General features: G+C 40.7%; 1 protein-coding gene, 3 long non-coding RNA genes and 1 pseudogene across 10 annotated transcripts; 3 read left to right on the top strand and 2 right to left on the bottom strand.

Moving 5' to 3' along the window:
• The first annotated feature begins 33,466 nt into the window (after positions 1-33,466).
• On the top strand, positions 33,467-73,518 carry LOC121132843. Of its 5 annotated transcripts, XR_005869504.1 has the most exons (7): positions 36,392-37,985; positions 44,112-44,247; positions 52,863-52,984; positions 61,175-61,306; positions 64,479-64,658; positions 67,894-67,966; positions 72,161-73,518. It is a non-coding gene; the product is annotated as an uncharacterized LOC121132843 (long non-coding RNA). The 5 variants fall into 5 exon arrangements; XR_005869505.1 differs by lacking the exons at positions 64,479-64,658; positions 67,894-67,966; positions 72,161-73,518 and adding exons at positions 33,467-35,826; positions 61,975-63,469 and having other exon boundaries at positions 37,971-37,985; XR_005869506.1 differs by lacking the exon at positions 64,479-64,658.
• A 59,220-nt stretch (positions 73,519-132,738) lies between these two features.
• Positions 132,739-142,549, bottom strand: LOC110340102. The gene is made up of 2 exons (XR_002381876.2): positions 141,528-142,549; positions 132,739-133,052 (listed from the first exon to the last, which is right to left on the bottom strand). It is a non-coding gene; the product is annotated as an uncharacterized LOC110340102 (long non-coding RNA).
• Positions 142,550-149,495: 6,946 nt separating this feature from the next.
• LOC106023287 lies at positions 149,496-479,792 on the bottom strand. Of its 3 annotated transcripts, none has more exons than XR_005869548.1 (4): positions 479,671-479,792; positions 155,332-155,439; positions 153,517-153,580; positions 149,496-150,130 (listed from the first exon to the last, which is right to left on the bottom strand). It is a non-coding gene; the product is annotated as an uncharacterized LOC106023287 (long non-coding RNA). The 3 variants fall into 3 exon arrangements; XR_001197819.3 differs by lacking the exon at positions 479,671-479,792 and adding an exon at positions 475,465-475,741; XR_005869547.1 differs by lacking the exon at positions 479,671-479,792 and adding an exon at positions 155,578-155,728.
• Positions 201,535-201,738, top strand: LOC110340126 (annotated as a pseudogene).
• Positions 469,820-528,462, top strand: Nox3 (NADPH oxidase 3). The gene is made up of 13 exons (XM_005065910.3): positions 469,820-469,867; positions 470,527-470,622; positions 470,736-470,846; positions 472,159-472,243; positions 480,868-481,013; positions 483,475-483,656; positions 486,663-486,792; positions 492,015-492,107; positions 494,179-494,432; positions 499,613-499,766; positions 512,628-512,774; positions 516,372-516,496; positions 526,813-528,462. Exons 1-13 carry the CDS (start codon positions 469,820-469,822, stop codon positions 526,937-526,939), a joined length of 1,698 nt encoding a protein of 565 aa, XP_005065967.1. The 3' UTR covers positions 526,940-528,462.
• The last annotated feature ends 22,960 nt before the right edge of the window (positions 528,463-551,422 follow it).

Below are 551,422 nucleotides of genomic sequence, written 5' to 3'. Positions count from 1 at the left end.
TGTCGGCTTTGTGGTCAGTCTTCAGGATCCCACTTGACCTGGAGCAAAGGACTGAGAACCTTCATCTAGTTGCTAATGGGGCCTGAAGGACAATAACATGGCAGTTAGCACTACTTTGGATCAGCTGTGACTTCTCCTGTCTCTTAAATAAAAACAAGTATCCTGGACCCGTTGTTTGATCGCCAAGGTCTAAACTCAGACATCAATGGAAGATTTTCCAGACCACGGGCATGACTCTTCCCTCCTGTCTTCAGTCCTCTGGCCTCTTCTGTTTGCCATGTTTCCTTCCCCTCATCACAGCTCAACCATCCCCTTAAATTTTCTTTATTGATTTTTAATGTGTCGTATGTATGGAAGGCACATCACATTTGCCAATTCTCTGCCTATTTCCTCAGAGTAGGAGACAATTATCTTTATAATAATGATGATGGCAGATAGCATTTCTTCGTCTTCAAAGTGTAATTACCATGCGAAGAACATGCAGTCTTGTAACCCTCTTATATAGATCCATGATAGAGAAAAACAAAACCCGATGCTAAGAGCTACGTTGTTTGGTCACTGACTGCGGTTCGGTGAAGCCATAGTTTGAACTAGGTTCTGAGATCACAGTCATGGCTTTTAACATAGCATAGCTCTGTCCTCCCTATGTGTGGCATATGATAGAGTTTAGTCATGAAATCTCTATAAACCGTTTATAATCCTTTCTCTTTATGCACATAAAAATGCAAAAGTACTCTAGACTTAGAAATCAAGGCTATAGTGGTTCATAGAGGAGTCTTTGTCACCTAGAGATGGCAGCTGGCAAATAAATAGAAAGTAATGTGAGTTCATAAGTTCTGTGAAAAAGGGTTGGGGAATAGATGTTGCTGATTATGCTGTTGTTATTATCTTAAATTTTATTACACTTTAATTTTTGTGTGAGTGTGTTCATATGTGTATGTGTGTGGACATGTGTGCTTGTGGAGGTTAGAGGTTCTACCCCTCCACCAAGTGTGGAGGGGTATGAATGAGCTCAGGTAATCAGGCTGGGCAACAGGCACCCATTCCTTGAGCCATCTTGCCAGATCTTGTACTATTTTGTTTAAGTTGAAATGTTCTAGAAGGTCACTCTAAACAGTAAGACAAATCCTGACTGAAAGTGGAGGAATAATATGAGTGGCGCACACAGATGGAGGATGAGAAGGATGGAGTCTGGACACTTCCTTCACTTACATCATACCCTCTCTCATGACTTCTCCTTTGAAATTACTTAGCTAAGTCTGCTAAGGACTCTCAATTATGAGTGTATAAGATTATCAATAGGTGCATAGAATTAAATGAGCTACAGTTGCCATGAAGTTGAAGCATGTCCAAGACTGCTTAGGAGGAAAAGGTTGGCGTGTTTGAAGCCTGTTTGGAGACATGTTCTGCAAAGGCCTCTCACCCGCACAGTTGTGAGCCTGATTCAGAACCGCCCACTAGTGTAGGAGAAATGGGGTTGCTTTTATTGTTAGGGTAGCCATCTCCTGACCCTGGCTTGTCCCTTCTAACTCTGGTATTCCTAAGCAGATGGACTATGTTTCCTTAACACAAACAATTTCTTGGATAAGAGTGTGTCCCACGAATGCTGGCTGAGCTGTGGTGCCAAGTGAAATACAGTGGAGTAAAATGTGATTGTCAATGTGTCGCAGCAGTGCATGTCACTGTCCTCATGATTAGAGAGGGTGTGGAGAGGGGAAAGGTATTTAGGAAGAATGAAGTTTTCTGTTAGAGGAAAGCAAATTAAGGGAGACAGAGAAATTAGTGCAGCTACAATTGCTCCTCTCTGGAGAAAACATTGCTCTGAAGGCTGTGATCTGGGAACACCGATTGTAACCCCACAGCCAGCCCAGATTTGTTGTATTATCACTGCTTCATAAGTATCTTTAGGATGATTGTGTGGCGAATATACAATAAAAAATATGCTTAGTCCTCAGTCCTAAGTAAAAAGAGCTATCCTTTGTGTCAACAGGAGCGAATCCCGTTGTTCTAAAAGGTACCATGGAGTGATCATCATCCCAGGGACAAGACTAAGCTTTAGAAATGGGCATTGTGTGATGATTCTCATGCCATACAGATGTGTTGCCTTCAATGAAAGTAAACTTTCAGGTGGTGAAACCATTAAATGGAGGATGAACATGTTCAGTTGTGTAATAGAAGACTTTCACTGATGACTAGGGAGTTTGAGAGGGGTCATTTGGGATGTCTTTAATGTCAGATATGGAAGGTAGCCTCAATCCATGCTGAGAGTTGAGACACCCCTGTCCAAGTAGAAGCTAGGGGTCACATTACTGCAAATGTTAGATGTTCTAATTAAATGAAGGCACATTATGTGTCCACCAGGACTTCCCCTACCCCATGAGGTTGAGGTTCCATGATTTCCTTCCTGAATCCCCTGAGAGTGTTCTCTTGAAGTGATTTCTGTTCTTGAGGGCCTACAATATGACCCACTAAAATCAGAATATACAACTGTAATATTTAGCCTAGGTTGGAATCTACCATCCATCCAAACGCATGACTGTGACTCTTGTAACTTGTGACCCATGAATGAAGAACTAATGAAGTGAGTTTGGGGGGTAGGTAAATACGTTTGGGTCACAGAGGTCTAATCCTTTCTCCCAGACCATTTGCCTTTAGCTCTGTCTTGTGCTACTGCTCAGGAAAGCTAATAGCTCTAAGCTCTTCAGGGGAAGGCTTGTGAAAATCATGTCCAAGAAAATAAATATAATAAATGAACAATCTCTGGAGAAAGCTTTGACATTTAAAGAAATGCAAATTAGTCTCACAAGGGTATGCTATGAAATAGGCAGAGTGCATTAGTCCAAATGAGATATTTCTATGCCGATTACAGGAGCCATCTCCCAGGGGTCACACCTAAACTCGTCAAAGCTAAACCCCAAACCAGTTGTGTACCCAGAAACCTAGCGCGACAGATTTGAACGTGTTCTACTAATAACTCTCCTCACCCCATGCCTGCATGTCAGCATGCGGCTCCCCTGTTCCTCAAATGAGCTTTGATGCAAGGATGCTGGAGCATGGCTTTGAACTCCTCTGAACCCAATTATATGCAGCCATTTGGAAGTACCGTGGTGGGATGATGGCGGAAAGCACTCTGAGTTCGCACACACAGAGTTCAAGGAGGAGTTGACTGCAGCAGATCTGGCAGCCAATTCAGACATGGAACTCAGCCGCCAGCAGCTCGGCTGTCTGCCAGCCCGAACCGAGGACGGAGGGCATAAAAGAGGAGTGCAATTAGTGAGCCAAAAAAAAAAAAAAAAAAAAAAAAAAGGATGGTGCAGAGTGAATGGGGCACCAGGGTAACAGCTTTGATTTGGGAGAAAAATAGCTCATTCCATCTTGGGTTCCTAGTACTGGGCATGTGGACTGACAGAGGCCTCTTTACCTGCAGCGGGTGAGCCGTTTCACCTTCCTAAAGCATTCCCCAGCCATTCAATTGTATGAGAAGTCATCTCTCTAGGTCAGGGTCTCATTCTCTTTCTCTCCAATCAGCTTGCCACCGATTAATAGGACCCCAATAGAAAAAGAGCAGAGCCCTCAAGCAGGCAATTCCCCTTCTCCCATAGGCGTGAGGGGCCCACGTGACCTCCTCCGAGACAAAGGGCCTGCCCTTAACACATATAACACCAAGTATAAATAAAGAAGACTTTGTGACCAGACTCTGAGGGAAGGAGCTGTCTTTTATTTATCACATAAATCTGTTTTGTTTTACGGCGTGGCCATAAAACCTTAAAATGACATTTTAAATCTGGACTCTCTAACACGGATCTGTTTTCCTTGATGGAAACAGACATGGCCCGCGTTAGACGGCTGTTCACACTTGTCATCTTTAAAGCTGGGCTAGGTGACAAGGAAAGGCTAATTTCTCCATTTGGTTGGTGGTAGAATATTGGGGCGGGTTGGGGCGGGGTGTCTTCTCTCCCATTGTGTTGGACTTCCTGACTCTTCAGGCAATGGGGAAGACGTGGAGATTTTTCAGGAGCACTCAAAAACCTATTTCTTGGAGGGTTTTCTCTTCAGGTACAGTAAGGTAAGAGTAGGTGTCCCTAAAGTAAACCTCCCAGTGCTGTCCTGGATGCTGAGCCGTCTGAGGGACAGTGCGACTGATGACAGGGAAAAGATGTGTCCCTCACCCACCCTCCAGTCTCACAGGAGCTGTGGTTAGACAACCGCTCCTGTCACCTTGAGGTTTTGCCCAACTCTTCCCCCTGCAACGACCCCGCGCGATGCCTGACTTCTGTGTGCTGCTTCCCACACAGCAACCTTGGCCGCCTCAGTCTCCTGATGCTGTTTGCCCAGCCGCGCATCCTTTGGTCCATGGAGCTTTGGGAGTAGAGAAGCGGCAGCTATATAAGCCTCCTGACCTCCAGCCTCTTGCTCCTCTTGTCTTTCCTCTCTTTCGGTTTAAACTCTTCCACTCCCAGCCCACACTTTCCTCCACAGGTCTAACCTTCTGATAAACCCAGAGTGCAGGATCATCTTGTGTCTTAGAGTCAGGTTTTGGCCCCACAACAGATGAGTCTTCTCTACCTCTGCGGTTCAGAAAGGGCAGCTTCAGAACACAAAGAGTTCTTGGTATGCCCCGGGAAAACACCTTTTATGCATTTCTGCCTAAGTTGGAACAAAACACAGATTAGTATATTCAAAAAGTTTTCTGCCACCTGACATCAGCATTTCTCCAAGAGATCAGAACAAACGCTGTTGATCCTGCCTTCTCCTCCCAGGCAGTGTGTGGGAAACAGTCACATCCTGCACTTGTCTAGTGGCTCTTACACGTTTGCTGTTAGGATGATGAAACTCTGCTTTCATCCAGCTCGCTTCTGGCTGCTTTTCCTCTCTCTGCTTTGCAAAAGCCTCTTAATTGGGCTCCTACCTGTGGTCTTTCTCCCGTTTAGTGCATTGTATAAAAATGGCATTCGCTCCTCTGTGCCAGGAACTGGGCTAAGCGCTTTGCGAGAATTATCTCAGTGTGTCTTTGCTAGTGTGCTAGTGCCCTGAGGTTACAGATTGGTATTGTGTCGACATGCTATTGATTTCCCTTTAATGCTTTTGAATTTTCAGGAGTGTTCCCTTGCCCATTGCAAGAAGTCCCAGGGCCTTTATTACCCTCAGTATCCCATTTCAATCAGATTTCTAGAGTTATCTAATTATCACTACCAACTAGAATGGAGACCTGGATGATGGACAGACTTCCTGTGACTGCCACAGTCTCCTGTGTAATGTCTGAAAGGGTTTGTTTGTTGCTCATGTTCCCTCACATCTTCTGTTTTACTCTCTTAAGTAGTGACCGTTTCCTCTTCCACACACCCTCACCTGTTGAAATCTTACCTTCTGTAGTTGACGCTGCTAGTGGCTAGCAGTTGTTGAGGATTTCCTTTATACCAATAAAGCCAGAACTCCACCTGTGGTAGAATTGATTTTAAGTATAGGCATGCCTATCTCCAGAATTTGCTGGCCCCCGATTTAGACATCTCAGACAGCTCGGGCAATATATCAGGTATGGAAGTTCCCTGTGTCCTTTTGAGAAATTTTACTTTTTTAAAAAATGAAATCAGGGATATTTTCTCCTTCATGCTTTTTTTTTCTCATTTCCACCAGGAATGTAGATGCTACGCCTGGATGTGGAGCTGCCAAGTTAAGATGGAGCTGCCATTTTGGAGTTGCCATCTTGACATGAAGTTCCCATCTTGAGGTAGAGCAGGCATCTTAAAGTAGAGCTGCCATTCTGAGGTGCAGCTTCTATCCTGAGGAAAAGCCTACTTCCTGAAGTAGGGCTGCCACTACTTCTGCAGCCAGGAGGTTGAAAAGCACATGCTAAGAATAACAAGACTGGAAGCAGTGAAGAGCCTGTGGTTTTGATGGGCTTTTGAACAGTTCCCCCTATTCTAAACCAAATATTTCCAGGTGTTTTTGTTTGTCTGTTTTGTTTTGTTGCTGGTGATCAAACCTAGGGCCCTAGGCATAACCAACACACACTGTATCACAAAGTTAAACCTTTAGCACTACTCAGAAATTTTATTTTAATTTTGTGCATTAAACCTAGGACTTTGCCCATGGCACAGAAGTACTCTACAGTTAAGCCGCACCTCCAGACCTAAGTCTATTTTTTATTTAATACAGAGTCTACTAAGTTACCTGGGCTGGACTTGAACTAACCATGTAGTCCAAGATGGTCTTGAACTTGTGATTCTCTACCTTAGTCCCTTGGGTAACTAGAATTACAGTTGAATTGGAGGACTTACTTTATGTGGTGAAATGATTATAATCTTATTTCTACATTTAGATCAGTATATTCCTGATAAACTATCCTTCATGATTTAATTCAAACACTACAAAATTTACAAAAAATGACCATCTGGTAACACTTTCAAAATATGTATGGATGCTGACCTCTTCTGATTAGCAACCCAACCCTTTACTGACAACCTATAAACACGGCTAAAATGAATTCTAATGTCAGTTTTCAGTAGGAAAAGCCCCGTATTGTGAGAACCATGCTTAGATCATCCACACTGTTCTTCTCACGCTTGTGTTTGACATTGTGCCGTTTCTTAGTGGTACCCACTGTGATCTAGCATCATCATCCTTCCAGTTCCCTTTCCAAACACTGCTTTCTTCACTCCATCGAGTCCTTAAGGTGTCTCGTTATATATCAATGCATAGATAATCTTCCCCGGTTATCTTTTCTGAACTATCACCCAGATTTACACACCTTCTCTGTTTATGTGACATTAGTTTATCATGCATATCACCATCTATTTATATTGTATGTTCAATTATATTTATCATGTCTTCCTAACTTGAATGAGTTGGGGTCTTATCAGCTTTATCCATCGTATTCTTTCTAGAGCTTAGACATTTCACGATTTAAACATATAGTAGATGGTCATTAAAGAGGAGAGAATAATAGTTGGAGAGAAAGGAGGAGGAGGAGGAACAGGGAAGGACAAAGACAGTAGATCTCAGGCAGAGGGACAGGAATAGTAATAGTATTCTTTAAGTAAGAGAAAATGAACTGATTTAGGGACTGTAACTCCTCTGAGAATGTTTTCCCAAGAATAAGTGACAATTACTTGAGATAACATCTCCCTGGACTCCTCCTTACACCAGAAGATGGGAAAAATCACTAAAGCATGCTATGTCGACACCTTGCTCTTGCAGTTGCTAGAAGGAGTGGTGCTAATGTTGCCATAGTAACAGCACATCTTATGTAAAAGTTTCCGACTTGCTACAGATGTGGTAGACAGTTTGAAAGTGTTCTTGGAGAATCAAAAGTATATGGTACTCTCTAATTTTGCTTTACCTAGTTGCTAATTGTTCATGAAATACATGGAGAATGTCAAAGGTGCTTTTGAATGTTATTGCTTTGAGGATAAGCACAGATTTGTCATCATGAAGTCTACAGCCAAGGTGCTAAATTTGGGAGGATAATATTCCTAATCCACAGGTGATGACTTCTGTCTGTTGTTCTGTCCCCTACTTCTAACCAAGGCTTACTTGTTCCTGTAGAGCCTGGCTCTGCTCCAATGCTAGCCTTGCTCCCTGTGGTCCTCATGCACAAGATGACTCTCTTAAACCAGGACATCATATTGTTTCCTTTGCCTACATGCATATGGGCTATTTCTTAGCTTCTTCCTTCTCTTTCTTCATATTTCCACTCAGCTCTTGCATATCTTCCCTTGCTGCCCACTGTACAGTCCTCAAAATGTCTTACCGCTCACTTGTGTTGGTTTTCTATGCTGCAGGCATCCTTGTGAGACTAGGTACTTCTTAGGGCTATTCCTAGACATTTCTTTGCTTGATTTGTGCTTCTTCTAAGAATGGAAACACCAAGAAGGGGGACCAAGAGAGAACTCTTTTTTCTTAACTATTTATCAGCCATAAATTTACACATGTGATATTTGATACTTATCAGGTTTTCATCTGGTTTAGTTTGAATTATACTCACTAAGAATGTGTGTGTACAAGGCTTTGTGTGGATACACCTTTTCATTTCTCTTACTTGGGAATGGAATTTCTTGAACAAATTTTAATAGGAAGGGTATTCAAATTTATAAGAAACTGTTTTCCAAAAGTCTGCCATTTTGAATTCCTACAAGCAGTGCATGGGAGTTTTAATTTCTTCTGCATTCTTGCCACTTAGGCTTGTATTTTACCCTCTGGAATGGGTTTATTAAATTTCCTTGAAACATGAGTCATTAAGCATCTTTTTATATGTTATTTACTACTTTTAACATGATTTTTGAGGAAATGTCTGCTAACCAGTTTTATGCAAGTTTATTGAGTTATTTGTTCAATTTCAAAAGTTCATTAAGAATTAATTTAAGGAAAAAATCGGAAAAAACCCTCCTGCATATTTTATACAATTGATGAAGCTGTGTTACTTGAGTTTTCAGAGCTTTTTGTAGAAGGGCAACTTACCACTCCTAAATAACTATATAAATGCTGAATCTTGAAATATCTACTGTATTCTTATCATGGTTCAAATTTTGCTTTGGGCACAGAGAGTTTGTTACTTAATTTTTTATTGCATTTTCTTTTGGGTGGTGTTTTTTGAGACTTTGGAGCCCAGGCTGGCTTAGAACTTACTCCATAGCCAAGATCACCTCAAACTCAAGGTGATTCTCCTGCCTCAGCCTCCAAAGTTCTGATACAATGGCATGAGCCACTGTATTCAGCTTCTTGAATTTTTTTGGACTGCTTAACATAGGGGTCTCATGTGCCCCATGATGACCTTAAGATTGTCTTACCTCATTCCCAAGATCTGAGACTGTAGGCAAGCACTAATAACCAGGATCTAGGCTTTTCTATGTAAGTTCATCTTATTACATGCATAATTATTTTTCCATTGAACATTTATTGTTTTATATTATAGTAGTTTTCAAGTTAAGTTGCTTCCAATTTCTTCTGAAAGATCAGTAGACAGGGTTCAGTCTTTTCATATTTCAGTGTGGTTAATGCTGCTTTTGACCCAGATGCTAGGCATCCATCAGGGTATGACATTGATGGAGGAGTTTTGACTTCCTGGATTGATTTAATTCCAAAATGGTTTTTATATGTCATGGGCACCAAGGTAATTATTTCCCCGTGTCTCTAAATGATTCCTTTTTACCTGGAATGCACACATACATTTATGCTTAAAGCATATAGTTTTATGATATTTTATGAAAACATGGCATCATTTTCTGAAATAGAACTTTTAGACTGTGGCTGAGTTTTGAGCAACAAACAGGTGTTGCACCATTTAACACACCCCCTGTGTTTTGATAATTTAACACGTATCTTTCTCCTAACCCTGGTACATAGTATATCATCAATATTAGTTACATGTGTTTTTGAGAACAGAAAGAATTTCAGGGTTTTGTACATCATTTATTCAGAAACTTGTCTGTCTGCAAGAGGTGGACTTACAGGCAAGGGCTTCAGGAACTCAAGCAGGACTCAGAGCTGGAATGTAGAAACCTTATGTCCTCCACAAGGATTCTTATTTCCAGAAAGGCTATGTCTATGTAGCAATCACCTGAAAATGAAGTGGACAAGATTCGTGAGGAGGAGAAGGAGCAGCAGCTTCTGGAGAAGCTAGATTTGCATGAAAGGAGGAGAGCAGGGATACAGGCTTGAGGAGGAAACAGACAAAGCTTGGCTGCCTCCACTCAGAGGAGCCCTGGAGCCTGCAGTGGCCCTGAGCCCTCTCAGGGTTGGAGAGCAAGGGTTAATTTGCCATCAGCATGAACGCTGCCAAGGATGCCTGAGCAGGCCCTCAAGTAAGCAATTAATTCTGCCTGCTTTCCACTCTCTAGCTTTCATCATCCTTAATGTTATCTAATTGTAAAATTATTCATCAGCACTTCCCACTATAGAGGAAGAAAATGCCCTGATCCAGCCTGCCTCTTTTGAGGGCACAAGTGTCTCCTGCATCTTGGTTGAGTTCCTATGATACTCCTAATTAAGGATGTGTGAATACTTGAAATTTTTTGGATTGGTTTTTGCAAGGTATATTCCAAGGGCCCTAGAAGTGTGTATCGGTGAGCCCAGAGTTTCTATTCCAAGGCAGCTATGAGGCTGACTCCATAGCTTTGGCCTTCAGTCCTTTAAGGTGAACTTGAGAGTTGCTGAGATGTAGGTGTTCATAAAACAGAAGTGTGTAAGCTTGTGGTGTGCCTCTGGTGACTGCTGCTGTTAGGAACCTCCTTGGGTACCATCTCCCAAGTGCTTCTACTGTAGAAGGCTCTGTGTTAAGACAGAATAAATCAAATCAGATAAATCAAGTCTTTACCTTCCAAGGACACCCTTTGACCCCGTGTGTCTTCCTCCTTCCAATATGAAGGCCCTTCTGCAGACCAAGTCAACTGGACCTATGATCATAGCAGGGGCAACAAAGCTTTCTTTTCCCTCATGATTAGCTACCTAGGCCCGAGGGCCTTGCAGTCTTTAGGAAAACTTTGAGACACAAGGTCAATGCCCTATTAAAATAATGACCATTTTCTCCAGTCTAGTTAAAAAATAGAGGGGGCAAGCTTGGATGGCATCCTGGTCATGGGGGAAATATCTCATGTGTCTCTTGGGTGAGATATAAAACCCAGGGCTTGACCTCTTTGGGCCATTAAAGACCTGTAGTTCTTCTCCTGGTTTTCAGTTTCCTACAAGAATAGCAGTAGTATTAATTCTGTGGCTGGCTAAAGTCTAACTTGGGTAATTATACTGTCACCCTATGTACCCCTGGAGATTCAGTCAGAAAAGTAACTCTTTGATCATGCTCTTAAATCCTACTGTGTTGGGCTTTGTAACATGGAAGGTGAGGAATGGCCACTAGATCTTACATGGCCCCTCCACTGGGCGAGTGATCCTAATTCTGCTGAGGGCTTGGGGAATCCTTCTTGATGAATCTGCTGAGCTAAGTGGGAGCTATTGTTAGATGAATCTTAAACTAAAGACAGTGTGTTGTTCTAATCTGGAAACCTTGATGAATTTTAACTTAAGCTCCCAACTATACTTGTCAAAGTAACCAGGAAATGGATAGAGGTTTGGATTTCATACTATATATGTATGATGTATGTGCACACATGCACAAACACACAGAGAGAAACGTGTAGTAAAAAAAAGAGATAAAATTAAGTACTATGTGCATATACTCTTATCATAAACATTTCAGATGGCCAATTTGGTCACTGTTTTCAGTGAAGAGTAACACACCAGGGAAATGTGAACATTCACAGGAGTAATTTAGTACATATATATATATGTGTATATGTATATATATATGAAGACACTTTAAAATATGGGAAGTGTGAATATTCACATGCATGTGTAAAATGTCTAATTGGTAATGTTTATGTGTACTTGATTGGAGGGCTACCATGTTCAACCCATAACGGCCATACTCTTAATTGGGTACATGTGTGATTATCATCAAAATACATTGTATACATGTATGAAATTTTCCAAGAAAAAGTAATATTATAATTTCACAAACAAATAATTCAGAAATTTAAAAATACTTATGATCTGTCTTCTTGATCATTTTATGAACTTAAATTATTCTGGATGCTAAATTTACATTTCATAATTAATATAAAGTATCATGCAATGTATTAAAAACAAACTCAGAAAATTATAATCCCAACCCTAAGACACACTATTACAGTAGCCTGGAAAAGAAAAATAGGATGCTGTGAACTCCCTTTTGCAAAAAAATTAGTGCTAAGAATTGGCTTATCCTAAATATAGTATTGTATTGGCTGTGAATAAAGAAAGATCCTGAGGTGATATACGATTTTAATTCTGAGGTTCCAGACAGAAATGTCAGCAAAATTCTCTGACCCAGTGTATCCTTTGATGAATCTAGGACCAATGTCCCTGGCAGAGGAGACCTAGACACTGCATGACTGCAGATGGCCCATGCTGCTAGGTCTGGGACCGTGTGAAGTGTTAGGGAGGGCTGGGGTGAGCCTGAAGAAGCCACCCCTAGCCCAAGGCATTTGGTGTTCCCTCAGTTCTCCATGCTGCTGGAGGTAAGCAATAAATGAAATATCAAAGCACTGATGAAATGTTCATCAAATAGATGTCACTACACAGGCACTTATCTATACTACTGTGAGAAAACCAAAAAATGCATTTCAGATGTTACCTTTTGAAATCCCCTCCTCATTGCAGCCTGGAAATAGCTGCAGCAGGTGGAGTTGGCTGAATACTAGCTTCATGCCAAGGCTTCTTCAGGAGCATGATACACTTCGGTTCACTTACAACTCACAATCAGCAGTGGAGGTAGATGTAATAATTATTCTCCAGATATCAACCCTAGGACGCAGAGGAGTTAACCAATGTATTATACACTGGAGGCAGAATTGAAGTCTCTCCTTCTACTCCAGAAGCCCTACATTTCAACGCCATTGGAGAAATTGCTGTCAACAGTCTTTGTGGCTTTCCCCCCAAATTGGGTATCATCTTGTATGAAAACATTATTATGACCCAACTACAGTATCCCCAGGATGGCTCTTATGACCTCTGTACAAAATGAAACCTGACATTCCACTCGGGAGCAGAACACTGCTTTATAAAAGACGGAGGTGCTCAGCATTGTGCCTTCCTATTACAGCCCTGACACGGGCTGGGTTTCTAAAATAGTCACAATGTTGGAACAGTGAACATGGATTTTAGCTCTAAGTGGCTGGAGTAGAAATAGCATTACCAATTTACAGTCCTTTCCTTCTTCATACTGTCCTTGCTTTTTTTCTTTTTACTCATTCTTTGTCTCCCTTGTTCTCACTTCCTCTGCTACACTCTATCAATGTAGGTTAGTAAATAATACCTTACATTATGTGCTTACAGTAGAGTGAAAGCTTAATGTCCCACTACTCTGCTGACTAGGCATTTGAACTTGGGAAGCACATCCTGATTTGTTTGACATCTGGTGGCTGGCAATAGCTCCACATTGACCTATTAGAGATACTCTCGAATTGGACCAATTTGGACACCAGAGATGCCAGGGGCTGAGGATCCTAAAAAGCCAAGGAAGCCACATTTCTACTCTCTGTATCTCATTCATTTTGGTCTCACTACAGTTCATTGCCATCTTCAAAGACTCAGCTATGAATCTCAAAGCAAATCATCAACCTCCTAATCACAATGGCAAACATCCACCTTTGTTTCTGACCTCAAGATTGACATTATTGGTCCTTATGTTTCTTGATCATGATCAGGTTTCCGAAGTGAGACTTGGGCTTTGATGTTTTTATGTACTCATCACAGTCTCTTTTGATGGTTTCCTTACCTTTTTTCCTATGATCAAATATATTACCTTGTCTTTACATATCATTTATAAAATACCACCTTGTTTTAAAAGGTGGTCAGTCTTAGTCGATCTTAAGCTGATACACATAGTTCTCTGTTGGGTGTCTCTTAGGGGATTATTTATTCTTATTGTTCTATGATCCTCAGAAAGTGTTATTTGACTCCACCAATGTTTATTGCCAATTCTATTCTCAGTGCAAATGTATTTCCTCTTCACTTTCCACTAAAATGTAGCAATAACTTCATTTATACTTACTTTTATAATTACATTTGTGTACAATGTACTGTTATCACATTTACTCCATTGCTATCTCTTACCCCTCTCTTACTCTTGTTGACTCACTTCATCTATGTCTCCCTGTGCTTGTGTGTATGTACAGGTAAGAAAATATGTTGTATGTTTCTGATTTCAGGAGCCAAGCCATGACATATATGGTGCTCCTCTCCATCCTTCTGTTTTTAGAATCTTTATGAATCCTTTTCTTGATGTTCTCTGGACCTTGTAAGGGTTATACATGCTGTATTTAGGGCTGAACACTTGATATTCACTTAAATAGTTTTTATAGACTGCCCTTCTCTAACCTTTCATACCATCCTCCATAGCATGAGAAGCTATCCTTGTCATGTTTGTGGCAGTCTGTCACATTGGTCACCGTGACCACTCATGTTCCAGAATAGTCCCAAATACATGGTGGACTTGCATTGGCTAACACATTCACTATCATGATAGAGTTGAAGACTTGGTAAGACTAAGATCATCAGGGCTTTGCTTTTGGAAGACCTCCCTTTGCAATCCTGTAGCATAATATAAGAAATATAGATGGTTTAAAACTAAGCTCTTGGGGAGGGGCAGTATGTCGGGGAATGTGGCACTCCAGCTGTATCTGTCCTGAGTGACAGTGAGAAGTCTTGAATTTCTGGAGTCCTCGGGCAGATGCAGCTGTGTAGATGTCAGCTAACCGTCCCGCCCCCAGAGAGGATTGCCTTGACGACTCTGGAATAACAACAGCTGAAATACTGATGCCATTTGTAGCCTCTAAAATGTGAGGTGTTTTGTGATGGAGGAGACAAAGGAGACCTCCTGGCTGTGGTGAAAATCCTCATTGGTTTCTCCAATGAGGCAAAGGGTTACAGTATATAGGCTCGGGGGTGGGAGGGCTTAAAGAAACTATGGGCTTTCCAGGAAAGACCAGGGTTGTAAAGTATAAGAGCTCAGCCCAAAGGAGGATCCCAGGATTGTAGCCGCCTAGGGGGGCTTAAGGAAGAGATGGCAGAGGAGAGGAGAGGAGTGAGAGCTGCGAACATGTCTGAGGGGAGGCGAGGAAAAGGTTGCAGGCCCAAGAGGGTGTAGGATACTGAAGAACTTAGCAGGCAGTTGCTAGGGGAGACAAGGAAGGAGCACAGAACAAAGGGGAATGGAGTGTCTAAGTGTCCTGGTGACACAAATTTCATGACCGGGGAATTCCCAACCAAACTGAGAAGCTCGTCAGAGACAAATACCCCAAATTTCATGGAGGCGAGGTGTCCCTTCTATGTGATAAGGGTCAACAGGACAAGAAAAGTTCCTGGCACACCAGTATGGCTTTTGTAGTAATAGTAGACAGAGCAGTCAGTTCTGGGTTGACACTTAGCCAAAACTGGAAGAGAGGAGAAAGCAGCTGGGGAGGTAAGTGTTTTTAGAAGATGCTCATGTGGAGGGCGTCTTAGGCTCCAGAGTAAATGAGGAGAGACAACTGGTTAGAGCCGGTAGAGCAAGTAGCAACTGAAGAGTCAGACTCTAGAATTTGGTGTCAAATACATCGTGTAGCAGAAGCCAACAGAAACAGATGGTCTGTACATACCTTAGGAGAGTCAGATCAGCATCTTGATACAGAGAGACTGTGTGCCTTGGAAGGGAGCTCATTTATGCCACTCCTGGGGTTTCTTTGAGACCTACCACCTGCCCTAAAGCTGGTTCTCACCTTACTTCTGCCTGTACAGCACAGGGGAAACAAAGTGCTCAGTACCAGATGACCTATTTGCCTTTATATCTAGTACAATGCCTATCTCAGAGTGCATTGGAGAGATGTTCACACCCACAGAAGAGCAAAGGAAAGGTTGAGTGAATGAATGACTCTTCATACACGGGAGACCACGAGTCCTGGGTTTCTAAGGACAGTTATGTTTCAAGTGGTCCATGCCAATGTGTCCCTGCATGCAGAACTCCACTTGCCAAGAATTAGTCTGGAAAAATAAGATCCATGTATACATAAGAGTAAAGGAGGGTGGGAATATTACCTTTCCCTTATTGGGATTATTCACTTACTGTGGTCTAAACTTGTATTAACTTTTATTAGCAGCCATATCACACTGTTAACTCATAATGAAATTGTGGTCAAATAAAATCCCCAGGTCTCTTTCACATGAACAATTGTCAAAATGTATAAACAAACTGGTTGAATTAATAGCTGGGAACAGCTAATAGGGAAACCCTATTGCTTAAAATGCAATTCTTTCCGGGCCAAATGTTCGCCCATCTTAACAGTAATTGCACAATGTATTTGCAGCTAAGGCCTCATTAAAGCTTCATGCTCACCTGCACTCCAGCAGCTCCGAGAGGCTGCATATGGGTTAGGGCAATGGCCAGGTGATTGCCTCCTGGGCCTGCCCAATTTTGAATTTCAGTTAGAGCCACAAAAGTCTGTGCCTTTGTGCCTTGAGTTATTATAGGGAGTTTGTATCCCTGGGGAGTTCAAGACATTCAGAAGCAGCAGGAAGGCAGGTGAGCAAAGAACAGAGCACTGTGAGGGGCATTGTGACACCTTGTTAATTATTAACTTTGGCAGCAGGTGCTCAAGTTAACCGGAAAAGGGGGGTGGACCTCGTTAGGTATCCAAACAGCATTTTTGAAGGGTGGATATCGCCCAGAAACAGGCTGTTTTCATGGGGGTTGACCACAAAGAGGGCACATACCTTGGGTGCTGTACAACCTGGATACATTCCAGAAGGCCCCACCATGTAGCTGGGCAGTCCACACAATACACACTGCTCTCGCAGCAGGCTGGAAATGTGGCGTAGGTATCCAGCGGCCTCTGAGAAAGGAAGCATAATAGGTTTGAGGGCCAATTTTTAACCCAAGGTAAGATGAATTATATTCGGGAGGAAGGGACAATTATTCCAACTACATTAAGGCAGTTGTTTAAACTTCGTTTTAGTTCAGTTAGAATAATGGCATTGAATGTGAGCCTTTTGAGATATATGTATATATCACATGTAGACATATATATATATATATTTTCACTATATATAGTAAATTCTCTCTCTCTCTCTCTCTCTATATATATATATATATATATAATCTTTCACTCATCTTAAGAGTAGTTGCAGTGTATCAGCAGCTAAAGACTGCCCTGCAGGATGTGGGAAACAGACTTAGCTTGAAGATTAAACACAGGTACAGAAATGAATTTCACCATAGCAGAACCTCAGTATGCAGAAGAGGAGTTGTCTGTGCTGGCCTTGAGCTCAGGCAGGGAGTAGCAAATTGAAGGGGTTTCCTGGAGGGTCACCTGAATGTCCTGAGCCTAGTTTGTGCTGCCATCAGAGTGTGTTAGATTGACTAATGAACTTGACCATATTTTAGCCTGCACTATGATGCCAAACTGCACCATCTCAGAGCTATGCAGGCCTTGGAATGGGTTGTGTATAATGATGATGGGCTCAAAAGATAGACATCCCCAGGAGCTACATGAGGTATGGTCTGGAGAAATGAAAGTCACACTTAAACAGCAAACTTTAGATGTCTGTGAACTTTACTTTTAAGTGCGTGTGTGATGTTCCAGCCATGGAAATCGGAGGAAATACTGGAAAACCCAATGACAGAAGAGTGCAGTTGTTGAGAAACGGCCTCTCACATTAGTGTTTTGGAGCATTTCATCCCGCCTGTTGTATCCTTACATACTTAACTCTATTTGTAAGTTCCATACTGTTTTTCCTCTGTAACCCTACATGTAACCACAGATGAGACAGACCCCACAAACATTCCTGTTGTTAGTGAAAGAAAATCTTTAGGATGAAAAAAAATCCAGCAATTTTTAAATTCTTTCTGGTCCATCCTTCCTCTCTACCTATTGCTTTGAAGACAACCTGAAGCACTCGAGGTACTCAGGGATAGAGATTTACAATATATACTTTCTCTTTTATTTATTATGTTGATATTTACGTATCATAAAACCAAGTTAAATTCTCCAAGACTGCCACAAGCAAACTCCTCTTAGACTTAAAACACACATGTAGAGATTACTCATAGATGTAACTGAAAAACCCCTAAGTATTTCCACAAAATATGGGAGGCAGCTCTGGAAGCTTCCAAGGCCTGTATACCTCTCTTCTAAACAGAGTGGCATGTATGTCATTTGAAATGTGAACATGGACTGTGCTGTTAAATCCTCCTCAACAGAGTGACTATATAGATTCTGCCAAATGGCACTCCGTTCAAAATACTAAAATCAAATATAGCACGTTGTATAACCTGCAGTGCAAAGATTTCAATGCATGGCATCCAAGTCCCAGCATAGCCTTTGGAATCTAGGAATCCCTGAATGCAGTTTTATGTGTGTCAACAAGTAACTGGGATGTTTCCCCAGGATTGTTCACTTAGTGCATGGTAGAATCCTGGTTTCACCACTGAGTTTTCTCCAGACTTGGTTAACTTCTCAAGCCACACAACATCAACTGGAAGGCCAGGTGGGTCAGCGAAGACCAGCTCTAGAATGAGAAAATGAGTTGACCAGGGTCATAGTTTTTCATTGAAGATGACCTACACCCCCCCACTCACCCTACTTCCTAGTACTATTCTTCTCTGATCAAAGGGAGTCATAGCATTAGGGCACAGGAATGAATGGGCTACCTCTTTCAATGAATGTTGCTCTCTGCATGTCTAAAGCCAAATTCATTTCCTTTAAGGACAAGTTCACACCAGCACAGTATCTTGGTTTCTTCCCATTTAAATTAATAAACTAGAAAAAAAAGCAATGTCATAAACCTGTGTAATCCCAGCATTTGGGAGGTTGGAGCAGGAGGTTGAAAAATGCAAGGTAATTGCTCAGTGACATAAGTTGAAGGCAATGTAGCAGACATGACATGCTGTTTCAAACCCCCAAAGAACCAAAAGAACAAATGAAATATAATGGGCAACTCATCAGCTGCTTTCTGGCTTGACTTCACTGTTCAGAATCGGATCCCCCACCTTTTCTTATGAGGCGTTCAAAAATTTCCATGTTTCCAACAAAATACCCTGCATCAAAAATAGGATTGAGAAGAGAATGAATGGTCACTTCTGTTGGGTATACAGGATATAGGGAGTGATGTTCCTGTTGAGAGCAAGGATCTTAGAAGTACATCTAAAGCAATCAAGAATCTCAGGAATCAGCATGTGTTTAGAAACTATAATCTCCCCTAATTGAGAGAGGGAGCTCCAGTTCAGCCTCCCTGATCTGTTAATTGATTCCCAGATCTATTCCCCATTGATCCAGTTAGTGGGTATAGCTCACCTTGAAAACCTGGAAGCTGCAATCGAGGTCTCTGTGCTTTTCCGGGATACATTTTGATCTTCTAATATTACAGGTGAGGGAAGGTGCCAGAAATGTGGGTTTTTAAGTGGGTGGTAAATTTTAACCTATAATGGGAAGTGTTTACTGAAACTAAAGACCTTGTTAGGTTAGAAAATGGCTGTTGCTGAGAATAGCTACACTTGAAAGGAACTAAACTCTTGTAAAAAAGAAAACGTGTTTTCAAATTGATTTGGGATCCAAAATAGTAAGCCTTTCAAATAAACCACTGTGCATATTTTATTATTGCCTTATAACCAGTGACTGACGCATCTTGATTTATATGGAAATAAAAATATTTATCATGTTTATTTATATCACATATCATTAAATATAGATGATGTCAGCTAGTTGCCAACTTACCTACTTTTTCCTCATAGATGCAAAGATACTTTTAGAAATACTGTATAGATGTGAGAACTCCTTTCATAGCTGGATGATGAGTGATGTGGGCCTTTATTATGTCCTTTCTCTGTGGGAGACAATGAGCTAGGAAACTCTTGAAAGTCAGTCCACATGTGTGCTACCTTCAAGTGCTTCCCTAGTTATAAAAGACAAGACTGAGCTTCAGATGAGACAAGTCATTGGTATCTGGCTGCTAGGGCATGGTAAGGTGGCATTTGAAACAAATATTATCCAATCCTTTTTTGAGTGTGTATACTTGTTAATGTACATATAACATGTGTGTGGTTACATGTTCATGCTTGTGTACAAACTAGAGGACAAGCTTGGATGTTGCTCAGATACCGTCTCCTTGTGTACAGGCAGAGGACGTGGCAAAAGGACTAGCTCTCATTAGCCTAATATTCATCAAGTAGGCTAAGCTGGTTGGCCAGAGAGTTCAGGGGCCCTCCTTTCTGCATTTCCCCAGCATACTACCATGTCTGGTTTATTTTGCATGGGTTCTGGGGACTAAAGCTAGATACTTGGACTTGTGAGATGTGTGATTAACCAACGGGGCCATCTCCCAGCCTTGCTGCCTTCTTATTATCACTGTGTTCTCTAAAAATTTTTAAGCTTCAGCAAGTAAGCTAAGTACTCCTTCCTCAACTTGCCATGACCCTTCTGAAATGTGTATCCCTTAGTCTATTAACATGGCATTGGGGCTCTTTGGTTCCCCCCACCCGGGGGAGGGTGAAATCTAGGGCATGTTACATTACGTAGTGGCTGATTGCATTAACACTTGCTCACCCATCAAACCAGCCACCACCCCATCAGATCCTGTAGCAAATACTTAAGAATGTGCAAAAGAATCCACTACTCAATGTGCATATTTTGGGATCAGGTAAATGGATCATGTGGGATGAGTATTCACTCAGCCTTGTGCATCATGTAGGGTGTGGTCATTTTCCAGCATCTGTAGGAAAGATGAGGTTCAGTGGACACACATAGCTTTCTGTCTTTGAAGGAGCAATACTAATACCCCACGGAAGCCTATAAGCATATAATGGGTCCAGCACCAGCAAAAGAGTTTCAGAAATGCCAGTCCCATGGTCACTGAGTCCTCCCTGTCAAGGTAAGCTGTGAAGGTACGTAGCTTTTATGTCCTTGATCTCACTGTGCCCTCATTTTCTGGTGACTGGGACCAGGGCTCTTCAGTATTTTCTCCTTGTTAATTGAATGACTAGTTCTGGATAATGGATAATTCTCAATTTTCTATTTTTAGAAAGTATATAAATATCTAAATTAGATTTAGGCAAAGTGAGCTGCAGCCTTTGATATGCAGAGAGCATAATTAGGTTGCTGCATTTACCCACCCAGTCGCAAGCAAACTTTAACTCATTAAGCTGTGAAGGACTTTGATGAACCTTTGAACTAGATAAAAATATGCCAGTCACGGCCAAGTTCTCCTCTCTTCTTTGAGAACTTTCAAAGGAGAAAAAGTGACTAATGTGTTTGGTTTTGTAACATCACCCGCCAGCTCTGATCAGCTCCGAAGGCTTCAAAGGATACTTAACCACCTCCAAGCCAGATGGAGGCATTTAGGGCAAGCTAAAAGCATTGTCCTTGGCATTAGGAGCCCTGTGGTCCAGCTTCAGTCTACCCTTGACCTTCAGTCGTCAAACCTTTTAGGCCTCCATTTCTCATCTGCAAAATGAGGATAACAAGCCGTGGTACTGAGAGAGGCTCAGAGTGGGGTTTTTTCAGGCAAAGATTGGATGTCAATCCCAGACACAATGTGAAACTCTTGTTTCCGGCCCAGAGTGTCCCTCACCCAACTATCTCTAGCTTAGCAGGTTCCTGGTTGTCTAAACCCTCTCTGTACTGCCTAAGGCCTCAATACCTTTTCTGATATTCTTTACTGGATCAAGAATCCCCCATCCTCATAGGAACTCATGTGGTCAAGTACAAACCCCATATCCAAGCATCCATGCCCCCACTATGCTCACCAAGAATAGCCCCTGCTTCCTGGGCTCTGGGCCAGTACAGCATTTTATACCCTGCAAACTAGACTTGCCACGTTAAATCTTGTTTGTTATTTTTATATGCCAACATGCATTAGGTTCCTGCATCAGGAACATACTCTGGTTTCTCATCCCTTGTCTCTTTTGCCTTTGGTTCAGAGTCTAGCCTTACGTCTGGGCACGCCTTGTTGCTTCTCATCTCTTCTGAGACCTGAATCTAACACACAGGCCTGGTTTCCTTTACCTCCATCTCATTGCTCATAGCCATACATTTCCTAGTTCCATACATGTTCCCTGTACTCCTAACACATCCCCTCTTCCATTCCTCATGGAGGTGTGAAGAGGCTGTATGTTGCTATGGACTGGCAGTGCTCTATAGAAAACCTCTGTCACCCCAGTCTGGTTGTTCTCTCTTGGATACATTCTAATATAGGGCTAAATGCATCCTTAGGTATAGTTCTACCTGCCCACTTCATTTTGTCACAAAAACATAGTAATACTAAATTCTCAATAGAGAAACTCAGAATATGGCCAGTAGCATCTGAAAATCCTATCGATGTCACCAGAAAGCAAAGACATGTGGATATGGCCCACAGAATGAGTTTTCTTACTGTCTTTTTTTTTTGCAGAGCTTAAGAAAGGCCTAACATAACTGAGATTGACTTTAAACAAACACATTTGGTGAACAATAGTTTAAGTGTGAAGTGATGCAATCTTTCAAAATTCTCCTTAAATCACATGTGCGTAATTTCAAACAAGTAAAGCTGAGTAATTTGCAGTAATTTCCTAATTGCAGCATTATTCATTGTAACTAAAAGCTCGGTAACAATTCTGCAAAACAAAATTACGGTCTGAGGGTATAGCTTAGTGGTAAAGGATATTCATAGGTGGTAATTGAGACTGGGCTCATTTACCAGCACACACACAAACATATACAAACACACACACACACATATAATGAAATACCTTCCATCTAATAAAAAGGATGATATATAAACATTTGACTGACATAAAATATATTTTATAATACATATTTAAGTGAAAAAATAAATGATGGCCAAAGATATATTAGGGTATTAACTCATGTACAGAAGATTTGAATATATATATGTATATAACATGTATATGTTTATATATTCAGAAGAATACAAACTAAACGTCAATATTAGGGAAGGCTTTCAGGTGCTTATGGGTCTGTATTGCTTCTCAAACTTCTTTAAAGGTAACATCTCAGTCTGCAGCCCAGGTTTGTCAGAACTTGCAGTCCTCCTGTCTCAGCCTTTCTGATTGCTAGGCTTACAGATATCTGTCATTTTCTACAGTCTTTTACAGTCATTTTGTCAGTTAAAATACATTCAGAATTAGCATAGCTACATTCTAACCCCTTTGCCATCATTCTCTCCCAGCTCCACACACTTGAAGTGTAGTACATGTGTTTTTGTTTCAATGCACAACTACTTGGATTTCTTCATATTACAGATATATAATGGGATGTCCCCGGTCCATTATTTTTGTGACTAATTCCCACATAATCTCCTTTGCCAGGGTCAAACAGGAACCGGCCATGACCATTTCTCACCATACCACTGCATGATAAGCCAAGTCCTTATCAGCCATTTCTCTATTCTCCTCACATGGCGGCACCATCTGCAGTCACCTGATTTCATAAAACACAGAATTGATGGGGGAAGTCCTTCTGTGTATATGTTTCTCTTATTGGTTAATGAATAAAACACTGATTGGTCAGGCAGGAAGTGACTTAGCTGGACAGAATCAGAATATAAGCAGGGACAAACAGGAAATCGCTCTCTGCACTGCTCTTCTTTACTCTGGAGACACTGAGCAGACACAATGTAGACCCCAACAGAGTAAGAGGCATGGACCTTTTTCTGGTAAGAGAAGACAACGTGGAAATACATAGATTAGAAGTTGTGGGTTAATAATTCAGACAGAGCTAGGCGATAAGAAGCCATAGGCACACCCAGCAGTTTCATTATTATTTTTTTTGTTTTTTCCAGACAGGGTTTCTCTGTATTGTTTTGGAGGCTATCGGTCCAGCCTCAAACTCACAGAGATCTTCCTGCCTCTGCCTCCTGAGTGCTGGGATTAAAGGCATGTGCCACCATCGCCCGGCTCAGTTTCATTATTAATATAGTGTCTTGTGCATTATTTGGGGGCTGAAGTGGCAGTGGGACCCAGGAGACTGAGGGGAAGGAGTTCATATTACACAGAATGATCTGTAGATGTATAGATGCATGCATTCCTCTCTAAGTGATAAATTCCTTGTGTGCATGGAGCCTTCTTCCTCTACATCAAATCCACAGAAGGATGCTCTTCGGTACCTGAAAATGGATATGGAAAATTGTTCAGGTTGGTCCTTGGCTTCCGTGAGCGCTCGTTCTCTAAACAGCAAGAGGGTATGGGTTGGAAGTGTTCTGGGCACATCCTTACCTCTCCCTTCCTAAACTTCACTTGTTGTACCTATCGTAGTTATTTGGATGTGAGATATCCTCCACAGGAGTATGAGCTTGAATCCTTGGCTCCCATTGGATGGCACTGTTTGGAAAGGTGTGGAATCTTTCAGCAGTAGGACCAGTCTGATTGAAGGAAGTCACATTCAATCTCTGAGGTTTGTACTCAGTTCTGGTTCCAGCCTGTATCCTCAGATTCCTGGTCAGTCACAGTGTGAGGAGGAAAAGCTACTCAACCTGGCTACCACAGAGTCTCAGTCTCTTCCTCACTTCTTATTCCCAACCGAAATCCCTGGAAAGCTGACTCAAAATCAACCTCTTTTCTTACGTTGCTCCTACAGGGGTTTTATGACATTCACAAGAAATGCAACTAATATACTAGCCTCCCCAAAAAGGCATATTCTCATCTTAAGTCTGCTCTATTGCCTCAAGATGTACAAAGATCTTGGGTACCCAAGAAAAAAGACTGAACGTGTTCATACACACACATTACTGTTTCCAATTGACTTCAGTTGTCACACCACATGGGAGCAGGGGCTTCACGTATTCTATTACGTAACAGTTTCGTGACCACACTCTCTTTGCCTCTGTTGTCTTCATCTCACAGTTAGGATGCCGGTGGGTGAAGGCTGGCATGGAACACGTATCAGTGCATTACTTTTAACAGAATGATACAATCATAACTTTATAGTTAGGGATCTGACTTGGCTGGTAACTTCTACAAAGAGAACCCATTTATCATGTAGTTCGCATGGTAGGCAGTTTTTATAAACTAAATGAGCTGAATATGAGTCTCCAAACATTGGCAAAATATGCTCAAAGTATGTGATACAGAAGAAAATGCTTCATTATGCCAGCAAGAGTTTTGAAATGAAACATTTTAGACAAATATTTTTAGTAGACTATGTATAAATATTTATTACAAAATGCCCCCAAGCACAAGAATAACTGATATAATTAATTGTCATTTGATAAATCTTGATAAAGTCTTTATGATTTTTTTTCCCCACTGAGAAAGACATGTTCTATATCTGGGTAGTTTTGCAAATGTATTTTAAAATCTTTTTGCAAGTCATGTTTTTTTAATGGTTTTATTTCCACCAAACTGAAGAAGATACTAAAAAGGTTTCCAGCTAGTCATAAAAGCACCTTACCATCACGGTCAGTCTGCTGCATTTGCTACATATTTTATAGGGACATGAATGACAACACAGTAGACTTCCATTCCCATCTACTATTGATAGTAATAACATTTTCTACACTTACATTTACAAAAAATGGGAAAGGGGACTTAACTCTAGGACAGAGATGATTCCAGCAAAAGGAAAAAGAAAGCATTCATAAAATGTAAGGTTTATTTTTAATAATTATCAATATTTATAGTAAATATTAATAATAAGTCAAAGCAGAAAAATGATTCAGCACTTGAGTCCTGATGCCCAAGTGAAATGATAAACACATTTTCATGTAGCGTGCCTTCTGTGTACAGAGACAAATGCGAGTGTAATGAAAAGAGCAATTCAGGAAGAAAAATGAACATTGTAAAATTACTGACTCTGGAACAGCTTGTTAATATTTTTAAATTGATAATGGTGGAGAGCAAATTGCTCTGGTATTTATATTCCATTTGATACATCTCAGAGTGATAGAATGGATTTCTCTGAAAATGTCAAGAGTTATAATCTACAAGAAATTAAATCATTTGCAATAATTTGAACTAGTGATTAAAAATTTAGAAGTCAACCTAAAATATATATGAGAATCTACTTAAGTTTTTAAAATATTTTAGAGTTTATAAACAGAGATGACTGGGAAGCAACTGTCCAAGGGGACAGAAAGCCTAGTACCCAGGTGGTACGAAGCTGCGTCTGTGAGGGGGGTTTTCAAAGTCCCGGGCAGATGGAGCACAACTCTCGGCTAGTGTTCTCCAGTGAAAACTCTGGCCAACTGGTCACAGGTACGGCAGCAAAGCACACACTGTTGTTTTCACCCTCTTTACAGCTCACATGGGTCTCTGCATTTCACTTGTTTAAGAATGAATTCCCTTGAAATTGTACCTTCTTCTGACTATTAATAAAAGGCTTGGTGAATTAATCTCTGTGTAGGAAGCAAACCAGGGTGGAATGAGAAGTTGACACTTGCAGTCATCCTCTGAGCTCATTCACACACACAAACACATGCACACTCAATCACAAATCATACATTCACACACACACAAACACACTCAAAGAACGTTGATAAGGATGCTGGGTGAAGGGGAATTTGCTTCTCCCTCTGTCCTGGTCAGCACTTAAACTGACTCCCCAAAGAGCGTTGAACCCCACTACTGAAAGGTCTTCTGATCATGGAAATGTCTGTGGAAACCATCGTATCTGACATCAGTTCCCACAGAGCAGGGCACACTGTGAATGACTCTGCCTAAGCCAGGCCATAGAGGTCAAGTCTACAGAACTCAGATCTGCTTTAACCTTTCCAAAAAATCCAAGGGGACGTTTGAGTAAGATTTTCTCATGTTTGCCTCCTCTGATCTCACTCTCCCCTTTGCCCACTGCACACCAGCCACACCCTACTCTTGCATTTGTCCAGGCTGCCAGGTGCCCCTAGACAATGAGATATTTGCCCTATTGCAGCAGGGAAACATGGAGCCTATTTCATTGCATTACTGTCTCTGCTCCAGTCACCTTCTCTGATAGAGGGCTCTCTGGCGGCTCTGCCTAAAATAATACCATCTTAACCATCCTCTTGTAGTGCCCTGCTGTTAGCAATTACTCAGGCACAAGAGCTGTATAAATAGGACCTTCCAGGTCAAACAGGCATGTTAACTTACTATCCCTTCATACATCAATCTGACTTAATTTTGCATTGTTCCTTGAAGACAAGCATTCTGACACACACACACACGTGTGTATACAATATACATACATATGCATACAACATAAACATAATATAATATGCATACATATATAATAGTACCTAGCACAGACTGAACCTTTAATAAAAATTCATTGAATAATATAAGGTTAGCGTTACATTCCAAGGATTGTTCTATGGTGTCAAATATTTCTTGATAACATAAATTATAAAGATCTTTAAAACATATTGCCAAATTGCTTCTCAGAAAGATTTTTATCTCTCAGCAATGTTCTCTCTCAGTAATGAGCTATTACTAGATAGCTCTCTAGTAATATTAATCAAATATCAAAATTACCCCCAATTTCATAACTAGGAAGAGTGGATATTTTAGAATATTTATTTATTGGTTGTGCATTTTTCCCATAATTATCATTCTATGATTTTTTCTAGTCAATATTTATTACAAGATTATTATATACTTTGCCATATAGGGGATAATTGCAGAATATAGACTATCTGTTCTAGACTTTATTTGGCCATTGAAATAATATGTTATATCAGAAATAATTATCATGAGAGTGTTCAGAAATTGATTTTACTGGAAAATAATTAAATAATTAAGAGAAAAATAAACACCCCAAACTTTTACAAGAACAGGACTAGGGAAGCTTATAAAACAGTGGTGTTTATTTACTGAGACTCATGGCATTAAATATTACCTAATTTTCTAATCAGCTCTGCAAGCTATGTGACATGGACTGGGGGAAGGGGGGCAGGGACTCTAGAAGAGGAATCCTTCCACCTCAGTTGGCCATAGAAAGGGATCAATGCAGAGAGGAGCAGGGGATTGTCTCTCTGGTAAGTAAATGGTGGAGGGGCTTAGCATCAACTGCAGATTGCCACTAAGAAAACCCAGTTGCAATTAAAGATACCTGTGGTGCTATTTGCAGAACCCAGAGATACCCACATGCTGCCTTGTCATAGGTGAGATTCCAAGGGCAGAATAAGTTCCAAGAGAAACAGAGTCAAACACAGCCACTGACCAGTGGTTGGGATGTAAGACTTGGCCTCCATATTTAACACAGATGATGAGCTGGCAACAAGAGTCATCAGTGAAATGCTGGTCTTAAAGTTCTTCCTGAGCCCTGTAGCTGGTCACTAATCCACCCCCTCTTTGGGTCTCTAACATTACCAGACAGGCACACAGAAAGACTGTGTACAGCAGACCTCCCATGATGGGAGGAAACTGAAGCCAGGAGTAAAAGAAAGGGAGAGAGACGGGCTTGGAAGCCCATAATGGTTAACCCTAATCATACTATGGCAAGCTTCCTCAAATCTTGCCCCCAGCCAAGGCTGCTCTTTGAGGCAAAAGACATAATCATAGTGAGAGACAGGGAACCTCTAAGATGAAGTGAGCTAGCTTGAATTCCCACAAGCAAATGGCTCTATCCCATTGTGATATTCTTTCCTCCAGGAACTGACCCTGCATTGCCTAGAAAGTTTCACGAGGGTTCGAACAATTAGGATCATGGTTCTTTCTCCCTAAGGAAAGGTGTCTTGATCTTGCCTCATCCCTGGGTAGATGAGATAAGTGTGGAGAAAAAGGCCAGAGATCCTGTGAGCTTGTCCTGGAGGCCAGCACCTTTGGTCTGGATCAAAGGTGAGCATATTGAGAGAAGGATTAAGTCCAGGCATGGGAAGCTTGCCTCTACTTAAATGGGGTGAGAACACGCAGAAAAATTAGGTCTGCAGCTCGGAGAGATGTTTCTTGAGGCAGAGGATAGTACTTAAAAAGAGACCCTCCTGGGGTTGATTAGCCTCAAATTGTCTGGAACTTCAAAGGGAGCTGAAAGTTAACTGGGAAAGCATCAGTCCTCTGTGGAGTTAAGAAATTTAGGGAAATAAGAACTATACATCAGAGAGAAGCACTATTTTACACCAAAATTTTTATGCATTTGTTTTCCTTGATCTAAAAAAAAAGATATTTAACCTCAAACTGAAGTAGAAATTCTAGAACCAAAAATTTGAAACTAGAAGGCACACTGATCATCTCTCCCAGTGCTCCCTTGTCACAGATACGAAGATACCCATGATACGGTGTTGCTAAGATAGACTACAATCATGCTCCCAGGCTTACAAGACATCTCCATCCAGTATTCACCAAATGAACCACATATTCACATCTTGCTAGATATTTTAAAATTTCAATAAAGTGTTTGCTTCTTAACATAAGGATCTGGGTTTCATTCCCAAAACATACATTGATAAAAAAAAACCTGTGTGGGTGGCACCTAATTATAATATGAGTCCAGGGGAGGCAGAGACAGGTGGCTTACTGTCTAGCCAACATGTCCTACTTAATGAATTTAGGACTGAGAGACCCTGTGCCAAAAATAATAAATAGGTAAAAAGATGATGGCTTAAAAGAATGACCTCTGAGGTTGTGTTCTGGCATACACCTCCATGCACACATGCATGCGCGAACAGATAAAAGCCTGCTGTATATGAATTTTAAAAGCACTTCCTATAATTATGCATATTATATTATCAAAGTAACTGAGATAGTTTCCAGTGATAACTTAGCAGGATATTTTTCAGTCACATGCAAACATCTTGGTTCTGTCCCCAACACCAAAACATAAGGACAAAAGCAATCTGACCCATGAGTGTCTCAGAAAGACAGTATGAATTTGTTTTAATTTTGTGTTTTCATATCCTAATACTAATCAAAAGCATACATCATGCTATAAAAGGCAATATAGTGTTCTGAAATAGTACTTCCTGATGCTAGCCACTGTTTTTCTTGGTTGTCCTTTTATCCTGTGACAACTCAGTGAGCTGTAACCCACTCCTTTCCATAGACAGTGTAACTAAATGGCAGAGACCTTAGGTTACTATCCTAAGTCATTGTCTGTGAATCGTGGAACCCAGAGAAGACACACAAAGAGTGTGATTGATATAGGTAAATAAATAAATGCCAGCTGGGCTAAGGGAATAACTCAGTTGGTAAAGTGTGTATCACATGAACATGTGGACCTGAATTTGATCCCTGGCAACCACGTGAAAAGCTGGGTGTAGAACCCTAGTGCTGGAGAGGTAGAGACAGGAAGCTTCTGGGGTTCCCTGCCTAGCCAGTCTAGCTGAATCAATGAGCCCCAACTTCAGTAAGAGATTCTGGCTCAAATAAAAATAATAAATAAGATGAAGAGTGATAGAGGAAGGCTTCTGTTATAGATTCTGTCTCACACACACACACACACTAGCAAAATGTGAAGCTGAGAGAGCAACTATCATTCCCTGGGGTACCATGTCGACCTCATGAGAATATAGACAAATGAGATGTTTGGTTGATTTATCTAGGCATTCTTCCCAAGCAGTTGTCATCAGAAGATTATGGAGAGGAGGATATCTTGGCCCCATGCTCGGGATTGTTCTTAGTTAGGGATTGGTGATCTTGTATGCTGTGAAGCATTTACAGCCTTGCTCATTCTATAACCATGCTGTCTTTAGGAACTGCCTTTGCACCAACATCTGGTGCACCATTTGGTATTTGGTACGTGGAGAGGAAATCTTCACTTAAGAAGTTCTTGCTGAAAAGCTGAGCTTTCCCTATGAAAATTTCTGCATCTGAGACTGTTGCTCTTTTCAGTGTCAATGCAGGGAGCTGGGAATCGCACTGAGAAAGGCCTAACTACCGAGGATGCGATATGTACTGTTGGTGGTGTCTGACTTTGACTTTGCATTGATTTGCTCTTCTCTTGGACACAGTTCTGCTCACATCCCAACCCATCACCCTTCTTTCGCTCCTTCATACTGTCTGTGGGATATCCTCTTCATGTGAACCACTTTCAGTTTTGTTAATAGAATCACAGTGCATGAAAATACATTATACCACAATTGTATGCTCAGTGTAAAGACAAAAAATTAGCATTTAAGGACGTTTTCAAGTCGAGCTTCTGGGATCATTTTTGTTCAACCATAGAAACCACCAAAACTTTTAGTAAATACCTAATTACACAACATAATGTGGGCAGAACCACATAAGTATGAAGATTAGTGTAGCACGGGCCTTAGAGATAAGTCTACAGAGTGTGACGCTCATGTTAGAAAAGGCCAAATGATTTACCCAACGTCATTCAGCTAATTAATGGCAAAGAAAACAAGAGAATAATTGCCCATATGCTCAGTTTTATGTTTTATATATCATCTAAGACATTAGGAAGCAAGCAAGGCTCTTTAAATATATAAAGTATCTGAGCAGTTAATTTTCAGGAGGGGAAAAATAGGATCACTAGCCAACAAGAAAGTTACATGCACAGTTCCAGATGCAGCGTGGGGTGGCTGAGACGGAAGCAGAAGTACATATGGGGACTTAAGGGGGATAGCAGGAGGAACCCTGCCACACCTGGTGAAGGCTGAAAGGCTTCTTGTGATGACGGCAACTAAATGGAGCCTTGAAGGAACGTTGAAATTTGTTTGAGTTGCTGTCCACAGTGAGCAATGAAGGTGGGGTCAAAGTTCAAGAACAGCTCGGGAGCTTATAGCTCTTGGCTTTAGATAGGAGTTATCATCCAATAAGAGAAGAGATACAAAATAGCTGTCCAGGAAAGGACTATACCGTGTGAACATCAGTGGTTATTTGACTACCAATGGGAGGCCAGCTGGCTTTAGAAATATGGCTATGGATAGCCAAAGAGCCAACAATTAGCCTAACAGACAACTGAATACTTCGTGTGAGTTTTTTTCCCTCAGTGATATTTTATATAGTCACATATACTATTTCCAAGAGGGACTAATTCATGAGAATCATGATACCTAATTTATTTTATATATATATAGGACGTTTGGGTGGAGTCAGTGGCCCATAAGAGATTGTGCATAGATTGAAAGATAGCAAAGGTATTGGCCTCCAATATGTATATATTTTCAAGTTTTATTTATCAGTATGTTTGTGTGTCTGCATGTACAACACATGGCCCCCTGCCCTTGAAGGTCAGAAGAGGGTATTAGAGGCTCTAGTTGTGGAGTCACAGGCACTTGTGAGTGACCATGTATCCCTGGAAGAGCTGCAGATGCTCCTAACCACAGGGTCATCTCACTAGCCCATCATCCTATTATTAAATGTTGTGTGGACAGGAGTGTGATGCTTCTGGAAGCAAGTAAGAAGCATTCGGAGACGCACAACACAAACCTGGAGAGTTTTGACATCAGAGGAACCAAAATAAATAAGCAAATAGAAGTCAAGTTCATACTACAAGACTCGACCAAAGATAAATTGCACTATACAAAAAATAAAGTACAAGTTGCTTGAGAGTGTGTGCATGTATGTGGAGGCAAGAGGAAAATTGTAGGTGTCATTCCTTCTCAGATACCACCTACGTTGTTGGTTGTTCTTTTTTTCTTTTTGAGACAGAAGTTTTCACTGGAACGTGGGTTGCTTGTCAATTAGGCTAATTCTCTTGAATTACAGGCCAGTGCCATCATTCCCAAATGGTTTACCTGTGTACCAGGGACTGAACTCAGTCCTCATGTTTGTAGTGCAAGAATTTTACTTAGTCATCTCTCCCATCCCTAAAATAAATTTTACATGGTATAAAATTATTCCTTTTTATCAGTTAGAAACTCGCTGCCTGTTTTATTGAGATGAGTTTCTGTTGTTATCATACCAAACTAGCTGATTCAATAACTACTTACTGAACCAATGACAGAATTTTCACTGAAGATTGGACAAAATAATTTTGGTTGTTTTCTATGAACTCTGAGTATAAAAAAAGGTCTACATTTTTTCTTTGATCCACATCTACCTGCAAAACCGAGACACAGCTTTTTGCCTTATGTAAATCAAAATCATTAAAGCCTGAAAATGTGCTAACTCTTACAAAGTTGGGTTTAATGATTTTTTCCTGTCTAGTTACTTTACATGGCACCAGTAAATGATATAAAGATTCTGACTGGAGAAGAAAGAAATGCTATTGGGGCGATATGTGAGAAATTGTATGTTGAATGCCTTGCTATAAGTCTGGATGTGTAGGACGCAGGCAGCCCAGGAGTCCTGCATTTCTGTTTGTGGTACCTAGGATAGAAGTGGAGCCTTATGCATGCTCTGCAAACACTCCACCCGTGAGCTGCATTCCAGGCCCAATCTTACCACATATCCCAGATCAAAACATTTTCAGTTCAAAGGCAAGCTGAATGGTTCTTGCAAGGCATGCCTACATAGAATTATTTGGGAATTAATCTCAAAGAATTAATTTTTCTCTGTCAAAAATATGTTCAAAGAAACACTGGTGTGAAAGGCAATAGAGTTGAATTATTGCCACGGTAGTGTTCTATTTCCTTGAAATCCTGCTATTCTGGAGAGATTGTCAAAATTATCCTCTTAGGCATTCCATCTTGTGATAAATAGCACATACCCCAACCTCGGTCATACATACATAACTACCGCTGGAAGGGGGAGGATGAAATGGAGACAGAGGAAGAGGGAATTAGAGATGGCTGGTTCCTCTTATGTCAGCAAGCCTTACAGGTATGCCTTTGCAGCCTGTTTTGGTCTGCTGCCTGCTATAGCAATGTGAAAAGAAATGTAATTATATTCCGTGAATAATTGATATAAACATACAAAGGGTGAGCCACAATCACTCTTTTTTTTTCATCTCTCCCTTTCAAGGCTCTCTTTTACAGTAGCCGCATGTTGGTTCTAGGCTGAGTACCACTTGTATCAATTAAACAGTAACTAATTCAAGTACATTTGCAATCTGTGTTTGAAATGCCAGCCCATACAGTAGTTACCAATTAAGCATGAGGCAGATTAATGGATGTATTGTTCTCCTGGGCGAACTCCAGCACATTATCATTAAGTGTGTAAGCCCCAGTGAGTGAAAGACTTCCATTTTAAATGGAAAGGAAAACACATGCTTACCAAAAGGAGAGAAAAAAAAGAAAGTTGGGTGTTTTATATCATACAGAATTATTTAACAGAGAAGGTGCCGGGTAGCCTTTTGAAAGGAGAGGAAATTATGACTGTTTGGTGGTGTTCTCCATCTCTTTATTTTGTGTAAATTTGATCAATGGAGAAATACAGAGGTGCAGGATACAGGGAGAATAATAGGGAACAAACCAGCTAGACAAATGGCTCTTGTAAGTTCACAGCTCCTAAAACAGATGTTCTTTCAAGCTGGCTACAGTATACTATTATCTCCAGAAATTCCAAAGATCAAAGAGTCACCACGGAGGTTAAAAACACAGCATATTCACCCTGCACAAACTCTGGACCTCAACCTACCACTGTCCACTGAAGGCACCGTTCCAGGCAAAGTTGAGGTGTACATGGAAACCAGTGAATTGTCAGTGTGACAAAACACCTGAAGGAAATCAGCTTAAGGAACAGAGGCTTATTTTGGCTCAACAGTTGGAAGCTTTTAGTCCATGGTTCGCTGGCCTCATTACTTGTAGGCTTGTGGTCAGGCAGATGTAGAGACCGTGGGAGCATAGAGCCTGCTATGTTACATGCTAACAGCCAGGAGGCAGACACACACATTCCTGACCTATTTCCTCCAACTAGGCACCAACCCCCTTAGTTCCTACCATCTAACAGAGCACCACAGGCTGGCTACAGGTCATGTCTCTTTCAGCTGTAACAGTCCATTTTAAATTACAGGCTTATGATTTTTAAAACCGGGTGCAATTGTTGCAAATGAAACTGTTTTCATCACTCACTAAGCATTTAATGACTGTTGTAGCTTCTGTCAGAACAAGTGGAAAGAGGCTGAGTATTGAAAAGGAGGCAACTCATTTTAGTTCTGTGGCACGCCTACATTTCTATGGACAACTCATTTTAGTTCTGTGGCACGCCTTCATTTCTATGGACGACAACTCATTTTAGTTCTGTGGCACGCCTACATTTCTATGGACATCTCTGTGCCTCCTCTCCCTCTTTACCTCCACCTTCTTATGCTGCCTCATTAGACCTACAATAAATCCAATGCCTAAAGAGACGTTTAACTTTTCCTTAGTAAAGAAAAAATCAGTTTATTCTATGTGCCATTTTCCCAGTGCACGTCATGTGGTTAAACACATGGTAACCAAGTTCCCACAGAGTCTAAAATCTGTAAGACTCGCACAGCTAACTGTATGAGTTCAATATATAACACTTAAAAATGACCTACAGGGCCAACTCTTTTCTAAATGTATTTACAGGCCAAGCTTTCATTTATTCCTTTTTTTCCCCTCCCTAACATCCTCAGACATCAGACATGGTGCTGCTAGCCAGAGTCTGATCCTGCGCTGTGCTATCTGCATGTCTCACAAGGGTGCTTAAAATGGTAGTTCATGAATGTGTTCACTGCCCCTCTTTGGACTCAAAGGACTCTTGCCTTTACCCCTCTCTAGAAAATTGACATATGCCTGTTCTTTGTCCAGAGCCCTGGAGGACTCTGTTCCCTCTCCAGAGAGGAACAGAATTATGGATGGAAACAGATACCAGCAAAACCTTGAGGGAGGTTGTCAGTATGTGCGCCATCTCCTTCAACACATGGTGGCATCTCTAATTTTGCAAAGGATGTGTCTGTCTGACATGTGTATGTGTGCGCGCACGTGCACCTGTCTGATTTTACTGTGGAATATAAGACTTGCCTCTGCTATAGTTGCCTTAAATGCTAATTCAATGTAGATACTTCCCTCTTTGCCTGTCATTTCTGCTCTCTGTGCATTTAAAATGGAGCTAGTCTGCCAAGATGTTCAGAGTCTAGGTGTTCATAACTCACTCAGGCACTAGAATCGTCTTGGTATTAGCCTCTAGTCTTCTCTCTAGGTCTTGTCTCTCTAGCTTCCTCCCTTCCCCTGTTGTTGGCCCATTCGTAGAGGAAAAGAAAATGTTGAAATCAATGAGAATAAATTGCCACATGGTCTTTATTGTGGAGCCAAGGTTTCTACGGAAAAATCCTTGTAATCAGAGAAGAGGGAAGATGAGATTAAACTGATTAAACTGAGAAAGTCACAAAAGGACAACTTGAAAGATTAGCCAGCCGGTGCCAGCAAAGCGCAGCTCCGTGTGCATGCTAAGTGGAATCGTCCTCCCCACTATCAGCCCCTCCATCGGGTGACCTTCGGCTGCAGGAGCACAGAACTGCCTGGTCCAAGGAGATCCTGGAGACTGAAAAGCCAGAATGCGGGTGATTACAGCAGGTATCAATATTATTGTAATGATGCTTCGTTATCATTAGGGAACTTAATTACCTAGGGAAAGTGAGAAGGCCCAAAGAGTCGCAAGCCTGCTGTGGTCAGCATCTGGATGAGGGCAGATATTTGAGAGTGGCCTCAAATCCAGGGTCGAAGGGATCAGAGACTGGGAGGAAGACTGGAGTTCAGTAAGAGCTGCCATGGGCGTGGTAGAATGGCAGAGCAAATGGCCATGGAGGTGCAAGGAATGGGGTGTGTGCTTGTGAAATGCCCTCTGCATGACCCGCCAAGTGCCAGAAAGAAACTAATAGATAAAAATGATAAGACAAATGTATCCTCTAACTGTATGCTAAAATTACTAAATTTCCTTAAAATACTGATTAAAAGTCCATTAAAATTAGGATAATGATCTTAACCCCCCCTCTCCTGTATATTGTATATAATGAGTGTGTTTGTGTGGATGTGTTTTGTTTGTTTTGCCTGTGTGTTTGTATGGATGCGTGTGTGTGTGTGTTGTATGTTATGACTGTGTTTTTGTGAGTGTGTTTTGTTTTTATGTATGGGTTTGTGTGTGTGCATTGTGCATTTTGATTATGTTTGTAGGAGTGTATTTGTTTGGCTTTTTGCATGTGTGTGTGTGTGTGTGATGCTGGTGATGAACAGGGCCTCTGATGCTAGGCAAGCTGTTTACCACCAAGGTATACTTTCAGCCCTTAGCAATTTTTTAAATAGAAAGCTAACCTTATATTCAACCCCTCTCTTGCCTTCCATACTCAATCTCTCTCTCTTTCTCTACCTCCTCTCTGTGTTTTTCCATAGAGGTTTGCATTTCTTGGCCTGGCTGGTGTGACACTGTAACTCTGAAATTCAGAGTTCAAACAGGGCACATGTTTTCTTTTAACTCTGACCCCTAAATAGAAACTGAACATTTCAGAACACTCCAAGCCTGTGGTTGTGCTGAGCCAAATCAGAATTAGCCCCATTTACTGACCTACAAACAGACTGACCCAGCCCGACCTGCCTCTGTCCAAGTGCTGGGCAAAATCCATACTTCCAAATTTAATGAATCAAATTTCTTTGCTTTTTTTTTGGAGTAGGTACAAAGGACAAAGGCTGAAGGAAACTTCAAACTGAATGAGGGAGTCCACACAGTTACCATCCACATCTGCAGGCTTTCTTTTACAACTGACCATACCACAATGCCACAGTTGTTTCACTGGCCCACTTAAAGATAAGAGGAGAAAAAAAAGAATTCAAAAAATCTGCCACAGGAAAATGCGTTTGGAAGAGAGAATGTGAAAAAGTTAAGGTCACAGTCGGGTGTGGTGAAGTTTCTGTAAACACTTGCAGATGGATTTGGAAGTCAGTCGTGTTGCAGCAGGCCTGGCGTTTCTTATTCCTTGGCACTTTCCTTTACTCCTGGAAGCCTCAGTGTCTTGGCATATGGAAGTACACAACTATAAAGGCCTGGGAAGGTTAGCCATGATGCTCTCCTGAGAAAAAAAAGGCAGCTACATAATGTTATCTAAAATCTTAAGTCTGGCATGGTGACACACACCTATGATCTAGTATTTAGGAGGCTAAGGTAAGCATTTGAGTCCCTCACAACAGGTCCATCACAGAAAGATCCTGATTCAAAACAAACAAACATTCTCTGACTGAGAGGTGGGAAGTGAAGGGTGAACACTGTTTTATGTTGGCCCAAGAGAATACTTTAGAATTCACAGTTCAAATGTGACAGCAGATTTTCTAAGGGTATAGTTCTCTGCCGGGTTTCTGCCAATACAAGGGACACTCAGGCATCTCCATGCCTGATAGTAGAGGCTGACTTTGTCCTGGACTTCAGAGGCATAAGAAAGAGGCCCTAGTGATTATTCTTTAAACCCTCATTTCTCGATCTGAGATTAAAATAGTCCCTGTGAACTAAACATGTGTGTACAGTGGTAACACTTATCTATGGGAAATGTTACAAGATCACAGTGGATGTCTAGTACAAAACCACATTTACACATTTGTTTCTTCTATGAATGCATACCTATGAGAAACTAAAATTATCAATTTATACTTATCTATAACTGATTAGTTGTTTATTTCTAAAATTTTCCATGTGTTTTCTGACCACCTTGGACAATGGGCTGACAATACCACAGGAAGCAAAACTGCAGGTAAGAAAAACTCTTGCAAGGGAGTCATCTTTGAAACATACAATAGTTCACTATCTTAGCCTCCTTTTCTCTTTGGTGCTTAACCTGAATGTTACCATTGTAACGAAATCGGCTCTGACTTCCTGTGTCAGGATCCAGGAAAATGTACCTGTCAATGCTCTCTCATAGAGTAGGGAGAGGGTTATTAGATCATCACATGATGACATTCTCTCATAGACTGAGTAGAAGAGGGTCATTAGGTCACATAGTGACATTCTCTCATAGACTGAGTAGGAAAAGGGTGATTAGAAGACCACATTCTCTCATAGAGTAGAGGGGGGTCATTAGATTATTCACATGATGGCATTGTCTCACAGAGTAGGGGAGGGTCATTAGATCATCACATGAGATTCCAGGTACTCTTCATTTCTTCCTCAGCTGAATGGTCTCAGGAGAGTGGGAGATTAACTGAAGGGACCCCATCCATGTGGCTTTCAGGATGCTGTCACTCGTGCCCAGGTGGAATCTTTCAGACATGGAGCTATTTTGTCATCACTCACTTACCTCCCTTCACCTATTCTCCTCTAAGAAAGCTCAATGAGCTCACTCCTTTTCCAGGTTGACCTTGAGAGGAATCATTCCTCTGGTTTGCATTTGGTGCCCTATCTGGAGTAAGTAGATGTTTATTGCCATCTCTCCAGGAAAACTCAGCATTAACTTACTGATTGGAATCTAGTTTTCATCCCAGATACCAATACTTCAGCTTGCCTGTGTGTTTTATACCCTGGCTTTGGTAATTTCTCTGCTCCTCATATTCTGATTTATTTGATTCTGAACATGTCCTAGGTTTAATTTTCTGGACTATAATAAATCCTAGGGAAGTACGATCCATTGATCCATGCTTTGTGATTATTCTACTGTGCTAACCGGGTTTTGGGCCTCTGTTTTTGATGATACTACATCCAGAAAACTCATTTTCTCACATTTTTCCAACCAAGATCAGGTTTTAATACACTGGACCACAACCCACAATATTAACTACTTTTGGGTGAAGCTTAGCAATCTTTTGTCTTTTGTTCATAAGTGTAATTGTCAAGGTCCCTAAACACAATTCATTGAGTTTGAAAGTGACAGGTAACCTGAAAACTTTGACTATATGATCCCCCTTTCTTTGGGCCTGGGGCAAGGCAGTATATTGTGGTGGGAGCTCAAGGCAGATGTTCAGAGCTGAATAAAACCACACACCTCATGATTAGGAAGCCAAAATGAGAAAGAAAAAAAGTCAAGACACTGATTTCCCTTTTAGGAGGAAAATTCCCAGTGTCTGACCCCTCAAAGGCCCCACATCTCAAAGGTTCCACCTTCCGATTGTGCTTCCCAGGGTGCAAGCCTTTGACACATGAACTTCCGGGCATGTGTATCCACACTGCAGCAACAGAAATCTTGAGAGTTGATGGTTGGGCCTCTATAAGGCATGACATAGAACTGAAAGTTTCACAGTAAGCTTGCTTTTAAATTTAATTATTAATATTTTCATTTCTATTGTGTACATTTGAGATTTGCAAGATGTTATGGGACACAGGTAACTTAGAAAATTATGATCTATAGACATGGGGCACAGAGTGATGCTTTATTATATGTATCCCATGTGGAGTGAATAAGCAAGCAATTAACGTATTTATCACTCACTCATCTGAAAGACATTTAGAACGGCTGCAGAAATCACAAAGGCCTCTGCAGCTGTGTTTACTAGCAGGAAAAAAAGATGAAATTTGGGGAAGGCCACACTTTGCATGAAATAGCAAAACTGAGAAGCAGCCTCAGGTGCCGACGAAAGTGTGGCTGCTTCAACCTGCTCAGCACTTGATATGCGGCAAAGGCTGGGGACGGCAGTGAAAATGACTGAGACTTTCCTTCTGTGTCCCAACCTTATCACAACATGGGCTGGGGAAATGTCCTTTTCCTCTTGTCTGGAAGAATTTGTGAATGACTGGAGTCATCAGTCCAGCATTAAGAGTCTCTGAATGGTGGCAGTCATTTTTCAGAGAGTCCAACATTAAGGACAGAGGGTTATTTCTACACTGAAAGCTAAGCTTAATTCATTGGTTCTATTTAATCCATGAGACTGTATCATATATTATTTATGGAGACATTCTTGACACATGATTATCTTATTTTGTTTTACAATCAGGAAATGGTCTTACTAATCACATACCCCATGAACTTTTTTCTGGCTTTAGATTCATGATACTTCTACCCCAGTCTGAGAAAGGAAATCCTATTTCATTACCCCTGAAGACTATATTCAGATTCTGGGACTCTTACAGATATCACAGAGATCCCAAATGTTGCAACTATGTTGGTCAACAGAAATGTCCATGACACTAGTCATGTGGCCTTCTCCTCCTAAAATGCTAATTTACATCTTAAGACCTTCAGGTGGACATCACACCTCAGACCCTAGGTCCAGGGGAGGAAAAACAGTTTCTATCATTATAGGCATTTGACTTAACTAGTAAGGGACTGGCAAGATTGTGACACATGGCCACCATTCAAAAGTTAATTGTAATAGCATGTACAATGTTATAAACACATAAGAAATTAATCCTGTATAATGTGTTCATAATATTTTTGAAATGAAGGATAAAGTTTTACAAAAAGACAGTAAAAATCCCTAAATAAATTCTATGTTTGTTCATGGCTAGTGTTCATATCCTTAATACATCAGTTTCCTCCATAATTGTTTAAAATTTCCTGGAAAACTATCAGGAGAAGAATTTTTCAAGGAATTTGAAATGTTAATATAAAGTCTATATGCATAATTGAAGGCTAGAGTGCCCCTAAAATCACAAAGATGACAAGGCAGGAGTGGTGGCCCTACCAGGTATCAGAATGTATTATAACAGTGGGGGTGACCCAAGAAAGAGAAGCATACAAGCCGGGAGCAGCAGCAGTGCACCCCTGCAATACTAGCCCTTGGAGGGAGGTAGGAGGATCAGAGTTCCAAGGTCATCCTGAACCTGCCTCAAAACGGAGGAGGAGGAGGTATTAAAGGAAAGAAATAATCTTGAATGCAATAAAGAAACAGCTATATAGAGATATGAATACATATACATAGAAACTTCTTTTGTGGCAGAATATACTGGAAACCATAGTGGAAAGCATGAACAGTAAGGTAAGTCAAACTGGGCTAATTGGTTATTGCTGTGTAACAAGAAAACTAACAATTTGCATCACATCTTACCAAGGAACTGAAGTCAATTTCAAGTTTCTTTAAGACTTGAGTTTGAAAAGGAAAGAAAATATAGGTCAATTATCTACTTTACTCTAGAATGTGAGAGCAATAAGCCCGATGCAGAGAGAAACAAATAGGCAAATTTGACAGTGGGGAAACCAAGAGTTTTTTTTTTTTATCTGAAGATTCACAAACAAAAAGAAATTATTATGTAGATGCTGGGACACTTGCACCAAATATCACTGAGAAAATTGTACTGCAGGGAATATTTGGGTAAATTCTACAAATGACCAGAAAGACCAGCAAAGTAACCCAGAAGCTAACAAACCATGCAAGTAGGTAGCTGTGTGGCCAATGGAAGGAGAAATATGTGCTGCAAGATTTAAGCCCACTGTGATTAGGGCAGGGCATAGGGAGAAAGCAAGAAGCTGCTTCTGCTTATCAGAGTATCAGGGGTTATAAAAACTAATGTCACCAAGTGTTAGCAAAGATGCAGAGAAGCAGGACCAAACATGCAAAGAGGCACAACCAATCAAACAGAGAGGTAGGGCCAAAGTTAGAGAGAATTAAGATGAGTATCTAATGTTTGGGTACAAATGAATGTAATTACTTGGGGGATGAGAAGTTCGATATTTCTTGAAAAGTAGACCACATTTGTGGATTTATTCCATCCAGAACTCTGCCAGATAAATACCTCAAATATGCATAAAATAAGTAGACTACCAAAGTGCTCCTGGAAGGATCCTTTGTAATCACATAAAAACTTAAGCAGCCAGTAACAAAAGTATAAGTGAATCGCAGTGTTTGTGATACAACAGAACTTCCAATATTTTTCACAAAATGACACAAATTCAAAAAAATTCTCAGAGAGTTGGCTCAGTGTCTAAGAACAGCTGCTGCTCTTACACAGACTCAAGTTCAATTCCCAACACCCACATGGCAGTTTACCTGCCTGTAACTCCAGTTCAAAGGGATCTGACACCCTCTTCTGGCCTCCAAAGGTAGCAGGCACGCATGTAATGTCCAGGTATATATACATGCAGCCAAACACTCATTGACATGCAATAAAAACAAATAACCCTTAAGAAAAATACAGAAGAGATTGACTGTAACTTATATGTGGGATGTCTGTAGCATGAATAAAGAAAACCCTGAGACTGATATTGATGTAAGATATCCATGGAATGACTTTGCCCAAGAAAACACTGATCTGTCCAAGATACCCCTAGTTCCCACCCATAGTACCAGCGTAGTTACTAACTGCCTTTTTGCATTTTCAAAACATTATAGTTTTAACAACAGCTAAATATTTTTTTTTATGGAATTCTGCAAAGCAAAATGTGTTGCATTTCATTTTTAAGTTGTAAACACGGTTAAGGATAAAATGTAAATATTTTTAAACCTGAGAAAACTTGAATATCAGCAAAATAGCTCAAACTTTTATGAAGAACTGGGAGTTGTTCCCATTGTTAAGGTATTTTTTATGAGGTAAAACTCTGATTTTCTGCAACTGTAAAATGAAAGCACATCAAAGGTTTCATTTAATTCGCTTACTAGAGAGGAAGCCAGTAAGAAGGTAAGTGTAAAGAAGATCAACAGAGTAGACTCAAGCATAGGAGGTGAGAAATGGTAAAAGAAAAACTGGCCCATGGTGAAAGGACAGTAAAATGCAACATTTGGATTCATTTCTCGCATATGGGAAACATAGCAATCGTACCCCCAAGGGGAAAAACCTATTTTCACCTCTATGAACAGAGCCACTTAAATTACCATCAGCCCAAACCAACTTCAGAGCCATCTAAAGTGACTTCCGTTTCCACGGAGTTGCACAGGAGCTCAAAGTCAGTGAACGCTACACACAGATGTTGACAGTGAAGTCTGATGGCCAACACCAGGCATTCATTGAAGGCCTGCTGGAGAGTTCCCTCCCCTCTTTGAAGTAACTGAATCTAACCCACAGCCTCTTCCACTCTGTCCTTTTGTGTTGTAGAATAATATTTTTGTACACTGTGAAGATATCTCTTTGCCAAAAGACCTTCTGATTGGTTCAATAAAGAGCCTGTAGTTAGGCAGGAGGGAATAAGTGGGACTTCTTGGGAAAGAGAGGAACTAGAGAAGAATCTAGGCAAGTGAGAGATGACAGTGAGATACATACAGAATAGGGGTGAGGTAAAAGCCACATGGTAGAACATAGACAAATAGAAATAGGTTAAGGTAAGTTATGAAAGCTAGTTGGGAATAAGTCTAAGATAAAGGCTAAGTTTTCATAATTAATAAGTATTCCATGTCATTATTTGGGGGCTAGTTATACCAAAAAGAAAAGTCTGACAAATATCGAATACACATTTGTAACCTCTCTTTGCCAAATATTTCATATATCTCCAGATATACAAATGTATAAAATGGCTAAAGTCAAGCATTTATTGCTAATAAACCATACCAAGTGACTAAGACAAAAGTTATATGTATAATTTCATCATTTGTTAAAGACAGAAGCAACTTTGGTTACTACTGACAGAAATGTGATTTTTTTTGTTTTTACAGAAAGGACCAATTTTCACTGACCTTTTGATTCTGCATGATGTAGAACATTTCTTGGTGTTTTTCAAAGTCTATTGGTTGGTTCTATAGTCTTCAATGTTGAGACCACCACTCTGTTATAAATATATAATTTAAGATGGCAGAAATATATTGGGGGCTATTTCAGGAATTGAAGAAGTTGTGTCTTAGTTCCAAGTCAAATTTATCAAATGCGTTTTTATGAAAGCGAATAACACAGACAGCAATTTTTAAGTAAAATATGCAAAGGCAATATTACATGTAGTTAAAAGCATGTTATTTTGATACATACTGAGGAATACTGGGAGAAAACTATTGTCTTTGTTTTTCTATAACTATACATATCCTTATAGAAGCAGAAAACAGTATGCAGTGTGAGACCAGATGTTCCATATAGCATTGGTTGGTGCTGTGATGGTATCTGCAGAGAAATGTGTGCATGCTGTAGATTCAACCACAAGGATGCCGTGAAGCCACACTGCCCCGAAGGTAAGTGCTGACAGACACGCCCAAGAGTCGTGATGCATTTGAGTTTCAGTTAATGTTTGGTCCTTGCATGCTGAGACACCATTCGCTATTGCCAGGTTGTGCACGCTTGCATCCAGTTACAGGATGCTGCAGTGGTGGATAATGGGTGACTCACAGTTTAAAGAGCTGAGCTTTGTAGTGTAGTACTTCAGTTTATTATGGTTTCCATTTTGATGTCGTTAGGTTTAACAACAGGAATACCCAGGGAATGAAACATTGGTGCTAAGGGTTTCCAATGTATTTGAAACATGTTTTGCATATTTTCCATCTTTCTGTCTGTGCCCATGCACTATGCATATGATGTTTGCCTAACCCTCCTTTCAAAGTGCTTATTACTATTGTTTCCATTGTGCCACACTTAGAACAAGCACTGCCCTGTACTAGAGCATTTCTCTTGCTGTCTCTGCTGCTGTTAGTTGAGCCCTCTTCAAATGCCCACAGCTTCTTCTGTCTGCCGTGAAGCGGTTTTGCCTTCACACTTTCCTAGATCCCTGGGATCCTGAGATACACGGCACGCTAGTAGTAAACTTCATTTCTGTTTCTTATTTATACTTCCATGATCCAAAAGCATATAGTATTGATAATTTACAACTAGTAAATCCAGCGCTTCCAATTGTGCAGCGACATCCCATGGTCACGGTCTATAAATGGGACAACCTCACCGCCTCACAGCACATTCCTCACAGGAACAGAGCATGCTGCTGTCTGGAAAGGCATGACGACTTGTCAGGGGGAGTTTTCTAGGGCAGTGCTGGGGCCAGTGCTGCCATTACCGCTGCAGTACATGATTTTCCCATGGCAGTAAAACATTTAGGCTGAGAAATAAGAGGATTAATGGGGTAGAGGTCTCCAAATTTGAGAATTCGACTTTACTCATTTATTTATTTTTCCATAAACTAGCTTGTCTTACGAATCTAAGACCTTACGCCTTCTACAAGTATGCCATCCATCATGATAGAAAGAAATCCATTTAAACACACATTGCTTAAAGGAAACATGCACTTTAAAAATTCATAAAATTGAACTTTCAAAGCATGTATCTTATGCCATCTCCATGCTTTAAAACGTTTTCAAGCAAAAATTGCTAACATGATTTCAAAATAAAGATGAGATAAACAGAATAAGTAAACCTGTGTGTAATTAAAATCTCATTGAAATTTTGGGTTCTGTATATATGTACCACTTTTATTCAATGAAGACAAATGATTGCTCTCATTTACTTTTTAGAAACTTTTTTTCTAAAAACAATGTTCTAAATTATCATTAAAATTTTATTACCTAGCATTATTTTGCTTAGATATCATATACACACAGTAAAAATTATTGTACTGAATTAAAAGATTCTGCTTGATTAGTTTTGAGAAATGTGTGTATTTGTGTAACTTTCACACAAAGCAAAATGAGTCATGTGCCAAAATTTGTAATACAGGGGGCTGATGAGATGGCACACCAGCTAGGAATATTTGTTGTTCTTGCAGAAGACCAGAGTTTGATTCCCAGAAACCACTTAGTAGCCCACAACTATGTGTAAATCTAGTTCCAGGGGCTCTGACATCTCTTCTGGCCTCCACGATACTAGGCATACATGCAGGCAAAAACGTGTGTGTGTGTTTATGTATTTGTGTGATAAAAATAAATAAATCTTTTAAACGTCATAAGTAGGAGACTGACGAGATGTCTCAGTCTGTAAAATGCTTGTCTTGAAAATGTGAGAACCTGAGTTTGGTCCCCAGAATCCATTTATTTATTTACTTCTATATTTATATGAGGCTGTACACAATGATCCACTTGAAATCCCAGTGTTGTGGAGGTAGAGATGGGAGGATCAGTGGGACACATTGGCCAGCTAACCCCGCCTCATCCAACTGAGATACTCTTCAAACATTGAAAAGAAAATGTGGGCCACACCTACGGAACCACAACTACAGACAAGCTCATGCATATGCATTCATACATATGAACATGTGTGTGTGTGCATGCACATATATCCACATCTTAAATAAATAGGGATTTTTAAATTTTTCTTTTGCCTTATTGTCATCTCTGGAACAAAGATGAGACCTGCTCATGTTAACCCCTTAGACTTATGATTTATTCCATTATTTATATTTTAAATTTAAATTATCATATTTTCATTCTTAGAAATTTGTCTTTAAAGGTATCCAGTTGTCCTATAATCCACTACCCTTTATTCACATTTTAATCTCATTTTAAAAAATACAATAGACGTACTTGTTTCTGGGTCTGATAACCACATTGTTCTCTTGTGTTTGACTCTGAGCTCTGTTACTTTTTCTTATGGTCTCTGTTCTGTATTTTTTATTTTGCTTCATGGTTATCTTTACTGTAACAAAAATCTGAGGCTGGGTAATTTACAAAGAACAGACATATGCCTCTCACTGTTCCGAAGCAGAAGTTCTCCAGCCTTCTTGTGTTTTCACAAGACAGAAGGCAGAAGTGCAAAACTGACCTGCACTGTGTCCTGAGACAGTGAGAGTGGGCCAAGCCCTCTTGCAAGCTCATTTTGTAGTGGTTAGTCCTCCCATGAGGAACTCTGCTGTCATGACCTAAATGCCCCCCTCAGCTCTGCCTCCCAATCGTGTTGCATTGGGGATAAAGCTTCTAGCTAATGAGTTATGGAGGCAACAAAAGTATTTAAGCCACAGAAGTGCTTGAATTTCTCAACGTTTAAAGTTTGAAAAACTTTGAAATGATCTGTGTCATTGCCAGACAACTCTTTGAGAATTCCACTGGTCTACAATAATTCTTAGCTTGAAGGTTGCATTCAGATCACCTACATTCTATGGATTCAGGATACAAACTGACACAAAGACTGACTTCTCATACATTCTCAGAGTAGGTATCTTTTCCTCTCATTTTGAAGTTTGATTTACCTTATTAATCTACACTTTTGGAGCCCAAGATCGATAAGGCTTCTAAGTAGACTCATTTTGGGTGTGTCCCAGACTTGTTTGCAAGATTCTAAAAGGTGGGTACAAACATAGCTGAGTTTTATGTCCTTCAACAAATGTCTTTAGATTAAATCTGGAACTGATATCTACATAGCCTCCTGCTTTTCCAGTATCACTTTGTATAGAAGACTAGGCTCTTCAAAGAATCAACAGTACACCCATATAGAGAGTGTGTCTTACTAAGAATAACTGACACTTGAGGCTTGCTATGTCCAAGATCTGCTCAGGTATGTGGCAGACAATTGATCACTGGAAGAGCTGCCTATTTTTCTAGAAGTCAGTTTTCTCCTGTTAAAGAACTCAGCTGATTGGATGAGGCCCCCATCATTATGGCAGGTAATCTGATTAACTTCACATCTACTGACTGAAAGGATAGTCAGAAGTAAAAATTGTATCAGAGAAACATCCTAGGTCATATCTTTAAATATATGTGTATCATGGCTTGAGTTGACACGGAATTAACCATTATACTTGGCTTTAAAACTTCCTTTGTACAGAAATATTATCTTAATAGCCCAAATATGGGAGCAACCAATATTTCCGTCAATAGGGGTGAATGCATAAACAAAATATGGCATGTCCTCACCATGAACTATTATTGAGCCATTAAAACAGAATGAAAGGTACCACCACAACTGACATACAAGGACATCTGTGCAACTATGTTCATAGCAGCATTATATGTAATAGCCAGTACCTGGAAGCAACCTAGATGCCCCACAACTGAAGAGTAGATAGAGAAAATGTGGTACATTTACATAATGGAGTACTACTCAGAGGAAAAAAACAATGGGATCTTGAAATTTGCAGGCAAATGGATGGCACTAGAAGAAACCATCCTGAGTGAGTTAACCCAGTCACAAAAAGACAAACATGGTATGTACTCACTCCTATATGGATTTAGACATGGATCAGGGGAGTGTTAGCTTACAATCCCAGGGCCAGTGAGTCTGGAAAACAGGGAGGTTCCCAAGAGATATGCATTATACCCCAGAGAAGTGGAAAGAGGCAAGATATCCTGAGCAGATTGGGTGCATGAGGGGAGAGGAGAGGGAACCAGGAAAAAGAGAGGAGGATAAAAAGGAGGGTAGAAGAAGACATGGGGGAGCAGGAAGATTGAGTTGGGGTAAGAATAGAAGAGACCAGGATGAGAGATACCAAAATAGTAGGAGTCATTACAGCTTTGAGGAGAGAGCTGACACTAGTGAGATTTCCAGAGATCTACAAGGATAACACCAACTGGAAAACTAATAGTGGAGAGACTACATTAATAGCTACTACCTGATGATAAGGTTGATGATTACCTTATATGTCATCCTAGAACCTTCATCCAGTGACTGATGGAAGCAGAGACAGATACTCACAGCTAAACACTGAACTGACCCCCTGGAACCCAGTGACAGAGATGGAGGAATGATGAGCATAGGGGTCAAGACCATGCTGGTAAAACCCACAAAGACAGCTGACTGGACAAAGGGGAGCTCTTGAACCCCAGACTGATGGCTAAGAAGCCAACAGGGGACTGATCCAGACTCCATGAATGTAGTGCCAGGGAGGAGGCCTCAGAAATCTCTGGGGCCTTGGGTAGTAGATTAGTGTTCACCATGTCATACGAATGAACTTTGGGAGCCCACTCCACATGGAGGGATGCTCTCTCAGCCTGGACACATGGGGAAGGGCCTAGGTCCTGCCCTGGATGAAATGAGAGACTTTAGAGATCCCCCCAAGGAGGGCCTCACCCTCCCTGGGGAATGATGTGGGGATTGGGCTTGACATTTGAAGCATGCATGTTACTAATTTAAATTTTAAAAAGATTAAAGGTGCTAGGTTTGAAAATTCCATATTAAATACTCTATCCCACGAAAGTCTAGGTCAGGTGCATCTATAAACCACACACTCACACACACAAAACATAGGTTAGTGGTTGCATAGCTCTGGTGGCGTATATGTGGCCATGGGAGGCTAAGGGACTTCATTATGAGGTGATGGATAGTATTCCAAAGTTGACTATGTGATGTGTGAGTATATCTGTGAGTACATTGAATTCTATTCCTTAAGTGAATGAATTCTACCTTTTATGAATTAATGAATTATATCTCAGTAATGCTTTTAACAGATAACCAAAAAAACATCAAAGCCAAACCAAAGTAGCCTCATTGAATAGAAGGAGTGGAGTGTTGCTCTTTATTCTTGTTTTCTGAATTTTCCTAATCCCCTCTTCCTGCCTTCTATGCATTCTTCTAGCACATGCCTTTTCTTAAAAATATTTTTATTTGCATTCATTTCTGTGTTGTCTCAATCTTTTCATTTTTCCCTATTTCTTCCTTTTAGTTCTGAGATGCGGTTTTTATTTTCTCCTCGCTTCTATTTTTTTCTTTCTCCTAATGAGATGATAGACTATTTAAATTTAGCCTACTAGGTCAACTTTGAGATGCTAAAGGGAAACTATATGATATCTTCTATAAAATAAACAGTGTTTTTGTGTGTTTATCACTGATCTTGCTCTCATAATGCAGATGGAAGTATTTGACCTTTTAACTCTCCCCTTTCTCTGCTCTTTTAAGTCCAAATATTCACTGTTACCCTTTCATTTAATAGGGTCCAGACTTGTTATTGTTACAGTACAAGATCACCTCTCTTCTATTTCCCTCTGCTTTCATATTGCCTGTTTCCAAGAGGCTTCCTTCAAGGGGTTCTTGAATAAAGTGTTTGGGGCATCTTGACCTTAAAACTGTATTTTGTTCTTGCTCTTGAATAGTTTTCTGAATATGTAACTCCAGATCAATATATGCCATGTCTCTGCACTTTGAGGATCAAAATATACTATGCCTACTTCTCCTGCTGCTGTTGAAAAGCCCTATTTTTTGGTTGATTAAAAAAAAAACTAACTCTCAAGGGCTGAGAAGATCTTGGAGTGGAACAACACTTGCCACACCAGCCTGGGAACCCGAATTTGGTCCATGAAACCCACAGTGGAAGGAAAGAGATGTCTCTTGAAAGTTGTTTGCCACAAATGGTGTGCTTGCCCACAATCATACACACACAGACACACACCACCTAAACACTAGTAAATACAATAAACAAGTTAGTTAGTAAAAATAATTGCTTCCAATATGACTGCTATTCTTGCTAGTGTATAGGTTTACTGTAATCCATACTTGTCCATTTATTCCTGTTTATGTTGCTTGAAGTTCATTGTTTCCTAAAGTTGAGTATTCTTTTGTACATATTTTCTGAAAATTACCAGCCATCCCACCCCACCCCTAATTTTCTTTGAATTCTCTTTTCCTTTAACTGCCCATTAAATGACTGCTGGGTTTCCACCCACCACATCTCTTAAACTCCTTTATCCTGACTGCCTCTGACTCTTCTTCTTCTGGGATGATTTCCACATGTGCCCACCATAATTCCAGAAATTGTTGCATCTGTCTGAACTGCTACTAAGTCCTTTCCTTTGCAATTTACTTTTAATGATTAATTTCACATTCTAATAGTGTTTTTAATATTTCAATGAGTGGTGACAGCATCTGTACTATATATAACTGAGACTGTCTTTATTAATACTCATTCACTAATTTCTCCAGCATCATCCCTGGGAAATTTCATAGACAAAGTGACATCCATTCCTGCTGGAACTCACAACTCCTGTGACTGCCACAGAGAGGTTTCTTCTCCATCTCTTTGGCCTTTGTGTGGCACTTGGTTTATTTGCCCATGAATCACCCCCATGGGAAATGAGAGAAGTGAAAATAGAGCTGGGAAACCTCATAGGCTCCCTTAGACAGAAATCATGTGGATGACCTAGTCTGTAGAGACATCTGAGATCTGAAAGCTCACAGGGACAAGGGACAAATCAACTCATCCATGTCATTCTTCCCTCCAGTATCTTAAAAAGTATCTTTCTAGAGAACTTAGGAAGATCTATTTCCATTGCATTCACCCAGTCCCAAAGTCCTGAACACTTCCTATCATCATTGATATTCCAATTCCCTGTACCCCAGTCACAGTAGACACAAGTCCAGCAGCAAAGCAGTTCCTGAAGCCCCGTCTCATTCGGCGTCAAATGAGAGAAAAAGCAAATCCCCTCTATTCCCAATGGAGGCAGGAAGGAAAAGCATGCAGTTCCTAGACAGCAATTCACCAAGAAATTGTCTTTATGCTCCAATGCTACCTCCAAACATTCAACAGCCTTGAGCCCAAAGACAGCATAATCATCTGTGGGAATCACTGCCTTCCATAGTATGTCGCATGATGGTTTATTTATTTGTTTTGTCTCTTTGAAGAAGTTGAATCTGAACAGAAACAGTCAGGTGTTTTTATATAGCTGCATCTGAGCGATTACATTCTAGTCATAAACCTGTAATCCTAAGTATACTCTTTTGTGTATATGACTTTGTTCCTGAGATAGGGTGTCATGAAGCCCAGGCTAGGTTTTAATGTGATTTAACGATAACATCATTGGCTCCTTCCTCTACCTCTTTAATTCTGGGATAATATAGATGTCTGCCACCACTTTCAGCTATCGAACAATATATTCTATACATTTGTAGTGGTTTGACTAAGAATGATTCCCCTAGGCTCATTTGAACGCTTAGTTACCAGAGAGTGGCATTATTTGAAAGGATTAGAAGGATTGAAAGGTGTCAACTTTACTGGAGGAAGTATGTCACTGGGAATGGATTTTAAGGTTCAAAAACCCAGTCAGGCCCAATGTTCTTCTTCTGCCTGTAGACCAGGATGTAGCTATGAGCTACTGCATCAGTACCAAGTGTGCTGTCATGATCCCCAGCATGATGATAATGGACTAATCCTCTGAACATGTAAGCAAACTCCCAATAAATGTGTTCTCTTGTAACAGTTGTCTTGGTGATTTTGTCTCTTCACAGCAGTAGAACAGTGGCTAAGGCAATATTAAAATGTTTTAAGTATATTTTTTATATTGTAGATGTCATAAGCATACAAAAAGACAGTTTTAAAATAATATCAAATAAATGTAAGCAAAGGGTTTCATCTTTTCCTTCTACATGTCAGTCTAATACTACCCTTTCTACTTTGGAAACCAGAACTACAAAGGAAATGCTTTATATGTTACTAAACCTATACATTTTTCTCTAGATTTTTCAAATACTGCCACAAGCTTTGGACAGGTATCCTTCTTGGGACTGGAGAGAAGGCTAAGTCATTAAAATCACATACTGCTCTTGAGGTTGGTTCCCAGCAATCATAAGAGGTAGATCACAATTACATTTAATTCCATTTACAATGGCTCTAAGACCCTGATGTGACCTCTGCAGTTACCTATACTTATGGGCACAAACCGAGACACAGGCACACATGCATACACATAATTAGAATTAAATAAATTTTATAAAAAGAGAGCCATTATTTTAACAGGAATTACCCTTTCTCCAGTGAAACTTAATCATTCGGGTGATAGAGAAATCACTGTGGCTACCCAGCAACACACATGCATTGGTGGTTATCTACCCAGCAACACACATGCATTGGTGGTTATCTACCCAGCAACACACATGCATTGCAGGCTATCTACTGCTTCTTCAGAAGATTCTCAAAGGAATTGTTGGATGTGCTTGTTTTTCACAGAGGATTGAGACTTTAAAAATGACACAGCATTGTCTAGAAGACTCAAAGATTCTTCTCCGTGTCTGCTGCTGGCATGTTTCTGAGCTGCTTCTTACACCAGGATTTATATCATTGAAAAACAAGTAAGTGCACTCTATGTTTCTATAAGGAAACCATAGCCATGACTGCCTAAAACCAGAAGTCACCCTTGGCCAGGGATGCATGTCAGCCCATACAGAAATGTAATACAGATGCCCCAGTAGTTTTTATTTAGCTGAGTTGTGTGACTAAAGATAGAATCAGAGTTGTTAATTCACAGAGCAAGAGAGGTTATCTGTAATTGATCTGTTCTGAAACAGCCTATTTCAAGGGATGCCTCCTATTGAAAAAAACAGTTGTTGGTTTGCAGAGGAAAGGTCTGTAAAAACAGCAACCTCAAAGGTTCTTCCCTCCATTGTGTGTCTTCTCTCGTTGAAAGGTAGTAAGATCAGGTTTCCAAGTCAGTGATTGCCAAAATAGCTTCTCTTTCCTGATATCACTGAAGGCATTTAAGTTTTATGAAATTGAGTGCATAAAACCCAGTTATGCACCTCTCTGGCCTTTCCCTGTACCCTGGTTTGACTTGAAGTTAAAAGTTAGTCATATTTTAATTTAGTTTTAAAGTGAATACACACTTTTTGTCATTTGATCTGGGTGTGTTTGGTTAGTTTCTGTCACCTAAATTCCTTCCATCAGATTGGCTTGGGGGAGAGACTGAACTGTGGGATATTTTATTGATTAATGAGAAATGATTGATTAATGATCTAGGGTCAGCACACTGTGTGTTGGGCCACCCTTGGGCTGGTAGACCTTAGCTGTATGAAGAAGCAGGCTAAGCAAGTCATGGAAAACCAGCCAGTAAGCAACATCCCTTCACAGCCTCCACTTCAGTTTCTGCTTCCAATTCCTACATAGAGTTCCTGCCTGATTTCCCTTCATGATAGACTGGAACTGTAAGCTAAAAATAAACCCTTTCTTCTCCAAGTTGCATTTGGTCATGGTGTAAACCATTTGCTCTGCAGAGATTAAATAACACTTTGATAAGTGCTTATAGATTCTACCAGTGCATTTCCATATATTTAAGAAACTCAGAACCTATTTAACTCTTAAATCATAATGACCTACTCTTTTGCTGTGCAATGCTGACTAATATTAGTCAGAACTGGATGAATCATACATCAGCTTCTGGAATAGATGATCCCCCCACCCCGTTTTCAAATGATAGTTAGAGAGCAGAGGGAATTAGCTGAAATGCGGCACTTGCAACAAGGACAGAACAGGGTTCCCAGCCCCTGTTTATAATTGTTTAAAATCCTCTGCATTGTTTTTCCCTTTATTTCTCCCAAAGAAAAGAAATATGTTTTTAAAGGAATATGTCCATTAATATTGTATGGATTTTAGAGTATTCCCATGCATGGGTTTTTAACTAGGAAGGGGTAGGAGCTTTGACATTAACTGAGTTATTCTGAAGAGGAGCTAATGAATACAATTCAGTTCAGCTAGCCACCATGGGCATTTGACTTTAAAGCCATACCTTTTTGTATTGACTTCTACATTTCTCTCTCCAGAGTAATTTGTTCAAAAAGGCAAGGAAAGTCACCATTACTATTACATTGTATATGCATTGATCCCACCTAGCAAACAGCAGTCATTCCCACCTACCTCACCATGGGTAATTTGAGGCATATCCAAAGTGACTCATTGTTTGTAGTAGTTAGCTTTCATTGTCAACATGACACAGCTGAGAAGGGAATCTCAATTGAGGGATTGCCCAGATCAGATCAGAGTGGCCTGTGCGTGCGTGCGTGCGTGCGTGCGTGCGTGCGTGTGTGTGTGTGTGTGTGTGTGTGTGTGTGTGTGTAGGGGTTGGATGTTAATGATGACTTTGGAGGGCCAAGCCCACTGTGGGCAGCACCAACCCTTGAGAGTTAGCCCTGGGCACTATAAGAAAGCAAGCTAAGTCTGAGTCTGTGAGGGAGCCATGGTTTTTGCTTTAAGCTCCTTCTTTAACATCTCTCAGTGATGGACTATGACCTGGAAGTTTAAGCCCAATAAGACCTTTCCTTCCCTGAATTGCTTTTGGTCTGAATATTTTATCACAGCAACATACAGCAACCCAGACTGTCTCCTCCAGCCTAGAGGAACATGGAACAACTCTCATGGCAAATCTCAGAAAATCTCCACAGTCATCAAAGAGAGCAAGGACAAAGCAATTAAACTTAAAAGTCACAGGAAATGAATGCAAATTGAAACATTCAAAGGAATCTTAGTATAGCAAAGAAAGAAGGATTTTGATTCCTTTATCCTTTGTCAGTATCTCAGATGTTTTCTCCATTGTATTTTTTTTATATCATGAGAAAGTTATGATGACAAAGGATGTAGTAATAGAGGGGTGATGTAACTGTCGATGTACAGGGAACATTTGCAACACCTAAGCTCTTGACCCACTTCTCCACACAACTCCAAGTCAGACTTTAAGAGTGATCTCTAAAAGTGCAGACCTGCATCCTGTCCTAAAGGAGTGGATACGTTAGACAGTATATGGTTAGTGAAAACCATAGAAGATACGCAGGGGAGGGCCCAGTCCCTGCTCCAAATGACTTAACAAATTTCGATGATCCCTCATGGAAGGCCTAACCCTCCATGGGAAGTAGAGGGGGGATGGGAGGGAGAGGGGGATTGATATGTAAAATAAGATTGTTTCTAATTTAAATAAAATTTATAAAAAAAGAAAATCATAAAACAATTAAATGATGTCTTTGTATTGGTAGACTATAATCTTGGAGAAATTTATTATCTAACATGTCATCTCACAAATGTTAAAATTCTGCCTTGATCATTCAGGTCAGCTTACAAATCAGTGAATTTCCCTCTAATTCTTTGTATTTCTAAGAAGTTTAATAGAAATAAGTTGCAACTGAATTAGCTATGCAGTCTAAGTCTCATGGTAGTATTTTCAAAATGAAAAAATGCATTTAAAATAGACATGGGGGAGCAGGAAGGTTGAGTTGGGGAAGAATAGAGGAGAGCAGGATGAGAGATACCCTAATAGAGGGAGCCATTATAGGTTTGAGGAGAGATTTGGCACGAGTGAGATTTCCAGAGATTTACAAGGATGGCACCAACTGGCAAACTAAGCGATAGTGGAGAGGCTACCTTAAATGCCCTTCCACAATAATGAGATTGATGACTACCTCATATGCCATCCTAGAACCTTCATCCAATGACTGATGGAAGCAGAAACAGGCACCCACAGCTAAACACTGAACTAAATTCCCAGAACCCAGTCGCAGAGAGGGAGGAGTGATGAGCAAAGGAGTCAAGACCAGGCTGGTGAAATCTATAGAAACAGCTGACTTGAACAAGAGGAAGCTCATGGACCCCAGACTGATGGCTGAGAGGCCAGCATGGGACTGATCCAGACGCCCTGAACGTGGGTGTCAATGAGGAGACCTCGGCAATCAATGGGGCCTCAGGTAGTGGATCAGTTATTGTCTCTGGCCTACAAACGGACTTGGGGACCCCATTCCACATGGAGAGATGCTCTCTCAGCCTGGAGACATGGGAGAGGGCCTAGATCCTGCCTGGGATGATATGACAGATTTTGGAATTCCCCCGTGGAGGGCCTCACTGGAGATGGAGAGGGGGTGGGAGGGGTTGCTGGGGTCAGGGGAGGAGGGGAGGGAACTGGGATTGATATGTGAAGCAAGTTTTTCTAATTTAAGCTAAAAAAGAAAGAAGAAAAATATAGACATCTTAATGGGCCAACCCCAGTAGCTAATCGATTGATTCCCTTTGAATATTTGTTGTATGATATTTAGATTGCATTCTAAATGCTCCCAAGAAGGCCAATAAAATTTGGTTTAAATCAGTGGGTAGAGCTAGCTTCTAGCTGATCAAAATTAGCCATAGAGATTTTGGAGGACTGAGGATAGAGAGACAAGGAGTAGTAGGGCAGGCTCTGAGAGGGTCTCAGCCTCTTATTGATTGAGGAACCAGAGAGAGAGAGAGAGAGAGAGAGGAGGTCACTGGCCATATCTCCCCAGTTTCTCTGGTCATTCAGGTACCTACCCTGATATCTAACTCGAGTTTTTATTGATAGGATAATTAGATAAACACTTCAAACACCCTTGAAGATCTAAGAAAAGATTCACCCAGTTTTTGGTCATAGTAACCAAATAGTTCATAGCATCCAAAACTCTGTGTGTCAGAGGGGTATGTGCTCACGAGTCAGCAGGCACACACATATATACGCCAGTTTAAGGGCATCGATATTGGCCAGAGATAAACCTTACTTGCTATTTTTCATGAGCCATCTACCAGAGAGAGGAAAAGAGCATGGATGCAGGTGTAGGAGGTCAGATGTCAACCTGTTGCTTTTCAGCCAGATCCCCTGTTTTTGAGACAAGAAATCTCACTTTGACACGGGGCTCATAAACTCACAGACTGAACTGGAGAACTGGAGTGGGCAGCTGACAAGCTCCACTTGGCCACCTGCCTCTGCCTCCTCGGTGCTGGGATTAGAAGCAAGTGGCACCACCATGCCTACTTTTTGCCTGGGTGCCAGGAATCTAAGTCTGGTGCTCACGTTTATTTTTGTCAAACATGCAAAGACTGATCTCTCTCCCCAGCCTTGTATTTTAGGATAATGCCTCTTTCTGGGACCCGGGACTCACCAGTTATGTTCAGCTGGCTAGCCAGCAAGCCCCAGGGGCAGTGGCTCTGGCCCACCCCTGCCCCAGCCCTGGAATCACAAGCATCTGCTGTCACACCTGACTTCTTTGTTGACAAGGGTTCCACATTGCATTCAGAATGCCCACTTCTCTAGTCCTTCAAAACACTTTTCTTAAATTTACTTTTCGGGCAGTGGCGGTGCACACCTTTAATCCTAGCACTTGGGAGGCAGAGGCAGGTGGATCTCTGAGTTCAAGGTCAGCCAAAGCTACACAGAGAAACCCTGTCTCAAAAACTGAAAAAAAAAAACAGCCTGTGTTTTTGCTAGGTGGTGGTAGTGCACGCCTTTAATTCCAGCACTCGGGAGGCAGATGCAGGGGGACCTCTGTGAGTTTAAGGCCAGCCTGGTCTTCAAAGAGAGTTCCAGGACAGTCTCCAAAATCTACAAAGAAACCCCATCTCCAAAAAAATACATATATATAAATTCATTTTACATACCAACCCCAGTTCTGCCTCCCTCCCCTTCTCCTATCCCCCCAGCTCCCAAAATACCCCCCTCCACTCCTCAGAGGGGGTAATAGGAAGTCAACAAAGTCAGGTATACCAAGTTGAGGCAGGACCAAGCCACAACCCCTGTATCAAGTCTGAGCAATGTATCCTACCATAGTGAGTGGGGTCCAAAAACCCTATTCATGTGTGCATGATAGGTCCTGGTGCCACTCCCAGGGGAAAAAGTACTCAATAAAATACTGGCAAGCACATCAAGAAAGTCATCCACCATGATCAAGTAGGCTTCATCCCAGAGATGAGGGAATGGTTCAACATATGAAAATCTGTCAATGTAACCCATCTTTAAAACACTTTTATCTAATCGAAAGCTATATTAGAATTGCTTGGTTCTAATGAAATGTATTCTGCTGTGGATAAGCATTTGACTGAAGCCTGCTTAATTTTGTCACTATGACAAGACACTGGTACAAACCACTTAACAGAGGAGGACTTACTCTGACTCAGAGTTCCATAGTCAGCTGGCTCCATGGCTATGGGTGGGGTATAATGAACCATTGTGGAGGCAAAAGCATGTACCAGAGGAGGCTGTTTATCTCATGATGTCCAGGAAGCAGAAAGTGACGTAAGGAAGCATGTGGGGGCAAGAATTATATATACATAGGGGTGTGTGTGTGTGTGTGTTTTGTGTGTGTGTGTGTCCTATCCACTTCAAAGGGCTGTTACTAATGATCTTTCTTCAACTGGATCCTACAGCCTAGCTTCTAGCACCTTCCAGTGGTGCCATCAATCAATGGATCAGACTCATAACTTAACTCGGAGCTCTCATGAGGCAATCAGGGCCCCACCTTTGAACACCACTTGTGTCAGGGATCTGAGCCTTCTGTACTCTGGGGATCAGCATTTCATATTCAAACCGTAATGTGCCAGTGGAAAACCACATACGTTTTGGCTTTTGGTATCATCTAAGGAAAGAGGAGTATGGTGACTAGAGCCAGTGTGCAGCCAGGCGCAGCAAGACACTGTCCTGTCCATTCCTTGGAGAAGAGGGTCAATGCGGGTTCTGAATGGAGGCAGAGAGTGTGTATTCCCTGTTTTGCTTTGACTAAGAGAAGAGAATAGAACTTAAAAGAGGAGTGAATTTAAACAAGACAAGCTACAATGAACTAGGAAGACCTTTGGAGTAGATCCTACATAACGGAAACTCAGAATCAAGAGCTCTCAAATGTCCCCCACCGTCTACGCAAGGTAACGATTCACTCCCAGCCAGTCCTGTTCCAATGAGGGACTTAAAGTCTCTTCCCGATCCAGCTAGTGGCCCTCCTTGGCACTCTTATCACCATACACTCCCACTAGCTGTGTTTGGGAAGTGCTAGGGGAGTTGAGTTCACACTTTTCAATAGTCAATTAGGTATAGGATACTGGAGAAATGTAAGGCAGAGTCAAACATGACTGAGAAATGGAAAAGAAAATTTGCAAGACTCTCCTCAAGGCAGAGCTGTCTATGGAGCTATAGCCCAGCCTATGTGGATAGCAGTAACTCTTGACCGTGGTTGTAAGGTTTCCTTTGACACAACATTGCAGGCCTATCATTGGTTTACTTATCTCTCTCTTATCCTTAGAATCTTAAGTGTAATCATAGGGACTTATCATTTGCATTTGGGCAGCTCTTATTTTTAAATACTTTGGGGCTCATTGTTTCAGATTAAATGCAGAGGAAATTTTGTGAGTACCCATAAAATGTATAAACAAGGTATTTCCAATTTGCAGGGCACTTAGGGAATATTTTACTCAGATATATCTGCTATGATGTATGGCATCATGCATCCATGTCTCAATAAGAAGCCTACGTTGAGCATGCTATAATGTTGAAAGCTAATGGTTTGATGTGTTATCTTCTGTCCATTGTTTTATGACCTAACCATGACTCTTAGGAAACGTAAAAGCACCTCACATTTGAATTGGCCTGAAAGGAAACAGCAGGATAAGCAAACTCATGTGCTGAGATTCAGGGCAGAAAGTCAGGTCCATTTTAGCAGACCTGTCCTATGAGGGATGCTATCATCACTGCATCTTCTGTTCACCCACTCAGGCATTTCTTCTTGCTCTCCTCCACTTGCCTCTACTCGTCTTGGGAAAGATGATTGTGCCTCTGGATTTGTCACCACAGCATGTCCAAACAAAGTGCCATAGACTGGGCATTTTAAATAACTGATATTTATCTATTGCCATACTAGGAGTTAGGAAGTCCAATCAAGACTCTAGCAAAGTACACATAATAAAATACATGTTTTCTCTTGGCAGGCAGATGGCTGCCATCTTTGAGGTGCTCAGATGATGTCTTTGTGCCATCTGCTGTCTCTTCTTATAAGGACACCAATCCCATCAAACTAGAGTTCACTCTCATGACCAATTCCAGGTTCAATTTCTTCTCTAGGTTCCCATTTCAAAATACCAACCCATTAGAAGTTAAGTTTTCAACATAGGAACACAGGGACACAAACATTATTTCACTTCAATTCCTAATAAAAGATGCACTGAAAATCTTTCATTAAATGATCCAAGGCAACTCTTATCTACAAGTTGGAGGTGGTGTCATTCAGTTGAATGAGTAAGAATGATAAGTGCAGTGTTCTTTGTTTCTTCCTAGCAATATAAATTATGAGGTTAATAGTACAGTTTCACAACCTATAAAGACAGGGGATATCCAATGTTGGATTAGAATTAATTTGCAAGTGATAAGCAGACCTGATAAAGAGTTTAAAAAAGAAAAATAAAACAAGTGTGAGTATTTGTGCTCTAAAAATCAGCGCGTAGACTGTACCATGACTGTATGACCCTTCTGTGCAGCAGGGAGCTGGTACCAGCATGATGATGATGTCATAGTGTGCTAACACTTTTCTTAGAACATATCAGAGCTTCCATGTGAGAAACTTCAAAGTTAGTTTGTTACCATAATTTGTTATATAAGTAATTTGGGCGATTAGAGGAACGTTTGAAAATATAACAAAAGTCAGTCAGAGAAAGACAAGCTACTTTCTTACTGTTCAAGGTCTATTTCTCCTTCTGCCTCATCTTATCTCCTCTCCTCTCTTCTCCTCTCCCGCCCCCAGGCACATACAGGGTGTGTGGGATACAGGCCTGAAGAGAGGCAGGCGTGGTCTCTCTAGGGGTTCTGGTCAGATCCTTGGTGGCAGCTGAGATTGGATGCTCAGAGCGCTTACCCTGGATTGTCGGTTTATCATGTAAGTGATTTCTCCCCAGTAAATTTAATCTACCTCACCCCTATCACTATGGCCTATTTTGGCTTGTTAATGTATCATGAGTAATTTTCTACCTTTCCATCATGACTTTCCACTGATGATTGTAGGATGTTTAGATCTGACACTTAGCTCTAATTTAAGCAGACTGCATAATGGACAGAATTCATGAAGGTTTCCTCATCTGAGCCACCCTGTCCTTTAGCATTAAATACTTAGAGGTCAACATGTAGAAGTTGAAAGTAAGTGCAGTCTGTTCAACAAATGTGAAGTCCCCTCTGAACAAATACAAGTTTCTAGTTCTCTGGTGATAATTCCAAGTTTGCCTACATACACACTGAACTATTATTATGTCAAATTCACTTTTTGTTTGTCAATCAAAAGAAGATCATTTACATGGATTTCTTTTACCAGCAAGGGTTAATAATTCTTTATGCTCGCTGGCAATGTATAGTTTTTGTTTTCCATTCTTTTAGTGCTATTTTTTGTTGTAGCAAACATATATAGAATCTTAAAAGATAGTGAGGATGAGATTTTGTGAATAAATTTCAATTCGTATTTATCTGTGGAGTTCTTTTTAAGTTGAATTTTTATGTACTTTTATGTGTGATAAGAGACTCATTTTCAATTACTTTTATTTTCCTTCCTTTGAGGGTTGGAATATGCCATCAGCTGTGGAGACTATCAAAGAAGACACTGTTTTCAAAAGGAAACTTCTAAATGATTTATGTGGTGCCACATCATGGAAAAATCCATTGGCTCATCCAAATTCTCTGTCTCACTGTATTATTTGCCAACTTTATATAAGTTTCTGTTATTATTTTACTTCATTTTGGGAAATAATTATCTTCCCAAATATCAGCATCTAGTCTCTATATTTGTGTCTGATATATTAGAAGGGCTTATAACTGTATACCTCTACTTAGGACACTCTAGAATGTTTTCAGATAAGAGTGTTTTGTCATATGAAGACACAAAACAGCATCAAAGCCAAGTGAGGCTTCCCCGTATTACCTCAGCAGACATTTAAAGAAAATGATGGCTACATAGATGTGCCATAAATTGCATGTTTAAAAAACACAGAAATCCTAATGTATGCCTCCTGCCTCTCTCCTATCACATTGCTTTAAAGTCCAGCATTTCATAAACTGAAAACCACAGAAACAGATGTGTTGGCTCAAATGTTTGAGGGTGTGGTTCTGACAGCTGTGGCACTGAACTTCCTTCTTCCTACAGCAACTGCTTTTCTCCCTACAAGTTTGGACAGCCAGATATTTTTAAAGCATGACTTGTTTCCTTTACAAAAATGACATTTCTAATTTATACTGATGCTATGACAACTTGATGACAAAACTAGCTTTTGTTAAAGGTTTGATCGACCCAGAGATTCAATTTTGCAAGGTCACTTGCCCTATGTAATATTTATTTATCTATTTCCTTATTTATTTATTCATTACTATAGAGAGGTATCAGCATCTTGGTAAAGAGTAAAAGAATAGTATTCAAGGAAATTTAAATGCTAACCCAAAATAGACTTATAAATATGTTGTTTCCAGAATGTTTTCCTTCTTCATATTCTACCCTAAAGTTAAAAAAAAACAAACACATAAAATAGCACCAATGAGTTAGCTTCTATCTTCACTGTGGCTTTTCCACCTAGCTAGACATTGGGTAGATGGACATCTGGCAGAAACTGCTGTAGCAGGAATGTAGAGAACCTAGAGTTACAGCCCGAAATGCTGAAGCCGGGAGAAGAGCTCAGAGGTATCACTCCTCTGTTCTAGTATACATTATTCTTTCTAATTTCACTCAAGAGACGTTGCCATGTTCTCAGGTTTTAAATGACCCCCTTAGAGAAATAAGTGTGTCAGCCTTTCATAGGATAGGAGGCAGTCAGGTTGAGCTGCTGAAGCTTTTCCATGAGAAGTAAGACAAGATGGTTTGGAAGCGAGTACCATTTCAGTCCTGTATCACAATGACATCTGTTACAACACATTATTAACCATAAAACCCCACATGCTGCTTGAAATGATACAGGGAAAGAAAAAATGCTACAAAATGCAAATCTTGCAGCTTTTGTCTCAAAGGCTGTATCAACCAGCTGATGTTGTATTTGTTGGTAAAGAAAATAAATATATTGAAATGTGACAATCTGCTTACCAGCATAATTGGATAGTCTCCTTCAATGGCCATTTGGAGCTATAATTGTCAGATATGTTGATCTGTTTTCACCATGAAAATGGTCCTAGCTTGGGCAGCCTCCGGTAGGAAATGATGTAATACCAAGAGATCCATCAACTCAGATGCACTCAGCAGGGAAGCTCAGTGTTATTGCCAGTCGAAGTTCTAATCACTGCAGGACTGGGGTTCCTAGAGCCTTACTTTTCTCTTTCCCTTAGCTGCCTTCAGCAGTTTCCTTACTCAACAGCTGTGAACATATGAAGCCAAGGCAAAATTATTGGAAACTGCCAATGGGTTATTAGATTTCACCTCACCTTTTGGTGTTCCTCATACCTGATTTATGTGGACTTTGGTTTGCATGGAAACTGAAGTCTAATGTAGAATGAGATCTGGGACAAAGGACAGACCTGGCAGGGAGCTAAGAGGGCAGTCCATCTATAAGAGACTTGGAGTTATAACAAGGCAAGGGCATTTATGTAGACTAAATCTTCCAAGGATTAGTGATTGGAAGAAGATGCTCTTAAACCACTGATGGTTGAGTGTGATTTCCTTATTAATTGGATCTATGTCAATCATCTATTTCATTACATTTATGGAAATGCAGAGCTGGTCAGGTTAGATTCAAAGACTGTAGTGATAAATCTCAAATATAATTATTATTTATTTATTATTAAGTGCATAAATGCTTGCTTCCATGTGTGTGTTTGAGTGTGCACCTGCGACCAGTGCCAATAGAGGTTAGAAAAGGGTGTCAGATCCCCTGGAACTGGAGTACAGGAGTGAGTGAGGGTTGTAGTAAGCCACATTGTGAGTGTTGGGAATCAAACCTGGGTCCTCTGAAAGAGCAACAAGTGCTCTGAACTTTTGACACAATCTCTCTACCCAACACATATTTTTTTTTCATGAGCACTTTGTATGACTCAAGATCCAATAAAACAATCCTGAATAGTTTATTCTTTTTCCTTTCTGTATACAGCTCTCAGCCTTTCTTCTAAATAACTTCTGGAAAAAATATTTAGAGAATATCACTTAAGGAACACTGAGTTAATTGCTGCCTGGCAACTCTAGAAGGTTCTTACTGGTCATGGATAGTGATACTTATCCAATTATTTATCCATCGCTTGTGTAAAGTGTGAAGGAAACAATACTAGAAAATGTAAGTGAATTATCAATGAGGGAAACAGTACAATCCATAGCTACAAGCTTTAGCATTTTGTGTGTATGTGTGTGTGTGTGTATGTGTATAGAATTCTACTAACATATGTGTGTTAGCATATGTGTTAATGTTTTAATATATAATACTATTCCTATCAATTTTTCTATAATCTACATAAAAATTTTATTATTTTTAGGTCTGTAATTCAAAATATTTTAGTAAATTTTCTGATATATGTTATCACCATAATTTCATTTTACATTTTCATTGTCCCCAAAGACCTGTCATGCCAATTTATAGATACTGTCTGTTTCCACCCCAAGCCTTACAAGAAGCTACTTTACTTTCTTTCTAGAAAAGCCACCTTTTCTAGGTAATTCTCTAGGGACTTCTGTTTACTTCCACTGTTCTCATGCAAAATCCCTAGAGCAGTGTAATGACTTCTGGGACCTTACTGGATGTTTTGGTTAGGGAAAGCTTTATCCCCACAGGGATTACTGTGTGGGAAAGATCAGCGCTCAACAAAGCTCCCTCCAAATAGTTATCTATCTGCCTTTCTTTCTTTCTTCCTTTTTTCTTTCTTTCTATCATCTATCTATAATCTATCAATCTATCTGTCTGTCTGTCTATCCATCCATCCATCTATATCTATCTCCCCCTCTCATTTTGTTTTCTTTTTTCATAAAATGTTTCATTTTTATTAATGTGTATGTGTGTGTATCTATTTGAGCATCTGCCCCCCCCGTGTGTGTGTGTGTGTGTGTGTGTGTGTGTGTGTGTGTGTGTGTGTGTGTGCGCGCGCGCGTGGTATGTCCACAGCAACCAGAAGAGGAGGGGAAATAAGTGAAAGGAACTGAACTAGCAAGCACTCTAAACTTTAAGCTATCTTGCCAGCTTCTTATTTTTTTTCTGGTTTTCTGAGACAGTCTACAGCACAAACGACCTTCCAATTCAGTTTTTCTGCCTTTGCCTTAAGGATTTTGGTATCCCAGGAATGTGCCAACATGCCAGGATCTCAGACATTTCTAGAGAAATGGTATCATTCAAGTTAGAGCTATGAGTTGAGGAATGCTTCTATTATTCTTTGCTCTACAATTTTGTAGAAGAATAACACATAAAATAATTTAGCCTTAATTTTCCTCCTGTATGCAATATGGTATGAGGTGGTGGCAGTGTATGTATTTCAACAGAAATTTTTCTCATGATCCTAAAACTTCCTCTTTCTCATCAATGGAAATCCACCCTATATTTTAATGCTTCATTAAAGTTTAAACCATGATCTAAAAAAATACCCTCCTACAGTATTATTATCATATAGTTCATTTGCATTTAACTTAATCCTCTGGCTCTGTTGTCTATACCTGCGTGCAGTCATCTTCACAATGTCAGGTGTTAAGAGTAGGTTCTGGCTTCACTGTCAACACTCATATATTGAGTTCCTGTGATGATTTGTGGGCGATACAGCTGAGTAGAGAACCCAACAAGTTTCCTAGAGACAATCAAAGATGAATTCAATGTGTTTATAAAAACCCCTCCAGCAATGCCTTTATCTGACTGGATATTTTCCTCTGAATTGGAAGAAAAGAATCTCAAATGCAGAAAAGGTTGGTTTTTGGGACAGAGATTTAGCCAAACATCAATTATAGCTGGAAACAATTAGATGACTATTGAGCTGGACCTTAAAGGATGAATGGAATTTCAATAGTCAGAAAATTGCCAAGATGAAGTATTTCAGGAATAAATTTTAACTCCATCCATTCATTCATGTTTCCATTCATCACATATGTGAGTACATGCTTGTATAAATCTGTGATGACTAGGGTTAATCTGATGTAACAGAGAATAATGCATTTTAGTGGCTTATAAGAGGAATGTAACTAATTATTAATATTCATAAGCACTTCTCATTTGTTTTTAGCCCTACCATTTCCTTCCTTCCTTCTGTCCTTGCTTCCTTCCTTCCTTCTGTCCTTCCATCCTTCCTTCTGTCCTCCCTTTCTTTCTCCCTCCCTCCCCCTTCCTTCCTTTCTTCATTCCTTCCTTTTTCCCTTTCTTTGCCTCAGTTCTGTGCCCTGTTACTCATGCAGGATCCCCTTAACAGAGCAGACTTTGTCTGGGACTCAAAGTGTCCCCCCTGCAGGGATAAAAGATGATGTTAGACCCAGGACCCTTACAATGTCAGCTTTTTGGACTCATCAACATTGTTCTCGAATGCAATTGTCCAGAGAAAGTTTTATGATCAAATATTAATGCCCAGAGATAACTGTGATGGAAATGGTCAGTGGAGATGACAAGCAAATAATATCGCACATTCTGGTCTTACATCTTACATGGTGATCTTGAGAAAAAATTCCCTACTTTCAGGGAATATATATTTCATTGGGAATAAGTCTGGATCCACAAAAATGAAAGCATATCTTTAGGTCTTGAAAATTGGTAAGGAATATGGTCATAGTTTTTATCACAGCAAAAAAAAAAACCTTGAACACACATACACACACACGCACACAAATAAGCATCATACAGACACATAAATAAGTTAGTTTTTCAAATGATTGAGTTTTAGAATATAATAGACATCCTTTAATTGTCTCAAGTAAACAGGTCATGTACAATAAAAAAGAGTTTTTTGTCCCAGACCAGCTCATGCCAATCCTTTAGTCAAATTCTAATACAGATGTTATTACCTCATGCTTTGCATATGTGGTTGATATCTCCAATCGGTATATTTCAAGTTCATGGTACGGTTGTGATCCTTCCAATCAGTAAATTTGCTTAAGGGTAAAAGCTAAGATTTGGCACCAGGGCAATTGCTCAATGGCCAGGAGCACTTGATGCTTTTGCAGAGGACCCAGTTAGAGTCCAGCACCCCTGTTAGCTGACTCACAACTATCTGTGACTCTGGTTGTCAGAGATCCAACAGCCTCTTCTTGCTCTGCAGGCACCACTCACACATGTGGTACACAGACATACATGCAGGCAAGGCATGAGCACACATGGAGTAAAAATAAATAAATCTTTTTATAAGACCTGATGGAGGAAAGATAATGTGCCTCACTAGTGCTGTTCATTATGTTCCAGATATGCGTAACACCATTTGATATCATTTCTTAGGATAATTCTATAAAGATAAATAGATCTAAAAGAGTATGTGCATAGATCGGTAAATGTGGACACTGTGCCCCTGAAAAACCCAGATTCACAACAGGATGTCCTTACTCTACTCTGTTTATAGACAGAAGAGATCATGAAATTTAGAACTGGAAATAATTTGCTGACCACTTGGAGGCCAGGATTGGAAGGAGGAGGTAAGAACTGCGTATCTTTTATTTTGTAAAGCAAAAACAATTCTACTAACTTCATTATTCATTTAAAGTTTCTCCATGCCTTGTTCTTACTATTACAAGATGATAATGCATAGCTAATGACTCTGATTTGTTTGCTACTCATTACAATATCCATGTGTGAAAATATATTATAAGCTACAAATATTATTTCTCTTCATGAATGTATTATTGCTTGGCATGCAGAAATAGCTTGCTTAGTAAAATGCTGAATAAGAATGAATATTGAAAAAAATTTAAAAAACAGAGAATGAAGACTGTGTTTAGAACTATCAGCCCCTATGTTAAAAAGAAAAAGAAAAGAAGCCAGCACAGTGGCATAGTAACACTTCCCTGTAAGCCTCGCACTGGGAGGGCAGAGTGAGGAGGACTCACTGAACTCACTGGCCAGCTAGTTTCGCTGAATCAGTGAGGTCTAAGGCCAGTGAGAGACCTGGTCCTAAAGAATAGCATAAAGAACAATTGAGGAAGAACTTGGCTTCCGGTTTCTACATCACGTGCACACATGTATCCATTCATGTGAACATGTAGACATGCATACACCACAAAGAAACAAATTTACTATATATATATATTCAAAGAAGTAGTCATCCAATGGTATATTGTTATGTTTTGATGTCTTTAAAGTATGTAAGAAATTCTCATACGAGTGGGAAAAGATTGACATTCTTTAAGGCTTTTCTCACTATCACAAGGGTCGGATTCCATCCAGTACATTTCAGAGTTGGGAAGGGGTATATGTACACCCTATATCCCAACCAGTTTCATTGTTTTCACTCCCTATTCCACTGTCCACCTCTCTAACCCCCAAGCTCTCTGTAACTAGGTCAGATATTTCAGTGCAATTATTATCATTTAGTAGTTAAGAATGCATTTGTGATGTTAGAGGAAGTTACAAAATTGAGAAATCTATCTCTTTCCATATCCCTCTGAGATAATTTATAACATCCTGTGAAGGAAGAAATTAAAAGAATCCTGTAGTCTGACCAGGTCAAAAATAATGTATGTCTAAGGAGAGGGAAATGCTAATTGACCTGATTTGATATATATTATATTTCATATGTGTATTGACTTGTCATATTGTATCCTATAAACATACACAACTGAAAAAGTATAAGTCTACTTTCTCCTTTGAATTGTTATGTATATCAATAACAACAGGAAAAGTCTTTTATAAAGGATTATAAGGCATCAAAAATAAGTAACAGTAACAAAAAATGGAAATATATGTCACTTCAAAGCTAAGCATTGGGTCTCAGAGAAAATTCTACTGTAAAGTCATCTCCAAGGCACATTGTTTTGCCTTCTACGAGCCCCGTATCCTTACCATGGCACATGGGGCCAGAGGTGAATTCCCCATTATGAATATGTAGGTCTCCTCCCCCTCACCTCTCAGAGTGCTTCTTCATTCTTGCGCACTATGCTTCCACAGAACCAAGCTATTTTACATTTTAAACAGAAAAAGTCTTTAACTTACCATGCCCATAACTGAAACCCAGATCTCTGTCCCCCAACCTTCCCCAGCCCTGATCACAGTAACACCATCCTTCTAGAGACTCTCACTAGCTGTGTGGCTGCTGTCTCTTTCCACATTGTGTATCCTGCCTGCCTACACACTTGACTGAACTGTCTTCAAATAAACACAGTATCTGTCTAGCTGTCATCATCTGTGCTACTCCAGAAATATACCATGAGGGTAAAACAAAGAAATAAATGAACAGCTATTGACCCCTTCCAACTCAAGAGCACCAATAAGCCAACTAAATTCAAAAGGATTTCATCATGATACAGTCAAGACTCTGAGCACCTCAATTCTCAGGAATTCACAGTGTTAACAGTTACCCCTAAATTTAGATGAGCACCTTTCAAGGGGCCTTGCTGGGTATCCTTGCAATTTTACACCATCTGGGTTTACTGGTCATAAAGAAGGCTGTCTATCATGTCCACATCATCATAAAAGCAGTAGCCAGTAAGGTTGACATCTGGGTCTTGAATTGCAATTATAAATGTCTGAAGTTTAGTGCTTTGGTCTTTGGTATTCTATCACAGCCTCTACCTCCCTTAAACAGTGGCTCTGAATTTATCTCTAATTCCTTTAAGACCCCATTTGATCATCAGTTATTGTTATTAATGGTTAACATAGTCACTGCCAGTGTTGTTATTATTGAAGAGTACACTGAGAGTCATGGAGTCTGTCTCAGCCCCACATGCCCCACATGACCTAATACCACCAAATGCAGCCAGAGTTCCACATGTCCGTTGGTCTTACCTTTAGACTAAGCCATTCCCAGCACTAATGGGGAAGGTTTAACTGGATAAATTTTAATATTATCTGCTTATTTCAAATCCAGTGAGTCAGAAAGTTCTCAACACTTTAGCTTCCACGATTCATGTTCATTTTGGGAAGCTGCTGTTTTTTCTCCCCAGTGAGCAGCAGTTTAGAGGAACCTGAGCTTCTGTTGGACATTGCTGCCCTTGCTGTTGAACATTGCTGCCCTTGAACGTGAGAGTAGGGGACATGCCTGCTAGGTTTTTGGGGTGCTCATTGATCATTCACCTAGATTTAAGAATGTCTGAACCTTCATGACAAGATGTACTTGGTAGATCTTAGTGGTGACTTGATGAGGGACATTCCCAAGTATACTAAAAGCCATATAGGACTGATAGCCCCAAGCTTCAGGCACAGGGTCCAAACACTGATAGCCGAAGCCTGATGTGGGGAAGTCCTGTTATTTGTCAATAAAGCACTGTTGGGCCAATAGGGAAGTTAGATAGGTGGGACTAGGAGTCCAGGAGAACTCTGGGAAGGAGAAACATGGAGAGTCAAGATGTAACACCATGGGGTAGGAAGCCCGGAAACATTTCCGGTAAGAGAAATACATAGATGAACAATTATGGGGTAATTACTTAAGTCAGAGCTAGCCAATAAGAAACAAGCAAGGCCAACAGCTTCATAATTAATATAGCCTCCTGTGTGTTTATTTGGGACTGATGCGCTCTAGGTGCATGGCGAGGCGGGGACTCAGAAGCCACAGATTTTTCTCTCAGGTCTGGGAGCCAGAAGTCCTAGGTCAGGGGCAGGCAGGTCTTATTTTTTTCTGAGGCTGCTCCTCTGTCATGTCAATGTCTCTTTTTTTCTATAACCTCCTCTCTGCCAGTGCTCTCTTCCTCGTTTTAGGGGTACCTAATCTAGCAAATTAAAGTGTGGCTGCTGTAACTCTATTTAGCTTTAATTGATGTCTTTTAAAGTCCTGTTTCCAAATATAGTAATATTGGGGTTAGTTCTTTAATACATGCATGGGGGCAGGTCCAAATTTACTCTCTATCACCTACTATCGTCTTTCATTTGGCTTTTTTAAGTGAAAAATCACTTATTTCAGTTTTAAATGTCTAAATAACAGATAATGTGCATTCAAAATTACACTCTGAATATCACTAAAATTTAACAGCTACAAAGCTAAACCGTGCATGAATTTATTATTCATTAAGACAAATTACTTAGCTACTCACTCACTGCTTGGTGATTTTTGCATATTTGCTGGCTAATGTGCCAACTTAATATTTCCAGGGCAGAAATGGAAATATACCTCATAATGTATACATGTAAAGTATTTGATTTTAATTGATGACACACCTTTGAAGTGAATTTATACTTTGTGTTGGCCCTATATATTAGCAACAGCAAAAAAAAATCTACTTCTAAATGTCAGTAAGATTTTACTACAAATCATTTACTAAATGTTGTATCCTCAGTTTAAATCTAACTGGGTAACTAAACATTAAAGTAAAGGGGAAAGTCTATATTGGTCTAATTTGAATTATATGTTCTTCTCAGCAAGCAGAATTGCTATTGACTGCCTTAAGCACCATTGTCTCCATCATGAATAATCATAAAACATTACAGTCGGCACAAGAAGAATGGAGAAAAGCTCATCAAAAAGTTGCAAAGAGGAGGAAAGCCAAACACAAAATATGAACAGCCCCCCTCTCCCTCCTGCGCCTGAAAGAAAGAGCCATGCAGAGCACAGTGTCTTTATTGCCGGAGGAAATGTGCTACATAACAATCCTGAGAAGCCTCATTTATTATAGACAGCATTTGACTTATTGTATTCCAAAGAAGCTTGCTTGCTTGCTAAATGTATGTTGTTGTTGTTGTAGGAGGAGGAGGAGGAGCACCAAGAGGAGGAAGAAGAAGAAAGGAAGAAGGAAAGGAGGAGGAAGAGGAGAAAGCAGGAGATGACCCTTGGTTGCCAAGCCCTCCCCTCTCGTTAACTGAGTTCTTAATTCACAACTAAAAATTCTGATTTGCTTTAGCTAAAACAAATTTTTTTTCTGGAAGTTCTAGAAGTTGAGGGTCACAAAAGTGTCACAAGCGGATTGTTTTTTTTTTTTTTTTGTAGAGATGAGTCATGCTTGAAAGTCTGTCAAGTTTCTGCCTGGGCATGGGCAGGGTGGGGGGGGCTGAGGGTCATCTAGAACTGCTATGCAGAGCGTGTTCATTTAATTACGCAGAATATTGTCCTCAGTATCTAGGGCATTTAGAGTCTCCCCAGGTGGTGACAGTAGAACAACAGAAAGATTAGGTGTTCTACTACCTTGGTGACATGCTCAGTCACAATGTTAGATATGAGAATTCACACAATTGAATAGGCACAGATATTAACATGTACGTGTGTGCTGCACTGCTGTAAAGTAGTGTGTAAACCAAAGACAAGGTGCCCAAGCCTCAGGACTGTGAGCATTTGGGATGGACATTTGTGTGCACTCATAAGAAAATACTTAAGGACATCTCTGACCTTTATCCACTAGATGACAGTAGCAGTCCCTGGGTGTGACAGTTTTAAGCAATCTCTAGGCACTGTGAAATGTCCCATTGAGGTAAGAATCTACCTTTCCCTCCAAACTGCCATTATACAATTTCCTCAGTTTGAAAGACAGAGCATTTTGAAGGGTCAGTGAAGAAGCAAAATGAAAAAGTCGCCCATGCTGCAGAACAATGCACTCTCTACTCTCCCCACGCAACACCGTGGATGACAAGGCAAAGGCCTCTTGGTGTGGCAGGGAAGCATTCCCACAGCTCTTCCAGCGTCTCTCTTCTCTGACTGTCTCTGGGGGACAACCCGAAAAAGTCCATGATCGATGTTAATTAGGACTCCCATTGACAAACTAGCAGCAGTCAAATAAACCATTTAAAAACAAAGAGATTGTGGACAGGGCTGGCACAGCATGCAAAAGTTACCTTGTGATTCTAAGGCTTGCTCTAATTATGGAGGCATAGCTAATTCCCAGGTAGACTATGCATTTCCCATCTCTGTGGGTCACAATCACTTTCGAATCCCCCCAGCACTTCATTCATTTTACATTTTAATAATTTGCTGGGACATGCCTCCCTTGCCATGCTAAGTGCTCTGATGAATGGTATTTTTAAATTATTTTCATATCGTCTACATCCAGCCTACAGAGAAGAGGAATCATGAGATAAATGTTTCTTAGATAAATAAATACTATATATTATATTTAATATGTATGAAGTAGTTCTGTATATCAGATATTGCTCTAGAACTGGGAATATAGAGAAATATTAATGTTGATTTTCTTCATTAAGAAAATAATGGCTAAGTGGTTTCAGGGCTTGCCATAAAGGTACAAGTGGGAGGACCAGGGTTCAGATCCCCAGGACCCGAGTGCATGCTGGGTAGACAGTAGTCCTCATAAATTCCATCCTGGGAAAGGAGAACAAGGGCTTGCTTTCCCAGAGCAAGATGGCTAGTGAGATCTTGGTTTGCTTAAGAGACCCTGTCTAATTGAATAAGGTGGGAAGACTACAGAAGACAATTCTTGATATCAGTCTCGGGTTTCACATGTATGAGCACCCATCTGTGGATGCACCCATACATGCAAACACACCACATCACACATACCACACTCACACACACATACACACACATACACCCATCTGTGGATGCAGCCATACATGCAAACACACCACATCACACATACCACATTCACACACACACATACACCATACCACATACATATACAAAGACACACTGAGTACACACAGCACACACACTTGTATCACAGTGCATCACACACAACACAGCTACATCACACAATGATGTGTGCATACACACGCATACACACATACACACAGACTCCCTTAACATCTGATTTCAGTAGACTATCAGTGAACATCTATAAAACAGAATTGTTTCTCTGGTCTAAGATGTATAAAGTTAAACATACAGATATGATTGTAACTTCTGTGGGACAAAATCACTGAATATAATGGCGCTGCCCTGCCAGGAAGAAATCCTGTGTAACAGACAGACACACAGACTGTTTTCCAGGCTTTTGGGAACTTTCTTTTCCTTGTTTTTCTTTTCCTTTCCTTTCCTTTTCTTTTCTTTGCTCTATGTGTGTGTGTGTGTGTGTGTGTGTGTGTGTGTGTGTGTGTGTGTTTAAAGTGTTGACATCAACATTTCCTCGGCTTGTGAGATGTTGGGAATGTATACCATCCATTCCTTAGATTTGAGTCAGTTCCTTATGGTTGTGGCAGAAGAAAGAAAGAAGGAAGCTGAGTGATACATTTGATACATTATTCTTTCTATTTATGAGATGCCCTGGAAACAGAAAAGTTTCCCTTCTAGAGACAAGACTGACTGAGTTCTCCAGAGTTGTGATTCTGTGGTCAGAAAATTCTGGAACAAGTGTTAACATTTTCCTCCTTTCTATTTTGACAAGTTTGCAGTGATGACTACAATTTAGAAAGCACTATTTGAATTTTCTTTTCAGAGATACTGTTTAATGGAAAGCACAGTGGAGAAAACCTTTTGAAGCAGTTAGATAATTCTCAAGTGCTCTAGTTTTCAAGTTGAAGGGTGTCCTAGAGGTGATTTATCTCTTGTCTGAAGTGAGGCTCTTCTCAGCAGAATACAAGCTTGGCAACCCCTGACCACACCTATGCTGGCCCTGAGCACACCTATGCTGGCCCTGAGCACACCTATGCTGGCCCTGAGCACACCTACACTGGGCCCTTATATTCAGAAGGTGGGTGCTCTCTTTCTGAGCAGGGGCTTGTGTGAGCCTAGTCCTTCAGAGCTGGGAAGAGAACAAGTGGGTCGTGTTCTTTGTGCTAATCACTGCAGAGGACTGACTGGCTTTCCATTTGCTTGGAAATCACGTAACAATGCCAACAGACAAGAAGATGTAGCCTGCCAATCCACGTTGCCTGTAACACACAATTCCTCCTATCCTCCTCCCTGTGACTAAATGCTAGAGTAAGCAACTTAAAGGAGGCCTGACTTTAGCTTGTCTCTAGCAAGCAGAGAAAAGGGAAACGGGGGTAGGGTGGGGGTGGGGGGGGTGGCCAAGACGCAGAATATGATCTACAAGGACTCAGTCTTAGTAAGTTACTTCCTCCAGGCAGGCCCAGCGTCTCCCTTTGTACCTCCTCCCAACAGATATTTTCACACTCCAGTTCTACAGAGGGCTGAATGTGTTCCTGAGATCAGACTCTCAGAATCCCAACTTACCCCACCATCTGTAAACCAAGTCTAGCACAGGCAGACTTGGGACAGCTTGTATTTAAGGCACAGTAGACAGAGAGCCTGGCCTGTTTTTCACCTTGCTTTAATATGATTGGATTTATTCGTGAAGATGTGAAAACTGTGACTATGTCATTAAGTTGTTTGGCTGTCCCTCCAAAGACATCGTATCTATCCATTTGGAAAAGCAGCCCCTTCAAGGCTGGGATTCTCCTGGTGCCGGCAATAACCTCAGCCAGGAAGGCTGCTAGGTGTAAATTAATGTAACTGCTACTTGTGATCTATTCATCCCTGGATTAATCTGGGACAATGTTCTGCCTGCTTGGTTGAAATCTAGAAACCCACAGTTTTTACCAGTATAGTTTGTGGGTGAACCTCATATTTATTTTTACTACCTGTTATCAGAATGCAAGAGTTTAAAGTGTAGGCATGTGGATAAAAGGTCCTTGTCTATTACAAACAACAGAACTAAGCTTTCTACCTAGCGTGGGAGCAGGGCTTCCTATTGCAGCCTCTGGGTTGCTATTCCCTCGGGATTTCAGCTTAGAATACATTCTCTGCTGTTGGTGCTGTGGCTTCAAGTTCCTTTCATTTGTAGCTATCACTTAATTAGAAGAAAGCTTTCCACTAAGATATGCAGAAAGTTAACATATTGATGTGATTTCACACCGAGGAAGGAACAACTAATGCAGGATTTGTTCCCCCTGAAGATTTGATTGGAGAGAGAAGAGTGAGGACAGGAGAGGATTGTTCTCAATTTGCTTCTGTAAATAGTTTGTGACAATTCATTTATCTGTGCAACTGAATTGAGTGATTTGGGACTAAAATTAGAGCCAACATGGCATGTTCCTGAGGCTGCTTCTCACCCCTTCCAAAGTACCTTTGAAGGTACACAAAGCAAGAAGATCCTCCAAGAGGGCAGGCAAGCAACACTGACTTTGCATTGGCAGCCAGAATGTTGAAGAAAATTCTAATAACCACGAAAGCTAGAGAGAGGAACAGAAGAGCCAACTTAGGCAGTCTTCCTCTGAAAGTTTGCTACTTAGAGTGGCAAATGAACCTTCTGAGAAGTTGGAGTGGTGCTGCCTGTGGCCCAGGCAGTCCAGCTCATGGACCAGTATTCAGAATCTGAAGTGTCTATCTACCTAGGCTGTCCCTCTGAGTCACAGAGGTGCCACCTGTGAAGCAGCTTACATGTTACCCCTCATCTTCTTCCATTAACAAGTCTTTATTAAGCCAAGTGGGGGATCTTAGGCAGAAATGGCCAACCAGCATCAAGACCCTGGGAAACTTAGAATTAATGACTCAGAAGATGGAGAGATACTTTAAAAGCCATTTAGGTTGTCATGTTCTTAACTTTTCTACATGCTACATAGAGTCCATTCCATCCTATATGTATTCTGAGTCTGTTCCCATCTATCTTCACCAATTATCCAATTTTTGTAGAATTAAATCATAAGCATATGAAACATGCCTTCCCAATAAATACACCCCTCCTTACACACACACACACACACACACACACACACACACACACACACACACACACAGTCACTCCTAACTTCTGTCCTTACTGTATAGCTAAAGTTACTGAAACTTGAGTTGAGCACCAACCTTATTAGCATTTCCTTAAAGACTGAACTCTGAAATTTGTAGGATTTTATTCACTTCCAACTTGACAATGAGGAAAAAAAGCAAGGATAGGCTGCCTGCCTTGTCCCAATAACCAACACCAAAATGGAGGCATGCCCCATCATTTTCGAAACAGGAAAGCTGAAGACACAATACAGAACAATTGCAACATTATTCTAGGGAAAAATGCTTCTTGAAATAACTTTGCCAGAATTCTGAAAATGTGGTAAATTTCTTTGCATCCTAACTCTGATAGAAAAATTACGAGTTCCATGATTTAGCTAGGATGTAGATAAATAAGAAAAGACCATGCTGGGAGGGAATGGAGATTTGTGAGGGGTGGGGATCAGTCAGTGACTCAGACTAGTGTCGGGAGCAGTAAAGAACAGAACTGATGTTGTGGAAAATTGAAACATTAATATGGACTATAATTTTGAGCTTTTCCAGAATGCAGAATAGAGTGATAAATATTAAAAAGTAGTGGGGGAAGAAGGTAAATGTGAAATTTAGAGAAAAGGCTGATATGAATCTAACTGAGACAAGACAGAACAGAAGCAAACCAATCATAAACTTCAAGTGACAAGAACTGTCTTTGGTTAAAGACCTATGTCTTTTGGCTCTGTGAATGAATAAAAATAGATTTCTGTGAAGACATGTGAGGACACTGTGCAGATAGAAAGACAAATGTCCCCAAGGCAAGCCACATGGTAGAAAGCAAAGGCTACATATAAGACAGTACACATGGCAGGCTACAATTAGCAATTCCATCTACTAGAAACAGTGACTGTTGGGAGGGGGAGAAAAAAACTACCCAAGGTTTTTATGCTAAACCAAGTCCTCCTTCATAAAGGAAGACAACCAAAGGACCTTTGTATGTGCTATTTTTAAAACTCCAGCACCAGGTAACTGATGCCCTGCACAGTGCTGAGGTCTTGGACATTTGTAGCCTCCATCTCCTTTTCTCCCATATCTTCCAACGAGTCTACTGCACATACTAAGTCATTGAGAATTCTGAGGCTCCATCTATAAGCAAGGTATTATATTAATAGGGTTAACAGCTTCGTATTTATAAATCTGTGCTAAATATTACTCTAGATGCACGAAATTTACTTTGGATAGATGAATAGTGCATTTCGAATAAATAGCCTTTGAGTTTTGTGTGACTGGTAGAAATCACAAGGAAATGGGAAGATTTACAAATGCAGATGGCAAAAGTCTATTAAGCAAATGGGCTCTGGGTGTGTATATATAATAATTTAATAGCTACATTTAAGGTCTGGGAAAGATCTGAAGTGCCGAACCCACAGTACCAGAGCATTCTGGGTAGATAGGAACAGTTTTGTCTGCAATGGGGTTAAGGAGGGAGTATGGTAAGGTTTGTTAATGGGGTCTTTCATGGAGTGAGTAGGAAGGGAAAGCACATTAATAATAAAAGCCATGCTTCAAAAACTGACCTTGTAGCTGAAAGGTATGCACTTGTATCATTACCAATTAATGTGTTAGGTAACATAGCTTGTACTTGGAAAGCAGCAAGGAGGAGTATCTAGGTGATGTTCACACATCTTAATTAGTGTCATTAATAGTTCTTTTGCCATCTCTCCTGAAAGCAACAGCACTGTACTATAAGCGTCTTGTTAGGAGTCAAACCAGCAAGGGAGATTTGAAGCCAAGTCCTTAAAAGTAGCTTTAAGTTATGGCACCTACATGACTGGAATGTTCTCCGGGGAAGCAACAGTCTACAGTGTCAGACATGGAGGCAGTGAGTTCAGGCAGCATGATAAGAGCTCCTGTGAGCAGATTAGAAAAACAATGGCAGTGCACACACCAAATTCTTCCCTTAGAGACTTTCCTGTGGTTGGCCATGATTTGGTCGTATTAACACAATAAAACATTTATTCTATGAATTCAATGTCTGTTATTAGATGAAGGAATGGACACTGAAGCAGTTTCTTTGTGACGATAAAAAAGACCCATACTGAAAAGTATATAACTAAAAAGTATTAGTGTTTCCACTTATGGGGTTATGTGCCCAGCTGGTCTAATTTGGAATCCAACCTCTAATGGGTATATTTTACCTCCTTAGCATTCAGAAACTATAATCTACATAATCTTCACTTAAAATAGGTTTTACTGTTGTATTTTCTCCTGACTCTGTAAGCATAATGTTCCTGAATTTAAAAAGAAAAAGAAAAGGTTGATATATGTCTGTCTAGTCTATTTCTATATAAACTATGTAATTATGGACATATATTCATAAGTGAAACATTTAACTTACATGTAGAGTTTGTTTTGACATTTTCTTCTACCATTAAGGATTTATTTTATAAAGTATTATTTTGTTTCATTTTATTTTATTTTTACATTTGTTTATCCATTTTGTTTGTGTGTGTGTGTATGAGTGTGTGCATGCCTGCATGTAACCCATGCATGTGCCAACATGTATAAATGGAGTTTAGAGGACAAATTGAAGAGATTGGTTCTCTCTTTCCTTCCATATGGGTCCTAGAGATCAAACTCAGGTTATAAGTCTTGGCTGCAAGTGCCTTTACTATCCGAACAATTTCACTGGCCCTTTTTAAATTTTAAAAGCATAATCAATATGACTAGCTTATTTTTTGTTGTTGTTGTTGTTGTTGTTTTACGAGACAGGGTTTCTCTGTATTGTTTTGGAGGCTGTCGGTCCAGCCTGGCCTCGAACTCAATGGAGATCCGCCTCCCTCTGCCTCCCGAGTGCTGGGATTAAAGGCATAAGCCACCACCACCCGGCATGACTAGCTTATTTTATAGATGGGTAAGGCTTGCATCCATTCTCACGATTGTAAGATACCATACACTATGGTGGTTTATGAGAAATTACAATTCTAGAGGCTCAGAATTCCAAGATCACATAGTAAACAGACAGGGTATCTGATGAAGGCTGGCTTCTTGGGCTGATCTTACTGTGTTTCCCGTGTGGCAGAAAGGCCCAGGGCCTTCCTGGGGTATCTCTTAGAGGATGCCCTGATCCTGATTATGAAAACTCTGTTTCATGACCTGACTACCTCCCCAAATCCCAACTCCCACATACTAGCATATCAGTGGTTAGGTTTCACTGTATGAATTTTGGAAAGGATGGAAACATGCTAACCATGACATACCATTATCTATTTACCCCTTAACTACATGGTAAATGTTCAGACCTGAGTTAAGTATGTTCATAAGTTAGAATAATTCTTGGGATCATCATTAGTAAAAGGAAGTGTATATCTACTTTTGAAGTTCTATGTGTTGTCAAATGGTCCTAAAGATGTTTAGTACATGAACACTGTCTCCAGTGTTATATAAAGGAGTCAACTTTGCAAACTCCTCTGCTGCTATCTTTTTAACCAGATTCACCATTACTATCAAAGATGAAGATACCACATTCATTAGTCTTTTGTTCTCTCTCTGATAATAATCATCTGTCCCTACTCCTTTAGATATAGCTATTTCAATATTAACTGTTTCTAGGTGTCTAGTAGACCCAACTGCATTGAAAAGTACTTAAATTTAGGGGATTTTAAAATGATAGTGGAAAAAGACCTAGATTTCATTCTACACTAGAGAATAAAATTAAATGGCACCAAATATAGTTCATAAATAACTAACCACATGCAGCGTGTGTGGAGACCCAGGAATTTCTGAACTCTGTTATACCATGCTTCATTGTTTGACCATTACAAGCTCATTCAAATTTAAACTGTTTTTGTTGGGGCTGGGGAGATGACTCTGCAGATAAAATGCAAGCACTTTCTGCTTACTGAGGACTTGGATTTTGCTCACAACACCCACTGCAGGCAGCATCCTGTAGCTCCAGATCCAGGGATCCTTACCCTATGCTGGCCACACTGGGCATCAGGCACCAGGCAGTAGTTAGCCCCAATGCGGGTGCTGTGGACGGAACCTGGGTCCTCTGTGAGAGCAACGTGTGTTATTAATCACCGAATAGTCTCTCCAGCTGCACTGGAAATATTTTAAGGGTTCAAAGTGTGCTACCAAAATTCTATGTTTTTTTTTTAACTCTTTCTACAACAAGAGGGTGATTTTATTGCTGAGATTGAATGCAATAATATAAAACTCTCTTGATGTTTCTGGTCCCTTGACTAGACCAGTTAGTCTATTCATAACCTAGATGAAAATAATCTGTATATGTTACAGTCACACATGTTAGGTTTTCCACACAAATGTTGAGTTCTAGCACAGTTATTCTAACAATGGCCTATATCTAGTCCACCCTGTAAAAATTTTTTTAGAAAACATAGCATGACATTGTTCTTGGAAATCAAGTCTTTAGAACAAAATATGGAGAGGAGTTTATAGATGTTTCTGAGACAGTCTGTGTGTCCATAGTTGCAGAGTGTAGAGTTGGCAGTTTTTTCTTTTTGTTTTCTTGTAAAACCTTTTAGATTTAAGAGAAGAGACACTAGAAGGCCTCTTTTTTATTCACTGTAATTTGTTATTTCTGTGCTTTGCTTTCTTAAAAACAGCCTTGTCACTCACCATTCTCTTCTCAGCCACAAGCTACCTCCTGCCTGAATTCTGGTCTTGGGGTTATGCAGCTGAGCAGATGGTTTTGTTCCTCTTTCTTATTCTTCCATGTACAGTATTTTTTAAAAAGAATTTTACCTACTAGGAATTGCCTAGAAAAAAAGTGCACTGCTTTTTTTGTTTTTCATTTTTTCATTTTGTGGCAGAGATCAGTAAGTAATGGGAACGCCATTCTGTTTAATCACTGACCAAAAGAAACGTACATATTTTCGTTTTATTCCAGTTCAAATAACTGATCTGCAAAGAAAATTCTAATTTGGCTAAGTCTCTCAGATCTGCTAAACAGAGCAAGAAATTTTCAGGAGAAATGCCATTCATGTGACCATGAATAGAAAACAGTCTGCCTGTGTCCCACACAGAAACACTTTCAGACAACTAGACTATATACAAACATCTTGAAATGTGGACAGAACCGATAAAGTCTGCTCAACTCGTCCGTTTAATCACATTTACACATCAGAAAGTCTGACCTGAGGGAATGTGTACAAATGTGCATATGCACACCGCCCTCTTCCCCTTCTACTCTGTAAGGAAAAACAAGTCAGCCAAGCCATGGAAAGAGCCAAACTCTACACCACTAGCTGCACTTGCTCAGGAGACCACTAGGGGTCTAGTGTGCAGAGTCAGGAGAGCTGCAGGGTATCCATCCACATGCCTGCATGGGGGTTAAAACGGAGCACTGTCTTAAGTAGATGCTGATGTTGTCAGTCCTATTTCACCTCACCAGTACCTTCATTTGAACTTCTAAAAGCACTTTCCATCTCTCCTAGAACACAGTCAGAGTCAGGTCTAGTGACCCAGAACTAGAATCCAGGCTACTTAGAAGACAGAGACAGGCAAATCAGCTTTTCAAGATCAGGGTCAGCCTTGGGCTGGCAACTCAGGGTGACCCTGTCTAACAGTTTTCTTTAAAATACAAGAAAGGAGCTGGAGATGTAGAACACTTGCCTAGTATATGCAAATCCCTAACTTTAAACCCTAATACTGTAGTTTTTCATGCCTTGTCTAACATAACAGCTGAGTGTGTTGCTTTTAAAACATGAACATTTTTGACTTGATCAGCAACACGTGGACCTCCAAGACAGAAGTCTGTGCCTCCAGGGTATGGTGGGGTTGGGCGGGGAGACTGCTAAATCTGCACTAATCCTCTCTTCATGATTAAACTTATTCAACCACGTGAGTTCTTTGATTCCCAAACTGGGATTATTTGAACAGATTGCATAGTAACCTGTTCTAGGGGCTAGAGAGATGGCTCAGTGGTTAAGAGCACCGACCCCTCCTCTAGAGGATTCGGATTCCATTACCAGCACCCATGTGGTAGATTGCAATCATCTGTAACTCCAGTTCCAGTAGATCCAATACCTTCTTCTGGTTCCCTGGGCACCAGTCATGCAAATAGTACACGGGTATACATCTAGGTAAAATATCTGTACATATAAAATAAACATAAAATTCTAAACAGATGGCATGTGCCTTCTAAAGAGTATCCAGTTCACAGAAATCAAATCACTGAGAGACTATTCAGCGGTGCAAAAAAATATTTTATAAAGATTTAACACAAGGGAGGGAAGAGCCTTGAGGTACATAAAAGCCTGCCTTATAACTGGGAACCTGTGGTTGTCACTGAATGTGTTTTGACATAAATGCTGGCAGGGTACTTCATTTCTTGCTCTATTTGGGGTATATAATAAGTCCTAATGGGCATTTTAAATTCTACTTGTCGGTATCGTGGCTGTAAATACAGGACATTTGCATATGCAAGCCTGTACAAAATACAGGTCTAATCATCTATGACATGCCCATATGTGTATGTGCGCACATGTGTGGTAACACACAACCCAAGCACAGCATGAAAGGAAGCAGTGTGAAATCCAGATGCCTGCAGAATCTAGCCTGGCATTAATTTCCACAAGACAGCAAAGGCTTCAGGTGACTCCAGCTCTCCTTGAATCTAGATGGCTTCCCCCCCTTGTAATTCATAGGGACTTATCAGGCATCACAGTGTGACTCCAACTTGCCTCTTTGTTTCCATTGTTTTTTTTTTTTTCTCAATCTTGCTGGTTAAATAATGTAGCAGGTCTAATAAATTCAAATAAAAGTTCCAATTGGTTTGGCAGCAGTTTAACAATCGAGGATAATTTACTGATCTCTGAGACTTCGTGTGAGTCCATAATGTTTAGACTAGAAATAATAAAATGCACTCAATTGATTAAGCTGTTTGTAGATGTCGGAGAATTAACATATTGTATAATTGCAAATATTTTATAATTACCAAGCGAGGCTGATAAAAGGGTTCTGTGCTAGTGACTGCTGGACGGATAACCTTGATGAAGGGAGAATCTCAAGGAAAAGTGAGCTCTCTGTGGGCTGAATACAGAGTGAGCCGGGACCCAGAGCCTGGCTTCTGTTGCTTGCTGCTATTAATGTTGCCATGATCCCCAAAAGGTCAGGCCTGGCAAGAGTCCGTTCAGGGAACCTCACTGCTCTATGACTCCGCCTTGTGGGAGGGAGGATATGATCTTGGCTACCCCGGACTGTGGATTTTCTTGATTGCCTACTGAAAGATGAAATCTATAGAAGCAGAGTGGCTGACTGTTGGGGAATTGCTCTAGTGTTTTCTAAGGAGACCGCTATTGCTTTCATTTGTTTTGAAATGATTTCTCAGATTTCTTGGTTTGTTTGTAGAAGACTTCAGTGTGTGCTATTGTTGCGAATATGTCTAGTTTCTAAGAATCTCTAGCACAATGTGAACTACAATGGTAAGGCATGTCCTTGTCTTGTTCCCAGTCTTCTAGGGGATACCATCCAGCGTCACCCTTAGGCATGATATTATTAAAACTGCACTGGTTTTTGTGGACAGCTGTTATCAGGTGGGGTACATTTCCAGTATTCCTAGCATTGCTTGGTCTTAAATGTTTATTTTTTATATACACGTGTGAGGGCTTGGCGGCTTGTGGAGGTGGGTATGTACCTATGTGTTCAGGTGACTACAGGGTCCTGAAGGGGGCATCAGACACCCTGGAGATGGAGTCACAGACAGTTGTGGATGATGAGATAGTTTCAAGATGTGCCTCTTAACCACCTCTCCAGCCCAACTTTGTCTGATTTTAGTAACAAGCTATTACAGGCCTCCTAGGATGACTTGAGGACCTCCATTGTTTCTGTATTTAGAGGAACTCAGATAAAAATTGTCCTTGATCTTTAATGTTTAGAAGGATTCACCAGGCTTGTAGAACGTTTTAAATGGCAAGGTATGTTTTTCTTGTTATTTGTTATTAATTGTTCTGTATTAAAGCAAAGTTAAAAACTGTGTAGCCTCTTTGCTCTACACCTTCCAAAACCTTTGCCCCAGAGTTTGAGTGATGCCGTTCCTTTGCTCGGCAGCTGATTCCTTCCAGGGAGGAACCTTTCTGTTCCTAGGGAGCCTTGCACTCACATCTGTTTTCCTGTAACTTCTCAGTCTTGTCTTTGTTTTTAAACTGCCCTTATCAGGAAGCCTTGGCTCCAGGGTAGAAGAATGAGATGCTTCAGGTATGTAATGAATTTCCCATTCCTCCAAGAGCCTCAGTGAATGGAGTTTAGGAAAAGAAAACCCCTAGACTTACACCCTAATTTAGACTTTCACTAACTCTGTCTGCGTAAGCTCGGGAACAGTCTATTGTGGATTCTAATCCAGGTTAAAACATAACTCTATTAATGGAAATTTTTAGCAGGAAAACAGATGCTACAAGGAGATAAGCGCTAAGGACATTGGCAGAAAGGGACGCCTCCTGAGCTTTAAATGTCTGAATATTTAGACAGACTCTGCATATTAAAATCTTCACTTCCCATGCATCCAAGTCATGACAAACTTATTGTAGTAAAATATGCAAGCTGGAATTGGGGATTGAGCGACCTGCATTTATTTCTGAATACACGTTTGCTAGGCAAGAGAGATGGAACACATGTGTTCATCCATTCTGAACTCATTAACAAAGCAGAGACATTAGCAAAATATGTCTTTTGCTGGTTTCTGGAATGGAAGAGGGAACAATTAAGCTGTAAGGCACTCCAGGGTGGGTATTATGACCTAATAATGACATGCCCTGGTAGTTTTGACTGAGTGCCATTAACTGCCAAGGCTTATCATTGCTTGTCTGTAATACGCACCCTGGAGTGTCTTGTGGGGAAGATATAAATGTTAATTCCTAGAGAAACTCATTCAGCAAAGGAAGACACCATTGCTCTGAGAAGGGGAATGTGTCAAAATCTCCATGATGAGTTCAGCTTGGTGAGGTAGACTAGGTTGAACCGCTTCAGCATTTCCCTAGAAATAAAAGGCAATTCAGTAAAACCCAAAAGAAATGGGGATGCAGATGTGTGGTCAGGCTTTGCTGATTCCCAGGTGGTTTTGTTGCTCAAAAACCTGGACTCTCACCTTCAGTGTTTTCACAGAAGGTTGATGCTGCAGTCAGCTTATAGTACAGTGCATTTAGGAAGCAAAATGATATTACAATGCTTTTAAAGATCTTTATAATCAACTCTGAGATGCTTAATAAACATAGAAGGATTCAGCAAGACCTAAATAACCTTTACATAAATGGTTGCTATAAATATTTTGGTTCTTTTTTCCCTGTGTGTATGTGGGGGGGGGATGTGTATGTATGCGCATGTTTGTGGGGCATACACGTGTTTGGTTCTCATGTATCTATGTGTTTGTCTATGTGGAGACTGGGGGTTGATGTCAGGAGTCATCCTCAGTAGATACCCACTGTCCCTGCCCCATACACACTTTATTCCTTGATGCAGGATCTTCTAATGGAGCTAAGAACTCATTGGTGTGGCTAGGATCTCTCTAACCAACTTGCTCAAGGGATCATCTGTCTCCCTGTCTCTGTCCAAGGATGGAATTGCAGGTGCACATCTTCTCACCCAGCATTCTGGGGATCTGAGGAGTGGTTCTTCGCTTGTGAGGAAAGCACTTTAGCCACTGAGCAATCTCCACAACATTTGAAAACACAAATGATAGGTAAATGAGGGCTCGACCTTTAAGGGAAAGTTTGGTGCACATAAAAATTGGGGGTGTGAGTTCTTCCGTCTAGGTAGTCTTTGTAGTTGGTACTTGCTACCTGGGCTCCGGTTTGAATTGATTTTCTAGCAACTTTAAACCTCCCTTCTTGATATTACATAATAAACAGTTCAGTACCACACAACCATGTCATGAATAGGGATGTGAACAGGATTGCCGCTTCCCTTGGATCCAGCGTGCCACCTGAGAACAAAGGTGGGTATATCTATTTCAATTCTGTGTCCCAGTTTTGTTTTACCTAATATAGTAGTTTGAATGAGAATGCCCCTCCCCGTAAGCTCTAAAATCTGGATACTTGGTCCTTAGTAGGTGGCTCTGTTTGGAGAGAGAGGTTGAGGAGGCACAGCCTGGCTGGAGGAAGTATGTCACTGCGGACAGGCTTTGAGCGTTGAAAGCCTCACCTACTTCTGGTTTGCTCTTACAGCTTCACACTTGCATTTGAAGATGTAAGCTCTCAGCTTCCTATTCCTGCTTCCATGCCGGCCACTTGGTGCCAAGCCTCCCTATCATGATGGACTCTTACCTCTCTGTAACCACCAGCCAAAATAGATTCTTTCATATGTCACTTCGTTCGCAGGGTTTTAATCACAGCAACAGAAAAGTAACTGAAAGGTATTTATGCAAGTTTTTATTTCACTGTGAAGGCACTGTCTCATTTTGATGACGTGAACGAAGAACATCAACTTCTCAGGTTTAGAAGATGTTAATGAGTTTGTACACCATGGAGAGAGGTTGCAGAGCCGTTTTTCTACGCTTTGAAGGCCTTCCCATTTCCTTGCCTGAGTGGACTGTGCATACAGCATGAAGGAGAAATGACTAAATATCTGTATATCAGTAGGTAGACATAGATACACACATAGGTGCATACATACATAGATATTTTGGGATAGGTTCTCACTGTGAAGCTCAGGCTAGTCTAAAACTAATTACATAGTTTAGCCTTGAACTTGCATTTCTAGTTGAGTGCTAGGATTGTAGTCATGTACCAGCATGCCCACGTTATTGTGATCCACAATGTATTAGTAATGCTGACAGTCGTAGCCCATTGAGAAGTTTTGACATATATAAAGAAGCACAATGAACAATAAAGTATTGGATGTCCAAATACATGAGCTGGTCACTATTTGCAGTTAGAACTCCTGGTAGCTTAAGAGACTAATGGGTGAGAATCTTCACTGGTAAACACAGAACCGCTTTGCCAATTTTGGAAATGTGTCACAACAATCCTTGCCCCACCCCCAAGGGTCAGCTGACTTTCCCCATCCCTGAGCTCTAAGCCCCACTCCTTTTCAGGTGTTCTCCAGATTCTTGGCCTGAGGAGATAGTGTGGAGCCACGGGAGGGAGTCCACGCAACCTACTGTAAACAAAAGAACATAAACACCAAGAACGAGCCACACTTCTGTGAAGGGTTTTTCTTTGTGTTTACTTCTGACAACTGTATTCAGAGAACAAGAAGATAGCTTAAGGACGAGTGCCAGACAGACAATGTCTACCCAAACAGTGTCTGAGTCTGGGAGACTGGCAGGAGAGATGAGGAGCATGCTGCCCTTGCAGAACTGGAAAACAGGCTGCTGTCCTTTCTGTGCTGTCTGGGAACTTATCTCTCCCTGGGGTGAAAAACATAGACTAAGATGCAGAAGGACTTAGTCATTCCATTGGACTGAGGCAGGGGAATACCCAGGATGAAAAAGGAGCAACGGGGAAGCATAATGGGATGAAATTAATGTATTACTTACTAAAGCCATTTTATGTGTGAAAGCATATGTGCCTCGATGTGGCTTGGGAAACCATGAATGTAAAAATGGCCCAGCTCTTGCTTTCTGGCGCCTTGCAGTAAATTGGAGATAAAAATCAGCATCATAAAAAATGATTTCAAAGTAACATTTGGTTAAGAGAGCAGTTGGAGGAAGATGTGAGTTGGCCCCGGGCTTTGATGTTCCCTGAAAAGCAGAAAAGCACACTAGGGCTAAAATCATAGATGAAGAAATGACCAGGACATTTTCATAGGAAAACCAGAGGTGTTCTAGTACAGGGAAATGAAAACCAGGTGCCCTGGAAGGTCAGAAAGCAAGACATGGCACAATGGACTTGCACAAAGGAAAAAGTAGTAGGGGAAGTACCTGTGGGGAAGCTGAAAATGTCAGCTGGAAATATACAAGACACTGTGACAGAGTGCCTGTTAATGGCTCATGTGGTGGCAACTCAGGAGGTCACCACTAGGTAGGTTTGATACAGAAACATGGAGACATTCAACAGGATAGTTTATGTGCCAAGTGGACTGAGCCAGTGGAGTTGACTGAACAGTGTGCTAGATGTGTTTGCAGGGCAGGTCTTCAGGAGGAAGCAGGCTGGGTCAGTCAAATCCTTGCTCATCAGTCTGGCCAGGGATCATCCAACCTACTAAAGACCATCTCAAAGTGCAAGAAGGCATGATGGAAGTGATGTTTAAAAACAAAACAACAACAACAACAAACCCGTGTACTTCTCTACCTACTCTCCTGGTTACCTACTCTCCTGGTTTTGAGGTCACTGGGCTTCAGAGTTACCACATCCCCCAAAGTTCTTAGACCTTCCTCCATGGAATGGGAATTACACAATCTCCTGCCCTGGTTCCCAAGCTTTAAAACCCCGATGGAAAACACTGCACAGACTCTCTGGTTCTCCAGGTTACACACAGCCTGTGTGGGGCTTCCTGGCTTCCATAATTGCAAGAACCAACTCCCATGATGCATTTCTTCCTTGAAATTTATCTGCCTTTCATCTGTCTATGGATCAATCTGTCTCTATTTTCTATAGCCTTTGCTTCTCTGGAGAACCCTAACCAACGTTGGTGAGTTATGATACTAAAATTATTCTATAATGGAAAACAAAACAGAAATTCAATTGCTAAGTCTATGACGAATCTTACAAAGATGTTTTTGAAAACCCCAATCTTTATTTTTATTTTGCTCTGCTCCCAGATAAGGTCATGCATGATCAACGAGGTGGCAGACAGGTTAAGTGAAGCTCAGGAGATGGGATGAAGTATCGGTCGAATACTTTTTCTTAATGATGGAAATACACCTAAAATTTAATGACTTGTTTTTCTAGGCCATATAAAACTGTCTATGTCAAAGCATCCCTTTATTCAAATAATCACATTAAAGTATCGGGCTCCCAGCATCCAGCCCATGCAGGAACTCTATCATTAAAGCTGATGGGAAGGCTTATGGATGGTGACTTAATCCTTCATCTCAGAGTGTTGACTGTGTTAATTTAAATCCCTTCTGCTTAGGAAAAAAACACATACAGTCCCCATGGATAGAAAGGAAGCTGAGGCTCTGGGGGTCCAAATCAAAGCCTCTGCTTCTGAGCCCACAGTGGCTGTGGATGCAGTAGCCACACAGTCAAGCGGGACCAGGGACAGAAGCATTGAGGACAGGCCTTGATGCAAGATAATAAAATTGTTTCCAAAGAAAGCTCGAAGAGTAACAAGCTGGCGCAGTAGGTGAAATCTTGTAAGGATATATTAGCATGTTTTAGGTAGTTTAAAAAAAACATGAAAAAATAAAGCAATAGTTTTTGTGACTTTTTGTTTCCTAAGGTAATAAATATTAAGTTGAAATTAAAAGATAATATTTGCTGTAATAATGACAAAAACTAATACTCTTAGTTATAAAGGCTTATATAGATCAGTCCAAGAACATTAAAGTCTTGAATAGTAAATGAATGCTAACACAAGTGCATACTGAATGCTAGTATACAACACCAAATATACTGGGGTACCACAGAGTGAAAAACAAGATTGACATGGCCAATGGCCCTTTGAAATATATGCATTTACCTAGTAAAAATACAATTTATATAAAATTTAGTGCTGAAAGTATAACAAAATTACATTTACTAAAATATGAAAATTAATATGATATTGAGGCTTTTTTTTATTTTCTTTGAGCCAGTAAGTCTGGAGTTAAGAAAAAGAATATACTTGCTATATAAATGGCAACAAAAATTGTAGCAATATTTTTAAAAAAATAGTTTGTCAATATACTTCCAAAAACTATAAAATGTTTATACCTTCATCCCAGCAATTTCACTTCTGGAAAGTTAACCAATATCCCTAGGACTATTAATTGCAATGCTGTTTGTAACAGCTAAAAAATAGAGTGAGAATGTCCATTCATAGAAAAAATATTTAAATGATTTATGGCACATCCGTTGGCTGTAAAGTTACACAACTATTAAAACTAAAAACCATTTCAGCTCAGTAGCATTCACACAGGTCCATAGCTGTGCAAACATGGCCTATCCTTTAAAACATTTTTATCACCCTACACAGGAACTCCATACCCACTAAGGGGCCAGTCCTACTCTCCCCCAGGTGTAAAGGGAAGCCTTTTCCTTGAGAGAAGCCTTCCTGCCAACCTGGTTCTAGAGCCACATCAGTCCCAAATAAACACACAGGAGGCTATGTTAATTATGAAGCTGTTAGCCTTGCTTGTTTCTTACTGGATAGCTCTGACTTAACTATTTATCCCATAATTGCTAATCTAAATATTTCTCTTACCGGAGAGGTTTCCGGGCTTCCTACTCCATGGCGTTACATCTTGACCCTCTGTGTTTCTCCTACCCAGAGTCCTCCTGGACTCCTAGTCCCACCTATCTTTGTTCCCTATTGGCCAACAGTGCTTTATTGACATATACACAGGACTTCCCCCATCACCCAGGCCTCTAGCAACCACTAATGTCATTTTTGTCCTTAGAATTTTACCTACTTTGGGTATTCCATATGGATGGAAACATATAAAATATGCCTTTGTATTTACAGCTTTCCACACTCATCACATTTTGGAGATTATTCATGTTGTAGCATGTATTAGTTTCCATTCCTTTTAATGGTCAAATAATATTTATTTTGTGGATATGCAACATTGATTTTTGTATTAAAAATAAGCTTTTTTTAAAATTAAAACTGTTAGGTTTATATAGCAAGTGGACTGGCAATGGAAATGTATACAAAATGAACAATTTTATGAAAAAGCATATGTGAGTGGCATATACGAAAATTAAAGTAGTTATGTTAGGAAAATACAATTATATTATTTGGCCTTTTGACCTCTTCTATTCTTGAATCAGTGAAGATGAAGAGAAATTCAATAGCAAAAAGAATGGAACAAGGCAGAGGGAAGAATTGTGGATATGGGACATTTGTTTTGCCCAGTCATAGGATACGAGAAGAAAACAGCATGAAATAGTTTGCAGTGCTAAATAGATTCAAATTTTGGAGATCCTGTCTACTCTGGGAAGGGATTTTGACATCCTTGCAGAAGCAATGAATCTGAAATGCTCCATTTTGCAAGCATGAATAAGACGATGAAAGTTGTGAGATAGGAACGTGTATTTGAACCACACTGAAGGAGGCATTGAAAAAGCAGACTAGGCTAGTGAGAGGGCTCTGAGTTAAGAATATTTACAGAGGGTCAGGTTCAATTTGCAGCACCCACAGATCAGCTAGAAGTCTTTGGTAGCTCCAGTTCTAGGGAATCTGTTGCCTCCCTTCAGGCCTCCTCTGACCCCAAGTGCACACATGTCTCACAGACATGCTTGCAGACATACACATCATGTAATACATAAAACACATATACATCATGTAATAAATAAATGATTTTAAAACATTCAAAGGCAAAGCAAATGGGAGCCTTGGAGATTAGATAAAGGTACACAGCCCTCATTAAGACAGTTGTAATGAGGGGGCAGAAATGGCAGGTGAATGACCAGGGTGAGTCTGAGATGGGATTTCACAAGACATGTCTTGACTAAATGTGGGCTTTGGAATCTGAACAGTAGGAGCTCTGGGGGACCCAGAAATTGGAGCAAACACAACCCTGTGCATAAATGTGGTTGATAATTTTCAAAGGTCCTCCGTGATAGATGGTTTGGTCTGCTGATGTTATTGGGAGGAGTGGAAACTTTGGGGAGTGAGTCTCTTGAAAGGATTATTTTAAAAACGAAATGTGACATCTCTCTTCCTCTTTCTGTCCCCCTTCTGTATGTACTTGTAGGTGATGGGGGATGCCTTTCTGTATATATGTTTCTCTTATTGGTTGATGAATAAAACACTGTTTGGCCAATAGCCAGAAAGAAAGCATAGGAGCATAGGCGGGGCAACCAGACCAGGAGAAGGTTGGGGGGAAAGGAAGGCCGAGAGGAGATGCCATGTTGTGGAGGAAGGGGTAACAGGTCCAAACCCTATTCCAGTAAGATAAGATCACATAGAAATACTTAGATTGATAGAAATGGGTTAATAATTAAGAGAGAACTAGCCAATAAGAAGCCTAAGCCATAGGCCAACAGTTTCTAATTAGTAAAAGTCTTTGTGTGTTTATTTGGGGCTAATTGACTGTGGGACCAGGCTGGAAAGGAACTCCAGCAACATGTAGGCTCCTGATATCTGCTCCCACAATTATGTACATTAACAAAGTTATGTGTGCAGCCAAGGGACAGCACTGATTCTGAGTTCTGCAGTTTAGGCTTTCAGCATCTAAAGCAAGTAAACATTTCCTTCGTATAAATTTGGCTTCTCCTAATATTTGGTGTATGCACACAAAGCTGACTAGTACAGATTCACATGTTTTTAGAATATGAAATTTGAATGTGTTTTAGGCCCCAATTGGAATGTCAAATGCCATAAACAAAGATATTCTGGGTGAAAAAAAAATGGAAGCCAGAGTACAAACTGATCTGCTATGATGTCTCTAGAGAACATCAGGCCCTTCCAAATTATGGGGTACCTTTCGTCAGAAATGCAAAGTGAATTAGGCTATGCCATGTCTTCTGTTGTCTCTTAGACAGGATTTCCAGAAACTTTACCCCCTCAGACCTACTAACCCCGTCTATTTGAGAATGAGGCTGGGCATACAATTGCACATGTGCAGAAGACATTAAATCTGGTTCTTGTTCTCATCTTAACAAGAAGGAAGGAAATGAAAGCCATGAGATCATGAGTCACAATAAAGATTTCCTGTCTCTAAGTCCTTTCTCCACCATGCCACCAAACACACTTAAAACTTCTGTCTCTGGAATGTGAAATAAACAACGTGAACCTGGGAAGGGCTCCCTTTTATTTTTCCTTTTTGTATTAACAAACACAGCCTCACAGTTCCTCATAAAATGTTAATTACTCTTCCATCCTGGCATCCTGCTTCTTCAACTTAAATGATTAGCTTGAAACATAAGACATTTCAACAATAAAAATTCCTTTCTTCAATATACCTTCAATTTTTTATTTCTTATAAATATTCAATGGAATATTTCCATTTGTGGTGTGTGTTTGCTAATTTACTGAAGTTGATTCTATTCCCCGGAAATGTCACTTGGGTGGCCCTGCTGGGCTAAAATGAAAAGTCTTTTTGCTGATTTTTGAACCCTTAGTTCTGCATAGATTCGACAGCTGTTTACTTTCTTGCCAATATTTGTGAATAACTGCTGTTTCAGATATATTCAGAGCTGTCCTTTGAAAGGTGATTCTTTCCTTAAGGTATGTTTCATATGTATAAAAGGTAAAGAATTTAATTCTGGTGAGATAGTAGCCTACACTTCGTATTTCATCGGTAGCTTCGTGGGGTCATTTTTGTAAGATACAGCTATGCATCTTATGTTGGTGATTACAAACAAGATATAAGCAGCAACTACCTTACTTGACTACATAAGGACTTAACCAGGGGAGTATGGTGAAAACTTGTTTAAGATCAGCACTGTCTTAGTCACTTACCTTGGTGACCCTCAAATAGGAACTAGGAAAACATTATCATTGAAAAAAAAAGGCCTCCTCTTCACAGGCAAAAGATCTAACATGAGAAAGCTAGTTTAGAAACAGGAAAGATGCTATGTTCCCTTCAATAGAGAGCTGGAAAGGACCAGTCCAATGGGAGGAAACAGGACCTTAGGATGAACAAGATCTCATGATGAATACACTCCTTTTTCTCCCACAGAACATCTTAGATTCCTTTTCAACTCTGCATAAAAGCAAGTGTATTTTGCAAATCACAAGACCTTGTTTAGATAAAAAATTAATAAGGAAATCTCTTAACCCATAAAATGTATGTTGTCTCATGAGTCCATTGTTACTATTAGTTTATTGTGAAAGGACTGAAGAAATCATTGTTAATCCTTAATTTCGTTGTAGAATTGCATGTGAAAGGATCAGAAATTCTTGAGGTATACCCCAAACATAGGTTAGCTGTCACAAATATTCTAAATACGTCTCTTGGGAATCCAGGATCAAGAGCCTCAGCCACATAGATTCCACTTTTTGAGTGTCAGTGTTTTCATTCAGGATGGAGAGATGTCTCAGGTTGCTGTGTTGTGTTTAATATTCTCAACGACTCCCCCACTTTATGCATCCCAGAAACTAGAATGCAGAGGGTGGCGGATGGGGAGGAAGCTGTGTCCTTACTCAGCTTAGGTGATTCATGGCTGTTATTTACTCCTGTGTAATCTGTGGTCACAATCGAATACTTCTGCCTTTACAGTGTAGCCATGCCCTATTCTCTCTCCCAGTTGCTGTAGCAACAGTAATCACCACATCATTTTCAAGAATGCCACTGTGACTTAAGAGACGGGCTTCTGCTGTGGGTGTGCAGATGCCCAAGAGTCTGGGTCCATGAGAATGTCCACAGCTTCTCCCATTTTCTCCCCAAATTCTGCACTGTGCTGTTTCTCTCTGCCTAGCTCTTTTTTATTAAGGAAGTAAGACTGCTTTCTGTGAGATAAACACAGCCTGGATGGAGTCCTGAGATATTCATCTCAGAGAGCAGGATAAACCACACTAAGCTGAAACTCAATTCAAATACCATCAAATTTCCACTGCCTGGTGTGTTCCTACTGTGGGAACAGATGCACACAGGATTTTACGTGATCATTGTTAATGACGATAGTCCCTTTATCATTCTGAAAACTACCATTCGGTATTTGCCTTCAAAACACTCTTCCTGGGTGACTATTTTGCCAACCTCTACTCTAGGTGCCCTGTTCCCGGCCTTTAGAAATGGTAGGGAGGCAGCATGAACCATGTTCAAATATAAAATGAAATGGCTCATAGTAGACAGAGCAGATGATCTCCATGGGTCAGGGAGGCTTTCTCTGGAGAAGGGTCTGTTGGGGACTGGGTTGCTGCCTCAGAGTTAAGCTGAGAGTATCATGGCAGACAATCCTCACCACCGTCACAGGCCTATAGACTGGCAGCTATCTTCAGGAGGCTATGGAGGGTGGACTTATGCTGTCTCTGCAGGGTCAAATATCCTACCTGCCCAATCCAATTTGTTTCCACCAAACCACCTGTCTAAATATGTATTATTAGCCATACTTAATGGATAAGGACATTGAGACCCAGAGAGGGAGGCTCATCCTGCAGCCTTGGCAGGCTGCTGAGCCTCCCTTTATGCTCCAGGCTCTGTGAAGAGCTACCAAGCTCTTCAACATGGCCTTGGGCATGCCAGCACACTTATCTTGCATACTCCGGAATTTTATTACAGATTCCTTTGTGGGATAAACACATGATGGATTACAATGTTTGAGACCCTTCCAAGCATTCATTACCAGCTTTAAAAGAGGTTCTCAGGAAGTGTATTCCATCTCGTTTTGTAGCAGGCTCCCAGACACTGAGTTCAAATGGCTCTGACTCATTACCAGCAATACTCTATCAATGACTGGACACTCAGGTTTCCCATGGCCAGCACAGAGAGATAAACTGATAATGGACTCTCTGAGAGAATGCTGGAAATTTGTCCTCGGTAGCTCTCATATGTCACTGAAGTCCGCATCCTTACCTGAAATCAAAGCACTAGATGTGGGACCAATGAGTGGCATTTATGATGGCTGGCCTGTTTGCTTGCTGTCTCATTGAGGTATGTTAGAAAGCATGGGTCAGTTTGTGCTGTGGCCTTCCTCACCCTTATTGGTATATTTCTTTCAGAGATGGTCTGTAACATCATCTATATTTGGCTGTCTGTATGTCCCTAGTTACTCTTTGCTGTCTGTCTGCATGACTGTCTTTCCATCTATGTGTCTTTTGCTGTCTTTTTTTCTGTGTTTCTTTCTCTAGATGGCTTTCTGAATACTAAACCCTTGGCATCTACTCTTGTGATGTGTGTGTGTTTGGCGGGGGGTTGTATGTGAATAGGTTTGCATAATGCCTATGTGCATGTAGAGGAAAGAAACTAATCTAGAACTTAGGCCAATTGGTTAGGCTAACTGGACATCAATCTTCAGAGATCTGCCTATCTCTGCCTCCCATTCAGTACTAGCTGGGATTACAAGAATGCGCCATCATTCCTGGCACTTTTACATGGGCTCTAGCATTCCAACTCAGATCTTCAATGCTTTCAAGGAAAACACTTCACCAGCTGAGGCATATCCTTAGCCCTGCTCTTATAATCTATAAGACCTTGACAGTTCTCCCTTTACTAACAGGACTTTTGGTCTGTGTTATACTTCACACATTAGGACATTTTTCTTTCTCCCGAAGACTGAACTCTCCTAGTTCATAAATTCTAGTTGCCTTTTTGTTTCAGTGCATTTTAAATTCACAACCATGTGGGATTATTTAGAACATTCTGGACAGTAAGCTCTCCCAACACAGGGAGCATGTCATACTGAGCAGTGAGTATTAAATCCTGGGCAGATCCTGACCACAGTACATACTCAAGAAACAGCAAGAGAAGGAATAGGTGCTCACGGCATGATAAGCAAGATTTGAATATAAAACATTACCATGTTTATGTATTAGCTATTTTTCTTGATGAAGTGACAAAACACCTCATGGAAAGCAATTTAAGGCAAGAAGAGTTCATTGTCTTTATTTCAGGGGGCATACTACAATGTGTCAAAGAAGGCGTGGTAGCAGGAGCAGAAGTCCAGCTGACATCCCTGCAGCCTCAATCATGAATCAGAGAGTGATGAATGCCATTTTTCAGCTCACTTTCTCCTCCTCATTCAGTCTAGGATCTTAGCCCATAGAATGGGGCCAAGACAGACAGTGGCATTTCTTCTCGCCTCAATAAGCCTAGTGTAGATAATCCCTCATACACATGCCCAGAGTCTTGTCTCCTGGGTCACTGTAGATCTTGCCAAACTGACAACCGATATTAAACCATTACATCCAGGGTAACAGAATACTTCAGAGAGTACAAAAAGAGTTCAAAAGTGCTTTTGGGGGTTAAAAAAAGGAGTATCATCGAGGGAGACATATTGTCTTCAGCCAAATTACTTTTAAAAAGATGTCATTTGCTGAAGATTTGTATGTGTTGACTAAGTAGTCTCTGAGTAGCAAACTGTTTAATGCAGCCTGTTTAAAAACATTTATCTAACTTATGTAAATGAGGCAAGAATGGGGCTTTCTTTTAAATTTATTTTTAAGTCTGATGTGTTCAAAATATACAACAAAGTGCAAGAAACAGGCTATCAGACCATCATGTGTCTTACCCATCAGACTGAAGAGAAACCTTCTTTGCTTCAAAATGGCTTTCTTTAAAATTAGTGTTTTATTTTGAAAATGCAGATTTTATTGTTTTTAACTATGGGTGCCTGAGAGAGAGAGAGAGAGAGAGAGAGAGAGAGAGAGAGAGAGAGAGAGAGAGAGAGAGAGAGTTCAGGGCCCACAGAGGCCAGAAGAGGGCATTGGATCCCCTGGATATGGATCTGGAGCTGTAGGCAGCTCCGGCTGCCCTGTGGGTACAGGGAGCTAAAATCAGGCCCTCTGCAAATGTAGTGCATTCTTTCAATTACTGAGTCTTATCTCTTAGCCTCAAAGTAAGAATTTTGTGTAGCTAAAACTCCTTCAAGGTCATTGGCACTGTTCTCAGAAGTTTCTAGTGTTTTGGAGCTGCAAGGTCCATTTTAAAGACTGCATTTGTTACTTTGCTTTTTGAGTAGCCTAGAAGCCCACCATTCTACAACCAAAGTGTCACGGTTCACCTTTCCAGCTCACTTGGTATATTTCTTTCTGGATAGTGAATTTGCCCACTTAATTCTAGCATCTTCACAACTATAAAAACTGTGAGGTAGAAGCTTTCACTGTTTGCTTATGGGTGCATCCATATTTTCTAGGGCAGAGTTGCATGATCCAAAACACATGTATATTTAACTTTATGGGACTCATCTTTGATACACACACACACACACACACACACACACACACACACACACATCTTCCTGTGTTTTTCTTTAAATGTTACATACTCTGGACACTGTGGCGAATTTTTTAATTGACCAACTTGGCTTAATAACCATAATTCTGAGTGATTGGAAGACTGGAAAATGTTGTTATCCCAAGTACCTTTCTCCTTTCAAATGCCATCATCAATTGATTTTAATCTACAGTGCCTTTCAGCCCCCCAAAGTAATCACTATTACTACTGCTATGATTTTACTCACTAGATATTGTTTGTATTTGATATCTGAGCACCTCAGCATTCTGAGATTAATGTTTTGTTTCCATTTTTGCCTTTATTCCATGTTTTTGCTTTTGGCGAATGTGAGGTTTTCAAATCTCTGACTTTTCTCTGAAAAACTTCATACTTGAATAATTTCATGGAATATAACATCTAGGGGCAGGAGAGATGGATCAGTGGGTAACAACTCAGGCAGCTACACAGAGGAATTCCTTTGGGCCTAGACCACACATGGGACAGTTCACTGCTTCTATTTCTTTCCTGGAGGATCTGAATAGTACCCTCTGCTGGCCTCCACAGGCAGTGCATCCATGTGCACATTTCCCCTCAGCTGGACAGTAAACTCTCCCAGGGCATGGGCCATGTCACACTGAGAAGTGAGTATTACATTCTGGACAGATCCTGACCACAGTACATACTCAGGAAACACCAAGAGAAGGAATAGGTGCTCACGGCATCCCAAAGCTAACCCCAGCTAAGACTCCTTGCAGTAGTGGAGATGGTACCCGAATTGGTCATCTCCTGTAATCAGATTGGGGGTTACTCTAATTGTCATCAGAGATCTCTATCCAGTAGAAGCAGATGCAGAGATCCACAACCAAACACTGAGCTGAGCTCAGGGAGTCCTGCTAAAGAAAGGGAGAAGGGATTGTACAAGCCGGGGAACCCACAGAGACAGCTGACCTAAGCTCTTGGAAACTCATGGACTCTGGACTTTTAATTAAGGAGACTCTATGGGACCGACCTAGGCTCTCTGTATGTGTGTGACAGTTGTAGATCTTAGTCTTTTTGTATGGCTCCTAGCAGAGACACCAGGACTTGTCCCTGGTACTTAGCTGGCTATTGGAAACCTGTTCCCCCTGCTGAATTACCTTCCCCAGTCTTGACACAAGGGGAGGAGCTGGGTCCTGCCTCAACTTGATGTGCTATGCTTTGTCCAAGCCCATGGGAGGCCTGTCTCCTTCTGAATGGAGACAGAGGTAGAGTAGAAGGGGAGAGGGGCAGATGGGAAGCAGGGATGGGAGAGCAGGAGGTGTGTGTGTGGGGATTTAAAATAAATGATAAATGAAAAATGCTGTTTAAACAAAAAAGAATAGATTCAATTGAAAATAAATGTTTTATTTGATTATGACTATATACTGGAAATCATCAGGATGTGTGTGGGTCCCTCATGTTGATAAGATTATTTGTGAGTTATTTATCTACATATTTTGCATTTAAATCACACTGCTATATTTCCTAAAGAATTTTTAAAAAGGCAAAATATCCTTGAAAAGAATAATTTTCATAATTTTACATAATTATTCAAATTTTCCATGAACCTAAAATTCTCTTGTTATAATAGATCAAACATGTATTTATAATATTCATATTTCATTAAGGGTCTGTGTTGTTTTAAGCAAAAGAAAAAACGCTATTAAAATTAAAGATTTTAATGCAGTGATAAGGATATTACTTGGTGCAATTTCTATACAATTTGGGTTTTTTGTCTTTTTTTGCCAAATTAATTAGTAATGTTTATTTCTTTCAAATTTTATGTTTTGATACTTTAAATACATTTCATCCCATACACCTTTGCACAGTGAAAAGATAGGCATTGGTATTTTAAAACTATTATGTTTTAAAGATTTATTTTTGTTTCTCATATATGGGTGTTTTCCTCCATATATGTCTGTGCACCATGTGCATGCTTGGTGTCTGTGGAGGCCTGAAATAAAGGGTCAGTTCTCTTGGAACTGGGGTTATAGAAGTTATAGGTATCCACAATTTAAATAATCACTCATTAAAATAACATAGTTTTTTGTATAAGTATTAGTTGTACATATTTTTTGAGAGTTCAGTAGAATTCTGGCTTGAATCCATCAGGGTCTGGATATTTTGGGGGAGCAGGCTTTTTAAACTGATGAAATTAAGATGTATTATGAAGCCAGACAGCCTGGGATTGGCTATATGTAAAAAGACAAACCAAAAATTTCCTAAGTTTTATGGATTAGAAAACAGTGACAATATCAGAAGTATAGAATGTGTGCAGACTGCCAACACCTTGGTTCTAAGGGGCTGCCAACCTATCATGGCCTACCAACCTATGACTGGCTCCCTTGTCTGATACCACATTATGGTGGCTAAAAGGGAAACAAAAACCAAATATGAACTCAACCTATTAGTTCATTAAACAGCAAAAATATATTAATTCTATGATACCATTCTGGAACCTAGGGATCAATCTATGAAGAAACATCCCAGCATTACTGTAATGGGATATTTTGATAACACTCTGACACTACTGAGTTTAACAATAAAGCTTACCTTGGATCAGAGGGCAGAACTAGCTACTAGCTGACTGACCAGAATCAGCCATAGAGATTTTGGAGGACCCAGAACATTGAGACACAGGAAATAGTAGGAAGGGGTTAGAAAGATTCATGGCTTTGGATCAAGGAAGGAGAGCCAGAGAGGAAGCCACTGGTTGATTCTTCACTGCTTCTCTGATCCCACATCTGACTCCCGAGTTTTTAATTAATAATAGAATTAACTTAGACAATCATTATACATTACTAATAATCTATCCATATAACAGTTAAATTTAATTATAATCTACCCATGAAACAGTTAAGAATTTCCCTATGTCATCTCTTCTTCTTCCTTCAGTATTCTTCTTCTTAAATATTTTCAAAGCAAACTTTTTAGTGAGCCTTCCTCTAGCACCATGTAGGGTTGTATTTCTAACAAGTATAATTAATTGGTTGTAGAGGCTTGACATGTTGTGTGACGGTATTATTTGGCTCAATGGGAAATAATCCCATTCTTGATTAGTGATGCCCAGTAAAGCCTCCAGAGGGAGAAGTGTCAGGAAATGCGCTAACCACACTGGATGGCATCCCATCCCCTCTAGCCAGCTAGCCAGCTGTAGCTCCTGATTGCTTTTATTAATACGTTACACTTTAAAAGCATAGCCTAGAAATGGTTTTGTACTCACAGACTCCCCAAGTGAAAGGCAACACAGACACAATACAAAACGGCTGGGAAGGACAGTGTTACTACAGAGCTCTTAAAAGATAGTGTGTTTTATATGTTGGCTTATTCTCTGTGAAGATAAGAAGGGATCATGGCAAAAAAAAAAAAACGTAAACATTGCCTCACCCATTGTTCGATCTGTCAGGTCGTTTTCTTTGGTCATTGATAGTGAAAGCTTTGATACAAGGGTCTTAACTGTGACCCCAAATTACTCTTCCATTTGTGTCAAGCCTCCTGGGCTTGACCTGATTCAAGGAGAAATGCTGTCACAATTAAAAGCAGTCCAGCTTCCTTCCGCCACCAAGGCGGCTGGTATTGACTGAAGACAACTCCAGGCTGAGGCCTTCGGATGAAAGAGCTGTTGTGTAAGGGGGATGTGCAAGGACATGGGCGTGTGTTCATGTGTGAAAGGAAAGGCGATCTGAGAGTTCTCCAGAAAGCTACCGCAGAAACCAAAACCAGTTTGCTACTGTTGTCTACATATACCAGATGCAGCTGAAAGAGAAAGAACTGGAAACTGGACCTCCTTCCTCTCTTAGCTTTTCCAATTCTGATGAATTCAGTAGTGGTTTCTAAATAAAAACCTATTCATTACTTTCAACACATGCTCACATCCAATGTCCTTTGGTCCTTTAAATAGTCTATCTTATGTGTACAAATATGTTAGAAGACAGTAAGTGCCCTTCAAGCAGAGGACCAGTTGGCATTGACCTTCTGCAGCAAGACTCTTCTGGTACAGGCTGGAGAACCCCACCTCTACACTCAGCCTATGCTACAAAAATAAAACCTAAGGAAACACAAGACTGGACATCCCAACTATCATTCTTCCACCAGTTTTAAGTCATCTCTAAATCCAAATCCAACCTCTAATGTAAACTCTTCTGCCCATTTTTATTTAAAGCAAAACAACAAGACCTTATGTCCTGGTCTCAAAGCCATGTCCTGAGGATACAACATTTTCCTGCTTAGAATTTAAAGAATTAAATGAGATCGTCTCCAGTCAGGTTACTTACAAAATCATGTCCTCTGTTTTACATTTCAGTGTGTCTTACAAAAACTCCTGGAGGAGGCTGGAGAGAGGGCTCCGTGGTCGAGTTGTGAGTTTGCATCCAAACATCCACACCATCAGGCTCCTTACAACCACCTGTAATTCCAACTCCAGGGGGTCTGATGCCCAGGCCTCTGTTCACTGGCACCCACATGCACACTTCTACGCAGTGACACACATGTATACACAGAACTTTCTTGTTTAATTTAAAAGTCCTCTGAGTGTTGAGGAGGTACTGCCCTACTTATATCTAAATATATTTATTCTTTTATTTGTTATTTTCACAAAATTAAGAATATTAAATTATTATTAGGACCAAAAAATTGTAGCCTACATTTTTCATAAAGGCACAAGAACTGGAATTTCTCATAAGAAACCTTCCTTGGTCTTCTCTCTCTGCCAACAGTATGTGTTTCTATGCCGGTAACACATTGCCAAGAGTTGCTAAACTAAATTATGTATACAAAATAATAATCTAGGGATAAAACATGTAAAACTAAATTACGGATGCTCAACACAATACACACAGGTTGGATGTCCTTGACTCAAAACTCTAAAATGCTCCCATATTTGGAAGAGTTTGTGCTTAAGCACATACCCATGCCGTAAGTAGAAAGCTTCACACCCAGCCTTGTGTAGAAGGTTACTGTGAGAAGAGACATTCACGAAGGATGTGTGAAATTACCTTCAGGTCATGTGAAAAAAGATGTGCACTGCAAGTATTTTAAACATAATAAATTACATATTTAGATCTGCATATTTCAGTGGGTACAGGAAAATACTCCAAAATTTGAAAACTGAAATTCACATTACTTTTTTGTTCTAAGCATTTTAAGTAAGGGATACTCATTCATTCTATTTGTTTATAAATGCACGCACTAAGACACAATTTAAGTAGTTATACATTTATAAACAGAGGAATAAAATAAAAAATTATTTAAAACATTGTATTTGAACGTTTTTAGCCCACCAGGCACAACTTGAATCTTACTAACAGTGATATTGAGATGCTGTGTCCCTGACACCAGTAGGTGGGCTTGCGTCACTGTGTGGGAGGCACTGTGATTATTATGCCCACTGTCCCATCATTGTACCTGGAGTGTTGGGAGAGGCACCAGCTTCCCGAGGCCACTGTCATGAGCTGTGGTGTTCTTCCCACGAGACCATTGTTTGTTATTTCCTTTCATTAGCTGGCTGCATTCAAGTTACTATAGGGTTTAAAATGTATCATGTCATTGGATTCAGGCACTCATGGGAGCGGTCTTACAGGAATCCACAGTCGTTGTGAAAGTCTGGCCATCTGACAGTCTTTCACAGCTCATCTGTGGGCTTTCTCATGGTGGCCTTGGTCATGTTCAACAGGAGCAGACCTCTTATAGGTTAGACATACACAGTGGAATTCAAAACTAACCAATAAGAGTGTGTGGGCACACCGCCATTCTCACTGCGGCGTAGGGTGGCAGGTAGAAAATTAGATCTATCCAAGGTTAAGATGAATCACTCCTGTTAAAATGTTTGAAAGGTATTGTTCTCAATATTTACATGTGGGCTTTTCAAAATCAAAGGTTAACCTGCTTGACAAACACCTTGAGGTCACAACAGGGCTGAACACAGCACAAATTATTTAAGGTCTAGGGAATATTGCCCTTCAGGAATGTTCCAGCCCTTGAGGTAGATCTCCCACTTTTCTCCCCTCCACTGCCTTTACCTTCCTTCCAAGACCAGTCCATCATATCACAGCCTTGCTCCCTGATGTATCTGCTTCTTTGCCTGTCCTTTTGATTCTGCGGCCAGTCCAGGAAACCACAAGTTCCAGAAAGTTCCACTGACCTTTCATCCTATATATTCTCAAAGCCTGCAGAGCTGCTTCTACCCAGAGTGATTTCCTAAGAAAAGCTGGACTGCCTCAGATGCATCACTGCATTCTAACAGAGGGAGTTTAAGTTTTAAAAGAATGGAAGAGGCTTGGGAGATGTCAGAAAAGTGCGTGCCACACAAGCAGAAGGATCTAATATCAGATCCCCAGCATCCATGTAAAATCCCAGGGCGAGCACTGAACATCTGAAATCCCAGGGTTGGGGAGGTGTTGGAGGCCTAACTAAGTTGGAAAACTCCAGGTTCAGTGAAAGGCCTTGTGTCAGCAAAAACGTAAACAAGTAAATAAACAGAAAGCAATCAAAAAAGATGTATAGCATTGAACTCTGTCCTACACACACACACACACACACACAGACACACACACACACACACACACACACAGGAGAAATAGAGAAGCCTAGAATGCCTGCAATAACAACACTTTAGAGGCTGAGGTAAGAGGATGGTCACAAGTTCAAGGTCAGTCTGGCCTACATAACAAGATACTATCTCAAAATAGCAACAAGAGAAAGAGAGAGAGAGAGAGAGAGAGAGAGAGAGAGAGAGAGAGAGAGAGAGAGAGAGAGAGGAGAGAGAGAGAGAGAGAGAGAGAGAAAGGGAGGTAGGAAAAGAGGGAAGGAGGAAAGAAGGAAGGAAGGAACCAAGGAAGGGACAGACTGATAGCAGAAATCATATCTGTGTTTTCCTTGATGTTATATTCGCCAGCCTCCAGAGCCCACCTCAGTGCTCCCAATAAATGGAGGGTGTTCTTTGTGGTCAAAGACAGGGCAGGGCAGGGAAATGGGATGCACGCAGTCACTGCCATTCACCTTTTATTTTTTAAACCATCAGAGACAGGAATCACCAAGACTGTTGAATTCACCCAAGGTATCACCATCTCACACCCACAGGATGTGCAGCTTGCTCCATGTTTACTAAAGCCATACTTCTTATCTCTAGAAGAATGAAAACAGAACAAAACAGGGACTTTAAAAATAGGCACACCTGAGCCATTTTACTTGGTGAAAACTGTTTTTGTAAGTGGGACAAAACAGAGTTTTTTTGAGGGTGTATTTCCCTTGAGGACATATTGTCTCTACTTCTAGTGGCATCTCTAACCTTACTGAGGACTTGGATACAATGACAGACTTTACCTCAGAACAAATAAAGTTCTAAAAAACTTTGATTTTTCCATTGAAGTAATATTCTAGGTGAGTTTAATTGCCACCGTGAATGTACAAACCCAGGTCATTTAGTAACAGAGTTTTAAACCTGACAGTTCACCCAAAGCTCTTGGAACAGGATATCAAAACAGAGATCACTGCTTACGGTTCTCCGTTTTCATCCATTAGTTCATGCTTCTAGAGCTAACTCAATGGAACCGACAGCTCTTCAGGGAGTGTGATGTATACATAGAGGTTTGGATCAGGGTGTGGGAAAGGAACCTCATAACAGAAAAGTTGAGTAAGTTACTCAAGGGCACAGTGCTTGTTACATAGCTTAAGGATTCAGACCCAATGAGCCAGGGTCCACAGTCCATGTTCTTAGTCACTCTGAGCCTGTGCTGCTTCTACATGCATGAATTCAAATGCTCCACTTGTTACATTTTCCACCTCTTACCATTTCCTTACATACCACCAGGAGCATTTTAGAATCTTCCTAGTAAGTCACATTCATAGAATTCACCCACCGATGGTAAGTGAAACATTAATTATCTCCCTTCAATGCTACAACTTCCAAGCATGGTGGTCAAGAGCCTACAATGTCTGTGGTTGAGGACAGAGGTGGGGATAGAGCTATAGAAATTAAAGGGACAGGGAGAGACTTGCATCAAAACTTAGTGACTTCTGCAGCTTGGCAGTATTGTCCCTGTCCAAGGAACTGAAGTGGGGCTGGATCTCCCTGTAAAGCATGCAGCCTGGTCAAGTGTGGAAGATCCTTAGGACTTAGAATCTGGATTCTTGAACTTGGGAGTGAACCACTCAGAAGAGCTACTGGAACCGAATGACACTTGTTTGCAATGTAGCGAAGAGAGGGCAGGCAAAGGATGCCATGGCGGGGTTATTAATGAGGATGCCGTGTGAACTAGGACCTATTCCTCAAAGACCTCAAGATAGATTGTCTCCACTTTTTCTCTTCAATCCACTAGCCCTGTCATTCTGTCCTAGAAGATTAGATCAGTCTAGACTTATTTGTAACAATGTCAGTGACCCGTTCTTTTGTAGATGCCTTTAAATTGATTTGGGGATGATTTATTATGCAGTCTTTAAGTCTAGAAATTATTAGTCAATAATGATTTGGGTTCTCTTTCCTTGCTTTAGGTGAAAAAGAAAGTGCAGGATAGTATCGTTTTCTTAGCATAAGACATTTAATTCAGAATTATTAAAAATGTTAGTTCATAGGATTATGATGGTGTCTACTGAGTTTTGGAATCCTTTGATGACCAGCCACCAATTTAGCACCTGCTCTTGTCTCCACATACGTAGATTCCTGCTCATCTACCTATGAAGTCTCATAACTGTTCCATATGGTCATATTCAAAACTAACAAGGCTATCTAAGTGTTCTCACTAACATGAGTAATAAACACAATCTCATGGTGTCTCTTCACAGCAATAGAAACCTTAACAAGACAGCCCTGTATTATACATGAGAAAATTGATGCCCAGAATAGTTTAAGTAACTTTCCCAAATTAGTCTTCCAGCCAGTCCTCAGCTAGCCTCCCATGAGTCCTGTGCTTGAAACAGTATAATTGTCTGATCTCAAGGGTGTTTCTAGGAAAAAGAAAAATGTGTTTTATGTTTTGTTTTTTCTAGTGCTTTAAAAATGTTTACCTTATTATATATTTTTTCAGTCCTGACTCTTGCTTTATAAAGAACTTTAATACTAGAATTTCTCAAAATGTGATTGAGTTATATATAAAAACACTTCTATTGTTTTCTTCCCTAACTCCCTTCTTGCATTTCAGCCCTGACTTGGGTCACCATACCTCAGAGACTGTACTGAGTTGTTCAGATTTGCTCAGGCCCTCCGAGCAAGTGTTCATTTTTTGTGTGCCAGCATACTTTTCTTTGCTACTACTGTGCTTATCAGGCAGAGACAGGATATTATACGTAGCCACCAGTGCTCATCATAGCACAGAGAGAAAACAAAGTCTTAGATTTAAAATAGCCCCATCCATTTGTCACAGGTACATATTTTTTCCCTTTACAAATGGAACCTCAAGTATGGCGGTGTGGCAGGTATATGAGAACAGGCATGTGAAAGCATGTGTCTACCTGTAGTCTGTAAACATTTACATTCACCCCTTCCATTCAAGGAGACACAATTGTAATTCTCATTAGAGTCAGTGACAGCACACACACCTGCAGTTCAGGAGGCAGAGGCAAAGTGGTCATGTGCTTGAAGCCATGCTGGGCCACATGATAAGACCCTTTGTCAAAATGTTAAAGGTGGGGGAATAAAGAACATACTGATTTCTTAGAAGAAAATCTTAACTTTACCTTGAATTCACTCTTAAGAATAGAGTTTGTGGCCGGGCAGTGGTGGCGCACGCCTTTAATCCCAGCACTCCGGAGGCAGAGGTAGGCAAATCTCTGTGAGTTCAAGGCCAGGCTGGACTGACAGCCTCCAAAACAATACAGAGAAACCCTGTCTTGTAAAACCAAAAAAAAAATAGAGTTTGTGTACAGTTTCTTACATGCTTAATTCTATCCATTTTATTGCTAGTTTTTAGGGGGGGGAAGTTGATTATTTTCATTGAGGTACACTTATTCTTGGTTTATACCTTTTAATTGTTTAATCAATTTATCTATTATCTTCCCTTCCTTCTTCATTATGAATAGGTAGGCTTTGGGTAGGCACGGTATACCCCAGACAAACATATTCATTGTTCATTTTTATGCTCAAATTATCTCATTATGGGTCAGTGGGAAGTCCCAGATGGTTCCATCACAAGGCTCATTATTAGCCTGGAAAACCTCTTCTCTGAAAACAGTGTGTAGCGTTGTTGTTGTATACCTGGTCAAACCCAGAGTGTCAGCCTTTCTTCTAAGGGTTTCTGAATCCAAAATATGAGCCCTTGGAACATTAAATACTCTTGGGTTGTCATGTGTTCTCAGCCTCATCAGTGGGCAAAGCTAGGAGGAAGATAATTTGAGATTTTATTAATATTTACATTTCCGATCAAAATATTACTAAAATTTAACCTTTTTGCTGTTATAATTTTTTTTTCTGGAAACTTTGATCTCTAATCATATTATCATAAATTTGAATTTATGTTCTGTTAGAAAATATGGGAAGATTAAAATGACATTACTATTGGTCATTTACAATTCTACTTCTGTAACATTTTGATGTTCCCTTGCATCTGTATGAAGCCTAAAGAGCACATCTGTGTATTTCTGTAACTTATTACAATTATTCTGTTATGTTATGACCTTCACTAGGCAGGAAATTATGTTAATTTATTTCAGTCTTTTATCAGTTTTCAGAAACTATCCTTTTTTTTGGATTACAAAATTTTAATTAACTAAGTAACATAATAACTTCAGGCCAAGCAAGAGAAAGAGAGAATGGATTTATATTTCCAAAACCTTATAAAAATGGACAAAATATACAAAGCAATGCTTTTCAAGATACTGGGTATCTTAGTGTTGATTCCAGAGAGACAGATAACAAGGGTATCTGGAAAACGATGGACCAAATTTGCTGCCCAAGGAGGAAAACCCTGGAAGGTTTCTACAGCCTATGAGTTGATGAATAAGAGCTATGAACCAAGGAAGACCACCATGGCTTGAGGCTGCAGTGAGAAGCATGTAAGTAGAGAGGACTGCATAAATGATTCTGGACGCCCATGGATCCTCCAAGTGTTATCAGAAATATGATCCAATGAGAGTCTGAGCACTCTGCAACACGTGGGGAATACTTCTTAGGAGTAAGAAATGCCTGCATTCAGTGTGCACAGAGACATGTTTCCCAGTCAGCCCGCAGAGCTCCACAATTCACGGAACAGTCTAGTTCACAAATAGAGCTTTCCTCAATTTTTGGCTGGGAATAAATAGTTGTAAACTCGACACTTACAGCCATGTCATGATCATAAATGTAAAACTGTTGCCAAGAAACTTAACTATATCTCCAAGTAAAACTAAGACTATTGGTGAAGATGAAAATTATGAAATGCCCAGAAAAGCAGAAAGTCACAATCTCTGGTATCTGATAAAAAGTTACAAGACATTCAAAGGAAGGGAAAAGTAAAAATCTTTCAGAGGAAAAAAATGCAATTAGAACTGATATAGAAATGACAAGCATGTTAAAATTAGCAGCCAAGGACTTTTAAGAAGGTGTTTTAATTGTGTTCTATTGCAGGTTGAAGAAGTTAATGGAAGATATGAAAGATATATTTAAAAAGGAACCAGACTGAGTGTCTAGGGCTAACAATGACAGGGTTTGATATTTAAAATATACCGAGTAGGATAAATGCCAGGCTTGAATTTATAAGATGAGGAGATTTGTGGTCATGTAGACGCAGCATCAGAATCTATACAAAATGAAGCAAGAGGAGAAAACCATACTAGACACAAAGATGATGAGTAAATCCTGGAATAGCTTACAGAAGACAAAAATACATACAGTTTAAAGTTCTCCATGGTATTCGGGGGGGGGGTTGCTCAGAAAATTGAGGAAGAAAGAGATATTTTTATTCTGATAAAAAATATGTATCTGTAGATCCTGGAAGCAGAATAAACTGCTAGCACAGGGACCACAAAGAAAAACATATCAAAATACATTAATAACCAAGTGGCCCAAAACCAAGGATGAAGGAAACAAAAGGGGGAAAGACATGCTACAAATAGGGAATCTAGGAACAGAATGAGAGAACATTGCCCATCTGGAACATGGCTTCAGGACAGTAGGGTAGAGGTGAGCCAGCCAACCCAGAATTTTATATCCAGCTAAAGTATTCTTCAAAAACCCAAGAGCAATAAAGTTATTTTTTTAACCAGTTGAATTTTGACTGTATTTTCAGTCAAACTACAAAGAAAGGTAGCAGGCATATCTACATGTGGCCTGCCTGTGGGCCACATTTAACCAAGGAGAACCGTGAGTGGAGCCCAGCATGAAAACCACATACTTGTTTCAACCATTATCAAGATTTTTCAAATGCTTTTTGTAATTCCATTGTGCACTTCTCAAGCTTGAGCTTTGCAGAGGACCCTGCCTTGTTGCAATGTCAATAGGCTAGGTGTGAATACATCAAACAGAAAGGAAATGAGGCTAGGAGGAGATATGTATCCACAGGGAAGAACAAAGAACACTGGGAATGGTAACTACATGCTTTTAAAATTATATATACATACAGTCATATATATGCTAAATTATTAAAACATGCAGATCTTATCTCTTTTAACAGAATTTTGCTGTTTAACAGAAATGATACAATATAGGATTCCCAATAAGTGTGAAAGCAAAGTGTATGGTGAAGATGTATAAAGGTAACAAGAAAGTATGTGTGCACCATAATTCTAGCAAAAGCATGTCAATAAAACTTAAAGAACTATTTTTACATTCTTATTTTATGTGTATGAGATTTGCCTATACATATACACACACAGCGCTCTAAACTACTGAACCATCTCTGCAGCCTCTGTTTAAAGTTATTGAACCCCAATTAAAGGCTAGACAAAAAAGTGAAATAAGGCAATTCACCAAAGAGAAAACATGTATCAAATGAGCGTATGAAAACATGAACATCGTTAGTCATTTGGGAACGCTAAGTAGAGCCAAAATGAAATCTTCTATAAATGGCTATGTCAACTAATGAAGCTAAGCCAACTGGCCTTCCTAGTGTTAGCAGGATGGAATGAAAGCTCTCATGCATAGCTATCATACAAGTGAAACAACAAAATTAACTGCAAAACATTTCTCACTTCTTGAAAATGTTGAGCATAGACCTAGCATATGACCCCGAGATTCTACTTCGTCATATTTAAAACAAAGAAATGAAGGGTGTGTATGAACAATGCTTATATACTAATAAGCTTGGCTTCTTTGTTTTGTAATTGTCAATACCTTGGAGTGGAGAGGCCATAGGAAATGCTAAGTAACAGTCAACGAATAGATGAAAAGTATGGTATAGCTAGACAGTAAATACTACTCTGCAATATGCAAAAAGAAGATACAAGGTATTAATACATGCAAAGATATTCATCAGTCTCAGGGCGGTTATGCTGAGTAAAAGCAGCCCAACATAAATGCACACAGTAGGACTACAGTAATATGCAAAGATAACGTAATGAATGGCAGAAAGCAAACTAGGAGACTGGGTAGCTGGAGAAGGAAAGGTTAAAGGCAAGTGGGGGGGATCTGTATGGAGCAGGAGAAGAAAAGGTTATTCTGATGGACATAGGGTTGGTTATCTTATTTTTAGAAATGGTGGCATAGGTAGGTGTATTTCTTAGTCACAACTTGTCTGATCACACCTTCATTATATTTTAGCAAACAATTACAGAATTATATTATACATCCAAAATAATTATGTGGGTTTTTTGATGAGTCTCAGTTCTACACAAGCTTCTTACATTTCATGTTGTAATTCTTTCTCACTTAGCTACTCAGGTTGGCCTTGAACTTGTAGTCCAGGATGGCATGAACTGTGCTTGTCCTATCTCATCCTCTTAGAGATCTGGCATCACTGTTCTTCTATTCCAGCAAGGCTAGCTGTCATCCTTTTATATTACTGCATTTTATGTCCTACTCCAATACTACTTGGCACAATTTTAAGGAAGTGTGTGTGTGTGTGTGTGTGTGTGTGTGTGTGTGTGTGTGTGGTTTCACTATCTTAACCCCAAATGCCATCTTCTATGTTTGCATCCACTTTTTTTCCCTTTTCTTTCTTCTCATAGTAGACCATCCCTAAAGGTCATGCCATCGGCATCTAGCAATTTTTGCTCTTCAAATCTACATATGTCTAGAATTAGTTTGTGTCAGTCCCTGCTGAGGGATGTTTGAGTTATTTTCTTTCTTTCTTTGTTTCTTTTTTTCCCTTTCTTCCTTTCTTTCAGATGTATAAACAGTGTATTCTTGAGACTGACTCTGAGAAGTAGTTCTGGTGGTAGGGAAAGATGTCTTTCCCTAAAGATTGAGGCTCCAAAAGCTGATATTGACTGGTGTGTGTGTGTGTGTGTGTGTGTGTGTGTGTGTGTGTATGATGTATGTGCACAATGTATATACATCTGTTTGACATATTTCTAACAGTAAAGTTAGAGGATGATGGATGGATAGATGCATAGTTAAGTAGGGGATAGATAGACAGATAATAGAGATAAGAGAGATGTATGAGAGACAGACAACAGGTAGATGATACATCTCCCTTTATTTCATGTTAAATTCTTACTTAGGATAGTTATATTATTTTTACTTAAGCATTCTGCTCAGGTGGAGCCAGGGAGAACTCCTTGTAAGATGGAAATTTAATGCATGTGTAGTGCATTTTAATCAGTTCGCTTTTAAATACCTGTGAAGTGGCTGGGTAGAAGAGTTAAATGCATGTAGACTGCAAATACTAATGAGATGCTCTTTCTACTATATGTTAAGAATTTTACTTAAGGAAAGAAAACATTTTAAATCCATTACGTGTCTTGAAAGAAACCTGGCCCCATTTAGTAGGGACATCAATAGCAAAGCGATCTGTTACTAGGAAGAGGGCACACAGTCACACTCAAGGCTGAAATCTATTGTTCCCACAATGACCATCATCTTGCAGCAGCTACGCTTTGCACAAGTGTAATGTGAATGAAAAACAACAGTTCTCAGTAGGTTTTGCAATTGGGAGGATTATCTTCTTATCATGATTTACATGGTGTGCTTGTGGTATGCAGCTAATGACAGCCTGTAACATAAAATGTATGAGACCATGCTTCAGAAAACCTTTGCTCCAGCTACACTTCCACGCCTTATTCTGTGAGCTCCATTGGCAGGGCATTTTTCTTATTTTAAAATTATGAAATTAGAAAAAAAACAATGTTTCTGAGCTATTTTCTGCTGAAATATTGAGTACAGCTTACCTATTAAGATCAACTTGAATTCAAAGACTAATACATTTAGGATTCATTGGAATTCTAATGGGAAAATATTTTTGTTGTTATTTGCTTCCTCTATGTTAGCCTTTTCCTTTTTTCCTCATGAGCCATTTCTACTGAATTCTTTGTGATGCTGTGATATCATTAGGTCTCCCCTCTGCACCTCCTTTCCAATGAGCTAATGCCTTGAACATTAATCCCCATGCTCCGGGCACAAATAGTAGCTTTCCAGGCAAGAAGAGCGAACATTCATGAAGACTAGGCCATGAGTCTAGTCTGTCTCCTCTATATAACCTTCTGCCTGGAATGAGCTTTTCCTCACCTCTAAAAGTCCTCCTGAACAGAAGCTAGAGAGAATCCAGTGACTTCCCTGCACTCAAACCCAACCTCAAGGACTGATTAGGCTCAAAATGGTGGGACTTTGGGTCCCCCTAGAAGCATGAAGCCACTTACTATGTACCATACTAATCATGCAGATTTGATGAAACGTTAGAAGATACCTAGTTCATAATTTTCCAAACCCCTCTTTTCTATTCTGATTGCTCAGTGCAGACACATAAACATGATTTCCTGTCATAGTGCATGTGTCCTGATCCTTCAACCATAGGGTTATTCTACGTTGCTGAGATGGCTGAATGGCTTTAGGAATTTATGCTTGACTGTGGTGTGACAAGTTAATGAAGAAACTATAGACACAGGTAGAAAAAAGTTGGGATTGGGTGGATAGTGCTCTTTGATGGAGATGTCAGAAATAGCCAAGGAACTTGGTGTATTCGTTTTATACATTGGAATGGATTTATTTCATACAGCTGAATGAGAAAGAGGGGTTTAAGATAATCTCAGTAGGAGATCTCTGTGAGGGAACAGTTTCAGGTTGCTGCCATCCAAGAAGATAAAGCTATCTTCTTGATAATTTCTGTGCACAGCACATTGTTTTTAGACAATGGTCAATTGTTCATAGCGTTCACACTTGGACCAGAGGAAGTCTTTGCCATTCCTCTGAGTCTGACCTGGAGAAGGTTTTGGAATCCCAAGGGTCTGAGGCACTGCAGTCCTTCATGTGCTAGTGGTCATATAAGACATATACAGTCACTCAGGATTTTATCTGCTCCCCATATCAAGTCACCTGCACACAGAGAATAGGAGATATATAGAAAGAACAAAGAACAGTGTAGTCACTAGAGAGATGCGTTTCTGGGGTGAGACAGGAATGATGGTTTGGGATCTACTCTAGTCTAGCTGAGTTGGGCATGACAGTGCTTTATCTATCAAAGATATTGTGGTCACTGAAGTGATTCTCAGGTAATCTGTTATTAAAACTCTCAGTGGGTATTTAGGAAACAGGACTTCTGATTCCCACAATGGTTGGTCTGGTTCCTCCATTATTCATGGAAGAATGCAGGTAAGGATTCTGTGATTTTATTCAGTGAATTACAGCTTTAATCTGAATCCCTTGTTAGACTTGGAGTTAAATTTCTCTAGAGGTTTGGCAACCTTATCCCTTTAAACCTAAACAGCTGAGGTGTAGACCAGAGACCATGGTAAGTTCAGCAAGACCATTGCATCTGGGAGATAACTAGACAGTCGTGTCACCTTGGTAATACCTGCATCTGAACAGAACCCCAAAATATAGGAGGTCAGGCCTGAGTGTACAGAACTTTAGTTCATAGCTGCTGCTTTGAGTACTTCTCAACACTCTCCTTCCTGAGCATTGTGTGTTCAGTATTGATATGGAAGCTTCTGTACTGTTGAAAGGGCCGAGGCATTGTTACTATTAAAGTAAAAAGACAATGCTCACTACTAACTTGCTGACAATGCCCTTTATCCTAAGCAAACATGCATTATTCTATCTCAGCCTAATTAATATCATATTTAATAGGTATCCCACTTCATGCTAGATTCCAGAACTCTTTTCAAAAGCAGCAAGCTTAAGAAATTTTGCTAATTTAATTGAGAGCAGTCTTAAATTAATTGTATAATTAATCTTGTCAAATTAAGTAACATTTCATATACTGCCTTATTAAAGAAACTTGAATATTTTAAATTGCCATGCTATTAGGCATTAATAAAGAAGTTTTTCGTTGGCATTGTTCTGCTTTATAACACAAAGAAGGTAATTGCAATATAAATTGCAATATAAAAGCTAATTTCTATAGTACATTAATAATTAGATACACGTTATTTCCCATTATTTCTTTTTTTAATTCAATGGATGATCTTTTTTTAAAGAAAAATTATTCCTAAATAATAGAGTCTATTGTGTGATGATTGATTTCAAGACTGGACTCTGGAACATTTTAGGAGTGGTCTAATTAAAACTAAAATGCATGACTTTACATGACAACAGTATCACCTACAGAAAAACTCTTGGGAAATTGGTTACTGTAATGTTTACGAATAGGAAGATCGTCCATTGTGTGTATGAGAAAGTGAGAGAGAGAGAGAGATAGACAGAGAGAGAGAGAGAGAGAGTGAGAGTGTTCTACCTATATATATTTCTCTGTGTGTATAATTGTGTATGCTGGTACACACAGATAATGTGTGCTCAAGCATGGAGACATGAATGCTGGATATTTTCCTCAAGCCTGAAGGACTCTCCTGTCTACTTCACTACAGATAAAATTACAGGTGCATGCTTCCATGCTTGGCTTTTTATATAGGTGCTGGGATTTGAACTCAGGCCCTCATACTTGTGTGGCAAGCACATTATTGACTGAGCCATCTCCCCAACCCCAGGGGTAAACGAAGATCTCAATTTTGATAAGTCTTTAGGGTTATAAAACAGTGCCCTCACATCTGAACTAGGTGGCTTTTCTTCATAGAAAGCTGGACTGACTGTAAGATAATATGCAGTAATAGGGGTTGTAAGTTGGTGAACACTCTTTAGGATAGGCAGGCAGGAAAGGAAAGTACAACATCTTATCAATATTTTATAGGAAGATGAACTAACTCTCAAATCAAGTCATAATTTCTTGAATTCCATGAGCACATACATTTTCATAAATATTTGTTCAGAATTTTAAGCTTCTGGCTAAGTCCCTGTGTTAAAATTCACAGGGCTCTGCTCAAGCCACATGCCCCAGGCTAAGGCAATCCAGAAACCAACTTCTGCTCATTTCTAGAGAAACTATGGTTAGCCTTTACTTCTGATGCCTAAGTGTTAGCATTTGTGACAAACAGCCAAAGGGTCCATCTTAAATGCCTGTGCTCCAGCTCACTGCTCTTAGTAGGCATTCAAATATACTTGGGCAAAGCAAATAAGTAGATAGCTAGATCAATAAATGGAATCAATACAAATATTAAAAAATTCTGCTAATGACCAGTACTTCTGATTAGCTAATAAAAAATAATATTTTCCTAGATGTACTTAGGATTGTTGTTGTCTAAAAATGGTCAATTGACTTAATGACTTTTCCTATGTAGAATGATGAAATATTATCTAATTCCTTTCTGAAAAACAATTCCAATTTTGAGGAAACAATTACAGTAGGTAAAGTGTAGATGTTTGCATTGAAATGAAACCAAACTATGCTGTGCAAAACGCATCAAAGGGCTAACCTCCTTGGAATCTTTTAGGGTCACAGTGGTTTGTTGCACAATTTGTAAAAATATTTATTTTTATGTCATATGTGTGAGTATGATTGATTTGCTTGAACATATGTATATGTACCATGTGTGTGCAATGCTCATAGAGGTCACAAGGAGGCACCTGATCCCCTAGAATTGGAGTTCTAGATGATTGTGAGCCACCGTGTGGGTGTTGGAAACCAAACTTGGGTCCTTTCCCTGAGCAGCAGCCAGTGCTCTCAAAAACTGAGCCATCCATCCAGGCCCTTGTCTTATGATTTTGACCAGGTTAGTTCTGTTTACAAAGATGGTTTGTGTTTCTCCTTCTGAAGAAATGGTTGGCTTTCTCTTTCAACTTTCTGGTTGCGACTCCCATGACTCTGTGACAGCAACTTTTAAAACCCAGCATGGTGATCAATCCTGTGCCCTCTGCACTATCTCAGCAAATACGGAAACGAAGAGAAATGGTCCCCTCAACCCTGGGTTCCTGAAGAAAAAAGCACATCAGGGCAGAGTCCCAGGAAAGACCTGATGGGCGAAAAGCTCTGCCCCAGATGCAGAAAGAGCATGGAGTAGACATGTGGTCCCTTAAGATGCTGAATCTGGGGCAAGTGAGATAGCTCTGTGAGGAGAGGTGCTTGCCTCCAAGCCTGACAACCTGCAGCTTGGAAGAAGAGAACTGACTCAAGCAAGTGGCCATCTGACTCCCTCTCATGCACTCCTCCCTCTATCTAAAAATACATGTCAACAATTTAAATACTGAGACACATATGGTCATTACACAACCAGACATGGCAGCTCTCTGTGAGGTGATTACATTATTGAAATGTATGAGTACGAACCACGAGTAAGCCACAGAATTGGAAAGAAAGATGGTTCCTACAATACAGAGTAATGAGGATGTATGGAGTAACTTGACTTCGGGATACTGGAGAACAGTTCCTACTCGATTCATAATTTCTAATCTATTCTCAAACATTTCTCTGAATTCTTTTGGTGTTTTAGGAGACAAAAGTTTGCCAACTTTTAAAGTGAAAAGTTTAGGAGGAGAGCATGTGTCGGATGGAACCAGGAAAGCTCATGCTGTCCTTAGTTACAGTGGTGTTCTAGGAAAGGGGGATACAGCATGGGTAAGTTTTGTGCTATCGGAAGGTAATTTAATGTTCTATTGCTCTAAAATGTTATACTTATTTACTACAGAAATGTTGGCAATGCAGAAAATCACAGAAGATAAAGTTTCCGGCTCATTTCACCAGACTGAGAGAGTCAATGGTATCATCTGATGGGTATCCATTTGTCTTTTCTCTCATTTCAAAGAAATTATAAGTGTGCTATTCAAGTTTAGGATGAGAGTAATTTCTTAAATTATAAGGCATAAAAGATCTTCTTTCCACCATTTATTTTCTCCTCTAAGCAAGCCTACCTCTGAGATCATCTCATTAACACCCCCTTCTTTTTTCTTATACACACACACACACACACACAAACACACACACACAGACTTCAACAGTAACTATAGAGAATAAAGCATGCATCTATGTATAGATTCACATGAAATTGTTTTTAACAGGAATGCATTTTCTAATCTATTCTTCAGGCAGCATAAATCTCTATGGCATTACAAAAAAAGGCTGTCTCATTTATTTAATGGCTGTACAGTATATATTTTATAAATAAAAGTGTGTCTCCAAGTTACATATTTTATATAAAGATATATCTCTTTTGTTAAACTATCTGTATATGGCTGTTACTACCCATGTGTTTGGAGTCATTTTTCTAGGCTTTCTGTCAATTGTGAGCGATTTTAAAATGAATGCAGCCTACATAAAAACTGTGGGGGTGTCCTTAGCCCCCTTTCCCGCAGATCCTGATCCATAGATAGCCAGGGAAGAACAGTATTGTCTATAGGTTATTTCATAATTTTAAAATGAGCAGGCCAAGGTTTTTGGCGTCCACTGATCTCCTTTTGCAAAGCCCAGAGCCCCGTGTTTCCCTGAGGTCAGCAGTGTCCTGCAGAGCAGCCTGTTCCTGGCTGTCCATTGGCTGCCTGTCTGATGTGCGCAGGTCTTTGCTTCACACTTGGCTTGTACCCTGTCAGATTTACACTCACTGACACTGTCCTCTGGTCAGTATGAAAAGTAAGAGGAGTGTCCTCAATCCCAGGTAAGCATGTGGAATGAGGACCACAATTCAATGGCTTTTGTTCATCAGTCCTTTGAGTCCCCGAGTTTCCAGTTATCAGCACGGATTTTTTTTTTTGAGTTTTCAAGCACCATTAGACTTTAGGGTAATGCCTATCATTTACTTAAAAATATATATTCTTATACAGTAACTTTAATTTCCATTTCATTTTTAAAAATTAAATAACAGTAAAAAATTTTGAATGTGTAAGCCTATGGATTTTTAATGCTGGTACAGGTTCAAATAATCACCACAATATGGAAACAAATTTGGTCTAAGACCGTCAAATTCCCCCTTTGTTGTCTTGCCTCATCATACCTCCACTTAAGCACCCAAACCATGGCAAGTGATGTCTCTCTATCCCTGGAGTTTATCTTCCTAAATGAGATGAATTCAAGATGTTCACTGTGTCAGGGGTCTCTTTCATTCGTGTGTGTGTGTGTGTATACGCATGTATATTCATTCATATATATGTGTGCATGTGTGTATGTGTGCACACGCAGATGCATATGCATGTGTATTTGTATGCATATAGAGGTCAGGAGTTGACACCAGAGTTCTTTAATCACTTCTACGTGATGTTGGTTGTTTGTTGTTTATATTTGAAATAAGGTCCACCACTGAATTCAGAGTTCACAGATTTGACAAGCCACAAGCTGTGAGGGTCCCCCTGTTCCCAGTCCCCAAGCTTTGGGGCTATTGACACCCACCGTCATACCTGGATTTTTATGTGTATTCTAAGGATCTGAACTCAAATCCTCATATGTGCTAAGCAAACACTTTACCTACTGAACTACCCCTCATCCCCCAGTCCTTACATTGTTTTCCTTGGTGGTAATGTGCCATAGTGTATATGTTCATCCATTGAACAAGTTTGTTCCTTTGTTTTCATGCAGTTATGAATAGAGCTGCTGTAAACATTCACTATTTTCTCTGTTTAGTGTAAACAACCCAGAATGGATTGCCGAGTAAGCATAAATTTGATTTTATGAGAAACTTCCCAATTGTTCTCCTTGTGTGGATATGCTGTTTTATACCCAACCCTGGTAATGTCCCACATTTCCATTTTTATTTTAAACCCTTGTCATAGGAGTGTACTTGAATTTTATGATGTTTGCTGTATCACATTCAAGTGTTTTGACCATTTTTCATTTGGGTTGTTTTTATTCAATTTGCTTCTTTATTCACTTGGTTTTGTTTGTTTGCAGTGCCCAGGACAGAATCCAGTGTCCAGCTAGCCAAGTGCTGATCACAATTTCTGATCCACTCTTTTCCTTCTATTTCTCTTTTTTAAAATTTGTTTTTCTCTCTGTCTCTCTGTTTCTCTGTCTCTCTGTCTCTCTCTCTCTCTCTCTCTCTCTCTCTCTCTCTCTCTCTGTGTGTGTGTGTGTACATGAGTGCAGATGCCTGAGGTCAGAAGTGTACATTAGGTCCCTTAGGGCTGGGTCACAGTTTTGAGTTGCCTCATGTGGGTGCTGGAAAATGAACTTGGGGCCTCCATATGAGCAGTACCTACTCTTAACCACTGAGCTGTCTCTCCAACCCCTATGTGTTATTCTCTTATTTGGAGACCAGGATCTCACTAAGTTGCCCAATATGGTCTTGAACATAAGCCTCTCACATTAGCCTCTCAAGTATATGTGACTTCAGGCTTGAAATGTTAGGCCCACCTTTTCTTTATGTTTTGAGGAATATATATATATATATATATATATATATATATATATATATGTTGTTGTCTTTTGGTGTTTTGGAGACAGGGTTTCTCTCTAGCTTTGGAAACTGTCCTGGAACTCACAAAGTAGATCAGGCTGGCCTTGAGCTCACAGACATCCACCTGCCTCTGCCTCCCAAGGGCTAGCATTAAAGGCATGTGCTACCACTACCTGGTATAAGCAGAACTTTTTTATTTTCAACGCAAGGACCTTGTTGGACATGTGATTGATTTGGAAATATCTTCTCCAGTGTACAGGTTATCTGAAATTTTGTGTCTCTGAGCACAGCAAAAGCATTCAAATCCAGTGAAGCCCAATGTGTCAATTTTATTATAGTTTGTGAGCTTTTATTAGTTTACAAACCTCTTTTCTGCCTCTAGATCACAAATAATTTGTTCTATTCTGCATATTTTATAGTTTTAGACTCTATATTTAACTAGTACACATTAGTTCTCTTTACTTATGGCATAGGTATAAATGAAGCTTTACTGTTTTGCATATAGGTTTTGATGTCTATTTTTCCAATTAATAACCTTTGTACACACTTTTCAAAACTTAATTGGCCACACTGAGTGTATCTTCATCTGGACCACCCATTTGCTTCACTGGTTTATCTGTGCATCTATGCCTTCACCAATGACCTATTCTGCTATGCAAAGCAATATATTTAAGTTGTAAAGAATAATTTCATCCTTCTAACTTCATCTGTTTTCAGTATTATTTTAGTCATTCTAATGCCTTCATTTACTTGCAGATTTCACAATCAATTTTTCTACACACATACACACACACACACACACACACACACACACACACACACACAAATCCTAGTAAAGGAGAAAGAGTAATGGCTTAGTCGATTAGTTAACTTACAAATATGAGGATTTGAGTTCAAATCCCCACACCAACTTAAAATGTGGGTTCATTCAGCTCACACCCACAATTCCAGTGCATGGCGGCACATGCTATCAGAGAAAAGAAAGATTCCAAAATTCCAAGATCTTGTTGGCTTGCTGATCTGGCTGAATTGTCAAGTTCTAGCTTCACAAAGAAACATCTAGAGAGTAAGAATGTTGGATAAAGGTACCAGATGTTGATCTTTGACCTAATTCTTTTATTTTTGTAATGTATTTGGCTAGCCTGTTATCAGAGTAACACTATTTTCATTCAATGAATTATTAAATATCTTCTATTTTTGTCTAAATGAGGTGGATTTTATTTATTTGTTACATGTTTGATAGACTTAGCCACGTGTATCTGGAGATTTGTTACCTAATGTTTTTAAGTTTGAACTAAGTTTACTTAGTGGGCATAAGATGGTGAGGGTATTTCCATAAACTGGATGAGTTTTAGAAGCTGGTGGCTTTCCAAGTGATTGATCTATTTAACCCAAATGTGTTGTGTTCAATGACTTGATGTGTTCAGGTTTGCTGTTATTCTCATTATTACTTTAGTGACCACAGAGTATAGAAGCATCCTTTCTTATATTCCTGATCTAAGCACTTTTTGTCTCATCTCCTTCATAATTCATCAGTATTGCTGGGATTTTCCTATCTTGCAGATCTTTCTAAAGATTCAATCTTCACTGATTCCCCTGTTGGTTTTGTGTTTTTATTTCATTAACATTTCTTTAGTGCTAGCATACAAAATCTGATGCAACTGCTTCAGCTTAATGCATTTTCTGGTTCCACTACTTCTTACTTGACCTTTTTGAATTAGTTTGCAAAGGTTTTGTCAGTTTGCAAAGGCTTGGAGATGTTCCTTGTTACCCTGTTATTGATTCCCTTTACCTTCATAGAGTAGGCAGTCTACTTTTACAATTTAATTTCCCCTGTTAAGATGTCTCCTCAACTCCCACCCTCTCTCCACTCATGGATGAGATTCAGCTTTTGTGGCTGTTCAAAACACACTTGATAAAAATTTATATTCTTCTGCTGTGCAGTGACATATTCAATAAAATTCAGTTAGACCTATTGGTTGATGATGTCATCCACTTGTTTTGTATTCTCGTTGATTTTCTAGCTTCTACTTCTGTAGATAAGAGTAGAATTATATCTTTATTATAATTATGACTTTATCCCTTAATTCTGTCTGTTTTGTTTCCTGTATTCTCACATCTGGTGTCAGTTTTATGCTATGACTAAGGAGCAGTATTACAGTTTGTTAAATTAATATCATTAGATAATTCTATCTCTGGCAATTTTTGCTTTCAAATCTACTTTGTCACTTAATGTCTGTATGTTGTACCTTTTCACTCACAATATATCTACCTATGCTTTTATGTTTCAAATGAATTAATTTTAAGTAACATGTACTTAGTTAATCCTTTCTATACATTATTTTCCATCCATATTTGAGTATTCTTAGACTGGATTTAATTATATGATTTTAACGTTACTGTTCCTTATGATCTGCATTTTGTAGTTTAACTGGGGTATTCTGACTCAGACTCCTGATACAACATCACCTGATTCAGCAGAGGTTGAAAGATTTGGTCAAAGGTATAGGGAGATAGAGATGAACCTCACTTTCTCATCATGTGAGACAGGACATTGGTTGCTTTAGTATGTTAGCTTGTTTAGCTCTCTCTCTCTCTCTCTCTCTCTCTCTCTCTGTGTGTGTGTGTGTGTGTGTGTGTGTGTGTGGGTGGGTGGGTGAGAGAGAGAGAGAGAGAGAGAGAGAGAGAGAGATCTTTCTTTCTCTGTGTTGCTGTCTCTGTCTCCATGTGTGTTACCTTTCTGGCTCTGTCTGTTACACTCCCCTCCCCCCCCCCGCAATGTGAGTGTGTGCATGTAATCTTTCTGTATCCATCTCTCTGTCTTTCTCTTTGAGAGGACTACTGAGGCTTTTTACACCCATTTGAAGCTACATATTGAATCTAGGTCCCCAGTACTGTTTTCTGGACTGATGTCACCCATCTCAGTCCAGATCACATGAGCCTATTTATGACTAGATTATAGCTTGTGGGTATGGCTATTGTACTGATGCTGCTGGGAACAAGCACGTAGCTTTAAATGCCTGCATTGATCAAAGTCCTCTTAGAAGGTGATATAAGTTAAACATATTTCCCTGGAGTTACAAACCAATGGAAAAATATAATGAAGATACTCCTCCAAATTGTGGTCTAGTTTAACTGTCTCATTTAAATATTCTCAGGGCTTGATACACAGGAAAAACAGCCTCCTAACTTGGCCCTTCTAACAAGCCCTAGAGAATGGCTTGGAACTTGAGATGGAGTTTACTTTTGCAAACCCTGTCAGTGAGGCTCACAAAGTCATCTGTCAGGAAGTACCAATTTCTTGGTGTAGTGCTGTGAGGAGGTCTGCGCTCTGGGCAGCAGTAGATTAGTCGCAGGGCTCTTCCAACAAGCAGAAAAAGAAAGTGTGCTTGTCTAGCCCTCTGGGGTCTAGTAGGAATAGTGGGACCTGGGAACTGACCTATTGTTCCATAGCACTGACTGAGCTTGGTTCATTCTGTGGGACCTGTAGATACAGGGGCATAGAAGAAGCAGCTGTTCAAGCTTGAGTTCAACCCATCTTACACCCTCTTCCTTCTGTAAACAGTGAGTTAAGTATTTCTTCAGCATTTGCTACTAATTTTGGAAGGACAAGAGCAATGGCCCAGTGGCAGCATCACTGTGTCAAGTGTGGACAGCTTTATACTCTGCTTTGTTCTTACTAACATGGTCCCAGGCTTCATCATTTTCCCCTCTTTTTATTTTCTTCTCTTCTTTACCAAGCCACTTCTACCTGCCATACTGATGACATTTAATACTCTGTTGGATTTAAAGGGTTGGAATAGAAAGAGTGAAGAGTGACTTGCAAGTATTCTTTTAATATAGAGAATGCAAATTTTGAATAACTCAAACTATCTGAGCTGGGAAGTGTCACTCCATATTATCATGACACTGGTCATTACAGTCAATACCGTGTGGCTGTACTCAGATGAGCTTCAAATGAGCATCAGGCACCTGTCTCTTTGTCCATCACTTAGGACACCTTTGAAGGCCTTTGAACAGATGTTATGCTAATCCTGTTTCTGTTCCTAATCATTTCCTATGGTGAGAAATGCCATCCATAAGTGACTTTCAATTCTTGATGCTTAAATTTGTCAGCCCTTGTGATGGCTACCTTCTCAGCTTACATACATAATTACACGTGATAAGAGCCTAAAAAGAACCTAGCATTCTTTACGAATCATAGCCTCCTAATTTTCTCAATCTACTAAAATACCATAAGCAGCTTTTTAATACCTTTTAATATTCAATGAAATTAAACATTGGAGAAACAGTAAAATGCTAACTGGAGTCCTTCAACTAATATGTTAGATAAAGCAAAGTAGAGTTTACAGAATTCCTCGCCAAAGTAGAGGCTTCCTCATGATGGTGAGGCCATTTTGTTCACAGATGAAGAACAGGCATGTCCACCATACATCTGACTATTGCCATAGTGATCCATTTATCAGTAACCTCAGTTCTCAAGAGTGAAAAATGAAATATTGGGCTCATGAAACCAGTGTATTTGTCTCATAAGAGACTGTCACTTGGAAACTGGTCATGGGATGTAGAGGTTGTTTTCTTCTTGGTGTGTTTTTAACGTGTATGGGTGTTTTGCCTGTTCTATGTCTATGTATCATATCTGTGCACTGTCCAATTGTGTCAAAAGAAGGTGTCAGATCCCCCAAAACTAGAGTAACAGACAGTTGTGAGCTGCCATGTGGGTGCTAGGAATCAAACCGGGTTCCTTTGGAAGAGCAGCCATTGCTCTAAGCCACTGAGCACATCTCTCCAGCCCTGGAACCTAGTATGTTATTCTATGGCACTGAAAGAGCATTTCCTGGTTTCTTTTGTTGTTTGCTTGTGTGTTCATCTGCTTTTTGGAAAGAAAGCTGGCTGTGGGAATCAGAATGTTTTCTCTAAATAAGAAATGCCAACAGTTATTGCTGTGCATATTGTAAGACACTTTTTACACAGTGAGAGTTTCCTTGGTGCCTAAGTGCTGCTGTTCTCTGAAAAGGGCCCACTCTTACCACAATCTTGGCATATCTTCAGGAATTAAGGGAGAGAGCTCCCCGCTGTCATTAGCTATCACAGTATAAACACCTCCACAATGATGGAGGAGAAAAGTAATGTTGGGGTAGAGATGGATCCAGGATGCGTATCGGCAGGACCAAGTGAATGCTTGATCTATGCATCCACACAGACAAAGAGGAATGCCACTTGGGATGCTTTCCTGGAAAGTGGATGGCAGGCTTCGGAGTGTTTGGTTGTTTGGGGCATTGCACTGGTTATGTATCCCTGGTGGGAAACTGGTAACTCACAATGTTTGGATTTGCTTTAAACAGACTTCTAGAATGGAAGGGGAGATTTCTTTTACAGGCTTTTCTTCCTCCAACAAATCACCTCTGAATTCTCCTGGGACGTGAAGGAGAAACCACTGTACCACTTTTCTTTGCATAAAACCAACAACGAAAAACATAAGCTACTAAGCTCAGAATCTCTGGCAGGTTCATTAAAAGCCATAAAACCATATCCAGCGAACACTTCTGATTCCCATATCCTTGAGGGAGGTGTCTAAGGGTACATATAGGAGCTGAAAAATTGGACTGGAGTGAAACTAGAGGGGTCCATAAATATTTGGAGCAAACTTACATGACTGTTCTGAGCACACATACACCCACAGTGCAGTTAACATGAAAGAGATCAAGGCGAGAACAAAGAGCAGAAGACTTTCCACCTCCAGGATGGGTTTTCTTCGTCAGCTTTGGGAGAAGGGTGAAACTTCCTGAGAATCTAAGAACTGCATAATTATAGCCCATGAGCTTCTCCTGGGGAGATGTAGCTTGTGGCATCAAACCAGGGAAGTCAACTTACAAGACTAGTTAAGCCTGGAAGATATAGGAAGACATGCAGATGCCGTGATACATATAAATGTTAACAGAAGAGACAGTGGCAAAATGTATGATAATTCTTCGGACTTTTTCCCTTTTTTTTCCCTTCTTCTATCTCCCCAGATCTGATTACTAATAATAAATCATATATCAAGAGAAATTTATGGTTCCTCACACAGCACCTAATTTTTGACACTCATAATTCTCTGCACTCAGGTATTATTATAGCAATTTTACAGATGAGGAGAGACAGAGCAATGTAAGAGAGCTACAATGATAAAATTGCAGAGTGGAAAGGAGCTTGAAGATCATCATTTAGTTTGTAAGGATTTGGTTCACCCTCCCCTCCCTCTCTTCCTCTTCCTCCCTCCCTACTTCCTTCCCCCTTGCCTTCCTCCCCCCTTCTCTCTCTTACGGACCAAGAAAAAAATTTTCCAGTCAGAATGTTCATAAAACAGATCAAAGAGCCAGTCTTATATTTACTTTCAGTTTACATAAATAAGATTTTCCTCTTTAAATGATGAACTATAATAGGGAGACTCCCTTGGCAAATCTAATATTTGAAATTGACCAGGAATGTCAATAGGCATATACAATTATATATATATATACATATTTATAATATACAATCATGCTTTACTTCCTTTATTTACAAATGAAGAGAATATTCTGTTTCCTGTTATTTGTGTCATTTTTAATTTTACAGTGTAAGAGATGATTGCCATTTGCATTAATTAATTAGAACTTGTAGGTGGTAACCTATTTTCTTCCTTAAATAGACTGTCTTGTGATTCCACAGTATCCTTAAATGAAAATAATTCCAAATCTAATACGTGTGTGTGTGTGTGTGTGTGTGTGTGTGTGTGTACAACTTCCTCTCAGTAAGGACTTCAAACTTTACCTTAGTCCTTAAAAGCTCCAATGAATACAAGCTTAATGTACAATTTAATGATGGTGCATAATTCCACACCATGCTGCTGACAACTATTCCACCACTGACTGCAACACCAATCAGTACAATCCTATCTCAAGAAGGTGCCATCAGCAGCTCTGACTCCAGGGTGTCCCGGGAGTTACATACCAATACTCAGGTTGCCAGGAAAGGGCCTCATATGTAGGGCTCCATGTATGCTTTTCTTTGGAATGCCAATAACACAAAGTAGAGAGTTTCCATTCCTTTTCTTTCTTGCCTTATAAACCCGAAGGGAACTAAGAGAATGGGTGAGGAGACAAGCAACTTAGAGAAATACCAAATTTTGAGGTGGGAAAATGGGTTCCCTGAGGATAAATGATTTGCATGCAGATTCAAAGCAACCCACTCTCCCAGGCCAGGGAGAAAGTCACATGTTGGGAGAATCACATGTCTTGGGACACGAAGAGGGATTGCCTGAATACCCGCATGTGGAACCCTCTGGTCTCAGAGAGATCCACCACACAGCTGACAATAATATAAGCATGTCCTGCACCTTGAAGAAGCCCATCAATTTATGCTCTAAATGGATTTTTGAACTTTCAAGAGATCACAATGAGAAATGACAGTCCTGTGGGAGTTTCTGTAGTGGGGGAAACTGAATTGTCCCAGAATAGACCCATAGAAACTGGCATTTCATGCCTACAAAAAAAACACCTCAGTGTATATAGATAAATATATATGTATTTACACTAGAGCACAGCTTTGTCCAGGTGAGCAGGCTTCTTCAGCTACCTCCTCATTTCCCAATCTGAATGCCGATCAAAATCATCATGGATTGGGATAGGTTCCAGCATGGAAAGAGACTAAACTGAAAAAATCCTATGATGATTCAAGGACACACTCCATCCAGGGAGAAGAGAGTTACAAACACACACTAGTGCTGGAATAGAAAGAATGAACATGTTGGTACATTTTATGAGAAACAAGCTATTCACTGTTTCTACGAATACTCAAGAGAAAAATGGTACCCATCACTTATCAGATCTACTCATCGTTTGTCAGATATACACAATAAAGATTTCCATTGTGTGACAAAATATAAAAATGACAAGCAACTGTCAATGAAGAGTCAGAAGACTTCACAGGAAGGAGGAAAATGGAGAGGAAGGAAATAGAACTAGGAGGACCAGGGAGAAAGGGAAGAGGAAGAAGAGTCAGACAGGGAGTGGGGGGAAAAGCAGTAGTCTACAATGAGCAATGTTTCATGGATAAAATCAATAGAATCTTGAAGACATTTCAAACAAAAAAATAGTAATGATAACTGTTAGAGGAAACAGCAGGTAATGGGAGGAAGAAATTCTTCCTGTCATCCTCTAAAACAAGAAGTCAGTAATCAAGGTTTAAAATGAGAAGATTGTGAACCAGCAGCAAGAATGTATGGGCTAAGACCAGAAAGGGTGGGAGCAAAGGACCCCCCATTTTTTCTCTTTTTTAATTTAAATTAGAAACAAGCTTGTTTTACATGTCAATCCCAGTTCTCTCTCCCTCCCCTCTTCCCCTGCCCCCCACCAGTCCCCTATTCCATCCCCTTTCAGCTCCCCAGGGAGGGTGAAACCTTCTATGGTGGATCATCAAAGTCTATCATGTCATTTAAAGCAGGGCCTAGGCCCTACCCCATGTGTCTAGGCTGACAGAGTATTCCTCAATGTGGAATGGGGTCCCAAGGCCATTTGTACACTAGAGATAAATACTGATTCACTACCAGAGGCCCAATAGTCTGCCCAGTTCTCCTAACTGACACCCACATTCAGGCAGGGGGTTTGGTTTGATCCTATGCTGATTTCCCAGCTATCAATCTGGGGTCCATGAGCTCCCCCTTGTTCAGGTCAGCTGTTTCTGTGTGTTTCTCCAGCCTGGTCTTGACCCCTTTGCTCATCACTCCTCTCTCTCTGCAACTGGATTCTAGGAGTTTGGGTCAGTGCTCAGCTGTGGGTGTCTGCTTGTGCTTCCATCTGCTACTGGATGAAGGCTCTAGGATGTCATATAAGGTAGTCATTAATCACTTTATAGGGAAAGGGCATTTAAGGTAACTCACTCTTACACACTCTCACTTTTGCTCTCTGTCTCTGTTTATTCTTCTCTCTGTCTCTCTCATACACACACAGACATAACCAGATTTTTTGATATTACTTATTTTCTTCCTTTTAAAAACAGGCAGTGTGACAATTATGACATTTATATATATATATATATATATATATATATACATATGCAAGTAAGTAAAACTAAGATATAAGGGCTGCTACAAACACTCCACTTCATGACCCATATACTCAAGTTTTAGGGATTGTGAAATAAAATACACCAGATGGAAATGTTTGTACAGAAATAGAGTGAGGAAAATTCATGAAACTTAGAGGTTCGAATTTCTGCAATCTACTTTATCTAACTTGGGGTCCTTCAGTTTGTTCAATAGGGTCTCAAAAGTTCCAACATGTTCTCACCGTATCATGAAGAGTGAATTGTAAAGGCAATGCCCGTTTCTAAGCTGTTACCTCTTAGGAAGGAGTTTGTGTTTGACCATGATCAATAGTCCTCTACTGCTTCACACCAAGAGTGTGCTGACTAAATACAGGCTAGTGATTCTGTCATGATCAGGGAGAAGACCAAGTTTATGAGTAAGTCTTAGGCTGTCATCACTGATGACTTCCACTTACTTTGTGGAAGAGGTAGAAAAAAAAAGATTCACAAACCTTGAAGATCTTGTTTAATATGGTAGGAACCTGAAGTGACCACAGAAGAATGGAGGCACTGAGTATTTGATAGGAGTGGGGTATTAAAACAAAGAAGAAGCCGGGCAGTGGTGGCACACACTTTTAAACCCAGTATTCAAGAGGCAGTGGCAGGCTGATCTCCACGAGTCTGAAGCCAGCCTGGTCTACAAAGCAAGTTCCAGGACAGGCTCCAAAGCAATATGGAGAAACCCTGTCTCAAAAAGCAAAAACAAAAACAAAGAAGAAGAAACTCAAAACACGCAGGAGTGTTGGGGGAGCCAAGGGGTCTTCAAATGTTTCTCATGTGTAGTGAATTACTTTTAGCATCGGAATTAAAGTTTGTTTTTCTGTAAACCCATGTTTTAACATTAAATAACCAAGCCCAACATTTCAAAGCCCAAAGTGTACCCAGCCCAGCCTGTGTGTCATTATGTCAGATACATAGTACTCCAGGGGCAAAATATGGCTCCCCAATTGTCCTCGGAAGCATTATCTATCATTATGTGTTTCCTGAACTTGCAGTAAATTGTGTCCTTCTCAACCACAAATTGAACCTTTCTAGGAGACGGAGGATAGTTGACATTAATAAGTTATAATGTTCCAAGAAAATGCATTTCAACCTTCTGTTGCAAGGACAACTTGTTGGTGAGGGATATAAAATAATAGGAGTGATGCAGAGGAGCATGAGGGATGTAAAGCAAAGCCAAAGTGATAACTTATTAAAATCTTAGTTAGCCAAGAAGCCTCACGGGTTCCTTCAGCACTCCACACATCTGAATGGGGACAAAAACCTAGGGCATGAGACGCATGAGACGACTCAGTGGAAAGGATTGTTGGGCATGAGAACCTGAATTCAGATTCCAGACCCCAGTTAAATAGCCTGGTACAGCCACACACTTGCGTATAACCCCAGCACTCTAGGAGGTAGAGATAGAAGATGCCTGGGTCTGGTTGCATGTCTAGCTCCAGGGTCAGCGAGAGACCCTGACTTAAAAACATAAGAAGGAGAATGATGTAGCAGAAAACCCAGCATTCTATTTGGGTCTCTATGTGCATACACAGTTGAATAAATCCACACAGAACCCCCCCCTCTCTCTGTCTCTCTCTCTCCCTCTCTCTCTCTCTCTCCCCCCTCTCTCTCTGTACACACACCGACCATATACACGTATTAACAAATACATGGTATTTCTTTCAAAGCACTGAGGTGGATTTGCCAAATCGATATCCTTATCAAAACTCCTGGACCTAGGACAGGCCCCCATATCCCACCTTCCTAGTTCTCTCGTGCCTTGTGGGTAAGCATACCATTGAATTCAGCATAATCCCCCCCTTGCTTCCAGATTTGCTTGTCTTCAAGAAAGAAACAGTTGACTAGGCCGCGGAAGATAATCTGCAGTCAGGAGCTTTGAGAAAGACTCAATAAACATGATTTTATGGCACGCTTTGACCTTCAGATAAGTTTTAAATCCAAGATTAATATTTTATTATAGTAGATACAGCTGGTAATTTTGACCTTTCCAAAGCTCCCCATTTTTGACAAATTAACGAACCATTTATTTCCTATTGCTCTTGTTCCTGCAGGGGCAGGCCATGAGACCCAGGCCTGAGCTCTTGCACAATGAGTGTATTTTCTCTCCGAGAACGCCGTTCCAGAAGTGCTGCTTGGACCAATGTCTCCCTGGGCCACAGGACTCATTCTTGACACACTGCTTCCTAGCTGCACCTCTTCAGATGCTCTGTAGATGGTCTGCAATCCTGTATTTCTAAGGCTTTGGGAATACAGAGTCAGCAGGTAGGATATTTAACATTGTCTGAGTACCCAAACACTTGATCGTTGACAAACACAAACAGTAATATAATGATGAAATTCAGGGGCCAGATAAGAGACAGACAACAGTTCTGATATTACTGGATTATATTGAGAATCGATAACCTGAAGAATCTAAATTGATAAATGGCACTGGCTGGGCACTTTTTCAAGAAGTTGTCTTTGATGCCCAGTGGTATGATATTCCAAAGTTAACACTGGTCCCATCGCCTACCCCAGTTCATTGGGCCATTGGACTCTAAAGCTGTCTGGAGGCAGAGGACTCTGTCAGCTAGCAAAGAACCCGGAGGTTAACAGCAAATGAAAAGACACAGTATCATCCATTGTGTAAACATTACCTTCATGACTGACTAGTACCTTGTATTTCTAACTGGGACAGCAGAAGAAATGGATAAGCATCTGTTATTAGAACCCCATTTCATAAAATCTAGGAAATTACTAAGCCTAAAAGATGGCAAACTGTGATGGGAACTGCTCTCACCTTGCCAACATATCATATTTGTAAACATCTCTGATACAAACACATCCTTCAGACATCAGTTGTCTTTTTCAGAAATAAAAACTAACAGAAATATGTATCATTGGGTGGCGAGTTCCTTGGGATTAAAGACTCCCAACAAAACGCTTTAGTGATGATAGCTTGAGCAGATCGCATTAGATCTCCCCACTGTGACAAACCCCATTTCAGATTCAAAATGCCTAGTGATTACACGCTACTATTTGCATGGTGCCCCTTTTAGCTTTTAGGTCACTCCCATTTTGTCAATCAGTACTAGAGTGTTATTTATGTATCTATCGGCTAATAACCATGCAGCAGAGAATAATTTCCTGGGCCTTGCATGGTAATTTGTACCATAATTTCACTCCTGCTGCTGTAAACTTGAATTCAGCCACAGCTATGATGGCTAATATTAAGATTTCTAGGTCACTCTTCAGCCTCTAGGGTCCCTGTCGCTTTCATTTCATAGCATTCTATCTTCTGCCATCGAAGCCTGGCTCATCAGATGCGTAAGCAATGTGGCATGTCAACACTTCCTCTCAAGATGCCACACATCCTTGGCGAAGCAGGTAACCTTCAGGTACTTATGTGAATTCAGCGTATCTGTCTTGTATATCCTAGGGTTAAATTAAGGCAAACGCTGACGAGAATAATTTAGCATCAGAGCCAAGACACTTTCTAGAATACTCTTTGCTAAGTAAATCCAAGAGATAAAAGAAAAGGGAAGGTGACTAGGAAGACCAAACACATCGCCAAGTACACAGACATTGTGGCAGGCTTTCTCCAAAAATATCCTATTTTCCTGGAAGAGGCTTTTGAAAAAAAGATATTCTCATGTGTTATAGTTACTTTACTTATGACTAGGAACAAATGCCATACAGGGAACAATTTAAGGGACTTGGAATTTATTCTGGCTGTTAGTTCCAGAGCAACCTTCCAACAAGGCTGGAAAGAAGTGGCCGCAGGAAGCTGGCCAACCACAGTACATTCGTACACAGGAAGTAACCAGGAAATAGGAAGCAGAGCAAGGCTAAAAAGTGTCAAGGCCTGTCATCCATGGTCCACGTCCTTTGGTGAAGCTCCTCTTAAAGATCATAGAACCACCTTAAGCAGAGCCACCCGCTAGAGAGCAGGTGCTTAAACACAGGAGCCTATGAGAGGCATTACGCATTAAATCCACACCTTCCCCCATTTTTTGTGGCCTTTCAATTGTATTAACTGAACATGGATAGTGGTTGGGCAAGCAGCTGAGGCCTTCTTAAGATCAATCTAATTAATACTATTGCTAAGCACTGTAGTATATGCTAGTAAGTTCACTACAGTCAAGATTAGAGGTACAACTTCTGAAATAGCAATGCTTGGTATTTTAAGTTTTAGGAATCAATTTTTAAATATTATTTACATTGGAACATTGTATTCCATTGCTCTCAAATTCTTCAGTATTCTCAGCAAAAGGTTTTGCCCACTTATTTCTGTACTGTGGGATTTTCCCTCCCTTGGGCCAAATTTGTGAGGGCTCTGTTTCTACTATTGTGTGTTTTTATCTGGTTAGAATGAGTTTATTACAAGCTATTGATCTTGTCCAAAGACTGGAGTCTCATCTGCAAAACTGAAAATAAGGGATACTTCAGGCCTTGTAATTGGGGTTTTTATTAATCCATTTACTGCAGACATGCACAGAACAGAGGGAGTCAATTTTCTTGGCTCTTTGAGAAGCCAAGTACAGAGCCCCAGACAATAAGCCCCTATAGGGTAGCCACTTTGTAAGTTGCAGATATTAAGTGGCTTAACAGCAACCTAGTAGCTTTAGTGGCCATCTACATGAATTCGAATTGGAAGCCCACTTTCCACACTTCCCAGGTGGAACTTCCAATGAACCATCTGCATTCTCTGATATCTCTGTTTCCTCATCTGAAATATGGAATAAGAGCACTGTGATAAATATATCATGAGTGCACTGTTAATGCTTAAAACCTTCATGATCCTGACTCTCACGAGCCATCAGTTCGCATCAGAAAAACGGTAGTATTCTTCCCCCCATAGACAACAGCTTTCCCATAAATTACAAAGTTTTATACAAATGCAAGATACCCTTATTAATAACATGCTGCTTCAAGATTCCTATTTTTACGAAACTGTATTAGAAATGGGAAAGAAGTTTAGTCATTGTCTTATAGCACCTGTTATGATATAAGCACACAGTTGGTGTCATTTCTCTCTCCACGATCCAAACTTGTCACAGCACAGATATGGCATGTTAAAGATACTCCGCCTCAAAACAATCCTTCTGTTTCATCTTTCCTTTCTAACATGAAAAGTAATTTATGGGAATCTCACAAACACAGTAGAAATCAGTAGATCCCAGCTCCCCCTTGCTTGAACAGAAATAAGGGATATCTATTCACATCTGGAATTCAAAGGAAGAAACTGGGAAGTTATTCTCATCCACCCCGTGAAGTCTCATCACTGGGTGTGCATTAGCAAAGTGGATGTGCATATTTCTCATATATTTTCTCATCCCTAAAGAAATGAGAGGAAGATCTGCATTTTCAAGGTCAAAGTAGGGTGTCTGTCCTTCCCAGCCACTCTTGGCTCCAAAGATCTTAAAGTCACAAAGGCAAGACTTCCAGTCCACCTTAATTCCTTGCTGACTCATTCTGAATGAATTATGTGTACATGAACAACAGAGTTATCTAAGAAGATGTTCAGACTCCATTGCCTTACTTTGTGTACTTTCTATCTAATCATTTTAAGACGAATGCTTCAAGCCAGGTGTTTCTTATTTCCCTTACCAATTTGCTCAAATTTTTTGTGATTAGCAACAGTATTTTGGCAGCAGATAACAAATGAAACCCAGTTTACCCCCTTCCATACACTATGCTTGTTTCAACACACACACACACACACACACACACACAGCTGCATGTTTAAGCATTGATTTATACTTAGAAATTTAGACCAATTCTTTTCATAGACTATGACTTAGTAATTTATCACCATTGTAAAAGAACATACAATACATGCACACAAGTACTTACTGCAGCACCATATACTTTTAAGCAGATCAAAAAGAAAAACAATGTCAAGATGTGCGTCTCATTAGGTGGTTGTGTTCTTCACGGTTTACCTGGAATCTAAGCGTATAAAATCTTAGTGCTTACCACTGTGAAACTCCTGCCTACTTCCCAAGGTAAGACAGGATTGCATTAAGGGAAATAATTCTAAAAGTCACTTATTTGAACATAGAGGACACATTATCACTTACAGAGTGTTTACTAAGTATGTCTCTTGATCTGGATATTCTATGACATTGTGTTGAATGCTATTCAAAGAGACTTATGAAATCAGTGGAAATGTTTACTGCAGAGTTTTCCATGGAGGGTATCTTCATAAATGTTGCATATTTTCAATATGAAGCCATGAACCAAAAATGTCTTCTGAAAATATGTAAAACTGTTGGGTATGATAATCAACTAATTAATGCACTGTGGCATATAATATCATGCACATTTCACAGCATAAAACATGATTTAGTAAATATTTGTATTGTCTTTGACAAGTCAGTTATTTTTCTCACTTTTCATTAATAAACATATTAGCCATGAAGCATGATGTTACCCCCAAGTGCCCATGGACCTACCACCTCACCAAGATATGTAACATAAACAAACCCTCCTTTGCTTCCTTCTCAGAAGTAACTACTGAAATAAATGTTGCTGCATTTGCATCCCCTTGCTTAAATATTTTTAATATTGATTTAATATATGTATTTATCAATTCATGCTAATAAATATTTTACATGTTTTTAAATTTAGTAAAACTACTGTATGGATTCTCAAACTCTCTGGTGAACATTATATTTTGAAAACTTGAATACCTGTAAGACCACTTATTATCTACTCATGCACAGCACTAACTAAAACCATTGTTACCCAACTACTGTGTTAGTGATTTTTCTATCGCCCAGATAAAACACCACAACCGAGGCAACTAATGAAAGAAAGCATTTGGTTTGAGGCTCATGTCTACAGAAGCTTAGTCTATGACTATCATGGTGGGCTGGTAGAAACGGTGCTAGAGCAGTAGCTGAGAGCTTACAAATTATGATAATCACAAGGCAGTAAGAAAGACCTAACTGGGAAAAGCTTGAGCTTTCCTAGACTCAACCCCAACCTACCGACACACCTCCTCTAACAAGGCCACACCTCCTCTAACAAGGCCACACCTCCTCCAACAAGGCCACACCTCCTCCAACAAGGCCACACCTCCTCCAACAAGGCCACACCTCCTCCAACAAGGCCACACCTCCTCCAACAAGGCCACACCTCCTCCAACAAGGCCACACCTCCTCCAACAAGGCCACACCTCCTCCAACAAGGCCACACCTCCTCCAACAACGCCACACCTCCTCCAACAACGCCACACCTCCAAGACCACACCCCCAATTCCTTCCCAAACAGTCTATCAACTGCAGACAAGCATTCAAAGATATTAGCAATGGAGAAGATTCTCATTCAAACAACTACAGCCATTCTTCTACTGAAAGTTGTTCGTGGACATTTTCTTTTAACATTCTCCTGTAAACCATATCAGATTTTCTTTTTCCTTTGGTATGGGTGAAGAAAATTTTCCCTTTTTCTTTTGCTTTCTGTTTTTGTTGTTGTTATTGGTTTCTGTTCTGTTTTGTTTTTGTTTTTTCGAGGGGTGCTTTCTGTGACCCAGGATGACCTCAAATTCATTAAGCTGTCAAGACTGCCTTAAACTCCTGATCCTCCTGCCTCTACCTCCCCAATACTGTTCACATAAGCTTTTCAGTGGGTGTTTATCAATGGGTGGATGTGCTGAATCGTAACATAGTTTAGATTATATTCTGCAAAATCCAGATTTTGAGACAAAGACACGTGTGCCTGACCTTACTTAGAAACTTACTCTGGGAAACTCAGTAAGATGTCAGGAGAGTGAGGTGGAAAAAAGAGGAATGCCCCTGCATGGTGTATCCATTAATTACCGCTGGCAATAATTCTGATGGGACTTTTCAGTGACTCCAAATTGTTCCTCTAATGGGCAAGAATGCTGAACTGTTGATCTGCTACTATTCCATAGAACTCAACATTCAGTAGTTCTTTGAAAGAAATTAGCAAAGAAATTGACTCCTCCAGTTTACAAAACAGAGACTGACTGACAAGTCCAGGCAGATACTGACAAAAACATCCACATGTATTGTGACTTGGTGCCCACCTGCAGCCTAGGGCAAGGGCAATGATAAAGCACTGATGGTCTGTCTTACAAAGCTGTGTATGTTTAACGGACCATCTGAAACATCACAGAATAGTGTTAAGGCTATTGGTTATCATTCACAACCTGACTCCATTGCTGAAGTTACTGCATACTTATGACATCAAACATCAAATGGGCTGATATAGAGCTGGTACTCAACTAGAAGCTTCACCCTTAGTGATTAGGATTTTTAGTGTTGGGAAGGCTCTATATACACTACCAAAGAGAAAAAGTAATCAGTCTCACCCATCTGCAAATCTACGGAGCTATAATAGCAACCAGACTGCAACATCACTGGCACAGTAGTGGCACAAATATTATACAAATAACCAAACACTTTTTGCTGGGCTATAAGATGTAACTGTGCATGAGATAAAACCATTATATGGAACCCCATATTTGACACTGTAAATGAGACCAAGAAGCCAAGACTACATAAGTCACAGGCCCTAGGGGAAAAAACCTACTATTATTTTGTTAAATAAGCATAGCAATCATAATTCCTAGTGACATATTGCTGTACCCAGAGATCAGAGCATCACTCAACTCTCATTAAAGATCTTTCTTTCAGTGGATGAGAATTAATGAAGAGACCCACAACTGAACCATGTTCCAAGAGTGAGAGACTTTGGAGCACTTGGCCCTAAAGAGAATGCCTTTATCAAACCCTCTCCTCAAGCTAAGGCATCTCTGTAGAAGAGGAAGTGGACAGAGCAAGAGCACTGTTCAGCTACAACAGGATGGATGCACATGTGAACTCAGAGACTGTGATAGCATATGTAAGATCTGCATAAACTCAAGCCAGACACCGCCATTGCTAATCATCTTCTTTACCAGGCATCACACAGTATTGTTAAACACACTGTTCTGTGTGTCTTGCTGTAGGATGGATTTCATTAATAGGTTTTTCCAGCGTGAAGCTATTGCTATTCTCTTATGGGAAAACATGATTTGTTAATGATATTCTTCTCTTCTGGAAAATAAGTTTACAACCTACAGTTAAATAGCCGATGCCCCTGCACTCACTAAATAAGTTCTAAGATGGCTAAGGAGACAGCACACTTTTACATAAACCTCCTAGACATTTGCATTTTCGCTCGTATCTACCATCTATTTTAAGTCACTATTTTATGTATTTTCATAATTTTATAAATACAATTTGAATACTAGATGTGACCATAAAAGTGCAAAGAAGTTCTTAATTTTAACAAAATCTAATTCGTCAAACATTTATGGATACTAATTTTGTATTTTATATAAGAAATCTCTTTCTACCTCAAAATTATAAAATGCTTCTATATTAAACCCTTCTATTTTAAACACTTTTTTCTTTTTCAAATATAGATATTAATTTTTCCTGGTATTTCATTATGTGCATTATGAAGAAGCTGGATTTAGTTATTTTCTTATGAATAATCAGGCTTCCCAGAACCATTCATGGGCTGACCCTGCTTTTCCCACTCATGTGCAAGGCCAGTCTTGGGCTGCATTGAGCTTCCTGAATGGTTTAATCTCTCTGCATAAACACCTCCTTGTTTAGTTACAAGGCTTTATTCCCTCATCTTTTTCTTCTTAAAAGAACTTTTAGCTGCTACTGGTCGTTTTGCTCTGCTCTGTAAATTTTACAATCTGCCTTTGAAGACACAAACTTCACTGATAATTAAGGTGCAGGTAAATTGAGTCTATGTATCTATGTATTCTTTGAGGCCATTAAAAACAGCAAGTTCTGTTACATTTGAGCAAAGACTATTGTCGTATGAAACACCAGGACCAAAAAGCAAGTTGGGGAGGAAAGGGTTTATTTTGGGTTGCACTTCCATGTCTCTGTTCATCACTGAAGGAAGTCATGACAGGGACTCAAACAGGGCAGGATCCTAGAGGCAGGAACTGACGCAGAGGCCATGGAGAAGTGCTGCTTACTCACTTGTTTCCCATGGCTTGCTCAGCTTACTTTCTTATAGAACCCAGAACTACCAGCTCAGGTATGGCACCACCCACCATGGGCTGGGCCCTCCCCCATTGATCACTTATTGAGAAAATGCTTTACAGCTGGATCTCATGGAGGCATTTCCTCAGCTGAGGCTCCTTTCTCCCCGATGACAAAGCCAGTCAGTACAACTGACCCCTTGACAACTTGACACACAAACCTATCCCTATAAAGCTACAACTCTTCCTTTCTTATTTATCCCCAAAGATCTCACATCAATATCGTAATTGTTAAAGTCCCACAGTCTTTACAAATTAAACCACATTGAATTTCAGTCTCTTTAAAATACCTAATCACGCCGGGCGTTGGTGGCACACGCCTTTAATCCCAGCACTCGGGAGGCAGAGGCAGGTGGATCTCTGTTAGTTCGAGGCCAGCCTGGTCTACAAAGCGAGTTCCAGGACAGCTTCCAAGATAATACAGAGAAGCCCTGTCTCGAAAAACCAAAAAAAAAAATACCCAATCATTTTAAAAGTTCAAGTCTTTCAGCTGTGGGCTCCTTTAAAAATCAAAATTAAATACTGTCTTCAAGAGGGAAGAACGAGGGCTCCATCACTATCTGAACCACACAAAATCAAATTTCAACAGTGTAAATAGCTCAGCATAAATAACTCAACGACCATAAATAACTCAAATATCTGGGATTCACTCACCATCTTCTGGACTCCTACAAAAGGCTTGGGTTCCTTCTCTGCCTCTGCCCTGTGCAGCACACAGCTTGTCTTCTAGGCTCCAGCTGTCTCTACTCCACCACTGCTGCTCACGGTGGTCATCCCGTGGTACTAGCATTTCCAGAATGCTGGGGTCTTTTGCTGGAATTGAGCGACACTTTCACCAATAGCTTCTCATAGGCTTTCTTCATGGTTCCAAGCCTCATCTTTGCATGACTTCTTCAGTTCTGGGCCTTCAACTGCCACTGAGGCTGCACCATCACCAATGGCCTCTCCTGCCCCTTACAATGCCAAGCTTCAGCTGCTCTCCATGACCCATCCGTGCCTTCAAAACCAGCACCAGCTGGGTGACTCTTACACATTACCAAGTCCTGCTGCCAGCACATGATACAACCTTGGCTGCTTCTGGAACAGTGCTTGTCTGTGCTCTTAGGAAGTACTTTACAGAAGATTTCACATCAGGGATGTTGACCTCTTCTTAACAACATGTTAATTTCTTAGCTTCAGCAGGCCAGCATCAAGTACCTCAGCAAAAAGCAAAGGTTTGACTTGAGCAGTTCTGGCATCTTGTTCATGACAGCTGATTCTTCAGCCCCAGCTAACCAGAACCACAGAATCTTAATTCAAAATAACAAATGACCCCAATACAGTCCTTAAACTTCATGATCCAGGCCTCCATCTTCTGCACTGCTCTAAACATTCTTCCAAGTTTCCACAGAACATCCCACAGAGCTCTTAACACTCAATGGCTCTTCTAGCCCACGGTCGTTCCACAAATCTCCCCAAAATAGGGTCAGATCTGTCACAGCAATACCCCACTGTGCTGGTGCCAATTTGCCTGAGTTCCAGTTTCTATTTAGGCTATGAAACACCATGACCAAAAAGAAGTTGAGAAGGAAAGGGTTTATTTGGCTTACACTCCAACATTGCTGTTCATCACTGAAGGAAGTCAGGACAGGAAACAATTCAAACAACACAGGAACTGGTGCAGAGACCACGGCTTGTTTTCCCCTGGCTTGTGCAATCTGCTCTCTTATAAAACCCAGGACTACCAACTCAGGAATGGTACCACCCACCATATGATAAGCCCTCCCACACTGGTCACGAATTGAGAGAATGCCTAACAGCTGGATCTCATGGAAGCCTTTACTCAACTAAGGCTCCTTCCTCACTGTTGATTCTTAACTTGTATCAAGCTGACACACAAAACCAGCCAGTACAACTGTGGTGATGCATAGGTTTACTAATTGCCTCTAAGTTAGTGGTTCTCAACTTTCCTAACGCTGCAACCCTTGACTACAGTTCCTTATGTTGTAGTGACCCCCAGACATAAAATCATCTCATTGCTACTTCATAACTAAATTTGCTAAGGTTGTGATCTGTAATATAAATTTATGATACACAGCATATCTGATATGTGATCCCTGTAAAGGGGTCATTTGAGCCCCGAAGAGGTCACCACTCCCACTCAGGTTGAGAACTTCTCCTGAAAAGACCAGACCCTCACCCAGGCCCCTGCTTTAGCAACCATGACAGGCTGCAGAAAAGACACAGCAAGATGTAGGCTCCTGACTCAGCAACATGTGCTGAGCTTCTGACCTCCTTAATTACTGGGAATAAGCTACCAGACATCCTCCATGTTTCAAGGAACCAATCAGAAGTTAGCTGGCGGACTTGGGATGTGCTTTATGGTAACAATGGAGTGAAAAGCATAGCAACTGCCCTGGGAGGGCCTCCAGGCATAGCAACCTTCCTGCAGCTGCAGCTGACCAATCAACTCAGGACAGGCCGCCCATGCCCAGAGGTGCACCAATCCTAAGACTGTTGCTATGCAACTGGCAGACCCCAGACACTCCCCTCTCTACCCCAATATATTCCCAGCCGCACTTCTGTTTGAGGTCCCTGCCTGGTCCCCACCTGCTTCACCTGCAGTGTCAGATGGACAGAGGAACCGAGTTAACTCATAAAATTAAAGACTCTTTGCTTTTGCATCAGATCGGGTCTCTTGGTGATTTGAGGATCAGAGTTTGGGCACAACACTCCTCCAGGTTGCCTATGCCAGTGTTTTCTTTCTTAACTTCCAGGAAGTCTCCTATGAGTGATGGTTAAATATTAATGATGTGTGTGCATCTAATCTGATAATCACACGACCTTCCTTCATTCATTCATAGGATGGATCTGTTTTAATAAGTCTTTCAATGTACCATTGTTGTCTTTCATAGACAATACTTCTTCATGATGTTCTACTTGTCTAGACAATACGTTTGCAGCCAGACATCAAATGGCCAGCATCTTCACATTGACAAAGTTATATTCCAGTGTGGTGGACAGAGGAACTGGTACAAACAAACAGCTAGAGAACTTACGCAATGTCAGGTACTAGTACTCAGAAAAGACATACATACAGCCACTTCTAGATTCTGGGAGATAACTGCCAATTAGCTGAGATTACATACACATACCTTTCAAATGTGTTGGAATATGACATCATAGAGAAGAAAAACATTGCATGTAACATGACTGATCCCAAAGACTAATAGGATTTGTATTCTCCCTCTCTTCACCTCTTTCCCTCTCCTGCTCCCCTCTCTCTCTCTCCCTACTTCCTGTCTCTCTCCCTCCCTCCCTTCTTTCTTCTGAGGGCAGGCTTCACTCACTACCATCTAAATTGGTCTGAAACTCACTATGAAGAAGGACAAAACCTCGTGGGATTTCCCTGCCTCAGTCTCCCAAGGGCACAGGCAGCAGGCACCCCCACTGCACCTGCCCCACACTGGGACAGGACTCAAGACTGGAGACAGCGCTGTGAACCCTCTTGTGTAAAGGACAGGAGGGTAGGAAGCCGGCATGTGTCATACCTTATGATAGAGGAAACACTGAATTATAATTCCTTAAGTTTCTTCTCTCGCTGCATGCTTCTTGAGGTCTTTTTGGACATTTTTCTTTATTCTTTACAGTGTCTGTATAAGTACTACTAAAGGGAATTTGTTGCATTAATTTCATGAAATCACTACAAAATAAAAAAAAAATCCTAGAGGGTAGTTATGCACTTTCTTTTTTAAGGACTCAGGAACATAGAGCATCAGGCCCCATCAATATTTATAAACAAGTTATCCCCCTGGCACCAGCTATGAAATGAGTATCCCTGAGCTTCTCTGGCGGTGGCAGATAAACCTGGTATATCTTACCGTGCTGTAGCCCAAGATTCTGGGCCTGCATACAGAGTTAAAGGGGGGAGGGCATGAGCTTACAGCAGAATGGGAGATGCTCAGACGTGTAGCACTCAGTGTAATGGAAACGGAAGCATTTCCAGCCAGAGATGTGCTATACACATGGGAATGTAGGAGAAGTGAAGGATGTTTCACTGGGAAAGGGCTGCAATAACTATGTGGACCAAAAATGGATCTCAGCCATAGCTTCCTGTTTCCTTAAAAGAAAGTGAATTACAGAGCACCTCTTGGGGAGGTCCCATGCCTTGAGGAGCTAAGATGTCATGGAGGACATATGAGGCCATCTCTGAAGAGATATGCAACTTATTCTGTAAGACGTCAGTTTATGTTGAAGAGTGCCAAAATTCCAGAAGAGTCTGCTCAGGAAGGAAGGACAAAGACAAAAACACACTGACAGGATGTGTCGAGAACCCATAAAAAGATCTGTTGTGGAAACAGGCTCCAATGACTATGGTGGCCAAGAGTTCCCACATGTTTTCTGCAGGCCCAAGAACTAAGGTGTATCTGTTAACAGTGAGATTCAGTCTATGTCCAATGATCTGGAAGCCAGGAGAGCTGATGGTATAACTCCCAGTTAAGGCTAAAGACCTGAGAACTGCAGGGTCCTGGAGTCCAGTGGAGTTCTGACGTCTGTGGGCATAACAGAAATGACAGACCTTATAGCTTAGTGTTATGGAGCGATTCTCAGGTGTCCCTTCAAAACTTCTACATTGGAAGTTTGGACCTCAGTGAGACAAAGGACCTGATTTTATCAATCAATCTAATAGTTTGGCAGATTATTTGGAAGTGATTAAATTTATGAGGTAAGCCTACTTGGAGAAAGTAGGTCAAAGGGTCCCTTGAAGAGGGTAACTTGTAATGCTTCTCTCTCACACTCTTTCTGTCTCTCTCCATTCTGGCCACCATGAGGTGAGCAATTTTCTTCCACAGGTTTTTGTTCACCGTGATGTTCTATCTCCCCATACAGGCCAAGGAAAATGAAGCCAAGTGACTGTGAACCAAATTCCCTGAAGCTCACTCACTCAACATTAACCTAGGGATCATTTCAATTTTTTTCTTTGCTTGTTTTTTTCTTAAGACAGGCTTTTTTCTGTGTAACAGCCCCAGGCTGTCCTGGTACCCACTTTTGTAGACCAGGCTGGCCTCGAACTCACAGAGACCCATCTGCCCCCACTCCCCAGTGCTGTGATTAAAGGCATGTGCAATCTGCACACACAGTTATAAAATGCACTCTATCAGACGTCTGGGCAATGACACTACCAGACGTCTGGGCATCTCTTACTTAACCTAATCAAGTTGACACACAGTAACGGTAACATCAACCCACATGTTGATGCGCTGAGTGTCAAGTGCCTCTCAGGGAGACACTATCATGTAGATAATCATGGATACTTTCTGTAGCTTGACATTAGAAGACACAAGAGCTACTTGGGAATGCAGTGAGGATTGCAGCAAGAGGGACAAGGTCAATGCATTCCAAGGTAAGGGAAGAAGAGAAAGGAGGGAGATGGAACAGGCAAGCGGACCCAGATGTGATCTGCAGGGCAGCTCCCAAAAGCTCTGCTCGGGGTCTGTGCAAACCCTGACATCACATATTGGCCATTGAACGGCATCATTGTATCAGTAGTTTCCAGTAGATCCTACCGGAGCTTAAATAATTCCATCTTTACTCATAGGAACAGAGTGGCTCGGGTGTGTGTTACTGAACCTGTATTCTGTATTCTGACTTATGTGATCCAAGCTCACAGAGATGTGTGGACAGTGTGTCTCAACGCAATTTACATCCATAGCTCAGCAGGGCGCTTAGCTAAGACATAACAATTTAAAAGCTTAATCTGCAAATGACAGTTCATGTTTGTCATAGCTGCTGGAGGAAGGAAGACAAGTGCTCTTGACAGGCATACAATGGGGCCGAGGGAGGACTTGAAAAACCTGCAAGATGAGCTGGGACTTTAGAAAAGACTTCTAGGTCTAGAATCCAAAGGTCAGTTTTGTGTAACAAGACAATCGCTTTCCCCTGGGCCTGGGTTTCCAAGCAGCAGATGAGGCTTAAGATACAGGAATTCTGGGTAGGATCAGCACCATTTGCAAGGTGCTTTACAGTTCTAGACTCAGGTCTCCTAAGTGAACAGAAGCTTATGACCCATGACACAGACGCTGCCTTCAGATGGCTGTCTTAGAAGTTCTGAGGTAAACTGGATAGAGTGACTTCTCCATCATTTCATTCAGCCACCTTGTAGTAAAACGAAACAAATATTTTCCAGCTCCATAAACTCTGCTCCCCTACTGTTGGGGACTGTGAAGAACTGTCTTAGAATAAAGAGACAGAGAAGAAACCTTGGGGCAACTGCTATTACTAGAACTGCTTAAATTGATTTATAGGGGACACTTAATGAGAGCAGAAATTGAAATTGCACTGGACTGAATTCAGAGTGGTGGATTTTTATTAAGCAGCCAGAAGGAGTACAAGATACTTTCAAGAATAAAGAAAGGATATAAACCCTGCCCTTAAGGAGCTTGAAATCTGATTAATTTATCCATGCTAATGACATAGTAAGAAAGCCTGGGTATGTAAAGAACCACAAGCAGGTATTCCTCAGAAAAAGGATAACCTGCAAGTCTACATTTATTAAAGGAGAAATTTTAGGTTGAAGTAATTTATTATTTCATTATCAGATCATTATCAGAGTCATTTATGGCCATTGGGAAGACACAGAGAGAGAGAGAGAGAGAGAGAGAGAGAGAGAGAGAGAGAAACATTACAAGGTTACCTAGATACAGCGCCTTGGTTCTATTTGTGGTACACCTGCCATGGCAAATTTTTCTAGTGGTCTAGGTATGTCTGTGTACAACCACCCTGACAGAGCCATACCATTCACCACCTTTTCACTACATACATTAGATTTTCTTTTAGAAGATAGGTAATGAGGTGGTTTGAAAGAAAATGGCCCTCTGAGGGTTTATGTAGATTCAGTGGTGGTACGCACCTTAAAACCAGAAGGAAGCTGAAGCAGGATTGAGAGGTTGGGACCAGCCTCAGCTATATAGAATGATCATAACTTTTTTTATTTTTTTAATGGCAAGGGATAAAAAGATATCCTATGTGTAAAAAGACATTTGGCCAATTAAATGCTGGGGGGAGGAAGCAGTGTTGTTATAAATAGAGGGAGATTGTTTAGTAGAATCACAGTCTTTACATATACACCCTCCTAATAAGTAGAAGTTCTAGACTCTATTAGGTGAGTGGTTGGATAATTTGAGACCTTGTATTTTTCTGGAATAATGTATAGCCTGATGGCTCTGTTTTTTTTTATCATTCTTCCCTTAGTGTCTTGGATTCCCTGTTAGCAAATATGGATAAAATTCAGTTTCCTTTAAAAAAAAGAAAAAAACATTGATTTATTGTGTTTGTGAGTATGAGAGCTTGTGCAGCTGCCAGAGTTAGTGCCATAGTCAGAGGACAACTGTGAGCATCAGTTATGTCTTACTCTGTGGGTTATGAGGGTTAAACTCAGGTCATCAGCCTTGGCAGGAAGTGCCATTACTCTCTCAGCCATCTCTCCTACCTTCAGTTTCTTTCCTTTATTTTCTAAGAAAATAAAAATCACTCTGCGCATCACTCAGATTCCACAGGTGTACTCAATTGCCTCCCCAGACCTTGCTGGAGTTAATGACACTTTCCTGATTGGCATCTTTGACAATGAGACAACATATTTCCATTCAGACTGTCTGTCGTTTGCCCAGTATTTTCCCTCAAAGGCATAATCCTCCTAACTTTTATCTTCTGACATTAACCATGTTCTACATCAATGCTTCTTTCACCCCAGTATTCGACTCTCCGAACCTTTAGACAAAAGAGCTTCCTTTAAGAAAATCTTCCTGGTGATCAGTGAAGTAAGAAAGTTGTCAGGAATTCTGTAGGAATATATATATATATATTTAATTTAATACGTACAATTATGTGTTCATACAATTATATGTGCGTATGCTCCTCTTAAAGCTGGAAATAGACATCATTAGGAAGATCTGCCTCCTCGGGAAATGTAGCGGCTACTCATTCCTAACATAACTACTTTGAACCTCCTCTTCTTTTCCATAATTGATAGGTTTGCTCTTTAGCGTGGATTTGAGCCCAAGTACAAAGGTCAGAGCCAGAAGAGTGTGAAATGTGTAAATCTTAAGGCAGAGATCCTTTGCCCCATTACTTATTGATCAAACGGGCTAATACATGATGGCAGACTTGTGTGCTGTCTGTCTTCTTCCCGCAGTGCAAATAATCACCCCTATGTCCTACCTTGTTAACCTTTTCTGTTTATTTCTACTTCCTCGTGACTCCTTATTATACTCGCCAGTTAATCACAAATATATGGAGAGATTTCTTTTTTAATCTAGCTGTCTTCATTGCTTTGTGGCTCCAACAGGAGAGTGTCCAATGACCCCTGGACAGGGCAAACCGAGACACCAGCAGTTGGCTGTGCTTCTAAGGTAGGGAATGTGAAAGCAAATTAGCTGTCTAAAAATAAACACTCAAATTAAGACTAATGTAATAGAGCCTGGACTTTTCCCATCACGAGATCATTTATACTTAATGACAGAGACTGACCATGGCATGGGTGAGTCTCATAATCTCTCGTGAAGTGTGTTTTAAAAAGGGCTGATACCGCCTTCCTTTATGGATGGGCAAATGGAAGCTAATACAACAGAGATATAACCCTTTTTGTGCAGTTTTATCTTAATTTATTTCCAGTAATGGTCAGAGAAAGGTGAAGCAATCAGCATTCAACAAGTCATGATGTCCTGCCCTTTGTAACTCACAGAATTCTAGAAGCCAGAGTAAAGCTATAGAGCATCAGAAAAAATGACAGCAAAACTTCTTTCCACAAACTTTACTTGCAAGACAGTCTCTTTTAGCAACACTACTTACAGAAACATTTCTTCTTAGACGCTTTGCCAGGTTCCTCTTAGTGCTCACAGAAAACCTCACAATTCTAGCCACATTCTTGTGTTACCATCTCAAACCAGATATGGTTCCCTAAAGTAGCATCTCTCTAGATGGGATTTGCTAATATATTAACTTGGCTTACAGGATATGGTCTAGGGAGTGCAACAATGCCCGTCTCACAATAGAGTAGCTGAGAATCTGGGAGTTGTCCAGTCCACGAGACTGGCTGTCTCAGAGGTCCTAGTTTAGCACTGGAGGCCTGAATGTCTCCTGGAGAGATGCCGGTCTTCATTCTGCATTGGTAACCTGAAGAATCCAGTTCTAATATCAGTGATGGATGCTGTGACAACATGACAATGGACTTGCCATCAACAGTGAGGGCGAGTAGGCAAAGACATGCACGTAATATAAATCTGTAGATCAAACAAAACAGAAAAGTGCGTAAAGATAATATACAATTATGAAATTCAAGATAACTAACATCCACATTATTCCTGTCTTTTGACTAGGCACACTTGTACATGTACTTGCAGGGAGTGAGTAAAGTTATGGGCACAACCATGTCAAGGAGTCCAATGCCTCAAACCTGTGACAATGTCAAAACCTGCCCTGGCAAAGGCTCAGAGGGATGGCAAAGCCTTCCTTGGGTCTGAGAATGAAAGTTGACAGTGTGTGCAGATAATGTCCATCATAGCTTCCTCCCTAAATGTTTACAACCTGAAGACTGCTCTCCTACTGAGACTGGTCCTAGTGAGATGAGCTAAACCTGCCTCCTGGATCAGCTGTATAGAATAACACAGCCTCCTTGCTCATCCGTGTAGCCCCACGTTCTGCTCAGCTGTGAGCAATAGCCTTACCTGACATGCGCAACTCTACATGATAAACATGCCGGGTTCCAGGGAGCTGCAATCTCTCCATCTGAGAGACCAGACCACCAATTCCCATCATTTCACGTCCATTTGTCTCTTCTCCATTTATTTGCTACAGCAGTCAAGTCAGTACTTGAAGTCATGTAGAACATGGCATGTAATTAAGCTGGACTCCAATGATGTTACATAAAACCTGTTGTTTTCAATGCATTGAAATCACGTGATATCATATGACACCGACTGCTCCTATAAATTGGATTCATGTGACTTTAATAGCCTCTGTTTAATAAGTTCTGTCCCTTCTAACTTTATTATAAACACTTTTCCAGACCTTGAAATAAATTCTTATCACCAAGAAGACAGTATAATTTTAGGCTACTAAATCTTTCTTTAAATGTGAACATTGTCCATAGAATTATAAATTATTTCATATCTGATTAAACCCTAAACTTTCTTTTCACACTTTAGAAAATACTTCCAATGAATGCTACACACAGAGACACACATATAGACATGCACACACATAGACAGAAACACACAGACATAGGTTGACAGACAGACATACACACATGACAGACACAGAGACAGACAGGCCCACACAGACACACAGACACATTTTTATTTTCCTTGTCTTCATACGTAATATTTCATTAAAACATACTTAATATTTCATTAGAACATCCCTATTTTTCTAATAGTGTTTAGCAAATAAAGTAAACACACTGTGTCTGAGTCCTTCCTGATGCCAGATTGGTAAGGCTGCAGAGTTTTATGGTCCATGGTCCAACCCATGGAACAGCCTGTCTGGGGTCATTGCCTAAGTTACCGTGGTACCTCCTAAAAGCATTTTTATTAAAGCCCACAATATAGTTGAAGCCTTAAAAAGAGGTAGGTAGCTGTTCAATTCAGAAGTAATAAAAGATCAATCTGTTTCACATCTGTCTGTTTAAAAAAAATTAAACACTGAAAAGTGTCATTTCTGTAGATCTTTTCCTTTTCTTCTCTGGTGTCCATGTTGCCACACAGGCTTAGTTGCTAAAATCGCAGCAAATACTTTTTTTCCTAAGCCTACACTTTTTCACTGTTGATGGGGAAGCGTAAATGAAAGTCTGCCGATGCTTGGCAGTTCTGGGGCCGCCGCTGAACTCTCGCTCTGGCAGGACCACAGCTGCTGTTCACCCACCTTTGAATTGGCTCAGTATACCCTGTCTCTTTTGGAGGATGCTATGGGCTTGCCTCATTTGTGATAACAAGGTTTTTCTTTCTATTTTTGTTTCTTTTCTTTTTTTGAGAAAGAAAGACAAGAGGTGAGGTGGTGGAAAAGAAGCAAAAGGAAAAAAATAACTTGAAATCCTTGCAGGGTCCAGTCAGCCACAGACAGCATTGTTTCTGACTGGACTGGGTTGCTTTGCAGCTGTGAATGCCTGAGAATCTCCTGCCTCCTAACTGGCACAGTTCCTGAAAGAAGACTTGGCTCTTAAACATGTGGACAAACCTGGTGTTCATCTCCCTTCACCTCAGTGAGACAGCCTGACTTCATCAAGAGTGTTCTACTCACTCAGATTTTCTTAGAATATTTCATTGAAGGACTATATATGGCATCATTTAATTCTGTTTTGCATGAAGAAAACATAAACCTGAATCACTAAAAGTGAAAATGCACTTAGTCCATTGACTCAGCCTAATACCTCAGTTTTTGAAGCAGAGATTAATTTGTCAAAGATTTACAAATTCTATCGTAAGTCAAACTGTGACAAGAATAAATCTGTAAGATGCGTGATCAACCTCATTCTCCCTTCAAGCTAAGACCTAAAGCCATCACAGCACATTTTGTGTACTCTAATTCTCAAGGAAGAATTAAGGAGCAGTGAGTTATTTTATTCACCATGTTTCTCAATGTTGATAGCAACATTTTCTCCTTAATGCATGTTAGTAACAATGACAAATCAGATGGTTATCAGGTGATTTTCCACTTGTGACACCCAGATCTTAGGTAGGGTACCCTGCCCTTGGGGTACACATGAGATGGATGGAATGTTTGCACTCACACTTTGCAAAAACTCTGTATTTCATAAGAACTATGCAAATTTCCTGGGAAATAGACCTACAATTTCCATGTTAGAGAACTGGTCCTATTTGAGTTTTTCCAACTGCACTCCTGTGCTATTGCTTACAGGGCAGTCACTGCTCCATTTAGGACAATTTTTCTCTTCCTGTTTATAAATATGGGAGACTGTACAGTTTACCATCCAAAAATCCTCTTTTCTGTCTGTCCTATTTCTGTATATGTCTTAATGGTCTTTTCCAGTATGTGTCCTTAAACACTAGACATGTTGGAGCTGGAGAAGTAGCACGGTGGTTAGGGTACGCACTTCCAATGATCAGAGTTAAATTCCCAGCATCCATTCTAGGCAGCTCACAATTGCCTATAACTCTACCCCCTGAGGATTTGGTGCTTTTGGCCTACTAGAGTACCTGCACACACTCGTGCGCGCGTGCACACACACACACACACACACACTCATGAAATATTCACATTTAATTAAAAAATACAAAAATATCTTTTCAAATGCAATATATAAGTTAATATATCAGTTTTGTGTGATGCCGTAACAAATTCCCACAAATTTTTTGGCTCATAGAAAGTTGTTTTTATATTCCTGTCTACAGTAGTAGACACTCACACCACAAGGACATTTGATCAACTATGTTCATAGCAGCATTATTTGTAATAGCCAGAACCTGAAAACAACCTAGATGCCCCTCAATCGAAGAATAGATAAGGAAAATGTGGTACATTTACACAGTGGAGTACTACTCAGCAGTGAAAAAAATGATATCTTGAAATTTGTAGGCAAATGGACAGAACTAGAAAAAACATCCTGAGTGAGGTAACCCAGACCCAGAAAACAAATATAATATGTACTCACGCATACGTGGATATTAGACATAAAGCAAAGGACAGTCAGCCTGCAAGCCACAACCCCAGGGAACCTAGGTAACAAAGAGGACACTAAGAAAGACATTCATGGATTCACCTAGAAAGGGGAAAAAGACAAGATAGCCCAAGTAAATTGGGAGCATGGGGGCAGGGAGGAGGGTGGAAGGGGAGAGGAGAGGAGAGATGGAGAATAGGGGAAATAATTAGATCAATAAAAACATACAATATGCCTTTGCATAGCTAATTTCAAACTCAACTTTTCTGAGTTCTTCCTTTATGCAGTTCTCAACCCAAACCTCCTTCTGTGGAAACCTCCCAATCAGACCATCATTTCTTAAAATATAAGAAGCTCATTTGAAGACAGCAGACCTCAATTATATAATTTTGACACCATGCACAAAATTAATAGGAAGGGCCCATGTTAAAGTGACTAAGAATGTTGTCATAGCTTTTGTCAACATAGTACAAACCTAGACATACCTAGGAGGAGAGAATCTTTTTTTTTGGTCTTATTTATTTTTAAATTTAAATTAGAAACAAGGTTGCTTCATATGTCAATCCCAGCTCCTTCTCCCTTCCCTTCCCCCAATTCCCATTCCTTTCCCCAGGGAGGGTAAAGCCCTCCATGGGGGTTGTCCATAGCCTGTCATTTCATCCAGGGCAGGGCCTATGCCCTCCCCTCAAGAATCCAGGCTGAGAGTGCATCTCTCTTTGTAGGATGGGCTCCCAAATTCTATTTGTATGCCAGGGATAAATACTGATTTACTACCCAAGGCCGCATAGATTGTCTAGGCCTCCTCCCTGACACCCACATTCAGGTTGTCTGAATCAGTCCCATGCTGGATTTCCAGCCATCAGTCTGGGGTTCAAGACTTGACCTCTATGCTCATCAGTCCTCCCTCTCTGTCACTGGGTTCCTTGAGTCCAGATCAGTGTTTAGTTGTGGGTGTCTGCCTCTGCTTCCATCAGTCATTGGTTGAAGGTTCTGTTTCCCAGACTTTCTGGCAGTGGGAACACCCCTTCATGATAAAGGTCTTGGAGAGATCAGGGATTACAGGAACATACCTAAACATATTAAGAGCTATATACAGCAAACCAACAGTCAACATCAAACTAAATGGAGAGAAACTCAAAGCAATTCCTCTAAAATCAGGAACAAGACAAGGCTGCCCACTCTCTCCATACCTCTTCAATATTGTACTTGAAGTTCTAGCCAGAGCAATAAGACAACCAAAGGAGATCAAGGGAATACAAATTGGGAAGGAAGAGGTCAAACTTTCACTATTTGCAGATGATATGATAGTTTACATAAGTGACCCAAAAAAACTCTACCAGGGAACTCCTACAGCTGATAAATATTCCAGCAAAGTGACAGGATACAAGATCAACTCAAGAAAATCAGTAGCCCTATTATATACACAGGATAAAAGGGCCGAGCAAGAAATCAGAGAAACATCATCCTTTACAATTGCCACAAACAAAATAAAATACCTTGGGGTAACACTAACCAAACAAGTGAAAGACCTGTATCTCAAGAACTTTGAGTCTTTAAAGAAAGCAATTAAAGAAGACACAAGAAAATGGAAAGATCTCCCATACTCTTGGATAGGTAGGATCATGGTAGTAAAAATGGCAATCTTGCCAAAAGCAATCTACAGATTCAATGCAATCCCCATTAAAATCCCAGCACAATTCTTCACAGATCTTGAAAGAACAATAATAAACTTTATATGGAAAAACAAAAGACCCAGGATAGCCAAAACAACCCTATTCAACATAGAGAGAATCTTAATTGAGGAATTACCTTCATCACATTGGCCTGTGGGGGTGTCTGTGGATTATCTTCTTGATTGTTGGTTGACAGAGGAGGGTCCAGACCATTGTGTGCCATGCTGCTCCTGAGCAGGTTGTCCTGGGTTGTACAAGAAAACTATTTGAGCAAGTCAGGGGAGACATGACAGTAAGTAGCATTCTTCTACAGTCTGGGCTTCAAATTTTTGCCTTGGCTGCCTTTAAATATTCACTGTAATCTGCAAGGTAAGAACCAAACCTTTCCTCTTTCAGCTGTTCCTGGTCAGTGTTTTATTACAGCAACGGAAAAGGAACTGGGACATCCATTGGTACCAGAAGTGGGGTGTGAACCCATGTGGATATAACCCCATTGGATCTGGAGAAAATTCACTGGAAGGAATATAGAGACAGTGAGCATTAAAACGACTTCTAAGCACCTTGATCAGGGCCCTTACTTATTATGTGACTGAGGGACACAAGTACATGAAAGTCACACCCCCATAGGGAAAGTCACACTCCTTCAATATTAACTTTCTGGAGACATTCTTTAAAAACTTACTTTAAAATAACTACACACTCACAAGACCTGTAAAGATATAGCGGAGAGGTCTCCCTGTAAACCTAACCTTCTGTTTATTTTTAATAGGGTTTTAAAAAAATCACAAGTTAGGAGGACAATTATTTTTGTTGTTGAGTTCTGGCACGTGACAACAGGTGAGCCAATTCTAGTTCCCATAACACGTAAGACTTGAGAGGCTGCCTTTGATTGATGCGCTGTGATATCCTTTCTTTGTATTTCTGGAATATTCTGTTCTCCCATGATTAAAGCATATATCAGAAAGTAACCCCTTCCATGCTTGCTTCTCTCTCTGTGTCCACTTCTCTCTGTTCACTGCTACATTAGCTGCGAGAGGCAAGGGGATGTCTCAAGACCCTGGCAAGTATCAGTAACATGAGAGACATTCAATAAATATGAGCACATAGAAGCTGGAGAGAGGTACAACTTGTGATGTTGCCACAGCAAAATACTTGACAGAATCAATTTAGGGCAGGGAAGATTTATTGTAGCTCATAGTCGGAGGGTAGGGCCGGTCACTGGGGATGGAGGTGGGGTGATGGCAGCTGGACTTTGAGGCAGCTGGGTTCATTCCATCCTCAGAGAGCAGAGGATGACGGCTGTGTGTGCTCAGGTCGCTTTTACCTTGTTTATTGAGCTCTGAACCCAGCCCATGGAATGGCGCTGCCCAGGTTGATGGCACGGTTTCCTACTTTGTTTCACCTATCTACACCATCCCACACAGAGGCTCGTTTCCATGGTGATTTTAAACCTCATAAGGCTGACAGTCCAGATTGACCCCGACACAGGCAAACAAACACAGTGTGATGACTGAGCAGCAAAGAGGTGATAAAATTATCCCCCGTTTGTTAATAATTTGTCTTAACTGCAGCCCAGATTCGGAGGCATTTTTCATGCTGCATCATAGTCTGTAAGGTTAAATCAAATGTATTTAGCAGTTTTTATTTTACAAGTGAAAAGTAGGCCATAACTGGGATCTGGATGAAGCGAAGGACATTATTTTGCAAGAATGGGGTTGGAATGGGGTTGTATGACCTCTTTTTTTGAAGAAGAAGAAAAAGAAGAAGAGAAATTAGTCTTCAGTTTGGAGGTGGTGAGATGGAGTGGTGAGGTAAAGGTAATAGCCACCCCACCAAGCATGATGACCCTTGTTAAACTCCCAGGACCCAGGGGGTGGAAGAAGACAGTGGCCTCCTCTAATCTCTACATGTGTGCTTCACTCACACAGACAATAAAACATGTAATACGAGAGAAATCTGATGTAAAGATTCTTGGTACAGATTGGGTGAGATGCTTAAGAAAGGATCTACAGGTCTTTTAGTGGCTTAAAATTTATTAAAATCCAATAAAAAGGCTGTTTCTGAGGCTTGCAGACTAATGTAATAGCTGAGAAGGGGAGAAGATTGCTTACCATGAAGTAGTCTAACTTCTCTTTCTTGTAAAAAAAATGCCAGAGAGCTATTTTTATTTATTCTCAAGGTGAATTTATAATCCTTATCTACTTATCATCCCAAACAGACCTGTCATCTCACTTTGAACAAGGCCCAGGAGATCAATATCAGGCTGAGCCCCGACCCCAGTGAAGGATGGAGAACCACTCAAAGCAAAGAAAAATCACAATTGTGGTTGCTAGAGGGCGTTGCCAGGGCCTTTTGTCTCCAGGTCGGAGCAGTTTTGGATAATCATGTAACTATCCTCATATGACTCCGAGCACAGCAAATCTGGGTTTTAAAAAATTGATTGTTGCTTTGACTTTTTTAGAACTATTCATTTAGAAAACCCGGAACAAGACCCTGTAGTTAGAAACTTAAGCGAATCAGACAATTGGATAAATACACACACAAAGAACAGGACCCACTGGGAACTAAAGCGGCTGCATTTTGTAACACTATAATTTATAACTTGCATAGCTGCAAAAGGGACATGAAATTCTAAATTATCCCCTTCTTTTCTTTTTTAAACCACAGTACATAAGTCATGTCTTCACAGAGAAGCCAGCAAAATACTAATGTTATTTCTTCCTTTCTAAGGAAGGTCTGTGCGAGATTGCCTCTGACCTGCTGCCCCTCGCACTGATTCGGGTATTGTGAGCTGCTTGGTTAAGGGCTCTTGCCACTCCCAGCCACTCATGGTCCTTCATTTCAGGATGTATGATCAGCATGATGTTTTTGTGGGAACCGAGCCACCCAGTTGCTGATTGCTGAGTCCCTGAACCACCCTCGGCTCTTGCAGCCTCCCAGTTAATGACAGCTATGCTGAGCTTCCCAGACTGCCCCAAAGTGTCCTTGAAGGATTCTGTTGGCTGCTGTTTTCCGCCTCCATGCTGGTGTGGGTGGACTTGCCAATTGCCTGTCTTCTTATTTGCTGATTGCTAGCCATGGGTTTGCCTCATACCGCCTTTTCCGCCATGGAGCTTTGGATTGGTGAGAACAAAGTATTCGGGGTTCACACTGGGCTGGGTTTCTTTGGAAATCAGTTGCAACACAAAAGTTTTCTTTGAAAACAAAGTAATAAATGCTAGGTAACTCTTCAAGACAGTCCTTCACAGGCCAGGCTGTAACCATGTGACAGTAATGAAGATATCTGGGTGAGACATCCATGCCCCTCTGGCTAGCAGACTAGTAGAGCAATGCTTCCCTCAGATTTTGCTGAGAATCTCTTGCTGAGAAAAAGAGAAAGCAGGAGCCTAGTGCCAGATAGAAAGAGAGCTTGACTCTGGGAAAGAGTCTTCTCACTATTCTAACAGCTTGCCAGATTATCTTGTTGAGAGACTGGCGCAGGGACAATGGTGGGCCAATAATGGCTGCTACACACCACATTAGGACTGCTAGACTGTGCTCACTTTTGCCTCTCTTTAAAATGAACCCCCCCCAACAGGGCCTGGGGGGATGCAGGGGCCTCTGTTCTCCACCATGATCTGACCACTTTGAATAAAGCTCTTCTTTCTTTCTTTCTTTTTTCTTTCTTTCTTTCTTTTTTCTTTCTTTCTTTCTTCCTTTCTTCCTTCCTTCCTTTCTTTCTTTTTTCTTTCTTATTTTTTTTTGCTCTTAGTCATGTCTTTAATTGGCTAATTAGGATTGAGCGTCCAAGCCTAGGTTACTAGGGTTGCCAGAGCCCATGTTCTGACCCTAATGACCCTGATAATGAAGTGGTAAAGCTGAAATGTCATAGATTGTGAAATGAAAAAGAAAACATATGCAGGACATGGACAGAAATGAATCTCAAGCTAAGTGTGATAGATTTGGGGGTCATAGTGCATCCACTAATGCCAGCGAGGTGAAAATGCCTAAGCAGGTCTGGGGCTTTCAACCCACAATTCCAAATGCCATGTAGACAGGACACAGAAGTCTAGTGTTTTGGGGACAATACAGAAATTGCCTGCAGCTGGAGGAAATGAGGGCTCGTGACACCAATAGGAATCACTGTGACTGCCAAAGCTAACCCTGGGACAGAGAACCAGTTCTACGTCTGCTGGAAGATGGGTCTGGGTCCTGAAAGTGTGGCAGCGTTTTGGTGAGAGGCTAACCCCTACCTCGTACCTTCTGGAATGAAAGTGCGTTCCACTCTAGCAGATGCGCCCTCCAGTCTACCAGAAGCACTCCCTCACCAGAGCCCATTATTTGCGCAAGATTCTCTGTTTTATCCTGACCCTTAAAATGATTCCAATCAGCCAGGGTCCTCTGGAAGAACAGTCAGCACTCTTAACCGTACACACCTTTTGTCCCACCACTCAGGAGGCAGAGACAGGCAAGTCTCTGTGAGACTGAGGCCAGCCTGATCTACAAAGTTACGCAGAGAAACCCTGTCTCAAAAAAAAAAAAAAAGAAACAAAAGGTTTCCAATCAATCATTATAATGTAGACTGCTAGGTCTTCTTGTGGGATTTACCAAATCACAACCCTGTAACCAAGAGAATAACCATACAGCAGACAGATGTTGACAGAAATGGTGATACTAGCCTGCATCATATGAAGAGGAGACTGGTCAATCACCTGGGTGTATTATACATCACACATGAGGAATATCCACAGAGCACCACAGCATATCAGAAGGACAAAGGGTAGAGTGTGGGCAAGGGGTTGGGAGGGTGGGGGGGGGGGGGGAAGATGCAAGAAAGTTCTAGCCCTCCCCCCACACAGAGACAAGGAAAGAAGTTCACGTCTTCACTTCTTTGTTCAGTGAACACATGTAGATGGTTTTTGCACTCTTTACTTTTGGGAGGGCAGCTCCCAAGTAAATACACAGAGACTTAGTCTTTCTTATGAATGCCTGACATTGGCTTGGATTATAGCCAGCTTTTGTTAACTTAAATTATCCCATCCACTTTTTGCCTCTGGGGTTTTTATCTTCCTCTGTTCTATTTATCTTTTTTTTTTTTTTACTTCTTACACCATGGTTCATGGTGGAGTGGAGTGGCCGGGCCCTGGTGTCCTCCTCTCCTCCCCCTTTCCTCTTCCTCCCTTTTCTACTCTTCTCCTACTTATTCTCTCTGCACGTCAGCCCCGCCTACCCCTTCTCTTGCTAGCTATTGGACATTCAGCTCTTTATTAGGCCAATCAGGTATTTCAGGGCAGGCAAAGTAAACAGCTTCACAGAGTTAAACAAATGCAACAGAAAAGAATGCAACACATCTTTTCATCATTAAACAAATATTCCACAGCATAAACAAATATAACACATCTTTAATATTCTACAACAAACGTGTTACAAGTTTTGTATGGTACATATTCAATGGAGTGTTTTCCTATGAGTTAATGTGGGCATTGAGGGGACAAAGACCCAGATCCATTCACCCACAACATCTTGAGGGGTTCTTTTAGTATTTTTAGGGACCTTGATTCAGGCCAAACAAGGAGTAGTGGTTTAGATGCAGAAAGGAGTTTCAGAGCAGGGAGTATGAAGCAAAGCTGGAGATTTTATTAGAGATTTAGGATTGGCTGTAAGAGTAGTGGCTCGGGAGAAATGGAGGTGATCAGATGTAAAGACCCTGAAGAGCTGCTGGGAGTAGAACATGTATCCAAGTGTGAATATGGACTCCACAGAGAACAGTTAGCTCTCCTAGCATTAGCATTTTGGTGGTGATCATGTCACACAAAGGGTACTTACTCAGAACAGCCCCCCCTTCTTTCTTTTGAGAGATGAGACTATAAGGTGGCTGGTTCTGGGGAGTTCTTGGGTCTTGTAAGATAGATTCCATCTGCTTAAATTTTTATTTTTATTTTATTTTTTTCTTTTCCACAGAGGCTCCTACGTCAGTGGTTCTCAACTTTCCTAATGCTGTGACTCTTTAATACAGTTCCTCATGTTGTGCTGACCCCAACTATAAAACCATTTTTTTGCTACTTCATAACTGTAGTTTTGCTATTTTTATGAATTTTAATGTAAATATCTGATATGCAAGATATATAATCCAACCCCCCTAGGGATCATGACCCACAGGTTGAAAACGACGGCACTATATAGCCCTGACTGACCTGGAACTCACTACATAGATAGGTGTGTCTCAAACTCATGGAGGTTGCCTGCCTCTTCTAACTGTAGATTTAAAGGCCATGTCAGCAGGATGTATTTCAATCCCCAGACACCCAGGTGGCTCTTCTAGAAGATAATCTTTTGAGTTCTTCCAGCCATGGTGCAGAAGGCCTGATTGCTACCCCATTCCTTGAATGTTGCCTGTCTTGGTGCTAGGTTAAGGACAGGAAGGCAGTGGGTTGGTTTCTCTGGAGTGTATCACAGGGCAGAGCAGATGTCCCTAAAGTCCTTGTCGTACTTAAGCTTCCTTTCAATCATTGACTTGCCTCTTCAGATTGTGTTTAATGTAACCTGCTGAAAATTAAGCATTGCTGTGAAGGACTAGAATCTGAGGTAAGGACACCTAAGGGTTTTATGTGAGCTTTATGTCAGTTTTTTTTTGGTGTAGCTGCCACATGTTAAATATTTGCAGTGTGAACGCATGTGTAGAGGTTTCAGATCAGTGTGTGTGTGTGTGTGTGTGTGTGTGTGTGTGTGTGTGTGTGTTTTCCCTGGTTTCAACGTCTCATCTTAGATACTCCTAGAGATACCGTACACTATAGATCTGAAATTTAAGTTTTCAAAAAGTTAAACTACAGCTACATTATCTCCCTCCCCCCTTTCTTTCCTCCTACTCTTCCCATGTCCACCCCTCCCTCCCTTTCAAATCCTCATCTTTCTCTTCAATAGCACACTCACAAATTCACCCCACTGAGTCCATTCCCTGGGACCCGGGTGTCCATGTTTCCAGGGCTGGCCACTTGGTAGTGGATGACCAGTCAGCTGACTCATCCCTGGGGAAACAAACCTCCCCCTGTCAGCAGCTGTTAATTGCTTGGAGCTCTTCATCTAGGGCTGGGGTATCGCGATTTCCCCGCCTGTGTTGGACCATCAGCTGTTGTTGGAACTGTTCAAGTCTTGTTTAGATTTGAGATTTATTTTTTATTGTATTTCAGTCCCATGATGAGGGAAAACAAAGGTGTTCTATCATCTAAATAAATCTCCATGTTTTAGTGGCCCAGTTTCCTGGCACCTTGATCTTACCCACTTCTCTCTCTCTCTCTCTCTCTCTCTCTCTCTCTCTCTCTCTCTCTCTCTCTCTCTCAAGATTGGAAGGCTATAGAGATAACTGAAGTGAAAGGCACTGCCTTCCTCAGGTAGTATAAGGCTCTGGCAAAATTTCCCCCAAGAAGCCTTTATTCTGGAGAACATTCAAGATACTTCAGCATGATCCCACTCTACCCCCTCTCCCTTCCTCCAGAACTAGGAGGGGATCTTTTTCTTCACGTCACCATAACCTGGCGGTTCATGCAGCTGTGTCCCCTCCCAGGCCTTCTGCTTCAGAAGTCTCCACCCTCACCTTAGCCCACACCCAGTCCCTGGCAGGGCATCCATGTTGTTATCTAATTACTCCCTCTAGATTATGGTTCCTGACGCTTTTGATAGAGGCGAGTAGACTGTAGCTGAGACTCTCTGGATTCACCCTTCTGTCGAGATTTCAGGGTTTGATTTGCGCCTATCTGTCACTCATCTGTGGGAAAGTCACTGACTCATAGTCGGCCTTGCTGTTGTTAAGGATGGGGGTGATGCTATCCACGCACCCTTACCCATCAGAGGTGAAAACAGAGGCCCACATCAGTTACCTTTGAAAGCTCTATGGTGCTGATGCATAGCCAGAAGTGCTTCCAATATTATGAGGCCATTGTGATGATTAGAAATAGTACCATAGGTAGGTGTATCTCAGCCACCTACTAGGCTCTTATTCCTTTTGTTATAACCAATCTGTACTGATTGGGTATTTGATACTGGGAATAGCCAAGCAATAAATCTACATTGGCTCATGTTATCTACCAAAAATTCTTTGTAAGTGAAGAAAAATAAAACGTGGACATAGAGAAATTCCATAATGCATCCCAAGTCACACAGCTAATAAATGGTGTCATTATATTTTGATCCAGGTATGTGGCTCTGGAGCCTATACTCACAGCGTGTACTCTGCTCTCTGAAAGGGGTTTCAGTGACATGTTTATAAAAATGGTTCATGTTGGGATAAAGCCAGGGAAATTTTGGCACATATTCACACTATGTAAGTCAATAGATTACAGGACAGACATATTCTTAGAGATAATTTCTATCTAGAAATTGTATAATGTTTAGCAGAAGTGAGAAGCAAAGTTTTAGCTAGTTATTCTTCAATCAGGAAACCCTGGTCAGCAATGGTATTTCCCATTAACCAGCTTAGAACCCAGCCTTTTGCATGGTTTTTTCCTCATGTTATCTTGTTCATATGTTAGAATAAATTATAAGCATAGAAACTGTTTCAAATATTCTGAATTTAATAAGCTTCTTATATGTAACTCAACACACATTAACCAAAAAATTTAATTCAATCAGCAGTTTTCCCAATATGATAGCAATAAATCACTTTGAATGACTTTCTGAAATGTTTAAACTGTGAGACTGGGTTGCAAATGGCAAATTTTATGAGTTAATAAATAATTCTGCTTTTAACTAAATGTTTAGAAAGCTATAAAGTTAAAATTTCGATATTAGCACATGGCAACATAGCATTGGCTGATTATATAGCAGAATCGTCTTTCCCGTCTTTTAATGGCAGTGTTATTGAGAAGCTGTGTTGTTATTTTATCATCCCTGACAGAACTGAAAACTCAAGACTAGGATTTCAACAACTATCTTCAATGTGGAAATTGATTTTATTAAATATCCTCGCAGAAAGCTACCTTGAAATGCAATACATTGTCAAAACTAAAATCCCCTCACAGGGGACAATTTCCACTTCTCCATCCTGCAGCAAGTCATGGTAAAGCAGGAACCAGGTCAGATATCAGCATGTATATGTGTTTGGATCATGAGAAGGATATGGCCCTACCTGATTGCAAATGTACTCTCCATGATGATGAACTAATAACGGTACAAATACAATCGCTTCTTGCTTTTTGTTTAGGGAATCCTAAAGGGTTTTCTTACATCCAAAGCATCCTTGAAGCTTCAAGGAGAGCTAAGTGACAATGTGCTCCCATGACTTCATCATCCAAAGGAGTCCTCTCTGCATAATGTAAAAATATATGCCTCCATCACAACCTAATACAACAGAGTGATTTGCAATATGGCGATTACCACTGTGATTTGATTCATTAATTCTCAGTAACAGTGAGTTAATCAGCTCATTAAACAAGAATTGTGCAAAAGAGCTCAACCAGGGGAACCTGTTATGGACCACTAAATTCTGTGTGTGGAGGGGGAGGGAAAGAGAAATAGGTTAAAAGTCTGAGGAGTCTGAGTATGTTGGTTTATCAAGTAAGGCAAAAATTTTCCTTATTGCACACCACAAGGTATGTAAATTCTACAAATCTGTGCCTTTACTATTAAAAGAGGAAGTGGCCAATGAAAGGACAAAAAGGGTAGTTCTGTTCATCTTGCTTTTCTGGGTTATAACTGGTTTGTCAGTAAGGTGCAGGAAGACATTCTGGTCTTGAATCTCATACTTCAACTCACACTGACTCATTTGTGTTGTTCCTATAACACAGAACTCAATTATGCCTTCAGATATCCAAAATCTCAAGAACTAAGTTTGACTTGAATTTTTTTCCAAGCAAATTGTTTTATCTTGAAATAGGCATACTAAATGTCGATGAGTAGTGATCAAATTAAGTTGCTCTTAACAATACCAAAAGCTTAGGACTTCTGAGTTTACAAAGGAAGTTAGTATGACTTACTTTAACCCTCACAGATCCTGGAAAGCTGTCACTGTTACCTAAATTTACCCACAAGAAGCTACAGCTCAAATTAAGTGGCTTGACGGGCTTCAAGGTGTGTGTTGAGTTCTGATGGCAAAGCCCAGGCTCTTTCTACTAAGGCATCTGGGTCCTCCTAGTAGTTGGCAGCATTTCTGTGGGATTAACTTCTTATTGTTAAAGAAAAAAATAGCATCAATGCCACTTGATAAGGACAACAACAGAGACTCATTCAGGGAAGTTTCTCATAGCAGTGAACTGGGATGGACTCCAAACACAATAAGAAGTTGGGATTTATAGCCAAGGAGCAGTGTGAGGCCAGCAAAGGGGAAAGTAGTAAGTAAGAGGCATGGAAATTGTCATCCTGATCTAGCAGGATTTTTGCAGATGCTGAGCTAGGGTGAACTATCCCAAGGGTGGTGAATGATGCCTGCTGAACTGACGCTGCAGAATTCTTGATAAACCTGGAGTGAGGGAGCCAAAAGCACAGTTCAGTTTGAAGCCTGGTCAGGGACAGGACTCAGAGGAACCTGGTTGGAGTTAAGTCAAAGAGAAAGAACCCCTGTGATCCTTCCTCTGAAGAGCACTCTCATCAGAAGCTAGCTGTGTCCCCACGGAATGTCCCGGCCCTCCAGGAGAACGAGACTGGCAGCATAAAGATGAGGGAGGTTCTTAGTGCTTCAAAGGAAGGTGGTAGAAAGTTAAAAAGCAAGGAAGGCTTTTGTGAAGGCTGCTTTCTTTTGGAAAAACAACTATGTCCCAAGCCTTTCAATACAGTATTCTTCATCTTGCCAGGTCAAGGAAAATAAAACAGAGCAGGTTTGATGACTTAGAGCCAGCCAAAGTGGCTGAAACTAGTCCAGTAGATTTCTGAGGCCAGCATCTTCCACCATCCAGGGGGAAATATCTTGCAAAGGATGATGAGCACTGACATATTTTCCTTCTGGAATGAGGAGAGAATTTCCTCTGATTGCTCTCCCATGCCTATGGACATCCAGTCTACATCCCCCGAGTCACCTGGATTCTTTGGTCAGTTAAGTGACCAAAGGACAGACGTTGACAATAAGCTCTGGTCTGCATGCAAAAGACAATATTGATGGATTTTGAATAAACCCAACCTATTAAATAAGCATTCACTTAACTTCAGCTTCTCATGAGCAGACTGCTCTGGTCACTGTTCACTCACAGTTGCTCATGCTGAGGCCCGTTATATATTCTGCTTTATGTCAACCAGTTAGTATTGATGAAAACCGTTTCAGAAATTACAGGTAAGCAAGTCAGTCTGTTAATTGGTACTGGTGCATATTATTTTAATATCTGTTTTAAACAGACAGCAGTGCCACATTTACTGAATACACCCAAATTTTGTTTTATAAAAGAATTACAAGGCCCACCTTTTACATGAATAAAATGGTAACAGGAATATTACTATTAGAAATGTTAACCTACCAATATTGGTAAGCAGGGTGTTAATGCAATTTCTGTTTTGGAAGCTGGGGCATGTCTAACTTTTTTTCTATCTAGAATTTTTGCAATGGGGATTGATCCTTGACTGTATTATTGTAGATAAGTTGTATTTGAGCAAAAGCTAAAATTAAAATTTCTCAAGAGGATTCTACCTGATTTTTCTTTGTATTTCTGTTTTCCAAGTTAAGGTGGTCCTTCTTTTATTGTGTTCTGTTTCTTCTTCAATCTTATAAATATTTTGCTCCATTTGACCAAATGGTCTTTTTTTTTCTTTTTAATTCTGCCTTAGGGGGCTAGCCTATAAACAAACTGATTTTTCTTTCCATCCTATTCCATGGAGGCCATGGGCCACTGTGTTCCCTAATATGGCATGCGAATCTTGGAGAGTCACTGAGCTCAGGAATATGTATGGCTCTAAAGACAGTCAAATGTATAATCTTTTTTGCTTACAAGCTGGTGGATAGATCAAAAGACATAAAAATCAGGGTTGGAGAGATGGCTCAGTGGTTAAGAGCACTGGATTATATTCCAGAGGACCTGGTTTCAATTCTCAACAACTGAATGGCAGCTCCCAACCACTTGTAACTCCAGTTCCAGGGCATTTGATGATCTTTTGTGGACTCTGTGGGCACCAGGCACACACATGGTGTGCAGGTGTACATACAGGTGAAGCATTCATACACATAAAGAAATGTTTTCCTAAATGAACTAGCGTATTTTTCTGAAAATCAGCTTTATGAACCCAAAGGTACCTAGGTAGTAAGACGGTTTGTCCTCAGAGTCAGGGGAAAAGGGGATAAAAGACCTGGAATGAGAGGAGTCTCAGTTATCTTTTGGGGGTCAGGGGTATAGTTCAGTTGACACAATGCTGGCTAGCTTCTGCAAGGCCCTGATGAGGAAGTCCTGAAATTCCAGCAGGAAGATCACAAGTTCAAGACCATTACCAAATACATGTTTGAGGCCAGATACATGAGATCCTAACTAAAAATAAATAGATGAATAACTCTTGAAATCTAATCTCATAGCCTAAATGAAATTAATGGAAAAGTTTGTGATCAAGGCCTTGCTCTGGCATACTCAGGAGAGAGGTCTTGTTTCCAAGACACACACTCACTCACCTGACATCGTGGGATCTATCTATTTGATAATATCTGACATATATGTATGCATATATATATCTTATAATTGGAATATTAGAATTGGACAAGGAAAGCTTGCAGGCCTATTTCATCAGAACTGACAAAGAGCACAATATGCCATGTTTTATTATTCAAAATATCTTCATCAATCCATCAATAAAAAGAACTCAGTGCCAGGAACCTGAGTGTGAATACCGAGGAGAAACAGTCTGAACGGAGGGTTCAAACTTCAGCAGGAAGATTCGGAAAAATTTCAGTCTGGAGAGAGATTTTCAAAAACAGCACGCTCATAAATGTTAAGCAAAATAAAACGCGTAGGAAGACATTGCGTTTTGTCTTATATGTAGAGCTCATTTTTAAATTTGTGTAGTGTGTGGGGGTAGGGGTCATGAGCCTGAAAAGTAGTGTTCTCGCTAAGGGTTCTATTGCTGTAAGGAAACACCATGACCAAAATCAACTTGGGGAGCAAAGGGTTTATGTGGCTCACATGTCCACATCCCTGTTCATCACTAAGGGAAGTCAGGACAGGAACTCAAACAGGGCGGGATCATGGAGTTAGGGGCTGATGCAAAGGCCTTGGAGGAGTGCTGCTTACTGGCTTGCTCCTTGTGACTTACTTAACCTGCTTTCTTATAAAATCCAGGACCACCTGCCCGGGGATGGAACCACCCACAATGGGCTGGGCCCTCCTTCATCAATCACTAATTAAGAAAATGCTCTACAGGCTTGCCTACAGTCCAATCTTATGGAGATATTTTCCCAATTAAGTCTTCCTCCAGATGACTGTAGCTTGTGTAATGTTGACATAAATCTATCCAGCACCAGTAACAAATCAAACGAAGAAGAGACTTGAGGGAGTGGGAGGTGGGGTTGGGTATTGACTTACGCGTGGCAGGTAATCGGATGAAGTGCTATTGGGGGAAGAAGGGGACCAGTGTGAGACAGGCAGGAGCGCAGAGGACAGCAGTGGACGGGGATGACTAAGAACGAAGCATGTATGAAAGCACCATACCATAGCTCATTCCTTTGTATGCTGGCTTTAAAATCTATTTAAAAGTAAATACAATTTAAAATACAATCAGTCATTGATATGGACATTTGGCAAAAGCCAGCTAGAGGAAGAATTCTTATTTAAAAGGGTTTACAGAATAGGATGAGTGAAATAGATAATCAGTAAAAATGATATTAACTCTGGAGGTAGGGCTTGGTGTTGAATATTGAAGGTACTCAGAATCAGGGAACCCTATGATAACCAATTTGGATTCCTTTAGGCTTTGGTGATACCTGGCTTTATGTAAGATCTTATAATTTGGTCATCTGGCTACTTAGTGTAAAGTTTCAGCAGCTAAACACAACCAAAACAAAATCTTGAATTTATCATAGTTTGTTGTGCTTCCCCATCTAGGAAAAATTAGATAGATAGTAAGAAAAATAGCTGAGATCAAAGAGATTTTAAAATTCTAGCCTTTAGGCTTCACATGGCACTTTTCAATATCCTTAAAAGAGAATTTCATTTTACACCTACTTATGTTCATCTGCAGCCAACAAAGTTTCCCAATGCACTTTGAATAATTTTCAATAAAAGGAGAAAAAATATTAGTGAGGACCTTGCTAAATGCAAGTCACAGAAAATGCAACTGAAGTTGGTTCATGCAGGGGAATTCCATATTCCAGTTGGCACATTGTAACCCATCCTCCATCTGTTACTCAGCTATCAGGTATTTGACTTGATCTTCAGGGTTTGAGTTTTTATGAAAACCACTCTCATAAAAGGCTTCTCTCTGATCCAAGGACAGAAGCAGTAAGAGTTAGATGTTTGGGGCTGGAGAGATGGCTCAGTGGTTAAGAGCACTTTGGTCTTCCAGAGGTCCTAAGTACAATTCTCAAGAACCACATGGTGACTCACAACCCTCTGTGATGAGATCTGGCACCCTCTTCTGGCCTGCAGGCATACATGCAGACAGAATACTGTATATATAATAAATAACATAAACCTTGTAAATAAAATAAAGGATTGAAGCACATCTTCTGTGACTTTAGAAGTATCAAGCTGAGGCATGCTCAATAGTCCCAACGACCATAAGACTTAACAGGTCCCCAGAGAATCTGGTGAGTAGTTACCAGAAGGCTATTAGTTACTGTAGCTACACCATCTTAGGTCCCACCAATAGCAAATGGATTATTGAAGAGGACGGTGGTTGATCTAGATGAAAAAAAGAAAAAAATAGGGTAGCCATATCCAGGCAGGTACACCAGCAGTTACAAATGATTGGCTTTGGTTGAGTGTTTGTAGCCAAGATACTATGATTCTGTGATGGGACAGCAAAACATTAAATGTCATTAAAGTTATAAATTTATCTATTAATTTATAACTACAAACTTCTTGATCATACGGACATAGCCCTCTTGTGTATTCCAGTGCTTAGGTAACTCTTGGCTGTAATAGCTACCCAATAAAGTTTCTTTAATGGGGATTTTTTCACCAATTATAAAAATGACAAATTTATGGGGAAGAAATTTGAACTTGAGTTGGCAGCAAGACATCTATAGAGAAATGGATTTATGGAAAGGAGTCACATGGAGTCAGAACTTGGTGTCTTTGATCGTTTTCCATGGAACACAAAGTCCTTCACAAACACTGAGAGGAAATAACCTTGGGAAATAATGTTTGCTGCCCCCATCTCTTGCTGATGTTCAGGAATTATTACCACAGTAAAACTCCAGTAATCCCAAGAGTAATTAACAATATTTTGTTTTGTGGTGAATGTTCCCCAAATTTACATGAAGGAGAATTTGTCACAGAATTCATTTTGGGAGGCCATGAACTAAAATTTTACACAGTAGGAACATGAAAAATGAGGAACTCCTTGACTTAGGTGGGATTGGAAGCGTTTGTAGATACATGAGGCCACTGTAGGGAATCTTTGAAACAGTAAAGTTACACTTCAGCAGGGAATTGCTAAAATTCAATATTGAAGAAAGGCTTACCACAGAACTAAAGTTATAAATATCTACATTAAATTGAATGCAACAGCTAATGGCATGTGATGTGCTAATGCATATCTATTTTCTGATTTTAGTTTTTACTAAAAATAAATAAGTAGATGTTTGCATATGAGGAAAAATTCTCTGAAGTTGTTCCATAAGTGTAACCAATGAGAGGGGGGTTTCTGACTAAGTTTTCATTGTCTTCTATAGATCATGTGTGTGCGCATGTCATATGCATACATGCGTTTCTATTTCCCTGTTACTAGAAAGTACTGACTTTATAAATTAACTTCTTGTAGACATGTTAATTTTCCCCAGACTTACACACTATTAAGTGCCAGTTTCTGTGATTTTCACTTCCTAATTTGAACAGGAGCAGGTGCACTTTTTAACACCATGCACAATTTCAAACGCATATGCCTTTATTCTTTTCTCAAAAATAAAAATATTTCTAGGGTCTACAGAAGTCAAAAAGAAAGGCTCGTAGGCAGAGCACTTCAAACGATCTTCAGCCGATTCATATTTCAGCAGCTTCAGTCCCAGATTTCAATGAAGCAGATGAATCAGGGCAACTTGACATCAACATCAGTCCAATAGAGATGTCAAAAGTATAGGGTGCAATTAGGAGCTGGAAAAATAGTAACAGAGTGAGGGGAATTACCTGATCACAACAGAGATTATAAAAGCACTTGACACTGGCCACCTGATGAAGCTGACTGGACAATTCAATGGTTTTTATTTCAGGCATGAAGAGGAGGATTGGGAAGGCACCTCCTCAGGCAATAATAGCAAGAGAACCCTTGATAGAAAGCCTTCAAAAGGAGCACTCCTCAGTCTGCTGAAATGGAATAAAACTGTCTCATTTTGGGGTCCATGGTAGACTCTTCTGTGCAGAAAGACTGAATATTTACATTTAGATATGTGAAGTAAGGTTGTTTCTTCAATGCCAGATTCCAGAGACAAAGGAAACATGCCCCCGCTATCGCTCACTGCCCCCCACGTCTCATTTTTTTCTCTGCCATTCAGTGCTGTGTATGGCATATAAAAATGTTTCTCAGGTCGGAGAGATCCAAGCACATACTAGATTGGAAATTATTTCATATTATTTCCAAAGGAAAAGAAAATGGTCAAAGCTCTGGGAGCAGGCAGTACTGCGAAAGCCTGCTCTTATCCAGAGATCTTGCAGTCACTGCTGAATGTTGAATGGAATTTTTATCCTTTGATGCATTCTTGTGAAAAACTTTACGCATACACAAAATTTGGAAGAATGATACAATGATTGCTTATATATCCATCTCCCAGAGTCAATAATTGAACTCATGTTTTATCACACATGATTTATTTATATACACATCTAACGTCTATGTTTTTGGAAATGCTTGGAGGTGGATTACATGAACCACAATATTGCATTTCTAAAAAATCTTTCCTGCACATCCCTTTTGAAAAGGAAAACAGGTCCTTCTACGTGAACAAGTGAACAAGATCAGATCATTCTTGATAGGAGGAAAACCCCACACAACTGTAATCCTGCCCATAGAAGATTGGCCAATCAATCTTCCATTGCCAGGTTTTAAAAAATGTCTCCTAAAGCCTATCTTTTAAAATGAGGGTCCACTCAAAGCTTGTAGTCTATATTTGTTGTTATTTATTTTAATTGATAATTGAACTCTGTAGCTTTAACATCTGATTGTGTGTTACTACAACATTACAAATGACATTCTAGAATAGGAAGTAAAAATAAACAAAATATTTATCTTATTACACCACAAACACACACACACACACACACACACAGGAGCAATGCAACATCTTCAGAATCACCACATTTTGAAATGAAATTGAATATTCTGATATAGCCAATCATATAGCATCTAAACTTCCCTGAGTCATTACACTATTATTTAATATCAGTTCTCTTAGCCTAGTCTTCTCTTACCTTTCAGTAATTCAAATTGAAGTGTCACTTTTCACCTAAAAACTCTCTGACATATCCAGGTCTTGACTCTTATATTCAAATTATGAATTCCTTCACTTGTTCACTAAGAGAATTTTATTTCTCTCTTACAGTCCACTCTGTCTTATTCTTTGGTTCTCTAAAGGGACAAAACTGACAGAATACATAATACATGAGATTTGTTCGTTTATTAGCTTGACTTACACAATATAGTATGGGTAGTCCAGTGAAGGCTATCTCACACTGAAGAGCTTGAATCCAGTAGTTACTCAGTCCTCAGGGCTTGATATCTCAGCAGTCCCAATCCTGTGAGGCCTGGAAGATTTCTAGAGAGCTGCTGTTCTTTAGTCTACACTGGAAACCCAAAGACTGTGGCTCTCACACCATAGACGGAATACAGCAGCAACAGCACAGATGAGTTTGCCATCAAAAGTGAAAACAAGCAGGCAAAAAGTGAAATTTCCTTTTTTAGTGTCCTTTTATCTGAGCTGCCACCAGAAGGTACCACCCACAATACGAGTGGGTTGCCAAACTTCAAACATTTTGATAAAAAAATCTTCCCTCAGGAATGCCCAGGGGCTTGTGTTTCAGTTGATTTCAGATTCAGTCAGGTTGACAACAAAGATTAGTCATCACAAGTTTATTTTTCTATCACACTTGAGAATGACTTCCTTTTTTTTTTTTTTTGGTTTTTCGAGACAGGGTTCTCTGTGGGTTTGGAGTCTCTCCTGGAACGTGCTCTGTAGACCAGGCTGGCTTGGAACTCGCAGAGATCCGCCTGCCTCTGCCTCCTAAGTGCTGGGCTTAAAGGTGTGTGCCACCAACTCCTGGAGAGAGAGAGAGAGAGAGAGAGAGAGAGAGAGAGAGAGAGAGAGAGAGAGAGAGAGAGAGAGAGAGAGAGAGAGAGAGATCTTCCATCCTTAGTCTAACATCTCCAAGGGTTATATTTTTGTAATTCTCAAGAACTAATATAGAGAAGGATAAGGGAGGAAGAAATGAAGGAAGTAAGGGAGGGAGAGAGGGAGAAAAGAGATGAAAGGAGAGGAGGGAGAGGAGGGGAGGAGAGACAAGAGGTAAGGGGTCAGGGAGGAGGGGAGTAGAAATCTGTGTCTGTACTAAGTCAAACTCCTTAAATTGTAATCACATGATGCTAAGACCTGCAATAGAAGTGTTTCGTTTTTTGCTTCCTATTCTAGGACATAATTTGGGGTATTTTTTCATGCATGCATGCACACACACAGACACACAGACACACACATACACTGCACTCATGCATGCACATTCATGTAACTATGATGGGACCTCAAGTGTCTGAGAATGTGTTTATAAAAAATTGAGGAGACTGTTTCTAATAGATCGGGCATTTTAAAAGATACAACTTCTCCTGCATATCTCCTGCATATAAGTACATAGTTTCACAGCTACTCTTGAGTACAGTAATTTTTAGGGCATTTAAGTGTCAGCCACTACACTGGTTTTCATTATTGAAGGATTAGCTGCTACATGCATTGAAACTGTGTTTTTCTAAATCCAGGTAGCACTTCTCTAGAGAGAAAACTTCATTCTCTCAAGCTGTACGTGGAACTCAGAGAGCTCTAGAACAAGCTGACACTTCCATACTCCTTTGAATCTTAATGAGTCTATTGACTTGGATGCTAGAGCACTGGCCTTGATGACATTGTCCTATCCTTTATCTGGGTGGGTATATCTTCTCATCATGCCTCCCATACTGATGCTACAGTGTTTCTTTTTAAAGTGTTTGTGTCTTCTGTAAGCAATTATTACTACAATTATTTTAAAAGCACATACAGGAAGGTCCTAGGAGGAGTGAGACCCAAATCTCTAACCAAAGTGACAGTGTTATTGATTGTTTAATAATTAGCTTTGATTTGTTTCCATCCTTGAGTAGTCACTTTTAAACAGGGTTGACAAGATCCCTTGTGCTGTAAGATCTACTTAGTATACATATCAACACCATTGGTACAAAGGGGTATGTCCCCAGTCCACTTAACAAACACAGTATGGAACATTCATGTATGTGTTGTATGTGTGTACATAAGTGTATGTGTGTGTGAGTGAGTAACTGCATGTGTGTGAGTGTTTATGTGTGTATGTGAGTGTGAATGTACCTGTGTGTGCATAAATTATGTGTGTGAGTGACTGCATGTGTGTGAGTGAGTGAGTGTGTGTGTGTGTGTGTGAGAGAGAGAGAGAGAGAGAGAGAGAGAGAGGGAGCATGTGTAGGCCAGAGATCAGTCTTGCCTGTCATTTCTCCACTCCTCTGGAACCATCCACCTTGTTCGTTGGGACAGTGTCTCTCACTGCCACACAAATTGCCCATTAGGCTAGGGGAGGTGCCCAGGGAACCATCCAACACTCTCCTGTCTCCCCTTCCCTCACACAGAAGTTACAAATGCCCACCACCACTCCTGACTGTTCACATGGACTCCAGGGATCACGTTTAGGTCGTCAGAGTTGTGTTGCAAACACTCCACGGACTGACCCTGTCTCCTCAACTCACGCTGGGTTTCTAACTCCAAACTCAGACTCTGAATCAGGAAGTAGCAAGAAAGAATGAAGGCAAGCATCCCTCCATGACAGCTGCATGTCATGGAGCCAGGATGGGGGAGCTTTGTCATAGTTAGAAACATTGTCTCTATCTCGTGTGTCCGGTTTTCAGTGTTGTTACAAAACACTCCAGATTGCTGGAACAGGGAGTGAAAATAAATAATACATTTGTCTTTGGCAGTTCAGAGTCATACAATTACAACTTAAGAGGTCCTACTTGCTTGATTTAAAACAACTTTCTGCCTCCTCTCTCCGTCATTCCCTCCTTTCTTCTCTCCTTCCCCCACTCTTACCCTTCTTCCTTTGTTTACATTGTTAACAGTGCTTGAGTTTCCCCAGACTTTGATTTTGCCAATAAAAATGTCATATTGTATCAATATTTCTAATGCAATTTCTATAGATATAATTAGTTCTTTGAATCCATTTTCTCAATACTTGTCTGCTAAACAATTTGACTTTCTTTGTTGATTTATCACCCTTTAGATTACCAAGCTACTTGAATCTGGAATTCAGGAAATTTCCTCATTTTGCAATATGCTCATTGAGCCATAGTTCTGAGAGTGGTTTGAGACAGGATGTGCCTGTCATCATTGGTAAATTACAAAAATCATATGATTATGTGCTGCATACTTTGATGGACTGAACAAGAATGGCCCCCAGAGGCTAATATTTTTTAATGCTTAGACCCCAGGGAATGGAAGTGTTTGAAAAGATTAGAAGGATTAGGAGGTATAGCCTTGGAGTACCTGTAGCCTTGTGGGAAAAAGTGTGTCATGGGGGGCAGCGATTGAGGTTTCTTAAGCTCGTGTCTGGCCCAGTCAGTTTCTCTCTCTCTCTCTCTCTCTCTCTCTCTCTCTCTCTCTCTCTCTCTCTCTCTCTCTCTCTCTCTCTCAGGATTAGGATATAAAGCTCTCTGCTCCAGAGCATGCCACCATGCTCCCTGCCAATGAGGACAATGAACTAAGCCTCTGAAACAGCAAGTAAGCCTCCACTTAAATGCTCTCCTTTGTAAGTATTGCTGTGGCCATGGTATCATCAACAGAACAGCCACAAAGACACATATCAAGTGTCTACGTCTACGTCTATGACTGGAGTCCACTGTTGTTTTGTCATGACCTTTAGTTTTGAAGGTGGAATAGTTTTGGGTTGAATAACTTGGGTTTGGGCAGCAGACATGTTTGGGTTTAAATTCAGGGTCTACCTGTAAGTTAATACTGGATCCCTGTGGACACAGCTAAACTTCTAAACCTCAGGTTCTTGGTGTTCATCGTAAGGATGAAATGGGAAAATGGGATAACAACACAAAGCATAACACCTGACATGTTAGCATTCAGTGTGAGTGGCCCTACGATGTCTGTTCCTCCCGTGACATGCTGTGCTATGTATGGGAAGGCTCTGTTTTCTTAGTGTTCAGAAGGGAGGGGGCCTCTTCTCTCATGGGAAGAATGATGGGTGCATATTTTGCAGGCGCCTTTGCAGTTCACCTCGGTTAAAAGCACCGTGACCTTGCACTTGGGCAACAACATAAGCCAACTCTGAGGTTTCCACAGCTGAGTGTCAAGTCTGCAACTTAAACGAACCTGATTTACAAACATCAGTTACTCAGAAGAACAAGGGTGTTAAAGCTGTGACTCTAGAGAGGACCAGTGTGTCCCTGGCACCCACTCTGCAAAACCCATAAGCTCACAAGAGTTTTTAAGTTATTCTGGGACCCCACCAGAACAGTGGCTCACCAATCGTGGGTGACCAATATATGAAGTTGCGCTGGGATCTGGGTCTGCACATTTTAATAGAAGTCAATAATAAACCGTAATATTTACATTTACCTAAAGGTGTCACATGATTATATCTGTAAAATGATCCCACCTTGGTGTTCATGTTAGTATCGTAGATTATGAATATGCAGCCTTAGGGTCTTTCTTCATGTCTCTCACAATATCACCAGCTTGGGGAGAAACGAAGATGGATCCTAGGACCTAAATCTTCACACCTGGTAGCACTTTCTAGATGGGCTCTGTGTGTCTCGAGCCTCCATTCCTTTTTTCCTCTTTAAAATTATGCCTCCACGTTTTGCAGCTGTATCTTAGCATCTTACATGGGGCCAACAGTTTTCAGGAACTTAAAACATCCTGGCAGTGTGGTACACCCTGGGAAGGCAGGACTGGCAGAGGCAATGGCTCACTAGGCAACCAGCCTAGACTACTTAGCCAGATCCAGGACAGGGAGAGACCATGCCTCAGTAACAGTAGTAGACAGTGACTGAGAAGCAACACTTAAGGTTGTTCTCTGGCCTTCATATCTATGTGTGTACCTGTGCGTGCATGCTTGCACACATGCTCGCAGGTACACACACACACACACACACACACACACACACGAACTCACTAATTCCTGGGATATAAATGACTGAACATAAAATGCTCAAAGACCTCTCATGAATTATTGAAATTGTGTTTATATAACACATGGATTCATCTTGCCACAATTACCTAAGAAACCAACAATGTAGTCAGTTGGTTACATATTAAATTTATGCAATTTCACATAAAGAATCCACATAAATACTATTTAGGGGAAAATCATCTCTTCGGGTAGAAGTTCCCCTTTTTCCCTTGAGTCAAAACCATCCATAAACCCTTTTCCCTTGGCTGCCAGGAAGCTCAGAGGTGTATTAAATACTCATTTGTAGTAGTCGATTCCTTGCCGAAACCAGAACTTTCTTTGTCCCTCTACCCCCACCACAGTTTAAGTTGTTCTGTTTGCTTGTTAGTTGTGTCACTTAAGGAAAATATTTTATAGAAGCAGGCAACAGAGAAATCATTAGTAACCAATTACAAAGTAAAATAGACAGCAGTTTGCTTTAGGACCAACATACTCCGAAGGCTTCATCCATTTGGTAATTAGTATCCAGCAGGTTTTAGCACCCATTTGCCACCTGTTCTGTCGTCTTAACTTTGTACTCCAGAACACTGCTCAGCAATGGTGATTTCTGTAAAGAGTTTTGTTCCTATTGTCCCAGTGAGCTAAGGGTTTGGGGTGCAGGGACAGACGAAAAGAAGCACAGAATTCGAACCCTGACTGCATGGAGGCTCCTTACTGCTGCTTTGGGAAGTGTGAGAGAGGCCCCGGAAAACAATTTGTGGGGAATCCTGCTCAGTGTAGCAGTTTAAGGGCGCTACAGAAGAAGATGACACAGGGATGGGGCAATTCATCAGATGGTGAGCTCAGAGTTTCTGAGCTCGGATCCCCGTCACCCACGTAAAAGTCCAGGTATGGTGGCCTGCACATGTAACACCAGCACAAGAGGAAAGAGCTTACTGATTAACAGGTCTAGCCAATCCATTAACGTAGAGTTCAGTGAGAGACAAGGTCCCAAAATATAAGTCGGACAATGATCCCTGGCCTCTACATGCACAGGTACAAATACATACAAGCATACAAGTTCAAATGCATAAGTGTGTACACACACACACACACACACACACACGCACGCACGCACACACACACCCTGAAAAGAGAGAGTGAAAGAAAGACAAGAAGAAAAGAGAAAAGAAAAGTGCTACAAGCAACATGGTTTAGAGTATTAGCAATGTATTGTGTCTCAGTTCTGGAGACCAGGAGCTGGACATCAGGGTGTTGGCGCCCTGAGGAAGGATTCATTGCAGGCTCATTCTGCTAGGTCCTAATCATTCTGGAAACCCTTGACCTTTGGTTTCTGAACACAGCCCCCAAATCTCTCCCTCTATTATTACTTGGCACGGTCCCCATGCTTTGTGTTGCTCTGTGTTACTTTTTATTCTTCAAAGGACAACAGTCATATTGGGTTAAGTAGGTGTATCCTGTCCCATTTCACCCCATCTCAACTGACATATCAATGGCTCTTACAAAACCTCTACTTCCAAATAAAGTCACATCCTGGGGTGTAGGGGTTTTAAACCACAGAAAATCATCTGAGAGTATCCGTTTCCTTCCTGTATCCTTCCCCTTGACCATGCTTGGTTTTACACTCATTGTGCTGCTATCAGGGAGTTTCATTTTAGACCTTGGCTAATTTTTCATTCAATATATTCTGATCATGGTTACCAACCTACACCTTCTCCCAGAGCCTCCTCTCCTACCCACCCTTCCAATTCCATACCTTCTTTCTTTCTCTCTTAAGAAAACAGACAAACTAAAAAAATAATGAAATAAAATGAGCAAATTAACAAAGAAACATAGAGAGCATGCAAAACACATACAGGCACACAGACACAGACATACACACACACACACACACACACACACACACACACACACACACACACCTCTCAAAAAGTCACAGAATCCAAAGCTATACACAAGTAAAAGACCAATAGGGTAAAAAATAAAAAATACCCAAACAAAGCAATATGAGACAAAAACTTCAAAAATACTTTTGATCTTGTTTTGTGATGGTTGTCACCTGCTGGACACGGGGCCCAGGTTGTCCTGCGAGTTAGGTTTTCATCAGTTTTGTGTGATGTGAAATTTGTAAAGCTCTTTTCAGGATGAGGGCACCCTTTCCTTGTGTTCTTATCTCCCATTCCTGTCACAAGCTTATGTGATAGATTTTGCCAGCCTTCTATGTACAGGACCCCTGAAATAAAGAGAAAACACACACCAGAATCCCCCACTAATAGTAAGTGTGCAAGTAAAAGGGCCATCAAATTACACTCCTGACTATCGCTGCATCTGCAGTGGGTATGGATTTGAAACAAGACTTTTGCTTATCTCTCTTTCTTAATGGAATCTGTTTTAAAGTAGTCTTGGCTGATTTCCTTTTAGGGATAAAATGCTCACTAACATAATCAGCTCCGTTTTCTCCACTGATCAGGACAAAGGGAACCTTGAAGTGTGCTCATTATCTCTTCCCACTCCGTATCTGAGAAGTATCGGGATTTAGCCATCTCTCACTCTTCCCCCCAGAACAAAAATGAAGAAATTGGCTCACTGTTTATCTATAAGTGGGCCTGTAGCTTATTTTAATTGTGAGGACCTTGCTCAGATATGTTTTTGTTTTTTGTTTTTGGTTATTGTTACAAATAATCACAGTTGTCATCAGTGAACGTGTCGTTGGCTGCTAGCTGTGTGTTATTTTGCTCAGCGATCACTGAGCAAATGATCACAAATGGGCATTTTACATGAAATAAGTTGATACAGGGAAGTTTATGAACTAAAGTATATATTTGAGACAAAACAGCAGGAAGAATATTTACCTCATTACATAAGAATCAGAAGTTATTTAAAACCTGTTTTATCTCGGGTTATTTATAAAACTGTAGCTCAGATCCTCATTGCTTTGGATGAATGCATACTTCTAACCATCTCCTATTTTCCTTTTTTGTTCTTGCTGAACCTGCCATCATGTGTGGGGAGATGGCTCCATCAGTAAGGGTCTTGCCTCTGTAGCTTGGGGACCAGAGTTCTGATCTGCAGAGCCCATGTAAACTCCTGAGCCCTATGGTGCTCACTTGTAACACAAATATTTAAAGACAGAGTCAGGAAGGTCTATCTGTAAATCTTGTTGGCTAGACCTTCTAGACTTAATGACAAGACCCAGGCCAATGAGACATCTATGGCATTCCTGAGGTTGATACCTGAGGTCATCTGCTTCTATGTACTCACTGCAGAGAGAAGTGCATCCACATGTACATGATCACGCACCTCTTGCACCCCTCACACACACACACACACACTCTCTCTCTCTCTCTCTCTCTCATGAAATCACTGTGGCCAGAGTAATATTAAAAAAATTACTGTCCTAAAGTGTATCAGTTTATACTTCATGCAGCACCCCGACATCTTTACAATGCTGTCTCGGGGACACTACTGGTCATGGGATGTTGGGTTCTACACAGGCTTCAAGAATGTAAGGGGTCCTTCCTCTAGCTTTGCGATTCCACTCTACCTTCACTCATAAACCCTGCTCTCTGCAACCTTTACAACCCTACTCACCTCAGAGAGCTGTGTCTCCCAGTCTTCTTCAGTATCAACCAGCCCCCTTCTGTCAGCACACAAAGCTATCTGGACAAATGTCCCTTTCCCGGCATCACCCCATTCCATCCAGTCATCTTTTCCTACTCTTCAAAATCTTAGTCCTCTAAAGCACGGGCTTATTTTTAACCCCTCATACTGTTACCAAACTGAATGGAGGAATTTGTAAAATACTGACAACCCATAAAAGATTCCTAAACATGCAATGAGCAAAGATTATTTTGAAACTCAATGTGCAGTGAATCAGAATGGCTGCTGGCAGAACTCACTGTTGTGTGGCTTCCCTGGGGCCTGGGTTCTGAACAAACACCACGCCCGCCCACTCTGTGCTATGCATGCTGTCATGCCATATATCCGCAACAAATGGTTCCTGAACCTAGGCTCAGATTCAAGAAGTCTGTATGTTGTCAATTTCAGTGCCTCTACTGTTATGTACAAATTCTCTGCTCTTTCAGAAACATAACGGTTTAATTATAGAAAACAAAGTCTTACTATTTTCCTAATATTATTTCTCAGCACACACATGTTAAGTTAGTATTTATTTGGGCTGTATTATAGTGTAATGTTTAATTTTAAAGATTCCTGTTTGAGTTGCTGACAGGAGTTTCATAAACATTTTATTAAGTGAATTTTATCATAAGTTCAGGTTAGAATTTCTGAAACAGCTCTAAACTTACTTCTAGCATTTTGGCCTACATGTTTATGCAAAGTGAAATTCTCAGCGCTGATGTCAATAAAATCAGAGTATATATCAGCTCTGAGACATTGAAGAAGTTCTGCGTCCTGCAATATTCAATACTCAGTCAAGTTGCAATTATTTATGTAAGAATGAACAATCATACCCATCTCAATAGCATGCAAGTTTGCCTTCATCTTTAACAAGTGGTAAATGTGCTTGATCACCAAATAATTTTTAGTAAACATCCTTGTGTTTTGTTATCAATAAATGTTTGCTTTATATACTTATTTTATATACCTATAAATCTTGTAGAAGAATTCTCAAGCGAAAAGGGTCAGTGCTCTGTGACAACTGGATCCCACAATGACATCTTCTTTGTATTGCTTTCCCCTCTGTTAAAAAAAATTTATCCCAGGCTATTCAACATTATACATGTCTCTTTGTTATCTTCCAACAGATCAGGTATCTTGGAAAGGCCTTGTCTGATATATCTTTTCTTAACAGAACCTCCAAAGAGTATTCTCCTTGGCATACATATTGTACATATCCATATTTGACTGATAATAGTTATATAACTAAATTCCTTAAACTTTATTAGCACCAACACATATGTGGATGTCCTGTAAGGTTAAAACATTAAACTGCAATCATAATGAGTCTAAATTAATATTTATAGCCTATTACACCATCCAAAATCTGCACTAGCACTTTAAAAATACTAAATACTCATTTATTTTTGATTCTATATTTTATATCCCTCTTAAGGAGAAAACATTTATGGATTTCCATAGCATCCAGAATTTGGTTTTGAAATTTTTATGCCAAAGAGAAATGCCATCTTTGACTCTTCTAGCTTGACATAATGGTGCATCTTCCAGAGTCGTTCATCTTCAGGAGCCTGTTTTTCGCTGGTTCTGTGCATTGCCTGTGAACTCTCTGAGCCCCATCAGACAGCTTCATGGAGGACTGCTGGACCTTATAAGGGTAAACAGTAGATGCCTCTTTCTTGCTGCATTTGAGGAGTAGGGAGAAAAATGCCTTTAACTGACGTGACCTCAACTACATAGAAGTTCTTTGAGCACCCAAAGGGGGGGAAATGTTAATTCCTACCTAAAGCTTCATTAAATGGGTGCTTGGTTAAAAAAAGGCTAATAAAAGTACAGTGATCCCATTAAATTCGGGGGAATGCCATACAATGATGCCTCAGACAGAGCTGTTGGTCCTGCTTCATCAATAAAGCAGCTAAGATGCCCAGTTGAATGGGGCTGTTCTCCCGGACTCTAACTGGTGCTTTAGTGATGTTAGACCATTACCCAATGGCTGAGTAGCTTTATGGGATTTCTGCACTGTTGCAGCTACAAAATCAAGTTTTATCTTCTGGATATGTGGGAAGTCCATAATAAATTAAAGTTTTCTCTGCTCTTACAGACTTAAGAGTTTCTTTGGTCTTCAGATAGCAATGTTTAGAAAACAGTGAGTGTCCAAGTGAAGCTGGGCATTGTGAAGTAGTCTAGGAAACACCCCTATACAGTTGCTTTGATTGTTTCTCTTTTCTTTTCTTAAGTACGTACAATCTCTCTTGATGGCTGGGATTCATATACAGGAAGAAGCAAGACAACATGCGATGCTGTTTGGTTGATGAATGCCCGACCACCATCAAGACATGGAATTTTCTAAAGTTCATGGCTGAGACACAGAGACGGAATGACCTCAAGAAAAATAGTCATTCACTTGCAATGTGTGGATATCAGAAAGTCTCAGCAAATAAATTTACCAAGTAAATTTCTAAGGCATAAACCATACATCTGCTTGCATGTTTGAGAAAAACATGCTACAGGTATGATACCCCATGGCTATTGCCAAGTTTCTGTCTTCTTTGTACTAACAGATAAAAGTGTGTGAGGAAAAACTGCTTCTCTTGTCACCATGACCCCAAAGTCTTTGAATGCATGATGGTCCAGCCTCATACATATCTATGATACCTGTATAACTGATTAATGAATTCCTAGCAAGCATCATTCATCTGTAGCATATGGGAGACATCACTTAAGCTAAACTATCATAAGCACTTTTATTCATATATGATCTCATCATGATAGCCTGTTGTTTAAAATCCTAAGTCTTATAAGCCTGGTGATCAGAAATTTTACACAGCTAATGGCACAGATGCCCACATACTCTATATCCCATAGACTGACGAGGTAAAGTGGGCATGGTGCCTAATTTAGCAAAAAGTCTCTGTAGAGGCCTGAGAAAAGTAACCATCACACAACACACCTCCATTCCAGCTAAGAATCCCCATTGCCGGATCCCTGCAGTGCGGAGGAAATCAAAAGAAATAAAATTAACACCACTGAACCACAGAACCCACAAAAGACTGGTCACGGTAGGTACCATCAAATATTTGAAAGACTGTCATGTGAAGCAGGAGCTAATTAGATTTACTCTGTTAATTCTGCAGGGCAGTGCAAAGAACAATAAAAAGTTTTTAGAGGGAGCTCTGTTTTGCCTCAGTCTAGGGAACACTCTAACATTTAGAACCTTCTGTAAACAGGTTGAGCCAGAATGTTTTGCCAAGTAGGACATGCCAGGCCCACCTCTGTCTAGGATAATGTGGGCTTACTGGAGGAATGTGATCATGTGACCACATTACTCCCTGTTGTGTCCAACTTTAAGAAACTTCTTGAACTTAGTCGATTGAGAAGGTAGAATCTCATCCAAACCAGCTTGTTTATTTTTCAAATTCTCTGATAGTTAAGAAAGAATCTTTACTCTTATTCCAGCTGTCTTCTGTGTTGGCTGCAATAGGAAAAAAATGAATTTTAGATGAGCGCTTCTGTAGTTCCTGCAATATGATTACCTCAGGCAGTGTTTCAAGTGTAATTAAAATTCTGTTTGCGCTCCTTGAAATACACAGAGATACGCGTGGTGGAGTGGGACTCTCCTGATTCGTGTAGTTATCTAATTGAGCCTGCTGACAGAGTTATTCTGGATCCATGACATTTAAATGAAAACTAAGTCCCTTTGGTCAGAGCTGGACTCTTGAGTATGAGCCTCTGGTGTTTCAGAACAAGTCTGTAGTCTCTCAGAAGAAATGAAAAGCTGAGGACGTAGTGGTCCGGATGCTTAATGTGTAGCCTGTTTTAACAAAGCAATCTGGATTTCATTTAGAAATACACATTACAAATGTGTGTTCCAAAGCCAAGTGGAGACTCTTCCGTATCAACCGAGTAAAACAGAGCCGTTGGGAGAAAAAAAAAAAGCATGAGAAAATAGAAGCCTATTGTTACCTTTCAAGAGTCAGGAAGAATAATAACTCACATTATCAGAAAGGGCAGCACAAAATTACTCGTGCAAAGAACAGTAAAGACTTCTTGCTTTTCCTTTTTGGCCTTCTTGCTAGCAATTTAAGATCAAGATCTTAGAAGGAATTACATTCCATCTTAGGCAGAACTGACAGAAACACATTTTCAATTACCAGCAGGTGACAATCGAACAACGATGTTAGTGTTTTTTTAAAACAAGGTTATTTCTTGCTTTACAAAGGTGACTATTTATAAATGACTGAACACGATATCTTTAACAAATAAAGCTACTCCTTTCAAAACATACAAACACTTTAGGTTTGGATACCAACACGGATAATGTGTACCTTTGTTGTTTCTTAGGGGTCCTACTAATGGGAAAAAAAGACACGGTGACACAATTATTTGATAAAAATTTTAAATACTTATTTATAATAATAAGTCCCAAGGGACCCACTAAAATAAATATGACCATTATTCACTTCTATTAAATCAAGGTTCATAATTACATTTTTTTCTGCTTTAGGGCATATTTCTCAGGACATATTTAAGCATCTATGAATGAATGGCTATAAGTAAAATGATGAATCCAATTAATCTAAGTGAACAATGTACATTCTGTGAGGCAGTCTCATCCTATATCCCAGAGTTTTATTGGATACATATATATGTTTTCCTGTTATCTTAAAAGCACCAAATAATTCCCAGAGAAACCATATTTGTAACTCAAATAATAATAATAATAATAAATCCTCTCCCTTTTCTCACATCTTTCTACACCCTACCCTTGTATCTATCAGTATGAGCTCCTGTTTTTGTTTTCTTCTTTCTTTTTTTTTGTTTTGTTTTTTTGTAGACTTAGTTAAATGTTTGGAAGTTAAAAGCCATCAGAAGAAATGTTCATAGCCTTCACCACACCCTTCTCAAAGGTAGACTCGGACAGCCCTCCCTCCCTGTTCCCCTCTCTCTTCAGATTTTCCAACCAGCCTCCAGTTGTTTGGCGCATTTTTAAGACACTAGTTAATGTTCACATATTTAACTCAGATTATCTCCCATCCAAGATGAAGGTTTTAAGGGTGCCAAATTATCTCACCACCTTTTCCCTCCCTCGATTCCATTAACCTTAGTATTTCAAAGCAATCTAATTTTGGATAAATTGCTTTCCTGTGTTTTGGCTGCTAGCTTCTGAGAAACGTGTTTTAAGTTTCACTCAAAGGCTAATTTTTCTTATTTTAACCACCAAATGCTTTACAAATTATGCTAGCAAGATGTCTTTTATTTCTCAAGTTTTCACTACTGGGAAATTGTAATTTTTCAAAGCTAAAAGAAAAAGAAAGCTTGAAAATTTGATACTAAGCTAAGCATCACTGAGTAGCACGTATCATAGGACTTTGCTATTAGGAGAATATGATTCAAGTTACTGCCCACCTAATAATATTTAGAAAATATATGAGTAAAATGACCAGTCTTTTGAGTTTGCTTCTTTTGATTTTAAGTTTTTTTCCAGTGAGAATAAACTCTCCAGACAAGCCAGAGTATACACACACACACACACACACACACACACACACACACACACACACACACACACACCACCACCACCACCACCACCATTTCACCACCATATGTGACATGAGCTCCTCCCTGATTCCAAACTGACTCCTTGGTCTATGTTGTCACAGAGGACCATATTGAGGTCCATGTTCCATGGTGCCAGTGTGATGGGATGCATTGTATAAAATCACAAAACAATCAATAAATATATTATGTTGAGGGGAAAAGAAGAAATATTTACTAAGCAAAAAGACTTTGTGTGGTGATGAATGAAAAGGAAAGAAACAATATGGTTTCTTACTATAACCACCCAGTTATTGACCAGAATTCTTATCTGAGCTGAAGTAGGCATGTGTCAAGGATGGACTATGAGTAGAAAGACTAAAGGAGCTGTATCACTGTTGGTCTTCAACCCCTTCTACTGGGCTGTCCCTAGACCACGACTTTTATAAAATTATCTCATTTCTCCTCCATTGCCATGTAGGCATCCTTTCCATATTTTACAAGCAAAATTAGGGTCTTAAGAGTTCAGTTTGCCTGTGGATATATAGCAAATTCTCAGCTCCATTTCAAACCTACATCTGTCTTGAAATTCTATGTTTGTATACTTTTTGTTTAATATCCTATTTAAGAATATCCTAAATGTAGTGTTTCAGAGAAGGGAATGGTTACTTATAGGGATGACTTCCCAGAGAAGTTGGCATTTGTATTGAGAAATGAAAAGTTGGCTGAGTGGATAGAGCCACAGGGAGCCCAAGGAACCATTTCAGACAAATGGAAACATCAGCTGAAGGCAAAGCAAGACGGTGGGGTTGTGGTGAGATCTGAGGATCAATAGACAGTCCAGTTTGCCTAAAGTAAAATAGGATTGGAAAGGAGATGGGACTAAAAGAAAGACAATGAATAGTCATTGCTATACCTTGTGTGTTCATTATTAGGAATCTGAGAGCTTGGTAACAGGACACAAGAAATAATAAAAGTTTAACTTTCTGTAAGCAGAGCTTAGCAAAATCTCAAGTCATCATCGGAGGCTAGTTAGGTTATTAATATTCTGTTTTTCCTTCTCAAGTGACAGCCATTATTATAATGAGGGCTCTCTATCATAATTTGTATTTCTTGGAAAAAAAGTATTAAAAATGTAAATGCTTTCACGTATTCATTCTTGAACCTGTGCTATTTTAGAATATTAACAAACATATTTAACACCTAGGAAAGCTACAATAAAATGAACAATAGATTGTTTATTCGCATGTTCTCATTATTCACAATTCCCTAGAGATAATGTGTCAGGATTTTTAAACTAAATACCATGGTTTATTATCTGCTAAGAAGGGGATGGTGTTTTATTCATAGCAAGACTGTGGTCAATTCTTATTATAGACACGGATCTTTTGCATATTCAAATCTACTTGGAGATATTTGTTTTGTTAAGTCCTTCCAAAGACATATATTTTTAAGTGTTAATGTAGCTATTCTCAGTATAAACTCAACTTATACACATGGTTATGTTTATTTTTTTCATTTGCTTATTGGTGATTATTCCAAAATACTCAGTTTAACATTTCCCCATTCTGGGAATTTAGTTCCTCATAAAAATAGAAAAAAGACTGCACTCAACAACACAGTTTTCTTCTCTTATTTTTACCCCCTCCTCTTTTGAACTATTCAGAAATTATTTTTGCAAGGATACAACTTGTTTCCCACACCACTGAGTCAGAGATAGACTGCATCTCTGTCTCTTGATTAGCAAGCATGAACTCAAACAAGCCCAATCATGCATGAAGGCATCTAATGGTATTCAAATATAAATATAATTGATGAGTGCCAGACGTGCAAAATTTGTATAATTTGCATGGCAAGTGCGGGGTTAATAGATGAGAAGAAAAAGACCTGGGAGCAGCTTCCAGAGAGGCAGAGATGCAAGCACCGCTGAGCATTTCCCTGAGCTGCTCTGAAATGGGAGCCCATCAAGCAATTAATATAGTTCAAAACACAGAAGCACCCTTGGATCTTAATCTACCTTAGGAAAGCCATCCAGAGCAAATATGCAAAACTGTAAAACTGGTTGACTAAGACGATTTCCAGCGAGGTGGAAAGCCTCATAAAAGTCCAGAAATGGGATACAAGGAACAAGGTCATTCGGCCCATGCAGACTGTCAGCCCTGAACTATTCCATTGTGGTTAAATACAGCTCAGTTGGCATGGGTGGGACTTCATTTTGCTAAATGAATCAACATGGAGACCTTCACTATCAAAAATGTTTCCTTTCATGCCACTTTGCAGCCTTCCCAACCAACCACACCCATGCAAATATTTCCCGTTATAAAAGAAGGAGTGTTAAAGACTGGGATCTGGGATGGGAGTGCTTGCCTTCTGTGCCCTTCAGTTACCAAAGATGCAGCATTGTGTGCAGTTAGGGAAAAAAAGGAAGACTACCTTTATTCCAGTCATCAGTGATAGCCAATCTAGATGGAAAGCTTTGGCATACTAGGGATGGTGTCTCCATTTGCTTATCATAGCATTCCTGCATCCCAGCATGTAGCCTTAAAATTTACTCAATTCATACTTGCTGGGAAAATTGTATAATTTGCACCCATACTCCACAAATTGGGTGGGCTTGTTATGTAAAGAGTGGATAAATATCTTCTCCGGGAATCAACTCTACTGAAAAGTTTGGGGAGAAAGTTAAGTAACTGAACAAGGTTAATTAAAGGAGACCTCTAATAAACCAAGGCTGGGTAATTTATGGATTGCAAAATTCTCACCAATTTGTAAGATGAGAAGTTGAAACTTCAAAGCAGTTTCACCAGGCAGCTGCCTCCAGTCTTGCCTTCAGATTTCTTCCCCATGATTAGGGGTCTTTCAGAGTAAAGCCTGGGGAGCTTCATGTAGACAGCCACTGGGTAAGACTCTGGTGTGCATGTCAAGGGAAACACTCCTGCTCATTCATACAGGTATGCCTCGATTCAGGCATGAGTGCAGAGGTTAGCAACACCAGGTGTCTGGAGGAGAAGCCTATGATGCACTCACTGCCATGGACATGGAAGTGACTGTGTGGAACTCCTGGGCTCAAGACAACCATAGGGTAGTGGAACCAAGAATATGGCTACTTGGGGAGGTATCCTTTTTCTCCCAGGGAAATTCCCTGCAGCATGTCGTAAAGCTAATCCCCTAGATGACTTTAGACAGATGTCTGTAGCACAGTTTCTCTCATCAAAGCCACTGGAACAGAATGAAGGCCCCAGTGTGGCAGGGTTAATGCCCAGTCGTTCCCAAATCCCTACCTTCATCTCTGTATATGTTGTAGCAGATTTCTTGTCCCTAACCAGGTCCCACCATCCTTGAGCCCCAAAATAAGCACACTTATGCTATATTAATTATAAAACTGTTTGCCAGTGACCAGGGCTTCTTATTGGCTATCTCTGTCTTAATTATTAACCCATGTCTATTAATCTATGTATTTCCACATCACCTTATCTTACTGGAGAATGCCTGTTGCACTGTCTTCCTCTGCCTACCTTTTCCAGAATTCTCTACATCCCCTTGTTGCAATTATCTTCCTGCCTTATTGGCCAAGCAGTGTTTTATTCATCAACCAATAAGAGAAACACATATACAGAAGGGCATCCCCCATCATGTATACATATTTTGTGATTAGAACTCCATGAGGCAATGTAGCCTATACTTGTACACAGGAGATAAGGGGCCTCATGTCTTGGCTTCCTATTCAGAAATGATAAATGTGATAGCAATGAAATCCATTGAGGCACGTCTGGGTAGAGGTCAAAGAAACTTAAAGTGAGTAAAGGAATGGGTGCTTCGACTGTGACTAGGGCAGTGGATGTCACTTCTACTGGGCTAGCCTGATATTTGAACCAGTTTGCTTCCCAAACAAAATGGCCACGGGAGTCTCTAAGAACTAGGAGAATTGGCAGTGAATGGTATCCTTTCATACATTGCTTCCTACACCAGCTAGCTACTTAGGATAACCTGAAAGGACAGGGAGACAGAAGGTGTCCTGTGGTGTCTTTTCCCTTCAATCTGTCATTGCAGTGGGCAAGCCAAGGAGAGAGAGAGAGAGAGAGAGAGAGAGAGAGAGAGAGAGAGAGAGAGAGAGAGAGAGAGAGAGAGAGAATCAACAAGTGAAGTTGAAATAACCAGCTGTATCTGCGAATCTGCTACAGAATCCCGGGAAGAATCAAGCCCACATGTGCATTTGAGTGATTCTGCGACCTAGTTAGCTACTCTTGTATTTGAATTGAAACATGAAGCCTACAATGTAAAAAACAAAGTAGGGGCTGGTCATGATTCTCAGTGATGGAATATTGACTGTCGCAAGTTAAGTCTCTGGGTTCCATCCCACTGAAATAGATCAATCAGAATGAGTCATGTTTTTAATTTTTTTGTTTCATAGAATAGCATTAAATAAAATTGAAAAACACAATAGCCTGGAGTGGTGGTTATATTAGTTTCTTGATGTCTCACTGTGATAAAAAAAAATACCCCAACGAAAGCAATGGGGTCAGAGAGGTGGTTCAGTGAGTATGCTTCCTACACAAGCCTAAAGACAAGGAGAGAGAGGGTTCTGAGCTCATGGAGAGTGTCTATCATGCGGAGGGAGTCTATGCCTCAGGAGCTAGAGGCAGCTGGCCATATGGCATTGCAGTGAAGAGGCAGTGAGTGATGGATGCTCGTATTCAGTCACCTTTTCCCATTTGATGCAGCTCAGCATCCCCAGGGAATATGCTCATCTACAGTGAAGAAGATGCTCATCTATAGTTAAGATGAGTCATCTCACTGTGTTAACATAATCGAGGTAAGGCCTCCCACAGGCATTCTCAGAGGCCAGGCCCCAGGTGAGGCTAGATTCTGACAAGCTGACAACAGTAACTATTCCAGTAGCACAGCACACCTTGAATTCCAGTAATCTGGGAAGAGAGGTAGGATAAGAAGCTCCAAGGTCAGTCTTGGCCACACAATGAGTTCTGAGGCCAGCTTGGGTTAACAAGAGACTTTGCCCAAATTCAAAAAAGAAAAAAATAGGCAAGAAAATGAGTAAAAATCCCACCATGACAAATTGAAGAAAAGAGCATGGGAGAAATAAAATATCCGTATTTTTGTGTCTTTGATGGCACTGTTCCCCTGCATTTTGAATAAGTACCCATTTTCATTTTTGCAGGTTTTGTATCCAGTCTTGTCTGGAAGGGATAGCAAGACACCATTTACTGATTCTCTATGGCTTGATTAATGACACGAATTCTATAAAAGCCTTCAGTGAAATTCCTTCCGTAGCATTCTTTCTTTCCAGGCAGTCAGCACGGGCCTCTAAGAGCAGGTACTCAAATTAGATGTGGAGAAGGGAGCTAAAGTTCACGGCCAGCTCACTGAAACCCAGAACATAGGTTGTTGTTAATGAAATTCATCTGTACCGCTCCAAATGATCTTGTACATTGATATTTCACATACAAGACATTAGCTGTTTCAGTACTGTGTGCAAACACTCCAGCATCTTCTAATGGTGCCTACATTATTCACTGACACCTAATTGGTCAAATGCATCCCCGGAAAACCCAGGGACAAAGCAGAAAAACAATGGTTAGAATTTCACCTACCTGCCTGCTGCACTTAGCTGGATACCTGATTCAGACTTTGTATCCATTGCCTCCTCAGTCTTCTCCTGAGACGGCTCTTTGGAACAGTTGTATGTCTTATTGCCCACTTTTGATAAAACATCACAGCAGCTTTCTCAACTACTGGATTCCTGTATATAAGAATAATTCCAGCACTCATAGTTTCTTGTTCTGATATTCTGAGATCTTTTAACCCTAGCAGCAATGTTCCCTTCAGCATCTCCTAGCATAGGTGGCTTCAAATGACTGAGTACCTCTATATTAAAGATCAGGTTTACTTTAATTCCCCTTTGGATGGGAAACTGATCTGTGAGAGGGCTCCCTCCACTCTGATAAAAACACTTAATGTTTTTAATACCTAGTTTTTGCTTCCAGTTAATCCTGCAGCCAAAGATCTTGTTTTATAGCTATCAGAATTCTGCTCTCCCAGTGGCTAGCTTTCAGGCTGATGGCGATAGATGAGACCTCCAAGTGGCTGGCTTCATTCTTTCTATACCTGACACTTCACATCTGTGTGAAGCAGGGCCAGCAAACTTTTGGAAATGTCTGTCACTATTTTAGGCTTTGTGAGCCACGCAATATTCAATATGGCTTATGTAAATTAATGAATTTGATGAGAGTGGCCATGTTCTGACAATTTTTAAATTTTATTTTTGCAAAAGCAGGTGGCAGACTGGATTTGGCCTACAGCCCATAGTCTGAAGTCCTAAATAAAGTGTATATCTTAGATATTTCTTCTAAATCTCTCTCTCCCTCTCTCTCCCTATCTCTCTCCCCCTCTGTCTCCCTCCCTCACTCTCTCTCTCTCTCTCTCTCTCTCTCTCTCTCTCTCTCTCTCTCTCCCTCTCTCTCTCCACTCTTCTCCTCTCCTCTCCTTTTCCTCTCCTTACAAACACAAGCCCCTATTCTCCTACTATGAGCTCTGTGGATCTTAATATTTCAAACACAATCTCCATCTCTGATTAATGTTACTTAAATCTATAGTTTCAATGATCTCCCCAATGGTTTCTCAGAGTCATTCTAACTTATTTATCTTGAAATAGTTAAGACATAGATCACTGTCTTTCTCTACACAGGGCAAATTCTCTAGCTGATGAGGGGAGTCATCCATCCATTTTCTGATGAAATTCCACACTCTAAATATTATTAAGACCTATTGACTAACATGATGGGAGGAAAGTCTTCAGTACATATGTTTCTCTAATTGGTTGATTAATAAAACACTTTTGGCCAATAGGGAAGCAAGATAGTTGGGACTAAGAGACAAGGAGGATTCTAAGAATCGTAGTAAGAGAAGTCACCATGTGATCTCTGGAGGAGAGGACACATAAATCTGACATTCTCTGTAAGATAAGACCTTGTAGAAATACATATATTAGTAGTTATGGGTTAATACTTAAGACAGAGTTAGACAATAAGAAGCCCTAGATATTGGCCAACATCATTATAACTAATAGTCTCTGTGTGCTATTTGGGACTGATGCAGCACTGGGACCAGGATGGCGGGAAGAGTTATCATAATACTAACATAGGTCTTCCTTCATCCCACCTCCTCACAGGTGTCTCGGTGTCTTTTACTCATTCAGCATCTTTAATTGATAGCCAACCCTCCCACTGTCAATAATCTAGACTAGGTGTCTAGAAGCGGTCATAAACTGAGTGTTTTTTCTTGCCAGGAAACCAGAGCCCTGAGTCCTATGAAGACTTTCAGTCTTTTGGAAAGGGAGCCAGAGGTGAGTAGAGCCTGGCCTCCTGCCAAGGATGAGAAGTCCCACAGCCTTTTGCACTCTGATTGCATGTAAAGAAAGAAGCATATGCCAGGTTCTGGAAGGAGAAAACAATAGAAAGACCTAAGTGGAGGGAAGACAAACAAATTTGCACCCAAGAGGAAGTAGAAGTAGCTATTTTTTGCCCTGTGTGTTCCTGGAAGCTAAAACAGCAGTAGGTTTAACATCTGGAATGGAGACCCTAAAAGTTTCCATGAAACTTTTCTCTATGTCCTCATCTTTATAAGTGGGGTAAATGATGAGAATGGAATATCTGTCTATTCCTTAACCAGTCCATCTGTCTAACACCATCTCTAACCTTCTTATAATAGTATCTTGCTCGGATTACGAGAAGTACCCTCTAGTTTCTGCTTTCTACACAGCAGTTGGTCGTGATGCCACAGCTCTCAGGAACCTCTCTCCTCTGGTCCAGCTGGTGGATTGATGCATTATCCCCGTCCATCTCTGTGACTCCTTCCCTAAAAGCTCTTCCTTGATGGCATCCAAGAAGAATTATTGCCAGTTGGGCAGACTGCAGTATTTCAAATTATACTTATCTATTACTTTTTATCTATTTTCTGCCATAAATTTGAAATCCTAGGTGCCAGAAACTATGGCCCGTGAGTTTTTCTACTATGGGTAAATTGAAATGTAGCACAATGTGAATCATTAGTAGAAAAAAACTGAGTGATTGACAAAGGGAGGAAGAAAAGTAGGGAAAGAGTGAGTGAGTAAAGGAGAAAAGGAGGGAAGGGGCAAAGAAATGTTAATATTGATCAGAAAAGAAGGCTGGGGACATTCACAATTTCAGCGGCAGGATTACACCATCTAATTTCCTATATAAAGTGCTAAAAGGGCTAGTGATTGATGTGGGTGGGTGGTTATCGTCTGAACTGATCAGCTAAATACAATTCCCCTGTGCACATTCTGGAGCCTTGGAAGTCACAATGAAGACTCTGGCCCGTGTCTTAATTGCATGGCAATCACTTCAGAGATATCATTCATCATTGCTCCCTTTAAAGTTTTGTAATAGCTCCAATGGTCTGCGTGTTGAGGAAAAACAGGAGCATGCCATTTGCCATATGTGAGCACACCTCGTCTTTATTTACCATGATGCTTTCAGCTTGGTATCTGTGAGTCTGTGTCCCGTGTCCCGATGGTAGGGAGTTACCCATTGTTGAAGCTTAATTCTTGCTACTTCTCTGTTTGAGATTTGAAAATGCTTGGAGTTTATTATTTTAAACAGATGACAAATCATACAACAAACACATGCTTTTCTTCTTTTTCCTTTGAAAATCAATTTCACAATGTAATATGTATGTGTTTCCTAAAATTTTAAACTTAGGACATGTTGGTTACCATGAGTTTGGGTTGCGTTATCATAATGTTATAACCATTTCATTGTAAATTCCTTATTAAAGGTCACTAAACTAATTTCTAATCTATTTTTTTAAAACTACAACTGGGAAGATTAGACTTGTTTCTTTCATATTTGATATTATTGAGATGTGAGAATAATATATAGGTTTTTCTTGCAGATGGTTTGTGTATGTGTGATGCTTTAATTATTCAATCAGCTAAAGATATTTTTCCCTTTATAAATAGTTCTTCCCCCAAATTAGTCATTATTGTACTTTATTTAAGCCAATGGTGCAAGGATTCAGCTCATACACTCTGGAATCAAGCTCAATGCTCCCTGAGTAGATGTCTATTTATGTCAAAAACACGGAGCACACATTGTGACTTCTCAGTGTGTGTTAGCCATTGTCAGTGTGGTTGAGTCTTGGCTAGAAGAGGTGAACATTAATTTCTTTTTAAGCCTATCTAAAATATGACTTGAAAAATAAAAACACTTTGTTCATTTAAACTCAACAGCAAAACTCTTGTGTAGAGGTCTTAAAATTGCATTGTTTGTGGTAGGGAGTGATCAATGAAGCAGTGAGAAGCCACATCTGGTATAACTGAACTGTAGTCAGTACTCAGACTGTATTGTGAGCTGTTTGACCATTCACACTACAGATGGACCCTGGGTGAAATGCACTGCAGGTTTATTGTTTGGAGGCTTCCTTTGGCTATCTACATCTGCACAGACTTTACATCTTGATACACAAAGATCTGACAGGCAGCATCTCATCAACTCACTTTATGAAGCAACTTCATGATTCTGGTTTAAGATTCTGTTAGTCTAGACTAGAGAGGATTTTAAACCAATGGACCTATGAAGGTTTTTGTAAGGTGGTCCCTTTATGGAGTTGTCATGATGACTGAGCTTGATGATTTGTGCATGTTTCGCATGGGCTAGGGCTAGCACATAACTTAACATGGGTTCCTAATTTTACCCATAAAATAAGTTTGACCTTTCTACCAGTAAGAAGAAATTTTTAAAAGTTGGATGTTTTCCATGATTTTAGAGTATACGTAAACTTGAAAGAGATCTAGAATAAGCCATGGTAAATAGAAACAGTCATCTACTTTGAAAAAATCTTTTAAAAATGTCAACTATACACACACACACACACACACACACATTCTCATGCATGCACTCGTGAGTTTTTCATCAGGATTATCCTGCCAGTTCCCAAATAACCATACAGCGACTTAATACTTGATAGCTTATATTTGTTGCTGACTAGTTCTTTCAACTTAAATTAACCCATGTTTTTAAAGCACACTCTACCACATGTGGCGGTACCTTTTCTCAGCATGGCATGTTCATCTTGCTTCCCTCTGTGTCTCCTGGTAACTCTGCCTCTTCTACCCTGAGCTTCCTTTCAGTCCACAAGTCCAGCCTAACCTTTTACTGCCTAGTTAATTGGCCAGACAGCTCTATAGTAAAAATGAGAGTAACACATATTCACAGTGTACAAAAAGACTGTTTCACAGCATGCATGCATGTAACACATATGCATTCTATCTGAAGATTCCATTCTGGTCTGCCCTAACTGAACCACAGATGATTCTACACGTGGGTAGCAAGCTCTAGCTAGCATCATGCTCCAGTCAGCACTTGAAATGGAAATCCAGGCAAGCTCACTACCCATCTGGGTGTCACTGATCACAACAGTGATGGTCATCCCAGGAAGGCAACAATATAAAACTCAGTCCCCAGTGCTGCTTGAAAACATCCCAGAATAATCCAGATTGCTTCAAGAGATAAGGTGAGATTTCCAGAAAGTTCTCTGAGATATTTAACTTTTAATTCAGTTTGTTCAAAACTTTCATTACAACTCAAATACAATTAAGGAAATCCAACAACACAAAACGTTGTTAAACAAAACACTGGAGCCAGAGCTGGAAGAAGAAATGGAATCATTGGCTCAGTGTAAAGTGAACCATGATGGCTCTGACAGAAACTTTCCAGCCTAATATATTCATTATATTTCTCTACATTTCCATTTTAATTATTATGAAGAAAAGGCAGCCACCCTTTTGCCAAGCGCAGTAATTTATACTTGCAATGGTAAGATAAGTAACACCACTCTAAATACATCATAAACAAAATATTTATTAGGAAAGCCTCATTAGCATGCATTTCATTCTGATAATAAGGTTTAGGAATTTAAATTAATATCAGTGTTATTCGAGAACATGGCTATTAACATTTAATAATGTTTAGCATTTATATAGTCCTTTGTGTTTCCAAAGTACTTTAGCCATTAATTAATTAAGCCCCAAATTATCATTGTGAGCAGGTTCAGCTCATGGTTTCTTCGGATATAAAATTATATTCATTAAGTATTTAACTGATGAGAAGTTCTCATCAGTAGTAATTTTCTTGGAAGTTCTCTCTTGCAGAGTGAGGTTGCTTGTCTATAGACGGGGAGCCCTCAACGGATGTCTATCAGGGATTCTATTCAGGACCTGTGAGGACCAGAGATGGGAGGAGGGCAGGAGATGAGAACTTCAGGTTGTCACGGAACGTCTGGATTTCTATTTGGCTGGCTTTATTACTGGTCCCCTGACTCTATCACCACACACTGAGACGTCAGGTCAAGGTCATATTTAAAGGACAAGCTTTAAAACAGAACCCATGCTTAACATTTATCCAGCTAGGATATGCCACAGACAAGGAAGTGCCCTGTGTGTTGGAGGAAAAGGACTAAAACTGCCATCTTAGAACACAGAGATTTAATCTTACAGTCACTGACCACATGCATAGGCCCCTCACAACAGGTATTAGTGATGTGGGCTTGGGCAGTGACCTGTTCAGTCTTGATTCTGGGAGGGCGGGGAGGCTGTCATCCAGAAAGGTTTCTCAATTGGTGTTAACTCCCTTCTCAGTGGAGAATGTCAAGCAGGGGCTGATCAAAACCACAGGGGCCACTGATTGCTTCATTCTGGACTTTGAAACACCTCCGAGCATCCTTGGGTGGGAAGGAAACCCCTCAGCTTACACTTGGTTCCCTGCTGATGGTCTTGGACTGTTCCCTTTAGACATGGGGTACTCAGCTTTAAGATTGTCTTCAGCTTGCCTCAGGCTAAGGAGCAGCCAGAAGCCAGTCCCTAGGGTGAAGCCTAGGAGGCCGGAGCATGCCACACTGTTGGCTTCCTCCCGTGGCTAATTTTATCAGGGCTGAGCTGAGAAAAAATCTGGAAAACCTCACGCCCTGATAGAAGAAAGCCTGGATTTATTATCACCAAGGAAAAGGAAAATTATTATCATCCATCAGCATGGTGAAGAAGACAGGAAGAGTCTAAACTCAGTCACCCTGTGGTCTGCGCCCTGCCTTCCTTTGCTCTCCGCTGGGTTCACAAATGCCAGCCTTTAAAATACAAGCAGATGCACCAGAGTAGTCAGGATAATGGGCTCCATCTTCAGTGGTCCAGAACTTTCCAGGTGGGAGTCACTTTACACCTCAGATCAAAACAAATGTAACAGATTACTTTTTTAAAAGTAAAATGTGCTCAGCATTATATAGCCCCATAAATACTAAAGATGCTACAAAATTCCCATCCTGAGGAACTGGATTTTCTGGGTTGTGGTGACAGCTCACTTTCCATGGGCCTTCACTACCCTGCTGCTTACTTGAAACTACTCTTAGGTGCTTTGTTATAGGAAGAGACGGGTAGGAAGGCAGAAAGGAGGAGGGGGAGAAAGGCAGGAAGGAGAGCAGTGAATTTACCTTAACCTCAAACCTCCGTGTGTGAATGCTTCACTGATGGGGCTGACAGAGCAGATGTCCAAATATTTATTTCCGATTTGAACCATCACCAGTGCTTAATGGCTGTTATTACCCTACCTGCCACAGAAACTCAGACTCCTCAGATCTGATATTTAAAACTTCCACGATGTCATGTCTGACTTCTCACTTCTCATCTCCTCCTGTTTCCTGAACACGTGGTGCTTCAGGCAGGCACAGTGCATCTGACTGCTCTCTGAATACCCTGCCCTTGTTCCCAAGCTCAAGACATTTTTTAAGAAGGGATATGGGGAGGGATAAGTCATACTCCTCTCTTTGTCTGAACTGTTTCCATCAACTGAAATGCTCATATACATTCCAGTCATCCCCATATGGTTTCCAGTCATGCCCACACAGTTTCCAGTCATCCCTATATCATTTCTAGTCATCCCCATATAGTTTGTAGTCATCCCAATTCCATTTCTAGCCATTCCCACATCATTTCCAGTCACCTCCAGCCCACTATGGGATCCTGCAGTAGCCAGAACTATTCCTAATTGCCTCATTCTCCACAGCACCTAGAGCTCTAACATGGTCAGCTCTCTCATGATGCCTTTAAAAACAGAGCTGGATTTTAAAAGAAAACCATTTTTTCCCATGCTAGAAACTGTGAAACAGCACTAAACCTCAACACGTTTTATTTAGGGGAAGCCTTATAGCATGAAGTTTTCTTAACAGAAGCCTAGCCTAAATGTGAGAATTTCTACTCAAATGTAGGATGGACAACTGGTCAAAGACTCAGCCAAGTGAGGGAAACCTAGCTGGGGGGGTGATTAGAAATCACAAAATAAATAGGGTAGAGCTACATTCAAACATGGAAGCCTTGCTAAGGAGAAGCTGCTGTCCGGTCAGGAGAACTGCCCTTTTAAGAGCAAAAGCAAAATGAGGGACTCACATGGAGGTTGGGAAGACTGATGGGTGCTGGCTTAGGGAAGAGTAGTACGTGGAGTGGCAGGAACTCAAAAGCCAACCAATCAAAAGCCAATACATAAAACAAGCCTTGTGGGGACATCAATGCATGTGTATTCAACAGAGGAACCAAACATGCTGCTCTGAGTGAGAATGGACGACTTATCAATTCAGCAACTTCTTTACCCATACAATCAGCATGGAACTTCTGAGATGTGGGAAATGAGGCTGAAAAACGTCCGACCTACAAGCCAAATGAACTGTTAAGCTTTGTTTTTAATTTTTAAAAATATGTGTGTGGGTAGGTACGTGCATGCAAGTGTAGCAAGAGACACTTGAGAACTCTGAAAAAAAAACTTAAGCTCCATGAAACTGTCCTCCAGTCCCCAAGTTGCTTCATGCTCCCATTTCTAAATAATTAAGAGCTAATGGAATGATGGGAAACAGAAAGAGAAGGACATACACAAGGAAGGAAATACAAGAGGCTGAGAGGGAATGGGAAGGGTACAGTCAGATTTGGCTGGCAACACGTTCTGTGATGCTCCCACCTGCTCTTATGAGTATTTTTGGCAATTTGTTTCTCACCATCCTTATTTTAGACCATCATAAAAATGCAACCAAGGAGCCAGTGAAATGGGCCAGAGAGGAAAGATGTACGACACCAAGCCTGACCCAAGTTCATTCCCCAGGACCCACTCTACAAAGTTGTCCTCTGAACTTCACACACACACACACACACACACACACACACACACACACACACACACAATAATAACACATACATTAACACCTGTATACAATGACATACATAAATAGTAACAACACACACATACACTAACAACACACACACTCTTACACACGATAATAGCACATACATTAATACCTGTATACAATAATGACATACATAAACAGTAACAACACACACTCGTGCACATATTCATACACATACATTAGCAATACACACTCACATACAGACAGCAATAATACAGTTTTAAGTGTGAACTGTGTTGTGAAGTGGCTGTTGTGAAGCCGAACAGATTACTGCTCATCAGTTCACCCTCCAGGCAATTCCAAATTCAGCAAGAACATGGGCCACTTAAGGCAGGAAAGGGTCTAGGGATGATTGGTAATGCTGAAATTTTCTGATGAGCCTATTTGCCTCTATTTCGAAGGATTAATTCGTCATTAATTAATTAGGCTCCTCTGGCCCGTGGTGAAACATGGCGCAGGCACAGTGCAAGTTCCAGGCGCAGAATCCTGAAAGCAAGATAGCGGCTGCGGGCAGAGCGGAGCCGAGGGTCCAGGAAAGGCGGTTGAGTCATGGCGCTGATGAAAGCCAACGCCAGCCTACGGAAGAAGCTCGCACTGCTGAGGGTACATCAAAGGAGACAGGGGCTGCCATGCCCAGCAAGTCACCATCCTAAAGGCACTGGAACAGAACCCTGCTCCAGTCCTAATGGCACCTGGGACAGCAATGGGCAGGTGATGATAAAGCCTGAGGCCAGCTCCGCGGGGTACTGACGAGGGCACTCAGCTTCCTTGTAGGCTCAGGGTGTCTTTACTGGGGTGACACCATGTGATGAACCTGTTTCTGATGTCCCTCCAGGTCTCAAGCAGCTCAATGGGGAGGCTGTTTTGGGGGCTATGTGAGCCTCACTGGTCTCCAGAAGAAACTTCTCCCACCCACACAGAGCCCTTGACAGCCACAGACCCAAGAAAGGGCAATGGCATCAGTAGCGGAATCTGGCAGGTACAGGTAATCTCTTCCCTGGGTCCTGAGTGGCCCTGGCTCCCCAAGCCACCCCCTCTAATCATCTTGTGTCAGTTGTCACTGTCCTATACATGAAGAAGGGTTCCATATCTTCAGTGAGGCACCATCTCATCCTGTCACACTAATGACCCAGAGCCACTTGGGGATGGCCAATGCCACCCAATAAAGCTGTGCTCACAAAGGCAAAAAAATTAATTAATTAGAATAACAATTTATTTCATTATATATTATGCCATGCGCATTCTCTCTTGAAAGATAGATACACGCAGGCTCAAGGCAGACATTTATTCTCAGCCACTTCTGTGAGAGGTCTCTTCCAGGATTTAAACCACCTCTCTTTTAAGGGAAGTTAAATTCCACAGGAGGAAAAAAAATCACATGTTATCATCTTGTACACAATGGATTTTCTTTCCACTTTTCTTCCCGAGTGAAAAGGAAATGATAGAAAATAAAAGTGAGGCTTGGAATTATATTAAACACCGGCAATGTGTGAGCTGTTGTGTTAGTGATGGTTTAGTGTCTGGTATAAGTTCTCAGCACAATAGATACAGCTCTGCTCCATGACTCACATTAACATTGACAAGAGCTGTGCTGGTAAATTCCTCAAATCACAGAGAAATCTCTCCACTGAATGTGAAACTCTGGGCAAAGCCACGTCCTGGGAAGTGGGTGTGCATCAAACGATAGGCAGAGCAAAGTCGGGCTGGAACGAGGGGGGTTACTGGGGAGTGAACACTGGTCAGGCCATCACATTTAGAGGCCCCCAGCCAACAAGCTGCACACAGGCAAAGATGGGTGGACCGACCTCTAGTCTTCTCTTTGTGGACCTGGTTTCTCTAAGCCACATGTCACTATATGAAGTTAAAGCAGTGGTTGGTATTTAATAAACACAATTTTGCTTCCAGGGCATAGCAAAGATCTTTGACTGTTTCATCCTGGGACCTCAATCCAGGAAGGAATGTGTTAAAACAAGAAATATTGTATTTAGTGAAGTTTTTAAACTAGTCAGAATCAGGGATATACAGGTAGAATTTTTACCTCTCTCTTCATATTTATCTTACAGAGACGCTGAATTGCTGATTTGTTACAATTTGACTTATTGCAGTTTTACCAAATGAACTGCCGTCATTTGAAGTATACAAATTGATGGGCTTTGATGCATGCCTGTGTTCGTGGAGTGACAACCATATTCAAGACTACAGATCAGTGCCCCCTCATTTCTTCAACAGCCTAAATTCCCCATCCTTTTCTTCCTCAGATACCACTGGGCTGGTCTACATTCTGTCACTGAGACTGTCTTTAAATCAGTTCAAGCCTTCTAGGAGTTTACATAAATGGAATCATCATACAAATGTCCATATTATGTAGTCTTTTAGTCTGGCTTTTTTTTTAACTCAGCAAGATTATTTGAGATTCATTTGTCGACATTTCATCTCACTTATTGCTAAGTAATAGTCTGTGCCATATTTTGTTCTTCAGTTAACTTGGGAATGGGTCTTCAAATTGTATCTAAATCAATCTGCTGTGAATGTGAGTGTACCATATTTAGAACATATGTTTTCATTTGGGGAAGGTAAAACCTAAAGAGGAGGTGAGTTGTGTCATGTTTCAGAAAGCTGACTTTACATTACCAACCTGTTTTCCAAAATGGCAGCACCAATGCATTCCTATCCACTTCATAGTTCCTATTGCTCCTTAGATCCTCAGGTATGTGCAGAGATAACCTTAGTATTCTTCTACCATGTGACAAACTTCCATACACTTAGCTGCTTAAAAAAATGCTTACCTTTATCGTTCGTGTTCCTATTGGCCAAAAGTCCAGACCCAGTGTGACAGAATCATTTATCAGAGACACCCAGATTAAATAGAAGCCACCATCCAGCCTGTGTTCTCTCCAAAGCTGTGAATCCTTCTCAAGTTCACGTGCTGTGGCAGAATTGCGACGGTTGTTGGAGGGGTGAGGCTCCCTTTCATGGCTATCCACTGGCCATGTGCTTCCCTTGGCTCCAAGATGCTGGCATTCCTCACCATTCCATCTTCCAAGCCAGTGGGGGACACAGAGCTTTCCTTGACTCTGACTGCCCTCACTATATGAACGTCTTGCTTCAGACTCCAAAGGCTCATGCAATTTAGTCATGACAACCACACACTTTCCTTATATTTAAGGTTGAATGCTAATCAAATCTTCAAAAGTCCTTCTTCTATAAGAGTATCATAATTATAGCCCTCACTCACATGCAAAAGAAGGAGATCACACCGCAGCATCATTTAAGGACTGAGGCCATTAAGGACTTAGAATCCTGGGTAGTATGGAATGGTTAGCTTGAATGCAACAATCCATGATTTCAATTTCCTTAATGATTGTGATGAAGCATCTTATGTGTTCATGTGCAATCTGTACATTTTCTATGATAGAGTCTATTAATAAAATTACCATTTTAATTGATTCATTGGTCTTCATAATGCCAAATTTTTAAGTTTTAAATGTTATTTCTGTTAAGTCTCTTGTCACACTTATGTAAAATGTACGTTCTAAGACAGTTGATTCTTCGTGTGTGTGTGTGTGTGTGTGTGTGTGTGAGTGAGTGTGTGCTGCTCAGAAGAGCCTATCATGGTCAATATTCTATTTTCACCTTATAATTCTATTGATGGTTGCAGAGCTCCATCACGGGTCAATTTATTTGCTAATATTGTTAATGTTTTCTAATTTGTTAAATTTTCTGTGCACTTAGCTAATCAATTATTGAGAACAAGCTATTAACACTTATTGCTTTAGTTGTGAATTTGTCTGTTTTATTTACGTATTGTTACATGCTCACACATTATATATTGATAAGTGTTTATCCACCACCAGGTGCAAAGACAGGCACCTATAAATGTACCAACTTTTGTCACTATGAAATGATTGTCTTTATGGATAATATTTTTATCTGACATTCATTTATCTTGATGTTAATATAATCACTTGAATGTCAATTTTAGTTAATATTCATAGTGTGTGCATAGTGGTTTACACACTTTTGCTCTCAGTGCATTTGTGTCTTTATAACTCAGATTCTATCTTGCTGATAGATATATGCCTTCTTTGCGAAACAGGCTCTGTTAATGTCTGCATGTAAAAGGAAGATGCTAAGCCTCAGATGTGAATATTGATCCTCTGAGACAGTGATCTATCATCTTGCCGTGACCTTTTCTGTGTTCTCTTCTTTTTGTTTGCCTTTCTTTCTTTGCTGCCATACTTTGAAGGGACTGTTTTAGCTATCTCTCCTTTCACCCTCACTATCTATCAGTACCATCCAGTTTAATTTTCATCTCCATACAGTATTTTCTACCTCTACAAGTCTAACATGGGTCTCTCTCTCTCTCTCTCTTTCCCTCTCTCTCTCTCTCTCCCTCTCCCCCCTCCTCTCTCTCTCTCTCTCTCTCTCTCTCTCTCTCTCTTTTGGCTTCATGTTTTTTAGCACACATGCTTTTCTCTGCCTCTGTTCACATACAGAGTCTGCTTATAATTTCTAAAAATCTCTTTTATGCCGATCCTGTTCTACTTCCTGTGTCTTTTCTTACCCTTAGTACAGTTTTCTCTGTATTAGAGGCTTCCCCTGGTAGCTTGCAGGCCTCCTAAATTATTCCTCAAGGATGATAGACATTCTGAGTTTACACTGTTGGATGCGGGATTCTTTTAAATATTTTTTGAGCTTTGTAGAAACAGATTGGCCCTTGTGAGGCCTTACTTCAGGTTTTACAGGCAGAATAGGAGCAGCCTTTGCTCTGGAACTAACTCGGGCGTGCGGCAGAGACACTGTCCTCATTCTCATCGATCCTCCTAGGGTACTGTGAGATTTCCCAGTACAGCTTTTGAGAGAACAAGAACAATGTTCACCTCTGCGTGGCGCTCTGCTTTAGCCAGCTCTTCCCCTAGCTTTACGTAGCTGCCCCACAACAAGCAATGAGCACTGCTGAGGAAGAAATTCTAGAAGACTCTTTCGCAGAGTATTAGGACCTGCTGTCTGCGCTACACTTTTTCTCATTGATTCTCAACTCCGTCGCCTCAAATCACCCTTTCTTCTAACCGGGCCAGGCACTGAACCTAGTCAGTGTGGCCTGTGAGGCTGGCATCAGTTCTTCTCTGGAATACGATGGTTCTTCCCTGCCTCTTGCCTGATACAGAAAAGTCATCGCTTTATACCTTTTATTTAGGTTTTCAGTTGTGTAATGAAATCTCAGCCCTGTTTCCCTTCATGGCTAGAAGTTGGTGGTTCTCAACCTTCCTAATGTTGTAAGCCCTTAATGCAGTTCCTCATGTTGTGCTGACATCCCCAATCATAAAATTATCTCATAACTGTCATTTTTCTATAATTATGAATTGTCATATAAATATCTGATATGCAGATTATCAGATGTGTGACTACTGTGGGTGTTGAGACCCATAGGTTTAGAACCACTGCTAGAAATATGTGTCTATGCATCTGTCTTTAATAAAAATAAATATCCAGATATAGATGAGTACAAAGAGTAACATCTGACATTTTCTAGCCAAAAAAAAGCACTTTTAATAATACGTTAAAGTTTTGCCTATATACATTCATGGCAAAATATTCTTTCCCTCACTTTTTAAGTGAATAAAAATCAAAATATATGATTAGATTTAAGATTCCAATGAACAGACATAATAAAGTTAATGTAACTCATTCATTATAACTTGGTAGTTAGACATCCCCAATATATAGTTTTTTATTAATTATTTTTTAATTTAGGTTAGAAACAATCTTGTTTCACATGTCCCAATGTGTAGTTTTTAAAGGTGCTCTGTTAAAGCCCAGAAGCTCACTTCTAGAGTTGGCTGCTGCTTGCCCTGACACAAAGTTCACTCTTAAATTTGAAACCTTTGGAAACCTCCATGCTTGCTAAATGGTTTTGCCTCATACACACTTTGCTGGAATTATTAAGAAGGAAAAAAGTGGGAAGAAATATAACTGGTTTTGACTGGTAATGTTCTCACATAGGATTGGTAGGGTGTGGGATTTTTGTCTTCAGCTCAGTCTGAACTCTTTGGAAAACTAAGGTCTTCAAAACTCAGTTGGATGAAAATACAGAGGATGAGCCTTGGACTGCTCATTTATTAGCAAAGTAACTAAAATTTCACAATACTTGGGCAAGTTAACTCAAGTTTGTGCTAGAGGCAATCAGAACATTTTAATCATGGCCTAAAGCTGCATGAACAGTGTGTACTACAGTTGAGTGATGACTGGTCTAGCCTACTGAAATAACAGGGTTGACTCTGTGCCCCCATAGACAGTGGTCCCTGAGTTTTGTCCTAATAGTTGTGTTTCACAGTCTCAACAGAGAGCTCTGGATTACAGCATAATGAATAATGAATAACACAGGTAGAAGTGTTATCGAGTTAGAGTCGAGATATGTTAATAGACGGTGAGTTGAATTTGTAATCGACTGAAGTAACACACATTAATATATTTTACATTTGCAAAGCTTAAAAAGACAAATAGCTTCAATATCTCCTGTAGCAGAAAAAGAAAAGTAGATTAATGTTTACATAGCAATCAGGAGCCTTAATTTTATTGGCCTTCCTAACAGGGCATATTCCATGAGGTCTGGACTGCATAACTGTAAAAGGGCATCTACTTTTCAGAAGTAAAATTGAAGTGCGTGAGACCAAAGAAAACAAACAAGCTGAAATCTATTCTTTCCCGTCCCCCTCCCCAACTAGTTCCCAGACATTTTAATTCTGAGAAATTATTAATTAGTTTTCCTCTGAGTATTTTCAGCTTTAACAGTAGACAGGAGGGAAGACAAGCTTTCAACAAAGAAGTCTAATAGAGACTTGTTGGCAGCTTAAGATGAGGGTGTCAGGCCACAAGAGTCACTGAGCAGAAGTCACATCCTCAAGCAGGAGGTGCTGTGGAAAGACACCTGAAGGAGCAGGTCATGTGATAAAATATCACAGGAGACTGTCAGCCTTGAGGTTAAGTTCTGGGGTTAAGATCTGCCTCCTGAGATACTCTTGTTCACGAGAACAATGAAAAGCTTTCAGAAAATAAAATTGGGAACAAAAGTTCATGTCCTGCCTAATGACGTTAGCCTTGATTTGCTGTTTTTTTGGAAGCATTTCTTTCCATTTTTATGGCTTCTACAGGTAGCAGGCAGCATTCATTTCCTTCACTCCTAATTCAGTTGAACACTGATTGAGTACGGGCTATGAACCCTCCAGCACATTGACCTGGAGCCCTAGTGAAAGGAATACTTGTGAAAACTTCACACATTAATAATTACAAATAAGGTAAAAGGTGTCAAAAGCAACTTGCCATTTTCTAATTGGCTGTATCATTGTTTTCTTTAGCTGATGTTAAAAAGTTCAGGGTTTTATAAAAGTAATTACTGAGTGAAAAAGCAGGACATCCAAGCAAAAGGATAAATCATTAATAATAAATAATGTTACAATAAAAAGTAATGCCAATACTAGGGAAAGAAGGGAAACAACCAATTGGCCAACCCCAGTGGTGGTTCCTCTATATGGAAAGTCTTAAGGAACTGTTACTATAGCCGGGCGGTGGTGGTGCACGCCTTTAATCCCAGCACTCGGAAGGCAGAGGCAGGCGGATCTCTGTGAGTTTGAGGCCGGGCTGGACCGACAGCTTCCAAAACAATACAGAGAAACCCTGTCTCATAAAACCAAAAAAAGAGGAACTTTTAATATGAGGAAAGGCTAGACATTACATGTCTCTCTTGTAAAAGATGATCATGAGTAAATAAGAATACCTCCTAGCCTCTAAGAAACTACTGGGACACAAAGAGAGTTAATGTTGGGGTTACAAAACAAACTATTAAACTTGAATAGTAAAATCAACTTGATAGAAATCGTAAACAAGGTGAGGATAGAGATATTGATCATCATAACTACTTTTCCCTTAATAAAATTTCATGCTATGAAAGTGAACTAAATTTTTTTCCAAGAAAAATAGTAAGTAGCTAAGTAATAATAAGGAAAAATCAATTTTAATATAAATTTAAATGTTTTATAGTTCCCTGTTCTACTTTATAATTCCCTTATTTCACTTTGATGAAAATTATGTTTTTAAATTATAGTAAACAATAGCAATGCCCCTTTACAGTAGAGTAAATCTTCCTATATGTGTGTCAAGGTTAAGAGATAAGCCGAATATTTTTAGTGTGTGCCTCAAAATGATTTCATTCCTCTTGAGCTATGTTTTGAAACTTGTCATGTGCACATGTTCTCAATAATTGTGATGGAGATGGCACAGTGGTGATGAGTAATTGATGTGCCATGTACATCTGCTTTAAATAGTATTTCAGTATTGATAGATGATCTCAGATGCCAGCAGGGTAGGTTCTCATCAAGGGAAAAATAGTAAAGAAAAAAGATGACACAGTGACTTAAATATTACTTTCAACAAAAAACCTTGAAACATTTTGCTTAGCAGAAGATATCTTTAAGTCAAGGCACTTGGTTCTCTGGCACATGAGACACATTTACCCCACGAACATCTCTGCCTTCTGAACTGACAGTTCACAGCTCCCGACACTCACGCTCACTGCACCCTTTAACGACTGTCCCTCCAACCCCAAAGTCCCTACTGTCTATTTCCCTTCCCAGGAGGCCTGCAGAATGTTTGATTGCTCTCTCGACTATGCCAGATATCATTATCACTGAATATTTCACGAGCTCCTCATCCCGTTATCCCTGAGAGTACCAACTGTCTCCTGTGACTGTGTGTTCTGATAATGCTTTCTCTTCAGCGAGGCACGTGCTGTCTGTCCACTGCATCTCCCTTCATTCAAACACCAGAGTGGATTCTCACTGTCCTGACATGATATACAGCCTGTCTCCCTCTCATATGACAGAACATTATCTCCCAGTGAAAATAGACTCACTGTCTTTCCACATTTCTTAAAAATATGATTAAATAGTTACCCTTAAATGAGCCAATATGCTCTGAAATATAAAATGCTGTTGTAGTTTTGCAGATAATAAGTCATTTGGAATGAGCTCAGAAATTTGATTGTGTCTGTAGTCAAGTGTTATAAATAAAAATCTGATTCATGCTCCAACATTATTCAGAAATAAAAGGTGTTCAATTTGGTATTGTGCATCTAGACCAAATTGATTGTGTTCAGCCCTAGCATTTCAACCACTAAATTATTGTTTATGTTCATCTGTTAGTATCCCAGGTTTGACTATTGTGTTTTGAGACCCTTGCACCAACCTGACACAACTTCAAAGGATAATGCTGAATAAACTGTATTATTTCCTAATGCTGATATTTCCTCTCTGCTTCTCTCTACCAGAGAATCCCTGTCATTCTCTCACAATGGGTGATGATGGGGGTGGCAGGAAGTAACTCACCCACATTCAGAAGTCCACATACCCTGTGATTCCGCAGTGGGCCATCAGAAGTAAAAATGGAGGATGCACCATAAAATACTATGGAAAATGTCCAAGGTCGCCTTGTTATTCTGCTGCAAAGTATTCCAGCAATTCACAGAAAATTCAACAACGATCACATGCCTAGCTGAATAGTTTGGCTGAGATGGGCCAATCAGCACCACAGGGCTGCACAACAAGTTGGTCAGCCACAGAAAGGAGAACACGGGTAACAGCCTACACCTAAGAAGTAAAAATTGACTAGACCAACATTTGCACAAATGATATTTGATCACAAAATGTTTCTCATCAGCTGATTTCATTTGTAAATCAGATGATGTCGAAACAAACAACAAGCCAGAAAGTCAGAAGTCTGTGAACAAAAAATCTACCCAAGCCTTTTTGAAAAATGGGAAAAAGTTCCAGCCAACCCATTATCTCAGAGGTGAGGGTTGGCAGAATAGGATGTACTGCGGAAGCAGAGAGAAAAGAAGAATGAGGCTCTGCAAGCCTTTCCCACGAGACACAGTGAACCCAATACGCAGCCACTGAATTGGGAAGGACTGGATGTGGTCATGGGCATGTACCCCAGTGCTGTCTGCTTGACACTCACTAACCACAGCAGACCACGCCCCGTCCTAAGCAACCTGAAATCTAGGGAAAGCAAGAACTCTAGGAAGCAGGAGGGAGGTCAACAGAACGGGCCACCATAGCACCACTCTGGGTGCTGCCTTCACAAATGCTAGAAATTGAGACACAAAATACAATCTGGACACACCGTTCTTCAAAAGCAGGTTCATAAAGCCGATGGCGTACCTTAGGTACAGACCGGATTTGGAGAACAAGGCTGGAGAGTCTGGGGCGGGGAACAGCTGTGGACAGTGCACTGTGCCGGGAGTAACGGACTCTCCTGTAAAAGAGCAAGCACTATTTCATGTAGCCAAGAATATTCTCGACTCTCTGAGGTAAGTGACACAGATAGAATAAATAGAATCTGGTTTGTGGAACATGAATTGAAACAGTGAGGTTAATAAAACTTAAAAGATGCACACATATGAATAAAAGAATAGAATGGCTTACATAAATAAGGAAAAAGGAAGAGGAGCTCAGAGAAATAAATATATGTATAAGGAAACTCTCTTTCAGCAACTGCCAACACCATCTCCCTCCCCCCCCCGACAGATTACCTATTCATAAAAGGAGGAAGAGAGAGAAGCAGTAATGCTTGCACTCCTGCATCACACCCACGAAAAATGGAAGCAACACTCTCTTTGCTTTTCACTATACAGATACGAGACAAAATGCCAAGCATAATGGGGGATTGCGCTATTGGGACAACCAATGGAAACCCATCTTGTTCTTTTCTCAGGACTTATTGGGTCTTGTTTGTTGTGAACAGCAGATCACAACTGTCTATGCAGCAAGGGGAATCTGGCAGTCTGTCATCCAAACCGAGACATCGGAGACTGGAAGAGGTCCTTAGCAATTGCACGGGAATAAAGGTGGGCATCCCAGCAAACTTGAGCGATGAGTGTCTGCCCTGGGCTCGTAGCCTCCGGAGGGCTTGGTGCTATAGAGGGCCAGGCCAGATTCAAGGGCTCAGCTGAATCCCAGGCTCCAAGTGTTTTGCAAATTGCCAATTATGGTTCAGATGAATCTCTGGGGCAGAAATTCAAATGATCATGCATTTAAAATAGGGAAAAGAGAGAGATAACATTAGTATTATGTTAGTGTTATTAGTATTAGTTATTCTTGAGAGCAGGGCTAGGATTGGTCCTGGCCTAAAATTCAAGGAAGTACAAACACTACAAAAACAAAACAAAAAACAAAAGAAACAAAACAAAACAAAAAAGTACACAGAGCTCCAGGCTCCTCTGTAATTGGTGGAGTATACATATGTTGCTATCAGAGAAGCAGTTGCCCAGGAGTTCTAATGCAAGCCATGGTAGGTCCTGGGGTAGGACTGGAGTGGGAGGATGCATGATTTAGAACACCAGGGTAACAGCAGGGAAGCAGATATGCAATTTTGGAGATTATGGGTGAAAACCACACAGCATGAATTTAGCTGGAAGATGAGAGACAAAGGAGAGGCAAAATAAAAACTGCCATCATTAATTCAAAGTAGAAATCTGACATGCTGATAATATCTTTTCATAAAGTAATAACCAACCTGCAAAACTGACTCTGTGTTAAAGTCTGTGGGCAAGACTAATATATAAAACTAATAATAATGATGATAATAATAAATAATGATGGTGCTCCACAGACACACATAAGAAATTTGAGGGTGGGAACTAAACACTAACAGAAGTAGGGTTCCATTACAGGTGTTAGAACCGGAAGACAGACAATATTCCCTTTGGTTTTCCTCCATAAAGAAAAATCAGAGTTGGGCATACACGCCTTTAATCCCAGCACTCGGTAGGCAGAGACAGGAGAGCGAGTTCCAGGACAGCCTCCAAAACAATACAGACAAACCCTGTCTCGAAAAAAAATCAGTTAAGTCTGTGAGAGATTTAAGAGGCTGATGACACAGTATCTCATCAGACAGTAAAAATGAAAGAGTCCCTGAGTACAATGGTCCAAAGGAGGGAGGGGCACGCCACATCGTACTCAAAGACAAAATTGGAAGGTGCTGTTGGAGAGTTGGAGACTTCTCTTTAACTACCAGGCAAAGGAACAGCCCTGTGTTCAATGGTTTTATTCCTACACCATCGGGACAGGAAGAAGAAGGGTTAGAGCTGTGTATTGGATGATGATAGGGCTGAAGGAATCAGGCTTGCTCTGGGTTGGAAACTATCATAAATCGAGTGTGTTTCTGGAATCGAGTATTTCAGTATTTTTATCCCATGAGAGAGGGGAAAGGACAAGGGCTACACATGATGAAGAAGCAACAGATCCCCAGGTTAGAGCAAAAGAGGGAAACAATGCTGTGACTTGTGCAATGCTCTTCTGACGAGTGCTCAGCTGTGACAACTGAGGGGCTTGTCTCGACTTGCTCCAGTGTGGTCTGCTGTAGTCACCAAGCATGCCCATCCTGTGGCGGCTGATGATGGTGCCTGTAAACTGCCTAAAGTCAGGAATGTGGTGGCTTCATAGGATCAGGCCAGCCACCAGCTGACAGCTGTCAGGGCTGCTCTTTTGCATTTGATCCTCCTGAGGAGAATGCTGAGAGACATTCAGCACACAAGGGCATCTTCCCAGGGATTCCACTACAAAGCACAGCTGTGAGAAATGAGATTCTCATGGTTAGAGATCTTCAAAACCCTCTAGTGCAGCCTGCTTGCTGTCTAAACAAGGACATTAATCCTCAAGAGATGTGAGCCCAGCAAAGCCCATCTTCTCTCTCTGGTCTCATGGTTTCTGTTATAAATGGCTCTCCTATATTTAAATCCACATGGTGCAGACAGCCTTAGCCCAGTACGACCTCAGTCTCATATGGAATAAAATTATTTTTACAAAGATATTGTTTACAGATGTTTTTTTGACAGACAAACCGATCAGTAAAGTCTTCCTGGGGAGACAGATTATAATGCTAATAAATACATACAAGGCAGGGTTGCCCAACATCTGATGTACTTCCTTCATTATACTCTTTTTTTTCAAATTTTCCCAGCACAGATTGTCTTTCTATTTCATGCTCTTGGAGCTTGGGAGACTATTTAATAGGTAAAGCATGAGGACCTGAGCTTGATCCCTAGCAAGCATACACAGAAAGCCAGGCATGGTGGTAGGCTTGTGATCCCAATGCTAGGGAGAACTCACAGATCAGTGGCCTGTTGGCTAGCCATCTAGTCAAATCAGTGAGCCTGCATGCCAGCTGGAGACTTTTATCTCAAATAACAAACAAACCAAAAGGGTTAGAGAGTTGCTGAATAAGTTAACCTCTGTCCTCCACAAATGTGTACATATGTACATATGTGCATGTTCAGATGCATCTAGACACAAAGCAATAGGACTAATACATACATGCATGCATGCATATATACATACATACATACATAAGCAGACACACATAAAAAGAATGTTTTCATCTCAAATAGTATATATACACACACACATGCACGCAAATGCACACATACACACACACACACACACACACACACACACACACACATATATATATATATATATATATATATTGAGAGAGAGAGAGAGAGAGAGTTTCATTATAGGCAAGTAAGGAGCCCATAAACCAGAATATGAGCAAGATCCTACAGCAATGCCAGCTCCATTAGGTGATGTGTGGTTGACAATACTGCCTTAGATTTCTAAGAGGCTCGCCACATCATCATTGATCCATTTTCCACTCCCACAGTGGCATGTGCAGTCAGTCATGGTAGAATTCTTTTCTAGAGAACAGTGGACCATTTTCCATGTAAGATAATGAGAAGTTTCATTATGTGTGATCTTAGGACCCAAGAGGTGGTGGCAGGAGAATTGCTACAAGTTTAAAGCCAGATTTGGGACACAGAGAACGTTTCAAGTTCCAGGCCAGTCATGGTTAAAGTTGAGATTCTGGTTTAAAAAAAAAGTGCTTGAAAGACCTGACAATGCCTGGATGTAATAGCTGTAAACATGAAACCTGTATGGAGAACCTTCTACAAAAGATGTTTTTAGGTTTCATTTTATTTTTAGTTGTGTGTGTGTGTGTGTGTGTGTGTGTGTGTGAGAGAGAGAGAGAGAGAGAGAGAGAGAGAGAGAGAGAGAGAGAGAGAGAGAGAGAGAGAGAGAGAGAGAGAGAGAGAGATTAAACACTTGTGGGTACAGGTGCCTGCAGAGTCCAGAAGAGTATGACAGATGCCCTGGAACTGGAAGCATAGGCAGGAACCAAACAGGGGTCTGCTCTAGGTGTAATAAGATGCATCTCTCTAGCCCTATAGAACATTTATCCAGGATACACGAAAGGGACCTTCTGGGGGGATTTTTGTGAGGAATCTTCTGGGAGTATTCCTCTATGGGAGTCTTCTAAGAAAACTTTCAGAAAGGAACCTTCTAAGGCAAATCTTCTATGAGAGACATTCTGGGAGGATACTTCACTGGTGAACCTTCTTAGGAGAACCCTCTACAGAAAGCCTTCAAAGGGAACCTTCAATAAACAGATAACTATAAACAGAAGACCAGTGGCAAAGAAAGTGATAGATATCTGCCAGGCATTTATGGTTAGCCATCTTTTCTGGTTAAAGCATCTTGGTTTCCTTAAGAAATGACTTCTGCCTCCTTTAATCTATGTGATTCAAATAAAGCTACTCTGATTCCATGCTTCTCTTGATGAGCACTTGATTTAGATATGGCAATTGGAGCAATTTATCCCATTAGGTACATCAACTGTTTCTCCAAGGTAGACAAGATATCCTAGATTACCAACAAACTCAACTCCAGGACTAGTGGGTGGGGCTTTTGTACTGACCACAACACTGAGGGAATATTGATCTGGGACTGCTAAGAGTCACCATGTGGAGGCAGCCAGTCTGGGCTTTGAGCCCATGCAATTGAAGTAAAGCTGAAAGGCAAAGTAATAAATGAATACCAAGTGCTCGCACATCTTAGTACTAGAGCCAGTCACACAGGGCACAGATCCCCGGAAAGTTCCATTACACACCCTGAAAAACACCATCTTTGTTTCTATTCATTTAAGCTGATATGAGTTGTGGATTTAGACTGAATAAAGGAGTACAATGAAGAAGTAATTTGAAAGTTTAACATGGAAAATTTCTGGAGTGAGATCTTGACATGTATGCAACGAAAACGCAGTATTCTGTAATTAGATCAAGACTTTCAAATGGCTTTTAAAATTTGCTGGTTGAGGACAGAATATGTGATGGCAAGTATTGACATTTATTAAATGCCTGCTTGAAGATATTTAAGAATACTTCTTAAAGTGTAAATTGATACATAAAGATAACAGGTTCATCTTATATATAGCTATTATTTTTGGATCCTACTGATAAGAGGGAAAATATCATAGTGAGTCAAATTTTGTTATGTTTTTATGATTTGTGTGTGTGTGTGTGTGTGTGTGTGTGTGTATAAATGTCCATGTTAAAACAGTGTGCAAAGGCTAGAGGAAAGCATCTAATCACCCAGAGCTGGAGTTACAGGTAGATGTAAGCTACCTGATGGGGGTGCTAGGAACTGAACTTTGGTCCTCTGGAAAAGCAATGTGTGCTCTTAACCTCTGAGCTCTCTCTCAAGCTCCATGAATTTAATTCTATTTGAACAAGTTCATATTCTTGATACAAAGAGTCCGTCTTTAAAAGAATATTCTATCAATTTGAGATCCAAGTCACCCCTGAGTATAGAAAGAGTGGGTGGTTCACGCATGCTTACATGGGTGTCATGTCTGTGTCCATCCATTAGCAAGGACAATCTGGAAATGGCAAACAAAAGATCTTCATTCTGCTCACCACAATGTTACAGTGTTGTAATCAGGCTCTGTCAAGAGGTAAACACCCCACATGAGTAGAAAGGGCATGTGTGCCCTCCCGTTTATATTATCAAAACTATCCCCTTCCTGGGCCAAAAGAGGAAGTCGGGACACATGAATCTGACTGTCCTGTATTTTCCTAGTCTTTCTGTAAATACTAAGACTGGAAAGGGGGTATAGTTTTGATTTACTTTAACTTTACCAATGGCCCAATTTCCTAATTCCAGGGAAATCCCTATTAATAGACAGGCTCTCTCTTCTACACTACTGGTAATGCTGCATATTACGTCTTTCTGTTGACTAAAAACAAGAAACAAGAATGTGTGAGAATAAATCATGTTCTCAAGGTTAGAGCTAACCTAGCAAAATGGCTGCCTTCCTACTGAATCTTATTTTGATGGGTTTTTCCTTTCTGCTTTTAGCTGTGACAAATCCCAGCATCACTTTAAGTAGACAGATGTTGAGGTGGGCCTAGGCATGGATCTCTACCTCATGAATCACAAAAGAGCACAGATTAATCTTAAAGCCTTCTCTGATCACACCCCTACCCTGCCCTTGTAAAGATGGTTTTACATGTGTGACCTTCCTTCTCCCCATGCTCCAGAGTGTGTTGAAATTTATGAACGGTGACCCTGCAATGTAAACGTTATTGCTTTTTCATTAATGAAAAGATGAATCTTGGAAAAGATGAGAAATTTCAGCAAAATCATTTTCTCAACCATGGAGCCAACTTGGGATTTGATTTTGTCTAATTCAAAGTCCACATTTACAATGACTTCCAGTAGCTAAATGACCAGACTGATGCATTTATTGAGTCAAACTTGTGAGTTTTCATAGGAATCTGGCCAAGGTTTGAATTAAATATGATTAAATAGAACAGGAATATATTCACAGTAAGGATTCAGATTTAAAAGTAGTCTGTTTATTTTTTTTTAATTTTATTTTCCAGTTTAAATTTAGATAAGAAACGAGGTTGCTTCACAAGTCAGTTCCAGGTCCCTCTCCCATTCCCTCCCCTCCTCCCATGCCCTCCCCCCAACCCCCCCATTATCCCCTCATTTCCCCAGGGAGGGTGAGGCCCTCCATGGGGGTGTGCATAGTCTGTCATTTCATATAGGGCAGGGCCTAGACCCTTCCCCAAGAGTTCAGGGTGAGAGTACACCTCACATTGTTCTATGGGAGTCCAAAGTCAGTGTGTATACTTGGGATGGGTACTGATCTGCTGCCCAAGGCTCAATAGATTCCCTAGGCCTCCTCACTGACACCCAGATTCAAGGGGTCTTGATCAGTCCCATGCTGGATTCCCAGGCTGATGCCTGGGATTCAAGAGTTAACCTTTGTCTGGTCAGCTGTTTCTGGGGGTTAAACCAGCCCAGTCTTAATCCCTTTGATCATCAGTCCTCCCTCTCTGTTACTGGCTTTCTTGAGTTCAGCTCAGTACTTAATAAGAAATAATAGTCTAGGCTTGAGAGCAATTCCTGGATGGGGAGGAGGAGGCACAATATGCTTTATGAACTTCAAACTCCAAATAAACCATCAACCTGATAGTGGTATCAAATGGATGAATGAATGATTAATAAATATTGAGGAAGAAGCCTCCATGAAATAGAGAAAACATGAGCGTGTTTGGGGGTGGCAGGGTTAAAGACCCATTCTTAAGAGGAATTAGAACTCAATGAAGAGGGCTGGAGACATGGCTCAGCCGCTAAAGGTCAGGCTCACAATCAAAAATACAAGAATACATTGAAGAGCTGGATATTTCAGAAAAGCAAATATTTTAGACATAATAAAGAAAAAGTTACATACCAAATATAAGGTGAGTGTCCAAGAAATCTGTGTGACTATCCTGCTAAAAGAAGTCAAGCAGAAGCTAAATACAATTTGTGTTCATATATGGGCCACAAAAGGGGGGTTCTTGCCATCTGTGTCTCCCTGGTGGTCCACACAAGACAACACTATCTAGAGGGAGGTGAGTTAGGCCGGAGGGAAGAGATTGATGCCATTGTTTATCCTTCCTAGACGCTTCCCTTTTTCTTTAAGTGAAGCTGCATGTATACTTCATGAGTCAGATGACCCCTCACATCCTCTCTCCAGAAGTAGAATTGAGGCTCAGCTTCTCCTCCTTCCCCAGATTTGGGGCTGAAAGTGTAAAGAGAAGCAGTGTTATTACTTGTGTGAAGTACCTGCCCACTCTTCTAAAAATGATCCCTTTTATTCAAGTATTACAGTGAACATGTCAATCTGACTCAAGGCATGACTTAAAGAGGCCCCTCATGTTAGAGAACATCCAAATAGCCTAAGAACCATCTATAAATAGATGCCCAAGAACATTACCAACCAAATAAATTCCAAAGAAGTCAATGGTGCAACATTCTGCCCACACTAGACTGACAAAAATTTGAATATTCAATGGTACAACTACTTGGACAAGAATGTAGAGTAGTGAGAACTCTAGGAAGATAACAGTGAGAGTGTGGACAGAGACAACCATCTCAGAAGAGAACAGTATTTCCTTAAAAAGTTGGACATTTGCATAATAAGATCCAACTACTGCTTGCAGACAAGAATGGACAAGAATGTACATTCTAGTTATGTTTGGCATAGAAAACAAACTGGAAACAATCGTCACATCCAATGACAGAATAATGAATTAATAAGGCAATAAGTCATGGGACATGAACAAGATGCAGCTCTCTCAAGTGATGAAAGACAAGCAAAGAAACTGAAACTACAGACAGCAACATGGCTGAAACTTTCAACCATGATATTGAACAAGAAAGGCAATTCACAGACTCTGCAGTATGATTCATTCTTATTAAGTCCAAAGACATGCCAAATAAAACGGGGCACTGCTTAGGGGATGCACACATGTGGTGAATCCAGAAAGACAAGCATTAGAGTAACAAACATTTCAAGATAACACTTGCTTCTGACCTACTGAGTGTTGTGGAGATGCACATAGTGACTTGGGAGATTTTTTTGGGAGATTAGAAGTCTTTCTTCTTAAGCTGGGAGCTCTTTGAATTATTGCTTTATTTTTTAATACACTTTGATTAAAAATTCTCTGATATACATTCAAATTTTAACAAAACTATCAAAAAGGAACAAAAACTTGGCCTGCTCTAGATACTATCATGAAATAGTTAACAGATTTTTAGAAAACAGGGAGTCAAAACTCTTACAAAGGAAACCTGACTTTCTGACTTAGAGCCTCAGAACCCGGAGAAGGAGGGGGTAGGTTGTCCTCCGACCTCCATGTATGTCATAGAATGCATAGGTTTGCATCATGCACACACACACACACACACATACACACACACACACGTGTGTGTGCACACGCACATGCACGCAAACACATGCATGCTTTAATAATAAATAAAATTATTTTTAAAATAAAAATTAATAGTTTTATTCTGCACTCATTTGTCAACACATTTTCTTTGGGACAGAAACCTGGGCGTATCAGAGAGGATTTTGTTGACCACGGAAAGGATTCCTTTGATCATCCAATTGTTAACAGGCTCTGTTGCTTTCTGATATTGTTTACTTTCTTCGTAGAATCTGTCTGTTTGTACCATATCTGCCTGTTTGCCCCTCTTTGTGATGACTGGTTCTGGTTGTCTGTATGTCTGGATTAGGGGCCAGCCATCTAGGACAGGTGACCCTGAACCTGTGTTAGGGGGTACTTTTAAAGAGGTTTGAAATGTGAAATCATGGGCTGGGAAGAGGAGAGCTGCCCTCCCTGCTGTCAGCACTGTCCAATGGGTGGCTCAGATTAGAAGGATCCAAGGAAAACCAACTTTGATCTGTTTTCCCCTCTTCCTAAGTGAGCCTGTCTGTCACCATGGATGATCCTCTATGGTGATCAAACTCCTTTGATCTTTCAGTGTGGACTAGATACCACCAATTCTCCAAGGCCTTACAAGCCCTTCCATTGGATTAGGACCACTGAGGCATCCAGTGTCTTAAACCGAATAGCTACTGGGTTCTCTGATTTTTCAGCATGAAGATGGCCATCGATGAACTACCTATCCCATGTAATAAGTCCTTTTTACACATTTAAATACATATATGTCTGTGGAATATAAGTGTGTGTGTGTGTGTTTTCCTCTACAGATCCTTGCTTAATATGCCTACCTTTCCACTAAAAACTCCATGTCAACAAGACCCACGGACCAGATTTTTATCACATGGTCCCAGACTTCCTTCATTTATATGGGGCCACAGGAACAATTCCAGCCAGAACACAATGAGCAGAAGTGGTGGGAGCATTGTTAAATTAGGAAAGGTTCTCAATGTTGTCTATCCCATTTTTCCCTGACTACAGTGGCTCTTTGATGCCACTTTCCCAAATCATACAGCCACAACCAGAGGAACATTCCATGAACAAACACCATCTAACTTCTGCAATGCCATGCCACTGTGAGTAGGAGCTCACAGTGCAACATGCTGTAGGCTTGCGATTTTCTTCAGTCATTGTGAAGAGCAAACCCAGGCTGGCTGAGCCCAGACTTCACCAATTCAGCTAGCCTTAGTCACTTTGCTCCATGGATCTGTCTCTGCCTTCTTGATACAGGGATCACAGGTGGCTCCAAGCTTGCCTGGTTTTCAGATGGGTCCTGGAGATCTGAGCTCTAGTCCTTATGCTTGTCCAGCAAGCACTTTTTATACAGACTCATGTCCCAGCAAATGCTCATTTGTTAAAAGAAAAAAAAAAGGATGGGGAGATTGAAGAACGGGCAGGAGGGATGAGGAGAGGAGATAGCAAATGTGGAAGAAAGGAGAAAGACAAGAAGGAAAGAAAAAGAGAATGGAAGGAAGATGAAGAGAGAAAGAAGGAAGAGAGTAGAGAGAAGGGAAGAGGAATCAAAGGGGAACAATTTCCAACCAAGTAAATCTAATGTTCCAGTAGATGGGTTTCCCCAGTGGCTGCTTGTCTCCTGTGAGTACTGTGTTGCACCCAGAGTCATTAGACCTTAAGAATCATTCTACCATGCGTTAGGCAGGAGACCCTGGAAAAGCCACAGGCCTTTCCAGCTGGCTCTGTCTGTAAAACAAGGGTGATAACATTTATCATTTCTACTTGGTGAAGTTTTGGCGATTGTACACGTGAAAAACTCCCCCCTTGCTTTACAAACTGTAAGTTCCTATACAAATAGAAGGCATTTTTGCTGTGTGCTTTCCTATGGCTTTGCTTTGAACTAAATTATTAAATTAGAATATGATAAAACCACTGAGCATCAAAATAAAGGAATGAGAAGAAAGTGTCTACTACCAATGAGCCACAGTGGGGCTATTTCTATATGGAAATATGTATATCACTACTAGATCAAGAGCATGTTTCATGTGTTCATTAAGATTAAAGTGATGGGTTTTATTATCTAAAAATTGGCTATAATGTGGGCAGAAGAGTATTCTATTACTCAGAAGGTTAAATAATTTTCCCCCATGTCCCAACAAGAGTAGTAGATATTGAATAATAAATAAAGAACACTGGATAGCATTGAGTCAACATAGGAGAATGGTGGAAGCCCAGATAGCTGGTCCAGCACCAATCAGAGCATCTCACAGGTCCTCAAAGTACGGGAGAACATAGATGCTTCAGAATCCAAGAGACAGCTGGGGATATGGCTCAGGGGATAAGGCATTTGCTGTACAAGTGTGAGGTCCATCAAGAGGCCCTGCCTGCTTCAATAAATAAAGTGGGGAGCCACATGCAGGTACATTCCAAGTATATACACACAGGCACACACACACACACGTGTGTGTGTATACATCCATGCACACTCCACATGCTTCCAAAGAACAAGAGACACATGCTAAAATTATCAAACAGCATTTTTCTAGTTTAAACATACATAAAGGAAAAATAAGGATGATGCCAACAAATGTGTAGGAGATGCAGGACACGTTGTTTAAGAAAAAATATTTAGGTTTTTGGGGGGAATGGTGGTTAAAAGAAAGTCACTATGTATCCTGGGCTGTCTTGGAACTTATACCTGGCCCAGGCTGGCCTCAGATCTGTAGTGATCCTTCTGCCTTAGTGGTTGTCTAAAGAATCATATAAGACACACTCCTGCAATTAGCAATGAATTCAGGAACGTTCTTTTATGCCTATTCTGTGTCCAGCCTGTTAGCATAATAGTAGAATGACTGAAGTATTGCTGTTCCTAATGACACATCCTAAGTTGTAAGGTTATGGGTGATAAGATAAGAAACTCACATCCTTTAGGATATTATGTCTACATATTTAAAAACTTGTTTCCTATGTATTTATTCAGAGTGCTCACTGACGAATACATTAGCCACAAATCACATAAATCAACAGAAATCATGAGTTTACATAAACTGTAAACCTCATTGTTCATGCAGTGGGGTAACTAATACGCTCACTTCCTTGCAGCCATAAGGTACAAACACAGGACCAGCAGGGGTTCTTCTCACAGCACTGTCATACACAAACATGTTTTGCATTCTGGTGGTAGTTGGCCTCTGCTTTGCATTTTATAGCTATCTCCAGTCCCTAACCAAGCCCAGTGGAACTGAAGCTTTAATGGGATACTGTCTTTTACAATCCTGTGTGATAGTCTTGGATGTGGAATGAATGGCTCCTGAAGGCCTCCGTGTCAGAGGGATGGTCTAGGGGGGCTAGGGTGACAGCTATAAGACATCTGTGGTCATAGTGTTTGAGGATGCTCTTGGCGGAAACTCAACCACTCTTCCTCTTCCTTCCTTCCTTCCTCCCTCCCTCCCTCTCCCTCCCTCTCCCTCTTCCTCTCCCCCTCCTCTTTCTTTCTCCAGTCTTGGGGTAAGCAGCTTTACCCACCACCACCGTGACAGTCCATGCCACTCCCGGTCGCAAAGCAATGTGCAGAACACTGGATCCCCCAAGAGGATGAACTAAAGAAAACCTTTTCTCTTTATAACTTGATTATCTGAGGTGTTTGTTACAGTAACGGGAAGTGGACACACCTCATTGTTAACATTGGTGTGGGGAAGGGTGGGGTCTGAAATTTTAAATCGGCCTTGCTTTGTAACCAATAACAATAAAATTGACAGTTTTGACATTTCAATATGGATAACCAGCTTTTCCAGTTTCTGGATTAAACCAGTGAGAGCAAACAGCTTAAAAGGGAACGATGACATCCCTGATCACTACGTTTGATCTACTGATCATAAAGTGGAGTCTACATTTATGTGCAAACTCAACTCAAGAATGGAGTTGCACAAGGAAAAGAGCAGTGTGTTACTTAGTGCAAAGTCACACCCAGTTAGGAACTGGAGAGATGGCTCAGAGGTTAAGAGCACTGGCTACTTTTCCAGAAGTCCGGAGTTTAATTCCCAGCAACCATGTGGTGGCTCACAACTATGTATAATGACATCTGGTGTCCTCTTCTAACAAATGTAAATATAATAAATAAAATTTTAAAGAAGATCACACCCAGTCATCCTTCCCAAGACACAAGGGCTCATCTGCATCAAGTGAGTATCCCTGGGATCCAGGACTCCTCTTTCATCTTGGTGTGAACCAGAGGTCACATGCCCTTTATGGCTGTCCAGTAAAGTCCAGAATTTTTAATCTGAGAAATGACTCCTGCTCTCAGCCTATTTGCACACCTCAGATAGGTGAGAGGTCAGAGATGAGCCATGGAAGTTGTTCCTAATTCAGATGCATCCCCTCTTTTTCCTGTGGAGTATCTGTGATGATTCAACTCTAAGGTGCCCCATAGGGAAGTGGCCTCCCCAAATCATGTTAGGACTTGTTCACATAAAAAATATTATATACAAGTTTAGTTTCTATCCAAGGAAAATAAGCTATTGAGTTACTTGAAATTTTATTGAATTGCAATTATTGCGGCAATAATTTTCAGATGCAATAGCTGTTATTAACATTGTTGTTATATTAACAGGGCTATCTTAGCAGTAATGAAAATACATTTTAAAATTTAGAGTGTAATAAATGAGTTCACTTTTTTAGTTGAGATTATGTGTCTAACCCAGCATGTGCTCCTTTATGCCCTGTAATGTGTTCCTCATGCCATCATTCTGGAGGGTTAGAGCCTGCTTTGGAACAGAGTGGGATATCTTACTATGATTACGTGGGTGGTACAGACTAAGACAGTGATATTCATGAAAATAATAAGAAATCACTGGCACTATCATACACCTTCAGGAATTTCTTTCAGTTTATAACCGGAGAGGACTTCCATAATTTTCTGATTTTTTCGTTTTTGTTTTTAAGGATTTTTTTCCAGTTTCGAAAATAGCACCCTTGAATCCGCACAGCACAACATAATGAGTCCCTTTGGTAATTAACAGGACAATGGAGGCAGTTCATAAAAACAACTGAAGTAGTAAGACTACAAGCAGAATGAGACAGTTGTTTCCACATCATTTGCTTTGAGGTAGTTGTGCCAGGACTGGAGCCCAACCCTTCAGGCCTACTAGAGAATCATTCCACCACTGAGTTCATGCATTCTTCATATGTCTTCAAAACCATTTATAGGCTTGTTCATTCAATGTTCCCAAGCCATAAAGAGCTGTGCAGAGTGGCTAATGCCCTCAATCTCAACACTTGAGAGGCTGAGGCAGGGTGATTGCTGCAAATTTGACATCAGCATGGGCTGCACAGTAAGTTACAGGCCAGCCTGAGCTATGGCTCGAGACCCAGTCAAAACAAAAGCATGCACAACAACAATAAAAATAACACTAACCACAAAGGACAATTTGGTAATGGGATCAACTCTTAACATCTCTATCCTTAACTTCTATCATCTTAAAACCTGGATGAATGCCTGACTTGCCCTCTTTTTTGGCTTACAAGAGGTACTCAGTGACTGTCTGCTGAGCAGTTGAACCCTCAGTGCTAACTCATTTCATTTCGACAGCCTTGGAAATTTAAGTAAAAGGGCTCAAGGAGGCCTTTGACACAATCTAATTCATTCAAGTTAGGAAATCCATTAAATAGACTGAGCATAGTATGATAACACAGCCTGGCTACTACTAAAGGAAATTTCCCATAAGAATCCTTTGACTAGGTAGGGGCATGAACCTGTAAACTGAAAGTGATCAAGATTAGACATCCTCTAAATGATTTGGAAGATGATCTTGGTCCATCGGATGAAACACTGGTGAGAGACCCAGTTCCCAGTACAAGGCAAAGAGCAGATTATGGGAACCACTGTATCTCTGCACTTTTCAGTCAGTCTCAGAGGAAAACAGATACACACTACACAGTGCCCTAGTACTCTGGCTACCATTTTCATGTTACATTAAAAATTATCCTAGGGTTGAACCTAGTTTTGTCATGGAATATCTTGTTTTCTCCGTCTATAGTGATTGAGAGCTTTGCCGGGTATAGTAGTCTGGGCTGGCATCCATGGTCTCTTAGTGTAGGTAGAATATCTATCCAGGACCTTCTGGCTTTCAGAGTTTCCATGGAGAAATCAGGTGTAATTCTGATAGGTCTGCCTTTATATGTTACTTGACCTTTTTCCTTAGCTGCTCTTAATATTCTTTCTTTATTCTGTATGTTTGGGGTCTTGATTATTATGTGGCGAGGGAATTTTTTTTTGTGGTCCACTCTATTTGGTGTTCTGTAGGCTTCTTGTACCTTCATTGGCATGTCTTTCTTAAGGTTGGGGAAGTTTTTTTCTATGATTTTGTTGAATATGCCTTCTGCCCCTTTGAGGTGGATTTCTTCTCCTTCTTCTATACCTATTATTCTTAGGTTTGGTCTTTTCATGGTGTCCCATAATTCCTGGATGTTTTGTGTTAAGGATTTGTTGGATTTAAGGTTTTCTTTGGTTGATAAATCCATTTCTCCTAGTGTATCTTCAACACTTGAGATTCTCTCTTCCATCTCTTCTATTCTGTTGGTAATGCTTGTATTGGTAGTGCCTGACTGTTTGTCCAGCTTTTCTATTTTCTGCCTTTCTTTGGATTGTGTTTTTTTTAATGTCTCTATTTCAGTTTTCAACCCTTGCAGCGTTTGCATTGCTTCTTGCAATTTTCTGTTTATCTGTTCGTCCGTTTGTTGCCTTTTATGAATTTTTTGGTTTGTTCTTTCTTCCATTTCTTGCATTTTTTGGTTTGCTTTTTGTTCCATTTCTTGGATTTTGTGCTTTGTTTCTTCTTCCATTTCCTGCCTTTTTTGGTTTGTTTCTTCTTCCATTTTTTTCATTTTTTGCTTTGTTTTTTCTACCATTTCTTGCATTTTTTGCTTTGTTTCTTCTTCCATTTCCTGCCTTTTTTGGTATGTTTCTTCTTCTAATTCTTGCATTTTTTGCTTTGATTTTTCTTCCATTTCTTGCATTTTTTATGTGTCCACTAACCCAGCCCTACAGAAAATTTTGGAAGGAAAACTCCAACCCAAGGAAGCTAACTACAACCAGAAAAACATAAGCATTAGAGAATCCCTCTCTACCAACAGCCAAAAGAACAAAGGGGTGAAATTCCACCCATAATTCCACCAACAACAACCATCGCAAATCGAAGAAGGATGAGCAATCAATGGTCATTAATATCCCTCAATATTAACGGCCTTAGCTCACCCATAAAAAGACACAGACTAGCAGAATGGATTCGAAGACAGAACCCTTCCTTCTGCTGCATACAAGAAACACACCTCACCCTCAAAGACAGACATTACCTGAGAGTTAAAGGTTGGGAAAAATGTTTTCAATCAAATGGACCCAAGAAACAAGCAGGGGTAGCAATCCTAATATCTAACAAACTAGACTTTAAAATAAAATCAATCAAAAGAGATGAAGGAGGTCATTACATACTCATCACAGGTGAAACCCACCAAGATGAAGTGTCTATCCTGAACATCTATGCCCCCAATACAAAGGCATCCACATTCGTTAAAGAAACATTATTAGAACTTAAATCTCATCTAAAGCCCCACACAGTTATAGTGGGAGATTTCAACACACCACTCTCACCACTAGACAAGAATACCAGACAGAAACTCAACAAAGAAACAAAGGGTCTAATAGAAGTAATGACCCAACTGGGATTAACAGATATCTATAGAACATTTCATCCACATAAAAAAGAATATACCTTCTTCTCACCACCACATGGAACCTTCTCAAAAATCGACCACATACTTGGCAACATATCAAACCTCAGCAGCTACAAAAAAAATTGGAATAACTCCATGCATCTTATCAGACCACCATGCCTTAAAATTAGAATTCAACAACAACACAAATTGCAGAAAACCTACAAACTCATGGAAATTGAATAATGCTCAACTGCACCATCCCTGGGTCAAAGAGGAAATAAAAAAAGAATTTAAAGACTTCCTCGAATTCAATGAGAATGAAGACACAACATACCCAAACCTATGGGACACTTTGAAAGCAGTGCTACGGGGGAAGTTCATAGCACTAAGTGCTCACATGAAGAAACAGGAAAACAGTTATACCAGAGAATTAACATCACAGCTAAAAGCTCTAGAACACAAAGAAGCAAACTCCCCCAGGAGGAGTAGACGCCAGGAAATAATCAAATTGAGGGCTGAAATCAACAAAGTAGAAACCAGGAAAACAATACAAAGAATCAATGCAATGAAGAGTTGGTTCTTTGAGAAAATCAACAAGATAGACAAACCTTTGTCCAAATTTACCAAACAGCAGAGAGTGAACACGCAAATTAACAAAATCAGAAATGAAAAGGGGGACATAACAACAGACTCTGAGGAAATCCAGAGAATCATAAGGTCATACTTTGAAAACCTGTACTCCACAAAATTCGAAAATTTAAAGGAAATGGATGACTTCCTGGACAGCTATCATTTGCCAAAACTAAATCAAGAACAGATAAGCAATTTAAATAGACCTATAACCCCTACGGAAATAGAAGCTGTCATCAAAAGTCTCCCAACCAAAAAAAGTCCAGGTCCAGATGGCCTCAGTGCAGAATTCTACCACAAATTCAAAGAACAGCTTATACCAATTCTTCTCAAAGTGTTCCACACAATAGAAGCAGAAGGGTCTTTGCCAAACTCTTTCTATGAGGCTTCAATAACCTTGATCCCCAAGCCACACAAAGATACAACCAAGAAAGAGAACTTCAGACCAATATCCCTCATGAACATTGATGCAAAAATACTCAATAAAATACTGGCAAATCGGGTCCAAGAACACATCAAAACAATCATTCACCACGATCAAGTAGGTTTCATCCCAGGGATGCAGGGATGGTTCAACATACGAAAATCCACCATATAAACAAGCTGAAAAACAAAAATCACATGATCATCTCACTAGATGCTGAAAAAGCCTTTGACAAAATCCAACACCCCTTCATGATAAAGGTCTTGGAGAGATCTGGGATAACAGGGACATACTTAAACATAATAAAAGCCATATACAGTAAACCAACAGCCAACATCAAACTAAATGGACAGAAACTCAACGCAATTCCTCTAAAATCAGGAACAAAACAAGGCTGTCCACTCTCTCCATACCTTTGCAACATGGTACTTGAAGTTCTAGCTATTGCCATACGACAACAAAGGGGGATCAAGGGGATACAAATTGGGAAGGAAGAGGTCAAACTTTCACTGTTTGCAGACGATATGATAGTTTACATCAATGACCCAAAGAACTCTACCAGGGAACTCTTACAGCTGATTAACACCTTCAGCAAAGTGGCAGGCTACAAGATCAACTCAAGAAAGTCAGTAGCCCTACTATATACAGATGATAAAAGGGCTGAAAGAGAAATCAGAGAAACATCACCCTTTACAATTGCCACAAACAACATAAGATACCTTGGGGTAATGCTAACCAAACAAGTGAAAGACCTGTATCGTAAGAACTTTGAATCTTTAAAGAAAGAAATTAAAGAAGCCCTCAGAAAATGGAAAGATCTCCCATGCTCTTGGATAGGTAGGATCAATGTAGTAAAAATGGCAATCCTGCCAAAAGCAATCTACAAATTCAATGCTATCCCCATTAAAATCCCAGCACAATTCTTCACAGACCTTGAAAGAACAATAATCAATTTTGTATGGAAAAACAAAAGACCCAGGATAGCCAAAACAACCCTGTTCAACAAGGCAATGTCCGAAGGCATCACCATCTCTGACCCCAAGCTCTATTATAGAGCTATAGTCCTGAAAACAGCTTGGTATTGGCACAAAAATAGACAGGTAGACCAATGGAATCGAATTGAAAATCCGGGTATTAACCCACACACGTATGAACATCTGATCTTTGACAAAGAAGCTAAAAATATACAATGGAATAAAGAAAGCATCTTCAACAAATGGTGCTGGCATAATTGGAGACTGGCATGTAGAAGAATGCGGATCGATCCATGTTTATCGCCATGCACAAAACTTAAGTCCAAATGGATCAAAGACCTCAACATAAATCCAGCCACACTGAACCTCTTAGAAGAGAAAGTGGGTGGTACCCTTGAACGAATTGGTACAGGAGACAGCTTCCTGAACATAACACCAGTAGCACAGACAGTGAGATCAACAATTAATAAATGGGACCTACTGAAACTGAGAAGCTTCTGTAAGGCAAAGGACACAGTCAGCAAGACAAAAAGGCAGCCCACAGAATGGGAAAAAATATTCACTAATCCCACATCTGACAGAGGGTTGATCTCCAAAATTTACAAAGAACTCAAGAAGCAAGTCTCCAAAACAGCAAAGGACCCAATTAAAAAGTGGGCTGCAGAACTAAATAGAGAGTTTTCAATAGAGAAGTCTAAAATGGCTGAGAGGCACTTGAGAAAGTGCTCAACATCCTTAGCCATCCGGGAAATGCAAATCAAAGCAACTCTGAGATACCATCTCACTCCTGTCAGAATGGCTAAAATCAAAAACACCAATGACAATTTATGCTGGAGAGGATGTGGTGAAAGGGGGACACTCTTCCATTGCTGGTGGGAGTGCCAACTGGTTCAGCCACTTTGGAAAGCAGTATGGAGATTCCTCAGAAAAATGGGAATAAACCTACCACAAGACCCAGCAACTCCACTCTTAGGCATATATCCAAAAGATGCCCATTCATACAACAAAGATGTCTGTTCCACTATGTTCATAGTAGCTTTATTTGTAATAGCCAGAAGTTGGAAGCAACCTAGATGTCCCTCACCCGAAGAGTGGATAGAGAAAATGTGGTACATCTACACAATGGAGTACTATTCAGCAGAAAAAAAATAATGGAATCATGAGATTCGCAGGCAAATGGATGACACTAGAAGAAACCATCCTGAGTGAGGTAACCCAGTCACAAAAAGAGAAACATGGCATGTACTCTCTCATATATGGATTTTAGACATAGATCTGGGGAGTGCCAGCCTACAATCCTATGGCCAGAGAGTCTGGGAAACAGAAACTTCATTTAGTGGCTGGTTAAGTACTGAGCTGAACTCAAGAAAGCCAGTATCAGAGAGGGAGGACTGATGATCAAAGGGATTAAGACTGGGCTGGTTTAACCCCCAGAAACAGCTGACCAGAGAAAGGTTAACTCTTGAATCCCAGGCATCAGCCTGGGAATCCAGCATGGGACTGATCAAGACCCCCTGAATCTGGGTGTCAGTGAGGAGGCCTAGGTAATCTATTGAGCCTTGGACAGCAGATCAGTACCCATACCAAGTATACACACGGACTCTGGACTCCCATAGAACAATGTGAGGTGCACTCTCACCCTGAACTCTTGGGGAAGGGTCTAGGCCCTGCCCTATATGAAATGACAGACTATGGACACCCCCATGGAGGGCCTCACCCTCCCTGGGGGAATGAGGGGATAACGGGGGGGGGATGGGGGGAGGGCACGGGAGGAGGGGAGGGAAAGGGAGAGGGACCTGGAACTGACTTGTGAAGCAACCTTGTTTCTTATCTAAATTTAAAATGGAAAATAAAAAAATATTAAAAAAAAATTATCCTAGGGGCCACGAAGGTGACTAAGATCTTCAGCACCCATGTTAAAACAATAACGACAACAACAGATATGGCTACATGGGCAGGCATGTACTCCAAGAGATAAGGGGAGAGGGACAGAGACAGGAGGATTTGGTGGCTTGACCTCTAGTCAGGCTATGCGAACCAGTGAGCCTCAGGCTTGATGAGAAACCTTGTCTTAGCACTAAAGAAGGAAACAACAGAGGAAGATGTATGACACTGACATCTAGCCTCCAAGAGCTCACACATAGCTGAGAGCCTCCCACCACACACACACACACACACACACACACACATACACACACCAAAATAAAACTATTTTGACGTTATTTTGTTGCCATATATTCTAGAATTCACCCTTTTTAAATGTTAATTTTAGTACTCACTACTTAGAATAATGTTTATATTTCACTGTGGGCATATTAGCACAACCTTCAATCCCAGCATCGGGAGGTATAAACAAGCACACCCCTGTGGGTTTCTGGCAAGCATTGTCTGCATAGTGAGGCCCTATCTCTCCCCCTACCCAAGCTTACATTTAAGACCTGTTTGCCTTTCGCCTGGACTAACAAGAGGAGAACAAGCAGAAAGGTAGTCAGCCTTTTGTAATCCCTTATTAAAAAGTACTCGCAGCCCATATCAGCTAAAGGCTTATGCTGGCCACATGAATCTTTGTAAGTCTGTGTCATATATCATTGTCATATATCATCTAAAGCCAGGCCAGTTACACTTAGGAGGCTGCTTATTTTCTATATTTTTTCAGTACTTTGGGGTGCAGTGGGCATTTTTTTTCACAATTCAGTTTTGAACTGGGTAGCATAACGAAGTCAAGCATTAGCAGAAGCTGGTACACCGGAAGCTATGGAGACAGAAATCTGACAACGGAGAGTCTCATCATGGCCTTACGCATCTGCATCATCTAATGGGAAGTTTATCACAATCCACCCTTACTCCACATATTTCCATTTGCTCTGTCAATAAGGGAGAAACTCTAGTAACCCAAGCCACCCCAGGTTCCAGATGCCAACTTGAACGACAATAACTATGTAGACTACTCAGGGGCCCACTGAGAGGCAGCACTGAGTAGCCACACCCTTCCTGAGCCGTTGCCTTACTCAGCATCTGGAGACAAGAGTCCACTTGGGATGCCAGGGCTAACGAGTGCCGACGCCAACAGCAATAAAATGAAATAAAGCCTCATCTTCCCGCCAGTGTGGTCTTAACACAAAGGGGCTATATTTTATTCTCCAGATTTCAAAGTTTTGTTTTAAATTCTGCACATCACAGCCATACTAAATATCCCCTTAGACAGGACACAGAGCTGCTGAGTAAGACCCCTGCAAATCTGCGGTGCTTTTTCATAAGACCAACATCCATAATTTATATCTGCATACAATTAGCCTGTTTACATGTATACATTTTCTGCTTCCTTTTATGAGAAATCTTCCGCAGGAAGCTTGGAAATGCATTCAGGATAACCTTTTTAAAATAGACTCCAGGACCAAGCTGTTTATAAAATCCAATACCTAATAAATACTTTATATGAATAAAAAAAGGGGTTTCCTTCATCAGAAACGATGTGCTTGAATTTGAGCTAGCCTGAATTACCTCCTTCTTTTTTTTTAAAATGCATTTGGGGAAAAAGAATTGCTGCTGCACTTCCTCATGGCTGTTCACACACAACTATCATTATTTTCTTTTGCCCATCATTACAACACTGTAAGGATAATTTTAGGACCATTCTGACTGGCCTTGGTTAAATCAACTCCTTGTGTTAACATAAGGAAGAAAGAAAAGAAGTCTATTCAGTCCCTCATCAATTCAGTATTCATAATAACAAGATTCTGGATTCCCTCAATACGTTTAGCTCCGAGTAGGTTTCACTGTTGGGAATGTGTGCAGCAGTGAGAACCTTATGAAGTTATATTTAAGGCAGTTTATATGCAGTACCGTGCTTGGGTGGGAAAGGGTTCTACCAGCCAAAGCAGAGGAGAAAGGACACGCTAGCCCTTCTTGCCATCATGACATGATCTCGTCCTCCTTGCTCGCTGTCACCTCCTTAAGTGAAAGTCGCCATTTGAAGAGGGGCCTGGATTTGCTGTAGCTTCCATACTTGTGTGGAATGGAGGAAGAGGCTAGTGGAGAAAAGCCTGCTCCAACTATGAGTCTATTAGTTTCAGATTTCACCTGAGCACGGGTGTCCCACATAAACAAGGGAAGTTCAAGGAATCTTGCACCCTAGTAATACAGGAATACTTAACACAAAGAGCCTCCCTTCAGCATAGGGGTAACACACAACTGACAGATGACTGTCCCTTGCATATTAGAGCATTAATTCATTAATGAGCAGCAAATGAGAGTGAGAAGCAGGAGGACGATACGATTTTTTAGTTTTTAATTTAATTTAAATTAGAAACAAGTTTGCTTCACATGTCAAACCCAGCTCCCTCTCCCTCCCCTCCTCTCCTGCCCCCCTTTAACCCTCCCCCAACCCCTCCTCCAATCCCCACTCCTCTCTCCAAGGAGGTGAGGCCCTTCATGGGGGATCTCGAAAGTCTGTCATATGATCTGGGGCAGGGCCTAGGCTCTCCCCCATGTATCCAGGCAGAGACAGCATCCATCCACGTGGAATGGGCTCCCAAAGTCCATCTGGATGACAGGGCTAACTGCTGATCTATTGCCTGAGGCCCCAAAGGATGCTGAGGACTTGTCACTGACACCCACGTTCAGGGGGTCTGAGCCACCTTGTGGTTGCTGGGAATTGAACTCAGGACCTCTGGAAGAGCAGTCAATGCTCTTAACCTCTGAGCCATCTCTCCAGCCCATTCAGGGGGTCTGGATCAGTCCCCTGCTGGCCTCTCAGCTGTCAGTCTGGGGTCTATGAGCTCCCTCTTGTTCAAGTCAGCTTTGCTCATCACTCCTCCCTCTCTGTAGCTGGGTTCCAGGAGTTCAGTTCAGTGTTTAGCTGTTGGTGTCTGCCTCTGCTTCCTTCAGCCACAGGATGAAGGCTCTAGGATGGCATACAAGGAAGTCATCAATCACATTACCAGGAAAGGGCATTTAAGGCAGCCTCTCCACAATTGGTTAGATTGCCAGCTGGGGTCATCCTTGTAGGCCTCTGGGCATCTCACTAGTACCAGATCTCTCTTCAAACCTATAATGGCTCCTTCTATTATGGTATCTCTCATCCTTCTCTCCTCTATTCTTTCCCCTACTCAACTATCCTGGCCCCCATGTCTTCCTCTCCCCTCCTCTTCACCCCTTCTCTTTCTCTCAGCTTCCTCACCTCATTCCACCCCCCTGTGCTCCCAATCCCCTCAGAAGATTCTGTCCTGTTCCCCTTCTCTGGGTTACCATGCATATCTCTTAGGGTCCTCCCTGTTTCCCAGACTCTCTGGCTGGAGATTGTGGGCTGGCACTCCCCTGTTTCAGGCCTAAAATCCACATATGAGTGAGTACATACCATGCTTGTCTTTTTGTGACTGGGTTACCTCACTCGAGATGGTTTCTTCTAGCGCCATCCATTTGCCAGAAAATTTCAAGATTCCATGTTTTTTTTCCCCACTGAGTAGTACTCCAATGTGTAAATGTACCACATTTAAGCGTTTAACATCCTTAGCCATCAGGGAAATGCAAATCAAAACAATTCTGAGGATCCATAAACAAGACTGTCCTTGACCTCCATAGACATGAGGACACACATGTGCCTGCTTGCCCACAAACATACACACATATACAGGAAGAATAATCAGTGCATGTATGTGAGCTAGGAGAACTTGATGTCATGAAAATATGCATTTATGAAATTAAAATCACTGGAGGGAGCCAGAGTTGGTAGTGTAGGTATATTCAAGACATTGGATTCATACCCAGTCCCACAAACCAGAAATAAACAATTAAAAGAAAATAATCCAAAAGAAAGTCAATGGAAATCTTAACTAGAAACGGGTCAAGATTTCATCATTAATTAGCTCGTTCACTCACCTATCATCTAGTTATTCAACCAAATAATCACGATCAATATTTCTAAAGCAGGCAGAGACTGTGCTAATATGCAGGACAGTGAGTAGGCTAGACCAAACGCCTACCCTCATAGAGTTTGGGGAGGGAGACTTCAGATGAGTATTAAACATGAATCAACAATTTGATGTACGCATAGGGTGACTTGTATATGGTCATGCAGGAGCTATAGTTATTAACATAGCGGGCTAGGAAAAACAATTCATTAGCAGGCTTCCAGCTTGAGCCCTTGAGTTTCTTTCTTCCATGGCACTAAAACCCACAGATCTATGAATTCTCTTTCTTAACCTAAAAGCTAGAGCTCCCCTTCTCTTAGTTTTTGGAAGGGGAAACCTATGCCAGTTCTCATTAACAGAAAAGCAAATGGGTGAGCCTGCATGAACACTGTCAAAGAAACGCAAATCCTCTTCTTCCGCAGTGTCAGAGACAGTGTGCAATGTATGTCAGTAAAGAGAGACCCAATTTCTTGACATGTGTTGGAGAAATTGCCTTCCAGGTGTTGGAAACCCATTTTGAGGATGGCAATGAGGTATTTAATTCTGCATAAATCAATACATTTGCTATTGATCACCCTTTCCGTTGGAAAGGATGGATTAAAAGGAGAGGAAATGGTTTACTTTTCAGAATGAACAATGTGAACATAAAGGTATCAGAAAGTCGACACTGTACTACCCCAGAAACCAGAGCTACTTCTCAGCATCAGCGTCTTTGTTGTTTGTTGTTGGTTTACGCTTTCCCTGCTGGTTCCCATCAGATGTGAGGCAGCTGCCTCTCATTTTCACAGCTTCCAACATACACAAATTTTATTTGTTTTATGACCAGTAATTAAAATGATCACTTCCAGACCACAGGGTAGAATGCTGGTTTCAATTTACCATGTTATTTTTAGTTCATGAGGACTGAGGTGGTGGTGGTGGTGGTGGTGGTGTGTATGTGTGTGTGTGTGTGTGTGTGTGTGTGTGTTCATTTATCCACAAGCACAACTACTCACTCCTCAAGAGCAGAAGTTAAAGTCTGTAGAGATTAAAGTAGCCCACTGCCCCCTGCAAATAACAGAAAGAAGATTCAAGATTTTAGAGATAATGGAAGAAAACTTATCTGAAATTCTAAAGTATCGCTGCCATCCTGAATTGACCCAAATATATTGGGTATGATGTTAGCATGAATGGCATCCACCATGTTCCCATGGAAACACGGCAACAGAATGTTAGGAGTACAGAGGAGCATGGGGCATTGAGCCCAGCTGTGCTTGCCTGAGTGTCTGTGGATTTTTTTGAAGATTTTAATGAATTCTTTAGAATGCTCATTGTAAATATTTAAAAAGCTATAATAAGGTTTAAGGTATCTGTCAAAAAATTTCCATGATAGCTTCTTTAAAAAGGTCCATAAGTCATTTCTTAACAGAGAAGAAAACTAGGATGCATAGTAAAAATGTGGTTCCACTAGTATCACCCAGCATGATGCTGTGATTTTAAGAGAGTTCTGAAGCTGGCCCTACTTCTCTGTTGGTTAGGAATACAGTTTCACTCCTCCAGTGAGAATTTCTAAAGTAATAAATGAAAGAAAATGTTCCTAGGAGCACAGATAATGATAAATGTAGAATAATAAAGATAGATTACAGATAGACAATAGAGATACAGACACACATACACAACAATTGATGTATAAATAAAATAGGTAGATGAATATATGCTAAGTAGACGGATGGATGATAGATGATTATGGATGGATGGATGGGTGATAGGTGATAGATTCATTTTGTAAGTTCTGTTTCTCTAGGGAATCCTGGAAAATACTGAATCCAAATTTGGTTTCCAATTACAAGACTGTGCAGCTCACAATCACCTTTATCTCCAGCACTAGGGGTTAGACACTGTCTTCTGATCTCTGCCGACAGACAGACACACACACACACACACACACACACACACACACACACACACACACACACACACGGGCAGAGTATCTATGATGCTTCAGAATGGTTATCTTTTTGACCTCTGTGCTTCAAAGGCTTGCTATTTGCTTCTAGCTGATGTTACAGGAGTGTGAAATCTAGGACATGGTATACTCTTAAAGTCAAATGCCATGCAAATAATTCGTGTTTCAAGCGAGTGACAGGATGCACATGTAGGAGACCACATGTGGATGTCACCTGTTTCAAGATCTTAAGAGTAAAGCAGCAGTAAGATGCTCATGGGCCCTAGAGAAAAACAGCCACTGATATGAATGACTCTAATACTATGACAATGGTAAAGCACATCTTCAAATATGGATTTTCTACTGTCTTCATCCATCTTGTGTTGCTGTAACACAAGACTAATCTGTACTGATCAGATATGCATTGGCTTGTGGTTCTAAAAGCTGGGATATCTAAACTCCAAACTCCAGCATCCGACAAGATTCTTCTTGCTGCCTCCTCCTAAGGGAGAAAGCCAAAGAAAGGGTAAGAGAAATCAATAGATTGGATCCACAGATCAAACCCTTTAATATTGACCATAACCTATTCGTGACCCAGACATTCCCCACTAAATTCCAGCTCTCAGTGCTGTACCATTAGGGATTCAGTTTTCTAAAAACACTGAGGGAGGGGGTGTGTGTGAAATGGCAACAACTTCCTAGGATGCCATAAGAATTGTGAGATGTTGTGTGCTGTTAGCTCTGAATATTAGCTATGAGTACTCAATCGTGCCTACATTACATTCTTATTTTTACCCTTACTACCTGGGATGAATGGTACCTAGAGGTGGAATGGATATTCTGCACCCAAACACTGTGCCCAAGGAAGTGTGTATTCACCCAAGAAATAGCATTCCCTAGAGCCCACTGTGGGGCTGATATGAGATGCAGCCTGTCATCCTGGCAAAGTCAGGAGCCTCAAACATCCTTTCCCATGTGTTCTTCTTGGACAAGGAAAATGGCTGGCTGTACTACCACAGATTCCAAAACCATTCCTTATACTTCAAGGAAGATATGGGAGGAGCTAGGAGCCAGGGAACCTTAGAGCAAACTTCTCTTAGGAAGATAAATTTTCCAAACCTCCACTGGAAGCATTTTCCTTCACTGTCTGACTTCATAGTGTATACACTTGGTCAAAAAAAATCTAGGGGTAATCAGGGTACTGTGATCAAGCTAGTTTATCCTGCTCCCCTCAGAGTCCTGTATCAGCTATTATGTTCTGAAGGTGTTTGGACACTTGGTGCCCAGCTGGTGTTCTGTTCTGGAAGGTTTTGAGGACCCTTAGGAAGTGATCTGCTGGGGACAAAGTCATTTGTAAGATGCTTGCCCTGCAAGCACAGGATCTGAATTTGAGCCCAGAACTCAACAAGCTTGTTGTGAAACAAGCTGGGCATTGTGTAATATACTTAAAATTATAGTTCCGACAAGGCTCAGTGACCATATATCTTTGCCTATGTGGAAAATTCTGGGCCCATTAGAGCTACCCTGTCTCAAAAAAATGTGGAGGGTACCTGAGAAATACCATACAACTTACGGTTTACTTTGACTATCACAAGCACACATGAACGTATACTCACACATACGCAGACATAGATGGATTATTTGGGGGGGAGGGATCACCAGCTCACAAAAAATGACACAGAGACTTATTATTAATTATGAAAGCTCATCCTATAGCTTAGGCTTGTCCCACTAGCTCTTATAACTTAATTAACCCATTTTTATTCATCTACACGTTGCCATGTGATTCGTGCCTTTTACCTCTCCTCCCGAATGATTGTTCCCTTTGTGTCCACTGGAGACCCTGCCTTTCTTCTCTCAGAGCTCTCTCTGTCCTGAACTCCCTGCCATATCTCCTGCCTAACTATTGGCCATTCATCTTCTTATTAAACCAATTACAGTGACATATCTTCACACAGTGTAAAGGACTGTTCCACAACACACATACACACCACACACACACACCACACACTTAGGAGCAGGCAACATGCGAATACATAGAGGTCAAAGAAGTGCATCATATGTCCTTTACTACCTGCTACCTTATTGTTTAGAGACAGGATCTCTCACTAAACCTGGAGCACACTTTTTTTTTTTTACCCAGCTACACTGACAACCAGCAAGCTTCAGTAATCCTCCTGCCTCTGTCCCCCGGGGGGGGGGGGCTAGTGTTACAGGTGCATGCAAGACCACCATGCCCAACTTGTGATGTGGATGCTGGATCTGAACTCAGGTCCTCACCCTTGCACAAGCACATGACCACTGAGCTGTCTCTCCAACCCCAGCATTCTATTCACTGTCCTAGTCGTGAAGGTAAATAGCCTGTTGTGAATGTGTTAGACTCCATGAACCTGAGACCTCTGATCTGTGAGGGCGAAGACACAAGGACTAAAAGCACGTGAACAATTTAGGTCTATAAGCTTATATTCTAGATTATTTAATCACGAAGTATTAGAGATTTTGATATCTAATTTGCAAATACATCTTATATGATGCTTAACATGATAGCTGCCGTATTATTCATCTCCAGATTAGCTTTAATAAAGCATAGATGTCTGAGAATACCAAATGTTTAATAAGTATTAATATGTAGAAATATTAAGAAAATTCATGTGATATATTACATGGCACTTTGACAAAGTAAAATATGAGGCTATTACATGATAAGCTTCTTTTAAATCACATTTGCTTTCCCAACAAAAAAGGCAATATGTACTCAACTTATGAAAGCAGAAAAAAAATCAATGTTAAAGGGTAATTTCCAAAAAGGTAAAGTCACGGCTCTTGGGTAGATGTATAGTGAGCGCTTGTCAGGTATTTTAGTTAGCCTATTAATTAAGCCAGAGAACCAGAACAGGTCAAGAGAAAAGAGTCAGAAAAGCACAAATTAAAGAAATTGGAGTGGACCCACAACTGGTTTTGTCCACAGGAAGGAAGGTTGGCCAGCAAAGCTGTACTGAACTGAATTAATCTGCATGCCCAAAGACAAAACATTCATTATAAGGTAAGGCATCTATACTTCACAGTTACAAAATAAGTCCAGGGCAGCGGGTAGCTCGCAAAGGTATAAATAATGTATGGCTGCCCGCTGCAGCTTTCCTCAGATAACTTTTTGGCTTTTTACTGATTCCCTTACAGAGAGAGAGAGAGAGAGAGAGAGAGAGAGAGAGAGAGAGAGAGAGAGAGAGAGAGAGAGAGAGAGAGAGAGAGAGAGAGAGAGAGAGAGAGAGAAGAGAGAGAGAGAGAAGAGAGAGAGACTGATTCCCTTACAGAGAGAGAGACAGACAGACAGAGACAGAGAGAGAGACAAAGACAGAGAGAGACAGAGAGAGACAGAGACAGACAGACAGAGACAGAGAGAGAGAGAGACAGACAGACAGACAGAGAGACAGAGAGAGAGACAGAGAGAGAGAGAGAGAGACAGAGAGAGAAAGAACAGGAAGACAGAGTTCAAGAAGAGAGAGGAAGAAAAGGGTATTAATAATAAAAAAAGACTTCAGAAGTCAACTGCAAACACCCCGATTCAAGACATTAAGCAAACAAAAACTGCACAGATTAAACCTCAGAGAACCTTTTCCTTCCCATAAAGAGATCCCAATAGAACTGAGCTGAATCATCCATGCATCATGCTGCACAGACTCCATTCTCAACACAGAAAAGCCCTATGTGAAAATAGTGAACAATTTCTCTTACCAGCACACTGACTTTTTAAAGTATAAGAAAAATCTGAGGACAATTATCTTTGTATTTATCTGTAATAATCTCCTCATTATCTCCTGGAAAAGGAATTCCAGATCCAAAGCTATGTCCATTTTCGTGTATTTTGATAGATAAAATGCTGCTGTTACAATTCTTCAATCGTACCAGCTGTGTAAAATGATACCTGCTTCCCCACACTCTACTGAACACAAAACACTATCATTATTTTTAACCTTAACTAATTTGCTGAGACAACCTGTTTTTTAGTTATCTTCCACCTGTATTTTTACTATGACTGAGGTTACACTTAGTATTATCTGAGATAAACATTTGGCATATGGTTAGAATTTGGCTAATAATGAAACAGTAACACTGGATGTAGTCCGACAAGGAGCACCTGTGTAGCCAGCTGTACATAAGAGAAAATCATTCATCATGTATTCTTGCCTACGTTCACTAGTGGGTACCACGTCATTTCCACCTCAGCATATTTGTCTTCCTTCCCGTTACTGTTCAGGGGTGGAATGCTTTCTTCCCCAGCAGCATCTGGTCCATTTTGTTTACATCTCTAAGCTAGAAGACAGTGACTCCAGTTTTCGTGTATATTAAGAAGACCTGAGTTTATTTTCAGATTTGCATCTGACTTGCTAGGTGAAGGAGAATGCTGGGGAAATAGATTGATATAAGAATCAAGGAACTCTCTAAGCCATGTTTAAAGGAAACCATTTCCCCAGCCTCAAGGAAAATGAGTCACACCACCCCCATTATTTCTCTTGTCTTAGGTTTTCCTGCCAGTTTGCTGAGGCAGAAGTCCCAAGACATGCAGGAGCCAAATAAGGGTTCAGCATGACTGTCCAATAAGCAAGAAGACTGGAAGGGGGAGAAACACAGTTAAAATACTGTTTGCCTAGGCTTACATTCATGGCCACCAGAAGGCAATCACCTGGTACTTATTTATGGAATTGCAAAACTCATTTAGCTCATTGAAGCCTCTAGTGACCTCTCTCTAAAATGGAGTTCATAGAAGCTCATGGCTACCACTCAAGGACTGCCTCACAAGGTACATACATGTGCTGAGTAATTTATTATACAAACAGAATTCTACAATACTAGGATAAACTGGTTGAACACTTCTAACTGAGCTAGAAACACAGCTTAAGAATAGTCTATGTATTTACTTAATTTGAAAGGAAAAAAAAAACGTGTGTTAAAGAACTGACCAAAATAGGGCTTTTTAAATGGATACATCATGAAAATTACAAGTTTGTTTCAAAGGACAACTTGAAAACTTTTTGCTGGAAAAGGAAGTCAAAGAAAAAGAAAACAGGATATGTCAACAAACTTACTGAAGGGACTGAGACCTCTCACGCCAAACTATGTTCATTAATTCTATGTTAATAGTGTTTGCCAGCTTAAGGATGGTTTCACTGCTCCATGTGCTTTGTGGATTTCTAAGTTGAGGGATTATCTCTGGCCTGTGGCCCCTAATTGGATACTGTCTAATTATTAATATTCATTTTTCCAGAGGGATTTGTCTCACAGAATTAAAAAAGTTGATGAGTCGGCAGGAGCTACAATTCCCCTCTGACTTAGGAGCAATAAAGCGTATATAGTTCAAGCACCACCCTCACAAACAAACCCGGATCATTATCTGAAAACAACACTTAACATTCCCCTCTCACCTCTAGCTTTTCAGACTTTTAAATAATGTTAGAATAAATACTCAGGAAAATAATGTTGTATACTCAGTAAATCCGAATTCTGCTGGCAAATGTTCAGTCTACTTTGGTTTCTACGATCAATAAATCTATGTCAAAGTTATTTTATGTCACAACTTGAGTGGGAATAGGAAACACTAGGTGTTCCTTCTGCTGATATGAGAAATAGTTGTGTCGAAGACAAATTATCTTTCATAACTGAACTATAAATGGATTGTCCTTAGTATTTGACCAAAACAATGTTCTCTGACCATAAAATAATCAAAAAGCTCTGCAACTCTGTGGAAATTTCCTCTCCTTTTTGTTAGAACTGAGAGGAAAAGGAGAAGAAAGAAAAGTATTGGTGGTCCTAAATGAGTTAGGAAAATCTGCCAGGAGAAAATCAAGGTAGTGAAGATGAATGGTGGCAACACATTAGTGAGGATTTTATCTGGGAAAGCCAATGTCCATGAATTCATGTGCCTGTCTGTCTCAATGTCCATGATGTGACACAGCGAAAAAGATGTCTCTGCTGATAGAAACATCATGCTGATTTTTCCCCCTTGCATTGCTTAAGGAAAGGTCTGGGAGTTTCTTGGATCAGTCACTTGGAGGAAGGGGGAGCCAGCATCAGACATTCCAGCTAATGAACTGAAGAGACGATGGAATATTACAACTTTCTTTTGCGATTGGTGTTCAAATGACTTTCCAGAAATTAGAAACAATCTGATCCTAGTGGGAAAAAGCTGACTTATACACTGTTCATAGGGAAAATATTGATGAGATTATCTAGGAGTGTGCATGTTTTCTTTTAACTGACTATTCTTCCTAACTGCTTTAGATTCTAGGCATCATCCTTTTTCTATTGGAAACTTTACAGAGGTCACAGTCAAACGTATGTGCATTCATCTCTCCAGTGCATAGCAAGATCTGCCTGTTGTTCATGGAGGACCATGATCAAATGGCAATAAGTCTAGGATTTAGCCTGTGGGATCAAGGCTGTCCTGGAAGGAAAGGGCCTGTAATTTTCCCGCATGTTTTAGAGTAGAGTCAGCAGAAAGCTTTCAAAACTATGCTGTAAGACCATCTTACCTTTGAAGAGTACTTAAAAGTCAACCATGTGTCTTCTGGTGTATCCCATACAAGAACATGAATGTGTATCTGTAATTGTGCTTTTTCTGTAACTTGTTTTGGAATCTGGGCCCTTTGTAAACTGAAAAATGAAGGCCTAGCTAATAATAGTCACCCTAGTCATACATTTCCACACTGGAAAACTGGATTTGAATATCATAGAGATAAAGCTAAACTCATTTGAAGTTAACAACCTCTTTTGTTCCCTTCAATGGAGCCCAGTCCCCAGTCACCTGCTGTAGTTTGGACTCTTGAGCTAAATACGTTGAGCTACATCTCAGTGTGTGTGTTCTGCCAAGCTTCACTCCTGGTCTCCAGTAATATGAGAGATGATAGCATCCTACTTCCCTGCTGGTGACATCTATAAGCAGATTTATACACACCCAAGGTCTGAACTCACATGAAGAGTGCATAATTCCACCGACATTATGCTAGGTAAAACAGCTGTTGCCAAGAGACTTAACCTAAAAGATTATAAATGTTGAGTTTGAAATCATGACAATTACAGCTTTTCATTCTTGGTTGTGTGAGAACCACATATGACTTAGAGCAGCAAGCAAGGCTCCACTGGGCTCCTTAATTTCCTTCCCATGTTGACGCCCCTGATGTCCCGAAATGGTCTTTCACGAAAAGTGCATAGTCTGTGTTCATCACTTCAAGGCTAACAAGCCAGGCTTTAGCATGAGTCTTTTCACTTCAAAGCATTTTACAGAGCCAATGCCATAGAATAAATTGTGTTGTCACTGTAGTGGTAGGATTAGCACCACAGCATTCAATCTTACCTCTGCTCTAACCTAAATCCATATCCTAGGAAGAAGCCTTTGGGAAACATGTCAGCATTCTGTGTTGTGAACCACCTCTCCTTGAGATGGTGATAATTTGACATTCCTGTCTATTCTGACTGAATAAACAGCTCTTGTGAAGCTTCTTGTAGGCAGGGTCTGTGTCTTTGCCTGGCTTTCCAGGACAGTCTTAGAGTAGCACAAAGCAGGTACTCAATAAGTCATCATGGAGAGAACAGAAAACTCATGTCAAAGACTCTGATTTCACCAATGACTCTCCTGGCCTCTCTAAGACCTGGGTTTGATGTCAAAGTCTACCCACACTCTGATGCTGGCTGTCATCCACCCCAGGCACTGAACCCCCTTTCCCATGCTGTGGATACAGGATACCTAGGAGTTCTTCATTTCCTTTTCCATAACTCTGCCTTCTCCAAGTACCAACTGATCTCTCTGTTCCAGGATGTCTTAGCATAGCTAGTAGATAAGACCAGAAGGTTAGAAATGCATCTTATTTAAAACTGGGGACGGACACACACACACACACACACACACACACACACACACACACACACATACACACACACACACACTGCCCTCTATCTAGCAAGATTTTTAAAAATTAAATAATTAGGCTAAAGGTATCCTTACAAACACACAATAGAGATGAAGGGGAAAGAACTGTCTGTTGAAATACTACTGCAGAGGAAGAAGGAAAACTGACTCATGTTCATGAACATCCAACAAACTACAGACGGAAAATGATGCAGTAAATCACAGAATTCCAACGCTTTAAATCATGCACGCACTCATACAAACCAGATGTTAAAAAAAATAAATGTAACCTTATTTCCACTCGTCAATGCTTCCCTCCAGAATAAATTTAGCAATTTAGTCCTTAACACCTTGGCACAGCTTCTATAAAAACATAAGCGATTTTAGTCTCAATTGTCAGATACCAAACACATAAGCTGTATTTTAAATCTCTATATTTTAAACATTAAAGAGTTACTGACTCTCACAAATCAAATAGATGGGAAATTATAGCTCAGAGGACGCTATTTTTGAGCCCCCTGGCCATGCTGATGTTGGTTTGGCTACATTTAAGGATCTGATATAAGCATTTTCTAAAATGAAGTGTTAGAAAAAAATATTCAGAATACTAGAAATCACCTCCAACAGCACAGCCGATTGAGCATACCAGCTTAGTTTTGCCCAATTTGCCGTTAAGATTGTAATTTTTTCTATTTCATTTTTTAAAATATGTATTTTAATTAAATTTAATTCCATGTATGTGTCTGTGTGTGTGCACATGAGTTCAGGTGCCCGTGATCACCAAAGACCTCTAGTCTTGCAGGTGCTAGAGCTGCAGCCAGTTGTGATCCACCTGGGAACCAAACTAGGGCTCTCTGTTAGTATAGTCCATGACCCTTGTCACTTAGCTCTCTGTTAGTATAGCCCATGACCCTTGTCACTTAGCTCTCTGTTAGTATAGTCCATGACCCTTGTCACTTAGCTCTCTGTTAGTATAGTCCATGACCCTTGTCACTTAGCTCTCTGTTACTATAGTCCATGACCCTTGTCACTTAGCTGTCTTTCTAGCCCCCAAGATTTGTTTTTGATTGTTTTAAAAAAAAGTATGGTTTCATTTTGCCTGGTGATTTTTCCATCCAGCTATTGGTACCAGCCTGCCCTAACATATCATGAGAAGCAACTGTGAAAACTTGAATAGTAGGAACTTACAGGTGAAGTTCAAACCCATTACAGCTCTCCCTCCTAACAATAATTAATTGAGGTAGTTTAAACTGACATTGATGTAGAAAAGGAAATGAATTTTGGAGTATGTTTTAAAAATATAGATTATTGACTCAGCAAACCGTAATGGCCCTTTCATTATCTTCAGGGACCATTGTATGATAATACTTTTGGAGAGTTTGTTAAATGAGTATTATTGACCTGACAGACCACAATAGTTCCAAAGAGGACATTAGTATCCATCTTCAAGCAACTATTTATATTATTTAAAACCATTATTGGCATGTGTGCATAAAATCTCTTTCAACTTCAGGGCAGAGGCTGCATGAGAAAGAGGTCCAGTTATAGATATTTGGGAAAGAGTCATGACATTCTCATAGCAATGGAAGTATGTGCCATGGTGGTTTTGTTTCTCTTCAAGTTGCATTGAGTGCCTTAACTCCTTTTATATAACCCTTCTTTACTGTAATCAATGTTAAAAATAATGTCAAGCAGTTTCTTTGAGGGGCAAGAAAATTTAATTGGTTCTCTGCATTAACTTGTTGAATGGCCAAGTTGATCATGACAACAGATCACCTTTACCATCAATTACTGGAAGCTAGAGAAGACTTAAAGTTCAGTTAACTCTAGCCATCCCTATGTGGATGAATGTGCTTTGATTTCCTACATTGTCTGATATAAGTCCACTCACATGAAGAAACTGAGCAGGTTAAGTGTGCCATGTGAATCCTACTGTGTAGGAAGTTAATCAGGACTTCTTCTTCCTGGCATTTGACAAGCCTAAAGGTGGGTGGCATGAGAAATAGAAAGTAGAGGAACCCAATCTCCATATCTCCTCACAGGGATTCCAGTATAAAGATCTCTAGTAGGATACTAGACTACTAACCATTCAAAGGAAGTGTTTGTTCCCAGCTTTCTCAACATCAAAGATGAATTCTGGATAAGGGAAAGGGGAAAGGTTATTGTAGGAATGAGAAGGATCTCACAGAAATGACAGAAAGGAAGGTTTAGAAACAGTAGGAATCAAGGACTGCTAGAAGGTTTCAAAGGCAGAACATTCTGCAGTCATGCCCCTCCCCTAGGCACACTAACATCATGGGAATGAAGGACCACAGATAACTGGAGAATGTGTTACTCTCTTTGAAGCTTGTCACTCTAGAAGAGAATGTCTGGCTTAACAATTCACATCACATGTCTTGATGTTGGGTGCTTTATGGTGAGGGTAGGGATGTGTGGAGAAAGGAACACACGGGAGCCTATGGGCTTCTGGGGGCGGCAGAGAGCTGCTTCAATTCACCAACGTCAAACAGTGGAGACAACTTAATGTCCCTATAGAAGATTAAGGGGCTTATCCTAGTTTGTAATCTGTTACTATGATAAACACCATGGCCAAAGGAAACTCAGAAATAAAAGAGTTTATTTCATCTTACAGTTTATAGCTCTTCACTGAGTGAAAGCCAGGGCAGGAACTCAAGGCAAGAACACAGAGGCAGGAACTGAAGCAAAGACCAGGGTCGAATGTTGTTGACTGATTTGTTTCCCATGGCTCAGGCCATGTTTCCCCCTGCCCCTTAAACACAAACCATGACCACCTGTCCAGTGGTGATACTAACTGTAAGGGCCTGGGCTCTCCAGTGTCAGTCATCAATGAAGACTTACCTATACCCAAACTAATGGAGTCATTTTCTCCAGAGGTTCCTTCTTCACACAGGACTCTAGATTATGTCAAGTCAAAGAAAAACAAAATTAAGCACAACTAACCAACATACTGGTCTTTGAAATAAGAATGGTTTCTATATGGCCAGGAACATTCACATACAGAAAACATAAATATTTCTTAAATAAATGAAAAAATCAACAAGCCAGAAAAGAGTAGATGAGTGACATTCAGATGCAAATCATATCATGAAAATTATAACCTCTTAGGTTTTCAAATATTTCTGGCCATTGGAGCAGAGGCTTTCTCAGATTTTCTGAACCAACTCATACCAGTAAAATCCAGTTTCCTAAATCACTTACTTTATGAAACTGGGTACACAGATTATGCATAATATTGACTCATAAAATTCCTAAAAAACTAGATAGATTCATTAGTATAGTAACACGTTTATGGGAAAGTCCAAACTTTTCATTTAGAATACTAATATCAGACAAAATGTAAAGATGCATCTTTTCCCTTATAATTGAAGCAAACTAATTATATTTTTCTTTTAAATAACAATGGTAATTTATTGGTGATGCTCTTACTAAAATTATACCATAATAATACACTTCTATAAGCCTGTTTCTTCATCATTGCAACATCTTGTGTCACTTTTACATCCCAAAGAACATAAGCATCATGTAAAAAAATTGGCAAAATTTTTCATGTCATTGACCAATCGCTGGATGTGTGATATAAAACTGTATGCTATCAGACAACTGACTTCTGGAACATATAAGCTACTTATGTTCAAGGTATTTGAATAGAAATTCTATGATGGGCGAGGTCTACTTCACCCAAATACAACAGGAGAAAGTGAGTGGAAGAAGAGGTTTTTTTTAAAAAGAGAGAAGAGGAGAAGTTATTTTTCTTTATATGAAAACTAAATCAATGAAAAATTAATCAATTATGCTAAATTCTATAAGGGTAAAACAGTTTGAATGTGGCTTGCACAGGTCAAGAATCCCCCAATGTGTGTGTTTGGGGGTGCAGCTAAATGAGAGAGGAGGGGATTCAACATCATGGCCACATCACAGCAATGTGTCTTGAGATTATCCTCTGACCTCCACAAATGTACTACGGTTTGTGTGCACCCATAATCTGGAACACATGTGCACACACAAGGGCCGGGAGCATACATCTGGTACCAACTTGGAATCCCAGGAGTCCTGATTATCTCACCTTGTACATCTTTTGATCTAGAAGTCAACAGAAATGTAGCTATAGAAAAATAAAATACCAAAAAACTGGCAAACCAAAGTCTTTACTACATTGGCAGTTAAGAAATCTTTCTTGTGTTAAATAGTATCTGTTTATGTCACACTCCTATGCAGAGGCTTCAATGGTGAACTTGAAGAAAACAATTTACAGTCCAAGCATTTATCCCCCTGGCAGAAGATGTGGGCTGCCTTTCGGAATAAACTAACAAGCTTTTACAAAAGTACAGAGAAGATAATTCCTAAGAAATTTCACTGAACATTACAAGCTGTATACAAAAATGTAGCAATAGCACCAGAAATCTGACAGATCTCTCTCAGTTTTGGAAGATAATAGCAGCTCATGGTTAAGCTAAAGAATTCTGAATCCTCATTGCTAGAAATCTCATCAACACCGAATAAGTGTGTGTATTTTCAGAGATATTCAGCTCCCCAACCCAAATAAAACTGTTGGAAAATTGAAAAAGAGAGCTTCATAGTCACGGGTCAAAATTAATTGTTCATCCTACATTGGGGCTAATTTGCATGAATTTCTTTTTATTTGGGGCAAGCATGGTGATTATTTATTTCCAAAAAGTACTACGTCCCTTCCTCAATAAATTTACAAAGGCAGGTTCAATCAGAAACTTTAATTTCCAGACTGAGCATCATTTTCATGGATTCATTTCCCCACAACTGAGAAAACAGTTCCTATTTTCTGTCAAGGCAGCAAATGTGGATTTTTGATTGGACATGGAGGAAACGGTTCTGTTTCAAGATCTCATTAAAAGCCACCTGCTGCCTTAATAATGATAGCATAATTAAAACCCGATTCCCAAATTTGGTACAACTTAGACACTGTGGACAGAAAGAGAAAGCTGATTAAAGCCATCTAATTTGAGACTAAGGTAGCAATTTGTAGAAAGTGTGTCCTGAATGTGTTTGACAAATGAAATAGGGAAATGCCAAAGAGAATTTTAATCTGTAAAGGGAAATGAACCCTACGACCCAGCCCATAGTTTCCAAGGTCGGTATTGCCCATCACACGTCATTTCCTCCTGATAAATGCTCCCCGTAATAAGAGATGCTTCTTAAATGTTTAATTTCATGCTAACCATTCTAATGATGTTCCAAGAATGTTTTTCTTTTATGTTTGGAAGAACTGAATTGGCCGTTTGCGAGATAATCATTTCAATAACAGAGATGCAGAGTTGTGCACAGGAAGAAATTAGGAATTAAGTGAGGGAATCATGGGAGAATGTGTTACCGCTATTCAGCAACTGCAGTAGAGGTTCAGTGAAGGCAACACTCTTTCCCATTAGAGTGTCAGACCTTATAAATAGCGCAGGAGCAATAATCAATGGATTGTCAAATCAGCTAGTGCAGTATTCATCAAGTTGAAAGCATTGCTGTCAGAGCTGTGTGAAGCAGAAGGGACCTCTCCCAGTAGCCCCGTGGCTCACTCTTCTTATAACGTGTGTCCATGCCATTCAGTACAGCCTTGCATCCATCTGACCCCCTTCATGGTCAGTAACTCCACACCTCTCTTGCCAACCTCATGGCCCATTCAGATCTGCAATCTGTCAGTTTTCTTTGTTTCCTAGGTGAATCTCCAATCCTTTGGGATGGAGAAAGCAGACAATCCCCACCTACCAACCTGATCACTCCCACCCTCCCCCACTCCCCCAGAACCAGCTCTTCTCACTCTTCAGTGACTTTGAACATGCTATTTCCTCTAAGGCCCCCAGGAATTCCGTCCCATCCCCGAAGAGTGGGGTATCCATCTGCTTGGGGCTGGCACAGAAGTCTGCCCATAATCCTCTCACCACAATGGTATATTAATAATGACAGCCAATGTTCGTCAAGGGCTAAGTGTGTGCTACCACTGCTGCCAAGTGTTTTGCGTATGTGACATCACTTGACTCTCCCAACAAACCATGAGGTAAAGGATCAGTCTCATTTTAGAAAAGAGGACACCTAAATTGCCCATGGCTCTGAAGGCAGACTGGAACACATACCCACTATATTCTTGAATAAGACACACGGGCACGGCTTAGGATTCCCCCACTTGGCTCACTTTCTCCTCCATAACACTGAAACCCCACAGAGCATGCCTGATACACGTCTGTGTCCCGACAACAGTGGCAGCTCATAGCATGTGCTTAACAAATGTTTCTTAACAGAAAACTATGGTCAGACTTGGGAGAAGGGCCCGGGGCACTCGGTGAGTGAGGCCATCGCTGGGCAGCTGGGCATCTAATCCTCAGCGCAGCTTCCCTTCTCTCCTGCGTGGCGGCGTTCTGTGCACGTGTTGACAAAATACGACCCAAACCATGTCTCAGAGAAGAAGATGCCAAATCGACTTGCCGCTGTTGTTTCTGGAAGCCTCACACACCTTCAATAAGCTCTAGTCATTTTTCAGGTAACTGGTGCCAGGTGGGAATGGGCTACAGTAGAGGTGGTCTTGGCAGCTTCAATCACTGTCACGAGCAAAATGCAGGGCAACTAACAGATATATAGATCCCTTGTCTTCTGCCGGTGCTGCGAAAATTGATCTCTGAAATGCTCTGATTCGAGGTGAACGTAGCTGTAGATCACAAGCGCAGCCTTGCAAATACCCTTCCACCCAAAGTAAGTAACAATTCTCCATGGGTAAATGGGAGAGAAAACTTATCTTTATTTTATGCTCGTTAGCTATTGGAGAGGGGAGCAAAGCTAGGGGAGCCATTTTATTTATATTTGTGATTGCTCGCCCATCAAGGTTCCTTCTTTATCTTGTACCTAGCTAGTCCTGTGATTTCATAGACCATCACTCTGCTCACCTTGGCCCATTCCCGGCTTTAATAAGGTCTATAAGATGGGAGATGACGCCCGCGGATGCCCCTGGCCCTGAGCAGATAGTTAATACATACTGAAAGGAAATGAAGGCACCTGGGACTCTTCCTTCCAGAAATGTCAGTTACTGTGCATGAGACTGAAGAGCAGGCCTTGGAAGTCAGCACGCCTTCAGATAATAATCCATTTTCTCAACCACTGAGATCCCACCAGGGAAGAAATCAGGCTGACTGTTGATAACCAATCCACAGCCTAGGTTACATTTTACAAATTCTTGGGCTCAAATTTTGGAGCTTATCCTCAGTAGAGTCCAAAAGTAGACATAGCAGATTCTTATAAGCACCTATCCCAGGCAAGCCCTGGTGACAGGCTATAAGGTACTGATCTAAGAAGCCCCAGCTGCAGCACCACATCTGGCCCTAGGTCAAGGCAAGTGAGGCATTATACCAGGAGTACTGAAAAATCCTTCTCCAATAAGCTAAATTTAATGCAATATTTCTTAAAATATGAAATTAATGCAGAACTCTGTGATGAACAAAATGTCAACATTTTAAATAAAGCCAGGATCAGGCATGGGGCTGTGCCAAGCCATATTGGAGCCGAGGCAAAAAGGAAAGTAAGGAATACTGATCTTGTCTTTATTGGGAATGCTGAAAGTTTGCTCCTGGTGCAAACTGTAACATTAATTTTGGTTTTCCAAAAATGACTTTGACATATGATTTCTTCTGACTCTGGATGGGTTTTAATGCCCAGAGTTGCCTATCAGGTGTTACTCTCGTCCTGATCTCACCCAGCACTCAAGGCTCCCAGAGCAAACTCTGGGAGAAAACGTAGTTGCTAAAATTCAGTGTTCTTGCAGAGTTATTCTTAGGATACTACAGGTACCTGGTGCATTGAAATTTGAGACTACAGCAACCCAGTGGATGTCTGAGTTACTAGATTGTGAGTCCAGTTGTGTCACTTATCTTAAGGAAATTATTTGAGGGTAGTATAGATGGAGTTTCTGTCCTGCCTGGTCCTGCAGCCATTTAGGCCCAAACAAACACACAGAGGCTTATATTAATTATAAACTGTTTGGTCAATGGCTCAGGCTTCTTACTGGCTAGCCCACTCTTCATTATTAACCCATTTCTATTATGTATTTCCGTGTGGTCTTGACTTAGAGGAGAATGCCCTGAGTTCTATCTTCCTGGTAGCTACATGGTGACTCCTAGTGACTCACCCACTGCCTTCCTCTTCCCAGCATTCTCTTAGTCTGGTAGCACCGCCTATACTTCCTGCCTGGTTATTGGCCAGTCAGCTTTTTATTCAACAACCAATAAGAGGAACACATATTCACAGCATTCAGAAAGACTTCCCCCAATCAGGGGAGAAGGGAATAAACAGGCTATGATGCAATGAGGGGTAGGTTAACGGAGGCTTAGCGAAAGACAGGGTAGCGGGCATTGTCAGAGAGGACACTGAGCGATATGCAGGTGGGGCTTACTGAGGCTCCATGGAAAGGGAAGGCCAGCTCCTACATACCAGAGTATACAGCACCATACCTTAGACGAGCTCTTCCCTCTGCTTTCTCATATGCCTCACTCATTCACTGCTAGATAGCCATCTAGGATCAGGTTGCAGAACCCTGGTGTGACCCAGCAACATATTTTCCTCACATGGAGAGTAAGATACACTGACATGTTACTCCTTTAGGGAACACGTGTTTCCCTGTGGTTTCCTGCAAGCCCACTTTAACCTAGAAATGTGATCCCTGAAGTTGGAAATTCGCTTAGCTGAGCACTCCTGAGAATGGATGATGAGTTTAGTGTGCCCACCACAAGATCCCCTCAATATCAACAACAAGCACAAAAATCCCGTGCCTCCGCCCTGTGCTCTAGGGACAATGGACACTTTGGAGCTGGTTCTTACTAGTAGTATTATGAATTCCATCCATGACACAGCACCAGGTTTGTGGGGGGGGAGGAAAGAAACAATCACAGTGTTTTCTATTCGTGGGAGGAGCCATTAGGGTAGCTGTATGATGAGACAGGCTTAAGTGACGATGTTGCTAATGTAAATGCTAAGGGCTGTGGCTTTGAGAGAGCAGGGGAAAATCAGTGGTAACACTGTAAAAGTTCTAAGACTTGGAGCCGAACACTTAAAGCCTTATCAGCTAGTCCCTATAGTCTCCAGGGAGTCACTGGGTAGCCAAGGACAACTCTCCATTCTCTGTCTCCCAGTGCAGGGATGACACTTCCTGCCACTCCTGCATCCTGAGGGATTCTGTTCTAACAAAACTATTTCTTCAAATGTCCAATAGGATGCTCTTATGTCAGGTCCTCAGTCTGTCCCAGGAGTCACCCATTGCTCTGCTTATGACTTTCCTTCTGCTGTTTCTCTACTAGGGCAACGTCACTCATCTGCATACCATTGGATGCCTGCTCTGAGAAGCCTTATAGGCCCCTCCCCTCTCACACTGTAGAAGTGATGTTATACCTTGTGTTCCAGAACGTTCTTTTATGATTGTCTTTCAGATCAGAGATACAGCACCCATTGCCTATTAATTTCCATCTGTTGCTAATAGGACCCCCAGAAGTTAATGATGAGTACCATGGATGATGTGACAGAATCTGGAATCACCAGGGAGACAAATCTCTGGGCACACTTGGTGGGATTATCCAGTTACCCTCTGAGAATGTCTTGAGGGATTATCTTCTTCACATGAATTGATGTGGGAGGATTCATTTTTATTTGTGGGCAGAATCATTCTTAGGGCAGTGGATCCTAGTGTAACATGGAGACGTCTATCTGAGCCCTACTACGTGTCCATCCCTTCCCCTCTGCTCCCTGATTGCAGATGCAGTGGGACCAACTGCATTAACAAGGTCCTGCCATCTTGACTTCCTTGCTATGATGGGTTTGAGCCGCAACCCAGAACAAACCCTTTCTCCTGTAAGTTGCTTTTGTCAGTGGCCAGTGATTTTGAACAGCAGAGAAAGAAACAGAGACATAGGGGTTCTGTTTCAACACATCCAGTGTAAACTGAAAATACTGTAAGTCAAAATACATTTAGTATAATAGTACCTGGTTTTACTTACTATCACTGGATTTGAGGTTCATTTTATATTTGGTGAAGCTTGCTTGCACACAATAGAAGCTGTGCTTTGAATTTTGGATTTGGCTCTTTCCTGAGCGTAGCAGTATGTGCACAGATCCCCCCCATGATGATAGGCACTTAACAGCAGCCCCCCTTACCTCACACCTCCCAGGAAGCAATCAATACTCTTTCTAGTGTGCTATGATCCCTGGGGATCTGCAGGAATATGTGCCAGCAACCCTATGCCAAAATCAGAGGCTCAAGTTCCACGCATAAAATGGTACGGTGCTTGTCTCTAAGTCTCTGCATGCACTTTCAGGCATCTCTAGAATACTTATGAAGTCTAATACAATGCAAATACCACATACAAGGTTGTCATGAAAGTTTTTATGCTGTGTCAAACACAGAGCTATGTGTGTTTTGTACATGTGCAATAGTTTGGATTGCTTTCTTTCTTCCTACCCCCACGCTTCCATGTTCTCATATTTGCTTCTCCTCTTTCCCCTTGTTTTTCTCAAATACTATAGATCCAAGTTTGGCTGAATCCGTGGTTGGAAACCACAGTAGGAAAGTCCCACCCCATTCTGCTGTATTACCTGTATATGGAACCTATACTTTTCCCGTACAATGGGCTCATTGGGCTGTAGCCCTGCCACAGATTGAAGCATCTATATACTCAACATACGAACCTCACAGCTTGGCGACAAAGTCCAGTCTTGTGGATTTCCTGAGCGTGTGGGAACTGAGACTCACTGTCTTTGGCAGCACCAAGGCGAGACCTGTACACAGTGCTAACCTGGGAAAAGTTCCAAGCAGGAGAGTCACCAGAAGAGTGTGGTTTCTGGTGAGTTTGTTGCTTTCACACCATCATAAACTAAAAATTCTTAGGACAAATGGGAAGTGGGGGGGAGACACGACACCGTGGTTGGTATGAATGAAAAAATATTAAAATATTATAAAAATATTAAAAAAAGAAAATACGAAAAAACTAAAAATTCTTATGTCATCGTAAGTTGAAAACTGTCATCCAGCAGAACAATGTGTTGAATAAAAGCCATTGACTAAACTAACCTATGGGGTTTCAGGAAAGGAAATCTATGAAATGAATAACTGTGAAAAATGGATATTTCCTCCAAGAATCAACATTTCATTTCATAAGCCTCAGGTATGAGGGAAGTGAACCTGCTTGCCCAACACCAAGACTTTCTGTCACACCCTACCAGACTTCAAGGTCAAGCTCTAACCACGAAATGAGACAAGTCGGTGTCTCCTTTAGGATAAAGGCTAAGCGAGCTCTCATCCCTGATTTGTTCCACCCCACTTCGGTGGTATAGTACCCTGTTATGGGGAAAAAATGCCAGGCTACTTTTGCTTTGTTTGTGTATATTTTGTGTGACACCAAATTATTTTTTGTGTTGTTATTATTTGTGTGACACCAAAATTATTCATTTCTGACATGTTACAAAATGAAAAAGATAAAAAGGAGTTAAATTAGTTATATTTTTTCTTAATGTACAAAAAGCAAGTTAATTCACTGGTATCTATTTTCAGAACATTTGAGCGGGGGGCGGGGAATCCTGATTGGTTTGGAGTTTCACAAAATCAGATAGCTCATCATAAATAGTGTTACTGTCAGAGGCACAAGATAAAATCATAGAAAATGTGTTAATAAATATCCTAAAATTTATTTTCAAACATTCACACACACACACTCATACAATAGCTGATAGTGGGAAAACAGGTTGTTAGGAATTAGCATCCCTTTTTAAGTATGAATTTCAGTGTGAATATCAAAGTCAAGAATAAAACAAAACACAAGAAAAAGCAGTTTGACTTTTAAAAATAACATTTTAGGTTCTCTCTTTACTTCTTTCTCCCGAGTGTCACAAGCCAAGGGCAAAATGTGTCTCTACTTGACGTTTTCCGTCATTTGTCACTGTTTTATTACAATCTTAGCATTGTTTAAAACACCAATGTACTTTTTTTCCCTTTTGGCCATGGAAATGGATGTGTGAGCGCAGGAAGACCATGCATATGATTAGCATAATAATGTAAAATGCTCACAAAGCATTGGCTCATCTCGACTTCTCTGACCTTCAGCACTTTAGCTGGAGTTAGAACAGCTCTAGGGTTTCAGCCTTAGTATGCAAAGGTGGGTGGGGATGGCATAATTTCTTGAAATCATTGCCCTCAGAGAGTGACAAGGTGTAAATTCCCAAAATGTTTGAAATTTCCATCCACTAGCTGAGTTCTGATATGTTGTGGAGTGTAGAACAGAACCCTAGTTAAGGATTTATCTCAGGCCCTGAGCCGCAGGCCAATGAACGCCAGAGCTGTGAAGGTGAAAGGCACGGGGTCTCCAGAGCGAAAGGGCCGTCTGCATCAATTTGGAGGCAGCAAAGTGGCATCAGCAGTGGGAGAGCTATTTACACTCCCTTCCTGCACAAGAATTATGGCGCTGTAACCAGGAAGGAAGCAAGGGGAGTTGAAGGGGCTGCTCAGAAATATAATGGTCATTTATGGCTGAAGCACCCCCATAATAGTAGGTTGGTTCGTCGTTCGCATCTGCAGAAACGCATGAAGAATTTGCAATGAAACCTACACACACACACACACACATACACATACACACACACACACACACACACACACACACACACACAGAGCATAGGCCCCCTGGAGACCTTCTGCAGAATGGCCATTCGTATTAAAGCAAGAAATGGCATTCACTTTGTTTAACCGATGGGATAAAACCGAGGGACCTTCGTGAATTCTGGCCTCACCCCATAAACACTGACAGAGAGAGCTCAACCGACCCACCACTGATGCCTTACCGTCTCACAAGCAAATCAAGAGACTAGGAGGAGAATGCGGATGGAAATAATTAGACAACATTTGTCATGCAATTCGTGAAAGTGCTGTGTTTTGCAGCAAACGTAAATTATAGTATTGCGTTATCAAGATAATAATTTGTTTTTGTGACAAAAAATATCACACCATTATATGTTGCATTTGTATTATTTTTAAATTAGGCTTTTTAATTATGGAGATAAATTATGTATGTAAGAATCTCACATTGAAAATTTTATACAACATGTCATCTAAGATCCTATTAAATGCTGGAATCTGTTCCCATCACATCTAACTATTTTCTGGTATCAAGAATTAACTCTTTGTTAGGTGACTGAGAGACCTCCATAAAACATCGCCATAACCCGGAATTCCTTTCACCCAAGGATAACCTTGTTGAGGAGTTATAAGATTAGGGACTCCTCTGGGTGAGCCCATGGAGCTTGGCTTATATTCCCTCCTTCAGGAAGGCTGTTCAAAATGTAGCAGAATCCTCTGTGTCTTGAGAGAGATCTGCTTCTTCCTCCCTAACAAGTCCCAGAAGATTTACACAAGTCCAAAACTGACTCTGGTCTAAAGTCAAAGCTGATAACAGGATTGTCATCTGGTACATCTGGGGACACCGGAGCTTTTGGAAATCACCACAGCCTTCACATCCCACCAGGGTAAACAACATCCTTGGGTCTTGACTCCTTGTCTATGAAGGAAGAGCAATCCCCAGCCCTGGGAAGCACCAGGGTTGAATGAGACAGTGTTCTACATGGCCAGTAACAAGCCTGGTGAAGAGTGAGTATTAGAAGAGAGAGAGTCATTCCCGTTACTCTGTTTCAGAGCAATGATTGGAGACCAGCTTCGGTCAGAAGCTCTTCTTTGGAGTTTTCCTTTCCAAATGGCCTCCATGGGCTTCATGTCTTTATTTGATGTTGTTTATCAGGAAAGAATGAGTTTAATAAGGCCCACTTTTGGAGCCAACTCAGAAAACACAATTTGGAAAAGTGTAAACTCTGTGGCCAATGATGTACCCCAACCTATCCTTTCCACCATTAATTAGTTTCAGGCATAGAGATGCCGAGTGCATCTGCATCTCCCCATCTAGTCGTAATTTGCTTCTGAAGCTGGGGATTCTGGGTCTTGAAGTCAACAATGAATGGAACAGAGGAACAGTGATCCCAGAAGGTTAAAAAAGAGGGCAGAGTCTGCCTGGAAGGGAGGAGCATTAGCTGCATAGCCAACACATGCTTGCTCAATTTTTTACATAGTATTTGCCATTTCTATCTTTGAAATATTTCTTAAAGTTTTGAAAATGTGTGGCTCCCTTTGAGGAATACATAATCTTATGAGTTGAGAAAATTCTTTTCAAGTTAACAACAACAAAGGAATTTATCCTTTATCATATCTTTTCATAATCCCTCATAAATTAGTAAGATTAAGAGCAATTGCATTGTTAGAAGTAGCAGGGAGAGACAGCAAAGAGCGAGGGAGTGTGTGTGTGTGTGTGTGTGTGTGAGAGAGAGAGAGAGAGAGAGAGAGAGAGAGAGAGAGAGAGAGAGAGAGAGAGAGGAGGGAGGGAGGGAGGGAGGCAGAGAGAGAGGGAGAGAGAGAGAGGGAGAGGGAGAGAGAGAGGAAAACATATGCTTTTCAGATCAAGTATGTGTGCATGGCAGAGGAGCTTAGATCACAAGAGTAGACATTCAGTAAAGTGTAATTTAAAGAAAAAGTGAGTAAGAGGAGGTCAGGGCTGAGGGCAAAATAACCTCATACTTGATTTTCAAACAACAAAACATGAGATAGTGGTTTCCAATGAAGACTTGGAACAGAATGATGGTCTGTTTGAGTTTCATAAGAGAAGCTAGGGTTACTGTCCTGGCACCTGCAGAATTTCTGCAATACAAGTCCCATGGAGTTCATGGGACTGGAGAGGTAACCCAGTTGTTTAGGAGTACTTGCTCAAAACCATCTGTAATGCCAGCCCTGGGGAATTTCAGGGCATTCGATGCCCTCTTCTGGCTTTTATGGATACCTGAAGCCATGCAGCTCACACACACACACACACACACACACACACACACACACACACACACACAGGTATAGATATAGATATCTTTATAATTGAGCAAATGTACTTACAGAAAAGGCTCAAAGGAGGGTGGGTCAGCTTTAACCAGGGAATTAAAAGAAGTTATACTCAGACACTTGAGTGACAATCCTGATCAGGCTATGCCTAGGGAAGACTCATCCTCTCTCATTTTTGAAAGAACCACTAAGTCCTCCAGCTTTTATGAAACAGGTGTATAATTAAATTGCTTTACTATTGTGTACTTCAGTATCTAAATGAGACAAAGGCATAAAATAACATCTCAAGCCAGACATGATGGTCGAAGCAGGAGGATTGCCATGAGTTTGAGACCATCGACTCTATATAGTACATTCTAGCTCAGTCTGGGTTACAGTGTGGGACTGTGTCTCAAAGAAGTTGTAAAAAAATAAGTAAGTATGTAGATGGATGGGTGGATAGATAGCAGACCAAGATAGAGAGATAGATAATAGATTTAAAGAGTTAAGCCACCAAAATGATAACAGTGCAAATCAGTAATTGACAGTAGCACGTCAGCAAATGACCTTCCCTGTCCTTCTCTTTGAAAGTTCACAGCAGAGCCATTGGCCCCTCCTCTGACTCCCATGATGGCTGCTCCACTGTCTCCCACTTTCCTTTTCTACAGAATGGACACAAGTGGAAGCTGGAAGCCATGCAGGTTTGTACTCTCTTCAAACTTGGGGTAAGTTAAACGTTTTCCAGACATTGGAAACATCATCAAAACAATACTGTTTGGAGTCACAAACTAGTATATGCATATTTTGTGGCTACCTTTCAAAATAATGTAAATTCAGATGCCAGTGTCCATAAACAGCTTTAATGGACTCAAACCACAATGTCCTTTCTGGAATGGCTTTTGTACCATGAGAGTAAGATAAGGAGATACAGTAAAAAATAGACTATAAACCCTGATTATATACAGGTGATTTTCAACTGAAAAAAAAAAACAGTCTTTAGGGTCAGGCCCACACTCTCTGTCCAATCTTCAGAAGCTTAACCAACCTCATTTTCCCAGTGTGCAAACAAATGAAGACACCACCACCCCCAAACCCTGCCACTGTGGTATAGATGATGAGTGGTCTCCTCTATGGTACATTTAGTGAATCGCCTGACACCCCACCCCTCCCTGCCATCACCCAGGGAGACCCTCTCCTTTCACTTCTGACGAGAAGCATTGCTGAAACTCCCTCTGGAATCCATTTTAGAATCCCTCCTCAGGTTTCTCAGCACATCTCCCCTTTGTAGACGCAGTGAGGCAGATGTTTCCCGCATTTGTATGTCTAACGTCACTTCTGTGTGTTCTTCATGGAGCGTTCCTCCTGCACCATTTCCAACCGGGACAGCCTGGGAGCGCCTACTAAAAAACTAGCATGCCCTCCTTTCTGAAGCCAGGTATACAGGGTAAGAGAAATACCATAGAACACAGAGATCTGTTCCCACTGTGAACACTTTGAGCAGTCACCAAATTCCCGCAGTCATTGAGGTCATAAGGAATTCTGAAGACCCCTTTCCCTCCACAGTTCTGCCATGTCCAGCTCTAACCCACTACCCTGCCTCCACCAAGCTGGTCCCTCTTGGAATAACATTCCTTGATCCATCTTCCTACAACCCAGCTCTGATCATACCATTTCCCTGATAGCAAACTTCCTAGAATGCTCTATTGTGTCTCAAATTAAATACAAATCTTGAGCTAACCCTGTGTCAAAGGTCTCTAGCATTTGGCCAGTTTCTTTCAGACTGCTTGCCTACTGAGCTCTTGACTGTCATCTTTCCCAGCCATGGTGTCCCTTGCCTCCTCATATCTCCCCCTGTCCTAAACTAAACCGCTGTCCTAGAATGTTCTTTGTTCCAGCATGACCCAGACCTGCCTTTGTTTCAAGATTCTGATTAATGCCAACATGTCAGTGTAGCATCCCCAGGCAGTTGGAACCCTCAGTAAATTGTTCTCTTCTTTGCATCCCATGACACCTGGCTCGATCTCTTGCAGGATTTCTGCTCTTTGTTCTCAGACTATAATTCTGTCTGAATGTTGTATGTGCAATGGGAACGCTCTATTGCAGAGAGACCTCAATTTTATTCCTGTTGGTTCTTGCCCCAGTTTCCTTACTTGTAAAATGCCCAACATATCACTTATGGGGGGATTTAATGAGGTAACACCTATAAAGAACTTGGTATGGAATCTACCAGAGAAAGGTTGTTTTGTTTTTCTATTTCCCTTAAAACGTAGAATGTCTTTACTTCCCTGATAAGAATCAAGCAACTAAGGAAAGACTTTTGTTTAATGAGTGAGGAAATATTCCCTGAAAAGGCCTTAAAGTAGGCATTCAAAAACAAGCAAAAAACAACAATAACAACACATACACCACACACACAGTCCTCATGAACTAAGATAATAATGAGCTATTAGTCAAATACACATAGACTATTATACTAGTCAAATACACACGAATGCAAGAGAACAGGTTGAAAATTGAATAGTTATAGCTTCAGAACATTGGAAATCAGTGAGTGTATTGTGTAGATAAATGAAAGGATGATAATTCCTTCAAATGTCTTCAGCTCATTCATTAACAAAAGAAGATTTGAGGCAGGGAAATAATGAAATATGATACAACCTTGACAAAAGAAATTGGCCACTAAAATGATCAAAGTACTTCTTCATTAGTAGAAGCCAGAAAAAGGACAAGTCATGTGTTGAGTTTCCAGTAGTCATGTAATACCTTAAAGATCAGAACTTCACTCAGACTCAGTGGGGAGCCTTGATGGCTTTTGTCCCACAGATGGGAAACTCAATGTTCAGCCTAAGGGGTCCTTGTAGGAGAAACTATGGTCTCCTTGTTCCTTAAATTATTCACACTCATAGCCAGAAGAAACTGAGGCACATTGAAGAGTTTAAGATAGGCTTACAAAGAACCACTTTTGTTGTCTTAAAAACCCAAGAATTATTTCTGTACTTAGGATTGTACTTAGCTGCTATCAGCCTGGAGGGGAGGGCATCTAAGGACTAGTGCATTAATATACTGTAAGAGCAAACTATAACCCAAAATTCTAAATATCCATTGAGTTGTGTGATGATTTTATCTTTTTTATAGTCGACCTTGTAAATTAAAATTTCACACATTCACATTTCTAATATTTAACTTTACTTTGGAAATTCTTTGATTTGTTTTTAATTAAATGTTTGCCAGCTAGTATTCTTCCCACGGGCTGTTGGCCAGTAAGGTTTAAGGAGCCTGGGAGTGTGTCTCTTGGATCTGTAGAAAAACCAGAAATAGATGTGAATTCCTGAGGGAATTTGTGGTTAATTCATTTTCAGGATTTTCCTCTCAAATAACAGTTTCATGTATTACCGTTAAGAGTAAGGGTTCTTGAAGGGGGTGGCATTTCAGGGGGAGGTAGAAACTCCCAAGACTTTACAAGGATGACCCTAGCTAACACTCCTAGCAATCTGGGGTATGTAGTCAGAACTGGCTACGTCTCCTGTGACCAGTCAAGACTTCAAGTAGAGGGATTGGGAAACCAACTCCACCTCATAACCTTAGACCTACAGTCTGTCCTGACTATGGGATGTGCTGTAGTAAAGGTGGCACAGAAATTGTAGAGTGGTCAACCAATGACTTATCCATCAAGAGAACTATGACATGAGAGTGAGTCTATTCCTGAAACTGCCAGAAGTGCCAGGATCCAGAGGCTGTGTGACTCAGAGACCGAGGATAGAACCAAATATGCCTGGAGGAAAAAAGATGTCAGTGTTATGATGCCTATGTATTTTATGCTATACTCATAGATTGGTGTCTAGACCAATTGTCATCAGAAAAGCTTCATCTACCAACAGATGGAAACAGATGCAGCTAAACATTAGGCAGAACTCTGGGATCTGGAGGTCCTGCTGAAGAGACAGAGGAAGGATTAAAAGAACCAGAGGGTTCAAGGACCTCATAAGAAACCAACAGGAACTCAGAGACTGAACCAACAACCATGGAGCCTGTGTGGAACTGACCTTGGCCTTCTGCATATATGTGACAGTTGTGTAACTTGGTGTCCTTGTATGACTCCTAACAGTGGGGGCAGGGGCTGTCTCTGACTCTTTTGCTGGTTTGGAGACCCTATTCCTCATTGGGTTGTCTGGCCAGCCTTATTACAAGGGGTGATCCTTAGTCTTACTGCAACTTGAAATGCCATGTTTATTGATATCCATGAGAGGCCTGCCCTTTTCTGAATAGAAAGGAGGAGTGAATTGGGATTTGGGGGCAGAGAGGAGGTGGGAGGAGAGAAAGGAGGGGAAACAGGATGTAAAACAAATGCATACAAAAAGAGTAAGGGCCTCTCTACTGAGGATGGGAGAAATGCTAAGTTATAGAAATAGCATGACTTGGGAGCTACTTGCCTAGATTATAGACCTACCTGTCATGATTCTATCTTTAGATCAGCACACAGCTTAGACTCAGGGGGAGCCTTGATAGCTGCTGTCCTGAAGATGAGGGCCTTTATCCAATTGGGTCCTTTTATGAGACTCTGTGGTCTCATGGGTCCTTGCCTTATTTACAGTCACTCCTTGCCAGAAGAAATTGAGGCACATTAAAGAGCTTGACAGAGATTTACAAAGGACCACTATTTCTTTGCCAATGTTATAAAGCCAATGGTCATAGGTGAAGCTCCTCCTGTGGGAAAATGGCATTGCTCTCGGAAACATCTAAAAGCCAAAGCATGCTTAATGAAGAAAACAAGAGAACAAAGTAAAAATAACTCATTCATATTATCTTCTTAGCAATAGTCAGTGGGTTATGGTATGTAAGAATCAAAAATATATATCAGAAGACAAAGTCTAAGAAATAGAGCGTACTTGAAAGAAGTTCCTAAGTGCCCACTAAACCTGGGAAGAGCTAAGTGTTGATTTTGGAAAGACCAAAAGACCACTTGGTTAATCATCAAAGCCTACAATGTAGCATTTGATTCAAAGGGGGAAACTGAGGCTAAGAGGGATCATTTGTCCAAGGCCACAGAGTTTGTAATTTAAATAGAAAGGCTACCCACTCCTACCTTGCCCATTGGTGCACATGTAACCATTAGTAAACTCTAAGTGTATGCTTAATTATGAAGTAAAGGCCGTATGTTCCTTTCTAATTGATTGGGTGAAGGAGAAGGGATTTTTCTGTGGTCCTAATCCAAGTTGTTTATATTCACAGCTTTTTCTCAAGAAATCAAATCTCCAATGTGGAGAACTGTTAGTTGTGAGGACAAAACATTTTGGAAACGCAACTTGTTTTTGTAGAACAGGAGATGTGATAATTTATTCCGTTGTATCAAAATATGATAATGCTGGAGCCAACACTGGTATTAAAATCACACTCTACCCAAAGGGGCAAAGAAAGACAAGCTGAGGACTAGTTCAAATTGAATTTCAGCCCCATGTTATGGTGCTTAACAAACTCTGAAAGTCATCAAGCACAGGACTTTGATCTTAATCATGCATCCTCATGCCTAAAAATACTTGCTGATGATTCTTAGCACGGCTAGAGACGCCTCTCGAAAAATACTGAGTACGCCTGTTAAGAGTTCACGTGTCCTGATCAATGCTTACTCCATTAATAAGTGAGACTCCTGCTTATTGGAAACGACCGTCTGTGGGGTGTAGACTCTGTCCCTTTTTTGTATTAGAGGCCCTGAAATGGTGAACATTTTCTCCTTCTGTATTTAAAAAGCAGAGAGGCAAACGTTTGAAACGCAGTTAAAGCAATCCCCCCTCCATGTTCTATGCTGATAACAATACCTTCATAATTAAAGGACTATTATTACTATTTAATTGTCTGCTTCATTGTTTAATGAATAGGAACTAGTTAATTATGGTGATGGGGAAAGACAAAGGACACTTTTCGGATGGGGGTTGCAAAGCTCCAGTTTGCACAATGTGGGCTGCAAACGGTCTTATGCACACCACCAAGCCCCAGAACCTAGATTCACACATCCTTGTCAAATCATGAATCCCTTTCAACATGATTTGAAAATGTGTTCAAGTGGGACCTTTTTTCAGTTTTTGCATATTTATCGCATTTATCTCTTGATAGGTTGGAAGGGGCTGTTTTGGATTTAGTCACCAAACAATTCCAAGTCAAAGGTCAGAGCATCTTTTCCAACCACTTGATCAGCCAGGGCAGCTTGAAGGCAACTGTGGTCTAGTACCCTCTGTGGGTCCTCACAGACAAGATAAATGGAACACAGACACTCTTGTCCCTGCAGCTATCTACCCTGGAGCTTGCAGGCTTGGCACTAAAGAGGATCTGACCTTGTTGGAAAAAGCACTCCTTGCTTTCCCTACCATCAATAACATGGTGTTATATTTGTGTGTTTTGATGGCTGTAGGTACCATATTGAACGGCACCTTCTACATAAAGGACTTTCTTTCTTTTAAATGCAGTTTTGTGCTTTCCCTTTTGTTCACGTGGCAGCCCATGAAACACACCATTTATCTATGTGGTTAATTTTATAGATTTGGAAACAAAGAGGTTGAACAGCCTGACTTGAGCTGTGATGCAGATGCATCACTGAGACTTCTAGAAGGATGAACAATTGCATAGCAGAGTCATCAGCACATTGATAGGGGATGCTAAAATTTGGGAAAAAAAACCAGACAGGGGACTAGGGGTATTGGAGTGACCACTCTCAGCTCAATAATCAACATGACAAGATCTGTTAAGGGTCACTTGTACAAGACTATGCTGATGTGCTGATATAATTTCCATAGCCAATATTCACTGAGCCCTAGTAATTTTTCAAACATTGTACTGAATGCTGTCTTAGATTGTCTTCTTTAATACTCATGGCAACTGTGGGTGCTATTGCTCCCCAGTTTGCAGATGAGAACGTATCACCTAATGCAGTTGCTGAGTGTGGGATTTGAAGTCACTCACTTCCTAAGCCTAAGAGCTGCCATTTGAACTGACCCTTGAGTTTCAAACCTCCAGAAATTTCAAAAGAGATTGTAATATAATTTTTCCCAAATAAACATTCAAGTCCAGGCAGATATTCCTAACTTAATTTCTTATTGACTTTAAAGTTCGTGTTCAGATGAACAAGGCCATTTCTGGCTAAGAGATGGGGAGAGCAGGCGGTGCTTCTAAAAGATACTTAGTAGGAGAGATGGTGTCTTCATTCTACAAAAGAGAATGAATTCCATGGTAAGACATTGTGCTTCTCGAGTTCTGTTTGCCTCTGTGACACATTAGCAATGTCACCCATGTATGTAAACACCAAGCCTGCTGCCCTCTGTCCTCTGCCAAGGCTGACACACCAACACATACCTTCCACTGGGGCTGAAAATAACAGAAACCAGGCTCACCAGATGCATCAGAATCTCCAAAGTGAGTAAATGCCAAAAAAGGTGGGGAGAGAGTTGGAGAAGATCCAGCACTGTAGCAAACACTTATTAAGCAGCATTCTTTAATGAGAGTCTCGCACACACTCAGGGCCACTAATGCAAAGTTCTTCACTTAGAAGTAACATCACATAAGACATACCTGGAAAATCTGAGCACTAATATTGACCTCCCCAGGTTTTTCACCTGACATTTTCCTGGAACCAGCCCGCACTCAGGCTTAATATCGATTTTAACATGTCACCTCATGGTTCAAAACTTTGGTATGGTGTCATTAGGGTAGCAGGAAGTGTTAAATTAGATGCTTCCTATCGATTGAGAGCCACATCTGCCAGAAGTTCCATGTGTAGGAAGTGTGTTTCTAGCCACTTTGATTCCCTCTGCACCGACAACAGTCCAGCACGAAATCAGCAGCGATGTGTCCAGAAACCCCTCATGCCTGAGAAGGGGGAATGGACCTTTGTGGTTTTCCTAAGAGATCTGAGGATTAAACTACACTTATGGTGACTTACCAGGCAATCATGTTACTGTAAGAACTCTCATACCGTAGCATTGGTGTAACTGTGATTATACCACACAGCTCCATTTATCCTATGTACAACACACAAAGATAACCGAGTGAACAAAATCAGAACTAGGTTAAATGTATAGGACACTGAGGCATTAATTGACATATTTGTTTCAGGAGCCCATTAAGCTTTAGTGAAAATATATGTTCCCTAAAAAGTGTTTCCAATGATAGCTATTTCTGTAACCTAGTCATATCACCATACCAGACTGGTTCACATATGCCATACAAGGTGTAGGAACATTGACCCCTGTCAACTCAAGATTTCCTCTCAGACATCACAGTCTGCATTCCTACTGCTGCATCTTTATTTCTTTGATTATCGTAAGCAGCTTGGTGGGAGCTGTCTTTAATAGCCGGCAGCCTTCTTGAACACAATTCGGTTTGTTAAGGTTTAAGTGGGAAAGCTACCCAGTGCAAAGGGAGGGGCTCAGGGGAGATCTCAGCACTGTGCCATGCCAGGAAGATATTGACGAGAATGCCAGGTGCCTAGGCTACATGTGTGTATTGACTTAGGAACAGAAGAGGTTCTGAATTCAGCCAAGTTCAGAGCATGCAGTTGGGGGTGATGTAATTCCTTAAGGCTCCAAGCAGAGCAAGGCAAGCGAGGTCTTAGTACTCAGGGCTGTTTGCCTGGGTTTATAAAGTCACTTCTGTGCTTTTAATTATTTGTACTCAAAGGCAAACATTGTTTCATCACTGTTTCCAAGAAATACATGTCAGGGCTAACAAACAACATGCATTTGGAATTAAAACCAACTGGGCTGATTTTCTGTTATATTACATGATTTTATGATGAAGATACTTACTACCCAAAGACTGTTTTACTGAAAGAGGTAAAGTTGAAGATGGAGTTAATAGGAGAATTAGAAAAGTAGGCACTAGGGTTGAATAAGAAATAGCCTATAAGTAGGAAGGTTACAAGACAAACATCACAACCAAGTAAAGTGAGTATTAACATGGATGTTCATTATATGATGGGAAAGATGTGGCACAGATGGACCATGATCCCATTAGCACCCCTTTCCTTATGTGCCTGAGGTCCATACCACATTGAATAAGGTAAGGAAGGATATGTAACTACAAATAATTGTCTCTGACTTTGGAGCTTTGTCATTTATCTTTAACCTACCTTCCTTTCCTGACTTTCTCTAGCATATAGTTATAAAATTCACTGACTCTAGAGGATGGCATAATTAATGGTTAGGCAATAAGTTCTATTGTCTCTGAAAGAGAGGAGAGTATTCTATCCCTTCAGAAGAGGAAAATTATCTAAAACAATGTATATGATGAAAGCAGCCAGACCCTTGTATTGAGTAGATTCTTGTATTGAGGTGCACACTGATGTTGGTCATGGCAAGGAGGAATTAAAAAGAGCAGGTAGGAAATTTTGGATAGCATTGCAGTAATCATCAGGGTAAAATAGAAATCTTGATATTTTTGCAAACCATTTGGATATGGTACAACTAGGTTTGCCATGTAGACCCAATATTTTTCCCAGTTCTGTTCATGTTTAAGTTGGTCCAGTGACTTCAAGAAGGTGTCAGCCAACCTAAACAGGACAGTGGTATTAAAAACAAGAGGAAAAGAAAATAGACAAACAAAAATCACAACACAACAACAACAACAAAAACCAGCAGCTAAAAAATTACCAAGAATTAGTGATGCCCAGGCACTTTACAAAACCCAAGGCAAAGCTTCCTGACAGGAACATACTTAAAGGCAAACCTTAAATAACTATGAATAAAGGCAGAAGAAAAACATGGTATTTTATTATTATTACTAACACATGCACACGTGTGTGTGTGTGTGTGTGTGTGTCCTGTCAAAGGTTATGACCTGTGTGTGGAGGTCAGAGAACGGCATTCTGGAGCCAATTCTCCTTCCACTATGGGCTACAGGGATTTGTCAGGTTTGCTCAGCAAGTGCTTTTACCCACTCAACCATCTTACTAGCTCAGGTTATTTTTGATCATTTGTTGGTTTGAATAAGAATGCCTCCATAGGCTCATATATTTGCATGCTTAGTCTGCAGTTGGTGAACCATTTGGAAGGATTAGAAGATATGTCCTTGTTGGAGGACGTATATTTATTACTGGAGATGAGCTTTTAAATTTTAAAAACCAATGCCAGGCTGCTCTCTCTCTCTCTCTCTCTCTCTCTCTCTCTCTCTCTCTCTCTCTCTCTCTCTCTCTCTTCTCTCTTTCTCTCTCTGTCTCTCTCTGTCTCTGTGTGTGTGTCTCTCTGTGTACCTGTATGTCTATGTGTGTGTGTGTGTGTGTATGTGTGTGTGTGTGTCTCCCCCCTCCCACCCTGTCTGTCTCTCTCTGCCTGCTAACTACAGATCACAGTGTATCCGCATGTAAAATGTAGTGGGCTAAGTATGCTGCATAAGAAGATGGACAGTGGGCTGGAGAGATGGCTCAGCTGTTAGGAGCTCTTACTATGCAGTCATGGAGGTCAGAGTTTAGATCAGTCCAGGAACATTGCTGGGGCTTGCTGGCTTCCAGTCTAGCCAAGAAAATACAAGCTTCAGTTTCAAGGAAAACTCCCAAGCCAAAGGAATAGGTGGAGAATGATGGAGAAAGACATCCAGCACCTTCTCCTGGCCTCAGTGTAAGAATGCAGGTGCATCCATCCTCACCCATACACACCTACACATATGCACACACAGAGACGCATACAGATGCGCATAAATTCTCACACATATAGGTGCACATATACACAGAGAAACTGTTGGTTTTCTTTTACAAAATAAAAGGGAGAAGATGGTTTTCTACACAGACACATATGTGTAAATTCTACTCTCTCATATCTGCAGCCTTTCTGTCCCTGAAATGAATGCTTCCTGATGCTGGAGATGAGAGCATCCTACAGAGAGAGTGACTTCAATGGGTCTACATCCATATGAACTGCAAAGAAGAAATAATAAAAGTAATATCCAGATGGCTTCTAGAGTCTCAGACCATGAGAAATTTTGTGAAGTTTGAAATTTAAAATTTCAGTTTTAAAGAAAAAACAAAAGGACCCAAAAACTTCTAAGAACCAAACAGCAATGATTAGTCTGTTTTTAGAAACACGTCTTTGATCTTTCTACATTAGATAATGTTCACAGTTTATAAGGAAACTGACTCTTTGCAGAAAAATAATCTTTGCAATATTGCAAAGATCAACTTGTTCTTTTGCAAAAAGCAGGCCTCCCTGAATGTATTTCCTATGAGTGTGTGCAGTTGTGTGTGTGTGTGTGTGTGATTGTGTGTGTGTGTGATTGTGTGTGTGTGTATGTGTGTGTGTGAGTGTGTGTGTGTGTGTGTGATTGTGCTTGCATGGATGTTTGCATCTGTGCACACATAGTTGCTGAGATGTGGGGGGGGTACATAATGTAGCTCCTCCATCTTCTATGTCTGGCAAATGCTTTTATGCTTTTCTTGCTCCTGGGATGTTACCAAGCTTTCAAACTCTTACTTAGGTGATGTGAAGGGGAAAAAAGTTATATATACCCTCTCATGGCTGTCCTTGTAATGCACAACACAGAACATCACTTAAGATTTAAGGGCTCATAAAATAGAAAGCTTGCTTAACCCCTTGACTGCACAGTGCGTGCAATGCAGCCCTGAGATATTGGAGTTTTATGAGTGCTCAGAGCTGAGATGTGTAAAGGTTTAGCCACATGTACTCATTCTATCATGGTAACCCAGGGCTGAAGAAGCATAGGGTTGTTTTCTATTTTCTTTGTCTTTAGGTCTGTCCCCAGAATTATGTTTTTGTAATGCCTGCAAAAAATTCAATAAATTAGTAAAAGGATATAGAAAATATGTATGTTCTTTTATTAATCGAACTACAAACAAGCATGGGGCATGACACATTTTCGAGTAATTTAGGAAAGTCAGACCAAGTGACAGATTTCCCTCAAAAGTAATGTACAACAGTAAATACATCCTAAAATGAAGCAAAAACTCATCTCTTCAGACACCATATGGCATCCATGCCTTTGCCAGAGGAAGATCCAACACAGAGATAGCAAGAAAGTTAGCCCTTCTTGTTCACAAGGGAGTTCTAGACAGAGAAAGAAAATAGACATTGGAAGAATGTTCGTAGAGGAACCATGAGCAAGAGTGAACCAGAGTCTCTGAGTGTCTCCTGTAAATAGGACTGGAGACAGATCTCAGGACGCTGTCTGTTCCCTGGACTTACAGTTTGGTTTGCATAACCTGAGGCTGGGTGTTATCATTGCAGATGCTTTTATTCATGTCAGGAATAACTTCTAAGATACGCCTCGGTGAGTGAGAGACAGCTGTGAAGTGTTTGCATTCTTCCAGAAGGGACGTGGCAACAGTGAGACAATCATAATAAAACATGCAACAGAAACGCAAGCGTGGCTGGACTTGGGGAATGCGCACTTACAGCTTATGTAAAAATCTAACACACCTCAGTATTTGTCTTTTCCAGCATTTCTACACAGTAGATATAGCATCAGAGAAAACCGAAGCCCAGAGTGGCTGGGGAATCTACAATCACACAGCCTGTAAGCTGCAGCTCTGGGACTAAGCACTACTGTTCTTATTCCAAGTGTGGCTCCCACCCCAGATCATCAGGTGGTGAGTATGTGTTATTACACACTTGTCACTCCACTGTCCCCTCAGGAGAACCATTCACTGTCAGGCTAGGAAGGGGAAGCAAAGAAGGGAATAAGGAGAGGGAAAAGGAGACAGGAAAGGACATAAGGACCAGGCAAGTGGGGACAGAAAGGGGACACCAGGGAGAGAAGGATGCATAAAGAAGTGTGAATTCAGGGCATTGATGCAGCCCAGCTGTCACAGTGCTCGCTTTAGCACACACACTAAGGTTTGATGCCCCCGTGCATCCAAGCTCCCAAGACCACCAAGTCTGCAGTGCCTCTCAGTCTGGCTAATTTCATATTTACGTCCTTTGTCAAATACCCTCCCAAAGTAAAACATTGTGTTACGATGGGAAAAGGGGGAATGAAACAAGAAGGAGTAAATGAAGTATGGTACAGGAGAGTAGGGCAGATAAAGGAATACAAGGAAGAGTAACAAACATTAAAAACCTTTTTGGAAACACCATAGGGAAACCTACTGCTGTAGAAACTTCCTTATACATACTCTAGGATACATAAATACATGTATACTAGTTTAATTTAGGTAAGTATGTATTTATTCCATTTAAATTGGATTACCCTTTAAGAGGGGAGAACAATATCCCAACTAGACACCATATACCATGAAATAAAATACCCAATATCAAGAACTGGTTACCTTTTCTTGAGTTGCTGACCAACGGGGTGCCACAGACTACCCAAACATTACAAGCTGTTGGTTCCTCTCCACAACTTGAAGGTAAGACCCTGTTGTTGAAGACACCACACCACACACTTCAGTCACAGAACACAGAGAGAACAAGCTCGTGTCAACTTGACCTTCCACCCCAACTGGCTAGCTGTCAGAGTGGTGGAAGGTGCCATGCTCGCTACTGGGGAGAATGATGAGCAGTCCTACCCATCTGCGAACCATGCAAGCTAAAACAATGGTCTGCCTGGCAAGAAACGCCCACTGGTGTGATACTGGCATGAAATTACCGAGGTAACCTTTCACTTTTCAAATTTTGATTTAAGGCCTGTTCCATGAGATGGAACGATACTTAAAAAAGCCAAGAACCTGTGACTAGCTAAGTTATGACCCCTAGGTGAAAGCATATTACTATTCTGCTAAACAAACATATTAACAAAACTATTCCTAATAATGTATTGCTGTACTCATAGATCAGCTTCCTCTTACAACAGATGTCAGTTAACACAGAGACACTCAGCTGCTAGTCACTGTGCAGATAATACGAGACTGGAGTGTTTTGCCCAAAATGGGATGTCTGTGCCACATCCGTTCTCTCACGGCTCAGGGATCCATGTAGAAGAGGGAGAAGAAAGGCTGTTAGCACCAGAGTGGAGGATGACTTCAAGGAAGCACTGTTTCCCAGTCTCAACAGGCCACATATGAAGCCATGGCAAGTATGACACATACAAGGCCTACACACTCTCAAGACAAACAAAAACCCAGCATGGAGGAAGGGGGAGCATGAAATCTCACCCTAGACAGAAGCTATTGGCCTTTTATTGCCTCAGGAAGAGAAAAGGTTAGTGATTAGACAATAGAAACTATATACCATGGGAAGGAAGGGAGGGAAGGAGGAAGGTGAGATACATACATACACACACATACAAACATACATACATACATACACACATACATGCAAATATAGGCACATAGATACATACATAGATAAGTACATAGATATAGAGAGGTAGAAGGGTTGGAGTTAACTGGGGAAGGGAATAAATATGTCCAAATATATTGGGTAACAATTTTCTTTTTTTTAAATTTAAATTAGAAATATGCATGCTTCAAATGTCAATCCCAGCTCCCCCCCCTTGTTCCTCCACCAGCCCTACCCCCACCCCCAGCCCAATCCTCACATCATTACCCAGGAAGGGTGAGGCCCTCCATGGGGGATCTCCAGAGTCTGTCATTTCATCCAGGGCAGGACCTAGGCCCTTCCCCATGTGTCCAAGCTGAGAGAGCATCCCTCCATGTGGAATGGGCTCCCAAAGTTCATTTGTATGCCATGGTGAATACTAGTCTACTACCCAAGGCCCCAGAAATTTCTGAGGCCTCCTCACTAACACTACATTCATGGAGTCTGGATAAGTCCTCTGTTGGCCTCTCAGCCAACAAGAGCTCCCCCTTGTTCAGTCAGCTGTCTTTGTGGGTTTCACCAGCACAGTTTTGACCCCTTTGCTCATCACTCCTCCATCTCTATCACTGAGCTCCAGGGGGTCAGTTCAGTGTTTATCTGTGGGTATCTGTCTCTGCTTCCATCAGTCACTGGATGAAGGTTCTAGGATAGCATATAAGGTAGTCATCAACCTTATCATCACTGAGTAACATTTTTAAAGAACAAATAAAACATGAAATTGTTTACCCTGACTCAGACTCCAGAACATTTTATCGAAGCATTCTCTGAGCGGTGTGGCATTGACAATCTGAAGTAGTCAGGGTGTTTTAGTCTGGTCTTATCTCTACTGATGCATCCCATTTGTGGTTTTCCCCAGAGTTGTTATGTCTTGCCCTGCAACTCAGCAGCTGAGGGTGACATGTATACTCTGCCAGAACTGTATAAATACATATGTTGTTGTGATGCTCAAGAGCCCCACACTCTAAATTTTAGTTTTCCAAAAAAATTATCAATTATTAAAAGGTCGGGATTCCCACAACCCGTCTATAATAATCAGAAGCCTTGATCACACGAAGTGATTGATGCATGTAAAAATTGAATAATTTACTTTTATTTGTTTATTATTTAATAAATCCATGACTAAAATTAGAGAGTATACAATGCAATATTAATGCAGGAAATTTTTAAGTGTAATAAAATACTGGAAACTCATTTTATCTCAAAGACTTTAATGAAGGGAATGTATGTGACCCGGTTTTTATTAAATAGATAGCAGCATGCTGTGAAGATTGGAACCCATCGTAGGAAAAAAATGAATTAAATTTGGGAAGACAAGTTCTTATTCTGGAAACTGTCCTACTTTAGGATCCCACACAGCACACTGAAGAAAGCATTTAGGAATGAAAGCTTGGGTTAGGTGTATGGCTATACACTCAAGTTCTGTTGTCTTCATGACTGATATAGCATTGCTTGGGAGGCATCATCAGCTTCTTTGTCTTTGAGGAACACAACTGAAGAGATTTACCCATTCCTGGATCACCTTTGAATCAGAAGGATCTCACTTCTGACTGGAACCAATAAAGAAGCCCAGAAAGTTCTAGAAAGTTTCAGTTGCTTCCCCGGTTCCATTTCACAATTTCACGGAGCTGGTCTGTGAAAGATCTAAGAACCACTACCAGCTTACTGCCTGCCTCAGCAGGTTCTGATTTCCAGGTTCGCAGTTATCAGCATCACCCCTAAGCATGTGACATTCAGGATCATTGAGCAGGCAGGCCCTTTAGGAGAGCCATGTGTGATGCTGGAGGACCAAGTCTTTTATATACTGAGAGGTAGCAAGGCTGGAAACTTCCAGGAGTGGGGTCTTCTTGAGGATCACTCAGCTCTTTCTGTTGCAAATGGTTTTCACAAAGTAAACTCTAAACTGGACACCTGAGACAGAACAGGAAGAGATGAAGTCTCCATTGTTCCTCTTAAACCAAAGATCTATGTAACAAATTCTCCCTGAACTTTTCTGTTGGTTCTCTTCAGTTCACCACAGGAACACAATGGAACATTGTTCCACTACACTGAAAATTGAACTAAATTTTTTTCAAAGTGAAAGTTACTGGCTTCATAACCAAACTATGGGAAGCTTTACAACTAAATTTGGATTTTCAAGGTTCCTTTCTCCCGACCCTTTTTCTTTCAGGAAATATGTCTGGCTGGATTAAAAGAAAATCTAGGTCAAGTATGGACTGTAAAGGTACTGTATCAAGATTTGTTCTGTCTCTAGACAAACAAACAAACAATTTTGAGCACACTTGTCAACCAATATTAAGGAGGAAAAGAAAACTATAATTTAAAAAGCAAACTAGTTTGATTATATAAATTGGCTTTAGAGTAAAATCTTAAAAATCGGAGGTGCAATATATCTAGCAAGAAAAGACTGTTTTGAGCTGTTATTTTTAATAGGCATGATGAACAATAAGGAACAAATTATTAGGTCAATTTTACCAAGGCAACTAACATCCCAAATTTTTTGACAATGTAGCCAGATTACAAAACTAAAAGGAAAACAAAAATAGCCAAGGACTCAACAGGCAGATCTGAAAAACAGAAGGTGAAAATAGAGGAGACGTTATCTTATATTAGACACTCTCCTTTTTTTCAAATGTGCAGAGTCTGTTAGGTAGTCTTCTAGTTTTCTAGTTATAGGACTTATTTTCTGGATGGATGCCTTACCAAAGAGAATGTACATGTGCTTTTACCTATTAATGTTTGACTTCACTACTAATGGGACAAACCAGGGAATCTTAAGCACATCAGATAGAGGTTGGCTGAGTTTGTAGCAGGGTGACACAGAATGAAGATGCCCAGATCAGTGACACAACTGTATGCTAAGTGATTGAAATATCTGACATTGGAACATTTCTTTGTGTACTCAGCTGCTAATCACCAGCTTCCTTTTCCATGCCAAAGAAAAGCATGAAAACAGAAGAAAGCAGTTTATTAAAATACCAGCATCATTATTTATGTGGAGTTTGGTTCATACAACCAAAGAATACACTTAGCATCCAGATATTTTGTCAATTCCTTTAACTCACCAAGGAATGGGGTAACATATTAGTTATTCATTTTATACCTGACTTATCAATATTTTATTGGCCTGACAAGACTCCCCTAAATCAAAACTTCCCAAAGAGAATTATAGTACATCTATTACCTCTGCGGTCTAAAAATTTGGATTGTCAGATATTGGGCACACAGGTTATCCCTGCTGCTCCACAGGGCTCGCTCTCCCCACTCTGTTCAGTCAAAGTGTCTAATTAGCAGCTCTGCTTATTTCTCATTGCCTTCAGCATCTCAATCAAGGCTTTCTGCTAAAGGAACCCTGCTGCTGGTGCTAGAATTAAAAAAAAATCATGAAACCCATATTCATGCAATCAGCCTATAAACATCACTCCTTCATCACCAAGGGAAAAGAAAATACTTCTGCCACAGCCTCTTCTTCATGCATGAAGATGAGCCTTATCTTAGTTTTCTCCCTTATATCTGATCTTGGTGATTCTGTGTAATGGTGGACATGGCAGGGGGGACTGAAGAAAAGAGAATGGAATTGAAGGTCATTAGAGGAGGGCAAATTTTCTGTGAAGTGTGGAATGATGGGTAAATGTTCATCTGGCTGTCAATGATATCTATATTCTGTAAAAATATAAATGTATCTTAAGACGTTATGTCTTAGAAGGGGCCAAACTTTCTTGCCGTCTTTGTGGTGTATGGTTATCAATTCTCAAACACACAATTATACAACCACATGTCTATTTTCAGCAATGGCTTTCAATAATCAATCAATCCATTAATTAAGTGCAAAGCTAGACATTGTGGTGCACGTCTTTAATCCCAGCACTTGGGATCATGAAGTTTTCACCAACCCTAAAATAGACTTTCTTGGTGGGGGAGACTCTACGGTATCTATATACTTAGGTGGTCACAATTCTAGAACTACTTAGATTAGGACCATCAATAGATCGGGTAAGGCCTTATAATGCTGTTAGGCTTTGGCCACAATGCAGTATGTTACAATTCATTTGTAGAAGCACAGGCAAAGTACCAAGACTCTATTTACTCTGGCATTCCTTGGTTCTCTTATGTCATTTAACCTCAGTAATTTGGCTTCCTTGTATAGTTGTGCAAGGTTGGCTTCCCAGAGAAACTTAATCAAGCTCTCTGCTGTTGAGCGGGATGGGTCAGAGTGTTTCGCCAGCTCTGCTATGGTCACAGTTATACACCTGATAGCTGGTGAGATAACTCTCTTGGACTCCTTCAAGAAAATTCCAATTTGACAGACTTGGAAAACCCATCCAGGCTATTGTCTTGGGTCAAGCACTAATAAAGTCACAGAAACATCTGGACCCATATGAATCTGTCCTTTTCTGATCGGGAACCAGGAATGCGTAGCACAAATTTGAAGTTTGTTTTTGTTTGTGGGTTGGTTGGTCTTTGTTGTTGATGAGGCATCTCTCAAATGAGAGTAGGAACACAATGCCTTGACATTTTGTTTTTGTGCAATACCAGGTAAACAGGGATTCTTAACTGATGAAAATCCCTCATTTTCATTGCAATAATAACGAAGTGTACATTTCTCAGCTAGCTAGAAAAGATCACACAGGATCTGATCACTACATATCATTTGTTGCTAAAGAATTTTCTTTCGCCTGGATACTTAATGTATACCCCAAGTCCTCTGTCTATAGCCCACAGACATAGACTTCCTGTCAGCATGTTGAAGGCCTTCAGAATATGACTATTTTCACCTTTTCTTAGAAACTCTGCTTCCATTATGTCTTCACAAGGGTAGCATATTGTACACTAAATAACCTTAGGAAATGTCATTTGCCTACCCAAAATATGAATGGTACCTCTGGAAGCAGGTTGGCTGGTCCACTATGCATTAGGCACCTAAATGCAAGAATGCCTCCTTGAAACTGTCCAGCTCTATGTTTAGTATTTTTACTGCCACACTATCATAGTCTTCACTCCACTGTCTGTCTTCCTCTCTCTACTGTGAGCCTCCAGGAGAAGTTGAAGTCCCATGCATGGTCTACTGAGTAGTGAGATCAGCAAATCTCGGATGAATGGATGCTCCTGATTGAATCTGAAATATCCCAAAAGCTCATGTTAAAAACATGGCTGCCAACAAAGGAGGCTTTGGGAATGTAACTGGACCATAAAGAAGCCATCTCTACTGACAGATTAATCCATTAATGGAATCATGATATAGCATTATTGGGATTCGGAGGAGATTTAGAAAGTAGGGCCTACTTGGAAGATATGGATCGATGGAGCTGGACTTTGAACATCTTATCTTGTCCCAGAATCTTCTGATGCTTATCCTGCTTCCTGGCATCCATGAGGCGAACAACCTTCCCCCCTACTGGTCCTGACCACCATGATGCTCTGCCTTGCCTCACACCCAGAGAGACAGCACTAATTGAGCATGAACTTAAACCTCTGAAACTGTGAGCCAAGACGAATCTCCCCTCCTCTCACTTCATGGACAACTCTGATAACACAATAACGGGACGGATAAGTCCATCTCCAGGCTTTAAAATAGGTACATGCAGATAAGAACTGAGCCCTCAAGACACATGAAACCAGTGGAAGGACGGGATGAGGGTACACACAGGAAGCTGGCGAAGGATTTTATTATCACACAGCTTTACTGCACCTCAAGGGATGCTTACACTGAGCCAACTGTCAGGGTTGGCAATAAGAAAGGAAGAGCTGTCACTGGACTCTACTCCTGTCCAATGAGCAGAGTTGGTTTTCTGGCAGTTGACAAGGTTGAGAACATGGTCCTCCAGTATTGTTGCTGAGGAGGGCTGAAAACCCTAAGCCTAGGAAAGAGCCCCACTCAGGAAGTGAAGGTCTGTCTCCCCTGGGAGAGTGAGACACGACTGACTGGGCATATTACGCTTGACGTTGCTGCCAATGTCTTTAAGCCACTTGACAAGGCTCGGCAGGTAGGGTCCCGCACCCTTTACCCTTGGTCATGCAGCAGCTAGCAGATTTGGGGTGAGGTTCTTACTGTATATCTGATTGGACAAATGTCAAGACGGCTGACAGCAAGCCTTGGAGCAGCTACACGGTGACATCTGCCACAGTACCTCTGCCAAAGGCAGGCTGAGGACAACACGTAAGAGGATTCCCTGAGGACAGAAACCCTAGGAAGAGGGCCCTCCCCCATGAGCTAAGGTTCTGTGGGTGGCACTGTACACCCCTGCACCGGTTTTTCATTGTTTAAAAAGGTGGTGACTTAGAGACACATTCTTCACCTCCCGGAAGCCCTCCCTGAAAAGGAAATGTGATAAAAGAATTTAATTAAAGGAAAATCACTCCATCTTTCAGACCCTTTCTTTCATTTGACTTTAAAACATGCAAGAATATGCTCTGAAATATTACAGGTAAAAATAGAAGGCTGCAACACAGCCTCGAAATCCACAGTTCAAAGTAAAAGGAGCTGGTTAATAAGCCGCTTTCTCTTCCCCCTTTCTGCTGCTCCTTCCCACTGAGAAGATCTGAATACTTGATGTTTTCGATGCTTTTTTATTTTTTTATTTTTTTAAACGATCGTCCATGTTTCATGCAAACCTCTCCCTGAGATATATTGGCCAGGGTACATAAACAGCTGGTGTGCTCCAGGGGCGCTGTATATTTTATTCTGGATGGAGCCCACGATAAGAAACTGAATTTAGAAAGCATTTTGTAGGAAACTAAACTCAGCCGCTGAATAAAATACAAAGAAGGGGCTTTTGAATGTGTTCTTGTTCATTAGAATTTAATGCATCGAAAGTTATCTTGTGTGTAAAGCGGGAAGGACAAGAGCAAATGAACCAGCCTCACAGAACAGAATGCCCCGGAGAGGTTTTTAGTTTTCCTCTAGAATAAAGTAAATTGCAAGAGATAATTTCGCACGAAGCAAATGCACTCAAGGGTTCAAAGCAAGAACCCTGGACAACTTCCTTTCTCACTCCATCCATCCGCAGCAGTGATGAGCTTGGCCTCCTCGTGGAAACAGGGTCCTGTTTCATGTTATGGAGGGAAGCTGAACTTTGACTGACTGGGATCATTGCTTTACTATAATGTCACCTTTTGGCCTGCTAATAAAGAACACAGAGCTATGTAAACACACGTGCAAATGACACTTTTCCCTGTCATTTGCTCCCAGGAACACAGCGCTTCCCACCCTTCCTGTGTCTTCGGTCTAGGCTGAATTAGTGCATAAAGGTTAAAAGATGGCTAATCAAGAGAAGATATCCAAAATAGCTTCATGTAAGTAAAGAAGGGAATGAGTGCTTTCAACAAAGACGTTCTGTATTTTCCTTATTAAAAGGTCCTGTGGCAGAAGCAGTACCTGGGAGCTGGTTAAAATGCATGCATACCCCAGGTCCTGCCTCCTCAGATGCGGAGCCCTGGCACCTGGATACATTAATAGGATCCCCAGAGGTGCATATGCCAAGAACATTGAGAAGCATAGATCTAGTCCGAGCATCTTTCTTCAAAAAGAGCCTGGACTCACCGGGCTGTACAAGACAGCAAAAGCATGGATGCAGTCCTCAGGTATTCTGAGTGGGTGTTGAGGACATTCGAGAATCAAGGCCACAGCTCACAATTGAGATGTTGCAGATGTCTACAGAGACAAACCCTTTTAAAGAAGCATAGAGCTGATGAGATTTGGAAAGCCAGGAGAGAAGGTTAAGTATGAAGATGCTGAGTTTAGCCCTATTGAAGCCTGAGGCAAGGGCACAGATAGGAACAGGTAGGATCCAGTTCAGGAAAGGTTTATCAGAGAGGTGAGGAGCGCTCACTTTCTAACCACATTAAAGCCTGTAGCATGCCGGGTTAACTCGGAGATCTTGTCCACGCTTAATAGCGTGTGTGGAAGAATTAATGTTATAGTATGAATCGTGGCCATCCCCTACTGCACACTCTAATTCTGATGCAATTGAATTTGGAGATGAGGCTCTAAACAGGTAACTAAGGTTGAATGAGTCATGAGGGGAGAGCTCCTAGTCTACCAGACCTGGAATAAGGAACTACGGGGTTTACCTACACAGAGAAAGGGCCATGGGTAACACAGACGGAGATGACAGTCATGGTCAAGCCAGGAAGAGAGAGACAGACCTCAGGAACAAACAGGTCTACCCACCCCTTCATCAGGATCCTGTCCTTCACAACGGAAAGAGAACACATGTCCGACAGTGATGCACACCATTTGTGGCATTTTACTCAAAGAGTGTGTCTGCAAACTTTTCTCCGTGGGACAGACAGCTGACAGAAACCTCATGAGGGTAGAAGGCTTTGTTTCCGAGCTTTCGGTCCATGGTTTGTTGGCTCGCTTGAATGTCATGATAAGGGGCACATGATGACGCAGAATTACTCACCCTGTATGATCAGAAGGAGACGGGGCGATGTACCCTTCTACCGTAGGCCACTGTGATGCTTTCTAGTCAGCCCCACCTCCCAAGAGTCAATTCAGATTTTGAGTCCTTCCACAGGTTAACACACACGTAGAAGACCATCCCTCCTGGTAGGACCACTTCTCAACAGCGCCACCAGCTGGAGACTAAGTATCAACACATGGAGCTTTTGTGGGAACGCCTCTTATTCAAGCATAACAGGTATTCATGTTAGACTACTATTGACAGGTGACCCAGGAAGCCATGCAAGGGCACCATGGGTGAATGTGCCAGCATTTACTCTTACTTTCTGCTGTCACCATCTGAAGAGTCTTTACATTTTTTTAACAAAGACCCTGCATTTTCTTTCTTTCTTTCTTTTTTCAGACTCTCCCAAGCAAATAGCTCATTATTTCCCAATCAGTACTTTGGTCACTAGAACACACAAAGCTAGCTTTGACTATTATAACTCTACTCCATTATCCTATTGCATTCCCATTCAGCCTCCAAGTCAGCAGCAGGTCTGGAGGTCCTAGGAGGGAGGGAGGGAAGAAAAAAAAATAACGCCACCCTAACTTAGACTGAGAGATGGTGGTTGTGTTGGTAACAATATCAAAAATAAGCTGTAAAGTGGAAAGCACATTCTGAAAGAAGAGCAGTCCGTTCCGGGGAGTGGTGGAGGGAGCTGTCGGTACTTTTGTTTTTCTCTGCCTTGAGTTTTTTATTCTCTTGTTTTTCTCGCTTTGTTTGGCGTGAAGTGGCGTGTGATTCTTTTTCACTTTCTGGAGTAAAAGCTAGCCCTTCAGCTAAAATAACCGAGCAAGAAAGAAGGACAATTATCGAAGGGAAGTTGATCCTGGGCTACAAGCATATACCTAGAATTCCTAACTGGTGGACTCTAAATACTAAACACGTGAAGCTTTAGCAATGAAAGAAATGCCTGGAGGAGAGAACCTAGGGAATGTAGAGGAGAAAACGGCTGAGAATCGGTATTAGGAAATTAAACCTATTGGGGTGGCATACAGGGAGTCGGAGAAGGAAGGAGAAAGAGCAAACAGGGAAAGCGGGGACTGAGAAGAAAATCAATGCCAAATCACATGGAGTTAAAACATGGAGCATTCCAGAAGCAAGAACTGAAAATGGTGAGAAGGGGAAGGAGAAGGTCGGAGGGGGCGATGCCAGCCTGGGGCAGGTTCAGGACTGTGGTTGGGCTGAATCACACAGATCGGCCAGAATCTAATGATTCTAAAGAAATAAAACAACTAGGGGCGCTTACTTGGATCTGCTAGAGTAAGCAAAAGAGTCGGGTAGAGAGCATTCCTGCTCCTATATGGAGGGCAAGGTATATTTAAAGGGACAGGAGGAAAAAAAACCCAAATGGCCTTGGAAAGCATTTGAAAATACTGGGGAGAGGGATGGTAAGCACGGAAGAGTACAGCCAGGTGGTTATCCAAAACCAAAGGGTCGGCCTAAAAATATACATGCAAGAAGCATTGTTCAGACTGGGCAGGTTATACTTAGGTACTTAGCAGTATAGATGTACAAGCACAGACAACACACATACACATATGTAGGTAACAACAATTAATACAAAGTAGAGGTCATGAATTTGAAAGAGAGTAAGGAGGAAGGGTTTGGAAGCCAGAAAGGGAAGGGAGAAATCTGTAATTATATTGTAATCTCAAAAAAATAAAAGGAGTAAGAATAAAAACAGAGCACGTAACAAAGATAGTGAGGGCTCGGGGGATGTCAGCAGGCATCAGGAACATAGTTCCAGGACAAGGGGTGCCTGTGAAGGGGGGGTGTTCTTCCTCTGTGGAAAGGGAGAAGACAGAAGAGCAGGAAAACAAAGAGTCATCGTGAAACACAGCGAGGACATGGCGCCATCTGAGAAAACAGAACCAGAAGTCTACTGGCTACTTCAGTATGCAATTCCATAGTTTTGTACAACTACAAGAAGCCAACCAGACAGTATATCACAGATACATTATAAAAACGGAAGTTTTAATCATGCCACATGAGCCCCTTTTCTAAAAACAGTGCCATGCAGCATCCTTACAAAGAGACAATAAACAAACTGCTTACTCGGCATTATGAAGCCAAGCAGCTTTTGAATATTTCATGGCCAGGCTTCAGGTATAAAATTTCAGGAGTTGAAATCTGTAGAGCAATAAGGAACTGAAAATGAATAAATAAATAAATATAAAGGTAAGGAAACTATCAGCAAAACAATATTTTAAAGGGAGGCCAAATGACTGAACTGACCCAATTATTTTAGGAGGATAGAATCATGTATTATAAACCTTGGAGTCAGAGCCCACACCCGACACACACACACACACACAATCACGTACCCAAACATGAGCATGCATGACGGAGTTCCACTGAACAAACAGCATGCCGGCTTAGAAACTGCCCTGGCCCATTCCTGATACTACACCACCACACTATTAGCTGAGTGGTTTAAACAACAGAAAACTATTTCTCGTGCTTTTTGGAAGCTGAGAGTTTCAAGGATCAAGGCGAATTGGGTGGGTCCATGCTTCCTAGGTCCTCGTGTCCTCGAATGTAGGGGGTGCAAGGGATCTCTCTTGTGATTCTTTTAGAAGGGCACTAATTCCACCAATGAGGGAACTACCCCCATGACAGACATGATTGTTTCCCAGAAATCTCAGCTCATAATGCCACTGCCCTGGGTGTTAGGATGTTAGCACATAGTGTGGGGAAGGTACAGATTTTCAGACATAGAACAGTGCTGCATGAAGTTCTGTGCTCCCCTCTCCTGTAGTGTCTACAGTTTCAAAAACACATCAGGTAATTAAAGACTGGAGAACAGGGAAGATTTGTATATATACATACATACAAATAAAAAATCTGTTTTATTATACAGGTATATGTGAAGCAGTCATGAGCAAAGACATTTTATGTTTTTTGAACATAAAAGTTCATATGCTATAATATCACAGTCAATGACACTATAAACACGGTTTAGGAATCTCATTCCAACTCCATAGCTAAAAAGAAAAGAATTCTAATATTGCAGTCAGGTGTGTGCCACCAGTTAACTGCTGCAGAAGATCAAGTCTGGAGGCCATGGTGGGAGACTCAGGACAGGAATAAATAACTTACTCTGCAGACAGAGGCTTGGTAGTGCCACTTACAAAGTGTGTCACCTTGGAGGGGTGGCATGTCTTTGCTAGGCCTCTGTTTTGTAGTGCTGGAAGGGGTTACCACTTGAATCTTCCTAGCTTGTCTATGGAAATCTAATGAGATGTTGAATACTTAGCATTTGGCCGGACCCAGTAGGATCTTGGCAAGAGGTGACTGTGACCTTTCGGCTTCTTTTTTGAAGTATGTGTTACTCGTTAGCACTAGAGATCAAAATATGCGCACTAGCCTATGATGTTAGATGGAGACTCATTTGTGAAAGAGAAACTGACCTTCACAAGGAGAACAGGCCCATGCTGGCATTTCAGAGAAAACAATTCCACCCAAAGCAGGAAATATGGCAGTACCTGTCAAATGGCGAAACCTATGGCTCATGCTGAGGTAATATGTGCAAAATAAAACCTTTTAGTGCACTGTTGAATATAATAACTATAACCAGGAATGAAAACAGGGATATTTGTGTGCTTGTCTGCAGAAAACTCTTAGAATTCCCCCAAAATACTTTTAACATGATAAACATATGAATCACAAGGAAGTTATATGTGAACTGTGCCATTCTATTGGAAACTTCCTGAGTCACCTTCTATACAGCTGTGAATACACATCCATACCCTGGCCTCAGAAACAAGGCAATAGATGGGGTTGGGAAGAGAGTTGGTGAGTCTATGAACTCCTAAGAGTGAGGGTTGGTCAGTGGCTGGGGAATGCTGAGGCAGAAGACCTGCTGAGAAGAAAGTGCCCCCTCGGGTGGTCTTCAGCCCAGTTAGAGACAAAATGGATGCCAGGGAGATGTTGGGATGCAGGAAGAGGTAGGTGTCTTGGGATATAGAAGGGAGATCTTGAGCAGTGGACTTCAAACCTCCCAAAGCTGTGACCTTTTAATACAGTTCCTCGTGTTGTGGTGACCCCCTATCATAAAATTATTTTCATTGCTACTTCATAACTGTAATTTTGCTACTGTTATGAATCATAATGTAAATATTTTTGGACATAGAGGTTTGCCAAAGGGGTCACGACCTACAGGTTGAGAACTGCTGATCTAGATGAACATGAAAATGTGTAAGCAGATAGTTTTCAATTACATTAATGTTAAGCACCAGTATAGCAAAACCCCAGGATTTGATCACACAAAACATAGAGGTCTACAGAGCGAGTTCCAGGACAGCCTCCAAAACAATACAGAAAAACCCTGTCTCGAAAAACCAAAGAGAGAGAGAGAGAGAGAGAGAGAGAGAGAGAGAGAGAGAGAGAGAGAGAGAGAGACCACAGATGGAACGCTTGTACCTATCTGGATGATGATATCCTTCCACTCTGTTCCAATGTTGAGAGACAGTATGGGAGGCCTTACAGGGCCACTTAACGCATGACATAACCACACAACACGGGGCCCTTTGAGCTGTCTAAGTATCTGCCTGAATGGAGGTGTGCATACCCTACTAGTTGTCAGGGGTCAGCATAATGCCTGAGTCCTTATAGCCAGAGCTCCATAATGAGAACTGCATATCCAGAAAAAGCAACCAATCTACACCAGACACAGTCCTGACTCTGAGATGCTAAAAAAAATGCAAAGCTTCCCCAGATTCGGGAAAAAGACAAAGAAATGCAAGCAGGTAGGGAAGAGGGAAAGACTTTTTGTTAAAAAAAAAAGATAAAATTGTGTTGAATTAAAATCTTAGAAATTTAGCTATTTAGAATTCTAGCTGTTTCTGAGCAAAGTCAACTGAATCTGGAGCAGACAGGAGAGATAAAATTTAAACAGATCAAACAAACATTGCCACACAGGTTAAAAGGATTTACCACACCCCAGATAAAAAGCAAATAATATCATTTTTGGGAGTGCAACAAAAGGAAAGTAACTAGTAGAAAGTGAAAAGGTAAATGTCTTGTTGCATTTTCTGTTGCTGAAAAGAAGTGTACATATTCAGGGACTGTTAAGATCAAGAAAAATTGGGGGGATTAAAAAGTATTTGTTTAGTGAGTGTGGGTCTGTGTATCTGTGTGTGTGTGTGCCTGTATCTGTGTGTATATCTGTGCGTGTGTATGTGTATCTCTGTATCTCTGTGTGTATCTGTGAGTGTGTGTGTATCCCTGTATCTGTGTGTATATCTGTGACTCTGTGTGTGTGTGTGTGTGTGTGTGTGTGTGTGTGTGTGTGTGTGTGTATGACTGTGGATTCCTTCAGAGGCTAAAATATTTGGAGTCTTTTGGAACTGGAGCTACTGGGGGGTTGTAAGCTTGGAACCAAACCCTGGTCCTCTGGAGGGACTGAAGACATCCTTAACCACTGAGCACTCTCTCCACAGCTGGGAAAGAAATGTACAGTTCTGTGAACTGACAAGTCCAAGGTGCAAGGGTGTGAGGACCCTCAGGCTGCACCCTAACCCTAATGTGCAGAAAGCTATCGCCGGGGAGAGAGCGTGCATGAGACAAAGGGCAGGAGCAACTTAGTATGCATGTCTAAGGAACTATTTCGTTAGCAAAGCCACTTCTGTGACAACTAACTAACAGCAATGACAAGTCCCCCCCCCCCCCGACAGTGGAGCACTCAAGACCAAATTGCCTCCTAAAGGTCCCACCTCCCCAATTTCACAGAGGGGCAATTCAACCTCCTAGGGGATTTGGAAGATAACTTTGCAACTAGCTGTTTCCTCAGCATGAAAACATTCGTCACTGCTTTCTCTCTTAGCAGTGAGAAAGCCGAGGAGATGTAGGAACGCCGGAAGCTTATGATACTTAATGTTCGGGAAACTGAGAAAGAGGCAGGGGCCATAAGACCTCTACCCAAAATTATAAAAGTGACCAATGGTCGCGGGTGAGAGAAAGCTCCAGGAGGCGGCTTTCGTGGAGCCCCACCCACGCTGAGACGAGCTTTCTCTGTCACGCTACCGCCTTTGTGGCACTTGTACGCCTCTAAGTCACCTCAATGCGTTTGTGTTCACCAAGCAAGATGTAGTGGAATTGTTTCCTTACCCTCCTTTTGGTGCCCTAGGTGAGGTGAACAGAGGTTTATTCCCATCTTCCCAGGCAAAGTTACGTAACACAGCCTCAGAAACCATGGAATAGTGTCCCAATACTGAGACTGGATAGAAGTCAAAGCGATTCTTGTTCACAAATCATCCAAAACTAGGCACGCCTCAATCATGTCTGCATTATTACATTTTAGGAAAATGGACAAATAATAGTATTTTGAAAGGGAAATGAGAAGACATCACACTCAGTCAAGATTGCCCATCTATGTTTATATGAAAAACAATAGAAATACATTTTGGGTATATGTGACTCATAAAAAGTGCCAATCATTTGTACCTCTAAAAAAAGAAATTAAAATTGTTTTCCATCTGGGCCACAATTCAACATACAAATGTGGGAAAGCTGTTATATATAAAGACTGCCGGAAAGAAGTTGATAACCAGTTAAATATAGATTTATGTCTAGGAAATTATAGCAACACTATTTATATTCTCATTAAAAAGAGAAGAAAGACATCTATTGCCATATGACGGGTTTTCATCCGTCTAGCCAGTACAGTCGAATATAAGACATGGGCAACATATCATCAAAAAAAGCAAGGGGGGCTTGTTGTTAGTTTGTATATTATTTTCTGTTTACTTAGGAAACACCAGGGAATCAAGTGAAAAGTAGTAGAATCAACCCAAAAGAATTCTACTTTACTGTTGAAAATGAAACACATCTATTTTTTAAAGAAAAAAATCAATACTACGTGCAAGCAACTGATGGTTTGAAAATGTAAAGTTAGAGCCCATTCATAATAATGAATGCACAGAATATGCGCTGTAATGAAGTGTCCACAAGGCTGGCAGGCATTAAGGGATATTTGGATGAATGGAGAGGTGGTCTACCCTCCTGTCTCAGAGAGCTGAGTGTTCTAAATCTGTCCAGGTGTATTTATAGAAGCACGTGCTCCTGGCTACTAGTCTAATGGAACACTGCGGGAGGGTGTAGTTTTAATGTCCAGCAGAAGGAAATGAACACTAGGAAAAACTAAAGATTTTTCTTAATAAAATGGGAGATTAGGATGGAAGTTGCTTTTACACTTACTGTAAAGCATATAATACATGGTGACACTAATCAAAATAGAACAGGGCTAGAGCGATGCATTTGCAATGCTGGGACAGAAAGAAAGATGGAGAGGATAATATAATACACACCACAAACACACACACACACACACACACACACACACACACACACATGCACACACACCATAGGAGGGAGCCACCCTGAGACAATCAGATATTTAAGAGTCACAGAACATGCCTCTGCTGCTGTAAACCTCAGAAAGTTTATTCCCAATAAACCAAGAAGAGCAGACCATGGAAAAACACAGACATCTGATTCATTCAAATGGGAATGGGAGAGATAACACATGAAGGTGAAAATCAGTAGATTTCTTGCTTGGTAAAATTTAAAACTCGTATATCTCAAACTATGAGGGCAAAGGTTTCCTTGGTTAGAGAGCTAACCATGTGTGCAGATTGTGGTCCAAATTTAGATCATCAGAACGATCAAAGCATGAGGAAACTTCTCCTGTGTGTGCCATTGTGAGGTCTGTCTACACCTGTGTTTCTTAACCTGTGGGTCACAACCCTTTCACAGGGGTCACCTATGACCACCAGAAAACAGATGTGTACATTAAAGTCCATAACAGTAGCAAAATTACAGTTATGAAATAGCAACGAAAATAATCTTATGGTCAGGGGTCATCACGGCATTAGGAAGGTTGAGCACCACTGGTCTACATGAAATGACATGCTGTACATTCTCTCCCTGGTAAATCCATAAGCCCTGTATGCGTAAGGTCCATGTGGACTTGTAGTTACCCAGGCCATTGCCCTGTTGTATCCCAGGTGATAGGAAGGAGGCAGGGAGCAGCACTCTGCACTTGACAAGACTATTTTATTTGTCAAAATGTATCATGATGTGGACTTATCACTTGCGTGCCTTCTGTTCACATAGGCGTCATTTTAAAAGTGGCTCCTTGCAAACAATATTATGTGAAAGATGAAGGAGGGTGATGAAAATGGAGAGTTAAGATAATTTCTTAAGAGACAGTGTGATCTAGAAAGGCCCCCTGTTTTGCCAGACACTACAGAAATCACCCCATGAGTGATTCCTTGAATGGATGAGTCAGGAAGAACCAGCCCGTAAGAGACGGCTTGTCAACTCTACCATTGTCTCAGGGAATAGGAGTGAGAAAGGAGGGAGGATACCATGTGTCCTCTAGGGATACCTGACAATAACCCTAGGTTTATACCTAGAATTCGTATCCTGTGTGTGGCCTGAAAATTCCAAATCAAAGTTAGGTTTTAATTGGGTTTCTAGGCACCGGACAAGCAAGCATTTATGGCTTCTATGTGAGTCTCTTTAAGTTCAGCTTCCCACATGAGGTCCCACGAGCCATCATCTCAAACCAAAGGGTAAAATAAAACAAGAAGGCATATCATTACGATGGAGAATTGTCTGAAGAACAATCAGTCCCCACGCTCTACCAAGACCACAGATGCTGCAGTCACCACAACCAGTGTGTGTGTGTTTGCATAGCCAGAAAACTAAAAGAAGGCTTTGCTGGTCTACTTGGGGAAGATGAAGATGCCAGGGCTCAAGAAATGGTAGCTCAAAGTAGAAGATACCTGGCCACCCCCAGTCCTTCTGTCTGCCCTCCTTCGTTGTCCCCCACAGAAAGCCACAGCAATCTGAAACTCATTTTCCTAAGGTCACCCATAAAACTTAAACCTATGATCCTCGCTGTGTCTTCAATCCTTACCTCCCTATATTAGAGGTGGCCACAGAGGCGTCCTTGGGCTTACCTTGGAAGTAAGCCATAAGACCTCCATCCCAAAAATGCCTTTCCCTACCTAGCAGGAAAGGAGCTGAGGGTTTATGCAGACAGGATTAGACTTGCTGAGTTTAAAATTAGATCGAACCCTTTTGCCCAATCATCATTGTCTGTAGCTGCCCACACTTTGTTGGACTGGCGATGCATAAAGACAGATAGCTCAAGCCGGGCATTGGTGGAGCATGCCTTTAATACCAGCACTCAGGAGGCAGAGGCAGGCAGATCTCTGTGAGTTCGAGGCCTGCCTGGTCTACAGATCGAGTTCCAGGACAGTCTCTGAAACAATACAGAGAAACCCTGTCTCGAAAAACAAAACAAAACAAAAGGACGGATAGCCCACCCTGAATCTGGGGGCCATCTTTCTGAAGTTCCCACGGCAACTAACACTGGGATCAAATAAATCTGTGCTTTCCTCTTGTTACCTGGCCTGTTGATGTAGGATGTCATGCATGGCAGTTATAAAGGAGCAAGGAACTGGAGGCATGACTGAATGGGTAAGAAGACCCAAGTTCAGTTCCTAGCACCCATGTCAAGCAGCTCACAACCACCTATAATTCTAGCTCTAGGGGATCTGACATCCTCTTCTGGACTCCTTAGGTACACACACACACACACACACACACACACACACACACACACACACTTCTTATTTTTAAAAAGAAACAGACAGAGTATTGGGAAGAGGCAGCTGGAAAGTAGAGAATTCAAGCAATTGTGAACCAATGAGAAAGAGAAAGAGCCCCACCCCAAATCATTCTTTTTAGGAAGAAAGAAAACATGTAGTAGAAATCAAATTCAATGATGCAGTGTCTAAAATGATTCCAGAATTGCCAAAAAATAACTCTTAAGTTCAGAAATGCCCTGAAATCCATACAAAAATGAACAAAAAGAAACAAACATAGAAATTTTTCCATGATGCTGTAAACTCTAAAGTCAAAGGGACAAATATTTGAGTATCATTCATGGCAAAAGAAATGCCAAATAGAACTACTGTGAGATACTATTTTTCATATCTAAACATATGACACAACACGCTGCTCTTCAGGCTATGGGGAGTGGACCTTCCACCAGTATCTGGTGAGAATATGAGCCTCCTGGAGGCGGGAGGGGAATCTGTCCATACACAAAAAATCAGGCTTGTATCTTTGCTCTAATAACCACACTCAAGGTCACAACCCTCATAGCTTAAAACTGTTTTACTAGAAAAATGTAAGTCAGCCGTAGACCAAACATGCCATGATACAGACGCGCAATAGAGTATTACACTGTTTAAAAGAAAAGGGGGCAATCAGTTGTAGCATCATCTCCAGTGCCTCACGCTGTATACCAAGGCTGACTTTGAACTCATGAAGTCCTCAGGCTAGGGCATCACAGTACAGAGATCATAGGCATGAGCCACCGCTCTCAGTTTCTGGGGTATTTTGAGGTAGAAAAATGCAAGACTCAGGAAAGAAAAGGTAGTATTCTGTAGTTTGATAGAGGACATGTGAGGAGATTTTGAAGATAAAAGGCTAAAGGAAAAGTCATATATAAGGAGAGAGGAACATGGAATTTTTCTGTTAGGACTTAACTGGCGATTTAACCTTAGACCTATATTGCATTTCAAACAATCATAAAACAAACAAAAAATGAATCCTAAAGCAATTCTGGGAAACTGAAAGTTTCAATTATAAATTTCATTTACAGTTAGTATGATGACCCAAAGGGAGAAAAAAAAACCTCTATCTAGTCTACATGAGCAATTAATGAGAAAAAAATCTAAATTTTCTGTATATAAGAATAAGCACGAGCAGTAGACAGAGACCTTCTAAACAGAGACCACTATGACACCATAAAAATCACTGCAGTCCTCCTGAGAACAAATCTAGATGATTATCAGATATTTACATGAAATTTAGGACGCTTATCTTAAGATCTTTAAAGAAATGTAACAAAAAGAATTGCAAAGTGATTCCTTTAAAAAATGTAAAGTTTATTTTTCTAGTTCTAGAGAGATTGTTGAAAGTTGAGAATTTAATTCATAAATTAGTATAAGATGACAATAAGATCAGGTCAACACTGCACAGCGTGTGGTCCCAGTGGGACGGCTTAGTGGGTAGAGGCATGCGCCACTGTGCCTGGTGATCTGTGTTTCCTGCATGGAGGAAGAAAAAGAGAACCCGGCTCCAGTAGGTTGTCCTCTGACCTCTGTCTATACCACTACACACGGCACACGCGTGCGCGCGCGCACACACACACAATAAACAAGAAAATGTAGTAAAACATCGTATGTGCTGCTTGTCCCAGAAGTTAGCAGACTACAGGACAGGTGGACTTTGCTATATTGGATGATAGCTGGATGTGGAAGGATAGGCAAGAGGATGGAAGCACATCACCTCCACCAGAGAAGCATAGAATCGCTGCAAACGGTCACACAGAAGCCCAAACTATACACAGGTAAGCCATAGGCCAGCGGGGAAGACAGGGCCATTGATGGTCCTGGAGCAACTGCTCCCGCACATGGAAGTCTTTAACCAGATCCCTCCACCATCTTATATAAAAGAAACCCTAAGTGGGCTAAAGAATCATACATGTTGACCAAAACTGCAACAGGGACATGGGATGGTACAGCCTTGGAATAGGGAAAGATTCCTCAAACCAGATGCAACCAGAACAAACAGACAAACAAAACCACAGAAGTACTGAGTACTATGAGCGCTAAGTCAGAGATATTGTCAGGTCCCAAAGAAGCCAGGGACAAGTGGCTAACTGAGATGCCTATTAGCATAACAAAGCTCACACTGGACAGATGCAAGGCTCACCAAGTAAGTAGTGTGGCTCCTCCCTGCTCTTTTCTCCCCACCCCCTTACTAACCTCTTCCCTTCTCCCAGCCTCTGATTAAAAAAAAAAAGAGCTGCAGTTTCTGCCATGCTCTGCTTGGCTCCATTTCTCTCTTTGCTCTCATCTCATCTTGACTCTGGGTCCTCAATTCCTCTCTTGGTTCACCTGCTCCCTCCTCCCCTCCCCTCCTCTCTCCTCCCCTCCCATCCCCTCCCCTCTCCTCTCATGACCTTGTTCAGTCTGGACTCCCAGATGTCCCTGCCTGTACTCTCCCTCACATCTACAATAAAATCCTTCTTCTCGATTGTACCTTGTTCAAAGAAGACAAATAAAGCCAACAGAAGACACATACGGAAGCTACTTTCAACATGTAACAAGCAGGTATCTTCTATAAAGATCTTACGTGAACCAAGAAGAAAATGCACACAATAGAAAAACGCTCATAGGACAAGAAGGCACAAGAGGAGAGATGAAGGGTAGGCAACGAAACCAGAATATTGAGGATCCCGGAGCTGACGTCAGGTAAGATGCATGGAGCCCTGCATGGCTGTTCTGCTCTCAGGGATTGACACCTGCCCCTCCAGAGAACAACCGGAAACTCTCCTTCAAGCCTACATTTGCTCAAAGTTCCAGGAAGAAGCAAGCTGACTCTGCTTCTCCCTGGTTCCCCTACCTTTGAAAGCTGCAGCCAGCTTTCCCATGGCCCTGTCACTTGTCTAAAATGTGTTGCTCCTTGCTAGAGAAGACAGACAGCAGGACTCTGAGCACCTGTCCCCATTTCTCCACAGGCACAGACCACACTCATAGACTTGCTTCATTTCCTCTGGGTAATCAAAGGATTCCACCGAAGACTGTATTTTTCACATACACAAATCAAGACTCTAATGCAATAGCATCTCAACATGTTTTCTAGCAAAGACATGGAGTAACTGAAACGCTTACACAGTGCAGGGGGGGGGGTGTGGATCTGCAAGGAGCTTGACCAGCACTTTGGTAGAGCCGAGGAAAGCTGCCCCATGAGCATGGAAGGGGGCCACAGCCATTCCAACTCCATGCTTAGCTAGTTCCTTAAAAAATAACTAAAGAAAACACAGCACACAACTCCAGATGAAAAGCTCCCAGATGGCATGTGGGAAGCACTGTTTATGGGAACAGAACAATATAAATGTTCCAGTGTTGAAAATAAGAAGCAGCCTTGGATATGAATGCCCCGAGGCTTCGTGCAGAAACATGGATGGATACTTAAGAGAAAAAAGGCCTGGTTAAAAAATAAATAGACTGTAATACATGCAATATGATCTTGTGTATGCAAAGTGCAAAGCAGACAAAATTAAATGGGATGTTTACCGTACAAACTATTTTAGCTATCACAAAAGCAAAGCTTGGGGCTGTAGAGATGGCTCAGTAGCTCAGAGCTCTTGTTGCTTTATCAGAGGACCTGGGTTGAGTTCCCAGCATTCACATGGCAGCTCATAACCATCTGCAATTCCAGTTCCAAGGGATCCGGCATTCTCCTCTGGTCACTGCAGATACTGTGTGCAAGACTCGTAAACATAAAATGAAAATAAATACACACATAAAAACAAAGCCCCAATTAATTCAATTACAAGTTAGGAATTACATGGAAGGGAGGGGAAGGGAAAAGTGATAACTTGTAAAGACACAAAAAGTTTGAAAAGGCTGTATTAAAATTATGTGCACAAGATACTATATTATTTTTGTTTAAACGTCACATATATATGTATATACATGCATGTAAAATATTTGCTGTTTGAAGGTTTAAGGTACATAGTAAAAAATATTTGAGATATGTATGGTAGATTGCTGGTATCTTTACCACACTGACCACATAACTCATTAACAATAATTCCATATTCTATTAGACAAAAGTGGAGAGATTTTCTAAACTACAAATTCAAGCAAACCATAAGGTAGCATTTTCAGAAATGAAATAAAGTTTGGATTTAAACAAAGCTTCTTGCATTTGGTGAAAACAATGTATAATGGTATCTTCTACTATTCATGGGAAAATAAACTACATACTTTGCGAAGACTATATATTTCCATGGTTGTATTCATTTGTTTCATTTGAGCAGAAAGTTTATTGCAGTGTTATTTATGATACATAATGCTCTTACAACATTTAAAGTGCAGAATATTGAATACAATCTTTAAAGTCCAATAATGTGGAAAGGATTAAATAAATTATGGTCTAGCAATGTGATGAAATATTGAATAAAATGTAAAAGTCATGACTTTGTAGAATAAAGCAATGAAAAAGTCTAATGACATATTTAAAAGTCAAATACCAAACTATTTTTACAATAAGATAGCTTAGAAAATATCTCTCCAGGAATGTGGAGGTCATCTGGTGATAAAAATACTTCCTATATAAGCATGAAGCCTTTATTTTGAGCCCCAGAACCAAAGTAAAAAGGTCAAATACTGTGTTATGACATTGTGATCCCTACATTAGGGATGCAGAGATAGGTAGATCCTCATGGGGGCTCACTAGGCAGCAAGCCTAGCCCAATGCATGGGTTCGAGGCCAGTGAGAGACCCTGCTCAAAAACTAAAGTGAACAACATCCTGTATATGATACCTTAGGTTGACCTCTGACCTCCATATGCATGAACACAAAATAAAATAAAAATGTATTTCCAGAAATTAATTACCTCCTCCCTCTCTTTCTCCCCCCCTCTCTTCATATATAAATACATAGAAAATAGAGAAAGGTCTTATCTAAAATATTAACAATATTAAACTCTGGATGATTAGGTCTTAGATAATCTTATTACAATGTATTGATTGTCTCTATAATTTCTCTTCCACCACAAAAGCATATATTATGTATGTTTCTTTCTATAAGAACAATACTTATGGTCAGAAAAATTAAGTTTATGGAACCTTTAAAGTTATGAGTAATTCCAGTATGAGAAGAGCTTTTAATTCTCTCTCTCTCTCTCTCTCTCTCTCTCTCTCTCTCTCTCTCTCTCTCTCTCTCTCTCTCTCTCTGAACTCAAATCCTCTGCAAAAGTAGAACACTGAAACATCTCTCCAACTCAGTGAGCTTTTTAGACTGCAGAGAGGAAGCACATATAATGGACTGTTGTCAACACTCCACAGGGTAATAAGAATAAGACTAAATGAAACCCCCACTTAACCCTGAAACACACCCAGGGGAGTTAGTTGGGGATTTAAACTACCTGGCCTTCCAGACTTCTCTCTTTGAGGCAAAGCTACTACAGTAACTCCAGAAGAGAAAGAGAAGTCATGGCCTACCATACAGGTCAGAGGGCACTGGCCACAAAGGCTACAAGATAGAGAGATAATCCTACCTTGAGAAGAAAATGGGCTTCTACCTAGGCCTCCTCACCTTAAGACCAATAGATACTTACAAGCAAGAATTGCCCTTCAAAGAAAATATTATCCTTCTAAATAGTTCATAAGCTGCCATCTTCTAAATAACAAATAGTGCATTCGTAACTGTGCCATGAAATGGTGTATTTTTATAATGCATTTTAAAATATATTGTCTGTTTCATATTACATATTGTATATATTTATATTTCATATGTTCTAACACATACGTTATTAGCTAAGTGTCATGAGAATTTTTTGATACCAAATGACCGGGACTTCAGAAGTGTAAATAATATTGAACATAAAATTTTTCAATTACAAAGCTAGTTAGTTATGGTAATATTGAATATTTAAATGTCAAACATTTGAATAGCTGCTCAGAAAGAATTTTTCTTATTTAACCATAGTTACAGCCTTGAAGTTAGTTGTCAACATGAGGAAATTGGAGTTTGTAGGCAGTCAAGTCAAGTGGCAAAGGCTACACAGCTAGTACATGCCTACATCAATGTGCACACCGCACATTGCCCATTCATTGCCTCAGACATATAAAGCAAATACAGGAAACAGTAGTTTGTACTAGCATGTGTTCCACTAGAACAGCTAATACCTAATGTGAGGACATCTTTCCTATTGACCATCTGTCACAGCCTTCTTCACTGGGAAGACCTGGACTCTCTCATTTGCTCACCAACTCTTTGCCTTTGAGTTTATAAGAACCTGGGTGAAGTCTTGTGTCTCTTACTTTCATGCACTGAATCTGTAATGCTGTCAAATACTTTCTTCTTAAAACTATAAAAAAGGCAAACATCTTCGTCATTCTCTGTACTTGAATATGTACAAGAAGTGGATGAGTGAACAAATGCAGAGGGCTATAGTTATCAACTACCTTGTTTACTCCAGCATACATTTGTTACTTGATATGTCTGTAATATCTTAATTCCTAAAACAACCCCAGGTGTTAACCTCACAACCTCCATTTTATAGAAATGAGTCACTAGGTGATCTTGTTATATAAATGTCATAAAGTACTTTACAAACCTACATGGTATAGGTCAATCTTCATGTGGCCTCTTGATGTAATAGAGATGTAAACACAGGATGTATGAGATTGCTGCAGAAGTAACATAGCCTGACACATGTTTATCTTAAAAAGTTCATATGGTAAGCATCCTTTTAATAAGCAAAGGAGCAAACTTACATTGTGACAAAATATAGTAATAAAATCATTGATTTTCATTATCAAGTCTACGTAGTGTACATAATTTTAGATGCTAACACTAGTGTCCCTACAGGTGAGAATGACTGTGATGTCACTAGGCAAGAAGAAGTGTTCTGCCTTGTAATACATTATAATCTTATGGGATCATCATGGTGTACACATCCCAGGGCTGACTGAAATGTGGTATGTGACTAAATGTAGGGGACAGACTTTCTTTCTATGTGGTTTAAGTGTCTGCTTGTTCCTAAGTGCAATGAACTGATGTATGTCCCATAAATTTACACACGAGTCATCATATTACATATACTTGTAGATATAAACTTCAGTTCTGTTTCTCTCATTAACTAATGTAGCTAACCAATAATCCTGCATTTTTCAATGTGGTCAACTATTTTCCCATTAAAAGTATTTAAGTGGATGTACTTTCCTCTTAGCACATAGGGTGAAGGCTTGCTGTGAAGTCAACACAGAACAGTTCCTTCGACATAATGAAACCTGGGTCTGTGACTCTTGGGATGGTACCCATGCGTTGCTTTTTGTTGGTCTGTTTTCTCCAGTCTTATTTGCTGATCTTCCACCGTCAAGTCATAGCCTTCAGCTCACACTGATCTTCCCGTGGCTTGCCATCTTGCCATCCCTGTCCCTTCAGCTTTTGATCTCAGATGGAATCTTCTAACCATGGGCTATGGCATCCACAACCCAGTAGATAATTTTATATAGAAAAAGTATATCAGACCTTTAAAACTTGTTTTCTTTATCCTTTACCATTTGTTTAGAAAGCCAGTCTAAAGAAGGGCAAATTCTGCTGCTCTTCAATAACTTTTTAATTTGGCTTGAAATCGTGGAAGTCAACTGATATCCACATTTTTAGATGGTAGATTCGCTAGCTAACCAGCTAGTTGGGTTGAATGAAGACGACAAACTCAGAAGCATCTTCAAGATTTACAGCAGTGTTCCATGAGAGCTTCTGAGAGAGAATGCTTTCTCCTGCCTCTGACGGCATGTCTAGTAACCAGCCCTCCCGGAAGTAGACTGCCGACTTTTCTAACTTCCTGCATTACATACAGCTAAAGGTAGCTTGGCGTCCCTGCACACCTACTTCTGTGGTGACAGAGTTTCCTCATCCCTGTGAAATCTAAGCTCTGGAGAGTGGCTTCTGCATCAATGCTAGATTTTTGAAAGACTTAATTGAGTCAAAACATGTTCATTTAAAAGCAAAGAGAAATGAGGACTATTGTCTCTTGCGTGGAACATGATCTCACCAGCATATGCCAAGTCCAAGCCTTAATACTAACCATCTACACAAAAAGCTAAAACGGAGCCAAGCCAACTATCAACTTAGCCAAGTTTTCACTGAGTGTGTCTGTAAGGGTGTTTCATGGACGCTTAACTGAGGAAGGAAGATCACCTTGAATGAGGACAGCAGCAGCCTGTGGGCTGGGATCCTAAATTAAATAAGAAAGAGATTGACCAAAAAAAAAAAAAAAAAAGCCGGGCCATGGTGGCGCACGCCTTTAATCCCAGCACTTGGGAGGCAGAGGCAGGCAGATCTCTGTGAGTTCGAGGCCAGGCTAGACCGACAGCCTCCAAAACAACACAGAGAAACCCTGTCTCGTAAAACCAAAAAAAAAAAAATAGAGAGAGAGATTGAAATAACAGGTCAGCATCTCTGTCTCCCTCTCCTACTTCTGGGTATGACAAGCTATTTCATACTCCCACAGATATACCTACCCGGCATGAAAGACTGTATTTCCAAACCAGGAGCCAATATAAACCCTTGCTACATTGATTCTGTTAGATATTTTTATCCGAGCAACAACATGAACCAGGAACACACTAACCAAGTCTCCAGTGACCTGGCAGCCACTTAGTTTTTGTTTTTGTTTTCTTTTTTATTTCCAGAGAACAAGGACTGCCTCCCTTACTTTATAAAATGTCCCTTCACCAAGAAATGTGGACTTAGTTTGACATCTGGGAAGATGTGTATACAGAATCTTAGCATTTGATAACTAAGCCTACATGAGCTGGATAAAAGCTGACTTCTTGTTGCTAACCATTTATTTATCAGGTACTACTGACATGATTCCTTTGAGATTCCGGAAGTGCTGAAGTTCAGATGTGCACCCCCTACCACCCTCAGACACTGACAAACATTCAATGTGGGAAAAGATAAAATTTCCAACAAAACAAAAGAAATCCAACATGGCCTTCTGGTTGCCCATACCTCAATGGCTCAAGATCACACGATGCTCTTGTCTTTCTTTTTGAAACATCTAGTCTCCTGGCTGTGTTGAGGGATGCCTAACACAAACCCAATTCTCAGTAGAAAATAGACACTTCCCTGCAAATAGCCTTCCTGTGCCAAGTGGACATTTATGAGCTATTAATCATGTGTCCCATTATTTTGTATAACATTTACCACTTATTGCTGCATTAAAAAGTATAATATAACCATATTGCCCCTCAAGAGAGCTTACAATCAAAATCTCATTCAAACACATAGCTCCAACCCCATTCATATAAGAGGCGATAAAAGATTGATTAAATGTGCTCCCAGAAGCCATCTCCGAGATAGCACCCGACACACAATAGCACTTACAAGCATAGAAGTCCCTTGTTTCTTTACCAGAATTAGCAGGGTCTGCCCCTCCAGTTCACTTGTGTTTAGAGGAGAGCTAACCTGAATTCAGTTTACTTCCTGTCTTGAGCAAACAGAGCACAGGGACAAACCTAAAGCTGTGGAGGTCAAAGCTCACCAATACAAGAGGGGCTCATTAGAGCTGGACGAAAAAAATGTTGGCTTGCACACGGATCTCTGTGTAAGTCTGCCTCCAGTCTAGTTTAACAGCTGGTGAAGCCAAACTGCCTGTGCCTCCTATCAACCCAGAGGAAAGTTGCTTCATGCCACGTACATGGAAATTGCTGGCAGTGGCCCAAGGGAGACACAGTCAAGGTCTTTTCCCAGGAAAATCAAAGGAACTTCACTATGCCAAAGCCTGTGGAAGATGCAGTCATGGCTGAGATCTCCTATTTCTAGACAGTATGGATGGGCAGGGAAAAACCTAATACCCCAAAGTAGACCCACTGTGTTTACAGATATGAGAAGATTAGGGATTTCCACCCCATGGGTGAATAAACAGCATTAAAAAATGAGTTATTTGGAAAATATAAATACAAATCGTGTATTTCTTCTCCCTAGATGCCTACAATAGTACTAAGTAAAATAATGCCATATTCTAAAGTCCAATAGGAATGGTAAAATTATTTAATATACATTGAATTAGCAACAGACTTTTCATTGCAAAAATATCAGCTTTTGTACTAATTGCTATAAGAGGTCCTCTATATTAGTTATTTGAAGATAGCTCAACTGAGAAATTTCTGATGAAAGCTTCATATTTTTGGTTCTGACAATGTGGGTTTACACAAAAGGTGAATGCAAACTTCCCATCTAATTTCTTCTCAAAGCTCTCCAGCAGTTTGTGGAGATAGTCCTTCTGCAGACAGGTAGTGTAGTATCTTTATAAGGGAGCTAAGCAAAAACGTAGGGAATTTTAACTCACTAATGTTTATCTCAGCGGCTCAAATCTTCATGACAAGCAGGTCCCACCACAACCTGAAGATCAAGTCATCAAAACAATCATTGAAATGAGACTGGGGTGCAGAGCTACACTGAAGACATATAAATTTCTGTCCTCAGGACAATAGGGAAGGTCTCTGGGGTGGGACAATCTGACTCTGCCCTTGGAGATCTTTGGAATATTAACAAGGTCACAACTGTCCTCTTTTCAGTATATCCTCTTTGTGTGTGGAAGCTATGAAATCCCATAGCATTACGTGGAAGTGTGTGTGTGTGTGTGTGTCTGTGTGTGTGTGTGTGTGTGTGTGCGCGCGCACGCGTGACCTGAACATATGTGTGTGTCTTCTTGTGTGTGTATGTTTGTGTTGAATCATTGCTCACTCTATTTAGACAAGTGACTCTAGAAATCTGTTGGCATAAATTGAAATCTAGAGGAGCCACACCCTAAAGAACAAATTTTACTTTAGTTAATTTAAAAGTAAGCTCAATTTAAAAGGAGAAGAACCAATTTGATATGTGAGAAGAAGCTATTGACCGATTTCCAAGCCCTACACATATCCTGCTGGTAGTCACTTTTGACGCTGGACTCCTGTCCTGGAGGGTATACTGACTCATGTCCTCCAAGGTGAGAATGTTCTTTGACCATTTCACATCACATATCTGCTACGCATTGTGGGTTTTCTTAAAGTATCGTTGAAATTCATCCTGTCCTTCTATTTGTTCTTGTCTATACCTTATTCAGAAGTTTCAAAATATTACTTTAGAGAATAAAATAAAGGAATGTTTTTAAAACTCTACACAGTGGTTCTCAATCTGTGGGTCACGACCCCCACATCGAGGACTGTAGATTGGATATTTACATTACATTTCATAACTAGCAAGATTATAGTTATGAAGCTACAATGAAACAATTTGTGGCTGAAGGTACAATGAAATAATTAGTGGCTGGGGGGAGTCACCACAACATGAGGAACTGTATTAAAGGGCCGCAGCATTAGGAAGATTGACAGCTACTGCACTGGCATAACATTTGATAGAAATCGGAATACTGCAGTTGCATACACATACATTTGGGGAAATGGCAGTCCTTGGAAATTTTGCTTTTTAACATTTTTATTGCATCTTTGCAAGGTCAGCAATGAGCTCACTCCAGTCCTCCATTTTTGGCTGTTGCTTGATGTAACAGCATGAGAATGAGACATGAAACCACTGATAGATGATGTCTTGCAGAACACTAAGACCTTCTCCACTGACAATGGACTTGGGAACACCAAGTGACAGTCAGAACTGACTCCATACGTAACACCAAATAGGTATGATTTGGGCTTGTAGATCATAATAAAGATGGATTTGGGGCCTTCCTAGAATTGGTAGTCTAAAAGGAAATACTGATTAAGCTGGCAAATATTCCCTGAAAATACTGATTAATGTTCATAGTGGAATGTTTAAACCTCTGATATAAATGGGCACAGAACTGGGGCAGATGTTGACAGTGTGTATGGAAATCAGTTCAGACTGTGGCTATCACACTCCCTTCATCTCATAGCTACTCATGCTGCACTTACCTGAACACAGTCCATCACTTTGTAGTGATGCTGGAATGAAACACCACGGAATCAAAGAGAATATCAATAAAGCCTGAGTCAACAGTATAAAAACAGAGAGATTTTGCTTTAAATTGAGAAGAAGGGGACAAGAAAGCCACCTTATAGATTCCTTTGAACTTGCTCTGCCTCTCAGAGGCAGCAAAGTGTGTTAGTTATGAAACTCCCAAGTCCTGCCCCACCTTTTTCGGATTCTCCCACTTAGTCACGTAATTTTCTGTAGGAGTAGGAGTTTGGTGCTCTTATACGAAGGTTGGCTTCTTGATATTTGAAGCCCAAGGCCATATGTATGTATGTGTCAGTGTAACAACAAAGAAAACTAACAGTTCTCACAAGCTAAGAGTATATTCATGTATCCAAAGACTTAAAGATGAATTGTAACTAGCCTCTAGGCATGTAACAGTCCAACCTCTTCACATCACAGACATTCTAATCAGGTCGAGGGCCTTTGTAGAATATTCAGTGTGAGATGGAAGGCTTCTTCCGTTGTGAGGCAGAACTTTGGTTCAATATGCTATGCGTTAAAGTCATTCTTTCAAAAAGTTCCTCGTGAGTATTGAGAAACTGATCCTAAAATTCACAGGAAAGAGAAGTCTATGTGTATTGTGGAACTATGATCGAGAAGAAAAGATAAGGAAGACAAGCATCCCATGTGTCTACAGCGATGGAACTGGATGGAGGGATGAACCGAGATGTACCAGCACTCTGTGAGTACAGAAAACAGCACAGAAGTGGTTCCAAATGCAAATATGTCTTGGTAGATGGCAGAGCTGACATCATAACATCAATTCTATAAGAAGGTACAGGGACTCAACCTGTCCTTCATACACACAAAGACAAAAGTTGACTCCTACCTCATGCCATACATCAGAAGTGATGACCTGAAGAACATGGAAAAGAAAAAATGACTTTTTTTTTTACTACATTTCTATTTTTCCACCTAAGGAATAAAATTCCATTAAGTAGGAGGTTGATGAAATGAAATTTTAGAATTTGTAACATCTCGCTAGTGAAAAATAAACCATCTATGAAAAAAGATATTTGTAATCAATGTGACTAACACTGTGTCCAAATATAAAATATACAAAGAACACTAAAATTCCATAAGAAAAATGCAGATTCCATAGGAAAATTAGCAAAATATGTTAATAAGCAACTCATAGAACAAGGGACCAGGGTAAAGATTAAACATATGTTAGCAGAATTTAGATTGACAGTACCAAATGCTGGTGAGAGACAATGGGAATTGCTGTTGGGAATGCAAACTAGTAAATATTTTTTAAAGAAAATTAACAAAAAAAATTCAGATACAGCCTGAATTCTCAGTATAGTAGAGGAAAGGCGGGAAGGAAGTTACAGGGTTCTAGTCATTCTCAGCTACATACTGAGTCCTAGGTCATTCTTGGCTACACAAGATCCCGCCTCAAAAATAAAGTTAAAGAGGGGTTAGGGAGATATTTTAGCTGGTAAACTGGTTGTCATGTAAGCTGAAGAGCCTGAGTTCAAATCCTAGGACCCACATGAAAGCCAGATGTGACTTCTCCTTTTTAATCTGAGAGCTGGAGGGGAAGATGGCTGATGCATGTGGCTTACTGCCCAGCCATACTTGCCTAATCCAATAAGCCCCACACCCCCGTGCACAAATGTCGTACACACGCAAAGAAGTAGGCATGGTAATCTCAGCTTTCAGGAAATAGACACATAGAAGGTATCAGGCATTCAAAGCCAGCTTTACCTACATACTAAGTTCAAGACTGGCTTGGGCTACATGAGAATATGTCTCAAAAAATGAGTCACTATTCAATATGGTTTAATTAGAAATAGCTTATTGTAGGACATGTTAGTTCTAAACACATATGTTAGAGAATGGCTGTATATCATCTGAAAACATAAAAGGATGTTCATTGCTATGCAATTGATTATAGCTAATTTGTAAATGACTTATCTTAGAGTCTAAGAATTCAGTTTTATTGATAGGACTTACATAATTGAGTACACATAGATTCAATGAGCAACACAGATTGGTATCAAAATAAACAGCAAATTTCAAAATATTAGCATTGAGTAAAAATGCACCAAAAAATGAGCTTTGAGAAAATTCTGTAAACTCAAAACAAAGAGCAGCATACATCCTGTTTGGGGAGTCTCAGACAAATGACTGCATAGAATGGCATGCACAGCCTCCTCAAGTAAGAGGGGAGAACGTGACATGAGTGATTTTCTAGCTGTGTCTATTGTTTCATTTCTTTAAAAGGGCAAACTTAATGCTTAATCTTAGATTAGTGTTAATCTTTGTTATATGAAAATTTTCCATATGAAAAATTTCTGCATTTTTCTATATGCATAAATATCTCAAAATTTTTGAATTTACATAAAAAGAAAGGAAAATAAGGTTCTTAATAACTTGGAAATAAATGAAAATGAAAAATCTTACTTTTCAAAATCCATGGGATATTGACAAAGCATTGTTCAGAGAAAAGTGAACCCTTAACACATATTAAATTGGCCTTAAAATTAAACTGACTGGTTACAAATGAAATAAACATTCAACTCAAGATGATGGAAAATGAAAAATAACAAATTCAAAGGAACGCAATAATAATAAAAGCAGAAAACAATTATGTCAGAAGAGAAATAATGCCAACAGTGGATTTTTCTTCAATAAGAGTACAAGCTTTGTTTTAGAAGTTAAAAAGAACAAAAGCATTAAGCCAGCTCTGGCAAATCTAATCAGAAAGACAAAGTGTTTAAAACAAAAGAGGTTTAAGTGTGGATGTATAAGCGATTTAACTGAAGGAGGTGTGGGTCAGGAGCAGGGCAGGTCCTACATGCCAGAGATGGAAACCACAGCAGCCTTCTGAGGTTGCTTCTTTCCCTAGATTGAAGCTTCCCCTTCCAGAGGTAGGAAGGAAATCCTAAGACTCCAGAAGTTAATTAGACTCACCAGGCTGAGAAAGCTCACAGACAATGGAAGTATAGGAAGGTCAGAGATGTACAAGGTTCATAAGGTCCTTACAAAGTCATATAAGCAACAACAGTTGTAGAGAAGATCCTGTACAAAAGCCTGCATGTTGGGCGTAGAGAGCCAGGAGTCCAGATTTTGTGATCGCTCACCCACGCTTGGGTAGACCTTTCGGTGATTCAACTGCATTGGGATCACCCATGTTCTGGTTAGTAGGTTAGTAATCCCTCCTCCCCTCCCCATGCTGCTGTGAGTAGCCTCAGTGGACTTATTCCTACACCATGCTACACTCAAGTGAAGCTGTTTCTTTGGTCTGTCATTCGTTCAGTCTGGGCTGAGTAGACATTTGTTTATGTCTACATTGCTGTCTGAGCATCTATTTCTAGGCTTTGCAGTCTACTCTATACTCCCCATTTTATATTATTTAACTACTGGGACCTTACAATTGTTTTTGTGATTCTGTATTGCAACTTTAGACTTGGATGAATATTACTGTGGAAAAGTCTGAAGTGGGTGATGCTTCCACTGAGAACCTGGTTATCGGGGGTTTCTCTGATTATTTAAAGACCTGGGACTCTTTAAGTTTTAGCTCAGAGTTAAACAGCCAAATGCTCTTTCTTTTGCCTAGAGTATGTGTTTTAAATAATCAACACACACACACACACAGTGTCTTTTAAATAATTAAGAATTTAATACATATATATTCCCTTGCCTTTGAAAATATGATTGGGTTTACCTTCAAGTATTTTCCCACTGTTGTTCTTTTAGCTTTCTCAGAATCAAAGTCTCTTAAGTGCTCCTGGTGGTTTGAATAAGAATGCCCCCCCACATAGATTCACATTTGAATGCTTAGGAGGCGTGGCATTGCTGGAGGAAGCACACTGGAGGTGGTCCCAGCCTATCTGAACGTAGAACTCTCAGGTACCCCTCCAGCACCATGCCCACCTGCATGCTGCCTTGATGATAATGGACTAACCCTCTGAACTGTAAGCCAGGCCCAATTGAATGCTTTCCGTTATAAGAGAAGAGTTGCCTTGGTCTTGGTGGCAATAAAGCCCTAACTAAGACACTGCTGCATCCTTTCACTCAGTCTATGTTTAAAACCCCTCACCCCCATCAGTTTAAATGCCTGTGCAAGTTACTGTCTTACTCTGATCATGCTCTTGGTACTGTCTCTGCACCCCTGCCTCCTCTACCACCATGCATATTTGTCTTGGGTGACTTACCTCCTATGATTATGTTTTGGTTTTGGTTGGTTGGTTGGTTGGTCTTTTCAATTTGGAGTGCTAGGAATGGAACTCAGAGCTACATGACCAGCCCACTACCATTTTTATGATCATTAACAGTACTATTGTTATCTCCTAATTTATACCAAGTTATTATTTCAGATTTCTCTATTTTCTCAATGTTTGTCTCTTCTCTTAGTTCTTGTATTCCTCACTTTTTTTGGTTTGTGTGTTGTTTTTGTTTTGTTGGGATGTTTTTAAGACAGAAATTCTCCCATCTCAGTCACACAACAGTTGGAGTTAGACATGAGTCACCACACCCACCTCCTTTGTCAATTCCCTGACCCATGCAAGTGTTTCCAAGAGAATAATTCCTGATGTGAAAACTGCTGTCTCCTCCTGCCTTCTTCTATAAACTGTGTGTGTGTCTTTGTATATGTCTGTGTGTGTGTGCACGCATGCACCTGTACGTGTATATATATGGAGCTCAGAGGAGAATTTCTGACATCAGTTTCCATTTTCCGCCTCATTTGGTCCCCACTGTGCACACAGGCTGGATTGCCCATGAACTTGCAGTGATTCCCCTGCCTTCCACTGGGAGCCAGATATCTCCTTTGAATCCAAGCTCTGCCATTCAATAGCTGTGAGATCTTCAGCAAATGACTAAGTCCTCTCTGCCCCTTCTCTTGGTAAAGTGATAATATCACATCCTCATTCAAGTTTGGGGCAGACATAGATTTAGGTAACATGATTCCCTAGTATTAGTTAAAGCACAAATGGTTTCAGATGTCACAACTGTCTTTCTCTTGCCCTGGTGTATTTACTTCCTAGTAATGTGATAAACACCATGACCAAGAGAAACTGTGGAAAGAAAGGCTTGTAGGCCTCCTTGAAGAGAATCAAGGCAGGAACTGAAGGAAGGAACCTAGAGGCAGGAACTGAAGCAGAGGCTATGGAAGAATGTTGCTTACTGACTTGCTCCCCATGGCTTGCTCAGCCTGATTTCATATGCAACCCGAGATCACCCACCCAGAGGTAGCACCAATCACTAATCAGGAAACCGTTCCCACGGGCATTCTAACAGAAAGATTCTCTCAACTGGGGATCCTCTTCCCAGGAATATAGCTTGTGTCAAATTGGAAAAAAAATAACTGAACAACTGATAACACAGCATCATGCATTTGACGTGGTCTTAGGAAGACGGCACTGTTTCCCATCCCCATTATTTTTAGTTGAACCATTTGACTTGCTTTGCTGAATTAAAACACAATAAGTGACAGAAACAGATTGGTACTTGAGGATGTTTGGGCTTTCTCTCCTGGGCTGCCCCTATACCCATGAGAACACACACATCTCAGCTAGTATATATTCTGCCTGAGTTTCAGCATTAAACACACTGGAAGTGCACTACCTTATCACATGGAAGCCCTGTGGTCTCCCAGACAATTGGAGAAAGCATAGACTTCTAATAGTTTTAGTCTTTAGTCATAAAGACTATAAGTGATAAGACCTCATATCAAGACCTGAGATGGATAACTCAGCTTATCTCTACCATTGCTACATTCTGTGTATTTGGTGGTAGGATTTGAATATCTATAATCAATTAAAAGAATGTTCATGTTTCATGAGTTGGCTGATGATAAATTTGGAGCCATTTGGAAAGTGCTGTCTATGAGTGCTGTTCTGATTTATATTTAGAAATAAAATGAATCTACTTTCATAATTCTGGAGATCCAATAATGAATCATAAACATGAATCAAAGAAAATCCTTGAAAATAAAATGTGGAAGCTAAAGATGAAATCCCCCCAGAAAGCAGTTCTGAACTCTTCCATCTTTCACAATGTCCCTACAAATAGGGAGATGCTAAGATCTGTGAAGAGATTGATCATAGGAAGCAATGAATAACTCACTTGGAGCTGTCTGCTGACCAACACAGCATTAATCAATTCTTTCCTTAGTCTTTCCTCTATTAGAAAGCTACACAAGGAAAACATCCATGTTCTACAGTGATTGTGTGGAATTCATCAAGCGAAGAAAAACAATGTTGTGTGTATTAGTTACTCTGCTGCTGCTGCTGCTGCTGCAATGAAATACCATGACCAGGGCAATGAGCTTCTTTGGGGCTAACAGTACCAGACAGATGAGTCTATAATGATGCAGTAGGGGCTTCAGGTAGGCAGAACAGCAACAGAAGGCTCATATCTGAAATACCAAACAGGGACCAGAAAGAATTAGCTCAAAATGGCCTTTTGAAATCTCAGTCTGCCTCCCATGATATTCTTCCTCCCAGCTAGGTCACAACTACTATTTCTCCCCAAACAGCCACTAACTGCACACCAAGTATTCACATGCCAGAAACTTACAGAGGAGATCTTACTCAAGCTACCACAATGTGGAATTACAGATCTTATCCAAAGTATGGCAAAGTGTATGGGTCACGTTGGGGGTGATTAGAACCATTTTCTTTAAAACCTTAAAATAGATCGTGACTCTGATATTTTGGAATATGTAAATCTGTAAACTTAGAATTGTCACAACACTGTAATATCCTATACTCTTGTATATAAAAAAGACAGATGGATATTTTTGCATGTGTGTATGTGTTTAGTGTGCATGCATGTATGTGTATTCATAAGTGTGTGAGCATATGTGCATGTACTTGTGTGCACATGTTTGCAGAAGCCAGAAGTTCACATTAGGAATCTTCTTCTGTCACTCTCCATCTTACATATTGAAGCAGAATTTCTCACTTGAATACAGATCCCATTGACTTAACTGGTGTAGACAGTTGTCTCACTTAGGGTTTCTATTGCTGTGAAGAGACACCATGACCATGGCAACACTGGAAACATTGAATTGTGGTGGCTTGTTCACAGTTCAGAGGTTCGGTCCATCATGGTGGGAGCATGGCAGCAGGCAGGTACAGATGGTTTTGGAGCTGAGACTGCTACATCTTGCAGATGACAGGAAATCAACTGCCTGTCACACTGAGTGAAGCTTGAGGCAAAGACCTCAAAGCCCACCCCCACAGTGACACACTTCCAACAGAAGGTGTGGCCCAGATGAAAGGTGTCATCCAGACTCCTCCAACAAGACCACACTTACTCCTACAAGGCCATACCTCCTAACAGTACCACTCCCTGTGAGTTTATAGGTTAAATACAACCAAATTAGCATAATAGCCAACATGTCCAAAGCACCCCCTGCCCCTTACTTCGAAAGAACTGAGGTTATACCCTGGCTGCCACACTTGCCCCGCATTTATGAGGGTCCTACTAGATTGAGCTCAGGTCTACAGGCTTGCATCATGTCCCCTGAGCTATCTCCCCAGCCCTAGGTGAAAATGTAAACAACATTCATCTCTAAAAGGAGGGGAGCTTACTGATACCTACAAGTACAGTACTAATGACCAAGACCATCAGTTAGAAAGAAGAAAGCAATCGTCTTAAGTTAACATGATTTTCAGGGGGAAAAAAAAATCAAAGCAGAAAACCACACTGAATTTTCAGAGGAATTCAGTATGATTAAGGAATTTTTATGCTGTGCCTTGTACTAAAAGAACAAAAGTGATCAGCCATAATTCTCAGCTCTACAGACATGAGCTGCCTTATAGCAATTTTATTTCGTGTAGCTAAGAGCTTCGACACAGTAGCTGAATTCGGATCCGATCCCAGTATCACAGAGCAATACAAAGCTCCCCCGATGTGCGATGGGTTTCACATTTGGAACAATGGCAGGTTCAAGACAACGTGGCAAGTGTAATGTGTTCGCTATAAAAAGCATCCGCCCTCTTCCTCCCTTGTCGGTATTCAGGGCTACACTAAAGGTCATGTTTGCTCCTGTTCTCTGTTGTCCTTAACCACTGACATTTTAAAAAGTCTAAATGCGCTGTGCCTTGGGACCCTGTTGTAAAGGGGGGTTTTTATAAATGTACAGGGTTGTTGGTACAACCTCTACTTGACTCCTGACGATCACCTCTGGCTCTAAGCTGAGCAAGTTTTGCTGTCTTGGCAGAGTCCTCAGCAGTAGCCGCAGTTCCTTGGGGAGTCGATATTCCATCTGGCAAAACCATCGTTGCAATTTGTCAAAGCAAGAATTGTGCCCTGAAAGTGCGTGTTCTAAGGAAATGGTATCATGTGCACATTCAAAAGCCTTCAGCAAATGAAGGATCATCTGGACACAGATAATGGTATGGGGTAAACATGAGCTTCTGCTGCTCTGGTGCAGGGGGATCTGTTATGAGGATGGAAAACGGATGGAGCTTTTGCTATGCAAGGGATGCTTTGCAAGATGTGTTCTTGCAGACACCAGAGCCTGTCTTAATTCGGGGTGGAAATCTGTGCTGATGAAGCAAGGGTCAAAGAACCTGTTTTGCATCATTAATTTGAACCTTTTCTTTATAATAACCACCTCAAAGGAGCAACCCAAAAAGGCACCACAATATGTTCAGCAAAGCACTGCTCTGTGCATTTCCATGCAGCAGACAGATCCAGAACATTGCCTTCTGTCCAGCGACGTGGGTTGCTAAGACCTTTCCAGAACTGAAAACATAGAGACTACCTCAGGACATTACATCCCAGAACGTTCCAGAGACTAGCTCCCTGACACCAACCCACCACTGTACTATCAGTGGCAGGTAAGTGCCATGCTAGTAGTGGCTTTGCTACATACAGACACTGCAAGTCTTGGGCAGGACTTTTATAAGCACAATCTCCTCCTGTGGGAAATTCTCTCTACTCTGAAGACTGGAAGCCATCTCAGTACTGAGCACTGAACCACTTATGCTATGTGTGCATCTATCAGTAACAGACTGATTGACACACTGTGGAAGAGATTGAAGTCACACATAAGAAAAAGCAAATTTATAATAGTGATCCCAATTATCACAAGGCACAAAAAGACACAGTTACAGCAGGGATGGAGCTAGAATAAAATTTCTGCCAGTGACACATCACCCATTACTACATCAATAGCACCAACAGTATGGCGCTGTGGTCCTGCCAGACCTCTTCACAGCTGTTTCTACTCCCCAACAGCTACTGCAGCATAGAAATGCATTACTGTTAATATTTCTTTAGATAAATTAATCACTCAGGATTAAGGCAATTGCACCAGATGTCACCGTATTTTCTTAGATAGTTAATATATATGTATTATATATTACTTAGATAGTTAATGTGTGTGTGCATGCGTGTGTGTGTGTGTATTTCTGCAACTAGGAACATAGTAATTCTTGTCTTTGAACATATATGAACAAGTTCTGCCAAGTAAATTCCAGTGTAATTGTTTTGTTTTTTCCAAAATACCACTGCCAGTCTGATACCACAGGGAATTCACAAGGCTATGTCTCAAAAAACTCAAGCCTTGGGGCCTCCAAGCTGTGTGCAGTAATAGTCTTTATTTGCCTCTGGTTTGTTCTTTCTTTTCAGCCATTGGATAAAACACAACATTGATCACAATGATAATAGGACCCAAGTCAGGAAATAGTATATAGTTGTCCTTTAGAATACATGGGAGGTTACCTCCAGGATCTCTGTGGCAGTTAATACATGTTTACCACTCAGGTTCATGATACAAAATGGCATAATATCTGCACATAGCCTATGCATATCTACCCATACATGTAAATTCCTGTGTAGATTGCTTATAAAACCTAAAACACTGTAAACACTAGATAAATTATTACAGCACATTGGATAGAGAGTAATGACAAAAGTTTGTATGTATCCAGCACATATGCAAAAATCCACAGCTACAAAACCCATGGGCATTAAGACCGTGTTTAATATCCGCCCTGCAATAGTTAAGCTGCCATAGAAAATTACCACAGATTGGGAGAAACCGGAACTTTTTGTTTCTCACAATTCTGAACACTGGTAATCAAATATAAAGGTATTGGACTGTTGGGTTTCTGATGAGGACCCTTTTCCTGGCTGCATACCCCTTCCCCTTTCTGTGTCTTCAGGTAGCAGGAAGAAAGAGCTCTGTGCTGTCACTTTTGCTAAGCATAGTCATGCATCACTCAGCAACAAGGACATGTTCTGAGAAGTGCATCATTAGGTGATTTCATTGTGCAAACATGCCGTTGCATGCTTATACAAACCTGGATGTTATAGGTCAACCACTTGACGTGGCCTCTTGAAGCCATCATGAAATGCAGTAAGCGAGCACCTGTGCTGACTGTTGTTATCATACAACCTGCCATTTTACAGTAAACCTTTTCATAAAAGAAGTACAGCCCCAAATAAAAAACTATAGAGTAACAAATTCATAGAGTCACTTATGGCTATCAACTGTCATGGACTGAACATAACTGAATGAGCTATGGTGTGCGTGTGAGCATACCTCTAGGCACAAGTGTACAGAGACGCATGTGGGCATTTGAGCCCATGAATGTGAAAGTCAGAGATCAACTTTAGGTATGGTACCTCAGGAGCCATCTACATTGATTTTTGATACAGAGTCTCTCTCTTGGGCTTGTTGGTTAGGCCAAGCTGGTTGACCAGCAATCCCCAGGGATCTGCCCGTCTCCTTCTCTCCAGTATTGTATTGCAAGCACATACCACCATAGCTGGCTTTTCCATGGGTACTGAGTATCAAAATCAGGTCCTCATGCTGGCATGCCAAGTACTTTTCCAACTGAACCATCTCCTCAGCTCTGTGTGTGACCTATGTATGAGCTATAAGTTTATATGGCTGACCATGAGGTAGGTTTTACAACAGCATCATTGCAAACACCTTGAACACTACACTACAACATGGAGGCATCACTAGGCCATAGGAAGTTTTCAGCTTCATTATCATTTTAAAGAGGCTGCTGCTGTATGTGTGGTCCATTATTAATCCAAATGTTATGTAGCAAGCACTTGGCTAAACACTAATCCTCCTGGATAAAAGCCCCACTCTGACTACTTCATTTAACCTTAATTACTTCTTTTGCCCTATTCCCAAAAACAGTCACATTGGAAGTTAGAGATTTATGGGATGATTTTGACAGGAACATAATCTAGTTGACAGGGCTCCCCAATCCAAATTAAAATATATTAAAAATAAAATCTACATTGTGTCTGATACCCTTTTCTTGTAGGTAAGTGATCTGCTGTGAGCTGCTCTGGCTTAGCAGATAAGAGGAAGACAGAGGATCCAGAGCTAGGACTCTCTTACCCAAAGATAAAATGCCTATCAATAGTAGATAGTATCTAAATTAGAATCCCTGTATTCGAGTGTCCTTCATACTCGGGGAGATCCAGGGACACTAGAAAGTTTTAGTCAAGTTATAATGAGGAACAGAAGTAGAAACTCGTGCAAGAGACGGATGGCGTGGAGCCGGCAGCAGTATAGGCCTAACAGATGAACTGAAATGGAACTTGAATAGATTTCCCCAAACTCTAGGCAATGCCCTCGGGGCTAAAACTGTGTAAATTGTTTCTATGTAAGAGCAGCTTAGAATATCATATGCAAGCAAGCTAATCAATTGTTTTCATTGTTCAAGGAAACTCTAGCATAAAAAGACAGTCCCATGGAATACCCCTTGAAACATCTCATGTAAATAAGATAATGTATCCTGAAAGCAGAAGCAACCTCTTGACTTCCCTGACAGAACAATAACTTAAGCTGCAAGACACATTTTTCTCATAGTTAGCACAAAAATAAATAAGAAACCCTTCAGATCATAACAACTGGCTATTAACAAACCACATTTATTTTTGCAAGACAAACTCCCGACATCATCAGCCACTTCTCGATAGCATTACATTTTCTGTTCACCAGATTTGAAGAAACCAAACAGAAACTAATTTCTAAGCACAAAAATCCCATGTGATTATGTGTTTCCCTAACTTTTAGATCCCTCTTGCTTTATATCAATGCTTCAATAACTGAGCACTTATAGAAGTAATTAAATACCTTTTAAATTTTCTGACTACCATATTTCTTCCTCCTTTTCCCCCAAGTTTTATGTATTAATTTTTAATGTTGTCCTCTTTCATACAAACATCAGTGAAGGACTCTTAAACTAAGACCCAGCCTAAAATCCACAAAAGCTAAGCCCTGCAGCGATTAATCAAATTTGTTCTAAATGGGATTAATTCAGGTGTAAGTATGAGGAAGATTGTCAGGGTCCATGTCTCTCTTCTCATCTGTCCCCAAGGTCCACCCCCCCCCCTTTTTTTCTTGCTGAATTGAAGATGAAGCTGCGCTATAATCTTGCATGGCAGATACTAGACCCTGCTTGGATAAACACTAAAATGCTAATGATTGTGGGCTGCCGCTAAGAAAGAGCAAGAACAGGACTTGACAAGAATCTGGAGGGTGAAAAGAAGGAGAAGGACTTTTTGCCTTAAAAGAACTCTTTTTTCTGAATATGAATTCAGTATTGTCTCCTGAAGAAAAAAAATTTTTTGCTCCATTGGAAAAACAGAAAAAAAAATTCTGCTCCATCAAAATGCGGAAGCATGAAAAACCGATGAGCTTTCAAATTGTCCTCTTTTGCATGCAAATCATATCAGAAGTTCTCATTAGCATAAATGCATGAGCAACTCTAAATGCTTTTAATTTCCAATCTCAGCCAGCAGAGGAGTAATTTGTCACTGTCAGGGTGAAAATCTAAGAAGGAAAAAAAAGAGTGAGAAAGAGAGAGAGGGACTCCATGCTAAATTGGAATCATATAAATTTTTGATTTGCTAATTGACTGATGCTGCAGTTCAATCAGCTGCCTTGAAGGTGTAAATAATTCAATGTACAGTCAGAAATAAAGGCGTAATGTGCTGCTACCGAAGTCACATTAGCATTCAGTGTGGCAGGACATACCTGACCATGTCTTTTTCACAGACACCCAGTTTAGTAAATTGTAAGACTGCTACAAGCAAATACATTATATAAACCTATTTAAGGAAAAGCACCACTCATATATTCCAAGTTTTGCAAGTAAAAGACATTAGGCCTCTGAAAGCCAAACTCAGCAATCTTTACCTGTGAGTCTCCCAGCAGGCAATAGAAACTTCGGCCTTAAGAACCCACCTCATGTGGTAGCTCACTAACGCAATCATACAGAGAAAGTAAGAGATAAAAAATCATATTCTTACATCTGCTGACTTCCATCGTTCCTTTTCCTTAATCAACTGTTTTAAATGTCATAAGCAAAAAAATGTATTTATTGCAAAAGTATTTCCTTGGGACAGACTTGATAGGGGTATTTTAGACACTACTCCCCGTGGTTTGTTCTTAGCAGGTAATTCTATGATGTTAGAATCTTTGCTTTGAAACATTTGAATTTCCATCATCCCCAAGTTAGTTTGTAAATATTTTAAGAACCATTGCAGGGCTGGTGGTGCAATTCAGTGGTAGAGCTCTTGCTCACTTGGCACGTACACAGCCCTGGGTTAGATTCTCAGTACCGGAATACAAGAGCTGTTTAACTCCAAGTCAACTGGAATAAACAGACTAGCGTTCAAGAGACTGGGGCTGTGTTTTATCAAGTAGTTGGTATTTTATTTATCAAAGACCTTAAGCGGCAAATCAAGGAGACACGCCACAACCCTGTTCAGACACTTTCCCACGAAACCAGACAGATGCAGAAGAGAAGATGGCAGTGAAAACTGGATGTAGAAAGTCACTTCTGCCCACAGAAGGGTCACGGGAGGCCTGTCATTCAAGCAGATGCACTATGTCCTGTTTCTCACTTGAAGAACTTAGAGAATAATCCTGATGCTTTTAAAGGTCTATAACAAAAATCACATCGATTGGAAAACTGACCGAGTATTGATAACGTGAGCCCCTTGGAAGATAAAAACTTCCAAAGCCAAGTTTAGTGGACTTAATTCAACAATTCATGTCTAATATTTAAAAATAGAAGTTGTGTCTCTTCTTGCCCTAGCCATTGTCTGACTTCATGCTCAATTCTGACTCTAATTCCATCAAGCTTATGCTACAATGACCTCCAATGGCCCATTCAAACAACCTTAATATCAACATCAAAGTTCTAGAGTCACTTGTCATTCAGGAGAAAGCAAACCTCTGTCAAATGAGGCTGATTTACCATGTCTTACATACTATGTGTTACAGCATGTCGGATTTCTGGAATATTCTTATCCTTACCATCCTATTCTTTGTCATTGTCACAGGAACCATCAGAGAACAAAGACAAAGGTGAGGACATCTTACTGTTTAAAATTTAATGGCAGATCACAAGAATGTGTATTTCTGAACCATCCACCAGAACGAGGGGAAACTACCTGTCAGCGGCCACACCCCTGAAGACAAAACTTATTTTCCATCACCCATCCAATGATAATAGCTCTTCAGCTGGGGGTGGAGCCTCATGCATTCCTCCCCCATCCATACTGAAATCCTGCTGCCTCTAGGGTAGGTCTTATGTACATAACCACCTCTACTGTAAGTTGGTGAGTGCAAAGGCCACATTATGCACATTATGTCCAGAAGAGAACATTTCCCAGCATTCCTCCCCATCCACATTATCTCTGCCTACTCCTCTGAGATGTTCCCTGAGCCTTGGAGAAGCTTATGTAGGTAGGCCTGAGAACTCAGCAGTCCCTTATTCTCAGCACTTGGACCACTTACTGGTTTCTCCATTCACCACTGTCCATTGCAAAGAGTGGATTCTCTGAGACAGGCTGAGGCAGTACTGATCTATGAATGTGAACATAAATATTTAGATAGCACCTTGGCAACAATAGTAAGAATACCCCCTGTTTTGGCCTTTGTCCTCCCCAAGTATGGGCTTTAGACCAGGTTTACAGTACCAGGCATGGATTCCCTTCCAGGGAACAGGCAAAAACCTGTGTTTCTGAGCATCAGATTATTAGTCTGATATATCATATTATAAATAATAATGAATTTGAACAAATGTATGACAAGCTAAAGTTGGGGGATTTTACTTAATTTGCTGTTCTGACCCAAATCAGATGAAATAACCAGAAACCTACAAAGGAATGAATAATGAGAGGAAACTCCAAGTGGCAGAGTCAGTTACCCTGAACAAAGCATGACTTACCTACATCAACCCAACTTCAGCCCTCTACCCACAGCCCACAGCAGCCAGAAGAAGACAACCCTTCAGCATAATTCCAACCCAGGAAGCCAAGTTGCTAAACTGTAAGAATAAACCAAGGAGCCAGGCGGTGGTGGCACAAGGCTTTAGTCCCAGCACTCGGGAGGCAGAGGCAGGCGGATCTCTGTGAGTTCGAGGCCAGGCTGGACCGACAGCCTCCAAAACAATACAGAGAAACCCTGTCTCGTAAAACCAAAAAATAAAAAATAAAAAAATAAAAATAAACCAAGGAGCCAGACAGAAACTTAGACAACAATCAGTCCAAAGGTCCAGTGTTTGATTAATAACTGACAAATTCCCTAACTTTTGACACCATTTCCAAATAAAAGAGCAACTAGAAAAGGCCTAATAAGTACCGATATCAATTGCCCAGGAGGCCCCACCCCTAGTTACTACAACTTCCAATCAGAACACACCAGGAAACCATCCTCTAACCCCCATCTACCTTGCAGTGCCTGGCAGAACCCAAAAGACACAGCTGATCCTCTTAAACCACGAGCCTCTCTTATTTGGCTAGCCTATTTCTACAAAAGCACACCAGTATGCTGGAAAAGCCTATGCCTCCTTATTTGGGGTAGTGCTGAATCTCTAAATCAAGTTGTGGGATCCATGAACAAGGTTTGCCTCTTTTTTCTGCCCAGAGTGAAAGAGTATATACATCATCACCCACAAGTTCTCCTGAGCGCTTTTCATCTGACAATCCAAGAAGCCTGAAGGATTAGGGTTAATCCAACACACAGACACACACACACACACACACACACACACACACACACACACACACACACTCACTCACACCAATCCCCTAGCTTTTCTTCCTCTTTCCTCTTGGCAAAACATAATTACCCAGAATGCAGTTGCCAATCTACAGAGAATACAGAGTACTCCTCCCCAACTGGGGAATACTTGGGAATCCACCATTCCTCAGACTTGCTCAACTTTGGCTGACCACTATTTTCTTAATCCCTGTGAATCACGTTTCCCCCAGGGTGGACCACTCCTTGTCCCCCTCCATTCCTTGGCATTCATACAAATGCTCTTGACACAAGGCCTTGCTGATTTCCTTCACACTGGCATAGACACATCTTGCTTGACTCTATGTCATTGTCCCAACAATGCTGTGATGTGGGTACCATTAGCGTCCCCACATCATGAAGGAGGAGGTGGTTCAGCATGAGATGCAGGGCAATTCTTACAGCATGTATGCAAAATAGCATGTTGAATACATAAATATAACACAGAGGTTCTTCATTTCATTGATGCTGACATTATAGGTATAGGATTATTTTTTTGTTGTAGTTGTTATTATTGAGTGAAAGGAAGCCAAGAACTACAAAGGAAAAAGAACTCTTATCCTTTTAAATTTTAATTTGGTTCTTCTTTAAAAAAATGAAAAAGAAAAAGCAGTTTTGGTTCTGTGTTTTGAAAAACATCAAGCAGAAAAAATCTCAACAGAAAAGAAAGATTAACTTTGCGTATTCGGAGCCGCATCACAACGTCAAACCCCTGGTTTATACGGCGCTCATGATTAATTAAACTTTACAAGCCTTCTTTTACATAAATCATTTTGTTTCCTCCTACCAGTATTCATAAAATTGATCTTTCTTCAGACAGAATTCAGAGTCTTATATTTCAATTGAAACAAATTTCCTATTCTTGGTTTTTCTCTTTCCGTGTGAACTGTCAGCTACTTTCTTGAATTTTAACTCTTCCATCCAACATGCTATCTCTTACTGTTAGTTATCACCAATAATTAGGCTCACTGAATCTCAGGGACAACTCAGTAACATAAGGGAGAGTAATAACTGACCTGCACACCATTTTAATAGCAACCTACAACTCAGAAGTGGTAGCGTGTGTGTTCTAAATTGTCCTAAGATATTCCGCCACATAGCTGTCCCTGCACCTAAACGTCTGTAGTGTTCTGGTCCTTCTGGATCAGTCTCCCCTGGAGTAGGGCTCACTTTGCATGGCTTCAAGTATGCTTAATCACACTGCTCCAAATCCTCCAAGTTGGAATTAATATACTCTAGGAGAAAATGCCACACTGGATAGACATAACTCAGAATCCAAAGATACTCTAAGTAGAGCCTCATGTGAGGAGAAAGGGGGAGGCAGAGGTAAGATCTGCTCCTTCTTCATTGACAGCATGTACATATTAACTAGAACACTCATCTTTTTTTATAAGTGTCCAGTATGACGGGTATTAAATTGAAAGCCTATGTATAAAGGAAGAGTTAAGATAGGAGAAAATAGATCTGTTCTTTATGACCTCATTTTAAGAAGGCCAGTTTTTATGGGATGAAGAGATGCCTCAGCTGTTAGGGGCTCATAATATTCTTGAAGAGGGTTGAATCTCCATTCCCAGCATCAGGGTCTACCAGCTCACAACTGCCTGTAACTGCAGCTTCAGAGGCTCTAATGTCCTCTTCTGGCCATTCCAAGTAGCAGTGCACACGCAAACATACCACACACACACACACACACACAAGCACTCACACACAAATACCACACATACACACATAAATACCACATGCATACACACATGCATACATACATGCATGCACATACACACACATACACATGCATGCACATACATAACACAGAAGTAAATAAGTAATAAACCTTGTTTTTAAAGGAAATGGAATTGAATCATGTCCAGTCTTCTGGAATCATACCCACGGGCCATAGTTTCTTAGAAGTGGCTAATAGTGAGTGTAGTCATAGACAGATCCACTCCATGCCCATCATATAGCTTTGTAACCTTTGAGCAGTTTCTCTCTCTACCTCTACCCTTTACTTTCCATCCTGGTGACTTTACTCACTAACCATACTCTGACAAATCTGTGACCTTAGCTACCCCTTTCTTCACACCAGGTTAGGCCACCCTTTGGTCCTACATGTTACCCTACACTATACATGAAATTTTAGACACATCAGCATTTTGGGAGACCCAGAAAATTCTACTCTTCTGAGAGATGAGATGTGTGAGCCCAGGAGCTAGGTGTTTCACTTACATATGGTAGTAGACATTCAGCTAATGTTGGAATGAATGAAGAAACACACAAATCAGGTATATCATGACTTTTCTACTTTTCTTGAGTTTTAGTTATTTTAAATTTGCTGTAATATTTCTTTCCTATCAACATAATTTTCCTTGATGAAGTTGACTGTCATCTCCCAGCAGGTCATCTGCCTCAAGCACAGACTCGGTCTCTTTGCTCCAAACACAACTTCCAAAGATTTCTTGGTTGACATTTGGAATTTTTTACTTAGCTTATTTTAACAAAAATGTAATTACATCATTTCCCCATTCTCTTTCCCCCCTCCATCCCTCCCCTGATCCCCACCTCTCACTCAAATTGATGTATTTTATTATTGTTGTGGTTTATATCTATCCAGAAACTCCACACAGCATTCTCTATTATGCCTCAGTTTCTTGATCTGTAAAACAGAGATAACTGTACTACCTTGAATGTCTCCTCTTGCTTGTGTAACACAGGAGTTATCACACATGCTGTCTACCAGGGTTATTTTGTTTCCAAAGGAGCATTTGGCCATGTCTGGAGATATTTCAGTTTTTACAACAGAGACAGTAGCTAATGATATGTAGTTGGTAGATCCTAGGTTGCTGTTTAATATCCCACAACAGAGAATTAGCTAGACCCACAAAGGGCCAAGGTTGAGAACCCCTGTCAGAATAAACTCCATGGAGGCAGAAGCTTGAAGTAATGTTGGCTGTAATTGCTGGTGGGTCCTTGGCACCTAGCCTGGCTCCAAGCACACTGGGGATATGTGGTAATTCACGGGGAGATTTAACAAGTGAACAGATACTAGTGTTAAACAAAGGTCTGCATGGGTTAAACAAGTAAGCAACCTACAGGACCAATGGGGTTCATGAGATTTTTAGTTCAGCTCCTTGGACATGAATTTGGGCAGGGGATGGAATGAACTAATTTTTGCCTTTCATGAAAATGTAAAGGAAATGGTGAGTCTGCTTCGGTTGAACTTTGGAGACCTCCCAGCCTTCCACATACATAGCATAGCCTAATCAAGTGAACTCATGTTTACCTAATGCCAAAGATACTGCTTATACCTCCAAATTCTCCTTTTGGCAACACTCAAAATAATATAACCTCTAAAATCTTTCAAAACCCTTACATTAGTTCTAAAATGCAGAAATGTAGCAGTTCTCTTTTTTTCTTGGGGGGGACGGGAGGGTGTGGGTCTCACTGTCTTATTCAGATTAAGCTTGGGAACCACACTCAAGTAGCTGGGATGTGCATGATTGCTCATGACCTAACTCCCTCCTACTTGGCCCATGTCTTAAAATTTCTACAAACTCCCAAAAGCATTGTGTTGGGGACAACACTTTTAATACACAGTCTTTGGAGAACATTTGTCTAGATGATCATGAATGGGCCTGAGAGCAATAGCAAGAGTAAGGAGAGCATATGCCTACACTAGTCATGCATTTATTCTTTGTTTCCTTCCCGATTCCCCCAACCCTCTGCAAGACAAAGTTCGTACTGGAGCCTAGGCTGACATGGAACTCTACATATCCCACACTAACTTTGAACTCATAGTCATCCTCATGCCTCAGCCTCTGATTAATTAATCACAGTCAAGTGCAACTGTGCCTGGTTAGCTTCTGTTTTTGAGCAACTGATAATCCTAACAATCTTATTAAAGCAAAGAAGATGGCAGAGCAAGAAACAGGCACATGCTGAATAAAGATTCTGAAAATAGGAAGAGGTCAGAGGATCCATCCAAGCACTGGCTTGTCTGTCTTGGAGGCCACTTACTGATATGGTCCCAATGAGAGGAACGTTAGAGTCAATATCAACTATATATGAATCTCAAATTGAAAGGCAGAAATCTGTAAGCAAAAACTAGGGAGATTGCACCAAGGTTAGATTGCTTGCTGCTCATGCTTGACAAAGACAGTTGGAATCTTGGGTATCCACATAAAGGCTGGGTAGATACAACATCCTGCCTGTAACTCTCATACTCAGGAGTCAGAAACAAAGCCACCTCAGAGCAAGCTGGCTAGCTAGCTAAGTTTAGCTGAATCAGTGAGTTCCTGGCTTAGCAAGGGACTCCTCAACAAATAAAAGCAGGGAGTGATTAAAGGAGACTCCTGAAGTCATTCACTGTCTCCATATGTGCACACGTACATGGGGCTTGGGGGGGACACAGACAGACAGAGACAGGGAAGGGAGAGACAGAAAGACACACAGAGAGAAGCAGAGACAGGTAGAGTCAGAGAAAGACAGGGACAGGGAGAGGCAGACACACAGAGATAAACAGAGGCAGACAGAGACAGGGAGAGACAGAAAGGCACACACATAAAGAAGGGAGAGAAAGAGAGAGGGGGAGAGAAAGACAGAAATTGGTAAGCAAAAGCTGATAAGAGGCTTATTTATCATTTTTTAAGAGCAATGTTGGGCTCTGTTTCCTAAGGGAGAGATTCTAGCATTCTTTAAGCAAGCTGTCTTGTGTATGAATAATTTAACAGCAAAGCCTAGAATAGATACACTTGCATCGTTGGAGGACCGTATGCCACACTAGTCACCTGTGAAAACTGGAGTAAGTAAACAGGTTAAAACTAATGACCAAAGCTGTCTTCATGTGTTTAGATTAAACAGATCAAGTTTTTGATTTTAGATAACTAAAATGTTGTTTTATAGACTGTTTATTTTTTAAGATTTATTTCTATCTTATACATAGGAGCATTTTGTCTATCTATGAACCACTTGGATGCCTGGTGTCTACAGAGGCCAGAAGAGGGCATCAGCCCCCCTAGAACTGGAGTTACAGACAGTTCTGAGGTACCTCATGGATGCTGGGAATGAAATGCAAATTCTCTGGAAGAGCAACCCAGTGCTTTTAACTACTGAGCTGTCCCCAAACATCCTTGATTTCTTTTTTAACAGTGGCTAACCTGTCCCTCACCCCTGCAATAAGTGATAATTTTCTGACTGCAGTAATAGGAATAACATAAATGTTACAATGAGATTGGCTTTAAGTACATCACTAGGAATAATTTGAATAATTTGAATGTAGTAATAGATAGTTTATATAATGGAGGAATTTGGTTTTGTTGTATCAGAATGTATCATAATAGGAATAGTCATAGAGTTCACTGTTTTGCAAAAAGACTCCATTTTAATTCAATGGTCCAATATACTCATGCACATAAAAGAGTACTTTTAATTTGGTAGTGAGATTTGTCTTATAAAGCAAAAAAAGAGAGCCTCAATATATATGGAACCCACTTAATATAAAATTATTTGGGGGATGCCCCTTGTAATTGCTCCAGGTTTAATTTATAGTACCCATTTATTATTTACACTGTTTTGCTTTCTGCAGAAGGTTCCATACTCTGCAGATATTCAGGGCAATGAGGCAAGCCTAGAATTATTTTTTGTTGTGCTGTGTTATCGTCTAATCTTTTTTTTTACTTATGCTAAGCTATTGTTTTAGATGATTCTTAGATTTCTCTGCAATACCGGGGCTCATTCTTGCAGAAATGTATGCAATTTTTTGTGTGTGAGAAAAAAAGGAAGGTAAAATCATATGTTATGTTGTTCTTGCAAAAACTCTTATATACATGTATGTATAATTAGCTTTTGCCTGCCAGAAGCAAAACAGTTGATCTTTTGCCATGCAATTGTATGATTATTAATTTTCCATCAAACTTTGTCCTCTGATAAACAGAATGGTCCTTCACTGTTGCTAGAAGGCAGATGAACTCTAGGATAACTTAGCCAGCTGACCCCTAACAACCGCTGCAAAGGATCTCTTCAAGGAAACTATATCTATGCCTTTTCCAGAAGTGACAGGGACATAAGCCAACTCCAGGCAGATTTAATTGTGACTTTAATTAGAAGATCTTCTTATTAACTAATTAATTATACAGTATTACAATGAACAGGTGAAAGGGACCTTAGAAGATCAACAGTCAGCACCCACATTCCCTACAAGGCTACATATAAACTGATCTCAACCCACAGAAAATACTTTTCGCCTCTTAGCAAGAAAAATGCTTTCTCGTGTGCTGACCCTGGAAAGGACACTGCTTACCATACATAGGAAAACTCTTCAAGCACATCCTTAAGATGGCATTTTTAAGGTAGCCTGAAAGCTGAACTTGTGTCTATTCTCTTGTGAAATTGTGTTAGCCTCCATCATTGCATTCCTTTCAAGAGCCATTGCCCATCCGGGGTCACCATCATCATCACAGCAATAGTCTTCCTTTTATTTACTTCTTAGTTGGAATTCCTTACTCAACATTTTCTCCAAATAGTTCCTGTTTTCATCTGGGCAGAGGTGGTGCACGCCTTTAATCCCGGCACTTGGGAGGCAGAGGCAGGGGGGTCTCTGTGAGTTTGAGACCAGCCTGATCTACAAGAGCTAGTTCCAGAACAGGTTCCAAAGCTACACAAACAAACACTGTCTCAAAAAAAAGTTCCTATTTTTCTTAATCTTTGGAACCTGTTCTTGGAAAATGTAGGGAAGCTGTGTAGCAATTAAAGCAGAACAAAAAAAAAAAGCAAAAATAAAAACAACAACAACAAAAAACCACATCTCATGAAGTCCACCCAGCCTCAATGACTCAGATCTAACTCCTGCTAAAAGACACAGAAGAAACTTGATTCAGCGGTCTGTTATACCCACCACTGACCGTAGGGATAGTTAGGGCAAAAAGGGGGTTAGCTCTACCTTAGCAGCATTTTTAATCTTCACAAATGTATGTCCAATCGGTTACTTTATAGGTCGCTATCAACTGTCTATTGCACTCTGGAGGACTGACTTACTAGGGCATAAACAAATAAAATATCCCTTTTGTTATTGTGTTGTAGCTGTAGGAACTTGGCTCATAATTCATTGTTATCATTGATGGGATGATAATGACAATAGTAATAAAGTATATTATTTATACACACTTTTATTTGGGTCAGTAATTATATTAGTCTCATGAAAATTAAACTATTACATTTCATTGCCAGCTATCCCATCAAATCCTTGTATCGTGCCCAGAAGTGATCAAGCTAGAGTTTATCTGGCACATCTAAGGAGGAACAGTAAGCAGAGTAGCTAGAGGGAGAGAGTAGATAAGGCTGGATGATAAAGCACCTGCCTAGTGTGGGCAGGGGCCTGCATTCCATCCCTGGTACCACCCCACAGAAGGTAAACAAGACAGACTGCAGTACAAAAGAAGAAGGCAGTCAACCAGACAGCATTAGTTGCCATACAACAAGGTAAGGAGGGGACACCGTTGAGTGGATCTCGGCATAAGAATACCATGATTTGAGGCTGGAGAGACAGCTCAGCCGTTAAAGCTAGACTCACAAGCAAGAATATGAGAATGCCATGACTTGACATACAGATTTAAATTTAACATTCATTTCTGCTCCTTGTAGGATATAAAATGTTCTGAAGTAGAGCAACGAGATCAATTAAAATACTAGGTCTATCCAGGTAATAACTAGTGATGATGGCACAGACCGCACTGGATTTGAGGCAGAATTAGAGATTTTTGTGTAATGTCAGGCAAGACAAATAGGGTTTTCAGATGGACTAGCTATAAGGTATGAAGGAAGGAAAATCAAAAATAAACTTGAATTTGAGTATATGCTAGAATTAGAGTAACTAAATTATCATCTTTAAAATGGGAAAAGAGTGGACAGGAAAATGAACTTATCTTCTGTTTGATTTGCGATGACACTCAGAAAGTCATCTGAGTAACCCAGTGCTAGAGCCTAAACGTGTACTGTGAAAGGACAAGCCAAGACTTGATCTTTAATGCCAGGAGACTGGATGAGATCATCAAAAAAGTGTGTGCAATTAGAGACAGGGTAGAGAAACTACAGTCCTCAGAAGCTAGAGACACGAAAGGGTAAGGGGAGTCCAAAGAACCTGAGGTAGGAAGAAATAAGAAAAAATTAAAACACGAGGGCTCAGGTCAGAGGCCATGAAAGCGGCTTTCCAAAGAAAAGTGACTGAACTCTTCTGGTAGATGTTAGTGGGTGAATAAATGATTGCTGAGAAATAACCATTAGAATTCCTGGCACAGGAGTCAGCCGTCAGGACAAACGCGTTTAGTTATTGTGTGGAGCTGCACACCACTAGAGAGGGCTAGAGAGAGAATGAAATGAGAGCTGAAATATAGAGCCTGTGACTCTCTGAAGTCTGAGGATGGTGATGAGCGAGGCAAGAGGGCAACTAGGTGTAGCCAGAGGAGAGTGTGGAGTCAGCTGAGGAAGGAAGCTAATTCAGAGAAGAGGAGGAGGAGGAGATAAGGAATTGATAATGCTGTAAATGCATCTGTAATGTAATAAAATGCAATTGTGTAGTAAGTGTGTAAATGCTATAAAGTAACCATGTAATGCTTGAGCTAAGTCTAGCAAAGAGACAGCAGTTGGATAGAGGTGATATTATTATAGAATTCTATTCAAAATTAGACCATGTTCAGAAGCATGCAAAAGATATTTACAAAGATTATATGGTTAAACTGAGGTTAAGTCATAAGAATGGAAGGTCGAAGTGACATCTGAGATATGGAAGGCTACAAATTTGCAAAGTCTTCCCAGAAAAGAAGCCCAAGGCTAGAACGAGCTACTTAGGAAACGGTGAGTGCCCAGGGGTGTTGACAGCCTACAATGAGAGTCTGAAACCAATGACCCAAACTTTTTCATGTCAATGCTTTTGTTCTAGCCTTGAACTTGTGAACTTGATACAGATGGGATCAACAACTTAAGGATTAAAGCCTTGGTGAATTTCAAAGATTCATCTACTTACAAGTTTGCAAAGTCCTAAGTGGTGCAATCTTACCTAGAAGACCAGAATCTAGACCTCAATTCAGATTTCTCATCCATGGTGAAGTTCTCAGAATTTGTCTTCTTTTAAAAGTCTTCTTTTAAAAATCACTTTGTGATGGCTATTCTTGTTAATGTGATGATATCTGGAATTAACTAAAACCTAGCCAGCTGGGTACAGTTGTGAGGGAGGTTTTTCTTAATTAAATCATTTGAAGTGTGAAGGCCAATCTTTACCTTTGGATGTGGGAGGGGCCACCTTTAATATGGGCCACGTCTTCTGGTAGCAGCCTATATAAAGGTCATGGAGGAAGCTCTTGCTCTTTGCCTACTTGTCCTCACTCTTGCTGGTAAGTTCATTCCTTTACTGGCATTAGACCCTACTTCTTTGGATTCCAGCATATAACGAAGACCAACTATGACATCCAGATGAGTGGACTGAACAATTACTGGATTCCTTAGATCTTCCATTGATAGAAAGACGTTACTGAACTAGCTGGACCACACCTGTAACTCATTATAATAAATTTGATCTATAATAAATCCCCTATATGTATGATTATACACACACATTCTATAAGCCCGGTTCCTCTCGAGAATGCTGACTAATATATCCATTGACTTGAAACAGTCACTAATATGCAAAAATAATCTCTGGGCAAGCCAATGTAAACCTCATTGTATTCTGGATAAAGCACACTGGGCATAGAGGGGAGGCAAAACTTGAAGTCATGGACATCAGAGATCCATTTTTCATTTTTGTTTATTTTTTTCATGATGGTATTAAGGTTAGGCAATAAAGTAATGAGATGCAAAGTGCTAAAAACTCCTGTAAAATCTGGATAAACAGACCACGGAAAGGATCCAAGCCAATTACTGGGAATCAGTGGCCCAAGGCTGTGGACTCCCACATTCAGAATATTAGCCTACATCATACCAAAGTGCCACTCAACATCATGTCCGTGAAGAAGGTTCAAGGCCAAGATGTAAAACATTTGAAAACTGATATAAGACTTCAACAGTTATCCCAGGAAAGCAAAATAGTTCTTGGGTCTCACTGGATTGGTAACCCAATGAAATAAAACATGGACATGCCACATATCAGAATCCATAATCCACAGAACATGCTGCCTGCAACACACAATCTAAAATTAACATCAAAGAAATGGGACAATAGGGCCTACTCTCAAGAAAAAAGCTGATAAATGAAAACCATTCTGCAGTTGAACTGCTGGAATTATCCCATGAGCTGGTCTAGGCAGCTGCTTTAACTATGTCCCATAAGGTTAAAAGCGTGTCCTCAAAATGAATGAGAAGACTTGAGATATCAACAGGGAAACAGAAAAATTCTGCAGCAAACTCATGACTGCTCCAACGGCTGAGCATAAATAACTACCGAGCACTAGCTTTGAACTGGGTATCAGTATCACATTTCCCAAGGCCCAGGGAACATCAGAAGGGACAGATGGAGTGTGAGAGTCAGAACTTTCAGAAGGGTGCTGCTTAACTCTGTCTTCCTGCTATGGCATGATCACTGCAATAATGAACACACAACACCCGTGGCTGACTACATACACCTTCATAAGAACAGGCCCTTCAACACCCCCTCGTGCATAGAATAGGGCCTCCTGAGATGCCACCCCTTCCTGAGGCACGACAAGTAGTTGGTAGTTTTCAGAGGAAGAATTGTCGTTTTTCTTAACTTTCTGGTAAGTGGCCTGGGCTCCAGGAAACAATCCCCTGCTCATGCTTCTACAAGCAGCCATTATTAAACTTGGTGGATCCAGAAAGTGGACGCGGGACTAGTTTGGAAGAGGACAGTTGGTAGGATTGGGAAGACAACAAGAGAAGGTAATGGAGGTGAGTATGATCAAATACATTGTTGACGAGCATGAAATCATCAAAAATGAAGAGAAGACATATTTCAAGTACTGGGCATTAGAGAAAAAGTGAGTGGTGGAACCCTGTCTATATACTTAGGATAAATAGTCTGATATAATGAACAGATCCCGAGGGAGTTACGTGAAACATCCAAAAAATATATTAAGTATATCATGTGAGTGTCAGAAGGAGAAAAGAGACAGGGAGGTGAGTCTGTGAAATTTAGAATTGCTCCAAACTTCCCCAGATAAACTGTAAATGTTGAGGATGGTCATCAACACACATACACAGAGAGAGAGAGAGAGAGAGAGAGAGAGAGAGAGAGAGAGAGAGAGAGAGAGAGAGAAGACACACTTAAAGAAAATCCTAGCTATAAGTATCACAGCCCAAAACCCAGAAAGATGTGGAAGAAAACTTGAAATGTGTCAGAAGAAAGACAAGGAGGAGGCACCACAAACAGAGGTCACACAGCACAGATAAACACAAATTTCTCATTAGAAACCATGGAAGCCAGGGACAGCTATCTCTGTCCTTAAGACACTGGAATCGAATTAGATGCAGATTTTACATCAAGTGAGACGCGTCTTTAGAAATCAAACTAAAATAGCATTTTTTGAGACATAAAACCAGCAAAGTATGTCACTGTAGGAAATTCTCAATACATTACTCCAGGCTGAACAGAAATATATTTAGAGAAGAAAATATTGAATCAAATGAAAAGCATTGAAACTGGTCAGTGTCTGGAAAGCTTTTTTTCTGAAGTTTTATAAAATATGTATTGTTTAAACTCAAATTCCCAACATCTCTTTTTGTGATTATCAAGGTAGACAGCTACGACTGTATGCACTGATAATGTACATGAAATATATATGACCATACATGCAGTTAAGTCACTAGAAAAGCATCTATGTGTTCATAAGATTTCTAACTTGACACAAAATGGTACAATACTCACTACAAGTAACCTGGTAAATTTGGGACATACATTGTTGTCTCTATAGAAATCCTATTTGGGGATGATGAGATGGCTAAGTAGAATAGAGGCTTGCCACCAAGCAAGATACTTTCAGTTTGATCTTGAGACCTACTTTGTGGAAAGAAATGACTACTGCAAGTTGTCCTCTGTGACATGTCATGTGTGTGCCCCCACACACATTCATACACACACATGTAATTAAGCACACACATTTTCAAAAACAATTAAAACTACATATTAAATGTGTAATGATACATAACTAGAATACTAATGAAGTAAAGCAACACATAAATTAAAAGAGAATTAAAACCTGTCCTAATAACCTAAAAATGCAAGAGGAGAAAGAGAGCATGAAAAGAAATTCATTAACAAATACATGACGATAGTGTAAGCACATAAATAACTACATTAAACATTACTGATACAAAAACCTAATTAAAAGTCAGAGCTGAACAAAGTAAATAAGGAAAGTACCACTTCCATGGAAGACCATTTAAAATACATGCATTTAATATGGAGACACAAACTAATCTAAAGAAAATAGATGGATCAGGGTTCAAGTGGTTAAGACATGAAGGTTAGAGAGAACATTCACATGAGATGAAGACACCGTATGACAGAAAGGATGCCCAGTTAAAAGGATACTGCCTAATGACAAATGAGAATAATTCATCAGGATGGCAAACAGCATGAATATGTATACACCTAACAACAGAGAAGCAATATTAATATTACACAATTTGAAAAATAAGCTAGACAGTCCCATTATCAGAGTAGAAGATATTGAAATCATCATTAAACAATAAGAAGAAAAAAATCAGGAAAAACATAAAATGTTTAAACTATCTGATTAGCCACCTTGATCAAATTGATACTAATAGAACATCCTTTCTATATACATATGGTGTATTTACCATGGCTTGCATTTTTTTAAGTGTAAAAATTATGATTGATATGATACTACACAATTCTAGTGGATTATCTCTGAGAAAATGTGGAATGAAATTAAAAATTACTGACAAACCTTGGAAAACTTCAAATATTACAATGCAAAATTGACACCCCTAAGCAATTCAGGGGCTAAATAGGGAAAAACCATAAATAAAATCTATGACATAAATGTGTAACAATAGCATAAATTAAATGTGAACCACACAAAGCGAAGCTAAGAGTTAAGCCATGTTTTAGACTTTTATATTGGGAAAGAAAAATATCCCAGTCAATGGCTTAAAGTGCTAATGAAAACTTTAGAAAAACAAGAATGAAAACCAAAATAAGCAGAAATAATGGAATACTGACTAGAAATCAATACAATGGAAAAGAAGACACAGAGAAAATGAACAAAGAAGAAAAACGATTTTCTGAAAAGATCAGTGAAATTAATGAGCTCCTACACTGGTCAGGAAATGGTAGTGCACAAGTGACAAAGATCATGGGTTTGCAAAAAGACCACTAATACCTATCTTACAGATATTAGGGGAAGAACAGAATGCTTGGGGGGAGATGGGGAGAGTCGGTAAACTTGACAAATGGTGAAATGTGAAACCACCTTGAGGAATCCTGCATATGCAAAGGTCTCCCAAAAGTTAAAAAAAAATGAATATCCTCATAGCAATTAAAGATAATAAAATTGTATAAAATAGAAATGTAAACAGCAATTTAAGGATTAGCCATAAATGACTGCTAGTCAATCCTATTAGAATTTCTGGAAGAAATAAAGACAATCTTCCACTAACATGTTAACAGTAAAGAAAGAGACGGTGACAAGTCCATGCTGGTGTGCAAGCTTGAAATCCACAGAGGACATCCCTCATGTACATATGCAAGGAACCCTCAGAAAACACCAGCCAGTAAAACTTGTCTATTAAGCATATGAAAAGATATTCCACATCATACGCCATCTTTGAAAGGCAAATTAAAACACATGAAAACAAAACCAAAAACACCCTGGTTTCTTCTATTTCATGCAAAGCCCAAATCAAGATACTGGCAGGTCTGTGAAGGCCAATTTCTGGTTTTATAGCAAATCATTTCATTCCCCTGCTGGGTATTTTGTGGTAAAGGAAGTCATAAGTGCATCAGTCTCCTTCATGAGGGCTCTGTCATGTGACCAAACCACCCTTCATGGGCATACATTCCATACACTACTGTTGGATTTCAGCATAGGAGTCTTGTGTAGACCTAAACATTCATTTTCTTGCAGGGAGGCCAGGCATATAGATGTATAGGAAATATGTGGGAAGCCTGTACCTTCTGCTCAAGTTTCTGTGAGCCTAAAACTGCTCTAAAAATGGATTCTATTTAAAACCAAGGTTTTATAAAGGTACCGTCATCAAGGCAGCTTGAAGTTAGTGAACATGTAAATATGCCCAGAAATACACTGCCAACTCTCGTCAAAGATAATAAGACAACTGAATCAGAGAAGAACCTTTTAGTAAATGGTACTAGAACAAATGGTTCATCCACTTAACCTAAAATTTCAACATTGAACTCTATTGCCCACCAGGCATAGAGATCAAGATAGATCTTGATCGGTGTGAGCTTTCCATTACTGTAACAAAATACCTGAGACAGTCAGCTTAAAAACAACCATGGGTCATTTGGCTCACAGTTGTAGAATTCTTAGTCTGGGACTGGTTGGCTGCTTTGTTTTGGGCTTGTGATAAGGCAAGACACTATCAAATTTTAAAAAGTCTAAAACAGTGTCTCCCAACCTTCCTAACACTGCGACCCTTTCACACAGTTCCTCGTGGTGTGGTGACCCCCGACCATAAAGTTTTTTTTTTTGTTGCTACTTCCTAACTGTAATTTTGCTAACGTTATGAGTCATAAATGCCTGTGTTTTCCAATGGTCTTAGGAGACTCTTGTGAAAGGGCCATTCGACCTCCAAAAGGGTCACGACCCACAGGTTGAGAACTGCTGGTATAAAACCACATAGAAATCACAAGGAACGTGAAATGATACAAAAACCTCTTCTTCCTTGGCAGACCTAAAACCAAAAGACTGCCCAAACACAGGGCAGCCTCATGGACAGCTGAAGTCTACATGCACTGCAGACAGAAAGACAACAAAGCAAAACAGCTCATCAGTTCCTTTGAAAACTAAACACACCTACTGTGTGGCCCATCAACCCCATCTCTGAGTAAGGAGATGAAAATATGTAACCACACAAAAAGACCTGCACAAGGATATTCATAGCAGCTTCATTCATAATAACCCTAAACTAGAAAGCCTAAATGTCTACAAAAGTGTGGGGAAAGATTAAGATGTGTATATACAACGGAATACTATGTGGCTATAAAAGGAACAAAATATTAACATGGTCAACAAATGGGTGACTCTCGAAATCATTACACTCGGGGAATGGAAGACAGCAAGACCCTTATGATTTCATTTGTAATCATCAGTCATTTCCCTGGAATGGAATTCTAGGAACAGATCGTAAGGAAGTGTTTGGGTGATGGGAGTGATTTTATCCTGCGTATGAGAATGTTAACCGATGGGTGAACGTATATAGCAAATCTCATCAAATTATGCAATTAGATACTGCTATTTAGGTTAGAAAATGTATCTTCCGGTAAAAGTTGGAAAAGACCCATAAATGTTCTAGCTCTAGCCAGAAAGTAATAGAGGCTAACTAAGAGTCCAAAACTAAACTCATAGACTCTGGAAAAATAGCCCAAACAGACCCTGGTAGATGGAGACCTTCCCATTTCTCTCAGCTAGGTAAACACAGCAAAGCCATATGGCTGCAGGTCGGTGCTTCATTACTTTGGCTCAGCGTTTACTGGGAAGGTCCATTCAGTTTATACTTCCAATAGGAACACTCTGGTCATGACTCCTTCTTCAGATAGAATTGTCAGAGGCAGTGTAGCTAGGCTGGAAGGTTTCGCATCATTTCCTTGCTAGGGGTGGAGGAAGTCACTGACAAAACTGCAGCTCTTCTGTTGACTGCACAGGAGTTAACGTCATTGCACTGATGACATCTTTGTCCCTCTCCTCCCTCTTCCCATTTTCTGGGCAGTACTTCAGCTAATCAATGACCTACTTCACACTTGTAACCAGACAATCAAATGCATCAAAAATTTGTAATAAAATAGTAATAACGATGGCAATTCCAGCTTCCTTGGGATTTAAAAGCAAACAAACCAACATGTTTTAGGGCTGTGGAGATGGTTCAGGAAGTAAAGTGGGAGTTCTAGAATTCAGCTCCCCAGCACCCATGGAATGCTGGGAGGGTATGGGTCTGGCAGCTTGCCTGTATCCCCAGCCTCAGGAGGCAGAAACAGAGGATCCCCAGAGCAAGCTGGCTAGCTAGACAACTTGAATCAGAGATCGTGGAGTTCAGATGAGAGACCCTGACTCAAATATATTAGGTGGAGCACAATCAAGGAAGACACTTGACATCAACTTCTGGTGTCCTTGGGCATATGGACTCACTACAGCAGGCACACATAAGAAAATACATACATGCACATGTGTGTCACACAGATACATATGAAAAAAGTGTTTTAAAATTGTCATTGTCCTTCATTGAATTGTCAGAGTTAATTAAAGATATTTGCATACTATTTGCATACCATGTTAGCATTGAGTCTCCCAAGAAAACAGTGGCCATGAGAAATCATTTTAACTTGTATTCTTCTGGAAAAGGCACAAAAAAGGATTTCTATGTGTTTTAGAATTCAGTACATTGGTGAGATAAACAAATGACTTTTTAGTGATACACTAATTATGTCTTCAGTATGTATTACTCATCCCAAGCATGACATATAAATCCTGTTAATGAAAAGCACAAAGCCAGCTTAAAGACTGAGCATAAAAGAATTAATGAAAATATTGTACCAGTGTGCATGACATAGTGCAAGTTGTTGCAGATGTGGGGTCACTGGCAGCTTCCCTAATGTCATCTTACTGATCAATAATCAGCAGCTTTCCTAAACCTCTCAGATGAGGCTCAGAGCCGATTGATTCTTTGTGGCTTGGATAGATGCTGCGTTTAGGAATAGTGAGAATTGATGCAAAGCTACAGTGTGCAATGTGGTAAGAGTGGATGGGAACGCTCCATCCCTAAGTGGTGGCACAGATGTGAAGGCAAAGCATGAGAAGGTCTGAACATCTGAAAAAGTTTGTAAGGAACTGAACACAGAATTCTCAAAAGAGCAAATGCCAATGGCTAGGGAGCGCTTCTAAAAGTGTTCAACATCACTAGCCATCAGAGAATTGCTAATAAAGTTACTAGGCTTCTACCACACTCTGCTCAGCATGGCCGTCTTCAGGGACATAGATGACAACAAATGCTATGTAGATGAGGAGAAGGGTGAACTCTGACACACTGTTAGGGAGAGTACAAACTAGTGCGCTAGTGTACACTTTGGAAATCAGTCTGGAGAACGCTCAAAAAACTAGAAATAGAACTGCCATATTAGGGAAGCATGATAGGTGGGACTAGGAGTCGAGCAGGCCTCTGGGAAGGAGAAACACGGGGAGTCATCATGTAGCTGCCATAGGGGTAAGAAGTCTGGACCATTTTCTCCGGTAAGAGAAATACTTAGATTAACAATTATGAAGTAAATACTTAAGTCAGAGCTAGCCAGTAAGAAACAAGCAAAGCCAACAGCTTCATAATTAATACAATGTCTTGTGTGCTATTTGGGGACTACAACGTGGCAGAGCCCAGGAGACTGGTGGGGAAAAACCATAGCGGCTGGCAAGGAAAAGGCTTCACTCAACGCTGTATGACCCACGCCTACCACTCCTGGGGATATATCCAAAGAACTTTATCCCCTACTACAGAGCTGTCTGCACACCCATGTTCATTGCTGCCCTGTTCACAACAACCTGGAAAATGGAAACAACCCAGATGTCCATCAGCAAATTAAAGGATAATGAAAATGTAGTATACACACAGTGCTATGTTACGTAAACAAATAATCAGAAAACTCAGGGAAATGGGTAAAAATGAAAAGAATTATCTGACACAGGTTAACTCAGGGCCAGAAAGACAATCACTGTGTGTTTTCTGTCATATGCTGATCCTAGTTTCAATTTGTTTTTCATTTTTGATACAGAGTTTCTTTGTGTAGCTTTGGAGGCTGTCCTGGAACTTGCTCTGTAAACCAGGCTGACCTCAAACTCACAGAGAGCCGCCTGCCTCTGCCTCCCGAGTGCCGAAATGAAAGGTTTGCACCACCTGGCATAGTGTCAAATATTTTGTTTTGTATCTTTAACTAGGATTACAAGTGAAGCCAGGAAAGTGGAAAGAGGCTTTAGGAGAGGAATGTTTTAAGGGAGAGGGGGAGTAAATTATAGGTCAAAGAAAAGCATCCAGAGAGACTCCTGGGGTGGGAAGGCCTAAAGAGAGAACGGTGTAGTAGTACAGAAGAAACTGGGGTGGGAAGGGAAGGGTTAACCCAAAGGAAAGAGAAATGAAGAGCCATATGGAAACCTATTAGCTCACAACTCAATTGAAAACAATAACAACAAACAAAAAAGCATGTCAGGACAGCAGGACATATGAGTGAAAGTGTGGGGGCTACTGAGGGTCAAAGGGTTAGGTGGGGGTGGAGATGAGAAGTGGGGAGGGGGAGTAATGGGTGTGTGAAAAAAAAGCCTTTAGCCCCAGCTTTAGGGAAACAGAGGAAGGCAGATCTCTGAGTTCAAGGCCTGCCTGGTCTATAGAGTGAGTTTCAGCACAGCCAAGGCTACACAGAGAAACCCTATCTGTCTTGATAAAACAAAACAAAAAAAAAGAAAAGGGAAAACAGCCAAAGATGTGTAATAGAGCCTTATAAAAACTCAGAAAGGTAATTTCAAAATACAACCTGCAAAAAAAAAAAAAAAAGAATTCTAACAAAAAATTATCCTGCATGGGCAGTTAATGTGGTTTCCAGGAGATACGGGTTTTTAAATGAAAATCCTAGCATAGCACATGCAATACACACATGTACGTGTTTGTAAAATATTTATGTGACACAGAATCTTGCTATATAATCATGGTAGCCCTGACCTGGGATTGCTAAATTTGTAGCTTAACACTGGCCTTGAACTTACAGTGATCCTCCTGCCTCTGCCTATTAAGTGCTGAGATTATAGACATGAACCACCATGCCTAGAGAAATAAATAGCATTTAACTCTACATAAAATATTTGCAAGGGTGTACAGTCATGACAAAGTCACTTTGTATCAATACTAAGAAGAAAAGCAAGTGTTCAGATGTATAAAATACAACCAACATCATGGACCAGAATCAAAGAGGCCGCAGCTTCAAATGGCCTTGGGTGGCCACGTGTCGCATTCAGTACATATTGGACGGAGACAAAGAAAGAATTTCTGGAGAGTGGGACCACGTGTTTGTTCAGTTACTCTCTATTGCTCCCATCAGTAACTCTGGAGCCAATTTTCCTGTCCAATAAGCTGACTTTCTTACAATCTGGTCATATGCTGTGATGGTTTATTGTGTAAATGTGCCCATCTGAACCATTAAATACTCCCTTGAAAGGTTCATTTTATCTTTCCCCTAACACATAGTGAAAGCCTCCGTAGTACAGTGTGGCTGCTCTGCCAAGCTACAAAGTACAGAAGACTCTTAAAAAACAGCTTAGGCCTGTAAATCAGTTTAGCAAGCACTGGGCAAAGGAGATTCAGGCCTTGGGCAGGCTCTTGTGTGGATCCATCACATTTGAACTCTAATAACTTTCCAGAATTGCAATAAAGAATAGCAAAACATTTTTATTTGAATAAACCTCACTTCCTTGAAACAGAGAATTATCAAACTACTTCAAAGGCCATCCAGTGAATCCCCCAAGGAAGAATTTTACTTTAAAATTTAGAAAAGGATTTGAACCAATGGTTCAGAAAGAAAGATATGAAGGGTTTTATTTACAATAAGAAACACACTGAAGTGAAATGGGGGGAGTGTGGAAATCTCATGACTGGGCGTAGAAGAGTTCAGGGAATGCCAGAGCACCCTTTAGATTAGAATTTCCAGGAAGCAAAGGCATAGAAGAGTCCAACACTCACCTCATTAACAGATTCATAAGACTGTGTTAGCATTTACTCTGCTAAGGTACCGATAATGAACAAGTATCTCTAGCAGACATCTGGTTGCTAACCATAGATCTCTCCAACTTAGGTTAATATCAATGAAAGTAAAAGAGGACAGAGGAATGTCACCTGGGTTACCAGTAAAGGACTGGGTCAAGTGAGAGACCATCTCACACACAGTGGCTTAGCTCATCCTGTCATCCTTTCTAAAGGATATGTTCAGGCCCTAGAGTCTAAAGAGTGAACTTGTTAGCCAATGAGTAGAAGACATTCTGAATGTAGATGATAACATGAGGCTTAAAATGCTACAAATGAAATTATTTTAAGGTCCTCAATTCCAGAGAAGGAAGGAAACAGTTTGCAAGCAGAAACCGTATAACTTGATTTGTTAGCACTTAGCGAATGGTTCATATGATTAAGAGGATAACACAGAGACCTCGAACAGAAAAAAATTACCAGAGCTAGACTGCTTTTATGAGAGCTGTCTTTAGTGTCTTCATAGTATCTCCTGTTCTAGCTTGCTTTCTGTTGTTGTGATAGACGACATCACCAAAAACAACGTGGAGGAGGAAAGGACTTCTCTGGATCACACTTATAGGTCATAGTCCATCATTCCAAGAAGTTAGGAAGTTAGGGTGGGAACTGAGTGTGTGTGTGTGTGTGTGTGTGTGTGTATGTGTGTGTGTGTGTGTGTGTGTGTGTGTGTGTGTGTATCAGGGCCATTGACTCACAGTAGGATAAACCCTACCATATTGATTGTCAATTAAGAAAATTTCTAACAGACATAGATAGTCACAGTCGAATCTGGTTGAGAAAATTCTCAACTACAGTTGCTTCTTTCAAAGTGACTCTAGATTACGTTAAGGTGACAAAAATACATTGCCTCTTCTTTCTGGCTACAGACATGCTCATCTCTTCCTTTTTTCCTTCATTTTTAAAAATTTAAAGTATGTTTATGCGGGAAGAATGATATAGTTCAGAATCATAAGACAGAGTAGAAAAAGGCAAATGCACCTGTGCTTTCAAATTCATGGCATGTTATTCTTTGATATTCAGGGAAAATAAAATCAGTATTCCCAAGAATTCTCAGAAATTCCTTCATGAGATTCTCTTGACTTATACCCATAGCTCACTGTTCTTGTCACTGTTTTCAAATGTGGCTGTAGCTGTCTAAACTCCACCTGTTCCACACTGGAAACTTCCGGACTTCTCAATGAACAGCCTTCACACCTCCTCAGCTCTCAGATACCACCAAGATAACTGCCAATACCCAGGCTTTGCTTCCCTGAGGCAGTACCTGGGCCTCAAGAGTTTCACACTGTACCTCTGCTCTCAGCCATGGCCTCTGCCATTAGGGCCTGAACTTCCTGCCTGTTTCTTCCATCCTCCAGCTCTGACTCATCTTCATCCCGTGTTCACTGGGGTTTCTTCAGAATTTCCTTTCTGCATTATCTTCATTTGTCCAGTCTCCATCAAATGACCACATCTGCCCATATGCATTTCTGAATTCTGCTGCTCAAATTCTCCTCTAACGAGGTACTACACACATATCTGCATCTAAGTAATGCTATCAGCTTCCAAGAGTTGACAGGCCAGCATCACATCTCACTGAACCTATGCCTTGCCATTCTTCTGTTTAACCCACAGCTCATAAGACATTTGTCTCTTCATCCAGTGGATGCCTGAGTTGACTCACCACTTTTCCACAGCAGCAAGTCCTTTGATCTTCATTTTTCAGACTGACACTTTACCACTCCCAGCACACCTACTTTTGACAAACCCTTTTTTACACACTAACCTGTTCAAGAGAAAACTGTGCAATGTTCACCATGTGGCATCAACTTTCCTAGTTCTCTGCTTTGCCAACTCACGCGTATACACCTTAGGAATTAATGCTGTCTATGCTCATGTGAGCCAACTCCACGTAGTAAGTAATGCATGGCTGTATAGTGTGTGCATGTTTGTTGCACACTCCAGTAGGCATAGGGGTAGTGTGTTTGTGCTTGGGCCTTTGTGACCCTATTGCGTTTTTTCCTCTGGAGAAACTTGACAAACTCAGTTATCAGACCTCTAATGAAATTTTCTAAGGCAGCGTCTCATATTGTTTTCATGTTAACCCACTATGTAAAGAATGAGAAGAGAGAATTGAGTACTAGTTTACTCTAAGTAGATTTGCAGGAAGCTTTCTGTATTCATTTGGGAGAACATCTAGAGACATTTATGAAGATAGAAAGGGAGAAATACACCAAAACCACAAATCATGACAGGTAAGGCATTTCACTTGAATTGAAAAGCAAAGGCATTAGTAACTTTCACTTTGGGAAAAGGATGGTAGGGTAGAGCAGAAAGGGTAGCGTAAGGATGAAGAGGAGAGAGGCCTCAATAATATGGTGGAAAGAAAGATAGGTCCCACAAGAAACAAAATCTTGGAAAATATGTTGACCTGAGACTTAGACAGCTGTGAAAATGCTGATATGAGAGGCTGAACAGTAGGTATGTTTGTGATTTCATAGAAGACTCCTAGGTGTTGTCTCCTCACACAAAAGGTATTTTATTGACACAATGGGTAGCTTTCCCAGCCATGACCCAGGTAGGATGTATTGATGAGTTTAATCTAACCACTGTAATTATACTTTTTCTGCTGCATTTAGGTATGGATATGTACCAGAAGCATGATTCTGAAAAGGAGGTCAAAGCTCTTAAAGGAATATTAACCAGATGTCCTGGAAAGAGAGCTCACCTGATAAAATGCTTGCCATGTAAGCATGAAGACCCAACTTCTATCCCCAGAACTCAAGTAAAGAGTCAAGCGTGGTGAAATGTACCTGTAACCTCACTGCTAAGGAAGAAAGGACATCAGGATTTCTGGAGCTCACTAATAGGTCAGTCCAGCTTAATCATCAAGACTTGGATCTCAGTAAGAGACCATCTTAGGGTTTCTTCTGCTGTCAAGAAACAACATGAAAGCATTTAAATGGGGCTGTGTTACAGTTTCAGAGATTCAGTCCATTATCATCATGTTGGGAAACATGGCAGCATGCAGGCAGACATGTTGCTGGAGAAGGAGCTGAGAATTCTACATCTTGATCTGCAGGTAACAGGAAGTTAACTGTGTCACATGCTAGGTGTAGCTTGAACATATATGAGACCTCAAAGCTTACCCCCACAGTGACACACTTCCCTTAACAAGACCACATTTCCTAATAATACCACTCCCTATGAGCCAAGCATTCAACACATGAATCTATGGAGACCATTGCTGTCCAATCCTCCACAGAGACCTTTTCTCAGAAAATAAGATAAACTGCTTCTGAGTGATGACACATGAAAGCTACCTCAACATGCATGCATATGCACCCTACTCATGTGAACATTCACATACACATAGAAAATGGAAAGAAGGGAAATATATAAGGTCGGTTGTAAAATCATCAGTGCATGTATATTAATAAATGTATAAATAATCTACCCACACACTTGAACACATACATGTAAACATACGCACACCTGCAAAACACACAAGAAAAATATTTTACAGACTAGTTCTAAAATTTTCCTATTACTACTATGCATATGTGAGAAAACCATTTCTTTCTGTTTTTCATTTAAAAAAAAATCTAGGTTTCTTGTTATTTACAGCCCAAGGCAATAGAACTAAACCTGAGGTTAGTTGTCAGGAGTCCTGATGAAAGAAACATATGAAACTGATGGAAATAAACTGGTTTAATATATTCCTGATTGAAAATTTTATGATGCATAACACAATTTTTCAAGCAATCCTACCATGTTATCTCCCAGAACATAATTTGTTAATCTATTTAAATATCTATTAGCTAATAAAACTGCAAGATACTTATTATGTATGTTTTTAATGTCCCTGAAAAGTAAATAATGAATGACATTAAAATCATTTTACATTGGCAACTTTCTAATGTTCTGTATATCGCTAGCTAATAAAAAGGAAAGCTGTGTAGGGTATGGAATTTGTCCTAACCCATTTTATTCCTAAAATTATAACACAATCCCCTGAGTATTTTGATTAAATTTTTCTATACCTCTGAGAACATCTTCCCATTTTCTTTAATAGGGGTAGAGCGTTGCTCACATTCTATTAGCAACATATATTTCTAACCTAAATTAGCTCTTGTAAAATTCTAATAATTATAGAAATAATAACATTACTGTTTTCTAAGTACTGAGCTAAACAACCTGCTTATACAGTCTCAACCTCAGACTCCCTGGAGCTTCAGATGAGAGGCCAAGACTTAGCCTAAGAATAAGCCAGCTCTACATGTGAGCAAAGCCATCTGATGGCAAAACACTTAATAGCTTCCTTCTAAAGCCTGGCAAGTCCAGGGCATGATAACTAAAGCTCAAGCCTCCAAATTATTTTATTAAAGGATCAGCATTTTTTCATATATTTTATGAAAAAATTAAATAAAATAACCTGGTTCCTATAAAAATATTTAATACCCTCACTTAGTGATAAAAATACAGAGACAATATGGTGGGGGGGGGAGACAGACATCACACTTAAGAGTATTTGGGCAATACAAATGGAACTCAACATTTTTTATAACTTATCTTTTTTTACAATGTAATGTTTTTATTGCTTATTTGGGAACATCACATAATGCACACTGATCATACTCACTTCCCAGTCCTCTCAAATCCAACCTTCCCTACCCTTGTGACCTCCCCCCAAGGAAGGAGAAAGAAAAAAATTTACCAAGTCCAATTTGTGTTGACCATATACTCGCTTGAGCACGGTCAAACCCCCAGTGGCCAGCCCTTAAAGAAAACTGAGTCCTTCCTCATTTCTGCCCCAGTCAAAAGCCATCAACCACACGTCAGCACCCAGATCACAGTCTTTAAAAGTTCTCTTCAATGGCTCCCTGTCTAGACTGTTTCTTTTGGGTCGGGTGGGGTGGGAAGGGGAATAAGATTGGGAGAGAAGTTGTCACAGAAGCCTTCTGTGTCTCTCATTCTCAACTGTGAGTCTGCAGTCATCCATAGCACAGCAAAAGAAGCTGTTTCTGACGACAACATGGACCATGGACCTTATCATAGTCTCTGCTGGAAGCCCAGCCCAAAGACATCAACATGCCTTCAGGTGACAAATCAGAACACAGACATTCACACATCCCTTGGCTGCAGCACAGACCAGAGACACCATCATGTCCATCTGTGGCAGCACAGGCCACAGGCATCAACATGGCCCTAATCAACAGCACAGACCACAACACCAACACGGCCTCTGACGTCAACTTGGACCATAAACATCAACATGGCTTCTTCTTGGCAACAGCAGGCAACACAGATCACAGATGCTAACATGGCTTCTGGTGGCAGCACAAACCATGGACATCCACGTGGGGCACGGGCAGCAGCACAGCCTGGGGCAGCAGCCTGGACCATTGGGGCATAACAGACCATGGGGGGCTTTTAAGGAGGCTCATCCAATAAGTGAACCATTCTCCATCTAGAACATCCTGTTGCTGCTCAGAGCCAGGGCGATCATGCAGCTGGGCTGCGTGTTCGGGGGCAGAGCCTGCTGGAGCTCCAGGCTGCTGCAAACCACGATGCCAGCACTCAGCAATGACGTGCTCCTCTGTCCGCCACAGCCTTCACCTGTTACCGCTATGGCGTCTTTAGCTCCGCCTCTCCGTACCGAGTATGTGCTGCTCTGTTCCTCACCTCTCCATCATGTACTTGTTCCTCAAAGTGGCATTGCAAATGCCACTGTATCCCGGTGTGTGTGTGTGTGTGTGTGTGTGTGTGTGTGTGTGTGTGTGTGTGTATTGCATGAACAGCTTTACATGCAAATACTCATCGCAACAAGTCATTGGTCTGGTTCAAGGTTTCTGGCTTCTGAAGTACCATAAATACTGGACCATCGCAGAGACTTATCTCAGATGCTCTGTTGTTCCGAGGGCGGCTTTGCAGCTAGGCAGGCTGTCAGGGGGCAGGATCGTCCTGAGCTCCAGGCCACATACCTGGCACAACACCTGGGTACTGGTCACCCAGAGGCTCACTGGGCATGACAGGTGTGCTTGCAGCATGGGGGCAGTACCACAACCCCAAGCTCTCCTTCTAGTAGGGTGAGAGGCGGTGGTAGCTCCATGCTGCCCCCTATGCAAGCGCTGGCCCTATTCAGTAATTCTATGTATACTAAGTCCACTGCTGCAAGGGCGCTCCCCGTTATCTCTCCTGTACTCTTGTTTCCCCATTCCATGAGTCTGCTTTTTAAAGGGCGTCCTCCCATAAGACCTGACGTTCTTGGTGTCGTTCTTGAGCTACTGTGGACTCTGCAGCCTCGTCTGCAGCACCTCCCCTCAGAGCCTCTGTGGGTCTCTCCTGCTCCTCAGAGCTGCTTTGTGATCCCAGTGCCATCTTAAGTCAGCCTCAGTTTTGCTTTGTTTTCTTTTAAGGAGAGAGAGAGAACACGAAGTTGAATGAGTAGGGAAGTAGAGGCAGATCTGGGAGGAGGGTAAATATTATCAAAAAAAGTATGAAAATCTCAATGAATTAATAAATATTATTTTTAAAAATGCCACTGAACTGGGGGGTAAATATGTTATATTTATGTTTAGGAAACACTCTCTAGCCCTTCCATACATCAAAAATTATGATACAATTTCATGTTAGTCTACCAACGTTCATTTAGAAAATTGGTCCATGATTCATTTAGAATCTTTTTTTTCCCAGAAAGTCCTATAAAAATCTCTTGTACTTAAGTGTAAATCTCCAACTGAGGATGCTTCTACTGAAGGAATTTAAAAAAAAGTCAGTCATTGTGTGAAATCTTTAGAAGATGTGTTGCTGTGATCTGCTTTAATGAATGTCAAACCTATTGTCTTCTGTGGAGATTTTTCTCTAATTACCAAATTGATTATAATAAACTAAGCCCCACAGTGACATATTTACTGTGAAAGCTGATAGGTTTTATATATGCGTGTCCTGAACTATGGGTGCTAATGAAACGTAAGAGACCCTTGCTGCAAAGCAAAGATAACTTTGTTCATTTGACTCCAAAAGGATATTTATATGCTGAGAGTATAGAATGAAAAGTAAAAATCGTGGAGCTCTCAATTCTCAGGCTTAGTACTTTTTTTAATCAAAAAGAATACCTCAATTTTAGTTGAAACAAAGGATATGACTTAGGTATAAATCTCTCAAAAAGGAATAATACAATTTTATCAGCAGAGGTTTTAAGGTAACCTGGGCTACAGCAGTCTTAACGAGCTAGATTCAGCCTCTTGTTTCCACTACGTTGATTACAGAAGTATATAGGTGATTAATTCAAAGGGACCACATTACAATGAGGAATAAGTAAAGGAGTTTAGTGACTCCATGTCCTTTTTCAGAGCATAAAATGAAGTTTATGTGGAAATGGGTAACATGAGTTATACACCATTAAGCAGTCTCGTCAAGATGTGGTCCCCCCCCATTCATTGACCATCATTGTCTTAACACCTGCAGGGTGGTCTGATAAACTCTCAATCTGTTATTCATTGAGGACTCAGCCTTCCTTTCATGGACAATAGTCTTCATATGAGAGAATGATCTGACCTACAAGGCTTTGCTTTTCCTGTAATTCAAGGTAAAAACAGTAGCTTACCTCATGCCTTCAGCTCAGATACTGACATAAAATGAAGTCAGAGGTGCGAGGCAGGCCTTTCCCCTAAATGAGGGAGGAGTGGATGGATACTCTTCAGCAAACTTGGCTTCTAGTTGCCTGTTTCAGTTTGATATGTGTTCAATTTGATTTTATTTAATAAATGTATGTAGATCACTGTTCCCTTGGCTGGGTTCTCTGTTTACTTAAGCTGAATGTAAAATCTTGCCCACATGTAAGTACCAACCAAAAAAATTTAAATTGTAAAATACTATTTACAAATTACAAACAGAGAGAAAATTGATGATGTCATCACAAGAGCGCAGAGAGAGAAAAACCAAAAAGGACCTGTTTTAAAATACGTCTGGACTACATACTTTCCTATCTTCTCCCATTTGGAAACCCAATAAAATGACCATTAGAGGAATAAGAAGCTATAAAAATACAAGAGCCGAGAGAACAGGGGTAGAAATGCATACATAAGACCATCATACAGAAGATGAAAAGCAGACAACATAGGGAGACGGAGGAAGTCATGTCTTATGAGCTCACAGGGTGGAGGACCAACCGGAGCTGGGACAGCGCACCCCACAGGCAGGGAAACGCAGGAGATGGAAGCACCAGGGACTGTATAAGGCACAGGAGCTGCCTGCCAGCCAGCAAAACGGGGCCATGCAGAGAATGACCACCGAGGAGCGGGCACAAGGCATCTACCCCCCTCTCTCCCTCTCTCCCTTCCTAGGAATAAAGGAAACTGAAATCCAATCCACTGGGGAAAGAAGTTCTGATGCAGGCAACCCCAGAATTGCAGGCACAACACAACAGAAGGCTGAGAAATAGAAGGTCTAATTGTGTCCTTCCTCCTTAAGCTTGTGTTTTGAAACCTAATCCTTGATATAATGAATGGTATTAGTAGGAGGGGCCCTAGGGAAATGGCTGGGTCTTGAGGCAGAACCCTCAAGGATGGGATTAGTGTCCCATTGATAAAAAGACCCTGGAGAGCTATTGTTCGGCTGCAATGCTAAGTGGGTGGTTCCACTTGGGATTTTTCAATGTTTTGACTCCACAGTTTTGTGTAACAGTGCTCGTTCCTAGGAATACACTCTGTCAAGGTTTGCTTTTTCTGGGCTAGCAATATGCAATACAAGACACTAACAGGGCAGCACAAAGCTGTGACTTTCCGCCATGCTCAGGACTGAAAACAAGGGGTACTGGATGCCCACTCTGTTGATGACCATTGGTTAGGCATTTCAATGCATTTTCTATTTGCAGTGGGTTTATAGGAATGTAATCCCTTTGTAAGATGAGAAGGAGCTAAATAAAAAAAGACAGCAAGAGTTCTAATTCATGCTGATAGCAAAAACCCTGAAAGCAAATTATAGAAAATTTCTCTTATAAATATAGATAGAATTTTGAAATAAAATTTGAGTAAATTAAATATAGAATTATATGGCAATAATGTACTATAACTAAATAGAGTTTATTTCAAGATGATTCAATCCAATATTTGAAATGTTCTTTATTATATTTAGAATGCGAAGGAAAAAGTAATATGATTACAGCCGTACGAAGAAGATGTGTTGGACAAAATATAGCAGTCTCTTATTAGTAAGAAATGAATAAACATCAGATAACTATTTCTATACACAATGAAGTACATTTTCCAGAAACTAACAGCAAATTTATTAAAAGAAGTCCAGTGTTGTGACATCAGGAATCAGAGCAGAAAACACTAGTAACATTAGTGCTTAACATTCTTTTAGAGCTAGTTCAACAATATAGGAGGAAATAATTGTACAAATATAGGAAACCTAGAGAACAGGAAGCAGCATTATTTATATCAAGGATCATGTAATAAGAAAATAGAAAAGACTCAGTCTTGTTAATAATATGGTATTTGGAGAGTGTTCTTTGCAGGTCTTTCATGCTTAGGCATATCTTACTTTGTTCTAAAACTATCTTTACAAGGATGCGAGTACAGTAAAGTGTATGTGTGTATGTGTGTGCTCGCACATGCACGTGTGTGCATGCGTGTGCGCACTTTCATGAATGAACATGTGTGTTAGGCATGAGCATGTGCATGCCTGCATGTGTGTGTGTATGTGTGTGCGTGTGTGCACGCCTGCGTGTGCGCACTTTCATGAATGAACATGTGTGTTAGGCATGAGCATGTGCATGCCTGTGTGTGTGTGTGTGTTTGTGTGTGTGTGCTCGCCCATGTGCAGTCCAAAGACAGATGACACATACATCATCTCAGGCTAACGTTTTTCTGCTTTGATGCAAGCCTTTGTGTGTTCAGCATCTACCTGGGCCACTCAGGCATGTGCTCTGTGTGACTTGGGGGGGAGGAGGACTGACATGAATGACCTGGAAACACACACTGAAGTCCTTTGCTTCTCATTCAGGAACAGTGAGTTGAGAGCAAAAGTCAGAAACAAAGGGCAAAGTCCTCAGTCCTGGTGATACTTGGCAGAACCAGAGCCCTCCCATGCCCAGCAGGCATCCAGCAGGCATCTTCTTTTTCACCCAACCTAAAGATCTTTTAGGGAACCTCTATACCATAAGGAGAGAAAACTGGCAAAGCATTGGTATAAAAGGATTTCTCTATATGGAAGACGAACAAATAGCAGGAACCGGCAATGTATAAAAACTAAATTTAACTACAAGGTGATGGTGATTTCAATAAAACAACAACATAAGAAACCAAACAGAATTGATAAGGCAAACAGAAAACATCTTTAGAATAAGTACATGAAAATCTTCATTCTCCTGACACTGAGTATTTCTCAGGAATAAATTTAAATCTTGAACATGAAAAGATTAAAAATTTGACTCAATAGTTACATGATTGATTAAAAAGAGGAATGTTGAGTTTAAAGACTGAACCAACAATTTCAGAATGTCAAATCAAATGGTTAAGAGATTAGAATTATAAAAGAGGCAAGAGATATAAATATAGAAGCCATAGGGCTTCTAAAAGGGACATATCAGAAAGAATGAACAATAACACCATTCTAAGAAATAACAAAGAAAACTCTTCACATTATTAAGGGAAAATGCCTCTAAAATGGTTCATCTTGCTTTGTGTAGAGGTAATTGAAGCCTGTGTACACACACATGGCATTATCATTGAGTTTCACACTATTATGAATTAGTATAAACCCCCGAGTGCTATAAGAAAGACAAAAAGTGAGAAGATGTGCCATTTTGACAGTGCTTGTCATCAGCAATGTGAGCAAACAATGGAACAGTAACTTCAAACCTTCTCAGAAAAGTAACTGAGAACCTCCGGATTTATACTATTAGCTATTAATGATATGGAAAGGCCCATGAAGTATACATGTGGGCTCTGGAATAATACTTTAGCAATAAATTATGGACAAAAACTATTCTGAGGGCAGATAGTATAATGACATGGAGGAGAAATATGACTGCTATATAATAACCCCCAACACAAAAGATAGAAAAGAGTGTGAACATTAAATATTTAATGAGAGCAACTAGAAAAAATGTAAGAAAAATATGACCTTCAAACTAGTAAAGAAAAAATATGACATAAATGCAATAAGGACAATGAAGAACCTTAGAAAGAACTGGAAAATGTGAGATATTTAGAAGATATGCTATCTTATAATAATATAACTGTAAATGAGTTAAGTTTCATTGCTAAAAGACACAGACTAAGATTAGAAAGTGATATCGAGCAAATAATTTTAAAAGAAAATACAACAAATGAATGACTGAATGAATTAAAAAAGAAAACATCTGAGGCAAGAGTAAATTAAGGGTCAAAAACTAAATAGAAGCCTTGGAAGATGGCCCAATAAGTGAGACACTTACTATGCAAACTTGAGAACCAGAGTTCAAATATCAAGAATCCAGGTAAGAGCAGGGTGCCATTGCTTCACTGTAATTTGAGGGAAGCTGAGAATGGGATACCCACAGTAGGCTAAGCTAGTAGAAAAGTGGAACTCCAGAATGAATGAAAGATGCTGTCTCAGCATATAAAGTGGGTAGCATTTAAAAGAGATGTCCATTGTCGATCACAGGAACCCACATCACATACCTGCACACACATGTGCACATGGAAGCATGCACACACACACACACACACACACACACAGAGAGAGAGAGAGAGAGAGAGAGAGAGAGGAAGGGAGAGAGAGAGAGAGATGTCCTTAAAAAGGAAGCACAAAATAGCTCATGAACTGAAAGATGTTTTATAATTTATATTGATGAAAGGAAGAATTTGCTTAGGAAATGTGATGGCCAAAATTATATTAATTCATCAATATTCTTTGAAAGGCATAAAGCAAAATTGATGATAAAACTGTGAAAAAGTTCATAAAAAACAAGCATGGGCACAGTTATAATGGGTTATTTTATCATATGTCTTGCAGAAAGAGATGAAAATTTAAAATAGTTCAATTTATACAATTAATAGTCTGGCTCTTAAATCCAAAAAGAACTTTGTATCTAACACACAGGGAGAAATATATATGTCTAAGCACTTAAAAAACATTCACGAAAATTGGTTATATATTAGGCAAAGGAATCACAAAAAATCCCAAAATTTGCAATTGTATAAGCAACATTCATTAAATCATGGTCAAACACACCAAAAAAAAAATCACTGGCCAAGTTACAAAACAAGAACCCTAGGCATCCAGATCTAAGGGAAGCAAGTAGGTGTGGTGGTGCACACCTATAATCTTACAATCCTGCACTTGGCTGGTACAAAGAGAAGAATGAATCGCTGCAAGTCCAAGGCCAGCCCAGTCTACACAGCAAGTTTAAAGCTAGCCATAGCAATACGATTGTCTCAAAGACACAAACAAACAAAACTCCTAAAAGAGACAGCCAAGGAAATACATGGAGGGAAAGATGCTCAAATATTTTTATGGGACTAGAGGGTTTCCTCAAGTTGCACAACCATGAGGATGCAAGTTTATACCCTGTAAAATGCCAGGCTCGGCAGCATAAGCCAGCAAGCCCCACAGTGGAGCATGGAGACTGGAGATGGGAGGATGTCTGGGGTTTGCTGGGAATTCACACCTGCCAATCTGGTGAAATCGGTGTGAATTCTGAGTACAGTGAGAGATCGTGTCCCCAGACAATGAGGAGGAGGGGCAGGAGTAGTAATTGAGAAATACATCTGACATCAATCTCAAGCCTCACACCTCACACACCTGTGCACATACTTGAACACACACACACACACACACACACGCACACACACCTACACACACACGAAAAGCATTTGAAATAACAATGAGCAAGAAGAAACCAATGAAGTTTTAACAGAAGAGTCCAGGTAAGTCCCACAAAAGGAGGAAAGAATGACAAGAGATGAAGGATTATGAGAGATGCTTAAAAGACAAGAGAAAAATAAGAGTCAGGCATAGAACCCAAAATCAAATCAGAAGTGTGAAGTGTGTCACTGGGAATATTTTGTTTTGGATCTCTCCAAAGTGACACAAAATAGAGAAATATGGGTTGGGGAGATGGTCCTGTGTATAAAACACTTGCTACACGAGCCTGATGCCCTGAATTCAGATCCCTCATCCACACTGTAACATGAAGGACCACCAGGAAGGCAGATCCATTGATCACTCACGCTGCATCCAGCATCCAGCATCTTTTACAGGTCAGACCCGGGTTAGGAAGCGCCGGAAGCCTTTTTACCAATCAACACAGCTTGTTTTCTTCCCCAGCCTCCCCCCTTTTCCTAGCTCCTCTCTCCAAATGTTTTTTAAATTATCCTTAGATAAATGTTTGTTGGGTTTAATTTAGCAGAATTTCTTTCCTTGCGTTTAGTGTTCCCAACAGCCCGATTATCCCAGCCTGCAGGAAACTACAGAGGTCTATTCAACCAGGGCTTTTAGCATTTTTGTTCTTTGGAGGTTTCTCTTCCCGAAAAAGCCCCGTGTATAATTAAATGGTGAGCCCAGGCTAGAATCCGATTACCTCACTTTCAGTCTAGTGCTCCTTACAGTAGCTAAATTGCCTCCGAAATCATTTTTAAAAGGTAGGGAGAAGGCGTAATATAGCAGAAATGGGCAACAGACGCCATCACTTCTGGGTAACTTGAGCAAAACAGAATTATTAGAAGAATAGTAAGAACTCACAGAATTGGCAGGGAGGCTGAGGATACAAGCTGTAAAATGACAAGCACGAAGGAATTGGCTGGGCGCCCTGGAGAACTTACAGGGTCCACTTGTCTGGGAACCCATGGGACATCCGGTCGCCACCTGGGTGGAAGTGTTAGCAAAACGCTCCCATCTGCCCTGCATCAACATCTGGGGATCACCTGTTTATTCCTCAGCTTGGACGCACTTTTATTTATTTTTCAATTGAAAATTAATTTCTCTCAATTACTTTTATAATCAGGACCAAAGCCTAAATGCAGTACTAGTAACGAGATTTGGATTCAAGGAACTGACCAAGTGCTCACTGCCAATAATGTCATAGATACCAAGCACCGTTCAATAGGTGACACTTCCAACAGATGACATTCTCTATCGAGTTTACTGAACTCTCTCTAAGTGGTGTTGAAAATCGATGTTCATCTGAGGTACACCTCTGACAATTAGAGCCAAAAGCAAACTCACAAAAAAGAATGCAGGTAACAGAAGCAAAGAAGGCAGAATAAACTTTTAAAAGAATAAAACTATAATCATAATATAATATGGAATAAAATAACAAAATTTTATTAAATGAGAAAAATATTAGAGAAGGGACCTAGAAATAGGCAGATAGATAGATAAATAGATAATTAACACACACATAAAGTACCACCAGAAATTGAAAGGCATGGAATATAATTTCTAAAACAAAATGAATACAGGAACTAACGTAACAAATCTCCATAAAATAAGATTTGAAGATAGGGTTTGAAAATCAAAATGAACTTGAAAGGATCTGACAAGGTGTTTCAACATTTGAATAACAAGTTTTACACAAAGAAAAGAAAAACTGGAAAGAATTCATCAAAGAAACAATTTAAGGAAGTTTCACAGAACATATAGTTATAAATCAAAAGGTCCCAGGGCATGGCTATAAACAAATGCAATTAAAAGAGACCTACGATTAAGACAAACCCTCACGAGATGTGCAGGATAAAGATAATTCTAAGGGCTTTGAGAGAAGAGTTGAAGAGTGTACGTAAAAGAGGCAGAATGCAAAGGTGAAATAAACTCCAAAAATACTGGAACTAGAGCACAGGAAAGCTAACTTTCAAACTATGAGGCAAAGAAATTTTATTCCCAAAATACTTCCAACCAAATCAAATCAAACATCAAATATGAGCACGGATGAAATGCTATTAACTATGAGAGGTTTAGTAAGAATGAAAATTTACATGGATTTAGAAGCTAAATTATCCTAACAAAGGATAATAAAACAGAGTATTGTTATCTGAAGCTCATCATAGCCAGCAGTGAGGAGGAGAGAGAGAGCACTCCACACCATCATCTCAGCACCCGAAGGTGGCCCCTTAAATTTTTAGGGACCACACCCGCAGGCACACAGGGCTCATATTCTTCAGTGGAAGAAAGAATTTTAGAAATAGTCAATATGAAGCAGAGTTGAGTTTTTATTAAAAGTAGAAGCATACTTGAGAAAAAACTAGCACAAGCATTGAGGGGTGGCTTCTTGGAGAAGAGTCATGGCTCACTTGAAGACTCTGTGGATAGAGGCTGTAAATATGGGCATAAGAAAAGGAAAAGAATAAGACATAACCCAGGTTTGAGTTTGGACTTCTCAAGGAGAGTCTTAATCAAGTGTCTGAACTTCTTTGTTAACTCTCAAGTTTTATCTCAAAACACTGTTCAAATCGTCTGCCCACCTTTACCTTTCATTTTGCTGAGGGAGATTATAGGGTGGCTCTGAGAATGCCACAGAAGGGATTATAATCTGATAAACTCAAATCAAACATTGGACGGGGGATTTCTTGCATTCATACAGTCAAACTCAAAACTGGCCAGCAAGGCTCTTATGGAAGACACTAAGAAGCCAGTTGCTGCCACATCAACTCAGATAGAAAGCAGAACCCAGCTTCTTGGGACTGGAAAGCTGTTCCATTTCCTGGGTTCCTGTGGAGCTGAGAGTCTTGCTTTTCACTGACCTGTCTCCATCCCTGCAGTCCCTCCTGTTTCTCGGAGGCAGCGGTTGCATGTAGACCGTCATGCCTGGAACCTCGTTTCCTCCTCCACCACACCCATCTGGCTCAAGCTCTCGTCTACACCTTTCTTCTGTTTCAACGCCCCTCATGATTACACTGGGCCCAGCACAGAATCCAACTTACTCTATTTTGAAATCAATTAATTAGTAACCTTAATTATATCTGCAAAGTTTGCCAAGGAACAGGAATCTTGTAGGTCTTGGTGTGCCTTTTAAAATTCTACTGGCCATAGAACAGTCTTTAGGAAGTGACTAGGAGTTCGAAAAACTGGAACTTTAGAAACCATTACATTGCCACCAGATATAAGAAGTAATTCAGAATGATTGTTTCATGAATCATAATCAGAAATGGTCCCCAAATTGTTACAGTTTCCAGAGCCCATCATGAAACTGTCACATTTTCAAGTTCCTGGCTGTATCAGAAATCAGCATGGCCAGTGATGGAAAAGACACCAGTTGGTTTTTCTTTTTTCACATTTTTAGCACCTTAGGAACTTCTTCAAGGTTTCAGATGAAGATGTTTAGTCAAAGCTCACATTGGTTGTAAGTTGGTTTTATCCCTTCTCTACATTTCCTCCCCATTAGGTTTCATGAGATGTACTTTCCTTGGATTTGGGTATATTCAAAATCTTTTTACACAAATTTCATAATATTTGCGCTGTCTATAAATATCAATTAGTACATAGCAATGAGTCTACATTTCTATTTTCCTCATATGGAATATTTGATACAGTCTCAAACCCACAAGTTAGTCATTAAATCAACAATTAAATTTGTTAATGACCCACAAAGGTAACATACCATTTCTAGCTCTTCCAGATGACATAACATACAGAATAGATTAAACAATATATAGAAGGATCGACATGATCAATATACTGTAACAAATAGATACTTAGATTCGAAGATGTTCTGGAAGGATTTAGGGAGTGCCAGTATGGGTTGCAATTTTTATTTTAATGTTAATTACTGGAGCGGGCAAAACTGAAACGTCTCTGGACAGATGATTGCAAATGGCGTATGGTTGTTATTCTGAATGCTGAGGACTTACTGCGGGGACAGGAGAGCTATGGGGATGGGGCACCACCACTGATTTACGACCCTGGGAAAGTGGGACAAGGGCAGAGTCAGTCTGATGGAAAACTTCAAGGGCTATTATTGGTAGATTGCACTTGATGCAGCCAACAGTGGGACCCTTTGGGAGAGTTGGGGGAAAAACAGAGGGATATAATCAAGGCAGCAGGCCTGAAATAGAGATTTATCGCACTGTGTAAAATAACTTGAAAAACCGGACTCTGGAAACAAGCAAAGAGGAAGATAGAATAATCTAGTAGCAATTTACCAGTGGTCAAGAGATTGTGCTGTGGTGATGGTGGCAAATGATTTGATGGCTCTAAGTGGAAAGCAGATGGGCTTAGAAGGCAATACTAGAAAAATGTCACAATTGCTGTTACTTTCAATGACATTATTTTATAAGATGTTCAATTACTCTTACAAACTCTAAGACCAATTCTGATTTTTTTATTCAATAAACTTTTGCCTTCCTTGAATCCTCCTCATAAACAACTTATATTTCTATGAAATTTTTTTAAAAATCCACACACAATATCCTTTTTTAAATATAACCCCTAGGAAACCAGACAGGTCTTCTCCAAGTTGGTCACTGCTCAACTGAGACTGAAGGATGGACAGAATTCAGCTCCTCTTAAACAACTGACATAATCAGATCTGGGCCCCAGAATATTCTCCAGGGTAAGCTGTGAGCAGACGTAAGGCCTAGGTTGACAGCGGAGTGACTGAGTAAGTACAGTCAAGGAAAGAGGGAAAACATGTCTTAAACTGTGGTAGCAGAGACAAGAATGAAAAGTATTCAGTTGAGAGGCATTCTAGAGAGAGAGAGAGTGAGTTGACCATGGTAATTTTCCCCATGTGGTCCCTAGTGTGGAAAGGAGGCATATCCAGAACTCTATATTTCTACATTTAACTACAGATATCAGTTCTGTTGGAGTGAAGCTTGGGGAATGAGATAATGAGTCTGAGATGAGTGATTTGAGATGGTAAGGACATCATGACTGTGTCATGCATGGATATATGATGAGCATTTGGCATTGTGGGTCTGAGGTTCCATAAAGAGGCCCAGAATTTTGAGCATTAAGATTATGCAAAACAAGGGTGACATACCAGTGAACATGCCAAAGCAGACAGGGATAAGCCCACAAGGCCTCAGCCCTACAAAAGGACCAAAAGCAACCACGGAAAGCCAGAAGCGGGAGAGGTGGTCTTCCCCAGGGGAGAGTATACCAAGTGGTTGTCCAATGCCAAATGATCAGCCCTGAAAACACACACACAAGTAACATTGTATGGGCTGAGCAGGTTACATTTAACAATAAATACATATACGCATGCAATAACAACAAGGAAAAATTGGGCCATGAACTTGAAGGAGAGTGGGGATAAGGCTAGCGCGGGTGGCCCAGCAAGTCACCTCAGTGGGGAAAGGCGGTTGCCATGCAAGCCTGACTTGAGGTTATTTTTTTTCAAGCTCACAGAAAGGCAGGACAGAGGTGACGTCACAAAGTTGCTCTCTTACCTTCACATGAGTAGCATGGCACGCATCCCTCTCCAAGTACATATACCATAGGCACACATACACACAAATTATGATCATGGAAAGAAAACCATAGGGAACAAGAAGAACCCACACAACATCCTAACTGGTAAATGCCTCGTGTACTCCGAAAAAGTGAACAGGGAAGAGTAAGTGTCTCTGACAAGAGACAGCCAGTATCCACCCTGTTACTTCCTGTGGCTGTGATTTAAAAAAAAAATGACGACAACGTAATTTATGGAACAGAACATTTATTTTGGCTTCTGATTCCAGTGGAAGAGACCATTATGTTAGTGGAGGCACGGCAGCAGGTAGCCCAGAAGGAAGCTGAGAGATAACAGCCTTCACCACATGAGGGAAGTAGAGACAGCAAACGTGTGGAGATGCTCTAAGTTCTCAAAGCCAGTCCCTGGTAAAGCATTCCCTTGAGCAAGCCTCCACGTCTAAAAGCTCCATAACCTCCTGAAACAGCTGGGGACACACTCCTAAGCTGACCGGCAATTTTTCATTCAAATCACCACATCACTTCCATGCGGGTCTCAGAAAATGGAGTTAATACATACCGTCAACACTGACTTTTGGTCCACCTGCTATAACAGAAGAAGAGGGAGAGAAAGTAGAAGATGGGGAAGGGAGGAGGAGAAGAGAAGATGAGGGAAGTGGGGAATCGAAGGGGAAGAAAGAATGAGAAGGAGGAGGAAGAGGGGAAGAGTAAGAAGAAAAGGACAAGAAGAGGGGGAGGAAGAGGAAGAAGAACCCACAAGAACAAGAAGGCTAAGAAGACATTTTGAGGTTAGGAGATAGATGGGGGCTGTCCAGGAAGAACTGTGGAGAGTGAAGGGGATTGGATGTTCTTTTTGGATTTGTGTATGAAATTAACAAAGAATAAGTTTTTTTTAGTCAAAGTTCCTTTAATTCTCAGGACATGTTAATGTCAACTCTATCTTACAGGAAAGTTAAGACTCTAGAAAATTGTTAGCAAGGCTACCCAGTATGTATGTAGTACAATAAGAGTTGGTACTAGATGTTTAGACATCAATGTAATTCTTTCTATAATTAAACCAGTATTCTAGGCAGCACTCTAACAGATGGTTCCCAATAATCTCCATTCTCCATGTTGTCACACTGCTCCAATTTCTGCTGTAGACCCACCCCCCTTTTATGTTCCCATCACCCTTCTTGGCCTGTATGTTAATCTTGTATGTGGCTTAATCACTTTGCTTTGTTTTTTGGAAAAGGCGAAATATCATAAATAAATTAATAAATAGATTGTAAAATTGACTGATTTCCCCTGGCAATAATAAAAAATATAAATTGTGTTTAGTTAGTAAAGAACATAAAAAATAAGTATTAATCATGTTTTCTGACAGCCACAGTAAGGAATATATTTACTACACTTAATGAATATACTTACTACACTTAAAACAATTAGCCAAACAAAATTAATTCTGATCAAGAATGTAGTCCCCCTCGTTCCTATTTGATTACCTAGTCAGAGCATCCCCCTAGAGTCTTTGTATTTGGAAACATTTAGTGCCGTAACTCGGGAGACAACTAGTGTATCTGTAATTTCAAAAGAGACAAGAAGAGGCTCTGACGGTTGAGGCTAGATGGGGAATTGACTCAAATACAGACACATGCTCATCAGTAGGGTGATCCATCTAGTCACCTGTCTAAAATCACACTTAATACCCAGGCTCGCTCTCAACCTCTTGATCCGTCTTTATCACACTTACTTTCACTTCATAAAATTGTGACTACTCACTGGTGATTATTATTGCCTCGTACACACTTATGTGAATAGTATAAATTCCTACTCCATGCCAGGTACTATGCTAATAACTGTCCATTAAAAACCCAGACACAGGCAGGGCTCATTCTATGTAATAAGTCATTAACAATTTTAATAAGGCCACTGTTTGTGTTGCTTTCCTAGAATTCTTTTCACTGTAGAAGATGACTCTGTGGGCAAGGAGGAAAGCAGGTGGCCGGGGAGTGTCCTTGGCTACCTCTGACTGTCCCTGATTAGAAATGGGCTAATTAACAATTATTGTCTCTTAGCTTTAAATACCCCTAAGAACCTATGCTCTAATGAAAAGTTAACTGTAAGGATTTCTCCTTCACAAGGATTCAGATGGAAGGTCTGTTGGTAGAAGACCCTAGGGGAAGTAATCCCCACTGTGCATCAGGCATTTTGTTTGGCTGGTTATTGTTGCTCTCACATGGACATATCATAGGTTATAGTCAGGTCATCAGATCTGCTTGGCCAAGGGACATGATGCTTTGATAAGTTATAGCCCTGGCCTGATAATTCTTCTAGTGAATCTTCTGTAGTCTTCCCAAGGCAAGCCCCCAATGCACTGGCCTCCTGCCCACAACAGTACCAATTCCTCTGTGTACCTGCCCACAGCCTGGGCTTACCAACCTTCACAGATCATGCCCTTTGGATTCCCCATGCCTTAGAAGCTTGTTCCTTGTTTCCTACCACTGAAGCAGCTCAAGCCTGGGAAATCCAGAGAACATCTGCACCATCCAGTGGCTGCATGTAGACCTTTCCCACTCAGTTCCAAATGCCTTGGGAGGGGACATGCCTTTCCAAGTTTATCTGCATGGGGTTCCCTTCTTCCGGGGTAAGGATACCAGTTAAGTCCTTAACCGTTTATGTTATTCTTCCTTCATAACTCAAAATTTCATGTTAGGTTCCTATTCTTTATATTACTATATATTTCTGATACTGGCTGGACCTAAACAGATACAGGGGGCTTTTTAGACAAATCTTCCAGACAGTGAGCCATATTGAAAGACAGGATATGAAAAGATAGCAACACAAATATCACCAAGGGCAACAGCTTCTGTGAAGCTAAGCTCAACTTTAAGAATGAATCCTTTCTTCTCCTCCCATGGGCGTGGCTTTCTCCCAACTCACATTCGAACTGCCAGGACCCTAAACAAGAGATTACAGGGAGGGTGACCTTTGACTCCATTTTTTGTATCACATTTTCCTTCTCAAATCTTTTAACATTCAAATAACTAACTTATAAATGGATTTTAGAAACAGACGATATTATATTACATGGACAGCTCTGCATAGAACAATTTTGAAAATCAGATTTAAATATAAAAAAATGTAAAAAGCTGGGCTTGCTGGCACAAGCTTGAAATCTTAGCACACAAAAGTCTGAGGCAGGAGAACATGAGTTGGAGGCCAGACAGGACTACATACTGAAATGCTCACCTGAGGAAAGGAAAATAAAAATAAGGACTGGGACTGCATGCAATTCTAGTGCTTGTGTGTGTGTGTGTGTGTGTGTGTGTGTGTGTGTGTGTGTGTGTGTGTGTTTGGAAGCAAAAGCATTTTGACAATACAGTGAGACTAAGTAGGAGTGTGGCTTATACATCATGTCAAAAGGTCTTAACTTCAGTCACAATGCTCACCCACCAGGGGCTTGTATGCATACTCACCCCAGGGAATCTTAGTTACCTCAAATACAAAACAGGAGCATCACACGAGTGATGTACCCCATAAGTAGAGCATGCCTACCGGTGAAGGAGTGCTGTTCCATAAAGATTCTGTGCACACACACTTCTCTTCTTTCTCATCTCTTTAAATCAAATGCATTGTTTTCTGTCTAAAGGGAGGGGGACCTTTTCCTGAGATCTACAGAAACACAAGAGCGGCCTGAGGCATCTTTTTCTGCGTTTACAAGTTTGCCCCACGGAAGCCCTTTCTTGGGGCGTAGTAATTGAAAAGATTCGCATCTCTAACGTGGCTGGCGTTGGATGGCAAACACCGTGCACCCAGGAAGCTCCTCTTCACACAAGGACTTGTGTCAGAGCTCCCACTACAGCCGTGTACAGGCTTACCTTCATAGTTTTAGGTTTATCCTCATTTCTGTGACATATGAGGTTACACAACTCACAGAAGTGAGAAAGGAGCTCCCCCTTTGCCAGGAAGAATCTGTTGAAGGCAGGGGTCAGGCTCCTTTCAGGACGAAGAGAAAGGCTGGGAGTTACAGAGAAGCTCCCTGAAAACTATGTGAGGAATTGCTAGTCAGGAGCTGCTAGGGGACCTGGCTCGGAGCCCAATTAGGACAGAACAAAGATAGAGATAATGTGGTTAAGCCAAAGAATCCCTAATTAGGGGCCTCAAAAGCCAAGGGTTTCAAAGTTCAAAGGATATATAGGCTTCTGTCAAATTCTTCTCAGAGAAGAAGAAAGAAGAGAGGGTGATAGGTGCAAATAAAATTTTGAGTGAAGCCTTAACATAATTAAAACCCAAAAAGAATGATAGGGTTTTGCTTGTGTCTGGGTCTCTCTCTCTCTCTCTCTCTCTCTCTCTCTCTCTCTCTCTCTCTCTCTCTCTCTCTCTCTCTCTCTCTCTCTCTCTGTCTCTCTCTCTCTCTCTGTCTCTCTCTCTCTCTTTCTCTCTGTGTGTATGGGGGGGGTGTTCAGCTATGCATGAGGATTTAGAGACCAGAAGTCAACTTTAGGTCTCCTCCTCTGTTGTTTGCCCCCTTTTTTTTCTAGACAAGATCTCTCGCTGAGCCTGGAGCCCAGCATTTTACCTAGACTGGCTGGCCAGTGGTCCCCAGGAATTCACCTGTTTCCATCTTCCCAGCCCTGGGATTATAGGGATGAGCTGCCACACCACGTTTTTATGTGTTTACTGGGAATCTGAACTGAGGATTGATTTACTGAGCATGCCCATTAGCCGCTGAGCCAGTCACTCAAACCCCACTCCCAGCATGTCTTTATGGGTCCTCAGAATCAGACGTGGGCCCTTGTGCTCAGTGAGCAAGAACTTTACTGACTGAGCTCTTCCATACCCAACTCATCTTCTTCTGGCAAAGAACACAGCCATGAGTAGTCTTTAAATACAAACAGACTTCCTATGCTAAAATCATGTTTCTGTCTGAGACCTTATTAATATTACCTTACCTTTATGAGTGGCAACAATCTATAGCTGACATAAACTCTTTCATGGAAACTGCATCCCTTGGAACACCCAATTGCCAAGTCCACTGGAATATGACTCATGTCTCTCCTGGCCCCAGCTCACATACTGAAATTCATCTTGCTAGGGTTTGATAACATAAATGCATGATAATAATGATAAACAGTGATAGTAATGAAACAACCCATTTCTGCGTCTATTTGCCATGTAAGTGCACAGATGCCTCTCCTATCCTTCTCTTCATCCCCTCTTCTTGTTGTACAACCACTGCCTGGCTTCAGGCTCTCTGTCTCTAGATACCTGCCTGTTTCCTACTTCCTGTTTCCTCACAGTATTTTCCTGGCTTCCTGTTTCCTCACAGGCAGAGCTATCTTACTCACTACAAACTTATGTCTATCACTTCCACCTATATTCCAAACGGATGGGCATATCTTAAGCCTGAACTCTTACCTTGCGTCTACAGCCTTTCATCCCAGGATACTATCTGTCCTCCCACTAGCAGCTCCTTCACCCTTCCAGAACCTTCCATGCCTTCCATTGAATTATTCTACCATGGATGTTCCAAAATCCTTATCTACTCACATATTCCCCACTGCCCCGAATGACCATAGAACCTTGCTTCAAGGCAAGCTAGCAATTAGCACTGTGTCAAACTAATATTAAGCTAGAAAAACAAGACTGTAAGATTTTGGGGCAAGTGTTCACCAAATAATCATGAGTTAAGCAGATCCAGCTCCCAGGAAGCTACTTAGTGACAATCTGTTGTTGCAGGAGCACAGCCCTTGGGAGTCTCCTTCCTCTACTCCAAACCACTTTTCATGGTATTCCTAGAAACTACAATCAGTGCTCTCCCCAGGAGAAGTTCTAACAAACAACACTTCACTGTCTTTTAATAACCTAGTGATGTTTCAGCACCCTGTGAAGTGTGGCACCCCTGAAGCTGTCCATCTGATCAACCCCCTTGTAGACAATGACAAATCCCCACCCATCCTTCAGAAGTCAATTAACACATCATGTCTGACAATTTCCTGACTCACTTCAGCTCCCTTGCGGAATTGTCCCCTTCTGTTGGCAGAAGTCTGTGGACGTAAGTTTCTGTCCTGTCCAGTCCCTGAGCAGTTTAGTCCCAAATAAACACACCAGAGGCTTATATTAATTATAAACTGTTTAGCCTATGGCTCAGGCTTCTTACTGGCTAACTCTATTATTAACCCATTTCTATTAATCCATGTATCTCCACATGGTCTTGGCTTACCTGAGAATACTTGAGCATCCTACCTACCCAGTAGCTACATGACTTCTCCCTTGAGAATCTCTCTCTCTCTCTCTCTCTCTCTCTCTCTCTCTCTCTCTCTCTCTCTCTCTCTCTCTCTCTCTCTGAGTTCCTCTCCCCAGAATTCTCCTAGTCTGGTAGCCCCACCCATACTTCCTGCCTGGCTACATCCTGCCTGTCCATTGGCTGAAACAGTTTATTCATCAACCAATAAGAGAAACATGTATTCACAGTATGCAGAAGGACATCCCCCATCAGAAGTCCTTACAATGACCTCTAACAGTCCTCCCTTCATGTGTTAGATATGTACGTTGTTTTCCTTCCAGAGTTTAAAGTCTACATAAGTTGAGCTTCTACCCATGAGTATATTTCCAAAACTTGTTTGTTCTCAATACATGGTAAGAACCCACTAATTTTTTTAATCAAAAATGAATTAATAAAAGCTGAAGATGTGTTCCATCCCCTCAAAATTGAAACCCATATTGAAGATTCTTCAAGACTGAACTGCAAGGCTTTGGACTCACTGCCAAGTTATCTTGAGCTATATTCTATGGCCTCAGTTACAATCTATTACCTATCTCTTTATCTTTCCAAAAAAAATCATCAAGATGAATGCTTAGCAGACCACTATCCTCCATTAGTCCAAAAGCTAAGGATGTCACCAGCTAGCAGATAAATTCAACAGAAGAGTTTGGCCTGCTCTGTTGTACTATCATGCTCCAATCAATGTACTTGGAAAATACCTGAATTTGTGACAACCTAATGAGACATGACTAAAAATTCATGTAACTGTTTCCACCTTCAAGCATGATAATCCAAGCCAAACTGAACCCATGATCAATGGCCACAGTCACTCATATTATGACTCAGATTAGACACTCTTTTATTTCCTTGGAGGTGTGCCTTGTTCTGTATAACATAAGTGAGCCAATCAGTCAGCCATCATACATGATGCCTGTGTTTGGATCTCTGTGTAAGAAAACAAGAAAGGTTTTCATGAATATACTAAACAAATTTAGGTCAAATTCCACATGGGGTAACTGGGAAAAGCAGAGAAATGGTTGGTGTCTTCAAAGGGAGAGAGGCAATATATGAAAGAATATTAGTCAAAGTATTTCTAGTACCATCAACATGATTATAAAATCCAAGTTAATTCTCTGGTAAACCTTTCTAAAGGAATTATAACAGTACAAAGATAATTAAGGCCAACCAGGGAGATAAAAAAACCTTCAAATTCAAGATGTGAAGAAATGTCAGAGGGTGTGAAACAATTGTTTTAATTTTTTTCTCATTTGTAAATTCATTTTATGCCTTCAAGTGCAATATAAATTATTTACCAAAATTAGCTGCAATCACTTACAGGGACAAGTGCAAGCAAATTCACACACAAATCTGTATAGCTTTATTTGCATGTAAGCTGTGCTAATGCCTAATTAGAAAGGTAACTATGGAAGTAAACAATGCTTAATGTTGTTAAAAAAAATCCCCACTCCCTCCTTCTGACTTAAGGAAGAGGTAAGGAGTATAAAAATGCCACAATTGAAAACAATACTGTTGACCAGGTGCAATGACACATATCTGTGAGCACATCTGGGGTGTCAAGGCAAGAGGTTCACGAGTTCAAATCCATCCTCAGTTATGCAGAGAATACATGACTAGCCTAATGCCATTTTAAGGAAACAAATAACAAAAGAGAAAGCATGCTTTTATTTTCAAAGGGTTGGTTCTAATTTTCAGAAGACATGTTGTGTCTTTCAAATTCTGTGTGTTTGGCTTGGTGTAATAAGCAAGAAATTGCCTTTTAGATTTGAAACATTTATTGCCCCATGAGCATATATGCTTCATCCTCCAGGAGGGAGTCCCTTTCCTTCCAATGCCCAAGTTGTTGGTCTCATGCATCCCTTTGGACTTGAGTCATGGTCTCCATCCTCTGTGATTCTTACAGACAGGGACACGACAACTTGCCAGCTAGCCAATCAAGTACCATACAAAGCATATTAAGGAAACCAGCTGAGCATGCCAAGCTCTTACAAATTAATTTACTCTCCTGATCTATCTGATTTCACTTGACCCTTCCTCCTTATTCCAAGCTAGGACAGGTGCAACAAAACCCCGCCTGGGTCCCCATATGTACACCATATGCCATTGCTAATAGCTATTTTATCTGAATACAAGCACAAAGGGAATGGGATGATGGAGAGCTGGCCTCAGGATGCTGGAAGCACACCATGAAAAGATGAAGACCTTCCTGACAAATTGCCATGTAGTCACATTATTCCTTGGCTACAACTAGAACAAGACAAGAAAAGTCCCTTTAGATGGTGGATTGGGGAAATCTCTTGTGAAGACATTCACTGCCTTGTTTATTTTTCCAAGGTAATACTCTGCTTTGAAGACACTGGTAGAGATGGCATTGGAGAGAATATTGTTGTATCCGATGTACTTTTGCAGATGATAACTGACGATCCCCAGTGGGTCCTTGAGAAAAACGTGATTTCTAATCTTACAGCTTTTACCTTTGTCCCATGCGCACATGTCGGACCTTGATGAAAATCAATTGAACATTTATTTCAAGCTATGATCAGGCTGGTGGGAGAGAGGGATCCCGTTAGTAAAATGCTTACCCTGCAAACTTGAGGACCCAAGTTCAAGCCTCAGAAACTACATTAATATTAATATAGTTATTAATATTAATATTAATACATGTGCAGCAGCATCTGCCTGCACTCCCAGGGATGGGAAAGCAAAGCTTAATCTCTGGGGCTCCCTGGCCAGCCAGTCTAGCCATAGTGGCAAGCCAACGGTTGAGATACTGTCTCAAAAAAAAGATAAAGACCGTGAAAGACAATTGACATCAATTTGTGGCCTCTAAATTGGTACACACACGTACGCCCACACAAACACACTAAAACAATAAAGCTATCATTAGTATTCATTCTTGCTCTGCTCCTGTACCTTCAGTTTCCAGAGTCATCAGAAATGCCTTTGTGTGTATGTGTATGTAGACAAACATGCACAGACAGACTCAGTCTGGATATGCATGCGTAGTTTATGTTGGCAAGGTGGAGAAATATCTTTTTGGTTGTACAACGCTTCCTGGTGAATGTCATGCTCAGCATAACATCAAGTTCAGCAAGCCACATCTATACACGGGTGGCCGGTACTCTGTGGAGCCGGTGTTAAAAGCTAAGTCAATTTATAAGCACTGCCATGCCTGCATCTTTAACTGTGCCCGAAGCTGTAGGCTAGACTGCATTTCAATCAGTTCGAGTTCAGCTGTCTGTTTTATTACACCCAGGCCAGTAACACTTTGGGGATTTTTAGTCCCTTCAATGACAAATGTATATTCAGCCACTGCTGTGAGCAGTAGTGCACAATACAGGTCACTAAAGGACAGCAAACCGAGTAGGTTATGTCAGAAAAATGTTCAGAAAAATATCTCTGTAGGGATCTGCAATTGTCTCCACCTCCAATCTTTTCGATTTTGGAGAGGCATGTAAAGTTGTTTGCTTCTGGGTCTTACAAAAGAATCAGCCCGCATCTCTTCACAAGAAACGTCTGCAGTGCCTGGGTTGTTTCTAGCAAAACAGTATACAAATATAACTCATTTACCTGACTAGAGTTCTTAAACCACCTAATGTGCTGGGTGGTGGGGTGCGTTGTGATTTAATACAAATCGAAAAACTCTATTCGCAGATGCCACTCTGAGGTGCTTATTTCTAGCGCTAAAAGAAATAGCCTTAAATCACACAATGGCTCAGCCATGCTTTCTGGACACTGAAAGAAAACCACTGCCATTGTGTTGTCACTTAGCCAACACAGCTGAGAGGAAGAAAAACACCTTCCAATGAGAGAAGTGTCAGGTGTGCTGATTCAGGACACGCTCTGAAATGGCCCTAATATATTTCCACTCTGATGCCCGTGCCTGTTGTTAAGATCCAGGCTGCCGTGATGTCCCCAAATTATCCCTGTGAAGTTCTTTTATTCCATCAAGGAAAGGAGGAAATTTTCATCTCATCAATCAACGGAAAACTCTCTTTCTGCTGACCCGAGATCCAGCTCCATCTGTTATAAAATTCCAATTAATTTGCACAAGATGCAAATTTTACTTAACTGCAAGAAAGTCTGGGAGGTTTTAATTGTTGGCCTTCACTCATGGTCCTCCCACTGCAGAGTTCCAGTTTCAAATGCATCATCTTGTTAGAGAACTGAATGCCACAATAACTTTTGATTCGGTTTCTTCAGCTCTTATGCCTACAACATCAGGAGCTAACCGCTTGACAGCTAATGTCAGATCACAAGGAGAAGAAATGTGTCTGATATCAGAGTGTTTTGTATTTCTTTTTTCTATACATGATCTGCATACTCCATTCCAGCCATCTCTTGGGCCTAAGAAATAAATCAAGGAATTTTCCAGACAAGGGTCTCCTAGCAGGAAGACTCCGCAAAACCCATATAACCAGGTTTGTCTTAATCAAGCATGGGGAGAGATCAGCACCCTTGGAGAACAATCAAAGACCATTTGCTTTTCTAATAGAAAATTCACAATGGACAGTAAAACCATATCCGAATCAATATTCACTTAATATCACATTTGTTCCCAGCAATAAGCATCAAAAGGAAATGGTGAGTGTTAATATGTCAGAGTCCAGCACGAGTGTATAAATGGAAACAGTATAAATATGTACCCTGTGCGCTACTCAGTATTTCTCCTTTGTGTTAGTTCGCAGGGAACTTGGCAGTGCTTCAAACAATTAGAGGGAAAAAAGTTGTCTTCGGGGAATATTCTTCAATAATATTTTTGAAGGTGCATTCAGTTCTCTGACACAACTCAGGCTCCTTCATGCTTTGCAGGGACAGAGTCCTCAAGCCCCTAACATATCTGTTGTAAATGCAGTTGACTGTAAAAATGCTGGGGCTCATGAGATGGCTGGGTGGCCAGCAGCGCTTGCTGTGAAAGCCTGATGACAGAAGTTCATTACCAAGATCCTATGTGGCTCCCAAACATTGCTCTGTGACCTCCACGTGTGTTTCGTGGCATGGGAAGACTTCCTCACACGTATAACAGCTATAGCAATTAATAATAACAATAATAATAATAATATGATAATGATGGTAATAATCAAGCAACTGAAAGACAGAAACTTTACAGATGTTTTTAAATAAAAGGAGAACTGTGGAGCCGATACCATAAAAGCACACTTAACTACTGCAATCTCTTCACATCCCATTTGGAAGCAGAGATCCTCAAAATCATGTTTATGAGTCAAGCACACAGCCTAATTCTTCTAGATGTTGACCTCATTTCTCTGAATCGCTCTTTACATTAGTTACTGGTCACCTTCCCTTTAGCCACTGATGGAGTAGGATAGGGGTAAAGATATAAATAATGTGGTCCAAAATTAGCTATTGATGTACTGCAACTATCAGTGATGTTTGCCTCATCCACATAGATCTCAGTGTATGTTGTTTGGAAGCTGGTCTTCTATGGAAAGTGCAGCCAGAATATAACCATGGGCTAGTGCCCAGGCATCATCTGATACCATTCAGAAAGGTATTTTGTCATTCTAAGACTATTTCTGGGTTTTTTGTCTTTGTTTTCCTCTGATCATCTGCAATGGTTTGAATAAAAGTGGCCCCCATAGACCCATAGAGAGCAGCACTACTAGGAGGTGTTGCCTTGTAGGAGTAGGTGTGGCCTTGTTGGAGGACGTGCGTTACTAGGGGTGAGCTTTGAGGTTTCAGAAGCTCAAGTCAGGTCTAGTGTCTCTCCATTTCGTGCTACTACCTGCCAATCCAGATGGAGAACTCTCGGCTCCTTGTCCAGGACCATGTCTCCCTGCATGCCACCATGCTTCCCACCATAGTGATAATGGCTAAACCTCTGAACTCTAAGCCACCCCTAATTAAATGTTTTCCTTCATAAGTTTCCGTGGTCACGGCGTCTCTTCATAGCAATAGAAACCCCAACTGAGACTTCATCCTTACCTGGGTGTTTTCCATTTTGTTAGTCTTGTAGTCTTGTAAAAAGGAATAGTTTTTATCTCTACCCATATAGTTCCATTGGGGTTTATTTTATATTTCATTCTTTAAAAAAAAAGAGTGTAACCTTGTCCGGTCAGCTGTTGAATCCCAGACTAATGCCTGAAAGGCCAACAGGGGACTGATCCAGACTCCATGAATGTAGTCTCAATGAGGAAGCCACAGAAATCACTGGGGCCTTAGGTAGTAGATCAGTGTTTACCATGGTTTATGAATGATCTTTGGGAACCCATTCCAAATAGAAGGATGCTCTCTCAGCCTGGACACATGGGGTCCTGCCCTGGATGAAATGACAGACTTTAGAGATGCCCCCAAGGAGGGCCTCACCCTCCCTGGGGAATGATGTGGGGATTGGGTGGGGGGCTGGAGAGCTGGTGGAGGGACAAGGGAGGAGGGGTGGGAGAGGAAGCTGGGATTGACATGTGAAGCATTCATGCTTCTAATTTAAATAAAAACATTACAAAAAAATCATGAAAAAAAGAGTATAACCAGTTCATTCTCTTCTTCCTGTTTCCTGAACATATTCTCTATAGTTCTCCTTCTCAATTTCTTGGATTGACTGATGATTTCTTTGAGGTTTCCTCTTTGAACACCTGGATGTTAGTAATTTCCTTCTAAGAGAATCTTGTCTTGGGTTTCCTGAGTTTTGATATGTAACAAATTCTTGTTGTCTAAGGCATTCAGAAGGTCACATTGTATTGTTGGATATCTAACATTACCAGTAAGACAACAAAGTCCACATGATACTGACTCCCTGATAGTTGAGGTCCCATTGTAGTGGAACATTGCATCTGTTCCACATGCTTGGCAACACACTCTGTAGCCTTCCACATATCCAGACAGAATTATTTTAAAAAGTTATACAAAGTTTTGTTACTACTCTATGATTTTATTTTATGTCTTACACACTGAAACACCTTGGGCACACGCTAAAATATTTCAATACACAGATTTGTAAATATCCTCCTAAAGTTATGTTAAGTTTACTTCATAAAATTTAGGGGTCGCTATGTACAAGCACAAAACTGTTCTGTTTCCTCAGTAATGACTCCTCATAGTGCTATGTGACAGTCCTTCTCAAATACCTTTGTCTTGCAGTATGGTCTGTTCTGATGCTAACAGACCGCTGTGTTCTTTTGGGTAGACTTCTCCCTTGCCTGTATGTTCTTCCTTCCTTTACTCTCAGGTCTTGGGATTATGTTCTATAAGGTTCTTCTTGGAAATAACACATGCGTGACTTTTCATAAAGAATCCCAGTGCCCTAAATGGTGAGTTTTGTCGCTTTACATTTCTGTGATTGCTAACACAGTAAGCCATATAGGTAGTTACTTAATGTAAGCTTTATATGATGGTGAAAAGTAGGCTGATAAAAAGAAAAATCAAGAGAAACAAACGTGGAAGAAAATGAACGAAAGTCAAGGCTGGTGACTTGACTTTTGAGCTCGCAAAAGGCTCAGGGCAAATGTCACAGTTACAGTGAGCCTTCACCTGGCTTAGATTCTCATCTCAATACAGTTCAAGATGGAAGGGGACAAGAAGTCCTTGAGGGAAATGGCTGAGTGAGATCTGAGTAAAGGAGGTACAGGGTGAGCAGGAATACCATGTGCTTCTAGAATGTTCTCAAGATTAATGGGATCTGTTGAAAGGACCTAAGAGTCAATTTGGAAGAGTCGTTTAATAGCCAGGTTCCTGTCAATTTGGCTCTCAAAAAGAATAATGATTTCAGTATTGAAGTTAACTGAACCACATGGCATCTATGAAAACTCATGTGTTTATAGGAACAAAAAAATCTTAAAATTAGAGGGGAAAAATGTTTAAATATCTTTGTTATTACTTGAAGCCTTGCTTCAGAATTCTATAATAAAGGGAAGATTTGAAACATTTATTTTTGCCTTTCCAGAAAGAGCTTTGAAGTAACCAAATAGTTTCAGTTGACAAAGCAAGCTACTGTCTTGAGTACAATGCCACATGAGACACTCAATAAAGAATGATAGAGAAAATGGTTGAGAAACAGATTATAAATACAAAGAACACTATGAACCACAAGGAAAATATGCTTTTATGATGGAGAGATGCCCTTCATCATCCTAAAGTCATCACTGGGTAGACCAAACCCACCATGTACTGGAATAAACTTAATCTGATTTTATAAAATAAAATGCATGACATCATCAAAGATATAGTTTTTGGGGGAAAAGGATTATCTTGAATCCGTCAAGTCTTTATCTTGCTTGTAGCTCACAGTAAATGTTCAGGGTAAAAGGAATAAGATCATTCATACCCAGAAAGCCACAATAAAAAACATGCAAAGTCTCTTCTTCAAGAAGCCAATACCACAGAGAAAGGGACAATTAATTGTAAACTAAAAGAAAAAATTAACTAGATATCCCACAAGATTGGCACACTGGCATTATGGTTTCTAATAGAAATTGTTTCCTGTAGATTCAGGTGATCAGCGTGGCCCCAGCGAGGGAAATGCTCGGAGAGGTGAGAAATATTTTAGAACGCCTAACCATAGGAAGTAGGTCCCAAGGGTGGTGGCTTAGAAGGTTCTACCTGTTCCCTACCCATTCCTTGCTCTTGCTTCCTGTCAGCCACACATTGAAGAGCTCCTCAGACCCAGTTCCACAGCCATCATGTTCTGGCTGGCTTGAGTTCAAAGTAACAGTCAGCAAACAGACTGAAACCACGTGACAATAGAGGAACGGGCAGGTAGAGGCTGGGGCAGAGGGCTAATTACTACAACTGGATTCCACAAAACAGAAAAGTCTCCTCTAAAGGACAGGTTCATTCTCGTTTTTATTACATATATCTGTTTGTGTTTGTATGTGTGTGGAGAGGCAGAGATTACTCATATGCCACCACATGCAAGAGGAGGTCCGAGGACCACTTGTAGGGCACGGTTTTCCTTCAACTATGTAAATCCTAGAGACTGAACTTAGGACATCAAGCTTGTTAGTAAGTGTCACTAACTTCTGAGCCATTTCAATAGCCTACATAGGGTTGTTTTTAAAACAACTAAACAATGCTTCAATATATAAGACTATTGGGAGATATAAGGTATTTGTTACTGTGTATAATATTGTTATCTTTGTTCATAGAGATATGTTTTCTGTTTGAAGGAACCAACTGAAGCAGAAAAATAAAATAGCATTTAAAGTGAAATGTATCTGTATAAGCAAAATGCACCACGTTAATCATATCATTGTTCTATGTATCCGTTTCTTCTGTTACAGAAATACTTCTTGTTTCTTTAGGAGGAACATTGTTTTGTGCAAATCTGTAAATAATACTTTCTAGTTCTTTTTTTTTCTTATTGTTTGTCCCCTGTCCTAGGTAACTTTAATCAACTACGCACAGCCTAGAGCCAACTGAGAGGAAAGTGTCAACTAAGGAATTGCCTAGATCAGATTGGCATTTGAGCATGTCTATGGAGGACTGTTTTGATTGTGCGTTGGTGTAGGAGGATCCAGCCCACTGTGGGCAGCATCATTCCCCACGAGGGTGGTCATGGGCTGTATAAAAAAGCTAGCAGAGAATGAGCCATAGGAATCCAACGAGCAATCTTCATGCATGTTTTCTGCTGGAGTTCCTGCCCCAACTTTCCTCAGTAATTGACGATAATGTTTCATCTGAAATAAGCCCTTCCCTCCCTAAATTGCTTTTGGTCAGAAAGTTTTATTACAACAACAAAGATATCAGATGAAGACCAGCATCTATGAATCTTAACTTAATAGCACAATACTGTGTTAAATAAATAAGCATAATAAAGTGTAAGGTTAATCAGATTCTCGTATTCCTCATGGACAATGCAAGACCCTAGAGGAAGCTCTGACCCTAATCCTATTCCATTGATCTTACATCAGCAGTGCTTTGCATTTCTGCTCAATCTTGCGTTTACAACCCAACAAATTCATTGCTATTGTCACTTCCTCATCCACCACCACCATCACCGTCACACCCAGACTTCCCAAATACTAACACTTTGCTAACTAATCAAGGCTTTTCTGAGTTTGCACATCATCGGATGCTTACTTATTTAATACTTCTTTCAACCAGTGACAGTTTCTCCCATTGCCTTCTTTCTTTTTTTTTTTGTCTGAAAATATCTTTAGCTTTAATGCAAACCATAGTTTACCTGAGTACAAAAAAAACCTCATTTTTTTAATGAAATCTTATTTCTTTGTGACTGGCTTTCTTTTGTTGCAGCTGAGAAATACGATGATAGGCTTATTGCTATTAATTTGTAAATTAACTTAGTTTTGATTTGGGGGTGTTCTTTCACACTAATTATTTCTAGAAATGAAATTTTTGTTTATCCTGCCAGGAGTTCAGCATGCTACCTGATCCCAGGCGTGCTGCTTTTCATTAATTCTAGAAAAATCTCTCACCTGGCACCATTGAACTGTGTACCTACCCCACTCACACCATTTCCTCCTTCCAATTCTATTTATGACATTGAAACAGGTTATGTTTTCCATGTATCTTAACTCCCTTTTATATGTTCAATCTTTTTATTTATGACCTGAACACATAACAGTGCCTCAGTTATGTTTTATAGTTTATAATTTCTGTGTTCAGCTCCTTAAATTCTTAATTAGATTTTTCAGAGTATCTTTTTAAAATTTATGAAACTCTATTTCCTTAGCATTTTAACATCATTTCCTTCACATTTTCATATCTCAATATACACTAAACATACACATTCTTCTATTATACTTCATCTTGTCATGTTTGTATCCAAAATTTTTAACATTCAAATGCTTGCTTTTATGCTAACTTTTGAGAATGGTGGACTGTTTGGAGTTTTGAGATATTGTACTGTGACTTCATGATTTGAAAAATGGGTTACAAACAACAAAAATCTCTAAGAGTAAGGGTTAGAAAGTACTCCTTCTAAAGTTTTCTGTTTGGAGACTTACAGCTGTCACGGACTTTGGACTATTTTATATTTATCTGTCATTTTGGAGTTTCTAGTTACTAGGATATAAATTGAGTTCCCACACCAATGTGTGACTATGTATTGCCCACACTTATCTTCCCCACTTGTAGCTGAGATTAGGGTGTTGTCTCTGTCATCTTCCTGACCAGGCAAACAGTGTTCTTCAAAGATTCCCCGCCCTTCAGTAAGCACCTTCCCTGCTCTTCCTGGGTAAGGCCTGATTCCCTCTCCTTGGGCCGTTCTGTGACAAACACTCCTTAGTTGTACAATGGCAACTCTCACACAGCAATGACTTGATTTGATTTTCCTTCTTGGTCCCTAGGCCATGCTTTTTTTCTAATTTAGCTCTCTAAATGGCAGATAATTGCATTATGCTTCATCTTACATTTATAGATGCTAGATGCAGATAGATTTCAAATGATCTAGCATGCCATACTGTCAAAAACAGAAATAATTCATTTTGTTTTGTTTATCTTTTAAACTTGCATGATAAAGATGAATTTTCCTCATTGCTTTTTCTTCGTTTTTTTACCTATATTCAAGAAGAAGAATGAATTTATTCACACTATCCTCAAGTCTTCTTTCATGAATGTTGACAAAGATGAATTATGCTCCTCCAAGGTTTCTAGTACACAACCCTCCAAGCTCTGCCTCTGGTATGTCACTGGCCTACATTTAGTCCATAAATTTATTCTTGGAAAAGAAAAGTAGGCATGGGAAGAAATGTTGCCTCTCTCTCTGTACTGTTTCTGGTTTTTATGTGTTAATCTTCCTTATTGCCAGCTTCGATATCCTTGGCATTGCTGTGGTTTTGCACCCTGGGAATTATACGTGATTTGTCTGTTATTTCTTAGTTAGCATCTCATACACCAGTGTGTTCTTTTCCTGCCTGTCCCTCTGGAATGTTGGCCTCTGCTCTCTTTTGAAGTCCTTTCCCTTCCTGGTTTAATCAGTCAACCTGCATAGCCAGGCCTCTGATGACAGCTTCAGCCCCTTTGGATGATCAATTTCTGTGCCCTTGATGCCTCAGATTGGCCATTTTTGTCTCTAGCAGACAGACTGCACTTTGTGGACATTCTAAATGTTCCAAACCTTGCAAGTTCTTTGTATAGACCAGTCCATGTGTGTCCATTTCATGGCACCTGTCAGTGTCATTTCTTTTCTGGAGAGAAGTCCTCTATGCCCAAGTTCCTGATGGTCCTTCTCTTCTTACTACAGCCTCTGACCTTTGTACATACCACCTGAATGGCTATTACTTGCTAGACCACACTCCCAGAGTTCTGAAGTTAAGCTTTCCCATCCATACACTTTTCCTTCTTCCTTTCCCTTCAAATCATGGCTTAGCAAATGCCCCAATATAACTATTTGTGCTAAATTCATCAGTTAGAAAAAGTAAAAGCTCTTTATTGATTTTATATTTAGAAAAACATCTCTACTGCCATCCATGACCACCTTCCTAAAGCCATCCAAGACAATACAAATAGAAATATATAATTAGTCATGTCTTTTCTCCCTCCCAAAATAATTATATGTGTTACATATGCATATATGTTCTTTTCATCCCCCATCATATGGGTAAAATAACCTCTTATTCTCTTTTAATTTTATCAATAAGCACTGTCTAGATGAAAGCAATTTCTAAGTTGAACCAGGAGAGTATCTATGAGTGCATTAGCAGGAGGAGATCTGGAAGACAAATCAATTAATAAGTATAAATTACAATTAATATTTGACGAACACCAGGCAGAGTTCCTGCCCTAGAGGGCCTTGCAATTCTTTTCATGAGAGAGAAACGGGATGTGAGGTAGGAAAATTAATCATATCAGAGACATTAGGGGCGGGGTGAGTGCATGCGCATGTACTGATGTATGTTTAATGTGTTCAAATAGTATGATGATGACAACCAAAATCATTTCAGAAGCTGAAGATATCGAGCTTGGGGTAGGGCCCCATGGATAAGAGTGCTTCCTTTGTAAGCATGAGGGTCTGAGTTCAAATCTCCAAAACCCAGTTGTGCTCAGGCCTTTACCTCCAGTGCTATGGGTATCTGAGACAGGAGGATTCTGGGGCTTGCTGACTTCCAACCTAGCTCCAGATTCAGTGAGAGACTCTATCTCAAGGTCTTCAGGGGATAAGGCAAAGAATGATGGAGTATGACAACCACAGTCTTCCTTTGGTCTCTGCATGTGTGCATTACCCTGCACACATGTGCATGTACATCACACACACATGTACTAAATGTGTCACACATGCACACAAAGGCGTGCGCGCGTGTGTGCGCATACACACACACACACCAGAAAATACAGATTGTTTCCCCTTGGTTCAAACATCTTAAAAATTCTGTATTTGTTATCCTACCTCCTTTTCCGTTTATGTGCTATTTGAAAGACATACAGGAGGATGTTGGGTAAAATATGGCTGAATGATTGTTGTCGAAATAAACCCAAATAAGAGTCAACTGTTTAAAAAGTAGGCTGTGTCCATTGTCATCAAATTCAGAGCCTGGCCCATACTATCAACTACTCGGGGATGAAAATTGGCCCATGTTTTTCTAGAGCTGATTTATCCAGTACTCCTCCAGTCCTCTGAGGAGCCTGTATTTGAGGCATCAGTAGACATTGCAGGCTACTCCTATGAAGACAGCCTCCATGCTGTCTCACAGATGGCACATTTAGCAGAACCTGAACATGTTCCTGCACCTGGGATCCACAAGATGGCAGTAGTGTTCACTCTTTTCTTTTTCCTAAAAAAAAAAAGTTAATTTTAGACTCACTAAACTGTGTGTGTGTGTGTGTGTGTGTGTGTGTGTGTGTGTGTGTGTGTGTATGTGTGTGTTAGGAAGAAGATGATATTCTTGTTCTCCTGAGATTTTTCTTCATATGATTAACAATGATTAATCTGAAACTCTGAAAAGACTGCAAATAAAAGACGATCACCTGCCTGTTCTTCACATCTGTGTTTTGAAAGCTGATCATCCCATTCATCAAGGGTGCATCTCTTTCTTCTGCTGTCATATTCTGTCCGGAGCAGCCACCAGCATCCACAATGTGCCATTTGCATTCATTAAAATCAAATAAAATGTAAAGTACAGCTCTTCATTCAATTGTAAAAGGCCACATTCCACACTCTCAGTAGTCACATCAGGCCAGGAGCTTCCAACATGCCATGGAGTAGATACTAGATACTCACATCACCATGGTGAGTTCTGCTAAACTCTGCTGATGGAGTCATAAAAACACAAGGACTTCTTATCAGATACTTTTTGATTGCCATGACAAAACACCACAACCAAAGCAACTTATAAAGTGAGCATTTTATCAGTCTTACTGTCTCAGAAGGTTGGACTCTATGATGGCAGAGTGAGGACATGTCAGCAGGAATAGCTAAGTGCTCACATCTTGCTCCATGAGTAGGAGGCAGAGAGATAACACTGAGAATAACAAGAGTCTTTTGAAACCTCAAAGCCTACCACCCCCCACACACACCCAGGACACAAACATCCTTCAACAAGGCCACACCTCCAAACCTTCTCAATCAGTTCCACAAACTGGGGACCGAGCATTCAGGCATATGAGCCTATGGGGCTGTTCTCATTCAGACCATCACAGACCTCAGCAGTTACTAAAGTAACTCAGCGTGGTCCTAGATTGCAGAAACAAGACAAGATGTGACAGCCAGAATGGAGCCTGGGAACCAAATGGCCTAACCTCCAAGTGTGTCTCAATAGGACACAATGTCACAGATCAAGGCAGAAGATGTCATGAGAAGCCACCTGGTCCAGGAGGACCAAAAGCAAATTCTGTTCTTTCTGTGCCTAAATTTCTTCTTACAGTAAATGGAGGGCTGGGAGAGGCTCTGGATTTAGCTTAGTTCCCGCTCTGGATTTCTCTTCTGTCACAGTGCTAAGCATCAAAGGTATTTCAAAACCACAGGATTAAAAACAGCACCTATGCCTGGAGTGTTAACTTTATGCAAAGAGTTTAGGGAGAAACCTTAAGTGCTTTGACTGGTAAGTAATTTTGAAATTATTATTATCTCCAAAATAGATGGCTGTGTTTTAGAGAAGACGAAACATGAGACAACTGTGGAATAAATGCCCGTAGTGACCATTTATGATACTCACCCAGCTCGTGCAAGAGTTCTTGTTTATTCTCCTGGCTGGAAGGACCGCTTTTAAACATTTGAGAAATGCCTCTGTAGGCAATAGCAAGGAAGGAAAAGACTTCTTATGACAGGGGTGGAGACTTGACCATGGTTTGGTATCTACAAGCTCAGAAATTCTATCTTTATAAATTGATAATAGAATTAAAGCTAGATGATGATGAAATTAATACTGATGGTGGTGGTGTCTAGTACTAGTATTATACCAGAAGCATAAAATAATTAAGTTAAAATTTTTGTTATTATTATTATTATTATTGTGAGAGAGAGATGGGAAGTCAGAGATCAGCCTTGCAGAGTCATCTGTCTTTCTACCCACAAGTGGGTTCTGGGGACCAAACTGAGGTCGCCAGACCTACGTCACCAGGGAGCAGCACCTCTATCCACTGAGCTATCTCTCCATCTTAAAATCACTAGCTTTGATGCTTATAATCCACTCAGCTCTCTGGAGACAAGGGGAACGGAAGCAGAGCACTGAGTCACTTCCGTTTTCTATCGGGAAGAGTATGGCTGCATGTGGAACACGACAGTACACCCAAACTTAGACAAACCACACGGCTAGAACACAAGTGAACCCTCATGGAGAACGGAATTATCTCACAAGTAGAAATTTTACCAATAATAAAGAAATGCTCTTCATAAAGCCACTTTTTTTTGTAGTTGAGCCTAGGTAAAAGTCAAAACCGATTGTGCCATTGGATGTTCGCCAATCACTAATGCAACAGTTCGATGTGAATCCGTCCTTCCATAGAGCATGTGGGTGACAACACAGAGGAGTGTCAAAGCTAGTCAACATGAAGAAATGGGGGTCTACAGTGATTACTCCTTTAAAATGTGCAAAAGTTTTGTTTCTCACTTTGACACTAAAACTCCACCAGTATTACTCCATAATACACCAGAGGGGGAGAGTTTGGACACTAAAATGGAATTGCTTAGAACAGATACTGTAACTGAAACATTTGGTAGCCCCTGAAACTACCAACAATTATAATTCATCCAGCCACTTCCCTGAAAACAAGATGGTAAAATGCTGTGAATTCTTTGTTCAGATTTTCAAGTCAGGGCCATGATGATGATGTACTGATTAGCAGGTCACAGGTTTACTTGATTTATTTTATTGTGTAAGAACATGTAAGACTGAAATTACCATCCGAAGTACTTTCAGTGTGTGGTTCAGCCATGTTTAGTGTATTTTCATTGCTGAGTCTCGGGTCCCTCAGATGTTTTCATCTTGCCAAATGAAACTAGATCCATTAAGAAAAAGACATCCCCCCCCCATACTTGCTCCATGTTTGACTACCCCCTTTCAGCTTTGTGTTTCTTTACCTTCAACTACTTTAGGTAATTTAGGAGTGGAATCATGCAGCGCTTGTGCTTTGGGGACTGGTATGTGGTATATGACAAGATTTGCTTCTTTTAAATGCCAATGTGCATTATAGTAGACATCAAAATCACATCTGAGAGTTATACTGTATTATGTTATGTAAATGCCTAAAACTTAATGGCACATCTCATTGACAAATCCTTTCAGATTATTCTAAAAGTTTGAATTTTTTAAAGAATTTCACAAGAATAATATATTTACACCATTTCTGCCATTGACCCTCCAACTTTTCCTGTTTCCTGCCCCCCATACACTGTTTCTCATATTGACCTCCTCTTCTTTAATTGCTACTGATGTTAAGTAGAGCAATTACCAAGTGGATCAAAAGTTGAACAAACTCAGGTCTCTCTTAAGAGTCTAGCCATATGGGGAGAGGCACTTGGGTTACGGGCAAAGGCCTGAGCATTTGTACCTGTGGCTGGTTGGCGGTGTGATGCCAGAAGGACTACAGGGTCTTTATGTGTTTTTCTTCCTCTGAAGACCTGGGTAGGAGGCCAGCGTATTATAGCTAAGTGATGATTGTAGTATCATACATTTGGTGAGGCAAAGAATAGACTTGTTGACTGAAACAGAGCTTTTTTTCTCGGGCCTCTACCCGTCTTTTTTCCTTCCGCATTTGCCATCCTAACTCTAACACAAGCCCAAGTTGATGGACAAACTCAGAACAGTAGTGTTAGGAGATGAGAGATGAGAAAGGCTAAAATCTGCTTAATATCTTCAATCCCAGCTAAGGTGCCCCTCATGTAGATGGAGAGGGGCAAGGATATATTAAGCAATCTATCATCAACAATAGTTAGCCTTTTCTGAACCAATAAGCTTATCTTGAGACTTATCCTGGGGTTTGTGCCTGATTAATTGTATTGAGCTGTAGTTTTGAATTTTAGCAATCAAATCTCTCTTTCTTTCTCTCTCTCTTTCTCTCTCTCTCTCTTTCTCTGAGTTAAATATCATTGTAAGAATAACAGCTTATAGGGAAATAATCTTTCTAAATCATGAAATATAACAATAGGATTATATTAGAATCATTTTTATTCTTGACACCCAGGACTCCTATAAGATGGCCCAAATATATGTTTAGCCAATTCTTTACTGGAGGCTAAACAATAGAACTTTACGTGTCCAATGGTGTGCTCTCTCTCTCTCTCTCTCTCTCTCTCTCTCTCTCTCTCGCTCGCTCGCTCGCTCGCTCTCTCTCTGCCTCTGTATGTGTGTGTGTACGATAAAAATAAAATAAGAAGGAAAAGTTACAAGACTGAAAGATCAGTGAATGAAATTTAGACAAACTGATTCAGTACCTCAGAATATAAAGGGCAAGGTATTACATAAGATTCCAGTTTAGAAAGCAAGCTATGCTCAATAGGTTTGGGTTGGGTCTGGACTCCTACATAGAGTTCATCTCTTGGGAGACGTGCTGCTGCTGGTCTGGCCCACACTTTTAGCAGGAATACTTTAGATCATGCTGACACCAAAAGCCTCATTCCTCACTTTGAGAAAGAGGCCACCCACGCAGTTTATGTAATAGTAGTTGGAGGATGCCCTCGAGTCCTCTTTAGTTCATGGTTAGTTTATTGATATAGCCATGATTGCATTATGAGACAGAATCGCCATTTTATTAGTGTGTTATAATTCATGCTCTCCTTCTCACAAGCTTGCACCATTGGTATCCTGGCATAGAGCGGGCTTCTAGCCATGAGTCTTCACTGCTTGAGTTCCAGAGCTGTGGGTAAGTTTGCTCTTAAGTCCTTTATATGTTTATAGAAGAAAAGAAGGCTATCGGCATATGCAGTGGCACCATGGAGACTCAGTGCTCCAGATGAGTGACATAACGAGAGAGCCACTGAGACCCCTCAGAAGAATCAAAGCTCCCTTGGACGTTTGTAGGGACAGATTCGACCACTCAGCCTTGAAGAGCCGTGGAGTGGAGTGTGATGGTGCCCCTAGGAAGGCCGGGCACAGTGAAACTCCAGGGCCCCACAGCTGGGTGCTGACTCGCCCCACACACCAAGTGCCAAGCCCCACGCTGGGCCATTGTGATCTTTGCAGTCTCTTCCCAGGGCACATTCAACCTAGGAGGCTGCACAGTTAACAATAGGGAACCAAAGAAAGCTGTTGATTATGCGGAGGAGCCTAGTCAGGTGGAAACATCGCATAAAAAGTTCTCCGGCTTGCTGAAAATTCAGAACTCAAATAAAAATCATTTATTGTTGAGTTTTTCCCACTGAGTTCTGCCGGCATGCCCTGTTGTACTGCATCCAAAAAATATCAAAGTAAAATCAGGCAGCCACTTCCCCCGGTACACGTGGAGCAGATAAGTGAAGCCCGGGGAAATGAGACACATCCCAGAAAGAGCAAATCACCCACTTGTAAGCAAGAAAAAACTCCCGGTCCTCTGCACTCAGGGTCGCGTGCTTGTTTAAACAACAAACTATCATCCGTGAGCCTTGTAGTATCATAGTTCTCCACAAAAGTATTTTGGTTGCGACATACCAAATGAAACAGTTAGTTGAAAAAGAAAATGGGGGGATGGGGAGCTCATTCTTTATTCAGTCATTGTCAGGTCACTGTGATTTGCCTGGCAAGTGAAGAAAACGCTCTGCGGACGGGTTCTAATGGGTTGGACTGGGTATTCATGACTTTCCTCCTAGCTCTGACAAAATAACAAACGCAAACCATTATTTATTTTGGCTCAGCCTTTCAGAGGGTTTAGTCCAAGGACACTTGACTCCACAGTTCCAGGCCCATTGTGAGAAACAGAACAACATGACCAAGGGAACTTGGGATGAAGGGTCTGCCAGTACCCGAGGAGGTCAGCAGGGGCCGCTGGTTCCTCTGAGGTTGCAGTTACAGGCAGTTGTGAACTGCCTGACACGGGTGCCAGGAACTGAACCTGGGTACTCTACAAGAGCAACAAGCTCCCTTAGGCACTGAACCATCTCTGCCAGCCCCCAAGGGGCTTCTTCATAGCAGATTCAAAGCAGAGATAAAGGGGCAATGTAGGAAAAGGACAGGACAATACATACCCCCAAAGCATGCTCCCAGTGAGACTGGAGCTAGGGTGGGGAATAGCACTCCCTGAGTAGTCCTTGGGGAGCCAGCAATAGAGGACCGCCAAGACCGCTGAGCTCCAACATCAGTACATGTGGACGTGATATAATTCAGCATTGAAACCATCTTAACTCACTTGATAGAAGCAATGCCTATTGCTTTGAGTCCTTTAGGTCACTAGTTGCATCTATTCAGTACATACATAGAAAATGTTATAAAAACATTTTTCTAGGCCTAAGTGAGGTGATTCAGTGAGTAAAGACACTTGTTGCCAAGCCTTATGACTGCAGACAGATCCCCAACACGATGGGAAGGAGAGTACTGACTACTGCAATTTGTCCTTTGACCGCCACATGCTCACACACACGCACGCACACACGCACGCACGCACACGCACGCACACGCACACACACACACGCACACACACATGTACTCTCTCTCTCACACATACACACACACACACGTACTTTCTCTCTCTCACACACACACACCAAATTAAGCAATTTTAAAACCTAAAGTGCAATTTTGAAATTTTTAAGAAGAAGACCCTTTCTAAACAGATTCCTCATGTTCATTTTAGAGGAAAGAGGCCCAGAAAAGGACCTGGGTCGGCCAACGTGTCTATTCCTTGCTGTGGCGGTCAATGATATATTGGAAGAGGATTTGCCAAGAGGATGTCTAACCAGGCTTTAAACAATTATCCAATAATGCTACCCAAAATCCCCTTAGACACAAGTTTGATAATTGCCTTATGAGACCTCGTCATGCCAGATGGACTTTCTGAGTATCCGTTCTATGGTATATTATTAAGTGCGTCAAAGCCACCAGAACAAGATGCTACAAACTAGGTGGCTGTGAATGCCAGACAATGTCTCACATTTCTAGTCCAAAATCAAAGCAGACTGGGTGCCTGGGGAAGATGTGTTTTGTGGCTCTTAAATGTACCCATACTGTTATATCCTTACACAGTAGGTAGAGCAACAGTCCTCTCAGGGCTATTTCATATGGGAACTAACACCATTCATCAGGGTTCTGTCCCCATGATCCCATCTCCTAATACCATCACTTTCAGTATGAAGATATTATTACTTGAATTTTGGAGTAGGGAAGAATACAAGCATTGAATTATAGAGAACACAGGTCAATATTTGAATGCCTTTAATGTAACTGTGTGTATCTTAATTATATGCACTAAGAATATGTTTCTGCACGTTAAGTCACCAAGATGTATGTGTTTGTATATGTGTCTCCATCCTGTCTATTTTAGGCAATGAACAACCCAAATTACCTTTGTTAATATTCTTTGTGATGGGAATTGCAAACACTTCCATAATTCTCATCAAGATAGCATAACCATGTCTGCCACAGCAATATCCCAGTCTCTGTTCTATGTGGGTTTCTATTGCTTTGATAAACACAAAGACCAAAAGTGAATTGGGGACAATGGATTTATTGTATCTTATAGCTTAATCGATCAATCATGAAGAGAAGCGAAGGCAAGAACTCAAGCAGGATAAGAAACTGGAGGCAGGAACTGAACCAGAGACCATGGAAGAACCCTCCATGCTCCCAATGCCTCGTATTAAACTAACTTTCCTATACTTACTGAGACCACCTGTCTAGGAGATGCATCACCCCACAGAGTTCTGGGTCCTCCCACAATGATCATTATTCAAGAAAATACTCCCATAGACCTGACAATTTGATGGAAGCATTTTCTCAGCTGAGATTGCTTCTTTTCAAAAGACCCTAGTTTGTGTGAAGTTGACAAAATTTAACCATCCAGATATCTATGAAATTTTCCACACAGCTAAGAGTACAGCTTAAATGTGTGTGTGTATGTGTGTGTGTGTGTGTGCGTATGTGTGTCAGTGTGTGTAAAGCTAGTTGGCAATATGGAAATTAAGCTTACAAATTTGTAGTCATTAATATCATGTTCAACCTGTCTTAGTTAACTCTCAAGGGAGCATAATTATCCTCAATTATCTAATTTATAGTTATAAATCAAAACACAATCTCATAACATATTGATATTGTTGGAATGGACAATACCCTAAAAATATTGCAAAGGCAAAGTAAGAAGACCAGAGATTCCAAGAATCCTGGTCAAGAGAGAGCTGAGCTACCAGGGAAATAGACCAAGGTATGGATGCTGATCGATCAACTACTCACAACAAAGCAGTGAGGGCGTTGCAAAACAAAAGGTAAGGCAGATACTGGAGCCACATCTGTGGCTCTGTTCCCAGACAAACCTGTTGTGATGGTCAAGTTCCACAGAGCTAGGAGCTTCCTCTCCTGTCAGTTGGAGTGTTGCTGGCCTTGGGTAGCCTGGCCTTGCAGGAGTCAACTCTTTTCCAGGTGGCTTTCTTGGCAGCAGGTTAGCCTGGGAATATTATCATAGTGGTGGGCATGAAAAGAGGCAAGAATAGTATAGAGCTTTTAAGGTTTGATAATGCAGTGAGGCATAAGAAAGGAGGGAGAAGTAGTCAATAGCTTCTTTGGTGTCGTCTACTCTGCAGTGGTTCCATTAACCAAAGTAAGGCATGGTAACTCCAAGGGTCTGTGTGGAAGGGCCGTGCCAAAGAACGCTGAAGCTAAGTGACACCACAAATACAATCGTATTCCACAGTGGGAGCCAATACGAGGGCACCGTATTCAGAGGCCAAATGATGGAGACAGGTGTGTGCGGACACTTTATGACAAAAGATAGAGTGAGAATCAATGCATGAAAAGAAAGTATCTAGTTTGGACATGCTCACTCACTTGTTCAAAAGTAATTAAAGAAATAAAAAAAACATTCAAGTCTTGACTGCACATTGCTACCTATTACAACTTAAGAATGCAATCGGGGACATTTAGGCTAAATATAAAGAAAATCTTTCTGACAATGAGAGTTGTTAAACACTGGAATGGATTACTAGAGGAAACTGTAATTTTCTTTTCCTTTATAGCATTTAAAATCAGACTAGCTACCTAGTTATCTGGTATGTGTTCTTGGGCAGAAGCAAAAGATGAACTAATTGACCTTTCAGAGTCCCTCTAGACCTATTATTGTCATGCTGAACCTATTCACATGGTAGAAGAAAGAGCCTAACAGCTTGCCTTTTATTCTTACCACTTAACACACATTTATTACAGAGCCTTTCTGTGTTTGGCACTCTGCTTGGTACTAGGGATGCAATTCCAGCCTTAAAGGAGATCATAGGCTTTGGTCAAAAGGTGGAGCACAAATGTACCGTCACCATTAGCAATGCACAGGGTGATAGAAGATGCTATTTAAAACAGGGAATGTCTTCAAAGGACAAAGGATACCGCGAAAGGGAAGATCCTTACCCTAGGACTCTGGCTAGCTTTTATCCTGGCCAAAAGAGCAGAAGGCTCTTTTGTTCAACTAACCCCATGGATAGCTTTGAGACAGACAAAGAGGCTTAGAGCAGGACTACAGGTTAAGGGCTGGAGAGAACAGTTTCCTACATAATTGAGAATCTGTGGGTCTCTAGAAAGCCAAGAGAGTAGGGTAGTGCAGAGGATAAAGGCAGGCGACCAGGATTGTAAAGGGGCACTCGGCCTATGAGCAATCTCTTCCTTTATGGTGACCAAAGGATAATGGAGAATACAGTATAACAAGAGAGAAAGCTGGCACAGACACATCTGACCTACCTCCTCCCTTTCACATTCAGTAACAAAGCCTGATTATAATGCATAAGTAAACCAGGGGAGAAATCGGGAGATGGCAAGAGGAAAGCAAACTGATTTGGGTCTCCAGGACTGACTACCAGTGCCTCTCACAGTCCCTGTCCCACAGATAGATGTATCTCCGGCATGCCATATCCTCAAAAGACAGCAGAAGGGAGCCACAGTGACAGTAAGGTCCAATGGAAGACCCGAGTACGACATCCAAGGTGCCAAGAAGAGTTATGGAGTTGGTGGAGCTAAAGCCACAGTGACAGATGGCAGACAGAGCAAGCAAGATGGTCTCCTTCTCTGTCAATCTCCCCTCTTCTATCTGGGCTCCACCTTGTGGGAGTGTTGGTCAGTAAGATTGATGACCTCCCCAAACCAGAAATGAGCCCAGGAAGCTGGCTTTGTGCTCACAGGCATGAGACACCATTCCCTCATCTAGACGCTTACTTAAGAGGACAGGAGAGTGGCCTTTTAAATCCCACCAACAAGCACCATTAGGGACTAGTTAAAAACCCCAGAAAATGCAAAAATAATAGCCAAAGAATGTCCTTTAAACAAAAGCAAAGTAAAACATAGATGTGTACCTGAGCACAGAGGAAGATGAAAACAACGAGGAAAACAGTATGACAGACTCCTCTGTCTCCTCCTGTGTTTCCTAAAATTATACCATCACACACACACACACACACACACACACACACACACACGTGTGGTATGGTAATGAAGAAAGGACAGACACAAGAAAAGCTGGGATCAGGCGGACTGGGCTCTCTGATGGAGGGAGAAGGGGTATTGTACACAGATGAATATGAAGCCAGTGTTTCTGCATGCAGACAAGCAAAGGGGCTGCGTTATTCTATACAGCTGATGGAGGATGCGGGTATACCTCATCTCAGTAGGAACTGTCTCGGTAGGAGAACAGTCTTCGGGTTGTAACTTCTAGGAAGAAAGCTGCACACACTGTCAACATTCATTTTCAGAATCAAGTAAGGTTTTGCCATCCCTCTGAGACTCGCGCCAGGAATATTTTCCAATCCCATGAGCTGTTGTATTTAGGTCTTGACACTGCCATACACATGTCAACAATACTCATTCTCTCAGGACTTCCCTCACTCCCTACAAGATGCTTCAGCTGTTAGGAACATTTGCGGCTCTTTCAGAGCAGAGCTGGGTTTCTAGTACCCACAATGACTGGCTCCCAATTGCCTATAGCTCCAGTTGCAAGGAAGCCAAGATCCTTAATGGACCCTTATGGGTACCTACACACATGGAACACACACACACACACACACACACTCACACACACACACTTGTGTGCATGCACAACACAAACAAAAGTAAACAAAAATGAAAAATAAACATTTTTAAAAGTGGAGAAGACAACGGGTAAAGGGGAGTGAATTCACAAAACATTGATACCAGTAATCTTTGATAAATCATATATGTATATTGAAATGTCTGGAGTAACCACCAAAACAATAGTACTGAGCTCAAGGTACAAGAAATGGGGAACTGGAAAGATCAGTGGGTAAGAGCTGTGCAGAAATGAGAGCCTGAGTCCCAGTTCTTAGAAACCCAATTAAAAAAAAAGATAGACAGACAGACAGACATAACAAGGTCCCATACTCACCTGTAACCTTTACACAGTCAGAGTATCATACAGGAGAAGAAACATAAGAACAAGAATCAGACAGAACTTACAAAAATAAATGTCAAGAATTAGCTTAAGAGCAAATTGTTGAAATACAATTAAAGAAATTGGCAAACTGAATAAAATAAAAATGATTAAATTACATAGTTCTCATAAGAAAGTCATTTCAAATTCAAAAAGATAAACCACTGAAATGTTAATTTTTAAAAAAAGGACTAGTTTTCTACGCCTTTAATCCCAGCACTCGGGAGGCAGAGGCAGGCAGATCTCTGTGAGTTCGAGGCCGGGCTAGACCGACAGCCTCCAAAACAATACAGAGAAACCCTGTCTCATAAAACAAAACAAAACAAAACAAAAAAAGGAGTGACATATGAATGCCATAGTGCAATAGACTTGATAGCAAAGAAAAGAACAGAGACAGAGAAAGACATTGTAAGGCCATCAAAGTACAAAAGTTACCAACCCCAAAAATGCACCTGCTGAATGGTAAAACACTTACATCCTTGATGGAAATGGAAGAAGAACTTTGAAAATCCACAGTTATTGCTAATCAATCCAGTAACATCCCCACTCTCAGTGACTAGCAGATGTTCTTTTCCAGTCATGCAGTATCCAAGCAATGCAATTGAGTCAACCTATGTAGAATATCCTACACAGTAACACACATTGCTTTCCATGTGATGATGGAACATTTGCCAGCATGGCCACACCCTGAGCTAGAGAATAAAACTTTTAAAAATTTGACAATATGCAAAGATTGTTCTCTAACCATAGTAGAACCAAAATGTATGTAATATGTGCAAATAACAAAAAGGTGACAGAAATATAACCAAACAGGTGAAAATTAAATAACACAGTATAAAACAATTTATGGATCAAAGATGAGCTCTCAGAGTAAAAAATTCAAAAACACAGATAAGTAAATCAAGAGGAAAATACAGCTGATCAAACATGGGCTGAAGCTAACCCAGTGCTGACAGGAGCTTTATAGCACCAAATACTCATATTAGAAAAAAGGAAAGGGCTCAATTCAATATGTGATTTTCTACTTCAAGAAAAAAAGAAGAAGAAAAGCAAACTCAAATTCTGTCAGAGCAGCAAAGCCATAAAGATAGGGAAGAAGCCAATAAATGAAAATTGAACAAAGAAAAACATAAAAAGAATCAATAAAATAAAAAGCTTTTTCTTCAAATTAATCAACAAAATACCACCCAGAGAGAAAAGGCACAAATTGCCGATGAGGAAGGAGAAAACAGTACAAAACCTATGGTTACTAATTAATGAGCAGTGGGGAAACACTTCAAAATCTGTCATACCCATGAATTCAACAACTTCAAAGAAATGGAGCGATTTCTCAAAAGCCACAAGGGAACAGCCATTCAAAGGAAGTGGACAATCTAGAGTCATATGATCACTGAAGAGCCAGCCTGGTTCACTAGCAGATTCTCCCAAACACTAATTTCATGTTATCTCTTCTGGGAAACAGAAGAGAAAAAAACCATTTCCCAAATAAGATTATTATTTTGCTACCCAAGAAAAAGTAAGTCTAAAAAATAAATTTACAAACCAGTAACTTTCAAAAGCCCAGATTCAAAACTTCTCAGAAACTCCCCCTACAAAACAAATATTGAAGTTTATGGTAAGAATTATGTGTTATATCCATTCAGAATTTGTTTCAGATAGGCAGTACAGTTCAGTATTCTTTAAAAAATAGCTGTTTATATAATTCACCATATTATCAGCCTAAAATAGATATTAATTATACAGAAAAAGTATTTCACAAAATCCTGAAGTCATTCATGAGTTCTAAAAAATGCTCAGTAGATTAGAAGTAGACAACTGAGAAATAGCAAATGCATCCCTCTGATTTTTGACAACAGTGTAGAATAAATTGAATAGATAAAGGCTAATCTTTTCAACAATGGTTTTAGGGAAATTAGCTATCTATAGGAAAACTAAAACTCATAATTTATATAAAAGTTACCTCAGAATGAACCACAGGCTTCAGTGTGAAACATAAATATATAAAACTTAGAATAATTCATAGAAGATATTTGGTATACAGAGGTAGACATGGTTACAAAATTCCACTGTGCTATGATACAGTAACTGTGTTCCATAGCATTTATCTCAAAGAATATTGAAGAATTTCTCACCTGAAAACATGCAGATGGCTTTTAATTTTCTATTGGTTTTTTATAATTTATCTAATTTAGGGCAATGCTTCAGAGTGTAACTTGCTGGAAAAAACCACTGTCCTTCTACCATGGGGTCCCAGGGATTGTGAGGCTTGTGAGGCTTGGCAGCAAGGGCTTTTGCTGTCTGAGCCAACTCAGTGGCCACCACACGTGAATGTTTAAAGGGCGAGCCAGCCCAGGTGTTCTTCAGTGAGTGAAGAGGTCAGTACATAGTGGTATGCCCAAGTCATTCAACATTGTCCAGCGATGCAAAGAAACAAGTTCTTTACACATGAAGCGCCCCGAATGAATCTCCAGGAAGTCAGGCTGAGTGAAGAAAGCAGAGCAGCAATGCTCACAATATGTCTGATTACCCTCCTATAACAAGCATGAAGAACAGCTCCATAGAAAACATGTCTGTGTTCTTCCAGAATTAGGAACAGGAAAAGGAGTGGAGAGGTGTAGCTTTGAGAGGCCCTTAGGTGGGGGCTTCGCCCTAATAGAACAGCTTTGTGCCTTGACTGTCCTTTTCATTATTCTGGTGGGAATACTGCATTTGGGATTTCTTCAAGAAGTCAACTCAGTATTGTTTCTGGCAATTGAATGTGAATCTGTAATTTTATCAAAATGAAACTTTAGCCTTAAAGTCTAACAAGAAATGGGCAGGTTTACAACACAGAAAACTTAAACGCTAGGGTATAAAAAAATTAAGCAAATACACTGAAGAGTACTCTGGTTTCTAACAGTGATAGCTTATCTTAGTAGCCAAATTGACCACAACTAGAATTAACAAAAGCCCAAGATGCGGGGTGTTCCTGTGCGGAATTTTCTCGATCAGATTATCTGAAGCAGGAAGACCCACTCTGTGTCTATGTGGCACCTCCTGATTATATCCGAATTAAAGGACAGGACAGAAGGGAACTTGGCTTTCTGCCTGCTTGCTCTCTCTCCCACCAGCATGTCCACCTGCCCTGACACTGCTACACACCTTCAGCGATACTAAAACCAAATGCTTCAGGGTTCGAACATAGGTCGAAGAGTAGCATCTCCAGGATTCCTCCAGATTTGCAGATTCTGACTGGAACTGCTAAGTCACCCAGCTTCATGAGGTGATTATCTACTGGATTCTTGTCCTCACCAACGTGAGACAGTCTTAGTCAGATTCCCTAGACCACATGCTGTAAGCCAACCCAATGAAGCCCCCTTTGATATATATTCATTCTATCAGGTCTATTACTACAAAGAATTCTGATTAACACAGATAAGAAAGTACAAATAGTAAAGCATCATTTCCCCTAACTTTTTGATGATATGCCAATACTAAGTAGGATTTGGCATTAGAGGTAAAGAAGATTATTCTAAGATAAAACACTTAAATACATGTTATTCTTCTTGTTGCTCTGATAAAAAACAACCTTAAGAATGAAGGAATTATTTGGTTCCCTTAGGACAGGAAGATGTGGCAGAGTCCATGGTGTCAGGGGCATGAGGCTAGAACGCCTAACATCTAGGCAGACCAGGACCAAGAGAGCCAGGATCACAGTTACTCAGGAGCTTTCCTCTTTTCTACCTTTTGATTCATCCAGGATTCCACCCCAAGAATGATGAGCACATTAAAGATACATTGTTCCTTTTAAGTTACACCTCTCTAGAAACACCCTCAGAAACACACCCACAGCTTGCTTCATTAATGCCCTAGATGTGTCTTAAACCAGTCAAGCTATTATAATTAACCATCACACTTATTACCTCAAAACTAAGCCTTCAGTTGTGTTCCCATGGAACATCACTGGAAACACTGAGTATCTGTTTCTATGCTGACCGCTGAATGAACTACGGACATCTTAGATGTTAGAATAGTACGCAACTCTTCAAAAGTTGAATCAGCTCTATGCAGACAACATAAAATTACCTAAAAATATTTGTCACATAGAATGCAAAGTACAGACAAGGAGGGTAGTACATGCCACCTCTGCTCTTGGGAGGCAGAGTCAGGCAGTTCTCTGTGAATTTCAAGCCAACCTGATCTACATAATGACTTCCAGGTTACTGAGGGCTGAATAGTAAAACACTGTCTAAAAAAATTAAAAATTGAGTATAATGTGATACCATTTATTCCAGAATAGAAGCAGGATTGTGACAGATACAGAAGTTTGTTTATAAATATATTTTAAAAGAGTATGGAAAAATAGTGTCTCTCTAAGCAGATTAATTGGGGATATCATGTTATGAATATTTTCCACTGTAAGTATTTCTATGCTGTTTAAAATATTTAACATATTCACTAATTTTGTCTTCTGAAGTTTATAAAAACAACAAAACCTGAAGGAAAGTATTTGATTAATAAAAGATTAAGATTATCTGCTATGCATTTTATACTGTGCCCTTAATACTCTGATAGGCCCTCTTAATAATGAAAATCACACATCTGATTCAAACACCCTAACAGGAATTAATGATGCTCTTGTATGGAAGGAGAATCAAGAAAAAGGACCTGCGTTCCTCTTTGTGCCTATGGGAGAGTCAAGATGCAAATAAGTCACAAGGCGGAGAAAGAACAGTAGTTCATAAGATGCCCAAACAGACCAACAGCATCTTAAAACCCCTCCAAATCGTGACATATGGCTCTTTGTCCCAGCAGGTTCCTGACACCCTTGAGAGCCCCAAATAAACACTCAGAGATGTATATTAATTATGAAACTGTTGGCTGATGACTAGCTCTTCTTATCGGCTAGCTCTGTCTTAATTATTAACTCATAACTACTAATCTATGTATTTCTACATGGTCTTATCCTACCAGAGAACACCTGACTTGTGTCCTTCTCCACCTATCCTTCCTTCCTGACCACTAGCCAAACAGTGCTTTATTCATTAACCAATAAGAGACACATATGCACAGAAAGGACATCTCTCATTACCCCACCCAAGAGAGTCAAGAACAGTGTATGAAGACACTGAGCTGACAGAACTGTGCAATCACCCACATCTTACAAATGTCACAGAGTGGCACTGCTTAGCCAACCCCTGTGTTAGTTCATCTCATGGTGTCTATTTGTACAAATACATGTTGGATGGACTCAGCCAAAAACTACACATCCTCAGTTCCCAAAATGTTCTACAATGCCCACTGGCACGTTTATTTATCTTAATTTTATTTCTGTTATGATAAAATAATCATGTCTTACAAATATAAGTTATTTAAGTCACATGTGTGGTACTGGTGTTTACAGAGAGCTAAAGCCATCTGCAGATTTGAAAGAAAAAGCCCTGTGAACTGAACCACTGATGACAAATTCTGTTCCCAAGCTCATGACAGTAGCAGTGAGTGAGACAGATGACTCGGGGCTCTCATACATTAGGATTTTTCCCCATTAGCTATTTATAGGGAGATCTTTTAAAAATGTATATGCTTAAAAGTTTAAAGTGTGCTACTCAGGACGGTACATTGATAAATGGCTATACTATAGGTTACTCTGTTCCTTCACTTCAGACTTAATTTTATTGCCAGGGGTAACAAGAAATACAAAATGTTTCAAGTTCCTGATCCAAACTCTTAAATAAAATGACTTTTTCTTCTTTAAGTAAAAAAAAATAAGTATTTCAAATATCTAAATAAAAACGTGTTTTACTTAGGGGGGAATGTCATAGTGAAAGAAAATAATGTAGCAAAAAATGGAATGTGGACATACAAGAAATATACTTAAATTAAATGGAAGGAACAACTAGTCAAAATCTCCAAGAGGAGTCAGTATGTGGGGTCTACACTGCGTACCCATGTATCCCTGGGAACAACCTTGGAAGTAACACTATGATAGACAAATTGCTATAGTGACCACAGCATTGGAACTCTGTCTAATTGCTAAATTCGTTTAGTTCCTGGAGATCTCTAAAGTGCCTAAGTCCATGTGCTGCGATGTGGGGGGGGAGCTTTCTATGTAAGCAGAGGACACACTTGTTGTCATGTCTTGAGTTCACCCTAGACAATGGACGTTTTGGTTTTGTGTATCTAACAGCCAGGAGGAGGACAGTAATAGACCAGATATGCATGATCACCGACCAGCAGCCTCAAGCTCCTGAAAGGCCATGAGTACAACCTTCCACTTGACCCTCAACTAGAATTCCCAGTCTATTACAGGGATGTCTTGTAGCAGGGAGGTATCTTCAGTTTAAATCCCTGTAACAAAATAGATGCAGGCAGATCTGGGAATATTCACCTCACAGAGATCATATTATTTGAATCTGAAGAGCAAAGTATCCAAGGCTATAAAATATGCTAAACACACAGATTGCTTCAATTTTTAAATGTCTTTTTAAAGTTAATATTTTATCCTGCTTTTTGTATTCTCTATAATAATAGGTAACATACACGAAGGACACTAGGAAACCAAGAGAACCAACTCTGAAAGATGTCAGAGGGACAGCACATAATGAAAACCTATTTAATATCACAGTACTTCTGGTCTAGAATTTATACCAGTCTGAATACATATAATTCTACTGGAGGAAACTAACAAAACCCTTAAAGAAGACCAAGAAAAAACAAAGAGCTGAAGTAAATTAATAAGACCTGAAAATGAAAATGGGAACAATAAAGAAAACACATACTGATGGGAATCTGGGAGTAAAAATTTTAGGAATTCAAACAGGAACTTCAGAAGCAAGTTCCAACAGAGTACAAGAGATGGAAGAGAGAATTTCAAACATTCCAGATATGGTAGAAGAAATGATACATTGGTCCAAGAAAAACCCTACATCTAAAACATTCCTGACACAAAACATCGAGGAAATCTGGGACACTAGGAAAACACCAAACAATAATGAGAATAGAGGTAGGAGCTCAAAGGCACAAAAAATATTTTCAACAAAAAAATCACAAAAGAATAATTCCTTAACCTAAAGAAGGAGATGCCTATAAAGGTACAGAACACCAAATAGACCAGAAAAGTAAAGTCCACTAAACACAGAGAACACACACACACACAGAGAGAGAGACAGACAGACAGACAGACAGACAGAGACAGAGACAAAGAGACAGAGAGAGAGAGAGAGTCTATTAAAAGTTATAAAGGAAGACTTAATAGAATTGCACCTGACTTCTCAGTGGAGGCTCTAATAGCTAGAAGGGCTTACACAGATTTGCTGCAGATGCTAAAAAAACCAAAGATGCCATACCCAGTAAAACTTTCAATCAACATAGGTGGAAAAAACAAGATATTCCTTCCGTGATTAAGTCAAATTTAAACAATATCTATCTACAAATCCAGCCCTACAAAAGGTGCTAGAAGGAAAACTCCACCAAAGATTACCCACACCCATGAAAACACAGGAAATAAATTATCTTGCACCAGCAAAATCAAAAGAAGGGACAGGGTCTCACACATACATACACTAAATAAATAAATAGCAGGAATCAACAATCATTGATCAGTGATCTCTCAATATCAATGGTCTCAATTCACCAATAAAAAAGCCAGACTAACATAATGGATACAAAAATAGGATCCATCCTTCTGCTGCATCCAAGAAACATACTTCAACATCAAGAATATACTTTACCTCAGGGAAAAAGATATTCCAAGCAAATTGACTTAATAAGCCAATTGAGGTCTAACAAAATGAGCTTGAGACCAAAACTAGTCAAAAGAGATTGGATAGGACACCTCATACTCAAAGGAAAAAGTCCACCAAGACAGCATTTTGATTCTTAACATCCATGTCCCAGGCACAAGGGCACTGGACATTGTAAAAGCAGCACTGCTACAGCTTGTACCACCCTCACACACTGATAGTGGACGACTTCAATACCCGACTCTCACCAATGGAGCTAATAGGCATTACAAACAAAATGGACCTAAAAGATATTTACAGAACATTTCATTCAGACACAAAAAATGTAACTTCTTTACAGCTATTTCCATGGAACTTTCTCCAAATTTGACCACATACTTGGACACTAAACAAGTCTCTATAGAGAGAAGAAAATTGAAATGGTTCCTTGCATCCTATCAGACCATCCCAGGTTAAATCAGGGTATCAACAACAGTGACATCAACAGAAAAACAGGCCAAGTGGTGGTGCACCCACCTTTAATCCCACCGCTTGGGAGGGAGAGGCAGGTGGATCTCAGTGAGTTTGAGGCCAGCCTGGTCTACAAATTGGGTTCCAGAACAGCCAGTACTGTTACACAGAGAAACCCTGTCTGGAAAAACAACAACAATAACAAAAAATTAGAAAAAGAAAAAAAGGGAGGGGTAAAACAACAGAAAGCTTACAAAACTAATGGAAACTGAACAACTCTACTGAATAAAAAAATGAGTCAAGGCAGAAATAAAGAAATTAAAGACTTGAAAATGAAAACGGATACATGACACACCCAAACTTGTGGGACACAATGGAAGTGAGGCTAGGGGGAAAGCCCATAGCACTAAATGCTGACATTAAAAACAAAGGGAGGGTGCTCACACTAGCACCTTAGCAGCACACCTGAAAACTCCAGAACAAAAAGAAGTGAGCATGCCTGAGAGGAGCAGATGGCAAGAAATAATCAAACTGGGGCTGACATCAATAAGACAGAAATAAAGAGAACAATGCAAGGAATCAATGGAAGAGTTAGTTCTTGGAGGAAATCCACCAAATAGACAAACACTTATCCAAACTAACTGAAAGACTGAGAGAGAATATCAAAACAAACAAAATAAGAAAAAAGGGGCCATAACAAAAGACACCTGGGAAATCCAGAGAATCATTAGGACATACTCTAAAAACCTGTATGCCACCAAACTGGAAAGTCTAAAAGAAATGAATAATTTTCTCAATAGGTATCATTCACCAAAGTTAAATCAAGATTAGATAAGCAGTTTAAATAAACCTACAATGCCTAGTGACATAGAAGCATTCATTAAATATGTCATGTCCAAAGAAAGCCCAAGGTCAGACAGTTTAGGAGCAGAATTCTACCACATGTTCAAAGAGTTAGCACCAATATTTCTCAAATTATTCTACAAAATAGAAACAGAAGGAACAGTGCCTGTCTTAGGGTTTCTATTGCTGCAACAAAACACCATGGCCTAAAAACAAGATGGGGAGGAAACCGTTTACTTGGCTTACACTTCCATATTGCTGTTCATCACTGGAGGAAGTCAGGACAGGAACTCACACAGAGCAAGATCCCAGAGCAGGAGCTGATGCAGATAGAGGTCATGGAGGGGAGCTGCTTACTTGCTTGCTTCGGATTACTTGATCATTCTACTTTCTTACAGATCCTAGGATTACCAATCTAGGGATGTCACCATCCACAGTGGGCTGGGCCATCCCCCAATGATCACTAATTGAGAAAATGCCTTACAGCTGGATCTCACGGAGTCATTTATTCCACTGAAGCTGTTTTTTCTCTGATAACTCTAGCTTGTGTCAAGTTAGTCCATTACCTAGTTCATTTTATGAGGCCCCAATTTGCCTGGTGCCCAAAACATATAAAGACTTAACAAAGAAAGAGACAGACCAATTTTCCTTATGAACATAGATGCTAAGATACTTACATGCCAAATCTAAGAACATATAAAAAAGATCATCCACTGTGGTGTTTTAAATAAGAAGGCAGCATAGAGTCATGTGTTTGAATGTTTGGCCCATAGGGAGTGGCAATATTAGGAGGTGTGGCGTTGTTGGAGTGGATGTGGTCTTATTGGAAGAAATGTGTAACTGTAGGGGTGGCTTCTCACATGTACAAGCTATACCCAGTGTGGTACACAGTTCATTTCCTTTTGCTTGAATGTCAAGAACTCTCAGATATTTCTCCAGTATCACATTTGCCTGTACCCTGCCATTATTCCCACCATGATGATAATGGACTAAACTTCTGAACTGTAAGCCAGCCCCAATTACATATTTTCCTTTATAAGAGTTGCTGTGGTCATGGAGTCTCTTCATAGTGTTAGAAACTCTAACTAAGACATTCACCATGATCAAGTAGGCTTTATCCCAGAGATGCAGAGATGCTTCAACATATGAAAATCAGTATATAAACAAACTGAAAAAAAATCGGCATGATCATCTCATTAGATGCAGAAAAGGCCTTTGACAAAATTCAACACCCCTTTATGACAAAAGTCCTAGTGAGATTAGAGACAAAAGGCAATTTAGAGCAAGCCTGTAGCCAACACCAAATCAAATGGAGAGAACAAAGCAATTCCACTAAACTTCAGAGCAAGACAAGGATATCTACTCTATAAAAATATAATCAATATAGAACTTGAAGTTTTACCTAGAGCAACAAGACAACTGATGGAGCTCAAGCCGATACAAATTGGAAAAGAAGAGGTGAAGGTATCATTGTTTACAGATGATATGATAGCATACATAAGTGCCCCCTAAAGACCTCACCAGGGAACTCCTACAAATAAGAAACACCTGCAGTGAAGTGACTGGATACAAGATTAACTAAAAGAAAAAAATCAGTAGTCTTCCTATATAAAAACAACAAACAGACTAAGAGAGAAATCAGACAAACAACACCTTTTGCAATAACCACAGATAACATAAAATATCTTAGGGTAACTCTAACCAAGCAAGTAAAAGACTTGCATGATAAAAAACTTCAATTCTTTGAAGAAAGAAATTGAAGAAGATATCAGATGATGGAAAGATTTCCATGCTCTTGGGTTTGTAGAATTAACACAGTTAAAATGGCCATCCTACCAAAAGCAATTTACAGATTCAATGCAACCTCCATCAAAATGCCAACTAATTCTTTACAAACCTTGAAAGGGCAAGTCTCAACTTCATATGGAAAAACAAAAAATCCCAGGATAGCTAAAACAATCCTGAGCAATAAAAGAACTGCTGGAGGCATCACCATTCCTGATTTCACATAATACTACAGAAATATAGTAATAAAATCTTCATGGTATTGACATAAAAACAGACACATTGATCAATGAAAGTGAATTGAAAATCCAGACATAAATCCACATACATATGGATACCAGATTTTTTTTCATTTTCTTTTTATTTTTTTTTGGACACGGTTTTTCTCTTTGTAGTCCCGACTGTCCTGGAACTCACTCTGTAGACTGGCCAGCCTTGAACTCACAGATATATGCTTGTCTCTGCTTCTCGCTCTATAGACCAGGCTGGCCTCGAACTCACAGAGATCCGCCTGCCTCTGCCTCCCGAGTGATAGGATTTAAGGCGTACGCCACCACCGCCCTGCCTTGCCTCTGCTTCTCAAATGCTGGAATTAAAGATGTGTTCCACCATCACTGGATTTTTAATAAAGAGACCAGAAATATACACTGAAAGAAAAAGCATCTTCCACAAATGATTCTTGATGTTAGCATATAGAAGGCTACAAATAGATCCAGATCCAGATTTATCACCCTCACACAAACCTCAAGTTCAAGTGGCTCAAAGTCCATCAACATAAAGCACAATACACTGAACCTGGTAGAAGAGAACAGCATCAGCACAGAAGACAACTTTCTGAACCAAACACTAACAGGGCAGGTACTAAGATCAACAAGAATGAATGGGACCACACGGAACTGAAAAGCTTAACCATCAATCAGACCAAACAGCAGCCTAAAGAATAGGAAAATATTTTTACCAATTCCACAACTGATAGAGGACAAATATCCAAAGTACATAAAGAACTCAAGAATTTAGATATCCAAAAACTAAATAATCCAAATTTTAAAAGGGGGTACAGAGCTAAAGAGATAGCTCTCAATAGAGGAACACTTAGAGACATGTTCAACATCCTTACCCATCAGGAAATGCAAATCAAAACTACTTTGAGATTCCATCTTACACCTCTCAGAATGGCTAAGATCAATAACACAAGTGACAGCTCATGCTGGAGAAAATGTGGAACAAGGGGACTACTCCGCCCTTGCTGGTGGGAGTGCAAACTTGCATGGATGCTATGAAAACCAATATTATGGTTCCCCCAGAAAGTTGGGAATTGATCTATCTCAAGACCCAGAAGTACAACTCTTGGGTGTATATCCCAAAGACACTCCATCCTACCATAAGGACACTGCTCAACTATTACATCTTTATAATAGCCAGAAACAGGAAAATATCTATAAGTCCCACAACCTAAGAATAGATAAACAAATGTGGTATATTTACACAATGGCGTACTACTCACCTGTTAAAAAATGACATCATGAAATTTTCAAGCAAATAGATGAAACTAGAAAAAAAATCACCCCAAGTAAGGAAAGACCTAGTATATATTACACATATGGTATGAATACATATGGTATACATTCACTTAAAAATGGATATTAGCCATCAAGTAAATGATACCCAAGCTACACTACATCTATAGACCCAGAGATGTTAGGTAAAGTTGTGGTGTCTGCTGTGGGGAGAGGAGGCAGTTATCTCCGTGGAAAGAAGAAATAGAATAGATTTTTCACGTGGAAGATAGGGGGCAGGTGGGGGACAAGAGCTAAATGGATCAGGTTGGGTGGGAAGATGGGATGAAAGGAGAGAGTTCAGAGAGAGAGATGGCTGGAATTGGGGGGCGTTTGGGGAATGGTGTGGAAACCTACAGCAGTGGAAACTTCCTGGAATCTACAAGAGTGTCCCTAGTGAGGACTCCTAGTAATACGAGATAGGGAGTCTGAACTGGCCATCTCTTGTAGCCAGGTTAAGCTCCTAGTGGTGGGACTTGGTTGTGTTCAGTTGAGTTTTTGGCTGAAGGGGGTCCCACAGAGATCCACAAACAACCCAGGTTAATGATAGGACAGAATTTTTTAATTATTTTAATTTTAAATAGCTTGCTTCACATGTCAATCCCAGTTCCCTCTCTCTCCCCTCCTTCCGCACCCTCCCACCATCCCCCCCAGCCTCCTACCCTATCGCCACTTCCTTCCACATAGGGGATATCTAGAGTCTGTCATTTCACTCAGGGCAGGGTCCAGGCACTCCCCTAAGAGTCCAGGCTGAGAGAGTATCCCTCTTGTGTTATGGACATACCAAGTCTGTTTGTATGCCAGGGATAAACACTGATCCACTGCCCAGGGCCCCATAGGTTGTCCAGGCCTCCTCACTGACTCTCACATTCAGGGGGTCTGGATCAGTCCCATGCTGGCCTCCCAGCTGTCAGTCTGGGGTCCAAGAGCTCTGCTCTGTTCAGATCAGCTGTCTCTGCTGGTTTTGCCAGGCCATTCTTTGCCAATTTGCTCATCGCTCCTCTCTCTCTGTCACTGGGTTCCTTGGGTTCAGTTCAGTGTTTAACTGTGGGTGTTTGCCTCTGCTTCCATCAGTCATTGGATGAAGGTGCTAGGACAGAATTTTAATGTTTGAAAACTGATAGACAGCTGTGCCCCATTGCAGAGGACAACATCTACACAGTTCATTGAACATGGAGAGGTCAATCTGGCACCTACATGAAGCCTTCACCCCTACATTCTATTCTCTTTATTAAGGGAAGGTACTCTGCAGGCTACTGAAACAAAATAACCTGGATGCCAACCCAGCCTCAAAATCTTTGACCTACAATCTGTCCTTCCTACAAGATATGCTGGAGCAATGGTTGCACAGAACTCGTGGAAATGGTCGACCAATATCTGATTTAACTTGAAGCGTACTCCATGAGAGATAGCTCTTGCCTGACTCTGCTTGGATGGCCAGGAGCCAGTGACTGGATACTCCAGAGACCTAAGGGTAGAACCCATCAGAACTGGTCTAAATAAAGAAGTCAATGAAATGATACCCCGGTGCCTTGTCTAGTTATCATCATAGAGGCTTCCTCTGGCAGCAGGTGGGAGCAGTGCTGAAACCCACAGCAAGACATTATGCAGAGAAAGGGTTTAAATTGCAGGTCTTTATGGGTCCTTCCCCTCGGAGCCCCAGTAATTAGGAGGCAGAAAGACTGCAAGAGTCAGAGGGGATGGTGAAGGTATGGGTATAAAGATTTCACTAGACCCAAGATAGATGATAAATGGGTGTTTATTGGGGAACACTTACACAGATAAAATAAAGAGCTGCAGGAGTGCTTCTCTGCTAGCCAAAGGAAGTCATACCTCAAGCGTCCCTCTTTCTGCTTCCATCTGCCTGAAGCTACACCCAAAGGGGGTGTGGCCACCGTTACACATAGGTTCACAATGACTGAAGCAGCAAACATGGGACCTGCATAGGTCTGCACCAGGTACTCTGGGTATATGCTATAGCTGTTAGCGTGGTGTTTTTGTGGTAGTCCTAACTGAGGGAGGGGGTATGTCTCTGACTCCTTTGCCTGCTCTTGGGACTCTTTGCCTTTTGCTGGATTGTCTTGTGTGAGGGCTTTTGTCTTGTCTTATATTTTGTTGTGTTGTGTTTGACTGTTGTCTCTGGGAGACCTGCTATTTTCTAATGGGAGACAGAAGAGGAGTGAACCACAGGGAGAGGGGATGTCGGGGGGGGGGGAGCTGGGAGGAGTGAAGGGATGGGAAACTGTGAGTGGGACACATTGTATGAGAGAAGAATCTATTTTTAATATAAAAAATTACACTTTGAGAGTAGAAGCAATGATTTGCATGGAATGTTCAGTTTGGAAAATGGTGCTGAATGAAGGTAATTTAGTGTTGTAAAAGCAAGTACTTCCAATGGAGGCTAAAGCAAAGTGAACGACCTTGGGAAAGTAATTAGACTTTGTATGTCATAATCCACTCATTCATACAAGGATATATATGTTTGAGTAAACCCTTTTGAATTTTTTTATATTTGGTATTTTACAAAAAAATTTTTGTAAAAAATAGGAAGACACCTAGGTTTTTCTCTGAAGAATTTTGCGTTACTAAAGGTACATAAGGCATATAAGAATTATGACTATTTCTAACAATTTTTAAATTATTCACTCTTCAGAGAAGTTTACAGTCACACATTTTAAAAGATACCTTGAGATTATTTTTAAAACATACCAGAATGCATAATCCCAAAGGTGGTTTTTGTTTACTGTAAGGCAATATAAATTGTAGGTATGCCATTATTGTTAATATCAGAAAATTCCACATATGTCAACATTACATTCTTACACTTACCACTTAAAATTCCTGATTTCTAGTGTATATAAAACAAAAATGTTCAATTCAATCAGGTTTCCAGGATAAACAATTTACATGGATGTTACCACTTCGGTTTCAGAAAATCTGGTAAGACCAGATTATTGCATAAGACTCATCTTCGCTTTCCCCCATGCATAGCACTGGTTCCTATTCTAACTGAAGAAGCTGTCTATTGTCACTCATGTAGCTCTGGATGAATGGGTTTTAATTTGACCCTCAAGAGTCAGTCTAGCCAAATAATAACAATGAAAATGCATGAGAACAGCAATTTCAACCCGGCTATTTCACAGACAAGCTTATTTTATGCATCAATAGCAAATAAATCAAGAAATTGGATGGACTTGCTGAATGTCTTTCACTGCTGTGAGTAAATCCATCTAGCTAGCGTAACAAGCAGTTCCGAAGATTGGAGCGTAAGCAGAGAAGAAATATTGATTGATTGCTTTATTTAGAGTGGAACTGCAATACCACCTATGCAAGGAATTTAGCATATGTAGCCAAGCAGCACCATCTTGTTGCTATAACCTCACTGCAAGGTAGGTTGAACTCACATGTGTGGAGCTCCATGCCATAACTTAAACCCATCTCTAACAGTACAACAGTTTCTACCAAAGCTAGAGGCTTTGGGTAGATGCAGGCAGCTACAGCCAACACTGGATATCTAAAAGGCCACATTGCAAAGTAGTCTTGGATCCATAGGAATATCAAAATTCATCCCTAGGAGCCAGTTGTTTTTAGCCAGCCTTGCCAGCTTTTAAGAGTGGAGGACATGTTACATGAAAGTTCCAAATCGTGCTCTGAGTGAGAGACACCTAGTCAAACAACCATCCTCTCCTTCACTGGCCAGGCATCATCTTCTTCCTGTAAATTACGATACAAAGAAGTCCTATTCAATAGTCTGAATATATGTCTTACTAAGACAACAAGAACAGAAAGAACACCTGGGCCAGCAGTTTATTTGCCCCGGTAGAAAGCCCCTTGAAGCTGTTGTTTCACAATTTGATTCTTCTGAGAGCCACTTCCCAAAGGTATATTGTTATCTAGATGCTCTTCAGAAGTTCTTCAAATGTGAAGAACCAAACTCTAAACAAAAATAACACTCCACGTACCTACTGCTAAGAAATTTAAAAGTCCTAAGTTTATTGATATTCTGAAAAGGGAAAGAAAATCCCCAAAGTCTTGTATATCCACAAAGCAATATACAGCACTTGGGTCTGTGAGTTCTCCTACAACATGAAACAAACCCCAATGACTTCTCTGGTCCTTTTAGAGGAGAGTTATTCAACTATTACAGCAAGCAGAGCAGACCAAAGCACATCTGGAGAGAGGTGGTGCTGTGGAACAGTCCTTCAGGGCACCGTGTGAATATATGTCACTGTGATTGGTTCAATAAACAAGCTGAATGGCCAATAGTTGAACAGGATAAAGTTAGGAAGGAAAGCCAAACTGAGAATGATGGGATGAGGAAGGGCGGAGTCAGAGGAGATGCCTGTCAGGGGCTGAGAAAGCAGGACATGTAGAAAACGAGGCAACAAGCTATAAGCCATGTGGCAAAGCATAGATAAGAAATATGGGTCAGTTTAAGCGTAAGAGTTAGGTAGTAATAAGCCTGAGCTATCAGCCAAGCATTGATCATTTGTATTAAGTCTTTCAGTCAGTTATTTGGGAAGCGGCTGCTGGTTGTTTGGGAGCAGGCGGTCAGGACAGGAGAACTCCACACAAGGCAATGTTCTCATTTCATTCTGTGTGTAAAAACAGCATGACCAAGAGCACTGTACGAGGGGAAGTGGTTTATTTTGGCATACGGGTCACAAGTACATCATGCCAGGAAAGGAATTCAAGCAGGAACTAGAAGCAGAAATCATGGAGGAGCTCCATGCTGACGGACTCATAAGCTCAAGTTTAGTTACTTTTCTTATACAGTCCCAGCCCACCAACCCAGGGAATGGTTTTACCCACAGAGAGCTGGACCTTCCTGTATGCATCAACCATTAAGACAATCCCTTAGACATGCCCACAGACTAATCTTACCCAGGAAATCCTTGTGAGACTCCTTTCTCAGGTGACTCTAAGACACATGACCAGCTGGACTCTCTTCCTAGGGCCTGATTTTCTCTCCAAGGTGGTCTCACAATGCATGAGATGAAAAGTGCCATTTAGAAAAAAATGAAAATTGCTGCCGGTCCCACATCTTAAACGGGGGTCACTGGAAAATGACCCTGTCCAAATTTACTGTGGTGCAAAGTGCCGCATGCACTTTTTTTTATCAGAAGGAAGTTGTCGGGGCCCCATAAGTTGATTTGGTGAGTTGCAATGGGATTCAAGAATTGAAAACACAAAATCAAGGGGGGGGGTGTTTCAGTAACTCATACTACGAACAAATGAAAGTTTCAGAACTTTCAGAGATGAATGTGAATTATCAGAATAGAATTATTTCTAAAGGCTTGGTTTTTATGTACTTGGATACGATGTCCCTCGGAGACTTATGGAAGCTGATAATTACCTGCTCCTAGGCAGTGGCACTGTGTCAGATATACTATGGCTGCATGTCTCCTCTATACACCCCAATCTCTACACTGGAGGGCTGCAGAAGTAAGTTACATGTCCTACTTCTGATTATCATAGCTTCCAACAATGTCAAGAAGAATTACTACCATGGGTGCTTTGCAGCTGTCTGGGGTATCAACTTACTTTGACAGGTCCTTCAACTCCTAGAATGGCAAATACCCCACTAATCTCATCTGGGTCCCCTGTGACCAGATGACAACCCTCTCAAGAGCAGAAGCATATTGTAGTCTTCATTTCCTTATTCACACACCCGTGTGTCTCACATAGAAGGCCACATGGCATGTGCTCACTAGGTAGGCAGAATAATGAAGCCACCAGACATTTGACTAAGCTGCTGTTTCTAGCAATTCATACTTTCCCCCAATTTTTTTTGTCTCAACTGAGGCCCCAGGAAACATAACCAGTGTTTGGTGGGAGCTCATAATATTGTCTGGGTACAAAATAAAAAAGGATCCTAAATGGGAGGTTTGAGTAGGAGGGGGAGTTCAGTTCCACCCAGCCATGGCCACAGGCAATCAAAGTGCATTGCTGTGAGATGTGGAAATGGGAATAGTTTATCACCTAGTAAAACAGGGGGAAATGAGTGCAAATGCTTTCATTTCTTACAGTACAGTGTGGAAAGAAATTGAATAAATACCCTGGTTGCCCAAATCACTAGGCTTCATACTTGAAATGATTGAATGAAAAAAGAGGGTTCTCAGAAAAACGCTTCTCTAAAATGGCCTGTTTAAGCAGCTCATTTCCTCAAGCAAAACTACAACTTTTTGATTTATAAAGTGTGTGTTGCAGTAGAAGTGCCGTTGAAAGGGTTCTCTAGACTCTTCAAGGCAGGAGAGTGATAGTGTCGGCTGGCTGCCTATGTGGAGAAAGAGCTACCCCCAGCATGATGGGCTTGATGCTTGCACAGGAAAACAACACTTCCCCTTGCTTGGTGAAAAGGAAAGAGAATTCAATTCCCTTCTGCCTTCTTTCTGCCTACCCCGGAGAAGAATGATCTAGAAGGTGACAGAGCTCATTGCAGATGGGCTGGGATGTGACAACGAAAGAATGCTCTTGTCAGACGCTTTTCCTAGTGGTTATCATGATGTCACTAGCTGGCTGTCACTCTCCCATCCTCCTGAGGTATTGCGCCCAACAATTTTATCCCTACTTTGTATCTTCCACACAGACGAGGACAGACTCTGCCTTTTCTATGTGTGTAGCAATAAGCTTTCCTGTACTTTTGCGTTTGGCTTGCACGGTCCATCAGTTTCTTCCGCAGACACATCTTGGGTCCATTTCCAAGGCCAAGAAGTGAAAAGCAAGCTGTTCACATCAAAAGGTGGTTTGGATGGCTAGTTATTTTTGCCTGCCTCACACACACATTCTATTTTACACGTTTTTCCTAGTTTCTGTAAAAATTCCTCCTAAGATGGCCATAGAGATGACTCAGTGGTTAAGAGCACACACTGTTCTTGCAGAGGACCTGGGTTAAATTCCTGGCACCCACGTTAGGTAGCCCACAAGCACCTGTAACTTCAGCTACTGGTGATTCTGGTCTCCATGGGGGCACATGTACACACACACACACACACACACACCATCACCATCACCATCACCATCACCATCACCATCATCATCATCATCATCATCATATGAATCTTTTTCAAATCTCCCAAAGAGTATTTTTGTTAAAGCATCTTATAAATGAGAAAACAATTGGTTCTAAATCCTACTCTGCAGATGTCAAAAACAACAAAAAAGTCCTCTCTGTGGTTAAAAATTAACCTAATGAAGAACAAATTAATGATTCTAGAAAATCTTTATCTACCTTAAATATCTCTGTCTTGAGAAAAATCTATAGCCTATGAAAGTCATTTAGCTTGAGAGTTCTTTAGCGTAAATAAGCGAGAACTGGAGAGTGGTATTTAAGAAGGGGAGGGGAGTTATTTTTTTCACAATAGAGACATGTTTCTAAGGTAAACACCATCTAGCTACACCCACAAGAATTTTATATGGGCAGATTCCACTGCTATAGAATAAAGACGGAATTAGCAAAGCTTTCTCCCATAAAGGACTTTCTGATACAGGAGTTGTTACCTGCTATACACAAACATAAAGTTAGTAAGGCCCATAAAATGAGTGTGAAAATAATGGGGAACAAGTCCAAACTCATGATTCCAAGAGAATGGAGGAGGTGAGACACTCTCTAGTCCCCCACTTGCTGCCTAGAAGCAGTTGTAAGGTCCAAAATGGTTAAACAAAGGCAAAGAGGCTGGAGATCTCCCTGTGATAAACAAGTAAGTGCTGTTGTTTGGAGAGATCAGAGTTCCAGAATTTACACAACAAAATACAGGAGACTGCTCAAAGAGACAACTTGACACCCACAGAAGTGTTCAACTCAAATCACATTCCGAATACTATTCTACACCTATGAAAAGTAAGATTCCAGAAAGCAGCATGATGAAAACTTAATTAAGAAAATGCGGGGGGGGGGAGGTTACACAAACAGATGACAAATAACAGGATGCATAGATTTAAACCAAAACATATGGGTAACTAAAATTAATGTAAATGGTCCATGTGCCTGATGTATCCAGCTCACAGCCTGCGGAGCTGCCTGTGGACCAGGATAGCTGCAAACAAGACTCACCACAAAATCCTAAATTTCTTTAAATCGTTATGATATTTGTTGCTATGTTTTTATATATGCTGCATGATCCTCCAGTATGAACACTGTGGATGACAGAGGCATGCCACCATGGCAAAGGCTTGAACAAGCCTGGACTCTAGTAAGGAGGCAGAAATAGATGTACTGTAAAAATAAAACCACACTGTATGTTCCATTCCAACAAACTTCAATATAAGAGTTAACTCACATGCTTTATTTCTTATTATATTTTTATTACTAATTTTTAGCCAGGCGCTGGTGGTGCACAACTTTAATCCCAGCACTCAGGAGGCAGAGGCAGGCTGATCTCTGTGAGTTTTTTGGCCAGCCTGGTCTACAGAGTGAGTTCCAGGACAGCCTCCAAAGCTACTGACAAACACTGTCTCAAAAAACAAAAAAAAAACAAGAAATTAATTTAATTACATTTTGATCACTTCTCCTCTTCTAAGTAAGTCCTTCCAGATCCTTTCTCCCTCCCTATCCATCCAACTTTAAGTTCTTTCTTAAAAGACAAACAAAAAGCCATTACAACAAAAGTCCCTGGAACCAGGTAAACAAAGGAATCCCTACAAAGAAAAAGAAAAAAAAACACCCTGCAACTAAATGTAGAAAAGCCACTAAAACTTAATAAATGCATTTAGCAAAATTGCAAGATACCAAATCATTGTAAAAAAAAAAGTCACTTATATTTCTATTTGTCAACAACAAACAACTGGGAATTTATTTATTAAAGAAACAATTACATAATTTTATCAAAGTTGACATATATGAGAACAAATTTGCTATGAAGTAACATCTAATTACTGAAAATTACAAAATATTGCTAAAAGTGACTTAACAGAGAGAAACACTGCATTGATGGGCTAGAAGAAAATAGTGTGCAATCTCTCCCTAAATTAAATCTCTAAATTCAACACACTCAGAATCAGAATCTCATCAGAACATGTATGAACTGGCTAGTTTTATGTCAACCTGACATCAGCTAGAGTCATTTGAGAGGAGGGAACCTTAATTAAGAAAATGTCTCCATAAGATTGGGCTGTAGGCAAGCCTGTAGGGCATTTTCTTAATTAGTAATTAATGGGGGAGGGAACAGCCCATTGTGGGTGACTTCGTCCATGGACTGGTGGTCCTGGTTTCTAGCAGGCTGAGCAAGCCATGGGGAGCAAGCCAGTTAGCAGAAATCGTCTATGGCCTCTGTATCAGCTCCTGCCTCTAGCTTCCTGCCCTGTTTGAGTTCCTATCCTGACTTCCTTCCATGATAAACAGTGCTGTGTGACGCGCAATCTGGTCATGGTGTTTCATCGAAGTAATAGAAACCCTAAGGTACACCCTGAGGTTGAGCTGGGTCTATTGGCCTTTTCCAGTCCTGACTATGTCTTTTGTTTTCTGACTCTTTCTTTCTAGCGTTGCCTGAAGCCTGAGTGTACTTTCTCTGGTGGCTCAGTCATCCTTACTCTTCCCCTTTTGCCCTATAACTGCCTGCCTACCACGTAGCTGACCTCCATGCCAGCCTCCCTTAAAAGCCATAGTTCATGTGACTGTAGCGTGTCATGTCCCGTCCCCCATCCCCATCCCCCGTCGTCCCGCCCCCGCCCCCCCCCCACTTTTTCTTCCATTCTCCGTCACTGGCCAGCTGCTGAGATTTATAGCTTGCCTGTCCTGGGATTATTCTTTTAAACGTTAATAAAATTGTCTTCTTAGAGTAAAAGTGCAAAGCAAAACAAAAGAAACATTAAAATCTCAGTAGGCTTTTGGGTAATGATGACAAATTGACTCTATGGAGCTGGAAAAGTCAGACTATTCAAATGTATTTTTAGAAAGAACTAGAAACTAATAACTTGCTAATTAATTTCAGGACAGAGTTGTAGCTCAGTGGTAGACTACATACATGCCTGGCTGATGTCAGTTCTATCTCTAGCATTGAGAAAGGAAAACAAAAAAACAAGACAGCAACAAAACTTCACTACTTTTAAAACTTTTTAGAAAATTATAGTAATCATTAAGTGAGCCTTGAATGTCAGACATAAATAGACAGGGAATAAATTAAATCCAAAAGTATAGCCCATGTATAACTGACTGACTTTCTGCACCAAGACAATCCAATGAGAAAATTATTTGCTCCTCAATAAATGGTGTTAGACTAACTAGAGACTTGTATGCAAAACTTCTGACTTTACTCAAATGTAAAGCATACACCTACACGTATTTTTGGAAGAACTCACAATAGAAAACTTTTGTGACCTCAGACCATGCGGAGACTTTCTAGAGAACAAAAATCACAATTAAAAAAGAGCACATCCTATCCCCAGTTTGGGCCTGGCTGCTGACAGAATGTCTCCAGCCTCCCAATACTCACATGGCCCCAGCCACCATATGCTCCTTTAAACCTCGCCTTCCTCAGCATGATGAGCAGGCACTATTGAAATCATGAGCCAAAACAAATGTTTCCTCCTTCCCTCCCTCCGATTTTTATCATAACAATGAGAACATCAGGACCACATGTGCTGACACTGGAAGGGACACACGACTCAGACACGAAAGGAAAGGTCCTACTAACAGACCCAAGAATGTAAGTGAAATTGGGGGGAGGCAGAGGGTGGAGGGGAGGTTTCGAGACAGGGTTTCTCTGTGTAGCTCTGGCTGGGCTCAAACTCATAGAGGTCCACCCGTCTCTGCCTCTCAAATGCTGGGTTTACAGGTGTGAGCCACCACCATCAGGCTGAGGGTAAGTGAATTTAAATGAATATCATACAGACAAGGAAACAGAAACATGGCAATACATAGACAAAGATAATAAAGACAAAATACAACAAAATACATCAGTAGCTACAAGAGTCCGGGGCAGAGGGATAGCCTTTCCCACGCAAAGGACTATGGGAAAGCCTTTGGGGTTGATAATAAAACATTTTGTGTTTTGTTTGTGATGGTGCTTGGATAACTTTAAAATTTTGTCAAACCGAACAAATTTTGTTGTTTCTAGAAGAGCCATTATCCATCCATTGCATGGATATCAACCTCCAGCCCCACCCTGAAAGGCTCTAGTTCAGATGACCTTACATGTGATAAACCTCAGATAAGTATATTAATTATCCATTTAAAATATTATGGGTATGTGGTGTACATCTGTGGGGGGCGGGGGTGCAGGTACCCACAGAGCCTAGAAGAGGGCATCAGAGTCCCCAGGAGCTAGAGTTATAGGCAGTTGTGAGTCACCCAGCACGCATTCTGTCTGTCTCCTCTGCAAGAACAGTAAGTGCTCTGAACTGCTGAGCCATCTCTCTATTCCCCTGAAACTTACTTTTAAAACAGAAAGTCAGATAAATATAATTAAATGAAACCATCATTATTTATTAAAACATGAGCATTAAAAAGAAATATCTCTTGTTTCCTATCACTACACATCATGACGCAAGCTTTTTAATTTTGCAAATATAGCTAAGGGTGAGCTAGAACTCCAGATCCTCCAGTATCTGCTCCCCTGCTGTTGGGATTACAAGTATGTGTGTACACCATCATGGCTATGCAGTAACTAATGAGTTTTTAACCAATGGTTATATTTTAGAATGCAAAGAATACATGTAACTGTAGCTCCATTGTGGAACTAGTAGTTTGGTATGTACACAGAAATGGCAGGGTTTATTACTTTAGTACCTTATCTGAATTTCATTCATATCATTCTAATTTTTTAATCAGTGTGATTCATTTTCTATAAATTATAATGAAAGCAACATTGGGATAATAGGATGTTTACCTTCTTGAAGTTTCACTTCTAAACTGTTTTGGCCAAAATTTGGAAAAGCAAATTCATTGATCAGAATAGGTTCTCCCAGCTTTGCTTCCAAATGTGTTATAATCTATCTTGTATCACTGAGCACATTTCCTCATCATTATGAAAATTAAACTTCAGGGAATGATCTCGTAAATAGGGCCTGAGGAACAGAAGGACACTGAGAACAAGTTAACAAAATTTTAATGTAAACAGGGCCTATAAAAACATACTCTTTAAATGTGTGATGTTCAGAATGAATCAACGTGAAAAGTTCATTTAGAGGCTGTAAGGATCACACTGAATAAGCAAGGTATACTGGCAAGTCCAGATCTCAATCACCTTGAAGTGGCCCTGTGTGTGTGTCACACACACACACACACACACGTAATTTCATTATGAAATCAATTAGGACAGTATTGAATTAAACCAAACAAAATTGCTTTCCCCTGCCAGGACTTCCCAGAGTCCTCCATGTGCAGATCTACATTGTGATTCTAAGCAGAGAGAGGGTCATGCTAACCACAGTGTTCCCAGTCAATGGGACATTTTATCACAGAGAACTGACCAGTGTATTTGGAAAACAAACCTTGGATTATATGACTCGAAGCATAATTTATCGTCCCTCCAAATCCTTTATTTTAAATGTGGGAGCACAGCTCTCTAAGTCATGTATCAATCTTCGAATGGGTACCTCCTTTCATTTGTTCTGCTTTGTAAAGGTTAAAAGCAATTATTTTTGTTTGTTTGTTTTCTAATAGCTTCTTGGAAAATGCCAGCGAGCAGAGCAGGACAGGAAGTGGGCGTGGAAAACAGGCCCTCTGGAAAGGACCTGCTCCCAGCGACCTTACATTGCTCCTGCCACACATATGTATTACTTGTCCTCCATAAGTAATTATAAAGTATGCACGTGTAATTTAGTTTATCGTAAATGATTGAAATGTATTCTTTAAATCTAGGAAACTTGGTCCAGTTTATATCAGACAGATGTTCCTGTTCCCACTTATTTGGTGAATTTTATAGAATATCTTTTATCTATTATTTGACAATGCCACAAATACAAACAGTATATTCTGGGGGCTAAAGAGATGGCTCAGTGGTTAAGAACACCAGCTCCTCTTGCAGAGCACCTTGTTTCAATTCCCAGCACCCACACAGTGACTCATAGCCACATATAACTCCTGTCCCAGGAGATCTGATACTCTCTCCTGACCTCCACAGGGACCATACACACACATGGCAAAAAACATACATGCAAGGCAAATCATCAGTACAACTAAAGTACATAAAGATATAAAAATTTAAACAATAAACAATGTATCTTACTACACGTGCCTCCAATACCCCATCCAGTTCCCCAGACACGCAGCTAGCACAGCTTCCTCTTCACTGGTGGAGCAGATCATGTCACAGTGGCTGTAGCACATGGCACGAGTTTGTTCACATCATGGAAGACACCAGGAATCAGAGAGTAAAGAAAAACCAGAGGCCAGATAAGACCTTCAAAGGCTCCACTCCCATCGACCTTTCTGGGACCACCTATATTTCACTCTTAAAGGATCCACAGCATCCCAGAAGAATGCCACCACCCTGGGGACACACACAAAACATGAGCTAGTGTGCAACATTTCCAATTCAAATCATAACCCCACTGCATATGGGGTGTGGTAATGGTGCATGCCACACTCCTGGTTCTCAGGGGTGATTCGGGTGATTCAGGAACATTGTATACATGGTGTTACGCTTCCTACTAGACTATGAGTAATAACAACCTTTGTCTATGGCCCAGGAGTCTTGTATCTTTCTGAAGGCATTCATGAAACTCTAGCACACATTCTTATTAGATTGCAAACAGGAAAAATCTCAGGCCCCTCATATTTCCTTGACAGCTGTAACATTTACACTGAGATGACATTTTCAGGTAAATATCTTCCCATGTAGCAAGAAAAGGTTTGAAGATGTCAGCAGAGGATTGAGTGACACAAAATGGAGATTGGAAGGAGCCTTGGCCCTTGCTCATATAGACAAACACTTAGTATGGGTTCCCAGGGGCTGCCCATGTAAGTAAGGTAGGACAGAAATGTCAAAAGAATATGAGAGAGGTAGAATTTCAGAACACAGCATTTTGACTTGGTGACCATGGCACACTCTCTTACACTAATGATTCCAGGTCTTAAAAGAAGTTGGCAGGAAGTAACTGGGAGAGTTAGTATGGATATGTTCTCCCAACCTGGGCAAACAAGGAACAAAAAGGAAGGGAGGGGAGAGAAAGAGTGAGGGAGGGAGGAGGAGCCAGAGATGGGAAAGAGGGAAGAAGAAAGGGAATGCAGAAGGGAGAGAAGAGGGAGGGAGGGAGGAAAAAAAGTGTTCAAAAGTTAAGTAGTTCTATGTGTAAACTGTACTGTCTCTATTTTTGATACCCTAAAAAAATCAAAGTGCCTGTAACATACCTGCAATTCTAGAATGGAGGGGAGGAAAGGTACTTTATAGGGACAGATTGCAAAGCACAAAATTCTGAAAGAATAAATTATTATGAAATTGGAGAAGTACATGCAGAATGCTATTTATTCTTTAAAAGAGAAACAACAACAACAACAAAACCAAACAGGTTCTGCCTCGTTATTTAATACTGTCATAGGCAGAATAGTAGTTCCATAAAATGACCATATTTTAGTTCTCGATAACTAAAAAGGCATGAAAACATGGTAGCAAAATAACTGCCGGGCGTTGGTGGCGCATGCCTTTAATCCCAGCACTCGGGAGGCAGTGGCAGGTGGATCTCTGTGAGTTTGAGACCAGCCTGGTCTATAAGAGCTAGTTCCAGGACAGCCTCCAAAGCCACAGAGAAATCCTGTCTCCAAAAATCCAAAAACAAAAACAAAGAAAAAGAATAAAAATAACTTTGCAGACTTAACTAAGGTTACAGCCTTTACAATGAGGCAATTATCCTGAATTATCTGGGTGAGATTCATCTAAATATAGGAACCCTTAAAATGAGACAGAGATGCATCAGAAGGGAAGGTAGAAAGATTTATAGCAAGGGGGGCAACTCCCCACCATGGCAGCAAAAGAAGAACATAGCCCACCTTTGTTGGAGACCCTCATTTAGTCCATGACACATACCCTATAAGAGCAAAGACTGGCTCCCAGACGACAGTCATCAAGGAAAGGGAGACCCCAGTCCTACAACTACATGGGACAATATGTGTGAGCTAAGGCAGTAAATTCATCCCTAGGGTCTCCAGAAAGGGTCAGCCCAGGGAGCTCTAGACAGTGTAACCAGCTTGTCTTCAGGTCTCCCTGGACTTGTGACCCACAGAACTACAAGGCTAAATATTGGCACTGATCTAAGTACTAACCATACGGCTATTAGTTATAGAAGAAATTTAAAAAAAACAGAGATCTCATATTCCCTCATAAACACAGGGATGTAATTTGTATGACTTTATTTTTTTATATTTGAGGGTTTAAGCAAAGATGGCCCAATAATCAAGCTATGGGGATGTTGTCAGTTTTTAATTCAGGTGTCAGTCACTTGCCTACAGATATTAGCCAAGCAAATAAAACAACCTAATGAATAATTGAAACTTTGCTATCTGATAACTTTTCAATTATGCAACGACAAAAGATAATAGAAGCTTCATTGCCAGAGTTTAAATAACTACTCTCTTGTGATTTTACTTAACTCTTAGTCTGTGACCATGATGTCAAGGCTACAGCAACTGGCAGGGATGAGAAGACTTCTTTTGAATTAACCTTCAGTCACTGAATAGGAGGCCACCATGGTTTAGTGGAATGGTTAGGTTAACATTTCATCTTGCACAGCCAATGACCTAACCCTCTGAATGAATCTTTCTTGCTACTTAGAGTGATTGATGCTGACTTCTCTCTGAGAATAAAACCCCTTGACTAGTCTAAACTTCAGTGTTGCAATTCACGCTTTGGAAAAATGGTAATATAATAATACAGATGACCATTCGATAGCTCACTGTAAGGATCTGGATGAACTCTAAGACTGTTAAGAAAGAAACAGGAACAGAGGGGAAGGAACCCTGCGGGGCACAGGGAGTGATGCAGAATGACCGTATCTCCATGTCAGCTCTGAGTCAACATGAATAATGTTGACGTCATTATCGGGGAATAGCTCTTCACACAACGTCTTAGGGCCTTTCTTGCCTAATGGAGCTATAGTAGCTGGTTATAGATTACGAATCACACTATCCCAAATGTTTATATCTCAGGACCAAAAGATTCTCTAGAGTCAACATTTTTACAGTCTGGTCACCATCAGCAATGACAGCAAAACCAGAATAGAAAAATGTGCTGGAAGCTCTCTAAAAAGTTGTCTAGGGATGACAAGATGGCCAGATGGGAAAAAGCGCTTGTCTGTCCATCTCTGCCTGAAGACTTGACAACCTGGGCTGGACCCTGGGAACCCCTGCAAAGAAAGGAGGACACGTACTACGTGCTTCCCCTCTGGCCCCCATGTGCTTACCGTGGTACACAAGATCGTAACGAATAAAAACAAAGTCTAAAAAAATAAATAATGGTGTACCACAGGTACAATGATGCCAATGAAGGGACAGTAAGGAAATTTCAGGGTAGGGGAAAGAGTTATTTTCTTACTGAGTTTGGTGTTTATTTTTTAAATTGCACCCAGAGATCATAAAGGGCAAACTCAGAGCAGAGCTTTGAGGCTAAATGTCATACAGTCTTTCTTCCTATTTGCAAGAAGGACAGCAGCAAATTCACCTCAAGCAGATATTTTGTTTTCAAGTTTCTTATTTAAAAAAGGCCCCAGAAAATGGGAATTGCACTTGTTCTATACAACTGAAAGCAATGCCTGTTTTCAGAATATTTCCTTTTATACATATTTTTCTTCTGAAAACTTGATAAATATTCATCTAGTACCTACCTTTTCTTGAGATGGGGTTTCTCTGTGTAGACCTGGCTGTCCTGGAACCACTCTGTAGACCAGGCTGACCTCAAACTCAGAGATTCACCTGCCTCTGCCTCTCCAAGTGCTGGAATTAAAGATGTGTGTCAACACTGCCTGCTTGATTTTGATATGATTCCATTTTCTAGTAGCATCCTTAGGATGAGGATCACCCCTTTAACAATTAGAAGAAACACAAGATAGAAACAAAGATTGTATTACTTATGGTCTCTGGGGTACACATCAGGCTTGGGAGCCAAACACAGTTTTCAGAGGCAAATGGATAGAGAGGAAGTGGAGCCCTGAGACCAATAGTGTCATTGCATCTAGCAGGTCTGAGAGTTTTAAGTAGGACTTGAAGTGAGTAGGCACAAGCTCTAGGAGCTCACTGAGTGACTACAAAGCTGTTACTGTGAAATGTGTGCATAGCCTTGTAGGTCATAAAGACCAGTGAGCCCAGCCATGCAGGGTCCATCTTGCTTCCCTTGAAGGAAGTGGCATCAGAGAGCAGATACATAAGCAGATATCCACATGGACGACACAGAAGATGAGCAAGGGAGAAATATGGACCATAATCTACATCAAGTGTGATGCTAAGACCAGGATCTGTGTCAAATGTGACACTGAGCCTAGCTTCCTGATGAAAGGCAAACATTTGCTACAGAATCACATATCAAAACCTTATATGGGGCCTCACAGTTCTCCAGGCTCTATCCAACCTGCTCCCCAGGAGCTAAGAATCTTCACTGTGCTGACCTAACCAGTTCCATCCTACTAGGTGGAGCCTGTTGTGAACAGCACCGAGTACCATGCTCTCCTCCTCCTCCACCTTCAAGTCATCTGTGGGCAAGGAAGGACACAGAGCCTTGCGTCTAGTAGACCAACAACTCAGTGTTAAACTCGCTAACGATACCAGCATCACAGACACTGAAAAGACCCTTCATGTGTTGTCAGTGAAGAATTGCCAAACCTGGAGCTCAGGGGTTGCTATGTGCAACTGTCCACAGTCAAGGTGGACACTGTTGCCACAAGGACAACATGCAGCAGACATTTGTATGATCCCTGAACCCTTCCCCTCCCTTTTCCAACGCTGACCCGTAACTGTACACCCACAATATGGATATCAACTTTTCTCAGTACAAGTTATTGAAGGCTGTTCTTTTCACATTGAATGATATTGGCAACTTATCACAAAACCAATTGAATGCCTAAGCTGATGTCTGGAATTCTATTGCTTTGGCCAATGCATTTACCTTTTTGCCAGTGCTACGCTATCATGACTATTTCAACTTTACAGTAAACTTTGAAATCGAAACCTCAAACATTTTAAAAGTGTGTGTCCTCAACATTGCTTTTCATTTTCAAGATAGTTTTGACACTTTCTAATTCCTTAATATTTAGTGTGAATTTTAAGATCACCTTGTAAGTGATCCTACACAGATGTGGTAATAGTTTACTTGTAAAAATAGAACCTATCTGAGGGTCAGAGAATGGAGCTTGCCACTAGCTAACCATAGAGGTCTGGAGGTCTGTACAGACAGACAGGAATTGAGGTAACTGGGCAGAAACAGGATATAAGCAGGAGGAAACAGGAAATCACTCTCTTGTCTGCTGAAATGCTAAGGAAGTAAAGTCTGCCATGGCTTGCTCCTTCTCTCTGATCTCTCAGCATTCCCCTCTATATCTGACTCTGGCTTTTTATTATCTAGACCAGTTAAGAACTCCATTTACACAGAAACAATTATCACTTCATGTAATAACCACCTAAATGGTCACTACCCTCCTTGACCTTCAAATTCAGAATCCTTGGTGGGCAGGATGTTTCCAAGACTAATCTCCCCCATATAATAAGCTAGAGTCTCAGGTACATCTCCAGGCATTAAGTCAATCTGAAAAATGAAAATGATGGGACCTTCCAATTATTTGTCAGCGTCTCATTTTGAAGGAGGAGAATCGGAAAAAAAGAGTGGGATTTTTGCAGCCCACGTTAGCTGTTACAACAACCCAAGATTTCTGCCCTAGTCTGTTTAATTCCTATATTTTTATAGTAATGTGATCTACAGAGAGAATATAATTATTACCAGGACCTCTCTTCTTGACTTGTGAGCAGTCTCTTCTCCTACATCTTCATAGGGAATTTCCTCAGTACCTCTCTGAGTCTGTTTTTAGTTCTTAAAAGCAAGGACATCATTTATACGGAGTTATAGTTCACCTGACTTTAATGGTGTCTTTAAAGACTGTTTCCAAATGAAATCTCATATGGTGGAACTTCAATGTGCACATTTGGGAGAGAGTCCATGATAGCACACCTAATAGCCTCTCTCAGAAGAACCCAACAAAACTCATTCTAAAAGTGACCCCTATGACCTTCTTTCCTTTCCCATTACCATACTAAGCTTTACTATCCACTCCCTTTCCCATCAAAGTTCACCCCAAACTGGTAAACCTTCCAGCTGCCCCCCATTCCTCTCCTTTAGTTCACCCAAAACTGGTAAGCCTCCTAGCTGGCCCCCATTCCTCTACCCCAGAAAGGATTGCAGGTACAGGTTTAAAACATACAGAAAATATTCCTTCCCTCTTTCAGAACCTAGACCTTATCCAGAAAGACAGTTACTCTCAGAGAAGCCATCGTGTAGATGATGGGCCAAAGAAAGACTTGACTATTTTCTTAGCAACAGGAGCTAACATTTACATGAAACTTTACTACCAAGAAATACATATACACACATATGTACATATACCCATATACTATACCATGGCTTTGCCACTATAGTTTAGGTGTGGGAAACAGGAAATCTTTAAATTAAACGCCAAAAAAAATCTAGGCTTCATGAAGTTTCAGGCTTCTCAACCCAAATATTCAGTGCTCAGATTGACTAAGGCATGGTTGGTCCCAGGTATTATTCATAAAGTTCTAGCTGCTGTCTCCCTATTTTGAATTTAAAATGCTATGAAATATGGCTTTGGTTCCTGGTTTCAAACATCTCAGGAGGAGGGCTTTGACTCCCATGACCTTGGGCCTGGTGCAAAGCTAAATATCATAGAATTGTCTGAAGAGGAAGATGGCTGCTTCCTGGAATCAGAACCAGGGGGTGAGGGAGAGACTGAGGCCCAGATACCACCTTCAAAGAAAACTCACCCTACTCTCCTCCATCCAGGAACTACTTACAAAGGTTTCCCCAACCTCTCAAAATAACTCCATTATCTAGGAACCAAGATCCTGGAGCAAGACCATTTTATATTCAAAATGTAAGTTCCCCAGCGTATGAAAAACAGATCTGGTCCCATTTATAAGGGAGAGAAGACAAGGTCAATGTGACAAATACACAGGAAGAGCTAAACTCCAATCAAGTTGATAAAGGCCTGGTTTCCCTGTGTGGTAGTCTGAATGTAACTGGCCCCCATAAGCTCATAGAGAGTGGCACTATTAAGAGGTGTGATTTTGTTGGAGTAGGTATGGCCTTGTTGGAGAAAATGTGTTACTGTATAGGTAGGCTTCATATATGTTCAAGTCACGCCTAGTGTCTCAGACCACTTCCTGTTGCCTACTGATCAAGATCTAAGACTCTCAACTCCAGCAACATGTTTGCCTGCATGCTGCCATGACCTAGCATGATGATAGTGGACTAAACCTCTGAAAATGTAAGTGAGCCGGCCCATTAAATGCTTTCCTTTATAAGAGTTGCCATGGGCATGGTGTATTTTCACAGCAATAGAATCCCTAAGACACCCTGACTATTCTTGCCTCTACTGATATGATGAACACTAGAAAAAAGTTCAAAGTACCAACTTATGGGAAGAGGTGATGGAAACAATACAGAGGTACCCACAATTCCCCAAAAGCAATTTCCAAAAGGAAAGTGAACTGGAGATGATCCCAGGACATGGCTGGAGTCATTCCCACAGGAAGCAGACTTTGAGAGCCATTTCAGACATGCCCAGTAGACTTTTCTTAATATACTGCCTGTGTGTGACAGGCACAAGTAAGCTTGATCTGCCAGCAGCCTGTTTATAGACACAATAGTCTATAGGGGATAAAGCTTAGGAAAAATCCTCCCATCAAAATTTCTTGTGTTGAAAAGAAATTGTCCAATCCTTCCCCTGCTGTCCTCTAGAAAGGCCTTTTATTTTCTAAAGGGCATGTTGCTTAAATCACTTCAACCAAGGCCGTGCAAAGCTCTTCAAAGGCCCTTCTCCAGCTGCCCTTGGGAGAGAATGCCAAAACACATTAGGTTCTAAAGCTCCGAATTGAAAAAATGTTTCTAATTCAGATCCCACAGTTTCCTTGACTAAATTCCATAGTATTACTTCTCATCATATTTCCTCTTGGCAAAATATATATCCCTACCCTTCTTCTTACCCTTCGGATGGCAGTGAAGAGTTATTGTACCTCTCTGATTCATCACTTAGCTAAGACATATACGGTGTATTGAGTTATTTCAGCCTCTTTCTTCAGGCTCAAGTCCTTAATGTGATCTCTTTATCGTCACCAGCTGTCTTCTGGGTAAAGATCTCAAAGTTAGGAGGCATTTTTAAAGTCATTTAATCCAGCCACACAAGTGATATCCAAATCTTATCTACCCAGGAGACCCAAAGACAGAGCACTAAATGGTTCCTCAGCCTTCAATAGACTCAGTACCTTGACAGTTAACTCTTTTCATTTGATGAGCAAAATCTATTTTCTTATTATTTTGGGGGGTTGTTTTGTTTGTGCTTCTGTGAAGATAAAAAATGTGACCTCCAACTCTTTTTCTATGCTCTAAAGGTCAAATGGAAAGCCTGCCTATTGCATACATTTCCAATCAAATGTTGAGAATGACTTATAAAGTCACTGAGGAGCCTTGAGATCCAGCTGATGTCAGGAAGTAAAGGTGTTCTTAAGTATGTAGTGAGCAAATAGTTTATATTGTCTGGATAAGGCACTGGGGAGGGAGACAAAGAAAGGGGGGTTAAAAGATACAGGCGTACAAGAGTACAAGAAGAACAACTTTGAATTTTCTCTAGTACAGTCTGGTAATTATTATTGACAACAATTAATTATACATTTCAAAATGACTAGTAGAAAGGATTTTGAATGTTCCCAACATAAAGAACCAACAAATTCTTGAGGTGATAGATACATCAATTAACTTGACCTAGTTGTTATACCTGTACACACATATTGAAATGTCACACTGTACTCCATAAATACACATAATTATTATCAGCTAAAATTGTAAGTCTATAGATAGAGCACTCCCTGTGTCTAATATTGAGAATAACAGCAATATGCCTAAGGTTCGAAAATAAATCTACATTTCAAGAATCACTTCTGCTGTTTGTTTTCAGAAGATAACTCGGCATGTTTGGCTGACTCTGCAATCTGCTTCAGGAAACTTCATTTGTTGCTGGGAAGTAACATCCTGCCTCAAGCACTGTCCTATGAGTCCTGGCGTTCTCAAGGACAGGAAACTGTTAGCTAACTCTTTGTACTTGTTTCTATATGGATGGAAAAGGAAAGCACCCTGTCAGCTGACTATCAAGATCAGAACAACCCTGCCTCCTGCACTGGTGGCACCACATTCCTCTTACATTTCTATCCTGTCCTCTTAATGGCTTGGGGATTGCTGCAAAAATGCCATTATGCTTTATAGCTGGTGACAAAAAAGGAACAATTCAATTTCCAACAAAGATAACGCTATATAAGCCTCCTTTGCTTGCTAATACTACAAAAGTGCCAGACAAAAAATGCAAAGAAACATCAAAGTGCTATTTCCTGAAGTAATTCCACCCTCACTGTGGTGAGGACAACAGTGACAGTCACAGAAGAAGAGGCGAGGTGAGCTTCCTGGGGCTAATGATAGGGCCGCCATGCAGGATGGTAATAATTGAGTTTTAATGTCCTGAACTGTTGCTTGCTGTAAATCCTCTATATGTAAAACTTGAGACTCCGCTAGCCAAGATTAATGGTTAGCAGTGTACATAATATTTATTAAACTTCTTTTTATGTTGCTTGGCAATCTGTGCTACCATCAAACAAGTTGAAGTAATTGACATTTAGTGCATCAACCCGCTTTTGACGGAGAAGCATGACATTCATGTAGATTGTAAACATTTGGCAATTGCTGTAAATGTCTCCAAATTTAACGTCATGACCTTTTCTCAGGTAAATGTTTTTGGATAAAATGTAAATAATGATTCACTGAATGTCAAATACCACAGGGTGTCAGACACTGGGCAATGTCAAGTTTCCTGTCTTGTCACCCTCCAGAGGTTCATAGATTGCTTGGCCTGTTGCATCCTCTGTGTCTCGTATCAAAACTCACTGACTGCTGCTTATTATAATTCCCTACCCCTTACCTCCCCCCCACACACAGTATTTCTGATTAAGAAATGTGGCTTCGTGTCCTTGTATAATTAAATGGAACTTGGCATTTTAAAAATCCATACTGCAGCATGGAAAAACTAATTCTGTTACAGAGATCTCTGAGATCCAGGACACAAAATATCCCACAGAATCTGTGTAAGGACAAGCCTCCAACTGGAAAGTAGGACAAATAGACACAAAGGCACATCCTTCCATCTTCCAACATCTCTAACTCTTTTCCAAACATACAACGGATGTTAACGTTGTCCAAAGCATAAGGTAAGTGCCTCTAATCAGGCTACTCTGGAGAAGTCCACCTCACTCATCAACATGGGAGAGGGTCTACTCAGTAAACATCACAGTCATCCCTTTTACCACCATGACTGTCTTTAAAGATGTCTCTCCAAGAGTTAGCCTTCCACAATTGTTCCTTCAGTATACACTGAGAACAAGGAATTTCGAGGTGTACCTTCCACTAACTTCATTTTTATCGCTGTTGTAATTGTTGTAGTTTGGGTTCCAGGGGAGAAGAGCTGATTGATAGGCGGAGGGTTTTTTGGTTTATTTTGTTTTGTTTTTTGAATCAGGATTTCTCAATGTAGCTCAGGTTAACGTTGACCCACAAATCCTCCTGCCCTGACTTCTGGGCACTAGCAGTAGAGGTGTACATAGATGGTTCATCCTTTTACTTTTAAAATCATCCTACATTGAATATTTGAAAACTGTTAACAGAACTGATAAGAGTATTATCATATTGCAAGAGAAATAGATGCATGCTGACACAATACACAATAAGTTTAAATCTATCTAAAGTGTTCTGAGATTCAAGGGCATCTAGGCATCTTGGTCAGATTCCTAAAAAGGAATCTGGACAGAAGTGAGATGATTAGTTACAAAATTAGAGTCTGCATGGACTTTTGATGGCCTCTTGCCTTTGCATTGCTCCAGATGAGCGACTTAACTCTGAGGGGGCATCAAGACCCTTCCCACATAGAGCTTAAACTCTTAACTCTGGGGGGGCATCAAGACCCTTCCCACATAGAGCTTAAACTCTTAACTCTGAGGGGCATCAAGACCCTTCCCACATAGAGCTTAAACTCTTAACTCTGAGGGGGCATCAAGACCCTTCCCACATAGAGCTTAAACTCTTAACTCTGAGGGGGCATCAAGACCCTTCCCACATAGAGCTTAAACTCTTAACTCTGAGGGGGCATCAAGACCCTTCCCACATAGAGCTTAAACTCTTAACTCTGAGGGGGCATCAAGACCCTTCCCACATAGAGCTTAAACTCTTAACTCTGAGGGGGCATCAAGACCCTTCCCACATAGAGCTTAAACTCTTAACTCTGGGGGGCATCAAGACCCTTCCCACATAGAGCTTAAACTCTTAACTCTGGGGGGGCATCAAGACCCTTCCCACATAGAGCTTAAACTCTTAACTCTGGGGGGGGCATCAAGACCCTTCCCACATAGAGCTTAAACTCTGGGGGAAACAATATTATGTGTTCATTCTCCTAGTGTCTGTGGTGCCAAATCACTGTTGAAGCAGTGTCACTCTTAGAGGTGACATTTCTCTATACCCTCACTGCAGATGTGGAGAACCTCTGTCTCCAAATATTTACAGGACCTGCTCAAAGTCACATTCCCCCATGCTCTGGTAAAGTCAGAGTTTCTCCCACTTTCTAGGGGACTTTTCTAGACTCAGCCTCATCCACTCTCCTGTCTACTTAAGTTGCAAAACACTAAAGGTCTCAAAAAACCATCTGACCCTCACCCAGTCATCAGGATCTCCAAATACCAGACAGCCTGAATGTACTTTAATATCCCTCAGGGGGGCTGCTAGATTGTGTTCAAAATAATAACAATGACAACGATTCAACCTGCTTTATAATGCCTGTTACCTTCCAGACATATTACTAAGCTCTTTGCATATATTAGCACACTTAATCCTCACAGCAACCCAGAGTTAGGTAATTATCCACACTTAGAAGATTAAACAAACAAATAAATAAAAGGCTCAGAGAAGAGGAGGATAGGTTGTAAAGAAAATGTTCTTGGAGCTAAAGAGTTAAGTGCAGCCGTCAGAGAAATAGCTCACACATTTTGATGCTTTGAAATTTTCATGGTGTAAAAGCCATGCTTCTACATATGTATGAAAATATTTACACATATGTGCACATATGCACGCGTTGCTTTTGTTTGCTTTCTTTTGCAAAACACAACATACAAGGTCTTATCCCTGACCAATCAAGTCAGAATATCCCTGACTGGAATCTGCCCCTCTGTATTCATATTATTCTGATGGGTATTGTGCTATTGGTTAAGATTATCTGTCCTCTGCCAATAAAATGTGGGCGAGAGAGGAAATCATGGCCTTGTGTTCTCCCTTCTGAGCCCGCCAGGTTCCAACAGATAGCTCCAAACCCATTATCATACAGACGGTCTTAGTTAATGTTGGTAGATCACAAAGCAAAACTAATAGAGATGAAGGTGAGAGAGGTTTGCGAGGAGAGGGAAGGTGGATAGGAACAATAAAGAGGTGTCAAATAAGAGTGCTCAGGCCGGGCGGTGGCGGTGCATGCCTTTAATCCCAGCACTCGGGAGGCAGAGGCAGGCGGATCTCTGTGAGTTCGAGGCCAGGCTGGACCAACAGCCTCCAAAACAATACAGAGAAACCCTGTCTCGTAAAAAATAAATAAATAAAAGAGTGTTCAGTATGTGAGGTGACAATATGTGATGCTCTAAAAATAATACAATACTAATAATTAAAGTTTAAAATTATTGAATGTCCTTATAGAACTAGATTTGTTGAGGAAAGTGCTCAACATAGCTTACAAGATTGGAGCCTACAGTTATAAAGTGATAACTTTTAAATCCTCAAGACATATTTAGATGACTTAAAAATGAACAGAAACATTTAATAACAAATGTGGGAAAATATGCCTGAATCTCAGCAGAAGCAGTAGTTTGTAGGCCTTGCTAACAGTGAATGTTCATACACTCCCTCATTTCACCATCTGCTAGAAAAAAAGAGTTGAGAACTTTAACTGTTAATCCCTAATTTAGACCGTTGAACCCCAGTGCCCTTTCAGGCTAAAGTAAATTTTAAATTCTATTCACTGGAAGGAGTTCATTGGTGACCTTTGAGAAATCAATTGCATGGTATACCAGGATAAAATGTGTTCTAACTTGCCTATAAATTGATGAGCTGAAAAAAAAAAAGAGTATTATCCCTATCAAACACACTGGAGAACACTTCCCTGTCCAAATTTCAGTGGTGGACTGTTACGTCCTAATGGGAAACTCTGAATCTCTATGGTGAAATGCAGGTGAAGAAATGAACACTGAGAACCAGGTCTCTGCACAAATAAATATATAGTGATTTTTATAAGCTTTCCTTCTGGGCTTGTTCTTTGACTACTTGGATAAAAATTGGTGTGGCTGTTAAATAGAAATCTTTTTTTTAAGCAGCCCACTTCCTTTCCTCTATAAAAGTGAAAGTAGTTTATACATAAACAAAACTTTATTAGTCAGGCAAACAAAATCTCCCTATGGTATACATGGGGATTGTCACAACTGACCAACGAATCTGCCTCTCTGGATTCACATACTCTCTTTGTTAAGAACCCACAGACACTGAACATCAAGATTCAAGACCCATTAGCTGTACTTGGCTTCCTTGTTTCTTATCAACACTAGTAGACATGTCCAGGTAACCTGTAACTCCCCTCTCTCTCGAGATTCCCAAGCACACCACATCCTCAAAGCCAGTGCGTCATGGACATGTGACTCCAGTGCACCATGGACATGTGACTCCAGTGCACCATGGACATGTGACTCCAGTGCACCATGGACATGTCATTCCAGTGCACCACGGACATGTCACTCCAGTGCATCATGGACATGTCACTCCAGTGCACCATGGCCATGTCACTCCAGTGCACCATGGACATGTCACTCCAGTGCATCATGGACATGTCACTCCAGTGCACCATGGCCATGTCACTCCAGTGCACCATGGCCATGTCACTCCAGTGCACCATGGCCATGTCACTCCAGTGCACCATGGACATGTGACTCCAGTGCACCATGGACATGTGACTCCACTGTACCATGGACATGTCACTCCAGTGCATCACAGACAGGTGACTCCAGTGTATCACCAGTGAACAAGACAGCAGCAGCTCCTTCAAATCATTTGTTAACTGTCACTGCCAGTTTCCAATTTAGGTGATATTTACTACTTGTCTTAGTTACCAAGACAACTTATAAAAGAAAGCATTTAATTGGGGAATCACAGTTCCAGAGGGTTGAAATCCATGACCATCATGGCAGGGAGCATGGCCACATAATCATGGCACTAGAGCAATAGCTGAGAATTCACATCTTAAGACACAACCACAAGGCAGCAAGAACTAAGAATGGGCAGGTTTGGAAAACCTCAAAGCCCAGTCCCAGTGACACACTTCCTACAACAAAGCCACCCCTCCTAATCCTTCCAAAACAGTTCCACCAATTGGGGACCAAGTATTCAAACATATGACTCTATGGGGACCACTCTCATTTAAACAACCCTACTAACTTAAGAGATCCACCAATGGAGTAAACAATCAAATCCAGAGGTTAAATCAAAAGATACTAACAGTCCTTGTTTGGTGAGATCAACATAAACTTGGGGAACAACTGAAAATTGAAAATGGGTCTGGCAGTTAATGACAGGGAGGTTAAAGTGTCTCCAGGTTCTTTTCTCTTTGGGAATCACTTACACTTGTCTGTGGATCACCCTCAGACTAGGTAAAGAAGCACTCAAGCCCCATCTCCTGTCTGCCGAGCCAGCAGTTAAACACTGATTCTCGGGGCAGTTTATATAAATAAGTTATGGACAATATATTGTGAGCCTCCACTACCTAATAACATCATGTATTTTTTATGGATTGTTGGAATTTGCAGGTTGGAGGCATAGCCATTGAGATGGATAATAGTCGTGTGCTTTTATTTTATGCACTTAGCCTTCTCATTGAGGACTGCATTAATCTTGTGTTTTACAATGGTGAATGCCAAAGAGGTATCTAAGCCTCTATGGAAAAAAAGATCCTGTTTTGGCTTATGATGTACTTGCTCCTTCTGCTTATCGTCTGCTTAGACATTTTTATTAGTATAATTGTTTTTTGGAAGCATAAACCAAGCTCTAGAATCTAAGAAACACAAGTTCCATACAGAGGATTTATGACCCAATATGAAATTTTCTTGCACTTTGAAACTCAGCCTCCAAAGTCAAGAAGAATTTGATGTCAGAATGTTTTAAATCATTTTCTAGAAGAGATCCCATGCAAGTGCCTGGAGGCACTAAGCTTCCTATAAATGGAGTTAAATTTCAGATTAATATGCATGCGTATCAGGCAGTCTTAGGTGATTTAACTATCATTAGCTTCCAATTGTTACGCAGATTAAATAGCTATTTTATTCTAAATGCAAACACGAGAGCACAACACAGACCTATTATTTAATTGTTTTAAATAGACTATAGGTTTGAATATTTCTAGTAAGACAGCTTTTCTTAACCCCGCTGCAAAAAAAGTCATGCTGCCAGTGCGTGAACAAAAACTAGATCGTGCCAGAACCATTACACTATAGAAAAAAGATGCAACACACAAGAGGCTTGAGGTTTTGCATTTTCAGTTCTCTGTGTTGACACTCTAGCAGTTTCCCTGCTTATGGAACATGGGAGTTGGAGGGGACCTGAGAAGCAATGTAACCCAGCCTGTGTATTTTACATGGGACAATCTGAACGGGTGAGTGAGGAAAAGACTAAGGCAGAATGCAGAACTTTGGGTTTCTGCTATGATTCTCTTTTCTCCCATGCTGCATCATATGTGTATGGTCAAGGAAACCAAAGAAGGAAGCAGCTTACTCTGTCGGTGTGTTCTAGGAAGCTCTGTTTAGCTTGAAACCAAAGACAGTACCAAATCCTATATGTTCAGTACTTTGTTTTCCTCTGTACCCTGTAGCCTTATTGTGCGGTAATAGATTTAATCTCTTCTTCAAGGTTTTACAATGTGGTGCCCCCTTTGCATTACAACTCTTGTACTTTGGGACCATATAATCAAAGCGTGGGTTATTTGAACACAGGTATATGGGCTGCTGGACAGTCAAAGTGGTAAGTAAGTGGTAAGCGATAGATACCATCTACAGTGTGGATATGCTGGCCAAAGGACTTATTTACATACTAGATAGGACAAAGTGGGACAGTATTTTAATTATGACATACACAACAGTGTATCGTTTGATACTTATAAGCCGCATATCTTTTGACATTTCTGTTTAGTATCTTTGGACTACCGTTGACTGCAGGAAATTGAGACCTCAAAAAGCAAAGCCATTGGGGGAAGACAGTTGTGCATGGAATTATTGTATATCCTTCAGTTATAACTTTAATGATTCCATGATCATCATAAGAAAATGCATCTGGAATATTTTTTCAATGAAACCAACCAACTGAAATTCAAATGAGTTATGATGAAAATATTAGCCATTTTCTTTTCCCTTTTTTTTCTTTTCTTGGTTCATCATAGAACTTTCTTTTACAGCTTCTCTTCCTGAAAATTACCTTTTGAAACTGCTGTTTCTGGATGTTTCTCTGTTGTTTTCACTTAGGGTAAAAATCATGAGTGCTTTGCTAAACTTGATTTAGAGCTGTTCTTTCTCAACTGGGCATATAACAACTCTGAAATTTGAAAGGTCTTGTTCGGAAACCCCGAATCAATTGATTTCAATGTCTTATGTAAATGGATGTACAGAAATCTAAATGCCAACTCACAGCAGACAGGAAAACCTGATAAATCCTTAATGAATGCAACCCTTATTAACAGTCTATGGTCCCAATGAGCACTCTTCTTGTAATTTAAAGCAGCATTATAATTATCCCACGTCCTGTAAGTAGCTACTGCAATGACACCAAGTTTGCAGTTCGTCATATCGGTGGCAGCACAAGTACACACATAGGTATGTTCACTTTTAATAAGTCAACTAGCATAATGGGTGTTCTTCAGTAATAACAATACAGACTGTATTTATGGATGCTCAGGAATGTTTACTTATAATAGAACACATTAAAACATTAAATAAGAAGTAAATATGCAGACAATGAAATATTGCATCTAGATTAACAAAATGATCTTAGACAGTTTGCAATTCTTGCCCTGCTACCTCTATTACCATGCAGTTGTGCCCCTGTTTCTGTCAGAGTGACAAATGACACCATGATCTCCACTGTGAACAGAGTCACTCCTATTCACATAGAAGAAATCTCTTGTTGTATATAGTAAGACTGGCAAATCAAAAACTGATCAGCATGTGTGCATCTGGGAATGCTGTAGAGTTCTGTCTATGAAACAGTATGACAAGCCAAAAAGTGGTTTAATTATGCAATGCCATTGCTTTAAGTCAAGTTCTCAATACCTCATGTCAGAGCCTGAAGTATTGATAATGAGGTGATTTGTAGAGAGTGATGACAGTAACCTTTTACCTTTGCTATATCTTCAAAGGTCACTTGGTTTTATGGACTTTTATAGGCACTCATTTGAAGTAATTGTGTACTATATTTCAGTGGAATCAGATGTATAATGTCAGAAGAAGAAAAGATGCCCGAGCCAAATTTGTCCTCTGTCTTCTAGAGTGAAGGTCACCCCAATGTGTTCTTCACATTAATAGTACACTCCAAGAATTATATCCTGAATACATGTTGAATGACAGAAAACTAATAAATTCAGTTAGTGGTCCTCATGTTGGCCCTATAACACAGTGTGTTTTTCTATTAAACTACTCTGCAATTGTCTATTCACTGGCCTGAACCCTCCTCTATAATGAGCAGTTTGAGACCTTGACAGTTCTTTTTCCTTATGATTCCTTCAGCTTCCTATTTAGATTTCCAACAGGACATAGTGCCTTCCTTGCACATAATAGGCATGAGATGCGCATTTGTGGATTTAGGGTCAGGTTAAGAAGAGAGATCCAGAGTGGAAGGAAGGAACAAAGGAAGACAAGAAGAAGCTCTTCCCTGTCACTCTTTTTTTTTAATTTTTGATCATTTATTTTTATTACTCTTTAATCACGAGTATATGTGTGCATCCTTGTATAGAGGTTTGCAACCTTCCTGATGCTGTGACCCTTTGATACAGTTCCTCATGTTGTGGTGACCCCCAACCAGAAAACATTTTTGTTGCTACTTCAAACCTGCAGTTTTGTTGTTATGAGTTGTATTGTAAATATCTGTGTTTTCTGATGGTCTCAGGTAACCCCTGTGAGATGGTTGTTCCGCCCCTCCTCAAAGGGTCTCTACCCACGGGTTGAGAACCACTGGTGTATGGGTGTGCATGTGTGAATACAGTGTCTTCAGAGTCCAGAAGAGGGAATTAGATCCCCCAGGAGCTAGACTGGCAAGTAGTCATGGGCTCCCCAGCAGGGCTCTAGAAGCAGAAAGCACACCCTTGAGCACTGAGATACCTCTCCAGCCTCCACAACCTCTTGACAAGCTGTGCTGCTTGATCCTGTGGTACTAAGCAGAGGTGCGCATGCGAGGGAAGCGGCAGCATCTAGATGCCTGTGTTTGCTCCGAAAATAATGGTGTCTAGAAAAGATGCCGATTTAGAGAAACTCCCTCTGGTTACAGTATATTTGGAGTTCCATTCAATTAAGTTAATCAAGCATGTGACCATACACATCATTTTTTAATAATTTCAGAACACTGAAGTAATGTTTATGAAGTGCCTGGTGCAGATCTGATAATATGCTACCCACTGAAAGAAACGTAAAAGAAGCTCACAACCATCCATTCACTGAGCATTTATTGAGGATTTAGTAATTTGCCAGATGTGCTGGATGCTTTCCCTGCCCTTGAGATAATTACATTGTTTCTGCAAAGCCAAAGCATGCAAGTATGAAAAACATCATGAGAAGAGGAGATAAATAGAGACATTCTGTAATGAAGGTAATGTTACCCAACATCTGATAAGTGCTTCCTAGCAGTCAGGCAAGGTACTAAGAATTATACTTGTATTTTATTTAATGTTCACTACTTTATACTTACTGAGTTCCCCGCATTAAAGCTGAAAAGGAAAGCTTAGCTCAAAACAGTTAATTAGCAAACTGTCTCCATTCAATCACACTGCTAGAACAAAAGATCATGGCCCAGGAGTTTACAAGCAATAGTGATGTATTTCTTAGTCTTCTGGAGGCTGGGATGTCAAAAGAACAAGGCCCCAACAGATTCCACATTTAATGGGAGCCTTCTTTGCATGGATTGTTTTCTCTCTAACTCCCCATGATGGATGATAGGCCCAAGGAGCTCTCTAGGGTCTTTCTTATAAGGGTTCTAATCCCACTCATAAAAGCTCCATTTCCTTGAGCTGATCAGTTCTCAAAGGATCTATCTTCTAAGACTGTTACTTGGGGGTGGGATAGGATTTCAACGTAAGAACTCAGGAGAGGGACGTGACCATTCAGGCCAAAACAATACCCAAGTCATCAACTGATGCCTCCAGCAATGATCTTCATAAATCTCAAGGCCATGCACAGAAACCCATGTTCCAATATTTCTGGTTCCCTGCCTAAATTTTTAGAGGTAGACAGTACATTCTCAAAAATCAGGACTCCATGTCTCCTAAAACTGTAAGAGAAATTTCATGAAAGAGAGAATAATCTAGACTTTAGAACGTTGATCTAATCTTCATGATTTGAGTAGATGAAAGTAATAATATCAAGGTGGAAGCAGAAACTTCTTCAAACATCAGTAAAACAGTCCACAAAATGACAAGATCTGGTTGGGATCAGCTAATTTAATAAAACTAACATTACTGCTCAATAAATCTGAGAAGGCTAAAGTATAGGACCAGAATGCCAACCTGTAGCTCATAACCTACCATGACAACTCCTTCCTCTTCTGTCTCCACTTACTTTATAATATTAAGTTCCATTTCTTTGGCATTTAACTGCCCTGCCACACACACACACACACACACACACACACACACACACACACACACACACCCTCTACTATTCAAACCTCAATTTAAGGCCTTACAATTTCTTCCTGGGATTAATACCTCAAGACCTATTGCCTGTAAACTCATTCAAATTCTTCTCTCTCTCTCTCTCTCTCTCTCTCTCTCTCTCTCTCTCTCTCTCTCTCTCTCTCTCTCTCTCTCTCTCTCTCTCTCTGTGTGTGTGTGTGTGTATGGTGTGTGTCTGTCTCTCTGTCTGTCTGTCTGTCTGTCTGTCTGTCTGTCTCTCTCTCTCTCTCTCTCTCTCTCTCTCTCTCTCATTCAGTTTTCCTAAGCAACAAAGTAAGCATGATAAGACAGTTCTATAGTCTAGTGTGAGCCTAAACGATACAATACATGTGGAATAGCTACCTCAGTGCCTGGGATATGAGATGGACTTGCAGGAGAAGCAAAATTCTTCTCTTTTATCTTCTAGGTGAAATGTCTTGGCCCTGTGAATTAAACTAACATGTCACAGATTAACTGATAGAGAAAAGAGACACTTAATGCCGTATCTAGCTATATTTTAGGACTTTTCTATGTCTACATTCTCAATTTCCTTTAACTCAGAATAAGCCATATGCCAATGGAGCAAATTTGGAGACAGCATCTAATCCCCTTCAAAGGGAATGTTTGTTTTGCCTTAGTCTTATCTGTTCCTTTATGGTCTCTCTCCTCTATTATCCATATGCTAAGCTATGGCTAAAGTTCTTTTACAAAATATACCCTGACCATTTAGGTCTGTTGACTAAATTTTCTCAATGGTCTCTTTGCTGGAAGAACGAGCTCCAAACAACCTTGTCTGAAGGCCCTTGTTTGCCCGTTATTGGATTCCCATTAGGAAATCCATTTAAAAATAAGTAAAGCCTCTTCCATATGTCAGAAACTAATCTGCATTTATAATGAGGGCAACAACAAAACTGATGGATCAAAGTCTAGATCTCATGATGAAGGTTTGGAGCACAGACAGAGCACTGGAGTTCCCTGCATGTTCAGAAAGCCTTAGGTGTGGCTGGGAATGCCGGCAGAGAGCATGAAGCATCAGAAGAAAAAGGATCCCGGTTACTTATGGCCCCAGCACTTAAGGAATAGACAAAAGAATGCATGAAGGAACCTGGAGAGAGCAATCAACAGAAATTAAATGGGTTCAAAAGGAAACCGTAACTCAATCACAAGCAAAGACCAAAATGAGTGGTCAACATGCAGTGAGTTGTGTACCTCAGTGCCATCAGACATGTGTGCTGCAGCATGCGTGTAAACCCAATGGGCGTCACTTATAAAGAAGATGGTAGATGAAAGCATGGGCTACAGGCTGTTCTCCAGATATTTGCAGCAGGTGAAATTTCCCATGCACTCAAGACATGGATTTCTTTTACGTCAAAGCTTCCTTTATGAGAGATTTTCAACCATGGCCACTTTTATAGAGTGATTTTAACGTGTCTGAAGAAGTAATGATGGCCGGAGAAAATGATAATTAGGTCAGAAAAAAAAGCTCTGATCCAAATTGTTTTGAGATTCAGCTGAATTTTGCTGCTGTTTTTAATTTCAAACACGGTTCAGGCTTGCAGCCATGCTTAAGCACCTGTCTACTGCTGTAGAAGGAAGATTAAGGAGTCCTGGCTATCTCATAGAAGAAACATGGATTCCCTCCCAGTCAACACCCAGAGAAAGGAAACAAAAACAACCACCTTTCCCTCTATGTTCTCAGCTGTTGTCCTCTGACAAAGAGATTAACAAGAGAAAACCAGACAACTTTTATTAACATGTAAATTTCATATATACCAGAGGGAAACTCAGGGAATAAGCAACTCAAAAGCACAGCTTAAAACTCTGGTTTGTGGAGCATTTTGGACAAAGAGCAATACATGGGTGAGTGAGATGACCCAAGTGGATAAAGTGCTTGTCATGCAAGACTGAAGTTCAAATCCCCAGGCCCCACTAAAACCTTAGCACAGTAGCTCATGTCTATAACCCTAAGACATCCATGGGAAGGAAGATAGGTGGTGGAGACAGGAAAGACTCCAGAAACTCATGAGCTAGTTAGCATAGAATATGCAGCAGAGAAACACCAGAGACCCTGCCCCCAAAACAAGGTAGATGGTATTGATGTCCAAGGTTGTCCTCTGACTTTCACATGTGTGCCTTTGGGTGTGCTTATGCTCCTGAACATACTCACACAGGTTTTAAAAAGGGAATAGAAAGAACAATGCAATTGCAGGGCCAGGATGGGACAGAGGAAAGTGGTTTGAGATTCAGAGAATAGCAAATCCTGGGAAAGCACACAGAAAGGGGAAAAAATCAGTTGATAAAGATAGATTCTAGAGTTTTTTTATATAGACTTCTTGGGTGCCATCTTCAAGTTAGAAGTTAAAGTTGTTTGACTGTGGGTCTCTGCATCTGCTCCTTGGGGGAGAAAGGATGGTAGGAACCGGGGGGGGGCAAGGACACCACAAGAAAATCCACAGAATAAATTAACCTGGGCTCATAGGGACTCCTGAACTGACAACCAGGAGCCTGTATGGGACTGACCTAGGTCCTTTGTATATGTTACAGGTGTGCAGGTTGGTGTTCTTGTGGGACTCCTAACAATGGGAGCAGGGACTGTCTCTGACTCTTTTGTCTGCTTTTGGGACCCTTTTCCTCCTACTGGGTTGCCTCATTCAGTCTTAATATGAGGGGATGTGCCTGGTCTTACTGTAACTTGTTATGTCATGTTTGGTTGATATCCCTGGGAGGCCTGCCCTTTTCTGAAGGGAAATGGAGAAGGGGATCTGTGGGAGAGGGGACGTGGGTAGAAAGGGACTGAGGGGAGAGGAGGGAGGGGAAACTGATCAGGATGTAATACATGAGAGAGGAATACATTCTTTTTAAAAAAAGTGGAAGTCTACTTGACTAACTGTTGACACTCTTGGGAGGAACAAGGAGGAAGAGTGACAAAACAGAGATTTTTATGAATGATATATGCTTTTGGGACATGAGCTTAACTTTGCCCTGGAATTGATATAAATGATCTTAATACAGTCAGATGATAAAAGTATTAAACTTAACCTCTTATAATTAAACTTAACCTCTTATAAGGCTCTGGGAACCTTTACAAGGTGAATGATTTGGCTAAGTAATACTTGGTTTAGCCAGTGTTAGCCAGCAGGTACGGGTAGGGCCAACCAACACAAGAGCTTAAACTATTGGCTCCTTCGACTGTATACCTAACTCTGTCACCATCCGTTGGCTCCATCGACTATATGCCTAACTCTGTCACCATCCACTTGTAAATGATCAGTTGTCTCCCACCCAACCACCCACCCTGCAGAAGTAGTACTGTGACTTGAAATACTGAACAATCCCCACATTTCTAAAAGGAAAAACGTAAGTAAAATTTAGGAGTAAATAATGACTGTGCATGGTGGTGCAAGTTCAATACTAGAGGGGCCAAAGCAGTGTGATCGTGAGGTGAGATTGGGTCTTCAGCGGGGACCGCCAGCCCATCACCCATCCCCCTCCATCTTCGGGGCGCTCCCGGCTTCCAGAAGAGCCGTCCACACAGGAAAGAGATCAGCCCCTCCAAGACCCCAACCCCAGCGAGTCCAGCTTCAGGTGGGATTGGGTCTCAGGCTGGGAGGACTGCCCGCCCATCACCCATCCCCCTGTGATCTTCTGGGCTGCTCCCGGCTTCCAGAAGACCTGCCCACACAGGAAAGAGATCAGCCCCTCCAAGACCCCAACCCCAGCGAGTCCAGCTTCAGGTGAGATTGGGTCTCCAGCGGGGACTGCCCGCCCATCACCCATCCCCCTCCATCTTCGGGGCCGCTCCCGGCTTCCAGAAGAGCTGCCCACACAGGAAAGACATCAGCCCCTCCAAGACCCCAACCCCAGGGAGTCCAGCTTCAGGAAAGAGATCAGCCCCTCCAAGACCCCAACCCCAGCGAGTCCAGCTTCAGCATCCCCAGCTTCAGCTGCAGTAAGGAAGGAGACCAGTGGAGACGGAAAGACCCCACCAGCACCCACTGGAAGAAGAGATGGGAAGAAGACAGAATAAGAGATCACTCAGCAATAGAAACACCAACATGACCCCACCAGAATCCAGGGATCCAACACCAGCAAGACCCGAAAAGCACTACATAGATGAAGAAGAGGAGACAGACCTTAAAAATTATTTCATGAAGATGATGGAGACCCTCAAAGAAGAAACGAGGAAATCCCTTAAAGAAATAGAAGAAAAAACAAACAAAAAAATCCATGAAATGGGGGAAAAAATTCAAGAAATAAACAAATCTCTCAAAGAATCTAAAGAGCACCAAGAAAAAACAACCAAGAAAATTAAGGAAACAGCTCAAACAGTTGAAGGATTGAAAGCTGAAATAGAAACGATAAAGAAAACACAGAATGAAGGGATGCTGGAAATAGAAAAGCTCGGTAAACGGTCTGGAACTACAGATGCAAGTATCACCAATAGAATACAAGAGATAGAAGAGAGAATCTCAGGTGTTGAAGACTCATTAGAGGATATAGAGTCGTCAACCAAAGAAAATCTCAAAACCAACAAATCCTTAACACAAAATATCCAGGAAATATGGGACACCGTGAAGAAGCCAAACCTGAGAATAATAGGTATAGAAGAAGGTGAAGAAATTCAACTTAAAGGTACAGAAAACATATTCAACAAAATCATAGAAGAAAACTTCCCTAACCTAAAGAAAGATATGCCTATGAAAATACAAGAATCTTACAGAACACCAAATAGGCTTGACCAGAAAAAGAAGTCACCTCGCCATATAATAATCAAAACATCAAACCTACAGAGTAAAGAGAAAATATTAAGAGCAGCTAAAGAAAAAGGCCAAGTAACATACAAAGGCAGACCTATCCGAATTACACCTGACTTCTCAATGGAAACGATGAAAGCCAGAAGATCCTGGTCAGATGTCCTACAAACGCTAAGGGAACAAGGATGCCAGCCCAGACTACTATATCCAGCAAAGCTCTCAATTACCATAGATGGAGAAAACAAAATATTCCATGACAAAGCCAGATTTAAACAATACGTATCCATGAATCCAGCTCTACAGAAAATGCTAGAAGGAAAACCTAGAGCCAAGGAAGATAATTACATTCACAAAGACACAGGCAATATATAATCATACTTTACAAAACACCAAAAGAAAAAGGGAGGAGAAACTACACAAAATAACTTCACTAACAATAAATCAAGCGCAAACAAGGATCACCAATCAATGGTCATTAATATCCCTCAATGTCAACGGCCTCAACTTGCCTATAAAAAGACACAGACTAGCAGAATGGATACGAAGACAGAACCCTTCCTTCTGCTGCATACAAGAAACACATATCAACACCAAAGACAGACGTTATCTCAGAGTAAAGGGCTGGGAAAAGATCTTCCAATCAAACGGCTCCAAGAAACAAGCGGGCGTAGCAATCTTAATATCTAACAAATTAGACTTCAAATTAAAATCAATCAAAAGAGATGAAGAAGGACACTTCATATTCATCAAAGGAAAAATACATCAAGACGAAGTCTCGATTTTAAACATCTACGCCCCAAATACAAAGGCACCTACATTCGTGAAGGAAACATTACTAAAGCTCAAAATGCACATAAAATCTCACACACTAATAGTAGGAGACTTCAACACTCTGCTCTCACCGCTAGACAGGACCTCCAGACAGAAACTTAACAAAGAAACAAAAGAATTAATAGAAGTTATGACCCAACTGGGTTTAACAGACATCTATAGAACACTCCACCCAAATACAAAGGGATATACCTTCTTCTTGGCACCACATGGAACCTTCTCTAAAACTGACCACATAATAGGAAACATAGCAAATCTCCACAGATACAAAAAAATTGGAATAACCCCCTGCATCTTATCAGACCACCATGCATTAACATTAGAATTCAACAATAACACAAATCGCAGAAACCCTACAAACTCATGGAGATTGAACAATGCACAATTGCACCATCCCTGGGTAAAGGAACAAATAAAGAAATTAAAGACTTCCTCGATTTCAATGAGAATGAAGACACAACATACACAAATTTATGGGACACTTTGAAAGCAGTGCTGAGAGGAAAGTTTATAGCACTAAGTGCCCACATGAAAAAACTGGAGAACAGTCATACTAGAGAATTAATAGCACAGCTGAATGTTCTAGAACAAAAAGAAGCAAACTCCCCAGGAGGAGCAGACGCCAGGAAATAATCAAATTGAGGGCTGAAATCAATCAAGTAGAAACCAGGAAAACACTGAGAAGAATCAATGAAACAAAGAGTTGGTTCTTTGAGAAAATCAACAAAATAGACAAACCTCTGTCCAAACTAACCAAAAGACAGAGAGAGAACATGCTAATTAACAAAATCAGGGATGAAAAAGGGGACATAACAACGGACTCTGAGGAAATCAAGAGAATCATCAGGGCATACTTTGAAAATCTGTACTCCACAAAATTTGAAAATTTAAAGGAAATGGACAATTTCCTGGATAGATATCACTTGCCAAAACTAAATCAAGAACAGATAAATAATCTAAAAAGACCTATAACCCCTAATGAAATAGAAGCAGTCATCAAAAGTCTCCCAAACAAAAAAAGCCCAGGCCCAGATGGCTTCAGTGCAGAATTCTACCAGAAATTCAAAGAAGAGCTCATTCCAATACTCGTCAAAGTATTCCACACAATAGAAGCAGGAGGCTCACTGCCAAACTCTTTCTACGAGGCTACAATTACCTTGATACCCAAGCCACACAAAGACACAACTAAGAAAGAGAACTATAGACCAATTTCCCTCATGAACATTGATGCAAAAATACTCAATAAAATACTTGCAAACCGGATTCAAGAACACATCAGAAATCATCCACCATGATCAAGTAGGCTTCATTCCAGGAATGCAGGGATGGTTCAACATTAGAAAATCTATCAATGTAATCCACCATATTAACAATCTGCGAAAGAAAAACCACATGATCATCTCACTAGATGCTGAAAAAGCCTTTGACAAAATCCAGCACCCCTTCATGATAAAGGTCCTAGAGAGATCAGGGATAACAGGAACGTACCTGAATATAATAAAAGCAATATACAGTAAACCAACAGCTAACATCAAACTAAATGGAGAGAAACTCAAAGCAATTCCTCTAAAATCAGGAACAAGACAAGGCTGTCCACTCTCTCCATATCTCTTCAATATTGTACTTGAAGTTCTAGCTACAGCAATAAGACAACAAAAGGAGATAAAGGGGATACAAATAGGAAAAGAAGAAGTCAAACTTTCACTATTTGCAGATGATATGATAGTTTACATAAGTGACCCAAAAAACTCCGCAAGGTTACTCCTAGAGCTGATAAACACCTTCAGCAATGTGGCAGGATACAAGGTAAACTCAAAAAAATCAGTGGCCCTATTATATACAGATGATGAAGTGACTGAGAAAGAAATCAGAGAAACATCACCTTTTACAATAGCCAAAAACAGCATCAAATATCTGGGGATAATCTTAACCAAGGAAGTGAAAGACCTGTATATCAAGAACTTTGTGTCTTTGAAGAAAGAAATCAAAGAAGATACCAGAAAATGGAAAGATCTCCCATGCTCTTGGATTGGTAGGATCAACATAAAAATGGCAATCTTGCCAAAAGCAGTCTATAGATTCAATGCAATCCCTATCAAAATTCCATCACAATTCTTCAAGGACCTGGAAAGAACATTAATCAACTTTATATGGAAAAACAAAAGGCCCAGGATAGCCAAAACATCCCTATACAATAAAGGAACTTCAGGAGGCATCACCATACCTGACCTCAAGCTCTATTATAGAGCTATAGTCCTGAAAACAGCTTGGTATTGGCACAAAAATAGGCAGGTAGACCAATGGAGCTGAATAGAAAGCCCTAATTTTAACCCACACACATATGAACACCTGATTTTTGACAAAGAAGCTAAAACTGTACAGTGGAAAAAAGAAAGCATCTTCAACAAATGGTGCTGGCATAACTGGGAACTGGTATGCAGAAGACTGCAGATAGATCCATGTTTATCGCCTTGTACAAAACTTAAGTCCAAATGGATCAAAGATCTCAACATACATCCAGCCACACTGAAACTTTTAGAAGAGAAAGTGGGAGATACTCTTCAACGAGTTGGTACAGGAGACCACTTCCTAAACATAACACCAGTGGCACAGGCACTGAGATCAACAATTAACAAATGGGACCTTCTGAAACTAAAAAGCTTCTGTAAGGCAAAGGACACAGTCAAAAAGACAAAAAGGCAGGCCACAGAATGGGAAAAGATATTCACTAACCCTACATCTGACAGAGGGCTAATCTCCAAAATTTACAAAGAACTCAAGAAACAAGTCTCCAAAACACCAAAGGATCCACTTGAAAGGTGGGGTACAGAGCTAAATAGAGAATTCTCAGTAGAGGAGGCTAAAATGGCCAAGAGACATTTAAGAAAGTGCTCAACATCCTTAGCCATCAGGGAAATGCAAATCAAAACAACTCTGAGATACCATCTTACTCCTGTCAGAATGGCTAGAATCAAAAACACCGAAGACAATTTATGCTGGAGAGGATGTGGAGAGAGAGGAACACTCCTCCACTGCTGGTGGGAATGCCGACTCATACAGCCTCTTTGGAAATCAGTATGGAGATTCCTCAGGAAAATGGGAATTAATCTACCACTAGACCCAGCAATTCCACTCTTAGGCATTTATCCAAATGAGGCAGGTTCATACAACAAGGGCATCTGCTCCACTATGTTCATAGCAGCATTGTTTGTAATAGCCAGAACCTGGAATCAACCTAGATGCCCCTCAACTGAAGAGTGGATAGAGAAAATGTGGTACATTTACACAATGGAGTATTACTCAGCAGAAAAAAACAATGGAATCTTGAAATTCGCAGGGAAATGGATAGCACTGGAAGAAACCATCCTGAGTGAGGTAACCCAGTCGCAAAAAGACAAACATGGTATGTACTCACTCATATATGGATTTTAGATATGGATCAGGATAGTGCCAGTCTGCACTTCCACAGATAGAGAGTCTGGGAAACAGGAAAGAACCTAAAAGATATGCATATATGCATAGTACCCAAGAGAAGAGGATGGAGACAAGATCCTCTGAATGGATGGGGAACACGGCGAGGGGTGGGGGGGACTGGGACCTGGGAAGAATAGAGGGGGTAAAGAGGAAGGGAGTTGGTCATGGGGGAACAGGAAGTTGAGGGGGTGGGGGTAGAATAGGGGGAAGAGGGAATCATAGGATCGAAGACAGATCAGGCACCAGAGTGACCTCGAGTGATCTAAAGGTATAACATCAATTGGCAAGCTAAGCAATAGTGGAGGGACCACCTCGAATGCCCATTCCTGATAATGAACTTGATGTCTATAACCATCCAGGAGCCTTCATCCTGTGACTGATGGAAGCAGAGGCAAACACACAACTAATCACTGAACTGAACCCAAGGAACCCAGTGACAGAGAGAGAGGAGTGATGAGCAAATTGGCAAAGAATGGGCTGGCAAAACCAGCAGAGACAGCTGATCTGAACAGGGGAGTGCTCTTGGACCCCAGACCGACAGTGGGGAGGCCAGCATGGGCCTGATCTGGACCCCCCCAAATGTGAGTGTCAGTGAGAAGGCCTGGGCAACCTATGGGGCCCTGATCTGTGGATCAGTGTCTATCCCTGGTATACAAACTGTCTTCATGTGCCTATAGCACATGCTCTCTCAGCCTGGACTCTTAGGGGAGTGCCTTGACCCTACCAAGAGTAAAATGACAGACTCTAGATACCCCCTATGTGGAAGGATTTGGCAATAGGGTGGGAGGGGGGGAAGGGGAGTGCGGGAAGAGGGGAGGGAGAGGGAACTGGGATTGACATGTAAAACAAGCTATTTAAAATTAAAATAAAAAATGATAAAAAAAAATAAAATAAAAGCAGTGCGATCGTGAGTTCAAAGTAAGCCTGGGTTACGGACTGAAATACCAAGACTCTAAATCACAAAAAGTAAATGAGAAACTATATTGTACTCCCAAGGGTACAATAGAGGCTAACCGTGGGAACCATGCTTCCAAAATTGCTTGTACAGCACTGGTTTGGCTAACTAAACAATGAAAAGTTTTAATTCCCAGATTTACCATAATCCAAATAAAGCATTTGACAGACAATTAATTTTGCTTAAGCTAACCCTGAACCTGAGTGGCACTTCTGTCCTACCTTCCTAAATGACCCCAAACTGAATAGATACAATGACATAAACCCAAATAATGATTTAGTGGGGCAATTACCAGAAGTTTACATCTTTCTCCTAAATTGGCTACACAATAAAGAGTTTTAAATTTGCAGCTAAGTGAAAGTTTATTAATTATTCAAGACAAGTGAGCCATACGCCATCATCCGATGCCGTGAATTGAAACTCATCAGCGCTCGAATTCAGTTATGTAGGTACTTGCATATATGACATGTTCCTAAGCATACATGCATGTGCGCACACACACACACACACACACACACACGCACACACACAATGCTTGCCCTCAAGGATAGACACACATATGTCACCATGGGTGTGCACGTACACAACAAATGCTCACAGACACCATAGCATTGAAGAGTCGAGTTCTGTCACAACATCTGAGGGTGCACTGATGGTCACAGCAGGAGAGGACTAAAATAAAAAAATGGATACTTTTTTAATTTGTAAGTGACAAGATGAAGAATATTGCAGATTTTCCCCACCAGACTGTAACAATATTAAGGTAAATCAAATTTTGCACCTCATTTATTTAACAATGTCGCTTTTCAGCTGCTGAAGGTGGGGGTTTTTTATTCTTTTTTTTTTTTTACTCTCAGAATATAAGGCTGTACAAATTTCCCAGAATTTATTTTTGTAAAGGAAAAAAATTAACAATTAGCTCTTGAACACTTAATTATAATTGGCTATGCTTCTTTTCTTTTATTAAGTGATCATTTATGATCATCTGAAATGCCGCTTTGGAAAGACTGAAGCAAGCAAGGGAAGATGTAATCACAATGTAATGTAATCAGAATACTTAATTAACATGCAATCATAAAAGAAGAAAACATTCTCACAGCATTTATACCCAAAGCCAACAACGGAACTCTATCTAAAAGGAGATATATTCTTTACAAATATTTTAATGGTTACAGCATTTTTTAAAAAGCATCTCTCCAATCATTCTTCTATTTTAAATAGAAAACTAAAAACCTGGAATAGAATTGGGTATTGCAAGACTATTTTGCCTCTGGTTGCCAAGCCAGTTCAGTTACACTGAAGTTTCCCAGTTTCTACTTTGAGATGGAGAGACAAGAGCTCTCCTCACATGTCTCCATGCCAACCGCTCTCTTTTACATCCTCCATCCACCCCCCACATGTCACTGCTTGCTAGGGAGCTTGCAATTAGTAGGGAAGTTATTGTCAAAAAGATAACCTCTGTTTCTTGGAAGTTCTGATTTCATTTTCTACTATGTAAGCAACCATAAGAACATATCTGTTACAGTTTAGATCACAAATCTTCCATAGAAGGCTCGAGTTTTCAAATCTTGGTTCCTGGAACATCAGTGTTGAGTGTGGATTTCAATAAATAACTACACCGTGAGGGCTCTGACATTGTAATCCCATAAATCCACTTACAAATTCCTAGCCTAATGGGCTACTTGCAGGTGGTGGAAACTTCAAGAAACAGGACTAACTCAAAGGAAGGAGGTCAATAGGGATGTGTGCCAATGATAGAGATAGAAATATATATGCATATTGTATATATACTTATTGTATATTTCTATCTCTCCCTGTCTCTATCTGTCTCCTGGTCTTCTATGATGTTCTTATCTTTCCATTGGCCCAGGAATAATGAAGCAAAATGTGAATGTGTCCCAAACCTCTTAAACCATGACTGAAAATAAATGTTGTCTCCTTTAAACTTATTTTCTCAAGTATCCAGTCACTATAACAGAAAACTGACCAACACAATATCAAAAGACTATTGTCATAAGCCACTGAAGCTTCTTAGAAGGAGAATCATTTGGCCCATCACATCATGTGGTCCTCTGCATCAAAAACAAGACAAAGCTCAAGAGATAAATTTGGTAAGGAGTCAGAGCATCAGTACAAAGAATGAGAACAGTGAACAGAGTGAAGGACTTCTTAAGCAAGCTTCTAGGCATGGAACATGAAGTGGTTTAAAATCTACTGCTTCGGGGCTGGAGAGATGGCTCAGAGGTTAAGAGCACTGACTGCTCTTCCAGGGGTCCTGAGTTCAGTTCCCAGCAACCACATGGTGGCTCACAACCATCTGTAATTCAATCCGGTGCTCTCTTCTGGCTTGTAGGCAGAACACCGAATATGTAATCAATAAATAAATCTTTTAAAAATCTACTGCTTCTTATGAACAGCAGTACACTTACACACAGCACCTTGGACGCATGTGTACCAGTTTCTTTATGGTGGGCACCCATCGGAACTGCTAGTCTTTATTTAGCGTGTCCTTGTGATCCCAAGGAACTGCACACTAGCGGACGGACTTCTGAAGTAGTAGTGGCAAATAACAGTCCCCTGAAAGGGTATGAGTCCCTACCACAGCCACTATTTTAAGTCTGACAATAAAATAAGAGGGGATGCACACTCTTCCCCTTCCACTTGGATTTTTCTCCTTGTTGATTCGGTTTATTTCCTTGGATTCAATCAAGAAAAAGCAACATGACTGCTTCTTTTTACAGTTGTCTGGTTTCTTCAGTCCAGTTTTCTAAACTGCTCTTGCGTCTTTCTTGTGGAGTTCTAGAATTTTCTTCTATTTACTTGATATAGAAGATGCTTAGCCTATAAACCTGCAGTTATACAGGACAACAAAACTGCAAGCTCACCCAGCTGAAGAGCTGCCCAGAAAGCAATTAATAGTGCCACTAATGCTCCATCTGTTTGAAATGGATCAGACACCATGGAAGGAAACTGGTGCTTCACCAAAGAAAAATATCTAATCATCAAAAAAATTAAATATTCTAGAAAAGTCAAAAATATAGGAACGAATACTTTAAACCTGATGCACTCAGAAAATGCCAGGTCTAGAAACAACATTAGCTCTAGATCGCTTGCTTTAAAAATAGAGAAAAAGAAAATATTTTACAGACCCTGAGAAATAAATTTTAAAGTATAAGACTTTACTATGGAATAGTTTTGAATGTAAGTTCCACTTTAAGTAACATCACTGATCACTGAACAACAAAACTGGAAAACTAAACAAGAAAATGAAGTTTGGATTATAAAATTCTTGCTTTAATGGAAATTCCTAGGGCTGGAAAGGTGGCCAAGAGTGAACATGTCTCTTGTGAAGGGTTTGAATTTGGTTCCCAGTACCCACTTTGGTGCCTGTAACTACAGCCCCAAGGAATTCAATGCCTTCTTCTGGGCGCAGTGGCACCTGCATTCACACGCACATATACCCACACAGAGATATACACACATTCATCTAATTTTTAAAATAATAAATTTTAAATTTCAAAAATTTCCTGTAATTATGAAAGAATACTTATCCTATGCCTTTGTGTGTGTGTACTTAATATTTTTCTTTTTTACAGAATTTTAGCTACATGTAATTTTGTGTATTATATAATACATTTCACATGTAGTTATATATAAATGTAATATCCCTCATATGTTACATGAGGAATAATATATAATGATATATAAAATGATACATTAATTATATATAAATATTTCTCTAAAATTACATACCAAACGGATGTTACAGCATTCCCTCTTAGTTTTCACATTCCATTTTAATTGCATTTTGTGAATATTATGAGTGCTTATAGGAGTATAATTTCAATGTCACCTAATTCATATAACTCTGGAATTTTTGTGCCCTGCTCATGATGTCCTTTTCCATCGTTAAACAATAAGATCTAATCCCTCTATTTTCAACAAATGATTTGATTTTCTGTGGGTGTTTTTTTTTTCTTCGGGTAATTTAATCACCACAGAACTGGTGCTGGTGTCATGCAAGGCAGGTGTCTAATAACATTTTTTCCACACTAAAAGCCCCATTTTAGCTTGTCTATGGAACCACACACTCATCCAGCCTAAGTTACCTGTGGGATGATCTGCTTACACTGAATTCAACGACTGCTTGACAAGAGAAAAAAGGGTACTTTTATAATGGATAGTCCTCCCAGTCATGAAAGTGTTATAGTTCTTGATTATAACATGACTGCATTACTGTTCTGCAACACAATTTGCAAACTCCCCCATGGTCACCTAGCAATCTTTTGCTAAATTTGGGAATCATGAATGGGATTTATTAACTGATTATATTTTAGAAAAAAGGACTTCTATCTATTTATGCACATTAATATATATATTAATGTCCCTAGAATCTTTCAGGAGTTATAATATGTTGGTAGTTAGTTCACTCTCTTGGACCATGCATGTAGACCACAATTTGTAGCCTATATTTCTTTACAAATGATACATCATAATCTTGATTCGTCTCTTATTTTCTGGTTAGGTACCTAAGACAAGGTTGGATGACTACACTGAACACCTTGCCAAATGAGGAGCTTAAAAGTCAAAGGATTTTAATTTTATTATCACATATAATGTTCAATATAACTTTGGGGATTATTGTCTAGCTCAAAGACCTAAGCTTCTTTTTTTAAAAATTATCATAAATGAATACTGTACAAGAAATTTTCTTAACTATTGAGAAAATCATATAGATTTTATGAAAATGTATTAATGTAAATAGCACAAAGTGAGTTTTTTCATCTTAAAAGGAAACCTTTGCACTTTTTGCAGTAAACACTGTGAAGTCCTATCTAAACTTTCTACACAGCCTACATTTAGCTAATATTTTCTTAGAAATTTTACATAAAGTTTCAAAAGAGAACTGTCTGTGATTCTCTCTGCTTATATTGCTTTATCTGTTTGGTCCTCAAGATTACCCTGACATTGGGTAGAGTTTGTAAGACAGAGGTTTCCACGTTCTCCACACACCCATTTCTTACAAATTATGCCTAAACTACTGTCTGAGCAGTGGATTTGGGAAGGACAGGGCAACCTTGGTTCTGAATTCATCTCTTTAGTCATTACTGTTTTACTCATTTCTTTTCATTTTCCTCGAGTACCTGTCCCTACATTTCTTGAAAATCATATATTACATCTCTTATTTCAAATTTTTTCAAAATTTCAAAATGCTTGTTGACAATATGCCTTGATGTTTAAAATACCGTTTAGGTTGTTAGAAACTTTGATTTCATCTTTATCATTTTGGTTCTTGTACTTTTTGTCATTTCATGTTTCTATTTATTGGCTACCTTCCTCTCACAGCTCTTTAGCTTTTTAAAATATAATTATGTTAAATTCTCTTTCATGTCTACTATTTTTATTATAACTTTTGATTGTGGAAAATATTATAATTATGTATTTATTTGTGGAAAATATTTATTGTATAGTATTTATAGTATTATGAAACTTAGTGTAACCATCCTGGTTTCAAAGGTAATAAGCCTCAAACCAGTCATCATTTTTAATTAGAAGCAGATATTTTATATTGTACCCATATATACTTTGGTATATAATACTATCTTAAAAATAGACTCACATTTACATTGTCATCCCTGAAGATATAAAATTGTTAATATGAATATATCCATATAGTGTTGAATTTTTCTTATATCTCAAAATGTTTTGAAGCTTTATATTTTATTGGGTTTTTATTAAGGTCCATACATGCAGTGGTTTAAGTCCTCCTAAATCTTTGTCCATCTATCACTATTCTCTGGTTTTTTATTTATTTGAGTTGAGTACAGGATCATTCAGATAATCATTTTGGTCCAAGTGAACCACATAATTTTAAAAAGTAATCCCTTAGATAAAAATACATTTTGTCTTTTTATTGATAATTCTAATTTAAATCTATAATTCTAGAGTTCCTGCTTAGCCTCATTAACCTCATACCCATGCCCTTCTCCCCAACAGTTGCAACCCCCCTTTCCATGACAATACAAATATTCATCTATACCCAATGTTTCTTGAAATTATTGGTTAGATCTATAAGCCTGATCAAATGAAGTTTCTATATTTTGTTTAGAAAAAAATAGTCCATAATGCTAAGTAGCACAGAAATATGTATACTGTCTTGAGAGTTTTGTGTGAAATGTTAGAAGCCAGTGGTGACAAACCACCTGTATTATCAATTTGGTATTACAGTTGGGCTTAGAAGTGAGAAAATGTCTTAGCTTTCATTTTTGTTTTGAAGCTCAAGCTTGGACACTCTGCTCCAACAAGAAAGTGTGATTCTGTGATTAATTATATGATCACCTTAGGAACAGCCTGAACAGATGGGACTGAACATCTAAATGCAGGCTTTTTTCTCCTATGTATTCATTCATAAAAGGATGAGTTGGTGCCTCAACTGCTTCAAAACATTCTAACTGACGCGCTCATTTTTAGTCTCTTTATGGATCAGTGCGCTCTCACATATCTGTTATGGTCATATTCAAGCTGCAGACTGTCAAGCACCATCGAAATAGCTCAGTTGAGAGAGCGTTAGACTGAAGCTGCAGACTGTCACCTCTGGCCAGTGACAACCTCCCTTGCTGGTCCTAAATGCCCTTCCCATGGGACTTGTAGTCTATAAAGCCTATCTCAATTTCTGATGTGGCCAAAAAGTATTCATTATTTTAATTTTCAATTATAAGCATATTTATAACTGTTTAAATTAGTCATGAATCACATGCTCCAAATCTGGACTCAACCCCTCCTCCATGGACTCCCAGTGTTTATAGATAAACGACATTTCAAAACTGAGCCAAGGGAAGTGCATGACCCAGATACACTTGGATGTCATATTCTCTAGAACTTTTCCATGAATATAACTAGAAAATAACCTCTTAGATAAAATATGGCAGCATTTACTGATAATTCTAATTAAATCCATAATTACAGAGTTTCTGCTAAGCCTCATTAATCTCACACTTTTATCCTTTCTTACAACACTGAAAACCTTTGTCTTCGATGACAGTCATACAAATACTCATTTTCTTTATCCTTCAACATTCAACACTTAGAATACAATTACCACTACAACTGTTTTACTTCCTTTTGCCCTATAAAAATGTATCTAATGTAAATAAATTATTTTTTTAAAAAACTTTAGGGGACTAGCAAAATGGTACAGGAGGAAAGGGTATTCAAGCACCACGCCTAATGTGATTGACTCAGACACCCAGAATCACCTGGTAGAAGGAGAAAACTGACCCTGCAAGTTGTCATCTGACTTCTGCAAGTATTCTGTGGCACACATGTCCAGTCAAGTGCACACTAATGCATGCGTGCACACACACACACGCACACGCACACGCACACGCACACACACACACACACACACACACACACACTGACAAAAAGGAATTATTGCCCCACAATTCCTAACCATTTAAAGGGTCACTTGCCAACTAATCATTTATGGACTATCTCAATTTGTTCAAAAACTGCTTATCAAATTTTTATATCGAAGTTCATCCTACACTCTTAAGGGAACACCCAAAGTGGAGACTTTCCTTATTTGGGATATTTCCTAGTGCCTCTAGCTACATTAATTTGTAGCTCCATGTTTTCTCAATTTCCAGTATAAATGTATAGTCCCTGACAGCAAAGGGTTCTGTTTCTTTCCTCAATAAGCAATGAGGCAGTCTTTCCAGATTTATAAACGTAGGAAGCACAGCTTGGAGTAAGCATTGGAGAAACCAGGATTGTCCATCATGCAGGCCTATTTTCTCCAATGGAAGGAAAAGAATGATACCCGGTCAAGGGAAAGATGACATGAAAATGGTCAGACAACCTGGCGATGCCTTGCTGTTCTGTTAGGAGCCAGCCTCCACCTGAAATTCCCCCACATCCTGCTAATGGTTCAGCACCCAATCCTGGTCCTTGTCTGTCAGTGAATAGAGCTCACCCTTAGGAAAGAGCCTCATCCTTAGGATGTTTTGCATCCTCCACCAATAGAATCCATTCTTAGGCTGATTACAAACCCTTCATGGAGGTCCTAGTGCTGAATTCTGTTTAATAGCCAATAAAACTCATTCTTATTGTAAAGGTCACTGTTTCTTTGCTACTTTGCAAAGGGAATTTCAATGTCACCACTCCTGAAATTTTGTTATGAGAATTGTCACAAGGAGACTCCCCACCCCCCACCCCCATCCCTCCTCTACCTCCCCCCTCACCCCTGCCCCTGGCAAAATTCAGCTGTGTTTAAATGTATATGAGAATTAAGCCATGGTATCAGACTCTCTAGAAGTTTTGATCCCATCTGACTGATCAAATCCAGCTGTACCGATTTACCTCTTCACGGTTCCCTATGATGCCTGTAGGGACCCCACAACAACAAGCAAAGATTTTTCTATTACTATTAAGAAACAGAGCTGTGAGCGGGAAGGGGGAATTTGGGAGATGGCTCAGGGCATAAAACTGTTGCCATATAAGCATAAAGACCAAAGTTCCTATCCCCAGCACTCATGTAAATGTGTGGTGGTCCTGCAACTCACCTGTAATCTCAGCACTCATCCAGAGCTCAGTAACAGGGAACCCTAGAGCAAGCTAGCTAGCCAAATCAGCAAGTCCGTGGCTCAAATGAGGACTCTGCCTCAATGTGTAAGTTGGAGAGAGATTTTGAAAGATATGCAAGGTCAACTACTAGTCTCCAAATATATATTAAACTCCACACACGCACATTAAAAACCACACACACATTGCCACATACATGATAATAGGTATACTCTCAATGCACATACTACACAAATTAAATATAAATTGTAGGCAGACATTTCTGTCCTGCCACCAACTCCCAAATAGCCAGGCAGAGACTCCTTATTAATTATAAATAGCTTAGGCTTTTTATTAACTAGCTCTTACAACTTAAATTAACTCATATCTCCTATCTGTGTTCTACTACATGGCAGTACCTTTTTTCACCACAGCAAGTTCATCTTGCTTGTCTCTACATCCTGGTGACTCGGCCCTTTTTCTTCCCAGTGTTCTCTCAGTCTGACTTTCCTGCCTAACCTTTTCCTGCCTAACCATTGGCCTGTTGGCTCTTTATTAACCAATGAGAGCAACATATCTTCAGAGTTGTGAGGCAGAAGAGAGTGGAGATACTTAGTGGGTCATGCTGGTTTTCTCCTCCAGCCTTTCTCCTATTCATCCTGTTTCCACAGCCACAACTCCAACCAGACGGGAAACAGAGGACACCAAGAAAACAAGACCTTCTAAGTCAATGACATCCACAGACACATGAACTCACAGAGACTGTGGCAGTACTCACAGGACCTGCATGGGGGTCCTACAGCTGAAAGGAGAAGTGGACACGCCCCCCATCCCTAACCCAGAAGTCATCTCCAATCAATAACCACTTGCAAATGAAACTTTACTTTCCTCCAAGGGAGTCTCACTGGGGAAACAAACTACTCTCAAGGGTGGACTGCATGCCCAGCAGTAGATGGACAACAGAACATCAACTCCATGTCGTCTTTACAGGTGTTTTGTTTTGTTTCTCACAATGTCCTGTCAGGGTTTTTTCTTCCTTCCTTTCCTTTTTAAATTTTATTTTATTTTACTTACATACTTTTCTATCTTTTTACCCTACGGGTCCTTCGAGTATATATTATGGCTTCCAGTTTAGTGTTTTTATGGGAATCCTGAATGTGTGAATGAGTGAATCTCTGCATCTGTATCTGTTTTTCTGTGCCTTTTTCTTTGGCTCTTTTCCTTCTGTTTGTTTACTCGTCCTATTCCCATGTGTTAGTTTTTGTTTTATATTATTATTATTTAGAAGCCTTTCTTTCTAATGAGAGGCAGAAAAGGGGTGGATCTGGATGGAAGAGAAGGTGGAAAGGAAATGGGAGAAGTAGAGGGATGGGAAGCTGTAATCAGAATATATTATGTGAGAAAATAAAACCTATTTTCAATAAGAGGGAAAAAAGAATGGCGATCCAACCTGAATATACTCGAAGAAATTATGCCTTTAAAATATGATTGAGTGAAGTCACTGTGGCAAAGGCCCTGTGATTGAATCTTTGAAACTCATGAAACAAGACAGGGACCGGAAGATTCACGACGTGAGTGCACTCACACACACACACACACACACACACACACACACACACACCTTATCTCTTAACATGTGATCCCATATATCACCTCGAGACTTCATGTGTAATTCCCTTAACCTTGGTGAATCAAAGTAAATCCATGTTCATCAGACTTTACAGTCTGTGATGTTGTGTTAGCAGTTAGCAGGAAACAGATAGCTGTAGGCAGGAAATACGCTACCATCGCTTGAGTGTGCTGGGCAGCCAATGTAGCCTGTAGGTCCTAAGGGAGTTCCATTCTCAAAGCCCCACCAACTACTGATATTTTTTGTTCCTTCTCCCTTTGGGCAAATGGAATTCTTCATTTTCATGGATTTGACTATATCTTTCTCAATGTTTGAATCTAACTATATTCTGCATCCCTGTGTAGTGATCCTCCCTGGATCTACAAAGACCACAACCACGCCCAGCAGTCTCAGGAGGCAGACTTCCACAGATATGTTCACACCATCCAGAACTAGATGAAATCTGGAAGATTCCCTCACACAGATCCTACAGCTGATCACAAAGATCTGAACAACTGACCCCATTTGCTACCTTGAAGCCTGAATCCATGTAGTTTTTCTAAACCAATTGTGCTCATCCAATTCCATTTCTGGTAGTCATGTCAAAAGATGTGTAATTTCTGTTCTGTCATGATTTGACCAGGAGCATAATAATTAAGATTTTGTCAGCCCAATGGCTACTAAAGTCCAGATGCACAATGCCCCAGTAGGTTTGGGAAGGTTTATCTGGGGTTCAGAAATCATGTTTTAGATGGTTTGTTTTGATCAGGGATATGTCTGTGTAAGTGTGTATGGATGGGTGGATAAATGGGCAGGAGGATGTGTATGGGTGGGTAGGTGTGTAAGTCAGTGTGGATGAGTGGGTGGGTGTATAAGTCAGTGTGGGTGGGTAAGTGGGTGTGTATGGATGGGTGAGTGTGTAAGTGGGTGTGGATGAGTGGGTGGGTATGGAAGTGGGTGTGAATGGGTGGGTGGATGTGTAAGTGGGTGGGTATGGGTGGGTGGGTGTATAAGTCAGTGTGGATGACTGGGTGGGTGTGTAAGTGGATGTGGATAGGCAGGTGTGTAAGTGGAGTGCTAGCCATCGAGAATAACTTTGGACCAGACCTAGACTGTCAGGTTTGCATAGCATCTTAACAACTCTGAAGCAGGTGTGACCTCATCAGTTTATATTTGGTCGTTTGTTCTGAAGGTGACTTCAAGCCTTCTTACTTGCCTTTGCTTTTAGGTTGTCTTGTTCCCCAAAATGTACCCTCATGCCCTTTTAAAGGCCTACATTTATTTTATTTTATTTTTTGATTTTTTGAGACAGGGTTTCTCTGTATTGTTTTGGAGGCTGTTCTGGAACTTGCTCTGTAGACCAGGCTGGCCTTGAACTCACAGAGATCAGCCTGCCTCTGCCTTCCAAATGCTGGAATTAAAGGTGTGTGCCACCAATGCCTGGCATAAAGGCATAAATTTTTAAAGAAGAGAAAATATTATATTTTAAAACAATTTTTCTATGGCTTCTATATAAATCTTGCCACAATTTAAAGAAGATATTTAAAAATTAAGTTCATACCTTAGCAATTATATTCATAGGCTGAGGAGAGCAAAGTTTTATAAATGGAAGACTTTTAAATAAATTATAATTAATTAACTATGCAAATATATCAAATAAATTTGGATACATAGTTAGATGACTAATTACAGTTCAGAAAGGTTAGAAATTTTAATACTATTTTTTAACTTAGTTAATATAATATTATAATTGAGGTTGCTTTGATCACTGGGAATGTCAGAGCCAATAATTTTTCAAGCTTGGCTGATTTTGAAATCATATGGTTATGAGTATTAACAGCTTAATATAAAATGTGGTGCTGTCTGCAAAGTTAAAAGAAATTATTTTTGTCATAATAAGCTATATTAATTTAATTAGATATGTATAGGGTTATATTTTTCATTTGAAAATGAATGCAGAGTGATAGTTGTTAGATCTGGTGCTTGAAAGAAAAATAAGTTTTTGATGTTTCAAATAGTTCCATAAGAAAAAAATTTGCACACATAAATTTTATTATCTCATCTCATAGTTTTTTACATGTCCCATAATTCATATTTTCATTAAGTAAGTATCCACATGGGCCCAGCAGCGTCTCAGAGACTGCCACTCTTGGAGTTAGCTTTCACAGTTTCTTTCCTAGTCCATTCCAATAAATTCCTACTTTGCCTCTAACTTCTAGGCCCACTCATTTCTGCTGAGCCTCCACCCTGGCACCCAGACAGTCTTTGGCAACAGCATTCTATAGCCAGTGTTCTTACAGGGTTTACTATGGTGCTTGCCCAAAACTGGAGTTCATGAGTCACTTCTGGCTAATAGATGTGTTTCTTTGGATCATGCCAAAAAATCCACCTTGTACATGTTTTCATTTAATTGTTTTCCCCAAACTGAACAACAAGGTGATTAGGTATCAAATTCTGGAACTCTTGACTTTCGAAAATTAAAAAGTGAGCATAAAGTTGTTTCACACTCCTAGAGCTGAGCGGGGGATGTCCATACAGATGAGACCATTGGTGCAATGGCTCAGCAGGCAGCAGGTGCCTTGACTTCCTAGCTGAATGGCATGGATTAGAGGGTCTTGGTCTGTGGTACCTAAACACACAAATACAAAACTAATGTGTGTTTGTTCCTTTCCTACAAGACTATTGTGGGTTGTAGTGTCCCCAAAGATATGTCCGCCGGGAACATTCAGAGATGATCCTATACATCCTACAGAGAAAGCATCTCAATATAAGATCATCCTGGATTAAGGAAACCTTCGATATGATGAACAAGCCCCACAGAAGACACAGGACAGCAGACAAAGATGTCAGCCACATCAAGAGACAGGTTGGAATTATACAGGCCAAAAAAAAAAACAAAAAACAAAAACAAAGTTCTGGCTTGTGTTGCAAATGTCCCCTAAAGGCCCCTATATAAAAGTTTAGTCACAGACCTGTGACACGAGTGGGAGTGGTAGAGCTTCTGAGGGTGGAGCCTTAATAGAAGCACGTTAGGTCAACGAGCCGGAGCTCTTGGAAGGGATAACAGAAGCCTGGTTGATGCCTTCTCCCTCGAGTGTGTGTGTGTCTGTTGTGAACCTTTCTCTCTCATTCCGCCTCTCTCAGCAGCAATGAAGTGAACAGACCTCTCTACACCCAACCTTCTCGCTCTCAGGATGACGCAAAAATGCCACTACAAGCCCAAAATGGCATGACCAAATGACCATACACTGAAGTAAGCTTGCTCTGTGTAAGTGGACCCTAACAGCATCACAAAGCTAGTTAACAACACAAGTGAACACCAAAGATGGTCGGCAACCAATGGAAGTTCCCAGAGACACTGGAAGAGATTCTCCATCATGGCCCAGAGACAACTAAGCCTGCTGATGCCTTCGTGTTGACTTCAAATCTCCAAAACAGGTACGCACACACACACACAAACACACACACACACACACACACACACACACACGGGGGAGGTAAAAAAACAAAAGACCTTTTCACCTTTTGTTTGAAGCTGCCACCTTTGTGGTGATTTGTTAGGCGATCCTGAAAAAACTCCAGAGAGGCCTCAATAGCCAGGCCCCCAACACTGCTCTAGTGTCTTCTCCCACACTCCCGGTCATCACCTTGACTATGTTTCCAACAGTCCCACACTCCTGCTGCTCTCAGGCCTAGGAGACCCTTTCACATTGCTTCCCCCCAATTTAATTCAAATGAGTGTTGGATGCCGGAACCCTCCTCACCTCTCACTGCAGCCCTCTATGGTACCTGCTATCCCTTGAGCTACCACAGCAGCTTCTTTTAGCGCCTTTCATTGTGGGTTGAAATTAGCAGTAGGACTCTCACAGAAGAGCTTGCTTTTAGACAGGTCCAGGAAGGGGCTTACGGTTATGGGAGCATTAGTAAGGCACACCAGCTTGACTAAGCCACGGCACCCAGGTGTTTGGTCCACTAGCGTCGTATGTTGCCCTCATAGTAGTATTTTGAGATGACTGCCCTTTAAGTCAATCAACTTTGACAGAAGCAGATTCTTCTCTATCTCTTGGTTGGTATTCCCTAATCAGCTGAAAGTCTTCTGAACAAAACTGAGGTCTTTCCGCAAGAGGAGACCCCCTGGATTCTGCAATCTAGCAACCCCTAAGTGAGCCTCCAGCATGCTTCCTTCCCAGAAGAATTTGAAGTCAAGGCTGTACTTTGTTGTCATTCTACTCTTTTTTTTTTGCTGAGTTTGCTTTTTAAACATGTCTTTAACTGAAATATAATCTTAACAGTTTCTCTCTGCCCTTTCCTTCATCCTGTCCTTCCCGTTACTTTTCCTCAAACCCCTTCAGTGGCCCCTCACCCTCAAGTTGATAGCCTCTTTTTCTTTGAATATTATTGCTCGATACATGTGTGTGTAAGTACAAACACACACACACACACACACACACAATCTGCTGAAACCATCTTTATTGGTAGGACATATGTGGTCTCAAGACTGACCAATCCACTCTGCATTAGGCAAACAATGAGGAGAACCAACCCTGGGAGAGGCTAGCTCTCTTAGCGGACTTTCTAGAATGTACTATAACTTCCAGATCTCTTGGGATTACAACACCTATGTGTAACATGTTGTCTTCCTACCAGTCACCTGGGCCCTGCCGAGCTATCTGAACCCCCAAATAACACACAGGACGCTATATTAATGAAAAACTGTTGGCCGTTTGCTTGGTTTCTTATCGACTAGCTCTGACTTGATTATTAACCCATAATTACTAATACATATTTTATAAGTTACTCCCGGGAGATCACAGGGTGACCACTCTCTTCACTACATTTCTCAGAATCCTCCTAGACTCCTAGTCCCACCCATCTTGCTTCCCAATTGGCCAACAGTGCTTTATTGACATATACACAGAAGGACTTCCCACATCACCTATGAATTAACTAAATCATGTGCATGAAGCTCTCTACCCATGTCTTGCTTCCTGGAAGGGACTCCGGAGTAAAAAGTGCAAATGCTATAGTTATGAGTAGTAGGTTTTATAGTTCCTGTGGTCCAGCGATGATTAAATTGCCTGGGACAGCTGAGCCACCTGGGAAAAGAGGCAGGACTAAACCACCTGGGCAAAACGTAGGACTAGGACCAGATATCAGAAAATACACTTAACACAAAACCCAGGTGTCAATACTTATAGGAGTCCATTGCCCAAATGCACTGCAACTTACTCTTGTACAATGTCGATACTTTTTACTCTTGGCCAAAAGACTTGTTAAAAATATAGAGGTGGGAAAAAATAAAATTTCGTTTTAAATTATCTATCAGGGAGACAGCATTTCTTCGGGTCAATTGCCCTACAAAATCATATTCCTCCCTTGGGAAGAAATCACATTGTAGATAGAACTCTTCAAAATTTGACATTAAACTTACATTCTCTCTAAAGAGCTGGGCTGTCAGAAAAGGAGAGCAGAGTAGTCAGTGACTGATCCTGTCTTTCCAGGGGACTGAAACACAGATAGTGGCCCTGTCATTCTGAACACATCTTTTCTTTATTGGCTTCAGTTAATCAGCCAGGACATCATAAAGTTTTGGCATGCCAATCAAAGCAGAAAGTACTGGAGGTGTCATCAGATGGTTGTCAACACGCTCCTGTACATCTGTCTTTAAAACAGCATGGCCAGGCAAGACACCTGGGACTATGGGGTGGGCACAGGGGGTACATAACTCAGCTGTGACCTATTTTTACTGCCACAGATCTGAAATACTCGGCACCTAAAAGACTTTCCAAAATATCTCTTCTCTGGGATGTTGGAAAAATAGTACCATCTTTCCCATGAGTACTATTCAGGCTCCATCTTCTAGGATATGGATTGTGGGGTTTTTTTGCCCACTGTCTCTATCCTGTACACTCTAGACTGCAAAGATATGAAAACTGGTGTTGGGAATAATACAATGGGAAAAAACACAGAATAGAATATTTCTTCACTAATCAGCAAGACAACCTTAGCTTAGTGCATTGACTTCCCTAGCACTATATAACCTCTGAGGTCTCCCTTAATTCTTCTGAATGAAGATTCTAGGCAATTTTAATTTAAACTACATGCTCTGTATACCATCTATACTGAGCCAGGCAGTGATGGTGCACACCTTTAATCCCAGCACTTGGGAGGCAGAGACAGGCGGACCTCTGTGAGTTTGTGGCCAGCCTGGTCTACAGAGTAGGTTCTAGGATGGCCAGGATTGTTTCACAGAGAAATACTGTCTCAAAAAACTAATAATAATAATAATAATGTGCATTTTCATGTATACATGTCCTGTGTTATGGGATGGCAGTTCTAATGAAACTTGTACATTTCTCCCCTATTTTTAAAGAGCGTTTGATTTCATGCGGCCTCCTAATGGACCTTTTCAACAGAAGGAGCCTTTATATTCTAATAACGCAAATACAGAGAGTCAGGTAGAATAATAACAAATTGTACCTGTAATGACAAAGGAGAAATGAATACATTCATCCCAGAAGACAGGTCCTAGCCAGCCTGGTGAGTGACACCAGCGTCCTGCAGTACAAACCCACAGTGCTTGCTACAGCTGGTATTCTCATACTTGATGACTTAAAAATAAAATAACCTTTGTTTGAATCTCCTGTTCTTTTCTAGACCCTGATCAAACAGCTTCACAGGTTGGCAAACTCACTTATAAAGTGCTAGGATTAAAAGTAAACTTTCTAGCTTGTCTAAATGAATGGTGAAAACAGAATATTTCAATAGATATTCATTTGCTTTCTTATTCGCTACCAGAAAATTCACGGCTGTTATAAGAAATATGTCTTGGGGGGTGCTGCTTTGTGCTACCTCTCCCCCTCTTCATCTACTAAATCAACGGGGTGTAATTCATTGTTGGACCCGAAGGAGCGTCTCTGGTGGCGGCACGCTGTGGAGGGAAGCCGGGGGATGAGTGAGCACACAGCATGAAAGAGCAGCAGGACAGGATGGTTGGAAGTGCCTTCCTCATCACAAATATGTGTCTTCAATATTTAGTTGTTGTGGCAGGAAAACGCCAACAAATACATGAACTGTAAACCATCTGGCTTGAAATATGTTCAAATATGAATGTTCATCTCGAAAAATGAAATCTATGGAATTCTGGCATCCACTTTGACTTTTGAAAGATTAACAGCCTGGGTTTGCAAAGGAGGGATTTCTAGACCAGCCTTCTTCAACTTCGCATTTTCCCAAACTCAGAAGTCAAATAATTCATTGCGTAGAAAGGCAGACTTGCCTTTCGTTTTGAAACTTTAATGAAAGCCACTGGCTGCCAGAAACTTCCTGCCACTGTGTCTGTGTGGGGTTTGTACAGAAGCCTCTCGTGTGTCAAGAAGCAGAGAAACGAATGTGGTTCCGTATATATTATTTAACATTAAGTGGTGTCTGATGTGTGCCGGGCATGGAGACATGACAGAGGTGAGCTCCGTCCTTAACCAGATTTCTAAGCCAAGTGGTTTAAACTAGGACACTTAGTTTAAAGCCAGAAATGATAAATGAGTAACTCTGTAGTCCTGTGTGTTGGGAACATCAGGAAACTTCACACCAGGGCTCTCCCAAGGCTTTAACTTCAAGAATGGCTTTAGAGACAAAACTGTTTGCAAATGTTCAAAAATGAAGATGAGAAAGTGGGACCCCACTAAAGCTGAGATGTTCTGGGCCCAGGAAACTAGACAGAGAGGCTGGAGAAGCTGTCTGTAGGCCCCAGGAGTGATCGTTGGCCACCCAGGGTGCTTCAACTTGGATCTCCAGCCCTTGCACAGATGCCTGCCATCTCCCCATCTATATTGCAAGAAAGCCAGACCACACAACAGCGCTGTGCATGTGTGCAGTGACCTCAGCACACCTTTCCGTTTGGACTTGTGACTGTGTGATGAAGGAAAGAATTAGGAACCTTGAACTTAGAGCCATGAACTAAACTGGTGACACAAGCCACTTAAAAATTATACTAAGAGAATTTTATGCTTCCTGAGATTAACACACAATATACTTAATTCAGCAAAAGATGGGTTATTATGACTTAGTTACATTTTATTTTAAAAAACAGTTATGTACTAACACATATCCTTTTAATACATTTCCCTCTATCCTACTTTTCCTTTAAAAGTAGAATTTATCCAAAACATGATTTATGCAAAATAATTACATAATTACCACCAATAAACGCTCCTTGAAATAATTGTGTAAGGATCAGGGATTGGATGTGTTTGCTTTTTTTTTAAGTTTTCCATCTCCTTTCATCTCAGGATTTAGATGCTGACATTTCCTTTTAGAAAAAGGCTAGAAGATGTTTAACTCTTAGAAGATAACCTGGCAATGCTATTTTTAGGCTGTACCTGAGGGGACCTGGATTTTAGCATGCAGTGGGGAGCTACTAGGTGATCAATCCTGACCTTGAGAATCAAAGTGCTTCTTTGTTCTGTTAACTGACCAGCTAAATGGCTGAAAAGAACTAAAATACAATGGATTAAATTAATCCCAGGAGCATATCATGGCTAATACAGAGTTTGCATTCAGATATAAAAACAATTAATCTACCTTTATAAACATTGTTCTTTTTCCTGCTTCTTCCATTTTAGAAGAACTGTTAGGGCTGCTAGGTCAATAGAACGCTTGCCTAGTACACACAAGGCCCTGGGTTCGAAGCCGAGTACAGCATAAACTGTGCATAATGAATATCGAGTACTCTTCAACTCAGCACACAGGAGTTGGAGGCAGGATGAAAAGGGGTTTGAGGTCAGCTTGTGTAGCATGAAACCCTGCCTCAAAAGCCACTTCTATCTATCAAGGAAGAGCTGTTATTGGTGAGCTTTTCAAAACAGCAATACTCCAACACTCCAAGTCATCTTTTGTGGTGGACTAGAAGCGTGAGCACTTCATTAGGAAGACCGTAGAATTAATCAAAGTGGGATTCTACCTTCTCTGCTTTGAGACACTTCTGAGAAACAAGAGGGTATTAACTCTTAGCAATGGGAACAGTTATTTAAGTACATTCAGTTCTAAGCATGTACACACTAATTCTCTAGATTCTGGGCAATTTACTCCCTGTTAATTTTGCTCCAAGTTCATTGAAAATAAGTCAGTCTTGATGTAAACTGTGACTTTTACAAATGTCGTCCCTTAAGTAAAACCAAGGCATATTTGGAGGGGCGGGGGCCATATATACATCTTCATGTTTTTAGAACGTTAACTGGGAAGCAATAATTTACCCTCATGTCGGCCTGGCGGTGGTGGCACACGCCTTTAATCCCAGCACTCGGGAAGCAGAGGCAGGCGGAACTCTGTGAGTTCGAGGTCGGGCTGGACCGACAGCCTCCAAAACAATACAGCGAAACCCTGTCTCGTAAAAGCCAAAAAAAAAAATTACCCTCGTGTCACATTCATAAAAACTGTAGATTTCTGTAGAAATCTTCATAGGTTACACCAACTTGGACTTTGAAGTGTGATATAAGGCATGATGTCTGATGTTGTATAAGGTTTAATTCTAATTCATTGGTGTAATCAGCTTATTCTTAAATATGAAAAATTTAAGAATGTATTTTTATCAGTTCCACAAAATTGTTGAGTTCTGAATGAATTTGAATATACTTTAGAATTAAATATAAATAGAATGTGATCTAGCCTTTGATATAAGTGAACTAAAATCATAAATTCTACAAAAAAAAGGATTATGAAGATAATCCTTGAGTCAAACCATGAACTAGTGCCTTCGTAATATTAACACTAACCATTCTGGTATGCCTATAATTTAAAACAATGTCCATTACATATAACGAAGTATTTGGCTGAGATCACAGTTTCAGATGATTCAGTCAGTGGTCATTGGCCATTTTGTCTCAAGCGTGAGCTAAGGCAGATGATCACGGAGAAAGCATGTGACAGAAGCAGTCAGTTCACCTCACCATTAGGCTAAAGAGGCTAGGGTCCCCATTCCCATTTCAAGGGATGCCTACGGTGACTAAACTTCTAAGACCCATACCCTGAAGACTGTAGTGCCACAGGCAACCAAACCTTTCATTGGTGGTCTTTAGTGAATGTTTGATATCCAAAGCTTATATGGCAAGCTTGAAGGGCAGGCAGCTGTGTTCTAACCATCATTTTATTATATATCTTAACTGTAATATTGTATAAAGAACACAGAAGGGCATCTCCAACTCTTGCACTCATCGATTCTGAAACTGAAGATAATTTCAAATGGTGTATGTATTCCTTCTGAATTATTATTCATAGTCTAACTGAATAAGGTCTCTAAAATATGTAAATCCTAAACATTTCAAAAATAACAAACCATTTAATCATGGAAGATTATTGACTTTAAAATGCATATGAAGATTTTATAGGTTTTTAAGCCTTTTTTTAAGGTTGTTGCTGTTGTTTGTATATGTATTTGACTCTGTGAGTTTTTACACATCGTATCCTGGCAGGAACCTAAAGAGACCAGAAGATATTTCAGATCCCCTGAAACTGGAGTTACAGGTGGTTACCATGTAGGTGCTTGGAACTGAACCTGAGCCCTTTACGAGAATAGCAAGTGCCCTTAACCACTGTACCATCTCTCAAGCCCTAAGAGGTTACATCTTTGCAATCACTTTGCTCATTATTGAAGTAGCAACTGAAGATCCTAACTTACATGCTGATCTCAAGCAAATGTGGCCCCAGACACCAATGCTTCTGTGTATCTCTACACAGAAAAAAATCTTTTTAAAATATATCTTTTTCTAAGAAGACGTGGATTTGATAATTGTTTTGCTGCCACATCCAAGAAGAGAGACAAAGAGATACATTTTTATTTGCAATCCCCCAATACAAGCGGGTATACCTTATCACTTGCGGCCACATGGGGGAACAGGTGACAAGGCACATATTCAGAAGGTGAAAGGAGCAAGGGATAAAATGTGGACCAGGGCCTTTCCTGCAGATCTCACCCAGGGTAAGGCCCTTCAAACAGATAAGCCAGCCTAAGGTCTGATAGTTTGAACAGTTTCATCAGACCCTGGGCTGACTTAGTAGAGAGAAGTTGTTTTGGTATATGAGAGTAATGGAGGAGATGGCTGGGTTTATGCATGGAGAAATATCAACAGGCAAGCTGTTAATGATCATCAAGAAGTCGCTAGTTATACCTATCAGGAATTAGCTAACTACACTAACATGAGAAGCCCTGACCCCAACCACAAGTCTATATAAGACCTATGTTTACGCTGTAAAAATTTATTCCCTCACAATTTTAGAGGCTAGGATCTTGCCTCATCATTCCATAATAGAAAAGTAGACAGAGTGAAAGCATGCAATGGAACTGAATCTGTCCTATTAGCAACATGACATTGACTTATGGCATTTATTCCATCTCTCATCACTGACTGGGTCACTCCCTTCATGTAGGCCTTGCCTTTCAACTCCATGTCACTGAAAATCAAAGTTCCAAAGAGTATGGGGGAACCCATTAAAACCATAGCAAACCTCAGTATATCAAAACATCACAAAATTTATAAAATAAAAGAATAATAATTAACATAGCAGAAGTATCTATTCAGTTTTCAATTATTCACTGGCATATTGAAGAAACAGCATGCCTAATCACATATTACAATTTATTTGCTTGTCATTGACTAGTTAAAATAAATGGATTCCTATAACTTATACATGTCCAATTTGTAGAAATGTTGTTTGTATCTCTATAGTAGGGTTTTGATACTCAAAAATCCATATTAATATTTCATGTGGTGATGGTTAAAAATAAAAATGCTAAAATGAGAACTAGAGACATCTCAATCATTCCTTCAGGGACTTCCTTCATTTTGCTTTCTTCCCCCAGTTGTATGGCAATGCTTATGATGTTCTCTTAGAGTCAATGCATAAGTTAATTGAACAACAAACACTCAAAACTTCTTAACTAATTACCTAGGCAAATACAAGTCAACAGAAGTCCACGACGATTACTCTTATTGGGATTTTAATTTTCAAAAATTCTTTTAGCACAACTAAACAAATTGAGCCTATGAAAATACACAAGGGCAATTCTTCAAATGGTTCAAAGCTCCCATTTTAAGTATTTAAAAGATTTTTAAAACTTTTATCTGTATGTGTGGTTTACCTGAGTTTATGTCTGTGCACAACTTGTGTGCCTGGTGCCCTCAGAATCCAGAAGAGGGTGTCTGATCCCCAGGAAATGGAGTTACAGATATCTGTGAGTCACCATGTGGGCACTGGGAATTGAACCTGAGTCCTCTGGAAGAGCAGCAACTGCTCTTAACAGTTGGACCATCTCTCCAGCTCCCTACCTAAAAAAAAAAAATTCAATGACAATGTCTGGGCCAGAACTAGCCAGAAAACTATATCACTGTGAAAGCTTTGTCTTAGGATCACAGTCACCATATTTAATAACCAAGACTTACATAAAAATCACAAACTGACTGGCTTTACTTGATGTTGTTTTTCGTTAGCATTGGCTGCAAGCAATGAAATGGAGTTCATTGGAGGGACAGGTGTTGGCTAACCAGGGAACAGAGATGGAAGAGAGGGAAGGAAGGGGAAGCAGGAGGAGGAAGAAGGGAGGTGGAGGAAGATAAGGGGATAAGGGACGAACAGACCGGAGGCACACACTTCAAAGGGGAAGCTTGCACATGCGTACAGAGTCCTTATGCAGCCACACAATGTGTGACATAGCAGTGCAACGCAGGGCCCTCTGAGCTGTCTTAAGCATCTGTCTGAATGCTGGTGTGTACCCTGCCAGCTGGCAGGAGGCGGGGTCAGCATAATGCCAGGATGCCAACACTTGGAACATCAAAGTGTGTGTGTTCCAGGTGGGGGGTGCGCCTTTGGCTCATCGATGCCAAACACATATGTCATGTACTCACACTCACACATGTGCACACAAAAAAGAAGTGTACTTTATGCTTTCATCTGCACTTTTTTCCCCTTTTTGGTTTTTTTTTTTAAGCAGGATTTCTCTGTATAGCTTTGGAGTCTATCCTGGAACTCATGCTGTAGACCAGGTTGACCTCGAACTCACAGAGATCCTCCTGCCTCTGCCTCCGTAATGCTGGGAACAAAGGCACCACTCACCGGCTATAATCACATTTCTTAAGCTTACAAGTGTTTTCCTGTCTGGAAAGTTCAGAATCTTTTTCACAATATTCTGAAAAACGACTCAGTGCCTACTGACTTAGCTCTCCCTCTCTGCCTTCTGTGGAGAGCTTTCTGAAAGAACGGGAGAGGAGGAAAGACTTAAGCAATGTGGGGAACGCTGGGTGGAAATTCTTTGCTATGACCAGTAGCCTTCATAAAGTAGATTATCTCTCAAATTTGCACATAGACTTATTACCATCCTACTGCAATCATGGCGAAGATGAATAGGGCATGGGAACAAAGACAATTTAGTGAAACGAGTTTCTTTTCCTCTGAATTCTTTGAAGAAGGGACTCGTTAGACAGAGACCTGTATTGACCCAAGTTATGAAGCATGTCAGTTTGGTGATGTGCTCTTGGCACTAAGTCCCTAATTAGAAATTCCTTGAGAGCTGCTCCCAACAGGTGCTCCAAGATGAAAGGATGGACTGATCTAGAAGGTGACTCTGTATCAGGCACACAACACATGGGCTCAGGTGAACCGGCAGGAATAAGGTGTCTGCAGGAAGTGAAGTGTCATGATGCTGTGTTGGATTTTGAATGAGAGCGTGTCTGTCGTGGTGGTTGTGAGTATCACTCCTGCTGTCTTAAATTTAAGAGTCACTCATTCTTGGGTTGACATTGTTTAAACAGTTAAAGATCTGGAAATATGGCAGAGATATGAGACTAGAAACCTGTTGGCGAACATTCATTGAATATATTTAATTTACCCTTCTAGGATCATGCAAAGTTGTTTTCCAATTCAGTTCATTCTTAAGTATTAAAGTCAAGTAATTTGTTTTGCATGATGTAGAAGTGTGTCTCTCTAGCAAATGAAGTTTTTGAATTAGCCTGTGGTGTTGTTGTTTTTCTAGAGTGCTTTAAAGATGTCCTGCCTCTTCTCACTGTGGTCAATCCCTGTGGAGATTCTATGCTTGTCAGTAAATACTATGAAGCTGACCCCATGATTTCAAAACAACTTTAACAAAATTCGTCATTTCTTCTTACCTGTAATCACTGCTAAAATCTAATCTGTAAGAAATAGATGCATGGGGCTGGAGAGATGGCTCAGCCATTAAAGGCTAGGTTCACAACCAAAAATACAAGAAATAGATGCATGGAGCAATTCTGATGAGTACTGACAAACTCTCAGTTTGTTTTTGAAAAGACAAAGAACCCCAAGTGGTCCTGAGTGGGGGAATGGTGGGTAGACGCATTAACCATGTCTCCCTCTGTTACATCCTAGTTCTCATGGCTGGCAGTAAATTTCTATCTATTTATTGACACGTTCTGTTGGTACGCTGAAGAGGAGGCTTACTTTTATACACGAGTTATTCTGGGTGTAAGTAGATTTAATGACAATCTGTTATTGTTTCAGAAAAGAAAGTGCATTCTATTTTTCCAAGCTTCCGTGTTTTCACTATCCCTCCTTTTATGTTTCTAATTTATGGACAGTCTACATTGGCATGGGCCCGAGCATCTGCAGTGTGCCTAAATTTTAACTGCATGCTAATTCTGTTACCTGTCAGTCGAAACTTCATCTCACTGGTGAGAGGAACAAGTATGGTAAGTACTAAAATATTTTAAGTAAGCTCAGCTGCTGTTTCTTCCTCACATCGTGCAATTGAAACTGGAGAGACAGCCCAGAAGTGCTTTCCATGCAAACCTTAGAATCTGAGTTCAAATCTCCAGAATCCATGTAAAAAAAAAAACAGAAAACAAAAAGCAAAAAACAGGGTGTATTAGTGTGTGTCTGTAACATCAGAACTGTTGTGAGCCAGAGACAGAAGGATCATCAGGGACTAACTGTCCACCAACCTAACTTCAGTCTCAATAAGGGTCCTGATCTCAAGGGGAGGAAGCAAACAGTGACAGGGTAGTCAACCTGGCTTTGGACTGTGTGCATGGGGATAGGCATGCATATACATATATACACACACACACACACACACTCAGTGTGCATACAGCATGCTCACAACCTACATACTTACACACACACACTCAGTGTGCATACAGCATGCTCACAACCATACATACTTACACACACACACCTGCTTTTACAAGTGTCATTGGAAAACATGTATTTTCCTATGATACTCCCAGAAATTTGTGTTTACATTACTTAAAACTGAAAGTTGGTGCATCCAATTTGTCTTTGTTTTTGCCATTGACACTGGACTCATCCCTCAGCCTTTTCTCACATGCAGATGCAAGGGTAATGATGGTTTGAACTACAAGCATTTCTGACCGAAGGTGGATAAATAAAACATTGAGACAGGCATCACTTAGGAAACACCAGAATTCCTACCATAATCACAATCTCAGGATCCAGATTAAATCTGGTTATTTTTAACTGATCAGTGGTAACACCTTTTCCCAATTATATTTATTTCACCAGTGCTAATGACCTGCTTTCCTGTGTTACTGAAAACAACATGCATAAAAGATTGTAGGTCACCTTTATCAGAAGAAATACCTCATTGTAAAATTATATTAGTTATAGGTGCAGAATAACTTTATGTAATTAGAAATAGTGTACAGGTCATTCAAAACACAGGGTGGCAGTTAACACTTATGTGTTCTATATTAACAAGTTGACTTGTTGTGGCTATAAGGTTTATTTAAGAGCTTTGAGTTATATCCAGAGATCTAAGAATTACAACATTTGGATTGAGCTGAAATTCAGTAAAACAGCTAAAAAAAACCCTTGTTTTGCTGTGATCAAATGCTATGAGTTTTTAAGTCCTGTGTCCCCACCTGAAGCGACCTAGGAGTCAGTTGAACCTGAGTCTTAAGCCCTTAGGTCTCTTGGCATGTTAGCGCTGTGTACACTATCCCTGACTCATTGTTTGTGTTTTTTTTTATTTTGATACTTCAGTGCTGCAGAGGACCATGGGGAAGGCAACTAGACAAAAACCTTAAGTTTCACAAACTTGTTGCCTATGGGATAGCTGTTAATGCTGGTAAGAGATTACTAATTGTCTAATGGGTTTGGTACTGTCTAATTTCTAACTTCAGAGTCTTACTTTAATCTCTCCCAATCTCACCTCTAGAAAAAAAAATTTCTGCCCTTTATCTGACCACATGAAACCTCAACTTTACATTTTTTTTCAATTTCTAAAGTGAGACTTCCTTTTGTTTGTGAATAAGTGGCTTGTTTGTAATATAATTATAGAAACCTATTTAAACGGACATTTTGCTGTTCGTATAATCCAGAACTAAAATCGACTTCTATCCAAATCTCACCCATGCAATGGGAAAATGACTACTGCAGTTTAACGAATGATAGATACAGAGAGGGTAGTGTTTGTCTTTGTGTGGTGAGGATACCTTCCTCTTAGCTCTGACATTGGAGGCAGAAAAATGAAAAAAAGAAAAGAATGGTCATGTGGACATAAAAGGCTCATGAAAACACAGCTTGCAGGGTCATATGAACTGCTATTGTTACTGTTGCCCTTGTCATTTAAGTAGAAATTAGTATCTATGTGCAAGGTTAGACACCCATGAGAAAGAACAGAATAAAAGGGGAGTTAGCTATCAACTGACTTGTGGTTTTGCTGTGAAACAAAGACGTTGAAATAAAAGGCCATTGGAACGATAAAGAGTTATGATTCGGGACCCTTTCTCTCAAACCAATTTAACTATAAAATGTTTTCCTCATTTGTTTTTATTCTCTCATGCATAAAAAAAGAGCAGAGTAAAAGGAACACTCAAAACAAATGTGAATTTAATTAAGCAACAAGACATGACAGACGGTGCCCAAGTGCCAATTAACACAACTTTGGGTGCGCAGTCAGACATGTGGAGAAGATTCTCCCCATTGATTGTCTTAAACGCCAGATCAAACCAACTCAAGATCTGTTTTACAGAGGGTCTTTGTAGTTTGTGAGGAAATTCGTGTAAGAAAATATCAAGTCCTAGATGAAACAGCTGGTGGGTGGATGGTTAGGGACAAGGCTGGTGTCTCAAGGCCTGGAACACTGCAGAATTCACCTGTGTGCTTACAGCCCTTGAAAATGAATGACAATGACAGTAAATAGACATCAGCTTGGAGATGGAAGTCATTTCCACAACTTTGAAACTATCAAAACTCAGGATTAGCTCCCCCCTGAGGACACTGAGCTCCCTGCAGTGGGTGGCTTCCAGGCACAGTCCAGGAATCGAGGAGGAATTCTAGAACTCTCTGGGCTTGCTTTAAAATCTTCAGATTCCTTATTTTTGCCTTAAGAAGAGAGATTGGACACAGTAAAGAGACAAGAGGGATCTTGTTTCTACACATATCTTAAAGGCTTAAGAGAGTTCTAAGAATAAAAAGAAAATGGGGGCCATCAAAATTCATCAGGAAAGGACATAGAGGTTACATGAACGCATGAGTTGGAAAGGCTTTCTTCTTAGACCTCTGGGTATGTGTTCCTTATATATACTCACATGTCAATAGTATAAATGCATAGGTAATATACACTGAATGTCTCCTTTGAGCAGGGTACCCTGATAAGACCTAATACCATTTGAAACCCCTGTGATCCGCTCTGTTTCAGGGTGGTGTGAAATTTAGTGTGAGCAGTATTTGCCCAGTGTTTGACTGGATTCTTTATATAGCCTCTCTGTCGCTGGCTGTGTGAGTTCAGAGTTGGTCTCCAGCACTCTGTGGAGTTCAGAGAGCATCCATAGCAGTCTGATTTCTCTAGTTTGGTGACATATGTAGGTTAAGCTTGCTTGGAAATCTGAAGAATACAAGGTCGTTCATTTACTTGCTGTAATTGTAAATAAATAAGATCAAGTCCAAAAGCCCCAGAGCATAGCAGACACACTCCACGATAACTAGCCACACCCTCGTCGCCTTTTCCTCATGGGTACTCTCCAGAGTCTTGGGTGCCTTTGCTCAAATGTTTCCTCTCCTGAGATCCCCTCTCCTACATGGTCCTCCCTGAATAAGAAGGCAAGGGCCACTGTCTGTCCACTTGAACTAGACCTACATGTCACCTACATGTCACACTCCCAAAACAAGAGTAACAATTCTGTGTCTGAGAGCTTCTGAGGCGTGGAACGTCTCTTGTATCTTAGCAGCCCTGGTCACGAACATAATAAGACTGTAACCCATTTGCTCTAACTGGGGTGAGTGGCATCTAGACATATGCAAGAGAGGATGCAGGAGCTGACAGGAAAGCTACGAGACACAAATGCTGAGCTCTGAGTAGATGAAGCAAGGTTTGAGGATGAATGGATTCAAAACCATACGAATCATTCAAGATTATAAATTCACACTCTGCTGCAAGGAGAAAAAAAACCAGAATGTTCTTTCTCCCTCTTCCCCTCAAAAATCTCCAAAGGGCATTAGTATTCTTTCCAACCCACTTCTCTTGAACTCCTGCTGCTCTGCTCTGTTCCTGAGGATCTCCTGGGGCTCACCCCAGCAGGGTCAGAGCTGTATCTCCAAGCAAAGTACCCTCATCCAGTATTCCATGGCAACCAGCCCCACTGCTGTGGTTTCCAGCCCAACAAAGGCAGGATAGTGGAAAGAAAATTCTTTCCCTCATCCAGTCCTTGACAAAGCAATTACTGCATTTCACATTAACTAAGAAATGTGGCTAGCAACTGTGCTTTAAGAGGGGGAAAATGCTAAGGCCAGGTTTCATGGCTATACCTTGCTTCTCTCATTTGTCTTTCTGCTGTATTCACCGGGGAGCAGCTGCAGTGTCCCTGAGCTTATTTTATTAGCCTCGCCCATTATGCTGCTTTTCAAATAGCCAACTGGCTTAATAGAGGTGTGTAACCTTGGAAGAAATGCATCCACAGAGAAGTTTCTGCACGCCAACCTCTAATTTCTCATCCGTTCCCCTAGAAGTTGAACTGCAGGCTCTAATTGGTCGGATCATTAAAGGATGTAATTAGAGACTGGTGGATGTAGGCTAGGGAGGGGAGGGAAGAGGTAAAACAATGCTATCTCTAATCAAGGGCATCATGGAAAAGGCAGTGACAGGAGCTGTTTCTTCCAGCCTTCCTGCTCGCCTGCCTATGATAAGCAGGGATGCCTCCAACCATGAATAAATCGTGTTCAGGGACCTTAAGCCCACTGGCATAAAAATCGTAGTTCCACAGTCTTTGCGTTCTTATTAATGTACATCTTTCTGGATTCCCTGCTCCATGGCAGACCTTACAGACCCTTCCAATTGAAAAGCAGTACCTTGGAGCCTGGGTTTCCATCAACGAAGGTTGTAAATTGTGACCCACGCAGCTCTTTCCGCAAATTCTGCAGCTTGTGTCTGCCAGGTTTCAGGGGTGTAAAATTACCCTGAGTGCAACTCCTGATGAGTTGCTAAAATTAGTTCACAAACATCAATAAACAGAGCAGGAGCGGGTTGAGAAGAGAGGCTACAGAATAAAGGTACTGAGAAAATAATGATTTGGAGCTCCCAAGGCAGAGACGGCTCCAAAGGCACAAACTCTCCCAGATCCAACCGCTAACAAATGGCTACCAACCAGTTCACCACTTCTGCTGGAGGGACTCAGAGAGCCAACAAAGCTCCACTCCGAGTCCTGCCTCAGAGGTTTTAATGTGATTTACAAACACATGGCTCACAGCGTGCCAGAATGGTTCGGTTCTCTACCAGACCCTGCACTGGAAAGTCAGCCAGATTGTGGCTTCAGAAGCACTGAGGAGATTCTCTCCTAGGTCCTCCTTTCCATGCCAGCCTTAATTAAGGGGTGACTAACTCCAGAGCCACTGTTATCGCTGGCAGGCAGACAGAAGGGTACTAGAACTGACCCCTTTCCAAGATTCCCCCCAACTATATTTCCTTTGATCTCCAGGGGGAAAACTAAGAAAGAAAAGAAAGATGTAAATGGCACTTTCTTGGGGAAACTAGCTCTAATTGTAGCCTGTATGGGTTTTTGGGTTGTTGTTGTTTTTGTTTTGTTTTGTTGGCTTTTGTTTGTTTGTTGGTCTGCTCAGACGTTCACAGACCAATTAGATGCACATGTGCAGCATTGCCAAGATAGCCGGACCCTTGGAAAGTACTTGGGTAAGAAAAATCAAATTGTAGGAAGCCCCACTAAGAGCCTGGTGCATTTGGTGGTTAACAGAAAGAGGTATCTTGAGCTCTTGTCAGTAAATGGTAGTGTATACCATAGGAAGTCCACGGGGGCACACAAGGAGTCATTTTCCATCAGTGGTATTGGATTCAGTGCAAGAATGAAGATCTCCCATCTAAACCATTCACTATGGAGTTTTGGAAACAAATTAATATTTGAATCTCACATCCGTAGATCCTTGTTAAATGAAAAGCGTTTTCAGTGAGCTTCAGAGAAATACACAGACATCACAGGATGGAAGAGAGCTAAGATGCCGTGTGAGGGTGTGGCTATTTTTTTGTCCCATCTACCTATTTGACAGATGGGAAATTCAAGGCAGAAATAAATCAGGTAATCAAAAAGCATCACTTCAGTATTCTTTCTGATAGACACTAACACCCAATCTCAATGACTTTGAAGGAGAGAGGTATCAACTGCATCACTATGGCAAATCCATTTCAGAAATAACTATTGCCATACCACAATGGTTTGATGGTTCATACTGAAAAGAATAGGATACAATGTCTGAAGGGCAACAAAAGCAGTGCCTTCCTGTCACCTTCAAGTCCCAGCAGTCCTGAGTTTAACCGCCCATTGGTGTATCTCTAACTTTCAGCCTAGATCAAGTCTAAGGGGAAAATAATAGTTTACACAATCAAAGTGGGCTTGGGTGGTTTTTATCCCAAGGGTCCCTGAGATAACTAAGCTATAAGGAATTTAATCCACTTTGTAAAACCAAACCAAGGTAGAGAAGGCAGAAGCAAAGAAACATTTTAAGATGTAAACTTTAAAGTACACTAAAAATATGTGAAACAAAGTTCTACCATAGCCCTTTAGAGGTCGCCTCTTGGGAGGTGTCTTAGGTTTCCTTCTCCCTTATTAGTGTCTTCAGCTCAAACAGAAGACACGTGCCAATAGATGTGATCAGTAGCTCCATGTCCTAAACACATACTTAAGTTTAGTTTAATACTCATTTGGAAACCAACCTAACAGGAAACAGATTGTGATCAACAACTCATTACAAGGGAGAGGAGTGGTAGAAACACAGTTTGACTATAGATGGTATATTGGTGAGTCAGTCCCATAATACAATATGAAAATCAATTTCCAGTCCTGTGAAATGGGAATGCCCCCAGAACCTGTCTCCATGAAGGGAGAATCAAAGAAAGCAATGGGCAAAGAAGTGAGTGGGGAGAGGGATAAAATGGCAACAAACTCTTAGGATAACTGTGGTGATGACCTCAAACACCAGGCCTTAGCCTTAGAAACAGGGTCCTAACGCTTTGCCATACCACGGGATCCAAGAAAGACCATCAGAGTTTGATCTAAGTTCATTATTCAGGAAAAATAGCAAAATTAGTCAAAATAAACAATATAGCCCACATGTCCAAAGATTGGCCTTAAGGTCACATCAGCAGGTTTTCACCCAAACTTCACCATTATCCTTTGAATACTGGTCTGTAAAATGGGGCTCAGTGCCTGCAAACCAAATCAAGTGATACACCAACAGCATTGTCAACAGTGTCTGGTATGCAGTAAGCACTCCATAGAGGTTAGCTGTGAGAGACACAACCTGATTTTAAAAATTAGCTCAATTTTCAGAAGTTTAGAAATTGTGGTTGATGTCTGGGTTGAATTTAGCAAGCAGTTCCCAATTCACCTACACCACAGTGGTGATTGACACTCCGTGAGCCTTTCTCTTCTTGCATTCCTGGGCTGAGCAAGAGACCCCCTTTACAGGCATATGATGACAGAGTCTGAGTATTGATCAATGTCATTCCTCTGTGGAAACACCTGAGCTGGGTATTTTAGAAAGAAAATGGATATGTTTCTGAAGTGGAAATACTAAACAAGTTGTGTGAGTTCTTTCAAACGGCCCTGGGTTGTACTGCATCAGGGCAGAAGGAATTGTGTCTGAACCATACAGAGAGGGAAAGATCACTGTGATATCTGAGGCCAGAGCAGAGGAAGGGCTAGTAATGCCCTCCCTTTGGGACTGCTTCTTAACGGTCTTGTCACTCCTCAACTTTGGCGTATCAGTGTTACGATTAGAACCTTAGTGGGGAAAAACTACATACAAACCGTTACAGTTCCTAAGGAGAAAACACACTGTTTATTGGATGAAACCCTCACTGAGTCATAATAAAGATGAGAACTAAAGAAACACTGTCACAAGTTTTACTTGCTTCAGGGAGCTGCAGAAGTATGCCTGACTTAACACGTCCAACTTAAAGCCTAAAGGAAATTACACCAGAAGTATACATCAGTAGATATACGTCTCCAACCACAGTATCATCAACTGATTTCTTGACCCTTTCTTTTTAATCCCTATGTCTTGCTGTAATCTCAATGTCATTAAGCAAATAATTATGAAATATTTCTGATGCTAAGCAGTGAGTCAAGCTGAGGTTTTAAGGAGGGACAAGTCTCGATGAGTCAAAGTCCTTTGGAGATGTGCAAGCATAAATAAGCATTCAGAATAGTATGTGCTGAGAAGCTGAAATCAAAATATCCTGCATGTGGGTGCCCAACTGAAAAACATGTATAAAAAACAACTTTTGAATTGAGTCTTAAAGCATGAACAGAGTTTTGCCATTCAGAAAAAGGAAGTGATTTTGGCAGCAGGAGCCCAGGTAACAGAAAAGAAAATTCTGCTGAATAGAAGATGGCATTTCTAAATAATTGTATGGCTATGACCACAGGCACCAAAATAGCAGCAATATTCTGAGAAATCTTGTGTGTGTGTGTGTGTGTGTGTGCATTCATACCTGTGCATATGTGTATATAGATACCTGAAGTTGGCATTGGGTGGCTTCCTAGGTTGTTTTCTACCTTATGTTTTAAAACAGAGTCTCTCCATGAGCCTGGATTTCACCACATTTCTTGGTTAGACTGTCTAGCCAGCAGTTTCAAGTTTCAGCCTCTGCCCCACCCAGTATTGAGGTTATAAACCTGCACTGCTGTGCACGGCTCTTCTCATACAGGTGCTAGGGAAAGACTCAAGTCTTCACGCTTCCCTGGCAAGCCCTGTGCCAACTAAGCTTTTGCCCATCCCCAATACTCTCAGAAGCTGCTTGGTTTTTAATTTCCCTTCATTCTGCCCCACCTCCAATCACAGTGGACAACCATGGGGGATACTGGAAACACACCCACATTGTGTACAGACTTAGTGTGTGTATAGACTTAGTGTGTGTCTCAGCTACTTCCCATCGCAGACGCAGAAGTTAGGAAAGTAGGCAAATAAACTATATCCTACATAATGAATCCTGCATTCACACTTGAGTCTGATCACAATGGCATGTGTCAACTGGCCACCCACCTTGGTCCCCATGGAGATAATACCGGCTGCTGGCTTCTCAACAGAGTTCCCAAGCTAGAAGAGAAAAGCATGGATGCAGAATCTTCAAGGCAGATCACACTGTGTCCTTGAACTTGGCCTCTTTACCTAGAATATAAACATCATCAGCTCTCGGAATTAAATAGCACACTTTACTTAAGAGTACAGAAAGAATATGTTTGGTTCCACAAATACTGCCTCGTTTCAATTCTGTGAGAATCATCTGTGTATGTGTGTGTGTGTGTGTAGATGTATAAGTGCATATATGTATGCACATATATATGCATCCATGTTTGAATATATGAAGCAAAGAACCGAAAATAATGTCTGGAAAAAGTGCAAAGAGATTTATCTCCCTGGTGTCAACCTACATGTCAAGTAAACATATATTGTTGTATGTGATGCATGTATTACAGGATAATTCTTTCTGACTTCTTCAGGAAGCTTTGTATTCTTATACCCATGAGTACCACCACATTTCCTTAAGAATTATACCATCTCTGTAACCATGTTAGCACTACTATTGTACTATGATGAAACACCACGGCCAAAAAAGCAAGTTAGGGAGAAAAGGGTTTGTCTCCATGACTGAAGGAAGTCAGTGCAAGACCTCCAACAGGGCAAGAATCTTGAGTTAGGATCTGATGTAGAGGCCATGGAGGGGCGCTGCTTAGTGACTTGCTCCCCATGGCTTGCTCAGCCTGCTTTTCTTACATAACCCAGGACCACCATCCCAGAGGTGACTCCATTCATAATGGGGTAGGCCCTCTCACATCAATCACTAATTAAGAAAATATCCTGTAGACTGTCTCATAGCCCAATCCAATAGAGGCATTTTTCTCAATTGAAACTCCTCCTCTATGTCAAATTGCCATAAAACTAGCCAGTACAATTACCATGTCTTGATATCATGACTTGCATCACTTCCAAAATGATTATATATATAAAATTAAATCATGGTGAACTGAGATCACTTTATTTCTTGATAATATCAAAATGCATGTGTAAGCCACACACTACATGTTCCACTCCGTTCAAGACACTGGGAAAGACATACAAATAAATCACTTATCCTTGCCAATTGCCAAAACCAGAATAGAGAAACTTAAGGTAGCTGCATGGTAGAACTAAAAGGAGTGCGTTTGATGCAACCTATGTCTGATGTCTCTTCATCCTCAGCGATCCACGTTGTGGCACACTGGTTCAACATGGAGCGTTACCACCTGGGTCAGGCCAAGGATGCCGGCGGACTGCTGGCTGTGCTTTCCAAACTTGGCAATGCCCCAAATGAGAGCTACCTCAATCCGGTCCGCACCTTGTATATGGTGAGTTCTCGCATGTTCACCAGTCTCGTTTCTACAGAATCCCTCACATCCCCATACCAAGAGTCATAGATCTCAAAAGCTTTATCTAAAAGAACCGGGTAAAAGAGGTTTCTGCCAAATGCTAATATCAATTTCACCCTTTTATTTTCCAAAAGCTAGTTTTCCAGCAATTAGTGTGGCTGGAAGGATGTGAACAAGGAGAAAATATACTCTGCTTAATTAATTTATACTGAGAGTGTATATGTGATATTTTAGGAATGCAAAGGCCCACTATAGCAGTAATATTATGAATTTTAAAAGCATCTCCTGATAAGATTTCCTTCCCTGATGTTAGATTCATAAAGCATACACCACCCAGATCTAGAAATGATAGATGAGGTGCTTCGTTTTCAGCCTGCAGATTGTTTTCTGGTCTGTTTTGTGCACCTCATATTATGGCACATGTGTGAACAGCTGGTTTGCCAAACCAAACATGGACCTAAAAAGGTCATTTCCAAATGACAACTGCATGGCTAGTGACTCCATTAATGATAACATCTAAAGGCACAGAGTAGCAGTGACTCTGGGAAGAAAAAATAAAATCAGTCACAGCATCCTGTGGTAAAGGTAGAGGTAAAGACTCCCCTCAGCCCACCCTTACACCTTCTCTTATTGGTTCATACAAATATTTCCTAACTACCATATGGGAACAAAGACCAAGTTGTTTCTTTTTAATCTAAAAAAATAATCTGTTTTCCAAGAAATGTCTTCTAGGCCATCAACAGGAGTCTATCTGTCTGTTATTAACCTGGGCCCTCTCTCTAAGTGCCCATGCTCCTTTATTTGAGAAGGGAGATTTAGACTCCAGTTAGGAGGAAATTCTTCCACGTCAAATCATTGATTCTGTCATGAAGGCTTACAACATCAGGCCATTAATAAACTGAATTCCCTTTTCTAACTGACAGCAATTAGAAGCACAAATTTCATAGCTACAAATCAAAACTGCAGATGCCCTAAGCATGCGGAAGTACCTTTAATGCTATTTTGTTGAATCTCAGAATTTATCTGGCCACCTGTTTGGGTCTACATTTTCCCCTACTAAGGCTTTACAAAATTCACTGCTCACCGGAGACTCAAGAATAAATCTCAACATCTTGAAGAGACTATGCAATAAATAGTATTTATTATAAACAACCTTTAAAGCAATTTAACAAGCTAATTAAGCTACTTCAAACACAGTTGTTTCAAAATTTTAGAAGCAATATACTGTGTAAGTACTAGTTAGTCTCAGAAGCCTCTAATTTGGGTATTTAAAGAGATGATTATCAATAACTTGAAACATACATTGAAGCAATTCACAGGTGAGGCAGTGGGATTACTTTAGACTATTCAAGGCAACTGAGCCAGTCCATAAATGTTTCACAGGGAAACAAGAAGAAACCCACTTTAATAGGAAAAAAATAATGATTTGAAATTAGCACATCAAATGCTGTAAATTGACTTATAAAGTTCTGAGTATACTTACAAAAATATTTAAAATGTTTTATGTACACTCTCTTTCAATTTTATCCCACTCTTCTGCTCTGTGAAGAGAAGAAAGTAAACAATGGAGAAGCCCCTGTCCAAATTACTTCCAAATCTCAAAGCAGCCTAAATTAATGAGGTTTTACTGACAAAAGATATAGTGTGAGTTTATTGAGCTGGTAGTTGGCTCAGTGATGAGAACACGGGGTATGAATACTAATGACTAAGCAAGAATCTGGGAGCTCACAATAAAAACAAAATGCACTGCAATTAATATTCTTAAAGGCTATTTAACTGTCCTTCTCACTCTTGGGTCACAGTCTGCCCTTTGGGAAGTACCCACCAGATAGGAATAGCTAACCCCTTATTGATCAGAGAGGATTTAGCAAGCCTTATATCAAGGCCCCCTGAGGTAAAGTGAAGGAAATGCAAGTCATGGTCCTTCCAATTAAAAAGCTAGAGCAAGGCATAACCACCAGGGGAACTGAGCAAGCCATGGCTTTATTAGGCGTGCCCCTAAGGAACCTCTCCCCCAAAAAAGTGTTTATTAATGTTAAGATGCAATTAAGCATGGCCAGCCACATTCTTAATCTTAAAAATTAAAATCTTGAAATGAGAGCTTGTTCTGCAGCCATTGTCCTTCAAATGCTTTCTATGCTTTCTGGTAGCAACTCAGAATAGTAGCTTTGACGAGAAAAATAACTCTTGCAAATGGAAAATATGGACTTAATGGCCTGGTATCCTATAAAATTTGAGCAGAGCAAATATCCATGGTAAGACATGGGAAGAGGAAGAATTTGCACAACTGGTTTCTTGAAGCATACCTGGACCTTGTTGTGGGGTCCTGTGCATTGGAGCAAAGCACCCTAAATTGCTCTTTGCTTGGGTCCCCTAGTGCTAATAGTGATCAAAGTGCAAAAATCCAAGATATTAATTTGGTGGCACTTGCATCTCCTAGAGCACGACCACAGAGCTACTGATGACAGTCTCGGGGACTACCGGCCTGGCGATCTCTCTAGCATTGATCTTGATTATGACCTCTTCAAGTGAGTTCATCAGACAATCCTCTTATGAGCTATTCTGGTATACACACCATGTTTTCATCATCTTCTTCATCAGCCTGGCTATCCATGGAGGAGGGTAAGTCCGCGTTACACTCAGGGCACTCAGATCTGTGCCTCTACGTATACACATCCCCCTGACTATTGGGAAATTGTGACTAGAGCATCAGCGAACATGGCTGAGCAAGCATTTGCCTAGTCCCTTGAGTGCCTGCTGAGGATGGTACAGCTGGGTGGTGAGAATGCTCCACACTTATTTCCATAATGGTTGCACCAGTTTCCAACCCTACCAGCAGTGAATGAAGGCCCCTTCCCCTTGCATCCTCGCCAACATTACTTGTCAGTTGTTTTCTCTACCTTCGCCTTTCTGACAGACTTAAGATGAAATCTCCAAGTGGTTTTCATTTGCATTTCTCTAATAGCTGAGGATGGTAAAGACTTTGGGATATTCCTTATCTGTTTTTAGCTCTTCTTTTGAGACCTCTCTGTTCAGATTCCTAACCCATTTTTTTAAGCTGGGTTGTTTGTTTAACTCTGGTTTTTTAATTCTTTGTATACTATGGACATTAATCCCCTGTCAGATGTACAGATAGCAAATATTTGCTCCTATCCTATAGCTTCCCCCCTCACATTATTGTTTCCTTTGTGTATAGAACTCTTTGGTTTTTTGAAGTCACGATTGACAACTGTTGGCCTTAATTCTCAAGTGAGAATTAAGAAAGACTATTCAGAAAGTCCTTTCCTACACCGATATCCTGTAGGATTCAGCCTATGTTTTCTTCTAACAGCTCCAGTGTTTTCAGGTTTCACAGTGAGGTCTTTGATCAATTTGAAGCTGATACTTGTGCAAGGTCATACATATGGGTCTAATTTCCTTCACCTACATATAGATACCTAATTCTCCCAGCATTCACTGTTGAAGATGCTGTCTTTCCTCCAGTGTGCATTTTTGGCAACTTTGTCAAATACAAGATGGCTGTAATTATGTGTAGTTATGTTTGAGCCTTCTATTTAGTGTCATGGATCTACATGTCTGTATTTGTGCCAGTGCCACACTCCTTTTAGTACTATGGCTCTTAATGTACCTTGAAATATGGTATGGGAATCCTCCCCAACATTGTTGTTCTTGCTCAGGATTGCTTTTTGGCTCACTGGGGTCTTTTGTGGTTCCATATTAATTTTAGGATTTTTTCTCATTTCTGTGAATAACTTCACAGGAATTATGATTAGGGTTGTACTGAGTCTGTGACATGAAAAATGGGTCTTTTGACAACATTAATTCTATCACTCCATGAGCATGAGCAGTCTTTCCATTTTCTAGTGTCTTCCTTCCATTTCTTTCTTTAGAGATTTAAATATCCCACTGTAGAGGTCTTTCACCTCTTTGGTTAAGTTTATTCCTAAACATCTTTGAGGCTACTGTGAATAGGAATGTTTTTATGGTCTCTCTTTCAGTCTGTTTGTTGTTAGTATGAAGGGAGGTTACTGATTTTTGTAAGTTGACTTAAGAAATCTCAGTGTGATCCCGCTTTTAACATGGAAAAATTTCCTGCAACCCTCTACAACCACAGCCCCTGCACTCACAGCCCTTGTTCTGAACAAGTGGATCCCAATGGTCATTAACTTGCTGAAGATGTTTTTGTGCGCAAACGATATCTCACAAGGAGAATGCTGGAGTTATTGAAACCTCACTGAAAGGCTTATTTGGCGATAAGGACCCTTTTAATCTCATCTTGACATATTCTGCAGCTACTATTTACATCAAAAGTGATTTGCATATTCTATACAAAATGCCAAGTAGCTGTAGGATTGTTGGAAGCCAATGAAGTTCACTAGTTTACCTATTATGCAATGGTATAGGTGGAGAAATTTTAAACTTTTACTTTCTAAATAACATATATGGAATGATCTAGAACCTCCTGTGGATAGCATGGGGGAAACTGCCTAACATCTAAGGATGAAGGTACCAAAATGTATGGCGTCCACAATCTATCTCCCATTTATCATTCCCCCACCTTAGGTCACCATCATTTGTGTCCTGGAGATTCACAAATAGTCTTGCTCTCCTGACTCAAAGGAATGTTATCAAGCTTGAGTGACTTCTCAGGAACAGAGTCAGAGGCTAACGCATCACTTCTAAGTGACACCAGACTGCTTCCAAGAATGTTACTGCTACTTGCCCTCCTCCCCATGCCCTGTAATACTTACTCAAGAAGACCACTACTCCACAGCCACACCAGGACATGTGTCTCTGGGATGTTTCTCTGTCTATGAGAACCTAGTTTCTCAAGACAAGCCAATGCATCTTCTTCACAACCACCTAGAAACTGAGCAGCTCCCAGACTGGTCTGGTCCTTTACAAGTCAGGAAAAGTCATCCTGAGAGTTGATGCCAAAGCATTTTGCAAAGGTCAGTTAGTCATGCATCTGTAACAAATGCAATATAGTAGGATTACAGGACTCTTTATCCAGTGCTCCGTTCATTCAGGATTCTCTTTCTACTTTTAAATTTATCAATCTGGCCTCAAAGACACATTTCAAAGTGACCTGTTTTGACCTTGTCAAATGCTAAGCCCACTAGTGGTCACTGGGGGGAAAAACTATTATTCTGGGCACTTCTTTTGACTTATTCACTTGAAACTTCTAAGCGCTCAGAAACAAGCTAAGAAGGGTAGAAGTTAAATCAATCTGCAAAAGGAACCAATCGTACAAAGTTAGCCAATTAGCCCAAATCAGCAATCAGAGCGAGATGAAACCTAATTAAATTCAACAGTCTACAAAAGGATGTGTTCAAACAATTTCCTTCATTATGAATTCTCTAATATAGACACTTTCAATGTGACACAGGATACCACAGAGGGGCAATGCTTTTTTGAGATCTTCAAAGTTATCCAAAGCATTTTAAATGCCTATTTTTAAAGACGCCGAGGGAAGTGAATGGCAGCCCAAGTTTCAAGAGATAGGAGTGTTTTTCTGGAACCCACTGCAGAGTATAAATCCATGTAAAGGCAATGCACAAAATCGACTTGACATTTTCGTGCTTTTTGTTTTGCTGTGGTGTGTGTGTCTGTGTTTCTTTTTCTAAGTCGGATTGTTCGAGGCCAAACTCCAGAGAGTCTCCAGCTGCACAATGTCACCTTCTGCAAAGACCGCTATGCTGAATGGCAGGCAGCTGCCTTGTGCCCTGTTCCGCAATTTTCTGGCAAAGAACCTTCGGTAAGAATGAACCCAGGAGCTTTTTAAAAATAACTGTCCCCACAGTTAAAATAACGAGAACTTTTATAGGCTTGAAAAAAGAACCGCCCATGTCACCACTAGATGAAGTCAACTCTTCATTAAGTGGGCTAATGGAGAAATCGAGTTATGGATAATTTTAAAAGAGATTTACTGCCAAAAGCACTTTATTCAGCCTGGAAATGTATTCTGCTCAGGCTTAAATATGGATCTCTGATACTGAAGGACTTCATAACAGCAGAGTAATGGCTGTGAGGGATCTAGCCTGGTGGTGGCTGTCCACGCTCTGCTCCATCTTTTTCCCTCTGCCTGTCTCCTGGGTATCTGAGAGAACCAAGCGTCTTCATAAGCGTACCTTCTCTCTCTCTCTCTCCAATCAAAGGAACTGCAATCAAAATAATTAGGGGTGTCCAATTACTTTTGTTCTAATTAAATTCAATGTTAGCCAAGAATAGGTTTAATTAATTTGAGTATTAATTTAATGATAGTGTCCACAGATTTGGAAAGTAATGTTTTCTGTGTTTGCAGCAGGCATTGTAGTTGGTGACATCAGTAAACAGGAGTAATTGGTCTCCAAACCGTTGGTTCAACTGGGTGATTGACAGGTGGCAGACAATAAATGATTGACACGTGGCAGACAATAAATGAAATGACTACATGAAAAGGAGGAGAAGGCTAAGGCTGTATCTCAGTTGATAGAATGTTTTTCTAGCGTACACAAAGCACTGAGTTTGAGCCCCAGCACCACAGAAAGCAAGCATGGTAACACGCTGTAACTGGGGCACTCAGAGTGTGGGAGCAGGGGGAATTATCAACCATTTGGAGATTCCCCAAAAGTCTAACTGTCCTGGAAGACAGGAGACCTTGTTTCAAAACAAACAAAAATAGAAAAGGAAAACTAGGAGGCAGCAAGTGCCCAAAATGTGTATCATTTAAAATGGAATAATAGTCTATAACAGCATATAAACTGTGAGGATTTGGGAAATTCAACAATGATATCAGAAGAATATAAATAATCATTTTTTAATTCTCAATACACTAAATTCAGTGCCAATTTTAAGGGAGAAACTGCTGGGAGAAATGTTTAAAATTGAGAGATGTGCCCATTAGACTGTGGTTCTTTTAATGGCTGGTATAGATTGTCTCCGTCTTAAACTCAACTCTCGGTAGCCACTATCTGGCCTGCATATTAATGAAGACCATGAATACCTCTCTAAAATTTTCAGTCACAGCATCTCCATTAAAAAAATCAATACTCTCTCACACTTCATGAATACAGACCAGGGCCTGCTCAAGCAGTGTACGCTGGCATAAATTATGATTAAGAGGGGAAACTTGCCCAGCTCTCGCTCACTCCCCCGCCACACCTCTTTGCACACCCAAACTCACAGCGCCACCCTTGCCCATTATTTTTAATGGATCCTGATCCAAAGCGTGTGTGGGCTGTGCAATCACTGCGTGGCTGGACTGTACAATATTCCCTCTGATGTCTTAGAGATGCTGAACCAGAAAGGCATTCCAAGGACACCGAGGGGTCCCATGCTTCACTGCACCTGACCTAACACCACTTAACAAGACTCAATTTGGTCCTCTTTGCCTCTCTTTCCTGGGGCATTTTTAATGAAAATTTTGTCTGTAGAAGTATTCATCAGTGATGCAGTGTTGAGAGAATCTTTTGTCCATCACATTGTATAAACCGTCCAAAGAAATCCCCAACCCTCTTTTCTCCCCCCCATCTCACAGGCACACACACCTGCAGATTTGAGAGTTGCTCATGCAATCAAGCTGTCTTGGTCCTCCTTAACCAAGGAATTAGTCCATTTCCCTGCAGATCATAATTATATTACTCTGCTTTTCCCCCCACTTTCTAGGAATGATATTAATGGTAAGAGGGAAAACTTGGGCCAAGGTAGAGTCAATGGGTAAGCAATGTCCACCAAGTGGTATGTTACCATGCTTGCCCATCAGTAGACAAACACAGGACTCAGGCATGGGAGTCCTAGCCAAGGAGAGATTATTGTCTATAAAAAATAGGGCATTCATAACCATCAAATAAAATCAAAGGCAGATGGCCCTTATTTTCTGATAGGAATAAAAATGGAGGTATCAAGTTTCATTGCTGTTGCTATTAAGCCAACATGTTTTCACTTCTGTGCATTCACTGTACCGTGATTTCTCTGAACATTTTTGGAGTAGGCAACAAGAAAACCATATGGGTTTTCAGTACTAAAGAAGCTGACATATTAAACAGTCTTGGTCCTTTAAAGGATGGAGAAAGTGAGGTTAAGTTTGTTTCAAAGGGTTGCCTCTGCTACAAAGGGCATTCCTTCCAAGCAAAGTCATACCATGAAAAAAGCTCCCAACTTTGTGGCAGGCTGTGGCATTTCTTCCCCACATCCTATGACATTCCTTACAAATCTCTGACACTCTTCTAAGAGTTCCTTTACATGTTCCCAGCATCATTTTTATCTCTGTGAATAAGCCCAAAACATTCAAGAGCTTGGCAGGAACTTAAATAAGAATTTTCTCCAATCATTTTCCAATTAGAAAAATACAAAAATTCAAACATACAGAAGACAGCTCAGCCAGTGAGGAGCTTCTCATGCAGGTGTGAGGACTTAAGACCAATCCCCTGGAAGCCTAGCGCAATAACAGTGCGTCTGTAATCTCAACACTGCAGGTGGAGAGAGGCAGCTCCTTGGGGCTCACTGGCCAATCACCTCAGCCTAATCAGTGAAGCTCCTATTTCAGAAAACAATGTGGAAGTCTCCTGTGGAACAATACCCAAAGTTGACCTTGGCAGGCAGACAGGCAGGCATGAATGCACAAGCATGTATGCACACACACACACACACACACACACACACACACTTCATAATATATCTGAAAATACAGGATAGAAGATGGGAGCATGCTCTCTCCATCTATTTACTCCTGTATGCTGATTCCCACAGCTGGACCACTTTCCTGATATCACTTACTGGCTGTATCTCACCCTCATTCCTGAACTTCCAAGGGACTCTGGGAGTAGCACAGTATAAATAAGCCTCCCTATCTCCTCCTGGAGCAATTTATATAGTAGAACAGAGATAGAGCCAAGGATTAATGGCTTACATTCTCCTTACTGACTAACCATGGAAAGAAAAATAACCCATTCCATTTCATCAATGTGGAAAAAATCAGAGGCCATGACTGATTTGTCACCACCAAAATGAACTGTATGATGTCTAAAATGTGTGTTTTCGAATGGATATGGAAGATTATTTGTGAAAATACACAGAGACTACATGGATGCCTTTGGAAATCTTTCTCTCAAGTAGAAAGAATTGTTGCTGTCATTTCTCTAAATATCCCAAACCACTTCTTAAAATACTTTCTGGTCTATTCAAGCATAAGGGAGCTATGGCTTCATTTGCTTGGTCCAACTCCATTCTCCTGCCATTTACTCTGTTCTTCCCTCTCTGATCAACTCCACAGCCCCACCCTAGCACCAGTGGATAAAGGGTTTTATCCTTCCTGCTATTCTGAGCACGTTGCTAAATCCCACTGAGGCAGAAAGAGTAAGTGGGTCAAATTGCTTTGTGTTCTCTGAATAAATCCTAGTGTTTATCAAGCAGGCAAGAGCCCCCCAGGAAAGAAAGAGAGGGGGCTGATAGGTGAAGACAAGTACCATGCAAACAAAACCAGAACTAACCATAGAAAAAGAAGAAAAGAAAAATGAAAGGAAGGAAGGGAGGGAGGAAAGGATGAAGGAAGGAAATTAAAAATAAGAAAGGTAATTCAAAGGAAATAAAAGTTGCATCAAAAAGCTTGTAGTCTTGGAGAGGGAGCCAGACAGCCAGTAATGAAATAATGAGTAGTGAGCATTTAAAGAACAAGCAGACTCAAAAGAAGGACGTGCCTTCCCCATCCCCAAGGTCTTATTGAAGAACTTAGGTCATGGTAGATTTAGAATGGCAAGAAGGAAATATAAGAACGTTTTCCAAGCCTTGAACTCCAATGAGGCTCTCTGAGAGCCAGCCAAGCCTCCCTAGGCAACTCAAACCCATTCCCAGAAACTTAGAGTTCTTTTATGTTTTGCTTTTTCTATAAGATTCCGGCAAGATTTCAAAACACCCCTTGACATCTAAAATTCAATAAGCTCAGAATCTCTAGTGTCTTATAAAGCAAGCCTCAGGATCTATTCTGGTGTCAGGCAGGAAGTAGTGGGATTCCGTGTCTGCCGTATCTTTAGTGCTCAAGCGAGGCAGCTGAGATCCTGCAGGAACAGACTGTGTACCAGGCCCACCCAAGCCCACATCTTCACCACATACCTTATCACGTGGAAGGAGTGGCTTAATCAGACTGAGCCTCGGTTTCTTCTTCTATGAAATAGAGAGGCTAGCATATATCAATACTTGACATACACAATGCCAGGGTTGTCTGACATAGAACCACAAAAGTTACAAGTTCCCATTCCTTCCCATCTACTGGAGAAAGACCCCTTGTATTATACACAACACCTGAGACAAGAACGGGCTGCCAAACAATGGGCATAGTAAGCAACTTTTTAGTAATAATAAGTTTTTAAGCATGAAAATTTTTCCTTATCACAGCTCTCCTGACAATTTTTTATGTCTTTGTTCTGATCCTCTGAGACTCGGGGTGTTAAATAATCTAGCTTGATTTTTTTTTTCATTCCAGATAACATTGTAGGGAGAAACAGACGCCCTAGTTGTGAGGCTTTATTGGCCCCAAAAGTTACAATTTAAACTCCTTACATTGGATGAAAAAATGTTTTTGTAAGCCTTTGACTTCAGCTGGGTTTGGGAACATTTACAACCTTCTCACACATAACATAAACACCAATCTGCCCTTCTTATTTCTTTGCAAATTCAATTATTTCTAATTACATAAAGGCATCATTGATCAAGTAAGCATAAAAACCCATAGAGGAGAATTTAATCTCCTAAATAAGATTGTAGACTTTAAAGAATAATGAAATGTTATCCTATTTAGTACACAGAGACATCTTTGTTGTCGATAGCTGGGCCAATGTTAAGGGAGATACCTTAGTCAAAATCATACTATAAATTGATGTGGTTCAAATTAGAAACTTTTGGATGTTCACCTCTCTCTCTCTCTCTCTCTCTCTCTCTCTCTCTCTCTCTCTCTCTCTCTCTCTCTCTCTCTCTCTCTCTCTCTCTCTCCCTCCCTCCCTCCAGGCCTGGAAATGGGCTTTGGGCCCTGTGGTCTTGTATGCATTTGAAAGAATAATTAGGTTCTGGAGATTCCAACAAGAAGTTGTCATTACCAAGGTATGTGTGTAGCTTTATGTCTGAATAAAAGCCTGAGTGTAGATGAAAATTTTTATTAGCCCAAGTTTTTAATTTGCCATTTTTATTGCAGGACCGCCTGTAATTTAGAGGCTCGTCTTCTGCTCTAATAATTGCTTCTACTAGAGCATCTTTCAGTATGACCAATTTTGCTAGAGACAGGGATCAAGGCTCCACGCTGGTACACACAATTCTGATAAAAAGCTTATGGCATGGCACTGAAGTCTGCTGTATTTCTCTTTATTATGGTTTCTCTCTAGTGAGGAAAAGGCAGGGAGCTTTACACTGACCATAGTAACCTCAGATACTATATGAAGGTGGAATTTTGCAAACATGTCAGTATGGTCCACACAGCTTCAAGCAAGCACAGTCTTACTTGGGAGTACTGAACACAGGCTTAGAATGAGACCACATGTTGAGGGTATGAAGGGATGCCGGAGGGTTAAGATGGATAGAGTGGACATACATGGTGCTCTACCCTATTTAGTATCATGCACCATGGTGGGACTTCCCTGTCTTGCTGTTCATCCTCATGGCTCTTTAATGTTTGCTTCATGCTAGAGGAAGGTAGGAACAGATGAGCAGAAAAAGCATTACCCACAGGTTGACAGAAGTACAAAGTATTCTACTGTCCTAGTTGGGATTTCTATTGCTGTGACAAAACACCATGACCAAAAAGCAAGTTGGGGAGAAAGGGATTTGTTTAGCTTTATGCTTCCAGGTCATAGTGCTTCATTGGAGGAAGTAAGGATAGAAACTCAGGCAGGGCTGGAACCTGGACACAGGAGATGAGGCCAAGGACGGGTGCTGCTTACTGGCTTGCTCTCCATGGCTTGCTCAGCCTGCTTTCTGGTAGAACTCAGGACCACCAGCCCAGGGATTGCACCACCCACAATGGGTTGGGCCTTCCCCCGTGGAATCCTAATTGAGAAAATGCCTTCCAGCTGGATCTCAGGGCAGCATTTCCTCAACTGAGGCTCCTTCCTCTCTGATGACTCTAGCTTGTGTCAAGTTGACACACAAAACCAGCCAGTACATCTGCCTACTGCCAGGCATTAGCTAGTACAATTCTAACAGAAAGCTGCAGCCCTTCACTGTCTGATTGGAAGAAGTGAACAGGTGAATGCTCCTATGAGTTTCTATGTTGCTGAGTTCAGTATATCACCACGGGATGTCGATCCAGACTTGGACATGTGTAGGGACCCACACCTATCACTAGGAAGAGCATTTTGCAGCTCCATCAGAGGCATTGTCAGAAGGGAGAGCGCAGCCTAGAACTAAAGATTAAAATGCTGTGAGGGGCTCCTCCCACTGAAAAGTGTTCTCTCAATATTCACAAAGCAGGTTGACTTCTCATATGCGGTTACTATAAACCACATGGAGGTGTGCAGAGTTTTTTTTTATGAAACAATGGATATCTATGGAGGGCAACTGCTTCTGTCCTCAGATGAGTCTTTAGTGTAAAGTCCTTGTAGAAGTTCTAAAGGGCTGTACCAAAAATTTAGACCCAAGACAGTGCTCAGTAAAACTCAACAAATAAAATGTTTTGGGAAGAAGTGGAAGATTGGTAATTTTTTTCCTTCAGTGTGAAGAAAACTGCAGGGTTCATTCTCAAGAGATTGAGAAAATACGCAAGTAGCTGCCAAGCATAACAAATTATAACTGGCTTTCTTCTTTTTGTTTTGTTCTTCTAAGTAAAGATGATATGGCAACTATTTTAATAAGCTTGAGTAAAATTATGGGTTATCCATTCATAGACGCTTATACTCAATTAGAAATGGTTAGCTGGACTCAGGGATGTTTGGTCACATGGGGTGTGGAGTCACATGCCTGTCATGTTGCCAAGCAGAGAACCCTGCACAGTGAACTCTATTATCACTCAAGTTACAAGCCCAGGCTTAAAAATGGTGATAAATATCAATGGTCTAAGGAAAATGATACCTCAAAAAGAAAAAAGAGCCAATTATCGATTCTGCAAGCCTTTAATGGAATGCGGACTGTGTTCTTGAGATGCCTGAGTGGGAATCCCTGCAGCTCTCTTGCTCTGTTGTAGGTGGTGAGTCACCCGTCTGCAGTCCTGGAACTTTGCATGAAGAAGCGTGGTTTCAAGATGGCGCCTGGGCAGTATGTCTTCATCCAGTGCCCGTCCATCTCCCCTCTGGAATGGCATCCCTTCACTCTCACCTCTGCTCCCCAGGAGGACTTCTTCAGTGTGCACATCCGCGCCTCGGGAGACTGGACAGAGGCATTATTGAAAGCCTTTGGGGCAGAGGGACAGGCCCCCCGTGAGCTCTGTAGCATGCCAAGGTGAGACTCCCCGAATCACTGTTACATTCAAGTCGCAATACTTCAAACAGGAAAATATCTAAAGGCATTAATAAATTATCAGATTTGGCGATAGAGTTATACTAGGCTGAAAACTTGGGTTTGTTTTTTTTTCAAGTCTTCTTAAAATGTTATAATTTAAGAGAAGCAAGTACATTTCTGTAAAAATAAATAAATGTTCAACAAAAGTAGGCGACGATCCAGGAAGAAAGAACAGTTTCCTTTCCAGGTCCAAAAGCAGCTCTTGTCTAATTATATACAGCCTGCCATGAGTCAGACAGCCCTGTGAGCTCTCTCCCGTCGCAGATCGGGGTTTCAGAATGTGTTTTCAAAGGTTTGTCTCCTGAAGAAGGATGCTCTAGTCTGGTCATTGATGAACTTGACCTGTACTGTTCCTATATGACTGTATGGTAATATATAGGAGACTATTCATCTCTGCAATCCTATTTTCAAATTCGTAGTATAAGGCACTGAAATCAGGGTTTCTTCTCATTAATTATGATTCCACCTGTCCCACTACCCTATTCAGAAAAGCCCAAGCATTTGACCCAAGACCCTGTGTGTATGGTCATGCCTGGGCTCCTGTAAGTGAACAAGAAGGTCGATTCCCACTCCTATAGGGTCATTCAATAGTCCATGAAGTTCATGGATAGGGCTCCAGAAGAACAAGAAAACAGAAAAAGATGAGGAAAACAATTTTAAAGCTAAATATTTTAATGAAGCATGAAAAAGAAAAAAACATCTGCTTCTTCCATTCTCGGGAGACAGTGGCCACCACTTGTTGGCTTTAGTTAAACAACAGAGTGGTGCATATTTGCATGGGAGTTCCTGCAAGTGAGATCTGTCACCCCTCTCCTGTATCTCCAGAGCCAGGGTAATGTCAGACACATAAAGATAAACATAACAGAAAAAGTAATACCTTCAGCCCAACATGTATTTTAGCTCATTTAATTTGACAAATATTTATCGGTGACTAAGTAAGCATCATTACAAGTATAAGGAATGAAATGAAATGGGCTTTTTTGCCCTCTTCCCCTCTCTAGGGAAGCAGGAAATATAAGTATGTCACACTGGCTTTGTCTAGTGGGTGGAATGGATGGATGCCTTCCTGTTAAAGATGAGATATAAAGGATAAGCAATGAAACTGAATTCTAAGGTTAAAAATGACATGAAAATGCCTAAAATCAGGGAATGTAGAAGGAAGTGACTGCCCACACACATACAACACAATTACAGTGTCTGCTTACCTTCCTTGTTCCTACGCATCTCCTCCATTGTTAAGCTTCATACCTTCAACGCGTTATCCTTGCTTCTGTTCTGTGTTTATCCAGTTATGCAGTCTGCCAAACATTCTTCCCTTTGCCAGCCAACTGGGTTTCAATCAACCCACAGAATGCCCTGGGTGCTACTTCTTGTCTATGGAGCATCACCAAGAGGGCGGACATGATCTGGTCTCTGGTGCCTCTCTGGGTACATCTGCTCCAACCCTTTGTCCTTCATGGATATAATCCTCCAGACCTCCTTAATTTTTGGTAACTGACAGATAAATTGCATGTGCTTACTGTGTAGAACATGGTTTTTAAAGTACATGTCCATTGCATTTATGTATATACATTATGTCTATATATGCACATTATGTACAATTACGCTAAATCTAGTGAAGGTTGTTAGTTAGCACAGTTAGCACTCCCACAATAAGAACATTTAATGTGTACTCACTTTGCATTTTTCAAGATTATGATAGCTCATCCACGGTTACAGTCACCTTGCTTTACAGTGTCATCTCTTCAGTGTCCTTCCTGTATGATTCTGTTTAGATCTCATTTCACTGACATCCCCCTATGCCTCTTTCCGCACTCCCTGCCCTGCCCAGGTAATCATCATACTACTATCCAATTCTATGAGAACCACATTTTTTATATTACACTTAAGTGTGAGGTCACAGTAATGCTTAATTTTTGATGTAGGCTTAGCTATTGTATTCCATACTGACCTTGGCATTATGTGTAAGTGCTCAGCCACAATTGGCTGCAGAGTAAGAAAGGCCAAATAGCCTAGATATGCCAATGGTTGTGTTAGTTACCAATAGTCCTCAGCTCAGAAAAATGAGGAAGGACGTTGATGGTGTGAGGCATCAAGGATCTAGTAAGACTCAGCTGCTGTGAGACAAATAGCTTCCTACTTTAAATGAAAATACTGAATCCAAATCAAAGGGATGACAGGTGAATAAACACGGAAAGCAAGAGTTTATCCAGGGCTCAGGAGATGGCTCTATAGATGAGGAGCTCACAGCATAAGTGATAACTCAAGTTCATATCCCCAGAACCTACATAAATCCTGGGTGAGCATGGCAGCCCACTTGTAATCCTAGTGCCCGTGGGGTAAAGACAGGTGATCCTGGAGTCAGCTTGTTAGCCAGACTAACCAAATCAGTGAGCTGTTGGTTCAAATAAAAGATCCTACATTGATATATAAGATGGAGAGTGATCAAGGAAGACACTTTGACATCAACTGCTGTCTTCTACATGCATGCACATATGTGTGCAACACACATGCAGACACATACGTAGAGGAACACACACAAAAAAGTCACAGTATACACAAAAAAGAAAGGAAGGGAGAGAAAGAGAAAAAGAGAGAGACAGGAAGGAAGGAAGAAAGGAAATGTATCCAAAAGATATCCATTCCAATTGCAAGGAATAGAGAAATATAGCCCACCCACCCCAAAATAAAAACAAATATTAAGGCATCAAGACTTGATATATAGGAGAGGAGAAAGACAGGAAATATACTCTAAAGGAGGCAAGAGGTGAGAGCCTTTCAGATTTCTGTAAGACATGAAAAAGAATTATCTCAAACTTAGACCTGCCCTCAGTATATCCAAGTGCCTTACAGGTTGCTGTCAGAGTATGGCCAGTTCTCAAACAGGGAAAGGAAGGGCTCAAAATTATAAACAACTAGAAAGATATATTTTTTCTGTGGCCTTTGGGACACAGGAGTCCTCTGAATTTAATTGATATATTTTTGTAAATTGGTGTCAAATAAATCACTGATTACTAATTATAAAAATAATCAACAATAAGACATCTTAATCCATGGGTAGGGTTTCTATCTATCTATACCTACTTATCATCTATATAATTATTTATAAGATAATCTACAGTGGGCTAAGATACTAGCACTTTCTGGTTAATGGCCTTTTAGTTTTATTCTTCTATTTCCATATATCAATATGTAATTAAGCCTTATTAATTAAGATTAACTCAAGGAGAGTTCATTTGAATTATTAGGAGGTCTGGGATATAGAATATTTTTAAATAAATCCATTTGAACTTTCATGAACACATATTTAAAGCCCAAATGAGTTAACCCCCACCCCCACCATGCAGGTGACAGGCTCTCCTCGGGGACCAGTTATGAATGACTTAGAAACCTTTTAATTACCATATCTTTGTTCGTATGTAAATGTGTACTTTTGGAGTAGTTGGAGTTGTTTAATACATTCTGCCTACTGAAATGCTCTAAATATTCCCTTTACAATTGATTCGACCAATTGCTATTAAACAGCTCTAGGGTTAGTAGTCCAGGCAAGGCACCTGGTAAGCAATGAATAAAGACAGACCTGTTGCCTACATTTATAGACCTAGAAGCGCAGAGGTCAAGATGGACATAACTACATCATGAGCGCACACACAGTATAAATGCTAACATTACAACAACAGAGGGAGGATAGATGAGGGAATTTCAGCAAGTCACAGGAGTCCAGGAGGACTTCCCTAGAGAAATAGTGTTTAGACAGGCCCTAGAGGAAGGGTACCATTTAAGGAAGTAAAGAGAGAGGATAAATTGCAAGTAAGTAGTCCATGTGAAAAGATGCTGTCTAGATGAAGACAATACCCCTACCCATTTAGGAACTAGAAGAAAGGCCAGCAAAGAGAAATGGGGAGAAGAGATGGGAAGAATCCAGTGGCCAGTGCAGGTAAAAACAAACATCTTATTTACTCAAGGGATATGTTTTATCATTATACAGAAAAATTGCTAAGCAAAGGCAAAACATTTTTACTGCCCCTAGGATTTATTTTTTTAGCAAATATCATATAAAATAGTGAGTTTTTCAAGTGGTATATAACTGACAAATTATTTCAAAATTATATTCATTCCAAATGAATCACCTGTTAGACTAAAATGATAGAAGTGTATGAAAACATAGCTAAAGAAATGAAAATGGGGGATTTTACCCTGAAAAGGAAATGCAAGTCTTCCAAGCCACCCTGGAGTGTCTGCTTTACTTTCAGCTGGCAGGGGAGGGAAGAAAGTCAGGGAGGCAGCCAGGAACATCTCAGAACTCTCCAAATAGCCAGCCATGTGGATGAGGTGAGCCACAGCAGAGACAAGCAAGCTGTGTCTTCCATGAACCGCACCTAGCTAGGGTGTCCAGAGGGTGCTACTCCAGTGGGGCGGGTGCCTGGGATCTAAAGCTTCCTCCAAGTTCTCCAAATAGAGTATCGTGTGTGTGTGTGTGTGTGTGTGTGTGTGTGTGAGAGAGAGAGAGAGAGTGTGTGTGTGTGTAAAAGTATGTCTGTGAGTGTGAGAGTATACGTGTGTGAGTGTGTGAGAATGTGTGTGTAAGAGTGTGTGAGTGTGTATGTGTGAGAGAGGTGTGTGTGAGTGTGAGAGTGTGTGTGTGCAACTCACATGTGAGTGTTCATGTGTACATAACTGCACATGCTCATGAGAAGGCCATGAGTTGATGTCAGGTTGCTTCTCTGATTTTTGCTCCTCACACTGTTTTATTTTTGTTTTCGAGACAGTCTTTCATTTGCCTGAAACTTGCCGTTCAGATAGACTGGCAGGCCAGAGAGCTCCAAGGACCTGCCTGTCTCTGTTGTCCCAACACTGGGATTACAAACTTGCTACCACACTCGGCTTTTTATATAAATCCTGGGAATTAAATGATCTGAGGTCCTCCTGCTCTTATAGCAGATACTGATCCAACCCATTTACCCATCTCCCCTTCCCCAATAGAGAATCTTCATATTTCCCACCAACCTTTCAGCCTGCATCTGCTGACCCATCCTATGACAATCACGGAGCTTGAGATGTCTTTGCATTCAAGAGTATAACACTCTAAAGGTCAAATGAACTGCCCTCTGTGATTCCAGGCTGGCTGTGGATGGGCCCTTCGGAGGCTCTCTGACAGACGTGTTTCACTACCCTGTGAGTGTGTGCATTGCCACAGGAATTGGAGTCACGCCCTTCGCCTCTCTTCTCAAGTCCCTGTGGTATGAGTCACAGAGCCTGCCTGAGCTGAGCAAGGTATGGAAAAATCATTAGTTCACCCTTCCACGGAGGGAAAGGTTCGACACCCTTTTATCTATCATCTGCCGATTCCAGGGGAGGATTTTAATTAACTATGAGGGATAAACTCAAGGATCCTTAACTATACTTATGTTCTTAAAAATCTCCATTCAGGATTACATTTATGAGCAGGGTTATGTCTAATCTTGTTAAAGATGACAAGACATAAATTTTATTGCTTCATTGCCATTACAGGACATGTAATTGCCTATCTCAATAAAATGTGGACAGGCTGCAAAAAGCTATGTGACTGGGTTACAGTTAGTCATATTAACAGGCAGGCTTCCCCCTTGTCTCTTTAGATCCGTTCTGTGGCTGCAAATGTCCAATTCCATCTTCCTTCCATGGCCTCTCCTAGCAGGACTTGTCGGTCCTCTCACAGCTGGGTGTTCCCCATGAGACTGTATTCTGGAGAATCCAGCCTCTAGGTGAACAGAGGAGTTACAGAAAGAGACATTTCCTCCCCTCAGAAGGGAAAAAGTGATGAAGGCCAGGGAGGCCTTGGTTCTCCTCAGCTCAGCGAACTCATCACGCTAATGTGTCATACTCTGAGCGCAAACCCTCTTAGGACCAGCATCAGGTACTACAACCTCAGTGGAAAGACGGCCATGTGTCTTGGCTAGGGTTCCTATTGCTCTGGAAATTAAGACACTACAACTGACAACACCTTGCAGGGAAAGGTTTGTCTCATCTTACAGTCCCACGTCATAGCCCGTCACAGTCAGGGAACCTGGAATCAGGAACTGGAGCAGCAGCCATGTAGCTCTGCTTACCTGCTTGCTCGCCTACTGTTTTGTACACCTGGGACCACCTGCTCTATGCTCTCCCGTGTCTATCGCTAATTAAGAAAATACACAATGAACTTTCCCACAGGCCAATCCAGTGAGAACACTTTCTCAGCTGAGCTGTCCTCTTCCAAATTAACCCTAGCTTGTGTCAAGTTGACATAAAACTAGCCAGGACACCGTGTTAACCTGGAGCACTGAAACACATGGGGGTGGGGGGCAGGACACTTGGCAAGTTTAGACCTGATCCTGCCCTACCCGTGTCTGCTCTGTGCAGCCTTTGGCTACAGTTTCCTACTGGACCAAAGGAAGACACTGCAGTCAGGGAGTGGATCCCATCCCAGCTTAGAGTTATGACACCACATGTCCCGGCAACCCAAGAGCACACTTCTGCAGGGTGCCTGTCTGTCTGTCTGTCTCTGTCTGTCTGCCTGCCTGCCTGCCTGCCTGCCTATCTATCTATCTATCTCTGTCTCAACCTCTCTCTCCCTCCTCCCTCCCTCTCTCCCTTCTCCCTCCCTCTCTCCCTCTCTCTCTCTCAACCTCTCTCTCCCTCCTCCCTCCCTCCCTCTCTCTTCCTTTCCCTCTCCCTCTGTCTCTCTGTGAGTGCATGTACACACTCATATAAATGCACCTGTAATTTAAGTTTCAAGCACAGATGCCTGTGTATATAACACGAGTATCAGGATCAGAGTAAAGACCCAAGTAGCAGCCCTCAGGAATCTCTACCTTTTGTTTGAGACAGGATTTCTCCTTAGCAGGCTATCTGGCCTGTGGGCTTCTCGGGATCTGTTTGTCTTGTTGGGATTGCAGGTGCATACTGCCTTGACTGGCTTTTTATGTGGGTTCTGGAGATCTGACCTCGGGTTCTCAGACCTGCAAGGCAAGCACTTGACTAAGAAGCCATCTCCTCATCCCCACTGTTTATGATCAGAGAACCTCTGAACCCAAATCTTGCTCTCTCAGAGGCTCTACCTGATCAGCTATCACTAAGGAAGCACAACCCATGGGGCTTCCATACACCTCTTTGGACTGGGATTCCTGTCCTTTGGACAGGGGGTATTTTTTAAAGGCAAATAATGTGAAATATATTACTACTGTGCACATGTGTATAAAATAATGTAAATATGAATCACATCCATAAAGATATAAACAGACTGCTAGTACTATCAGAACAAAGATTTATGAAGAATTTTCATATAGAGCTGGGCATTTTACATATCTGATATCACACATCTCTTGTAAGTAGCTGCTATTTATTTCCATTTCACACAAAAGAAAACACATGCCGATCCCAAAGCTAAAAAGAATGGTACAGTTGTCTTATTAGATTGCCTTAATTAAAATAACTAATAACCTCACTTCACCAATGAAGGACACAAAGCACAGAGAACAAACGAACAGTAGAACTAGAATTCAAATTTAGGTCCTTCTGGTACCCAAGCTACCCAGTTTCTTTTTTAATTGTCATTTATTATTATAGGATGTACGGTGGGGCGGTGCCACGGCATGCCTGTGGAGGTCAGAACACAGCTGTTGCGAGTTGGCTGTCTGAATCCACCTTCAGGCCTAAGACCCAGATCATCAGAATGACAGCACAAGCACACTTATACCACAAGCACCCTTACCCACTGAGCCATCCCCCTGGCTCCGAGTCTGTCTTTCCTTCACAACCATTTAGCAAAGCAAGCAGGATAGCTGCTATTCTGTAGGTTTGGATCTCAGAGCAAGGTCTTCTCCATCTTCATCTTGCAGTCTACCAAGTAAAACCCAGCCGTGTGGGTGGCTTGCGGCTTTGCAGTTCCCATGACACCTGAGTCATACCATGCCTCACACAGAGAATGTTGAGCGCATGAGTCTCTCTTTCATTTGCTCACTCAAGCAACATGTACTCAGCACCTAGTGTAGTAAGTCAGACTCTCCCTCCAAGAGGCATATTTTGGTGAATAAGCTCAATTTTATGCCAGAGTATAAGGAATATACAGGATTGGGGGGCCTGGGGACAAACCCTAATTTGCATCAAGTGGCACACTCCTATCACAAGGCTTAGTATGTGGCAGTAGACTCCTATAACAGAGTCCCTAGCACAGGTCTTCTCAGCAGGGATCTGTGCCAAGGGTCAAGATAAAGCTGAAGCAGGCATCTGGTTTAGAGACAGCTTTTAGATAAGGTCAGTCTTCCAGGTCCAGGGACACTCTCCAGGTAAGCGCAGGTAGAGAGCAGGAAGCCTTGCTGGGGAGAGTGAGTTCCACTTTGCTGAGCTAACGAAGTCAGGTGCTAGGCTACCTCTGACCCTCCAGCAATGTCTTCCGACACCAACTCACATCTGACTTAAAATAACTTCTCTTCTTTCCACTCCCCTTGCCTCTCTGCTGTCCAACTGTGTTATCCTGTTCTCTTCCTTATATTGACATTCATGGAGCTTCTTATTGCTTTGAACACACTGTGAGCTCCTTCACCCTGCTCTCTCCTCCTCCAACACCAGGGCATGCGATTCTGATGTCCACCTCGACGCTCCCAGTTGGAAGAAGTGGCATTCCCATGCTATTCGAAGTTGAGGCTGAAATCCATGCTTAAGACCTGATGCTGAAGAGTTGACCTGCCTAGTCACAGGGTTAGGGTGTTTCTATCTTTTGAAGCAGGTGTGTGTGTGTATGGTGTGGGAGAGTGGGGGGGGGCTGGGGGTATATGCGTGTGTGCGCATGTGTGCGCATGTGTATATGTGTGTGTGCATGTATGTCGGGGTGGTGTGTGTGTGTGTGTGTGTGTGTGTGCACAGCTATCACCAGGCTTATGTAACTAATATCTGTAAGAGCCGCCTACATGCTTTTGAGATATAAATACAGTTCCTTCCACCAAACTGTCAGCGTCTATATAATTTTGAAAGTGCTGCAGAGCAAAGTGGTATTTATCTAACAGCATCTTCACAATTTTAGGTCTAGGCTACAGCTTCCAGATTGTTCTCTCTCATAACACGAGGAGAGGAACGGGAGCATAGAAACGCAGAGCTGAAATTTGCTGTGTGAACTGTTAACTGCAATTAGGTTGAAGGTTTTTTTTTTCTCCTCTAGACGCAAAATACCCCCTTGGCATAAAGTTACGCATTTCTATGTTCAAGCCTCAAGTTGTAACTCCACAGCAAAAAGAAATTGCTGCAACTTTTCAACATTGCTACCCTTGTACACAGTCTCTCCTCCTCCTCCTCCTCCTCCTCCTCCTCCTCCTCCTCCTCCTCCTCCTCCTCATTCCTCCATTGGCTTTTTGAGAAAGGGCTTTTCACTGTAGCCCAGGTTGGCCCGGAACTCTATGGTCCAGGCTGGCCTCAAACATTTAACAATCATCTTGCTTCTGCCTCTCCCCTGCTGAGATTACAGGTGGAGGTCACTATGTTGAGCTGCATGTAGCTTCTTCACCCCCTCCTTTGCCGTGTAAATCTCAAACTCTTTTACGTAAAGGCAGTCCTATAATCAGTAAGGTACAGGTTGATTCCTGGCAGGATAAAGGAGCACTGTCTATCTGAAGCAAACATGTTAGAGTGTCTTTGTTTCTGGCTTTATACTTAAAGATATAGAGCAGATTGGGGACATGACTTGGTGGGTAAAGTTCTTGCCATGCAAATGTGAGGGCTTGAGTCTGAGTCCCCGCAGCCCCAGAAATCCAAGATTGGAAGTGTGTGTCTGTAATCTCATTGTTCCTACTGTGAGATGGGAGGCAGAGACCGGAGACTCTTTGGAACGTCAAGGGCCAGTTAGCCTGGTATATTTAGTGACAAACAAGAGCCCCTGATGCTAAACCAAGAGGAAGGTGAAGATGCAGGCCTAAGGTCGATCTCTGAACTCAACATGCACCTGTACATCTGCACTCAGATCCGCAAACACCCACGCACTCGCCTACCCGTGAGCACGTGCCTGCTCGCCATCCACAATGACAATGCTTTAAAACAAAATAGTCAGCGGGTGGACCAGGAAGGCACCAATTACCCAAGGGGGAAAACTCACCACGAACATAGGAACGGATCGATGGAAGAAAGTGAAAATAAAAGGCGGTGTTGAATTAAAGAGATCGTTTCTGCGCAGAAGTAAGCGTGAACGTCACTAAGATGAATGGAGAGAAGAACAGTGGTCCCCGTGGGTGAGGGAAGAGACAAAGGTGGGTGAGAAGTCTCTGGTGCAGCACGGAGGAAGCCGGGCGCTGGGAGTGTGAATGCCCTGTGGTGATAAAAGTCCTCCAACTCCTGGCTAACAGCTATGATTAATTCTACATCACGCCCAATTTGTGAAAAGAACTCATGAAAAAGTTAGGACAGTTTGCTTTTGCAAACTGTCAAAATGATGAATGAAATAGGTGTGTGTGGATGGGGAAGGTGGGGGAGGAGACTGCTGACATAAATATATTGGCTTACACATTTTAGTTCCTCAATATCGCAGCCACGTAGACGGCTCCGAGGGAAGTACCAACTGGGAGAGTTGGTTCATTTTCTTAACTGCATATGTAATCTTCAGAATACAATAAAATAGATTATAGAAAAGCCGAGATAATCTAATTCCTTCATAATTGTCTCTCTTCATCAACTCAATAATAGATAACAGTGATAATGGGTATTTATAGTGTGTCCCATAAAAATGGCCTTTGGGTTCCTAACCTAATATAATAAACAGATAATTCAAATAAAAAGACAGCACAGGCCAGTGGGAACAAGGGAAAGAGGCCAAGAAGGACAAAAATCCATACTCTACTTTAAGATATTAATAAAACAAAGAGGGACCTGCTCCCTTTCCTAATGAATGAAAAATGCATTTAATTTAATCCGTTTATTTTGAGAAATTATTTACTTGCACTTTCCCTCACACTGGAGCTCTGGCTACTTCTCCAATTGATCACCTCTCCCAGCCACAGAAATCAGCAATCAATTGAGCCGGGAGGCTCAGGCCACATTCGCCTCTCCTAAGCACTCGTAGACACCCCACTTTCTTTAAGTGGCCTCAGTAGACTCTGGTACCCCATTAGGCCTATGGTAAGGGAACTGTCCTAGCACTTTCAATGCCTTGATTTATCAATCATACTAGCTTTGGTGATCATTCTCCTTGTATAAGAAAAGATTTAAATAAAATACGTAATAAAAAATCTCCCATTATTGATTTCACTTCTCAAATTAAACACAGCCTGATGAGTCCCCAAGGAATCTTCATGAAACACGCCTCGTTCCACCGATTTTCAATCCCTTTACATAGCAGACATGTACACGAATGGAGTGGCTGCTTTTAACATAATGTATGCGTGTGTACCAAGGAGAGGGAGTGGACTGTACCATTTGTTTTGGTTTGGGCCTCCATGGTAACATGGCTTGAAGCTCTGGTAGCATCACTATCTAATGCTCTATTTCATTGTATCTTTTGTTTTTATTTTTGCTGAGAAACACAGGGTCCCACTCTGTAGACCAGGCTGGCCTCACACTAGCAGAGATCGACCTGCCTCTACCTGCCAAGTGCAGGCATTGAAGGTGTGTGCCAGCACTAAAGGTGTGTGCCAGCATACCCAGCTGTAGCTCATTTTATTTCGGTGCCTTTGAGTATCTGATAGAATACCAACTAGATAATCTTTGCACCACTGGCAAATGTTTCAGTAAGGGTTACTAACTATAATTAGTCACAAAGATGTCCAGTCATGGGCCAGATGACTGAATAGCAATAAGGTTCTGAGATAGTTAACATGCAGGATAATGGCTTTAAGGAAAAGAGTCTTACAATGGATGATCTAGTCTTATTAATAGTATCCCAGAAAAAAATGTTATAATTGTATTGCTTTAAAGTTGTACATTTTACATATTGGAGTCTCATACAGAAGAAGAAATCCATTCTTCTATTTTTTTGTCTCTTCTGCATTGTTACATTCATTTAGGATTACTTCAAAAATAACAACAGCAAAATAGAACCTGGAAGATAATAGCAGCTATTTATTGGGAGATAGTACATTTTCTAAATGGCATTTGCAGTCTCTATCTTTCCAGGGATAAACGTTCCTATTTTTCACAATTGTCACTATGCAAGAGTCTCCATCCCAGAACTGTCTTGGGGCTTCTTTTTGTTCTGTGTCTTGTACACTGTGGAGACAGAGGTGTGTTGCCTCGATAGAGGCGGCAGGGTCACACTGCTACCCACTGCCCTGCTCCTTGGGAAGAGACAGCGATCAAGGTAGCAAGATCAATCCCCCACCCCGGACATACACACCCATGGAGTGCTGCCACACAGATTTAGCACACGCAGAGCCTGGGTACACTTTCCACAGTGAAGGGATGCTCTTGAAAAACGAGGTCATTTGATCCATACTGAAGTTTCAATTCTAAGACTGATTATCAAAAACCAAGGCTTTACCCTCTCTCAACGGCTCACCTCTAAAATTCACTAGTGAGAAAAAGACCAAGGGAGGCCAGTGCCCCTGCTTGCTGTGTGGTGTAAATGCATTGTACCTAGCCTGTTCATGTCTCCAAATGACATAAAGAGACAACCGATAGTAGGAAGCATCCTAGAACTACGGTATCCTTCAGACATTATCCAGACGCTTCAGAGAACCATATTCTTTATTCTCACAGAAACCTCATGAGTGGTGCTATGTGTGTGGGTGGTACTATATGTGTGGATGTTTTATCCATATGGTAAGAGATTCTTTGAACTAAACAACCTACCCCAGTCCCACAGTGCCTCCATGGTGAGCCAGGATTTCAGGACAGGTCACTGAAAAGGTGGGGAACATTGTATTAGTGGCTGTGTTCTGCTCATTTCTACATCTGTTTCCACCTAAACGCTTCCCTTCTTTGCAGTAGGTTATAAATAAATACTTATTCCATTCATTCTTGGGAAACAAATTTTTGGACCTAAACAATTACATGTTATATATGTAACTGAGCCATTGCATGGGCTTCTGGGATGGTATTGCCTGGAAACCGTATACTCTCATTGGAGAATCCATGAGGCCAAGTAGAAAAATTAATTAGCAGCTCTAGCTTTTCTATTTTCTGGAATTATTCATAAAAAACCCTTTTGCAAAGATCCATCTCCTACTGACTCTGGATCATTCTGACCTGTTGCACATGAGCTGTGGATCTTTACAGAGGAGCTTGGGCTTTGGAACATGAAAATGAGTTGAGACAGCACAGAGAACACTATTATGGATGTAGCTCAGACCCAGACTTCCAAAATGGACATAGCTGAGTTGGACCAGGCCATTAGTGCCCCCAAAGGATGGGACTGTGAAGGTCTGTACCAGGCCATGTGCACAGAGAATCTCACGATCCCAGAATGAATTCCTAAAACACCTGAGCCTACATTGTCTCAGGCATTTTAGCTTTTGTCGCCATGGAAGTTCAGAACGTTATTTTACTGACGTTCTGCTTGATACAATCTTTTAACCTTGGGTATTTGAGACCTCTAGTATCCACTGTGGAATTCTCAAAGCCATGCTTTTCACAGGCAGCTGATTTCAGGTTTGTTTTATTTTTGGAGACTAAGGTGGGGAAGGCACAGATCACAGAAGCCGCAGCCCATTGTTTAGGACACTTGTTCTTCCGCTGACCACGTCCTTTCTCCTGGGCCAAATGCAGGGGTGGAACTCTGATGTCTCTTCACAGTAAGTGTCCCCACCATTAGAAACATGAAAGAGAGTCAAAGTAAATACCCCCTTTCTTCTGTTCAAAGTCTCCTCTTTCTTTTGTCTGCCTGAAGCATGTCTACAGGGCCAATACACTCTCCCTCCATTGTCTCTTGCACCAAAGAGGCCAGTGTCCCCATAAGTCAATTATGGAGGGGAAAACTCATAAGGCAATGACAAGGAAGCAAAAGCATGAAAGGCCTCACAGACTCTTAAGAACACGGGCACACTGCTACGCCATGAGAAAGCAAGGACGGGAACAATTCCTATTTGAAATACGAAGATTAGAGTGTGGAGAAAGCTAAGATGTGGGCATTTTTCAGGTAAGAAAGGTCAGAACAGGCTCTGAAACTAGAGTGGTTTTCTTGTTCATTCTTTTTAATTATTATTTTTGGAACACTGGTCTAAAAAATCTATTGAGTGCCCAGAGCTTAATGATGGCTTAGGGGAGCGTGGAAGATAATGCTGAAGGAGACATGGACTGTGGAGCTATTGCTCATGAGGTTTCAGAAGGGAGTGAGGATGTAATTAATGACTGGGCTATGGGCCACCCCTATCATATTTTGGCTAAAAAGTGCGATTTCTGGTCACGCGGAGTTGAAGAAGCAGCTGTGATTGTCAAAGAGGTGTGATTCCACTGAGGTGGGCCCTCTGTTTCACTAGGACAGTGGATGTTGGCCACCGGGGGCTTAAGAATCAGCTACTATTAATAAGAAGCCAGAATCATTTTCAAAATCTCCTGGGAAGTGTTACCTGAGGGTCAGCCCACAGAAGCTGGGGCCCAGGGCTAAGGCTGCATCTCAAGCTTGCAGTTGAACTTGGCAGTGCGTAGGGGTCACACACCTAGTACTGATTCTGAAGGCATGAGAGATGCAAGATTAAGGAGCTATGAAAAAAGTGTGTATGTGTGTGTGTGTGTGTGTGTGTGTAGAGAGAGAGAGAGAGAGAGAGAGAGAGAGAGAGAGAGAGAGAGAGAGAGAGAGAGAGAGAGAGAGAGAGAGAGATGCCTGGCTGTGAGTCTTTGTGTATATTTTGGGAAGTTTCTACTGTATTGTGTTTCCTTACTAACCCTCAAATGGCTGTTGATTTTAGCTGTCGCCTCATTTTCCCTCCATCAACCTCCTTCCCCATCCTCTTCCCTGCTTGATCCTCCAATTCCAGCCCACCCATCCATCCACAATTATCTATTCTATCTTTCTTCCTAATGAGATCTATCTGTACACTCAAGTCCCATACTCCATGCCTACCTTCTTAGGTTCTATAGAATGTAGCTTGGTTACAAATGACTTAACAGCTAATATGCACACATACTTGAGCACATACCATTTTTGTGTTTTGGGGTCTGAGATAACTTACTCAGGATGATTTTTTTCTAGTTCCATCCATTTGCCTGCAAATTTCATGACTTCATTTTTAACAGCTGGAAAATACTCCATTGTATAAATATATAACAATTTCTTTATCCACTTTTCTGTTGAGAGACGTCTAGGTTGTTTCCAACTTCTGGAAATGATGAATAAAGCAGTAATGAGTATAGTTGAGCAAGTGTCTTGTGGTAGGATAAAGCATCCTTTGGGTAGATGCCAAAAAGTAGTATAACTGGATCTTGAGGTAGATGGATTCCCATCTTCCTGGGGAACCTCCACACTGATTTCCATAATGGCTGTATAAGTTTGCACTCCCACCAGTAATGAATGAGTGTTGCCCTTATTCCATATCCTGGTCCGGCTATTTTTATGTCCAGTTCTTCCCTTTTGCAATAACAGCATTTATAACTTGTTTATATTTTTATAAAGTCCACCATTAGGAGATCTTAGACTTTTAAAGAGACATTAAACTTTTAAAGCATTGGAATCTTTAAATCCTATGAAATCTTAGCTACATACAGACTATGTCTTATATTATGATGTTAACATGGGATCTTAGGAGTAAGAAAGCAAAGGTTATGATTTAACCGTGACATGTTTGTGCAGATAAGAGACTGGGTGTCTTGGTTAGGTTTAATTGTCAACTGGGCACAGCCTAAGTCATGTGAGAGGAGAGGCCTAAATTGAGGGTCTGTGACCGTATCTGTGAGGAACTGTCTTGATTATTGATTGATGCACGATAGTCCAGCCCGCCATGGGCAGATGGTCCTGGACATTATAAAAAAAAAAAAGACCACATAAGCATGAGCCAGTGAGAGAGCCAGAGAGCAAGCCAGTCAGTAGTATTCCTCGATGGTTTCTGCTGCACGATCCTGCCTGGGTTCTTGCCTTGCCTCAGGAATGGACTGTGACCTGAAAGTGTAAGACAGATAAACCCGTCCTTCACAATCTCTCCTTTGATTCGAGCGTTTGATCACAACAGAATGGAACCAGAACACCATCTGACACCTTCTTCCCCTCCATGGCTGTGCTCACGTGTCTCCTCAGTGGGGTCCCCCTTTGCCACTGGAGTCAATATTGCGACCTTTCCCAGACTGCCTTGCTTCTACACTGCACTGATTACCATCTGACACATTCTATACTTTCATGTATTTATACATCACCCTCCTCCTCCAAGACACAAACTCCATGAGGATGGGCATTTTATATGTATGTCCACCTATCTGTCTGTCTGTCTGTCTTTTTTCACTATCATTGTTCCAGAGTGTAAATGGCTTTCTACCCATAGTAATCACTATGTAAGCATTTGTGAACCAGTGAATGATTGGCACTACCTTCTGCCCATGAGGCATCTTGGAATATCCAGCAGGAGGCGCTCTCGGCTCTGTTCTGCTTTGAAGCTACCTGGAGGGAGTGGGGACTATACACACCAGAGAGGGATGACAGCCAGAAAGAGGAGAGAAGTCTTCTGGGGGGTGATAATTGTGCCTTCCTAATGCTGCAACCCTTTAATACATATTGTGCCTCGTGTTGTGCCCAAAATTATTTCATTGCTACTTCATAACTGTAATTGTGCTCCTGTTATGAATCATAATATAAACATCTGATATACAGGACATGTGATTACAACCACACACACACACACACACACACTCAAAGGGATTGCGACCCACAGGTCTAAGGGTTCCTTCCTTCTTGGATTGGCATTTTGAGTTTCCCTCTGAGCAGGAGCCATGCAGAAAATATATAACCTCTGATTCTGAGGGGGAGGTCTTTGATCCTCACCTCCTGCTCTTCCTGGGGGCTGACATCACAAATACCTGCACAAATCCGAAGAGAGTAGGCAAGATATTCAGCCGTGAGACACATTCTGTGATTTTCCTTTCCTTGTGATACTAATTAAATCTCATTTATAAATCTGATTATATGATGGTGTGCTTGCAAGCTGACTGAAAGAAGGGGGGAGGAAAGAGGGAGGGAGAAATGAAAGAAGGAAGAGAGGGAGGGAGGGAGGGACGGAGGGACGGAGGGACGGAGGGACAGAGGGACGGAGGGATGGAGGGACAGAGGGACGGAGGTAAGGGAAGTAAACACTGGCCATTGGAGAACATGTTTCTGGTGTTAACACACCAGACAGCACCTGGAATGGGGACCAGGCCCCACAGACACTGTTGAGCCCCACAGATGTCCCTTTGGGTGGGCAGCAGGGACTGGAAATGTGGGAACAGAAAGAACCCAGTCTCCTGTGGTTTTTTCCAGATACAATTGTCTGAAACTCAAAGCACAAAGCTAAGCCTTTCTTTTAGCAAACCCAAACTGCTTCTTGTCTCCTGCCATTTGCTCAACAGGGAGAGAATGTTTTAAAAATAAACAAAAACAAAACCCTTCCCGGAAACAATTTCCCTGCATCAGTTGACACACAGGCAGGCACAGCCTCCACCCACCAGCTCTCGAGGACACTGATACGTCTCACCGAGAGGAAATTTCTGTCTTGTGAGACTTCGTTCTGCAATTACCATAATCTGCATTCTCCAGAGGCTGTGGCTGGGGAAGTGGATTAGTGCCAGAGCCTTTGGGAGGTCTCTGGGGATGAGAGCTGAAATCTTGAGCTTAGGTCATAAGTAAAGATGAAGGGAGCTGACCTAGCAGCTTATCCCCTTTGGGGAGCAATGAGAGGCACCGTGAGTTACAATTATTAATCTTGTTCAGAAGAAGGACCAACCAGAAGTGTGGAAAGTTGATCCTCGTCCAAAGAGGCTGGCACAGCCCACAGAAACCCTGACTCCTTGACTTCAGTCTGGGCCTTTTCAAACACAATGGAATTCTTCTTTTCTTTTTCTTTCCTTTTCCTTTTTTCAAAATAAATCACCATATGATGATGTGTTCACTGGTAGAAGAGAACATGTGATTTAGCAGAACTGCCCATTTGGGCTCCAGTTCTTTAACAGACATAATGCAGCCTGTGATAACCAGTACATTATGGGAAGGAAGACAGATAAACCTCCCACCTCCTCTCCTGACAGGTGTACTTCTACTGGATCTGCCGGGACGCCGGGGCTTTTGAGTGGTTTGCAGATCTCTTACTTTCTCTGGAAACACGGATGAGTGAGCAAGGGAAGGCTCACCTGCTGAGTTACCGTATATTTCTCACTGGCTGGGATGAAAACCAGGTATCAGTAAAACCAGAGATCTCCAATACTGCCACACTTTTTTTTCACACTTTTTATTTATTTATTTATTATTCGATACAGGGTTTCTATGTGTAACTTTGTAGATCAGGCTGGCCTTGAACTCACATAGATCCACCTGCCTCTGCCTCCCAAGTGCTAAGACTAAAGGCGTGCACGGTTAAGAGCCCTGTCTGCTCTTCCAAAGGACCCTGGTTCAATCACCTTGCTTCATTAAGGAATCCAATTAAATGGGGAGTAGCAAGCTTATCAGGCAACACCGAAAAACTGTCCTAAAGTTCTTAAAAAGGGAAAGGAGAACAGAATCAATCTAGGCTGGAAACAACTAGTTAAGATGTAGCAATAAAAAGACCTCTGGCTCTCTTACTGTGGAATGAAAAAGATAAGCATGTTGAGTGGTAAATGACAACCCAGATATTAGGAATCTTAAAGTTCGAATCTGTCATTTTAAGGGTGCCATCGGTGACTGTCACTAATTGGATGCATCATCTGTTGAATTCTTAATTGGTTCTGATGCTATGCTGCTCAGAGTAAAAGAGAAAAGATTCCCTGTTGCTTCTATCCGGCCTTTCATATTGAAAAGCATGTGATCCAGAAAATTACTATGGACGCATGATTTGCATAGAGAGTTCTCTTTCTTAAGGCACCGTGTGTCTTCTCATCTGAAGCCGAGCTTCATCTCAGCTTCAGAGATGACCTTCTGCTTGGGCAGGTGTTCTGCAAGTCATTATAGTAATGGAGTATAAAGATTGAGTTTGGCAAAAAAATAATGTGTCAAACCACAGAGAAACCCTGCTTCAAACCCACCCCCAAAAAAAATGATGTGTCAACACACCGACTATGCCAGTACTGACAAAAACTATCACACTCAGTTGTAAATGATGACTAGTGCCTCAGAATCCACTTGAACCCCCCCAAATATTGGTGTTAACAAAGCCCTTACACTAGGTTATGAAATGTGTGTTTTAAACAGTGCTTTCTGTAGATGATATGTAGATGATGTCATTAATGTATACTTTTAAGGAAAAATACGTTTAAGCCAAAGAGCTTTGTACCAAATTTACACCAAATTTACAAATGATTGTTCTGTGTGTTTTGTGAATCCTCTGTCTCTCTGTCTCTGTCTCTGTCTCTCTGTCTCTGTCTCTGTCTCTGTCTCTGTCTCTCTCTCTCTCTCTCTCTCTCTCTCTCCCTCCCTCCCTCCCTCCCAAATTCATTGTACCTTGACTGTGTGCTTCTGTAATGAATAAGATTCTGGATGAAATTCAAAAAGTGTTATGAATTTTTATGGTCTTAATTCCAGTCCTCCTTAAATATTTAAGCCTCTGGGATAATTTCAATTGTAGGTTTCTTGGGAACTAGGCTTGATAGATCTTAATGAACTATATAGTGTTAATTATGTTTTCCAAACAAACACTTCCCCTATCCAAGTGGGACTGTTGACTGATGGTCCGTTTTGGTGATGCCTTTGTCTTTCCCTTCCCAGCCCCTTGCTTGCTCTCCCGCTTCCAAGGCAAACTGCTCCCAAGTGTCCACTTAGCCAATCCCTGTCACTTGGGATTCATGAGGCTCTGATTGTCTATACAGACTGCTAAGTGGATTTTGGGACAACACAACCATGTCCTGCCCTATCTTTGCCCTTTTCAAGACTAAGATATACAATATACTTTTTCCCTAAATGAATATAAATTAAAGTTAACAGCCTCTTAAGTTTCCCCATGATATGTCAGAAATTCCTCATACTTTCAGATTTCAAACAGGAAATCACTAATCTCCACAAGTAAGAAAAAGAAATAGCTGGTGCATTCTGTCAGTAACTCAAGCACTGAGAAGCTGTTTTAGAAATAGCCGATTTTTTAAGCTGAATCCAACAACCTCAAAGTGGCAAATTGACAAGAACAGAAGGGACAGATGGGAGAGATATTATGAAGGGCAACTCAAAAGAGTTTGAGATTAATTGAATGGGGGGATGAGAAATATGGAACAGATATGATTCCAAATGTTTAAACACCAGAGATTGGGCGTTCCCACAGACATAAGTAGGGAAGGCCTTTCTTCCCCATCAGATAAAACGGTATTGGTAATGTCTTAACAAGTACTTTAGGGACCTCCTTAGCCTGACCTGTTTCTAGGCGAGCCTCACTGTTTTCCTGTTGCCCCAGAGCTGTTAGACTAATGGACACTTATGCATCCTACTGTGTGTGTTCAGGCTTTCAAGTCTTTTGCTCCTGGTGGTTCTTGTCTCTGTCGGCCCAGATCCTCTTCCTTTTCCTCATCTTCACGTCCTGTTCCCAAACTCTTTGGCCATCTGAGCACTGTTACCTAAGGTCAGACTTGCCGGACAGCAATTCCCTGTAGCCTGGCATTCTGAAGGCCAGACTGCCCTGTCAGGGCAGGTTCTGTGACTTGGATGTAAACCTCTGGCACTGGATGCCTTCTTAGAGTAGGAAAAGAACCATCCAGGCAAGTCACGCTCAAACAGGACGCCACGGTACCAATTGAGCATGGCAGGGCTGTAAATTCAAACTGCCACAACTATCCAAAGTTAGAGACTGAGAAAAAAAAACTGGCGTGTGAGCTTCCGAGCCAGTGATGGTTCTTTGGATGGTGCAGAGCACATACACCTAGAGCAGGAAGGGCCAGGTAGCTTCTAGAATTCACAGGGGCCAAAGGCGATGATTGTACTTCAGCTCGTGATTACAAGGATTACTGTGCCCCGGGCTCTAATTTACCGGGCCTCTAATTACACAAGGACTGGGTGAATTCACTGGGTTTGAAGTCAGTCACTTACAGAGCTTCATCCAGAGCCCTTTCTCCTCTGTCCCCAGCGTCCTATCACACCTTCATCAAATGTATCCCCCAGCACTTGAACCCTAACAATATACTGTTGGTTCTCTACAGTTTTGAGACCTCAACCAACTGAGGACTGATAATGATAATGTTTGAAAAAAATTTATCTTCCCTGAAAATACATATCTTCTTCTTTCTTTACATTATTCCCTAAACAATACAGGACAACAACTCTTTACCTAGTAGTTGTGTGGCAATAAGACTTTATAGACCAAAAAGATGACTTCAAGTATATGAGAGGATGTGGGTAGGTTATACAGAAATATAACCTCCACAGGTTTGAACCTCTGCAAACTTTGGTATCTGGGAGAGGGGGAGGTCCTAACATCTGTGAATGACTGTCCACCAACCATGCCACCACAGTAAGCATATCCGATTGTAAGATCCAACTCACAACTGGCAGAAAGAAAACTAACTTGTTCAGTGCTCTCCTTTAACCACGTGTACTGTATTACTCTCATCCTTTCAAAGAGAACCATCCTTTCCAGGCTATGTCTTTGCATGTCTGCTATGTACAGAGAAGCATTTTGTTCCAACAAGAATAAATACAGAGACAGATGAGACATGATGCTTGCCCTAAAGCACAACATTGGAGACATCTGCCCATAAAGCATTTCAAGCCCTGTTAAAAAATATTTTAAATATACAAATGATGATAGTGAGATTCATCTTTTATTTATAGATGGCTGTTACGGCTGTTTTATAATGTCACCTGATTTTTTAATGCAGGCTATTCACATAGCTTTACACTGGGATGAAAGCCTGGACGTGATTACAGGCTTAAAGCAGAAGACCTTCTATGGGAGACCCAACTGGAATGATGAATTCAAGCAGATTGCCTATGATCACCCCAGGTGAGCAAAGCCAGCTCCCTTTCCTCTGCCTGCCAGGATCCCCCCTCAAGTCCAGACAAGCTGTCGCTGGAAAGAAAAGTTAATCTGCAGTCAGAACTGGGAATCTTGGCCCAAGACAAAATATCTTCCTTAGAAAATATGACCGTGACTGTCTTGTATTCCAGGAACTGCAAACCTCTGTTTACCTGCCTGACAGACTCAGGCAATCATTGATTATGCTGAAAATCTTCACACTAAACCTCAATTTAAAGATAGTATTTCTTGAACAGCATATGCCTTCAAAAAAATCTTTTGAGCACAGTTAGTCTCTAATTACCCAACTAGAGAATTCAATTCCATCCAGCTCTACAGTGCGTCTAGCACGTCTAGCAGGAAAGCAAAATGAAAGTTTTCTCAGACAAAGAAGGGATGAGGCGTCATGCTAATGGACCCAGATCTAGAGACAGGTGTTTAAGCATCTATCCTGGCTCTGCCATTCCTGCTGGCAGACATAGGCCATCTACCTACCCTGTGCTGACTCTGTCTCCTCCTCTAAAAACTGTAAACAAGAGCACTTGGCTCCTAGGTTTCTACAACAACATCAACAAAAATGAGCAAAGCATTTGAGTGTCTGAAGCAGTAACCTTTCACTGCTGACATTACTATGGTGCTCATCAATTCAGTTGTTCTGACTATTATAACTACATAATAAGCTTGATTGTAAGAAGGGCCTTGCCTTGGGGCCACAAAGACTAGAGTACCTGTGACTCCTGATCCTAGAAGCTTCTATCTAAGTGACCTTGGACAAGGTAGCTTATTTTAGCTTTATTTTTAGTGTAAATGTGATGCTCAGGGGAGTCCATGCTCAATGCTGTTTTCTTAAGGTAACACGGGCAGTGTTGAAGAGCTTGGTAAAGTGTAACTCACTAAGACAAAGAGTTATCCATCCTCACCACTAGGTCATTCTTTGTCCTGGCCTGCATCTGTCCCATGCACTGACACTGTCTTCATGTCTGACGAAAGACTCCAGGGAGGTAAAGAGGTGTGTCATGTGAGCAACTAGAAACAAGCAGGGGCCAAGACCCTGAGGCAAGGGATATGGTTCCTGTCATGATTCAAGGGACCAGTGAGTGGAACAGAGGAGATGAGAGGAAGAATCCCAAGAGATGGCATTTAGGTCAGGTGACAGCGAACATCATCCTAAGACTTTGAATATGATTCCTGGAGAAAAACCACTGAGAGGAATAAGCCCAAGACTGACAGGGGATCGATCGCCCTTGTTGCTTAAGAAAACAGACTATCATGTGCTTAGGGTAGAGGTAGAGAGGTCAGTGAGGACAAGCAGTGGTGGCAGTCTGGTAGGCAGGGAGCCCTGGAGGGGGCCATGAAAAGCAGTTTAACTCCGAATACTTTCTGAAGGCATGGCTTGTTGATGGACCGAGGCGTGACCCAAGTTAGAATGAACCCCCACTCGTTAGCATGGCCCTGACTGTCAGGATTGCAGTGTAGTAGACAAGGGATATGGGAACTTTCACTTTTGATGTTCTGCTTGAGATACTTCTTAGACATTCGGATGTCCAGCAGGTGATGCATGAAGCGGGATTTCAGGTGAGGACTTCAGTTGAAGGCATCAGCATATAAACTGTGTGGGGAGGCACAACACTACAGCAGGTGATCAGGAGAGAAAGGCAAGAGTCCCAGGATACGCTACATCCAGGGAGTGAGGAGCCATAATCTCTGTGTGTATATTACGAAGTTTAATATACATTACTCTTATCTACCGTGGCAATCATGCCACTTGGGGCATCTGGCTTTTTATCTGTTCCCTTCACCTGTAAATTAAAATCTACTCCTGTGATTCTCACCACATCTCCATTCTCCATGGCGGCCTGTGCATTTTCTCACTGGTCTTCCTTTGTGGGAGCCATGCTTCATTAATCTCTCTGTAGTTTCTGCTCTGTGGAATTCTTTTATGGTTAAAGATAAATCATCTTTTGGTCAATTCAGCTCCTTTTCATATTTTCCCTATATTTTCTTTGTGTCAGGACTATGCCATCCTATCACTATTGGCTGCCTCTGTGTCTGTCTGGCTTTATCGAACCAGCTATTTTGACAAGCATTGGGTGAGGAGGGGAAGTGGGGAAGGCGTGATCAGGTAGCATCCGAAGTCCATGAGCATCCAGTCGCAGTATCCTCGGTCCATTTGAAGTCACTCTGGCTTCCACTGCCCCATGTGCTTCGAGACAGACACTGCAAACAGAGGGTACAGCTTGTCCTCAGACAGCCTGCCAGGGAAACCTTGTACCCAAGACAAGAATGTTCTGTGAGTGGCTCAAGACTACTCAGCATACAGCCAAGGGGAGAAGTGAGTAGAAACTTACATCGATCTAAGAGGGGCAGCATTCTAACAAGAAAGTCAGGAAACAACTTCACTTCTAAAGGAAAAGTCAAGGGAAGCAGCACACAGTATGGCAACCTAGCTTTTCCTCCATGAACTCAGCTTCAGGTGCCTTGTCAGAGCCGCCAACCCAGGACAAGCGGCATTGGGACTCTTTCCCGTCATCATGACCTAGCACTCACTGTTTCCTGTGCTTTTGTGTTGGCTCTTGTTGGTGTCCAGCTTTGAATCCGGTACAGGAGCATCACCTTGTCTCCAAACATGTGCGTCCATCCCCACAACCCCAGCTCAGGAGTCTAAGAACTCAGGTCCTCTCAGACCCCAACTCAACAACAAGCAATGGGTCTCAAACTCCCAAGTCTCTAAGGTCGGAGAGAAGTGTCCCTCACCTTACACCTACCTGTCTGGTTCTTGTCCAGAGAAAATGGAATAATTTTATATGCAAGAACCCTTAGGACAAAAAAAAGCTTATATGTAGAAATCATCATGTTGTAAGCTCATATGTAAAGCCTGGATGGTTTTGTTCCTATTTTCTCATTTGGGAGAAAAAGTACAGTTTTTTGGACAAATCTGTACCTTTAGTTTTCACTGATCACAAAACGAATTGTGAGACAAATGAGGGGGAATGGCATGCACACATATGTGTGGAGGCCAGAGGACAAGCATGGGTGTCATTCCTTATGTGTATACACCCCTAGTTTTTGGACGGGGTCTCTTTTGACTAGACTAGAACTCCATTTCCAAGTACATTGGGTTGGCTGGCTAGTCAATGGACCTCAAAGTGTCATCTGTCTATACCTTCCCAGCAACTGGGATAAAAGCACACACCAACAAGCCTGACTCTTTTCATTTAGGCTCTGGCCAGCATTTTTCAATGAGTTATCTCCCTAACCTATCTTTAAGTTGCAGATTTTTGAAACATACATCTTTTAATTCTTGTAGATAGCCTCAGTCTTTAGTATGATTTTCCTGCATCGATACTGCACTGTGGTCATCGTTGTCACAGTCCAATGGAGAAGGGCCTTTCAAATCCTCTCTCTTCACTTGGAAGGATGTGAGCCAGAAACACAGAATGTCAATAAGTCAAAGGCAAAACCAGCCTTGTGCAATCCCTGCTCAGAAAATGCTGCTCTGGAGAGAAGTAACCCTGTCCCATGTTTGTAGAGACTGAAGAGTTGAGAACAGGTCTATCTAAGCTGGAAAAAAAACTATATCACTTTCATTTTCCCTGTCACTGTTGTCAGGGACATGTACACCCTGTACCAGAACCCACCACCAGAGCACACAGTTGCCCTTAATGTCTAGCTGCATTTCTCAGCATGGTAGCTGTTCAAACTCTTTCTCTGGTTCTTCCAGAGGAGAGCAGATCCCAGGCATTACGTCACCTCAGAACCAAGACATTACTGCCTACTTCCTACCTGAAAAAAATAAAAAAGATTTAATATCAGATTTGTAAAGCTTGAGACTCTGGAACACATTGGCTTATTAAATAGCTTCAAGCATCAATATAATTAATATTAGATAAATCCATGCAAAATCAATCATTATTTCATCTCTGGGATGCCAGGTCCCTGGAACATGGTAAATCTGCAGTGTGAAGCTTAGTATCGCCCTTCTAGAAGACTTTTAAAATGACCTCCTTAAAATCATTTTTTTCTGTTTTTCTTCTGTGTAAAAGGAGATTTATGCTTAATGAAGCTTTTAATGAAGAAATCACAGAAGGAGAATGCCAATAAAATCTAATTTTTAAACAAGAAAATCTAATATTGAGAAGTATTGCAATACGCTGGCCTTTGTCCAGATAGAAATGAAACACACAATCCAATCACTGCTCTGCACAAAGGACAGAGTAACATTAATTTTCTTCAAGATGGTTATTAGAGAGATAAACAGTATGTTCTCCCCTTATTATGTCATGGAGATGTTTGTTCCCAAGCCCACTTGGCTATTCTCACAAGGCAGGCTTGTCCTGCCATTAGCTGGTATCTTTTGGCAAAGATGGGTCAGGAAGAATTGCTGGATTTGTTGGTGGCCTCAAAAGATCCTTTGTTCCCAAGAGCCTTTGAAGTAGGCTCTCGGCCATTGCTATTCCCAGGCACAAAGCTAGGCATTCTTAGCACAAACTCCTGTAATCACATTTACCTGCTCACTCAAAGCTAGAGTTTCTTCCTGCCCTAAGAAAGAGTTGAATCAAAAGAACTGAGGGGAGAGGAGTGAAAACAAAAAAGGAAAAACTTTACAGAACATGAAAAACAGCACCAAAAATAAAGCTTGAAGGGAAGCAGATCAAAGCGGATTGAGCAAGTTCTAAAGGAGCCAGAAAATTGCAAAAATAACAGTAATAGAGAAACAAATTGATGGCATCAGAACGAATACAAATGAGGAACAGGAGAGACAATTTTAGAGTAGATCAAAGACAAGGAGCAGAAAAGAGGGAAGTGTTTTCTAATGTTTTTATCTGTAATTAATTTTGGTAATTATACCAGTTGATTTACAAAAACAGGAGTATACACCTAAAAGACAATCAGCAAATGGCAAATGAGTTACATACCTAAAGAGGTCATTTCTTGCTGTGCCCAGACTCTCAGGCATGTGACAATTGCCAATTATGTCAACTACACAAGTGCAGAAAAGTAATTCAAGAACACAATGCAAGTCACCCTCCCATTAAAGTACAGAAGACTAATTAACGTGTGTGTTGATACCTAGGACTTATTAATCTATAGAAATGTGTTTTGCACAAAAATGGAAGCTGTGTTTCATTTTCTGTAAGCATTCTCAGATATGCTGCCAACCATTAGACAAGTGAACAGAAATCAGGAAATCATTTTCAAGAAGACAGGCAGAGTGAAAATAAATATAGCTTTGTCATATCTAGCTATTTTCTGATGAACACACATTGTATAACCACTCACCCTTGTGGATCTATGGCTCAGCTGTTGTTAGTTAATTGACTAAGAGGTTTTTCCATAGGGCTTCAGTTTTTGATCTTATACTTCGGGAAATATTTATAGTTTGCTGCTTTTGACTTATCTGTTAATATCTTCACCATGCCTTGTAGGTGTGAACTTTATGTAATTAATTAAATTTCCAAGATTTTTCCAGTTTTCAAAACTTCAATAGGAGTGATTCTTTAATAATGAAGGGGGAAAAAACAAAAAAGAATGCCATCATTTGTTAGGACAGAGGAACCTAACCCAGACATAATGAAGGTGTCGGTGAGTGGAGCTTCTAATCATTATGACATACATACATTTTAGACACCCATTGTTTTCAGAAATGTAAAAAATACCTTTTTACTAAATTGAGTAAATGTGTCCATCTGGAATCACATTTGCCTGTGTACACACCCTTCAATTCTCATTTGTACATGCATATGTGCAAAAATGTTGTTAAGTGATATTTTTAGGAAATTAGCATTCTGATTATAGCATACAAGGTCCTTTATCTAACAGGATATCCTAAACATTCATTATATGACTAAAATGTTCAGAACAGTCAAAGAAATAAATTTAAATGTAAATCTAGCACATGATAAATTATAGCTTTGTAAGAAAAATAACGCCACCATCATGGATGATGGAAAATTGCCCCCATATCTAAATGGTACCTTTTCTACCAGATGGCATCTGGTTCACGGGTTAGTAGGGGGACTAAGGACATAAGTAAATAGTGGATAGATTTATTACTCTGCAAATGTACTTTGATGACTTTATTCCAGCAAAATTAACAGTTATGGAAGCATTTTTTGTTATTTATACCTTTACATGTCTTAGCAGAACACGGGTAAATAAAAAGACAGGATGGAGAAAAATTGTCCCGCCATTCTCTGGAATCCAATACTAGGAACCAGCTACTCCCCTTCCCCCTCTCTCTTTCTCTTCTACCTCCTTCCCACCCCTGCCCCACTAAGGGAAGCAGCTTCATTCTCTCATATCTACTGGTAAGCATGAACAAGCAAAAGGACAACGAGGTAGAGGAAGCAGAGATGAGAATCCTAAGCATCCAGTTCTAGGTGTCAGAAGAGGCAGTTGTTGGAAGGTGTGCCGGAGAAGAGGCACAAGTGGGTTTTATTATCGGCAGCTCCAAACGAACAACTCCAGTAATGAGAACACTGCATTAGTCCCGTTTCTTATCACCGTGACCGAATACCTGACGAGAAGCAGCTAAGAGAGGAAGGTCTTATTTGGGTTGGTGGTTTGCGGTTCATCACGGTGGCGGAATCAGGAGGTGCGCTTATTGCACCCATGGTCAGGAAGCAGAAGAAGATGAGTATCTCTACTCAGCTAGCTTTCTCCTTCGTGTCCAGAAACCCCAGCCCATTTAGTCTTCCCTCCTCAGTTAACTTTCTCTGAAAATGCCCTCAGAACTCCCCCTAAGGTGTGTCTCCTAGGTGAGTCTGAATCAAGCTGACAGGCAGGATTGACCACTGTACACTCAGAGAGTCAGTGCTGCTGGGCATTGCCTGAGACATGGGTTACAAAGGGAGAGCGCTGGCCAGCACGACTCTCATCTGTAGTTATGAGAAAGATGGTGTTGTATAAAGTGTAATTATGTGATAAATCATCTGGAGGCACTTCTAATGAAAACCTAGGGAAGATTAACCAGAACTCGTGTGTCCACTGTCTGAAACAGTTTGCAGCTCTTGGTGCCTTCGTCCTAAGCCTTCATAAATCCGGAGGAAGCTTCTGTTTATCGATTTTATTTGCAGAATACACTCAGGGTATAAAGTAATTTGACTTTAAAAAAAAAAAACAGGGTTTAGGGTCTGCCCCAACAGGGTTATAACTTACCAAACATAAAAGCCAACACATAAAAACAAACATACAATTTAAAGGGAAAAGGGCTCGTGCCAGCAGAATCTGCAAAACTGGGGAGGTGGTGGGATTACTCCCAGGCACACCCACACTCCCATCTATCTGCTGGGCTGAAATCTCCTGGTGGGTGATATTTTGGATGCCTTTCATGCATGGCATTGCTCAACTGTTTTTGAAAGAGGTGGGGGGAACCCACATAAATCCCACAGAGAAGGGCATAGCGGTTATTTAACAAGTGCAAGGGGTGGGGGCGGGTAAAGAACCTTCTTTGCCATTCATCAGAGCTCAGAATAAGTATGTGAGTATTAAGCATTTTTTTTCAGCCTCTGTGAAATCTGTCCTTTTCTCATCGAAGTCAGCCACTCAGAATGGTCAGTGCCATTAACCTTATCCTTGATCCATCCCCACACATATGTGCAGGCTCTGTGGCTTGCAGGCTGTAAACTGGAGGATAAACGGCGTCTAGTGTTTTATGTTTCTTTTGCCCAGAATCTTATTTTTTTAACTCTCAGCAATTGTGGATAATTAAATTTTTATAGAAGAATTCTTTTTTTTCTTTGGCAATCCCATTAGGCTCTGCTGTACTTGTCCATTGCCTCATAAAAGGAAAAGAAAAGCCTGCCACATCTGTGCCTTCACTGTTTTGTGCAGACTCTCTCAGCTCCCTGGTTTATGGGATGCATTCATGATCAGGAAACCCCATACTTGGTGTCATAAGTGCCAAGGGTTGGTAAAGCTGAGGTGAGGACTATGCCTTCCTTGGGGACAGCGATATGAAGGGAGACGGTGAAGGGCTGATCTCCGGGTCACAGGCCAGGGTAGATAATGAATGGCCTTTGTGAGACTACCTGGTGATTGCATAACCGTGACAGTTATGCACCCTGAGTACAGACACACACGTTTGCACTCAGCTGCACAGTGCAATAGCCACGACTTCAAAGGGGCAGGAGAGCTGTGAGTCGCTGGCAATGCCAGCGGTACGCCTGGCAGCCCACAATCAGACTGTTTTGAAACGGGGTCTTAAAGGCAGGGCATCAAAGAGCGCCACCAGCTTCTCCGACAGCGACTGTGGCTGCAGACGAAAGGGCAGTCACAGTCTGTTGGGAATGGGCCGGTGGCAACCTCTTTGGTGGCATCCACACTAATGCGAGGAATATCACCACCCATAACAGCACCTTTGAAAATGAATGTCGGGACACCTCCGGGCATCATGCCCAAAGCTAAGCTGTGACTCCTCATTGGGAAGGACCTTGCCTGACCTTTTTCACTCAGGTGTTTCTGTACAGAGCTCAAAAGGCCAGCCCCTTCGTTCTCTAGCAGTCCCTGTGTTCTTATCCCACATCCCATCTTCTGTTCTGCTCTGTGGAGCAGGTGAAGCCCTGTGGACATGTGTGGTGCTGACAGCTGAAACTACCAGCTACAGAGACTACCACAGACCAAGCACAGGGCCTGCCATGCCTCGTTTCATCCTCAGAGAGAAGCTCAGAGTGCAGAGGAGACCCTGAGAGGAGAGGTCTCCAATGCTCCTGATTACATATCCGAAGCAATAGGGGTTTGGGAGGTCATAAATGCACCCGACACTTACATCAACCTCCTTAAGTCGTTTGCCTTCTAGTTCCATAAACACCTGAAAATTGCCTCAAGTCAGATTACTCAGTACAAAACATTTTTTTTGAAAAACAGTATTTTCACAAATGGAGTCACGGGAAGGATATCTCTGAAAGCGGCACTTGGGCATTTTAAATATATTCCCATTTGTAAATGAAACCATTTGGTGAGTTCCAATGGAGCTAGCTGGAAATGCGATTAAACCATCTCTTTCTACCACGGGCATCATGGCCCTGGAGCACATGGTTAAAATAGGACTCTGATATATGGCAGGGAATCATGCTACTGTATGAGCGAAGAGGAGTAGGAGCATCCAAAGACTAACAAAAGCCAGGTGGGAAGAACAGAGGCGGTAGGGAGGGCTGGCCCTAGATCTGAAGAATTTCTGAGGCAGCTCATAGGGCCATCTGCCTCAATATTACCTGGCTCCATACCAAACAATACTCTTCATGGATCCCAGCCAAAGAATCTGCAATTTAACCGTCTGCCTAACGATTTTACACACAGTGATATGGCTGGGTGCTCTTGATCTAGACTTGAGTAACTACTTCAGCGTATACTGGAGACTAGGAAAAGAAAGCTACCACAGGGCACGGTAATATTGAGGACAAGGGAGGACAGCTGTGTGTGGCCTTTGTATTTTCCAATAGGGGTTGGCCTGTCCTGACTTCAAGAGACAATATGAACGCCTGAACCAGTGCCCTGTTTGTGAAGGAGCAGAGTCACAAGGGACAGCAGCTCTCTTGTGATGTAACGCAGAGCTATTTCTTCCACACTATTTTCTGAAGTGCAAGGGTCAGAGATTACAATGTTTGGGAAACTGCATCTTCAACAACCCTTCGTCCCTCCCATCTCTTCATTTAAGCCTTCTTTGCAAATTGAATTCTAGTAGGAGAAATAAATCAAATTGTTATTACTTTAATATAAATTTTACTATCTATAAAAATGACAAGGTTGAACAAGACATTAGTCATAACTGACCCTTTTAAGAACTTTTTGAATATACTGTCTTACTTTGCTTTCATTAAAACGCACAACGTAATTGCTATCTTTATATTATATATGCAAGATCTCCAGCCCTGCCCAAGATCATGCAGGCAATAATCAACATGAGCATTTATTAATTCCTTCAGCAAAGGTCCTAGGATGTAGAAACTGGGTCAACCATCCTGATCCTCCTTTCAGGGAATTTACATTCTATCCACAGATCCAAGAGGAGGCTGATAAAAATCCACCTGACCAAAACCCACTGTATCTCCCCTCCTACTCTATTATCACAGCCCCCTCCAGTCTCCGCCTTCCTGGGTCCCTGCCTCCTGTGCTTCTGGGAATCACTGGGGCTCTAGAAGTAATGTGCTGGCAGCGAGAAGGATGCTAAGAGGCAGTGGACGCGGTCAAGAAACTAAATAAATAACCTTGCCACCATGTCTGCTTCCTAAATGCCTAGGCCTGCCATGGCTTCCTACTGGCCTTGCCCAGGTAACACTCTCTCCTTTTTCCTACTGCACCTGCAGCAGCAGCATTGGCGTGTTCTTCTGTGGACCCAAAGCCATGTCAAAGACCCTTCAAAAGATGTGCCGTTTGTATTCATCAGCGGACCCTCGGGGTGTTCATTTCTATTACAACAAGGAAAACTTCTAGATGCTGGAGGTAAATTTCACGCACTGCAGAAGAGACTGAAATCAAAGAAGAGGTGGAGGGTCAGGAGATTTTTCTCCACCCAAAGGACCAAACAGCAATCATTTTAGACTTTATGAATGGTATGGTTTTAGCCTAATCTACTCAACACTGTGATTCCAAAATGCTAAAGTAGCCACAGATGAAAACACATCAGAATGGGCTAGCTGAGTTCTGTCATCATAAGAATTTACTTATGACCTCTGAAGGTGAACTTCATAACATCTTTTCTGTCATGAAATTTGTATTTTTGATAATTTAAAAAATGTGAATGTCAGAGTTGGGCATATAGGTGAGTGGTCAGACACTTAACCAAAATGGAGAAATCATGGGTATTTAAACTTAGGATGTGGGCCAGACTGGGTCTGTGAAATGCAGACATAATGTTAATTAAAGCATAGTTAGAACTGGGGAGAACCACTGACATTTTTCTACCTTGTATGACACATACATAAACACTAAATTTTGTGTTTGTCTTTTCTCTCTTCTTCCTTCTTTCCATCTTTCCTTCCTTTCTTCCTTCCCTCCCTCCCTCTCTCCTTCCTTCCTGATTTCCTTCTCCCTTTCTTTTAAAAAACAGTATAGTCAACTCAACTTCCATCCCATAAAGCCATTGGGAATGTTTTTTAAATTTTCACTGATTTAGCCTTTCCATGCTCTGTTGCTGGTTGCAAAGTATTCCTCACATTTTATAGTTTTTTTCCACCTGTGTCAATGTTTTATAATCATTTAATCAAATACATCAATACTGATTTGAAAATTATTGAGCCCCAGACAGCAACAAGTAGGTGCGTTAGTGGCATATTAAATCTTTTGTTCAGGCTTTATATCAAATTATTGACTTCAGAGGACTCCTTTGCCTTCCCTATGCCTGTTAATATCAGTGTCCAGCTGAAACTGCTTTAATGAGCAGCCACTGGGAATTATACACCACATCATACTTTCTTGGATCCTAGATAATATATCATATACAATAGAACAAAAGCATTGCTGCACTTAAGACAGATTTTGCATTTTGAATGCTTCTTATCATTGTGGACTTTCATAAAAGAAGTAAATTGATCTGACTTGCTTTGATTTTACAAAAATCCAGCAGCTACTTAAGCTTTTTCATGCATTTCTAAGATGCAAATTGATTGTTCGCTTTCTATTATCAAATTATTTTAAATTGTGAGCATGAATTCACTCATACTGGGTTGGGGATACTTATACAGTTGGGCGTATTTAACAATATCTCTCACACATGATTTGTACTTTCTGAGCTTGGGAATTTCTCAGTATCTGAAAGTATCAGATAGATAGATAGATAGATAGATAGATAGATAGATAGATAGATAGATAGGCAGGTAAATACATACATACATACATACATACATAGTCATTTGAAATATAATTGAACACATTCAGACATTCTATGCAATTATTTCCCAATTTAAATTTGATTCAACCATTATTGCCAGAAATTTCTATAGTCAAATATAACCTTTAGTAAGAAAATTAAATACATTAATTTTTCCCTCTTAGCCATATTCAGTTACTCCTTTTCTTTCTTTGCCTACTTAAAAATAAAATGTACTGTTTGGTCATCCAATTTTGTCTAATAAAATAAAACTTTTTCTGGTAGAATATAAAAAGTCTAATTACTTGTTATTTCTGGAGATATTGTTCAACTTTTTAAAACATATATACTATGAGATTCTTACCTATGTAAACAGAAGAAAATACAAAAATCTGATTTCTGTAGTGTTGCAATAACCAAATTAAAAGGGAAATAATTTATTCAAAAAGAAGCATATCACAAAAATTATTCAAGCTAATTAGATATATCAATAAACATAAATGAAAAAACATGTGCAAATGGGTACAAGTAGTATTAACTACATTTGAATATTAAATATTCTGAAGATATCAATTTATTCAAAATTAATTTCTGTGCTAAATGAAACTCCAATTAAATTAAAATTTTCTTGATTTTGATTTTAAGTGGTATATACTCTAAAATTAATTTGTGACAGTATAGGAAAAAAGAAAAGCAAAAAACTGATGTGAGAAAGGATGAGGAGGAGGAGAAGGAGAAGGAGAAGAAGAAGAAGAAGAAGAAGAAGGAGAAGGAGAAGAACAAGAACAAGAAGAACAAGAACAAGAACAAGAAGAACAAGAAGAAGAACAAGAGGAGGAGGAGGAGGAGGAGGAGGAGGAGGAGGAGGAGGAGGAGGAGGGAAGGGAGGGGAAGTGAGAGGAGGGAAGGGGGAGGGGGAAAGAAAGAGCAGACAAGTAGGACAGGGAGAAACTTCCTATATACAGAAGTCATCCTGCAGGGGGAGCCCTTCAAGCAACCAGAGGAAAACTGCATCACCAGCAAGTGAACCTTGTGGTCCCAGCCTCCCAACTTCCCTAAAGACCCCATGCAAAGAAAATTCTCACTTAGAAGTACTAAGTTAATTTCACGGGGCCCAAAATGAAGGCAAAATACAGACTCTCCAAACAGAACCAAAGGCATGGACTCCCTCTCTAGCGTAACTGCCAAAGGATATACTTACTTTAGGAGAGGGGAAGTTGAATTTACCAAGACACAATGTGCAAAGATGAACCACGGAAAAACTAAAAATATGTTTCTCCAGAATCTCTAAATAGTGACTGCAAGGGACAGTAAACAATTAGTCGTGAATAATTGCGTGGGCCGGAGGTGGTAACATCTGGAGGCTCTCCACCATGTTTTTTTTGAGGCAGGATATCTCACTGAGCCTGAGACCGGTGATTCAGTCAGGCTGGCTGCCCAGCGAGCTTTGGGGATCCTCCTGCCCTTCACTCAGGAGCACTGGAGTGACAACCTTTTCACATGGGTGCCAAAGGAACCCAACTCACAGCAAGGTCTTTACTAGCTGAGCCAACTCTTCAGTCCCCAAAAGAATGTTTTTAAAAGACAAAAGTAAAATACTAGATATCCTCCACTTGTAAGCTAGGAGGACACTGGAATCCAGAATTCCCTAGTCCTTTCACTGTTTGGAAAGACAGAACTACTGTGTGCAGCCTTCGTTAAGTGCTGTAAGTAAATGGATGCGTGGTCTGAAATGGCCCATTGCACGTACCACAGTGACGCTATTCGAGAGTTTTTGCTGAACCTAAGCTTTGCACTAATTTCTGGGGTGATCAAGAAAAATGTGAAGCTGTGTCTCTGCTTTAACTTGCATTTGAGACTTAGAGTCTTTTCGCTTCCACTCAACTGATCTTCACGGGCTCTGCTGTTCCTGGACCATATTTAGTCCCCTCCAGGTCTCTGCAGACCACACTCTGGCATTTTCTGTCATCCCCATGGCTGTGGTGAGGTATGGAGGTAAGTCCTTCCTCTCCCTTTATTAGCTACTTTTTTGTTCTTGGCCTGGATGATTAAATAATTCTTCTTTTATCTTTGAGACTCAGAGCACTCTGGCAAACATTTCACGTCTTTTTTTTTTTTTTTTTTTTTTGCTCTGCTCTGTTGTGGAGGGTTTCCTTCACCTCAGGGACATTTTCTTGTGTTAGATCTTTGAATACATTGTATGCCCTTTGTTTCCTCCTTTTAGAACCGTCAATTATTTTAATAATGGATCCTTTTCCATTCTGTTAATTATTCTAATGATTATAATCTCTTTGTATCTTTTATTTACATCATTTCCTCCAAATTTTTGCTGGCCAAAATTATTACTGTTGGAATTCAAACTGGTTCCTGTTTTAGAAAACAGCACATAAATATGTGGTGTGCTATATAATATCACCAGTAGAATCTGGGCAGTACTCAATGGTGAGGTTTTTTTTTTTCAATGAAAACTATAAATCTTAGTATTCAAGTTCAGTTGAATAAACAAAAATTATAAATAACTTCCTCTCTATTCAGGACATATTATGCCACAAAAATAAAATAAATAGACAAATAAAACCTCTGTTTTCATCCTTTCTTACGTTTGGGAATTTCAGATTGGGACTTGTAATTAATCTTCCAGTTATAGCTAGTCTGTCATTACAGTTTGCAGATGTTAAAATCAGCTGTATAAAGATGTCACTTTCAGCCTTGATTTGATACCTTGGGCCTCAGTGTCCCTTTGGCTCTCAACCTGGCATGCTCACTTTGTTTCTCTCAAATGTTATTGGCCTGCACCCGTCATATCTAAAAGTAAAAGTATGTAAAACCTCTCTCTCCCTCCCTCCCTCCCTTCCTCCCTCCCTCTCTCTCTCTCTCTCTCTCTCTTTCTCTCCTTCCTCCACCCTTCCATCTTCCTCTCTCCATCCTGTCTTTTTTACTAAGACATATACTGTACCAGATTTCCCAGCCCCATTCGACGCCCTGCAGTCTACAGTGAGTTTCCCTGCCTTCGTCCAGGTAAGGGGGTGTTGCTAGTGCACCTCCCTTAGGAGCAGCTCTATGGAACTCTCTTCCAACAGAACAAGTCCTCTCTCTTGATTCTTTCTTCCCACAACCACACATGCACAGCTTAAGGGGGAAAGGAAAAAGAAAGAAGTGAGAATTTCAATGAACCCTCTCACTCTGGACTTTCTGACTCACCAAATGACTCACTAAATGAGTAGAAGTCAAGCCACATTTCTGCTCTCACTCTGCTCCTGAAACCTCATCCTCTTTCTTTTATATGGTGTGTGTGTGCGCGTGCGTGCGTGCGTGCATGCATGCGTGCATGCGTGTGTGTGTGTGTGTGTGTGTGTGTGTGTGTGTGTGTGTGTGTGAGCCAGAAGTTGACTTTGGGTGTCTTCCTTCATGGCTTTCCACCTGATGAGACAGGGTCTCTCACTGTCACTGGAGATCCCCAATTCTACGAGACTGGCTGGCCCACAAACTCCCAGGATCCTCCTAGCTCCATCTCTCCCGTGCTGGACTAACCAGCATGTACCACGGCACCTGATTTTTACACTGGGTGTGGAGATATAAACTCATGTCCTCATCACTTTGCCAATTAAGTGATCTCCTAAGGCCTTGTCTTTCTTGCATTCATAGTTTGTTGTGTTTTGTTTTTAACGCTGACCAAAATACCTGACAGAACCAACCCGGGGGTGAAGATTTACTTTGTTGGCCCATGGACCCTGAGATTCTCCATCCAGCACAGTGGGGAAGACAGGGTGGCAGAACCTGCTGCCCCATGGCAGCGGGCACTTTCTTTCGGCAGCAAGTCTTCCATGGAGTGCAGCAGAAAGCAGAGAGGGCATGATGGCGCCAGAAGCTGATATAACCTTCAAGCCCCCACCCCACACACCATGAGTGACTTTTAGTAGCCATGTCCTACCTTCTAAATGCCCCATCACCCTCAAAATAGCCCCATGGGCTAGGAAACAAGTGTTCACAACACACAAGCCTGTAGGTGGTATTTCGGATTCAAACCATAACACTTCTCTGGGGCACAAGTTTCTTAGCTGTATTAGGTTACATTTGTCCTTTATCTTCTTTATTGGTCAATGTGTGCAACTCTCTGAGGGTGAATACCCACAGCGATTTCTTTATCACACCCTAACTGGATTATTATCTCCACAACTGTGGCTACTTTCAAGGCCCACAATGGCCTCCATCCAAGAAGTAAAATGCAACTCTATTTTTAATCAGCTGCTGAAATCAGTGGCCAATTTACTTTCAGAAACAGTTCTATTGACTTATGTGACATAGGCATCTCTTTGCTTCCATCTCAGATACCTCTGCCCAATTTCAAAGTGTTACTGTGTCTTATAACTTGGTCCTCCTCTCTTTCTCGGATATTCTCTTGACTTGGAGACCTCAAACACCATCTGTCTGCTGATGAGACCCAAAACTAAAACTCCAATGTAGGCAGTCCCCTTGAATATCCATGACATACCAGCAGTGCAAAGAATAAGCACCTCATGTTTGTACATTAAGAAGAAAACTCTTGTTTTTTTTTTTCAACTTACAACTCTGCTCTTCCTCCAGTTTGTATTACTTCAGTTACTGCCACCATCATCTGCCAGCAAGCACGAACTAAACACATTAAGAACTTCTAAGTCCTCTTTGTCTCCCCTAGATCCCTCAGTGATGACCCCTAGCCTTGTCCAAAGTCATTATCTTAACATGTTATTTATTTCTGACTTCTGATAACTATTTCAGAAAAGCATAGGTTGTGCATTCATGGCTTACAATAAGTACAGTCAAAACTCCTAAGTTAATACTATTAATCTGTCTCATCTAACCTCAAGCAATGTGCTCAAACAAGCAAAATCCACACGCTGAATTAGCACAGGCGAAGCCCAGGTTTTGAAGCTGGCCAGTCTTCTTCTTCTCCAAGAGTTGATGGATCCTCGCTAAATATGTTTTCTTCTTATACAAGTCACCTCATTGCTGAATAATCTAAAATGTTTTCTTATACATCTAGTAACTATTAACACATTATTGTTTTTTTTAACAATTTTTAAGATTTATTTAATGTATATGGTGTTCTATCTGCATGTACATCTGCATGCCAGAAGAGGGCATCAGATCCCATTTTAGATGGCTGGGAGCCACCATGTGGTTGCTGGGAATTGAACTCAGGATCTCTGGAAGAGCTGCCAGTGCTCTTAACTGCTGAACCATCTCTCCACCCCCCTAACTCATTACTATTTTATCTCCTCTCCTTCCCTTTCTTTCCTGTCAACTCTTAACATTGTTTTCCCAGAATGACTTTGATAAGAAAATCCATAGCTCAAAATTACACAAATAATGAGGAAAAGAGTTGTAGAACAGCTATCCTTAAGTCATTCCAGCCAGCAATTAAAATCACTGGAAAACAAGTGAAAAATAGTCTCAGCAAAGAAGGAATGAAAAGAACCAAATGTGAGTGCTAAAATCTACACCAAGTGACTCACCAGATAGATGTGTAGTAAGAAGAATGTCCCTCCAAAAGATGCCCTCGCCCTGATCCCTGGAACCGATGATATGTGACGTCACACTGCAAAAGTGAATTAAGATTCTAGATAAAATTATGACTACTTTGAGATTGTTCCATGGGGATGAAAGATTAGCCTTGATTAACCAGACTAGCCTAATATTATCACTGGACCATCACAAATGACAAGAGAGACGGAATGTTCAGAATCCAAGGAGACATAACAAGAAAAGTAGGGTTGCCTACAGAGATAAAGGGCGCTAAAGATCATGGAGTGCCTCTAGAAGTCATAAAGGAAAGGATATATTTTTTCCTCTAAAAGATGCAGAAATGAACACAGCCTGTGATTTTAGTCCAGTGATATTCATGGCTGACCCAAAACAAATGTAAGATTTAAAAAACAAGCATTATTAAAAGCTACAAAAGAAGATTTTTGTTATATCAGTGGATAACATACAGATCAAAAGTAAGATATCATAGACACATCAAATCTCTTCCAAAGAGCCTGTAAATTTCAATCAAAGTCCTAAAAGGGTTTTTCGTGAAACCTGACTGGTTAACTTTTTACACATGTGTAGAACAAAGAGAAGAATAGCCTTCAAAACTCAAGAAATGAGTCCTCAAACTTCTCTATGGAAGGCTACATCATGAATATTCTAAGCTGTGTTGGCCACATATGGCCTTTGTCACATCTATTCCTTTGTCTTTGTTTATTATTCAATGCTTTAAGAATGTAAATCATCCTTAGCTTCAAGGCTATACATAACCAACAGATGGATTAAGCCCATGGGCCATACTTTGCTTATCCCAGAATTAGAACAACATGGATACAGTTCACATACTGAAAAAGGTGGGGGAGCATTGTAGAAGAATATATACCTAAAGGAACCATTCTATTAGATTATGTAACAAGTAAAACAATGTCATTTATAAACACATGCACACACATAACCAAAAGCGGATTATAAATATCAGGAGTGATATATAAACTAAATCACAAACCCTAATTTCATAATGTTTATGATTTCTGGTCAGACAAACAAATGAAATAAAAAGGAGTGTCTCATTGGTGTAGGTAATATTTATATCCTAAATTAGCTTTATAATTTGTATTACATTAGCTATAAATTTGTATAAACATGATATGTTTCAGAGTTTTTCAATAGTCTTGAATTCTTCAGGAGACACCACACATTAGACCCCCCAAAAAGTCTAACAAATTTAAGAAAACTGAGATAATGTTAAACATCTTTTCTGACCACAGTGAAAGTAGAAGTTAGCAAAAGGATAATCCTGAGAGATGTAAAGAGTGTGGAAAGGAAACAGTCGGCTTTGGGATGTTGAAAGGGTCAGAAGAGAAATCTAAAAGAACATTTAAATGTTCTGAGACCCAAGGAAAAGAGAAAAGGATAGGGGAAACATAGCGTACTCAAGTTATGAGCTCCAGCAAAAGCGGCTGAGGGGTACATCTACTGCAGAGAACAGCTTCATCCAAAGAGAAAAACATTCTCAAGCAAACCTCGGGCCTGGAGAGATGGCTTGACAGTTAAGAGCCCTTGCTACTCTTGCAGAAGACCCAGGTTCATTTCCCAACTCCTGCATTGCAGTAGCTCACAACTGCCTACAACTCCAATTCCAAGGGAAGTGATGTTGTCTTCTGACCTCTGTGTGCACCAGACAAGCATGTGGTACCCATGTGCATATGCAGTCACATACACTACACACACACACACATACATGCATGCACGCACACGTGCACACGCGCATACACCACACACACACATGCATGCACACACCACACACGCATACACCACACACACGCACACATCACACACACGTACACATCACACACATGCACACACCACACACATGCACACACCACACACACACACACAACACACACACAACACACACATGCACACACATACACACACAAAGCTTTAGACAATTAGAACTAGAAAAATGGTCATTGCAACTGATACTGTAGAGCCACCAAGATCATAAGAAATTACTGTGGACACCTACACAAACAAATTAGATAAACTAAAGAAATTGACAGATTCCCAGAAACATGCAAACTACCAAATCAGGAGGAAGAAGTAAATCTGAGCATTGCAATAATGAATCATTAGTAACAAAGATAATCTCTTACTAAAGAAAGTTGTAGGTTGAGTCTCGAACATTGGCCTGATGAACTATTTCAGGCAGGACTCTATTAGCACCGAGAACAAAAATAGACAAATAGGATCACATTGCATTCAAAATAGGAGCAGAGAGGAAATCCACAGATTGGGAGGAAACGTTTGAAAGTCCTACATCCAATAAGGCACGGACATCAAAACTGAAGGAATTGAAACACCACAATAGAAAGAAAACAAATATCTTGTTTTTAAAATGGGCAAAGACTCTGGACGAGCATTTTTTACTAGAAAATAAATATGCTTGACTGATAGCACTAACTGGGCTGGGAGGCTAGTCCAGCAGGGGTGCAAGATCTGCGAACCAAGCGTGGAGACCAAGGAGCTGAGGTCAGCCCATAAACATTCGGATGTCCAGAGGTGACAGGCACCTCCCATAAGGTGGACGAGTCAGCAGGCAGCACACTGGGTTGGCGGTGTCAAGGCTCTTTATTAGGAAGACCAGCACAGGAGTCCCAGGACACTTCCACAAGGCTGGAAGGTTCCCTGACTCCTGTAACAATGGTAAACGAACAAAACCCCCAAAGAGCTCAGTTCTACAGAGCAGAGCACTCCAGAGCCCTGGGACGTGGCTGGGCTCTCTCGGGTCTGAGAGACTGGCATCCTGAAGATTGAATCCAGGGGATGAGACGGTGGGAGTGTTTAAACACTGTCCGTCTTCTGTTGGAATCCCCCCAGGAGCTGGGGTAGAGCCAAGCCTTCCAGTGACTAGGAAGGCCCACTGGACCCCTCTCTGTGATCTCTGGAAGGTCACTGAATGTCAGGGAGGGAGCACCAGTTGGCAATACTGTGTCTCTCCCACCTATCGTTCCCCCCAGCGCCCCCCACGGAGGGGGCATCAATGATTTACTTCACATTTGCAGCACACTCTCCAGACTCAGAGCCGGGCGCGAAGAAAGAATCACAGAACAGAGCCCCGCCGCTGTGCTTTTAAAATGCTGCATCTTTGTTTTTAAATTGCTTAAGTTTTTGAAATGCTTCCCCATGCTCATGATTAATGCTATGCATACATCGCAAGAGCAGAGCAAGGAGAGAATTAAAGCCGGTGCCAACTCACCCACAGGCGTTCATCTTTTTCCCCCTTGGTGCCTGCACTGAGCCTGAGGGTAAGCTGACACTTGATTTTTTTTTTTTTAATAAATTAAGCTTCGTTTTCTCTTTTGCCTGTGTGTTAAGAACCCCCGAAAGGAATGAGCAATGTCTCCAGCCCCTGATACCAGCTGCCATGGCAGGAAGGAAGGAGGTGACAACTTGCCACAGATTCAGAGTGATTGTTTTAATGGGGCTGTGGCGAAGGTAACAAGCAGGAAGACAGCGTGCTGCCAGGAAAAGCAGCCTCTCTCTTCCCCCGGCCTCCCGCGACATGATGTAACATTTAGCTCCTGGCTTCACGTGGCATCTCTGTCTGGCTTTGATTTATTCCTGCTTTTGTAAATCACAGAGGTATGTTACAGGGCATGCGTTTAGAGCCATTGTTATAGTTCATTGAGGAGCCAGGGCTGTTATCCTCACCAGAGGACAATCTCATGTGTATCAGGGTGAGTGACCCAGAATAAAAGAAAGGAATTTTTTTAAATGAGAGCAGGAATATAGATGCTATGCCAGGATGAAATTGTATTTACCTTGATTGAAAACTCTTTTATTATGAACATAATTTAGATCAGAATGGAAAAGGGAACTATTGGGCTCCCTGCCTGGCTGGGAGTGTTGCTGAGCACACAGTCGCTACAATAATGTAAGTGCATATGTAATGACTGTGTTATTGTGTTTATATTTGAAAGCATTATGTTCCATCAAAGGAAATGAAAAATGTCTTCGTGGGTCTGCTCAGTCAGCTTCTTTAGCAGAAAATGCTTGGAGGTGTGGAATAGTCACGTGTGACCAAAATACGGAGCAAAAAGAACTCGGCTGACTTTTCTGATGTGGGAACAGTGAGATGCTGACCAGACCCTGGCCCTAAGAACAGTCCATGTCTGGGCCTCGACTATGATGCTGGCATGAGTGCTCCCGGAACACAACTTACTGCCTCACCACTATGTGACGTAAAATGTTGTGGGAAACGGGAGCACTGTCTCCGAGGAGCTTACAACACACAGTGGGCAGGCATGGCAAGTGCAGACAGACGCTTACAAGCACAAAGGGTCCTGAGGGGAGAGGGGAGAGTAGTTGCTGTGCAAGCATTAGGAGCTGAGTTCAAATCCCTAGCACCCGCATGAAATGACAGGCGTGGCTGCCCAGGCTTCTGACGTCAGCATTGTGGGAGGTAGAGAGACAGGCAGACCCTGGGAGCTCGCTGGCCAGCCCGACTAACCAAAAATGAGAGTCTTCTGGTTCAGTGAGACCGTCTCCTAACGTAAGGTGAGGACAGCAGAGGAAAACACTCAGCAACTTCCTCTGTATACATGCAGGGACTTACACATATACATTCACGTCACGCATGCAGCACACATGCCAAACAGCAGTGTGTGTGTGTGTGTGTGTGTGTGTGTATGAGTGTGTGTATGCATATATATGTATATATAATACATATAGCTGCACTTCAACTAAGAATGTTAAAACAGCAATAAAATTTGCTTAAACCTAAGCATATATGATCTTCAGAACTACCCTCGTCCCCACAGGTAATCCTGAAATTTTCTGAGACTCTCACAAGCAAAACTACAAATCTTTGCTGACAGCAAAACCACATTGGCTTCTGTGCATCGTCCGTGACTGATGCAGGGTTTTGTCTTCTAGGCCATAGTCCCATCTAGAGCCCTCAGGAGTCACCATAGCATCTCACTTAAGTTCCCAGAAACCCTTTCGAATGTGACTTTAGAAGCCACCAAATGTGTACACATGGCGCTTAAGGGCAACTGTGTGAGAAGTCTACATTCAAGCTCTGGAGCCTGTGCCCTCCTCTTCCCAAGCATCAGTCTTCTAACCCTTTGCTTAAGACTATGCTGCGGCTCTCTTAATTAATCCTAACTTAAAGCCTATGCTACATCTCTCTTAATTAATCCTAACTCTTCATTTTAAAAGAGGCCGCTGTCACGAGTATTTTTATAAAAGAATGTTTCTGTATTAAAAGACATTTAAGAAACTTTATAAATCAAATAAAATACTTAGTTTGATGATTCTGGCTTAAGAAAACGATCTATAAAAGATGTTTCTTGACTAGGGCAGGGAATGGGAACATTCGCATGCAGTTGAATCTTAGCTGGTATTGAGAATTGTTAATTTTGTTCACAATGGCAATAATGGTACGATTATGCAGTGAGTGTCCCTGTTTCTCAAGGTGTGTATTGAAATATGTAAGACTAGAATATCATGGCTTACGTACATAATGTGATTTATAATTCTTCTACCGAAAGGAAAAGGAGACACAGAAGCAACAGATACGGGTTAGGAGACTTTCCAGTCCGAACAAGGCCTTAGAGAATGAGATGCAAATAGGAATTGTTTCACAGAATTCCTGGCACACAGTAAATTTATTACGGATATTGGCTTTTATCACTATTGTTGTTTTATTATATATATCTAAGCCATCATCACTGCTTCTCTTGCCAGTTGGCATTGCCGTACAGGCTGCTACCAACCACAGTGCGGAGAGGTAGATATGGAATATTCTCTTTGGTTCCTGTCTAAGCAGGGAAGGCTGTATCTTGGTGGTTGATGCTCTGGGTGATACAGGGTTTTGTTTTGTTTTTTTCCATTGTTGTTTGGGTTTTTTGTTTTTGCTATTTGGCTTTGAATTGGTTTTCATTTTTGTCTTGTCTCAACACAGACTCTTCTACAGCACTTAGACCAGAGTGACAAATGGTATTCTCATCCCAGAATACAATTGCTCAGGAGCTGACCAGTGAGGTGTAGGGAGAGGCCATTGTCTTCATGGGAAGGAGGCCCATTGGACCTAATTGGGTGACTTGGGAGCAAATATCAGGCCTGGCAGCTCAGAGTCTGCCTCTGGTTTCCATGAACTGTGGTATAAGAAATTCTGTCTCTGTGGCAAGAGCCTGGGACTCACCTAAAATTGGTGAGTCGATTTATCAGATTCTGAAATTCCATATTATCACCTCTAAGTCACAAACTCCAGCATCATAATAAAAACAACATTATTCTTCTCATCTACTTTATACTACTTTACCATTTGGTTTAAGAAAATGTGTCCATTTCCTCAAAACCCCAAAAACCCAATGTCTAATTTTACCTGTGGGTGTGCTCCCAGCTCTTTCAGATGACAAACATATGTTCTGTCCTGTGAATCATGAGAATAAGCTACTGGACAGGTCTGAATTCTAAGGGAAATTTGATTTGTGATTTCTGTTCTATGTATTTTTTTAATTTCAATAAATTGGATATGACTAAATGGCGGTAGGAGTGGATTTTGCATGAGTTGCTGTTAAAAAACATTCAAGTTGGAGAACATTCAAAGTAAAGCAGACAAGAAAGATAAAATTGCCACCAGGTCTCCTAGGCATTCTCATTTTTCAACTTACAAAAGAGTACAAATAATAAGTAATAAAAATAATAACAAAAACACCTTTGTGTGCAATTAGCAAGTCCTATTAGTGAGTTCTTTCTGTTTGTTTTTGTTTTGTTTTGGAGAAATGCTAAAGTAAAAATTTTAAGTTGGAATGTGGTGTACATAAATACTGGAAAAAACCCACCCAGCAGCCAAGGTTAACTCTTCCTTGCCAAAGAATTTCAACTCTCACTACATGTATCTTCTAGATACAGACATTACTAAATGCATAAAGCATAGGTGTGGTTTCTGTGAGTTTGTATGAGATCAGGAAATACCTGCACATAATTCAATTAGTTCACAAATATTTAATGTGGTGACATACTTAATAACAAAATTTATTGCTTTAACCATTTTTCTGATGGCTTATACCACTATACAAAATATATGTACTATACAAAAGTATACAAAATATATACAACACAAAATGAACTATCCTAATAATTTTCAGGGTACATTCAATGTCACAGCCATGGACACCTTCCCTTCTCCTCTTGAAGACTTCATCCTGCCCAACTGAAACCCTGAACCCAATAAGCAACAAACTCCATGCCTTCCCCCTGCAGGTCCTCTGCTACCGTCTGTGTTTTGATTTATGATTTTGAATACTCCAAGCACTTCCTACAAATGAGACCACGCAGTCCTAGTCTTTAGAAGACTGAAGACAATCATTTTCAGTGCCTTCTTTGGTATCTTCTATCCATCAGTAGCAGCTGCCTTGCCAAGAATTTATTTCCCTGATAATTCACCCAGGAACAGCACCAAATCCAGGCTTTCCCATTCAGACGACCACATCTTTCTGCTTGATTTCTATCAGTCTAACAGTTACCATGTTAAATTAGATCTCTCTAGCATGGCCTGTTCTCATTGAAATTAATATCGCAATGTCAGAACATTTCCAGTCTTCCTTGGGATAGATATTGTGTGTGCACCCCCTCTGTCTTGCTACATGTGGTATTGGCTTAATATAGGTAGACACAAAAAAAGAGCAGCCAAAATCTAGATCCAGAGAGTCAAAATAGCTGTCAGGAATCTAGAGGTCCCTGAAAGATGAATGGCAAGAGCCAACGTCATAAGCCAGTCAACAAGGAAGCCTTTGGAAAGTGTCACTGAAGTACAGTAATTCACCAAGTGTGACAGAGGTGGGCCTCTACTTAGGGGCTCAAGAGATGGTTCATTGACTAAAAGTACTTACTACTTTTCCAGAGGATAGGATCTGATTCTTTTACACATGTGGGTATGATATGATATGATAGCATCTTCTGGCCTCCAGGGATATCAGACACACATGTGATAGACATAAACTCACCCAGTCACACTTACGCATTAAAAATAATAAATAAATCTTGTTTTAAAATGTGCGAGCTCGGGAAGCATAGAAAAAATATCCTATAGATTCCTCAGTTATTGTTCAGTATCAAAACAAAAATCTTTAATCATATACCTCATTTCAACAATCTTACTCTACCAGTAGAGATATGGATCCAAAATCTGAATGGGATCTCAAGTCAGATGTTATTCTTGTATATAACCAGCTCACTTTAGTTTAGAAAGGGGGAGAGAGAGACAGACAGAGACAGAGAAAATGGGTGTGGATAGAAGAACGAGTGCCAATGAAAATGCAAGTGCATGCACACTCATGAGGTCCCAAGGAAAGAGATCTTCATCAGGAGCCGTCACAGCACTTATATAGCACTATCTGAGAGTGAGAAGTCAGCCAGTCTTGAACTCTAGACTGAAACAACCTGGGGTAGATTTCATAAAGCAGTCATGAGAAATCACATTTAGGAATCAGTGATGGATTGCTCAGACCAACACTACTACATATAATAGTAGTTTGTCATTGATTTTTGGAGCTGGTACTTGTTAGCCTCATTTTGAAAAGTTAGTCTTTTCAGTGCCTCTGAGTCCTCATATGCTATGTATAATCAAGGTAGGAATTTTCGACATTTCTTGAGGTGCTGATAGATACAATAGTTTTCCTTATCACTTAAAGAACTAAAGGCTGGAAAGACAGTTCAGTTCATTAATTTCTTGGTGCACAAGCACATGGACCTGAGTTCCCTGATGCCCTCATGAAAAGCTGGACATGGTGATACATGCTTGCAAGCCACTGTCCTGGAGTGGCCAGAGGTAGGAGGATCCCTGGAACTCTGTGGTCAGGTAGCCTAACCCAATAATGGTGCCCCAGGCAAAGTAGATGACAGCTATGCAATGACATCTCAGATTTCCTCCAGCCTCCACATACACCTGTTCTCATACACACACACACACACACACACACACACACACACACACACACACAAGAATTAAAATTTGAGTCTCATCACTGTAAACTCCATTCTGTTACCATAAATACTACAGACTTGGTAGCTTATAATGAACAAAAGCATTGTCTCCTGTTCTAGAAGCCTAGAATTCCAAGATCAGGGGGCCAATACCTCTCGAGAGCTTTCTTGCTGTGTCATCCTATGGCAGAAGACAAGAAACCAAAAGGCAATAGACTCCTTTTATACCGTCACCAATCTCATCCAAGAGGGTAGGGTCTTCATGACCTAGCCAACTTGTAAGGTTCACTTCTCCATATTATTATAATGCCAATTCAATTTCCAAAGAATTTTGAAGAGAGTAACATTCTATCCGCAGAAGACTTGACTCTACATGAAAGTGTCATAGTGTTCAAAGTGACATCTTTATGTGACAAATACCATACCACCTGGACATATCATTGCTTCAAATACATAATTCACTACTGAGCCTCAAAATGTTAGCAACAGAGCCTTGAAGCACAATTCTAGAAAATCCATGCCTCTTATAATTTACTTCAATGCTATTTTTTATCTCAGCCAAGAAAAAAATAGCTAAATAGTGAGAATAGGAAGTAGTCTCCATCTGGAATCCAACACCTAAGATGTTCCCAGAGCCATCTAACCCGAACCAAATTTCTTCAAGGTGAGTTATGACAGTGCACAGAGAAAAACTAGGTTCCTTAGATTATATAAAATGCTCCATCATGGTAAGCACATTCTATCTATGTGCTGAATTGTCTATCATAACACCTATGATACCTATCATCCAACAGATAGCTGACTCCACGGAAGATAAACCATTAACAACTCTAGAGACTCATTTTAAATTAGGCTTGAAATTTAAGTGACAAGGCAAGTGACATCCATCTAAACTCCAAAATCATTTCTCTGGAGGATTTTAATGATAAGAGGATTCCCCGTATCTGAATATGTAGACAAGATGATATAAGGAAGAGATTTGTAGGTTCACCAAGAGCCAGGATATGTTTGAGGATAAACAGAATTCTGTAGGAAAAGTAGGCTGCCATCTGAGGTAAAACAGCAGCAAGCTGTTACAGATAGCTTTTACATTTCAGGAAGTGTAACATTAAGAAAAGGGGAGGAAACATGGATGAACACAATATCCAGCCTATTCAAGATTTAAATAAAGCAATCAGGGAAGAGATTGAGGTCCTATATGAAAACAGTGAGAATAATAAAATGAGCATGCCTTAATCTAAGAACTAATGGATTCAAGGAATGGTAAAAAAACTGATCCATTATGCAAAACTGCTTCCAATAAACATTGAAGACTTACCAGACCAAATGGCCATATGGGAACACTTGGCAACAACTGAGGGCTATGATATAATTAGCATGAATGGAACCAGCTAGTCTCTTGCTGCCAGACAAAAATTCTATATAGGAAGGACACGTTGCAAGCATACAAGAGGGGCTGTGACTTTGTACTCTAGAATTTCATAAGCAAAAACTTGTTGGAAAAGGAAATAGGATAGATTCACTTGTGGGTGGAAATGTCATGCTGAAATTATCTAGGTCAGGGGTTTTCAAACTATATCTGGCCCTCTGTTTATTTTTATGTAATCTTTAAACTAAGACTAATCTGTATGCTTTCAATGGTTAAACAGTATAATATTTCACAATGTCTTAGCTACTTCTTACATGGCTATGACCAAGTAATTGACAAAAAAAAGCAATCTAAAGAAAGAAGAGTTTTGGCCAACAGTTTGGGCAAATGAGGAAGTAAGGAGGAGTGTGAGGAGGCTGTTCACATTACATCCACAATCAGGAAGCAGAGAGCAGACAGGAAGTGGAGTTGGGTCATAATACCCTCAAGTGTCCACCGTGAACAATACCCCACCTCCAGTGCCCACTTCCTCCAGCAAGGATATACCTCCTAAAGGTTCCATAGTTTTCCACAACAGCACAGTCAGCTGGGAACTGAGAGCTTAAAAACTTATAAGCCAATGAGGGACATTACACACTCAAACTACAATAGACAATACTTGAAAATCACACGAAACTCAAACTTCAGTGTGTGTTAACACTCCATGCCTTACATGATAAACATGGCTCATATGTTATCCAAGGTCTTCCCTACTTCAAGAGAGTTGAGCTGTAGCAGAAACCTAACAGTCTGTAAAACTTAAAATGTCATGGTCTGGTCTTTTATAGAAGATGTATGCCAGGAGCTGGAGGGGTATCTCATTAGTTAAGAGCATTGGCTGATCTTGCAAGAGGACCAAGAGGACCCAGGGTTGGTTCCCAGGACCCACGCGGTGGTTCACAATCATCAAAAAACCTGTTCCAAGAGATCTCACACCCTCTTCTGCCCTCTGCAGGCACAGGCATGCACATGCTGTGCACAAATACATGTACACAAAACAAGCATATACTTAAAATAAGTAAACCTAATTATATTTCCTATGGAGAGATACCTTGCTCAGCCTAGACAAAGGTGGAAGGGCCTTAGTCCTTCCTCAATGTGGTAAGGGGACAGACCTCATCGACTCCCCATGGGAGGCCTCACCCTCTCTGAGGAGCAAAAGGGCGTGGGAGGGGAGGGGAGGGTGGTGGGAGCAGGAGGAGGGGAGAGAAAGGGAACTGGGATTAGTATGCAAAATTAAAAGATACAAAGAAAGGTTATGCCCATATCAACCTAGATAATAAAACAGCACGTCCTCTAGAGTATTAAACTTGCCTTTGACTGTTTCTTATGGTGGTTTTGATTAGCTGCCTCCAATGACAAGACGTTTTAGAACTTAGGGCTCTCCTGAATCCAAAGGATGAGCTTGGCAGGCTGTGACTGAAGTATCATCCTGTGGACAGTGATTCAGTCTGAATAAAAAAATAAAAATAAAAAGAATGATGCGGAGCTTTGCTTTAGAGGAGGCAGCATCAGGGAAAAATGCCATCAGAAAGAAAAAAAAACCTGAAACAAAAACTCTAAGAAAATGCAAAACCTGTGATCAAATTCATGCTCGAAGTCTGGGCTGGGGGGGAATGCAAGCTATGGTGAAAAAGACAAGAAGTATCTCCAGTGAATACAAGAAAACTCCATATAATTTATCAGGGAAATTTAGGAACGATATCTAAGAATGTGTCTAAGTGAAGAAATAATAAGAGAGAAAAGCTGTATGTAGCCGAACAGATGCAAATGAAAACACTTATAAGCTAAAAAAGAATCAGCTTATTTCTGAAGACAGAAAGATGGGGGGGTGGGAGTCGGTGAGATCAATCAGCCAATAGCTGCAGTGTAAAAGGTACGTGCAGGACTAAAGAGGAGAGAGCAGAACGAGGCCATTTATAGAGAGAAGGCTTCATGATGCTCTTCCTTTTAAGTTGACTTCTGAAGCAGATGGGTCACGGTTACAAAAGCAAACCTCCAGAAATAAACTGAATGTTCTGAGCTGAGTTGAGAATGTATTCCATCACATACGCCTTTCCAAAAATAGAGTAATCACTAGAAATAAATAAGCTACACCCTAGCGTTTAGAGGAAATCCAGGAGTATACTTTTGGGTCCAGTAAAACTTCTATGAACGGATTAGTTTACCAGAGAAATGGTAAGCTGTTCATAGAACAGAAACTCGTGAGTAGGAACCAAGAATATGATGGCCTGTGCATTCATGGAGAAGATAATATTCATTAAGGCAGGCAATTTTCAGAAAGGGAGAATAGACTCCCTACTGCTTTTTAAATTTTTCATTAGTATATTGGTTGCTACCTAATATTTCTAAAGAATCAAAGGAGAAAAACGGAATTCAAAGGCATCATCTATTTAAATGCCTACTAACCGGGCCTGGAGATGGCTCAGTGGTTACGAGCACTTGCTACTCTTGTAGAGGATCCAGGTTCAGTTCCCAGCATCTACATGGTGGATTACAACCTTCAGCAACTTCAGTCTCAGCAAATCTATAGGCCTCTTCTGGCCTCCACAGAGATCAGGCACACATATTGTGTATAGACAGAATTACAGGCAAAGCACTCATTCACATATAATAAAAAATATTTTTTTATTTTTAAAAACATAGATAAATACCCATGAAGATTTTTATTAGATTCCATTAAAAACTACGATCTGTATATATTTGTTACCAAAGCAACGAGCATTCATTTTGGAAAATAGAGAAGCAAAAAGAACAAAAGCAAAGTCATCCAAATTCCATCTAGCCAGAGACATTAACCTTGTCCAACACGTTGCTCAGGACCAAACATGGAATTCAATTTGTTATCTTATTTTAAAGGAGAACTGGCTCTGACAGAGAAGAGAAGGGCAAGGAGGGGCAAAACCTTTTAAACTGTTCCAACTCACACATGGATGCTAAGACTTAACAAGAGACTGTTTATAATAACATCCGCAGGTTTGCACATGACACTAAGTTCTTTTTAATAATGAAATATTATGCCATTTACACAGAGGAAACTGTGAAATTTTCACAAGACGGCATATGGGAGCAGGAAACTGGCAGATGAAATTCCTTATAGGCAACTGTACGAGAGTGCATGTTAGAGGGAGTCGTGTATAATACCAATTATGCTGGAAGATGATGGATTCCCAGGCTTCGAGCATATCTAGAACACACAGCAAGCTGTCATTACAGATTCTCCACTGAAGACGGCACACTGATTTCACCAAAAGATACAAACTGGTACAGAAAACATAGATCTACAGTAGATCTACACCTAGAGTATGCAATATATCTAAAGTCCTACTCTGACAACGCCAAGAAGCTGCCAAAGTCACTAAAGAAAAGGAAGACATATACCTACAAAAATCAGTGCTAATAACTGGCACACTCCAATATACAAAATCTAACTGAAATGTAAGTAGGAAAAAGTATATAGAATGACAAGTTCCTGAGTAACACTTCAACTAGAGTCAAAGGACTTTAAAAGGTTTAAGACACCTTAAGATGGTGTGCATATCTCTCACATACATGTGTTTATATATCTATGTATGTAAATACAGAAGTACATTATAACTGTAGTGGAATGTAGATAAGCGTATGTATATGTGTTGTGTTGAGTGTGTGTTGAGTGGATGTGTATAATTCTCATCATACTGTTAGCTATGTCCATAACCTATAAATCAAGAGCTAGTGATCCAAATGGTAGGAATATAATTTGTCATTAACCCTGGGGACAGACCTTGAGGTGTAAATGAAAAGGCTATAATAGCAAATGAACCAACCAAAACAAGCCTGTAGAATGTCTTTCCCTGAAGAATGCTATAGGACAAATAATGGGGGATGTTTACAGAAAGTGTTTGAGGTAGCTCTCTGAGTTCCTGGTACTAACTAGGTCTCCATGATGGGATAAAAAAAGAGATTTGTTTTATTCTCAGCTGTAACCCTACTGCTGTGTAGTATGGCTTTATACATAGTAGGTATTCAATTAATGCTCATCGAGTAGAGTAGCGTGTTGATGGGTAGTTATGCCAGAGAGAGAGAAGGGGCTCAGAGTAGGAAAAGAATACATTGGAACAGAAAGGACAGGCACAGCTGTTCTTCTGCATAGTAGCTAATCTATCCAACAAGTGCCGATTGACTGCCTACTGTGTACCAGGCGTATGCTAAGGTAGCATTTTTAATCACTCAGGGTTGGTGTCACTGTCACAGGCAGTGGCTGCATGAACTCTGGATGTACACCTGGGTGCATTTCACTTCTGATATCCACATAAGCCAGGGTGATTCTCTTCCTTCCTTCCCGCAGCATAATCTTATGTCCTTGCTTGGCATCTGTCACTGTGAAGATTCCCAGATGTAGTGGTACCCCACTGCATCACCAAAGGACAGTGCTAATTTGGCCTTGGAAGAACGTGGGGGGGGGAACCCAGATATTAAATATCAAAGTAACAAAAAACAAAGTTTATGAACATAAATCGTACACAACTGTTAAATGGTACACTGTCAAGCAGATTAATTAGTTAACATTTAAAATGAGCAATGAAGATGAAAATTGCCAAATAAGGGCTTCGTGTGTTGAGCCAATACCCCATTTGTTATATCTTCAGGACATAAGAAGTTCACCAATTGCTGAGACAATGGAGTGTCCAAGTTGGAACGCACAGTTTGCCCTAGGTCAGGAATCCCAGTGTAGTAATTGTCTAAGGCTTTGAATCGAAGCATGTCTGTGAACTCATGAGTGTGAATCTGTTTTATCCCAAAGCCCTCTGTGTTTGTCAGCCAATTCTGCTGATGCTACCCATCCCAAAGACAACTAATGACCCCCACTGTGAGAGGCTGCTGAGGGCCTACTTAATGTCTTTATAAATAAATCTTGCTGGATTTTTCCAGCCCTAACATGGATGTTTTAAAATAGGATTTGGTTAGCATTCCTCAGATACATGGTATTCTACCCTTGAACTTGAGTATTGAATCCCCTGTGTACTCTTGAATAACAGCACCGTCTGAGCCGGGACTCAACACAAATCTACCACTGACCAGGCAAGGCGCAAATGATCCTTGGATGCAGAAGTCAACGGAGGCAGAATGCCAAGTCAGAAACCACTTTGCTCTGGTACCCAGTGTCATGTGGAATCACAGCCATTTTGGCACATTTCATCTCTAGAAACAACTGAGTTCTGTTTATTTGGCCTAGTTACGTTTGGGTAGCTATACAGCAATGTTTTATTTTCACTAACATTTGCTTCTATTTAAATAAGTTTTATAACTTCTCCTTCTTCCATAAGAAATAGAGATAGTTTATAGATTAAAGCAATATGGATGACTAAGGTATATAGGAGTAAAAAAGGAGAAACAATACATTCCTGTGGAGGAACTCATCAGGTATATTATCCTTCATTCAAAAAAAAAGTAACAAAATTATCCTTCATTCAAAAAAAAAGTAACAAAAGTTCTGGGTTCTAGCCCTGGCTAGCTGTGTGGTCTTGTTCTGTCTTTATCCTATTGGCAACAAAAGTTCTCTAAAACCTTTCCAACATTATCTTTGAAGTGTTTGGAAAATGTTCTGGCATTTGTGTGTCAGACAATGTAGGGTAGGGAATGTAGCAAATCCATAGAAGAGGCCAAGGTATAAGAAGGGAAAGGGGGAAATTAACCATAAAAATCAAAGTAAGAGAGTTGGCTGGTTGGTAGGAGCAAGGTGAGTCCATGGTGATCAGCCCTTCGTGACTAGAACCACATCATCACTATGGAGAGGAGGTAGAAGACAGGGCTAATCTGGTGTGTGGGCAACAGGCTAGCCTGCCCTGTGGAGTTTGTGATGATGGGAGAACCTCCAAGGGAAAGTGTGGTTTAGTCATGTCTGGTATGAACTGGACCTGAGACAAGAAAATAAACCAGGAGATAAATGTGCTGAGGTCATGGGTGTTTCTGTAAATGGACAGCTGAGGACACACAGGAAGTATGGGGAGGGGGGCTGAAAGCTTGGTCCAGAACTAACCAGAATCAGCCAGCAAAACAGCAGCCCCTATGGCTCAGTTAGTCGGTACAAGCATTTGTTCTTGCAATTAAATGACCTGAATTTTTTCCTCTTCCTCCTTGTCTCTAACCTCGTTCATGTTTTCCCAGAGAAACAGCCTGCTCCTACCGAATGCCCACCAGAAACACTGTTTCTGATGAGGTAATGTCGAGCAAAATGGGCTGCTGTGCATTTTCAAGGCTTCATTCTCTGTCTGTGATGTGGCTTCACATAGCTGTATCTCCTTCTCTTAAAATGCATCCAACCTGGTCTCTGCAATCAGATAGGCTGGGCTCGGGATGTCTGAAGCAAACGAATTTTATTTACATCTTCCCAGGTCTGTTTCTATCCATCCCAAGTCCCTTCACCTCTTAGGGCCATCCGTGTGGTGTGCTCAATGTCATCCTTATCAAGCACATTGCTCATGAGTTTGTGAAGCCATTTTCCTATAGGTCACGGACTTAACTATATCGATCTCTGTGATCCTTCCCCTAAATGAGGAACTCGGAGGCAGGCATACAGTCCTGGAGGTTTCTATTATATAACAATCACTTCTTGCTACATAGTAAAATCCTGACCAATGGACTAAACCAGCTACACACACACACATGTTAAAAAATTGTATTTCCATTTACTCTTCCCCTCTTACTCTTAGCAACAAAGTCTTAGCAAACAGAGACAGATGTTGCATCTGAGAGAATAATTAATTTCAGTGAAATAAAAATTAAATATTTTTATATAGAACATAAATGGCATGTTCTACTTTTTCAAACTATAATAGGACATAATATATAATACATAGCAATAACAACTAGTCAGTTCTATAAATTTTATGCATAATAATATATAGTTAATACATTAAAACACACTTTGTATATAATACATGTATTGTGATTGAGTAGTTTCCACTGGTATATATTAAGATATGTATCTTAGCAATCGCAAAACATAACGTCACTCCAAGTTGAAGCATCTTCTCAAAAAACAATTATTGAAAGGCTCGTCAATGTAATTTATGCCAGGCCAATGTCTCTCATGAGATTGATAACATAATGTGGCAATAATTTTACAGAGGAAAAGAAATAAAAGAAGGTTCAACTGAGGCCACAAATTCTATAAGGCATTGGCTTTGCAGATACTAAACTCTCTGGCAGTTCA

Source organism: Mesocricetus auratus, unplaced genomic scaffold (genome assembly GCF_017639785.1).
Source record: "Mesocricetus auratus isolate SY011 unplaced genomic scaffold, BCM_Maur_2.0 Super-Scaffold_100018, whole genome shotgun sequence".
Classification (NCBI taxonomy): Eukaryota; Metazoa; Chordata; class Mammalia; order Rodentia; family Cricetidae; genus Mesocricetus; species Mesocricetus auratus.
Note: the sequence above shows the minus strand (reverse complement) of the source record. Positions and strands in the feature narration are given on the sequence as shown.

Bases quoted from the DNA above. Each gene is read 5' to 3' on its own strand.
- Nox3 (XM_005065910.3), top strand. From the start codon at position 469,820: ATGATGCTGTGTTGGATTTTGAATGAGAGCGTGTCTGTCGTGGTGGTT. The intron at 481,014-483,474 runs GTGAGTTCTCGC...TGCATCTCCTAG, and splicing joins CGGTCCGCACCTTGTATATG to AGCACGACCACAGAGCTACT. The intron at 492,108-494,178 runs GTATGTGTGTAG...GCTCTGTTGTAG, and splicing joins AAGAAGTTGTCATTACCAAG to GTGGTGAGTCACCCGTCTGC.